This window comes from Pinus tabuliformis, chromosome 2_1, assembly GCF_031772625.1.
Source record: "Pinus tabuliformis cultivar Carrire ecotype Pingquan chromosome 2_1, CPIR1, whole genome shotgun sequence".
NCBI classification, from domain to species: Eukaryota; Viridiplantae; Streptophyta; class Pinopsida; order Pinales; family Pinaceae; genus Pinus; species Pinus tabuliformis.
The window spans coordinates 979265180-979841895 of record NC_142299.1 but is presented as its reverse complement, the minus strand read 5'-3'; the positions used below and the strand labels follow the sequence as shown (position 1 = coordinate 979841895).

Genomic DNA, 576716 nt, shown 5'->3' with positions numbered 1-576716 from the left:
TAGAAGGTATCCCGAAATGCTATTTTTAGCACTTTCATTTTTCCATCCAGTTTTGCTAAGATCAACACTGGCTGAACTGCTATTTATAGTAGTGTTATTTTTAGCAATTCTATTTTTAGCATTTCTTGTTGCTATTTTCAACATCTCGGAGTGTTATGAGCTATCGATGGGCTTCGGTAAGGCGTTCTTTCTGTAAATTCAACTAAACTTTGTCACCCACTTGAAACTTGTGTGGCACTCGATGTTGATCATGTTGCTGCTTGTACTTGGCATTTGACTTCTCCAAGATTTCGTGAACTTGTTGGTGGATGTGTTGGATGCATTCAATAAATCTGGTTGCTTTATTATCCTTGGACAATAATTGTGTGGATTTTGTTTGTGTAGTCACATGAGACATGGAAACATCAATTAGACACAATGGTTGAAATCCTAGAACCACTTGAAAGGGATTGTGAGTAATCGAGCTATGGAGAGCTCTATTATAACTATGTTGCACATTGGGAAGGCTCTCACCCTAGGTTTGTGGATGCTTGGAGTTATACATGCGAAGTATGTGCACTATCATCCTATTGACGACCTCCGTTTGGCCATCAGTCTTGGGATGCAAGGCAGTTGACTTGGTGAGCTTGGTGTCCAATAGTGTCCAGAGGCTTGACCAGAATGTGCTCAGGAACCTGGTATCCCACTGATATAATTTTCTACAGGATCCCAAAATGTACCCACATTCATTCAAAGAATATTTTGGCAGTGTCCTCTGCTGTGATACTCTTCTTGCAAGCCACTAATATAGCCATCTTAGAAAATCTGTCCACGACCACAAATACATAGCCATTACGATGCTTGGTAGAAGGGAGGACAAACATATAGTCCATGGAGATAGATTCCCACGGCTGGTTAGGAGTAGGTGAAGGAGTGTATAGGCCTTTCTTCTTGATGGTTGGCTTGGCAATGGCGTAGACAGTGCAGGATTTGATATATTTCCAAACATCCTATCAGAGTTTTGGCAATAAAAGTACTTTTGTAGTACAACCACAATTTTCTCCACACTAAAGTGTACTGTGACCTAACTATGGTACGTCTCCCAAATCATCTTGGAACGCTCACTTGAAGGAACACAACCATGGCCTAGGTAGCATAATAATGCATCCTAGAGGTGGAAATTAGGAAATTTATTTCTGTCTACTAGAATCTAGTATGTGGAGAAAAAATTTGGAACATTTTTACATAGTTGTAGCCATCCAAAGGGCTCGTGGCCATAAGCATTGAGAACAGTGGTCAGTCGTACAAATGGCGGTCGACTGAGGCAGTTTGCAACATGATTAGTGTTGTTGTTTTTGTATTTAATGTTCAAGTGGAATTGTTGTAGATATGTAGGCCACTTATGATGGTGATTGTTCTGCAACTTCCCTTGTGTCTGTATAAAATAAAGAGGTATGTGATCAGTGTGGATGATCATCTCCTTCCCTAGAATGTAATTCTTCCATTGTCAACAAGACAACACAATGCAATACATCTCTTTATCATAGGTGGGGTACTTCCAAATTGTATCAGAAGGTGTATCACTATGATAGTCCACTAGATGCCTGTGCTAGGTGGGGATTGCACCAATAGCATAGTCGAAGGAATCTGTCTCAATTTCAAATGGCTGCTACAGTTCTGGTAGAGTAAGTATCGGTGCAAAGTAGCATTGGTGCTTCAATTCAATGAACACCTTCTGTTGGGAATCAAACCAGGAAAACTTTGCTTTCGCCCCGCCTTTAGTAATCTGACTCAAAGGCCAAGTGATATGGGAGAATACCAACATGAACCTCCCATAAAAATTTGCAAGGCCCAAAAAGCTATGAAGCTTTGTTAGAGTGGTCGGGGATGACCAATCTCTAATGAATTGGATCTTAGTCTGATCCACATGCATGCCATGCTCATCTATGTTGTAACCCATATATTGGACCTGGGGCATACCAAAGGTGCATTTCTACAAGTTGGCACACAGTTTGTGCTGCCGAAGGGTTTGAAGAACTTGCCAAATGTGTTGCCCAACTCTTGTTGAAGATGAGGATGTCATCGAGATAAACAACCATGAATGAATTGGTGAAGGGCCACAAGATGCAATTTATTAGCCTCATAAAAGTATTAGGGGCATTTGTCAACCCGAAGGCCATAACCAACCACTCAAAAAGGCCTTCCTTAGATTTGAAGGCAGTCTTCCACACATGTGTGGGCTCTATTAGAACCTGGTGATAGCTAGACTTTAGATCGATCTTGTTGAAATACTTGGCCATCTTGAGTTGGTCCAAAATTTCATCAATCCATGGGATTGGATAACTGTTCCTGGCAATGATTTTGTTTAGTGACCGATAATCAATGTAGAGCCTTTAGGTCCCATTTTTCTTCTGTACAAGTACAATCAGGCTCCCACAAGGTGAGGAACTTGGTTGGATGTGCCCTTTTTGCAGCAACTCTTGAATTTTCTGCTTGAACTCTTCATTATCTAGAATGGAGTGGAAATATATCAACTCGTTGGGTAGAGGTGCTCCAAGAGTCAGAACGATCGAATTATTGACCTGACAGTACAAGGGTACCCCTGTGGGTGAGTAGAAGATGTCCCTGTATTCTTCCATGACCATATCCACTTGCTTCTATTGTATGGAGGAACCCTTCTTGGGGACCATGGATGTGGCTACAATCTCCCCTTACTTTGAGAGCAAATTAGAAATAAAACAAATTTCCAAATCTAGGAGATGATATTACTACATTTCTTAGCATAGATCTTACTGCATTGCTTAGCAAAGATCCTATATAACTTATTACCCAAAGAAATAATAATAGAGTGAGGTATAGACTCATATATATCATGTCTCTTCCACAAGTATGGTTTTCCTAATAATACATCACAAACTTCAAGAGGAGAAACATCACACAATATCACATATGTGAAGGGCTCGATGCTATAAGGAAGGTGACACTGTTGGCTAACATGGAGATCTCATCCTTGGTGAAGCCACTTGATGGTGTATGTCTGTGTATGTGATATAGTCGGTAGGCCTAGACGCTTCACGACCTCTGCTAAAATGAGGTTCTTTTGGCTCCTGTTGTTGAAAATCAACTACAGTGGAGAACCCTTTACCTGCATATGTGAGTGGAAGAGGCATCCCCCCTCCTCTGGATCTTCAAGCTCAATCTTCTAGATCTTGGTTGTGGCCATGATGGCACTAGGCTCTGCGTCAATGATCTGCTTCCCTTTCTCATTCCCCTTGTCGGGTTCTAACTCAGAGTCAGAACATGTGTTTGATTCAAAAGCCTTCAACTCAGCCACCAGTGACTGCTTGGCCTAACACTAACTTGTGTTGTGAGTGGAGCTCTTATGGAACTCACACCACTTTCCTGTGTCCTTCCTTTTCTTCGTGGTGTTGTTCTTTACTTGAGGCTTTAGCGGGTTATCTTGGGTCACCCCACCTTTGATTTGTCTTTTGCTCTATGGTTTTGGGCACCTTTCCCTTACTTCAGATTCGTAGATCCAAAGTCTTGCTTTTTCTATTTAAACTTTTTCTCAATCTTGGAAACATATCGGTATGCCGTGTTGAGTGAGGAGATGTTCAAGAACTCCATCTTGTCTTGGATGTACTTGTGTAGATAGTTGCAGTACTTGAGTACCAAATGACACTCAGAATCCTTGATACCCAACTTCATGCAAAGGGTATGAAAAACATTGGTAAACTCTGGCATGTCTTGGTCCCTTCCCTGCCGCAGCGTGGTCCACTTTATTTATTTATCCTCATAGCTCCTAATAGGGTAGTACTACTCCTTGATGGTGTCCCAAAATGAATTCCTAGTTAGTACGGCTGAAAATAGTGAGGGTGTAATTTCGTCCTTCTCATAGTAGGATTCCCATCAGTGCTTGACGTGGGGGGTAGCTTTGAGAAGTGCAAAATTAATCTTTTCCCAGCTGGAAAAATCATGAACATAAAAATATCCTTCTATTATATTTAACCATTTATCTACAGTGTCCGCATCTATCTGACCTTAAAATATGGGGATGTCAAAGTTAAATTTTACCTTGAAGGGTGTGGTGCTTCCAGAGTGGTTGCTAGAAGGAGATGTGTCACCTTTGGGTAGCCGCTGAAGGATATGGGAAAATTTATCCCTCATCGCATTCCTCTGTCGCTCGAGGGCTTCTTTGAGAAATATTTTGAAAGGATCTCCTACCCCCTCATCTTTATTTTCTTCCGTCATGGGTTTGCAAGGTTGGTCTTGCAAAGGTTCGAACAATTTGAACCCTAACTCCTTATATCCCGACCTCATTGGGGACATGCAAAGAAAAACCAAGAAAGATAAGACCACTCTGATACCACTCATATGAACTTAAATAGGAATGTAACAAATTACATATATAACCATAAATACAAGATGCATTGGAAATAACACTTCATTTCATTAATATCAAATATTGAAATAAGCTTACAAACATAATGGAAATAAAATACCTCGAGCGATGGTAGCTTATCTATGAGAAGAGATGTGGCAGCTACATTCCTCTGAACTGTGTTATAATGAGGCTCAAAGGCTTTTTTATTATTGACAACAATGGAAAACTCTGAACATCCAAAAACCTAACCCTAGGAGATGAAGCACCAAAACTATGGTCCTCGTTTGGGTAAATTGGTATATCAACATCCCAAGGTCATAGATTTGGCATACAATCTCTGTTTGACGTACACAATACCTCATTAGAAAGATATATCTGAGTAATACAACTTTCAAATTGAAAACATCGATCAAAAACTCATGTGTGCCTCGGTTTTCCCAAATAACATCATTTAGGGCCTCAAAACGGATCTGGAAGTTCAAGACTCGAAAAACTATGAAAAATAGTAAACGGTGCTACAATTAAGGAAATTGAAAAAATGAAAGAGAGATTGGTGGGGGTCCAAGTGGAACAGGTGGGTAGCCACCAACATCCACCTAGATTAGTCCTCCCCCCTTAGGAAGCAATGGTCCCCATTGCATTGAGTTCCTCCATGAGATGGGGAAACCTCTACTAAACTTGCTCCTTGGTGAGCCACTTGCCTTGGTGCAGGATTTGGCCAGCTTTGACAACACGATATATTTTGATCTTCTGTTGGTGAGTGTTCTTGATATATGTGTCCATAATCTAATTAGTTGTGGCCTTTTCCATGCAGTCTGGGTTTAATTCTGTTGGTGTGAGTTGTTCTGCAATGTCTAATGCGTCCAGTAATGGTGGGAAGTATGGTTGAAGGAAATCCACATTGAACATTGGGTGCAGGCCAAGCAATGGAGGAATGTTGACCTCACAACTATTGTCTCCCATAGCCTTGGTAATGGTGTAGGGATCATATCATAGTGGTATGAGCTTCTGATGTGCTCTAGTAAGCCATTCTTTCTGCAAATGCAACCAAACTTTGTCACCCACCTGAAACTTGTGTGGCATCTAATTTTGATCATGTCGTTGCTTGTACTTGCCATTTAACTTCTCCAAGATTGTTTTGAAGCTACTGGTGGATGTGTTGGATGCATTCAATAAATCTGGTGGCTTTATCAACCTCAGATAATACATCTGTGGATTATGTCTTTTTAGTTGCACGAGGCATGGAAACATCAATCAAACACAATGGTTGAAATCCTAGACCCACTTCAAAGGGAGTGTGACTTGTCGAGCTATGGAGAGCTCTATTATAACTATGCTGCACATAGGGAATACTCTCATCCTAGGTTCATGTATGGTTGGAGTTGTACATGCAGAGTATGTGCACTATCATCCTATTAACGACCTTCATCTAGCCATCAGTCTGGGGATTGAAGGCAATCGACTTAGTGATATTGGTGTCCAATAGTGTCTAGAGGTTTGACCAGAATGTGCTCAGGAACTTAGTATCCCAATCTGATATAATGTTCCGTGGGATGTAAAAATGTACCCACACTTGTTCAAAGAAGAGTTTGGAAGTGTCCTCTGTTGTGATACTCTTCTTGCAGGATGCTAATATAGCCATCTTAAAAAATCAGCCCACAACCACAAATACACAGTCATTACCATGTTGAATTTCCATGACCTTGGGTATAGGCTAGAGTCTTAAAATCATTGATGCTATCGAACCAAGAATCTCGACCATAAACTACTTTGCACAACGGAAATATAAAGTAGTAAATTACATATGCAGAAAACATAGACAACTTTTTGATTTTTGAACCAACTTTGTTATATTGACAACATATAATACAACATTCTAGGGCTCCTGTACCAGGGATAATGGCCCTTGGTACAAGATACAAAGCTGAGACTTGGTGTCAATCCATCGAAAACTAATCTATCCACAACATGATACTCTAACCATCTGGCTGATGTAGTTCTCTCTCTCAGCTCCTCTTGGTCGTACCCTGTACGTGCCAGGTCCTTCGAATTCTGATCTACAGCTCTTGCCCCTATCAATGCTCCAAGTCCATCTGCCCACTGAATCTTCGTTTTCAAATCTGCTCTCTAGTTGTGCCTTAATCCATTAAGGCATCAACACATAGTGACTCCTGTCAATTTTGTTCACATCTCCACTTGTGAACAACTCTCAATCTGCTCACTACTGCTCCTCATCTACTCAAGGACTTCAGCCCACTATGGTCTTCCCACGCTGCTACGATGAACACCAACAAAGGGCATGAAGAGCTGCCACCTATCATTGCAATATGTCCATCTCCCACAATGAACATGGGCTAAGAGGACTACCCATCATCTGTTGTAGAAGTCCTTCTCCACACACAAGTCTTGGGCTCCAATCTGCCTTCTAGTAACCTCTTTCATCCATCAAAGAGCTACACATAAGGTTGAAATACTTCGCCCAATCATGCACCAAAAATTTCCTTCTTGCCTGCTACTCTAGGGCTACTTTGGGTATTCAACACGCTACACTACAACAAACCTATTAAACCCAATCCATCATCCAAGGGTCCATTTGCACTCACTTTGTTGTTGTCATCTTGCCTTCCAATTTGATGTGCCTACTGTCACCTTGGTTGCTTGGTAGGCCTCCCAATAGTCCACGTGGGCTCCTCCAAACAACTCCTAAGGCCTCCTAAAGTTTCCAATCAACTAATCCATGCAACAACCAACATTTGGACTCAAAAACTACATTGTTGGTTCTTCACTTAGGAAGATCCTTCAGTACCTCGGAAGATCATCCACATGGCACCAACATGATACTCATAAAATTGATCCAAACATGGTCAAACCTTGATCTAATACACCTAACAAAATTGGTTTTGTCACGATGTTGCACTATTTCACTGTTGCTCTCTTGTTAGGTCATCACCTACAACCCTATTCCTCCACACAACTCAGCAACCAACCATCCAAAAGACCACGATCTGCTCCAAAGAGAGTCCTCCACCCCTACACTTCTCCTTCTAGCCTTTTCTGACCCCAAACACGACTATTAAAGGTAGCTTAGTTGTTGGCTAAGTCCTGTGGCCTAACACAATAGATGTTGTAGCGTACGACCCCCTCAAAAATCCACCACATAGCCATTAAACAACAATGTCCTTCTCCTCCTTACCGCAACCTTCCTGCCCTGTAATATGATCCCAAGAAAAGCCTTTCAATAATTCCAAACAACCCTCAAAATGTCACACTATTGCCTACAACACTACGGATCAACCATAAAAGATTACCCACACTATTTTCTAGGCTTCTCCACACTGTCTTGTGCTCCCTTGCTGTGGCTTCTTCTCCATGAAATTTCAGAGGTATTCCTTGAGTGTATTGCCCACAAATGGATACCTAAACAATGAGCCTTTGTCCTCCTTTTATAGGCATAAAGAGGGGCTCCCATGATTTAAGAAGAGACACATCTATTGGACTTGTTTACATCAAGTCGGCCTACTTGACAACCAATAATTAATTTGTCAACTTCAAAAATCAATATCTCTCTAATGGCAACTCGAATTCAAACGATTTTCATTGTGTTGGAATCATCTTTCCAAGCACTATCATCCTCATCCATCACATGTCGCAAATCCATCATAGTTTTGTCCCAAATCGTGATGGGTGCCAAAACCCCACACTTGGGTTCCAAGCCCACAAGTTGACCTTGTGGTCATTTTCTCTCCAAACCCTGAACCCTAGGGCTTGGAGTACCTCCCAAGCTACGCAAATCAACATACCATGCTTGGTAGAAGGGAGGCTATACATATAGTCCATGGAGATAGATTCCCACGATTGCCTGGGATTAGGTAGAGGAGTGTATAGGCCTTGATTATTTATGGTTGGCTTGGAAATGACATAGGAAGTGCATGATATGATATATTTCCTAACATGCAATCAGAGTTTTGGCTAATAAAATAAATTTCGTAGTACAACCACAATTTTTTTCCACACCAAAGTTTCCTGTGACCCAATTGTAGTGTGTCTCCCAAATCAGTTAAGCTCACTCGCTTGAAGGAACACAAAGGAAGCCCAAGTAGCATAATAATGTGTCCTGGAGGTGGAAATTAGGAATTTCCTTTCCATCTACTATCGTCTGGTATGTGGAGGCAAAGTATAGATCATTTTTGTATGGTTTCAGCCATCTAGAGGTATCATGGCCACAAGAGTTGAGAAAAGTAGTCAGTGCTACAATTGGGGACCGACTAAGGCAGTCTGCAACATGATTGGTGCATCCCTTTTTGTATTTAATGTTCAAGTGGAATTTTTATAAATATGTAGACAACATTCGATGGCGATCATTCTAAAACTTCTCTTATGTTTGTATAAACTGAAGAGGTCAGTGATCGGATTGGATGACTATCTCCTTCCCTAGAATGTAATGCTTCCATTTTCGGCAAGAATGCACAATGGAATACATCTCTTTATCATAGGTGGGATACTTCTGAGTTGTATCATAAAGTGTCTCACTATGATAGGCCACTGGATGCCCGTGTTAGGTGAGGATTGCACCAATAACATAGTTAGAGGTGTTTGTCTCAATTTGAAATGGTTGTTGCAGGTATGGAAATGTGAGTACTAATGTAGAGCAGAGACGATGCTTTAACTCAACGAATGCCTTTTGTTAGGACTCAGACCAGGGAAAATTTTCTTTTGCCTCGCCCTTAGTAATCTGACTCAAATTCCAAGTGATATGGGAGAATCCTAACATGAACTTTTAAAAAAAAATTGCAAGGTAAAAAAATCTGCGAAGCTCTGTTAGAGTGGTCAGGGCTAGCCAATCCCTAATGACTTGGATCTTTGTTAGATCCAAATTCACTCCACACTCATCTATGATGTAACCCACATATTGGACTTGGCTCATGCCAAAGGTTCATTTCTCCAAGTTGGCACACAGTTTGTGCTACCGAAGGGTTTGAAGGACTTGCCGAATGCATTACAAGTGCTCTTCCCAACTCTTGTTGAAGATGAGGATGTCATCCAGATAAACAACCAAAAATGAGTTGGTGAAGGGCCACACGTTGTCATCCATTAGCCTCATAAAAGTAGTGGGGGTATTTTTCAATTCGAAGCGCATAACCAACCATTCAAAAAGACCTTCCTTGGATTTGAAGGCAGTATTCCATACATCTATGGGCTCTATTGGGACTTGGTGATAACCATACTTCAAATTGATCTTGTTGAAACACTTGAACCCCTTGATTTGTTCCAGCAGGTCATCAATCCATGGGATTGGATAATTTTTCCTCACAATGATTGTTTTAGTTCCCGATAATCAATTTAGAACCTCTAGGTCCCATCCTTCTTCTGTACAAGTACAATCGGGTTCCCACAAGGCAAGGAACTTGGTTTGATGTGCCCTTTTTGCAACAAAACCTAGATTTTCCACTTTATCTCTTCATTTTCTAGAATGGAGCAACACTATATTGGTCTGTTGGGTATAGGTTCTCCTGGAGTCAAATCAATAGAATGCTTGAACTAATAGTGCAAGGGTACCCACGTGGGTGAGGAGAAGGTATCCCTGTATTCTTCCACGACGGTATCCACTTGCTTCTGCTGCATGGAGAAATCCTTCCTGGGGGCCATGGATGTGGCTATCATATTCCCCTTACTTTGAGTGTGAATCAGAAAGAAAACAAATTTCACTTTCTGGGAGATTATCTTACTGCATTGCTTAGCAAATATCAAAGAGATGGTGGTAGGCAGTGCTACCTCCAGTATCATGTATAATGTATTGCCCAAAGAAATAATAATAGAGTGAGGTCTAGACTCATATAGAGCATGTTGCTTCCACAAGTATGGCTATCCTAATAATAAATCAAAAACTTCAAGAGGAGCAACATCCCACAGTACCTCATCCGTGAAGGGCTTAATGTTGTAGGGAAGGCGACACTGTTGGATGATGTGAAGATCGAATCCTTGGTGAAGCCACCCAATGGTGCATGGTTGTGGATGTAATATATGGTGAGCTCTAGTATTGCAGCAATAATGCTGCAACTCCTGGGCTTCCTACTTTACTTTTAACAACCTGGTAGTTTGTAACAAACTTGGAAGCGACGGTGTTGTATGCACAAAGTACTAGTTCTTACTACAGGCTGTCACTTAGTCAGCTGGCGTAAGATCACTAGGAGCTCAAGCCAACTTCTATGAATTCTAGAAGAAGTTTTATATGTGATGAAAGAAATGAAAGCTTACTCTATAGAGGCTACTCTACTTGCAGAAATAGAAAGAAGACTAAAATGTGAAGTAAACCTAGCAAACCCTACTTAGCCATCTAATCCTACTTTTGCAGAAAGAGAGATGAAAACCATGAAATGAATGCCATTACCTACTCAGGAAGTAAACAAAATCTACTCAAGCTATTTCTAGAAGCAAATGAGAAAAAAACATCTTTTTGGATTTTTATGTATTTTTAGGTGAAATTGTCTTGCATGTAATTTATTTGTTTGTGTGTGTGGCAGCAATTAGGTGGCAATGGAAAATGACTTTGGAATTTGCAGAGGAGTAGGAATGTTAAAATTGGCAACTAGGGCCAAATTTATGTGGGTCATCTTATTCATGGCTGATAATATGTTCATTAGATTCCTCTCATCGAGAGGTGTAGGATTGATCTAAAGATCATCTGATTCCGATAAGTATTCATGGATATATGAATTTATTTTGATTATGGAATTATTATCAAGCCGAACTACAACCCATGTAGGCTCAGAAGCCCAACAGTCGCATCTATTCAAGCATCAATAGTTGTGTATAAATACAGGAGGAATTTTCCTCATTTTCACTCATCTCATCACATCTCTCTCTCTCTCTCTACTGCATAGAAAAGAGTCTCTTCTCTACTGCGCAGAAAAGGATCTCTCTCTCACATGTGAAGCTAGAAGCTGCTAAAACTGAAGCTACAACTGCAGATCCAAACTTTGACCAGCGTGGACCATCAAGCCTCCTCTTCTAATCTACAATGTAGGTTCATTTGAACCTCCTCTAAACGCTGCAACTTTTTGTGGTGGAATCAAGTCGATCCGATGGACGGTTTGCGAGATATCGACTGCCCTAGTTTGAAGGAAGCTGCTGAAACTAAAGCTGCAACTGCAGAAGTGAAGTTTGACCTATGTGGACCAGAAGATCTCCTCATCTGAACTGAATTGTAGGTTCATTGGAACCTCCTCTGGAGGCTGCAACTTTGGGTGGTGGAATCAAGCTGATCCGACGGTCGGTTTGTGAGATATTGACAGCCCTAGTTTTGATGATGAAGCCGCTAATGTTGATGCTACTGATCTAAGGTTTGCTACTGTTGATATAAATCAGATTTATTGTACTATTTCTCTTTGCTGAATCATTGAAGATAAAAGAAGATTTGTTCAAATGGTTTCCCCACACATTGTGGGGTTTGTCCCTATCTAGCCGCCGCATCTTGTGTCTCTTGTCTTGGCTTGTTTTCTGTCGAACATTTAATGTTCTATCTACACTTTACTTTATGTACATGTGATTGCTAATCTATGGAATATAATAAGAAAAAGAAGTAAATTTTTATAAGAATAGAACATACCATAACTTAACATGGTATCAGAGCTGAGGTGAAGGCAAAGCTTGAGCAAAAGCAAGAGCAATCACCGAAGAGAAGATTGGCAAGGCTATCCTAAAATAACTATGGGGTCCTCAACCCTCTTTCCTGCCAAAGACAAGCTTCGTGAGAAAGTTGACTATCATGGATGGAAGATGTCTATCGATCTAACTCTAGAAGATCAAGGAGTGTTGGACCATGTAAGAGGCAATATTGTTGAGCCTCAATCAAATGCATCTGCTGCTGCCTAGAAAAAATGGAAAAATGGAGAAGTCAAAATAAAGAAGATCATCCAAGACTCTATCGACAAGCACTTGGTGGCCTACATCTCTGAACTGGACACCTCCAAGGAAATCTACGATAGACTGGTGAGTTAATTTAAAGTCAATGATGCAAATCAAGTTTTGTTTCTTAGAAATAAGCTGAGCGAAATCTAGAAGGGTAAAGATGAGAGTATGCAAGCATACTTCTTAAGAATCACCGAGATCAAGAACGATCTCCTATCTATTGGGGAAACTATTATTGACAGGGAAATGGCACTCACAACTCTTGGAGGATTACCATCCAAATGGTATGTGTTCGAGACTACTCTTCTGAACAAAAATGTAATTCCTAGTTTCGATGAATTAATGGCTAGATGCATTCAAGAAGAAACAAGGGTAGAAGAGAAAGAAATGCCCTTGCCTAAAGGTCCTCGTACTGCTTTTTCTTCTCATGCTAAGGAAAGAAATAATTTCGGGTCTAAATAAAAAAAAAGGTTGGACCTAAGGGTGGAAGAAAGAAGTTAAAGATGCTTTCACTCTTGGGTTTTGAGTTGATTCTTTATATCAGGTCAGTGGAAGTCTGCTAGGTGTCATGTCTTGTGACACAACTCTTCAGTCCAAACTTTGGCATCAGAGGTTTGCCCACCTTCATTACAAATCTCTACCTGATGTAAGACAAATGGTAATAGGGATGCCTGAATTCCAAGTAGAGAGAGAAGGTGTATGTCTGGGATGTGCCAAAGGAAAGCTCAAAAGGGGACCATTACCCTCAAGTCAAAGCAAGACCTCCGATATATTACAACTAGTTCACTCAAACATATCTGGTATGATGCCTTTGAACTCCTTGGGAGGAGATTCATATTATCTTACTTTTACAGATGACTATTATCGAAAGACCTGGATATACTTCTTGAAAAATAAGGATGAAGTGTTCTCTTGGTTTCGACACTTCAAAGCCCTGATCAAGAATCAAACCAAAAAGAAGATCAAGATCTTAAGAACTGATAATGGGACTGAATATCAATCTAATGAGTTCCATGAATTTTGTAAAGAGGCTGGCATCAAGAGGGAGACTACTACACCATATACTCCTGAATAGAATGGTGTGGTGGAAAGAAAGAACTGCATGATTATGGAAGCTGTTCGAGCCATGCTACATGATCAAAGACTTCTGAAGTTTCTATGGGCTAAAGCTGCAAACATTGTCGTATATGTACAAAATCGATGCCCTCATCAAGCATTGGGTTCCAAGACTCCTGAAGAAATGTTCACTGGTAAGAAACCTAATGTTTCTCATTTTAGAAATTTTGGAAGCCCTGTATATTTTCATGTGCCGAAAGAGAAAAGAAATAAATTGAGTTCATCTGGAAAGAAGGGAATTTTTGTGGGCTATGGTTAAAATACTAAAGGCTATAGAATCTATGTAGCCAATTAAAGGGAATTCGTGATTAGTCATGATGTCACCTTTGACCAAGATATGGCTCTCAGCAAGGTGGACAATCTTCTGACTTTGAGGAGCTCTCAAGAAGCCGACACCAGGGAACTAAGAGAAAATGATGATGAATCAATGCATGATGTAGAAGAACCCATGGATCTGATTGATACTCCTCCACATGAGCCTTCCTCTTCTAGGAAGAGGCCTTCCTAGCTTAGGGGGCTACTTGATGATGCTGAAAGACATGTTGCACCCCGAGGAACCTTCCGTGAAAGTAAGAAACCCAATAGGTATCAGGGATACCTGACTAGTATGAGCACAATCATACAAAATGAGCCTTCATCATTCTCAAATGTCGTCAAGCATCAAGTATGGAATGATGCTATGACCATTATGGAGAATGATGTCTGGAAAGTAGTTCCCAGACCCCAGGACAAGACAATTCTTACTTCAAAATGGCTTTACAAGATAAAATTGCAGCAAATGGAAGTACAGAATAGTATAAGGCTCGTTTTGTTGCTCGTGGTTTCTCCCAGAAGGAAGGTATAGACTATGATGTGATATTTGCACCTATTTCCAGATATACGACCATTTGCTTGATCATAGCACTTGTGGCTTCACAAGGATGGAACCTACATCAAATGGATGTCAAGACCACGTTCTTGCACAGTTCAATCAAAGAAGAGGTCTATGTGGAGCAACCCGAAGGATTTGAGATTTATGATTGAAAATCTCATGTATGTAGGTTGAAGAAGGCTCTCTATGGGTTGAAGCAAGCACCCCAAGCATGGTATGAGAGGCTCGATAGCTACTTGATGAAGCTGGGATTCACTAGGAGTGAAGTCGATCCTAACCTTTACTTTAAGGTTGAAGATGACAAACCTCTCATACTGGTGCTGTATGTGGATGACCTCTTGCTAATAGGTGCAGACCCTCTCATTCTTGAATGTAAGAGGGAGTTGGGTTGGATTCTGAATTTGAAATGAAGGACATAGGATTGATGCACTATTTCCTAGTACTTGAAGTGTGGTAGAAGCTAGGGGAAACTTTCCTATCTAAAGGAAAATATGTGGTGAAGATATTGGAAAGATTCGGTATGGTGGACTGCAAGCCTGTAACTACCCCAATGGAGCTTGACTTAAAGAAGTTAAGTGGTAGTGCTGCTAGACCTGTTTTATGAAATGCTACCAAGTATCGACAACTCGTTGGAGCATTAATGTTATTAGTGAACTCCCATCCAGATATATGCTTCGCAGTCAACACGTTGAGTCAACATATGGTTGAACCCCACCACATGCACTGGATTGGTGCTAAGAATCTATTGAGATATCTTCATGGCACAATCACTTATGGGTTAAGATACACTGCCAGAGATATGAGACTATTTGGATACACAGATGCTGATTGGGCAGGCAATGTGGAGGACCCTAAGAGCACTTTCGGGTGTTGTTTCTTCTTGGGATCTGCTTCAATATCCTAGATGAGCAGGAAGCAAAAGTCAATGGCCTTGAGCACCGCCAAAGCAGAGTATATTGCTGCTAGCATGACCTCCTGTGAGGCAATCTGGTTATGAAAGCTCTTTAGTCAGCTGTTTGGATTTACATTGGATACCACTGTGATCCTTTGTGACAGCCAGAGTGGGACTCGTTTGTCAGAGAATCTCATATTTCATGATCGCTCCAAGCATATCGATATCAGGTACCACTATATTTGAGATATGGTGCAGCGAGGAGCTGTAAGGCTCCAACATACCAGTACAGATGAATAAGTCACCGACATTTTAACAAAGCCCCTTGGGAAAGTAAAATTCCTGACTTTTCGAGAACAACTTGGAGTTGTTCAAATACCCTCCAATGAGGGTCCTGTATGATGCATTGAGCTTTGGGAGATCCAAGGGGGTGCCGGGTACTTCTTGGAGCAGCATATGACCACAGGATGATTCACTATCCCCTGGTGGTATACATGTGTTCTCCATGCCTGGATTGATGTGTTCTCCATGGTGATTGTAGCAGGATTGATGTGTTCTTCTGTGAGGCCTGGATTGATGTGTTATCCATGGAAATTGTAGCAGGATTGATGCGTTCTCCTGTGAGGCCTGGATTTATGTGTTCTACATGGCGGCATGGATTGATGTGTTCTCCATGGCGATTGTAGTAAGATTGATGTGTTCTCCTGTGAGGATGGGATTGATTAAGTTCTCCTGTTGAGACATCCTACCCATGCAGTCTGGGACTCATGGGAAGTACTTTTCATCTAATCAATGAGCAGGGAAATGAAGTTAGGGACCATAGTAGTACTGATGGATGCAGCGCTGTATCTACCGTACTCCCTATGCTAGGATGACCTCCATTGATCTGGGATCAATGATACTGGTCTGGGACTAGTGAGGAGTTGTACTCACTATGATGTTGACTTCGGGTTGGTTGAGACTGGTCTGGGACTAGTGGTACATACTCTAAGACTGACTTTGAGTCAGTATGATACATCCTTGATCATTTCTTCTTCTTCATAATTTGGACAAAAGCAGAGCAGAGCCATACAGATAAGTACAGGGCAGAACAAGAAAAGGCAGAATAGGTAGAATGGAGTAGAGCAGGGCAAGGGTTAGGCTATACAGGGCAGTGCATTTGATGGATGAATAGTAGTGACCGATAGACAGATTGCAGATGAAGTTCTCCCTAGTTGAGAGGGAGTGTTAAAATTGGAAACTAGGGCCAAAATTCATGTGGGTCATCTTATTCATGGTTTATAATATGTTCATTAGATTCCTCTCATCGAGAGGTGTAGGATTGATCTAAAGATCATCCGATTTCAATAAGTATTCATGGAGATATGAATTTATTTTGATTATGGAATTATTATCAAGCCGACCTACAACTCATGTAGGCTCATAAGCCCAACAGTGGCATATATTCAAACATCAACAATTGTTTATAAATACAGGAGGACTTTTCCTCATTTGCACTCATCTCATCACATCTCCCTCTCTACTGCACAGAAAAGAGTCTCTTCTCTACTACACAGAAAAGGGTCTCTCTCTCACACATGTGAAGCTGGAAGCTGCTGAAACTAAAGCTGAAACTGCAGATACAAACTTTGACTAGCGTGGACCATCAAACCTCCTCTTTTGATCTATGTTGTAGGTTCATCTAAACCTCCTCTGAAGGCTTCAACTTTTGGTGGTGGAATCAAGTCGATCTAACAGACGGTTTGTGAGATATCGACTACCCTAGTTTGAAGGAAGCTGCTGAAACTGAAGCTACAACTGCAGAAGTGAAGTTTGACCTACGTCGACCAAAAGATCTCCTCATCCGAATTGCACTGTAGGTTCATCTGAACCTCCTCTGAAGGCTGCAACTTTTGGTGGTGGAATCAAGCTGATCTGACAGTCGGTTTGTGAGATATCAACTGCCCTAGTTTTGATGATGAAGCCGCTAATGCTGATGCTGCTGATCTAGGGTTTGCTACTGCTGATATAAATCAGATTTATTGTACTATTTCTCTCTATTGAATTATTGAAGATAAAAGAAGATTTGATCAAATGGTTTCCCCACACATTGTGGGGTTTGTCCCTGGCTATCCGCCACATCTTGTGTCTCTTGTCTTGGCTCGTTTTCTGTCGATCGTTTAATGTTCTATCTGCACTTTACTTTATGTACATGTGATTGCTAATCTATGGAATATAATAAGAAAAAGAAGTAAACTGTTATAAGCATAGAACATACCATAACTTAACAAGGAAGGTGTGGATGGGTCCTAGGAGGTCCCAAGTGGCCTTCTGGAGGCTTTTCCTACAATCGGACTTCAAAAAGAAACCTACAGGAAAATCTACAAGAGGTTGCAGGGGATCTATATGAGGTTTACAGGACGTCTATAGGAGGATGCCGAGAGAAATTTTGGAGGTTTTGAAGGTGGGAAATCAGGCGGAAAGGGTAGTTGAAGGCTAGGATGATGTGTTAAGGTGTCTAGGGTTCATCAAGAATGATTATGAGTGAGAAAGATGGTCGGATTTGTCCAAGGAAAGTGAGGAAAGTTTATGGGAAAAGTGCATAAAACTAAGGCAGATTTGTGAGGGACTTTGGGTGACCTATGGAACATATATCAAAGAGAGTTAGTGATGGCTGATTGGCTAAATTATTGTGAGAAGAGATTTGCTACAAGAGAATTGAAAATCAAACAATGAAATTAAACAAGCAAAGAAAATAGATACATAAAAAAACAGAATTTTCATCAAACTAATCTAAACTTTGATCTAGGAAAGTAAATGCTAAAAAATGCTACATGAAAAGAAAGCATGGAAGGAAATTTATTGCAAAGATAGAAATGAGCATGGTGAAAGAGATCTAAAGCAAAGCATTAACCTTCTAACAAACTGCAACACTAGAAATCCTATGGAGAAGGCAAATCTGTGTTTTTTGTGGCAGCGAGAGGGTCTTGGCCTTAGTTCATGGTCCCAAAGCTAGGAAAGGAGGCCAAGGCTCTGTTGATGGCCTTTTTGTATCTTATTTCTATCACTTTTCAACCTTCTAAATTACCAAAAGCAACCTATTCTTAACCAGGAAAGAAATTTATCTAACATCAACTAATCCATAAAGTGAAACAAAGCATAGAAATACAAACAAGAGGAGCTTGGTTGCTTGGATTGGTCCCTAACCCAAGAGCTTCAGCCCTCTGAGGTAACTTAGTGCTAACTCAAAAAGGTTTTCATCTTTATTATCAAAATAATAATAGGATTACATGAAACTGTCAACAAAAGTAAGCTCGAAGTTGAGCAGAGCAAAGTTGCAACAAAAAATTCAAAAATTTGACTAACTTCCAACAACCTAATGAAGCCCTAGGCCTCTCTACTTATACAACTAAAGCTTCCAATAGCTTCCTTAAAATGAGGGAGGCTTAGCTACAAAAACTTGAGATAAACAGAAGTTATCCTCCACTTGCTTGGCTACCTCTTTGGTGCATTGATGTGGCTGCTTGTGCTCCGAGCCGCATGATGGAGAATTCGAAGTGGGGAGTCATAAATGATGGGGATACCCTCCTATAAATCCTCTCCCTTTTCTTCTTCCAATAATTTATGCCAAATGTCCATTAAATCTTTGACTTTGTCTCCAAAATTGACCAAAAATCTGCATTAAACACACATTAGACTCCATGGCATAATGACCATCCCAACTCACTCTATTAGCATAAATATAATAAAAAAAATGCAATAAACTAATGAGAATGGTGGATTAAGCTAAGTTAGGAGTCAAAATGAACCCATGTAATTACCCATTTATGGGGCTCATCATCACCCCCTACTGAATGTGTTTCTCATCCTCTGAGCAACTAGTCCATCTCCTCATCTTTGATGGCCCTAATGGCCTCCCTGACATCCTATGCTTCTGATGTGAGGTCCTCTTCTTTGTCATGGAATCCTACCTTTCTGCCCACCTCTTCCCACTGTTGTTGTTCTTCTTACTCTTTTCTACCTTCCAGTAGGCTTAGCAGCAGTGGGGGACTCAATTTGAGGCCAATCCAATTGGCCTTCTAACTCTGCATAGAGTGCTTGTATAGTGGCACTCTCCTTAATCCTTCTTTCATCCTTGTTGGGGAGTGATACTCCCTAATTTTCAGACTGTGTGGGAGAGTGTTCCACCTCCTCATACAAGCATGAATATAGTCTTCCCCAAGTATTCTTTCCATATCCTCAAAATGTGCAATGGCCTGAGCCTAATCATTGATATACTTAGGGGCACTTTGAGGATTATTTGCAAGTAGCTGGTGTGTGCTGATGAGAGCCATGGGGTCTGATGGCTCAGCTCTAATCATTAAGGGTTCATTTTTCTCTTTTTCCATCAACTTTTTTATTTCAGTTACAATTTTCTCCTCATGATTCATCCATAATGCCATGGCCATCAGTTGCAAGTTCCCTAACCTAGCATTATGGTCCCATAGGTTCATATCAGTGAAGGCCATGTTATGCAAATAGAACTCTGCTATTTTTGCCTTGTCTTCTGAAGAGCTTTGGTCACATAGGTCCATGAACTGTCCGTAATCCTGAAAAGGCATTGTGCCTCTCTGTGCCAAAGTCTTGATCTAAAACAATAGCCATTGGTCTTTGAGGTATAATCCATATGATTTTTTTGGTGTTCTGCACTACAGTGCCTCCATAGACCAGCTAGCCATGCACGCCAATTGTGTCTCCTTTTCTTGCAACTGTCTTCTTAGCAAGTCATTTCTATTTCCAAGAGAGTTCTTGTGATTGCCTCTCTATTTCTTACAACATTTAGCTCCCTACCCATTTCTCTAAGCTTGTTCTCCATGCCAATATCCTCTACCCCCTTGGATTTGGCGATTTGCATCCATCTATGGCTCCTTATTCTTTCCTTTTCCAACTCAAAGAAAAGTGGGATTGCAAATTTCTATGGAATGATTTTTCCCCCCTCAAGAAGATTGTAGTAAGAGCCCAAACTAGGCTAGGGGTCAGGTTCTTGAGTCTCTATTGTTTCCTCCTTCCCCTTTGGTTGTTCTTCTACCCTTTTCTCAAGTTTTTCGGTCTCTTGTAGCTTTGTTAGGGTCTCCTGTAAAACAGTCTGTGCTTCCTATAGAGCTGTTTTTGAGTCCTGTAGTTGCACTCTTTCCTTCCAGGTGGAAGATCTGGGACTTCCTCTTTCATATGTGATGGGGGTTTTAGAGGGATATTCTTCCCCTTTGACAGTGGGAGAATCTTCAATTACAATAGGCACTATTGAAGATGGCTGTGGTTTTCCTGTTTTTATCCTTGTGATTTTCTGAGCCCTGAAATACATTGATGTTTGCCTCTTCCTCTTTGGTTTTGGTTTCATTAGGGTGCTGAGGGTAGTGAGGGAAGCTGCTGCCTCTCTTTCTAGGGTCTCAGGAGACACTTCTGTCTTTTCTGCCCCTTTTTCCTCTCATTTTGTCTTCTCTGTCTCTGCTAGTTTTGTTTCCTCTTGCTTGGTTTTGGTTTCTTCCTCCTCTGGTTTAGTTTCCTCCTTCTCTGTTTGTTCCTCAGTTTCCTCCCCTTCTTCCCTTTGTTTCTCTTCCCCCTCACTATCAGAAGGACTGTGATCGTATGTGAGGGCCTTTATATCATCTCCTGCTGTCATGTTTCTGAAGATTTCCCATGCGATGGGGATTGTAAATGTATGGAGGCCTTATTCCACTAATAGTTTAATCAACCCATGGTGAGCCAACTGATCTGGACCTCCTACCTTCAACTTAATGCTGGAGTCTATAAGGGATTGCAAGAGAAAATAGGGAATGTTGAGTTTCTGGGGTGTTGGAGCATCCATGCCATATCTCAGCTCATGGAGGAGTTTGAAATGGTAGACATAAACTATGCTATACCTTCCATCATAGAAAATATACTTGATAATTTGGTAACTGACCTCATCCCAAGGGTATGGTATGCTTGTTCTTCTAACGCCATTTTTGTCTTCTACAGGATGTTCATTTGGTTGGAAGAAGTTTTTCTTGGCAAATTGCCCAATTGGATTTTCATCTTTGCTCCAAGGTAATCCCAGGGGGAGGCTGGTAACCCTACTGATAATTTCTGGGGTGATTTCCATGGAGATACCCCTCAAAGTAATGGTGGCATGGGTCCTTGCGTGAGGGACTAAAGAAAGGGCAAACTTCTGAGCCACTTCTTCATCAAACCCTCAGGATTTTTCAAAGAATGGCATCCAATTGGCTCTGGTAAAAATGGCTACTACTTCAGGATGCTTATGGATCCTAGCTAAATTTGTGGGCTCCTTCCTCATGAATCCCCCTATCATTTTGCTTATACCCCCTTTGAACACCAAAAATAGAGATGGAGACAAGAATTTTGAAGGAACAGGAAAATAGAGAAAGACTGTGTTTTTTTTTTAAGCAAACAGGCATAAATTTTTTATGGAATTCCTCTTCTCCTACAAGCTCAATTCCTCCCTAAAACTATGTCATTCCTTACACATATTAATAACCAAGGTGGGTATGCACAAAACCTACCTCCTCAAGCCAAAAATCGAGCAAAAATCCTGTGTTTTCTCCTTAAAAACGGCTTACTACCCCTCCTGTAGAACTGGATGTAGGTGCTCCTGTAGAACCTATTATTACACCTGTAGAATGCCGATAGCAGGAGGATGGCTGAAAATGATAGGGAACGATGGTCTCAAAGCTATGGAGGTGGTATAGAGCTTGTTGTAGCTAAGTGGATGAGTATGAAATGGAAGAAAAGGTGGTGAAGGAGTTTCGAGGAGGAGTACTTATGTCTTCTTTGAGATATTTTCGGTGATGGGGTGAGCTAGAAAAAGGTACGTTGCCATATTTGGACCATTGGTCCCCACCACCTTGTCATCATGAATCCTCATGATTCTTCCTCACAATCACTTCCCATCATTGCATCAAAGTTTGTATACCCTCCACTACCTGTCCTTTGGATTTTTCTGTGAGTTGACTAAGTACATGTGTGGTCGCATCTCCGGATGAGCGCAATCAACTGGATGAGGGTGGCTAGTTAACTGGCCATCTTTTCTCATTCAATCCTAACCATCTCCTTCATTTATGCATATTTTTGAATTATACAAATGCGACAAAGGAGAGGGTTAGACACTTACCTGCAAGTCGAATGTGTGTGATGTGGTGCATTTTGGTTCCTTCGTTGCTGCATGCTCGTATTTTAGTTGCTGCATGCCTGTATCTCCTATATTGTATGCTTTCTTCTCCCTAATGTGTGGCTTGTGTGCTTTGTGCAGGTATCCTCTGGCTTTATCTGGCTTCAAGTGTTCCCTTCAATCCTATGGTTGCATCTATTTTGTTGTTGTGGCTTGATTTTAATGGGATCTGTTGCTATAGGAATTCCTACAGGAGCTCTTGTAGCTGCTTCTCCCTTTAAAAAATTTAGCTGATTTTTGTGCTAAGAGCTATGAGGATGATACTGGAGATGCTGATGAAGACAGAGAGGTACTTGGTAAGCTGCAGGTGAGATTTGGAGGTGCTATTCCTTTTATTTTTTGTTTTTTTTCTAAAAAACTAGTTTCTGTGTTTTTTTATAGGAAGGTAAGAAATCGATGATGATGAGGTGGTGCAGGTGTGGGATGGATGGCCAGGAGGGTGGATAGCTATAGGAAGGCCTACATTCTCTTCATGAAATCTCTCACCCCCTCAAACTACTTTTTGAGACCATTTCTGGCTCTCTGTGATTTCTACAAGAGCCTCCTATAGAACACATAGGGCCTCCTGTAGGATACACAGTCTTCGGAAAAAAACACAGAGATGTGGAATGAAGGTCATAAACGATGAAGAAGAGTGTGGGGGATATGAAATAGGCTCAGTGGTATATTCTCTTACTCATGTGGTCCACCTATAACCTGCAATGCACATTAAAAGTCAATTTCCTTTTCCTTCTTTCTGTTTTTTTCTTCTTTTTTCTCTCTCTCTTTTTTTTTTTGAAAGACAACTAGGGTGCCTCAAGGAGGTTTTCACCCTAATTTCCTACCCTAGGCACCTCCAAGGGAGGTTTTCACCCAGGGATCTTATTCTTTCTCTTTTTTTGTTTTTGTCATCACTGGGCCGCCTCAAAAGAGGTTTTCAACCCAATGATGGGACTCAAGCGCCTCATGGAGGTTTTCACTTGAGTCCTTATTAATTTTTTCTTTTTCTTCTACTTCTTCAGTGAGTGGGTGGAGTGGAGGCTAAGACCTGATCCACTACCAACACTGTCTTATTCAAATCTTCAATGAACTCTCACTTGGAGAGGGGTTTCTTGTAAATTTTCAAACTATGTCCATTGACAAGCATGGGGATGGCTTCCTCATCAATGGTTATGATAAGAACTGAACCATTGTCATTACATTTTTCCATAGTGTAGGGTCCCAGCCATCTTGTCCTCAGCTTGCCTCTGAAGTCTTTATACCTTGAGTCATAGAGTAGTGCCCAATCTCCCTCTTGGAATTGCTTCTCCTTGACATTTTTGTCATGCCATATTTTCCTTTGAAGTTGAACTACCTCTGGGTGGAGAAGGGCCTGCAATCTTTGTCCATCCAATCCATTGAGCTGGAGTAGTCTTTCCCTCTGTGCATGGTTGAGGTCTAGGTCCAGCTGAGCTGCCATCCTTATTGTATTGTATTCAAACTCTATTGACAGCAAATCCTTCTTCCCATAGACCAGTTCATAGGGTGTGAACCCTGTGGTGGTCTTCCATATTGTGTTGTGGGCCCAGGTTCCCTCAACTAGTCTATTCGCCCAATGTTTTCTACTGCTGCTCACTACCTTGGTCATAATTCCTTCCAAAGCTCTGTTAGTGACTTCCACCTGCCCATTGGCTTGTGGATGGTAAGGGGTGGAAGTCATGTGCTTGATTTTATGATGTGTGAGTAGGTCTTCAATCAAATTGGAAGTGAACTAACTACCTTGATCTGTGACCAGTTCTCTTGGATACCCAAACTTATAGAATATGTTTTCTCTTAAAAACTCAGCTACTTTTTCCTCTGTTGCTACCTTGATTTCTTTTGTCTCTACCCATTTTGTCAGGTAATCAGTGCACACAATGATGTATTGCCTCTGTTTTGAAGGAGGGTTGATAGGACCCACAAAGTCCATGCCCCACTTCTCAAATGGCTCAAAGGTTATTTGAGGTTGCATGGGCATCTCATCCCTTGGAGTAGGTTTCCCCATCCTTTGGCACAAATCACATTGGCTGGTATATCTCTTCACATCTTGATGAAGAGTGGGCCAATAGTAGCCTGCCTGCAATATTTTGAAGGTAGTCCTCTTTGTTGCAAAATGACCTCCACAAGGCCCGTCATGACAGGTCAGGAGAATGTCAAAAACTTCCTCCTCCTTGACACATCTTCTCAAGATCTGATCTGGGCCAAGTTTGAAGAGATTGCCCCCAATCTAGGTGAAAGGGGCACTTTTCCTCACGATCTTGCTCTTCTCTTTTGAGGACAAGTGTGGTGGGAACTGTTCTGAAACCAAGTAATTTACTATATCAACAAACCATGGAGAGAGTACTGAGATAGAAAATAGGTATTCATATGGCATTTGATCATCCACCATTCCTTCTTCTCCTGCAGGAAAATTTACTCTAGACAAAAAGTCAGCAACAACATTTTCTTTACTAGGCTTATCAACAATGGTTAAAACAAATTACTGCTGTAAAAGAAACCACCTAATGATGTGAGCATTTACATCTGGTTTGTTCATTAAGTACCTAATTGCAACATTATCAGTGTGTACAAAGGTTTGATAACCTGTGATGTAATGTCTGAATTTATTTAAGGAATGCACTACAACTAGGAGTTCCTTCTCGATTACTGTATAGTTTAACTCTGCCTTTGACAAATTTTTACTTATAAAGTATATGGCATAAGCTAAATTTTCATCAATTTGTCCCAAGGCTGCTCCTATTGCTTTATTCGAGGCATTTGTGTGAATGTGGAAAGGTAGGGCCCAGTTTGGACCTCTCAAAAGTGGGGCAGTCACAAGTTTTCCTTTCAAGGTATCTAGGGCTTCTTAACAATTTTTAGTCCATATGAACTCGACATCTTTTCCCAAAAGACCAAACAACGGAGAGGCTAACTTACTGAAATATTTAATGAATCTTCTGTAATATCCTGCCAATCCTAGGAAACTTTGTACATCTCTCACATTTTGAGGAGGTGGGACCCTTTGGATGATGGAAACTTTGTTGGGGTCCATCTGCAATCCTTGTTGAGATATTGCATGACCTAGCACGGTCCCTTCAGTCATAAAAAATTCACATTTTTCCGGACTGAGGGACAAGTTCATTTCAATACACTTGTCCAAAACTTTTCTTAGGTTAGATAAATCTTCTTGAAAGTTAGAACCATAAGGAGTAAAATCATCGATATATATTTCCAATGCATCATGAACCAGTTCATAAAATATACTCAATACTGTTCTTTGGAAAGTGGCTGGAGTGTTGCACAAACCAAAAGGAAGGACCCGATATGCAAAGGTACCCCAAGGACAAGTGAAAGTGGTCTTATCTTGGTCTTCCGGGCTGATTTGAATCTGATTGTACCCGCTAAACCCATCTAGGAAGGAGAATTTTTTTTTTCCTGCCAGACCATCTAACACTTGATCTATGAAAGGCAAAGGAAAATAGTCCTTTTTAGTGGCCTTGTTCAGTTCCCGATAATCGACACAGATTCTCCACTCACCATTTTTCTTTGGCACTAGCACCAAAGGAGAGACCCATTCACTGTCAGAGATGGGGTAAATGAATCCTGCATCAAGTAATTTTTGCAATTCTTCCTTCATAATGTCTTTAAGGGCTGGATTCATCCTCCTTTGAGGTTTCCTGACCGATTTGCAATCTTCCTTAATGTATATATGATGAGTACATACTGAAGGGTGCACTCCCTTCATCTTCTTATAACTCCAAGTGAAGGCGTCTAAATGTTTTCTCAATAAGCTGCACAGTTCCTCTTCTAGGAAGTGGATAGGGATGAGTTGATTTTCAAGGTTCTTTCTGGGCCGAACTCTATATTCTTAACACGGAGAGAGGTCGGGTCAGCCACATAGAGATCAGTTAAGGGATTGTCTTGGGTTTCTTTCACTAGATCTTTTAATGGCAAAATACTGGGGGCTGGATTCTGAATTAAATTTTCAATGATATCCTCCTCATTTTGTGGTTCCCCCCCATGACAATTTCTACTGCACACAGTGGTGTAGAATAGACTTCGTCCTTATCCTCCTCCAACCAGAGAGGTAGATCATGTTCTAGCAAGGGCCAGGCAGGAAGGTATAGGATTAGTTGCTTGGACATATGCCCATTCTTGATGGTCATATTCCCAGCCCGACAATTGATGTAAGCATCGGCAGTGGCCAACCAGGGTCTTCCCAGGATGAGAGGATACCCAGTGAGCTTTGCCTTCGGCTGGAGAACTAAGAAATCAGCAAGGTACTCCCAAGAATCAATGGAAACCATCACATCCTCCACAATCCCTTTAGGGGTCACGGTGGAGCGGTCTGCTAGCTGTAGTACTGTGGTGGTCTTCCTCAAGGAACCTTGGAGGTTGAGTTTGAGCATGGGGTCCTTTGTCATCACATTAATGGCAGCTCCCAGATCAATCAAGGTATGTGGGATCATGGTGCCATTGATGTGGACATCAACTATTGGGCTTCCAGGGTCTAGATATTTCAGACAAATTACCTGCCCCAACAACAAGTCGAACAGTTGTCCTAGGACATTGAAGGTTGGGGCATCTCTCTTGCGCCTACCTGGATGCCTAAAGCACTTCTCTTTGATCATCTTATTGTATATAGGCACATCCTTTATGGCTTGGAGAAGTGGTATCTTTACACATAAATGTTTCAATTCTCCCAGAAGTTCAGTTTCTTCTGAGGTGGGTTGTGTTGTCCCAAATAATCTCTCAAGAAAGGGTGGAATTGCTTTCAGTTCATTTTCCTCTTTATTTTCCTCAACCTTTTAAGGGGGAGGCTGGCTATCTGGGAGAACCTTCCCAGATTGTAGGTTAATCTCCTGAATCTCACAGCATAAGTTGGGCATGATGGTTCCCCATTATATACTTGTTGGGCTTGTCTGTTGTTCGGGTTCAGGTTCGATTGGGCAGGCATTTGGGGTTGCCTTGGTGGAGCAGGAGGAAATGGTTATGGTTGAGGAGGTGGTGGAGGCAAAAGAGTGGGAGGAGAGTTGTACTGGGGCCTCCACCCCTGATGGATGCATTCCACTGAGGTTGTGGCTAAGCATAGGATTGAAATGCATGAGCAGCTGGTTGGGCATGATATTGAGATGAATAGGACCAAGGAGGAGGTGTGGACCAGCAAGGATCAGCAGGAGGGCCCCAAGAAGGTATGGAAGTGGTTTGGTTGGGGTTGTAGTATGCCTGAGATGTCCCTTGCTTCACATGCTGGTATGGTCTAGGTCCATGGGGTCTCCTTTGGTTCATGAAATAGAGTGGTTCAGTGGCTCCTTTGCCCCCCTGGTATACAGCTTTAATTTCAGGCAAGGAAGGGCACTTATCTATAGAATGATCTTCTTCCCAGATTGAACAAACCTCTATAGAGTTCAATGGACACTCGTTCCTAGGATGCCTTTTGGTGCACCTAGGACAAAAAATGGCCAAAGCTCTCTCTACTTCCTCTTGTTTCCTTTTGATATGCAAGGTATCCATTTGCATGGAAAGAGTCTGTAGCATCTCACTCTTGAAGTCTTCTAGCATGTTTCCAAGTTCACCTTTGAGGGATGAACTGGATGAGGAGGTACTGGCTATGGGTTGACTCCCCCTACCTCTCTTTCTAGCTGCCCTATAATGGTTTCTAAAAACAGTCTCTATGTCTTTGTAAGGTAGTTGGTAGATGTCTCCTCTAGCTAGTAAATGGAGGGTGTCTAGAAGGTCTTCCAGAATTCCCCTGAGCTGGACCAACTTCAGAGATTCGGGGTCAAGTGTGCACCTGGCCCTTTTATAACTGAGCTGGAACCTCTCTTCATAATCTTCCAAAGATTCATCACTTCCCATGGTCATTCGGAAGATTTCTTCCTTAGTGTCTTTTGACCTACAGTAATATCGATATTTGTTATTAAAGGCTTGCTGCATCTGAGCCCAAGTTGTGATGCTATTTCCAGGCAACCCCTAAACCAGCGCAATGCTGCATCTTTGATAGTAGAAGGAAATAGTTTCAACTTTTGCTCATCTTCTGCATAGTCATAGGTTCGAAAAATAACAACAAACTAAAAAAAAAGGTGTCTGGATCTTCTATAGTCAATCCATGGAAGTGAGGTAGGCCTGAAGGGCTTAAGTTCTTCATTTTAGTGTCCCCATTGATCTCTCTGATGGGAAAGGTACCCTCTACTCTTTCTCCATTCCCCCTAGCATTTCTATTTTCAGCCATTGTCTCAGGAGGGATGTTTTCTTCTTCTTCTTCCCCTATAGGTTCTTCAAATATCTCTGGTTGTTCACCTAAAGGTTCTTCTTGATCACTGCCACCGAAGAAGAGAGAAGGGTGGCGATGTGATGTGGTGGGGGTGTTGGGCAAGAATTTTCCTGAATTATCTTTGTTCCTACGAGGCATGAAAAGAAATATTTTGGTTGATTTTTGTTTTTTTTCTGCTTGTACCTGCAAAATTGAAATTTATTGTACAAACAAATTGCAACTAACTGAAATGAACTCGCTAAAATGAAATTGCATAATTGAAAAGGAAAGCAAATGAGATGCAGAACTGAAAGCAGGGAAACGACTAATCTACTTTTGCTGAAATGAAGTTGCTGAAATGAAATTTGCATAATTTGAAATGAAATCAAATGAAATGTAGAATTGAAAGCAAGGAAATGACTAAGCTACTTTTGCTGAAATTGAAATTACAGAATTGAAAATGAAAGCAGGAAAATGCAGAAACTGAAAGAAACAACTACTCTACTTTCGCTGAAATAAACTACTTACTAGAATGTTGCGATAGAAAATAGAAGAAAGTAGTAATCACAAAATACTCTGACGCTTCCCCAGCAATGGCGCCAAAAAGTAGTGAGTTCCAGTATTGCAGCAATAATGCTACAACTCCTGGGCTTCCTACTTTACTTTTATCAACCTGCTAGTTCGTAACAAACTTGAAAGCGACGGTGTTGTATTCACAAGTACTAGTTCTAACTGTAGGCTGTCACTTGGTCAGCTGGCACAAGATCACTAGGAGCTCAAGCCAACTTCTATGAATTCTAGAAGAAGATTTATATGTCATGAAAGAAAGGAAAGCTTACTCTACAGAGGCTACTCTACTTGCAGAAAGAGAAAGAAGACTGAAATGTGAAGTAAACCTAGCAAACCCTACTTAGTCATATAATCCTACTTTTGGAGAAAGAGAGATGAAAAACCATGAAATGAATGCCATTGCCTACTCAGGAAGTAAACAACATCTACTCAAGCTATTTCTAGAAGCAAATGAGCTAAAAACATATTTTTGGATTTTTATGTATTTTTAGGGGAAATTGTCTTACATGTAATTTATTTGTTTGTGTGTGTGGTAGCGATTAGGTGGCGATGGAGGATGACTTTGGAATTTGCATAGGTGTAGGAAGGTGTGGATGGGTCATAGGAGGTCCCAGGTTGCCTTTTGGAGGCTTTTCCTGCAATTGGACTTCAAAAAGACACCTACAAGAAAATCTACAGGAGGCTGCAGGGGATCTACAGGAGGTCTACAGGAGGATGCCGAGAGAAATTTTGGAGGTTTTGAAGGTGAGAAAATGGGTGCAAAGTGTAGCTGAAGGCTAGGATGATGTGTTAAGGTGTCTAGGGTTCATCAAAAATGATTAGGAGAGAGATAGATGGACAGATTTTTCCAAGGAAAGAGAGGAAAGTTTATGAGAAAAGTGCAGAAAACTAAGGCAGATTTGTGAGGGACTTTGGGTGACCTGTGGAACATAGATCAAAGAGAGATGGTGATGGCTGATTGGCTAGCTTATTGTGAGAATATATTTTCTACAAGAGAACTGAAAATCAAACAATGAAATTAAGTAAGCAAAGAAACTAGATACATCAAAAAAATAGAATTTTCATCAAGCTAATCTAAACTTGGATCTAGGAAAGTAAATACTAAAAAATGCTACATGGAAAGAAAGCATGGTAGGAAATTTATTGCAAAGAAAGAAATGAACATGGTGAAAGAGATCTAAAGCAAAGCATTAACCTTCTAACAAACTGCAACACTAGAAATCCTATGGAGAAGGAAAATTTGTGTTTTTTGTGGCAGGAAGAGGTTCTTAGCCTCAGTTCATGGTCCCAAAGGGAGGAAAGGAGGCCAAGGCTCTGTTGATAGCCTTTTTATATCTTCTTTCTATCATTGTTCAACCTGCTATAGAAAAATCAAATGGAAACAACCTTCTAAATTACCAAAAGCAACCTATTCTTAAACAATAAAGAAATTTATCTAACATCAACTAATCCATAAATTGAAACAAAGCATAGAAATACAAACAAGAGGAGCTTGGCTACTTGGATTAGGCCCTAACCGAAGAGATTCAGCTCTCTGAGGTAACTCAGTGCTAGCTCAAAAATGTTCTCATCTTTATTATCAAAATAATAATAGGATTACATGAAACAATCAACAAAAGTAAGCTCGAAGTTGAGCAGAGCAAAGCTGCAACAAAAAATTCAAAAATTTGACCAACTTCCAATAACCTAATGAGGTCCTAGGCCTCTCTACTTATACAACTGAAGCTCCCAAAAGCTTCCTTAAAATCAAGGAGGCTTGGCTCCCAAAACTTGAGATAAATAAAGTTATCCTCCACTCGCTCAGCTACCTCTTTGGTGCATTGATGTGGTTGCTTGTGCTCCGAGCTGCATATGGAGAATTTGAAGTTGGGAGTCATAAATGAGGGGGATACCCTCCTATAAATCCTCTCCCTTGTCTTCTTCAAATTTTTTCTTCCAAATGTCCATTAAATCTTTGACTTTGTCTCCAAAATTGAACAAAAATCTGCATTAAACACACATTAGACTCCATGGCATAATGACCAACCCAACTCACTCTATTAGCATAAATATAATAAAAAAAATGCAATACACTAATGAGAATGGTGGATTAAGCTAAGTTAGGAGGCAAAATGAGCCCATATAATTACCCATTTATGGGGCTCATCACTATAGTCGGTACACTAAGCTACTTCTTGAACTCTACTGAAATGAGGTTCTTTTGGCTCTCGTTGTCAACAATGAACAGCAACAGAGAACCCTTCACCTACATTTGTGAGTGGAAGAGGCATTCCCCCTCCTCTGGATCTTCAGTATCAATCTTCTGGATCTTGGTGGTGTCCATGGTGGCATTGACCTCCATGTCAATAATGTGCTTCACTTTTTCATTCCCCTTATCAGTTTCTGACTTAGATTCCGAACATGCGTATGATTTGAGAGCCTTCAGCTTGGCCACCATGACTGTTTGACCTGACACTCACTTGTGTTGTTAGTGGAGATCTTATGGAAATCAAACCACTTTCCTGTGTCCTTCTTTGTTTTCATGGTGTTTTTCTTTGCTTGCGGCTTCGACAGGTTATCGTGGGTCACCCCGCCTTGTCTTTGTCCCTTTCTCTGTGGTTTGGGGGTGCCTTTACCTTGCTTCGGATTCGCAGATCCAAAGACTCTTTTTTTTGTTTACACTTCTGCTCAATCTTAATAGCGTATCGGTATGTCGTTCCGAGGATATTTCCAAGAAATCCATCTTGTCCTAGATGTACTTGTGCAGACAGTTGTGGTACTTGAGTACCAAATGCTACTCAAAATCACTGATACTATAGGTTTTAACCCTGTACAGAAATTACCTACATACGAATTCTAAAAAACAAAAAATAAACAATGGCGAGAGCATAACACATAAAACAAATATACATAGAGATTTTCCCCTGGATCCCAAAACCAGGACTACCAGATTGATTTTTCATTATGTTCCTTTCATTGTTACAATACATATATATACATGTCGAAGCATCCATAAACCCAAATCCATTAACCTTGGATTAGAACATAATTGTAGTTCCCTTGATCAGATCTACAAAATACCATGGACCTAAAACCATCGCGCCTCAAACCATGTGTGAAATCCATGCACAAAACCATAGGTAGGTCTGCCCACCTAATATAGGGTCCAAAAAAAATTTCCCTGGGGTGCTACCCCAAACCCCATAGAAGGGGGCTACCGCCCACCGTTATGCATCGACGCAACGAAAGGGCTAGTCCTGGAAATAATATAACACAACCCAATAGATATCCAACTTTGCACAAAGGTATGAAAAATATTGGTAAACTCTTGCATGTATTAGTCCCTTCCCTGCCCCAAAATGGTCCACTTTATGTATTTATCCTCATAGTCCCGACACGGTAGTATTGCTCCTTGATGGCATCCCAGAAAAAATTCCAAGTGGGTGCAACTGAAAATAGTGAGGGTGTACTTTCATCCTTCTTCTCACAGTAGGTTTCTGACTAGTCCTTGATGTGGGGGGTGGATTTGAGAAGTGCAAAAGTAATATTTTCCCAACTATAAAAATCATGAACAAAAAGATAACCTTCTAGTATATTTAACTATTTATCTACGGCATCTACATCCATCTAACCTTAAAATATGGCAATGCCAAAGTTAACTTGTACCTTGAAGTGTGTGGTGCTTCCAGAGTGGCTCTTGGAAGGAGATGTGTCGCCTTTGGGGAGTCACTCAAGGATCTAGGAAAAGTTTTCCATCATTGAGTTCCTCTGTCACTTAAGGGCTTCTTCGAGCAAGATTTTGAAAGGATCTCCTACCCCGTCGTCTTTCTTTTATTTCACCATGGGAGACTGTCGAGGTTTGCAAGGTTGGTCTTGCAAAGTTTCGACCGATTCGAGCCCTAAATCCTTATACCTGGACCTCGTTGGGGACATGCAAAGAAGAACTGAGAAAGAGAAAACCGCTCTGATACCACTGATCCGAAGTTAAACAAGAATACAACAAATTATAGATATAACCATAAATACAAATATGCAATAGAAATAACACTTCATTTTATTTATATCAAATACTGAAATAAGCTTACAAACATAATGGAAATAAACTAGCTCAGGCGATAGTAGGTTATCTTTGAGAAGAGATGTGGCGGATATATTCCTCTGAACTGTGTTACAATGAGGATCGAAGGCCTATTTATTATTGAGAAACAATGGAAACCCTAAACATCCAAAAACCTGACCCTAGGAGATGAAGTGCCAAAACTATGGGCCCCATTTGGGTAAATTGGAATATGAACTTTCTGGGGTAGTAACTTTAGCATACAATCTCTGTTTGATGTGAACAATACCTCATTAGAAAGATCTATATGAGGAATACAACTTTCAAGTGGTAAACATTAGTCAAACAGTCATGCTTGCCCCAATTTTCCCAAAAAATGTCGTTTATGGCCTCAAAACAGATTCGGAAGTTCAGGACTCGAAAAAATGTCAAAAATAGTAAACTATGCTACAATTATGGAAATTGAAAAACTAAAAGATATGGTGGTGGGGATCCAAGTGGAACAAGAGGGTGGTCGCCAACATCCACCTGGATTAGTCCTCCCCCCTTAGGAAGCAATGATCCCCATTACATTGAGTGCCTCCATGAGATGGGGAAACTTCTATTGAACTTGGTTCTTGGTGAGCCACTTGCCTTGGTGTAGAAGTTGGCTAGTGATGACAACCCAATATCATTAGATATTCTACTAGAGATTTTTTCCTAATCTATGTGTCCATTATATGATCAGTTGTGGCTTGTTCCATGCAGTCTGGTTTTAACTCTGTTGGTGTGAGTTGTTCTACAATGTCTAATGTGTCCAGTAATGGTGGGAAGTATGGTCGAAGGTGATCCACATTGAACATTGGGTGTAGACCAAAGAATGGGGGAATGTTGAGCTCAAAATCATTGTCTCCATAAGCGCTGGTAATGGTGTAAGGACCATATCAGAGTGGTATGAGCTTCCAATGGGCTCCAGTAAGGCATTATTTATGTAAATGCAACCAAACTTTGTCACTGACCTGAAACTTGTGTGGCACCTGATGTTGATCATGTCGATGCTTGTACTTGGCATTTGACTTCTCCAAGATGTCATGAACCTACTGGCAGATGTTTTGGATGCGTTCAATAAATATGGTCACTTTATCAGCCTCAGACAATACATGTGTGGATTATGTTTGTTAGTCACATGAGGCATGGCAACATCAATCAAACACAATGGTTGAAATCCTAAACCCACTTGAAAGGGACTGTGATCAGTCAATATATGGAGAGCTTTGTTATAACTGTGTTGCACATAGGGAAGAGTCTCGTCCCAGGTTCGTGGATTCTTGGATTTGTACATGTGGAATATGTGCACTATCATCCTATTAATGACCTTCGTCTTCCCATCAGTCCGGGGATGGAAGGCAGTCGACTTCATGAGCTTGGTGTCTAATAGTGTCCAAAGGCTTGACCAGAATGTGCTCAAGAAACTGCTATCCCAATCTGATAGAATGGTCTACAGGATCCCAAAATGTACTCACACTTGTTCAAAGAAGTGTTTGGAAGTGTCCTCTGTTGTGATACTCTTCTTGTAGGCCACCAATATATCCATCTTAGAAAATTTGTCCACGGCCACAAATACACAGTCATTACCATGCTTAGTTGAAGGGAGGCCAGACATATATTCCATGGAGATAGATTCCCATAGTTGGCTAGGAATAGGTAGAGAAGTGTACAAGGCTTACTTCTAAATGGTTAGATATGCGATGGCACGGGGATTACAGGATCTGATATATTTCCCAACATCCAATTGGATTTTTGGCCAATAAAATTACTTTTGTAATACAACAACACTTTTCTCCACACCAAAGTATCATGTGACCTGACTGTTGTGTGCCTCCAAAATCATATTGGGGCACTCGCTTAAAGGAACACAAAGGTGGACCAGGTAGAATAATAATGCATCCTAGAGGTGGAGATTAGGATCTTGTTTTCCATCTACTAGCATTTGGTATGTGGGGTGGGTGAACTCTGGATCATTTTTGTATAGTTGCAGCCATCTAGAGGTCTCATAGCCACAAGAGTTGAGAACAATAGTTAGTGCTACAACTGGGGGCCAATTGAGGCAATTTGCAACATGATCGGTGCTTCCCTTTTTGTATTTAATGTTCAAGTGGAATTGCTACATATATGTAAACCACTTCTGATGTTGATAATTCTACAACTTCCCTTGTGTCTATATAAACTAAAAAGGTCGATGATCGATGTGGATGACTGTCTCCTTCACCAGAATTTAATGCTTCCATTGCTGGCAAGTCTGCATGATGGAATACATCTCTTTATCATAGGTGGAGTACTTTCGAAATGTATCAGAAAGTGTCTCACTAAGATAGGCCACTGGATGCCCGTGTTGGGTGAGGATTGCACCAATAACATAGTCAGAGTTGTTTGTCTCAATTTCAAATGGTTGTTGCAAGTCTGGTAGTGTGAGTATCGATACAAAGTAGAGGTAGTGCTTCAAATCAACGAATGCCTTTTGTTGGGACCCGGACCAGGAAAACTTTGCTTTTGCCCCACCCTTAGTAATTTGACTCAAAGTCCAAGTGATGTTGGAGAATCCCAACACGAACCTCCAATAAAAATTTACAAGGCCCAAAAAGTTGTGAAGCTCTGTTACAGTGGTCAGGGCTAGCCAATCCTGCATGACTTGGATCTTAGTTGGATCCACTTGCACGCCACATTCATCTATGATGTAACCCAGATATTAGACCTGCCTCATGCCAAAGGTGCATTTATCCAAGTTGGCACACAGTTTGTGCTGCCGAAGGGTTTGAAAGACCTGTCAAATGTGTTGTAAGTGTTCTTCCCCACCTTTTCTGAAGCTGAGGATGTCATCCAGATAAACAACCATGAATGAGTTGGTGAAGGGATGCAAGATGTCATCCATTAGCCTCATAAAAGTAATAGGGGCATTTATCAACTCGAAGGGCATAACCAACCATTCAAAAAGGCCTTACTTGGATTTGAAGGCAGTATTCCATACATCTGTGGGCTCTATTGGAACTTGGTGATAGCCAAACTTCATATCAATCTTACTGAAATTCTTGGCCTCCTTGAGTTGGTCTAGGAGGTCATCAATCTATGGGATTGGATACCTATTCCTGACACTGATTTTGTTTAGTTCCCGATAATCAATGTAGAGCCTCCAGGTCCCATCCTTCTTCTATACAAGTATAATCAATCTCCCACAAGGCGAGGAACTTGGTCGGATGTGCCCTTTTTGCACCAACTCCTGGATTTTCTGCTTGATCTCTTCATTTTCCATAATTGAGAGGCGATATGTCGACCCATTGGGCAGAGGTGCTCTAAGAGTCAGATCGATCGAATGCTTGACCTGATAGTGCAAGGATACCCTTGTGGGTGAGGAGAAGATGTCCCTGTATTCTTCCACGATCCTATCCACTTGCTTTTGTTGTGTGGAGGAATCCTTCCCAATGGCCATGGATGTGGCTATGATCTTCCCCTTACATTGAGAGCGAATCAGAAAGAAAATAAATTTCCCAATCTGGGAGATGAACTTACTGCATTGCTTAATAGATATCAAAGAGATGGCAGTAGGCGAGGCTACCTCTAGTATCCTGTGTAACTTATTACCTAAATAAAAAATAATAGATCGAGGTCTAGACTCATATACATCATGTCACTTCCATAAGTATGGTTGTCCTAATAATACATCACAAAATTCAGGAGGAGCAACATTACACAGTACCTCATCCATGAAGGGCTTGTTGTTGTAGGGAAGGTGACATTGTTGGCTAACACAAATATCTCATCCTTAGTGAAGCCACCTCATGGTGTACAACTGTGGATGTGCTATATTTGGTAGGCCCAGCTCCTTCATGACCTCTATTTAAATGAGGTTCTTTTGGCACCTGTTGTCGATAATGAACTGCAATGGAGAACCCTTGACCCACATCTGTAAGTGGAAGAGGCATTCTCCCTCCTCTAGATCTGCATGTTCAATCTTTTAGATCTTGGTGGTTGTTATAGAAATTTTTGGGCACTGCAACCCCAAGCATAAAATGTCTATAAACCAAGGGCTCCTAAGTCCCTAAAAGTGTTGTTCCAACCCCTAAAGGAACAAGGTCAACTGATTACAGCTTCTCCCAGAAGTTCTCCATGAAAAACTGCTCAGAACTGGTCAAAATAGGATCATTTCAGCTGCTCCATAGGCAAAGTGCGTTGCATCTCACCTAAGTGCACTCTGTGGGTGTGTTTCATTTCAAAAATTCCTTCTATGGGGTGCGATGGGTGAGAAGTGACAAATGGCAGTGTCAATCCACGAGGTGGAGAGGCATGGAATCTTCCAGAAGCTTCTCCTGTGACACTTGCCTCTCTGAATTCGGCCAAGGATGAGTAAGAGATCATCAATCTCCAAGTGGAAGCAAGAGATTTCAGAGGGAAGACACTAATCAAATCACAAGCTGACTCATCTCCCTTACAGATATCTATATATGGATCCCTCATCCCAGAGATCCAGAGGCTGGAATTTTGCATCTTGTAAGGAATTGCTGTTGGTTTCTTGAGGCAACATCATAGTGTTGGGTGATCTAAGCTTTGCATGAGGTGAAGAAGGGCGTACTTGCTGAGAGGATGATGATGGGTCAGAACAACTGGTTGTAACTCTCTTGGCTCTTTCTTGATTATCAATAAAAGCTATTCAATTTTTCCTCCATACTCTTGTGTCGTTTATGTTTTATGCATTTGTATGGTCAATTTACATCTGATCCTAGATTGTTTATGATAGTAGATCCATGTTCTTGTATAGTGTTATGCTACTTTGATTCTACAGGTACTCTGTGAAGCTGGGTGTACAAGGAAGCAAGTAGCAAAGGACTATTAGAAGAGAGAGGAATCGAACTAGGAGCCAAGCGCAAGACAGAGGTTGGTCTCCTTTATTCTTCTCTCATCTATCTTTCATAAAGGAAAAATGAAAGTAGCTTTACTTTGTTTGTTTCTAAGGTAGCTACCACACCTTAGTGGGATTAGCAGTTCTGCATAGACACTTTTCCCTGTAACAAAATGGTGACTCTGCTGGGGAGCGACTAGGTTGTTTGTTTATCTACCTTGTTGTTTGCTTTATAAACTTACAGACGGAGCCTAAATTTGAGCCAGGTAGCTTTCGAACTGCATTTGCTATGCAAATTCAAAGTAGATAAATTCTGCTTTAGTCAATCTCTGGGTTTTGTTTATGAATTAAACAACTGATTTACAAACTCTCTAATTGCCCTTGTGGTAGCTCTAGTAACCTCCTTAGATCTACCCCTGTTGTTGATTTACTGATTACCACTTGCTCGGCCAAAATCCCTGAACTAAACTACAAACTGTGACCTGGAACCCAAACAAAGTCTCGTCCCTGGCCCAACGCAGTCTCTATTCTGTGAATCTGAAATTCAGCGCACTTCCCGAGTGTAGTAGGTGCGCTGCATTTCAAGTTCACTGTGTTGCAGGTGCGCTGATCAGACTAGGCATTGTTCCTCAATTTTGGTTTCTGTGTTCATTCTTTTCAGTTCTATTCATGAGTTTTGCTGCCTATGGTCAGTACACCTCTATTTGAAACCCCTTTTCCTTGCTGATATTCCGCCTCCATTGTGCAAATAACTGTAAATGTTTTTGTGTATTTGTTGAGTCATTTTCAGTTCTCCTTTGCAAAAAAAAGTAACGTAATTGTACTATCGTTTCTTGATTTGAAAGTGTCGCAAGTGTCGTTTTCAGTCATAAAAGAGAGTCTGATTGCTCTTGATCGTCGATTACCCTGTTACTATTGTATTTGATCTGAATTTGTAGTTTTTCTAGTGTCGAAAACAAGTATTCATTTCCAAATCACAAAGTGTTGTCATTATCTTCATTTTTTATTTTGAAAAGAAACTTGTTAGTAATTGTCGCTTGAAAAGTAATTCAGATTTGTGCATTAGCTTTCTTTTTATCATTCACATATTAAGAAGGCTGAAAACAAATACATGCATGTGCATTTGCATTTAGACTATTTGATTGGTTTGATTTAGGACAGTGCATATAGTGTGTGCTCTTTTCTCTTTGTTGAAAGAATTCTGTCTTTCTTTCCTTAGTAGCTAGGATTTTCATTGCACAAAGAAGATAAAAGATTGTTTATCATCTTAGATTGCATTTTAGGAATTGTACATCTACATCACGCGGTGAACCTGAAAGGAAAATTTCTTAAGCAAGATCAACTATAAAATAAATTTAATGAATCTAACAACGCTTTGGAACCTAACGCACAACATCTAGAAGTCTAGGCTAGAGACGTATTCTGGTGTCGTAAAGCCTGGTAACTGTTGTTCTCACTGTTGGTTGGGTGATTCCTCCACTTTGAGACGATAAGTGCCAGTATAGACTTGTGCTCCCACGTACCGTCGAGTATATTTTGGGAGACCACAATAGGATTAATCCTTTATCCATAGGAAGCCCTGTCTGCCGCCCTATCGATCGCAATGCACTGAACACAACATTCGGGAAGATTGACTGTCGTACCATAAAAAGTATTCTGCAGTTTTTCGATTGGTTTGGTAATCCCTCTGCCTAGATTTCCAGAGCAGTCCCTTTTGTTCCTTTTCAGACTCCTTAACGGAAAAGGTCCATCTGAGCACTTGTCACTTCAGGCTCACTAAAAATCGAAGGCGACTAGAGTCATCTTTTGTTTTTTCTCGACTCTTTAAAATTGAAAAAACAAGTTGTGTCAAAGCATCTAAAATTTATTTTAAATAGAATAATCATCACCTTTCCTACATTGGTCTTAGGTTGAGAGAATGGTGTCCACCAACCAAGGAATTCCCCTTGGAGGAAATCCTAGTCCCTTCTCCTCTTGGGGAGATGTTGGTGCACCCCATATGGCCACATTGTCGCTTCCAGGATTGACAATCGGTTTGCCCGTATGGCTCTTCTCAACCTCTGTCGTTCAGAACACCGCAATTCCTGAACAATCAAGTCAGCAACTAGACGATTCCAGAGTTACCCCCCAACCATCTACTTCCTCCAATTCTTCCTCTCCTCCTTCCTCTTCGCTTGATGGGGCTGGTAAAGCCAAAAATCAAGTACCAGAGAAGAAGAAGGAAAAGAAGAAGAAAGAGAAGAAGAAGAAGGAGCCAAAAGTGAAAGGGGGCGACCAAGCGTCGTCTAGCGAAAATCCACACACTGCACTGACCAGGCCTAAATCGCCATGTGTCATTTGCAAAGGAGACCACTATCATAGAGATTGTCCTTGCATCCCTCGAATCTTAAGGGACTGGTCTCCTTGTTTGCACAACCCGGTGTCGTCAACCTCTGATGGTCATGTTGAAAACACACCGTCGACTAGTGAAAGTGAAGTCCCGGGACAAAAAGGAAAATATAGATTTCCTTGTAAACTATGCGAAGGCGACCATGCCATCCATCGTTGTCCCTTCTTAGACGAGGCTAAAAGAGTTTTTGACGATCGTCCGGTTTCACCGTTACGACTTCCTCCTGGATATAAAAAACTCTTGCCGAGTCCATCACTAGTTGAAAATCCGGCTGACCCACCCAGGTGGTCGGCCGAAGCATCTATCATTGAAGACAAACCATCTGAACCCATACCAGACGAAAGTCAAAAGGTCGAGGCGGAAGTTGACCCGGTCTTGCCTTCAGAGGTTCCATCTTCAGATGATACAGTCACCGAAGAGAAAAAGGATGACACCGTCCAAATTCTTTTCATAAGCACAGACTCCGACGAACATGAGGGCAATTTACCCATTCCTTTACCGCAGGAAGGAAGTTCATCATATTCGTACCCGGCTGTCTATTCGGCCCCACCTCCAAGCAACCTAGTTGTTTCCTTCGACTGGAATCAACTAGGCAGACCCCGTTTACCGGCTAGTGTACCATTCCGAATCATTGCTCAAATATATAGAATGGTTATGGCCAGTACCATCATAGATGAAGGGACTTCTGTGAGTATCCTTTCCTCGACTGCTTGGAAAGCGCTTGGTTCGCCATCGCTTTTGCCTGAGATGAGAAATCTAACAGGCTTTGACAAAGGAACCAATCGACCGTTAGGGATCCTTCCCAATGTGCCCATAACATTGAGAGGGAAAACCGTTTATATGAACATAATGGTAGTCCGAGGACCCCTGGATTATAATCTACTCCTTGGACGAGACTATATTTATTGCATGGGAGCCATTGTCTCATCACTCTTTAGAGTAATGTGTTTTCCGCATGAAGGAAGAGTGGTCAAGCTTGTAGACCAGCTTTCATTTCCCGGATCACACATAGCAAATAGTCATATACCATCCCTGAATGGTCTTTTCACACAAGGAATGTCTCATCAATCCCCAGTCCATCCACCTGATGAGTGTGAGTGATTCGTAGGACATGACTGAAACCCAGGGGGCATGCACCCTGGTCTGCTTCGGTAGGAAAACTTCGCGTATAGGGTAAGTTTCCGCGAGAGATATATGACTAGTCTGTACTCCCGTTCATGATTGGAAAATGGGGTTAGACTGGAATAAGATTTCCTCGTCAAAGTTATGTGAGTGGAGGCGTCCGCATCGCTCACCTTTGTCTATTTCAGTAGGCATCGCCGAAGAAGTGTCTTGTTTGCGCTGCAGATAAAACAATCTTTGGTAACCTGAAAGAGGTAAACCTTTCCCGATAAAACAAATGTTTTGTTGGAGATTTGAAAGGTGACTTTGAAACTCTGTTTTATACCTGGGGGCATGCAAACCTTTTGGCGTGCAAGCAAAGAGCGATCATTTATCTATTTTTTGGATTGGTCGTTTCTTAACTTGCATAAAGAAAGGATGTGGGGCAAAACTCTAAAAATTGTCGTTTTAAATGAGACATTCTTATTATACGACTGGATTAATCGAGCAGTTTTAACGTGGACTTCATGCTCATTAAAAAATAAATATAAGCAATGAGCAAATGTTTCCCCCAACGTTTAAGCTCAATAAAAAATGAACCAATTTCCGGTAAATAATCATCATGAATGTAGTACTTTAGCCTTTAAAGCCTTGGTCGTGTTCCCATCATCACCTCCACTCTGTATTGGCCGATCATTCACCTCCATTTGATTGTTTACCCCTTTTGAGGAACAGTTGCGAAGAGTGATCCCGCTAGCCATCCTTGTAACACTGTCGTGATTGGAAAATTCCAAACATTACCTGGAATCAGCTGCTACCCAATTTTACCACTCGTTCCTCAAAGACGAGTCTCCTTTAAGCTCTTTTCAACTGACTCGTAAAATATGAAAAGATTGCCGAGCCATTGGCCTCTCCAGCTCGTTAAAGGGACCGGAAGTGCTATCCCTCCTTTAGATTTTAATCTTTTTGGACCTGAGGGATTATTACACAAAAAGATCGAGCGCTTGTTTTGTTCGGCTCGTTAAAAGTATCGAAAATTCATCCCTTCTATATTGTTTTATACTTTTTCGGACTTAAGGGATTAGATGACGAAAAAGGAATTTTGGAGTTGCCTTTATGTCCATTTTTAGACTCTCTAAAATTGAAAAGGACCGAATTATCTTTGTCGTTAAACTCGTTAAAACCTAATAGCGACAAACTTGTCCATAGCAGACAAGAACGAGTTTCACTATCACTAGGCTCGTTAAAACATAGCGATGGGTTTTCCCGAAGGGAAAATTATAGAACAAGCATATGTTATCCTCCTCAAGCTTGACAAAAATAAAGAGGTGCTAGTCAACAATGACTGGGGAAAAATTGGGAAGAAAACTTGAAGAAACTTTGTTGGTAGCAAGTCACTCTTGAACATGACACTTTCACTCTGCATCCAAGTCAGGTTGGGTTGTTTCATTCACCGGTCACATCACCATGGTCCCATCGCACCATCCACATTTGGGGTTAACGCTACCAATCCATCACGTCATTGTCGCCGATATGTTCAAGAGAAACCTGTGTCTCACCCGCTGCAATACATTTACGCTCCATTCTTTCATGACCGCCACCCTGAACCTTATATCACCAGATCGTTTTCACCTCCATTAAAATCATTTGCTTCGTTCCGTGTCATTGATGTGGGATTCATTAAGGCCCTCCTATGACGGATCGCTTCTTGTCGACATCAACTCATTATCCAAGAAGTTGATCTAAGAACACCCCTTTCAGTACTTTGAAGCTTGCATGCCTTAATGGCAAGTTTCTCACTTCCGGCGACAGGTTTACATCAATGGCCTTCGACCGTAAGATTTTGCGTGGTGTTCGACGCCAAGTCCTTTATTCACACCACGTGAATTGTACTGTAGTACCTTGAGGGTCATTATCATTATTGGTGATTCCTCTCGCACCTGTTAATAGCTTACATCATTGGCTGGTAATCAGGCGATGTCTTTCCATGTTCGACTCCAGAACATCTCTCACATGGATCGACTTGTACTTTGAGTGAAGATCGAACGAGATTGAAGACCCCGGATCTAGTTTCATCCATCCGGGCTGCGATATGTATTCAGGGAAATAAAGACATCAAATATAAATCATTGCTGCACAGATAATCATCCAATCAAAGGGATGATGGCTCTACCAGAATCATCAGTCTACACTCAGACGATTGTCTGTCCTATGTACATGAAAATGAATTTATAAAGTTGTGCATGGGAATTCCCACCTCAGCTAGATCATGAAAATATTATGAAGATAATGTATTGTATTGTATCTTATTACAGGTCTCCTCCCAGCTTGAAAGAACTTCGGATCCTCATGATAAAGCATTTCACCTGACATCAAAAAAGATTAACGACCTCATGCTTTAGGGGGCAACTGTTATAGACATTTTTGGGCACTGCAACCCCAAGCATAAAATGTCCATAAACCAAGGGCTCCTAAGTCCCTAAAAGTGTTGTTCCAACCCCTAAAGGAACAAGGCCAACTGATTACAGCTTCTCCCAGAAGTTCTCCATGAAAAAATGCTCAGAACTGATCAAAACAGGATCATTTCACCTGCTCCATAGGCAAAGTGCATTGCATCTCACCTAAGTACACTCTATGGGTGTGTTGCATTTCAAAAAGCCCTTCTATGGGGTGCGATGGGCGAGAAGTGACAAATGGCAGTGTCAATCCGCGAGGTGGAGAGGCATGGAATCTTCCAGAAACTTCTCCTGTGACACTTGCCTCTCTGAATTCGGCCAAGGATGAGTAAGAGATCATCAATCTCCAAGTGGAAGAAAGAACTTTCAGAGGGAAGACACTAATCAAATCACAAGCTGACTCATCTCCCTTACAGATATCTATATATGGATCCCTCATCCCAGAGATCCAGAGGCTGGAATTTTGCATCTTGTAAGGAATTGTTGTTGGTTTCTTGAGGCAACATCATAGTGTTGGGTGATCTAAGCTTTGCATGAGGTGAAGAAGGGCTTACTTGCTGAGAGGATGATGCTGGGTTAGAATAACTAGTTGTAACTCTCTTAGCTCTTTCTTGATTATCAATAAAAGCTATTCAAGTTTTCCTCCATACTCTTGTGTCGTTTATGTTTTATGCATTTGTATGGTCAATTTACATCTGATCCTAGATTGTTTATGATAGTAGATCCATGTTCTTGTATAGTGTTATGCTACTTTGATTCTACAGGTACTCTGTGAAGCTGGGTGTACAAGGAAGCAAGTAGCAAAGGACTATCAGAAGAGAGAGGAATCAAACTAGGAGCCAAGCGTAAGACAAAGGTTGGTTTCCTTTATTCTTCTCTCATCTATCTTTCATAAAGGAAAAACGAAAGTAGCTTTACTTTGTTTGTTTCTAAGGTAGCTACCACACCTTAGTGGGATTAGCAGTTCTGCATAGACACTTTTCCTTGTAACAGTGGTGGCCACAGTGGCACTGGGCTCTACATCAATGATCTTCTTCCCTTTGTCATTCCCCTTGTTGGGTTCTAGCTCAGAGTCAGAACATGCGTCTAATTCGAAAGCCTTCAGATTGACCATTAGTGAGTGCTTGGCCTGACACTCACTTGTGTTGTGAGTGGAGCTCTTATGGAACTCACACCACTTTCCTATGTTTTTCTTATGGCTTCGGTGTGTTATATTGGGTCACATCACCATGGCTTTGTCCTTTCCTTTGCGGTTTGGGGGTGCCTTTCCCTTGCTTCGAATTCACAGATCCTTGATACCTAACTTTGTGCGAAGGGTATGAAAAACATTTGTAAAATCTGACACGTCTTGGTCCCTTCCTTGCCACAACGTGGTCCACTTTATGTATTTGTCCTCAAAGCTCCTGACAGGGTATTACTGCTCCTTGATAGTGTCCCAGAACAAATTCCAAGTGGGTGCGGCTGAAAATTGTGAGGATGTACTTTTTTCCTTCTTTTCATAGTAGGTTTCCCACCAGTCCTTGACATGGGGGTTGCTTTGAGAAGTGCAAAATTAATCTTTTATCAGATGGAAAAATGATGAATATAAAAATATCCTTCTAGAATATTTAACCATTTATCTTCGATGTCTGCATCTACCTGAGCTTCAAATATTGGGACTTCAAAGTTAACTTGTAGCTTGAAGGGTGTGGCACTTCCAGAGTGGCTGCTGGAAGGAGATGCATCACATTTGGTTAGACACTGAAGGATCTAGGCAAAGTTGTCCATCAATGCATTCCTCTGTCACTCGAGGACTTATTTGAGCAATATTTTGAAAGGATCTCCCACCCCCTCGTCTTTATTTTCTTTTAGCCATGGGAGGTTGTCGGGGTTTTCAAGGTTGTTCTTGCAAAGGTTCGATCAATTTGAGCCCTAACTCCTTATATCCCAATCTCGTTGTGGAATGCAAAGAAAAACTGTGAAAGAGCAGACCTCTCTGATACCACTAATCCGAACTTAAATAGGAACACAAAAATTGCAGATATAACCATAAATACATAGATGCAGCAAAAATAACACTTCATTTCATTAATATCAAATACTGAAATATTATTACAAATAGAATGGAGATAAATTAGCTTGGGCAATGGTAGCTTATCTCTGAGAAAGGATGTGGTGGCTACATGCCTCTTAACTGTGTTACAATGAGGCTTGAAGTCCTATTTATTATTGAGAAATAATGGAAAACCCTAAACATCCAAAAACCTAACCTCAGGAGATGAAGCGCCAAAATTATGCACCCTATTTGGGGAAATTGGTATATCAACTTCTTGGGGTCACAACTTTGGCAATTGATCTCTGTTTGACATGCACAATAAGTCATTAGAAAGATCTATCCGAGGAATACAACTTTTGAATGGAAAACATCAAGCGAAGTCTTGTGTTTTCCTAAAAAATATCATTTAGGGCCTCAAAACGGCTCTGGAAGTCCAGGACCAGAAAAACTGCCAAAAATAGTAAACTATGCTGCAATTAAGGAAATTGAAAAACTGAAAGAGATAATGGTGGGGGTCCAAGTGGAATAGGTGGGTGACCACCAACATCCACCTGGATCACTCTGTCTTTGGCTATAGTTTTCTCTGGCTAAGTCTAACTCTCATTAGAGGAAATTGTAGAAATTTCCCACTATAGATCACCTGGTAATGCAATGTACTAAAACAAAACACTTGATCTACTTCTACAACAATTGAGCAGAAGCTTAATCAAACATGAGAAACATCAAGCATGAATAGATATAAATGAGAATGAGAAGTAATCAACCATAACACAGAAGATATATCACTGGGGAAAGCACCAGCCTAAAACCTCAACTCTATATTATCATACAAGTGGAAATCTTGTTCAAGTTACAAAAAGAATCAGCTCTCAAGCTATCCTGCTCTCTCTGCAATCAAACAATACAACTCACAGACTCAATAGACATAGAATATATCTTCCTCAAGCCCTCCAAGCCTCCTATTTCCTTGCGCAGTTTTGATTGGGGTCCAATGATATCACATGTGTGAATTGGCCTCATCACACTCACTGTAACCTCAGGTCCAACTACGCAATCCATAAGGAATAATATTCCTTCTACATGCAAGGAATATTCACAAAGTAATATCCTAGCAACTGATAGTGCATTGTCCCTCCATATGATCTCAACTGGGTCTCTGACTGAACTAACATGCATGAGTTATCCATGAGTGAATACTCAGTTATCTGAATTACAGTAGTTACATGCATGTAAGCATTAACTAACTGAACTCTCATTAATTTAACAAGCTGTTAAATTAATCTAACTGGACTTGACTAAGCTAAACTAATTCAACTGATTACAACTCATCCTTATCTCTTTAACTGAAGGTTAAATTCCTCAATTAATGGAGAAACTGTTACATGTCCTCACATAGACTTCAAATTTGATTTTCCTTAACTAATTAACTCAAGATGAATTAATTAAATAATTTTCAAACTGTTGTTGATATCAAATTCGAATTTTACTTCCTATGTTTAGTCTAGGGACTGACTAAAATAAGAAGGGATATCGAAATGCTATTTTTAGAAAAGCTATTTTTAGCACTTTCACTTTTCACCCATTGTAGCTAAGACCTCCAATGGCTGAATTTCTATTTATAGCATGGCTATTTATAGTAGTGCTATTTTTAGCGATTTCTATTTTTAGCATTTCTTGTTGCACACTTTTCAACACTCCCTCTCAACAAGAAAGGGATTATCAGCGACCCTGATCATGTCTCTGTGGAACTCGAACTTGCATTTTGACAATGCCTTTGTTAAAATATTTGCATCCTGCTCCTTGGTCAAAACATACTGCAACATCATGATCCTCTTGACCACACAGTCCCGTAGATGATGGTAACGAATATATATATGCTTGGACCTGTCATGAAACACTGGATTCTCAGAGAGTTTTATGCAACTCTAATTATCACAGTATATCACTATAGGATCCATCATCTGACCAAACAATCCAACTAGAATCTTCTACATCCAAATGGCCTCGCATGCTGCCTGACTCATATTCATGTATTCAGCCTCTACTGAGCTAAGCGCAACTAATCTTTGTTTCCTGCTATACCAAGAAACTGCAGTTGAACCAAGGTTGAAGATTCCTCCAGAAGTGCTCTTCCAGTTTGATGGACTACTAGACCAATCTGCATCTGTGAAGCCTTGCAGCTTCACTCCCTCTGTCTGCCTATAATCCGTACTATGTAGTGCCTCTGAGATATCTCAGCACATGTTTCACTGTCTTCCAAAACAGCTTGGTAGGCTGAACCATAGCTTGACTCAGCTGGTTCACCGCAAAACATAAGTCGGGTTGTGTGTTCACCAAATACATAAGTGAACCGACCAGCGGTCGATAAACAATAACAGCTACTACCTCACTTGAAGTAGCATCCTCCTTCCTCCAGTTCCCAGCTACAGGAGTCTGCATGGGCTTGCATTTATCCATGTGAAAGCGCCTGAGTATCTCATTGGCATACTTGCCTTGAGACACAAATACTTCCCCATCTTTCTGCCACACTTCCATGCCTAGAAAGTAGTGCATGACGCCCATTTCCTTCATCTCTAACTCTCTTGCAAGGTCCTCCTTGCAAGACTGTATGAGCTGATCATCACTTGTCAAAATCGGATCATCAACATAAAGTATAATAATCAATGGCTTAACATCTACCATGATGTGGTATAGGTTCGCATCTGCTTCACTCTTGGTGAAGCCCAACCCAGTGAAATAGATCCTGGTATACCAAGCATGGGGTGCTTGCTTCAGCCCATACACTGCTCGCTTGAGCCAGTAAACAGGTGACTCGCGATTGAAGGTCTCAAATCCTTCAGGCTGCTCAATGTATACCTCTTCCTCAATCTTCCCATTAAGGAATGCCATCTTCACATCCATCTGATGGATCTTCCAACCCATCTGAGCTGATAGAGCTAGCATCAATTTGATAGATGAGTACCTTGCTACGGGAGCAAAGGTCTCATCATAGTCGATCCCTTCAACATGTGAGAAACCTTGGGCAACAAACCTTGCCTTGTGTTTCTCAACACTGCCATCAGCTGCCTACTTTACCTTGTAAAGCCATCGGGAACTAACCACTGATTTTTCCGCAGGTATAGGGACAACATTCCACACACTATTCCTATGATAGAATCGTACTCTTCTACCATTGCATCAACCCAAACTGGTTACTGCACTGCCTCCTGAAAAGAAGCAGGTTCAGTCGCTAGATAATCCCCAACCAGGGCCATGTATCCAGTGTATCTCTCGGGAGATCTCCTCTGTCTGTGATGAGAGGATGGCTGCCCCACATTCTCTCTCGCATCCTGCATCAATCTGTTAACTTCCCGCGAGCGTTTCCGCCCATCTCTAGAAGACTCTCCAGGAGTGGTGGTCTCCACTACTGGATCCTCTGCATGTGGTTGATCCACATCATCAGGAGGCTCCTCCTCCTTTGGAACTAAAAGTTCCTCATCACCATGCAACTTGAGCTCCCTCTCAAGTGACACTCACATGGTTCTCTGCTCATCAAACTTCATATCCCTGTGCATTACGGTCCTCCAACTAGCAAGTAGAAACACATGATAGTTGTGAAGTGTATCTGTGTACCCCACAAGTATCCCCAACTCAGCTATTGGGTCTAGCTTCTTCCGAGCATCTTTGGTCACATGACAGAAAACTAGTGATCTAAAGATACGGAAGTGACTCACATCTAGTTTCTTCCCTGAAAAGCCTCCATAGGTGTCTTCATCCCCAAAATACGAAGAGGACTTCTGTTCTGAAGATACACTGTTGTATTGCATGCCTCAACCCACAAATGAAGTGGTAGGCTTTGGTCATGCAACATCGCTTGAGCTGCTCCCACAATGGATTTGTTCTTCCTTTCATCCACCCCATTCTGTTGTGGGTTATGAGGTGCCGTCAGTTCCCATTTAATTCCTTCTGCAGCACAGACATATTTAAACTGCTGGGAAACATACTCTCCACCATTGTCACTACGCAAGGCTTTTACTTTCTTCCCAGATTCTTTCTCTGTCGAGGCTTTAAACTCACAAAACCTCAAGAAGGTTTGATCCTTCTTTTGCATAAAGTAGATCCAACATCTACGAGAAAAATCATCAATGAAAATAACATAGTACCTTTGTTTAGTGGTGGAGGCTGTAGAGAATGGTCCAGATACATCTAAGTGAAGTCGCTCCAGGATTGCTCGAGCTCTACTATCTCGATCCTGAAAGGAAGCTTTCGCATACTTACCGAGGGTGCATCCTTTGCATGTGTTTGTTTGGTCCAGTTTCCCTTGGGTAAGTCGGTAGAAATTTGCTACATGATCTTCAATTCCCCATGATGTAAGTGGCCCAGTCTCCTATGCCATAGCTCGCCAACATCTTGGCTTTGCACTACCTCTACTTTGGAACTCAGTGCAGCACAGTCATCTACCTCCAACTTGTAGAGATTATTTACTTGAATCCCTATTCGCTTGGTCTGTTCGGTGCCGATATGCCTCAGGAACATTTTTCCTTTACTAAAGACTACATCATAGCCTTTATCTTCTAGCATAGCAATAGACACAAGATTCTTTTTCAAACCTGGTACATATTTAATAACAGATAGGGTGAGAGGAGCACCATGCTCCCTCTGAAACACAACTGTACCTTCACCTGAGACACAGTACTTTCCATCATCACCCATCTCAATCCACATCTGGAGATCCTTCTCCTCCAATGTACTGAAAAGATTCTTGTCACCCGACATGTGGAAAGAAGCTCCACTGTCCAGGTACCAAACACATCCCACCATGGATGAAACCATGCATGTGATAAGTGAGAAATCCAGCTCAAATTGTGAAGCTAGTGCATCACCATCAGATCCCTTTGAGGAACCCTTCTTGGATTTCTTCTGTGGAAAATTCATAGCATAATGGCCCACTTCATGACAATGAAAGCATCACACCTTCGACTTGTCAACCTTCTTCACACAGTGAGAACATTTGGATTGGGATGCCTTCCCCTTCCCTTTCTTCGCTTTACTCACTAAAGCTAGATTTTCTTCATCATCTTGTTTTGATGAAGATCCATCCCTGGTGCTCCACCTTATCTCCTCCTGCATTAGGTCTGACCAAAGTCGTTCCTAATCTGGAAATTTCTTTTTCCATTAACTGAGTCCTGGTAGTTATGCCAGCTCTTTGGAAGATCGAGGAGTGCTAGACTCATCATGTCGTCATCAGCAGTCACGACCCCTACACTTGCAAGCTCATCCCTGCAGGTGGTGAGCTTGTTCAAGAACATAGAGATTGTGTCGCCCTTTTCGCACTTGATCTTGCGAAGTTTGTCCTTCAGCGCTAGCTTCCTCTGATCACTGCTATTCTGATAAATATCTTTCAATGTTTTCCACATTGAAAACGGAGTCTCCTTCCCATGGAGGCTCGAGACAATGTGATCTCAAACTCCCTCCAGGAGGATTCTCCTTGCTCTAGCCACACATTGTTTCCATTCCGCCAGTTGAGTAGCATCACTCAGCTTCTGGACTTCTTGATCAATGAAGTCCTTAAGGCCGTTATCTTCCAATACTCCCTCCATGCGATCCTTCTAGGCTATATAATTCGAACTGCCATCAAGGGCATATTCGAGTCTTAAACCACTGAACGCTATTAGTGAAATAGATGTGATAAGAACTCAATTCAATATCTAGAAACCAAACTTCATACTTATCTTGCTTGTATATTGTTCTTCCTTGATCACCTTTGCTATGATACCATGTAGAAATTTCCCACTATAGATCACCTGGTAATGCAATGTACTAAAGAAAAACACTTGATCTACTTCTACAACAATTGAGCGGAAGATTAATCGAACATGAGCAACATCAAGCATGAACAGATATAATTAAGAATGAGAAGTAATCAACCATAACACAGAAGATATATCACTGGGGAAAGCACCAGCCTAAAACCCCAACTCTGTGTTATCATACAAGTGGAGATCTTGTTCAAGTTACAAAAAGAATCAGCTCTCAAGCTATCATGCTCTCTCTACAATCAAACAATACAACTCACAGACTCAATAGACATAGAATATATCTTCCTCAAGCCCTCCAAGCCTCCTATTTCCTTGCACAGTTTTGATTGGGGTCCAATGATATCACATGTGTGAATTGGCCTCATCACACTCACTATAACCTCAGGTAACTGCATAATCCATAAGGAATAATATTCCTTCTGCATGCAAGGAATATTCACAAAGGAATATCCTAGCAACTGATAGTACACTGTCCCTCCATATGATCTCAACTGGGTCTCTGACTGAACTGACATGCATGAGTTATCCATGAGTGAATACTCAGTTATCTAAATTACAGTAGTTACATGCATGCAAGCATTAACTATCTGAAATCTCATTAATTTAACAAACTGTTAAATTAATCTAACTGGACTTGAATAAGTTAAACTAAGTCAACTTATTACAACTCAATATTACAACTTATGCTTATCTCTTTAACTAAAGGTTAAATTCCTCAATTAATGGAGAAAATGTTGCATGTCCTCACATAGACTTCAAGTTTGATTTTCCTTAACTAATTAAATCAAGATGAATTAATTAATTAATTTTCAAAGTGTTGTTGATATCAAATTCAAATTTTACTTCCTATGTTTAGTCCAGGGACTGACTAAAATAAGAAGGGATCCTGAAATGCTATTTTTAGAAAAGCTATTTTTAGCACTTTCACTTTTCACCCATTGTAGCTAAGACCTCCAATGGCTGAACTACTATTTATAGCCCGGCTATTTATAGCAGAGCTATTTTTAGCAATTTATTTTTTAGCATTTCTTATTGCACACTTTTCAACAGAAATTTCAACCTAAAAGTGGCCTCCTAAGGAAAAATCAAGAAATTAATAACAAATGCCATGTAGACAATATTTAGTATTACTTTAAATTTATCTGTGTTCCGCAATATTTATTAGCACGATATTTAATTAAAATTTTTAATATATTATTTCTAATTTTTTAGTTTTATCGAAATCCCTCAATATATGACACTTTTATTAAAATAACTATCTATATATATTTTATATTTAAATTTAAATGTCTATATTTATATTTTATATTCCACTGTCTATATATATTTTTTATATTTAACTAATTTTTTGGTGTTTTTTTAACGACATTGCCTACTGAATCTACAATTTCACCTAGAATATATTTTTGGCCGGAATCCGATAATTTCTCTTTTCTGAAATACATTTTTTAACTATTTAATTTTTTTTATTTAATTATATTTAACTATATATTCTATAGTTTTGGACAGTAATTTGTCCTTTTTGGAATATGTTTTTTAACTATTTTATATTTAACTATATATTTTATATTTTGGTCGGAATTCGATAATTTGTCATTTCTGGAATAGGTTTTTTAATTATTTAATATTTAAATATAACTATATTTTAATTTTAGCTATTTTATATTTTATATTTAACTACTTTTGAACTATTTAACTATTTTATATTTAACTATCTACTTTGGTGTTTTTTTGGGGCATGGTTATAAATGTCAAATGTGCCCGCATTTTTAATTTATTATTTTCACTAATATCAACATTTGCATTAAATTAATAATTTTTTTGATATTCTAATTCATATGGGTAAGGTAGGTAAATAACAATAATAATAAAATACTTCACCTATACCCAGATTAATAATAAAATATTTCACAGATACCCAAATTAAAAAATTAAAAATTATTTAGAACATGTACCTCTTTTTAAATTTAAAGGATTTTGATTGGTTTACATATTATGACATGGAAATTATATGAAAATTTCATGGGCACTTTTAGGCTGAAATTTGCTCTAATGAGGCTTTGGATATAGGCTTTTGCTCTCGGTGTGGCTCAAGCTCACTAATATGAATTTGAAGCTAGTAGTTGACTATCAATTCCCCCATGTTAGATGCATGGTGATAATATGAAGATCTATCCACTATAATACATGTCAATACTCGAGAATGAACTCTGAGGTATGATCAATATATCTTCTTAGTTGTTGAATACCATTGCAAAGTCGTGATCCATTCAAGACGAATCTTTTCCCTTGCAAGAGTTTTATGTCTTGAACATTTTTTTCGAATGATGAGTATATTTTCAATAATGCTCACAACGTAGAGATCAAAAAATTTATCTTTCATGTCGCCAACTTGGTCACAATGTTGGAATATGATAATATGGAGTGGTTGTGGAAGTGGAGCAAGTGAAGATGAATCGTCTTGAAGAAACGCAACACTCCAAAATTGTATCAGTTAGTAGACTGGAATGTTAAAGATCGGTCCTTTTCCTATCCAAATCTAGTTTAATGCTTGTTGTTGATGACTTTTTCCGAAGGTATAATGACAGGCTTGAGAAGTGCAAGCATAACCTTTGCATCATCATGTGAATTTGTTCCTAAAATGGCATCATTATTTTGATCATGCATGCATTGTTGATAATAGTCTTTCTCAACCTCAAAAAGAGAATTGTTCCGAACAAGAACCGGTTCAAAATGTTGACTCTTTTGCTATAATTCATCTCACTTGAGCTATGACTTGATTTGAAGAAACCCAATATTCTCCTGTGCATCTTGCAAATGGATTTTAATATTAATGTGTGGCTTTACCAATTTTTATTGTGTTGTCAATAGTATATTGCATTAAAGTGCTCAATCACTCTAATAAATCATCAAATGTGACAATTATTTTAACAACTGAAGGTTAGCAAATGGAGGGTAGAAAAATTAATTATGCACATGAATTTTTTATGAACATCAATCACTATTTGACCCTTCCATGCTTCATGGATAGATCTCACTAAGATGTGACTCTTCAAATTGATAAAATGAATATATACTTGATCTATAATGAGCAATTGATGTTGCAGGTAGAGATGCATAATCATGCACAAACTAGATAGAGATATTCATTAAGGCACTTAAAGGCACAATTTGTGAAACAAATCTTCCAGTCAAGTTTCACACAACCTTCCAAATGCAATAAATGCAAGTAAAGTGACCAGAAGAGTTGGTCTCAATGGCATAAAATACCTACAAACTTTCTTGGATCCTTCAAAAAATCTCTAAGTTTATTTTCTAGTAGAAAATAATAGTCAAGTTCAATAACATTAGTTAGAACATGGAAACATACATACCATAATATATGTATAACCCATCAAATTAGAATTTTTCCTAGCTTCCTTATAAAATAGAGGCCCTTGTTAGTTATCTTCATGCAGCAGAAGAGAGAATAATTGGTTATACATTCCAATGAGAAATCCATTATCTATTATACTACATTTTGAGATGTCCAATTCTTGCAAGAATATGAAATAGTGGGAAACAAACTCGAGATTTTGAAAGGGTTTCTTCCTGGCATGACTCCCAACAATTTTCTCTTGGCACACTTCTGAGGAAGCCTAAAAATCTCAATGGAAAAAAACCTAGTACTCCCATTAACAACAACACAAGGATGCCAACAACATAAGCATTCATCTTTGTGAACAAGTTACAATGTTTAAAAATTCCATATAACATGCTTTTAATAATGGCTACAACAAGGGCACAATTGGGTCTCTTGCATCTCCAAATAATTTTTCTATCCAATACGAACCAACATGCTAAAACATATTTTAGACCATAATCCAAATGAACGCACATAGTGGTAGCCACAAATGAGTTAACATTAAAAACACTAATTCACAAATGGATGTATTGGATAACCGAGGTGGATATTCTATTTCCTCACAACATCAAATATCCATAGTAACACTTAGTCTCGACTAATAAACAAAGATAACAATAATAACATAGAAACAAGAACCAAAACCTACATGTTAACTTTAGTTTGAATCATGCATATCTCTACATCCCTTACAAGAATCACTTAATGTGTGAGATCTAGGTGAAAACACTTACGAATTTAAGGATCCATCTTGTGGATGATATGTTTGCATTTTAGATTTGGAAAATGTGTAGGCATTTGAAGTAGATGGGATGACACATGGATTGTTAATCCCTGTGAGAGTAGTTTCATTTACCACTAGTTCTGTAGAACAAAGTGAGATCCTTGGGACACACAAATAATGCAACAAAATATTATGGCAATAAGCTAGGAAGTGTTGGAAGAATAACCCTCTTGGGTTATGCAACCTTGGCTTATTCACTTGACGAAAAGGTGAAAAACCTCAAGTGAACATCAATAGTCATATAATTTCAAGATATCTCTTCGAATATGAAAGCCAAGGGTTAATGAAAACTGCATTTATCAGTGTGCATCTTGTGAATAATATGTATCACATAAGGTATCTCAATTTTTCCTATTATTTTGTCTGTCCATTCAACATGGTATTAGCGTGTAGATCCTATTCAAAATGGTTTATGCCATTTCAATCTTGTCATTATTATTCTGTCACTATTTCTCTGGCACTCATGGAATCATGACTGCACCTCTGATGCTACTATGCTCTTTCAATCATTATATAAATACTTGTAATCCTTGACTTTGTGTCATTAGCAGAAATTATTTCTTCATTTCAAGTTTTCCTGTCATGTTGACACCACATTTCTATGTGGTCCCTAATCGCTTTATATTCTTGCCTATACATTGTAACACTTGTGTGGTACATGAATTTGTGTATGTTTCTTTGCTTTTGAAACTTCTCTACCTGAGGTGACATGCCTTTCTCTCCACAATAGATACCCTCACTCATGCTTGATGTGAGTTATATATCTTTGTGCTCTCGCATGGTCTAGAATACAACCTAAAATAAAGCTCGGTCAACTGGTATATTTGAAGAATTGAGCCTAAGAGGGAAAGACAAGAGGCAATGAGTCAAGGAAGCACAATATTTAGAAATTATTTAGTGGAGAGAGAGCGTTAGCCAACCACTAAGCGAAGGGATTAAACATGAGGCTATGAAATAGAGAATAATTGCATGAAGAATCATTGCTAGCATCAATTGGTAGATTTTTATGTATCAAGGAAGAGGCCTTGTATAAAAAACTTTAAGTTGGTGTATGTTTTGAGCTATGACCAACAATATATCAGGTGAGAAAATTGTTAATTTTACACTATCATATGTTGTTACAATCACTTAGCCCAATATTTTTTTCAATTAGCAATCAAATTCAATGTTCCAGTGATAAATAGAAATTGTAGATAGAAAACTAAATGCAGTGTACAATAGAAGACAATTAAGAGAATTAACAAAAAACATAATATTTGGTTAAAGACCAAGGAAACCCCACAAGGGGGAAAACCCTTTCAAATTATTCTTCTATCATATTTTTAGCAGAGAAATTACAATATTTCAATTCATCAACAAAAGGGTCAAAGTCAATTCTTTGACTATGCAAGAGATCAACCAAGCAATATCCAATAGATGAGCCTCAAAGTAAAATCTGGTCAACAAGTCAAAGTATACAATTCTTTCATAGTTAAAAGTAGTCAAAGATTCCCCAAATAGGCCACAAGTCAATGGTCAAAATCCCCCAATCAACTCCATCAAAGAAGCATTAAATGCAGCCTTCAAAGATTGGTCAAACACACTAAAAATAGTCAACAAGAACTTGGTCAAAGGAGAGAGAAAATCCATGGTAGAACTTTAGATTCCCTATAGTCAATTTTTGCGGTCAACAGAAGTCAAGTTGCCCAAAAAACCTTGATATTTGTGCCAAATAATGGTGCGTCCACAGATCCAAATAAGGCCCAAAAAGTCAATTTTCAGAGTTGTATGAACCATAAAAGAGAAGGAATGAAAGTGTTGGTGATGCTCCAAAATGATGTGCCTTGAGGTGTATTTATATGGGTTTTATGGGACCCAATTTGTCTTTAAAGATAAACTAAACTTTTGTGCATTTCCTTGACCAAATTAAATTATTCCAAGGGAAAAGAAGGTCTTCTCTAGATGAGGAAGGTTGTCCAAAGGAGGGAATTTGTCCATGGCTTTCCAAATTTAGACTCCCTCTCAGCTAGGGAGAAACTTATGACTACCACATAGGCCACATCTTAAAAGTCTTGTTATCATCAAGTCAAATGTCATCTATGCTCATCTCTACTCATATCTTCTCATCTATTGAACCCTCTCAGATCTAAAGAAGAATAATTTTACATCATAGGGGAAGTACCGACTGAACTATTATGGCGAGAAAGAGTCTCATTCAGAGAGAGAAGAAGAGACAAGCAATGGAACGGAAATATCATTTAATTCGTCAATAGGTTGGATACGATTTACCATGGAGGGTAAGGATCATAGTTATCCTATAATCAGGACAATAGGCAGGATATTACTTATCATGAGGTAAGGATCACAACTATCATATTATTCGATGATCTTCCCAACTTGACCCTCAAGAGTCAGTGGTAGAAAACTTGCATCCCCTCTCTTGGGCAAGATAGTACTTACCATAAATGGTAAGGATCACAATTATCTCAAGTATCCTCACCCATTGGCCAAATGGGTGGCAATCCCAACAAGCTAAAATTGTGGGTAGGATGCCAATAAGGGTATATTCTATCAAGTCCCAAAGATGAAAATAGATAGGATACTACTTACCATGTGGTAAGGATCAGAGTTATCCTATTTATATAAAATAAGTAGGATACGACTTACCATGAGGTAAGGATCACAACTATGCTATTGTCCAGAGTTCCCTCAACCCTAAGAGCTCTCCAACTCAATTCCTCTCCCTGAGAGCTCAAACAAGGGGGAAGAGCATCGCTCAGTGTTCTCGATCAGTCGATACCCTTACTTGAGAGGGTCATCCATTAGTCTAAGCTGCTCTCTGAAGACCAAGAAATTCCCTTTGAGAAAGCCTTGGTGAGTATTTTTTTTATACGCTTGTTAGTCAATATATAATGGAGTCTCACGGTTCCTCTCTGCACCATGTATCAGATATAGTGATACCTAATCTCAATGTGCTTGGAATTTTCATGAAATATGGCATTCTTTTCCAATAAAATCCCACTCTTGTTGTTGTAATATATCACCATTATATCCAGGACTTGCTCAATCAACTCTACAAAGAGCTTCCTCAATGAAACTGCCTTATAGCTAACCATGCTAGAAAAAATATAATCTGCCTCAATCGTGCTCAAGGCCACAAACTTCTTCTTCCTCCTCATCCAAGATATCATGGTGGAACCAAAAATAAAGCAACATCCTATTGTGATTTTCATGTCAATGGCATTTCCATCCCAGTCAGCATCAATGTTTCCATGTTGCATCACATCTCTGGTTGTATATCTTAGACCAAGATTGATTGTCTCATGAAAATATCTCATCACGTGTTTGGTAGAAAACTAGTGTGCATGAAGAAGCGTAGTCATGAATTGACTCAAAGTTTTAAACAAAACATATGTTTGGACGAGTGTTTAAGAGGAAAATCAATTCCCCTATTGTTGCTTCTAGAGACAACCCCCAGGTTGAGGAGAAGGGTCAATGCCTAGGACATCTTAGTGTCTCTTGAAGATGAATCAGTGTTGCTCAAGAGATAAATGTAAAATGATTTATATTTTATTCAATTACCTTACACAAAGACAAATAACATTGGCAACATTTTAATCTTAAGACTTAATGCTCAAGCCATGGTGGTCGACACACAGATAGTGATTTTTTTTAATTGTTGTAGTATAGGTGACAAAAAGAATGCAAGAGAGAAATTCAGTGCTGAGGGCTAGTGATAGAATAATATACACTAAATTCCAGCATAACTACAAAGAGACAAAGGGAATGAGATCATAAACTATGGAGCACATTTTACTGCCTTCAATATGACATATTACATGTACCATTTGTCATAGCATGACATAGATAAATATGACATACAAGACTGTGTTCCAACAACTACAATTACACAATTTCTAAGAGGAACGAAACATATATGAAAATGATAAACAACGATGGAAACACATACTCCACATAACAGTGCTTGGAATCACCAAAACGTCTTCATTATTATTCAGAAATGACATATATCTCATAATCTTCGAAACTTGTAGAACTTGCAAAATATTACAGCCTCTGGAATGGAAAATAGAACCCATTACTAATGAGTTCTTCTTCCCTTTTATAGGTAGAATCCCAACAAAAATAGTTACAAAAATATCTCAGAGTGATCCAGCTATCTAAACTAATCAGTTGTGCAAGCGTGCCAATGGTGTAGTTGTCCTAATGATTACATAACATATTTCGATTCCTTCTTGAAAATAAAATATTTACAAAATTACAAAATGATAGTGGTATGTCATATTTCTAAATCATAAAAGATCTTCGGTGTTGGCTCGGTTGATCTCTCGAAGTGGACCCATGGTCCACTATCCAAACTCGTGGTGGGTTGACAAGTTGATCACAACTTTGGCATAAAACTGGATCCGATGTGGGATTATGAATAATATCACTGTAGGCCATCCTTAAATTTGTGATCTCATTGTAATTTGGCCTGGCCACGAACAAGGTCTTCACCAGCCACAATAGCTGGAAGTCTCTCTCGAGATAGTTTACTATGGTTCTTTCCTTGAGAGTGGAAGTATTTTCATGTGATGAGTCTACCTTGCTCTTGGATTCAACTAATAATTGCTCATACTACTCCCATGGTAGTAGATGTCCTTGGAAATCCCAACAGCTAGGTAAGCCTGCTCTAGTTCTCTAGTCAAAATTAGAGTTGAATGTTGCAACCAATTTTGCCAGCTCACTCACACATTCTTCGACCCTATCCCTTACTTCCTTCTTCTGGATCACTTTGGAAACTTCCATGATCACATTTATCTTGTCAATGATGTCTACCACTCTCAACTCATCAAATGACTTCTCATTGAGGTGCTTGATGAATTTCTCAGTCGTGCTAACATTTTTAACAATCTCCTCCTTGGATGACAGGATAGAGAATTCAATGATATTTACTACAATTTTCTGCTCTGCAACTACTTTCAGGTGTTCCCATATCTTCTTTACTTTAGATATGATATCATCCTATATTATATTCCTAGATTCAACGAGGGACATGTTTCCCTTCAACCTGTTCTTCAGTGCTTTGATCTCATCTTGTGATACCTGATACTTATTATTAATTTGATCCATACTTTCCTAGGTGGACTTGATTTTTTTCTCCTTGGTTTCCAACATGAAATTGGTGTTGTCCAAGTCAATCTGGATATTCTTAATCTTGCTCTATGATAGTTATAGATCCATGACAACCTTGGTTAACTATTTAGAGGGGTTTTGTGGGTTGTATGGCACAACCACAACATAGATGTGGGAATCAATATTTTGTTATAGTTCTGCTACCTTTAGTTTGAGGGCTACCACCTCATTATTTATTTGTATCAATTCCTTAGCTAGTATTTCCTTCTCATTTTCCACTTGAGCCAATTCCTTGGTCTATACATGCTCTGTAGCAAGAATTTTAAGTTACTCCCTCAATGATTGTATTTATGACTATGAGCCTTTGATGATAGCATCTATGGCATCCTTATCACTTGGATCCATCCCAACTGATAATTATCTCCTTGTAGCTTTCATTTTGGGGATGGGGGGCTCTTGATTTGGCCTTCTCATGCTTTACCTTAGTAGCTACCTTCTCCAATAGATTCTTGACCTTGTTGATGGTCAAGGCTCGTATTCTTAGCTCACTATAAATCATCTTGCATGCTTGCCTATGTAAATTGATTTTATCTTGCAAAGGGACACTAGTAATGTCCAATGATAAGTCCATTGTTCCTAACTGTGGCCCAGAGGGGAGGAACTACACTTAAGGGTGATATAGGGAGAACTTCATCTGATTTATTTCCAGGTCCATGACATCCAAGAGCCTAGTATGACATGATATTAAATGAGAGGCCAGTTGTGACAACATCTCATCCCTGAATTTCTTATTCCTTTCCTATGTTATTTTCCCTTCCTCCCATTTAGGGCATGTTGTTGAGGTGCTTCCAATTGAACCCATGATTGCTACCTCAGTTGAACTAGAGGTGGCATCTTGTTGGTGATCCTCTAATTGCACCTGGAAGCCTGGTTCATCTAGGTTCTTCTCAGTCAATTTGACCTCAATATCCTCTTTTGTCTACTCCTGGAGCTTTGTTTTCTTGTTTGAGGATGCATTCTCCATCTTGGGGGGTACCCCTCATCGATACCCCTCTTCTGATATTTTTCCTTTGTGCTTGGTTTTTCGACTTCCATCTTTGTATTTATGGGCCATGAATCAAGATTAGCCTTTCATTCCAATTATATTTTATATTCATGTTCATAGGAAGACAAATTAATCTCTTTTATTCTATTGGAATAATGCCATGAGTATCATAATGCCACACTTATCCTATTTAAAAATTCAATTCCTTTAACATGATTTCAACTAGCTAGAAAGTTTGTTTGGAGTTCACAACAAAGGGATATACAGTCATGGGAAGCTTAAACATATGCCCCTTTGTAGTAGGGACAAAATGGATTTTATATGTGTTTAGGCTCTACGTGATGAACTCCAAGGCAAAACTTCTCATGGGCATGAATACAGACAACTAGTAAGGAGGGAATTCAGACCCATATACCTTGATTTTGGTGTAGTCTTCAAACAAATACCAGTCACCCACACTAGCATCCTTATTGAGTTGAAGAATTCTCCTCTGTTGCGGTAAGACTCTAGGAGGGGAGACTTTGTTGATAATTTTATAAGTGGTGGCCATGTAAGTAGAGAGAAAGTGTGAAAAACCCTCATTATTGATCTTCTTCTTCATAGAATTGTCCTAGTCAACCACATATTTTCTTTTCTTTTGGGAGTATACAATGTTGAGGTCTAGGTAATCAAATTCCTCTGCATGAGTGTAAAGGAACAAATAAACCACTATAGAATAGTACCTGAAGTAGGAGGCTAGGTAGTATTGGTTACTCTGGAATTTGATAGCTTCAGCCAGAAAAGAGGGAATGACAAGGACAATGTTTGGCTTCATCATCTTATGTAAGAGGCCTAAGGATCCTTCGGAGACATTTTTTGTTCATCCTCACCAAATAGCCACAGAATGACAGAAAAATGGGTTGCACAAACTCTAAAAACAAGGAAATGAGAAGGGTTTCTAAGTTGGTAGACAATTATGCATTTGGGGCAAGAATTAGTTCTATAAAAACTTGTTCCTCTCCAGTTAAGAGCCCAATGAAATCATAGAAGAGTTTTTTCTATGTAAACTTCTCCAAATTTGGGGATTTTGGATAAATGAAAGTGTTATGTATCAGTTCTAGAGTGACCTCTAGAATTTTCTCCCGAGTGGAGAAAATAAAGGAATTTTTCTTTTTGAAATAAGTGGCCATAATCTAGGATATGAATTTTGGGAAAGGTTATACAATTAGGTTAATCAGGTTGTACAATCCCAACTCAACGACTTGAAATGGATCTTCCTTGTCTAAGTAGCAGCAATAGAAATTCAAACGAAAGTCTGATAGGTTCAAAGGGCAGAAGGAATTGTGAATTTCCCCCTTTGTGTCCATGAAGGGCTCAACATGGCCCAAGGGTGTTATTTGTCGTGTGTTGGGCATGGGATCCCCCACAGCAAGATTTGGGGCTTAAAGCCCGAGTTCTGGTCAATGTAATGTAAAGACTCGCGGAGTACGGATGCAGAGTGCGAAAGTTGAGGATGAGTCATAGGGTTGTCTGCCCTAAAATAATGTAATTTAATGTAAAGTTGTGTCGCCCTACCCATGGTCTACGGACCATGGTATTGTATAAATAGAGCGAGGCTCTAAGCGTAAAGACATTTTTTGGGGAAAAATAAGTAATAAATAGATGTGAAGGCATGGTTAGAGGATACAAGTGGATCGGAAGTGTATTGAGTCGTAGTAGTAGGAAGAGGCTCTGCAGCTGAGTGCACAGAGGCCTAGTAGAGTCCACAACTGAGTGCGCGGACCCCTGCAGCTGAGTGCGCAGGGCAGAGTCGGGTCTGTATTGAACTAAACTTGAAAAAGATTATTAATAAAGTTAAGTTGATTCGGCATATTGTGCATCTATTTCGTAGATCTAGATTTTGATGTTATGCGTTAATGGTATCTGTTTATTTATATGCACGCACTTGTATGAATTCTGATGTATGAAAACCTTCTAAGTAATTAGTGAACAAAACCTAATTAAGGAATACTTGGGTAATTAACACTGGTCACACTGCTAGAGCTACACCAAGGCAGTACCACAAGACGCAAGGAGCTTGCTGGTGCGCATAACCTAGTAAGCACGAAGGTTGAATCACGTACCTATCGCCCCATATCAAACATCCCCAGGGTGCAGAAACCTGGTTCCAGCACCCTCTAATACTACTTCGGGTGAGACCTCAGTCCATGCTCCACGGAGTGTTGCTGAAAGGGCCACTAGTACCAGAATTTGCTTGGCTAAATCACTTCTAAACCTGGGTCAGGCCCCATGTAGCCAAAAAATGGTTCTGTTGCTGGGACCGAGATCTTCCTAAGGGATGTCTAATGTTGTGCCACTGGAACCCAACAAAGAAGGAAATTGAAGAGTTGTTGGACAAGAAGATTCATGAGTTCGTGACACAGGAAAACAGAACTCCGCAAGTATCTGAGAAAAGGTGGCTGGATCACTACATGTATACGGAAATCCACAAGATTTTCTTTGCATCCTTTCCTTCTAAACTGTATTAGTGGATCGTGAGATTAGCCGACATCCAAGGGAGGTGTAGGCTCGACTAACCAATAGTGTGGACTCCAGAATTAGTGCGCAAACTAGAAGCATCAGAAGATAAGATTGCGCGAGCTATGGACCATTGGCTCGACCGGATAATAGGGGGATTTATCACTGAGTTTGCGGTAGACACGATGGTGAGCTACAACGAAGCAGAATGATGTTTTCTCAAGGGATGGCGAAGTAATTATATTAAATCTTTGAAAACCTGGATTAAGATGTTGTTATGTGAAAAGCAGGTTATGCGAATACATTAATGTTTGGGATGACGTGGAGCGGAAAGATATACAAAGCAAGAAAAGAATTAGAAAACAGTCCCTTAATTTCACCTTCGCAAGAGAGCGAGGAAGAGCTCGCTCGGGTCGAGAAGTGTGGTCAGTTTGATAAGGCAACGCATTCCATAGCTACCACCTCCACCACCCCCACAGTTTAGCATAGCGAGTGCGATCAAACTACCCGTATTCAGAGGAGTAGGGAATGAACATCTGGAATAGTTCTGGTTCATGGTAAGAGCAATGTGGGAAGCGCAAGGGGTCACAGACAACAACATTAAAAAGGCTACATTGGTGAGTGCACTGCAAGATCACGCATTGACATGGTATATCAAGCACTCTAACGACCACCCAAACACAAGGATAGTAGAGATCCAGAATGTGTTGAACAGAGAATTTAGCCAGTGGAAATTAGAGACACAGTCAATCATCCGGTTTAGAGAGATCGTGATGCTTCCAGGCGAGACCCCCTGGGATCTAGATCAATGGCTGAAGAGTATGATCCACAAGGCCAATATGATGCTAACAGATGCCTAGCATAACGCATGGTTTGTGGCATCCCTGACACCGCACTTGAGGACGATGCTGTCACAAAAGAAACTTTCCACCCAGGCCGAAGCATTGGAAATGGCGATGAGGTTGCATGAGACCCCGATACAAGACCCTGGGTTGGGAGTTCAACAAATCCACGTGCAACTACAAAATCTATGCCTAGAAATGTAGAGTTTGAAGCAAGATAGGGCACTATGGCCAGAGGCGCACGAGGAAGTATGGTGCATAAAATGCAAAGGCCAGGGCCATGACAAGGACCACTGTCTAGTATTTGCGAACTACTTGGCAGGAGGGAGCCAATGTCGTTGAGACCAGAGGCACAAGTAGGGTCAAGTGCAACACCCGAGTTATGGTGTGCGATCTGTTAGATAGGAGGAAAACACACGACGGACAATTTTCATTTGTTGCAGAAGTATACACGGACTCCCCAATAGTTGTTTTGTAATTTCTGTAGGTCGGTAGGCCACAATAAGCACACTTGTCGTAGCTACGAGCTAATTATGGATCAGACCCCAGCCTATAGGGTGTAGACAAAAACGTGAGCCCTTGACCCAGCTGCAGGGATGGTGTGCACCAGATTTCAAGGGCGAGGTTGAGGACGAAGAGGAATGGGACCAAGAAGGGGCCGCGGACAGTTAATTTGTTACAATTGCGGAGGACCAGGGCACTATTCCCACAATTGCACCAACCCAACGAGGATATCCTATTCGTACTGTGCTTAGTTTGATCATCAAATGATATATTGTCCTACGTTGATCACACATATGCGTGAAAAAGGGGTGCTCCAGCCTCCTTCGACTCAGAATATCTAAATGACGAGATCTGAACCACGCAAAGAAGACCCAAATGTGAACATGGTGCTCAGAACCGGTGTGACCACAGGGGAGGATAAGGGGAAGCAACTTGAGGAAGATACATGGGTTTGCAAGGCTCCTACAAAGGAACCTGAGTTTGACTTAGAATGTGCAAATGAGACATTCATGGAGGCTAAGAAGAGCTTCATAGAGGCCTCCACTTTAGGTAGTAAGTATCAACCAAAGCCAGGGATGGATCCTTCTATGTTTACTACCTTTATGGAAACATGCATGAAACTGCTGCACGACAACAAGGCAGTGAACAGACTACAAGAGCTGATCACTAAGTACGTGGGGTCAAGAGAACTGCGCGTAGTCCACAAATTGGGAAAGCATGCCTTGCACACTAGAAGGGAGATGAGATTGAATGAGCAGATTGGTGAGTATGAAATGGATCAGGTAATCCTAGATCTGGGTTCGGATGTGAATGTGTTACCGAAGAAAACATGGGAATGCATGGGCAAGCCCGCATTATAGTGGTGCCCTATTCAATTATGAATGGTGAAACAACAAAATATTTTACCCATGGGGAGGTTGCAAGGGGTAACAATTGATATTGAAGGCGCGAGCACATAAACAGATTTTGAAGTGATAGAGATTGTTGATGACATCAATCCCTATCCCACACTGTTAGGAATCGACTAGGCCACTGATATGAACAGAGTTATCAATCTAAAGAAGCACAAAATGATCTTAGAGAAAAAGTCACTACGTGTAGTGGTCCCACTGGACCCAGCTAAAGGAGCATGCTACACTGAACCAGTGCGTGACAATGGAAGCGATAATGATCTTGATTGTATTTATAAGATAACTACGTGAGACCAAGATTGGGTGAATCTGACTACAGATGAGAGGATCTCGTGGGAGTGCAAAAGCTCCTGCACTTTGGATTCAGACGAAGAAGTAGAGCGCTGGCAGAATCGGTTGAACGAAGTAACAACGCTAAATTGCAACATGATGATTAGATCACTGTGTTGCGTAACAATAGAGGCCTGAGATCTGCTAACATATGATGGATTGATAGCGGTGGATGAATTCTTGAGCAAGTTTGAAAGTGCAGTACCAGAACAACAACGGTTCGATGCGTTGAAGTGGGCACTGCACACAACACCTATGCGCTAGTGGGGAACACATCAAGGAAGTCTTTAGGACTGGCGCGGATGTAGAAGGATGATGTGCCTACAATTTGGGAAATTGTAGCTATGATTACAAGACAAATACGATGGATGAGATGACCCACGCACACACCTTGTGAAATGGGCCAAGGCCTATGGAGAAGAACCACAACCTGAATGGGTACATTTATTCTACCATAACCTGGATGTAATACCCATGAACTGGTGTACTGAGACAGAACTCCGACATGGTATGGGTGAATGAGATGTCTTGCACGAAGGATTTATGTTAACATTACATTTGAAGACCGATGGTCAGATACTATTGATGATGCACTACAAGCAGTAAATCTGCCATCTTCAAAATATCACAGGAGCCATTGGAAATGCTACATCCAAAATGGGTGGTACAGTTAAGTAGTGCACTGGAGTGTTATAACGTGCAAGTGGAGGAGGATGATGAAAACCCCCAAAATATTGATATTCCAGAAACCGAAGGCTATTGCGAGGTTTGAGGACCATCAATTGAGGATCCTGACATCACCGCACCACTCAAAACAAAGCAAGTAAACATTGGCATAGAAGTGGAGCCGAAGTACGCGACGCTCGGGGACTATTGGGACAATGCTATGGTAGATAAGGTTGCCGAGTTACTCCGTGAATATCAAGACTTGTTCCCGACCAAAATCACGGACTTAAAAGGGATCATTGGAGACTTAGGGATGATGAAGATCACTCTAAAACTGGATGCAAAGCTAGTTAAGCAATGACCTTACCGCTTGAATCCCAAGTATAAAGAAAAGGTCCGCAACGAATTAGAAAAAATGCTCGTAGCTGGAATTATTGAACCAGTGGAAGAATCCGACTGGGTGAGTCCTATGGTAGTGCAGGAGAAAAAACAAAAGGGCAAAATAAGAATATGCGTGGACCTCAGGAAGCTTAACGACACTTGTGTTCACGATCCATTCCCGACACCATTCACAAATGAAGTATTGGAGAATGTTGGTGGTCAGGAAGCTTACTCATTCACGGATGGCTTCTCAGGGTACCATCAAATCAAAATTGGCCCAGAAGATAGGAGCAAAACAACCTTTGCAACAGAATGGAGCTGCTTTCAATACACCATTATGCCCTTTAGACTGAAGAATGTGTCGACGATATTCTCGCGCATAATGGTGGCGGCATTCAAAGAATACATCCACAAATTCTTGTAGGTCTATTTGGACGATTGGACTATCTTTGGATTAGTTAAGCACCATGTAGCGAGCTTACGGTTGATGCTGGATACTTGTCGCCGACACCAGATTGCGCTAAACCTTAAAAAGTGCACCTTCCTCGTTCACTTTGGCAACCTGCTAGGCCATGTGGTCTACAAACAAGGCCTGATGGTGGACCCTACGAATATTGTTGTTATTCTAAATCTAGAAGCACCGTGCAATGTCAAATAGTTACGCGCTACTTTGGGGCACACTGGCTACTATAGGAAGTTTATCAAGAGTTATGCCCAAATAACCGTGCCGATGGAAAAGCTATTGAAAAAATATGTGACATACTGCTGGAATGATGATTGCATGAAGAGTTTGGATGTCCTAAAGGGAGAGCTAGCCTCCGCGCCAATTTTGGTCTTCCCAAAATGTGACGTGGAATTTCATGTACATGTTGATGCATCGTGTATCGTGCTGGGATCCATACTCACGCAGGAGGGCGCGAAGGGTGTGGATCACCCGATCGCATTTGCAAGTCAAAGATTGTCCAAAGTAGAAAATAATTACTCTACCACCGAACGCGAGGGGTTGGCAATGGTGTAGGCGCTCCAAAAATACCGACACTATTTACTTGGAGGACATTTCAAGATGTATACCGACCATTTCACGTTGAAATACTTGGTGAACAAGCCTGTGTTGGGGGGCACATATGCAGATGGCTCTTACTATTTCAAGAATATCATTTTGAGGTCATATTCAAGACAAGACGCTTAAATGCAGGACCAGACCACTTGTCACGAATTGAGACAGGCGAGGAACCAACAAATTTGGAGGATGGCCTACTTGATGCACAACTCTTCGTAGTACGCGTTGCGGACGGAAACTTCAAGGATATAATCCATTTTCTAACAACAATGACTACATCGAAGGAGTACTCAATCCAACAAAATAAATAATTGGTGGTACACATGACAGACTTTTCTGTCATCACAGGGCACCTTTAAAAGATGGGCAATGATGAGATATTGCGAAGATATGTACCTGAATTTGAAAGGGGTCAAATCCTCACAGAAGCACATGGGGGTGCTACAAGAGGACACCATGCAAGACGTGCGACCACACAAAATATTCTCTGCACAGGGTTATGGTGGCCAACCCTGCACCAGGATTTGAAAGTGCATTGTAAGGCCTATGATATATGTCAAAGGATGGGAAAACCATCACGAAGGGACAAGATGTTGTTAAATCCCAAAATGACACTGTAGCCATTTGAGAAATGGGCAATCAACATTGTAGGCCCAATCAAACCTCATGGAAAGACAGGTGCATGCTACATCATCACTGCGATGGAGTACTTGACACAATTGGCGGAAGCACAACCGGTCAAGGACTGCACGACTGCCAAAACTACAAAGTTTTTGTTCGTAAACGTGTTGATACGATTTGGCTGCCTGAAAATTTTAATGAGCGATCATAGAACACATTTCTTGAATGAAACCATAAGCATGCTCACAGAAGAGTTCTAGGATTATCACCAGAAAAGTACACCATACCACCCATAGGCTAATGGAACAATAGAAGCATTCAATAAAATATTGGAAACTACGTTGACCAAAATATGTAATGCGCAGCGGAACGATAGGGACCTGCACATACCCACTGTGTTATGGACGTACAGGACAACATGTAAGAAATTGACAGGACAAACACCATTCCGATTGGTATATAGTACGAAAGTAGTCATGCCGATGGAATATATCATACCTAGTCTACAAATAGCAGCGCTCAGAGGCATGTCGGACTGCGGAGCTCTGGAAGAAAGGCTCGCACAATTAGAAGAACTCGAGGAAGAATGATTTTTGGTCAGATTTCACCAACAGGTACAAAAGTAGCGTGAGAAAGCCTGGCACAACCGCCATATCAAGTTGCGCACCTTCAAAGTAAACGACTTAGTGCTGCTGTATGACAACAAGTTCAAAAAATTTCTTGGAAAATTCAGAATGCACTTGTTGGGACCATATATGGTAAAAGGGGTTACAGACTGAGGCGCAATCCAGCTAGTCAAACTTAATGGAGAACCCTTCCCAGGAAAAGTAAATGGTAGTCGCCTGAAGCCCTACATAGGTGGGCCAGCTATTTGACTAACTGACCGAAGCACAGTCTTCGTGACAGAAGGAGCCGGATAGGAGCACAGGACTATAAACACAAGCACTAGAATCCAGTACCAAAGAAGAGACACGAGTTAGACGTAGATGATTCAAAAGCAGGACTAGAGCAGATTCAATAGACGACAGAATAGAGCACTGCGGACCTTCACGTAGCACAGGCACATTTGGAGGGGCTTCATGCAAAGATCACCACACTAGCAAAGTGACTCGGGACGAGTCACGATGATGATGTTGGGGGCCTGTTGGGCATGGGATCCCCCGCAGCAGGTTTTGGGGCTTAAAGCCCGAGTTCTGGTCAATGTAATGTAAAGACTCCGCGAAGTACGGATGTGGAGCGCAAAAGTTTAGGATGAGTCATAGGGTTGTCTGCCCTAAAACAATGTAATTTAATGTAAAGTTGTGTCATCCTAGCCATGGTCTGCAGACCATGGGATTGTATAAATAGAGCGAGGCTCTAAGTGTAAAGACAATTTTTGGGGAAAAATAAGTAATAGATAGATGCAAAGGCATGGTTGGAGGATAGAAGTGGATCAGAATTGTATTGGGTTGTAATAGTAGGAAGAGGCTCTGCACCTAAGTGTGCAGAGGCCTAGTAGAGTCCGTAGCTGAATGCGCAGACCCCTGCAACTGAGTGCGTAGGGCGGATTCACATTTGTATTGAACTAAAATTGAAAAGGATTATTAATAAAGCTAATTTGATTCAGCATATTGTGCATCTATTTCGTAGATCTAGATTTTGATGTTATGCGTTAATGGTATCTGTTTATTTATATGTGTGCACTTGTATGAATGTTGATGTATGAAAACCTTCTAATCAATTAGCGAACAGAAACTAATTAAGGAAGACTTGGGTAATTAACATTGGTTGCACTGCGACTAGAGCTGCGCAAAGGCAGTACCACATGACGCAAGAAGCTCGTTGGTGCACATAACCTAGTAAGCACGAAGGTTGAATCATGTACCTATTGCCCCATATCATACATTCCCAGGGTGCAGAAACCTAGTTCCAGCACCCTCCCATACTACTTCAGGTGAGACCTCAGTCTGTGCTCCACAGACTATTGCTGAAAGGGCCAGTAGTACCAAGATTTGCTTGGCAATCAATTCCAAACCTAGGTCGGGCCCCACATAGCCAACATCTGTTTTCATGGTTTTTTAAAATGCCTTTTATAATTTAAGCATGGTGACAATTGTGCAAGGACATGGAGACTATGAATTACCTAGTAAGTGGAGGGAATTGGTCGTTGTGGATGCACAAAGGTCCTTACACTAGTTGGTAGTCGGGAAGAGGTAGTTGTGGATAGGCAAAGTGACAAGACACAAAACAACTTGGAATAAACAAGTTTAAATTGTAACAATATATTCACGGGGGTTTATAGGTGGGAAAAGAAAGAGGTGACATGGAGCGGACACATGGTGGAGTTGGATTGGGTGGAGATAAAGGGAAAATGTTGATTCATCCAACGGTTTCATGCTCACTTACCACACTCACCTGATGCTTGTCTCAATTATTGACATAGCCATCACACTAGCCTAACAGGTGGGGGGCGTATTTTACCTCCTCCAGTGGGGTGTCTAGGCAAACTCAGAGGCAAGGTTCAACCCCCCCTAGAATTAATCACAACCGTCAATTTACAAGATTCACTTTGTTGACTATGACTTTCAAGGGACAAGAACTAGCTTAACGACCACACTTGTTACCTCGCTGGAGCGTCTCTCGGGTGAGGCCACTTCGAGATGGATGGGATCCGCCCCCCTAATTAATCATTGTTTAAAAATTAAATGTTAAAGAGGGGGGAAGGCCCACTCAACTTTTATAAATGAAAAACCATTTTGAACACTCTGATTCTCCGTGAGGGCCCCACAACTCTGTTACTTAACAGATCCTAGGAAAAGAAATATTTTTTGTCATCATCTCTTAATGCTTCCTAGCCCCCTAGTATTGAAATGCAATTAGAAATAGTTATGGGATCTCACAATGTCGACGCCCCTTTATAATTAACATACAGTTCCAAGATTCCGACCCTCCGGGATATGCCGCTGAGATGACATCATATTGATGTCAATTAGACCACGTTTCGACCTGTGATCGGTCCACGTGTAATCCATATATGGTCCCTTTGGGTGCCTGAAATTTTTGAAATTTCTTACCATGTGTCTAGCTCCCAATGGCTGATTGCTGACATCACTTATGACAAATGATATATTATCGTCTGTCCGGTCGAAGGAGAGAGAAAGGGTCCCTTAATCCTTTGTTTTGCGAACTATTTCTTTGTACATGGCTCAATCCCAACGCTTTCAATTTTACGAGGTTCCGGGATTATGAGATTCATGCCTCCAATTTCGTTATAGGGTTTTGTCAATAGACGGTCTTGGCTTTGATGGTTGATAGATCCCTAGTCCCCTATTCCTTGTAGCTTTTTAAGATTGATTTTCTAATAAGTTACGAGATTCCAAGGTCGTGGGATTTCTAGGATTTTAACCTTTTATAGGTCCAAATTTGACTTCCTTTATCTTTTGATCCAGTAGGTCATTTGCATACTTATTTATACCATTAGAAATCTCTTCCAGATCACTTTCTGGTTGAGTGGGTTCTATGTAATCTTTGAGCTCATCTTCTCCCCTAAAAATGGATTCAAACTCTGCTATCCTTTACACCATGAACCTTCCGCTATATGAATAATAAAAGGAAGGAAGAGGAGGGTATAACAACCCCAATAAGTTGTCAGTACTGAGAGGGATTCACCAAGTAAGATCCTAAAACATCTCCACGTAACTTCTTGAGATTCATCTCCATCGACATAGCCATGGACTTGCATTCTAATTTTCAAAATATTACCAAAATTTTCATGACATATTTTCCTTGAGAAAGGAGAATCTCATCGTATCTTTGCCACACTTCTAATCCCAAGAAATAGTGCATCAACCCAAAATCCTTTATTTCAAACTCAAAGGCTAGCTCCTTCTTACACTCGAGCATTAGAGGCTCACTACCTTTCAAGAATAAATCATCAACATATAAAACCAAAATTGAAGGAATACCTTGGACCACTTTGAAGTAGAGGTTTGGATCAACATTGCTTCTCATGAATCCAAGCTTTACTAGGTAACTGTCAATGCAGGCATACCAGGATCTGGGGGCTTGCTTAAAACCATATAGTGTTTTCTTCTACCTGCAAACATGAGTCTTCCTATCCTTCACTTCAAATCCTTTAGGCTGATCAACATATACTTCTTCCTGTAGTATGCCATGAAGAAATGCAGTCTTCACATGCATTTGGTGAAGGGTCCATCCTTGACTTGCAACAAGTGAAATAATAGAATGGATAGTAGTGTATCGAGAAACTAGTGTAAATATATCATCATAGTTTTCTCCCTCTTTCTAGGAGAAACCTCTAGCCACGAACCTTGCTTTATATTTCTCAATCCTTCCATCAGCTCCATGTTGGATCTTGTATAGCCACTTTGAGGTCACAACAGACTTTCCTTTGGGTCTCGGAACAACATCCCACACATCATTCTTCATAATGGATTCATATTCTTTGGCCATAGCATTCTTATAAACTTTCTCTTTCATTTCTTCTTCAAAAGTGGGAGGTTCAACCTATATGATGGAGCTTATAGCTACAACATAACCTTGGTATCAACATGGCTTCTTTCTTTCTCTAAAGGTACCTCTAGCAGTGGCATGTCTCTCTGTATCATGTAATGTACCACGAAGCCAAAGGGGTCTCTTCTTGGTAGTGGGATCACTTGGAGGAGAATCTAAGGGATCCATAGGCTCCATGGGATCATCAACAAAATCCTTCTCAAATTTCAACCCAAAATGACCTTCTATTTATGAAAATTGGACCTTGAAATGAAACAACTAGAATTAATTCTTATAAATAATTAACAGTTTATAAATTTATTGATTAATATCAAATTAATCACACTACAATTTCTTCACAAAAAAAATAAACATCGCGGAAATAGAAATGTTGAAAAATGAGAAATGCTTACACACACACAAAAATTATGACACCATTACTTTTGGAAAAATGTCCCTGAAAAAATCAAATGTGGTAAAATTGGTGTAGTAGCTAATGGTTTTATTATTATACAACAATGAGAAATTTTGAGTACAACTGGATGCCCAAAACTAGAAATCCTCTACAAGAGATATTGGCCACAAAAATTAGTGAGACAAATTTTTTCTCACCCAACATTGATCTAGCTCCAAAAATGGCACTTACTGAGCTCTATAAAACCCCTGCATTAGCCTCTTCATCACTCTTGTGCAGGATATTGTACGCACTTCCTAGAAACTACAACTAATCAAGTCATCTGCCAACTCAACCTCTGAGAATGACTTGTTGGCTCCTTCCAAAAAATTTCCTGACCTCCAACAACTAAATTAACTCTCTGAATTCTCAAATCTAACTTTGCCTCTAAATCTTATGCGAAATCCCTACACAACCCCACTAAGGAAACTCAACCCTCCTGTAGCTAACTCTCTGAAACTGGAATACTTCCTCTAGACTCACTATCTCTGCCCCTCTCTGCCTTTGCGTTCCCTCTCTGGCTTGAACTCTTCCGACAAAATGTTACTCTCTGGAAAATTGATATGCCCTAGGAAACTCACTCACCAAGCATTTTTCTCCATCTACACATCAAGCTCCTCTTATAATCTCCAGTTGGGACTCCAATGACAAGGATTAAAACTTAATCGATGGTTGAGATCAACTTCAAGTTGATTTATGTGATTTTCTAGAGAGTTCTTACATTTCTCAATTAATTCCTATTAATTAACCATTTTTCCTAAGTTAGACTTAGGCATTTTTTAATTACGAACAATTAATTTAATTGAGCCATCTCTAGGTGGAATTTTCAGAAATTATTTCTGGGTTTTGGATAACTCATGTCTTTTAGCCTCTCCCTAAAGTTTCTAGACTAGAACACCATCCAGTGGGACAAAAACTAACACTTCCTCTTAGCAATGAAGGTGTTCTCTACAACTAATGTTGCACAACTATCACAACACCTTGTCTCTACAACATCCTCCAACCATGTTGTTGATTTTTGACACTATAGTTGTCTGAAACTATCCACCAACTACTATACTAACTTTGATTTAGTTATCACTGACCATACCAAACTGCTACATCTACATTGTTGTTGACGCTGCACTATACATCATGTATTGCTGCCAAATTGCAACTGCACTGCAGCTAACACTCCCTCTCAATTGTTGTTGCTAGTACTATAACTGAGAAGCATCCAAAATCTTGAATGATCTGTGTCTCTATGCTTAAAGTGTCCCCTGAGCATGTGACTACTACTAGCCTCTGCGTTTTCCATTAAGAAAACTGCTTTGTTGATGACTCTACACTGAGCCTCCTACTCTACTATCAATATTTCTCTGCGCTCCTCAATATATGACTGCCACTAGTATGCAACTAACACTCTAGAATCTGAATGCATCAACTGACACTAATCCTCCTACTACTGAATATTTTGGGCCCCTACAACAAAGGTGATGGTCCCACTACAACAATCTAGAACTGATATGATTGATATCCTTGTTGCAACTGCACTGGACCCTACCCATATGACACATTGGAATCTCATATTCCTCCTCTAGAAAGATGCAGAATATACGAAACATAAAAAATGGAAAATAAATAGGAATCTACTCCTCTCCTGCTCAACTACCTACTCTGTGATTCACACTCCTCTCTAGAATGCACAGTCTTTCCTGCAAGTTCTACCTCTGCAACTAGAAATTTCATATTTCCTAAAAAATGGAAACCTTGTGAGAAAAGTCCCTCTTTAGATGCACTTTCTCTTCCACCTAACACTGAATTTTCTACTACAAACTAATGTAAATCTTTTGTGCCTAGAATATAAATATACTCAATAAAAATACTAAGTTGTGGCTACTCCCTCTGCCACCTTCTCGAATCACTATTTCAGATAATTCAAACTTTCCTACAACTGCAACTGGAAAATTGAACCCTTACCCAATAATTTACATTGCCTGGCTAGGTACTGCGCAACACTGAAAATTCAATCTTGTTGCTCCCTCTTAACAACGAAATTTTCTTCTTCCCCCTCTGAGCTTCCTATCTATCAAATATGCTCTGAAGCCATGTGAAAATTCCTTGAAATGCAACAACTGGAATTTATTATTCTAACTTATTAACAATTTATTAATTTTCTGATTAATATTGAACTAATCACATTGCAATTTCTTCACAAAAAAATAAATGTTGTGGTAATAAAAATGCTGGAAACTAAGAATGATAACACACACAAAAATTATGACATGTTATTTTTGTACAAATGCCCTCAGAAAAAAACCCAGTGTGGGAAAAATGGTGCAACAACTTAGAATTTTATTATTATGCAGCAATGAGAAATTTTGAGTACAACCAGATGCCCAAAACTGTCAATCCTCTACGAGAGACACTGGTCACAAAAGTTAGTGAGTCAAATTGCGTCTCACCGAGCACTGATCTAGCTCCAAAAAAGACACTTAATGGGCTCCACAAAACCCCTACGTGAGCCTCTACGTCACACCTACATAGACTCTTGTACGCACTACCTGGAAAATGCAATTGATCAAGTCATATGCCAATTCAACCTCTGAGAATGACTCGCTATCCCCTTCTAGAAATTTTCCCAGCTTCCAACAAGTGAATTAATCCTCTGACTGGCCAAATAACCTCTTCAACTTCCATGATAGACCTATTCTTTCTTTCAGCCACACCATTACATTATGGATTATATGGTACAATAGTCTCATTCTTAATCCCAGCCTCCTTGCAAAAGTCAAGAACTCATTTGAAGTATATTCTCCACCATTTTCTGACCTGAAAATTTTGATTCTCTTCCTTGCTTTTTTCTCTATCAACGCCTTGAAATCCTTGAACATGTCAAATGATTCATCCTTATACTTCAAATATAATATTCATGTTTTCCTAGAGAAGTCATCAATAAAGATCATATAATAGAGATAGCCACTAAGGAAATTCATAGGAATGAGTCCACATAGGTTATAGTGCATGAGTTGAAGGATATCATTAGTCCTATTTTGTTGGAGGGGAATGGTCCCCTTGTCTTATTTGTATTGGCACATCCCGGATATACTCCATCATGACTAGCTTCAACATTAAGCATCCCAAAGACCAACTTTCTTACTTTAGGCAGGGCTCCATAATGTAGATGTGCCAACCTTTAGTGCCATAGCTCACTTTGTGATTGATATTATGGACCATAGCTTGGAGTGGTCTTCCATTGACCCTATAGAGTCCTTCAATTCTAGATCTCAAGGTGAAAGCATCTCTCATGCAAGATCCCATAGGCCAAGTGAGGACCTTTACTCTTATGAAGGCTACTCTCATCCCTTTATCTTCCAAGGTAGATATAAATACCAAGTTCTTCTTTAGGCTTGAAACATACATAACACCATGAAGAAGAAAATATTCCCCACAGTCCAAATGAAATTTGACAACAAGATGAATAGAGTTGTCCCCAAGTATGATCTTTAGATTGGTCTCCCTCTCAACCAGACTTGAGAGGACATCCTTGTACCTAAAGAAATGTCTAGAAGCCCCACTATGTACTAACCAACTATCACATGAATTTGGAGAAGAGGAACTAGAAAGAACAAAAATAAGCATATATTCATATTGTGAAGCAACACCATTGTTTTCATACCTTGAGTTCCTTGATCTCTTTTGTAGATGATAGCATTCTTCACAATATTTAGGGACACATCTCCTTCTTTTATCATCTCTCCTTCTATCATCACCTCTTCTTCTATCATTGAACATGTTGTTTTTGAAGCCACGGTTAGACCTTGGAGCATCTCTCTTCTCTAGGAATTCTTGACCATAGTGACCATGCTTGTGGAAATTGTAGCATTCAACTTTTGATAATTCCCATTTGAATATTCTACTGGAATCCCTTGAATCTATAGCAAGCCTTTTAGATAGTCTCCCTCTTCCTTTTCTCTTCTTGTCTTGGGTAGCAATTGTAGAGGGCTCTCCTTCTTCAGGCTTTTGAATCTTACCTCTAGAGATGATCATGGTTTCTTCTTGAGTGCACTTGCCAACAATCTCATCAAATGATGGGAACTTGTCATTGTTTCTTATAATAGTAATGAAGGTTTCCCAAATAGGAAGAAGACCTTGAAGAGTAACAATTGCCAACTCTCTATTAGATATATGCTCACCAACAATTTGTAATTGATCCCTTAGTTTGGATGCCCTCATGACATAGGATTGCACAAATTCTCCCTTGTCCATATTCATGTCCTTGAGTTAATTGAGTCAAGGAGAGGATATGATTCAAATTGTTGACCTCATATATCCCAAGCAGCTTATCATAGATGTCCTTTGAATTCTTCAATTTTCCAACATAAGTGTTGGGGAAATTATATGTGTTATAATTCCAACATTAAATTATCAATATAGGGCTCGTAAGCTTCGAAGCACAAGCTCAAGTAATGCAAGATCATAGCATCTAATCTAAACTAACATCATGAAATATGAAATGTATTCCTAAATTAAGTACAAAATTTATATTCCAAGTTTGAAACTAGTCTATTGTTAAAAACATGCTCAAGCAATCCCAATCACTGTTCAAGAAATTCTAATCACCGTTCAAATGAAACTAACTCTAATCAATCTCTGAGAAATATTAATCACAACCCAAACAATACAAATTACCATTCAAACAATTTTAATCTCAATCTAAATAATATAAATCTTCAATCCAAACAATAAGGTTTGTTATTCAAACGATATTACTCTTAATCGAAGTAATAGAAATCTCACATCAAACAAGACTGATTACTATTCGAAACGATATCAATCTTATTCTAAGTAATAGAAATCTCAATCCAGGCAAGACTAATTCAAATCAAAATGATTTTAATCTTAATCTAAGTAAATGGACATCCCAATCCAAACAAGACTAATTCCAATCCCCAGGGCATATAAGACAAGCTAAAGAGAATTTCAAACTGATTTCTTAGTCCTTCCTAGTTCGTGCATTCGACTATGCAAAATTCAAAAGAAACTAAGTGACATAGTTCAAATTAATATTCTTATGTTGCCTAAATTAACACACTCAGATTTGAAAGACTTCAAAGATCAAAGATTTCTTTCTAATTCAAAACTAATTTAAATAAACTCAAAAAAAGCTTCCTGTGAAAAAGAGTAGTAATCTATGATAAATTTCATGATTATTTCACTACAAAATAAAGCTCACACAGGAAATTAAACAACTCTATTTTAAAATGGCATGCACTTCCTAAAGCATTACCACACAACCTATCCTAACAAATAACACTCTGTCTCTAATCAATTCAGTATATTCTAACAGAGCATAAGCTACAAGAGTCTTGTGCCACTAATAAATATATTCACGAATGATGAAACACATCCATTGAAAGACAAAAGATTCAATTTAAATAATATAATTTATTCCTCTCCAGCATTCAAGAAATTGGAAGAGTAATCACATAGTTAACAAAATAGAGTATGTGTTAAAATAGGAAACTAGGGCCAAAGTCCACATGGGTCATCTTATTTAAGATAGCTGAAATTTTTCTTGGATTCCTCTCTTTGATAGGTGTAGGATTGATCTAAATATCATCCCATTCTAACATGTACAAATGAAGTTATGAATTTATTTTGATTATGGACAAACTGTCAAGGTCGACCAGCAAACTCATGTAGGCTCAGAAGCCCAACAATCACATCTATTCATCCTCAACGTTAGCCTATAAATACATGATGCCTCATCCTCATTTGGACATCACTCATCTTCACACATATCTCTCTCCTCATCTGATTGGGTACATATTTCTGGGTAGCTTCTCTCTCCACACATGCGAAGGGAAGGACAATAATTTTCTATTTTGGATGTTGACCAGTGCTGACTGATTTTCAGGAAGGGTTTGACCAGTGTTGACCAACTAGAGTTGACTTGTTTGACTTTTTTTTGTGAGGGAAATTTTTGTTTAGCATTTATGGGCACAGAAATCAAAGCAATCTATATTGTTTGACCAACGTTGACTGTGGTTAGCACTGACTGCAGATTGACTGTTTGAATAGACTTTGACTAGGCAGAATTCGATTGTTTTGAGGGTTGTTTCATCTTGTTGTTTGGAGGCCTAAGTTGACTGAAGTTGACCGAATCTTTGCAAATCAAATCTGCCCTGTTGACCAACATTGAATTTTCTAGTTAGGGCTCTTTTCCTGCTGTTATAAATTATCAAAATTTGTAAATTTTACTTTCTCTCTTTACTGAACTATTGAAGACTAAAAGAAGATTTGATCAAGGGTTCCCCACATTAGGGTTTGTCCCTGGCTGGTGCCACATCTTTTGTCATCTTGTCTTGGCTTATCTTCTACTATTTATGTTTATGTTCTACCAGTATTCTACTTACATGTTTATGTGATTGTTAAACTGAAATTGATATTGGGCTCATAAATAAATTGAAGTAAAATTTCTCTAAAGCATAGAACATATCATTGTTGCCTAAACTTAACATTATGCTCATAACAAGATTCTACAGGCATGCAAAGACTCAAATAACATTACACTCGTTCTCTTAACTCAGATGTATGGAAACATTTAAAGAAATCTTAAGTACAAAACTAAGTATGGAAATTCTGATAGTTACCAATGAAAGTAAATCAGAATTTAAGTGAAGATTGATCTAATGAATTAAAACACACTTCCTACACACTAAAATTGTTATAGGACTCAATCAAGTTTTGTGGTGGACCCTTGCCACAACCTAGAACAATCCTAATCTAATTCAATACTTTGTGAATCAAGAAAACATGAACAGTTAAACGAGAGTAAAAGCCGAGACAATTATCATATTAAAACTTCAACCATTCATCAGTTTTGAAGTTCAATATTAATGGAAAAACATTAAAAAGGTTGTGCCATAATCACCAACTTAGCCTGAGCATATATCTCCTTATGCAAAGCTATGCATGGGTGTGAATAAATTTACATACAAATCATTGGGCCTTTTAAAGAATTTAGGCCAACTAAAATAACTACAACTGATTGACTAATGATCCGGGTCTGGGTGTGACAAAGGACCCTTCCAAGACCTTTTACTTCTGTGACGTGTTAAATTGCATTTTTAAAAGAACATAAATGAATACATCTTCATGCTGTAAAGAAGAGGAACATGACATTCATCAATACATGGAATAAAAGACGTTGATAACGGAGTTCGTCCAGGAGGGACTACGTCTCCGGGCCCCGATGTCAAGATGGTGTAGGCCGCTGCATTAAGTGTTGTCAATAGTGATGATGTACGTAAGATATGGTGTCGCTATCATAGAAGGAAAATTCCCTCAGGCAGGAGTGGCTCCAAGAGATGTTCCGCTACATGAACTCTTAGTCAAAAAGGACTCTATCAGTATGACCTAAACTCATTCATGATGATAATGAGCATCTCGCCAACATGGCATAAAAGGGATCTCAATGCAAACATACATGGCGACACATGAGTATCCCATCAACATAACGACAAAGGGATCTCAAATAAAACATGACGAATCATGACAACAAGTACATCTCATAGCAAAATATTATGCATCACATCAGGCAGGAATCATGAAACAAGAAAAATAAGATCCCACATCAAACATCAAACGGGGATCTGTGCAACACAATGCATAGAAAAAAGAAGTACATAAACATGTTTCATATACCTCACATCCTGAGGCCATTTTGAAGAAAAGGATGTCAAATTGCTGAAGCTGGCCAGACCATCCATCTCGTGGCGTCGAATCTGATGGAAATGACTTCTCGCATGTTGAATGCTGACACCTGCACTCCACTTTGAAAAGTGGCCAAAAAATGAAATGATCAAATGGACAATCTTAATACACCATCATATTTGTGGTGTTGAATAGTGCAAAATCGACTGTCAAATTTCTGAATTCTGAGAAAATGGAAATCTGGGGATTAAGGAATCTTTTAGATTCCCCCTAGATTCCTCAAAGATTCCCTCCTCTAGGTCCTCTGCAAATCGGGTGCTCAGATAAGGAAACTGATTGTGCCATCGGGTTCGTGTCATTGAGAGGTGTAAGATCGACATAAAAAATGTCCAATTTGGACACTACAAAAATTTCACCCTCCTGAGAATTGCAGTCAATCATGGTTCCACCTACAATAAATTAATTAAAAATTACAGTCTCGGTTTCTGTGTCTACTCCTGGTTCTTCCATGCTTGGGAGCACTAAACCAATGATAGGTTTATATAAATTTTATGGGTGGATTTGTCAACAAAAGGACCGTTTGAGCGGATTGGTATGAGATCTGAATTATGAGGAGGTCAGGTGGTCAAAACCTGACCCTTCCATACTAAACATTTTCTTGTTTTAAACAAACTGCATACATAATTTTTTTGGGGGGTCGGGTCGGCATTGGGAAGCCTGCCCCACAACCTCTACAACACTTTATATTAAAATGGGGCGTTTGTACATTTAAGTGGGCACATTAAATGGGGTTGTTTTATGGTGTGTTGTACATGGGGCCGGCCCACGTGGGCCGAGTGGGTTCGATCCCCGCCAGCCCCTCATTAAACGTATGGCTGAGGCTTGTTGTAAAGGGTGGGGGTGTGGGCCAGGTCCACCGGAGGTGGCCTGCCCACCCCTAAATACATATTTATATAAACGTATGCGGTCGAGGTTGGAGGGTTCAGCGAGGTGATGGCCGCCGACACTAATTTTAATATAAATTTTTGGTTTATGGTTGTGGGAAGGCCAGTGGGGATCATGGCCCGTCGACCCTTAATAAAAAAAATTATGTAGTTTTGGGGTGGCGGGGGTGGTGACCTGCCACCTCATTTATAATAAAAAAAAATTGTTTTATTTAACTATAGCCATTTTTGAAATTCGAAAAATGACCGAAGGAGAGAAATTAATCAGGCCACAAATTTTCCCAGAATCTGTCCCAGGTTGGCCGAAATCCGGTGGCCGGATTTTGTCCAAATTGCTGCCTCCTTAAGCCTGCCCAGTCACCCAAGTCAACCTGAACTTTGACTCTCCTAACTTTCACATATGGACTCGGTTTGACGAACTGTTCACACCACCGCGATCAGGACGATGAGATCTACGCTCTGGTCTTGGTTTGAAAGCATTCCAATCACTTTTATTTTCGAGCTTCCATAAGCCCTCTTTGTCTTGTGTGTGTCTCCGGAGCCACCTGGATCAATCCTCCCCACTGAGGAGATTTTGGTCCTCCAAAAGCATGAAAAATAATTTGCAACTTCTATGTACCTTGTCTGTATCACAAGCATCCTGAAAAGGTCCCACTACCATCTCCTTCACCTTTGTTCTTCGGAGCCTTAAGTGATGAGCTGACACCTGCAATCTCTGCAATATGTGGTACATTGTTTTGCAAATTACATGCTTGAATTTCATGACCAACTAATGAGCCAAACATCCCACACTTTCCATGATTTTATAACACATACTCAGTGGTCAAGTTTACATCAAGATGGAAACAATACCCTAGCTATGAAAACAAGGCCGGAATATCATTATTGCTTCAACAAGTGATGGAAAACACATCATCACTGCAACACATGATTCACAAAGATAAGGCCAAACACTATCATTTTCTTTTAAAAATGATGGAAACACGACATCACTTTCACAGTTTATCATAAAACTCAAAATAAGAGCAGACCTCATTGTTGCTTAACAAGTGATGGAAACACGTCATCACTTTTACATTTTAAAATGCAACAAATGATTTACAAAAGTACAACCATTACAAGCTAACATATCTAGAAACCATTTTTCACTTATTTCTGTGAATGGGTCATCCCCCTGTGGTGGTTTTGCTTGTCGAACAATTGTTTCACCTGGTTCATGCACCGACACTTTGTCTTTAAGGCGCTGCTCTGGATGGAGCCTCCAGCGTGTGGCTCTTTGATGGCCACTTCTGTCGCAATGACTGAAATAGGTCTTCTTCCTCCAGATCTGGTTAACATGCTTCTTTACCTGCTGTTGAGAGGGTCTTTCATGCCTCGTCTTTGTTTGTGCTGCTATTCTTTTCCAACACTTAGAAAATGCATGGTTATGTAATCCACAAAAGGTACACGTTTTTCGATGCCATGTTTTACATTCATCATTAAAAACATGATTATAATAGAAATGAATATTCGAATATCGAAACTGATTATACCTTTCCTTGTCGTCTTTGGTGTAAGTATGGCGAGAAGAGATTGCCTCAGCTCTTTCCCTGCAATGGGCACTGCCATGGGATGATGGGGATGTTTTCCCATCATTCTCTTTCCTGAAAATTTCAACGATATCTTGGAAGAATCTGACACCTTCAAGAATTCTCCTTTGGTGTATCTCAAGCCTACAAATTGAGGTCTCTACACAACCTCCAATGCTTGAGTTATGCCTTGGTTATTAACACCAAGTTCTTTTTCCTCCTCGTGCCTCGTCCTGGTAAGGAGCCTCATGTTTGTCCTTGTAATTGGGATCTCCACATCTCCAACAGAAATCATACTATATGAAGACGAAACCGAAAGGAAATCAACATCTTTTACCTCCTTTTTCGATTTGGAAAGAATTGATGAGAGCTTCTCATCATCTGTTGTTAGTGGTTTGCTAGCTGTCTCGACGCATTCCCCAACTTTCTTTCTAACATACCCAAGTCCTGTCTGACGGGGTAATTCTTCTACTCTTATGGGGTTGACAATGCCTTGGCCATTAACGCCCAAGCATTTTACTTCATAACCCATAACCCAAGCCAATTCCTGTGGTATGATTTTCAAAAACAACGAAATCATCATCAGGACACATACATGAATTCGAAGAATTACATTTTACCTCACATGGGTCACACTGCAACTTTTCCAAGGCCTTGTCCTTTGCTTGCAGCGTTCGTAGCAAACTATGTTTCTCCTATTTCTCTTCATGTAGAAGCATCTTCAATTCAACGTTCTCTATTTGAATGTTTTCGTTGTTGTGCTTCAGTGCTTCTAGGACCTCTTCCACGGCTTGCAACTGAAGCTGCAATCGCTCCTTTTCCTCTGTCTCTTTCTGTAGAGTTTCATACATTATTTCCAACCTTTTGGAAATTTTGAGCATGGTCTTGTACATCGCTTTTTCATCCTCTATTGTTGTACGTTGCATTGTTTACGCTTGAAATTCACATCCACGCAAATACCACTCTGATACCACTTGATCCAAGTCCAGGTGTGACAAAGGACCCTTCCAAGACCTTTTACTTCCGTGATGTGTTAAATTGTATTTTTTAAAGAACATAAATGAATACATCTGCATGTTGTAAAGAAGAGGAACATGACATTCATCAACACATGAAATACAAGACGTTGATAACAGAGTTCATTCAGGAGGGACTACGTCTCCGAGCCCCGATGTCAAGATGGTGTAGGCCGCTGCATTAAGTGTTGTCAATAGCGATGATGTACATAAGAGATGATGTCGCTATCATACAAGGAAAATGCCCTCACGCAAGAGTGGCTCCAAGAGATGTTCTGCTACAGGAACTCTCAGTCAAAAAGGACTCCTATCAGTATGACCTAAACTCATGCATGATGATAATGATCATCCCGCCAACATGTCATGAAAGGGATCTCAATGCAAACATGCATGGCGACACATGAGTATCCCATCAACATAACAATAAAGGGATCTCAAATAAAACATGATGAATCATGACAACAAGTACATCTCATAGCAAAATATTCTGCATCACATCAGGCAGGAATCATGAAATAAGTAAGAAAACAAGATCCCACATCAAACATCAAACAGGGATTTGTGCAACACAAATGCATAGAAAAAAGAAGTACATGAATGCGCTGCATATACCTCACATCCTGAGGCCATCTGAAGAAAAATATGTCAAATTGATGAAGTTGGTCAGACCATCCATCTCGTGGAGTCGAATCTCATGGAAATGAATGCTCGCACGTTGAATGTTGACACCTACACTCCACTTTGAAAAGTGGCCGAAAAATGAAATGATCAAATGGAAAATTTGAATACACCATCAGATTTTTGGCGTCGAATAGTGCAAAATCGATTGTCAAAATTATGAATTATGAGAAAATGGAAATCTCGGGCTTAAGGAATCTTTTAGATTCCCCCTAGATTCCTCAAAGATTCCCTCCTCCGGGTCCTCTGCAAATTAGCTACTCAGATTAGGAAACTGACTGCGTCATCAGATTCGTCTCGCTGAGAGGTTTAAGATCGACATAAATTTTTTCCAATTTGGACACTGCAAAAATTTCACCCTCCTGAGAATTTCGCCCAATCATGGTTCCATCTGCAATAAATTAATTAAAAATTACAGTCTTGGTTTCTGTGCCCACTCCTAGTTCTTCCATGCCTGGTCGCACTGAATGAATGATAGGTTTATATAAATTTTATGGGTGGATTTGTCAACAAAAGGACCATTTGGGTGGATTGGTATGAGATCTGAATTATAAGGAGGAGGTCGGGTGGTCAAATCTTGACCCCTCTATATTAAACATTTTCTTGTTTTAAACAAACTACATAAATAAATTTTTTTATGGGGTCAGGTCCACATTGGGTGGCCCACCCCACAAACCTCCGCAACACTTTATATTAAAATAGCGCACGTTTGTACGTTTAAGTGAGTGCATTAAATGGGGTTGTTTGAAGGTGTGTTGTACATGGGGCCCCCTGGTGGGGGCCAGCCCACATGTGCCAGGCGGGTTCGATCCCTGCTGGCCCCTTATTAAAAATATGGCTGAGGTTTGTTGTAAAGGGTGGGGGTGTGGGTCGAGTCCACTAGAGGTGGCCTGCCCACCCCCAAATACATGTTTATATAAACATATGCAGTGGAGGTTGGAGGGTTTGGCGGGGTGTTGCTTAATAAAATTTTGTTATGTAGTTTTGGGGTGGCGGGGGTGGTGGCCCGCCACCTCATTTATAATAAATTTTTTTGTTTTATTTAATAACTATAGCCATTTTTGAAAATTCGAAAAATAACCGAAGGAGACAAATTAATCAGGCCACAAATTTTCTAGGAATCTGGCCTAGGTTGGCTGAAATCCGGTGGCCGGATTTTGTCCAAATTGCTATCTCCTTAAGCCTGCCCAGTCACCCAAGTCAACCTGAACTTTGACTGCTCCTAACTTTCGCATACAGACTCGGTTTGATGAACCGTTCACACCACTATGATCAGGATGACGAGATCTACACTCTGGTCTTGGTTTGAAAGCATTCTGATTACTTTGATTTTCGAGCTTCCATAAGCCCTCTTTGTCCTGTGTGTGTCTCTAGAGCCACTTGGATCAACTAAGGAGAGTAAAAATATCTGGAATCTAAACTAAGTTAAGCCAACTGAAATATTCAGGATTGTTTCTCCCAAATTGTAACCAAACTGTCCCAATCGTGGCTGATCCGAAACCGTCAAGCCTAGATTTTTTGTACCTAACCCAGAATTCCGACACTAATTCTATACTTAATACTCCCCTGATCATAACTTCTTTATGATGACAAATTTTAACAAACGGTTTTTGGTTACTTGAATGAGGGTATTTTGAACAAAAATCGCATCTCAGAATCTTGATATTCTTCCCCATTTGATCATAGATTTTAGAATTTCACCTATAGGAATTATGCATTTTGTACTTAGTCATGTAGCATTTAGTTTAATTAACTTAGAAGGAATTTCGGCAATGGATCCTTGCAGTAAATAAACTTGGAAAAACCATCATTATAAAATCATAGCAAAGTCATCTCTAATCATAGAAAAATCAAGAAAACTAATGATAATCAACCACAAAGTGTAAGATGTGTATTTGGTGGCAAGTTGTGGAATTATGGTATGAAATGAGTTAAAAATATAGTACTATAGGTTATGATTAGTGGTATTGTACAGTGGAAAAATGGGCATATTCAAGGCCCAACAATAAGAAAGCTAACGATACTTCAAGGAATCAATAAAAAATTTCTTGTCTTTGATCTCACCTTTCTTATACTTGGAATTGGTAGAAGCAGGATCATTTTCTGGGGGCTCAAGAACTTTTCCTTCCACATATTCCAATACATCATTTTCATCCAATATCACTTCCAACCTGATCTTCCAAGTAATAAAATTTGATGACTCACCCAACTTCCCAGTGTCATTGAAGTAAGAGGTAGACATCTTGACCAAGTCAAATAGGCTCCTTGAACTTCTTCCAAAGATGATTGCTTCGAAGGTGATTGCTTTAGTCTCTAGTCTCCTTGGGCTTGTCTTCACCTTAGCTCTGATTCCATGCTAATTTTACACTGTTATATGTTGTTACAATCACTTAGCCCAATATTTTCTTCAATTAGCAATTAAATTCAATCTTCCAATGATAAATAACAATTGTAGATAGAATAATAAATCCAATGTATAATAGAAGACAATCAAGAGCAATAACAAGACACATAAGATTTGTTGAAAGATCAGAGAAAAACCCACAATTGGGAAAGCCCTTTCAATTTTTTCTTCTATTAGATTGTCATCAAATGTTCAACAGAGAGATTACAATGTTCCAATTCATAAACAAAAGAGTCAAAGTCAATTCTTTGAATATTCAAGAGATCAACCAACTAGTTTCCAATAGATGAACCTCAAAGTCAAATTTGGTCAACAGGTCAAAGTCTGCAATTCTACCACAGTCAACAATAGTAAAAAATGCCCTAACAAGTCCACAAGTCAATTTTCAAACTCCTCCAATCAGCTCAGTCAAAGCAGCATTAAACTCGACCTTCAAAGATCGGTCAAACCCACCAAAAATAGTAAATAAGGACTTGGTCAAAGGAGAGAGAAAATCCACAATCAAACTTTAGATTCCCTGCAATAAAAGTCTACAGTCAACAGAAGTCTAATTGCCTAGAAAACCTCAATGTTTGTGTCAAAGAATGAAACCTTCAAAAACATATCCAAATCAGGCCAAAACAAGTCAAAATTTCCACAGTCAAGCTAGTTAAACCATCCCAAATAAAAGTCAAATTTCAGTCAACAATAAGAGATCTCCTCCTCCTTACATGTGAAAATAAACTACAATTTTTAGAGTTGTACGAACCATAGAAGAGAAGGAATGAAAGTGTTGATGATGCTCCAAAATGATATGCCTTGAGGTGTATTTATATGGCTTTTAGGAGACCCAATTTGTCTTTAAAGCTGACCTGAAATTTTGTGCACATGTGAGTTTTCACATTAAAAATATATTTTTCCTTGACCAAGTTAAATCATTCCAAGGGAAAAGAGGGTCTTCTCTAGATGAGGAAGGTTTTCCAAAGGATGGAATTTGTCCCTGAGCTACCAAATTAACAATACCATGAAATGTTCACTCATTGTCGTCCTCTGAGAGCCTCATTTGAGGATCGACATACGTGATTCTAAAGTTCAAGGAGATGTATGAGCGGATTGATAATGCCAAGCAATAACATGTGATGGAATTAGAGAAGTAGCCCTGGTGTTTACTAGGGACATGGAGGGTAGAAGACGTTTCTCTTCATGCAGACGTAGATCAAGGTTGCCAAAATGGAGCATGCTAAACACCATGATACAAAGCACTATCTGTAGGCATCCTATTTTGGTATAAAAGTTTGTTTCCTCATCAATCATAATGTGAACCTGAGACTGAATTATCATAGTAAAGAGAAGATTGATAATATCTTCAATGTAGTATAACACTTTGATAAAACAAAGTTATTGAATTAACAAGAACTGTAACCTTAGAATGAGAACTCTAGCCCAAAAACCCCTACTTTTGCCAAAAAAACATGAAAAAACACCCCAAAAATGAAAATTCTTGATGCTGCATCAATTTTTTGTTTATTTGTTTATTTCTTTTTTAGCAGTGACATTAAAAACCAATTTTTGTGTAATAAACATGAAAAAAACCCAGAAAATGAAAAGTGTTCACGTTGCATCAACACTTTTTTTTTTCAAGTCAAAATTCCAATTTTTTTTTTCTAACAATGGAATTAAAAATCAATTTTTTTGTACAATAAACGTGAAAAACACCCCAAAATAAAAAAGTGTTGATGATGGGCCAACACTTTCTTTGTTAAAATTCCAGCATTTTTTATAAATGAAATTAAAAATAAAATATCATGTCTTTGAAAAACTTTAATATTCCAATAGTTTTTTATAATAACGTTTAAGATAGAATATCACAACCCAAAAGAACCAAAAAATTCCAACAACTTTCATCCATGGTGTTAAAGATAAGTATCTTGACTCCAAAAAACCTTAAAATTTTGACATCTTTCAACCATGGCATAAAAATGAAATAACACCACTCCGAAAAAGCATGAAATTTTGAAAAAAATTTAGCCATGGAATTAAAACCAGAAATTATGACTAAAAAACCTAAAAAATGAATACCTAAATCAAAGAGTCATTATACCGAGTGATTTTTTTATTATTATTATTATTTTTTTTAAAGTATAGCAATGAAAATTTTAAAATCAACCATCAAATTGACACACATTAGGGGCAAACTCGACACTATTGCAATGAAAACTTGTAAGTCAATCATGAAATTGAGATATAGTGGGGCGGACTCGATCTATTGTAATGAAAATTTAAAAATCAACGAACAAAATGACAAATAGTGGGGTCATTTTGCTAGTTGAGCATCGACACCTATAATTAAAAGAAAAAAAAGAAGAATAAAAAAATGGATAGATAAATAAAAAATGAAAACAATTAATTAATTAATTAAAATATTTTTTTTAACGTGGTGCAACCTCCAACGTTGTCCTATGTGGCAGAACAATTGGGGACATCCATGCCAGTATCGACATCATTCGCCAACAAAGGCACGGTTATAGAAATGAAGCCATTGCCTATATTAATGATGTTCAGTATACTTGGGGAGAGATCTTGGAGTGCCTTGCATCTATCCGTCGCAGCCAACGCAAATCCAATGAGATCCTAGATGAGATTGAGGCGAGGCTAACTCATATTGACTTTCATGTTCATGGAGGGCATGGCCCTCTTGTGGTCCCGAGAGTTATTCAAGCTCCGAATCCCCCTCTATAAAATGGTCATTATGGATTTTTTTCTGGTCTGGTCTATTTTTTGGACAATATGGTTAATATGTCTCACAATTTTGTATAAAATAGAATTATCTTTTATCTAGTGAAACTGAAATTGGGAGAGTAGAAAATCTTTAAAATATAAGCTATAAAATTTTTGAAAAATTTATAAAAATATTTTGATTCACAAAAAAATAAAAATTAAAAATACATAATTAAAAAAAATAACAAAGAGCCTTTTAATGATAGCCGAGAATACCACCATTTATGGCATATGCAGTGAAGTATACCCAAAACTTTGTCGATTGTCACTCAGAATAGACGAACGAAATTGTTAACAACAATGCAGACCGTCCACTTAATTCCAAATCGTTCATGATTATCATTTATTGCCTTGTAACGAGTATTTTAAAATGGTTCATATTTTGCAACCAACTATTATTCCCCAATGCATCATATTTCGTAATAATAGGTTATATTTGAAAATATCTTTCTTTAAAACTTTTTGACATGCAAATTTGAGTCATTATGGATGATGATGGAAACAATTATATATATATATATACTTTTATTATTATTTTTTATTTATTTATTTTAAAATTTATTTGTTTATTTTGTTTGAAATAATTTATAATATATTTTATTTATTAATAGTTTTTTAATTTATATTGTAATATTTTTTATTATTAAAATAACTGTATCATATTTTTTATTTATTTATCTTATAGATTTTCTTGTAATTTTTTTTTCATTTTATGTTTAGTATGTTGTTTGCTTTTCTTCCATTATTATTATTTTAATAATATATATATATTTATGTTTTTCTTTGTTTTTAAATAGCTTAATTTATATATATTTGTTTTTAATGTTTGTTTGTTTGTTTTTGGTTCTTACTTAAAAAAATTTCATTTATGTTTAGTATGTTGTTTGCTTTTTTTCTATTATTATTATTTTAATAACATATATATTTATGTTTAGTATGTTGTTTGCTTTTTTTCTATTATTATTATTTTAATAACATATATATTTATGTTTTTCTTTGTTTTTAAATAGTTTAATTTTTATATATTTGTTTTTAATGTTTGTTTGTTTGTTTTTGGTTCTTACTTAAAATTTTATTTGAATTAGAAAAAATCTAAATATTATCATTTTTGACATAAATTTCATAAAATTTGTTATTTTTCAAAAAGATTGTTCAACTTTTTCTATAAAGATCATTTATTTGACATGTCATTTTTAGCGAAAAAATCTTGAATTATACCAATTAAAATATATATATATATATATATATATATATATATATATATATATATATATATATATATATATATATATTCTTTTAATATTTGTTTGTTTGTCTTTTATTTTTCTATTTTGTTTTTTTGTTCTTACTTAAAATTTTATGTGAATCATCATTTTTTGGAAAAAAAAATCCAAATATTATCATTTTTTGACATAAATTTCATAAAATTTGCTATTTAAAAAAGAAAAAAAATTGTTAAAAATTTTCCTATAAAAATCATTTATTTGACATGTCATTTTTAGCAAAAAGATTTTGAAAGGTGTATTTTTTTAATTATATCTATATGCAAAATGTGTATTTTTTGTAAAGTGTTTAAATTTATTATTTTTTTAGTGACAATTATTTGATTTGTAATGAACTATTAATTAATAATACATAAATATGTAAAAAATCTTAACTTGAAAACATCAATTTTATTATATTTTTTTAACTTCAAAAAAAAATCAATAAAAATTAACATTGCAAAGAAAAATAAAAATAAAAATCCAAACTTGAAAAATCTTTAAAAAAAGACATGTCACGGAAAAAAAGGAAAAAGAGAGAAGAAAACAACTTGAAAAATGGTTAAATAACCAACATTTTAAAAAAATGTGCATATTTAAGACACAAAAAAATTTAAAGTTTAAAAAATCTGCCCCACCCCCCTCCAAAAAAAATGGTGATGAGGCATCAATGTTTTTCAAAATTAGCATGAAAATTGCCAGCATTAAAAAAAAAAAAAAAAATCCATACTTAATATGTAAGAAAATTTAAAATGTCAAAAATAAGCCCCAAAAAAAGGAATTGATGTTGCATCAACCCTTTTCAAAACTAGCATGAAAATTAGTAACATTTAAAAAAAATGTCCATACTCAATACATAAGAAAATTTAAAATATAAAAAACATGCTCTAAAAAAAAGTTGATGTTGCATCAACATTTTTCAAAATCCGCATGAAATCATGATTTTTATTAACCTCTTAAAGAAGGAGAACTCGGTACAGTTCTTGTTAAGTTGGTAACTTTGCTATGAATTTTTTTTTCCTGAGGGAAATAAATTGTTGACTAGAATGGGGCTTCAAGGATGTTGTGGCTAATGAACAATCTTAAATATTGAGGTTAGTCTTAAGACTTCAATCTAACACAAGTTTTTCATTTTCCTATCAATTTGTTTTTCTCAATCATCAAAGAACCTAAAAAATTGTAATGCTACATGCAACTTTTCTTGGAAACTAAGCGAGCTTCTACATTTTTTTCATACTGTGTGAAACTCCATTGGTGGCTTATGTGGGAATTGAACACAAAACCTATATAAATAGCATTGATGGGGTTTGTAGGGCTCCCTAGGTGGTGCATATTATATAAAATCAAGCATTATGCATACCTTTGCTGCAAGATCAACTTCTTTGATGAGACTATCCCTCTTTCTTTGACAAAGAAAGTAGTGTGCAAACACTACTTTCAATTGGTGGTGCATACTTCTCCTTGGACCAATAGCCTCTCTATGTTACTATTTACTATTTTTGTTTGCATTTATGGGTTAGACTTGGAGGTTGTCCAATGGTAAAATCATAAAGAGCTAGCAATGTTACTCATTGTAATTTATTATTTTTAATGCATACTCTATTTCTTTTATATGGTATTTTGACATTTGTGAGAATTTGATGTGAATCAAGATTTGTTGTCTATAATGCCTGGATTCTTGAGAGTACAAGCTGATAGATTTTTTCCTCATTATTTTACTCTCTTTTGAGCTTGTATTCTTAAGAAAATGGCTAAACTTGATGCATTATTAGAATTACTTAACACTCTAATAGTCTCTATTATTGACGGTACACTCAAAAGTAGCAAAGTCACTCTCAACGATATTCAAATAGAAAAGGAGAAGATCGAGTTTCTCCATCTTGAGTCACAACTCCAACAAGATGAACGACAACAAAGGAATCAACATTTTGACCTAGTTTATGTTTAGAATAATTCCCTTTTTGAGTTTGGGTTGATTCCCATTAACAACTAGTGCTTTATCAAATCAGTGAGACCACTCCAGGAGTAGATTTACATGAAAATGAAACTATGCAAATTGCACTTCTCAATCCCATCATTAGAGCTTGGGAAAAAGTCATTAACAATAAGCATAAAATTGGTCTCAGATACAAAAATGGTGTGACCTTTCACATTCCGCACTACTCCAAACCAATCCAGTTTCATAGTGCTAGATTTTTTCGAGATATCTTATCTTCTCTTTCTCCTCTTCCAAAACCAGTTCAAATTTCCATATGCCAACATTGTGATTGAGTTTCCCATGTGAAGTATCAGTGTTCTATCTTCACCTTTGTGAGCATTGTGGCAAATATAATCATCATTTAGAAAAGTGTTCTAGACACGAGACTCTTGAATGAGCAAAGATTCACCTTGGATGGATCACTTCTTAGCAATGGTCTTCAACAACCAAGAAGATATATCAGTCACACCTCAAAGTGTATTCTCAAGTATTTCAATGTCATGTCATAGAAATGTCTTCATCTTCCCACCTTGTATCTAATAGGGGGAATTAATGGTAAAATACTAGTTTCAAAGTTATATAAAACAAGCCCGAGTCACAACCAAAACCAAAGCCTTAGATCCAGAGTCATCAAGTTAGCCAATGTTAGAGTTAGATTTGTAGCCGGAGATAGACTCATGTTCTATGAGCATGACTTGGTTTGTGGCCAACCTTAAAGCACCACATGTGGAAGACTTCAACTTCTACTACACATTTCATGAGTTTCTGGTCATCTTTAAACCATCATTAGGGAGCACTTCTACTTTGCAAAAGAATTTTACTTATAGCCAAATCTAGAATTGTTCCAGGAGCTACTTCAAACATAGTTCCTTAGTTAGTGGTTATCCTTAAACCATTAGAAAAATTTTGAGGTCTAAAATGGGAATTCTAGGGAATATTATAAAATTATATTGGAAATAATAAAATAATATTATATTACATCATCGAAATTTAGAGGGAAAAGGCTTATTTTTCAACTCGTATTTTCAACTTATTTCCCTACACTTTTACTCAAATTTCAAGTGGGAGGACTCGTTGGATGTGGAATTTAATTCCTCATCCAAGGATTACTGATGGTGCAAACTTTCGATGAACCCTGCTACACAAAAAATGCGAAATACATGAAAAACATTATTCCAATCACATTTTTCATGTGTTTCCCATTTTTTGTGTAGCAAGGTCCATCGAAAGTATGCATATGGGTACTCCTTGGATGAGGAATTAAATTCCGCATCCAACAAGTGCGTTGGCTCGAAATTTGAGTAAAATTTGAGTAAAACATCATCATATTGAATCCTATTTTTCTTATAAAGTTGGTTTTGGTTGTAAATCTTTGTTTTGAGGCCCATCTTTTACCTAAAAATATCTCTAATGCACCACTGAAAGAAAACTTTAGGTTCTGCTAACTCATTTGGTTTGTGGTCTTCCTTAAACTATCATTTCAGAGAGACAATCCAAACATTGGTTTCCATGCACTTTTATATTTCATCTCTTTTCTTGGACTCATATACACCCCTTCAAATTAAGGGGGGGAGTGGTGGAAGAATAATTCTCTTGGGTTATACAATCTTGGCTTATTCACTTGAGAGGACGGCAAAAAGATCCAAGTAACCTCCAACAATCATAGAATTCCAAGAGACATCTTGGAATATGAAATCCAATGGTCAATGAAAAATGTATTTATGTGTACATCTTGTGAATAATATGTATCAGGCAAGTTATCTAGATCTTGCCTATTACTTTACTGTGTTTTCAACAAGAAGCATAAAGGTATAGCAATAAGAAGTGATGAGTGAGAGCCAAGGGTTTCAAGGCTACAGGAAAGAATCTACGAATGAGCACACAAAGTTTTGAGAGGTTGCAAATGAGAACACAAAGATGTTGGACTAGCCTAGAGGGCAATGAAGGGACATAGTTATCAAGCCAAAATTTCTAATACAAAATTTAAGAAACCTAGAATAGAAGATTCTATGGGTGCTCCAATGAAGGTGCACAAAGAGAAGCTAGGCGAATTGAGAATGAAATAACTAGGCCTACATGTGAATGATGGCTAAGAGCACTTTATGGGAGAGTATCCAGTGCAAGAACAAGGGGTTGTTTCTTCCTAATGGGTAGAGCGGAAGCTAGGAAGAGTCACATAGCTAAGAGATCGTATACTAAGTAGGTGGTTGACAAGTTACACTAGCCTATAAAGGTGTCTAAAATTAGCTTTGACAAGCTCAGGATGGTAGAGGTATTTTGAGCCAATCTAGCTTTGATACCATGTCAAACTTACGTAAATTTAAAGATAGATTTGATAAGGCATGTGACTCCGTAATATTCACAAAATATACATATAAATACAATTTGTGTCACCCTCGGTTTCATCTACCAAGAAGTCCCTTGGAATTCTCATGATTGTTCGCATTCACTTGAGTCTTTTTTCTTTCCTCTCATGTGAATAGGCCAAATTCACATAACCCCAAAGGATTATGTTTCCAACATATTTCATTACATACTAGTGGTATCTTAACAAAGAAGAGGAGGAGATAACATTAGTATTGAAAGAAATAAGGAAATTATTACCCCCTCCCCGTCCCGGAATAATAATAAAAAAAATAAAAATAAATAAATAAATAAATAATAATAATAATAATAATAATAAAATAAATAAATAAATAAATAGATGATAAAATAACTCCATATTTTGAAAAAACTTACATAATCTAACAATAATCTTTATTTATACATCTTCTTGCATATATAAGTGTTTATAAACACAATTATAGTTATATTACTTTGGGAAATTTCCTAGTTTAAACATACATTCAATATGCTTGTGAAAATCAATCAATGACATAACATTAATCAAAATGCTATGTGCATTATATTGATCAATATAATGTTATTATATTGATTGATATAATTAACCATAGAGATCAAAATCTACATCAAATGAAATAATATGTGGAATAGATCAAAGTAATATGGACAATGCAATCAATGTAATGTTTGATTTTATATTGTTGTCAGAAAAAATAACCATGACATATGAAGACATGCTTCTTAGCAATACAAACCCAATGGTAGACAAGTATATTGGATAGGAATGATGTTGTTAAATTATGTATTAGGAAATATAATAATAGTGAGCTATTGAATAACATTATAGTATATTGATTAATGTTTCTTTGTATGCATCCACACATCCATATCTTAGCCTTATGAAATTGTGACTTAACTTGGTCATGTTACTTAGTAGGAATGTGGCATTGGATGTCAATATCTATATCAAACAAAATAACAACGGAACATTATTGGTCGAAGCTACAAGGTATCTATAATCATTCACACTCTTTTGAGAAACATACATCTAATGGGAATCACATGTTGAATATGAATATTGCTAATGCCAATTTAAATATTGAAAAATATAGTAGTAGAAAACTACAATTTATTGTGTTGATCAATGTTCCTTTATATATATTGGCATACAAATCACATCCCTTAGTCAACTACATGTCTTGTTCATGTAAACTAGAATATAATATGTGGAAATTGATATTGAGAACAAAAGGAATAATAAGGCCATAAAGTATGCGGTAATGGTCATTTTCAATTTAGACATTGAACAATGTTAATCCAATGATATATTGGTCAATAGTATATTAATCAATTTCCTTTTACTTGGAATGACTTCCAAGCCTTAGTGTTGATGGAAATTGTGTTATTCATGTTGGTCAATATGATGGAAATTCCATTGCAATAAAAATCAATGTTGAAATTTAAATTGAAATCAATTTAAATGATATTATAGAAATAGAGCGCATGATTCAAAATGATATTGTCATTCATGGAATTATGGGAATCACAAACATATTAGGAGTTGCATGTCCAATATCAAGAGGTTTGCACTTAATTTTTCATTATTTTGATGGTCCTATAGTGAATTTCACCACTACACTCTTTAGACAAGTTTCAGTCATTTTTTTGTCTCTTTTCCAAATGATGGACCTCTAGTTGGTGTAAGGAAATCTTGTTGTGGATGTGCCTAATGTGCATGGTGAGTCTCTCATTATAGAGGTGGCTAGGGTGCACAAAAAATATATTATGTAGTCAACTGTAATAGATCTGACCTGCAAATATAGGAAATGATACCAATATACCCAATAATTGTAAATAATCACAAAAAATAATAAGATATGAATATAGATAAAAATACTTCTTTATCGATCAACCCTTAAGGTAGGGAAACACCATACGTTCAGTCCTTAAGGAAGGAGAACACTCTACAAGCCATATGCTTGTCCATACAATATTCATTCACATCTCTCAATGTGGAGTCTTTAGCCTCTATATAGGCCTCATACATACAATACCACGTGTCATTACCATGGTTCCCTCAATACCATCTATCTAATACAATGGGCTTATTACATTATTTCTAACTACGTGTGGTCCCTTATATGACATGGGTTAATCACTTTATTTATTACTATGGCCCATCCCATTATTACATTATTCCCTTGGGTACCTCTCTCTGTACCCCATACTATTCCCCCTAGGTATACTACATTCCACCCTCCTTAAACCTATTTCGTCCTCGAAACATAAGAAAAACAAAAATAATAAGATCTACTCTAAAGAGTAGTCCTCTGGTACCATGCACGTACATTTAGCCATCCAAGAGAAAGGTGAACCCTCGATCTAACTGGTGCCTCACTCACTTGAGATGGAAGTTGATCCTGGCGGCTCTTCTGTGTTGATGTGTAGCAGGTGGATCGTCGCCGCTCTCTATTTTTCATGAGGGGTTGTTGTCCTTGTGGCTAATTTTTTGCCAACGTGTTGGTTGTTTTCTTACGGGGTGATGTGGGTGGTGATATGTTGAATTTTTAACCAACGGTGTATCTTTAATTCACTACCTAATGGAGCCTGATTAGTATCTGGTACATGTTGTGGCGTCTGTTGTTGTTGTTTATCTTCCAATATTACTTCAACCACGGATTCCTTATCTGATGTATCCATACCTGTAACATTTTCTGCTTCAGCCTCTTTAGACTCTTCTTGTTTTTCTCGTACCTGGTTTGATGTTTGTGTTTGGTTGTTGACCATCAAGGACTCATCATCTGATGTGTCAATCCATCGAACATCTTCTACTTCAGCCTCCGTGGACTCTACCTGTTTATTGATGGAAATAGCTTGTAATGTAATTTTCTTCTTTTTATGCCAGAGCTTCAAAAATTTCTTCTGCACATTAATATTGATAGTACCCACAGATTCCATCCAAGGGTATTTAAAACAACATCCACATTAACCATATTTGAAGCATAAAGATCAGAATGCAATACATAGTTATCCATAGAAATCTTCAAATTTTTATAAACTTGCACTTGTTCATTATTAACCTGTGTGTGCTCCATTTGTTTAGCTGGAATTTGCAATATTTTTTCCAAATTAACATTTATAAAATTTTGCTTGTAACTAGGATTTATAGACACAATGATATTCTCCTTCTGAATATATCCATGAACCTGTAATAAGGAGATACAAGTAAAAAATAACCCCTTACATGTCTCATTCCCTGTTTTCTAGTATGAGACCATTTGTCTAACAATAGTTTTTTAATTTCATCAGCACTACATAACTTCAGAAACTCACTGTCAAGTGATTTCCACCATATAGCATCCTAATCTTCCAAATAATACCCTCTTTTGTCCTTCCAATACCCTGGAAAGTCACTCTTCTTCTCTCGTATAAATTTTTCAACAGTTGGCCCATAATTTGTTCCTGAAAACATATTGTTAGAAGCCAAGAAGAGGGGTTTGAAAAAAAAAATCACTTGGCGAAAATTTAAAATGGCCACAGTTCAGTCAATATTGCTCAGAATTTCAATTATGACCTATTTTCGGAAATGGAAAGACCATTCTGTAGCTTCCCATGTGATAGAAATCTCCATCTAGGCACAAGAATTTCAGATTTGTGCTGCAGCTATCCCGTCGTCACAAAAATTTCTTAAAAAGGAGCTGATTTTAAATCAGCGCTAGCTCCCTCATCTGGACTTCCCTAATTTTTTTTTGAAATTGGGTATTTTTTCGCAAAAAAACCAAATCTGCAATTAGATTCTGTAAATGTTGCCCCCGAACGTACAAATATAGTCTGCAAACTCGCCACCGTGAAAAATGTCTACGACACAGCTGATTTTTAAATCAGCGATATCTCCCTCATCCAAACTCCGATTCGGCCGATTTTTTTTTCAAATTGGATATTTTTTCGCAAATAACCCAGATATGCAATTAGATTCTGCAAATTTTGCACCAGAACGTACAGATCTGATCTTCAAACTCGTCGCCCCAAAAAGTTCCTACAAAAAATAAAAATAAAAATTTTGTTTTGCCCAAGAAAGTGCTCAAATACCACTTGTAATAGATCTGACCTGCAAATATATGATAATAGAAATAAACCCAAAAATAACAAGATCTGAATATAGAAATGCTTCTCTTTATTGATCAAAACCCTTAAGGTAGGGTAACACCATACAACTACTCCTTAAGGAATGAGAACACTCCACAAACCATATGTTTGTTTATATAATATTCTTTCACATCTCTCAATTGGGAGTCTCTAGCCTCTATATAAGCATCATACATACAATACCATGGGTCATTACCACGATTCCCTCAATACCATCTATCTAATACAATGGGCTTATTACATTATTAATAACTACTTGTGGTTCCTTACATGATACGGGTTAACCACTTTATTTATTACTATGGCCCATCCCATTATTACATTATTCCCTTGGGTACCTCCCTCTGTACCCCATACTATCCCCCCTAAGTATATTACATCTACTAAGTCACATGGTATAATACGTTGAAGTTAAAATGGGAGCACCCAATGATGTGTGTATTGATATATTACCCCATAGATGGAGGATATGATGCTTAAAATTTAAGACCATTTGATTTCAAGTTAGGTCCAATGCATCAAATTCCTAGATGTTGAGGTTATAAGATGTTTGAGATACCACTTTCCACATGAATGGGACTTGTTAGTAAGCCTCAAGATAATAAGAGAGACCATGGATGGTATTATTCGTTGTAACATCACTTTTAACCAATTGTTTACATTGGTTCAAAATCATGGTACATTAACATTGACATAAGCATATAGCAACTTTATTGGGAAGTGCAACATTAGCTTATGAACCATTGGGTGCCACTTTTAAGAATAAACTTATGCTTATACCAAGTTTATATTATTTATATAAATTCATACATGAGAGCATGAGAATTCATGCTTTCTTGTAATTGTGCAAAGTGAATATGAGACGGTGAAACCACATCAATGTAGCATAGGATTTTGAATCACTAATAAAAGCACATTTACTAGTAGATTTTATTAGAGGAATAGAAGTTGGAAATTGTTGGTCTCCATGTGCAACTAAAGCTGGTGGTAAAAGGATACACAATCTTCTGTCTCACAATAAAATACAACAACAACATGGTCGAAAATATGATAACCCAAAATGGTGTGCCACATAGGAGGATTTTCCACAATGTCATATCCCTCAAAATCACGTGTCTTAACTGTGTGACCCTACATTTTCTACAATGTCTAGACTTGAGCTCAATTGATGAGAGGACACTAGCTATAAATGCAAAGCATATTTCTCAATTGGGAGTGAGTTGCAACAACTTTGTTAGTGTGAGATGTAGCTACATCAAGATAAATTTGAGCTCATTATCCATTCAATCATAGAAGAGCATTGAGTATATCTCTTTGGATAATATCTAACACTAACACAAACACATTACCACAATGCTCCTATATTGTTAGTTTCAAGGATACCACCAGTTGTTGCCTTTAATTGATCACCACCTTCACCAAATTTCAATAATTTTCATTTCCTAATATGTTTTAGTTTCCTTCTCATTATTTTTTTTTTTTCAAACTAATCTCTCACATATGAAATTACTGGGTTTGTTAAAATTAGTTTTGTTGTTCACACCTAATTTCTTTATTTATAAATTATTATTATTTTCAAAGAATACCTCATGGGGAAACTCCCTTGCACTTCCACACATTCATGAATGGCACCTAATGTTAACTTATTAATGTTGATTATGATGCTCTCTCTTTATCTCTCTCTAAGAATATTAACATGAGAATATACTCAATATTTCTTTTTCGTAAAGATTTTTATTCTTTGGGTTATTATGCGTTTGGATGTGGTCATAAGTTCCATCTCATTTGTATAGTAAACTTTTCCCTCTTTTTTTCAAGTAATATATCCTTGGGGCAACCTCAAAGCATTTCCCCTCATTTTGAGGATGGTACCTAAGGTAAACCCTAGATTGATCAAGATAGAAGGTCGGGTAAGAGGGCTCAAAGTTGTTACAACAATATACTGATTAATAGATCAACATGTAACTTATGGGAATTGAACCTAGGTTGGGAGGATGAAAACACTTATCTCAACCCCTAGGCTAGACCCAATTGACATAGTAAAATATTTGTCATGAACATGTACATGCCTTATTTGTAGACACTTGCATATGATAAAACATATCATCTTTTGTGCCTATATTATCCATGCTCTGTCACTAAACCTCCCAAGAGATCTATTGAAATTACTACTCCAAATGATGTAAAAGGACAACTATTAGCAAAGAGACTATAGGATATGCAAATTAAAGGGGTAGATATAGAAACATTATATGATTGAAATGATGAAAACACAATACTTCAAATCATATTTTAGATTGGAAATTTTGAAAGGACACTGTATTATATTTGGTTGATTTTACATTTCCATGTGCTTGATCAAGATCTAATGTTTGAGGATCCACCAGTCTATCTAACACTATCGACAGCAAATTCAACATAACAAGTCCAAACACTAGTGAATTGGAGTGGGAGAAAAATAGAAGAGACAACTTAAAAATTTATGCCTTAGAATTAGATTAGAAATAGATGAGATGGGTGTTACACCATCATGAAATGCACAACCAATAATTGATTATTCCACAAGGTTTATTAAAACTATTATGGTCTAGACATTTACTAAAAGTGGACTAGTTTGGAATTTAAGAATAAAAGATATGCAAAACATTGGAGACAAAGGATCCAATATATAAATTAATCTCAAAATGGTTAAAGGTATAATACTCTCCGAGATGTGTGATTGAGATACTATATATTACTATATTACTAAAAGACACGATATCTAGAAAACCACATTCTACATACAGTGAAACTAAACAAAATGTAGTTGATGTAATTTTGTATAAAAACATTTTTCTTTAAAATGACACTCGTTCTAGTGGAATTTTTTTTTCTAATGAATGAGATGTGTCAAATTGATATAGTTGTAACAATCATTTTTAAGATCTCTCTCTCTCTCCCCCACACAACCCCAAGGGAAAAATTAGTTGGTTAAGGCACAATTCCTAAGAAGCTTACATGGTCTCTTTCTACAAAATTCTATGGGATTTCCTACCTTATTTTGGTTTGCGGTTAACACTTCTCTCCATCCAAAAACTTGAGAAAGGGGGGAAATCCTCATAATGGAACTAGCCAGGCATCGTCTTCCTCATTATTTTCCTAAATACAAGAGGGTGTTGGGAATTACTTCTCCCATATATTTATGAAATGCCTTTTTAGAGAATTTTTATAATGAGACTTTCTTTAAGGAATAAAATATAAATTGATAGGGTTGTATTATTACTATTCTTATTTTAAATGTTTATAATTATCTAATAATTTGTTACACCATCTCATTTTTTATTTCCATGTTTTAAATTAGGCACATAAGGTACTTGAAGAGATTATAGTTTTGAGATTATAATTTCAAATTTAATTGACATGATATTTTAATATCATTGTGCTTTTTGTGTTTGCATTTGGTTACTATGATGTTGGAATTTTAATTTTTCATTTCAATTTTAATTGTTGTAATATTCTAATACATCATTGTCCATTGAAATACAAGCTTATTAGAATTTATTTTGCATTGTGTTCTTGCATTTATGTATAAATGTTTGAGAATCCAAAACAAATAAATATTGAAAATAACTTCAAATTTTAGCTAGTGTAATATTCTAATATATCAACATCCATCCATTGAATTAAAAGTGTATTGGAATGTGGTTTTACACCGTGTTCTTGCATCTATATATAAATGTTTATGAAATCAAAACAATAAGTATTGAAAAATAACTTCAAAATTATAATTTACATTAGAATTTGAACATTAGAAGTAAATGAAATACCATTAAAATTATAAAATAGAAATATAATATTAATCCATTGGTTAGTTTCTATCATGATCCAAATAGGTGAGTTATTTGTGAAACTAATGTAATAATAAAATATTTTGTTAATTTCTTTCAAAATCTCAACACTAATAATTCTTTAACACCTTCAATTCTAATACAAGAATCTTGTAGTTTTTGAGATAGATCTTTGGATTTTTCTGCCCAATTAACATATTTAATGGACAACCTCCTTGCTAATCCCGCAGATGACAATAGAACTGAATGAAACTTTTTCGCATCATCATGTCACCTATACAAACAAGAAAAGAGTTAGTCATTTGGAATACAACCCCAATCATTTGAATTATGTTTTTTAAAAACTAATTAATATATATATATATATATATATATATATATATATATATATAAAATAGGAAATTCTTGTTATTGAATCTTTGGTTTTGTTGTAGAAATATTTTTGGATGAAAATTGCCATGCATTAATAACAAGACACTTATTAACACACTCAAATTATGAAACCTAGACTCAATATTTTTAGGCATCTATTTTGGAAACAAGAAATGAAGTGCCCCAAGGCATGGAAAATACACCAATCCATGAACATATGTTTATTGGCCTTGAGAATAGAGGTACTGCAAGGGAGAAAATAACAAGATGTTGCTATGGATAGTGACAAAGCTTCTCCATTTAGAGTCATTGTAACCACAAAAACCCATGGAATGAAATTTGTTTGCAAACACATGAAGACAACTTTCCTATAAATAAAACATACTTGAAAATGATTAAAATGGCTCCATGAACATTCAAAAGACAAGTTGAAACCATATATCTAATATACCAACCAAAATATGGCACCACACCATGCAATGATTTTTCTACCAATTCAAAACTTGTTATAGGAAACCTTAGTTGAGATCAATAATGTGAAATAAAGCGAAGTGGATAACAAAAAAGCTCTTGTTCAACCACAATGATCAATTGATCTTGATTGTTTGTGAAGAACCAGTCCAACAATTATCATTAAATTTAATTATATATAAGTTTTTTTTGATGTGTATCCAATACTTGATTTATTTAATCTTTACTTTTTATTTTCACGCTTTGAATAAAGGTGCTTACCTCCATTAACAAATAAATAAGTTTGATAACTATTACAAATATATGTCCAAATAAAAAAATATATAATATAATAAAGGTCACAAACAAGTGAGACAGAAAATTGACATATGCAAACCCCTTCTTTGTGGGACAAGAAAGCCCTTTCAAATAGTGATTTGATTACTTTTCTATAGAGATAAACATAACCTATCCCTTCTATATTCGTAAATATGATCTCTGTGGAGACATATGTTTTTAACCATTAAGTCCACAATCATTCATATTAATAAATTAACGTAAAAAATACTTTTCCATGACTTATTCTACTAAAATGTTTATGCACATCCCAAAGGTCTTAAACCTAAGCTCATATAAACTTGAAGTATTCACAAATATCAAGTCCATAACCACATAAGCATACAAAAAAACATCATCATTATAGGAAAAAAATTTAAACTAACTTTAGAAATATACACTTCAAAGGTAATCATCAACAATTCAAATGAAATGTTTATACACATCCCAAAGGTCTTAAACCTAAGCTCACAAAAACTTGAAGTATTCACAAATATCAAGTCCATAACCATGTAAGGATATGAAAAAACATCATCATTGTAGGAAAAAAATCTAAACTAACTTTAGAGATATACACTTCAGAGGTAATCATCAACCATTCAAATGAAATGTAGGAAAAAAATCTAAACTAACTTTAGAGATATACACTTCAGAGGTAATCATCAACCATTCAAATGAAATGAAGTACAAGCAATCAAATTGTAGGAAAAAAATCTAAACTAACTTTAGAAATATACACTTCAAAGGTACAATTCAAATGAAATGAAGTACAAGCAATAAAATTATAAACACATAATCGTTATATTTGAAATCAATAAAGTGTTACTTATCTTTGTAATTAATCAGGTTAAATATGTTGAATTATACACACATAATCTAGTCTAATGGTCAATGGGTCCACCGCCATTATTAAACCATAAAAGTGAAACTAATGCCATCATATTGTAGAATGCATTTTGGTTTGCAATCTAAGACAATAGTAACATAATATGTATCATTTAGTACAATAGTAAGTGGGCCCATCACTGTTATTAACCCACTAAAGTGTATCCATTGCTAGCATCTTATTGAGCACATCCTAACTTGCAATCTCTAAACATGTATAGGTTGATCATTTTTTTTCTAAAATACGTACACAATATCAAAAGTAACACTTAAATAATGATTCATATTTTTACCTCCTAAACTTACACTAAATGATATTTAAGTCCTTGAATGAAGTGCAACTCAAAAGGCACTTAGGAATGTTTCCCATTGTCAACACACTGATTCTTCCTCACTTTATGTTAGTTCTTTTCCAGCATGAGGGAGGAACCCTTAAAAATATTGTTTAAGAAGTTCTTTAAAATTTAAAGAATGGTGGATTTCCAAGGCAAGTGCCTATCTAATTGGGTGATGGAGTAGATATCGACAACCAAGAGGGTGCAGACAGTATGAAAAGAGGCATAGATAAGGTGCTATAAACATGCTTTAACCAACCACATGTATCAACTTCACTATACAGAAAAATAAAGACGGGAATTTCCAAAGATTCTTCTCAAAGCAAGTACAAAATCAAGGAAGTAATAATGTACAACCATTAACAATTAAGGGACAACCACATATGAATCCATAAATGGAGTAGATATAGTAGGAAAAAATTCTCATTGAACAAAAAACCAACAATGCATAATTCTTCAACTCTGATTTCACGATAAGATTAAGAGGACCTAAATGTGTCACACATAACTTTTACTGCTAGCTAAGCCAACCCACAAAAGGTAAAGTAAATGAACACAACCATTAGATTAGAATAATAGATATCCCTTATTATGAATGATGATTATAATGAGATAAGGGAGGGTTTCATCTCAATCCTGATGTCGATGTCTTCTTATTGGGAAAAAAAATTCCCTTCTTCCAAGCTTACACTTGTAGATCTATACAAGTAATCCATTTCCATCAAATCAACCCAAGAAAACGAAAAAGAAAGATGACGATTGTCACATTAAGAAGCCCCTTAACTTCTTCCTCCCAAAGATATACTACTAGCCTTGGAAGGGACCTCTCACAATTCCAAACACATTATTAGAAAATAAATATTATCCTCCATTTATATCCTTCAAATCAAACCCTATTTCATAAATGAAATTTATTTTTAAAAGGCCTAGGAATTATTCTCCTCGAGTATTCCACTCTTTTTTGCCTTTTGAATGAATAAAATGGGTCCATATTGCCTTTTTCCATCTTTCTAATTCACAATATCCTTTTCAAGCATGCATTTATTATTCATTTGAGGGTTTGCCTATGTCAACAAAACCACGTGGCATCTCCTCATGTAAACATCTTTCACCCAAATATGTAGAAAATTCCTTGGACAAATTAATTTGACCACTATGCCCTCCTTAAAGGTGAAACATACATCCAAGTATGTAGAAAAGGCCCTCAATAATGTGTCCTTTCCCCAAAATACCTCAAAAGGTGAAATATGCCTCCAAATATGTTAAAATGTGTCCTTACCCGAAAAGTTTCTCCTCGAATGAGAAATATTCCCTTGAATATGTGGAATCTCCTCCATCAGAGTTATTTCTCATTGCTTATTGCCTTCAACACATCATACCCACCTCCTTGAAGAGGGTGTTCAACCTCAAGTGGGCCTTTGACCAGCCCATTTATAGCTTAGTTCCACATGGTACCCTCCCAAGTAGGATGCTCATCTTCTAAGGTTCCTTCCCTTCCCACATTCTCCAACCACATCGCCTTGAGCCCTAGGTTCAACCTAGGAACAAGGTTCTCATCAATGATGCAACAAAAGATGATGGAAGCCATGTAATAATGCCTCAAAATTGGTGTCAAGTTTACCCAAGCGGAACCTCAAGGTGAAGTGTCTTTGAAAAACTCTCCATCAATACCTCCCAAGTCTCTTCCTAAAATTCATGATTGCCATTGGACTTTGAGGATCTATTATGTTGACGAAAGAAGAAAAAACTATGAAAATTCAAAATGAACCATGCAGTTTCAAGGGATAATAACCAACTCCAAATGGAGATTTCTCTCACCGGTGAGGTGCAAGAGAAATCCAAAATATTTTAATATTTCAAAGTGAATCAAAGGGTTGGTTGGCCATGATGAAATGAATCAAAAACTTCACATCCTTGCCACATTATCTAAATTGTCTTTAGTCCCAATTCATTACAAAAACTTGAGAATGTCTATCTAACTACTCATTCTTAAGGGTAGCTAGAAACAAAGGTTGGACCCAAAATACTTATGACCATCAAGCTCATTCTTCCTACCATACTCTACAACAAGAAGATACAAATTTTAAGTGAAATCAGTAAGGCAAGGCAAACATCGCGTCATGTCATGAAAGACATGAGATCTCCTTTTCTATCTGGAACCAAACCAAGGCAAGCCTATGTCAAGCATCTTGCAAGCATAGGCTCAAACCTTTATGTGGCTGAAAACTGAAGTGAGATCCTAAGGATGGAAGAAAACACCAAGGTCACACCAAGGTTGGTTTGTGTTGCTACATGCTTCCTTTAACCAATATCAAATAAGGCTAGTACAGTCATCACCTCTTGCATTCAAAAAATGCATCTCACTATCTTGCCACAAATCACCTCCATGCATTACAAATTGTCTTCCCAAAGGTTGATATACATGTTCCAACAATCATCCTGCATTGATATCATGGATATCACTTGTCATAGCCTCTATCAATAAGGTTTGAGAAGATCACTCGAAGACAAACTTGTGAAAAGTTATTTCCTTTCCTTCTTTCCTTCTATTAAATCTCCACATGAATCGTGCCATAAAAATTACATCTAGAAAAATAAATCAAAAGATAATCTAAGGCTTGCTTCCCTCTTTTGGAAGGATTAAAAAATGCTTCCATACATCAAAGAGTGAGAATGTTTCTGTCCCAAGCATATGGAAACCTTGAAATTACATCACTTGGTTGATTTTTCATAAGTAAATTGGGTACAAGTTGAAGATATCCATGGCTAGAAAATTTCTACATATGGAATGTGATCATAATGCTACTTATGATAAAATAAATTTTACAAATTGATGAGGACATATGGATGACGCATAATATAAAGTGAAACACTAATTCAGCATATTTTAGTGTTCCATAATCAAAGGACATAGGATTTGCAATGTCTTCTTTATGCTCCATGATATGAATCTCAAGGTTGACTGGAAAATTGATAAAATTGGCAACTAGGGCCAAATCCATGTGAGTCATCTTATTTATGGCAGCTAATATTTTTCTTGAATTCCTCTCGTCGAGAGGTGTAGGATTGATCTAAAGATCATCCGATTCTGACATGTATTCATGGAGATATGAATTTATTTTTGTTATGTGACAATTCGTCAAGGTCGGCCAGCAACCAAATTACCCCCACTTGTCCTCCACGTTTTACCATAAATAGAGGTGGCCTTCAAGTCATTTGGTCACTCATCTCTTGTGATCCCTCTCTCCACTCGTTTGGGTTTTAGTGGAAAGAGAGGCTTAGAAGAGAAGGTCTATACGCTGCCCTAGAGGAGATGGCCTAGACCTTAACGCAGTCATGGAGCCTAGACCTTAACGCAATCATGGAGGAGAGCCCTTAACACTGTCATGGAGGAGAGCCCTTAACGTTGTCATGGAGGAGAGACCTTAAACGTTGCCCTGAAGTAGGCATATAGCCGCAGAGGAAGAAGACACCTTGGCCGCAGTTAATGAGGGATTTTATGCAGCAAAAGGAAGATCCTTATACGCTGGATAGAGGAGGCCTTAACTAGACCTAGATGCAGTCAAAGAGGAGGCTATTCACAGTGAATGAAGCATGCCCTAGCTGCAATCATGGAGGAGTCTTACCACAACAAAATGATGCCTAATCTGACCTTTGATTTGGAAAGGGAAAACGTCAAGCTTCAAAAAAAAAAGTAAGGCCTGAAAATAAGTGTGAGTAGCTTGTATGACATAAAGAAGAGTGTTGAGGGATATGTGTTGAAGTCTATCCAGCAAGGCATGCTTGGATAACATATTTTAGGGCTATGTTGACAATAAATGCAAGGGCATAATTGTTGTATGTTGCAGACCTTGATTTAGAAGTTGTGTACAATCACTTGGATGGAACAATAGGTGTGAGATCCTGAACTTGATGAAGGTTATCAACAGTGAATTATGTGGAAGAGAAATAACTGCGTTGAAGACCTTGGTTGGAAACCCTAAGTACAATGACCTTTGGAGTAGAAAGGGGATTGTTAGAGGGAAGATTATTATAGGCCTATGTTCAGTGACCTTGGTGGAGCTTCGTCATTGATAGAAGGTAGATTGATGAGCTGATCATGTAAGAGAATATGAAGGTGCGGACTTCCTTGTGAGAAGCAAAGGTTTACGCTGCTACAGGAAAATAGTGTTAGGCTGCAAGATATAACACCACATATGGGCATTTGAGGGCTCATATCATTAGCATAATATATGGAGCTGTCATACTGCTGAAGCTATTAGAGGATTGTATGATGCTGCTGTAATATGAGATGGACAGAGCTATTACCGTGGGTTGGTATTATTACGTTGAGGATGATTCAGCTAGCAAGGTGCGGCATGGTGATGGAATCACCTTGGAGAATCAACTGAAGAATGAGGACTGATAAGTATGCCTTCACCTGAGTTCGGAACTGTAGTCCTTGTCATCAGATCTACAACCTCATTATGTCATCTTCATGGTGAAGATCTCTGATGTCTGATCTCTTATTTTGGAAAGTCAAAGTGTTGACTTCAAATGTATTTGTACTATCTCTCTCTCTGCTAAACTATTGAAGAATATAAGAAGAATTTATCAAGGGTTTCCCCACATTGGGGTTTGTCCCTGGTTGGTGCCACATCTTGTGTCCCCTTGTGTTGGCTTGTCTTTTGATGTTTATATTTATGTTCTATCTGCACTTTACTATCATGCTAATGTGATTGCTAATCTAGAATTGATATTGCACTAATATGGAAAAATTGAAGTAAATTGCTCTAAGCATAGAACATACCTAAAATTAACATGGTATCAGAGCTGAGGTGAAGACAAAGCCCCATCAAGAGTGAAAGAGCAATCATCGAAGACAGTTGAAAAGGACAAAAGGCTCAATGGGTTCCTCATCCCACTGCCTGAGAGCAAGAAGTGTTGGATTACATGAAGGGTAAAATCCTTGGGCCTCCATCAAATGCACCAGCTCAAGCACACTAAGGGTGGAAGGAATGGCAGATGCTTTTCTTGCAATAAGTTTGGCCATTATGCGAGGGAATGTCCAAATAATAAGGGATACATCTCATGATGATGATCACAATCATTCTAGTGGCAACTTCAATGATCGAAGGAATGACAGGTACAATGGCAAAGGTAAAAGGAATGCAGGACATCAAGGAAATGGCCGACTCTTCAAGAAAGCAAGGAACTCCAGGTATGAAGAATCAAATGTTGTTCCTGATAAGAAAAAGGAGTATTATCTTATATCGGCCCTCTCCACATCTTCTCCTCTAGAATCTTTGGGAAACTTGCTTATTGATAGTAGTGCTTCAAGGCACTTCATCAGATACAAGGAAGTTCTCTCTAATTTGATAGAGAAGGAGACAATCGTGGAGATTATTCTTGGAGTCGATGCCACCTATCCCGTAAAGGGTGTAGGGAATGTGATCCAGGTGGCTCCAAACATAGGCAGAAGTCCCAGAGGACTCAGAAATGGTCAAAATTCAAAGTGCTCAGATTTCTCCCAAACCAACACCAAATTGAAGTGCTCATCACCCTAATTCTAACAGTGCGAACGACATTCAAATCTGAGCTTGTATGAGGGAGAAAGAGTTAGTCAAAGTTTTGGTCAAAGTTGGGCTGTAGGCTAGGTTTAAGTGTCCTACAAATTCACCGTCAAGCGACGTGGGAACCTAGCTCCCGAAAACGAGCGAAATTGTGGTCTTGTTAAATTGCCCAATATCCCTTATTTTCGAAATATTTGAAAATGGCCTATATTTAATTCAAAAAAAATATTAAAAAAATAGGTGGCAAGCCATGACCCCCGCCACCTCTATTAGCCCTCCCACAATATATATTAATAAAAAAAACAAATTTTGGAATTTGGGTCGACGGGCCATGAATCCCGCTGGCCCCCCAACCACCACACATGGACCACCTCTGGTGGACCCAACCCACACCCCAACTCGTTACCATATATTAAAAAAATGTGTCGTAAATAATTATGGGCTGGCGGGAATCGAACCCGCCCAGCCACGTGGCCGGCCCGCTCCACGGGCAACCCAACCCATGTACCAAACTCTGCCCAATTAATTCAACCAACAACGCCATTGTTACATAATGGTTCCACCATTTATTAAACCAACCCTCACATAAATACAATGTAATGTATAACGGTCAACCCAAACCTTAACGGTTATAACACCTCCGCTTCTTATATGTCACATGCTTAACTGCATGTCGTATCAAACAAAACTACGGCCTAAAAATTATATATATATATATATATATGGATTCTGTGGGGAGGCGGGATTTGATCCCCCGACCTCCCCTTAACAAATTGCCCAAATTACCAACGCACCAAACAGACTCCATTGGGAGATCCGCCAGCCCAACGTTATATAAACCCTCATTTTCTCAATGCGTGGAGGCCAAGGAGAGCGCGGAAACCGAGGCACATATTTTTTAATTGATTTGCAAGTGGAACCATGATCTTAGAAAAGAGCAGGCAGACCCATGATTGAGCCAAATTTCAGGAGGGCGAAATTTTTCCAGTGTCCAAATTGGACAAACTTTATGTCAATCCTACACCTCTCAACGACACGAACCTGATGGCACGTACAGAATTTTGATCTGAGCAACAGATCTTCAGATGACATGGTGGAGGTTATCTTTAAGGAATCTAGGGGTAATCTAAAAGATTCCAGTAGCCCCATATTTTCACTTTGTCAGAATTCATAAATTTGACAATCGATTTTACACTATTTGACACCACAAATCTGATGATGCAATCGAATTCTCCATTTGATCATTTCATTTTTCGACCACTTTTCAAAGTGGAGTGCAGGTGTCAGCATTCAATGTGCGAGCAGTCATTTCCATGAGATTCGACGCCACGAGATTGATGGTGCAACCAGATCCAACAGTTTATCATCCACTTCTTCAGATAACTCCTTGATGTGAGGTATATGCAGTGTGATCATGTACTTCTTTGTCTATTTGCTTGAGATGCATTGTGTCGTTTAGATACCTGTTTGATGTTTGATGTGGGATCTTGTTTTGTTCTTAATGTGAGATGTACTTATTGTCATGTTTTGATTGAGATCCCTTTGTCGTCATGTTGACCGGATACTCATGTTGTTGCCATGTATGTTTGAGTTGAGATCCCTTTGATGCCATGTTGGCAAGATGCTCATTATTAACACACGTGAAATTTTGTCATGCTAAAAGGAGTCCCTTTTTGAATGAGAGTTCCTGCAGCGGAACATCTCTTGGAGCCACTCCTGCGTGAGGCATATTCCTTGTATGATAGATAACACACATGCATGTACATCATCACTCTTTCCAGCACTTAATGCAGTGGCCTACACCATCTTGACACCGGGCCCAAAGACATAGTCCCTCCTAGACGAACTCCGTTATCAACATCTTGTGTTTTATGTTGTTGATTCTTGTCATGTTCCTTCTTGTTTACAACATGCATATATGTTCCTTTATGCTCTTTTAAATGCAATTCTAACAACATCACAAAAGTAAAAGATCTTGGTTAAATCCGGGAGTTGAGTCAACTCGGATCAGAATGTTACCCTTCAATTGAATCAGGGTAACACGATTCATTTACAAGAAGTTCTTTATGTACTTGATCTCAAGAAGAACCTGGTGTCCATTTCGGCAATGGAAGACAAAGGTTACAAGGTGGCATTCATCGATGGAAAGGTACGTGCTTGGAAAGGAAATTTTAAAGATGCTTTTACTCTTGGGTTTAGTGTTGGCAATTTGTATCAAGTTGCAGGAAGTCCAATGGGGACCATGTCATGTGACACATCTCTTCTATGGCACCGGAGGTCTGCCCATCTTCATTGTAAGGCCCTACCCCATGTGAGACAGATGGTGACAGGGATGCCTGAATTCAAAGAAGAGCATGAAGGTACATGTCCGAGATGTACCAAAGGAAATCTTACAAGGGGGCCATTCCCCTCATGTAATAGCAAGACCACAGATCTGGAACAACCCATGGGGTTTGAGATTCATGATCGGGAATCTCATGTATGCGGGTTGAAGAAAGCTCTCTATGAGTTAGAGCAAGCACCTTGAGCTTGGTATGAGAGGATTGATAGCTATCTGATGAAGCTGAGATTCGCTAGGAGTGAAGCCGATCCAAACCATTGCTTTAAGGTTGTGGATGATAGACCTCTCATATTGAGTACCTTATGAGGACGACCTCTTTCTGACAGATACAGACCCTCTCATTTACAAACATAAGAGGGAGTTGGATTCCAGATTTGGAATGGTGAACTGCAAGCCCATGACTACTTCGATGGAGCTTAACTTTAAGAAGTTGTGCGATAGTACTGTCGGACCTGATTTGGGAAATACCTCTGAGTTTTGTCAACTCATAGTAGCATTGATGTTCTTGGTGAACTCCCGTCCGAATAGATGTTTTGCAGGTAGCATGTTTAGCCAACATATGGCTGAGCCTCATTGGATTGGTGCCAAGAATCTTCTGAGATATCTTCGGGGCACAATCAGTCATAGATTGAGATTCACTGTCGAAGCTGTGAGGCTGCATTGTTATTCTGATGTTGATTGGGCAAGCAGTGTGGTGGATCGCAAGAGCACTTCTGAGTGTTGGTTCTCTTTGGGTTCTGCTTCGATAACCTGGATGAGCAGGAAGCAGAAGCTGGTTGCTTTGAACACCGCTGAGGCCGAATACATAGCTGAGAGTATGGCCTCCTGTGAAGCTGTCTGGTTGTGGAAGCTCTTCAATGAGCTGTTTGGACATGTGCTGGATACCACCGTGATCTTCTGTGACAACTAGAGTGGGATTCGATTGTTGAGGAATCTCATGTTCTTTGATCGCTCCAAGCATATAGAAATCAGGTACCACTTTATCTGGGATATGGTACAACGGGGAGCAAGAAGGCTCCAACACTTTGGGACTGATGTGCAGGTCGTCGATATTCAGATGAAGCCCTTGGGAAAGGTCAAATTCTTGACTTTCCGAAAACGACTAGGAGTCATGGAGAGACCCTCTCCTAAGGGTCCTGTATGATATGGATATTGAGCTCTGGGAGCTCCGGGGGGCATGTGGTACTTTTTGGAGCGATGAGAAACCATAAGGTGAGTGGTTCAACCTTCCCCTAGTGATTTGTTATGTACAAGGTGAGTGGTTCAACACTTCCCTGGGATACCCCATGGCGACATGTAGGCAGGATGAGTGGTTCATCCTTCTCCTACTGAGACATCCTACCCATGTAGTCTAGGACTCATGGGAAGTACCTCTCATCTGGCCAATGAGCAGGGAAATGAGGATAGGGGCCATAGTACTACTAATGGACGCATCATGTAGTATTGTACTTCATATGCTAGGATGATATTGATCCGGGATCAATTGGAACTGACTTTGGGTTAGTAAGAGTGGCATGGGACACTCTCTTTATTTGGAACTGACTTTGGGTTAGTAAGAGTGGCATGGGACACTCTCTTTATTTGGAACTGATTTCGGATCAGTAAGAGTGGTATGAGACACTCTTTATTTGGAACTGATTTCGAATCAGTAAGAGTGGTATGATACACTCTCTTTATATGGAACTGACTTCAGGTCAGTAGAGGATGGTATGATACATTCTCGATCACTTCTTCTTCTTCATAGTTCAACATAGCAGAGCAGTGCAGGGCATTGATGGCAGATATAGTATGGTCTGGCAGATGGATTAGCAGATGGAGTTCTCCCTAGTTGAGAGGGAGTGTTAAAATTGGCAACTAGGGCCAAACTCCATGTGAGTCATCTTATTCATGGCAGTTGATATTTCTCTTGGATTCCTCTCGTCGAGAAGCGTAGGATTGATCTAAAGATCATCTGATTCTGACATGTATTCATGGAGATATGAATTTATTTGTGTTATGTGACAATTCGTCAAGGTTGGCCAACAACCAAATTACCCCCACTTGTCCTCCACGTTTTACCATAATAGAGGTCCCCTTCAAGTCATTTGGTCGCTCATCTCTTGTGATCCCTCTCTCCACTTGTTTGGGTTTTAGTGGAAAGAGAGGCTTAGAAAAGAAGGTCTATACGCTGCCCTAAAGGAGATGGCCTAGACCTTAATGCAGTCATGGAGCCTAGACCTTAACGCAATCATGGAGGAGAGCCCTTAACGCTGTAATGGAGGAGAGCCCTTAACGATGTCATCGAGCCTAGAACTTAACGCTGTCATCGAGCCTAGACCTTAACACAATCATGGAGGAGAGCCCTTAACGTTGTCATGGAGGAGAGCCCTTAACCCTGTCATGGAGGAGAGTCCTTAAACGTTGTCTTGAAGGAGTCATATAGCCGCAAAGGAAGAAGAGACCTTGGCCGCAGTTAATGACGGTTTTTATGCAGCAAGAGGAGGATCCTTATATGTTGGATAGAGGAGGCCTTAACTAGACCTAGATGCAATCAAAGAGAAGGCTATTCGCAGTCAATGAAGCATGCCCTAGCCGCAGTCATGGATGAGTCTTACCACAACAAAATGATGCCTAATCTGACCTCTGATTTGGACAGGGACAACGTCAAGCTTCAGGAAGATAAGGAAGGTCTGAAAATCAGTGCGAGTGGCTTGTAAGATGTAGAGAAGAGTGCTGAGGGGTATGCGTTGAAGTCTGTCCAGCAAGGCTTACTTAGACAACATATTTTAGGTTTGTGTTGACAATAAATGCAAGGGCATAATTGTTGTATGTTGCAGACCTTAATTTAGAAGCTGTGTACAATCACCTGGATGGAGCAAAGGGTGTGAGATCCTGAACTTGATGAAGGCTATGAACAGTGAATTTTGTGGAAGAGAAATCACTGTGTTGATGACCTTGGTTGGAAACCCTAAGTACAATGACCTTTGGAGCAAAAAGGGGACTGTTAGAGGGCAGATTAATATAGGCCTATGTTCAGTGACCTTGGTGGAGCCTCATCATTGATAGAAGGTAGATTGATGAGCTAATCCTGTAAGAGAATATGAAGGTGTAGACTTCCTTGTGAGCAACAGAGGTTTATGCTGCTACAGGAAAACTGTGTTAGGCCGCAGGCCATAACGCCACAATCAAGTATTTTGTATGGGTATTTGAAGGCTTAGATCATTAGCATAATATATGGATCTATCATACTGTTGAAGCTATTAGAGGGTTGTATGCTGTTGTTGTAATATGAGATGGACAGAGCTATTGTCATGGGTTGGTATTATTACATTGAGGATGAGTCAGCTAGCAAGGTGCAGCATGGTGATGGAATCACCTTGGAGAATCAGCAGAAGAATGAGGATTGATAAGTATGCCTTCACCTGAGTACAGAACTGCAGTCCTTGTCATCATATCTACAACCTCATTGTGTCATCTTCATGATGAAGATCTCTGATGTCTAATCTCTTATTTTTACAAGTCAAAGTGTTGACTTCAAATGTATTTGTACTATCTCTCTCTCTGCAGAATTATTGAAGAATATAATAAGAACTAATCAAGGGTTTCCCCACATTGGGGTTTACCCACATTGGGGTTTCTCCCTGGCTAGTGTCACATCTTGTGTCCTCTTGTATTGTCTTGTCTTCTGATGTTTATATTTATGTTCTATCTGCACTTTAATATCATGTTGATATGACTGCTAATTTGGAATTGATATTGAGCTAATATGGAAAAATTGAAGTAAATTTCTCTAAGCATAGAAGATACCTAAAATTAACAAAAATAATGGTGCAAATTCTTCTTCTGTCAATCTCTCACCATCTATGTCATAGATGGGATGTCCACAAAAAATCATTAATCCATATTCCATCTGCATCTTCTCACCACAAAAAGAGTGCTCACATCATCATCCTCTTAGTGCTTTGTTTTTCATCACATGAGCTTGTAAAATCCCCTATAGTTCTTCATTCTCCAAGGGTTTCTAACAAGAACTATCCAATTCAAAATTTTCATCACATCAATAAGTTTGAATAAGAGAGTTACTATAGCTTACCAAACCCATGCACTCCTTAGAATCCATCATGATTTCTATTGGAATGCCCTCATGCAAGTGTATACTATCATCACAAGATGTTTATTCCACGATAATATGGAAAGCATGGTCTTCAAGGGACTCTCCTCCATTAAGATCTTCATGGGGTGCTATAACAAGGTCGCATTAGGGGAATTTTGAGGTAAGAAATGGGCCTCAAAATGAAAAATGTGCTTATAAAATCAAATTTAAAAGAGCCAATAGGATTCAAGATGATGATGTTAACCCCAAGGGTAAATATTTTTGGAGTCAAAAGAAGAAAATTATTTTTTTAAATTAATATTTTCGACTTTTCTCCTTATAGCTTTACTCAAATTTCAAGTGCATAAACTCTTTGGAAGCAGAATATTCTGCATCCAATAAGTGCCCACTTTGCATGCTTTTGCATAGACTCACATCGAGAAAAATTGAAATACATGAAAAATATGTGCTTTTTGAGAAGAAACACAGTTTTCATGTATTTTCATTTTTTCTCGATTTGAGTCTACACAAAAGTATGCAAAGTGGACACTATTTTGATGCAAAATTTGAGTTTGCATCCAACGAATTCCCACATTTGAAATTTGAGTAAACCTATAAGGAGATAAGTTGAAAATGCAATTTAAAAAAATAGTTTTATTTATTTTCCAGTGAAAATTCATAACTCTTATTTTATTATTTTTACTATTATTTTAGATTTTCCTTAGGAGGTCCATTTTAGACCTCAAAACTAATTTATCACACCTCTCCTAGTCCGGATTTAAGATCTCATATAAAAGTGGCACATGTGATGAAAAGGAAAGTTGGTGATCTAAGCATCCTCATGAAACTCATCTCCAACCTTCTTCTAGTTTGGTTCATCAGATTATTCCTTGATATACTCAACTAAGGACATCACCATCCCATAATTTATCATTGATTTCATCCAAAATGGCATCCATGGATTACTTTCATATGGAAGCACTAGGTAACATATCTCACTTTATATCGACACACATCACCTAGATCTTCAACTTCTTATTTCTCATAACTAAGGGCCCAATGCTTGCAAAATGCTATGATCAAACCTACAAATGTATATGTGTCCTTTGGAATAAAATATTCAAACCATTCCTATTTTTCCTCTTCCAAGGTACACATAAACATTTTCATTGTGAAATCCTCATGGACAACATGACAAGATCCGAAATGGTGTTCATGAAGGATTAATATGTAGTGTAGCTAAATCTATACATCCATGGAATTTTCCAATATTGTCATCCCAAATGGCTCTAGAAGCTCATTTGGATATCCTACAATATATGAAAAAATCAAATAAAACATACCATTTGGCCTCCCATGGGAGTAATGCCACGTTTCATCACTTTGAAATTCTCAAAATGAAAAATTGAGATGAATGTTTAAAGAAGTACCATACCTCATTCCTCATTAGTGGAGTTTCCAAGTGAGTCTTCAAATTCCTTCAAGTCTATTATATGTCCTCACCTATACAAATAGCAAGTCATTTTAATATCTTATAGAACAAGGGTTCATTCCATTATGGAGTTGCTTAATGAGAATAAGATATTCAATGAAATGCTTGCAATCATTATGGCCAATCTATTAGAAATGATGCCAATCTATTATCTCCCAAACCCACATGCAAATATATTCAAGTCCCCAATGGAAGTGCAATCACATAGGCACTTAGGAAGGCTACCCACTATCACTAGAAGAACTCTTCCTCTCACTTTGGGCTAGTTTTTATGCAAAATAAAAATAAGGAGGGAACTTACAAAAGATTGTTTAGGATGTACTTTAGAATTTAAAAGGTGATGGATTGCTAGTACCAATGCTTATTAAATTGGGTGACAATTAAAATGGTTTGAATAGTAATGAAAGGAGGCATAATTAGGTTGTTATAAGCATTATCTAACCAATCACATGGATCTACTTAATATGTATAAAATTAAAGGAGGGCCCTTCCAAATATGTTCCTAAAAACAAGTACAAAATCAATCAAGTAGTAATATGCAACTATGAGCAATTAAGGGACAACCACATATGAAACCATAAATGAAGAAAACAAAATGAGACAACCTTCTTATTGAACAAACAACCAACAATATATTTTTTCTTCAAGTTTGATTTCGCCATGAGATCAAGAGGACCTAAACATGTCACACTTAACCATTATCACTAGCTAGGGCAACCCTCAAAAAATAGAGTGAATAGTCTTAACTAGAAAATTATACTAAATATTCTTCAATATGAACAATGATTACATCTAGATAAAGAGAAGGTTTTACCTTAACCCTAATGTGTTATTACTAAAGAAAAATTTTCCTTCTTCCTATTGATTTTGTAGCTATGGCCGGTCTTCATATTTATTGTTTTATCCCTTGTTTTATTTGTAAGCATGTTCTTCATGCTAGAATAAAAAAAAGAAAAAATTGAAATTGTAAAATTTTTGGCTCCAAAAATTAAAGTCATCCCTCCAAAAAGGTCAGGTCGGCTTGTCCCTACGTTCACACCCATTCGGCCTCACAAGACATTATATATATATATATATATATATATATATATATATATATATATATATATATATATATATATATATATATATATATATGCCATTTTGTCCTCCAAGAGCAAGAAACTCGGTTTTTCTGAGGCAAGCAAATAGTTATTTCATAGACAGGTTCATTTATCATCTGTTGAAGATAATTTTGTGGATCTTTCTTCTATTCATGTAAGCTCTGAGGCATAATGAATCCTTTTCTCTGTGATCGAAGACCGAACTATGAAGAAGGTCAATACTTGGGTGGAAGGCTGAAAATGTACGCTGACCTAATCTCTGGCTAGAAGATGAAGTTCTGATCAAACATAACTCTGTGTTGAAGGGCTACTTGTAAGTGTTTTTTGACCAAATGTGACCAACGTTTATGCTACCGGTCAGTTTGACTTCATGACTTGATGTATCTATAGTGAACTTAATGACTTCTCTAAGAAGAAGGGTTGTTGGGTTTTCCCCATGTGGGTTTTCCCAGGGAAAAATGTTGTGCTCTTGTATGTGGTTGTCTCTTTATGATCTTCTGCCATATTGTCATTGTTGAAGTTCTCTGTGTAATTATTTTATGATGCATAATGAATATAAGATAAGATTTATCTAAGGAAGAATCATAAGAAATAATTATAAGATTGTAGAGTTCCTTGAAACTCAACATGGTATCATAGCTTATGGTGAAAGACCAACCCTGAAGCCCTAGTTCAAGAACACTTTTCAAGGATGAAATCATCTTAAGTAGGCCAAAATTTTGGGAAGTGCCCTAGTTTAAGTTTCTTTGTTGGATCTATTCTTGAAGGACCGAGCGACCTCAAATCTGAAATCTATTGGTGGAAGTAAAACTTTGAGAGAAGGTTGAAAGACCAAACCTTAGATCTTGTTATAGGGGTTGAGCAACCTCAGGAGAAGCCTCAGTAGGCTGAATATCTTAAATGGTTTATAGTATTATACACCTCTACAAGAGGTCGAAAAAATAATCTTAGAGGATTAAAAGGAGAAACCTCAGGGTCGAGGTTCTTGAGAAGCAAAGAGGACTCTTCCTTAATAAACATCAAGATATGCTTTGATGTCAACTCTTGAATAAGTAAAGGACAAATGAAATCCATGGTTAGTTGAAGGATGAAACAAATCTCTATGGAAACCATATGTTAAAGAAAAAATAGAAGCCTCAGTAGGCTGAAAAACATCAAATGTCTAATTCAAGAATTCAACGCTCCTTTGATTAAGCCACAAATCTAGTTTGATCAAGTTATAATTCTTGTTGGGCTAGCATGAAAATTATTTAGCTTATGATATGACTAGGTCTTGAATAAATCTCAAAATGTGTGATCCAATTTATCAGAACTTGTAAGTCGAATGCCCTAGAAGTTAACCTTAGAAGGCCAAAGATCTTAAATGGTTTATAGACACCTCTACAGGTGGTCGAAAAAATAATATTAGAAGATCAAAAGAAGAAACCTCAAGGCCGAGGTTCTTGAGAAACAAAGAGAACTCTTGCTTAATAAACATCAAGATGTGCTTTGATGTCAACTCTTGAATAAGTAAAGGAAAAATGAAATCCAGGGTTAGTTGAAGCATGAAACGAATCTCTGTGGAAACCTTATGTTAAAGAACAATTTTTGAGGCACTGAACTTATGTGCTAGATCAAATCTCAAAGTTTATCTGAGTGAATGATAAATCAATCTTAAACTTATGATGTTTACAAAGAGAAGCCTTATCTTGTGGTTTGGTCATCAAGGAATCTTAGTCATAATCTTAGAGGTCCGAAATTCCTAAATACAGTTACAAGAGACTAAATATGACTATAGTTGGCTAAGGATCATGATTGCATTAACCGAGCTTTGTTGCTACAATAATTGTTAAATGAGTAAATTGAAGAAGTTGAGTCACTTAAGGAGATGATAATGACAAAGTCATTCTTCTTGAAGATTTGTTGACTAATTCAAATTATTTTCTTTCCCTTGAAAAGCATAGTTCAGTGATGATCAAAATCGAATATGAGGTCTAGAAGGGAGACCAATAAAAGCTATAAGTTTAAAGCTTGAAACTCGAAGTATGAGCCTGAAATGTTTGATCTATTGTGCTACATCTTATGAAGGAATCACATATCAAAATAGTCATTCAAAGAAAGATAAGACCAACATTGAAAAATGAAGTGTGAATTTAACACTTTTGTGTTTCCTTGAAGATATTGCCTCGTGATCAAAAGAAGGATATTGAAGAAAGGCTTATAGAGAAAAAAACGTTGAGTCCCTCTCCAAATCTGAAATTCACTTGAGAGAAAAGTACCATGCACATATTTTGATGTGTTAAGGATAGTTGGATTGAAAGGCTTAATTGAATTGATAATGCTTTGTTGAAGGAGTGAGACTATATGATATTTTAAGATGGAGAAGATCTTGTAGATGTCAAAGACTATTGGACTTGCAAGAAGATGTAAAGTAAAAAAAATCTAGGGTTTGAAAGTATTTTGATTTCTAGGGTTAGAAAATCCTAGCAAGTAAAAAGGATTTATGAACAAACCCTAGGTCTAGACATTTATGCTAAAATAAGAAACCCAATCCTAGCAGGTAAAAGGGGTTTATGAACAAACCCTAGGTCTGGATGTTTTTGCTAAAGGAACAAATGCTAGTTCTTGCAAGAAAGAAATGACATCATGAAGCTGACAAAGTTGCAGAAGGATGGAAGAAGTCTAAAGAACAAGAGGGATTTGATATCCTCTCTAAAGATAAGTGTTTTATATCTCTCTTATTTAAATATTACAATTGTTGTTGATTTTACTAGTAGTTAATCTCTTGTCCTTGAATTGGTTGTGATTGTTCTTCCTTGGCATCCTAGTGAGAATTGTAGGTACATAATGAAGGTTGCCAAATATTTGGTAGTAGGTGGAAGGACAAAGAAAATATATGATGAGGACTCTACTAGAAATAGGGAGTTGTGATAAGAGATGAGATTTGGACTCAACAGGAGCAAACAAATCAACAAGATTGAAGTATGTCTTGATCTATGCCAAAAAGAAGTTAGTGGTGACCTCCAAGACAAAGTATGATTGGATGGTATGAAGTACAAAAGTAAAAGATTACCTCGGTAAGAGGAAAGAAAACTATGAAGGGAAATCTTGTTAGGAACACTTCTATTAAAAGGTTTATTATCTTTATGATCTCTGTTGAAAACTACATTAGGCGAATGCAGAGATTGACTTCGTTGATGAAGGAAGAAGTGTAAATAAAAGCTACCTCAAGCTTGTGAGGTACATGATGAAGTCTTATACTTGTAAGCAAGGCTTTGTACAAGCTCCTCAAATTTTGATACCACTTCGATTGATGGATCAAGGTTGATCCTATATGATTTATTGACGAAAGCATAAAAGCTCATGTGTCAGAGGGAGTAGCATTGGCCGAAAAGATTTGTTTTATAGGAAGCAGTGAAGGCTTTCTCAGGACCCCTTGCCTTAGCTTTAGAGGGAGTTGATCTCTCAATTCAAAGTAAAGGATTTTGACTAGAAAGTCGATGCACTTTATTAGCATCAGTGGCAGAGGGAGCAATCAGATTCGCCATGGTAGGATCTACTTCATAAAGAACGCCTAGTTAGGGTGACCTAAAAGTAGCCAAGATGATGGACCAAGTAATGGAATTAGATCAGTTTATGAACAAGCCAAGACATGTGGCTCAACATATGTTGGTTAACCAACATAATACAATTGGTCATGGCACAATCAATTATGATTTGAGAGATGACTCAAACAGAGAAGTACAACTACAGGGATTCACATCAAGCAAGGAGTGTTGAAGACATAATCAGTTTGCATATGGCTTTAGTTTGGGTTTCGATCTTGTGGATGAGTAGGAAGTAGACATCTGTTGCACTTAGAGGCCCAAGTATGTTGCAACTTGAATGGCAAGTTGTGAAGCAATATGGCTCCAGCTTGTAGGATTGGTTGATTAGGTATAGGTGACAACATGATGACAAGTCAAGGCACCTTGAGATCTAGCACCAAGACGTGGTACGAGAAGAGAGCAGTATGGCTCTAGTATTATCACGCGGATTGTCCTAGGACAAGCTTGAAGTGATTGAGCATGTCTCTCTCAAGAAGAGGGAGTGATGATATAATAACATTAGAGGACAATCATGGCCTTATACCTCTTAGTGAGAGAGAGTGTTGATATGACAACATCATTGACATTCATTCTCCCTCTGTCAAAGTTTTTGACCAATTGGGGAGAATGGTCTAATAGAGGAAAGTTATTCTTCCTGTGTCAAAAATGTTGAACAATTGGGAAGAATAGTCCTAAAAGCCCAGGATCACTTAGTTGAGTGTGTGGCATTCAACATCGTGCTCAGTCTCTCCAGTTTAGATGAGGAGCTCATTTAGAATCAAGCCCAATTGCTCAAATAGTGTGGCCTAGGTCAGGAGTACCGACCACTTGGGCTAGTGGTTCTGACCAGAGTTATGATTACTAGTTGATGTTGACATTATGTCAAATATTCCAACTAGTTGATGCTAAATGTTGTTCCACATGTCAGGGATGACCAATTGTGGCTACTAGTTGATGCTGACAATATGTCAAAGCGTCCAACTAGTTGAAGTTGATAGTATGTCAGAGATTCCAACTAGTTGATATTGATACTTATTAGTTCATGCTGACAGTGTGTTAGAGATTCCAACTAGTTGATGTTGACAATATGTCAGAAATTCCAACTTGTAGATGTTGATATTAATGATGATTCCGATGAGGATGTTGATGATTCATGTCAGAGATGCTAACGAGATGATGTTGATGATGTCAGAGATGTTGAAGAGATGATGATAATAATTTCAGAGTTGTTGACTAAGTTGTTATAACCCTTTCTTAGAGAAATTTGTCAACATGAGAACATCTAGATGGTCATTATGAATATGTCCCTAGCTAAGAGAGAGTGTTGATTTTTGTACCTACGGTTGGTCTTCATATTTATTATTTTAGCCATTGTTGTATTTGTAAGCATGTTCTTCATTATAGAATCAAAAAGAAAAATTTGAATTTGTAAAAGATAATTTTTTAGCTCCAAAACTTAAAGTCGACCTTCCAAAAAGGTCAGGTCAGCCTGCCCATTTGGTCACACCCATTCGGCCTCACAAGCAAAGAAGGTTTCCTGAGCCAAGAAAAAAATTATTTCAGATACAAGTTCTTTGATCATCTATTGAAGACAATTTAGTGGATCTTTCTTCTGTTCATGTTGTAGAAATATGGCGATAGAGTTGCAATTGCTCAAAAAATTTAATCTAAATCAACAGACACAATTCTACTCTACTGCTATGCGGAAATTAATTCACAATTTAGAAAAACATTCGCAAACATGCATCAATCACATACACAAGTACACATATTTATCTAGGGGAAACCAACTGGTAAAAACCCCTTAGCATGTTTGCATTAATCATTGTAATAAAAAATTGATTACAATTGCTAGCTCCAGCTTTGAGCTCAACCTGCAAAAGAATAATTGTTCTATCTATTGATTGACGACCTTTGGCCAACACTTAGCCACTTTATGCCTCCACCAGTCTCATATTTCCTCGCGCAAATACTGAGGAAATTGGCCCCTATTCTTTAGGAATTTCCTCCAAAATGATTGCGCAATTCCCAAGGATTGATCATTGATTGCATGCAACACTTGTACACTCAAAACTAGTCTACAATTGATGTTACACTACCTTGGAATATCCACCACAACTGAGAAATTTGAATTCCTTGCATGCATGAGCTATTTTTGGTTGATTGATTAGTTAACTGGATGATCTCTGAGTTAGACTGTTGTTCCACTGCACAATTGGCCTCCAACTACTTCTATTAACTATTCGAACTAATTTAGCTTAGTTCAACTAGAAATAACTAAATAGGATTTCTACAAATTAGCAATCACACATGCATAACTGAACTCCAATCCCTCTAACTCGAATTTACTAAGCTAACTGAGTGACAAGAGCCATGTCACCTCATTTAACCACCTCCAAGTTGTCTCCTGATGTGGAAATTTCGATTTTTCTCAATTTAACCAAGGCAAAGTCAAATTGAGACTTTCTTGCTACACTTCTAAACACTCCCTCTTAGCAAGAAAGGGATTCTCAACCACCCCTATCCTGCAACTGTGGAATTCGAACTTACATCTTAACGAAGTCTTTGTCAAGATGACAACATCTTGTTCCTCTAGCGGAATATATTGTAGCAACATTATCCTCCTTTGCACACAGTCCCGTAAATGATGATAATGGATATCTATATGCTTGGATCGATCGTGAAATATCAGATTCTCAGAGAGCTTAATGCAACTCTGATTATGAAAATAAGTCACAGTTGGATCCATCCCCTAGCCAAACAGTTCCACAAGTATCTTTCTCATCCAAATCGCCTCACATGTTGTTTGACTTGCAACCATGTATTCAATCTCTGTCGAGTTGACCGCCATAGACCTTTGCTTCATGTTGTACCGGGAAATTGTTGTGGACCCAACACTGAGAATTCCACCTAATGTACTCTTTTAATTGGATGGACTGCCTGCCCAATCTGCATCTGTGAAGCCACATAACATCACTCCCTCTGTCTGTCTATACCATAATCCATACTGGGTGGTGCCTTTGAGGTACTGTAAGACATGCTTCACTACCTTCCAATACAATTTGGTCAGCCTAACCATAGCTTGGCTCAACTGGTTGATTGCATAACACATATATGGTCATGTGTTCACAAGATACATCAGTGAACCCACTAGCTGTCGGTAAATGGTAGCATCAACCTCTTCACCTAAAGTGGCATTCTCCTTCCTCTAGTTGGTCGCTAGAGGTGTCTCCATGGGCTTACAACTCTCCATGTGAAATCTCTACAGTATATTGTGGCATACTTGCCTTGAGATACAAACAATTCCCCATCACCTTGCCATACTTCCAGCTCGAGGAAGTAGTACATGAGACCCATGCCTTTCATCTCAAATATCCTTGCAAGGTCCTCCTTACAAGAGCGGATTAGCTTCTCATCACTTGTCAATATTAAATCATCAACATATAAAACAATGATAAGTAATTTACCTTCAACCAAAATATGATAGAGGTTTGCATCCGCTTCACTTTTAGTGAAGCCTAATCCAGTGAGATAACTGTCGATCCGAGTGTACCAAGCTCAGGGTGCCTGTTTGAGACCGTACAATGCTCGCTTGAGGCTACACACATGAGACTCCCCATCAAATGTCTCAAAACCTTCTGGTTACTTGATATACACTTCCTCCTCAATAACACCATTGAGAAATTTTGGTTTTACATCCATCTGGTAAATCTTCCACCTCATTTGCGTAGCCAATGCATGAATTGATCTAATGGATGAATACCTTGCTATGGGAGCAAAGGTTTCCTCATAGTCAATTCCATCAACTTGAGAGAATCCTTTGGCCACAAATCTGGCCTTATACTTCTCTATGCTTCTATCTGCTGCATGCTTAACCTTGAAGATCCATCTCGAACCCACAACTAATTTATCTGTCAGTCTTGGGACCACTTCCAAAACATTGTTCTTCATGATGGATTCATATTCTTCCACCATTGCATCAACCCAAATTGGTTTCTCAACTACTTCCTCAAAAGAGGATGGCTCAGTCTCTACAAGCTCAATCATTAGAGCCATGTAGCCAATGTACCTCTCAGGTGACCTCCTTTTCCTACGCAAATTTGAAGGAGCTCCCACATTCTCCCTCGCATCCTGCACCAATCTATCAACTTCCCTGGTTCTTTTTCTACCTTCTTTGGATGGTTCTGCTTGAGTGGATGTCTCCACTTTGCCTCCTCTCTGATCCTCCATTTGTGGTTGCTCCACAACTTCTTGAGGCTCCTCCTTTGGAGCTAAAAGCTCATGTTCTAGTGGGATCTGAAGCTCCCTCTCAAGAGAGCATCTCATTGTTTTCTCCTCATCAAACTTTACATCCCTTCGCACAACTATCATTCTAAGGGAAGGTAGGTACACTTGGTAATTGTGTAAAGTTTCGGTGTAACCCACAAAAACTCCCAACTCTGTTGTCCGCTCAAGTTTATTTCTCGAATCTTTGGGGACATGGCAGTAAACAGAAGCTCAAAAAATTTTGAAGTGAGACAAATCTGACTTTCTCCCCAAGAAAGCCTCCCCCGATGTAATCGTACCAAGAATTCGATGAGGACTCTGGTTCTGCAAGTAGATTGTCGTGTTACATGCCTCTGCCCACAAATGTAGTGGCAGGTCTTGGTCATGTAGCATAGCTCTCGCAGTTCCCACAATGCTCTGGTTCTTCCTCTTAGCTACCTCATTATGTTGTGGGTAGTTGGGTGTTGTGAGCTCTCTTCGTGTGCCTTCTTTCGCACAAAAATACTTGAATTCATTCGAAACATACTCACCTCCATTGTCGCTCCTGAGAGCTTTCACCTTCTTGTCAGTCTCTTTCTCAACTAGTGCCTTGAATTCTACAAAATTTGAGAATGTCTCATCCTTCTTCCGCATGAAGAAGATCCAATAATTCCTTGAGAAATCATTAATAAAAATAACATAGTACTTATGTCTGGCAGTGGAGGTTGTCGAGAAGGGTCCACAAACATCAGAGTGGACTCTCTCCAAGACTGCATGTGCTTTGTTGTCTCGATCATGGAATGTGGATTTCACATACTTTCCCAAGGTACGACCCTTGCAGACATTCTGTTACTCAAGTGATCCTTTAGGGTGCCATGATGCAAATGGCCCAATCTCCTGCGTTAGATCTCACCGACATCGCGACTCTGCACTTTCTCTACCTTACTGATTAATGCAACACAATCTTCCACATCAAGTTTATACAGGTTCTTCACAAGATCCCTAATCTTCTTCACCTGCCTAGTAGCTATGTGTCTTCGAAAGGATTTCCCTTTACTGAAGATCACATTATAGCCACAGTCTTCCAAAAATGCTATAGTGATCAAGTTCTTCTTCAGCCCAAGTACAAACATAACATCTTTGAGGCAAAGAAGAGAGCTAGACTCACTCTTAAAGGTTACTATACCAATCTTGGTAGCATTGTAACTTCTGTCGTCCCCCAATTCGATATGCATCTGGAGGTCCTTCTCCTCTAGGGTACTGAAAAATTCCTTGTTTCTTGTTATATGGTAAGAGGCACCATAATCTAGGTACCAATCACTCCCTCTTACTATGCTTGCCAAGCAAGCAAGGACGGTGAAATCTAGCTCAAATTGAGAAGCCAAGGCATCTCCTCCTGCTCTTGATGCAAGTTCCTTGCTAGATTTCCTTTGCAGACACTTTGTTGCATAGTGTCTAAATTCATGGCAGTGGAAGCATTTTATCTTTCTTAGATCCTTCTTCTTGCCATTATTTTGGCTGGACTCAACCTCACCTTGGGACTTCTTTCCCTTGGCCTTCATTCCTTTTCCAACTAGAGCAAAGTTCTCTTCCTCTTCTTTGGATGTTACTCCATCTCTGGTATTTCTCCTGAATTCTTCTTAAACCAAATCAGACCACAACCTTTCCCAATTTGGTAATTTCTCCCTTCCATTCACAGAGTCCTGGTAACTATGCTAGGATTTTGGAAGGCCTAGGAGAGCTAGGATCACTAGGTCATCTTCTGCAACACTCACACCACCCCCTCCAAGGTCATCCCGAACTTTTGTAAATCTGGTGAGGTACTACAGAATAGTATCATTCTTTTGCATCTTAATATTTCGAAGTTTTTCTTTCAGGGCCGATTTTCTATGGTCACTGCTATTTTCGAATAACTTAGTCAGCACCTTCCACATTGCGAAAGGAGTTTCTTTCCCACAGATATTTGAGACAATGTGGTCTCTCACTCCCTCCACGATTATTCTCCTCACCTTGGCTACATCTTTCTTCCATTGGGCTAGGTTTTGGGCATTTGTTGATCCTAGTTTTGGAATGTATGTCTTGACATAATCCAACAATCCATTATCATCAAGCACTACCTCCATGTAATCCTTCCAGGCAATGAAATTCGATTTGACATTCAAGGCATACTCTAATATCAATCCATTGAACGTCATTTTCCCAACTCTAAATAAATCTTGCTACACTGAAGTTGTAAATTCGAACCTCCTGAGGAACAACTTTGAAACCCTTGTTCTAATGTGAATCCTGCTCTAATACCATGTAGAAATATGGTGATAGAATTGCAACTACTCAAGAAATTTAATCTAAATCAAGAGACACAACTCTACTCTACTGCTCTGGAACATTCGCAAACATGCATATTTCACATACACAAGTACACAAATTTATCTAGGGGAAAACAACTAGTAAAAACTCCTTAAGCCTTCTTTCATTAATCAGATGAATAGAGAATCTATTACAATTGCTAGCTCCAACATTGAGTTCAACCTGCAAAAGAATACTTGTTCTCACCACTGATTGAGGACCTATGGCCAATACTTAGCCACTTTGTGCCTCCATAAGTCTCCTATTTCCTTGCACAAATCCTGAGGAAATTGGCCCCTATTCTTTAGGAATTTCCTCCAAAATGATTGCGTGATTACCAAGGATTGATCATTGATTGCATGCAACACCTATATACTCAAAACTAGTCTATAACTGATGTTACATTGCCTTGGAATCTCCACCACAACTGAGAAATTCGAATTCCTTACATGCATGAGCTATTTTTGGTTGATTGATTAGTTAACTGGATGATCTCTGAGTTGGATTGTTGTCCCACTGCACAACTGACCTCCAACTAGTTCTATTAATTGTTAGAACTAAATTCACTGAGTACAACTGGAAATAACTGAATTGCATTGCGACAAATTAGCAATCACACATGCATAATTGTACTCCAAGCCCTCTAACTCGAATTTACTGAGCTAATAGAGTGACAAGAGCTATGTCACCTAAGTTAACTGCCACCAAGTTGTATGTTGATGTGGAAATTTCGAATTTTCTCAATTTGACCAAGGCAAAGTCAAATTGAGACTTTCATGCTACACTTCTCAACACATGCAAGCTCTGAGGCAGACCAGATATGAGGCACAACAAATCCCTTTCTCTGTGATAGAAGACTGAACTGTGAAGAGGGTCAATTCTTAGGCAGAACATTAGAGAAATTTTGAAGTCGAAAATGGGCCTCCTAAGGGATATTATAAAATAATAGTGGAAATAATAAAATAAGATTATATTACCTCGTCAAGTTTTGGAGGACAAAAAGAAAAAAAATACTTTTTCAACTTGTATTTTCAACTTATCTCCCTACGATTTTACTCAAATTTCGAGTGGGAGCACTCATTGGATGCGGAATTTAATTTTTCATCCAAGGAGTACCCATGTTTCATATGTTCGATGGACCCTACTATACGGAAAATGTGAAATACATGAAAAAATGTGATTGCAATAATGTTTTTTCATGTATTTCACATTTTTTGTGTAGCAGGGTCCATTGAAAGTATGCAACATGGTTACTCATTGGATGAAAAATTAGATTTTTCCATCCAACGAGTGCTCCTGCTCTAAATTTAAGGAAAATCATAAGGAGGTAAGTTGAAAATACGAGTTGAAAAAATCGTTTTTATTTTTACTTTTTTTTTTTATCTTTTTACCTTTTTACTCCAAAAATGTTAAATCATCCTCCATGGTTCAGACATTATCATATTGAATCTTATCAGTTCTTATAAAGTTAATTTTTGTTGTACATTTTTGTTTTGAGGCCCATTTTTTACCTCAAAATTTCTCTAATGGATGAAAATGTGAGTTGACTAAGGGATACTTGGAAGTGTTTTTTGACCAAATGTGAGCAAAGTTTATGCTACTAGTCAGTTTGACTTCATGACTTGATGTATCTCTATTGAACTTAATGATTTCGCTAAGAAGACGGGTTGCTAGGTTTTTCTCCATGTGGGTTTTCCTAGGGAAAAATTTTGTGTTCTTGTGTGTGGCTGTCTCTTTATGATATTTTGGCATATTGTCATTGTTGAAGTTTTGTATGTAATTATTTTATGATGTACAATGAATATAAGATAAGATTTTCTAACGAAGAATCATAAGAAATAAGTATTTAATTGGAGAACTCCTTAAAAATCAACACTTCCAAGATTATATGAGAATATTTGTACAAGTAATTTCTACCCATTAAATTAACCCAAGAAAATACAAAATAAAGATCATGAACTTCACATTGAAATGCCTCTTAAAAATTTCCTCCCAAATAAATTCAACTAAGCTCGGAGGAAAACTCCCACACCTCCAACCACACCCTTGGAAAGTGAATCCTCTCCTCGATTTATATCTTTCAAATCATATCCTAATTCATATAATATTATTCTCTGTAAAATGAACTAGAATCCTCCTTGAGTGTAGCACTCTCTTTTACCTTTTGAATGAATCAAATGGGTCCATGTTATCATTTTTCATCTTTCTATTTTATAAGATCCTTTTAAATCATGCATTTATTATTTATTTAATGGTTTGAGTATGTCAATAATTCCACATGGAATCTCTACATGAAAAGATCTTTCCTCCAAACATATAGAAATTGCCTCAAACAAAGTATTCTCACCTTGAAACCCTCCTCAAAGGTACAACACAACATTAAATATGCAGAAAAGGCCTTGAATAGTGTGTCCTTACCCCAAAATACCTCAAAAGGTGAAGTATGCTTCCAAATATGTGAAAATGGATACTTATACCAATTTTTTTTCCTCAAAAGGGAAAAAGACCTCCAAATATGTGAAACCTTCTCCATTATGATTATTTATCATCCCTTCTTTCCTTTAACATGCTCTAACCACCTCCTTGAGGAGAGTGTTCGACCTCAAGTGAGTCTTTAATCTAGACCAAGTGTGGCTTACTACTACTTAGAACCCTCCCTGTTGAATATTCCACGACCTTGGTGTCTGCGATATAATATTAAAATCTCTGATGCTACCAAACCAAGAATCTCAACAAAGCTACTTTGCACAATGGAATATAAATAGCACTAAATCACAAATGCACAAGTATAGACAATTTTTTACAAAATGTTGTACAAATATGTACAAGAACCAAATTTTCATTATATTAAACCAACTAAATAATATAACAGTTTAGGGCTCCCATACAAGGGATAATGGTCCTCAATTATCCACAAGTACAAGAATACAAGATACGATGACAATCTCGTTGTAGCCTCTATGTCGTATCTTGTCATGCCAATCCTTCGCTTATGTTTTTCTCTCTAGTGCACCTTAGTCCATCAAGAGACGCCATATAGAGTCTCCAGGAGGGTTGCCACCTATCACTGCTGCAAGTCACTTCTGCTACAATGAACACGGGTTGATCCAATCTACTCTTCTAGGTTGGCCAATACCTGAGCTCAAATATACCAATCTAGCAGTGCATTAGTCCATCAATGTACTACACATTAGGCTCAACAACTTCACCCAATCTTCAACTGTCAAGTTCCCTTTATGATTTCTTGTCAAGGGCTACTCTTAGACGCCAACACATTGCCCTCCAACAAACCAGTGATGTCCAATCCAATCATTGTAGGATCTGCTCCTAGAAAAGCTTTCCAACCACAAAGTCAAGCCTTCAAATTGGCTCTTATAGGCTGCAAAAAAACTTCATCCACTTAGCAAACACTGCCAACAAGAAAGGACCAATCATACCCTTTCTTGACCACTAGTCCTATATATTTTAATTCTAAGATGACAGCCCTGGTTAGGGATTTTTCACAGTCCCATACACTGATGCAAGTCTCCTGCGTATTGCTCCAAATGTGGCCCTAAATACTTCGTTGTTTCTCCCTTAACTACAGCCTAGCCAAATGAGGGTGCTCCACCTCTTGGCCTCCACAGACAAGGGTTGCTTACCTATTGTTCCTTCAGAGAATCTTGCAACCTAGACCTACGAAAAAACGCAGCCCTAAAAACACACTTACACTGCCTAGATCTCCTCCCAATTCACTCAACCTTCTTCCAAGAGAACTCGACCTTCATCGTAGAGGCAAAACAATCCTGAACTCACCCAAACAACTCCTATTCTCCCTCAGTGTTCTGCTCCTTGACCTGCGGCTCAATTAAGAGAATATTTCCTTCGCTTGTTTGCACTTGGATGTGATCAAATGAACCTTCCTCACCTTCTATTTATACACATAAGAAGGACTACTCGAATTACCCAATAGACATGTCTTTTTGGACTTAACATCTCAAGCCAACATAACTTGACTATCCAAAAATTCATTGTCAACTTCAAAAATTCAAATCTCATCTTGTACAACTTGGATTTCAATGATTCTTGTTGCATTGGATTCTCCTCAACATCCTCTATCATCTCCATCCATCACATGCAAAAAATGTCTCATGGTTTTGGCCCAAACATCGATGGGTGAAAAACCCCAACCTTGGGTTCCAATCCCACAAATGACTTTCGTGGCTATTCACCCTCCAAACCCCGAACCCTAAGGCTTGGAGTATCTCCCAAGCTACTCAAAAATCAACACTCCCTCTTAGTGAGGGAGGTACTTCCAAGACTAGGAAGTAGCTCATCATCATCATCACTACTCGCAACACTCGCGCAACTCCTGACGCTCACAATTGCAACAATCCATGTAGTATGAACTAGGCCTCTTTCGGAAGTGTCGCTGTCACTGGAAGCATCCTGCTTCTTCTTCTTCTCCTGGAATGTCTTCCACACTCTCCATGATTCCTTCTTGGCAGTTGTAGGATCACCCTTGCTCCCCACTAACCATGCACTCTTCTTGGGTCGCAAAGTCTCCCTCTGAATCTGCAAACTCCCTCTAGAACATGACCCTCCCTAGGTCTCCGGAACCTAGACCTTATTTTCTGGAACCTGTGCCTTCCCCTCTAAATCCTGCACCTGCACCTGTTTCTCTAGAACCTGCACCTGGTCCCCCTGCTTCTTCTTCCCATAATCCATATGTTTGCCCATTAGCTTGTAAAGACCATGCTCTCTATCTCCAAGCATAATACCTGCGGAGTTAGAGCCTTTGGGTCTGAGTCTCGAATTCCCATCCTAGAATAAGACCTCAAACCCCTTCTTCTCGATCATCGAGACATATATCACGCTATATCTGAGTCCTAGTATAAACAGTACATCTTGGAACCACATCACCCGTCTTGTCTCCATCTTGAATGGCACAACTCTCAATCTTCGGATCTCCTTCAGACTCTTATCACCGAACACCATGTGCAACTTCGAGTCCCATTCAACTAGAGTCTCGAAAACCTCCTGTGACCCTATCATATGTTTCAATGCACCATTGTCCACGTACCATCCATCCTCATCGATAGTACCCTGCGAAAAATGAGAGATAATAGCAAAGTCCTCCTCCTCCAACCTCTTAGTGAGAGCATCTATCTCAGCAGAGGTGGAAGCACTAACAAATTGCTTCCCTTTCTTCTTCTCATCCTCTCCTGTCTTCTTCATTGGACATCTCGGCGAAAAATGACCCATCTCACCACAGTTGAAACGCTTGAATTTACTCAAGTCCTTCTTCTTACCCTTCATTTGCGCTGCAAGTGCCACATCAACATCGAAGTCTTTTTCTTTGGATGAAGATCCTCGTCTCGCAACTCTTCCTAAATGAAGTCATCCCACAACCTATTCCAGTCTGACAACTTCTCTCTTGCAACAATCCCCTTGATGAAGTGCTTTCAATCCTCGGCGAACCCTTTCAAAGCAACCTTCACCATATCAAAATCTGAAATAGTCGCACCGACGACAACAAGCTCATCTTTGCCCTGAGATAATCTCGTCAAATACGAAGTCATTCCTTCACCCTGTATCATCTTGGTGGACTTCAAATTATCCTCCAATACCAATACCCGATTCTCGTTCTTATTCTGGAACAAATTCTGAAAAGCCATCCACATCTCATGTGCAGTGTTCATACCAGAAAAGTGAGGTATTAGGGGATCCTTCACACCATCAAGGATGATCAATCTCGCCCTCATATCCAAATCCTTGTACACTTCCAGCTCCTTTGGGTCAGTTAGCTTCTTGATGGCTTTCTCGGCGAACTCCCAGATCCTATTGACCTGCAAGACCAACTTAATCCTTTCCTTCCATGGACTATAGTTGGACAACCCGTCCAACCTGTCCTCATACTAAAGACCAACCTCCAACTTCGACATTGTAGTGATCCCTTCACCTACAAGGTGACCAACTCCCTCTTCAGTTGTACTTCGTTGTGCACACTTTGATTCACTGTCTCCCAAAGTAGCTCATACACGCTCTGATACCATGTTGAATTTTCCACTACCTTCATGTCTGGGATAGAATCTTAAAATCTTTGACGCTACCAAACCAAGAATCTCAATAAAGCTACCTTGCACAACGGAATATAAATAACAATAAATCACACATGCACAAGTATAGACAACTTTTTACAAAATGTTGTACAAATATGTACAACAACCCAATCTTTGTTATATTAAACCAACTAAATAATACAACAATATAGGGCTCCTATATAAGGGATAATGGCCCTCAATTATCTAAAAGTACAAGAATACAAGATACAATGACAATCTCGCTAAAGCCTCTATACCGTATCTCGTCTTTCTGGTCCTTCACTTTCGTTCTGCTCTCTATTTCCCCTTAGTCCATCAAGAGACAATTGTTGAGCCCCAAAACTACCTCTCTTCCAAGCATTTTCTTAAACCCTTTCTCTTCTATTTTCCTATGTCAGTGCATCCTAAGCTATCAAAAGTTGATACATGTTGATTTCAGGAGTGTATTTGAGTGATTTTCAAATTATGTCATTGTGTGTGCTATTTGATCTAGGTTTTGTTTATCAGCTACGGAATATAGCCACTTTCCGCAGCTAACTGGCACTTCCGCAGCCATTTCCATTGTTTTGTAGGTTACAGGTGTCAGTAGGAGAAATGAGACACATGGGAAGCTCAGGAATTGTCCACACATGGCTGAGGTCCTATTTACTTCGCCAGATTCAGAAGGAAAGGTCCCGGTCAAAGGGAGGTCAATGGAGAGTTCTATGCCAACTAGAACTTTGTTCCTGCACATAAAAGAAGCCTGAAGCCATTCCTGAACTCGTGGATCCGTTTTTGCCACCTGCATGCGATCTACATAATGCAATCCAACATCCACCTCGCATAGATTTACTACTCATGGCAACCGAGAGGCTGCATCCTCGGATTTTGACCTGTTCACGTGTCCATCGTTGAAGAAATTCCTCTAAGATACAATTATCCATTTTCTCTATAAATATAAGTGTTTGCAACGCAGATAGGATGCTCTTGATATTGTTGTTATAGTGTTATTTTGCTATTCTGTAACCGAGAGACATATTACTCTGTTTCATAATACAAAACTCTGTTTTTCACATCACTGTTTGAGTGTGTTTTGAAGTAATAGCATGCTAGTCCAAAGTTGTGCAGAGGGCCGCTATGTAGCTGAGGTCCTTCTTTTGTTTTTGTATAGTTTTCATGTATATTTTCTTTCATTCGAATTGTACATTTCTCATGTTTTTCTTATGATCTTAATCATTCTAATCTTGTACATGTTTTTGCAGCTAGTCACATTTCTTACTAACACTGATAGGTGCACTTCAGAATAGGTCTTTAAGTCTGGTTATGCTCGAGCTTCTTAGTGTAATTTTTGCATCAAGTGGTGTTATTGAGACTTACTGCCTCTGCTAACTTTAGTTTTCAATTTCAGTTGTTTATGCTTTTACTTAGTGAGATCTGTTTACTGTTCAAAATAGTTCAGATGTCAGTTTTTTCATGCTATATGATGATATTTTCTGAGCCTTTAGCTTAACCCTGTTTTAGATGTTAATTGGCAAAATATTGTGATTATAGGTGAAATAATTGGCTTTGCTTTCATTAGTGTGCAATTAGATAATTCAGATGTCAGTTCTTTCATGCTATATGATGATATTTCTGAAGCCTTTAGCTTAACCCCGTTTTAGAAGTTAATTGGCAAAATATTGTGATTATAGATGAAGTAATTGGCTTTGCTTTCATTAGTGTGCAAGTAGATAATTTAGATATCATTTCTTTCATGCCATATGATGATATTTCCGGAGCCTTTAGTTTAACCTCGTTTTAGAAGTTAATTGGCGAAATGTTGTGATTATGGATGAAATCTTTGACTAGTCATTAGTTTCCAGTTTCTTTACTTTTTGATTTGAATTGCAACAATTTATTAGATTTCAATTTTGCAATTAGGATGGACAGAAGAGATAGTAATCTCATTTTTAGTACTTCATTTTTAGTTTGGTTTATGTAGCTGCATGTTTACATTCTTATTCAAGTTCTGATTTTGTAGACAGCATGTTTAAGATCTCTTAAGTTCAAAGTTTGGAAATTATCACAAGAAGCAAGAGGATAAGCCTTGTCTCCAACTCTACATCCACACTTGATCTTTAAAAGTATTCTTAAACTTTTGTTTTAATAGCAGATTAAGATTTCCATTGCATTAAACCAATTTAGGAGACCAACAGAACAAAACCCCAAAACAAGATAAAACTAAAAACAGTGAGGTAAGAAAAGGGTTGTCTAGCACATACAGTGCACTACACTTCATTAGTTTACGACTCCCGATAACTTATGTAGCACTTTAGGACACACTAAATTGACTAACATTTTGGCGCCATTGCCAGGGAAATGTAACTAGGTAGCCTATCTCTTACATTCAAAAAAAAAAGGAAAATTAATAAGTTCTTGAGTATGCTCTCCTCTTGCACCTAGTGTGATCTGGAGGATCAAAAAAAAGATTATTAGCCCAATTAAGATCACCAAAAACAAAACAAAAATATGATGACATGCATAGAGAAAGAGATTCTAGGGGAAGGTTTAGACCTAGGGGCAGAAGTTTGATTTTTACAACTCCAACTACTTCAAGGAATAAACAAGATACACCTCCATCCCAGACTCATACTCCCAGCCTTAGGATTCCTGGAATTCAAGGGGTAGCAACTGAATTAGAAGATTCTCCCACTCCATCTACTAAATCTGACCTAGGAGAAGAACCCTTCTTCACCTCCATAGGGGAGCCTATTGCAGTTGAAGAAGTAGAATTACCTAGAGAAGAAGAGGAGGTAGAAACTCTCTCTCATCAGCCATTAATAGAAGAGCCAAAAGATTCTAAGGAAACTATCATGGCAGAAGAAGAGCAAGATGGAGAATTTTCACTATTTGGAGGAAGGGGTAGAGGCAGAGGTAGAGGAAATAATGGAGGAGGTAGAGGTAACAATGGAGGAGGTAGAGGTAACAATGGAGGAAATAGGGAAGGAGATAACTCATTTGGATTCCCTATAGTAGATGACGAAACCCATACAACAATGAAAAACATTTCACCATCTGTCCTCCCAAACTTTTATGGATTGCGAAGTGAGGATCTTAAAACATTTCTATTTGAGTTTGAAGTCTTATGCCGAACCTATGACTATCTAGAAGACTCTCAAAAACTCAAATTGTTCCCTTCAACATTGAAAGAGGCTGCTCTAAAATGGTTTATGAGATTAGTCACTCAATCTATTAGGACTTGGAATGATATGAGGCAGGCATTTTTGGAATGATACCTGGATTATTGTATGCCTACCAATCATAAGGATGAGGTATTCAAAATGATGCAAAAAGAAGATGAGAACTTAGAGGATTTGCTTGAGAGGTTTGAATACAACTTAAAGAGAGCAAAGGAAACCTTGAAAGCCCTTTTATTGAAAGCCATTAGGGATGAATGGCTAAATATTTTAAACATGATGGGGAACGGAGACATTTTTCAACTTCCATTAAGTGACATAGCAGAACTATGTGTCCATCTCTCAAGAGGAAAATCTAAAACTGGAAAAGGGCCTAGAGATCCTTCTCTTATTAGAGCAAACAAATCTGCAACTGGGACAATAAGTAGGGCAGAAATTGGCAATATGCTTGATGAGTTCAAAACTAACATTCTAGGGAGCCTTAGTGAACAACTAGACACCCTCAAAATTCAAAACAAGCAGAAAACAGAAGCTGATGCCTTAGCCATCTTTTGCCCAAAATGTAGAAAGAAACATGCTCTAAGAGAATGTCCCTTAGATGCAAAAGTTGTAGAAACATGTATGATTTGCTCGGAAAGTCATGAGACCAAGGATTGTCCTTCAATCCCAGGTCTTAAAGCTGTCTTTCAAGAGGAAGTAGTTCCAAATTCTGTAGAACCTCTTTGCTTTGTTTCAAGAAGACCTTGGCAAGGGCAACAAAATCAAGGATTTAACAATCCAATGAATTTTCAGCCCTCACCAAATTGGAATTCTTGGCAACAACCTTGGCCTCAACCTCAAAATCAGTATCAATCTCAATCATGGGCACAAGGGGTACAAAATCCTTATGGGAGATTTGCTCAATATTATCAATATCCTCCATCTTATCAGAGCTATCCTCCCCCACAAAACCAACAACAAAATCCACAACCACAACTTTCATTGCCATTTCCACAACAACAACCTCCTCAACAAAATCAAAATCCTCAACTCTTGCTTCCATTTCAACAGAAGCCAAATCAACTACTAGCCCAACCATTACCAAATCCCAACAACAAAAACCCTCAGAATGCTTACATGGTAGAAGGACAACCATTTCCTACCTACATGATTGTTCCTCTAGATCTTAATGATGTTCAACTTAGATCTGGTAGGATTTTAGAAAAGGAAAAACCTTCTATAGATATTCAAGAGCAAGATGCTTCTGAGGAGGATTCTCTAAAAGTCAATAAAAGTTTTGAAGAAGCATCCCTTCAAAACCCAACCATTCAAAAAGAAAAACAAAAAGAGTCAATCCACACAACTCCTATAGTTGAGCAACCTGTATCTACATCCACACCTCCTTTTCCTGAGAGATTACAAATTGACAGGGGGTGGAAAAACAAATCTTGTTGCCTAACTATGATTTCCTAGATGAATTAAAGAATGTCTGTATGAAGATTCCATTGCTACAAGCCATTAGAGAAATTCATATTCTAGCAAAAACAATAAAGGAGTTGAGTATCAAAAGACCAGATAGGAAACCAAGAGACACAAAAAGAATCCACCTGATAGGAAAAATAGTAGATATCATGATGGGAAAGATTACCATGCAGAAATATGTGGATCCAGGAAGTCCAATTGTCAAGACACACATAAATGGAATGGAAATTCCAAATACATTGATTGACTTAGAGGCTACTATAAACATTATGAGTAGACAGACTATAGAACATCTTAAACTTCCTAATCTTCTTTTCACACCTACCTTACTGCAACTTGCAGATAGATCAGTAATCCAACCAGATGGTGTACTAAGAAGATATTTCGGTCTCCTTGGATTCTTGGGAATATCCGGTGGATTTCATGATTTTGACTCCTAAGAATAATCTAGGACACCCACTCATCTTAGGAAGACCTTGGCTAGCCACCGTTGATGCTTTTATTAGTTGTAGATCTGGTGACATGTACATTTCTGATGGTAGTTCAACAAAGAAATTTACTTTGTATCCTCTAGAAAAAGCAATTATAGAAGTAGGAGACAATGAATGGGTCGATGATGAAGATGATATACAACCTATTTTTACTCTTTCTGAAGTTAGTGAGGATAGTCAAATCCTGAACACATTAGAAAATTTTGAAACATCTTCAGAATATGATCACACACAATTTCAGTTAGATTCTGATATTGAATACTTGTCATCAAGGCAAATGTCTCTCTACTCTATGGAAGAGTTTGGCAGTTCTGCAGTTGAAATTTTTCCAGGTAGAACATTGAATATCAACAAAAACTTGGAAAAGTTACAACAAGAAGAGCTAACCAAAATCTTACAAAAACATTCTGCTGCATTTGCATGGGAGTATACTGATATGAAAAGTATTGACCCTAAGACTTACATCCATCATATCTATATGGAGGAAAACAATAGACCAATCAGACAACCTCAGAGAAGGATGAATCCAAATCTTAGGGAGATTGTGAAAGAAGAGCTCCAAAAACTACTCAATGTAAACTTCATTTACCCAATCTCAGATAACCGATGGGTTTCTCCCTTGGTGATAGTGCCCAAAAATAATGGTAAATGGAGGGTGTGCATTGATTATAGGGAATTGAATAAAGCAACCTTGAAGGATCACTTTCATTTGCCCTTTATAGATCAAGTATTAGATACATTAGTAGGCAAAAAGTACTTTTCATTTTTGGATGGTTTTAGTGGTTATAATCAAATTCAGGTAGCACCTGAAGATTAAGATAAAACCACATTTACTTGTCCATGGGGAACTTTTGCCTACTGAGTGCTTTCTTTTGGATTATGTAATGCACCTACAACATTCCAAACAACAGTACTAGGAATTTTTCTGATCTAATCCATGATTGTGTAGAGGAATCTATGGATGATTTTACAGTCTATGGTAATACATTTGAAAAAGCCTTTGAAAATTTGGAAAAAGTCCTTAAAAGATGTAAAAAAACAAACTTTTCATTAAGCCATGAAAAATGCTTTATGATGTTTACTGAAGGTATTGTTTTGAGACATCATTTTCAGGGGATGGGATTAAAGTAAACAAATCCAAAGTTGAAGTCATCTCCAAGATACCTATTCCAAATTGTCAAAAATATGTTAGAGGTTTTCTAGGATTTACTAGATATTATAGAAGATTTATAGAATACTTTGTCAAAATAGCATCTCCACTCTTCAAACTGCTTACAAAAGACTGTGAATTCAAGTGGAGTCCTGATTGCCAATCAGCATTTGAAGCCTAGAAAACAAGAATATCTGAAGCACCTATCTTAAGAGGACCGAATTGGAAACTTCCTTTCCATATTTCTACCGATGCTTCAGATACAGCTCTAGGAGTTGTACTGGGACAAAAAGACTTGATTCCTTATGCCATTTACTATACAAGTAAAAGTTTGACTTCCACTGAGTTAAATTATACTGTGACTGAAAGAGAGTTCTTAGTTGTTGTTCATACAATTAATATGTTCAGACATTATATAATAGACTATGAAACTTTTATTCATACTGATCATTCCGCAATTATATATTTGATGAACAAACCTATTACTAATGGCAGAGTTACAAGATGGCTCCTACTTTTACAAGAATTCAATATCACTGTGTTAGATAAACCTGGGAAACAAAACACAGTTGCTGATTTCTTGTCTAGGATTCAAAATATCAAAGAAGACTCTTGTAGAGGATAAGTTTCCTAATGAATACTTATTTGCAATAACTACTAAAACTCCTTGGTTTGCAGATATGGCTAACTATTTGGTTACAGGGAAACTACCTCCACATTTATTTCCTAGAGAAAGAAGAAAGATTATTCAGGATAGTTCAAGATATTCATGGATTTCTAACGAATTGTATAAAACAGGGCCAGACTTTGTGATCAAAAGATGTGTCAGGGAAGATGAAATGTCTGATATTCTCAAAGCATGTCATGATGAACCGTATGGTGGACACTTTGCTGGCAAGAGGACAACTTATAAAATCCTTTCATTAGGATATTTTTGGTCGTCCCTCTTCAAAGATGCAAAACAATATGTCAAAAGGTGTGACAGCTGCCAAAGGGTAGGGAAACCTACCCCCTCAAATGAGATGCCATTACAACCTCAGGTACTCATTGAACCCTTTGAAAAATGGGCTTTAGACTTTATTGGACCTATTAATCCTCCATCCAAGCAGAAAAAGTATATATTGGTATGTACTGATTATGTCACTAAATGGGTAGAAGCCAAAGCATTATTTTCTGCTAATGAAAATACAGTAGTTAATTTTCTTTATGAGGATATTTTTACTTGCTTTGGTGTTCCAAGGGAAATTGTGACAGATCAGGGAAGTCAATTCACATCCAAAATGATGGAGAAGCTTATGGAAGAGTACAAGGTCAAGCATAGGAAATCCACTCCTTATCATCCGCAAGCAAATGGTCAAGTGGAGTCCACAAATAAAGTAATTGAAGGCATCATTACCAAGACTGTGCATCTACATAGAAGAGATTGGGCAAAAAGGCTTCCTAAAGCCTTATGGGCCTACAGAACTACATGGAAGAACACAACGGGACACACTCCTTATGAACTTATTTATGGGAAGAAAGTTCTGCTCCCCATTGAGTTCCAAGTTAAAACCTTCAAGATGGCAGTTCAGTTGGGAATGGATCTATCAGAAGCTCAAAAGCATAGACTGGAGCAGTTGAATGAACTAGATGAGATCAGACAAGAAGCAGTTCAAAGAACTGATCTAGTTCAGCAGCAGAGAGCTAAGTGGCATGACAAATACATCAAGGACAAAAAGTTTCAAGAAGGAGATTGGGCATTGCTATTTGATTCAAAGTTCAAAGATTTTCAAGGTAAATTTCAGACTCATTGGCTTAGGCCATATGAGATTGAAAAAGTTTTTAGCAATGGAGCAGTAAGAATCAAAACAATTGATGAGCATCAAACTCCTCTCCTTGTGAATGGTCATAGATTGAAGATCTATCATAAGTCAATCTCAAAGGAGGAGTTTATCAAAATCTTTCAAGATAACTCTGCAATGAGGCTAGTGAAGAAGAATCATTCTTCTCCACCAGCCTAGTCTTTGTTATTTTTCTTCGTCATCTAAACAAAAAATGATAATGTATAAGCTTGAAAACCAATCATTGATTGGCATTCTTATACAGAAAATACAAGGCGAAAATTAGAAGATTCTGACACCCTATATTTTCCAAAAAAAATCTCTCATTTCACTCATAGTTTGTTTCATTTCATTTCACTCCATCTCGCCACCACATTCCATCAATAAAATTTCTTTCAGTTTCTCTTCATATTCACCTTTCCATGTATCATCCATACAATCATTTTTCATTTCCATTCATTTGCCAAGTCATATGTTATTCACAATGTCATTTTCCGCAACTGAATTCTGATTTCGCAGCTAATTGTTGATTCCGCAGTTAATCATGTTACTTTGCAGTGACAGTCAAGTGATTATCCAAATAATAATAAAATCAAGATGCAAGTATGGAAGGAGAAGATCTTTGAAGACATCAACACCTGAAAAGCACCTACAAAGGCAGGCAATTAAAAGTTAGCAAAACGAAAGAGGTATGATTCCAAGGTATGGAAAAAACCATTTCAAATAGCATTTCAAAAGCATAATTTGTATAGTTTGTAAATCACAGCTCCATAACGTGTAATGATTTGACTTGATGGTTGCCTTAACTCCACCATATCCTCCCCATTAATCCTAACAGTCTCATAATCTATTTCCGAGTTTAACTCATACTTAGTCGTACACCCTCATTACATTTGTTAAAACAGCTAATCATGCAGACGTGAGCTGATTGAATACGACTCTCTTCCACTAACGTTCCACTCCGCAGCCTTTTTATGAACTCAAACTCCGTTCAGTCTCGCAAATTTTCACGAGTGACACTCTGCCTCCACGCACACTAGGCTTTATATTCCTCGGTTCATTTTTCGCTTACACCAGTTTCTACTCCGTAAATCCTCTTTCATCTCATGCTTAGTATTTTCCCCATTTCGTAACCACCGATTTTCTCCACAACCCTCTTCTATTTTCCGCTCACATAACCATTATGCTCCCGTAAAACTGTCATTTACAGAGGTGTCTTCACAGTAAGAAGGAAGAATGGGTCTTATAGTGAGAACAGAGCCCGAAGGAGTTAAATTCATGGAAGGATACCCGCAGCTTAAGAGCACATTGAAGAAGGCAAGATGGTTGCAGTTCATTAAGAAGTTCAAGGGTCATCATAAGGAGGTTACAAAAACATTTGCAAGATCTTTCAATGGTGCAGAAGTTGAAATTGGGGACATCAAATTTCTAGTGACAGAATCATCAATTGCAGTAGCCACAGAGCTTCCACAAGAAGGAGAGAGATGGTTTAAGAACAAGGACTTCAATGAAAAGGTTTGAAGGGTCATTCTTCGTAATCCAGGTATGGACATATCAATCTTTAAACGAGGGATTCTTGTTTCAGCCTTAAAAGATAAGTGTAGTTTGTTGTTGATAGAAATTCATTACATGCGAGGGCAGGTATGGCTCCATGTATATGTATCATATCAGATTATTAATGAATTTCTTGGAGAATGAAACTATCAACCTCCCTTACTTCTTGTTGAATAGTTTGAGAAAAATGTCTACTACTATGCAAAAGAATATAGATGATGTGGAACCTCATCTCTACCATCATGGCCTTATTAAGATCTTGGTTGAAAATCATTTGAAAGAGAGGGAAGATACATGGGAAAAATTCCTAGTTAGGAACTTCTTCCAAGACCCACATGAAATGCCTGAGGAGAGTCCAGCAAAGAGAAGTAGGAGGAAAAGAACAACTTTAACAATCCAAGATACTCCTACTAGTGTGACCAAGGAAAACAGTGAAGAAGAATTGCTTTTTGAAACATTGACTGCAATTAGAAAAAAAGCAAAACAGAAAGAAAGAGGAAAATTGAAGACATTAACCAAACTCCTGAGCCTTCTTCAAAGGAAGAGCAAGTTCTTTCTAAAAGATTAGTTCATCTTAAAGAACAGTCAACTAAAGCAAAACAAAAAGGAAAGGGGAAACAGATCCTAAAAAAGGGAGACATAAGCTCACAAGGTCTAAGAAGAAGCTCCAGATTAAAAGGCAAATTGAAGAAAACGCAAATCAAAGGAGCTCAATTCATAGACCCGGGAGGTGAAACTCCAGTTCAGTCACCAGAAAACACTCCACCTGATCAAAGTCCACAGTATTCTCCTTCTCCTCAGTTAGATTTTGAAACTAATCCAAGGAAAACAAATCCAGAGATTTATCAAACCCAGCAGCAGATGTATGATTTCATTGAATCATTGGAACAGCAGAAGACTACAACAGAACAAGGAACTTCATCCAATCAGCGAGGTACAACTTAGGAAACTTTGATTCAATCATTGAAGCAAGAAATTTATGAGCTAGAAGTCTTAAACAGACATATCCAAAGGGAGAATGAAACATTAAAAGAGCAAAACAAATTGGACAAAGTTATCCATGACAATACCATACTGCATTTAGGATTATGGCATAAGAAAAATAGAAAACTGAAGAAGAAGAATAGGAGGTTGAGTAGAGCCCTCATCAATCTCAAGTACAGATGTCTTATGATGAAGCCTAGAATGACAGTGACAACAAAAAAGAAGAAGAAGAGGTTGGATGTCTTAGCAGAAGATTCAGAGCAGATGAATTGAAGGGAGGATAGTTACAATTTTGGTTGCATGAGGACATGCAACATCTTCACAGTGGGGTATGTTGAGCCCCAAAACTACCTCTCTTCCAAGGATTTTCTTAAACCCTTTCTCTTCTATTTTCCCATGTCAGTGCATACTAAGCTATCAAAAGTTGTTACATGTTGACTCCAGGAGTGTATTTGAGTGATTTTCAAATTATATCATTGTGTGTGTTATTGATCTAGGTTTTGTTTATTAGCTACAGAATGCAGCTACTTTCCGCAGCTAACTGGCAATTCCGCAGCCATTTCCATTGTTTTGTAGGTTACAGGTGTCAGTAGGAGGAATGAGACACATGGGCAGCTCAGGAATTGTCCACACATGGATGAGGTCCTATTTACTTAGCCAAATTCGGAAGGAAAGGTCCCAGTCAAAGGGAGGTCAACAGAGAGTTCTATGCCAACTAGAACTCTGTTCCTGCACGTAAAAGAAGCCCGAAGCTATTCCTGAACTCGTGGATCCGTTTTTTCCACCTACATGCCATCTACATAACGCAATCCAACATCCACCTCGCATAGATTTACTGCTCATGGCAACCGAGAGGCTGAATCCTCGGATTTTGACCTGTTCACGTGTCCATCATTGAAGAAATTCCTCTGAGATACAGTTATCCATTTTCTCTATAAATATAAGCGTTTACAACGCAGATAGGATGTTCTTGATATTGTTGTTATAGTGTTATTTTGCTATTCTGTAACCGAGAGACATATTACTCTGTTTCATAATACAAAATTCTGTTTTTCACATGACCGTTTGAGTGTGTTTTGAAGTAACAGCGTGCTAGTCCAAAGCTGTGCAGAGGGGCCTGTGTAGCTGAGGTCCTTCTTTTGTTTTTGTATAGTTTTCATGTATATTTTCTCTCATTCGAATTGTACATTTCTCATGTTTTTCTTATGATCTTAATCATTCTAATCTTGTACATGTTTTTGCAGCTTGTCACATTTCTTAATAACACTGATAGATGCACTTCAGAATAGGTCTTTAAGTCTGGTTATGCTCGAGCTTCTTAGTGTAATTTTTGCATCAAGTGGTGTTATTGAGACTTACTGCCTCTGTTGAACTTTAGTTTTCAATTTCAATTGTTTATACTTTTACTTAGTGAGATTTGTTTACTGTTCAAAATAGTTCAGATGTCAGTTCTTTCATGCTATATGATGATATTTCCAGAGCCTTTAGCTTAACCCCGTTTTAGAGGTTAATTGACAAAATGTTGTGATTATAGGTGAAGTAATTGGCTTTGCTTTCATTAGTGTGCAATTAGATAATTCAGATGTCAGTTCTTTCATGTTATATAATGATATTTTCGAAGCCTTTAGCTTAACCCCGTTTTAGAAGTTAATTGGCGAAATATTGTGATTATAGATGAAGTAATTGACTTTGCTTTCATTAATGTGTAATTAGATAATTTAGATGTCATTTTTTTCATGACATATGATGACATTTCCAGAGCCTTTAGCTTAACCCTGTTTTAGAAGTTAAGTGGCGAAATGTTGTGATTATGGATGAAATCTTTGACTAGTCATTAGTTGCCAGTTTCTTTACTTTTTGGTTTGAGTTGCAGCAGTTTATTAGATTTCAATTTTGCAATTAGGATGTACAACAGAGATAGTAATCTTATTTTCAGTACTTAATTTTTAGTTTGATTTATGTAGCTGCATGTTTACACTCTTATTCAAGTTCTGATTTTGTAGACAGCATGTTTAAGATCTCTTAAGTTCAAAGTTTGGAAATTATCACAAGAAGCAAGAGGATAAGCCTTGTCTTCAACTCTACATCCACACTTGATCTTTAAAAGTATTCTTAAACTTTTACTTTAACAGCAGATTAGGATTTCCATTGCATTAAAACACTTTAGGAGACCAACAGAACAAAACCCCAAAACAAGATAAAACTGAAAACAGTGAGGTAGGAAAAGGGTTGTCTAGCACAAACAGTGCACTACACTTCATCAGTTTACGACTCCCGGATTGATAACTTATGTAGCAATTTAGGACACACTAAATTGATTAAACAACAACGCATAAAGTATCTAGGAGGGTTGCCACCTATCATTGTTGCAAGTCGTTTCTGCTACAATGAACATAGGTTGATCTAATATGCTCTTCTAGGTTGTCCAATACCTGAGCTCCAACTTGCCAATCTAGCAGTCCATTAGTCCATCAATGTACTGCACATTAGGCTCAACAACTTCACCCAACCTTCAGTTGTCAAGCTCCCTTTATGATTACTTGTCAAGGACTACTCTTAGACACCAACACGTTGCCATCCAACAAACAAATGATGTCCAATCCAATCATTGTAGGATCTACTCCTGGAAAATGCTTTCCAACCACAAAGTCAAGCCTTCAAATAGGCTCCTACATGTTGCAACAAAACTTCATCCACTTAGCAAACACTACCAAAAAGAAAGGACCAATCATACCCTTTCTTGATCGCTAGCCTTGTGTATTTTAATTCCGAGATGACAATCCTGGTTAGCGATTTTCCACAGTCCCAAACACTGCTGCAAGTCTCCTGTGTATTGCTCCAAAATTGGCCCTAAATACTTCGTTGTTTGACCCTTGACTGCAGCCTAGCCAAATGAGGGTGCTCCACCTCTTGGCCTCCACAAACAAGGATTGCTTACCTGCTGTTCCTTTATAGAAGCCTGCAACCTAGACCTGTGACAAAACGCAACCCTAAAAACACACTTACACTACCCAAATCCCCTCCCAATTCACTCGGCCTTCTTCCAAGAGAACTCGACCTTTACTGCAAAGGAAAAACAATCCTGAACTCACCCAAGCGGCTCCTATTCTCCCTGACTATTCTGCTCCTTGACCTACGGCTCAATTCATAGAAACATTCCTTGGCTTGTTTGCACTTGGATGTGATCAAATGAACCTTCCTCACCTTCTATTTATACACATAAGAAGGGCTACTCGAATTACCTAATAGACATGTCTTTTTGGACTTAACATTTCAAGCCTACATGACTTGACTGTCCAAAAATTCATTGACAACTTCAAAAATTCATATCTCATCTTCTACAACTCGGATTTCGATGATTCTTGTTGCGTTGGATTATCCTCAACGTCCTCTATCATCTCTATCCATCACACGCAGAAAATTCCTTATGGTTTTGGCCCAAACATCGATGGGTGCAAAACGCCAACCTTGGGTTCCAAGCCCACAATGACTTTTGTGGTGCTTCACCCTCCAAACCCCAAACATTAAGGCTTGGAGTACCTCCCAAGCTACTAAAAAATCAACACTACCAAGTAGGATGTTCATCTTCTAAGGCTCCATTCTTTCTCACATAATCCATTTGTATAGTACTAAGCCTTGGGTTTAACCTAGGAACAAGGCTCCTAGTCAATGATGCAACCAAACTTTGTGCAATCCATGTAATTATGCCTCCAAATCAATGCCAAGTGCATCCAATTGGAGCTCATCATGAAATGTCTCCAAAAAAATCGCCATCAATACCTCTCAAATATCTTCTTGCAACATGTGACTACCACTAAACACTAAAGGTTTATTGTGCTAGTGAGAGAAGAAAGGCCCATGAAAATGTGAAATGAACTATGCATTTTCAAGGGGTAACACATACCTAAAGAAATTTATTTAACAATGGACTAACATATGTACAAAAATTCGTACAAATGAGGAAAATATCTATTTAAAAAGGAACCTATGACCCTATTTCATACTTGATTAACTATTTTATAAATATGAATAGCAATGATGCATACCTAGAGAAATTTCTTTAACAATAGACTACATAAAAATTCATAAAATAAGGAAAACACCTATTTAAAAGGAAACTTATAATCCTAATCCTACACTTGACTACTATTTTAAGCATTCATCGTTACTATGTAGGAATGTCAATCTTGAGAAAAAATAAAATGCCTCAAACTCTAAAAGTGACAAAAAATTCTCAATGTGACTAATAAGTGTGTCATATTTTGCTTCGATGATCAAGTTTTTTGCAATTAATTATGGCATATGATATGATTGTATGATATTTCTTTCCTTTTAGAAAATTGTGTATAACAAATTTTCAAGGAAATGATTCCTATTTATAATGGAAGGAATTGAGAGAATTGAAAAAGGATTTGACACTCCATGTCAAAGATCAAATTGATGTATTCAATAAAGGTGTAGGCTTTCACACGTTGGGGCACAATAAAATATGTGAACCTTCTTAAATTTTATAGAAACACAATATTAATCTAACTCTAATGTCTATTAGATGTCATCATGGTATTGATTTGGAGCAATATAAGTTGCAATTAAAAAAAAGAATAAGATATGTCCTATTTGGATATTGTAGTAGATAAGTTCCATCTAGTACACACAACGACTATGCCATTTAGCTACATATCAATTTGAGGAATATAAATCTAACTAGAAGCCATGTATGTAATATCTTAATTATTAATATTATGAATTTCTTGGGATTTTGCTTAAAAAATTACAGCATAAACTTTTTTCTTTAAACCCAATTAAAATTTCATATTTATTTACACCATAAAATTAGCAGCACAAGAAGTAAAATTTGCACTAAAGCCCATAAATAACACGAGAAATAAAAATAATGCAACTTTATTTATTTACTGGGGACGATTACATCCAAAACTCTCCATAGGAAATAGTTGCAGTAACTGCCATTAGAAGATTTGGTACAATATTGAATCGACCTCAAAATGAAACTGAAGTGATATATGCAATTATGAATTTTGAATGAATTCACTAAGGGATGAGATGGGCTTTCATCCAATCTCACTGGATAAACCAAGGGTTTTCATCAAGCCGCTGACTAAAGCTGCGAACTAGGTTCTCAAATCCAGTCACAAAGGAAAAACACAAATCCTAGATGTCCAAATGATCTCATCCTCCTTTTAAAGGCTCGATAGATAGATCTCCAATATTCTAGAAGTGCTTTATTTTGATTAGCTCCTCCTTAACTTCAACTAAGTGACTTTTAATTTTACTTTATTTTACTTAAGACACTTTTGACATTTTTCCTTCGATTAATCATGTTCCCCTTCTTTCATTTAATTAAGTGACTAATTAAAGTCAACTTTAATATGGGAAAATTGCAAAATCTCCCACCATACTTTCTTTGGTCGTTGGAAGTCACTCCTCATCATCCCATCCTGTATATCTTCTCATTCTGGTTACAACGAGTTATTAGACTAAGGTGTTCCAATGATTATCCTTCTTGAAATGCCACCTTAAGCGTAATTAATTAAGTTAGGATCAATAATAACCCCATTTTATGGGAATTATTAGAATGCAACGGAAACAAAAGCAACTTGTGTGGAACTAACCCTAATGATGGAATATGCCAAGAAAACACTGTTGGACCCCATAAAACTCCTCAAAACCCCTTTCAGACCTCTCATGACATAATCCTGCTCTTGTGACCTAGCCATCATGTACCTTGGAAATTCATCCTAGCTGTGTTATAGAGGAAACTAAAAAATGGGGGCATTACAAGTCCTCCCGCCCCAAGATTGCTTGCCCTCAAGAAATCTGTATTGGTCCACAACAAAGGCATCTACACACTGATACCAGGATCCCATATGAACCACTTGGTCACAACATGCCTCTATGCTAAACAAACATGAATGGATCCCTTGATACCTGGATCCCAAACAAGTCGTTGGCTTGATCTAAGATTGATGGATCCGCCTATTTTCCAAAGCCACCATGTCTAATCATCATTGCTCATACCTAAGGGCTCCGGTTGTGATGTGCCCTTGGCTAAACATATTCTCTCAAGTATCCCTCCTTTAATAGGATACCAACTCATAATCTCCCTCCAATCCATCCCGTGGGAAGGATCAAATACTTGAATGTTTGTACATGGACCAAGTCTACTATGTTGATGTTTCTCGATGCTCAACTCATGTTTATCTTATCAGTCAACCAACAAGATCCTCCTAGAAAAATTTGCCCCTCTCCAATGTACAAAAGTGGGATGATAGTGCTACAAACTATTAATTTTTCTCAAGTTCTATGTTGGTATAATTACTTAAAACAACGTAGCATTCAAATTCTGTCACCCCAGTAGTACTTAAGCAATTATAGATAGAACAATAAACAATAATTCACAATAGAAGATAACCAATCACAATGAGACACAAATATTTTTTGGTCAAAGACTAGAGTAAAACCCCACAAGGGGGAAAACCCATAATCAATTCTTCTTCTTCTTAGATATTCAATCAATGTTCAGCTAGGATACAATCCAAATTTGTACATCAATAAAAAAGTCAAAGTCAACCATTTTACTTTCAATTCAACCAAGTCAAATCCAGTTAAATGTGAGAGAAATATTAGCAACTTGTTACCAATCAACAATTTGGTCAAAGAGCCAAACTTCACCCTGCAACTTCCACAATCAAACTCAGTCAAATAGATCCAAAACAACCTAGGCCAATGCAAGTTAAATAGAAAAAACAAGCAGGTCAATGCAGAGAGGAAAATATTCCTTTTGACTCCTTTGCACATGTGAGAATCTCTGTGATTTTAGATCGAAGTTGTGTGTGATGAGATGCTCCAAATGAGGCTCAACAAATTTGTATTTATATGACTTTTAGGAGGTGGAATTTCACAGGTTGGTCATGAGGTCGACTTGGTCAAACTTGTAAATATGACTTTTCTTTTTTATTTTGCTAATGAAATTCTGACTAAAGTTGTTAATTTCAACACATGCCCTTTTGATGTACTCTTGAAGAGTGTTGCTCTAAAACTCCCAAGTGTACTCCTCTTTTCTCCTCGCTAGGAGCCTCAGTCATCCCTCAACGCTAGACAACTTGTCCACTGACTCGACACACTTCATTTTAAGCTCCTCAATTTTATTGTTCTACTGCAAGATGGTGTCTGAAACTTTATGGATTTTTGCTTCAATGCCATAATATTTGTCCTGAAATGCTCAATATTCCCCTGGTAGCTACTATCTGAAAGTGATGCAGCCCTATTGGCTGCCTCTGCATTTATTTGCACCTCATGGATGGGTGGACCCAGAGATGGATGCTCAACCACCTCCACCATGTCTCCAACTTAAGCCTTCAAATGGCTCTCCAAGGATGGTTCATCATGCACATTGTGCATATCATCCTCCTCATTCCCATGCACTTATGCGTGATCTTCATGTTGGTTCCTCAATGGTATATCGCCCACAAGTCTCCCTAAATGTCTTCTCCTTCACTCCTTTCTTCAATCTAATGGTTACTATCATCAATCCTCAAATATGGGAGCATAATTGGGATGTTGTCAACATCTTCACATGAATATGCTCAACACCAACAGTGGAACCCATCTCACTCTCATCAGAAGGAGTCCCCTCCTGTTCTATCTCCCTCATATCTTTTGTATCACTCAAGAATGAGTGGATATGTCCCCAAGGCCCCTTGCAAATAAAGAAAAGGCCTTTCCTCCTTAGCTCAGTCTTGTTGCTAATTTGAATCTTATCATCCTTGTCTTCAATACATACTTGCATCCTCCTTGGTCAAGTACCCTTTGAATAATCTCATACTTTTTACATCCAACCTTTTTGTTAATTAATGAGAAACAACGGAGCGAGTATGCTCCTTCCTCCAAAATCACCAACAATCTGGATTATATCGGCTTGTAGATGGCCTCATGATCACCCAAAAGTCCAATCATGATCTCTAAGATCTTGAGCCTCTTTCCAAAGGAAGGGCTCAAGATGTCATGCAATCCTCGGAAACATTCATCTATCAGCTATAAAACATCCTTCATAATGTCATCAATGTAAGGGAGCATTGGTGAAGTTATTCTGATAATCTCATTGAGACAAGAGCCAACTCTGAGTCTAACCCCTTCACAAGTGTGCTCTAAGAATCTTCGATGGATCAAGGCAAGCATTGTTGGTTTGAGTGCCAAATTGAGAACCCTCAAATATGATTTGCTCACCTTAGAAATATGTGAGTCCAATTTCTCTAGATGAAGGGGATTTTTCGCAATCATTTTCATGTTTTTGAAATCTAACCCAAGGGCGTAGAGCCAATTCCTTCCTCCAATTCTTTTTGCAAATCCCTTATTTGTTCCAACTGTAGGATAGCATGTACTACTTTTGAGAAGGGTCTATTGTTTTACTTTTCCTCTAATCCATATTGCAGTCCACTAAGGTAATGTTGTGTTGATTTAGGAGGCATTTTACAAACTCCATTATTGGCATAACCTCAAAAAAATGTCATCAATTATGGCACATACAAATATTTGCTTCAACAATACATATGGTGAATTCAAAAACATAAGAATATCAATCACTTAAACTCAAAGATACAACAAGGCTATGACAATACAATGGTCAATCACCACTATATTGTTGTCCTTACACATACATCATCATTTACGTAAAGTCCTAGCAGCTCTACTCAACCAATGTACTCAATGTCAAATGCTACTTACTTCCCCTATCATTAACAATACAAGATACTCAAACCCTATTCTCTGTTATAGGAAATAGATTGGTAATCCTCAAAACATCTGACACAAAAACCTTAGCAGTTTTCAAAAATTTACTCAACAACATAGATATGTTGATTTTAGAGTACATACATTGAGTCTAACTACAACCATTTTCACAATGGACAATAGCGCATATATATCACTTTGTACTCCTAACAACAACACACACTAAGGACTCTGATGACACTGAATCAAAACCAACCATATAACAAGCTGATAACCCCCAACACTTCAAGGCAACAAACCTTTGCAATATAGACCACATATACTTTGCTCAAATACACAACAAAATGTACTTTGTGTTACGGTACTTAGACATCTAGCACTAGCAATGACATAATGCCACTATAAAATATCGGGCCCACAATTGATTTTTCTATTCACTAGTTACTTTTGGTACTTTATGATTTGTTTGGTTAATGGTTCGCTCAATATGCTTAAGGGGAAATCAACACGCCGACTCTCGATTACACATGATCTGACCATCACACAATGGATAGATTACACTACCACGTTCTGCATTCAACATCAATCACATAGCTCACAAAGTTCACATAGTTCTTAACTCGTGGAAGACTCACACACTCCAAAAGCGCACATTTGTTTCTTGGTGTATTGCAAATTCAACCTTTTATAGAACTTCCATCCACGATTTTATTTCTAATGGCCACCATAAATTATGTATTTTGACTATGCTTGATATTATCACATATGACTTGCCACGAAGATTACAAATTTGATCATATTTGATGAAACTTTCACATGTAAAAGAAAATCGACTGACCCACTAGCTCATAAACATTTGGCTGCATTTGATTCACACATCGATCCACATCCAATTTTCCAAAAGGTAGAATAATATTGGCCTCCCCAATGAAAATATGGGTCGTATTAAGGGAACTTGGCTCCTCAGAATGCAATGCGAACTATGTCCTTTGTAGTCAGCGTACTTGACTTTTCATCCTGACTCAAATGTCTTAATTTGCTACTAACTCGATCCAATTGGTTTGGTGTTGCTAGGTCCTGGAAAATTACAAGTTTGACCAAAATCTTGATTCCTATTTTCCACATGTAAACATAAAGCTTGTGATATGTCACCGGTGAATGCATTGTAGAAACTTTCCATGATCCATCCTCCACATGCACAGGCTTTGCTAGAAGACTTTGCCATACATGAACACATAGCCACAATCAATCATTTCTCGCATTGAGCACCCATAGAGGAATATCATGTGCACTATCTAATGTCCCTTACACCTTGACGAGAATATGAGATAGCAATATGAGACTCAACAAAAGAAAAATAAGCTTGCAACCATCCAGTAGATGAATGTCATGCAAAAATGGAAAGACAAAATAAAACAAGAATAAATGCATACAACAATTTAAACTAGTATACAACGTGTTGGGCTGGAATGCAATGGTAGGATCCAAGTATGCACCAAAATGTAACCTAGAATTAAAACATGGCACGTAGTCTTGTTAAAAGGTTGATTTCCAATCCTGTGATAACATGGTTATGAACATGTTGATATGTGTTCCAAATTCTTGGAGCATGTGACTGACATGAATTCTAGATCTGTGAATAGTTGCACGTCAACATGCTCGATATTAGGATGGCAAGGTAACCACCGATTTGTTTATGTTGATATAACTAACAGTTGGATATGGGTGACAACACAGAAGAAGACTCAAATGCAACAAGAAGTAAAAGCATAGACAATGGTATGTTGCAACATAGCATGGACCAATTCCATCATGAACAAGAAAGGGGAAGTTCCCCTGAAAGAGAAGATCCCTCTAGGAGCTATTTCAAGGGATGTTAAAATTTTAAGGTTGCCATAAAACCTTGGAAAAGACTGAGTCAATTTTTTTGTGTATATATATATATATATATATACACACACACACGGTGGTGAAGGATGCACTGAACAACAAAGCTCATGGGATTGAGTTGTTATTGGTTAATGAATGTTTTATATGTTTTGTATTTTATTAGTTGGCTTCATATTTTCTTTGTTGTATTGACCACTGACCTTGAGCATGATCATGCTGCTTTTTTTTCTTTGTGTTGCCATTGTGGTTTTCTTTGTTGTCATTCTCTCTTCTTTCCCTTGGTGGTTGTTGAGTATGGGGAAAGGAAAGAAGAGGAGCTTCAGAGAAGAGTTGAAGTAGAACCCAACAAGAAGTGCAAGATCTTGGTTAAACCCTATGCATAAAATAAATGGAAGTCATAGGGCAAAAGAAGATGATAGAACATCTAAGATGGGCCTAGCTGAGTCCACTTGAAATAAAATGGGAAACAATGTAAGAACCATGGAAATGGCACAAAAAGGAAAGTTTTCCTAAACTTTAATATAGCATGGATTAGACATGTTGAGTTAAATAAATTGTTGAATATTGCAACAACAAAAATATCAGTTGATAGCGTTGATTATGGCAACAAGGTAAAAAGTAAAAGGAAAGGAATTGGGCGTGATTTCCTTTAAGTTGAGATTCGAAACTATTGTTTGCAAATTAATGCATCCTTTGCATGGATACCAAGAGTTTTTCTAACCTTAACAATGTGAATGTGTTATATTTCATAAACATGTTAATGATGAAATGAATGTATGTAATTCGATTTCATTTGACAAGTTATTGTAGGGAATCATTCTTTTGGAAGGATGATCAGTTAATGCTCATAAAAATCTGACGAATATATGAATGACATGTTTGGGACAATATAATGAGGTTATCCAATGAGATCCCCTATCATGTAAAGGATCCATTAAGCAAGTGGTAATCCTTGTTGTTAATTATTATTATGATCATGTGATTATAAGATTTATGTGTCCATGTTTACATTATGTTATGACAAGGAAATGCTTAAGGTTATATTAGCAAGTATACTAACTAGTAACTAGAATCCTTGGTCAAATTCAACTAATAAACCACTAAGTGCATACAATTCAACTATTACCACCACCAAAGTGTTAGCTAGACACTTATATACTTGTCGAAAAATTACACCTTACTTTGGAGGTGTGATGATATTGGAGGATAGGTAGACTTCCTAGAGAAGAGGCCTAGGAGGTGTGATGATATTGGAGGGTGGTAAATATATTCCTATTGACAGAGGACTACCTGAATGGTAGTACCCACACTTGGGAGGGGAGTGAAGAGGGGGAGGGGCTTATTTGGATTTGTATGAAAATACGCGTGGAGCAGTATAACCACCATTGAGTTGTGTGCTTCGACTATGAACCACTAAGTGAGCTGGAAATGAAGACGAAGTTGATTGAAGATTGCACTGAGTGTTTGCTTCCACTGAAAACCATTCATTGAAAAGGCAAAAAGGAAGCCACAAAGATAAGTATTAATTATCAGTTTAAAAAAGTTATGTTAAGGTTATGATTTAATTTGGTTGAAAGTTATGATTTGTAATAATTTGAGTTATTCTTATGCTTGAATGATTATGTTATGTTCTAAATTTTTTTAAATTATATGATTATCTGTCACGACATGTATGTCTGTGGTATAGGTGAAATATCAAATTGTCTGACACGGGCATATGAGGTTGATTACAAAACAAAACAAGCAGCAACAACAACATATGGAGCTGAAGAGTTCATAAACTAGGACATTGTGAGGACATTGGAACCCTTTGATATGCATTGATTTCCATGAGGTGTGTCGTGATTGATGTTGAATTTCCGCGACCTTGGGTCTAGGTTAGAGACTTAAAATCACTGACTCTACCAAACCAAGAATCTCAACCATAAACTACTTTGCACAGCGGAAATATAAAGCAGTAAATCACATATGCACAAATATACACAGTTTTAACAAATATTGTACAACCACCAATCTTTGTTATATTAAACCAAATCTGAACAATACAACAATCTATGGTATACAAGGTATAATGAAAAACTTCGTTGCAGCTTCGATGTTGTATTTTGTCTTGTCAGTCCTTCGCTTCCATATTTCTCACTAGCGACCCCTTAGTCCTTCAAAGGACAACAATGGTGCATGTCACTTCTACTGCAAGTACACATGCTCATAAATCTGCTCTCTGGGTAGGCCTAATTACCGAGCTCCAATCTGCCTCCTAGTATCCTCTTTCGTCCATCAAAGAGCTACTCATTAGGCTACAAACTCACCCAATCACACACCAAACAACGTCCTTCTTGTATGTTGCTTTAGGGCTACTTTGGGTAGCCAACACACTACCCTCCAATTAGATCAATGGAACCCAATACTTCACTGTCGATTTTGCTCCTAAGAAAGACTCTTCGCCACCACAGAAGACCCTCCACAAGACATCAATAGGCTGCTACAATGATCCAAATCTGGTCACCAAACTATGACCTGACACATACCAAAACACTGATGTTCTAACTGCTACAATGTTGCAATCTCTGGGACTGATTAGGGCACTAACCACGGTCCCTAACTACCCAACAAACATGCCCAGAAATTGCTCCTCTTGTTGTGGTTTCTCCTCCAAGTATTTTTGTCCCTTTGTGTTGCTCTCTTAGGGTAGTTACAGCCCTAAACGTGGGATTGCCTCCCTAAGAGGACTGCAGAACCCTTCAGCAGTCCAATCTAGGATTGCGGCAGCCTCTTGGGAGGACTGTCCACTCTCCAAAAAATCTCCAAACGACCTCGCTGGACCTACCTTGCTTGCGGCCTACAAGAACAGGGCTACGACCCTTCTACCAATAATTATGCCCTCAAAACAGACCTTAAACCCTCATTGTTTCAGGCCTTCTCCTGTTGCGGCTAGGGTACAAAATTCACCTCTAGTGAGCTCTTTTCCTAAGATATGTGTTGCACAAGATGGATGATCTAAAACAATCCAATTCACCCTCATTTTATATCCAAATGAGGGGCTCCAACGAATTCATGAACAACCATGTCTCTTGGACGAATTCACTTCAAGCCTACATGACTTGACTGTCCATAATCATTTGTCACCTTAAAAAATTCATAACTTCGTTTCTAGAGTTCTAATTTGAGTGATCTTTGGAGCGTTGGAATCGACTTGCCAAGCTCTATCACCTCAAATTTTCCCAAGCTCAAATTCATCATAGTTTTGACCCAAATCCCGATGGGTGCAAAACCCCATGCTTAGGTTCCAAGCCCACAAGTGACCCTTGTGGCGCTTTGCCCTCCAAACCCTGAACCTTAGGGCTTGGAGTACCTCCCAAGCTACACAAATCAACACTCCCTCTTAGTGAGGAAGGTACTTCCAAGACTAGGAAGTAACTCATCATCAACATCACTACTCGCTACACTTGCCCAACTCCTGGTGTTCACAATCGCAATAATCCCTGTGCAATGAACTACGCCCTTCTCAAAAGTGTCGTTGTCACTGCTGGAAGTACCCTACTCCTTCTTATCATGTAATGTCTTCCACTCTCTTCATGATTCCTTCTTGGCAGTTGCAGGAGCACCCTTGCTCCCCACTAACCACGCATGCTTCTTGGACTGCAGAGTGTCCCTCTGAATTTGCAAGATCCCTCTCGAACTCGACTCCCTCTGAGTCTCTAGAACCTGGACCTTCTTCTTAGGAAGGTGTACCTTCTTCTCGAGAACCTATACCTGCTCCTCTGAACCTGCACCTACACCTACATCTACTCCTGCTTCTCTACAACTTGCACCTGCTCCACCTACTTCTTTCCATGATCTGCATGCTTTCCCGTCAACCTCTAGAAACCATGCTCTCTAAGTCTGAGTACAATCCCATCGGACTTAGAGTCTCTGGGCCTAAGTCTTTCCTTCCCATCCTGGAACAAGACCTCAAACCCCTTCCTCTCGATCCATCGAAACGGAAATCATGCTATATATGAGTCCTGGTACAAACAGTACATCTTGGACCCGCATCACGGGTCCTGTCTCCATCCTGAATGGCACATCACCTGATCCTCAGATCTCCAACCGACTCTTGTTGCAACTTTGAGTTCCATTCAGCTAGAATCTCAAAAACCTCCTGTCACCCTATCATATGCTTCATCGCACCATTATCCACGTACCATCCATCCTCATTGATAGTACCCTGCGAGAAATGAGAAATCATAGCAAAGTCCTCCTCTTCAAATCTCCTGGAGAGATCATCTATCTCAGCTAAAGTGGCAACACTAGCAACCTGCTTCCCTTTCCTTTTCTCATCATCTCCCTTCTTCGACATCAGACATCTCGACGAATAATGACCCATCTCGCCACAGTTGAAACACTTGACTTTACTCAAATCCTTTTTTTGCTTACCCTTTGTTGACACCTAATCATGGGGATTGCATGAACAGTTGTAAATAGTGTAAATAATAAATAATGGAAAAGGAAGAGTCATTGGGAGATGAAACCCAAGAGTCACTCCCTCATGTATATAACTATGAGCAATCTAAATGAATAAACATATTTCATTTGAGGGGTTACCTCCTAGCCTGACATGGTATCAAAGCCAGCTCCATTTTTGGCTTCCCTCTCTGCCCTTGTAACTCCCTCCTGCCTATGTTCTACCTATTTTGCAGAACCGACACCTCTGCCATGATCCTGAGGCCTGAACCCACCTTCCATACACTGCCTTATGTGTTTTCTTTTCCCTGCTTGAACATTGGTCCAAACTCATATTGGTATTTCGACCTAACAGTAGTGCGTTTTCTATTCCCTACCTAAACGTTGGGCCAAACTCATATTGGTATTTCAGCATGAAAATAGTGGTTTCACGACCCTCCCGCTTCTGGCACTGTTTGATGTCCTTTCTTACCACCAATTCTACGCAGATTAAGCAATTTTCGTTTTTCCCCCAAATCCGTGACCACGTTGGGCAACGAGGTGGTTGTTGAAGGTCTCTAGGACGAATTCGTTTACTAGATTTCGTTTGGAGTGTGGATGACAATGGGATAGTTCCGTTGGTCGAGAATGTTGTGATGGATTTCAAGCCAGCCTCGACCTCTACGTCTTTGTCGGTGGGGAAGGCAGGTGGGTTGCATTATCACGCTGTCCACGACCTCGCCGTAGCTGAGGTATTACCGCACCAAAGATATAAAATGCAGTCTTCAATATGTGGCCATATGCACATGTTTAAATGCTGCCACTGCGCCATATAGCTTGGCTCTACCACTTCCGGTTTATATAGCTGCGTTTTTTTTTCACATACATACCAGTTTCAAACATACCACTCCTATGTTTGTGCTCAAAAAGCGGCGTGACAGAAACACCATTGATCTAGCATTCCACCACTCTCCCCACCGGTGGTATTGTGGTATTGTTACATCGCCTCATCGGTATCGATGCAGCGAAAGCGTGGTGCCATTGTGGTGTTGTGGGCCCAACACAGTTTTCATGGCTCTAATGTGGTATCACTCCACCACTCAGCGTTAACTCCACACCACTCCATACCACTACACTTTCGTGCCTTAAAGGCCTACCACCAAAACGTTGTCTTTTAATTTTAACATTGTGATTTTAACGTTGTCTTTTGGTGTAACCTACCCCATATACACCCTCCTCCCCTATAAACCACCTCCCCCCCATAATACCTTTGTTTGATATATGAGAGTGCAATTTTTATACATATTACTATCAGAAGTACAATTTTATATATTGGCAACAGAAGAATTTTTTTACAATACACAAATTTTACAATGCATTCATTGATATCTATTGTGGGAGTGGTTCTCACTGGGAAGGAGAATTATCTCGAATGGTCACAAAAGATCAAACACGCTCTCATTTTTAATGTGTTGTGGAAAGGAGTGTGTGTTGGAGAAGGAGACAAAGAACCAAAAAATCCTACCTTAGACAAGGAATTTGCCATTTGAGAAAATAAGAACAAAAAGGCTTATGCCTTGATTGCAACATCAGTAAATGAAGAGGTGAATCACCATATTTCGCCATTTTCAAATGCTTTCGAAGCCTTACAAAAACTGAAGGAACTCTATGAATCGCACTCTACACTTGAAGTTGTTCAACTCATGATTAAATTGTTCAACCTTGAATTAAAAAATGATGATCCTCTTGCTCTTGCATCAAAAGTAAAATCTATTATGCATGATATCAAAGTCACTAATGTTGAACTGGACATTCCTCTTATAGCTTTTGTCAAGGCACTTTATCCCACTTACTCAAATTATCTTGAGTCATTGCAAGCAAATGGAAACCTCAAAGAAATTACCTTTGACTCCCTTGTGAATAAATTTGTTGAGAGAGAGAAAGCTTTTGGGAAGAAGACAACTCCTCAGTCTTCTGAAGAGGTTGTGTGTCTTGCACATAGAGAGAAGAATCTTGCTCAAGATTCTTCCAAAGGAAGAGGTGGTCGAAGAGGAAGAGGAAGAAGAAATTTCAGAGGTAGGGAGAGCAAACACTCTCAAGGAGAAAAGTCAGATTTGCATTGCATACATTGCAATAGAGATGGATCACATGATGCATCCACATGCAAGTTGCCTTGGGACAGAATTGAGCAGGAAAGAAATCACCCAAAAGATAAAACTAATGACAAAGAGGAAGGTAAAGCACCTAAATCCACTCACTATGTTGTGGCACATTGTAATATTGGAGTAAATGAAGATTTGTTTAATGCTTCACTTGCTTCTTGGAAAAATGATTGGTTGCTTGATTCAGGAGCAACTTGCCACATGACTTTTAGAAGAGACTTTTTTGAATAATTTACTAACAATGTTGATGGAGCAGTTTACTTTGCAGACAAATCAAAACTCAAGCCATCAGGGCTTGGTACAATCAGGCTCAAATTGCCTGGTCTTCCAAAATTTCTTCTGCATGATGTTTTATATCTCCCACAGCTGAGGAGAAACTTGTTGTTCGTGGTCCACATCTGCCAGCAAGGACACTCCATTCATATGTTTGATGGCAAGGTTGAGGTGAGAAAAGCATCAGATCACTCACTTGTCATGACGGGAATAGAAGAAGAAAGGCTTCTCAAGCTGCAAGGTACCTCTGCTTGTGCACAAAATTTCTCATATAATTCTCATTATAATTAAGGTACATTTCCATCAAGTCTATTATGGCATGCTAGATTTGGACACTTGAACTATGACAACCTTCACTTGTTAAAGAAAATGGTGTTACCGATTTGCCTACAATTCCTAAGAAACTTAAGCAATGTGATGCTTGCATTCTAGGAAATCATAGCAAACAGTCTTTTCATGATTCACATTCCAGAGCACATAGAAAACTTGAACTCATTCATTCAAATTTATGTGGTCCAATGCCTGATCCTTTTGCAAATGGAAATAAATATATGATGACATTTATTGATGACTACAACAGAATGTGTTGGGTTTATTTATTGAAGAACAAATCTGATGCTTTTCAAACATTCAAGAACTTTCATACATTGGCTCTATCCACATTGATAATGGAAAAGAATACACTTCAAATGAATTTGAAAACTATCTTCGCCAACATGGAATCAAACATCAAATAATTGTGCTTTATAATCCCCAACAGAACGGAGTAGTTGAAAGAATGAATAGGACAATCTTAAATATGGTACACTCCATGATGTTTTTCAAGAATGTAAAATTGATGTTTTGGGCAGATGCATATCTATGTGTTGTATATGTAAAGAATAGATGTCCATCTAATGTTATTAGAAATGAGACTCCTTATGAAATGTGGTATGGCCACATTCCTTCGGTAAAGCATCTCAGGGTCTTTGGTTCTACCTGTTATGCCTTGATACCAAAGGTACATAGAAACAAACTTGGTGCAAGGAGTCGTAAGTGTAGCTTCTTGGGGTATTCAAACACCTCCAAAGCATATCGTCTCTGTGATGAAGTTAATTAAAAAAAAATTGTATCTAGAGATGTAATCTTTCTTGAATCTTTTGATCGCTTCGATGGATTCGCAAATGCAAAATCATTTCAAGAAGTTGTTAATCAGATTCCACATCTTGAAGGGGGGATTACTATACTGGATCAATCTATGGAATCTTCTTCGAAAGCACTCTCTCCCCCACATAAAACTCCAACCATTGATGACACTTTGAGTGATGTGATTGACAGAAATGGGAGACTCAATCTTGATTTAGTCTCAACTCAATCAACTGAGCAGCCTGGACCATCTCAGAAAGGTCCTCCAAAGTGGCTAACAAAAACAACTGAAAGTGTTCATCCTGATGAGGTTGGTAAGATAGGGACAAGAAATTAAACCCGACAAAATGGAGGTGATGTAGATGACTCTGATTCACCTGTTGATATGGATGTTTCTTATTATTGTGAATTGAATTTGTCTACAGATTTTGAACCAACTTCCTTCAAAGAAGTCGCTTCTCATGATGAATGGAAAGAAGTGATGCAAAAGGAGTATGATGCCTTGATAAAGAATGACACTTGGAAGCTAGTTGATCCTCCAGTGGGAACAAAACCAATTGGCTGCAAGTGGGTCTACAAGAACAAGTATAAAGCTGATAGCTCACTTGACAAGCACAAAGCCAAGCTTGTGGCAAAAGGTTTTGCACAGAAGGAAGGGGTCAATTATGAGGAGAATTTTTCCCCCACAACAAAATGGGCTACCATTCGGACACTCTTTGCTCTAACAGCTCAGAATGGTTGGAAATTCCATCAAATGGATGTAAAAATTGTTTTCTTGAATGGAGATCTAAAAGATAATGTTTTTATGTCCCTGCTAGTCCTTACAATCTCCTAAGCTGAAAAGGAAATCGACAAGGGTAACCTCAAACCACTTCAGCTCAGTAGCTAGCCCTACTAAGCATGAGAGGGATCTCTCTAAGTCTCTTATCATTGACATGACTTTAAAGCAAATGAATTTTAGGCTAGATATATGTATTTGTTTGTTTGTTTGTGAAAATTTGGTTTTCTAAGTATTTGTTGAACTTAGGTTTTGGAGCCACAAGTAGGTCTAATCTATGGGAATGCAGGAGCAAACATAAGAAGGAGCTAGATATCAGAAGCCATGGTGTAATTTGAGTATTTGTTAGTGTAGTATAGAGGATATAGTGTGGAAGAAACTAATGAGCATAAATAAACTTGATTTCATTAGCTTAGGAAGACAAAACACATAACTATGAAAACCAGATAACAAAGCTTGAAAAACAAGAATTCTAAATATTTTATCACAAGGCATTCATAGAAAGAAGAGATATAATGTAGATAAGATGTTTAGACCATGAGAAAACAAAAAGAATGGCGTACAAGCACCATGAACTCACTGGGCTAGAGTTCCTTGAAAATTGCTGCAACTTGTATCTATATTAGCTGAAAGATGATTACAATGCAAGCCTCCTTCACAAGAAGTTCAACTCTCTTCTCCTAAAGTGAAATGATACTTATAGACTCTCCTAGACCACTTTCCCACCTTCACGGGTCGAATTCCTTGGTGGAGGAACTGACTCCAAGATTCTCTCAATCAACAGGTGAGAGTGAGAAGATGCAACTCAAACACTTCATGAAGAGTTTGTTTAGGAGTTTGCTTCTTTTATGAGGCCTAATAAACATCAAAAATAACCTATGATGTACATTTGTTCATGCCTACATCACCTAGCCTTGTAACTAATGCCATTACATAGAGAATCTTGACTTTGACCAAGTCAGACTAAAAACTAGAAATTTTACATAGTGAAACTTTTCAAATAAAAACACAGAAAGTGCAGAAGCACAATGCCAACTTTGAGTTGATTTCCAGGTGCCTTCTAGGGGTCAAAATCCAAATCTGAGAGAATGGTCAACTAGCCCTTCAACTCTAGTTTCCAGAACAGTTTGAATTTATGAATTTGGAGCATAGGAAAACCTTCAAAAATCCATTCTCCCAAGGTCGCTCCAGAAGCGCAACGCCTGTCAAAAAATGGTCCAGAATGCTAGTTTTTTGCCACTTTTTTGCATTTTTCTCCAAAACTAAGCCACCTTTGCAAAATCTAGGCAAATGGGTTTTTAGAGGATGTCAAGACCTTTCCAAAAATGTAGACCTTTCCTCAAATGGAGGCCTGAGGAAAAAGCACAGCGCCCTGGAGCAGCTGAATTTTTGAACTTAGACCAAAATTTGTCAAAAAACTCAAAATGCTCAGAATTTGCTCAAAATTGGAGGGAAGGTGTAAAAATAGGTTTGTTATAGCTTCATGGATGCTTCAGCAAGCATCTCCAAATTTCCCTCATCCTTTTGATGTTTTTTGGCCTCCTTGAGCTTATTTTCAAGTTGTTTCACTTTGACATTGGCGATCATGTTTTGAGCTTGATAGTGATGCGCCATGTGTCTGAGCAATTGATTGTCTTTGTTTGCCTTCTCAAGGAGCTTCTCCAAGTGTTCATTCACCCTATTAAGCCAATATTCCTTATCTTGATGAACCTCTAGGGCGATCCTATCTTCTAGGTCAAGATCCTCATTAAGCAGAATTTGTTCTTGTTCCTCTTGCAAAGATTTCTTAAGGCCTCTTGTTCTTGGTCTTTTCCTTTTTCCTCTCACCTCTGATGCTTCAGGCTCGCTTGATGTCATGATCTCCTTACCTTTGCCGACTTGTTGCAATAACTTGGCTTTTTCCTTTTCTAGGATCAACTCCTTTCCTCTGAGTTGACTATCTTCTTGTTCAAGGAATGATATAACATACTTTGCCCTTTCCAGATTTATTGTCAGCTCCTTGATTTGGTAGTCCTTGTCCCTAATAGTCTGTCTCATGATTGAAGTCTGATCTTCCGCCTCTAAATCAATAAGCTCAAACTCGTGCTCAACTGTCTCCTTATCCTTTGCTGTCAATTCCTGCTTTGTCGATGAAGAAGGCTTAGGCCCCTTTCTCTTTGTGAGAAGAAAACACAAGCCTCTGCCTTTTCTTATACACTTTGGTCACCTTCAGCTTAGGTAGCTAAATCTTCTCTATTGTTTTGCTAGATGACCCCATCTTTGTTTGTTGTTTTGGTGCACTTGGGCACTGAGATGCTGCATTTTATTCATGCCATTTTAAAGCTGCTTCTACAAAAGCTTCCCAAGCCATACCTTTCTCTACCAGCTGGTGAAGGACAATGGTTTTGATGAGACTGTGATGGAACAAGCTTGGCGAGTGCTCTTTGTCTTTTAATTGTATCTTTTCAGACATTTTTGAAATGCTCCTGAACAGGTAATTACACATGTTGAGTGGTTTTTGAGATGTGAAGTGCATCAAAAGGCGAATATGATAGGCATACAACCTAGAGAACCTACCTTCACAAGTAAAGAACCTCATGATAGTTTTCATTAAAGGGGCATATTTCTCCAGTAAATATCCAAAAGGCATGAGGTGAGTATGTGTATCTCTGTATGGCGTCTTTAAGAAGGGCTTGTAATTTTCAAGATCTCGACTCATTCCCTTAAACCAATATTCGCCATTGTCTGGTAAACCAATTGCTAGTGAGATGGAGGCCACTGAGAAACTAAACTCAATACTAGCAATGACAGCAGTATCTCCTTTCAGTTGTGTTGCTACACAATCTGTCAATTGCTCATAAAACCCTGCCTCACTTACCCCTTTGCAAAATTCCAAGCAGTGAACATCCTCAAAGGATTGTTTGATGAAGGATAGGAGTTGATTGTGTTGCAATCTGATGGTTCATATCTGAGAATCCTCCCTCCTTTGTGTTGTCTCTTTCTTTCTAGCGAAGATTCAGCCTCCATGATGACACAAAGTCCTAGCAGCAGGAAGTGAAAATAGATGTGAGGTGTGAATGGAAATGAAGTGATATGTGGGAGATTTTGAAAAAATGATGGGAGGGGTTTTATGAAAGATGAGATGACTTTGAAGACTAATGGAAATGAGTGAAGAAAATAGTGAAAAAGATGTTGTTTCTTGCAAGTGAGACCAAGAAGGTTTATGATGAAATTTTCCCAAAAGAACTCTAGGAATGAGCTAGGGTTTTGCTTTTTCAATGTTTAAACTTTGTTTGGAGGTGGATGAACTGGTCAAAATGACTCATCAAACATGTGTGCAGGTGTAGGATATCAAATTACATGTTTTGGAGATCAAAAATTATGATGACCATTTTTACCCTAACATTTCCCATGAAAAATTTGCGATAAACCCTAGCTTGAAAATTTATTGACATGGAATGAAATTGGGAAAGCAAAAGATAGAGGATGATGGTGTACTTACTTGTTCCTTAGCTTAGAAGACAGTTAAACCAAGCTTTCAAGCGAAAATTTCAAGTTTGGGAGAATTTTGGTGAGTTTCGGGGCACCCTGTCCTGCATGCAACGCAATGTTCCTACGCGCAACGCAATTCACAGAAGCGCAGCACCTGCCTCCTAAGTGCAGCGCAGTGTATCTATGCGCAATGCCTCCAAATTTTGGCTATTTTCTCCTAGGGAAACAAGTTTTTTGCTTTTTTGGGCGAGTGAGCTCGATGATAAGGAGTGAATAGGATATGAATGAAAGAGTTATGAGGCTTTTTGAGTTTATATAGGGAAAATTTCCTCACTTTTTCAAAAATAAAAGAAACCTACCCTCCTTTAGGAACTGATTTCACTTTATGAAGACAAATTTTACCTTTACCACTGCAAATGTGCTTTTGCTTTCCTGAGTGCTGGAGCTTCCTCTTCTGAAACCTTTGATATCATGAGAATATGAAGAGTGTGTGAAAATCATGATCAATTCTTCAACAGTTGCTTTGTCATGTTTGACTTATTGCTGGTTTTTTATAGAAATGATGGACCTTGGAGACCCTTGTGACCTAATGGATGGCCTAAGACCTAATGGAATGATGATGATGACTGACCCATTTTCATTGTGAAACCTTCATAAAGTGTGATAAGCGACTAGCATGAGTGAAATTTCAAACGATGACTTCATCTTTGGACTGACCATACAATGACCAAATTTGCTGTGTAAACCTAGTAACAGAAAAATTTGATGGTGAAAGCCTAAAAAAACATGGTAAAAGCATTTTTGATCCAGGTGACAGGCTAACAAGACTGACACTAACAGTCCCAGTTTGAAGGATTTGCTATGAAAGGACATGAACATAAAGTATGCAAACTTGTGAAATCCTTGTATGGCCTCAAGCAAGCACCACGAGCCTAGTATGAAAAATTAACTGAGCGTCTTCTGAGACTCAATTTCAAACATTATGATCTTGATGAGGCAACTTTGTTTGTCAAGAAAGTTGGCAAAACAGTTGTATATCTTGTGGTATATGTAGATGATCTTTTGATGACAGGGAAGAATGAGAGCTACATCGCATCCATAAAGAAGGAATTGAGGAAAGGTTTTCAAATGAATGATTAGGGCTATGTTCATTACTATCTTGGTATTGAAGTAACTCAACATCCGAATTCTATATTCCTTTCTCAAAAGAAGTACATTGGAGATCTGTTGAACAAGTTTGGTATGGTTGAATGCAATCCTCTAACTACTACAATGGAACAAAACTTAAAGCTCACATCCATTGAAGGAAATTAATTTGAGGATGCAACAAAGTATAGACAGCATGTAGGAAGTCTCAACTACCTGACTACTACCAGACCAGACATTTCGTTTTTTGTTGGAATCCCCTCCAGGTTTATGCAAAAGCCTTGTGAGGGACGTTGATCTGTTGCAAAAAGAGTTCTAAAGTACTTGAAGGGAACTCAAGACTTTGGACTCAAGTATACACAGGTAATCCCCTCCAGGTTTATGAAAAAGCCTTGTGAGGGACGTTGATCTGTTGCAAAAAGAGTTCTAAAGTACTTGAAGGGAACTCAAGACTTTGGACTCAGGTATACACAGGTGGGCGAATTCAGCTTGATTGGATACTCTAATTCAGACTTCGATGGAGACAAAGAAACTGGAGTATCTACTTCTGGTTATGCTTTGAGTCTTGGATCAGGAGTTGTCTCCTGGAGATCACGTAAACATTCAGTCCCAGCAGATTCCACAACAGAGGCAGAATATGTGGCAGCAGCTGAGGCAACAAAAGAAATTGTGTGGCTAAGGAAAATCTTGGAAGATTTGCAGGTAAAACAAGTACATTTGACTCCACTCATGATTGACAACACCTCTACAATAAAGATGGCCAAGAACCCAAAGTTCCATGATCGAACAAAGCACATCAATACAAAATACCATCTGATTTGACATCAAGTTGAGGCCAAGACAATCCATCTACGCCATTATTCCACTAATGATCAGATTGCAGACATCTTCAACAAAGCACTTGGAAGAGAAAAGCTTGAAAGATTCAGAACGATGCTTGGAATCACCAACATCCCTTCAGATTAAGGGGGGAATGTTGACACCTAATCATGGGGATTGGATGAACAGTTGTAAAAGTGTAAATAATAAATAATGGAAAAGGAAGAGTCATTGGGAGATAAACCCAAGAGTCACTCCCTCATCAATATAATTATGAGAAATCTAAATGAATAAACAGATTTCATTTGAGGAGTTACCTCCTAGCCTAACACCCTTCATTCGTGATGCAAGTTCCATGTCATCATCTGAAGCCTTCTTCTTCGGATGAAGATTCTCGTCTCGCTACTCTTCCTGAATGAAGTCATCCCACAGCCTATCCTAGTCTTGCAGCTTCTCCTTGGCAACGGTCCCTTCGATGAAGGGCTTCCAATCCTCGGTGAACCAATTCAAGGCAATCCTTACCATATCTCCATATGAGGTAGACACATCGATGGAAACAAGATCATCTTTGACTTGAGACAATATCGTCAGATAAGAGGTCATGATTTTACCCTTTATCATCTTGGTGGACTTCAACTTATCCTCCAATACCAGTACCCGGTTCTCGTTCTTATTTTGGAACAAATTTTGAAGAGCCATCCACATCTCATGTGCATTGTTCTTCCCAAATGAGGTATCAGGGCATCCTTCACACCATCTAAGATAATCAATCTCGCCCTGACATACTGTTGAAGAAAGTGTAACTAGGTTCGGTCTTCATAAATGTAATTTTGATATTTGTACTTGTAAAAGAAAAGAATTATTATTTTCGTGATTATAAAGAATGGGTTTCTTCCCCATTTGATAGGTCAAGCACATGTTTAAATGCTTCTAGGAGAGTCAAAGAGTCAATGTAATTGTTGAAGACCCATATGGGCATGTTACACTATGTAAATCTATGTACTAGAGGCAAAGAAATATGTCAAAGGTGATTCTCCAAAGCAAAGACAAGTCTCCTCTTCAAGTTGGCTCAAAGAATGAATTTTTGGTGCACTTAAAGTGAAGTCGGCCTCACTAGCTCAAGTCAACCCAAAAGGAGGGACAGACTCCTATATATAGGGTAGTTCGACCTCACCATTAGACCATCAAGTGATCTTTGAAATCAGTGAAGAAGAGAGTCAAGAAAGAGATGTGAAAAGGGAGAAGAAAGGTGCTTCTAGTGCATCAAAGAAGGAAAAGAAGAAACCGAGTTTGGGAGGACTATTTAATGTTGGAATTTCTAAGTCTAACTATTAGAAACCTTTCATGTACTTTCTCATTTATTTCTGCCTACTTGTTTTGTTTAATTAACAAGTCATTTACCATGTAAATACTGAAAATAAATACAAGTACATGCTCAACACATTACAGATCATCAACAGAAGGAAAAAACAAGCACACAAGTGACACCGTTGGTTTTGGACCAATGTCCCCGGAAAAACCCAATGTGGAAAAACGGGTGCAGCTATCTGAGGGTTTTATTATTAAGCAGTTTCAGAATACAATCTGGGTGCCAAACCGGCTCACCCAACAGAGAATGATCTCGGCAGTAGTACCTCTCAGTCGGAGACAAATATTCTAACTAAAACCCCGGATGAACAATCCCACAGCTCTCAGCTCCAATCTGCCCCATGAAATCCCCAGCGTCTGCCTCTAGGGACTGCGTTAGCCTCTCTCGCCCAGCATCACCCCAACTCACCCTGCGTCAGCCTCTAAAGGCACTGTTTCAACCTCTAGAGCCTCTGCGTCACCCACGTTGGCTCTCTTTGGCACTGCGCAGCTCCTGGCTGCCTCTGCGTGGGCCCTGACTAGCTCTGCGTGACCTTTAGTTGGCTCTGCGTCCCTCTCTCTCGGCTTTTGCGTTGATGCTCCCAGTACCCTCTTTGCCTCTTTGCTTTTGTATTCACTGCCCCTCAGCTACAACTTTGATCGCTCCTTCGATTTCCTCAGCAAGCCCTACCCAAGAAAATCGAATTCTTGATCAACTCGGTGTGTTCTCCAAGTGACCCTCAAGCCTCCTCTTATACTTTTCTCGTTGATAATTCAACGACCGAGATTAAGTCCCTAATCAACGGCTAAGATTAGATCTGACTTGATCCATGACTTTTGGACCCTTCTAACTCAGTTTTATATTAATTAACATTAATATTTTATTTTCCCTAAGTTTAGACTTACGGACTCCATTAAAAATATTAATTATTTTAATATCTCCCAAACTATTTAGATTCTGCCCAAACCATTTCTGGGTATTGAAGATCTCATGTGCTTTAGCCTCTCCACTAATTTTCGTGGCTATAGCACATCCGATGCTACCCCAAATCAACACTCCCTCTTAGCGAGGACTGTGCCCTAGTAATAATCTTCACCGAGCATCACCCTGATCATCCAGCATCGGCCCTGGTGCTGATGCTAGGCATGCTGCCCAACATCCTATGTATTGTTGCATCGTGTACTACAACCCATGGCCCTGCCACTGCCACTACTACATTTGTACGACAACCCCTCTCGTCATGTTGCATCGTGCTGCCCATAGCACTACCACTGCTAACTATTGCACTGCAACTCAGTTACTCAGAAGTAAGTAATTGATCTCCCAACTTTGACATCTCTTTCAGGCTAGAGACACCCATGATGTTGAAACTCCCTCTGTCGCTGACAAGTGCCACGACTCTTACCTCTACGCTGCTGCAACAACTCCATGCATCTCGCACTATTGCCTCACGCTGTACTAGGAGTCCTGCATTGTCGCTCCCTTTGTCTCTCCATCCGCATCTGTCTCTACTGACATCTGCCAGTATTGTTACTCATCTTCGGGGCTCCCGTAGCAAGGTATAATCCAAGAGGCTGGGTACCTCGAGGATCCTTCCCCTTAATGCATGTACTCCATCTGACTACAGCTCAATGTCTCCCCACTTCCTCTCAAGTGGCGTGTGAGCACTCATGGCACAGTCATCATCTGTCTCCACTTCCTTCTCAGCCCTTGCTGGTGCAGCCTTGGTCTCGGAATCCTCTCCCTTGCTCTTCTTCCTCGAACGCTGGCTCGCATAGTGACCCAGTGCCCCACAGTGGAAGCATTAGACCTTGGAGAGGTCCTTCTTCTTTCGTTTCTCCTGCTTTCCCTCAGATGCTAGGGCAGCATCCTCCTCTTCCTCCTTCTTGATTCTGAACCCCTTGCCACTGCTTCCACCTTGGTTAGCCTTCTGATCTCTCCTTGGCGAAGAGCTGCCCACAATTCCTCCCAATCTGGAAGGGTCCACCTGCCCAGTATGCTCTGGAAAAACACCTCCCAGTCTTCTGAGACTGCATTCAAGGTTGTCCTCACCATCAATTCTTGATCCGGCGTGGCCCCTATGGAAATCCGCTGATCCTAGATCTCCTTCAATCGACTGAGGAAGGTGTCGATCTGTTCTCCCTTCTGCATTTGGTATGACCATAGCCGATTTTCTAGTAGCATCTTCCTCTCCACAGAAGTATGCTGATACAATTTCATCAAGGCCTCCCACATCGCATTTGTCGTGTCCTTTTCGGCAATATGTGGTACTACATGGTCCTTGACCCCGTCAAGGATGATGCTCTTGACCCTAGCCATTGCCTCCTCGTACTTATCGTTCTCAGCCGGGTCAACTGGGATTGCTATCGTTTTCATGGAAAAGTCCTTGAGATGATTCCTGTTTAGAACGAACAAGATCCTGGCCTTCCAGACTACGAAGCTTGAGGCTCCGTCTAGTCTATCCTGATCTCTTACCCCGTTCACTGCCATCTCGTTACTCCTCTTTTGACTCTTTCGAGTCTCTTTACTTCCTTCCTGGAATTCATTGGTGTGACTCCCTTTGAGCCTCGATTTCCCTCCTAGAAACCCCTTTACCAATTTTCGTGGCTAGAGCACATCTGATGCTACCCCATATCAACATTTTAGGGCCTAATTATGTCACATGTGCGAAGAAAGGAGGGCAGTTTTGCAATCACATCAGATCCACAAGGGTAGCCACTTAATAGAGTTCGATTGGGCTAAGAAGAGACTCCAAATAGACCTCCATCTCAAGTGAAGAAGGTCCCACATCTAGCAAAGGAAGGGAGCAAGTAAAAGGGTCCATCTCAAGCCCTAAATTAGCCACATGCGAAGAAATCAGACCTGCAGTAGGGTAAGAGGATCAGCCTCTCAACTTGGAAATATCTCTCAAGGAAGGTCTCACTCTCTAGCCTAAGTATCAAGGAAAAGGAAGATTGCCAAGCGAAGTTGAGAAGAAAAGAAAGACACCAAAGAAGAGGTCTCTAAGGAGACCTAGGGTTTTTGCAGTTGCCAGAAAAAGAGCTATCAATTGCCAGAAGAAGTGCGAAGGAAGAGATCAAGGTGCAAAGCAGAAGAAGGCATTAATTGAATGACAAAAGGAAGAGAGATTGTGTCTTGTGCTTGGAGAATCCATTGGTCAAGGGTTTAGGGTTTGGCATTTGTCAATTGAAGCTTCAATAAGAGGAATTTGCAAAATGGTTTTCCTCTCTAAAAGAGAAAGGTTTTTCCCTGGTTGAGAGCCAACATCTTGTGTTCTTGTCTCGTTTTTTTTGGTAACTATTTGATGAAGAAAGAAATCGCTCACTAATAATAATAAGGGAAGATTGTGTTAATAAGAAAAAGTAAAAAGTGCTTCACAAATAGTTATCATCGTCAGAAAAATCTCACTCTAACCCAGATGCCCTAGATTCTTCAACATGGTATCAGAGGTAAGGTGACACATCAAGGAAGAGCATCTCAAGAACATATAGAAGATTGAAGCATCAAGATCAAGAAGCAATGGCACACAAAGTTTGAAGCATCAAATCCAAAAGCAAGGGTTCCAGATCCATTAAAGCGAAGAAGGATTACTATCTCCTCTCCTAGATCCATCAAGAAGGACTACCACCCTGGAAACAAAGAAAGAAGAAATCCTTCCATCTAAAGGCATCTACAAGAAGGTTCACCCAAGAAGGGCTTACATCAAGAACTCATCATTTTCAAAGGAAGGTACTCAGATCCAGGCCCATCATTGAAGATCTCGAGATCTACACATTGAGAAGTTTTCATCAACAAGCAAATCTCTCACAAGGCACCTTGAAGGAAGCATCTTAAAGAACTCCAAGATCCAAGAAACTGGAGCTTCATTCATCAAGGAAGCAGCAAGATCTCTCCATCACTAACACTCTCAAGTAATTACTTTTATGTCCTCTCATGAAAATATCAAAATGTCTTTTTGCAAGGAAAGCAACAAATTGGTTGGGACTACTAATTTCCTTGCATGGAAAAAGAGGATTGATCTACTTCTCAAAGAAAATGAACTTCTGGACTACATCAAAGGGAGTGTCACTGTTCCTGCTAAGGAACAAACTCAAGCCCTAGCAAAGTATAATAAGGATGAAACAAGGGCTCAAAGGATTCTGATAGAATCCATCAAAGACCCTCTCATTCCTTATGTTTCCAAACTTGAAACATCTAAAGAAATCTATGATAAGCTGGTGGAGCTATTCTCAGTTAGTACAGTTGGAGAAGTGATATCGTTGCGTAATGAACTATATAAAATGAAGATATCCAAGGAAGAAGGAATAACTCCCTAGTTCATGAAGGTCTTTGGGATGAGAAACCAGCTGCAAGAATTAGGAGAAGTTATGTCAGACAGAGAGATGACCACTGTGGTGCTCAATACATTACTTGAGGAATGGGGCAGATTCACATCAAGTATATATGCCAAGAAGGAAGCTACCCCGTTGAATGAACTTTGGTCTTTATGCAAAATTGAGGAGACTAGACTCAAAGCCAAAGATGATGTGGGATCAAAGGAGAAGGCATTTGCTACTATGGCCAAGAGAAAAGGGAAATTTGGCAAGTTTGGTCCAAAAAGAAAGGGTAAAAGAGATATGTCCAAAGTCCAATGTTTTGGCTACCAAGAATATGGACACTATAAGAGGGATTGTCCTAAGTTCAATAAGGACAAAAATAAGAGGAAACGAGAAGAAGCCCACATTACCCAAGAAGTGAAAGAAGATAAGAAGCAGAAGAAGGAGGACCCTTTAGATCTCTAATATGATTGAGATCAACTTCTTCACATAAGTCTTCTTTAAAGTTTTTGGTATCATAGGAACATGTAGAAGTAGGATAGAATGCATGATTTATGAGAATAACATCTTCAAGAATATAGGAGCATTATGTAGACATAGCTCAGATAAAGATATTCATGTAGGAAGGATGTAGTCATTGGATAACCTGATCAATGCATAAATGAATGATCATGATCAAGAAGAATCATCTTAGAAGGCCACTAGCATCAGCAAAAAGGAGCATTTGCAAAATGAGGACTATAGGGATCCTCCGGTGGAATCTTCAATAAAATGTCCATGACTTTCAAGAAAAGCAGATATCTCAACAGAAATTCCACTTATGGGGATTCAAGAAAGGATGATATGTAGGCAAGGAAAGATGTCGCAAAGCAAAGGAGATTGAGGTAATCTCAATCTAGGAAGCTGACAAAGGAAGCTAAGATGATCAAGGAAAGAATTAAGATGAGGTATGTATGCGTCTATGTATTTCAGTTAAGTCATGTCATCATTTGTATTAATGAGCATGGGGAATTGCTCTAGTAGAATGGTCAAGAACAGGGTAAATCTCTTTCATTGAAGAAAATGCACGAAGGCATGGTCCACTCACTAATAAAGGTCAAACATGAGAAAAGTCCTCATATGGAGTATGAGGTGGTTGACAAACAAAAATCTATAAACAAGCATATGAGATAAAGATATCAGGGATAAAAGCACACCATCGACACTAGGAATCAACATCCGACAAATTTGTTGAAGACATCTCTCGGAAGAAGGCACGATAATCCTGACGAAGGAAGAAAAAGATCAAAGGACCCCTGACACCTGGAAAGGCCTTGGAGATGTGAAAAATGCAGGATGTTGATGATTCAAGACAACAAGATGTCATGATGGAAAGGCATCTCGTAAGGTACTATTTGATATAATGTTATGCTTTGTTTTCTTGAATAATATCTTGTGTTCTTGTCTCGTTTGTTTTTGGTAATTGTTTGATGAAGAAAGAAATCACACACTAATAATAATAAGAGAAGATTGTGTTAATAAGAAAAAGTAAAAAGTGCTTCACAAATAGTTATCATCGTCAGAAGAATCTCACTATAACTCAGATGCCCTAGATTCTTCAACACATCCAAATCTTCATATATTTCCAGCTCCTCAGGGTCGGTTGACTTCTTGATCTCTTTCTCGATGAACTCCCAAAGCCTGTTGAATTGCAAGACCAACTTGATCCTTTCCTTCCAAGGACTATAGTTGGACAACTCCTCCAACCTATCCTCATACCGGAGACCTGCCTACAACTTCGACATTGTAGTGAGCCCTTCACTTACAATGTGACCAACTCCCTCTCATGTTGTACTTCGTTGCGCACAACTCAGATTTACTTACTTCCAAAGTAACTCAACCTCGCTCTGATTCCATGTTGAGTTTCCACGACCTTGGGCCTAGGTTAGAGTCTTAAAATCACTAACGCTACCAAACCAAGAATTTCAACCATAAACTACTTTGCACAATGGAAATATAAAGTAGTAAATCACATATGCACAAATATACACAGTTTTTAACAAATATTCTACAATCAACAATCTTCGTTATATTAAATCAAATCTGAATAATACAATAGTCTATGGTATACAAGAAATAATGACAAACTTCACTGCAGCTTTGACGTCATATCTTGTCCTTTCAGCCCTTCACTTTCGTACTGTTCACTAGCTTCCCCTTAGTCCTTCAAAGGACAACACATCGAGACTCTAGGAGGACTTCCACCTAACAATGTTGCATGTCACTTCTGCTACAAGTACATGGGCTCATAAATCTGCTCTCTCGGTAGGCCTAATTCTCAAGCTCCAATCTGCCTTCGAGTAGCCTCTTTTGTCCATGAAAGAGCTACTCATTAGGCTGCAAACTGTTGGAATTTCTAAGTTTAACCTGTTAGAAAATCTTCCTGTCCTATCTAATTTATTTCTTCCTACTTGTTTGATTACTTAACAAGTTATTTACCATGTAAATACTGAAAATAAATACAAGTACAATATCAACACATACAAATCATCAACTGAAAGTAAACAAGCACACAAGTGACACCATTGTTTTTGGACTAATGTCCCTGGAAAAACCCAATGCGGGAAAACTGGTGTAGCTATTCAAAGGGTTTTATTATTATGCAGTTTCAGAATACAACCTAGGTGCCAGAAATGGCTCACCCAACAGAAAATGCCCTCGACAATAGTACCTCTCAGTCGAAGACAGATATTCCGGCTAAATCACCAGATGAACGATCCCACAGCAACAATGCAACTTTTGCTGCTCTACGTCACCCTATCGGGCTCTCAAGCTCCAGTTTGTCCCATGAAAAATCTCCCAGCGTTGCCTCTAGGCTTCGCGTTAGCCTCTCTAGCCCAACGACAGCCTCTCTGGTCCAACGTCAACCTCTCTGGTCTCTGCGTCATCCTCTAGAGCCTCTGCGTCTCACACGTTGGCCCTCTCTGGCTCCGCGCAACTCCTGGCTACCTCTGTGTGGCCTCTGGTTGCCTCTGTGTGGCCTCTCGCTGGCTTTGCGTCAACCTCTCTCAGCTTCTGCGCTGATCCTCTCGGTACTAACTCTGCCTCTCTGCTATGTATTCATTGCCCCTCAGCTGCAACTCTAATCACTCACTCAATTTCCTTAGCAAACCCTGCCCCAGAAAATCGAGTCCTTGGTGTGTTCTCCAACTGACCCTCAAGCCTCCTCTTATACTTTTCTCGTTGGTCCATCAACGGCTGAGATTAAATCTCTAATCAATGGCTAAGACTAAATTTGGCTTGATCCATGACTTTTGCACCCTTCTAACCCAGTTTTATATTAATACCCATTAATATTTTATTTTCCTATGTTTAGACTTAGGAACTCCATTAAAAATATTAATTATTTTAATATCTCCCAAACCGTTTAGAATCTGCTCAAACCATTTCTAGGTCTTGGAGATCTCATGTGCTTTAGCCTCTCCACCAATTTTGTTGGCTAGAGCACATCCGATGCTACCCCAAATCAACACTCCCTCTTAGCGAGGATTGTGCTCTAGTAATACTCCTAACTGAGTATCACCCTGATCATTCAACATCGGTCCCTGTGCTGATGTTAGACCTCCCTGCCCAACATCCTCTGCATTGCTGCATCATGTACTGTTGCTCATGGCCCTGCCACTGTAACTGTTTCATTTGTACGACAACTCCCTCAACATCTGTATTGCTGCTGGTTCATATACCCAAAACTACATCTGCACTGCATCCCCTTCTCCTCACACTGCATCATGTTGCCCATAGCACTACCACTGCTAACTGTTGCACTGCAACCCAGTTACTGAGAAGGAAGTAACTGATTCACCCAAGACTAACATCCCTATCAGGCTAGAGACACTCCCGATGTTGAAGCTCCCTCTGCCGCTAAAAAGTTCTCCCTTTACTGACCATTGTGTTGCTGCAGCAACTCCATGCATCTCGCACCCTTGCACACTTCTTTGTGCCATCTTGCACTGGTGCAACACTCCTGTGCTTCTCGCACTGCTGCAGCGTGCTGTCCCAAGACTCCTGTACTGTAGCACTCTCTGTTGCTCCATTTGCATCTGTCTCTACCAATATCTACCAGTCCTGCTACTCCTCTTCGAGGCTCCCATAGCAAGGTATAATCCAAGAGGTTGGGTACCTCAAGGATCCTGCCCCTCATCGCCTGTAGTCTGTCTAACTACAGCTCGATGTCACCCCACTTCCTCTCAAGTGGCGCATGAGCACTCATGGCACAGTCATCATCTGTCTCCACTTATTTCTCCACCCTCGCTGGCACTGCTTGGTCTCAGAAGCCTCTCCCTTGCTCTTCTTTCTTGGACACTGGTTCGCATAGTGACCCAGTTCCCCACAGTGGAAGCACTTGACCTTGGAGAGGTCCTTCTATCGTTTCTCCTGCTTTCCCACAGATGCTAGAGCAGCATCCTCCTCTTCCTCTTTCTTGATTCTGACCCCCTTACCACTACTCCCTGCCTTGGTTAGCCTTCTGATCTCAACTTGACGAAGAGCCACCCATAGTTCCTCCCAATCCAGAAGGTTCAACCTACCCAGTAAGCTATAGACAAATACATCCCAGTCCTCTGAGACTGCGTTCAGTGCAGTCCTCACCAACATCTCCTCATCTGGCATGGCCCCTATGGAAGTCAGTTGGTCCCGGATCTCTGTCAATCGCCCGAGGAAGATATCTATCTGCTCTCCCCTCTGCATCTGGTATGACCGCAGCTGATTTTCTAGAAGCATCTTCCTCTGCATGGAAGTATGCTGATACAACTTCTTCAGGGCATCCCACATCTCATTTTCCGTACCCTTCTCGGCAATATGTGGTACCACATGATCCTTGACCCCGTCAAGGATGATGCACTTAGCCCTGGCCATTGCCTCTTCATACTTCTCATTTTCAGTCGGGTCAACTGGGATCACTATTGTTTTCAAGGCGAAGTGCTTGATGTGATACCTGTCTAGAATGGACAAGATCCTGGCCTTCCAGACTACGAAGTTGGAAGCTCTATCCAATCTACCCTGATCTCTCAACCCATTCACTGCCATTTCGCTGCTCCTCTTTTGACTTTTTCGAGTCTCTCTACTTCCCTCCTAGAAGTCCTCTGATCAACTCCTATTGAGTCTCTCAACTTCCCGTCTCGAAGTTCTCGGTTTGACTCCCTTTTGTTGGCATTGTGGCACAGGTTTGGAGCTATGGCACAGGTGTTGTCCTTTGATGGCAACTCTCTTTGGTGACAGGATCTTAGTACAGGCTCTCAGAATGAAGAAAAAGACATATACGCAGGTTCACCTAGACGAAGTCGCGTATACACACGGGTTATAAGTTACAAAGGCGCGTATGCGTATACACACACTTTCACGCAAGTAAAAGCGCGTATATGTTGGAGAATTTACTTTTGGTCCGTGGTAGTTAGTTCTTGGTATTTGAACCTATGGTTTTGGACCATGGTATCTCGTCAAAAGTGTTGATCCCAAGTATTGGGTCCTTGGTATTGTTTTATTATGGTTTTGGACCGTGGTATTGTGAAAGGCCTAAGACTATAAAAGAGGAAGGAGATCATTTGGCAAAGAATCATTGAAATTAATTGAATATCTAATAAGTGCTAGATCTGAAATATTGGTGATTGGGGTTATGGTGCAGATCTGGATCTGAATGAAGGAGGAACCTTAGCGCACAAAGAAGGATAAGTTCCATTGATGGGTCATAATCTTAAGGCTTGAATGATAGTATCTTTGTATGATTTTGATCTGTTTTATATGGCCCATGTCTGATCAATAAATCTGGGTTAATTACTGTCTGAATATTTGAAAGAGTGAATTATCCTTTATAGATCTGTACGCAGGTTCAGTGAAGCGAAGGCGCGTATACACGCTGTTTTGGTAAGGGAAAGAAGCGTATACGCAGGTTGGCTTTGACACAGAAGCGTATACACGCAGGTTTCTGAACAGTGAAGTAGCGTACATCTCTTGATTTATATTCTAGCTGCTTCTGTTTATTGTTGCAGTGTTCTGGGTTCAGAATTAGTGTATGGTTACAGTTACTGTGTTCTGGGTACAGCTGTCAGAGAAGTGTTTATTTTTTATTCAGTTTTGATTGGTGAAAAGGTGATTGATTGAAGCATAAATTCTTGATTGATGTTCATGGATCCAGTCTGAAAATTTATGAAACGTGGTCCTTGGAAGAAAGATAAGGTTGTAGCCTTCTGTAGGCCAGCACCTACGTACTAGTATTTTGTCTAGTGCAAGAGCTAAGGGGGTTGTAGCTCCCTTCCAGGAGAAGTTGGAGAACGAGAGAGGGTTGTAGCTCTCTGCAAGTTGCAGCCTGCATACTGGTAAAGGACTGCACCAGTACATTGTAAAAAGAAGTTTCCAATTAAAAGAAGATAGAGACGAATTGCAGCAGGTGGTTTTCACCCACATTGGGTTTCCACCTTATATCTTGTGTTCTTGTGTGTGATTGTCTTCTGCTCTGTTTTACTGTTTCTGGTTATCGGTTATTTAATTCTGATATACAGATACATCTGAAAGATAAAGTAAATTATAAGTTTGCATTGTATACGCGGGTTTCCTTCTACATAGTTGGGTATATACGCGGGTTTAATTAACTAAAGTAGTGTATATTATCTGGATTTGAAAAAGGGAATATTTGACTTGATAATACTGATTCACCCCCCCTCTCAGTATTATTTCCAACACCTTTGAGCCGCGATTTCCCTTTTGGAAACCCCTCTGCCAATGTCAAGATGCCCCACTCCGACCGTTTGTGCAACTGCACCACTAATCCAGATATCTTGGCTAGAAATCCTCGACAGCAACTCCCTCCTCCTTGGTCATTCCCTGTTAGGTATTGTTCTGACCACAGTGCCCCACCAACTTCGCTCCGCAACTCACCCACAACCTCCTATGCCTCAGCAATATGAAGGTCTGAGCCTTTAGGCTCTACGCAATCTCGACACAATCTACACCTTCTGGCCACAGCGTCAATCCTTCCTGATTGAGAAAGATGACCGGGCACTGCGTAGGTCAGGTCTGCTTCTCTCTGCCTCAACGTTGATCCTCCTCCTGGCTCAAACTAATGACGCAGGATCTCTGCATCACCCCTTCCTTGCTATTTTCTACTAGGAAATACTTCTGTCACTCGGGACAGTTGTTTTTGCTGTTGCTGCTCTACTGGGCCGATGCCTTCAGTTATCTTGTGATCTACAACCACGCTTTGATACCATGTTGGAATTTCTAAGTTTAACCCGTTAGAAATTCTTCACGTACTATCTGATTTATTTCTTCCTACTTGTTCAATTACTTAACAAGTTATTTACCATGTAAATGCTGAAAATAAATACAAGTACAGTATCAACACATACAGATCATCAACTGAAAGTAAACAAGCACACAAGTGACACCATTGTTTTCAACTAATGTCCTCGGAAAAACCCAATGCCCGAAAACTGGTGCAGCTATTCAGAGGGTTTTATTATTATGCAGTTTCAGAATACAACCTAGGTGCCAGAAATGGCTCACCCAACAGAGAATTCCCTCGACAGTAGTACCTCTCAGTCGGAGACAAATATTCCGGCTAAATCACTGGATGAACAATCCCATAGCAACAATTCAGCTTTTGCTGCTATGCATCTTTGATAGGGACTGCGCCACCCTATCCAGCTCTCCAACTCCCAGTCTATCACACAAAAAATCTCCCAGCACTGTCTCTAGGCTCTGCGTCAGCCTCTCTGGCCCAGCGTCAACCTCTCTGGTCCAGCGTCAGCCCCTCTGGGCTCTGTGTCAGCCTCTGGAGCCTCTGCGTCTCACATGTTGGCCCTCTCTAGCTCTGTGCAGCTCCTAGCTACCTCTGCGTAGCCTCTAGCTGCCTTTGCATGGCCTCTAGCTGGCTCTACGTCAACCTCTCCTGGCTTCTGCGCTGATCCTCCTAGTACTAACTCTGCCTCTCTGCTATGTATTCACTGCCCCTTGGCTGCAACTTTGATCACTCACTCAATTTCCTCAACAAACCTTGCCCTAGAAAATCGAGTTCTTGATCTCTCTTGGTGTGTTCTCCAACTGACCCTCAAGCCTCCTCTTATACTTTTCTCGTTGGTCCATCAATAGTCGAGATTAAATCTCTAATCAATGGATAAGATTAGATTTGGCTTGATCCATGACTTTTGGACCCTTCTAACCGAGTTTTATATTAATACCCATTAATATTTTATTTTTCCTAAGTTTAGACTTAGGAACTCCATTAAAAATATTAATTATTTTAATATCTACCAAACTAGTTAGATTCTAGGTCTTGGAGATCTCATGTGCTTTAGCCTCTCCACCAAATTTCATGGCTAGAGCACATCCGATGCTACCCCAAATCAACACAAATTTACCCAATCATGCACCAACAACATCCTTCTTGTATGTTGTTCTAGGGCTACTTTGGGTAGCCAACACGCTGTCCTCCAATCAAAACAATGGCACCCAATACTTCATTGTCGATTATTCTCCCAGGAAAGACTCTTCGCCACCACGAAAGACCCTCCACACGACATCAACAATGTTAGGTCCCTATACTACTAGTGTAACCCCTTATTGTTATTAGTACAACCCCCTTATTATATTGTTGTGCCCATGTAGTCTCCATATTGTTATTATTGTGCCCCATAGAAGCCCACTATTGTTATTATTGTGCCCTTACATTATTATTGTTATGTCGACTCTGATTCTATTATGACCCCTTAGACTCCTATATATAGAAAGGAGGTCTTGTCATTTGTATCATCCAAGAATTGTTCATTTGTGTAATGTAAAGGAGGTTGCCCCCTCAAAGAGGCTTATTTCTAAGGTGTTAATCTATCTTTTCTATCTTTTTGTGCGCTGGTTGCATAACATTTGGTATCAGAGCTTTGGATTCTAGGGTTTCACTGCTCCAAACAGGTCATCGTGGTATTTTCACTATAACTTTTTTCTACGACGTTTCAAAAGCTAAAAAAAAAAAACCATTTGAAAAGAAATCGTGCTGAACAGAGCGTCCGAATTTCAGACCTTGTCTCGCTATATTTTCGGAGATAGGATATGAGGAATTTATGGTTTTTGCAAGCTCCAGAATTTCATCTAAAACAGGTCATCATGGTATTTTCGCTATAACCTTTTTGCTATGAAGTTTCAGAGGTTAAAGAAAAAAACCCATTTGACAAAAAATCGTTTTGAATCTCGGGTCCGAATTTCAGATCTTGTCTTGCTATATTTTCGAATATATAATTTGAGGAAGTTAAGGTTTTTGCACTCCCGAATTACATCCTAAACAAGTGACCTTGGGAAAATCATCATAACTTTCTCTCTAAGCAACAAATTGAAATTTCGTAAGAAGCCACAGAAAGAGGACGGGTTGTAGTTTTTTGTGCATAGTTTTCAGATCTGAAGGTCGAAACAGTGACATGTGGCACGTCGTACAAGTTCGCTCTACTGAAACATTATATAATCAGGTCATCTTAGATGATTGGGCATAACTCTTTGTTGGAGAATCAAATTCTGATCAAACTTGCGGGGTTAGAAAGAGGACTCAAAGGGCTACTGCAGGAGACAATTTCAGAACTTTGAGATCTGAAAGTACAAAGTTACAGTCATTTCAAGATCGAGCTCCCGAAATCAAGAAAAGGCGATATGAGGAAGTTTGATAGAAAGGATCCAGTAAATTGGATACTACACATGGATCAATTTTTTAATCTACATGGTGTACCACTGGTACAAAAGGTATGTATTGCATCTTCATATTTAGAATCGGATCAATTTTTATGGTATAAAGGACTTTGTTCTCGTAAACAATTTGTTACGTGGTCAATTTTCAGGAAGGAAATGATAGCACATTATGAGGATACAAAGAGCAACACCTTCTTTAGAGCAACACGACAACAATTGGAAGAAAAAAGAGAAAAAAGAATTTGTTACAAAGTGGAAAGCAAAATTATGGCAATAAGGAAGTCTACCCCTCACAACTATAAAGATGTAAGTGTTGTTTCTCCTAGCCTTCCACAACCTACAAGGGTTACACCACAACAATTGGAAAAAAAAAAAAGAGAGAGGAATTTGTTATAATTGTGATAACAAATATATTAAAGGTCATAAGTGTGCTGAGAATAAATTATTTTACATTGATTGTGGAGAGGAGGAAGAAAAAGATCAAAAAACGTCAAAAGAAGAGTATATACACCAGGAACCAACCCCAGAGAAAGAGGAAATGAATCCGACCATGTCTTGTAAAGCCTTGGAAAGAATTACCACTCCTAAAACTCTCAAGATAGAAGGACATATCAAGAAGAAAAAGGTTCAAGAAGTGAAAGATCACATCGAGAAAGAAAAAATAAATCCGACCATATCTTGTAATGCATTGGACGGAATTACCACTCCTCAAACTATCAATATAGAAGGACATATCAAGAAGAAAAATGTTCAAGAATTGAAAGATCACATCGAGTGTCAATAAATCAATCCGACCATATCTTGTAATGCATTGGAAGAAATTACCACTCCTCAAACTATCAAGATATAAGAACATATCAAGAAGAAAAAGGTAATAGTGTTGATTGATTCAGGCAGTACCCATAATTTTATTGATTGTAAGATAGCCAAGGAATTGAATTGCTTCCTATATCTAGCACCGGAGTGTCAAGTGATGGTTGCAAGTGGAGGAACCATAAATTGCTCTGGAAAGTGCCATAATATCAAGCTATCCATGGGAGAATATGTATTGAATAGCCTAATGCTTTCCATTCCAATGGGTGGTGCTGATGTTTTACTAGGAGTCCAATGGCTATAATCTTTGGGTACGATAGCTTTTAATTTTCAAGAACTTTTCTTGAAATTTTTTTGGGAAGGAAAGGAAGTTGAATTGAGGGGTATCGAAGGAAAACCTGGAAAGATAATCAACTCTAACAACATGACAAAGATTCTAAATAAAGAACAACGGGGTGTAATTGCACAATTATGTTCACTAGAGGATCTCACATCGTAATCATGTATTTCTCCAGATCTCGAAAACGTTTTGGACAATCATTCCAAGGTGTTTGAGACTCCCAAAGGTCTCCCACCTATTCGTGATCATGATCATGCTATTCATTTGATTCCACGTAGTGTTTCTCCAAACATCAGGCCTTACATATATCCATATGCCCAAAGGAGTGGGAACTCATTCAAAAGTTGCAGAAGATCCCAGTTCAAACAGTATTGTGAGAACTTGACAAGGAAAAATCATATTGGAACCTGAAGCAGTCACAGAACCGAGAAATCGAAAGCTACGAAATAGATCAATTTTAGAGTATCTCATCAAGTGGAAGAACTTACCTGTTGAAGATTCCACATGGGAGGACAAGAATTTATACAGAAGCATCAAGAACTACTCAAGCATTGAGGACAACACTTTTTGAAGTAGAGGGGCATGTTAAGTCCCTATACTACTAGTGTAACCCCTTATTGTTATTAGTACAACCCCCTTATTATATTGGTGTGCCCATGTAGTCCCCATATTGTTATTATTGTGCCCCATAGAAGCCCACTATTGTTATTATTGTGCCCTTACATTATTATTGTTATGTCGACTCTGATTATATTATGACCCTTTAGACTCCTATATATAGAAAGGAGGTCTTGTCATTTGTATCATCCAAGAATTGTTCATTTGTGTAATGTAAAGGAGGTTGCCCCCTCGAAGAGGCTTATTTCTAAGGAGTTCATCTATCTTTTCTATATTTATGTGAGTTGGTTTCATAACAAACAGGTTGCTACAATGATCCAAATCTGGTCACCAAATTGTGACCCGACACATACCAAAACATTGTTGTTCTCACTGCTACAACACTACAATTTCTGGGACTAGTTAGAGCACTAACCATTGTCCCTAACTACCCAACAAACACACCCAGAAATTACTCCTCTTGCTGCGGTTTCTCCTCCACGTATTGTTCTCCCTTTGTGTTTCTCTCCTAGGGTAGTTATTGCCATAAACGTGGGAGTTATTGCCCTAAACGTGGGACTGTCTCCCAAAGAGGACTGCATCACCCTTCAGCAGTCCAATCTAGGGCTACAGCAGCCTCTTGGGATGACTTTCCACTCTCCAAACAGTGTCCAAACAGCCTTGTTGGCCTTGCCCTGGTTGCAACCTATAAGAACAGGGATACGGCCCTTCCACCAGTGGTTCTGCCCTCAAAACGGACCCCTGAACAGACCTTAAACCCTCATTGTTTCAGACCATCTCTTACTACAGCTAGGGCATAAAATTCTCCTCCAATCAGCTCTCTTCCTAAGGTATGTGTTACACAAGATGGATGATCTAAAACAATCCAATTCACCTTCCTCTTATATCCAAATGAGGACCTCCAACGAATTCATGAAGGGACATGTCTCTTGGACGAATTCACTTCAAGCCTACGTGACTTGACTGTCCATAATCATTTGTCACCTTCAAAAATTCATAACTTCATTTCAAGAGCTCTGATTTGAGTGATCTTTGGAGCTTTGGAATTAGTTTGCCAAGCTCTGTCACCTCAAATTTTTCCAAGCTCAAATTCATCCTAATTTTGACCCAAATCCCGATGGGTGCAAAACCCCGTGCTTGGATTCCAAGCCCACAAGTGACCCTTGTGGCATGTTTCCCTCCAAACTTTGAACCCTAGGGCTTGGAGTACCTCCCAAGCTACACAAATCAACAATTGATATGTTGTGTTATTGAAACTAGGAAGATGGATGCCTTGGCTATGAAGACTCTTCCTGTGCAAGGAAGCCTTGCAAAGGGATGGATTGGTCGAGGATCTGGGAAGCAGAGAAGGGGATGCCTGAACTTGGAAGGTGTGTGAATACATGGAAGAAGAATCAAATCGTCTAAGAGATTGATAAAGCAGAGAAGGGGATGCACAAATTGGAAAGTGAATTGGTTTCATAGAATCACGTGTATATCGATTGAGATTAGGAGTGCATTGGGTATGTACCAGAAAGAAATGAGCTGAAATTGTTCCTGAAGGGGCATTGAGCATAGTGGATGGCATGAGTGGACATTGGAGATGGATTGTGCTCCGAAGTCAACTGACCGAGAAGGCCAAGGTGTAATGGAAGCACGATAGACCAATTGAAACTACATGGGAGATGGCTAATCAAATGAGGGTGTCATACCCATTTTTGGTTACTGAGTAAGCAATGGTAAATGTATTTGTAAATATGTAAGAGATGTATATAAAGCTTACCTTTGTTTTATTATTTTGTTGCTAAGCCTGAACACTAAGGACGATGTTCCCCTTAAGGGGGTGGGGTTTGCAACACCCCTAGTATACTCCCCCTGATGTTGATTATAAATTTTATTTTGATGGCTTGAAGAGTGGGATACAAATCGACAATCCAAGGGGGAAAAGGAAGATGAACTTAAGTGATGTTAACTGGCACCATTGCTTAATCAATTGTGTAGCTAGCAAGAAAGAATGTTCCATGAGGAACATGAAGAGACACGTAAGAAAAAGGATAAAAAAACATTTGAACAACAAGAGGGGGCTGACTTTTGGTTAAATGAAAGAAGTTTGAGGACAGAATTGGAATTTTTTTGGCAAGGAGCCAAATTTGTGAACATGGTTTCTAGCTGAGTTTGATTGGAAAAATCCCCTTAGATTGTGGCTTTGACTCAAGGGTGGTTGTTGCAAGAAATACAAATTGCAACTAGTCTATGGTTGGGTGGAAAATCGAAGTCCCACCTTCAATTTCAACCATTGTTAGATCTCAATAAGTGTTATTAATTTGTGAGCTATGAATATGATGATTAGTTCTTTATTGAAATTAATGTATATCTTTGTGATAATTTTGCATGGATGTAGGAAATTGTTGCATGGAATCAATAGGAAAAATGTCTTTACCGTTCTGTGGATTATATTATAATTCTACCTTGAGGTTGTGATAGAACTATCATGATTTTTATGTGCACGTTAATATGCGACATGTGGACATGCAAGGCTCTATGATTACAATTGCTCACTTTTTTGCTATAAATTTTCTTTTGGGAGGTTCTTGAAGTTGAAATTTGCAAAATGGTGAGGGGAATCCTCTTGATCCTCTGGTCCAATGTTTAGATCTTAGGTCACAAAATTTTGGGAAATATGACCAAAGGAACTTGGGCTTCCTAAATGCATCTTTAAAGAGATCATGTTGGGATTTCTGTTATAGATTTTCTTCTAGAATGTTTCAAAAGTTGAAACCTAGACCATGCTGAGGGAAATATTGTATATCCTCTGGTCCAATTTTTAGATCTTAGGTCGTGACATTTTAAGAGATATGATTAAAGGAAGTCAAGCTTTGTGATTGCTCCTAAAATTGTGCATCAAACAAGTCACGTTGGATTTTCTGCCATAACACATCTTCTGGAAGATGTCAGAAGCTGAAACTTCAACCATGGTGAGGGGAAATCCTATTGTTCCTCTGGTTTAGTTTTTAGATCTTGGGTCACGATATTTTAGGAGATACGATTAGAGGAATTTGAGCTTCATAAATTCTCCTGAAATTGTGCTTCAAAAAGGGCATGTTGATATTTCTACTATAACATTTCATCTAGGAGCTTCTAAAGGTTGAAACTTGAACCATTGTGAGGGGAAATCCTACTGATCATCTGGTTCATTTTTTAGAACTTGGATTGTTATAATTTAGGAGATATGTCGTGACAATTTTGCTATATTATTTTGCATATAAAGTATTTGAAGAAATGCTTAAATGGTTTAATGATTTATTGCATACAAAGTATTTGATGAAATGCCCCAACGAAAACATTGTTTTGCAGATGGGGATAATATTGTTGAGTTGATGTATTGTTAAAATTGGCAACTAGAGCCAAACTCCATGTGGGTCATCTTATCTATGGCAGCTGATATTTTCTTGGATCCCTCTCATCGAGAGGTGTAGGATTGATCTATAGATCATCCCATTCCGATAAGTATTCATGGAGTTATGAATTTATTTGTGTTATAAGACAATTCGTCAAAGTCGGCCAACAACTAAATAACACCCATATGTGCTCAACGTTTTAGTATAAAAGGAGATGACTTGAGAGTCAATTCACACACACTTCTCTCTTGATTTCTCTCCACTTGTCTTGGGTTTTAGTGTGAGAGAAATCTAGGAGGAAGAAGCCCTAGACGTTGGAGGAAAGGACGCTGCCCTAGCCGCAGCAAAGAAGACAGACCAACGAAGCCATGGAAGGAACCTCTACGTTGCCCTAACGATGACCTAAAGAATCCCTAACCGCAGTCCTAAGGAAGCCCTAACCACAGTCCTAAGGATGCCCTAGTGCAATGTGAAGGAGGATAAGCCGCAGCAAGAAGAGGCCAAGGCAGCAAAGGAGTTAAGGTCTGTTTCAGGGCTAACCGAGCTGTTGTTAGAGGGCCGAGGAGCTGAGCTTGGAGGCCGAGTTGAAGAAGGGTGAACGCAGGTCTGATTGGGGCAGCGAAAAGGTAAGGGAAGTCTGTTTTGAATGGGTTGTAGGTGACAGCAAGGGTTGTAGGTGACAGGGACAGCGTGGAGAGGTTTTGGGCTAGATTTGTGCCCAGAACAACAGCACGTATGTGGAGGAATCTTCCTTAGTAGGACCGCAGAGATTAAGAGTTGTTTTGGTGGATGGTTAAGGGTTGTTGCAGCATGACCAGATGCCCTAACCAGTCACAATATAAACAATAGTGAAAGCAGACTTAGAACAACAGTGTTTAAGGTATGTTGGGTTGCTGTAGGTTACATTGGGACAGCAGTTATGGCATGGCACAATTGATGGGACAGCAGCTATGTCATGGCACAATTGGAATAGAAGTTGTGAGAGGATAGCAGCAATAGCCGATTAGGACAGTAGTACGGTAAGCACGATGCATGTGCAGCATGATAACAATGACAGCATAATAGCAACAATGTTACAATGATGGCACATGGGACAACAATGGTACATGATGTGGTACAGTGATGATTAGTGAAGCATAATGAGATGCAACATAGTGATGATGGGCGCAGCATGGTGCAGCACAGTGAGGTGCAGCATGATGATGACGAGCAGCACAATGATAGATGTCGCATGGTGATGGAGTCACCTAAGACAATTAGTTGAAGCAACATGTCTTCAACTGAGCTCAGCTACCTCATGTATCATCTACTTAGAGATGATCTATGCTCTTATTTAGATAATTCAAAGTGTTGACTTCTGTTGTATGTGTACTATCTCTCTCTCTCTGATGAACTATTGAAGAACATATAAGAATAATTGATCAAGGGTTCCCCACATTGGGGTTTTTCCCTGGCTAGCACCACATCTTGTGTCCTCTTGTCTTGGCTTCTCTTTTGCGATTTATGTTTATGTTCTATCTACAATTTACTATTATGCTGATGTGATTGTTAATCTGAAAAAGATATTGAGCTAACTGTGAATATTGAAATAAATTGCTCTAAGCATAGAACATACCTAAAATTAACATGGTACCAGAGCTGAGGTGAAGACAAAGCCCAAGCGAGAGTGAAAGAGCAATCACCGAAGATAGTTGGGAACGAACAATAGGATCAGTGGATTCCTCATCCCTCTTCAAATTCACCAAGAGTGAAGTCGAAGCAGAGAATATGATCAGAATGGTGCAGTGGAAGTTTCTGATGGCATACCTAAAGATCACTTCAATAGGAAGTCCGGATCTAAGGGTGGAAGGAAAGGCAGATGCCTTGGTTGCAATAAGTTTGGCCATTATGCGAAGGAGTGTCCGAATGGCAGGGATACATCACTTGATGACGATAATGATCATTCCAAGGACATCTTCAATGATCAGAGGAATGACATGTAATGCAGGTCATCAAGGAAATAGTTGACTCTTCAAAGAAAGCAAGGAACCCCAGGTGTGAAGAATCAAATATTGTTTCTGATAAGATAAAGAAACGTTATCTTGTATTGGCCCTCTCCTTCAAACTCTTTGGGAATCTGCCTTATTGATCATAGTGCTTCAAGGCACTTCATCGAATAGAAGGGTGCTCTCTAATTTGGTAGAGATGGAAACAATCGTGGGATTATACTTGGAGTCAATGCCACCTATCTCGGAAAGGGTGTAGGGAATGTTACCCCTCAATTGAATGAGGGTAACTCGATTCATTTACGAGAATCTCTTTATGTACTTGCTCGCAAGTAGAACCTAGTGTCCATTTCGGCAATGGAAGTCAAAGGTTTCAAGGTGGCATTCATCGATGGAAAGGTACGTGTTTGAAAATAGAATTTTCTAAGATGCTTTTACTCATGGGTTCAGGGTTGGAAATTTGTATCAAGTTGCAGGATGGTCCATTAGGGAGCATCTCAGTTGTCACATCTCATCTATAGCATCTCAGTTGTCACATCTCATCTATAGCACTGGAGGTCTACTTATTATTGGGCCCTACCCAATGTGAGTCAGATGGTGATAGGGATGCCTGAATTCAAAAAGAGCATGAAGGTACATGTCTGAGATGTACCAAAGGAAAATATTACAAGGGGACCATTCCCCTCATGTAACAGGTCCACAGGTTTGGAACAACTCGAGGGGTTTGAGATTCATGATTGGGAATATCATGTGTGCAGGTGGAAGAAAGCCCTCTATGGCTTGAAGCAAAACATCTCAGGCGTAGTATGAGAGGATTGATAGTTGTCTGATGGAGCTTAGATTCACTAGGAGTGAAGCCGATCCAAACCATTGCTTAAAGGTTGTGGATGATAGACCTCTCATACCAACACCTTCTAAGGATGACCTCTTTCTGACAGGTGCAGACCCTCTCATTTGCAAAAGTAAGAGGGAGTTGGATTCCGGATGTGGAATGATAAACTGCAAGCTCGTGACTACCGCGAGGATCTTAACTTTCAGAAGTTATATGGTAGTGATGTCGGACCTGATTCGGGAAATGCCTCTGAGTTTCATAAACTCATTCACGTTGATGTTCTTGGTGAACTTCCGTCCGGACATATGTTTTGCAGTTAGCATGATTAGCTCATATATGGTTGAGCCTCACTGGATTGGTGCCAAGAATCTTCTGAGATATCTTCGGGGCACAATCTCTCATGGATGGAAATGTGAAGCTGCATGATTATTCAAATGCTGACTGGGTAGGCAGTGTGGAGGATCGCAAGAGCACTTCTGAGTGTCGATTCTCTTTGGGTTCTGCTTCGATATCCTGGATAAGCAGGAAGCAGATGACAGTTTCTTTGAGCACCGTTGAGACCGAATACATAGTTACGAGTATGATCTCGTGTGAAGCTACCTGGTTGTGGAAGCTCTTCAGTGAGCTGTTTGTACACATGATGGATACCACCATGATCTACCATGTCAACCGGGGGGGATTCGATTGTTGAGGAATCTCGTATTCTATGATTGCTCCAACAGATAGACATCAGATACTACCTTATCTGGGATATGGTACGTCGAGGAGCGAGGAGGCTCCATCGCATTGAGACTGATGTACAAGTCGCAGACATTTTGTCAAGGCCCCCGGGAAATGTCAAATTTGTGAACTTCCCGAACGACTTGGAGTCATTAAGAGACCCTCTTATGAGGGTCCTGCATGATGCATGCATTGAGCTCTGGGAGCTCCGGGGGGCTTGGGGTACTTCTTGGAGCAACAAGCGACCATAGGGAGACTCACCCTCCCCTAATGGTGCATTGTGTACAAGGTGAAGGGTTCAGCCTTCCCCTGTGATACCCGTGGCGACTAATGGACAAGATGAGTGGTTCTCCTGTCGAGGCATCCTACCCATGCAGTGTGGGACTCATGGGAAGTACCTCTCATCTAGCCAATGAGCAGGGAAATGGGGTTAGGGACCATAGTAGTACTATCGATGGACGCATCATTGTATCTACCGTACTCCCTATGCTAGGATGACCTCCATTGATCTGGGATCAGTATGAGTGGTTTGAGACACTCTCTCTTGATATTGATTTGGGATCAATGAAACTGACTTCGGGTCAGTAAGAATGACATAACTCACTCTCTTTTGGAACTGATCTGGGATTAGTAATGGTGGTATGACACACTCTCTTCAGATGGAACTGACTTCGGGTCAGTAGAGAATGGTATGTGACATTCTCAATCAATTCTTCTTCTTCATGGTTCAACAGAGCAAATCAGAGCAGTGCAGGGCACTGATGCCAGAGATAGTACAGTCTGGCAGATGGATCAACGGATGGAGTTCTCCCTAGTTGGGAGGGAGCGTTAAAATTGGCAACTAGGGCCAAATCTCCATGTGGGTCATCTTATCTATGGTAGCTGATATTTTTCTTGGATACCTTTCATCGAGAGGCGTAGGATTGATCTAAAGATCATCCGATTCCGATAAGTATTCATGGAGTTATGAATTTATTTGTGTTATAAGACAATTCGTCAAAGTCGGCCAACAACTAAATAACTCCCATATGTGCTCAAAGTTTTAGTATAAAAGGAGATGACTTGAGAGTCATTTCACACACACCTCTCTCTTGATTTCTCTCCACTTGTCTTTAGTTTTAGTGTGAGAGAAATCTAGGAGGAAGAAGCCCTAGACGTTGGAGGAAAGGAGGTTGCCCTAGCCGCAGCAAAGAAGACAGACCAACGAAGCCATGGAAGGAACCTCTACATTGCCCTAACGCTGACCTAAAGAAGCCCTAACCGTAGTCATAAAGAAGCCCTAACCACAATCCTAAGGAAGCCCTAGCTGCAATCCTAAGGAAGCCCTAGCCACAGTCCTAAGGAAGCCCTAGCCACAGTCCTAAGGATGCCCTAGTGCAACGTGAAGGAGGATAAGTTGCAGCAAGAAGAGGCCAAGGCAACAAAGGAGTTAAGGTATGTTTCAGGGCTAACCGAGCTACTGTTAGAGGGCCGAGGAGCTGAGCTTGGAGGCCGAGTTGAAGAAGGGTGAACGCAGATCTGATTGGGGCAGCGAAAAGGTAAGGGAAGTCTGTTTTGAATGGGTTGTAGGTGACAGGGACATCGTCGAGAGGTTTTGGGCTAGATTTGTGCCCAGAACAATAGCACGTATGTGGAGGACTCTTCCTTAGTAGGACCGCAAAGATTAAGAGTTGTTTTGGTGGATGGCTAAGGGTTGTTGCAACATGACCAGCCCTAGCCAGTCACAATATAAACAGCAGTAAAAGCAGACTTATAACAACAATGTTTAAGGTATGTTGGGTTGTTGTAGGTTAAATTGGGATAGCAGTTATGGCATGGCACAATTGATGAGATAACAGTCACATACAATAGGGACAACAGTTTATGGCATGGCACAATTGATGGGACAACAGTCACTTACATTGGGATAGCAGTTATGGCATGGCACAATTAATGGGGCAGCAGTCACATACAATTGGGGCAACAATTATGGCATGGCAAAATTGATGGGACAACAGCAATACAATTGGGACAGCAACTATGTCATGGCACAATTGGAATAGCAGCTGTGATGGGCCAGCAGCGATAGCCAATTGGGACAACAATACTGTTAATTTAGGTATGTTCTATGCTTAGAGCAATTTATTTCAATTTTCACAGTTAGCCCCATATCTTTTCAAGATTAGCAATCACATCAGCGTTAAAGTAAACTGCAGATAGAACATAAACATAAATCGCAAAAGACAAGCCAAGACAAGAGGACACAAGATGTGGTGCTAGCCAGGGACAAACCCCAGTGTGGGGAAACCCTTGATCAATTCTTCTTATATGTTCTTCAATAGTTCAGCAGAGAGAGAGAGATAGTACATTTACAACAGAAGTCAACACTTTGACTTATCTAGATAAGAGCATAGATCATCTCTAAGAAGATGATACATGAGATCAGTTGAAGACATGCTGCTTCAACTAATTCTCCAAGGTGACTCCTTCACCTATCATTGTGTTGCATTTCGTCATCATGCTGCACCTCACCACGCTGCACCATGTTGTACCCATCATCACTATGTTGCATCTCATCACGCTTCATTAATCATGACTGTACCCATCACTGTACTGCATTATGTGCCATTGTTGCACCATGTTGCCATCCTGACCTATGTGTTGGCTACACCTTGCTTGCTTGTTGTCCCTTGCTTGCTTGTTGTCCTTAGCATGCTTGTTGTTGCATGCTAGTTGTCCCTTGCATGCTAGCTGTAACATTGCATGCTTGGTGTATTTGCTGCTAAGTGCCATACAACTATCCCAATGTTAGTTAGTTGTCCCTTCCATGCTGCTCTCCTTCGGAGACAGACGCTCCGACTGTTTCAGCAGTTCTGGCAGTTCCGGCTGTTCCCAGCAGTTCCGGCAGTTATGGTTGTTCCCAGCAGTTCCGACAGTTCCAGCAGTTACGACTTTTCCGGCAGTTTTGGCATTTTCGGCTTTTCCAGCGTTTCTGGCAGTTCCGGCAGTTCCGGCTTTTCCGGCAGTTCCGGCTTTTCCGGCAGTTTCGGCTTTTCTAGCAGTTCTGGCTTTTCCGGCTTTTCCGGCAGTTCCGACTTTTCTGGCGTTTCCGACAGTTCCAGATTTTCCGACAGTTCTGGCATTCTACCCTCTAGATCAGGGCAACGTTATTCCTTAAGATCTCTCCTCCTACTAAAACCCAAAGACAAGTAGAGAGAGGAAGAGATCCCAAGTGTGTCAAAATGACTTGAAGACCACCTCTATTTATACTAAAATGTTGAGCACATGTGGGGTTTATTTGGTTGTTGGCCGACCTTGACGAATTGTCTTATAACGCAAATAAATTCATAACTCCATGAATACTTATCGGAATCGGATGATCTTTAGATCAATCCTCCACCTCTCGATGAGAGGGATCCAAGAAAAATATCAGTTGCCATAAATAAGATGACACGCATGGAGATTGGCCCTAGTTTCCAATTTTAACACTCCCTCTCAACTAGGGAGAACTCCATCCTTTGATCCATATGTCCGACTGTACTATCTCTACCATCAGTGCCCTGCACTGCTTTGCTCTGCTCTGCTTTGATCTGCTGAGTTTTGCTCTGCTCTGCTTTGCTTTGCTCTGTTGAACCATGAAGAAGAAGAATTGATTGAGAATGTCTCATAGCATTCTTCACTGACCCGAAGTCAGTTTCATCTGAAGAGAGTGTGTCACATCACTCTTACTAACCCGAAGTTAGTTTTATTGATCTCAGATCAATATCACAAGAGAGTGTCTCAAACCACTCATACTGATCCTAGATCAGTTTCATTGATCCCAGATCAATGTCACAAGACAGTGTCTCAATCCACTCATACTGATCCCAGATCAGTTTCATTGATCCCAGATCAATGTCACAAGAGAGTGTCTCAAACCACTCATACTGATCCCATATCAGTTTCATTAATCCCAGATCAATGTCACAAGAGAGTGTCTCAAACCACTCATACTGATCCCAGATCAGTTTCATTGATCCCAGATCAATGGAGGTCATCCTAGCATAGGGAGTACAGTAGATATAGCGATGCGTCCATCGATAGTACTACTATGGTCTCTATCCTCATTTCCCTGCTCATTGATCAGATGAGAGGTACTTCCCATGAGTCCCAGATTGCATGGGTAGGATGCCTCGCTTGGAGAACTAATCATCCTGTCCACATGAGAACGAATCATCATGTCAGTGGATGCCACAGAGAACTAATCATCCTATTCCACAGGAGAACTAATCATCTCGTTCCACAGCCGTCATGGAGAACAAATCATCCTAGCCCACAGGAGAACTAATCATCATGTTTCATAGTCGCCACAGAGAACAAATCATCCTGGCCCACATGAGAACTAATCATCCCGCTCCACAGTTGCCACGGGAGAACTAATCATCCCAACCCACAAGAGAACTAATCATCCCAACCCACAAGAGAACTAATCATCCTATTCCACAGTTGCCATGAGAGAACTAATCATCCTAGCCCACAGAAGAATTAATCATCCTGTTCATAGCGCACCACCAGGGGAGGGTGAATCGCCCTATGGTCGTATGTTGCTCCAGTAAGTACCCCAAGCCCCCCAGAGCTCCCAGAGCTCAATGCATGCAAGATGCAGGACCCTTATAGGAAGGTCTCTCAACGACTCCAGATCATTCGAGAAAGTCACAGATTTGACCTTTCCCCAGGGCTTTGACAAAATGTCTGCGACCTGTACATCAGTGTCGATGCGATGGAGCCTCCTCGCTCATCAACTTACCATATCGCAGATAAGGCAGTATTTGATGTCTATCTGCTGGAGCAATCATCGAATACAGGATTCCTCAATAATCGAATCCCCCCTCTGGTTGTCACAGAGAATCACAATGGTATTCATCATTTGTACAAATAGCTCACTTAAGAGTTTCTGCAACTATGCAGCTTCACACGAGATCATACTCGTAGCTATGTATTTTGTCTCGGCGGTGCTTATAGCAACCAACTTCTGTTTCCTGCTCATCCATGATATCGAAGCAGAATCCAAAGAGAACCAGCACTGAGAAGTGCTCTAGTGATCCTCCACACCGCCTGCCCAGTCGGCATTCGAATAATCATGCAGTTTCATATTTCCAGCAGTGTATCTCAATCCATGAGAGATTGTGCCTCGAAGATATCTCATACGATTCTTGGCACCAATCCAGTGAGGCTCAACCAAATATGAACTCACCATGCTAACTGCAAAACATATGTCTGGACAAAAGTTCACCAAGAAAATCAATGCGAATGAGTTTATGAAATTCAGAGGCAATTCCCAAATCTAGTCCGACATCACTACCATATAACTTCTGAAAGTTAAGATCCTCGAGGTAGTCATAGCCTTGGAGTTTATCATTCCACATTCGGAATCCAACTCCCTCTTACTTCTGCAAATGAGAGCGTTTGCACCTGTCAAAAATAGGTCATCCTCATAAGGTGCCAATATGAGAGGTCTATCATCCACAACCTTCGGGTAATGATTTGGATCGGTTTCACTCCTAGTGAATCTCAGCTTCATCAGACAGCTATCAATCCTCTCATACTACGCCCGGGGTGTTTTGCTTCAAGCCATAGAGGGCTTTATTCCACCTGTATACATGAGATTCCCAATCATGAATCTCAAACTCCTCGGGTTGTTCCAAACATGTGGACCTGCTGCATGAGGGGAATGGTCCCCTTATAAAATTTTCCTTCGGTACATCTCAGACATGTACCTTCATGCTCTACTTGAATTCAGACATCCCTATCACCATTTGACTCACATCAGGTAGGGCCCCATAGGTTGACCTCCGATGTTATAGATGCAATATGTCAATTGGCATGATCCCCAATGGACCATCCTGCAACTTGATACAAATTGCCAACCTTGAACCCATGAGAAAAAGCATCTTTGAAAATTATATTTTTTAACACGTACCTTTCCATCGATGAATGCCACCCTGAAACCTTTGACTTCCATTTCGGAGATGGACACCACGTTCTTCTTGCAATTAGGTACATAAAAGAGATTTTGTAAATGAATCGAGTTACCCTTATTCAATTGAGAGTTAACATTTCCTACACCCTTTCCGGGATAGGTGGCATCGGCTCCAAGTATAATCCCACGATTGTTTCCATCTCTAGCAAATTAGAGAGTGCAACCATCTATCCGATGAAGTGCCATGAAGCACTACAATATACAAGCCAGATTCCCAAAGAATCTGAAGGAGAGGGCCAATACAAGATAACGCTTCTTTATCTTATCAGAAACAACATTTGATTCTTCATACCTGGGGTTCCTTGCTTTCTATGAAGAGTCGGCCATTTCCTTGATGACTTGCATTACCTGTCATTCCTCTGATCATTGAAGATGTCCCTGCAATGATTGTTATCATCATTTTGTGATGTGTCCCTGCCATTCGGACACTCCTTCGCATAATGGCCAAACTAGTTATCTGCCTTTCCTTCCACCCTGAGATCCGGTCTTCCAATGAAGTGATCTTTAGGTAGGCCATATTCTGCTACGCCATTCTAATAATATTCTCTGCTTCAACTTCACCCTTGGTGAATTTGAAGAGGGATGAGGAATCCACTGATCCTTTTGTCCTTTCCCAACTGTCTTCGGTGATTGCTCTTTCACTCTTGCTTGGGCATTGTCTTCACTTCAGCTCGGATACCATGTTAATTTTAGGTATGTTCTATGCTTAGAGTAATTTATTTCAATTTTCACAGTTAGCTCCATATCTCTTCCAGATTAGCATTCACATCAGCATTAAAGTAAACTGCAGATAGAACCTAAACATAAAACGCAGAAGACAAGAGGACACAAGATGTGGCGCTAGCCAGGAACAAACCCCAGTGTGGGGAAACCCTTGATCAATTCTTCTTATATGTTCTTTAATAGTTCAGTAGAGAGAGAGAGAGAGATAGTACGTTTACAACAAAAGTCAACACTTTGACTTATCTAGATAAGAGCATAGATCATCTCTAAGAAGATGATACATGAGATCAGTTGAAGACATGTTGCTTCAACTAATTCTCCAAGGTGACTCCTTCACCTATCGTTGTGCTGCATTTCGTCATCATGCTGCACCTCACCGCGTTGCACCACGCTGCACCCATCATCACTATGTTGCATCTCATCACGCTTCATTAATCATGACTGTACCCATCACTGTACTGCATTTTGTGCCATTGCTGCACCATGTTGCCATCCTGACCTATGTGTTGGTTGCACCTTGCTTGCTTGTTGTCCTAGCATGCTTATTGTCCTTAGCATGCTTGTTTTTGCACGCTAGTTGTCCCTTGCATGCTAGTTGTAACATTGCATGCTTGGTGTATTTGCTGCTAAGTACCATACAATTGTCCCAATGTTAGCTAGTTGTCCCTTGCATGCTGCTCTCCTTCAGAGACAGATGCTCCGACTGTTTCGGCAATTCCTGGTAGTTCTGGCAGTTCCAGTTGTTCCCAGTAGTTCCGGTTGTTCCCAGCAGTTTCGGCAGTCGCGGCAGTTCCGTCTTTTCCGACAATTCCAACTTTTCTGGCAATTCTGTCAGTTCTGGCATTTCCAGCATTTCCAGCGTTTCCGGCATTTCCAGCTTTTCCAGCTTTTCTGGCTTTTCTGTCTTTTCCGGCAGTTCCGTCTTTTCCAGCAGTTCCAGCTTTTCCGACTATTCTGGTAGTTCTGGCTTTTCCGGCATTTCCGGCTTTTCCTACTTTTCCAGCAATTCTGCCTATTCCGGCTTTTCCAACAATTCCAGCTTTTCTGGCAGTTTCGGCTTTCTCCTCTTTGGATTAGGGCAACGTTACTCCTTAAGGTCTCTCCTCCTACTAAAACCCAAAGACAAGTAGAGAGAGGAAGAGATCCCAAGTGTGTTGAAATGACTTGAAGGCCACTTCTATTTATACTAAAACGTTAAGCACATGTGGGGTTTATTTGGTTGCTGGCCGACCTTGACGAATTTTCTTATAATGCAAATATATTCATAACTCCATGAATACTTATCGGAATTGGATGATTTTTAGATCAATCCTACATCTCTTGATGAGAGGGATCCAAGAAAAATATCAGCTACCACAAATAAGATGGCCCACATGGAGTTTGGCCCTAGTTGTCAATTTTAACAAATACGGTAAGCAAGATGCGTGGGCAGCATGATTACAATGACAGCATGATAACAACAATGTTACAATGATGGCACATGGGACAATGGTACATGATGCAATACAGCGATGATTAGTGAAGCATGATGAGATGCAGCATAGTGATGATGGGTGCAGCATGGTGCAGCACAGTGAGGTGCAGCATGATGATGAGGAGAAGCACAATGATGGGTGTCGCATGGTGATGGAGTCACCTGAGAGAATTAGTTGAAGCAACATGTCTTCAACTGAGTTCAGCTACCTCATGTATCATCTACTTAGAGATGACCTATGCTTTTATTTAGATAAGTCAAAGTGTTGACTTTTGTTGTATATGTATTATCTCTCTCTCTCTCTGTTGAACTATTGAAGAACATATAAGAAGAATTGATCAAGGGTTTCCCCACATTGGGGTTTGTCCTTGGCTAATGCCACGTCTTGTGTCCTCTTGTCTTGGCTTGTCTTTTGTGATTTATGTTTATGTTCTATCTGCAATTTACTATTATGCTGATGTGATTGCTAATCTGGAAAATATATTGAGCTAACTATGAAAATTGAAATAAATTGCTCTAAGCATAGAACATACCTAAAATTAACACATATGCCTATTTGCATGCAAAGAATTTTCTATATTAGTTTGCATGCAAAATTCTTGAATAATTGCTTAAATGGTTTAATGATTCATTGCATACAAATTGTTTGACGAAATGTCCCAATGAAAATGTTGTTTTATGGATGGGGATAGAATTGTTGTATGTTAGTATTGTTGTAGTTGATGTATGCCTATTTGCATGCAAAGAATTTTCTATATTAGTTTGAATGAAAAGTGCCTGAAGAAATGCTTAAATGGTTTAATGATTCATTGCATACAAACTGTTTGATGAAATGCCCCAAAGGAAAGGTTGTTTTGTGGATGGGGAAAGTATTGTTGTAGTTGATGCACACACCTATTTGCATGCAAAGTGCTTGAAGAAATGTTTAAATGATTCATTGATTCATTGCATACAAATTGTTTGATGAAATTCCCCAATAGAAATGTCTGGATGGGGATAGTATCGTTGTAGTTGATCTATGTCCATTTGCAAGCAAATAATTTGCTATATTAATTTGCATGCAAAGCGTTTGAAGAAATGCTTAAATGGTTTAATGATTCATTGCATACACAATGATGATAAAATGCCCCATTGAAAAATGTTTTTTTATGGATGGGGATAATATTGTTGTATGTCAATATTGTTGTAGCTGATATATGCCTATTTGCATTCAAGAAATTTGTTATAATAGCTTTCCTGCAAAGTGTTTGAAGAAATTCTTAAATCGTTTCATGATTCATTGCATGCAAAATGCTTGATGAAAGACCTGAATGAAAATGTTGTTTTGTGGATGGGGATAACATTGTTCTATGGTAATATTGTTGTAATTGATATATGCCTAGTTGCATGTAAAGAATTTGAGAAAATGTGTTAAAAGTGTTATTACAGTTTTCATACAAACTATTTGATAAAATACATCGATCAAAAGTTGCATGATTGAGTGGTATATTTTAGTTAGAATGTTACAAGTGGAATTAGAGCAATAAATCTGATTTGATTTCATACATAGTGTTTGGCAAAATGTATGAGAGATGAAAATCAAGTTTTTGCAAGTGTGGTTAGGATAGATTTAGTATGGGTATGTTACAAAGTATCGGTGATCTCACATGATTCAGAGAGAGATCTATAATTTCATATATCTATGTTATCTATATATGTTTATAAGTTTGCCAACTCAAAACCATGACTATGCTGGTGGGCTACCTCATTAGAAGTGCACACAACATGACAAGTGCTTGGATTTATTCTGTCTTAGGAAGTTCTTGGAGATTTCTGGATAATTATGTTGAATGCTTATGAACTCATGCATTTGTTGACATGCTCATGAACTCATGAAATTTTTAGCATGTTTATGAATAAGGAATTACTTACATGCTTGATTACTTAGTATGCATCATCTAACCTATTTTGGTGCATAGTTCCTATGATCTAATATGTTACAGGAATCTTGGTCTAAATACCTTGGTTGGAGTCTACAAAATCCATGGTGAGAGGAGGAAGTAATTCAGTGCATGGAAACTTGAAGATCCATAGTTGATATGATATAGCATGTGAATTGGTGTTCATCTATTATGTTTATAGTTGTAACTTTGAGTTTGCATTATCAACTTTTGAGATCCCATTTCTATAACGAGACCATGGAAGTTAGGTTAGGTTGATGTAACACCTTCCACTCCTTGATAATAATCGAAGGGGGTGGGAGGGTGTTACAAAGTGGTAACAAAGCTTATTGTCAAGCTAGTAAAAGGAAAAATAACCTCTGTAAGTCAATGAGGGAATTGGGTATGTTACATAAATCCATTACAACTTAATTAATAATTGCTCACCCAATTGATTCCAAAACCTAACCAAAAATATATATAGAGACATTCCCCATATTCTATACAAGGATTACTCATTGTTATTCTAGGTATTTGTGTATTGTTTACATTATTACGACTCAGGCCCACAAAATAATTCTCATGGTGAATCACACATTGTGCCATTTCCAAAAAGTATTATGAAGGAAGGAAAACAAAGTCCAAGAAATGTTAGGAAGGTGAACCTCACTACCTATTTGTTTTTTCGAAACTATAACTAATGTTGTTTTTTAAAGCATTCTCTAAATTGATAATTACTTCTTGTGATTTCTCTTAGGTTAATCTTTTCTTACATTCATATTCATCATAAAGCAATTACATAGAGGATGTCAATTGTAAAACAAAATGCTAGAAGGATCATAAAAAGACAACCAAACAAGAACAAAAGATTTTTAGTTTGGGAAAGTCCACTTGAGGGAAAAACCCAACAACCTTTTCCTTAGAGAAATTATTCAAGTCAACATAAATACATCTAAGCCAAACATAAAGTCAAACTAACAACCTTGATCACACCTAGTCAAAATTCCCACAAGACAAGTCAATTTGTTACTTAACAAATTCGGCCTAGCATACTCTGGTAGGACTGAACTTCGACCCTCTTCTTCCCTCAAGAAAAACTTGTTTCTGCTCCTTAGATAAACCCATAAATTATGTCGTCGATTCGTCCTTAATCTTCCTCAGATACATCTCCTTTGCTTGCCTCATATTTGACTTCTTCTCCGCCTCAGATATGACTTCCTCTTTGCCTCAGAATTGTCTTCTTTGCTTGCCTCAGAAAGATTTCTCTTGGAGGATGATGAAATGGTGTGTATATATATATTGTCCTAAGAGGCCGAAAGGGTGTGACCAAAGGGACAGGCCAACCTACCTTCTTGGAGGGCTGAATTTAAGTTTTGGGGCCAAGAAATTCAATATTATAAATTCAAAATTTCTCTTTTAAAAATCGACATGAAGAACATGTCACATATTTTCTCTTTTGACAATAGCATGAAGAACATGCTTTATATTTATCATTATAAATACATCAAGGGCTAAAATATTAATTATGAAGACTGACCATAGCTACAAAATTCAACACTCCCTCTTAGCTAGGGAGGTATTCATTATGACTATCTAGATGGAAGAGATACATTAATGACACCAATGTAAAATGACCACATGGTTAATCAGTACTTGATAAGTTTTTGGAACATCTTAATGGAATTTTTGAGAATATCAAGTTTACCATGGAGCTTGAGAACAATAATACCATTCCTTTTATGGATGTTCTTCTCATAAGGAAAGATGATGGAAGCATAGGACATCAAGTATATAGAAAGAAGATTCATACAGATAGCTACCTCCATGTTGATTCTCACCATCATCCTACACAGAAAATGGGGATCTTAAACACACTAATCACTAGAGCCTCAAGATTATCTAATAAAGAATATTTCCAACAAGAAATTGACCACCTTACAAAAGTGTTTCTTGATATTGGCTACAATTACAAAGACATTTGCAGAGCTATCAAGAAAACTAGAAAGAGCTCTCCCTCTCTTGATTCCCCTACCCCTAAAGGAAAATCATTCCTCCCATACATTTGTGGTACTACTGACAAAATTGCAAAAATCCTTAAAAGAAATGGTATTATTACATCATTCAAGCTCCTTGAAACCATCTGACATAAGATGAAATCTGTCAAAGATAAGGTTGACCAATTTCAGTTCAAAGGAGTTTATAAGATTAATTGCTCTTGTGGAATGTGCTACATTGGAGAGACTGGTCGGTCATTTAAGATAAGACTCAAAGAACATGGGGCTGACATAAAGAAGGAAAGAATTCACTCCTCATCCCTTGCGGAACACTCAACCAAAACTAAGCACTACTTGTGCCTTGAAAATGTCGAAATTATCACTAAGGAAGAGCAGTATTTCAAGAGCAAGTTTAGGGAAGCCTTAGAGATCATTAAACATCCCAACAATATTAACAGGGATGGAGGGGTTGAGGTCAGCAATAGCTGGAGGCCCTTAATCTCACTCATTTAGCCTCTCCTACTCTCCTCCTATAGCTCTCCCTTGCTTTCCATTCACCTCCTTCCCCTTCCCCTTCCCTCTTCTTTTATCCTTCCCTTTACTATTTTTCTCAACCTTTCCATATTCCCTCTCTGCGTCTACTTTGTGTTATTTTATTGTATTATTTTGTTTGTCTTTGATTTTTATTAGAATCCTTTATTCATTTTATTTGATCTTTGTTTTATTTTATGTCTCATCTTTCTACTGTATCTTATTTTTGTTATACTATATTTTGCTTTACTTTATTATTAGTTTTTTTTGTCTTATTCCATATTCTTGTTTTAATTTATTTAAATTTATTTATTTAATGTGTTTGTTTTATTTTATTTTACTATTCTATTTTTCAATTATTCTTTTTAGCTTTAATCCCTTCCTTTTTCCTTTTTGATATTGATTTTATTGTTTTTTTTTGGCTGCTTATTTCGTTATTTTACTCATACTATTGTTGTCTACATTTTATTTTTTTATTTTTTTATTTTTTATTTTTTTATTTCTATCATTTATTATTTTCTTGTTTAACATTATTTTATCTTTTGATCTTTTATTATTTATTTTTTTTGGCTTTGTTTTTGTTTGGTTTTTCTTTGTTTTCATTTTATTTCTATTTTTAAAGCCAACTCTCTCTTTTATTAACCCAAATTTTATTTTTTCCTTTTCCCTTCTCCTATTTATATACTCTCATTTTCTTCTCTTCTTCTCTTGACATACTTGTCTTGATGATGAGTCCAGTTTGTGACTCGAAATCATAATGGAGCCCAAATTGAAATAATATCCTAATGAACTATTTATGTCTTCTGCACTCTCTGCCCAATCTAAATTTGTGAATCCTTGCAATTGTACTTTACTTTTGAAGCATATCTCAAACAATAATTGACTATGTCATGACCAATTCTACCATGTTGGTACTACAACACATGTTGAGACGCATGCCTTGGCTCAAATGATTGAATTTCTTCATTAGGTCCATCATCATGGCTACTTTTTTATTACCTTAACTGGGTACTCTTTCTGAAACAACTTTTGTTCTGGATGATAGTCTATCATCTCAAACTTAGAGGTAAACTCTCTCTAAAGGTAAAACAAGGCTCTTTGGCTACTCTCTTTGTCTCAGAAGCAATTATTTCTACCACCATTTCTCCCTCTAACAGATGAGTCCTTTTGCTTCCATCGGAGATAAATCATATAGGGTCAACTTTGAACCATCGATCCAAAAATACTAAACCCAACGTGTTTGCTTTTGATTGCACAAAGCCTTCTTCAATCATAAGACTTCTTCTCATGTACCTCAAATCCCTAAGGTAGCTCTATGCACACTACTTCATCCTCAATTACTTTATTGAGAAAAACGATTTTTGCATCCACCTGGTGTAATTTTCACATGTTCAGAGCACATATTTTCCTTATGTGGCTTTGTCTTGCTTAAAGCCACAATCCGAATTGTGATATGTCATTGCTTCTAGAGATATCAAGAAGATTTTTCTTGTAGAAGCATGAACATGATTGAAACTCATTAATGAACTTGGTAAAGGAACTTACTCCAACATTCATATCCATTGTAATTGTATTTGATGGTTACTTCAAGGATTCCTTTATCGTAATAGATCGACCTTCGATAGCCTTATGATCTTACTAAGGAGTAGATCATAGTCTTATTTAGTCTTTCATAACACAATCTTATACAACCTTTTAAACTAAGCATATAAATGATCATTTCCTCTAGTTTCGGTCAACAAGAGATTTTATCCAAATGAAATCACTGTATCTAAATTTAGTGATGATACATGCCTTTCATTCAAGCAATAAACCACAAACTCATAGCTTCATTAGTATCTTTATATGTTTGTGCTCACAATCCCCATACTCGTCTTTGAAGATCATTGTAATATGCTCACATGAAAGCAAAGTCCTTTAGATTAGACAGTATGTGTATCTTGGTCCTAGTAGCCATAACATATCTTCAAGGAGAATGAGGTCCATGAAACCCTTTTACACTATTGCTAAGATACCAGTTCAATTTCTTCTTTTGTACCTTCCACAACTCTAGGATTAAAAGTAAACAAAAGATGACTATGTTGGTTTTTCCTCAGCTAGAGATACTTAATACTTCTTTTCATTGCTTTCCCCAAAGTGACATCAACTTGGATTTTCAAGAAATTAAATCCACGCACAGTTAAAAATCCAAAAATACTGACAACGATTATGATAACCAATTGTGGAAACATACACACACAAACTCGACTTCTTCAATTCAATGTTTCAACAATCATTGTACCAACAATTTGTTCTTCTTCAAGAGCTTGCACAACAAAAGTGTAACCCTTGAGGCTTCTCAATTAATGTGTATGTTATACTAAGGCCTTTTGACCTTTCTAATGTTCCTCTGCCTTAGTCACTGGGGCTTAGATTTTTGCCACAAGAAGTTAGCTTTTGAATTTATATCAAAGGAAGTATTCCTTTCAAGACAATTTATTTTGCATAGATATATATTGTGATGAGCTTTACTATAACTTTAATTACGCATACCATTTCTTATGCTTGCACCATATGATGTCTTTGAGCATGTAATAATTCTTGACTATTTTGCTTGAGATGGTTCTTATCTTTAAACAAACCTTTTTCTGATGGTCCTTTCTAACCTTGGGCTGATGAAACAAGAAACTCATTTAATGATCCATAACATCACTATAATAGATTATCCTACCTCCAAAATTCTTCGGCCTATTGGAACAGACCCTCTTTTACAGACTCTAAGATTCTTGACCCTCTATTATAGACTCTGAGATTCTCATCCCTCTATTACAAACTTTGATATTCGCGACCCTCTTTACAAACTCTGAGGCTCAAACTGAGTTTCATTTCGGCCTCTTCAAGGCTCGAGGCCTTTGGTCCTCTAACAGATGCGCTTAAGCTCAAAATTAGGGCTTCAACCCTCTTCCTGTAGGCATTAAAAGCTTTGTTTCCACTAGCTTCATTAACAATTGATTACCAAATGATCTTCCTTTCATAGTAGCTTCATATCTTCGACTTAGTTATCAAAATTCCCTTAATGGTTGCTCTATAACCCATGCTCAGATACCATGTTGATTTTTCAAGCATCCTCTAAATTGATAATTACTTCTTATGATTTCTCTTAGGTTAATCTTTTCTTACATTCATATTCATCATAAAGAAATTACACAGAGGATGTCAATATTAAAACAAAATGCTAGAAGGATCATAAAGAGAGCCAACCGAAAACACAAGATTTTTACCTTGGGAAAACCCATTTGGGGTAAAAACCCAACAACCTTTTCCTTAGAGAAATTATTCAAGTCAACAAAGATACATCTAAGTCAAACATAAAGTCAAACTAACAACCCTGATCACACCTGGTCAAACTGCCCACAAGACAAGTCAATCTGTTGCTCAACAAATTTGGCCTAGTCTGCTCTGGTAGGACTGAACTTCGACCCTCTTCTTCTCTCAAGAAAATCTTGATTATTCTCCTTAGATAAACCTAGAAATTCTACCACAGATTCATCGTTTATCTGCCTCATATACATATTCTTTCCTTGCCTCAGATTTGACTTCTTCTCTGCCTTAGATTTGACTTCCTCTTTTCCTCAGATCTACCTTCTTCACTTGCCTCATAATCATCAAGTTGCTTGCCCTTGGAGGAGGACAAAATGTTGTATATATAGTTTCCTGAGAGGTTGAACGGGTGTGATCAAAGGGGCAGGCCAACCTGACTTCTTGGAGAGCCTACTATAATTTTTGGGCCCAAGAAATTCAATATTATAATTTAAAATTTCTCTTTTAAAAACCGACATGAAGAACATGTCACATATTTCCTCTTTTGACAATAGCATGAAGATCACGCTTTATATTTATCATTATAAATACAACAAGGGCTAAATTATTAATTATAAAGACCGAACATAGCTACAAAATTCAACAAGTAAGAAGTAAATGCTCTAGAAATTTGCATGATGAAAATGGGGTTGTGAGAAATGTAATGTTCATATTGTTTCTTTTGTGTAACCACTATCACAATTGTAATGGGAAAGACATTAAATTACTTCCCTTTAGCTAGAATAAATCAAAAGGAAGAGAGTAATACAATGGCATGAAAAAAATACGAAAGGGGCCATTTCAATATGGGGCCTTGCAATAAACATTACTTACTTTTACAAAATCCCCTTTAGTTTAGATGATTGCCTTATATATGTGCATTTCAATATGGGGCTTCAATCTTGCAATATGGATTACTTAATTTTATATAATTTTCTCCTTTGTTTGGATTATAGCTTGACACAATAAATGGCCTCATTTTCCATTTCTAAATTAGTTTCTTTGTTTTACTTATTGTGGTGTGGTGTGTAGTGTTATATTTTCTTATGAAATTCCATTGTTGTGTTCAAGGGAAATGAAAAAATGGACCTAGCAAAGAGGCATGAAAATTATAAGAACTTTGCCAATTGAATTATTATTAGCTAATAACATAACTAGCTTCTCCCATTATCTTAAGAAAAATCGTTCTCCTTTCACAAAATCAAATGAATTAAAAAAATTGTTATATAGATTCAATCTTTCTTTAAGAGTGATTGATTGATTGAAGACAAACAAGTAAGCTTGTTTTCATAGTTAGGGATTTCTTTACTAATGCACTCTTGAAATTCAAGCCATGCAAAAGCAAAAGTTCAATAAATATCATCAAATTATAATGAGAGTAGAAATAAGGGGCTTGAGTGAGGTCAAGTTCAGATTAGAAAGCACCATGATTCACTTTATTAGGGAAAATAAAATGTTCTAAAAAAGAGGAAAGTATTTGCACTCAAATGAAAGTTTTTACCATGTTGGGGCTGAAAGAGATTTGCTCTTCATTAAGAACATGTTTCTTTATTCAAGGCAATGACCCTTGTCAATAAAAGGAAGACAAATTGAAACAAATACACACACCACACACACAAACTTAAAAACAACTCAAACTAGTTTCTAAGGTCAGATCCTAGACAATTTTAGGTTCGCCCAATGCCTAACATGATCGTAGTTTGGTGGGACCACTTAGAGTTGAAACTGCTTACAACATGCATATGTGGTTATGTGATATTATTTTTCTATATATATGAATACACTGATGTTACTTAAAGATTGATTTGAGTTGATGTAGCAAGATAAACATGCAAAATGCTGACTAGATTCCCTAAAGCAGCCCAATAGGATTGCAAAAGTTCATGACTAAATGATGTAGTCAAAATTATGAGGGAGAATATTTTAACTTATTTCTTGCTAGTTTACATTTTTCTTAGATGTTTTGAGAAGTTGTCATAAGTTGATGAATAATAGCATAGGCATGATAAAATGCAAGAGATGAAATAGTTTAGAGATGCATGTTCATCAAATAGATATTAAATAATGATATGCTAGATGCATGAAGGTATGCTAGGTGCATACAACATGTTGAAATATGGCAGCTTAGGGAAAAATTCCTTCCATTAGGAAGCTTTCCTCATCTGGAGAAGACCCTACTAGCTCGTGGAAGAATTTAATTTTGTCAATGAAAAACATTATCTTTGTTGTGAAACCCACATGTGCACAAAAGTACAAGTCGACCTGGTCAAGGAAAAGCCACCTTATCAACCACATATAAATACACATCATGTCACATCACTTGGAGGTCATCACCACAAATCACATCTTCTCTCTCTTGATTTGATTGGTTCGTATAGGTCTGAAATAGGAGGTTTGAGCTAACACGTGCGAAGGGAATGAGGATATTTCTATTTTGTGTGTTGACTTTTTGTTGGGAAAACTTTGACCAACCTTTGACATGGGTTGACTTGGATCATTTTGACTTGGAAATTCAAAATTTATCTTTGTTTTGGAAGGTCAAATTCATTGAGAAAAAGACCGAACTTTTCTAGGCATTGTTGGAAACACTGAGAGGGGGAGGTGAATCAGTGTTCCTTTTAGATCACTTATATTTAGAACACAAAATGAACAATAGGAATAAATGCTTTTATTAATATAATCTTTACAATGAATCAAGTACAATGTATATAAGGCTCCAAACCTAGAAGAAGACACCGATCTTCAAAGTCCCAGGCTCCAACCTATTGCCAAGCACCAACTTGGACTTTTTGTGAGGCTCCAACCTCTAGGGCACCAACCCTGTCTTGTCAAGGCACCAACCTTGGATTTAGGAGCACCAACGCCAAGGACACCAATCCTTCCAATTCTGAGGCACCAACCCCAAGGGCTCTGACCCTATCTTTCAAGGCACCTACCTTGTTTGTTCGAGGCTCCAACCTTCAGGGCACCAACCCTCTGGGCTCCAACCCACTGCTATATTTTGTCTAGATATGTTTGATAGTAATTCTCTGCTCCCAAAATCTTCTTCACTGAATTGTGTCAATCTACAGTTTCACTGTAGTCTCCATGCTATAAAATCAATGACAACCTTGTCTCATGCAGTCTCTTTAACAGATCGCGGGTTGTGCTTCTACGAATTCATTATAAGTCCGAACTTTTAATGATTAACCCAGTCAACAGAATGCTTTGACCTTCGTCTTCCGCTGGACCTTCAACTTCTTCTTTTTCTGACCTTCGGCTTTCTTTGTATTGTTCCTTCATGTTCACAAGTTGTGAACTGTTGTTCTGTTCTATAATTGATGCACAAGACCAATAGTCAGAAATGAGGCACCTTAACTTATATTTATATGGGTTTCACTAATGACTGGAAAGACACGTTTATTGGAGGGAGGCCAACTTGTATATTAAAATATATCGAAGAGTCTTTCATCCACAGACTTAATTATTCACGGAAACCATATAAGAGAGGCTATACCCATAGGGAGTTCCCATATGCCACGTCACTACCTCAATCAAAAATCATAACTTTTGGAGGTCTTTTACAAGTCATGCCCATAACATAGCCGATGGCTGATTGCCCCTACTAGATGCGATATTATATTAAACTGTTTTGATAAACCCGTTGGGTCCACCACTTTATCGCAATCATAATTTCATAAGACTCCTGCAATTGCAACTTTATGAAAATCCACATTAATAGAGGTCCCCACATGTCACGTCATGGCTTAATCCTGCGATCACAACTTCACGAGAATCCCGCAATCGCAACATTCAATAACACTAATATTCACATATCACCCCATGGCGAATGCGATATTTAATAAACTATTTTAATAAGTCTGTTGGGTCCACAACTCTATCACAATCGGCAGTTTGACATTCCTTTGAACTTTGCGATTACTGCGGATGCGATATTTAATTAAGCCATGCTATAATGGTGCAGTGGGTCCGCAATGCTATCGCAATTGGTGGTTCGGGGGTTATCGCAACCGGCGGTTCAGGGTGACAACCCTTTATGATTTGTGTAACTTCCAATACCCGGACGCGATACTACATAAAGGTGTATTTTAATGGAGCTGTCAGGTCCACATATTATATCGCAATCGACGTTTTAACGTTACATCCCTTTAAGACTTGCGATGTGAAGGTTCCGATACAACAGATGCAATATTGCAATAGGGCGAGTTATAATGGAGTAATCAGGTCCGCAACTCAATTCGCAATCGGAGATTTTGTGTGGTGGCATATACCGATAAAGAATCAATATAAAGTTGTCGATGTGTTTTGTGGTCTTTAAAGAGTTTCACGATTTATTACTGTTAACTCCTTCGTTATGGCTCCTCTTCCAATAGCTCTACTCCTCTGACGTAATGTTCCTATTTGTTCTTCCAATAGCACTTACCCTTGGGCATATGTGATAACCTGCTTCTCTTGCTCTGATGGCTTGCTTCTTTAATGGCTTTCGATATCTTTCCTCCTAGGTTCCACTATTTCTATTACGTCTGTATTCAATCCTTGGATCCTCCACGAGTAGTATTAAGATCAATGGGCATCAATAGGCAACATCATGTATTAAAGAATTTGCCATCACAAGCACTACTATATTGACTTCAATGACAACTTAGATTAACAATCTCCCCCTTTGTCATTGATGGAAATATTCTTCTTCTCTCCCCCTTTGACATCAATGGCAAAGGAGCGCACAAGGACTCCCCCTGTCGAACTGCTCCTCTTATCAAACTACTCCCCCTATCATGGTGCTCTTCTTATTGCTCAAGATAGAAGGATTGTTGTCCATATTCTGTTGTCTTCCATAGTCAGATTTAAGAGGTCTTCATAGTCCGAAACAAGAAAAAAAAAGCCACTGAAATTGTCTTTCTCGCTATCTTTCTTCAAATCCGAGTTCCTCTATATTTTTGTGCTTCTCCTTAAGTCACCGCCATTCAATATTTTAACATTATTGCATTCGGATGAAATGGTGAGAGATTGTGCCCCACTGTTGCTATTTTCCAAAGTGACCAACATTAAACTGAGCTTATATTCGACTGTGCAACATCTTCTTTCTATAGTACTTTTGATGAGCCATTTTTCTTTGTGTTCTAGTAAAAGTTTCTGCAAGTTATTTCTACTAGCAAATTTGACATCCATTATGTGACTATCTTTTGAATTCTTTTTACTAGTTGATAGCTTTTTGCAATGCTTCAGTTTTGTCAGATGTTGCCAATTGCTCTTGCTTCAAGCTTCATTCCCAGATGTATCTATTTGTTTGAAGGTTGCCTCTATTTGTGTCCATAATTTACCTGTTCTCATATCAAATCCCTGAGTCGAAATATTCAATTTCAGTAATAAAAACAACATAGTTATTCACTTATTAGCATTAGATGGCCTTCTGCTGCTCCAATTTCTGTTTAGAAATCAAGTGGAAAATATTTTTAACAATAGTCCATTGGATAGATAAGAGATCATGTTCTTTCAAAGGAGTGTTCCTGAGAAATGATCTATCAAAGAATGATTGTTAATATAGCTCATCAAGGATTTCATAAGGACCCTTTCACGGATAGCTTCTGCAATAATGATCAAGAATCACAAGCTCCCCCTAACTGTATGCATGGTCTCTTTTTGGCAGAATCCCATCATCAAACACTCGAAATATCAAGAATATCTTCATCAAGTCAACAACATGTGTTGTTGGCTGGAGAGTTCAGGAGATTTTCAGATTGTATTTGCTTTCTTCTCCATACTTGTGTAACTTTCTTTTCTGGCATGGTTCTAGCTTGTGTAGGAACCCAAGTTAAGTTACAATCACGTGCCATATGACCAATGTTATGACACTTGAAGCATTCTATGTTGTTCATGAATAAGAATTCATGATTTCTTCCTACAGAATTGCTTCTCGGAGATTGTTGGGGACCATAGTGTCTATCTTTGTGGTATGCCCTACAATCTTTTGCCATGTGTCCAAAGTTTGTACAAGAATAACAATAACCAAGAAATATACTTTGGTATCTGGGAGAACAAGGTTTCCTTGATGTACTTCTGAAGTCTTTCTTCCTTGAGATCCTTTGATTATAACCATTGCTTCTTGTGTCCTTGACATCATCTGCATTTCTTCTTGGGATAGGATTTCCTTCATTGTTGCCTTGACTCTTATCCTTGCCTTTGCTCAAACTGGGAGCATCAACATTTCTTTCTGGCTTCCTCACATCCTTTTCGTTTGAAGCATTATCATTCTTGCTTGAGGATTCTCCTTCATAGCCAAGACCTAATTTATCAAATGGGGATCTTTGATGGTTGAGCATGTCATCCAAGGCTTGAGAGATTTTCAAGAATTTTTCCATCCCTTCAACATTTTTTTTGAGGGAGACAATCTCTTCTTCCAATCTTTCACAATCATTATTCTTCTTAGCAAGTTGTTTCTCAAACTCTTCCTTTATACGTATTGCTTCATTTGATTCTATTTTAAGGGAGATAATTTCTGATTTCATTCTGAAGATTTCTTCATTTTCCTTAGCTAGACTGATCTCCATTTCTTCCATGATCCTTGTAGCTTTACATGTTTCGGCCTTGAGAAGTTTGAGGTCGGATTTTACTTTGAATATTTCTTCATCCTTTGCTTTTAGTTGGCATATCATGGTGTTTTCTCATTTTCTGCTTCATCAACCTGTTCTTCTATGATTACCAATGCTTCCATTGTCTTCTCAGTTCCTTGTGCTTGTTTCCTTGCTTTTTCTAGTTGTGATCTAAGGGAGGAGACCTCTTCCTTGTATTGACCAATCTCTGCTTCAAGTTTGTTCAAGCTCTGGTGCCTTTGTTCAAGGTGGCTTGACAAGTTATCTTCCCGTTTCTTTGCTTTATCCAATTGATTTGTCATGGATATGACTTCTTCATGATGCTTTCTTTTGTTTTGATGAAATTCCTTCTTAAGCTTGGCAAGCTCTTCATCCCTTTCTTGTACTTGAAGCTTAACAAGGTCAACTTTCTTCCTTGTTTGGTCTTGGTCACCAGCTAGTGCTTTCTTATTAAGTTCCTCGTTTTCCTTTTTCAAACTGATAATCTCTTCCATGGCAGCCATAAGTTTAGTGAGGAGATCTTCTTCAAAATCTTTTTCATTCTCTTCATCTTCTAGGTCTTCTTTAGCCTTGATGTCATCATTCTCATTTTCAGCTTCTATGATGGGTTCTGGATTTCCTTCTTGGTTTCCATCATCTTCTTGACTAGTGGTCATGGTCAATGCTCCTTTTGAGTGAAGGTCATGAAGTTTGTCCCATATACCCTTTGTTGACGAACATTTTCCTAAATTGTTCTTTATAGAATCTGGTAGCCCATTCAAGATTTCCTTCATTGCTTTTGCATTGTACTCCTTGGATTCTCCATCCATCATGCTATCAACAATCACTGATTTCCAAATTTCAATGCCTTGAGTCTTTAAGAAATTCCTCATTCTTGCCTCCCATATATCAAAGTTTCCATTGAACAATGGAGTCGTCACAAATTGATTGACTTCAATTTCGGTGGTTGAGGGAGACACATCTTTAGGAGGATTGGAGACTTTCTTCCTTGGCTTCGCCATTTGTGTTCTAATGATCAACCTTCAAGTTGTTAGGCTTTGAGTGAAGGTACTGGCTCTGATACCAATTGTTGGAAATAGTGACAGGGGGGGTGAATCAGTGTTCCTTTTGAATTGTTACTTTTACCAGTTAGATCACTTATATTTAGAACACAAAATGAACAATAGGAATAAATGCTTTTATTAATATAATATTTACAATGAATCAAGTACAATGTATATAGGGCTCCAACCCTAGATGAAGACACCGATCTTCAAACTCCCAGGCTCCAACTTGTTGCCAAGCACCAACTTGGACATTTTGTGAGGCTCCAACCTCTAGGGCACCAACCTTGGATTTAGGAGCACCAACTCCAAGGACACCAATCCTTCCAATTATGAGGCACCAACCCCAAGGGCTCCAACCCTATCTTTCAAGGCACCTACCTTGTTTGTTCGAGGCTCCAACCTTCAAGGCACCAACCCTCTAGGCTCCAACCCACTGCTATATTTTGTCTAGATATGTTTGATAGTAATTCTCTGCTCCCAAAATCTTCTTCACTAAATTGTGTCAATCTACAGTTTCATTGTAGTCTCCATGCTATAAAATCAATGACAACCTTGTCTCATGCAGTCTCTTTAACAGATCATTGGTTGTGCTTCTATGGATTCATTATAAGTCCGAACTTTTAATGATTAACCCAGTCAACAGAATGCTTTCTCCTTCGTCTTTCGCTCGACCTTCAACTTCTTCTTTTTCCGACCTTCGGCTTTCTTTGTACTGTTCCTTCATGTTCACAAGTTGTGAACTGTTGTTTTGTTCTATAATTGATGCACAAGACCGATAGTTAGAAATGAGGTGCCTTAACTTATATGTATATGGGTTTCACTAATAACTGGAAAGACACGTTTATTGGAGGAAGGCCAACTTGTATATTAAAATATATCAAAGATTCTTTCATCCACAGACTTAATTATTCACGGAAACCATATAAGAGAGGCTATACCCACAGGGAGGTCCCACATGCCACGTCACTACCTCAATCAAAAATCGCAACTTACGGATGTCTTTTATAAGTCGTGCCCATAACATAGCTGATGGCCGATTGCCCCCACTGGATGCGATATTATATTAAATTGTTTTGATAAACCCATTGGGTCCACCACTTTATCGCAATCGTAATTTCATAAGACTCCCGCAATTGCAACTTTATGAAAATCCACATTAATAGAGGTCCCCACACGTCACATCATGGCTTAATCCCGTGATCGCAACTTCACGAGAATCTCGCAATCACAACATTCAATAACACCGATATTCACATATCACCCCATGGCGGATGCGATATTTAATAAACTATTTTAATAAGTCCGTCGGGTCCACAACTCTATCACAATCGACAGTTTGACATTCCTTTGAACTTTGCGATTACTGCGGATGCGATATTTAATTAAGCCATGCTATAATGGTGCAGCGGGTCCACAATGCTATCACAATCGGTGGTTCGGGGGTTTATCGCAACCGGCGGTTCGGGGTGACAACCCTTTATGATTTGTGTAACTTCCGATACTCGGACGCGATACTACATAAAGGTGTATTTTAATGGAGCTGTCGGGTCCGCATATTATATCGCAATCGACGTTTTAATGTTACATCCCTTTAAGACTTGTGATGTGAAGGTTCTGATACAACGGATGCGATATTGCAATAGGGCGAGTTATAATGGAGTAATCTGGTCCGCAACTCAATTCGCAATCGGAGATTTTGTGTGATGGCATATAATAAAGTTGTCGATGTGTTTTGTCGTCTTTAAAGAGTTTCACGGTTTATTACTGTTAACTCCTCCGTTATGGATCCTCTTCCGATAGCTCTACTCCTCCAACGTAATGTTCCTATTTGTTCTTCTGATAGCACTTACCCTTGGGAATATGCGATAACCTGCTTCTCTTGCTCCGATAGCTTGCTTCTTTGATGGCTTTCGATATCTTTCCTCCTAGGTTCCACTATTTCTATTACATCTGTATTCAATCCTTGGATCCTCCATGAGCAGTATTAAGATCAATGGGCATCAATAGGCAACATCATGTATTAAATAATTTGTCATCACAAATACTGCTATATTGACATCAATGACAACCTAGATTAACAGGCATGTTGACCTATTTTGACCATAGTTGACCACAAATTTGCAGAAGTTTGACCGTAGGTTTTATCTCTCCATTGACTGAGTTTTTGATGACTATTTTAACTGGGTTTGACCGTAGGTTTTATCTCTCCATTGACTGAGTTTTTGATGACTATTTTAACTGGGTTTAGCCAATCTTGGAAGGTTGAGTTGATTGTTGCTTTGACCGAGCTCTTTGGAGGTAGATTTGACCATTGGTCGTTCATAGGTTAGGGCTTCTTTTGTTGTTGTTGACTTTGACCAAAATTGCAAATTTGACTTGTTGACTAGATTTGACTTTTGCGCTCATTTTTTACTAGATATTGAATACTTGATATTGGTTGGTCAAATGTTTGACTTTGACCGTTTGTTGATGAATTAGAACAGTGTATCGCTTTGCTAAACATTTGATGACAATCTAATAGAAGAGGAATTTGGAAAAGGTTTTCCCCCTTGTGGGGTTTTCCCCTGGTCTTTGACAAAATCTCGTGTCTCTATTATTCTTGGTTGTCTTCTATTGTGCGTTGGTCTATTGTTCTATCTACAATTTCTTATTGTTGATGGACGATTGAATTATATAGGATAAATTGATTGCTAACTGAAGAAGAATTGTGATAAGTGATTGTGTTAAGCATAGAACATTGGAAAATTAACATGGTATCAGAGTTGAGGTGAAGACAAGCCCAAGGAGACAAGAGACAAGAAATCACCTTTGCAAAGATTTGAAGAAATCTTATTTGACTTGGCCAAGATGTCTACCTCATACTTCAAGGAGAGAGAAGTTGAATGACTCTTCAAATTTTGTTGCTTGGAAAATCATGTTGGAAGTAACCTTGGATAAAAATGATGTCTTGGAATATGTGGAAGGAAAGGTACTTGAGCCTCTAAAGAATGCTTCCACCGCTATCATCCAAGTACAAGAAAGGTAAGATCAAATCAAAGAAAATTATTATTGATTCTTTAAGAGATCATTTGCGTACTTATAGTACAAGAAAGGTAAGATCAAATCAAAGAAAATTATTATTGATTCTTTAAGAGATCATTTGCGTACTTATAGTACAAGAAAGGTAAGATCAAATCAAAGAAAATTATTATTGATTCTTTAAGAGATCATTTGCGTACTTATATTTCTAAGTTGATGTCCAAGGAAATCTATGATAAGTTGGTTGGGATGTATGAGGTCAACAATTTGAATCATAGTCTCTCATTGAAAAATCAACTCAAGGTCATCAAAATGAATAAGGGAGAGACTATGCAATCATACTTCATGAGGATATCCCAATTCATGGATCAACTACTGACTGCTGGAGAACCTATGTTTGATAGAGAGTTGGTGCTCATTGTAGTTGGAGGCCTTCCTCCAATTTGGGAGACATTTATTACTACTAAAAGCAACAATGACAAGTTCCCGACATTTGATGAACTAGTGGACAAGTGTACTCAAGAAGAGACCAATATGATATCTAGAGGAAGGATTTCAAAGCATGAAGAAGGGGAGCTCACAACATTTTTTACTTGAGACAAGAAGAGGAAAGGAAGAGGAGGTCCATCAAATTCAAGAAAGCTTGCCCCTGAATCAAACGAATCCAATAGAAGAGTGAGGAGAATTGAATGCTTCAATTGCCACAAACATGGTCACTATGCCTGAGACTATCCAGAAAAGAGAGATGCTCCGAGTTCCAACTACAACACAAATTGTGTCTACAACAATAATAGGTCCATTGATAGAATAAGAAGAGATGATTCAATAGAAGAAGAAGAGATGATCGTGATGAAATCCATCATCTTCAAAAGAGATCAAGGAATTCAAGGTACAGAAATAATGCAACTACTACTCGATCTGAATATTTTCTTATTTAAGCTCTTTCTCTTTTCTCTCATTCGGATTCATTTGATAGTTGGTTGGTAGATAGTGGGGTCTCTAGACACTTCATTGGGTATCGTGAAATCCTCTCAAACCTGGCTAAGAGGGAGACTAATTTGAATATCATTCTTGGGGACAATTCTACTTATTATGTGAAGGGTTTTGGCCTTGTTTCATTTCATTTGGACTATGGTGAAATCATACATCTACATGATGTTATGTACATATCGGGAATGAAGAAGAATCTTGTATCTGTATCTACCTTGGAAGATAAAGGGATGAGGGTTGCCTTCATAAGAGCAAAGGTCCTCACTTGACCTATGGAATATGGCATGAAGGATGCATTCACATTGGAATCACGAACTGAAAGACCCTATAGAGTCAATGGAAGACCAATTCGAGTATTGGTACATGATAGCAATCATCAAAGTGAGCTATGGCACCGAAGGTTTTCTCATCTTCACTATGAAGCTTTGCCTAAAGTAAGGATGATGGTTTCTAGAATGCCCGAGGTTCAAGCTAATCGCGATGGGGTTTGTCCGAGATGTGCCAGTGGAAAGAAATCAAAGGGACTATTCCCTTCTAGTAGAAGCAGGACCAATGACATTCTACAACTCATACATTCTGACTTATGAGGACCCATGTTGGTGAAATCTCTTGGTGGCTACCTCAATCTTAGTGGATGACTTCTCACAAAATACATGGATATTCTTCTTGAAACCCAAGGACGAGGCATTTGATATGTTCAAAGACTTGAAGGCACTGATAGAAAAAGAAACAGGGAAGAGAATAAAAGTCTTGAGGTTTGATAATGGTGGAGAATTCACTTCAAATGAATTCATTGATTTTCGCACGGGAGCAGGAATCAAGGAGATAATTGTATCTTACAACCCTCAACAAAATGGAGTGGTTGAAAGAAAGAGTAGGATCATCATGGAAGCTTCCAGAGCCATGTTGCATGATCAAAAGTTGCCAAAGTTTCTATGGGGTGAAGCTGCAAATATTATGGTCTATGTTCAAAACAAGACTCCTCATCAAACCTTAGGTGATAAGAACCCTGAATAACTCTTCAGTGGTGTGAACCCTGATGTTGGACACTTAGGGATCTTTGGCTGCCCCGTATACTTTCATGTGTCGAAGGACAAGAGGAACAAGCTGGAAGCTTTAGGGAAGAAAGGTACATTTGTTGGATATTGTGAAAATTCTAAAGCTTTTAGAATATATGTGCCTAGTTAAAGGAATATTGAGTTTAGCAGGGATGTAACATTCGAAAAAGATGCTACCCTTGGGAAAGAAAGGAACACTCCTCCATCCATTATTGAGAACAAGGATGACAATCTTCTAGAAGTTCCTTCTATGCTTGAACCCGAGATTGATGTTGCTAATGATCCTTTGGAATCCATGGTGTTAACATTTGGAAGCTTGGGAGGTACTCCAAGACCTAGGGTTCGGGGTTTGGAGGTTGGAGCACGACAAAAGTGCTTTGTGAGCTTGGAACCCAAGCTTCGAGTTTTATACCCATCGATGTGGGGCCAAAACCAAGAGGAGGTTAAGTGATTTGACACATGGAGGTGTTAGAGGACCCTTAGAGGAGCAAGGGACGGTGAAAATCACTCAAATCAGAGGTCTCTATCTTGAGATATTAATTTTTATGTGTTGCTAGTGGGTTTTCTCAACATTAAATAAGGTCGACTAGGGTAAAGAGTTGCCCTCAATAAAATTCGTTGAGCCCATGGATTAGTGTATAAATAGAAGTGAAGTGTGAGGCATTTCAACACATCCCAAGTGCAACATTCATATCAATACACCATTTGAAGATAGTCGTAGAGCCTAGGAACAAAGCAAAGAGGAAAAGAGCCATGTTATGTCTTTTTTATGACTGTTTGAGTAGGCTAAGTCTTCAAGTGTAAATCTGGGAGTTTTTTGTGAGTGGGTTGTGGCTAGTTTTCTATTGTGTTGAGCCGCAGGTCTGTACAAAAGTTTGGACAGAGGGTCGAGCTCTATTCCACAATTTGCAGAGGGCCGAAAAGTGTGAACAAGCGCTGGAGATTAGCCCTACAACCAACGTATAGCAACAACAAGTCAAGGGAGGTACGCCGCAGTTGTTGGAGGTCTTTGGGAGGTGAAGGGAAGGGCTAACAGAGAGTTGTTAAAAGCCTTAACCAGTCAGCCTAACATGCAGTAGAGATACACTAGATTTGAGGTATTGTGATGTTGTATTTAAGTTGAATTGTCGCTAGGTGGATGAGGTCCTAGAAGAAGACATTTGTATTGGACACTCATGGACTATTGGACGGCAGCGAGAAAGTGGACCACGTTGGCCCTAAGTGCAACATCTTGAAGGACTAGGTTGGTTGTTAGATGAGGCAAGGGATTGAGGAGCTCAAGGTCTAATCAACCAAAGGAGCAGTTTTGGATAGCCCGGGTTTATTGTTGGAGAAGCGACGTTTGACAGTGATGGTGGCAGCCCTCCTGCTCCTTGTTTGTCTTCATTGGAGCAGCGTAGGAAGAAAATAGTGGGAAGAAGTCCCTAAGTAGTTGAGAGGCAGCAGTGGACAAGAAGACTCAAAGTGTTGCATCCTTGAAGGACGAAGGAGTAGTTAGTGAGCGTGAAGACCCTATGTGTTGGTTGTAGATGGACTTTTTATCAACTAGAGGGAAGATTGGAGAGCCATGTTTAGTGGCCTAAAGGATTTGGTGCATTGATAGAGGAAGTGTTGCAGAACAGAATCAAAGGACCCGCAGTATGTGCAGGATAGACAAAGAAGTTGTGATCATCTACCAGATCAACTAGATCATCAGAGTATCTTGTTCTTCTATTCTTGTATTAGTGGATGTATGAGGGCCATTATCCCTGGTACAGGAGCCCTACACTGTTGTATTATCGTTTGATTAATATAACGAAGTTGGGTTGTTGTAAAATTGTAAAATGTTGTGTATATTTTGTGCACTAGTAGATATACTATTATATATTGTTTCGCTATGCAAAGTAGTCTTCTTGTGATACTAGGATTGGTAGTGTCAGTGATTTAAGATTCTATCCTAGACGCCACTATCGTGGAAAAACAACATGGTATCAGAGCTTTTTTGAAGTGCCAGTGAATCAGAGTGTGCACAACAAAGTACAACCTAAGAGGGAGTTGGTCACATTGTTGTTGAAGGGCCCACACAATGTCAAAGTTGCAGGTTGGTCTCCGGAATGAAGACAGGTTGGAAGGCTTGTCCAACTATAGTCCATGCAAGGAAAGAATCAAGTGGTTTTGATGGTCAATAGGATTTGGGAATTTGCTGAGAAAGAAATCAAGAAGCCAATGGGCCCTAAGGAGTTGGAAGTGTACGAAGAGCTAGATACGAAGGCAAAATTGATCATCCTAGACAGTGTCAAGGATTCTCTAAAAACTCATATGTCCAGGAAGAACACTGCCCATGAGATGTGGGAGGCTCTTCAGAATTTGTTCCAGAATATTGGTATTGGAGAATAAGTTGAAGGCCACCAAGATGATACAGGGTGAAGGGGTGACTTTGTATCTGTCGAGGTTGTCTCAATTTCGATATGAGATTGTCGTCGTTAGTGTGACTATTGTAGATTTTGAGATGGTTAGGATTTCCTTGAAGGGGTTTACTCTAGAGTGGAAGTCATTCATCAAGGGGATCGCTTCTAAGGACAAGCTGCCTGATTGGAATAGGTTGTGAGACAACTTCATTAAGGAAGAGTTGCGAGACAAGGATCTTCATCTGAACAAGAAGCCTTTTGATGATGACATGGCACTTGCAGCGAGAATGAAGGGAAAGCAAAAGGACTTGAGTAAGATCAAGTGTTTCAACTATGGAAAGATGGGTCATTTTTCAACAAAGTGTCTGATGAAGAAGAAGGGAGAGGATGAGAAGAAGAAAGGGAAGCAAGTCACAGGTGTTGCCACTTTTGCCAAGATAGATGATCTCTCCAAGAGGTTGGAGAAGGAGGACTTTGCTTTGATCTCTCATTTCTCGCAGGGTACCATCGACGAGGCTACATGAAACCTAGACAATGGAGCGTTGAAGCATATGATAGGGTCACAAGAGTTGTTCGAGACGCTAGTTGAGTGGGACTCAAAGTTGCACATGGTGTTGGGCAATAAGAGTCAGAAAGAGATAAGAGGATCGAGTGTCGTGCCATTCAAGATGGAGTCAGGTCAGGTGATGCGAGTTCAAGATGTATTGTTTGTACCAGGACTCAGATATAACATGATGTTTGTCTCAACGATCGAGCATAAGGGGTTTGAGGTGTTGTTCTAGGGTGGGAAGGCAAGACTCAGGCCTAGAGGCTCTAGCTCCACAGGTGTTGTGATTGGAGTTAGAGAGCATGGTCTATACAAGCTAATAGGCAAGCCTATAGATCATGAGAAGAAGAAGAACCAGGTGCAAGTTCCAGAGGAGAAGGTGCGGGTATCAGAGGAGTAGGTACAGGTTCTAGAGAATAAGGTCTAGGTTCCAGAGGCTCAGAGGGAGTCAAGTTCTAGATGGAGTTTGCAGGTTCAGAGGGAGACTGTGCAACGCATGAAGAGCAAGTGGTCAGTGGGGAGCAAGGGTGCTTCAACATCTAGCAAGGAGGAATCATGGAGGGACAGGAAGACATTTCAAGAGGAGAAGAAGAAGCAGGAGGCTTCTAGTTACAGTGAAACTTCTAAGAGAGGTGTAGTCCATGCTACAAGGTTTTTTGTAGTTATGGGCGCCAAGAGTTGGGCAAGTGTTGCGAACAATGACAGTGATGATGACGAGTTACTTCCTAGTCTTGGAAGTAGATCCCTCGCTAAGAAGGATTGTTGAGATTTGGTAGCTTGGGAGGTGCTCCAAGCCCTAAGGTTCAGGGTTTGGAGATTAGAGCACCACAAAAGTGCTTTGTGGGCTTGGAACCCAAGCTTGGGGTTTTGTACCCATCGATGTGGGGCCAAAACCAAGAGGAGGTTAAGTGATTTGACAAATGGAGGTGTTAGAGGACCCTTAGAGGAGCAAGGGGGAACAAAAATCTCTCAAATCAGAGGTCTCTATCTTGAGATATTAATTTTTCGTGTTGTTGGTGGGTTTACTCAACATTAGATAAGGTCGGCTAGGGTACAGAGCTGCCCTCAAGACAATTCATTGAGCCCATGAATTAGTTTATCAATAGAAGTGAAGTGTGAGGCATTTGAACACATCCCAAGTGCAACATTCATATCAGTAAAACATATGAAGCTAGCCACAAAGCCTAGGAGCCAAGCGAAGGAGGAAAAGAGCCACTTTGTGTCTTTTCTATGACTGTTTGAGCAGGTCGAGTATGGGAGTAGGCAGGCCAAGCCTTCAAGTGTAAATTTGCCTGCTTTTTGTCAGTGGTTTGTGGATAGTTTTCTCTTGTGCTGAGTCGAGGTCTGTACAAAACTCTAGACAGAGGGCCAAGCTCGGTTCCACAATTTGGAGAGGGTTGAAATGTGTGAACAAGGGCTGCAGATTAGTTCTCCAACCAACGTATAATAGTAGCAAGGAGGTCTTTGGGAGGTGAAAGGAAGGGCGAACAGAGAGTTGTTAGAAGCCCTAACTAGTCAGCCTAACCTGCAACAAAGATACACCATATTTCAGGTATGTTGATGTTGTATTTAAGTTGAATTGTGGCTAGGTGGATGAGGTCCTAGAAGAGGACATTTGTATTGGACACTCGTGGACTATTGGAGGGTAGCGAGAAAGTCGACCAAGTTGGCCCTAAGTGCAACATCTTGAAGGACTAAGGTGGTTGCTAGATGAGGCAAAAGATTGAGGAGCTCAAGGTATGATCAGCCAAAGGAGAAATTTTGGATAGCCCAAGTTCATTGTTGGAGAAGTGACATTTGATAGTGATAGGTGGCAATCCTCCTACCCTATGTTTGTCTTTTTTGGAGCAGCACAAGAAGATAATAGTGGGAAGAAGTCCCTAAGTAGCTGAGGAGTAGCAGTGGGAAAAAAGACTCAAAGTGTTGTGCCCTTGAAGGATGAAAGAGCAGTTAGTGAGCATGAAGACCCTATGTGTTGGTTGTAGATGGAATTATGATCAGCTAGAGGGCAAATTGGAGAGTTGAGTTCAGTGGCCTAAAGGAGTTGATGCTTTGATAGAGGTAGTGTTGCAGAACAGAAGCGAAGGACCCACAGTGTGTTCAGGATACGACAAGGAAGTTGTGATCGTAAACCACATCAGCTAGATCGTCAGAGTATCTTGTTCTAGTATTCTTATACTAGTGGATGTATGAGGGCCATTATCCTTGGTACGAGAACCCTAGGTTGTTGTATTATCAATTGATTAATATAATGAAGTTGGGTTGTTGCAAAATTGTAAAAAGTTGTGTATATTTTGTGCACTAGTAGATTTATTGTTCTATATTGTTTCGTTGTGCAAAGTAATATTGTTGTGATACTTGTATTGGTAGCATTAGTGATTTAAGATTATATCATATACTCCAGTATCATGGAAAAACAACACATGGTCCCCTTGGTTCCTTCTCCATGTGATCCTCTTGCCCAGAAGAGACCAGTATGGCTTCGTGATACCTTACATGATGTTGAAAAACATGTCGCTGCTACAGGAACCTTCAAAGGAAGTAAGAAGCCATGACGATACCGGGGTTATGTTGTAGCTATGTGCACCATCATACAGGATGAGCCTCACACTTTTGAAGAAGCAATGAAAGAGCAGGTTTGGAAAGATGCAATGGCTAAAGAAGAATCTATAATGAAGAATGATGTGTGGGAAGTAGTTCTGAGGCCCGAAGGAAAGTCTATTGTGACTTCTAAATGGTTGTACAAGATCAAGCATGGAGCAAATGAAGTATTGAGTAAGGCGAGGTTCGTGGCTAGAGGTTTCTCCCAGAAAGAGGGAGAAGATTATGATGACATTTTTGCACTAGTTGCCCGCTACACTACCATTAGATCTATTGTGGCTCTAGCTACTAGTCAGGGATGGACTCTTCACCAAATGGATGTAAAGACCACATGTATTCATGGCATAGTCTAGGAAGAAGTATACGTTAAGCAACCACAGAGATTTGAAGTACAGGACAGGAAGACGCGTGTGTGCAGGTTGAAGAAGGTACTCTACTAATTGAAGCAAGCCCCTAGGGCTTGGTATGCCCATATTGATAGCTACCTGATGAACCTAGGATTCACAAGAAGGAATGTTGGCTCGAACCTCTACTTCAAATTTGACCAAGATATTCCCCTTATTTTGGTTTTATATATTGATGACTTATACTTGACGAGTAGTGAGCCTTTGTTTCTCGAGTGTAAGAGGGCATTGGGCTCTGAATTTGAGATGAAAGACCTCAGATTGATGCACTACTTCCTGGGCGTAGAGGTGTGGCAGAAACCTAGCGAGATTTCCTCTCACAAGGGAAATATGTTGTGAAACTGCTAGAAATATTTGGAATGGTAGAATGTAAGTCCATGGCCACATTGATGGAGATAAACTTCAAGAAGTTATGTGGAGAAGTTGAAATACCTGTCTTGGAAAATCCCTCTGAGTATCGACAATTGATTGGGGCATTGATGTTCCATTTGAACACCCAACCAGACATATGTCTTGCAGTTAACACTCTAAGTAATTTTTTTCACTGAGCCTCTACATGCACACTAGGTCGCTACTAAGCATGTGCTGAGATATTTACATGGGACGATTAATCTTGGTCTAAGATATACTACCGGAAATGTGAAACTTCATGGTTACACTAATGCTAACTGGGTCAGAAATGTTATTGACAGGAAGAGCACATCAAGGTGTTGTTTTAGCCTTGGATCTACCATGATATCTTGGATGAGCAAGAAGTAGAAGTATGTTGCCCTTAGCACAGCTGGGGTTGAGTATATTGTTGTTAGCATGGTTAGTTGCGAGGCAGTATGGTTGAGGAAGCCCATTAGAGAGCTATTTGAGCAGGTTCTAGATACGACAGTGATATATTATGACAACAAGAGTGGGATTCATCTGGCAGAGAATCGTGTGTTCCACGACACGTCCAAGCATATTGAGATCAGATACTGAGATATGGAGTAGAGAGGAGCCGTAAGACTCCATCACATTTCGAATGATGAGCAGATAACATATATTCTTACCAACGCTTTGTCGAAAGGGAAGTTCTTGGTCTTCAAAGAGAACCTTGGACCGATGGATGTGACCCTCCCATGAAAGGGTCACGGTTGGTCGAGGACACTAAGCTATGTTCTTCCCCCTTGTTTGAGCTCACAGGGAGAGGAATTGAGTCGGGGAGCTCCTGGGGTTGAGGGAACTTTGGACAATAAGATAGGGTGTGATCCTTATCCCTTGTGGTAAGTGTATCTCACTTATTGTCACTGTAGGGTGCGTGTGTGATTCTTTTCATTTATGACAAGTAAGTATCTCCCCCTACCATCAAGTCTAGGACTTGAAAAGAGTATACCTAGTATGCATCCTACCCACAAGTTAGGCTTTTCTAGATTGCCACCATCTCGCCAATGGGTGAGTTGATTTGGGTGTGTGTGTGATCCTTACCATTTATGGTAAGTGTGTATCTCCCCCAAGTTAGTGGATGTATGTGTTCTATCACTTGACTCTTAAGGGTCATGATGGGAATATCAACAGACAATAGGACAGAGTGTGATCCTTACCTCTCATTGTAAGTTGTATCTTGCCTATTGTACTTGGATATAGGGTAGAAGTTAGAGCTCCCCTATGATGATTCTTCTTCTTTAGATTCAAGATTGTTCATGCAAATGAGCAGAGACGAGATGTGATATGATTTAGTGATGACAATGATGAGACATTTGAGATGGGACTCATGATGTAGTCGATAATTCCTCCCTAGCTAAGGAGTGTTGACATTTGGTAGCTCAGAAAGAAATTCCCTCCATTGGGAAGCCTTTCTCATCCGAAGAAGATCTTACTATTCCTTGGAAGAATTTAATTTGATCAAGGCAAAACATTATTTTTGTTGTGAAACCCACATGTGCACAAAAGTACAAGTCAGTCTAGGCAAGGAAAATCCACCTCATCAACCACATATAAATACACATCCTGCCACATCACTTGGAGGTCATCACCACACATCACATTTTCTCTCTCTTGATTTGATTAGTTTGTATAGGTCTGAAATAGGAGGTCTGAGCTCACACGTGTAGAGGTAAGGAGGAGATTTATGTTTTGAGCGTTGAATTTATTGTTAAATTGGCAACTAGGGCCAAACTTTATGTGGGTCATCTTATTCATAGCTAATAATATTTTTATTAGATTCCTCTCATCGAGAAGAGTAGGATTGATCTAAAGATCATCCGATTCCGATAAGTATTTATGGAGATATGAATTTATTTTGATTATGGAATTATTATCAAGCCGACCTACAACTCATGTAGGCTCAGAAGCCCAACAGTCGCATCTATTCAAACATCAACATTGTGTATAAATATAGGAGGACTTTTCCTCATTTGCACTCACTCATCTCATCACATCTCTCTCTCTCTACTGCACAGAAAAGGGTCTCTCTCTCACACGTGTGAAGCTGGAAGCTACCGAAACTGAAGCTGCAACTGTAGATCCAAACTTTGACCAGCGTGGGCCATCAAACCTCCTCTTCTGATCTGCACTGTACGTTCATCTGAACCTCCTCTAAAGGCCGCAACTTTTGGTGGTGGAATCCAGTCGATCCGACAGACAGTTTGCGAGATATCGACTGCCCTAGTTTGAAGGAAGCTGCTGAAACTGAAGCTGCAACTGCAGATCCAAACTTTGACCAGCGTGGACCATCAAACCTCCTCTTCTGATATGCGTTCTGATATGCGTTGTAGGTTCATCTGAACCTCCTCTGAAGGCCACAACTTTTGGTGGTGGAATCAAGTCGATCCGACAGACGGTTTGTGAGATATCGACTGCCCTAGTTTGAAGGACGTTGTTGAAACTGAAGTTGCAACTGCCGAAGTGAGGTTTGACCTATGTGGACCAGAAGATCTCCTCATCTAATCTGCGATGTAGGTTCATCTGAAACTCCTCTAAAGGCTGCAACTTTTGGTGGTGGAATCAAGCCGATCCGACAGTCAGTTTGTGAGATATCAACTACCCTAGTTTTGATTATGAAGCCGCTAACGCTGATGCTGCTGATCTAGGGTTTTCTACTACTGATATAAATCAGATTTATTGTACTATTTCTCTCTGCTGAATTATTGAAGCTAAAAGAATATTTGATCAAAGGGTTTCCCCACACATTGTGGGGTTTGTCCCTGGTTAGCCGCCACATCTTGTGTCTCTTGTCTTGGCTTGTTTTCTATCAATCGTTTAATGTTCTATCTGCACTTTACTTTATGTACATGTGATTGCTAATATGTGGAATATAATAAAAAAAAGAATTAAATTGTTATAAGCATAGAACATACCATAACTTAACATGGGATCAGAGCTGAGGTGAAGACAAACCCTGAGCAAGAGCAAGAGCAATCACCGAAGAGAAGATTGGAAAGGCTATCCTAAAAGAACTATGGGGTCCTCAACACTCTTTCCTGTCGAAGACAAGCTCTGTGAGAAAGCTGACTATCACGGATGGAAGATGTCTATCGATCTAACCCTAGAAGACCAAGGAGTGTTGGACCATGTAAGAGGCAATATTGTTGAGCCTCCATCAAATGCATCTGTTGCTGACTGGAACAAATGGAAAAATGGAGAAGTCAAAACAAAGAAGATCATCCGGGACTCTATCAACAAGCACTTGGTGGCCTACATCTCTGAACTGGACACCTCCAAGGAAATCTACGATAGACTGGTGAGTTTATTTAAAGTCAATGATGCAAATCAAGTTTTGTTTAGAAATAAGCTGAGGGAAATCAAAAAGGGTAAAGATGAGAGTATGCAAGCATACTTCTTAAGAATCACCAAGATCAAGAACGATCTCCTATCTATTGGGGAAACTATTACTGACAGGGAAATGACACTCACAACTCTTGGAGGATTACCATCCGAATGGTACATGTTCAGGACTACTCTTCTGAATAATAATGTAATTCCTGGTTTCGAGGAATTAATGGCTAGATGCATTCAAGAAGAAACAAGGGTAGAAGAGCAAGAAATTCCCTTGCCTAAAGGTCCTCTCGCTGCTTTTTCTTCTCATGCTAAGAAAAGAAATAATTCCGGGTCTAAATCAAAAAGAAAGGCTGGACCTTAGGGTGGAAGAAAAGGACGATGTTACATTTGCAATAAAGCAGGTCACTATGCAAGGGAATGCCCTAATAGAAGGGACTCTCACCGAGATGATGATCAAAATCCCTTCCATGGCAATCAAAGGAATGACATATCTAATAGCAGAGGTAAAAGGAGTGCTGGAAATCAAGGAAGAGGACAACCATTCAATAAGGCTAGAAATTCCAGGTATGAATCTAACACTGTTGACAATAAGCAGGCTGAATATTATCTACCAGTTGCTCTATCTACCTCTGCTCCTAACTCAATGGGAATTTGGCTCATTGATAGTGGTGCCTCAAGGCACTTCACTGGTTACAAAGAAGTTCTCTATAATCTAATAGAGAAAGAAACAAACCTAAAAATTGTCCTTGGAGATGACATGAAATACCTCGTGAAAGGTGTTGGCAATGTTTCTCTCAAATTGAATCAAGGTAATATGATCCACTTACAAGATGTATTATATGTACCTGATCTCAAAAAGAACCCGGTATCCATCTCGCCAATGGAAGACAAAGGCTACAAGGTAACCTTCAGCGATGGCAAGGTACGTATATGGAAAAATAATGTTAAAGATGCTTTCACTCTTGGGTTTTGAGTTGATTCTTTATATCAGGTCAGTGGAAGTCCACTAGGTGTCATGTCTTGTGACACAACTCTTCAGTCCAAACTTTGGCATTGGAGGTTTGCCCACCTTCATTACAAAGCTCTACCCGATGTAAGACAGATGGTAACAGGGCTGCCCGAATTCCAAGTAGAGAAAGAAGGTGTATGTCCGGGATGTGCCGAAGGAAAGCTCAAAAGGGGACCATTCCCCTCAAGTCAAAGCAAGACCTCCGATATATTACAGTTGGTTTACTCAGGCATATCTGAGGCTGGCATTAGGAGGAAGACTACTACACCACATACTCCTGAGCAGAATGGTGTGGTGGAAAGGAAGAACCGTACGATTGTGGAAGCTGTCCAGAGACTTCCGAAGTTTCTATGGGTAGATGATGTAACAATGCCTGATGTGGAGGAACCCATGGATCCTATTTATCCACCTGAGACTTCCTCTTCTAGGAAGAGGCCTTTATGGCTTATGGGGATACTTGATGATGCTAAAGGACATGCTGCACCCCGAGGAACCTTCCGTGAAAGTAAGAAACCTAACAGGTATCAGGGATACCTGACCATCATGAGCACGATCATACAAAATGAGCCTTCATCATTCTCAGATGCCATCAAGCATCAAATATGGAAGGATGCTATGACCGAAGAACATGAGTCTATTATGAAGAATGATGTCTGGGAAGTAGTTCCCAGACCCCCGGACGAGAAACTTGTCACTTCTAAATGGCTTTACAAGATAAAGCTAGCAGCAGATGGAAGTACAGAAAAGTATAAGGCTCGTTTTGTTGCTCGTGGTTTCTGCCAAAAGGAAGGTATAGACTATGATGAGATATTTGCACCTGTTGCCAGATATACGACCATCTGCTCGATCATAGCCCTTGTGGCTTCACAAGGATGGAACCTACATCAGATGGATGTCAAGACCGTGTTCTTGCATGGTTCGATCAAGGAAGAGGTCTACGTGGAGCAACCCGAAGGAATTGAGATTTATGATCGAAATTCTCATGTATGCAGTTTGAAGAAAGCTCTCTATGGGCTGAAGCAAGCACCTTGAGCATGCTATGAGAGGATAGATAGCTACTTGATAAAGCTGGGATTCACTAGGAGTGAAGCCGATCCTAACCTTTATTGTAAGGTTGAAGATGACAAACCTCTCATACTAGTGCTGTATGTGGACGACCTCTTTCTAACAGGTGCAGACCCTCTCATTCACAAATGTAAGAGGGAGTTGGCTTCTGAATGTGAAATGAAGCACCTAGGACCAATGCACTATTTCCTAGAACTTGAAGTGTGGCAGAAGCCAGGGGAAATTTCTGATCTCAAGGAAAATATGTGGTAAAGATATTGGAAAGATTCAGTATGATGGATTACAAGCCTATGACTACCTCGAGGATCATAACTTTTAGAAGTTATATGGTAGTGATGTCGGACCAGACTTGGGAAATGCCTCTAAGTCTCATAAACTCATTCGCATTGATGTTCTTGGTGAACCTTCGTTCGAACATATGTTTTGCAGTCAACATTATGAGCTTATATTTGGTTGAGCCTCACAAGAATCTTCTAAGATGTCTTCGTGGCACAATCACTTATGGGTTAAGATACATTGCCGAAGAAGTGAGACTACTTGGATACACAGATGCTGATTGGTCGGAAATGTGGAGGACCATAAGAGCACTTCCGGGTGTTGTTTCTCCTTGGGATCTGCTTCGATATCTTTGATGAGCAGGAAGCAAAAGTCGGTGGCCTTGAGCACCGCCGAAGCAGAGTATATTGCTGCTAGCATGGCCTCCTGTGAGGCAGTCTGGTTGAGAAAACTCTTCAGTGAGCTGTTTGCATTTACATTGGATACCATCGTGATCCTATGTGACAACCAGAGTGGGATTCATTTGTCAGAGAATCCCGTATTTCATGATCGCTCTAAGCATATCGATATCAGTACCACTATATTCGAGATATGGTGCAGCGGGGAGCTATAAGGCTCCAACATATCGGTATAGATGAACAGGTTGCTAAGATTCTGACAAAGCCCCTTGGGAAAGTAAAATTCCTGACTTTCCGAGAACAACTTCGAGTTGTTCAAAGACCCTCCAATGAGGGTCCTGTATGATGCATTGAGCTCTGGGAGCTCCAGGGGGTGCGGGGTACTTCTTGGAGCAGCATATGACCACAGGATGGTTCATTATTCCCTAGTGGTATACATGTACACCCCGTGGCGACATTGTAGCAGGATTGATGTGTTCTCCTGTGAGGTCTGGATTGATGTGTTCTCCATGGCGAATGTAGCAAGATTGATGTGTTCTCCTGTAAGGCCTGGATTGATGTGTTCTCCATGGCGATTGTAGCAGGATTGATGTGTTCTCCTGTGAGGCCTGGATTGATGTGTTCTCCATGGCGGCCTGGATTGATGTGTTCTCCATGGCGATTGTAGTAGGATTGATGTGTTCTCCTGTGAGGACGAGATTGATTAAGTTCTCCTGTCCAGACATCCTACCCATGCAGTCTGGGACTCATGGGAAGTACCTCTCATCTGATCAATGGGCAAGGAAATGAAGTTAGGGACCATAGTAGTGCCGATGGACACATCGTTGTATCTACCATACTCCCTACGCTAGGATGACCTCCATTGATCTGGGATCAATGATACTGGTTTGGGACCAGTGGTAGGAGTGGTACATTCTATGACACTGACTTCGAGTCGGTTGTTACTGGTCTGGGACCAGTGGTACGCACTCTGAGACTGACTTTGAGTCAGTGGAGGATGTTACTGGTCTGGGACCAGTGGTAGGAGTTGTACTCACTATGACGCTGACTTCGGGTTGGTTGAGACTGGTTTGGGACCAGTGGTACATACTCTGAGACTGACTTTGAGTCAGTATGATACATCCTCGATCATTTCTTCTTCTTCATAATTCAGAAAAAAGCAGAGCAGAGCCGTATAGATCAGTACAGGGCAGAACAAGACAAAGCAGAACAGGCAGAATAGAGCAGAGCAGGGCAAGGGTCAGGCTGTACAGGGCAGTGCATTTGATGGATGAATAGTAGCGACCGACATACAAATTGCAGATGAAGTTCTCCCTAGTTGAGAAGGAGTGTTAAATTGGCAACTAGGGCCAAACTTCATGTGGGTCTTCTTATTCATGGCTAATAGTATTTTTATTAGATTCCTCTCGTCGAGAGGTGTAGGATTGATCTAAAGATCATCCGATTCTGATAAGTATTTATGGAGATATGAATTTATTTTGATTATGGAATTATTATCAAGCCGACCTACAATTCATGTAGGCTCAGAAGCCCAATAGCCGCATCTATTCAAACATCAACGTTGTGTATAAATACAGGAGGACTTTTCCTCATTTGCACTCACTCATCTCATCACATCTCTCTCTCTACTGCGTAGAAAAGAGTCTCTTCTCTACTGTGCAGAAAAGGGTCTCTCTCTCACACATGTGAAGCCGGAAGCTGCTGAAACTGAAGCTGCAACTGCAAATCCAAACTTTGACCAGCGTGGACCATCAAACCTCCTCTTCTGATCTACATTGTAGTTTCATCTGAACCTCCTCTGAAGGCTGCAACTTTTGGTGGTGGAATCAAGTCAATCCGACGGACGGTTTGTGAGATATCGACTGCCCTAGTTTGAAGGAAGCTGCTGAAACTGAAGTTGCAACTGTAGATCCAAACTTTGACCAGCGTGGACCATCAAACCTCCTCTTCTGATCTGCATTGTAGGTTCATCTAAACCTCCTCTGAAGGCCATAACTTTTGGTGGTGGAATCAAGTTGATCCGACGGACGGTTTGCGAGATATTGACTGCCCTAGTTTGAAGGAAGCTACTGAAACTGAAGCTGCAACTGCAGAAGTGAAGTTTGACCTGCGTAGAGCAGAAGATCTCCTCATCTGATTTGCGCTGTAGGTTCATCTAAACCTCCTCTGAAGACCGCAACTTTTGGTGGTGGAATCAAGCCAATCCGACGATCGGTTTGTGAGATATCGACTACCCTAGTTTTGATGATGAAGCCGCTAATGCTGATGTTGCTGATCTAGGGTTTGCTCCTACTAATATAAATCAGATTTATTGTACTATTTCTCTCTGCTGAATTATTGAAGATAAAAGAAGATTTGATCAAAGGGTTTCCCCACACATTGTGGGGTTTGTCCCTGGCTAGCCGCCACATCTTGTGTCTCTTGTCTTGGCTTGTTTTATGTCGATCGTTTAATGTTCTATCTACACTTTACTTTATGTACATGTGATTGCTAATCTGTGGAATATAATAAGAAAAAGAAGTAAAGTGTTATAAGCATATAACATACCATAACTTAACATTTATGTGGGGATAGCTTTGACCAGCCTTTCACTTGGATCATTTTGACTTGGAAATTTAGAATTTATCTTTGTTTTGGAAGGCCGAATTCATTGAGAAAGAGACTAAACTTTTCTGGGCATGTCGACCACATACTTTGACCATAGTTGACTACAAATTCACTAAAGTTTGACCGCAGGTTTTATCTCTCCTTTGACCAAGATTTTGATGATTGTTTTGATTGGGTTTGATCGAGCTTGAAAGACCAATTTGATTGTTGCTTTGACCGAGCTCTTTATAGGTAGATTTTACCATTGACCGTTTACTAGTTAGGGTTTCTTTTGCTATTATTGACTTTGACCAGAATTGCAAATTTGACTTGTGGAACAAATTTGACTTTTGGGCTCATTTTTTATCTGTTATTGATTAGTTGATATTGGTTGGTCAAAGGCTTGCCTTTGACTCTTTGTTGATGAATTGGAACATTGTATCTCTCCACTGAACATTTGATGACAATCTAATAGAAGAAGAATTTGGAAAGGGTTTTCCCCCTTGTGGGGTTTTTCCCAGGTCTTTAACCAAATCATGTGTCTCTATTGTTCTTTGTTGTCTTCTATTGTGCACTGGTTTATTGTTCTATCTACAATTACTTCTTGTTGTTTGAAGATTGAATTATGTTGGATAAATTGATTGCTAACTGAAGAAGAATTGTAATACATGATTGTGTTAAGCATAGAACACAATAAAATTAACACAGCACTGGATGTGCAAGCATAAAGACTCTGAGTATTATGTTTTCATAACACAATTCGATGAATAATAGTGGTTAATGATAAACATGTAACTAGGAGTAGGTTGACAACACAATTAGGAAGCCAATGAAAGTGTTGCATGTAGTCTTGGGGAACCAAGGCTATGGAAAATAAGGTGTTGATGAGAGCCTAGAAAAGGTGACACATATGCCTATTGATATGCATGTTGTGACAATGTGGTGAGTACATTAATATGAGGTTTGCTACCAGTAAGTGGTCTTCTCCAGATGAGTGTTCTAAAAATTATTGATTATGATTCTTGAACTTTATGCACACTTAAAGTATTGATGGAATGCTTGATTAGGTGCATGATATGAGTATGTGCTTATGAGATTACATGAAGGAATGATCATGTTTTAAGACAATTGTATTAATACAATGTGTGTTGAGACAGTTGATATGCACAAGAGTGAAAGTGGGTGCTAGTTGTAGCACTATGGTTAATGACTATGTGTTGATTGCAAACTATGTCATGGCTACTAACCTTGGTAAAAGGCTAATTTCAAAATTTGATGATGCTAGTCTTGGTAAAAGGTTGATTTCCAATCTTGTGATAACATGGTTATAAACATGTTGATATGTATTCCTAATTCTTAGAACATGTGACTGACATGAATTCTAGATGTGTGAATGGTTGCAGATCAACATGCTTGGTATTAGCATGGCAAGGTAATAGCTAATTTGTTTATGTTGATATAACTAACAGTTGGGTTTGTGTGATAGCACATAAGAAGACTTAATTGCAACAAGAAGTAAAAGCATGGAAAATGGTATGGTGTAGCATAGCATGGACCAAGTCCATCATGAACAAGAAAGGGGAAGTTCCCCTGAAAGAGAAGATCCCTCCAGGAGCTATTTCGAGGGATGTTAAATTTTAGGGTTGCCATAAAAACCTTGGAAAATACTCAAGTCTATATGTGTGTGGGGGGTGGGAGGGCGGCGGGGGGCACACTGAAAACAGTATCTTATAGGATTGAGTTCTTGTGGGTTAGTAAGTGTTTCATATGTTTTGTATTTTATTGATTGGCTTCATATTTTCCTTGTTGTTTTGACTATTGACCTTGAGCATGGCCATGCTAAATGTGTTGTTGTGAGATTTTTTTTTTTCCTTACTTCTTCTTTATTTTTGTCTTTTGGTTTTGGTTTTGGTCTTGGTGGTTTTTTAGTGTGGGGAAAGGAAACAAGAGGAGCTCGCAAGAAGAGTTGAAGTGGAAACCAACTCAAAGTGCAAGATCTTGGTTAAAACATGTGCATAAGATAAATGGCAGTTAGAGGGAAAAAGAAGATGATAGAACAACTAAGATGGGCTTGGATGAGTCCACTTGAAATAAAATGGGCAACAATGTAACAACCATGGAAATGGCACAAAAAGGGAAGTTTTCCTAAACTTTAATACAGCATGGTTGAGATATGTAAGGCATAATGACACTGTGTGGCTTGACAGGTCATTAGTTGAAAACCATCATAGTAGCACGGTAAGTGATCAATCTCTAAAAATATGATCACTGTGTGAATGGCATGGAAGCAAAGTTTGTATTTTCCATGATTGGGTAATGCAGCAAGGTTATTTAATGGGTTCCAGGTTGCATGGAACACCATTGGGCAAGTGGGAAGGAATGACCCATTGTTGATATTTATGTTATATTTATGCTCCTGACAATTGTGGTGAGCATGTGTTAAAATTGGCAAGTAGGGTGAAATTCCACTTTGGACAACTCATTTGAAGGATATAATTATTGCATTGAATTCCTCTTTTCGAGAGGACCAAAATCGACCTAAAGATCACTCAATTTGGACAAAGAGAAATATGTTTTTGAAGTGAAGCCCACACATGTGCAAATTGTCAAGGTCGGCCACATCATCATGTAGGCTCATGAAGCCCAATGGACATGTCTTTTGACCCTCAACGACTTGTATAAATAAGAGAGACCTCCAACCTCATTTGGCACCTCATCAACTCAACATATTCTTCTCTCTCCTCATTTGATTGGTTCGTACACCTCATTGGGCATATCGTCTTCTCACACGTGTGGAAGAAAGAAAGACAAATTTCAAGAGGCTGAATTTCAAATTTGATGCAAGGTTTGAGCAGCGTTGACCAAGGGCTGTTTGATTGATTTTGACTACGATTTTCTTGGGATTCTTTCTGTTTCTCTAGGTTGCATTTAAGGGCTCAAAAATCAAGGAGGTTTGGGCACTTTTACCACAGACCAATTGCACACTTTGACCACAGGCTTCTCCTATGCGTTGACTAGGTTTGACTGCTCAAAAGTGGATTGTTTTGACTACTGTTTGACCAACTAAGGAGGCCGAGTTAGATGACCTTTGACCGAGCTGCTAAGGGATTGTTTTGACCCTTGACCATTGATTGGTTAGGGCACACATTGTTGTTGTTTGATTGTTGTTGACTAAGGACAGATTGCAGATTTGACTGGGCTATTTTTGGACAGTGATTTGGTAAGTCAATTTTGTCTCTATTGTACTCTCTCTCTCTGCTGAACATTTGATATTTATAATAAGAAGAATTGATCAAAGGGTTTTTCCCTGGCATTCAACAAATTTTGGTGATCTCTTGTCTTGGATTGTCTTTAGCTTTTATTGTACATGTTCTATCTATAGTTGCTGTCAATGTGATGATTAATGTGATTGTTATTGGAAATTGTCATTGGGCTAACTAAAGGACATTGAAGTAATTGTTGCAAGCATAGAACATACCATTGTTATCTAAAATTAACATGGTATCAGAGCCCAGGTGAAGACAAAGCCCAAGCAAGAGAGAAACAGTCACTAAGAGATTTGTTGGACAAGATTATTGGACAAGTCTCAATGGCTTCTACATCCTACTTCAAGACTAAGGACAAGCTCAATGACAAATCTGACTATCATGCATGGAAGATGACTTTGGATCTCACTTTGGAAGAGAATGAAGTATTGGACTATGTGCAGGGAAAAGTGGTGGAGCCTCCTCCAAATGCATCAACTGCTGCTAAGATGAAGTATAGAAAAGGTGAGGTCAAAGCAAAGGAAATTTTGATTGACTCCATTCAAAAGCATTTGGTTGCCTATACTTCTGATTTGGGATCTTCTAAGGAAATATATGATATGTTGGTTGGGATGTTCAAAGTGAACAATGCAAGTCAAATCCTCTTTCTCAAGAACAAGTTGAAGGATATCAAAATGGATAAAGGGGAGTCTATCCAATCATACTTCATGAGAATAACTCAAATCAAGAATGACCTACTATCTTTTGGAGAAGTTACTGCTGATAAGGAGCTCACTCTCATTGCACTTGGAGATCTTTCAAGACCATGGGATGTATTTCCCACCAGCATTCTCAATAATGACAGGATACCTGGTTTCGGTGAGTTATTGGCTAGATGCACTCAAGAGGAAACAAGGATGATGAAGAGAGATAAGCCCTCCAATGGAAATGAACTTACTGCCTTCTCCGCTCATGCAAAAAGGAAGAATAATGTTGGTCCAAGGTGTGAAAATTTCAAGTCTGAAATCCTATTACAATAATTGGAAATTAATCTTCTAATTATTAATTAATTTAATAATTTATTTGCTACAGAAATTACTAAATAATCCACACTGCAACCTTTACAAATAAAACTATGGAAAAATAATAGCATTGGAAACCAAAAAATATGCTAGCACACACACATAAAAAATTAACACAGTTATGTTTGGACAAATATCCCCGAAAAAACCCAACACAGGAAAATGGATGCACCAACTGAGGGCTTTAATTATTATGCATCAAGTTTTTGAGACATGTTTTCGGCGATAATCACATCGAAAATTCAATTGCCAACACGTTTCGAACCAACCAATGTGGTTCATCGTTACAACAAGATGAAGAGGCAAATCATGGCATGAGAATAAATAGAGAGCAATGTAGAGACTCAAGTTCAGTTAACGGTAATAATAAACGGCTAGTATATAAATAATATATTTTTATTTTTATAATTTCTATAAAAAACGGCTAGTTTATAAATAATAATTTTGTAACGGTTAGTTTATAAATAATTATATATATATATATATATATATATATATATATATAAGGTTAGTATATAAATAATGATTTTAAGGTTAGTTTATAAATAATTATTTTTCAAACAAATCTAGAAAAGTTAAATAAAAAGAAAACAAACATTCAAAGTCAAAAGTCAAACAAAGAGCAAAGTCAAAAATAACCAAAGGACTCTAGACCATATTAATAAGAATGGAGCCAAGACCTTATTAAAAATATAACCTATGTGAAAACAATGCCAAAAATAAAATTAAAAGTTAAAAATAAAAAATTAATCAAATAATGAAAATTAATAAAATTCAAACTCAAAGAAATCAAAGAAGGATTCAAGAAACAAGGTCAAAATAAAGGGGGTGCAGGCCTAAAAGTAAACACAAGGAATCAATAAAATAAGGTCTAATTTAAAAAAGGGTTTAGAGGGGCTAAGAAAGATCAAGAAGATAAATTACTCAAAATATCAGAGAAAATTAAAAACATAAAATAGAAACATATAAAGAAGGAAGAAAAAAAAATTATTTAAGAAGATAGGACAGTGAGAAATTCCGAGTACAATATGGATGCCGAAAACTGGCAATCCTAGAAAGAAATTAGTGGCAAAAATTTTGTGAGGAATTTTCCTCACCCCCACTAGCAATTCGGACTCTAACTCAGCTCCAAGTGAGCCATCCAAACAAACTCTCCGTAGGCCTTCGTCACCCTTGCACAGTCCCTTCCACGCACTGCTTGAATCAGTTGCTCATGTAGTCGTCCTCTCTACCACTGGCTGAGAAACTGTCTTTCCGGCGTTCTGGAACACTTTCCCAGCCTCTGGAACTGAAATTCAGCTTCTCTCCAGCAAAATCAAATTGCCTCTAGAGGCTTCTTCACAACCCCTGTGTTAGCCTTGTTAGCGCTTGAGATTTCACCTCAGGCTGAGAAAGGTAAACCTCAAGGCAACATCAAACCATTCAGCCCCGTAGCTAGCCCTACGGGGCAGGAGAAGGCTCTCTCCGGTCTATCTCGTAAAATCTTCAATTAGGGAGATGACCAATAAAGTAACACTGATATTAGGCTAGTAAACTGATTATAAAGGTTGATTTGGGGTTTTTAATTAAATAACGGGGTTTTTCTGGGCTGCATGGGCAAAATCACAGCTTGAAATAGAGAAATATAATGAACAACACAGGTTGACGACTGAGGCAAGGTAGGCAAGGAATTTAGCATCAAATCTAGATTTTAAATGGGATGGCAAGACTGGTGAGGAGCTAAGGAGGGCAAACAATAACTTTGAATCCTCCTTAAACAGAAGAAAACATTGAATTGAACAAACTTAAAAGTGGAGCATGGCAGGCATGAATTCTCACTTTAACACTTCATTTGTTCAATTAGATATGATCATGTAGTGAAATGGAACATAACAGATTACATATGAAACACAAGAAACACCTATGCTAAATTAACATACCACATGAATCTCAGAAGTTAGAGCTGTGAAATTTCATTAAAAATCTCTGTCATAGACAGTACAATGAAGCTCAGTTTCTCTTCCTGCTTTCAGCACTCAGAAACTCTCCCCCCTCTCTCTAACTAACTCCCTCTCATGAATTTTTAATACAATAAATATAATACTACTAAGGGGAAAACAGATCGACCCCATAATCAGGGCGCTGTTTGAACTGCAATTTACAATCATAGAAAGGAGCGTTACATTCTATCCTAAAATAATACAGCGTTCCTCTAAATCTGCTGATGATTTGGCTAATTACGAGGCATAACTGGTGCTCAGATCCCATAGAATCAGGGCTGAGGATCAAAATAGGCAGATTGACCCTGTTTTTCCGCTGTGACAGATGTTTTCGTTCTGTTTTAGGCGTATCTTGACTTGGCGTTGTGAAAGCCATATGCCAATATGCTCAACCATTTGTTGCCGTGATCTTGGCATTTGGAAAATGAACCAAGTTACTATCGACGGGTGGACCTTTTCTTTTTGGTTGATTCTATCATACAATGTTCGCGTGGACAGAAAGGAATTGCTGGAGATATGTGTCCATCTGCTGTCCAATCTGCATTTCCGCGGCTGTTGAGTGCTGCTGCTCCTCCTGGAAGTCTAGCGCATGAAAATCGCAGACAATGTTTAAAGGTTTTGAGGCTTTGGCTTGAGCGCAAAATTCTTCCCGAGTCCGTTATAAGGAGGCACATAAATGAGATTGAGGCTTCTGTCGAGGATAGATCAAATGCTATCATACCTAGGCGTCCATCTCGATTACAGCGTGCTCTTGATGATCTCATCAGGGAAATGGAAGGCCTTACCTTGTTGTGGAACTATCAAAAAGTCCCCATCAGCATTAACAAATGCACAGCCTTCCATAGATGCAATTGCGACATACATGTGCACTGCAAAACCATGCCGAAGGAATGAACTACCAGCTCGACTTACAGTGAACAATCCATCAATGAAATTTGTTTTTCGTATCTGGAATGTTGAAAGGATTCCAACGCAATTGTGTTGGTGTTGCAGGTAGATTTGGCTGCAAAGGAGGTCCTCCCAAGATGATCAGGGTCGCTTGACAACAAGGTAACACCACGGCCCAGATTTTTTGATAGCCACTGAGGTGCTAATGTTTCCAAGAAGCCAGGTCCAGAAAGTTCCCGAATCATACCAGAAAAGAGAGAAATCCATCCCTCAATTATCCGAACCACGGTGACTTGGTCTTTACTTCTTGCCATGTCAAGAGGTGTCTGGCAATCATCATTGATTGTCAAAGGATTCGCTCCATGAGAAAGAAACATTTTCACAGTTTTGTCAAGGCCGAGACCGGTTATAATGGTTGTTTCTGGTTGGTCAAAGACAACAAAATCCAAATCGTTGATATCTGTAAAGCCAACCTGTATGTCAACCAAACTTGGAGATGCCCATTCAATTCTTGATTGACTTCCAGAGTTTTCCTTCACTACAACTTTTATAGAATAGCTTGTGTTGGGCAGAAGACCCCTAAGTCGATATTTCCCTGAACTGTCTGTTGTTGTTTCTTCATAATAGCCTTTTGAGAGTGATCTTGCCTCCAAAGAAATGCCTTCCCTGGACTGCCCTGAAAACGACGTTACAGTTCCCAGAACACTGTAAGCAACGCGATGAGCAACAAATGTCACTTCTTTAACTTCTCCAGATTCTAGTTCTATCGCCTGTGCGCAATGTATACCAACGAACCAGAGAGTGATGCGAGCAAGAACCGCAAATTTATAGACTCTAAGCATGTGATCACAGTAATAACCATGAATACAGTGCCCAATTGTAACAAGCCACTGTAATGAGCTAGATATAAATATGATCATCAATTCAGATCGCTTCCACGGAGATGGAGCAAGTGAGATACATAAAATATTGCCTCAGAATCATGGTAATGTGCAATCCAAATTACACAAGTCACAAAAAATGCGTCAGAACAGCAAGTCCTTGGAAAACCAAAATCACGGACCTGAGCTCACTTTTGGAACTCCAATATGTTTGAAATGGAAAGAATGTGCCCTTCATACATCGCAAGGGCTCCAATCACTAAAGAAAAATGCAATGTAAATACTAAATGAAGAATCCAGAATGGCGGTTTAAAGGAACATCGCAGCAGCCTTTGGATCCTTTCATGCTTTAGCTTATTCTTTCAATCCACAGTTACAAGCAAGCTCCACTTGACCTGTAAACTTAAGAAAGTGGAGTAAATCTCACGAAGCCTGACTTGGGAATGTAGTTCCCTTTTATCTAGGAAAAGTACACCAAAAATCATAAAAGACCAAGCTCAAATCTGAGAAGTGTCAGATCAGAAGGTAAGCAAGGCAGCCTCTCAATCTTAGCTCCAAGAGAGCAAAGCTTGACATCAATATTTTCATAGCCTCTATCAATATGATTTGCTCCATCACAGGCATCACATATTAGAAGGCAATCGGCGCACTCATCAATACCACAGCAAAGACTATCATCTGTACCTGATGAAGGAGGGTCACACTGCTTATTTTGTAGGCAGGGGCTTACAATATGTCTGAATTATTCTTTTCAAGGTTCCTCATTATTGTCTCCATAAACTATCCAAGCAAGATTACGAAGACCATAACGCATCATTGTCTCTATTTGCAAGTGTTGCATCTTTATAACCATCCGTGTACCATCTTTCAAAATACCACCATGAACTTGTGCAATTGATACTGCTGCAATTGGTATTTTCTCCACATAACTTTTTGCCTCTGATTGCTAATGATATTCTGAATTGTGCTTGTGCAGATAGGAGCTTTGAAGTCGTTGCTGCCTTTTGAAGAGCTGGAGCATAAATTACATAATTTAAATCAATACATTAAATGACTTCTTCTTCAAAACAGGGTTTTGAAGAAGAATCAATCTCTGACATGAGACGGAGTCTAACAAGCCTCACTGTGGATCTTTCTGCCTCTCTGCAATGCATTTCACCGGATCTGGAAAACTTCCTCTGACTCATTGTCCCTGCCCCTCATTATCTTTTGCTTCCCTTTGAAGCTTGACTCTTTGGGCAATTGTTGGCTCTATGGAAAAATTAAACACCACAACTGTGTTCTCCATATGCCTATCAACTTCTTCTTATAATCTTTTATTCGACCTCCAATGGCTAAGATTAAAACTTAATCAAGCACCCAAATTAATTCTCTATTGATCTGTGTGAGTTTCTAGATGATTCTCACCTTATCTCAATAAATTCTGATTAATGAACCCCTTTTCCTAAGTTTAGACTTACGAAATAATTAAAAATAGACTAATAATCTAATTGAGACATTTCGAGGTGGAATTTCCAGAAACAATTTCTGGCTTATGGAGAACTCTTGAGTTTCAGCCTCTCCACAAAGTTTCGAGACTAGAACACCTCTGATGCTACAGAAACTAACACTCCCTCTTAGCAAGTAAGGTGTTCTCTCTGGTGCTACACACTCTGCCACAACACCCTGCCTTTGTACCACCCTTGTCATGGTGTTGATGTTTGGCTACTGCCCACCAACCACTGCGTAACTCTGATGTTGCATCTATTTTGTTGCTGACACTGCCATACTACTGCCAACCTTGCATTTGCACTGCAACTCCCTCTCATATGTTGTTGTTGGAATTGCAACTGAGAAGCATCGTAAATAATGAATCAATTGTGATCAGTATAATGCATTAGTCTCCTTAATCCTGACTACTACTACCTACTGCATTATCCGTTGAAGAATCTGCATTGCTGCTAACTTTGCTCTATGCTAATCTACACTATTGCCAACAGTGCACTGCGCTCCTCAATCCCTGACCACTACGAGTCTGCAACTGTCACTCTGGAATCTAACTGCACCACTAACACTGATCCATCCTACTACTAAATATTGTGGGCCCTTGTAGCAAGGTAATGGTCAATGAGGAGGACACCTCAATGGACTCTGGCCATGTCTGCGCTGCTTTGGGACTATAGCTCTAGATCACCTCACCTCTCTCCTGGAGTTATAGTTGCCAACATCATGAAATCTTCCTCCAACCTGGAGGACAACTTATCAATCTCAGCAAACGTTGTTGCTTGGTCATGTTTCTCACGCTTGTCCTTCTTCCTGAGAGGACACTGCGTACTGTAGTGAATAAACTCACCACATCTAACGCACTTGAACTTTAACAGGTCCTTCTTCTTATTTTCTTCATGTCCCTGACTAGGACCCTTTGATGCTAAGGCCACATTCTCCTCTTCCTTCTCACCCTTCATGCCCTTGTTGCTATTGTCGTTGATGGTACTCTTTACTAGAGCGCACCTCAACTCCACCTACTGTAGATCGAACCACATCCTGTCCAATTTAGGCGATGTGTCTCTACCCAAGATACTTTGGAAAAACACTTGCCAGTCATCTGAGACACTATTCAATGCTAATCGTACAAGCTTTGTGGATTGGGGTGCCTCCCCAACAGCTAATAGTTGATCTCAGACTTCCTGAATTCTTGTGAGGAAGCCATCTATGCTCTTGCCCTTCTGCATCTTGATGCTCCTCAGCGTCTCTTGGAAAAACATCTTTCGTTTCTCGAAAGAACTGTAAAATAGCTCGAAGAGAGCATCCCACAGGTCCTTGGCTTTACCTTTCTCTGCCACATGTGAGACTAGATGATCTCAGACTCCATCAAACATCATCTGCTTCACCTTCACCATTTCCTTTCTGTACTCGAGTTGATCGACATCCTGAGGTACTGCTACCACATTCTCCACATAGGCTTTCAAGCCATATTCATCTAGAAGGAAGGACATCCCAGCCTTCCAAATGACATAGTTAGAGGCTCCCTCCAACCTATCCTGATCTCTAAGCACAGTTGTGGCCATCTCTAAATTTGGTCGAAAAACTCCCTCTTTCCCTCTGCTCGGTTGTTGAATCTGCTACGTGCACTCACTTCTAGAATGAGGAAATCTGCTCACAGCTACTGCCAATCTACAACTGGAAAAATTAGATTTCTAAAACTCCAGAACCCATGACAGAAATTTTCCCTTTGTGTGTATTATTTCTCTTCCACCCAACACTGAATTTTTCTACTGCAAGCTGGTGTCAAACCCTTGAGTGCCCAAACAAGGAATTTACTCAGCGAAAATTTGAGTTGTTGTTCCTCCCTTTCACTACCGGAATCACTCAACTAGAAAGCCAAATTTTTCTGCCAACCTACACTGAAAAATCGAACTTCCCCAAGCAATTCAATCTATCTGGCTTAGGCTCTGCGTAGCCCCCATAAATTCGTCATGATCTTCCTTCAAAACAAAAAAAAATTGCCTTCGCTTTTGAGCTTCCCTATCTAATCAATCACGCTCGAATACCATGTGAAAATTTCAAGTCTAAAATCCTATTGCAGCAACAACAAATTATTCTTCTAGTTGTTAATTAATTTAACAATTTATTTGCTACGACAAATATTGAATAAATCACACTGCAACCTTCACAAATAAAACTGTGGAAAAATAATAGCACTGGAAACTGAGAAATATGCTAGCACACACACATCAAAAATTAACACAGTTATTTTTGGACAAATGTCCCCGAAAAAACCTAACTTAGGAAAACCAGTGCAACAACTGAGGGTTTTAATTATTATGCATCAGTGAGAAATTTTGAGTACATTATGGATGTCGAAAATTGGCAATCCTACAGAAAAATTACTAGCAAAAATATTGTGAGGAATTTTCCTCACCCCCACTAGCAATCTAGGCTCTGACTGCAACTCCAAGTGAGTCATCCAAATAGCCTCTGTGTAGGCATGTGTCACCCTTGTGCAGTCCCTTCCACGCTCTACCTGAATCAGTTGCTCCTGTAGCCATCCTGTCTGCCACTGGATGAGAAACTATCTCTTCAACCTTTTGGAACACTTTCCTGGCCTCTGGAACTGAAATCCAACTTCTCTCTAACAAAATCGAATTGCCTCTAGAGGCTTCTACGCAGCCCTTGCATCAGCCTCACTATGGCTCTTTCTACATCTCTGCAATGCACTTCACCAGATCTAGAAAAGTTTCTCCTGCTCACTATCCCTGCCCCTCACTGTCTCTACTTCCTTCAGAAGCTCGAATCTTCCAGAAATTGTTGGCTATCTAGAAAAATCGAACTCCACAAGTGTGTTCTCCATCTACCCATCAACTTCTTCTTATAATCTTTTGTTGGACCTCCAACCACCAAGATTAAAACCTAATCAAGGGCCCAAATTAATTCTTTGTCGATCTGTGTCAGTTTCTAGATGATGCTCACCTTATCTCAATTAATTATGATTAATTAACCCATTTTCCTAGGTTTCAACTTAAGAAATAATTACAAATATGCTAATAATCTAATTGAGACACTTCTAAGTGGAATTTCCAAAAACGATTTCTGGGTTATGGAGAAATCCTGTGTTCTAGCCTCTCCGCAAAGTTTCGAGACTAGAACACCTTTGATGCTATAGAAACTAACACTCCCTCTTAGCGAGAAAGTTGTTCTTTCTAATGCTGCACAATCTGCCACAACACCTTGCCCACTCTACCACAACACCCTGCCCACTCTACCACAACACCCTGCCTCTGCACCACCCTCTGTCACGCTGCTGATGTCTAGCTATTGCCCACCAACCACTGTGAAACTCTGATGTTGCATCTGTGTTGCTGCCATCCCTGCATCTGCGTTGCAACTCCCTTTCATTTGTTGTTGTTGCAACTGCAACTACTGCAACTGAGAAGCATCCTAAATACTGAATCAATTGTGTTCAGTATGATGCATATATCTCCCGAGTCTTGATTGCTACTAGCTACTACACTATCCGTTGAAGAATCTGCAAGGTTGTTGACTTTGCTCTCTGCTACTCTGCATTACTACCAACACTGCACTGCAATCCTCAGTACCTAACTACTACTAGTTTGCAACTGTCACTCCTAAATCTAACTGCACCACTAAAATTGATCCATCCTACCACTGAATATTGTGGGCCCCCGTAGCAAAGGTAATGATCCATGAGTAGGATACCTCAATGTACCCTACCCATGTTTGCGCTGCTCTTGGACTATAGCTCTAGATTGCCCCTCTTCTCTCCTAGAGGTATAACTGTAAACATCATGAAATCTCCCTCTAGCCTAAAGGACAACGTATCAATCTCAACGGACGATGTTGCCTTGTCTTGCTTCTCCTGCTTGTCCTTCTTCCTGAGAGGACACTACGTACTGTAGTGACTGAACTCACCACATTTGAAGCACTTGACCTTTGACAGATCCTTCTCTTTCTTCTTTTCCTCCTATCCTTAACTAGGACCCTTTGATGCTAGGGTCACATTCTCCTCTTCCTTCTCACCCTTCACGCCCTGGTTGCTACTGTCGCTGATGGTACTCTTTACTAGAGCATGCCTCAAATCCTCCTTCTATAGATCAGACCACATCCTTTCCCATTAAGCTAATGTCTCTCTACCTAAGATACTTTGGACAAACACCTGCCAATCATCTAAGACACTATTCAGTGCCAACCGTACAAGCTTTGTGGGTTGGGGTGCCTCCCCAATGGCTGATAGTTGATCTCAGACTTCCTGAATCCTGGTGAGGAAGCCATCTATGCTCTCACCCTTCTGCATCCTGATACTCCTCAGCTTCTCCTAGAGAAACATCTTCCGTTGCTCTCAGAAGAACTCTAAAATAACTCGGAGAGAGAATCCCACATCTCCTTGGTCGTATCTTTGTCTGCCAGATGTGAGACTAGATGATCTCTGACTCCACCCAAAATCATTCGCTTTGCCTTCGCCATTTTCATTTTGTACTCCTTGAGCTTATCAATATCTTGGGGTACTGCTACCACATTTTCCACATAGGCTTTCAGGCCATATTCGTCTAGAAGGAAGGACATCCTATCCTTCCAGATAACATAGTTGGAGGTTCCCTCCAACCTATCCTGACCTCTAAGCCCAGTTGTGGCCATCTCTAGATTTGGTAAAAAATCTCACTCTTTCCCTCTGCTCGGCTACTAAATCTGCTACTCACACTCCCTTCTAGAGTGAGGAAATTTTCTCATAGCTACTGCAAATTTGCAACTGGAAAAATTAGATCTCTAAAACTGGAGATCCCCTGAGAGAAATTTTCCGTTTGTGTGTTATTTCTCTTCCACCCAATGTTGAATTTTGCTACTACAAACTGTTGTAAAACCCTTCTGCGCCCAAACAAGGAATTTGCTCAGCAAAAATATGAGTTGTTGATGCTCCCTCTAACTATCGAAATCACTCAACTGGAAAGCCAAATTTTTTTGCCAACTTACACTGAAAATTGAACTTCCCCAATCAATTTGATATGTCTGGCTTAGGGTCTGCGCAGCCCTCAAAAATATGTCCTGCTACTCCCTCTGAACAACGAATTTTTGCCTCTTCTTCTGAGCTTCCCCGTTTGATCGATCACGCTCTAATACCATGTGAAAATTTCATGTCTGAAATCCTATTGCAGAAACTGGAAATTATTCTTCTATTTGTTAATTAATTTAACAATTTATTAGCTACAATAAAGACTGAATAAATCACACTGCAACCTTCACAAATAAAACTGCGGAAAAATAAAGCGCTAGAAACTGAGAAATATGCTAGCACACACATAAAAAATGAACACAGTTATTTTTGGACAAATGTCCCTGTAAAAACCCAAATTGGGAAAATCGATGCAGTAGCTGAATGTTTTAATAATTATTATGCAGTAGTGAGAAATTATGAGTACAATCTGGATGTCGAAAACTGGCAATCCTACAGAGAAATTACTGGCAAAAATATTGCGAGGAATTTTCCTCACCCCCACTAGCAATTTGGGCTCTGACTACAGCGACAAGTGAGCCATCCAAACAACCTTTGCGCAAGCATGCGTCACCCTTGCGCAGTCCCTTCCACACTCTGCCTAAATCAGCTACGCTTGTATCCGTAGTGTCTGTCACTGGCTAAGAAATTGTCTCTACGGCCTTATGGAACACTTTCCTGACCTCTGGAACTGAAATCCAACTTCTCTCCAGCAAAATCGAATTGCATCTAGATGCATCTGCGCAGCCCCTGCATCAGTCTCACTGTGGCTCTTTTGGCCTCTCTACAATGCACTTCACCAGATCTGGAAAACTTCCTCCAGCTCATTGTCCCTACCCCTCACTATCTTTGCTTCCTTCTGAAGCTCAACTCTTCCTACATCTGCTAGCTCTCTGGAAAAATGGAACTCCACAAGTGTGTTCTCCATCTACCCATCGACGACTTCTTCTAATCTTCTCTTTTACCTCCAAAGGCCAAGATTAAAACTTAATCAAGGGACCGAATTAATTCTTTGTCGATCTGTGTGAGTTTCTAGATGATTCTCACCTTATCTCAATTAATTATGATTAATTAACCCCTTTTCCTAAGTTTAGACTTAGGAAATAATTCAAATTGGATAATAATCTAATTGAGACACTTCTAAGTGGAATTACCAACAATGACTTCTGAGTTATGGAGAACTTATGTGTTTTAGCCTCTCCACAAAGTTTCAAGACTAGAACACCTCTGATGCTACAGAAACTAACACTCCCTCTTAGCGAGGAAGGTGTTGTCTCTAGTGTTCCACACTCTACCACAACACCCTACCTTTATACCACCCCCTATCACGTTGTTGATGTTTGGCTACTACCCAACAACCACTACGCAACTTTGATGTTGCAGCTGACACTGCCATACTGCTACCAACCCTGCATCTCACTGCAACTCCCTGTCATCTGTTGGTGTTGCAACTACAACTTCTACAACTGAGAAGCATCCTAAATATTGAATCAATTGTGTTCAGTATGATGCATCTGTCTCCCAAGTCTTGACTACTGCTAGCTACTGCATTGTCCGCTGAAGAATTTGCGTTGCTGCTGACTTTGCTTTGTGCTACTCTGCACTACTGCCAATACTACATTGTGCTCAGTACCTGACTGCAACTAGTTTGCAATTGTCACTCTAGAATCTAAAAAGTTTGTAGGGTTAAGCACAGACGAGGTTGAGTACGAGGTTGTTGGCATGGCTAGCTGTGAGGCAAGTTGAAGAAGCTCTTTGGAGAGTTGTTTGAGCAGGTTTTGGATATGACAGGGATACATTGTGATAATATTTAGTGGGATCTGATTGGTAGAGAATCCCGTATATTGTTGGGATTGAGATACCTTCATACAATGAGACAGTGCTGCCATATGAGACAAGCTTAGGCTTGTGGTTGCCACCTCCATGAGAGGGAGGATGAATATGGTATCATTTTGTGAATATTGTTCTAATATGATATTTTTTTTATGACCTGCATGAACAGGAGACTGTTGATATTGCGACATGATGATTAAGTTGATACTAGATGTAAGCATGATGATATGTTTTTGATAAATAGAGAGCATCGTTGATCGAGGACATTGAGCCAACTCTTCCCCCATGTTTGAGCTCCCAAGGTGTAGAATTGAGATGGAGGGCTCCTGGGGTTGATGGATCTCTATACAATAGGGTATCAACTCTATCTATTACCCATAGGGTTGGAGATGTTGCTCCCCTATCTTGGTCTTTGCAGAGTATACCCCAGTTGGCATCATACCCACAAGTCGGGCTTGTTCGGATTATCCTTCCCTGTCTGGCCAACGAGTTGAGGACGCTTGGGGGTGTGTGATCCTTACCTTTTTGGTAAGTTGAGTATCTCATCCAAGCTTGGATTATGATGCAGGTGTTCTACCACATGACCTTTGAAGGTCATTAATGAGTAAATCGGTAGGCAATAAGATGGGTTGAGATGTGCTCCCCTATATCACCTATTGCTCGATAGGGCGTTGTAGATGTTTAGCTCCCCCATGAGATTCCAGGTTGAGATGTGCTCCTTGATGTGGTTTCAGGTTGAGAAGTGCTCCCTGATATTGTTTTAAGACTAAGATGTGCTCTCTAACTTTATAGAGGGTGGAAGTTAATGCCCCTTGATTGTTCTTCTTTAGATTTAAGAATGTTCCAATAGATAGAGTTGAGCAGAGATGGAACATGATACAACAACAGGATATGATTTGATGACAGGAACCTTGTGATGATTACATGATGCAGTTGGAATTTCTCCCTAGTTGAGAGGGAGTGTCAATTTGGCATCTCAGTGACAAATTCCAACCATGGGACAAGATTCCTCTTTTCGAGAGGACCAATTTTGACTATTGAAGCACTCAATTTGGACAAGGGAAAGTGTATTTTTGAATTAAAAGTCCACATGTGCATATTTGATCAGGTCGACCCTAAAGAAAATTGGACACTCTTGGAGGGCTATAAATACAAGTGACCTTAAGCTCATTTGGACATCATCACTTCTCTCTACCGAACTGGTTGCAGAACTGAAAGTACCAAACTGGGCACAAAACCTCAAGCTCATTTGGACATCATCACTTCTCTCTCTCTTGTCTAGGTGCAGAACTATAAGTACCGAACTGGGTGCAGAACCGAAAGTACCAAACTGGGTGCAGAACTATAAGTACCAAACTAGGTGCAGAACTGTAAGTACCGAATTGGGTGCAGAACCGTAAGTACCAAACTGGGTGCAAAACACGCCGAAGGTGCAGAACTATTGATACTTTGACTTTGACTAGATTTGACTATTAGTTGATATTTTGGATTCCGGTTGGTTGTTATCTTGGATAAGTCAAACTTTAACTTGAATTATTATTTGCGGATTCGGGCTCATTGTACTCTCTGTTGAACATTTTATGGCACTCTAATTAAAGAAGAATTTGAAAGGGTTTTCCCCATAGTGGATTTTTCCCTGGTCTCTGACCAATCCTGGTGTCTCTATGTGTGAATGCTTTTCTTCTATTGTTCCTTTATGTTCTGTTGCATTGATGATGATATTGCTCTTTATATATAATTGCATATGTTGTTGAATAATGTTGTGATGTTGTGGGTGAATTCAATATGGAAAGGATCAAATGCAATTATCTAAAGCAAAGAACAAATAAGCCCTAAGAAAAATTAACAATCAAGAGGACCTAATATGTCACAGTTAACCATTATCACTAGTTAGAGAAACACTCAAAAATAGAGTGGATAGTCTTAACTAGAAAATTATAGTAAATATTCTTCAATATGAACAATGATTAAATCTAGACAAAGAGAGGGTTTTACCTTAACCCTAATGTGTTACTAAAGCAAACTTGCCCTTCTTCCAAGATTAAATGAGAAGATTTGTACAAGTAATTTCCACCCATTAAATCAACCAAAGAAAAATACAAAATAAAGGTAATGAACTTCACATTAAAATGTGTCTTAAAATATTCCTCCCAAATAAATTCAACTCAACTCGGAGGGAAACTCACACACCTCCAACCATACCCTTGGAAAATGATTCCTCTCCTCCATTATGTCTTTCAAATCATACCCTAATTCATAAAATAATAATCTCTTTAGAAGGAAGTAGAATCCTCCTTGAGTGTAGCACATTTTTTTACCTTTCGAATCAATCAAATTGGTCCATGTTGTCACTTGTTATCTTTCTATTTCATAAGATCCTTTTAAATCTATCTTGCAGGAAACGCTGGTCCTAAGGGTGTTTCTGGGCTAAAACGAAACGGAAACGTGTTTGGTACAGCCTCAAAACGTGTTTCAGGCCGAACTGCCACGTTTCATGTGGGGGGAACGTGGCCCAATACGGCCTGAAATGCGTTTCCAGGTTGTATAGCCACATTTTAGCGATAAAGTGACTTTTTGTTGTTTTTTTTAGATTTTTCGTTTTTATTTTTTTATTCTCACTCCCTGCCAATTCAGGAGTGATAGAGGGAGCTATTGAAGATTGGAAACAAAATTTTTTGAGTGGGGCAGCCTAATGTTCAAGCCTATGGCCCTAGTGTTTATATGCAGTTCATAGTAATGTAAAATTCTTAAAGTAAAAGGATGAAAATGAAAGATTAAGGAGAAAGTCACTTAAGTAAAACTGGCATTCTCCTTTATCTTTCATTTTCATCGTTTTACTTAAATTTTTAACATTACCATGAAATGACTCAGGATGTTTGAGAGTGGTTTCACCCTCAGTGGATTTCATATGGAGAAAGTAGAAATTTAGATCTCACTCAAAATCCAGCAGACTTATCTGTTTTTCAGGATTTCAAGATTGGGGGGACTATAATGTTTCCATTGGCTTTTGTCATGTACTAAGGTATGGAACTTGTATTTAATCAAGAGAACCAAGCCCTCTATGCAAGGGAGACTCCCAATAATCAAGAGCACCTAGGGCACTAGGGTATGGAACTTGTATTTAATCAAGAGAACTAAGGTCATTCGACTATCCAGGAGGAGACTCCCAATCAAGCCCGAAACAAGAAATTAGAAATTTCTCGTGGCTGATTTTGGATATTGTTATTTTCATTATGTGATCATTCATGAGTAAATGTGATGTAAATTTAGAGACTTATAGTTTATGCATTGACTTTTCCCCATTTCCAAAATTTGGGTGGGTTGCATTTCATTCCCATACTCGTTTCGGAAACTCGTACTCGTTTCACCGTATCGTGCAACTTTGTTTTAAAGCATGCATTTATTATTTATTTGAGGGTTTGAGTATGTCAATAATGTGACATGGCATTTCCACATGAAATTATCTTTCTCCAAACAAGTAGAAAATGTCTCATACAAAGTGTTCTCACCTTGAAACCCTCCCCAAAGGTAAAACACAACATTAAATATGTCAAAAAGGCCTCCAATAGTGTGTCCTTACCCAAAAATACCTCAAATGGTGAAATATGCTTCGAAATATGTGAAAGTGGAAACTTACACCAAAATTTTCACCTCAAAAGGGAAAACAGACCTCCAAATATGTGGAAACTTCTCCATTATGATTATTTCTCATCCCTTCTTTCCTTTAACATGTCCTAACCACCTCCTTGAGGAGGGTGTTCGACCTCAAGTGGGTCTTTATCAAGACCAAGTGTGGCTTAGTGCCGCATAGAACACTCCCAAGTAGGATGCTCATCTTCTAAGGCTCCATTCTTTCTCACATTATCCATCTGCATATTCAAAGGCCTTGGATTTAACGTAGGAACAAGGCTCCTAATCGATGATGCATCAAAATTTAGTGCAATCCATGTAATTATGCCTCCAAATCAATAGCAAATACACCCAATTGGAACCTCATGATGAAATGTCTCCAAAAAATTCTCCATCAATACCTCTCAAATATCTTCTTGCAACATGTCACTACCACTAAACATGAACAATTTATTTTGCTAGTGAGAGAAGAAAGGCCCATGAAAATGTGAAATGAAATATGCACTTTCAAGGGGTAACACATACCTAAAGAAATTTATTTAACATTGGACCAACATATGTACAAAAATTCATACAAATGAGGAAAATATCTACTTAAACCTTATCTCACACTTGATTAACTATTTTAAAAATATGAATAGCAATGGTGCATGCCAAGAGAATTTTCTTTAACACTAGACTATACAAAAGTTCATAAATAAGGAAAAAACTTATTTAAGAGGAAACTTATAATCCTAATCCTACACTTGATTACTATTTTAAGGATCCATAGTTACTATGTAGGAATGTCAATCTTGAGAAAAAACAAAATGCCTCAAATTCTAGAAGTGACCAAAATTTCTCAATGTGACTAATAAGTGTGTCATATTTCTCTTAGATGATCAAGTTTTTTGCAAGTAATTACAGCATATGATATGATTCTATACTATTCCTTTCCTTCATAATAATTTGTGTACGACAAATTTTCAAGGAAATGATTCCGATTTATAATTGAGGGAATTTAGAGAAACAAAAAAGGATCCAACACTCCATGTCAAAGATCAAATTGATGTATTCAATAAGGGTGTAGGATTTCGCATGTTGGGGCACAATAAAATATGTTAACTTTCCTAACTTTCATAGAAAGACAATATTAATCTAACTCTCATTTCTATTAGTTGTCATCGTGGTATTGATTTGGACCAATATAAGTTGCATTTAAAAAAAAAAGAATAAGATATATCCTATGTTGATGTTGTAGTAGATTACTTCCATATACCATGCACAACAACTATGGGATTTAGCTATGTATCAATTTGAGGAACATAAATCTAACTAGAAGCCATGTATACAAATGGTTACTTCCATTTGAAATTCTTCCCTTTTCCATTGCGTCTTTATAGTGGATAATATATATTAACAAAAAAAAAAAAAAACAGAAAAACAGAAAAGGAAGTGGGGCAATCCAAGCACATCTCTCACAAAATGAATGAATCTTGTGAACTTAGCTAAACAATTGGACTTTCGGTATATGGTCATAAAAAACAAGCCTAGTAGTAAAACATAACTTTGATGTGGCAACTAAAACCTAGAAGATATGATACTACATAAGTGACTAGTCTAGGTTGATAGAAAATAAATGTTTGGACGATGATTACTTCATAAGAAAAATGTCTAAAAACTTGTTTCAAATAAAAGTAAACGTCTTTCAAAAATTTAAGAATTTAACAAACTTCAAGTTGCACTTCTAATTCAACATAATATTTTTCCATTTTTGGCTATTTGGTAGAAATATTACTTAAGAGACTAAGCATGAAGATTAAATTTACCTGGTGAATCATTTTAAGAAAGACTCTTCCTTGCTTTCGCTACAATTTCTTCAGTGGTTATGCCTATAATCTCATTTATACACCTCATGGATGGAACATAGATTCTTCCCAGCGTTTCCTCCTAATATTTAATATCAATCAATTGTCCTATCAGATGAAATAGATCTTGACTAGAATATGAGATAACAATATGAGACTAAACAAAAGAAAAACAAGCTTGCAAGCATCCAGTAGATGAATTCAATGTAAAAGTGGAAATACAAAATAAAACAAGAATAAATGCATACAACAATGTAAACTACTATACATCGTGTTGAGCTATAATAGTATAATGTAATGGTAAGATCCAAGTATGCACCACAATGTAACCTGGAACTAAAACATGGCACGTAGTGCTTGAATAATCAAACATGGTTGGTTGTTAGTCCTATGTGATTTTGACTTTTTTAGATGGACCTCTTATATTTTTTAAATAAAGAGTATTGTTAAGGTAAGATAAGATGCACAATTATAAGACAACGTTTGACTAGTTTGGGGCAATCTATTCATTGAAGGTATATCCTTATCCTCAACAACCAAATTGCAACAAATTTTGTAATATATATACTAACTAAACTTAGTTTGTGACATTCATCTTTTGTGTTTCTACGTGTGTGCACTCTTACGTAAAGGGAAAATTGACATTCATCTTTTGTGTTTCTACGTGTGTGCACTCTTACGTAAAGGGAAAATTGACATAGGTTGCAAATGTGTCTATAGGATACGTGTATGAATGACAGTCTAAAGTTGATAGTTCAAACGACAAGCAAAAAAGCATGTTCAAATGGAGAAGATAAATATGATCAAGTTGGTATTTTCCATGGAAATCGATATCAAAAAATACCATTCAAAATGAAGATTTTAAAAATGAACCATATAAGTAGCAATCCCAATGGTTCATACAGAAGGAAAAGAAACATTTGAGTGTGAAAGGCATTGTGTAGGCTCAAATAGGTTCCTCAAATTTAGTATGTCAACATAATTGAGCACATAGAGAAAATAGTTTCAGAGAGGCATGTTGCTACAGAATCTAGCAAGCCTAATCCAAGGCCCACTAGGAAAAAACCAAAACATAGGGAAACAAGAGATTGGTTGCTACTGTAACCTTGGAAACCTCTCTCCTATTATTCAGTGGTATTCAACCACAAGAGAGACTTCCCTAAATTATCACCTAAAGGATATTCAATGAGAATGGTTCAAGGTGATTGAATGAAGTCTAAAATTTTGGATACAGTACCAACGAAGCCTATAAGGCCTAAGTCATATTTGCCAAAATTCAAGTTTTCTCAGACCAATTTTATGGCTACTATAAGTCAAGGTTTTGTATATTTTCAACGATAAGTTATACAATGTCATCTAACAGCCTAAGGAAAAGGTTTATCAATGATTAATCAATAAAAGGGGAAAGACCTTCAAATGGATACTATAATATCCCAAACAGAAAATTTTGCCGAAAATTGCTTAAAAATTTAAGACGTTAATCCCTTAAACCATTTGCACAAATTGAGCCACAAATTTAACGGCAAAAACTGAAAATATAAAGTGCAACTGAAGAATAGACAAGATGCACATGCAGTAAACTCAACCTTATTCTATTAATATGTAATGTAATATGTTGATACAAGAAAATGGAAACTGTTGAGGTGATGACCTCAAAAGATTTGCAACAATGCCACAACTGGCCTCCAAAATACACTGAAAATCAATAAGCTGTGTGAATTCTGAATGCATTCACCAAGAAGAGAGATGGGTCTCGCCCACTCTCACTAAATCACCCAAGGGTTTCCGTCCTGGGGCTACTGCTGAAGCTAAGAAATCTCGGTTCTCCAAACCTCTCAACAAGAAAAATGCTCAACTCAAGGATGTCCCAAATGATCTCCTCCTCCTCCTTACAATGACTCCATAGATAGATCTTGAAGCCTCTAGAAGCATTTTATTTTATTATTTTATTACTATTCTAGAAGCTCTCTCTTGACTCCATCTAAGTGACCTTTTAATTTTGATTTATTTAAGTCACTTTTAGCCTTTTTCCCCAATTAGTCATTTTCCTTTTTTTATTTTAATTAATTAAGTGACTAATTAAAGTCACTTTTAATCCGGGAAAATGGTAAATCACCCTCCATACTCTCTCTGGCCACTGAAAGTGACTCCTCAGCATCCCATCATGTGGATCTTCTCGTTATGGTTCCAACGAGCTATTACACTGAGGTATTACATCAAATATTTCTTACGAAATGTCACCTCAAGCGTAATTAATTAAGTTAGGCCCAGTTTTAACCCCATTTTATGAAAGTTGTCAGAATGCAGCGAAACAAAAGGCAAGTTGTGCAAATGATGGAATATGTGAAGCGAATGTCATTGGATCCCATAAAAACTCCTCGAAACTCCCCGAGACCCCTGATGACATACTCCTTCTCCTGCGGCCTAACCATCACATACACTAGAAATCCACCCTAGTTGTACTATAGATGAAAATAAAAATGGGGACATGACAGGTCCTCCAGCCCCAAGATTGTTTACCCTCGAGCAATCTATATCTGTCCATTGCAAAGGCATCTGCAAAATGATACCAGGATACCATATGAACCACTATGCCACGCCATGCCTCCACACTAACCAAACATGAATATATCCCTCAATACCTAGATCCCAAACCCATCTTCAACTCAACCTGCCAACAATAGATCCACCTGGATCCCAATGCCACCATGGCCCATCATCATCACCCATACCCCATGGCTTTGGTTATGCTCTATCTCTGGTCGTAAATGATGCTCCACCAATAGAATACCAACTCATCACCTCTCTCCAATCCAACCTATGGCATAGGACGAGGTCAACCCTACTCTACTGATATTGGGTTGGTGTTATTGGAATACAGATGAATTGTAGTCCACATCCCACAACCCAATGAAACATGCAATAACCCCTCACCTAAGGGCCCCTGTTGCACTATGTTCCTGAATAAAAACATCGCTCCATTAATAGGATACCAATTCATGATCTCTTGCCAATCCAAAGCATGGACACCTATGTAAGGGACAAGTCTAGTATGGTGATGTTGGTCCATGCTCAACTCATATTGCTCTGCCTGGTCAATCAAAAGGATCCATCTAGAAAACCTCGCCTCTCTCCCTATAATGAACAAAAGTGAGCAAGTTGTGTTGCAAACCTCGTCTGTACTCCTGGAGAGGGTTGCCACCTGAAAATGTTGAATCTTTGATAGCTGCCATAGCATTTATTTGCACCTCATCAATGGGTAGACCCAAAGATGGATGCACCACCATCTCCAAAATATCCTCCCTCGTTTGATGGGGTACTCCAGGCTCCCCCAATCTACTACTCTCCTGCAATAATATCTCGTCAAGCTCCAACACCTCCTGATGACAAGTGTCTGCAAATATTACTACCCTACTAGTTGTCTGTATATCCGTATGCTCCTCATCAATGGTTGGTCCAAAAAATGGTTGCTCATCCTCCTCCATCATGGCCCTATCATGAACCCCCAACTAGCTCTCTAAAAACGGCTCATCGTGCACACTATGCATATCATCCTCCTCAACTGACTCATGCTCCACCATATGCTACTCATGTTGAATCGTCACTAGTGACTCATCTCCCCAAATGTCTCCCATAGGGTCCACTGACTACTCACCATACATACTGGAATATATATCTGGGCTGTTATCAACAACTCTGCATCACTATTCATGCTCCCCACAGGCATCCTCGAACCTTGTATGAATCCATGGACTCCTCCAAAGAAGAATCCTCATACCGAAAGTCAGAAGGTATCTCCTCTTGCTCTACCTTTTCCATCTCCTCCACATCATTCAAGCATGAGTGGTCAGGTCCCCAAGGTTCCTTGCAGATGAAGCAAAGACCCTTCCTCCTCAACTCATTCTTACCACATGGTTAGTCACCACCAATACTCTGCAACTCCCTTGGGTCAATCGTCTCCTGAATAGACCAATGTTCTACTCAACCAACCTTTTGGCTAGTTCATAAGTAGCAGGTGCGACCATTTGTTCTCTCCTCCAAATGGCCAACAATCTAGACAGTAATGTTGATTTGGGGTAGCATTGGATGTGCTCTAGCCATGAAAATTGGTGGAGAGGCTAAAGCACATGAGATCTCCAAGACCCAAAAATGGTTTGGAGAAATTCAACCTGGTTAGAGAGACATTAAAATAATTAATATTTTTAATGGGGTTCCTAAATCTAAATTAAAATATTAATGGGTATCAATATAAAACTAGGTGAGAAAGGGGAGAAAGCACAGGGAAGAGCAGCGAACTATGGCGGATTAGGGTTTTGTCAGGCCCTGCAACGGCAGACCTGCTCAGACCATGGCGCATCTGCAACAGTTTTTTGCACCACTGGCAATAACATACGACAACGAATAGCACATTAGTTATGGATTACCTTCCGGGGGGGGGGACTCAGAGCCTCCCCCCAGCAATTATAGAGAACCTCAGACTCAGAATGGAAATGAAGGGACATCTGCATTGGATCAGACTACCATTAGGACAAAGCAGGCAAATCAGATCAACCAAGGCAAACAGAAAAGGCCACAGGAAGCAACGAAAACAAACCAGAATACGCAGACAGATAATGCAGGAAACGATGAGGTTCTTAAAGCAACCTCGGCAACCTGCAAACCTATTGCAGCAGAAAGACCAAAGATTGAATTACCAAGTCAAAGGATCAACACCCAAATCCAGTTCATGAAGGATCATGCTTTAATCGGGAAATTTATTGGCTTTTGGCCCACGGAGAAAGCCCTGCAGGGATGGATTGCAGCCAAATGGAAACCAAAAGGGCACATCACCCTGCAGCTGGGACCAAAAGGTTTCTTCACGGCGGTCTTTAACTGTATAGAAGACCGGAATAGGGTCATCGATGGTGGACCTTATTTCTTCAATGCTGCTGGTCTGTACCTGAGAGACTGGATTGAAAGATTCAACCCGGACAAAGAGGATCTAAGTTGGGCACCAGTATGGATACGTCTATACTCCCTTCCTCTAGAGTATTGGGATGAAGACTCACTGAAAGACATTGGAAATGGCTTGGGGGAGTTCATAAAAATTGCGGAAGAGACAAAACTCAGAAGATACACTTCCTATGCCCGCATTTGTGTCTATATGCATCTAAGCAAAGCTCTTCCAGATACGGTAAGTCTTTATCATGATGATTTTGAGTGGATTCAGTCAATAGATTATGAACATGTCCCATTCAGATGTAGAAAATGTCATGCCCATGGCCATCTCTTTCGTGATTGCCCGCTAAATGTAAAACCCCCAACTTATACCTCCTCAAAGAAACCTGATTCTGAAGGATTCACCAAGGTAAACAATCAAAAAAAGAATCACAAAAAACCTGCATCATACCCTAAAAATCCTCCCGCCAATACCTCAATGCCCTCTACTAGCAACAGCTTCGACATTTTAGCTCAACCTGCATCGCTAGACTCTGAGTCCCCCTTGCCTTCCACAGAGCCACTTAAATCACCCTCTAAATTCAATCCCACAGACTCAAGGCACGCTCAAAAGCCCTCGCAAACCAAAGAATTCACCACCCCCATTCCCAATATGATTCCAGTCTAGAAACCTCATGGTATGGACATTGACATCTTTCAACAAGAACCCAACGCTTCTACGGACGATTTGGTGGAAAGCAGTGAGCCCAAGCATATGGAAGAAGAGCCTGAAAGTATAGACATAGGAGATCTGGACATATTTAGCCTAGAGCAAGCTTGTAAGAAAAAAGAATTTGACAAAATCCCAGAAAAACAGCTCGAAAGTTTGGAAGTTATTCTTTCCAGAGCACATCAGCAAAGATCTCTAGGTATTCAACCAGGGAGTCAATGGGATGGGAAAAATATTCCTAAAGACACCAAGAAACGAGGGAGAAAAACAAACCTACAAAGAACCATCCGCATTGGGGAAATGTTAGTGGAATCAAGAAGATATTCCAAGCTAACAAAGTATTACAATCCCCTCCCCAATACTGAATTATGAAGCTCACATCTTGGAATATAAGAGGGTTAAATAGCTCAAGGAAGGAAAAGCACTTGGTCCAGATGGTTTTACCTCAAACTTCTTTCATAACTTCTGGGATCTCATTAAAGAGGAAGTCTGGCAGGTAGTAGAAGAATCCCGGACTCTTCGCTGGATGCTTCCCTCTCTGAATGCGACTTTTATTGCTCTCATCCCCAAAGAAGAGCAATCTATAACACCGGACAAATTCAGGCCTATAGCTCTCTGTAATGTTATATACAAAGTCATATCTAAAGTTATCGCTTCTTGCCTGAAGCCGCTGCTGCCCATGCTCATCTCGCCAGAACAATCGGGATATGTGGAAGGGAGACAAATCACAGATGGCATCATTCTCACCCATGAGATCATACACTCCTTGAAGCATCTCAAAAAAGCAGGTATGCTCCTCAAAATTGACCTTTCAAAAGCATTCGATAAGTTAAGTTGGACTTTCATCCAAAAGATGCTTATAGCCTTTGGCTTCTCTCCTCCATGGGTTAGATGGGTTATGAGTCTTATTTCCACTACTCTGTTCTCCATTCTCGTCAATGGAATTCCTTCCACCCCTTTCATCCCTCTAGAGGCATCCGTCAAGGAGATCCCCTTTCCCCCTTTCTATTTGTCCTAATGGCGGAAGGGCTAGGTCGTATTATCAAAAATGCACTTCAATCACAGCAGCTCAGAGGAATCTCCTTCCCCAATACCCCTGCTTTCACTCACCAACAATTTGTGGACGATAATATGTTGTTTGGCCACCCCTCGGTTCAAGAGGCCCTTAAATTCAAATCCCTTCTGAACGAGTTCTCTGAAGCATCTGGAGCCAGCATTAATAATGACAAATCCCAAATCTTCTTCTTTCATACACCCTCCATCACTCAATCATCTATAGCCCGTATTCTTGGTTTCTCGATCGCCTCTCTCCCTTCTAAATATCTGGGTGCCCCCATGACTGATTCTGCATTAAAACACTCCTCCTGGCAAGTGCTCCTAGATAAATTTGAAGCTCGCCTTTCCTCCTGGACTTTCAGAGCCCTAAATATGGCTAGTCATCTAGTGTTAGTCAAAGTTGTCCTACAATCCATGCCTCTTTATCTTTTCTCTGTTTTGGCAGCACCAAAATGGGTGCTTAAGAAAATAAAAAATCTACAGCGAAATTTTTTATGGGGATCCTCGGGACAAAATAGCAAATGGGCACTGGTCAAATGGGCAACAGTGTGCCTTCCAAAAAAGTCTGGGGGTACTGGCCTCCGAGACCCTCAACATAGCAATGCAGTTATGGGAGCTAGATTATGGTGGAAATGGCTCTCTGCTCTGCATACACCTTGGGCCATCCTCTGGACTGCCAAATACGCAAACAATCGACCGCCAGATGAGTTAATTCGACTCACAGAAAAGGAAAAAGGATCCTTAATCTGGAATGCGCCAGTCAACACAAAGCTATAATCCAACAGCACAGTTTCTGGGAAATAAGGGACGGCAACAATGCACGCTTTTGGGGTGACTCCTGGCAGCAAAGACCCAAGCTAAGCAACCTGATCAGACCTCACCAAACAGAGGATTGGGAAGAGCCTCAGATGGATAAAGTCAGCCAGTATTGGATGCCTACCCTCAATCAGGGATACAGACAATGGATAAGCGCGGCCCACTTCCTCAGGCAAGGAATAGAGTCTATACATAAGGAATTGGACACAGAGCTTACCAATCGGAAAATTCGTTTTTCTGACAAGAAGGATATAATACGTTGGGGGTATAATTCACGTGGTACCTTTACCACTCAAGAGGCATACAAACTACTGATTGGCAATCAAACAGTCAAGGATCCTCTTTGGGATAAAGTATGGTCACCCAATATTTGGCCCAAAGTCTCTACTTTCCTCTGGTTATTATGTCAAAAAAGAATACTCACTTGGGACAACCTACGGAAAAAAAGCTTCCACGGGCCCTCAATATGCCCCAACTGTAAACAACAGGAAGAGACCATCCAGCACCTCATGAACACATGCAATTTGGAAAATAGACTCTGGGAAAAAGCAAGCTTTAGATGTCAAAAGGAAGGCAGAGTTAAAGAGGACATTACCAACACCATCCGTAACTGGGCAACCACTCCGTACAAGAGCAAACTGCTAAACTCTTTGTGGAAAATCATCCCAAGTCTTCTCATTTGGTCTATATGGAAAGAAAGGAATCGCCGCATCTTCAAAGATCAATGTACACCAATAGAGGTCCTATGGAGCAACTTTTGCAATAATCTTCAGGAAACCTTAATGCTCCAAACTTGGAATGAAGAGGACTTTCCTACCCTTCCACAGGAGCAGAATATATGGACAAATTGGAATCTTCGGATTAACCAGGTACAGGCGAAACACAGTAAATCCTCTTCTCATCACAATACTCCCAGTAAATGGATCCCTCCGCCACATAAAATGATTCAATTAAACTTTGATGGGGCCTCCAAAGGAAACCCAGGCAGGGCAAGATATGGAGGAGTATTCAAGGATCACAAAGGCAAACCTCTATTAATTTTCCTGGGCTCAATTGGATGGGATACGAACAATTCTGCTGAGCTAGAGGGGTTGTGGCAAGGGCTTCTTCTAGCTCAACATCATGGCTTCTTTCCCTTAGTAATAGAAGGCGACTCTCAGATTCTTATCAATATGGCTAAACAGATTCTTCAGGGGACCCCTGCACACAAAGTGGTCAGCAGCTGGAGATTGGCAGAACGTTTGGAGCTCATTGAACAATGGCTCACAACTAACAGAGCAATCACTCTCAAACATATCAGAAGAGAAGGCAACAAAGTGGTTGATCTCCTGGCAAATTTGGGGGTGGACAGTGATCGGACTCTACACACAGGTTCGTTCAACATAATAACCAATGCTTCCCAGCTACAGGAATATAATGAACTGGTACAAAACAATGTGGCACCCCGGATGCGGGTGATTAAACTGAATTTAATGGAGATTAGACATGAGGACGGCAGACGGCCAAGCCACATGGCCACCTGCGTCCTCATCCATACCAATTTATGGCGAGCCACCGTCAACCTGCAGGCGCCATTAATCTGGTGCTCAAGTCGAGAAGCTCATGGCAGGCTTAAGGCTATGGCTTCTGCAAGCCTGAACTCATTCACCCCTTCCCCACTAAATTGCTCTTGCCCCCCTGATGCTGCGGAGCCGAGCTCTCGCACGACAACAGGGAGGTGTTATTGGCTTCTCAGCTGTGTTGATTTGGGGAATGGATTCCATTTCTCCCAAACTGCTCACTGTGCTCTGAATTCTTCTCAGAATACCACTATTCCTCGCCTGAATAGCTCTATCAACTCCAGCGTAATCTCTGCCTCACCCTCGGCAATCAGTGCTAACATTATTGTCATCTCGGCCCACACCTTTAATAGCCAACCTGCCCGGAGAGACATGCCGCGTCTTCGCCACCGGTTGCGCAGCAGGAGAGGCAGCAGCCACGGCAGAAACATTCGCTCCCCTTCACCACCACCTCCTAAGCCGACGACCCCTTCTTCCTCCCCTTCGTCTCCTCCGTCCAGAGGTCAATTCTCTGGCAGATATCCCGCCACCCGTAGCGGAAGAGGTCAGGCCCATGCCTATGGTGCTAGAAGAATGAATGTTGCAACACAAACGACCAACTCCCCTGCCCCCCCTCATCTGTCACACCACTCGACCCAATTCCGCTTTCACAGTACCTTGAATCGTCCTGATATCATTGCCACTGTAACAGTGGCTTTCAGTGAAGAAATTCGACCGCAGGATGAGCAGGATGCTCAGACCCATGATCCAGTTCTAGAGAAAGAGGATAACAGCAAGCAGAAGAAGGTAAAGGAGAAGCAAGCCATCAGCGGACGGAAACACTCGGACAGCAGGTCTGCTTCGCCCGATCGCAAAGATGGCCATGACAGCACTCCGCATGGTGAGGACATCTCTAGAGGCAAGCATGCAGTCGAAGGTAGTTCGGGTGGCACGCTAGCGGACGGGGGCATCCCTGGTGGCACGTCTGCAGTGGTGGAGGACTGGGATGAGTACAGATGTTTCATTGTGGAAGAGCCTCCACCAAGCGACACCTAGTGGATCCATGCAGCCAGCTGTTCAAGACGCCAGGTTTCGATGATTCATAAGGCTTTTTTTTGAATGATTTTTCAAACTATGTGGTTAATTTTGGTAAAATTTCTTAGATGTTTATGTTGGTTTTGAACTGGGACCCCTGTGTCAGCATCCTTTTTAATGGGTTCACTCGGACTGGTTTCCCCTCGATGGGCAGTCCTGTTTCAGTTTTCACTGACTAATCATGACATAACTCTGTTCAGCACCACAGAGGCCAGAGCCTCATTGTATTTTTACTGTTTTTATTAATAGAATTAGCATTACTTAGAAAAAAAATATAAAACTAGGTGAGAAGGTTCTAAATGACATGGATCAAGCCAAATCTAATCTTCGCCCTTGATTAGAGACTTAATCTCGACCGTTGAAGACTCAACAAGAAAAGTATAAGAGGAGGCTTGAGGGCTAGTTGGAGACACAGCAAGATTGATTAGTCAGTTCGATTTTCTGGAGTGGGGTTTAATAAGAGAAATCGAACAAGTGATGTGAGTTGCAATGAGGGGCAATGAGTACATAGCAGAGAGGTGGAGATAGTGCCAAAGGGCCAGCGCAGTGATTGAGGAGGCTACGCAGAGCCAACAGGAGCCACGCAGAGGCAACCAAAGACTGCGTAGAGGCTGAGGGGCATACGTAGGTGACGTGGAAGGCTAGAGAGCTAACACAAAGAGGCAAAAGGCTAACGCAGAGAGCTCCAGAGCTACACAGAGGCTAGTAGGGTTGACGCAAAGCCTTGGAGAAGCATCAGAAGGATTTTCGTGGGGCAAACTAGTGCTGAGAAGCTGAATGTCTGCTTCCGAAAAGACGTACTACTGTCGTGTAGAAATCTCTGTTGGGTGAGCCAGTTTGGCACCCTAGTTGTACTCAAGAAAGCTTCTTAATAATAAAACCCTCAGAACTGCTGCACCAGTTTTCCCGCATTGGGTTTTTCTAGGCACGATTGTCCAAAAATAACGGTGTCCCTTGTGTGTTTGTCTATTATTTCAGTTAATGATCTGTATATGAGTTGAGACTGCATTTGTGTTTATTTTCAGTAATGATATGGTTAAATAACTTGTTAAGGAATAAACAAGTAGGTGAAATAAACCAGATAATGCAGTAGGAATTTCTAACGTGTCAAACTTAGAAGTTTCAACATGGTATCAGAGCATTGCAGATCACAAGAGCACTGAAGGCACCAACATAATCAGAAATATTTGCAGCAATAACAACTGTACCGAGAGACAGAGTTGCTCCTAAGCAGAAAGCAGCAAAGAGGAAGTGACGCAGAGGGCCTACGTCATCATTTCGAGCCAAAGAGAGGGCCAGCGCAGAGGCAGAGAGAGGCAGAAGAGGCTGACGAAGAGCCACATCATCCTACTAAGTCAGGTAGGCTTGACGCAGTTGGCTAGAGGAGTATTCAACCTTTTGTCGAATTGCACAGAGCAGAGAGGCCAAGTTTCTTCAGTTGTTGGGGCACAGGGAGTTGTGGGTAGATTGTGGATTAGGAAGCTAGTGGGGTGTTGTTGTTGCTGAAGCAGAACAATACCTAACGGCACAGAACCAAGGTAGAGGGAGTCGCTGCCTTGACGGATTTCGAATTGTTGTTGCAAAGAGGATCGGAGAGGAGTGGATCGACAATTGGCGGGAAGATTTCCAACAGAGAAATCGAGACTCAGAGAGAGTCTAGGAGAGAACTTCTAGGAAGGAAGTCAAGACTCAGAGGGATTCCAGAAAAGAAGCGGAGATGGCAATGAACGAACTGAGGGATCAGGACAGGTCGGACGGAGCCTCCAACTTTGTCATTTGGAAGGCCAGCATCCTATCTGTTCTGGATAGACATCGCATCAAGGGCTTCGCCTTAAGAACCGTGGCTATCCTAGTCGACCTAGCTGATAATGAGAAGTATGAGGATGCAATGGCAAAGGCAAAGTGCATAATCCTTGATGGTGTCAAGGATCATGTCGTACCACATATTGCCGAGAAGAACATGGCAAAGGAGATGGGGGATACCTTGACGACATGGTATCAGGGCACTTCCGTGTAGAGGAAGATGTTGTTGGACAATCAGTTGTAGTCGTATTAGATGCAGAAGGGGGAACAGATAGATCTATACCTCAGCAAGTTGCAAGAGATTCGGGACCAACTTACTTCCATAGGAGCCACACCGGACCAGGAGTTCATGGTGAGGACCACCCTGAATGCAGTCTCCATGGATTGGAAGACATTTGTCCAAAGCATTTTGGGCAGAGTCGATCTTCTAGGATGGGAAGAGATGTGGGCAGCTCTTCGCCAAGAAGAGATGAGACAGTTGACCAAGGCAGGAAGTAGCAGCAAAGGAGGTCAAATCAAGAAAGAGGAGGAGGATGCAGCTCCAACATCTGCGGGACAGCAGGGGAAGAGGAAGAAGAAGGACATCTCCAAGGTGAACTGCTTCCATTGTGGAGATTTGGGACATTATGCAACCTAATGTCCCAGAGAGAAGAATAAGGGACAGGTTTCTGACTCCAAGGCAACTCCGGCTAAAGCGGAGAAAGAAGTCGAGACTAATGACGACTGTTCCATGAGTGTTCATGCACCTCTAAAGAAGAGGTGGGGAGACATCGAGCTGTAGTCAGGAGGGCTACAGAAGATGAGGGGCAAGATCCTTGAGGTACGCAAACTCTTGGATCATATATGGCTACGAGAGCCCCGGATGACAGCAGCAGGATGACAGATGTTGGTAGAAGCAAGATGCGGATGGAGCAGCAAGGCAATGCTAGAATGTAGAGGTCTGTAGTAGCGCAATGGAGGTTGCAGCAGTGTGAGAGGCACAGAGGTGGTTGCAGTAGTGCAGAAAGGCATAGAGGAGGTTGTAGCAGTGCGAGAGGCACAGAAGTGTTTGCAACAGCGCAGAGGCAGCAAAGGAAGAACAGGATAGCAGCAGAAGTACCTTCAGCATCAGAAGGCTTTCAGACTGACAAGTATGTCAGTAGTTGGGTAGATCAGTTACTTACTTCTCGGTAACTGAGTTGCAGTGCAACAGTTAGCAGCGGTAGTGCTATGGGCAACAGGATGCAGCGTGTTGAGAGGGAGCTACAGTACAGATGTAGCAGTGGCAGTGGCAGAGCCATGGGCAGTAGTACAAGAGGCAGCAGTGCAGTGGATGTAGGGTAGCAAGCCCAGCACCAGCACAGGTACTAGTGTTGGAGGATCAGTGTAATGTTCAGTGGTGGAGCATTACTAGAGCACATTCCTCGCTAAGAGGGAGTGTTGATTTGGGGTAGCATCGGATGTGCTCTAGCCATGAAAATTGGTGGAGAAGCTAAAGCACATGAGATCTCCAAGACCCAGAAATGGTTTGGGGAAATTCCACCTGGTTAGAGAGATATTAAAATAATTAATATTTTTAATGGGGTTCCTAAGTCTAATCTTAAGAAAATTAAAATATTAATGGGTATTAATATAAAACTGGGTGGGAAGCTTCTAAATGACATGGATCAAGCCAAATCTAATCTTAGTCGTTGATTAGAGACTTAATCTCAGTCGTTGAAGACTTAACAGGAAAAGTATACGAGGAGGCTTGAGAGTCAATTGGAGACACACCAAGATTGATCAGTCAATTCGATTTTTTGGGGCGGGGTTTGCAGAGAGAAATCGAACAAGTGATCTGAGTTACAGCGAGGGGCAATGAGTACATAGCAGAGAGGCAGAGATAGTGCCAGAGGACCAGCATAGTGATTGAGGAGGCTACGCAGAGCCAACAGGAGCCACGCAGAGGCATCCAAAGACTGCGCAGACGCTGAGGGGCCTACGTGGGTGAAGCAAAAGGCCCGAGAGCTGATGCACAGAGGCAGAAGGATAACGCAGAGGGCTCCAGAGTTGCGCAGAGGCTAGCAGGGCTGACGCAAAGCCTTGGAGAAGCGTCGGAAGGATTTTCGTGGGGCAGACTAGTGTTGAGATGTTGAATATCTACTTCTGAAAAGAGGTATTACGGCTGTGTAGAAATCTTTGTTGGATGAGCCAATTTGGCATCCTAATTGTACTCAAGAAAGTTGCTTAATAAGAAAACCATCAGAACTGTTGCACCGGCTTTCCCGCATTGGGTTTTTCTGGGGACGATTGTCCAAAAATAACGGTGTCCCTTGTGTGTTTGTCTATTATTTCAGTTGATGATCTGTATATGAGATGAGATTGCATTTGTGTTTATTTTCAGTATTTATATGGTTAAATAACTTGTTAAGGAATAAACAAGTCGGTGAAATAAACCAGATAATAAAGTAGGAATTTCTGACGTGTCAGACTTAGAAATTTCAACAAGTAACTCCCTGCAAATGGCATCATGGCCTCCCATACATGAAGATAAAATGGATTGCATGTGTGTTTTGACCATGTCAAGATGATATTTCCTAATGCTGAAGAAGTGTTGGAACATTTGCAGGATCAAGTCACCACACTCCAACTCAAACGTGAGGTCATAAGATCTAACCATGGCCATGACTTCTAGGATTTCAAGCTTCTTCTCAAAGGTAGGACCCTCACTTTATCCAAATCTTGGAAGGTCTATACTATCAGTCAGAAGACTCTCTTCATTATGTCATCATTGTAAGGAGGTGTTGGTGCGGTCATAATCATGATACTACTGAGACAAGAGGCCATTGGAAGTTTGAACCCTACACAAGGGTGTTCCAAATAATTGTGTTGCACTTACGCAAGCATGGCTAGTTTTAGAACCCAAATCAAGCCCTTACCATCTAATTCGTCCACTTTGGAGAGGAGTGAAACAAATTCTTCCAATTTGAGAAGGGCTTTTACTGTAAACCCCAAGAATCTCAAATTTGTTCAAATTTCAAAGATTTTGGGTCCCAATTCATGTTCTTTTTGTGGTTGCTCTTGTTGTAGCATAGAAAGTATTCCCTTGGAAAGGGATTTGTTGATTGTTGCTGCTAGTTTATTAAGAGAGTTTATAAAGGTTTCATCCATGTTTTAGCTGAATGAGTACATCACAATGTTTTATGCATGATTTTGACTGACAAAAATTCCAACACAACCCAACACTCAGTAATGTTTACAAGGCCATACAATGATAATGGATAAGCTTGGCAGCTCAAGATCCTGACTCTTCGACTTTATTAGACTATTACAAGACCAACAAGACAGTTCATTCACTCTATATGGTATTTAGCCAACTTAGGCGCAAGCACATCTCTTCAACATCATTTTGACAACATTACATAGCATGAGAAACACTATGTCATTGGAATATGATGGCAGAGAATGGTGGAGGAGTTTCAAGCTACAATGGGGGAGAAGGGCAAGGGTGCAAGAGGTTCAGGCACGTAGAACTCAGAATTGCAGCGTACCATCGAGAGGATGTATCTCCCCACATTTGATGCCTCATCCAAGTGCACGACTAGAACATGGGTGGACAAGTTAGATACATATTTTAAGCTTAGCCGTATGACTAAGGTGGAAGCCATTAAAATGACTACCTTGCACTTGGAGGGGGAGGCACACGATTGGTGGTTCCATGGGTTGACCACATTAGGGCAAGCCAGGGTGACCTCCTATGAGGACTTCACACTAAGGGTTGTGGAGCATTTTCACAGGAGGGATCCGGAGGCACACTTTAGAGAAGTGACCTAGCTCAAGCAGACAGGCAACCCTAAGCATTACATAGCAGAGTTCATGAGAGTGTCTGTGATGGTGCCAAATTTATTAGAGGCTAAGAGGGTCTACACCTTTGTGGAGGGTTTGGTTGAGCCCTTACATGGGCTAGTGAGGGAAAGCAAACCCACTACTCTACAGGAGGCAGTCAATCACACACTAGATTTGTAGGACACAATTCCCAAGACCAAGGCTCCAGTTCCACCATGAGCTCATTTCCCACAGAGGTGTTGAGACACTAGACCCCCACTGCAGAGAGATGTTCAAGGGCGTGGGCAGATGGACGATGAGACTAGGAGAGAACTTCGTAGGAGGATGTTGTGCTTCACTTGTCAGGAGCCATGGGCACCGGGTCACAGGTACACCAAGGGCAGGGCCCATTACATAGAGGTGTTCTTGGATAGTGAGTCGGAGGATGACATTAAGCAGGAAGCTGATGTAGGAGGCAGTGAGTTGCAGAGTATTGGAGGAGGTGGAGGAGAAGGAGCGCCACCCCCACTGGACAGTGTCCCTTTTAGACCCACTACAGGGGTCATCTCTTCACTGAGGGGAGTCCCCAAGTACTGAACACTAAGGATCAGAGGCATAGTGCAAGGGAAACATGTAGCAGTTTTGGTGGACAATGGGGCTACCCACAATTTCATTGATGCCTAGATGGTGGAGTGAAGAGGCATACAAACAGAGGGCTTCAAGGGTTTCTCAATTCTAGTGGTAGGGGACAGGACCATGCAGTGTACCAGATACGTCCCTAGTCTGACGGTGACTATAGGAAATTATTCAGTGACCGATCATTTATTTGTGGTGGATGTGTCGGACTCCAACATGGTGATGGGTGTCCAGTGTCTCTATTCTTTGGGACGAGTCACTACCAATTAGAGGAAGCTAGAGATGGAGTTCATGGGACCTAATGGGAAACTAGTGTTGTTGAGGGGTATGCACTCGTAACCCCTACAAACAGTTAGCACACCAGATGGAGGCTGACCTATGACATGGAGACATAGAGTGGGCAGTAGAGCTCAGGATTTTGGAGGCGGGGACTCAGCCACGGGCATTGCATCTGGACATCCAGGAGATATTGGACAAGTACTCAGCAACCTTTGGAGACATTCCTCTAGGAAGGCCACCTGACAGGGGATTTGACCACACGATTGATTTAGAGGAGGGTGTGCATTTCCTGATCACCACTCCATACCGATATCCCAAAGCTTACCGAGATGAGATCGAGCATGCCATACACAAGCTACTGGCCTTGGGGCACATTAGGCCCAGTTCGAGTCCCTTTTCTTCTTCAGTTGTGTTGGTGAAGAAGAAGGATGAGACCTTTCGCATGTGTGACTACCGGGCCTTACATAAGAAGACGTTTAAGTACCGATACCCGATCTAGCGCATAGATGAGCTGATGGAAGAGCTTAGAAGAGATAAATACTTCTCTAAGATTGATTTGCACTTGGGCTACCACCAAATCAGAGTTCGGGAGCAGGACATCCCAGAGACCGCTATTCGTTGCCATTATGGGCATTTCGAGTTCTTGGTGATGCCCTTTGTACTAACCAATGCCCGTGCTACTTTCCAGTCTTGCATGAACCACGTGTTCCGCAAGTAGCTTCGCAAGTTTGTGCTGGTGTTATTCGATGACATTCTGATCTATAGAAGGACTTAGGAAGAGCACTTGAGGCATTTGGAGGAGGTGCTCTGTATCCTTGAGGAGTAGCAGTGGTACGCCAAGGTGTCCAAATGTGAGTTTGGACTAACAAAGATGTTGTACCTTAGCCACGTGATTGGGGAGAATGCGGTGCAAGTGCACCAAGTGAATATCAGGGCCATACTGGATTAGTCTATAGCCAGGAGTTTGACTGAGCTACATGGATTTTTGGGCATTTGCACCTATTACAAGAAATTTGTGAATGGGTTTTCACAGCTAGAAGCACCCCTCACTGATCTGACCAAGAAAGGTGCATTTGAGTGGACTGATGTAGTGAAAGAGGCCTTTGAGCACCTGAAGAGGGCCATGAGAAGTTGCCAAGTGCTAGCACTACCAGATTTCACGTAGCCTTTTGTTTTGGAGTCTGATGCATCCAGTGAGGATGTTGGAGTTGTTTTGATGCAGGGTGGGCACCCCATAGCATTTGAGAGTCAAAAAGTCCTTACTCATGAGAGGCTCTACTCCATATATGACAAGGAGACGTTGGCCATCATGCATGCGTTGGCCAAATTCCAACAATATTTGGTGGGCAACAGCTTCAGGGTGAAGACTGACCACATCAGTCTTCGATTCTTTTTGGAGCAAACAGAGCTTAACGAGAGGCAGCAAAATGTTAGTTTTTGTAGCATTGAATGTGTTCTATCCACGAAATTTGGTGGAGAGGCTAGAATGCATGAGATCTCCAAACCCCAAAAATTGTTTATGGAAATTCCACCTAGACTTGACTTAATTAGATTAGTAACCTATTTTTTTAATGTTTCCTAAGTCTAAACTTAGGAAAACTGGTTAATTAATCAGAATTAATTAAGTCAAGGGGAGAATAGTCTAGAAACTCCCATGGATAAACTTCAAGATGATCCTAGCCCTTTGATTAAGTTTTAGTCTTGGTCGTTGGTGCTCCAACAGAGGATTATAAAAACAATTCAATGGGAACTTGGAGAATATACCAGAGTCACTTGGAGAATTTGATTTTCTAGAGTAGCAACAGTCAGTTGCCGGAGAGTTCAAGCTTCAGTCAGGAAGCATAGTCAGTAAGGGTCGGGGACAGTGAGGTTGGATGAAGTTTCCCAAATCCAGCAAATGCATTTGCAGAGAGGTCGATTTTTCTCTAGGAGGTTGCGCAAAGGCAGCAGAGCCTCAAGAAGGCAGTTTTATTTGCTAGGAAGGAAGACGTTTTAAGTTCCAGAGGGCGGTAAGAAGTTCCAAAGTGCCGAAGAGACGTTTTCCTAGTCAGCAGCATGAGGACAGCTAAACTAGTAGTCAGTTCAAACAAACAATTGCAACAAGAAGCATCAGGTTGACACAGAGCCTGCGCAGGCCCAGTTTGACGGCTTGCTTTTTAGTGGCAGTCAAGGTTGCACAGTTCATTAACAGGCAAGCCGAATTGCTGGGGCAGGAATTCGATTCTCAATTGCAGGGTTGCAGAAAATTTGAGTTTCCCAGGTTAGTGATTCCAGCGGTCAGAGGGAGCAACAACAACTCAAATTTTCATTGAGCAGATTCGTTGGTTGGATGCAGAGGGTTGTGCAGCAGCAGAACCAGCGTCGGGTGGAAGAGAAAAGCACACACAACAGAGGGAAAAATTTTCTCAGGGAACTTCGAGTCTCAGAAGTTCAATTTTTCCAGGAAGGTTAGCAGTAGCAACCAGTAGATTTGTGCATTCCAGAAGGGAGTGTGAGTAGCAAAGTAGCATCCAAGCAGAGGGAAAGAGGGAGTTTTCTCCTTGATCAGAGATGGCCACAACAGGGCTTAGAGATCGGGATAGGTTGGATGGAGCCTCCAACTATGTCATCTGGAAGGCTAAGATTTCCTTCCTTCTGAATGAACATGGATTGAATGCCGATGCAGAAAATGTGGTGGCAATACCAGCAGTTCATTGGGAACCAGATCTAGGAGGTGGAGGAGTATGAGACTCTAGTGTGCCAGATGGGCAGCGTTCAGTGCAGTTGCAACAAGGAAATCAGTAAGATAAGTTCCAATTTGTTACAGTGGGAGCATCGCCCTTGCTACACGAGCCCACAGTATCATAGTAGTAGATTCAGTGTCAGCAAATGCAATTTGTCATTACACAGTCGCAAATCTAGTTGTAGTTAGTACCTAGGAGGCAGTTGCAAAGCTAGATGTAGTGACACGGGCAGTGCGAATTGCCCAGTTGCAGTATGCAGGTGCAGTTCTAGCCAAGGATTGCAGGTGCAATTCTAGCCAAGGATTGCCAATGTAGAACCATGCAGTCCAATTTCCAATGTAGGGGGGCAGTGCGAATTGCCAGGAGGGAGCAGAGAGATTTCCCAAAGGAAGATCGAGACTTAGAGGGAGTCTAGCTTCAAAGGGAGTAGCCGTATGGAAGCTAGTGCTTCAAGATCTGAGAGATCAGACTCATTATTGCAGTAATTGCAGCGACAGTGGGAAAGCATCAACAGAGGTAGTGTTACACTCAAATTGTCAAAGTTCCAGGGAAGCGGAATTACCAACTTTTTCTACAAGGATCGGATCACATATCAGCAGTTTGTGTGTCATGTTCACCCCATTCTACAAGTTATATATTGAAAATGATCTTAGTAAAACCTTGAGTATATGTAACAACCTAGGTAAGCCTACAATTAAATGACGAATTCCATCCTAGGAGGTTTTTTAACCTCACTGATTACTTGTGTTTTTCGACACAGCGAATCAGAGCATTTTTTTCCCTCCAACTTAAACCCCAAAGCCAAGGTGAAATTTATTGTCGAAATCTTAGGTGAGTCCTAGTGTTTTTAGTCGAGTCTAATGTAAAAGTGGTTTGGGAATAATTTAAGCTAATTGGCTTAATTATTTTATTACAAATCACTTGGTTTACTAGATCATATTGTGTCACACATGGGTTATATGTCTTGAAGATCTAAGACAAATGTGTATTCCCTCTTTGAGTCTTGTAAATGAAAAATCTTATGTATTTGAGGGTTGGAAGAATAATTAAATCCCCCCATGTGTAAATTAATTAATTTTTCTAGCAAAATAAAATTATATTCTAGGTCAAAAAATTAATTAATTAGAGTCAAATTAAATTGTCTTCGTAAAGCCCGCAGGGGTTTCGTCTCATGGTCAGTGGACGGTCTGCTAAGTCGTTCGTGCCGATGTGCAGGTCATGGGTTCAAGTCTCGTCTTAACCTGAGGGTCGTTCTTGCGGGCTGGACGGTTCCTCCTAGCAGTTATAGTGGCAGCCGGTGGGATTCGACCCCGTGTAACGCAAGTACGATACCACCGTTGTTGCCGATTCCACTAGATATCAAAAAAATTGTCTTAGTAAAATAAATTATCCAAATGGAAAAATTCGTGGGTCTTAAAAGAATCAATTTCTAAAGGTCCTCCACGAAGGGAATATTGTATATTCCAAGAAAATTTGGACCCTTGGACCTTGGTGGTTAAATCAAAGTCAATTTGTTTAGGAAATTAGCTCAAAATAATTAATTTTGAACTAATTAAAATGGAATTAAATGATAAATTCGAAAATTCCTCCAAAATAAAAAATCACGAGACAAGATTAAAAGATCTTGAAGTGTTTATCAATGGCCAAGATTATTTTGACAAGGACCAAAGAAACTAGTTGTTATTTTTCCATTTGGATGATTTATCTATAAATTAGAGAGACAGTTGAGTCTCTAGTCATCTTGATCTCTGGCTAGAAGTATTGCTAAAGCATTTTGTAAACTATTGTACCACTGGGAACTATTTTTTCTACTATAATAAAACACTTTGGGGTGAAACTCGAGGTGTTCTTGTTCGTTGGTCTGTGGTATGCATTGACTATGGGCTTCCTATGTGGTGCTTTATATTATTATTTTGAGATAATACATAGTGTTTGCAGGTACTCAGTCTGTAATGTCCCAAATGGGAAATTTTGGGGTTTTCTTGAAATTTTAACTCAAAAATACTTTGTATAAAATTTCCATTCATAAACAGAGGATTGCCATGTAAAAATAAACAAATAAAGAACTGCAATCTAGGAACACAATTAATAGGAAAATTCTCAGCTTTTATTATAATATATAAACTAGGGTTACATGCACATACAACCAAAATCGCTGAGATGAAAAACTAGCGTCCAAGATAATCTGCTGCATTGCTATGTTAACCCGCTAAACTGATCTGAACTGCAATGCTAAGTTCTCCTGTGAATTCTGGATGAATTCACCAAAGGAAGGTGGGTAGTAGCCCAACTTCACTGAATCACCAGAGGGTTTTCGTCCTGAGGCTAGTACTGAAGTAGAGAATCGGGTTCTCAAACCTCTCCACAAGAAGAAAACACAAATCCAAGATGTCCCCAAATGACCGCCTCTTCCTCTTTTATAGATCTGATGGATAGATCTCCAAGCCTATAGAAGCATCTTATTTTATTATTTTATTATTATTCTAGAAGCTCCTCCATTGACTTTATCTTAAGTGACTCTTTAATTTAATTTTATTTCACTTAAGTCACTTTTGGGGATTTTCCTCCAATTAATTATTTTTCCTTAATTAAATGACTAATTAAACTCATTTTTAATTAATAAAAATGGTAAATTGCCCACCATACCCTCCCCGGCCACTAGAATTTACTTCTCGGCACCCCATCATGTAGATCTTCTCATTCTGGTTCCAACGAGCTATTACACTGAGGTGTTCCATCAAATAATCTTTTCGGAATTCCACCTCGAGCATAATTAATTAAGGCAGAACCCATACTAATGCTATTTTTGAAAGTTGTCAGAATGCAACGGAACAAAAGGCAAATTGTGCAGGTGATGAAATATACCAAGTGAATGCCATCGGACCTCATAAGAACTCCTCAAAACCCCATGAAGCACCTCCAGAAGCCCCTGGGCCCGTTGATTGAGTAAATTTGCACTTGTGACCTGTCTGCCCCAGCCTTGAAAGACCATCCAACCCATGCCATGAGGAACACCAAAAAAATGGACATTACACAGTCCTTGGTCTCTAGCTCAGACAGTGCACAAGGGTTATTTTGCTTGGATCCTTGGTTTTTATATGGTGGATTGAATCTTCACTAGGGCTATAGTGATCATGAACTATTTTGAAGCGGTTAAGCCTTCTTTCAAGGAAAAAATATCATAAAAATTATTTTCTCAAAATCTATTTTGAAACCCATGTATATTTTGTAATTTAAATTGTACACTAACCTTTCTAACTTGGGTTGGGATTTTTAGATTCTTTTTTTTGTATATATTTGGGGTTTGGGTGTTGTAAATTTTATTTTTGCAGGTTAGATCTAGGCCCTTCAGGGTAAGATCTAGTCCCTTGGAATTGTTTGCAGGGATTCCACGGAAGAATTTTTAGAAAAAACCAAGGAGTTAACGAATAAAAAAAAATTGAGCAAGGGTTTCAAATTTTTCAGGGCTTCGAGCTGCGATTTTCTCCTCCAAACCATCAGTGTCCCTCCTTCTGCCCTCTGCATCTTGGTATCTAGGCCTCCCAACGCTAGTTGTGACCCTTAGGGTCTGTGACTTCCCATCCCTACCCTTGTCGCAAGCCCCAAAAGCCTTGCGGCTCCCTTTTCGGCCTTCCGTCCTCCTCTGTGAAGCCTCCTCGACCCTCCATCCAGCCTTCTCCTCCTCCGCTCCCTCTCCTCTCAGCCTCCTCTCCCTCCTTTCTCCCCTCGCCCCTCCTCTCCTCTTTCCCTAAGCGGCAGCCCTCTAAGGGCTTGCGGCCCTTTCTTTTGTGGCCTTTAGGCCCTAGGCCATAGGCCTTAGGCCTTTTCCTAAGCCTCTAAACCCTCTTCATCCCCAACGCTAACTTCATTGGGCATAGTGTTGCCTCTTTGGGGCCTTATTGTTCATCCTTGGGCCCCGATCTATTAGCCCTTTTATCCCCGCAAATTTGTCTCCCTTAACCTTGTTCTCCACTTTCTTGGCCTCTTTTGCCCTAGATTGACCTGAGACCCTAAACAAAAGTTTTAAAGCTAAATACTTGGCGGTTTTGCAGGCTTCAGGTCTTAAAATTCATATTCTTCAAGTGGCAATGTGATCCAAAAATTTAAATGAATTTCAATCGCGGGATCTTCGAGGCCTTGGACCTAGGGTTTGACCTCTAAACCCTAGTTTTGCTTCAATTTTATTATAGGTCAAATCATTAATATCTAAGCCCTAAAATCACATTTTAAATGGTCAAAATCAATTAAAATTGTAAAATCTGAATTTTCACAAGTTTTGGCCACATGGGCATCTCTAATTTGACCTAGATCTAATTTTTTAGCTCGCTAGAATTTACTGCATAACTGTAAGATCTGAAATATTTTTCAAGCATATACTTAATAAGGATCAAAAAAATTGAATTTTCAGTTTCTGAGAAGTTTTTACTATTTTTAGGCATTTTGGGCATCATCTCTAGTAGTTTTTTGCTTGTTGATTTGTCACTGTTTCACAGCTGTAATAAACATATCAGTTCTAAAATTCGCTGAATCACACTTACTAAAAGCCATAAAATTTGAAATTTTCAAGTTTGGTGCATTTTTACTATTTTTTGGCATATTGACCATCTACTTTTGGCATCTTTAGCTTGTTGATCTGTGGTTGTTTACTGCTATAAACTAACAATTAGATCTGAAATATTACTGAATACATCATCACAAAGTGGTCTAAATAAGTTAATACACATTTGTTGGTCACTAAGAATTTTTATGTTTTATGTGTAAAGAAAATTTCATGATTTAAAGTGGTTTTCCCACTGTTGTTATAACATTGATAAGGTCTGAATTTTCTGAATTTTTACTATTGATATAAATTGTCATAGATTTGAAATTGGCTTATCTCATCTTTGCACTCAGAATCTGACATTGATCTTGTTGATTGGCATAATATCTTGCGTTAATAATCATTGGTGGATAAGTTGGTTACTTGAAATATACATTTGTATATCTTGGCACTCATCTTGTTTAAGATTGTATCATAACATTGTTAAGTACTATTGCATTAAGATAAATTTCACATAAGTACTTAAATAACTTAAGAAATCTTGACTCAAGAAAATCTCACCCATTATCTCTTGCATGAGCATACTAGATTTAGTTTGCAATAATAATTTACCTCCTAGCATAAGCTAGGTTGATAGAGATATAGGGCAACCCTTCTCACTTAGTTTGAGGGAACTCCTCCTCCTTGATCTTTGCAGCTGCAACCTTCGGATCATGCTTCTCATCTTTGTCCTTCTTCTTGAGAGGACACTGTGTTGAGTAGTGACCGAATTCACCACACCTTAAGCATTTGATCTTCAAAACATCTTTCTTCTTCTTCCATTGCTCCTGCTGCCCCTTGGATGCGAGGGTTGCATTCTCTTCCTCCTCCTTGGGCTTCGACCCACTGTTGTTGCTTCGTCAAGTTTACACTTGACCAAGTCTCTCCTCAACTCCTCTTGCTTAAGAGCTTCCCACATTCCATCCCAGTCTGACAAAGTCGCCCTGCCTAGGATGCTCTAGACAAAAACTTGCCACTCCTCAGAAATTGAATTCAGGGTCAGTCTTACCATCTTGAAACCTTGAGGTGTTGACCCCATAGCTACCAGCTCATCTCGGGACTCCTGAAGCTTAGTAAGGAACGGATCAATTGTTTATGCATTTGGTAGAGTAGATTCAAGTCTATTGTTTTAGTAAATTACAATTAGCAGTTTGAATCTACAAGGAGTTTCTACACATTTTGTCATTCCAAATATTTCCAACAACTCACAATATATTTTCCTTGTGAAAGGAAAATCTCAATGAGCCTTTGCCACACATTAAGGCTTAGAAATTAGTGCATGAGTCCATGGTCCATCTTGAATTCAGAGGCTAGCTCTCTCTTACACTCGATCATCAAGGACTCACTACCTGTCAAGAATAGATCGTCAACATATAAAATCAAAAGCAATGGCACACCTTGGACTACCATGAAGTAGAGGTTGGGGTCAAGATTGCTTCTTGCGAATCCTAGCTTCACCAAATAACTGTCTATGCAAGTGTACCATGCTCTGAGGGCTTGCTTCAAACCATACAATGCCTTCTTCAATCTGCAAACATGTGTCTTTCGGTCCTCTACTTCAAATCCCTGTCGCTGCTCAACATACACTTGTTCTTGTAACATGCCATGAAGGAATGCAATCTTCATGTCCATTTGATGAAGGGTCCATCCTTGACTTGCAAGGGAAAATATCAAACGAATGTTGTATATTGAGCCACAGGTGCAAATATATCATCATAATCTTCTCCCTCTTTCTGGGAGAATCCTCGAGCCATGAACCTTGCCTTGTATTTCTCAATGCTACCATCAACTCCATGTTTGATCTTGAATAGCTACTTTGAAGTCACCACAGATTTCCTCGTCGGTCTCGGCACAACATCACATACGTCATTCTTCATAATTGATTCATATTCTTCGGCCATAACATCTTTCCAAACTTGTTCTTTTACAGCTTCTTCGAATGTGGGAGGTTTGGCTTGAATCATAGTGCTCATGGCTGCAACATATCCTTGATACCTGCATGGCTTCTAATGTGTCTCGAAGCCAAAGAGGCCTAATCCTGGCCAAGGAATCACATGGAGGAAGATCTAAGGGAGCCATGGACCCCATGGGATCATCAACAATATCTGTCTCAGATTCGGGCACGGAAGGACCATCTAAAATATCCGTTCTTCTCAAGAGGAGGAGGCGGAGGAAGGACCCTTGCTTTTCCAAGGGTGGCATCTTCATCGAATCTAACATCCCTGCTAATTTCAACCTTCCTTTGACTAGGAATATATATTCTAAATGCTTTAGAATTTTCACAATATCCAAAAAACGTACCTTTTCTTCCCTTCCAACTTGTTTCTTTTATCCTTTGGCACATGAAAGTATACGGGGCAGCCAAAGATACGGAGATGACCAACATCAGGCTTGACACATGTGAATACTTCTTTGAGGGTCTTGTCGTCTAATGCTTCATGAGGCGTCCTGAATTGAACATATATGGCGGCATTTGTTGCTTCTCCCCAAAGGAACTTCGGCAACATTTGATCATGGAGCATGGCACAGGCACCTTCTATAATGGACATGTTCTTCCTTTCAGTCACTCCATTTTGTTCAAGAGTATAGGGCACAATGGTCTCTTTCTTGATACCTTCTTGCAAAAATCAATGAAATCCTTTGATGTGTACTCTCCACCATTGTTAGACTTGAATATTTTGATTTTCTTCCATGTTTGATTTTTTATCAAAGCTTTGGACTCCTTGAACATTTCGAAGGCTTCATCTTTGTGTTTCAAATAATATATCCATGTCTTTCTTGAGAAGTCATCAATGAAGGTGATATAGTAGAGATGGTCACCAATAAAACGCACAGGCATTGGACCACATATATCGAAATGAATGAGATGGAGGGTGTCATTTGTCTTGTTCTTGCTAGAGGGGAATGGTCCCCTTGTCTTCTTTCCACTGGCAGAGCCTGGACATACTCCATCATAATGGGCTTGAACCTTGGGAATCCTTGAGACCAATTTCTCTAGTTTCGAAAGAGCATCATAATGCAAATGGGCCAATCTTCAATGCCATAGCTTACTTAGATGATTAGTTTCATGGACCAATGCTAGAAGTGGTCTTCCAATAACCCTGTAGCATCCTTCATATCTTGATCCCAATGTGAATGCATTTCTCATAGGTGATCCAACAGGCCAAGTAAGAACCTTTCCCTTGATGAAGGCAACCCTCATCCCTTTGTCTTCCAAAGCGGATATTGATACCAAATTCTTCTTCAATCCTAGCACATACATCACATCATGGAGCAAAATAGATTCCCCAGAATTCAAATGAAATTTGACGAACCCAAAACCTTTAACGGGATGAGTGGAGTTGTCTCCAAGAATGATTTTCAAATTTGACTTCCTCTCCACCAAATTAGAGATAACTTCCTTATAACCGGAGAAATGATGAGTGGCCCCACTATCAACCAACCAACTATCCCACGAATCCGAAGGAGATGAACTAGTAAGGGCAGAAACAAGAATATATTCATATTGATTTGCAACATTACTTTCATATCTGGAGAATCTTGACTTCTGTGGACGATGATCTTCTTCATGATCACTTGGAGCATCTCTTCTTCTTCTTTCATCTCTTCCATTGCATTCATTCCTTCGGTCATCTCTCCTTTGATCATTGAACCTGTTGTTGTTGCTTCTAGTATTGTAGCGTGGTCCATTGTTCTTCTCGAGCATAGTGGCCTTTCTTATGACAATTGTAGCATTCAATGTGCAATAATTCCTTCCTTCTATTTGGATTTCAAGGAGGAGGCTTTCTTGAATTTGATGGACCTTTTCCTTTCTTCTTCTTCTTGTCATGAGTGATGAATGCAACAAGCTCTCCTTCTTCATGCTTTTGAATCCTTCCTCTTGATATCATCCTTGATTCTTCTTGAGTGAGCTTTCCAACAATTTCATCAAATGATGGGAGGACATTGTTGTTGCTTATAGTAGTAATAAAGGTTTCCCAAATAGGAGGGAGACCTCTTAGAGTCACAATCACCAATTCCTTGTCAGGCACAGATTCCCCAACTCTTTGCAATTGATCTCTAAGACGAGATATCCTCATAATGTAGGATTGCACAAATTCTCCTTTGTTCATCTTTGTGTCTTTGAGTTGATCTTTCAAGGAGATGATTTCATTCAAATTGTTGACTTCATACATGCCAGCTATCTTATCATACATGTCCTTAGACTTCCTCAAATTTCCAACATATGCAAGTAAATTATATTGTAAACCATCAACTATAATTTGCTTTGCTTTCAACTCACCTTTCTTGTACTTGTTCTTGGCAGTAATGGAAGCATTCTCCGGAGGCTCGAGTACTTTTCCTTGAACTTATTCCAAAACATCATTGTTGTCAGCTATGATCTCCAACCTGACTTTCCATGCAGCAAAATTGGATGAGTCACCCAACTTCTCATTTTCTTTGAAGAAGGAAGACATCTTGACTTGACTAGATTAGCTCCTTCAACTTTCCCAAAGATGATTGCTTCAATGTTTGTCTCCTTTTTGGCTTGTCCTTCACCTTAGCTCTGATACCATGTTAAATTGTTCAGATTGTTCTATGATGTATCAATTACTTTAGCCCAAATCAATATTTCAATTAACAATCTTTCAAATAACAATTAGGCTTTCCAATCATCAATAGTAATTGAAGATAGAACAATAAATGCAATGACAAAGGAGACAATCAACACATCAACAAGAGACACCAGGTTAAGTCAAAGACCAGGGAAAAACCCCACAAGGGAGAAAACCCTTTGAAATTTTTCTTCTATTAGATTTTCATTAAATGTTCAGTAGAGAGTATAATGAACCCAATACAATATCATCTAGCAAAACTGAAGAGGCTCATCAATAGGTAAACTATATGGATCACAATACAACTGTCCAATTTATTAAATTGACTTTTCTCACATTTATTTACATATTTTGTTATATTTTGCTTAGCGAGAAGAGTAAAGGTGAGTTACTATGTCATGTGGCCTAATGTGTGTTAAATGCAGGAATTGGAGTAGTTTTGGGTTGGCTTAAGTGCAGGAATTCGGAGTAGGCAAGCAAGAGAGATTTTAGGAGTTGGTCTCCCTCTTTAACTCCTCAAATCATTCGAAGATTCCTCCACTCTATCTCATCAGTGCAGTGTCACTGGCAGCCAAGCAAACCGAGTTCATTGGCAGACAAGCCAGTGACAATGGAGAAAGAGTTATTCTTGAGTTAGGGAGCCAAGTATCCCTATTTTCTAGGGAGTTGTTGATAGCTCCAGTTTTGTATAAATAAGAGAGCCAAGGGACTTATTACGATTCAATTTTTTGTTGTAGCCAAAAGGCCATTTTGAGAAAAAAACATTCTGACTGTTATTGTTATGATGTACTTTACATTTTTATGATAATGAGGAATTCTGTTCTGATCCAGCGTTGAGTGGGTTGAAGCTCTTGGGTTAGGGCCCAACCCTAGCAGCAGAAGTTCTTCTTTTGTAGTTGTATTCTTAGCTTAGAATGATAGTTAGTTGTTGAAGTTTATTTATGTTTTTTGTTTAGCTTAGCAAGTTACATGAATTGTTGCTTAAACTTGTTTCCATTAGGTTAAAGAGGTAGATTAGTATTGTAGTTTAGTGGAGGAAATTATACCATAAAAACTTGTGATAGTGACCCCTATCTCATCTCCCTCACGGGATCATGATTAGAGGACCCCACTCTCACAGCCCCAAAAACAGAGCTTGTCTTTTGATTATTGCAGAGATTAAGTTTCATTCTTGACGACATATTTTATTATGATTTCTTGGAAGCATCTGCAACTGTTCTCTTGTTTTCTTAGGGTTTTTGTAGCTTAAAAGGCAATCCATGTCATAGATCTAGTCTTTAACAGTAGATAGATCAACTTCCTCAAATTCAACTCATCTTTTCCATGTGGACATGTAGTGATTTATAAATGAAAAGAGAAATAGGTTTTATTGCATGGATTGTTGATCTGCGGGAAGGGACTCCTCCAACCAGCTTCACCTAGGTCTTCTCCACCCTCTGTTGAGGCATACTAGCCCACAATCCTAACCTCTGCTTTCCAGCCACCATGAACAAGTTACCTTAGGCAAATCCGACCTCCTTGGGGTGTTAGGCTTGGCCTTGGGCGATGTTTACCTTCCCGTCATGTCCCTTCCCAAATGGATTTTTAACAGGGTTTGGTCTCCTCCCAATTTTGTATAAAATTTTAATAAGTAAAGGACCCAAGCAATTTTGAATTAGGGACTTAGGAGAAATGAGGCTGAATCAATTTGCTAGTGGAAGGTGGGGGCCACCCACGTGGGAAAATGCATTGGGCAATTCGAATTGCCTTGGAGGGGAAATCATATGGCTTGTGGAGGGGCCCCCATGGGGAAAAGGAAGGCCCAAGAAGTTATAAGGAGGAAGAGCTCCTCAATTGAGAATTCATTCATACTTGCACATTGAATTCACTTGTTGTTTGCTCTAGCTACTTAGCCGAGTCAACTGGTTGTTTAGCCATGAGTCTCTCAGGCGGGAAATTCAGCCTTACCTTTGGGGGACTACGAGTGCAACCCTAGGAAGGCCTTTTTATATTACCTTGAGGAGCACAAGGGAAGACTCATAGCCATTACACTCAGCCCACATACCAGCAGAGCGTATTTCTGGACTATGCGGAGAGGGCAACACACAGTTGTGATCAGGGGCTCATCCAGGCAGCACATGCTGCAGAAACTTTGAGAGTTGGAACACATCAGGAGATCAGCCTTTGGGAACAGTTTTGGAGAGAGTGGGTGCAGCATTTAGGCAATTCGAAATTCAGCTTTGGAGGACTGCGCAGAGGGCCAGACTAGGCTCATGTACGTATTGAGGGAGAGAGACACAACACCGGGACTAAGCTGGAGAAGGGTGGAAATTCATGAGGGATAGCCTCTCAGTGATTTGCAGCAGATTTGGAGAGCTTTCCCAACACATCGCAAACAGGCCGAGTTTGCTAGCTTGAGGAGGAGGACGGGTTCTTTGGGGGTTGATTTTCAAGGGTCTAAACTAGGCCAAACCCTTCCTGGGTTTTGGTGGGTTTTGGCTAAGGATCTGGGAGCTGAAATTTCACAATTTTCTGAGCACGGGAATAGTGATTCCAGCACTTCCTTTCCAGCAGACAGTGTAATTTTCTGAGGAAAGTGTGGATCAGTTCTGAAGTAGCAGTTGGGCAGCCCTCAGATCATCATTTCCTCACCTGGGTTTTGTCACGCTTGTCCTTGCAGACAAGCCCAGGTGCACCATTCCATTCATTGTTGTATTTGCCCCATGATGATTTAATAAAATGGCTCAGAATTTCTCTATTTCCAGCGTTTTCATGGATGTTTGGTGATTGCATCTCATTTCTGATTGTTGGTTTGTCTTTTTGTTTTGTTTATCACTGAATTTCCAAGTTAGGAACATTACAGTGGTATTAGAGCCCGATCTTGGCTCAGTCTTGGGGAGTTTCTCCTATGAGAGAAGGGGACCAGCAGAATATTACATACAGGAGGCAAAGGTACCGAAGCAGAGAAAGAGCGTTGCAGATCCCTCTAGACACTGAGGATAGGGGAAATGCAGTAGGAGTAGAGGAAGACATGGGAGAGCTGTTAAATTGGCAACTAGGGCCAAACTCCATGTGGATCGGTTTATTTATGGCAGCTGATATTTTTATTGGATCCCTCTCGTCGAGAGGTGTAGGATTGATCCAAAGATCATCCGATTCCGATAAGTATTTATGGAGATATGAATTTATTTTGTTTATGTAATTATTATCAAGCCGACCAGCTCTTATGTAGGCTCTAGAAGCCCAACCGACGTGTCTGTTCATCATCCTCATTTTTGGTATAAATAGATGAGGATTTGATGTCATTTGCACACACATTCTTGAGTGATCTCCTCCTCTCCACGTCTTGGGTTTTTGGAGAAGGAGTGAGACACCAAGAGTAATATGTTGGCCTTATGGTGATGCCCTAGTCGCAGGTCGATCTATGTAGCTAACAGAGACACCTATACGTTGTCAAATGGAGATATCTCATACGTTGGAATGGAAGGATCCTTATACGCTGAATAAAGATGACCACAGTAAATACCCTAAGCCGCAGATGTTGGATAGTCATATGCTAATATAAACATTGGACGCTGGGCAATAATATCAAAGCTGGACACTGGACAAACACTGGACAGTATTACATAAACGTTGGACAGTATTATAAACATTAGTCGCTGGACAATTTTATAAACGCTGGACAGTATATAAACATTGGACGTTGGGCAATAATATAAAAGTTGGACGTTGGGCAAACACTGGACAGTATCACATAAACGCTGGACAGTATTATAAACATTGGACGCTGGGCAATAATATAAAAGCTGGACGATGGACAAACACTGGACAGTATTACATAAACGCTGGACAGTATTATAAACATTGGACGCTGATATAAAAGCTGGACGCTGGGCAAACACTGGACAGTATTACATATTCGTTGGACAGTTTTATAAATGTTGGACAGTATTACATATACACTGGACAATTTTATATATGTTGGACAGTCTTACATATACTTTGTTTATAAACGTGTTTGTAAATGTTGGATAGTTGCATATATGCTGGACAGTTTTATAAACGTGTTTGTATACACACAGCTATGCCCTATACGCTGTGCAGACAAACGCATCTACGTAGTTAATGAAATACGCTGCTCGTGGAACACATCAACGCAGTCTATAAGATACGATGCTTGTGGAACACATCAACGCAGTCAGTGAGATATGTTGCTCGTGGATACGCATCAATACAGTCAATGATAAACACTGCTCATGAGGCACTTAGCTGCAGTCCTCAGATGTAGCCACAGTCTACGCAGTCATGGTTACCTATATATGTTGTTCTTTACGCAGGGCAGAAAAATTCATACGAAGTCATTCATATGACACGCACAAGACAACGAAGCCACAGTAAGGAATGAAGTTGCAGTCAACCGCAGTCAAGGATGGGTCTAGGGTTTGGCTGCATCCTCAGATTGGTTAAGGAACCACAGAACTAAAGAAGCAATTGTGGTAATGAGATAAGGGTTCAATGAAGAGATCCATAGCATACGACACTCTCAACATGTTTCAGAGAACAGTGACAAGCATCATATATATGCATGATCAGTAAAAGGCAGCATGATCACGATGATCTAAAGGGCAGCATGATCAGACAATGGGACTGCATGCTGATGTATGAGGCACCATCAATGAGACTGCATGCTGATGATGTATGATGTAGAATAATGGGCATGAGCAGCATGATGATAAATAGGGTTGCATAACGATGGAAGATGTTGCATGGGCAGCATGATGATGAAAACAGATGAGATGGTGCTACACGGTAAGGTGTGGTAAATGGAAAAAATGGATAGGTGAAGCTGTCACCTTAGAGAATCAGTTGAAGCAGAATGTCTTCAACTGATCTCAGGTATCATCATTATAGGAAATGATCTATGCTCAGATCCAGATAAGTCAAAGTGTTGACTTCTATTGTAAATGTATTATCTCTCTCTCTCTCTCTCTTTCTCTGCTGAACTTTGAAGATAAAAGAAGATTTGATCAAAGGGTTTCCCCACACACTGTGGGGTTTGTCCCTGGCTTGCGCCACATCTTGTGTCCTCTTGTCTTGGCTTGTCTTCTGCGTTTTATATTTATGTTCTATCTGCAGTTTATCGTAATGGTGATGTGATTGCTAACTGTGAAAATTTAAATAAATTGCTCTAGCATAGAACATACCTAAACTTAACAAGAGCCCAATAGCAGGGAGGAGATGGTCTTTGATAGCCTCTTGAAGGCTCTGAATGATCTAGCGAAGGGGAAAAAGGAGATCAAAATGCAAAACCGAGAGAGAACCACTACTAGGGGATTCCTGTTTGGGGAGACTTTGGGGGCTCTCAACAATTCGACCATCCTTCACCCACAACACAACCTACATCAGCTAGTGGGCCAACTTGAGCCACATTGCCCTATTTCGTGCCTTTGGCATAGGCTGAACCAGCAAGGGCCGAAGACCCTTCACAGATGGGAGAACACTTCAAAGAATGGCAGTCCATCGGTGCAGACTTTAGGGAAGCACTCTCTTTTAGAGATTTCTGCAAGCTCAAGCAGAATGAGAAGAGCAAGGGTTATCGAGGACAAGGCATGCAGAGCTATGAGTTGCAAAGGATGATAGGGAGGATGTACTTCCCCACGTACGATGGCACTGCCAGGTGCACTGCTCGGGTTTGGGTTGAGAAGATGGACACTTATTTCCAGCTCAACTGGATGACGGCACTGGAAGCCATCAAGATGGCCATGCTGCACATGGAGAGGGAAGCCCACAGCTGGTGGTTTCATGGCTTGGCTACCCTAGCGCATGTCAATGTGACTTCATATGAGGATTTCACCAGGAGGGTGGTGAAGCGCTTTGACCAAAGGGATTCAGAGGCTCACTTGAAGGAGCTGACCCAACTCCGACAAATAGGCAACCCAGAATAGTACATATCGAAGTTCCTGAGAGTCTCAGTGATGGTGTTGGACCTATCAGATGCTCAGAGGGTATACACCTTCATAGAGGGCTTACTCGAGCCCCTGCGTGGATTGGTGAAGTCACGCAGACCCTCCACACTGCAGGAAGCAGTTATGTGTACTAGAGATTTATAGGGGGCCATCCCCAAGACACGAGCACCCTTTCCTGCACATGCCCCCTACCCTGAGAATGGGAATGACATTAGACCCCCACCTCAGAGAATCACCTAGGGATAGGGGCAGCTAGATGATGAGACACGAAAGGACCTCGGGAAGAGGAAGTTCTGCTTTACTTGTCGAGAGCCCTGGGCACCAGGCCATTGGTGCATAGCTAGCAAAGCACAATACATTGAGTTCTACTCAAATAGTGACCAGGAGGATGAGTTGGAGCAAGAGTGTAGTATGGGAGACGGTGAGAGTCCAACAGGGAGGGGACCACCACCACCACCTCCACAGGGGGGGAGGGGGGGCATCCTTTGCCCCATCCGGGGGAGTCCTTGCTTCTTTTTGCGGGGTCCCCAAATTTCTCACATTGAGGATTAGAGGCACGATACAGGGACAGCGGTTGTCAATCTTAGTTGACAGTGGGGCTACCCACAACTTCATAGATGCCCAGTTGGTTCAGAGGAGGGGCCTCACCACGACCGATTTTGAGGGCTTTTCAGTCCTGGTGCCGGGTGACAGTACCATGCAGTGCACTCGGAATGTCCCCGCTTTGACGGTGGCCATGGGGAACTACTCTATGACAGACCATTTCTTTATGGTCGATGTGCCAAACACCAACGTGGTGATGGGTGTGCAGTGGCTGTGCTCCCTTAGGTGAGTTACCACTGATTGGAAGAAACTGGAGATGGAGTTCACCGACCTAGATGGCAAATTGGTGGTCCTTAGAGGCATGCATTCATACCCACCACAGACAATCTCAGTAGATAGTGACATGGAGACATAGCACGGGCAGTAGAACTATGGGTTTCAGAGGTTGCAGGACAAGCCCAGCCACCACCTCCAGACATACATGCCTTGTTAGATAGGTACTCAGTGGTATTTGGAGATATCCCACCAGGGTAGCCACCAGACAAGGGATTCAAGCACACCATAGAGCTGGAGCCTGGTGTTCAGGTAGTGATTACCACCCCTTAGTGATTACCACCCCTTATAGGCATCCTAAGGCCTATAAGGATGACATTGAGTAGGCCATCAAGGAACTGTTGGCATTGGGCCACATCAGGCCAAGTTCCAATCCCTTTGCTTCTTCAGTAGTGCTGGTGAAGAATAATGGAACCTTGCGCATGTGCATTGACTACCGGGCCCTCAACAGGAAGACATTGAAGAACCGGTACCCCATACCTTGCATCGATGAGTTGATGGATGAGCTTAGAGGAGCCAAGTACTTCTCTAAGATAGATCTATGTTCGAGGTACCATCAAATCAAAGTGACGAATCAAGATATCCCCAAGACAGCTTTTCAATGCCATTATGGGCACTTTGAGTTCCCGGTCATGCCCTTTGGATTGACCAATGCCCCAGCTACCTTGCAGTCATGTACGAACCATGTGTTACGGAGGCAGTTGAGGAGGTTTGTATTGGTTCTCTTCAATGACATATTAATATATAGCAGGACTTTGGAGGAGCATCCCCAGCACGTGGAGGAGGTGTTGCGTATTTTGGAGGAAGAGCAGTTCTATGCCAAGTTGTCCAAGTGTGAGTTTGGCCTAACCGAGATGCTCTACTTGGGGCATATTGTTAGTTTTTGGTAGCATCAAAAGTGCTCTAGCATTGAAAATTGGTGAAGAGGCTAAGCCACATGAATTCTGAAGAACCCAGAAATCGTTTGGTGAAATTCCACCTGGATTGTATTTTATTAAAATAATTAATATTTTTAATGGGGTTTCTAAGTCTAAACTTAGGAATATTGGAAAATTAATGGTATTAATCAAAATATGGGTGAGAACGATCTAGAAGGCAGATCAAGTCATGTTTTAATCTTAGCCATTTATTAGAGACTTAATCTCGGCCGTTGAAGACTCAATAGGAAAAGTATAAAATGCAGGCTTGGGGTTCATTTGGAAACACACAGAGAGATTGAGGAAATCAATTTTATGAGGTGAGAAGTTCTCAGGAGCAAAATCGATTGGGGAGATCTTGCAACTGAGGGGCAAAGAGAATCCAGGAGGACTTTCCGAAAAATACAGAACAGCGAGGCGGAGAGTGCTGACGCAAAGGCAACGCAATAGCCGTGAGAGCTGGCGTAGAAAAGCTGCATGTCACACAAAATCCAGAACTACGGAACAGTCAGAACTGCCGAGAACTGCCGGAACTATCTGGAACTGTCAGAACAGCCAAGAGAGCTGACGCAGAGGGCAGAGAAGGTGATGCAGGCTGACATAGAGCCATCGCAGAAATAGTCGGGGTTAGCCAGTCTTATGCCGGACCAGCCGGAATTCTGTCAAGTGAAGTGAGGTAAAACCACTCAGATTTTCCGCCAGTATTTTTCTCTGTAAAGGCTTGCTAGATGAGCATCCTAGATATGTATTCAGATATTTCTCCTGCATAATAATAAACCCTCAGAACTGCTGCACCGTTTTTCCCGCATTGGGTTTTTCCGGGGACTATTTTGTCCAAAGATAAGTGTCCTATGCATCTTGTTCTTTGCCCTGTTTTTTGTTTCATGAGATCAACTATTTAATAATTAGTGTAGGCTGCAGAAGTAATTTGCTTCAGTATTCAGAAGAATGACTTGATGAATGTAATTTAAAAATGAAGTAGGTGAAGTAGATTCAGATTTGCTGCAGTAGGGGTTCCTTCAAAGTGTAGGAATGTTCACACATATCATCGGCGTAGGTGGGTTGAAGGTCCATGAGGAGAAGATACAAGTTATCCGTGACTGGTCGTTACCCAGAGATGTGACAATGTTGATGGGCTTCTTAGGCATCTACACGTAATTCCAGAAGTTTGTCAAGGGGATTTCGCAGTTAGCAGCTCCCCTCACGGATTTGACAAAGAGAGGGGCTTTCGCATGGACAGATGGGGCACAAACAACTTTTGACTGCCTCAAGGAGGTGATGAGCAGTTGCTCAGTATTGGCACTCCCGGACTTCTCCCAGCCCTTCACCGTGGAGTGTGATGCATACAGGGATGGAGTTGGGGCAGTACTATCTCAGGACGGGCACCCCATTGCATTCGAGAGTCAGAAGCTTTTACCCATGAGAGGTCATATTCTATATATAACAAAGAGATGTTGGCCATTATGCATGCCTTAACCAAGTTTCAGCAGTATTTGGTGGGTAACAGGTTCCGGGTGAACACTGATCGCAACAGTATTCATCACTTCATGGGGTAGCAGGGCCTCCATGACAGACAGCAGAGATGGTTCACCAAGGTGCAGGCCTATGATTTCGACATAGAGTATGTGTGGGGGAAACACAATGTGGTGGTTGATGCCCTATCCAGGAGACCCGCAGGCCTATTACTCATGAGAATTTGCCATGATTGGAAGGCCGAGTTATACGAGATTCTAGAGGGAACCCACGCAGATGAGCACTATCGGGTGATGGACGAGGTCATCTACTACAAGGGGCGTATATTTCTGGTTCCCAACTCGCAGTTGAGGGAGAGAGTGCTCCAGGAAGCACATGACTCGCCATTGTCAGGGCATCAAGGGTTCAGGAAAACATACATGGCAGTCAAGGAGCATTTCACATGGAAGGGCCCCAAGGGGGACGTGTTGAGGCATGTACAGGAATGTGAGGCATGTCAGAGAAACAAGGGGGAGCTAATTCATCCCGCCGGGTTATTATAGCCACTCCCCATCCCCAAGTGGAAATGGGAGAGTATCTCCATGGACTTCATCACTAGGCTCCCCACAGTACAGGTAAGGATTGCATCTATGTAGTAGTTGACCATGTTAGGATATTCCGACACATAGGAGATAGTTAAGTATAACTTGGTCTACTGTAGAGTTAGGTAAAGAGTGTTTCTTTACTATGTACTTTTGTAACCTTCAATCCGACAGTCACGAGATGTAGTGATCCGACGATTTGTTCTCTCCTCGGTATTATCGACACATGATCTGTGGCTTAACACCCGATTGGTCCATGATCTCTATTTAAAGAGCATGGAGGGTCATTTGTAAGGTAATCGTTCATGAGAAAAGCTTATGTAAATTTTCATTCTTTTATTAATAAATTGCCTGAAGTGGTCGCATTGGCTCACGCTGTGGACTGTTTCCCTCTTTGAGGGTTTTAACCATGTCAAAAATATTGGTGTATTGATCTGTGATCTGTTTGTGAGCGATGTCCTTTGGTGTTCTGTCTGAGGAACTTACCCTGTAAATTCCTACATGGTATCAGAGCTATTTGAGGGCCGCATCCATTGGTGATCCAAATCTGAAGCCGGTAGAACTGCATCCAATTGTCGTTTCCTAGATCTACTGTTTCTGACTGCTTTCGGGCCGAGGGGACTACTCTATTGCATTAGGAGCATCTGTTCTAGTGAGGAACCCCTTTCGTTTGACGCGAAAAGGTTTCTAGTAGCCCTACCTACGTCATTTTTAAGATCTGAAGGTATACAGTGTTTATTTGCAGTTTTTAGTTATTTTCTCTCTATTTATTTCGATTTATTTAACTCTTTGCTTTTTATTACCAGATCTATACCTTTCATTTCTGCATATGCTCTTTGCCCTGTGACTCTGTGCGATCTAGGCAAATCAGAAACAGAAATGAAAGATTTTTCTCATGCGTATGCTCTTTTCCATCGCGCCTTAATGTGATCTTGGAAAATCAGAAACATTGAGGAAAATATTTAGTCTCCGACTAAAGCTAACTTCAAGCCGTAAGATTTGTTTTTTTTGTATGTCCGTGTTGAGTTTTGTGTTTTTTGTTTTGCAAACAAAAAAGAGCTTTCTCAAGTAAGCATGCATCCCAAACCTTCAGTGACTTAAAAAAAAAAAAAAAAACCTTCCTCTTTTCCAAAAATGACTAACCTTTTAAACTAGCTCACTTGGTCCAAAGTTACTTTATGAGAATAGAGGTCTTGGGTTCAAGTCTTTCTTTTTGTTGAGTTACTTTTTCAAAAAGCACATGTAGCTTATGTTTTAAAGTTACTTTATGTAAAAGTGTTCTCACCCATTATAAAAAGTGAGTCACTTATAATTCTAAAGTCTTTTTATCTTTTATTTAAGTTACAATTTAGTGGGTAGCTCATAAAGTACCATTTTAAAAGTGACTTTCACTTATTTATAAAAGTGAGTCACATAATTTTTTTTTTTAATGTGAGCTAATTAGATTTATGTTTGGAAGGGTGGGGGGAGAGGGATTTTTTTTAAATATAACATTATCATTCATTTCCACACATTCACACAGTTCGTCGGCATCTTCAACAACTTTTCTTCAAAAAGCAATAACTTCTTCATCCTGAAACCATTTTCAAAGCCGTTTTTTTTAATCAACCTAATTTTTCGAAATCTTTCCATTGGAACACTTAGTTTCAGCATCTACAGCTTCAGTTTCTGTTAAAATGGAAAGTCAATGCCAAGTTATTCTTGACAGCACCAACTACTTCCAATGGTGGTCCTACATTGTGGATTTACTTAGAAGTAAAGGTCTTTACAGAATAGCCTCAGGCCAAGAAACCAAACCTCAAGATGAAGATAAGGCAACCAAATGGGAAAATAGGCAAGATCAAGCACGTGGGTTGATAGGGATGTCTATTTCTCCAGACCTTAGATTCCATATCGCAAAACTTGATACTCCTAATGAAGCAATGAAACAGCTCACTAAAGTTTTTGGAATTAAAAATGAAATTAGAGCCCATCAACTCGAAAATGAATTGCTTACATTGGACCCCAATAATTTTTCTTCCATTGAAGATTTTTTGTCCAAGTTCAAGACCCTTAGATGTCTCTTGGAAGGTGTTAAGGTTAAGAAAGAAAATGGTAGCCTTATCTATTCCATTCTTACTAAGTTGGGACCAACCTACTCTGTGTTTGTTTCCACCTTCCATTCTACAAGAGAAGCCTTCATTTCTCAAGGACAAGACTACAAGTCCCCTTCTTTTGATTCCTTTTGTGATTCTTTAATAAGATAACACAAAAAACTCTTACATCTTGGTCTTCTTAATTTTATAAACTCTTCTAAGAAAGCCTTAGCCGCCCAGCAACAACCAAATTCAAAGAATCCTAAGAAGCAGTATCCTAAAAAGAATGGTCCTAAACCAAACAAGGGTCCTAAGCAATTTCAGCCTCAAAATGAAAAATCATTTCAACAAAATGATAAGGCAAATAAAAACAAAGGGAAGAAGACTGATAGACATTGCCACTTTTGTAATCGAGATGGCCACTTAGAATCCAAATGCTTTAAAAATATGGAAGCCTTGGAAGCAGCAATGAAGAAGCATAACATCCATTTGGAGCACTCTTCAACTTCAACTTCATCTTCAAGAATAGCACTTTCTACATGTGGTTGTCAAGCATCTCGGTCTGGTTATGCACTAAATGTATCTTCTTCTTCTCATTCTCATGAGTGGCTCATTGATTCTGGAGCTTCTTATCACATGGCCAAAAGCAAAGCCATGTTTTCTTCTTTAAATGATTGTAACACCAAAAATATATATGTTGGTGATGATAGATCTCTTAGTGTTGTAGAGACTGGAACTGTTCATCTAGACAATGGTCAATTTAATGATGTATTATGTGCTCCAAGCTTATCCTGCAACCTTCTATCTGTATATCAGAAAACTCATTCAGGGGAAGGTAAAATCGTTGAATTTTCAACTCACGATGTTGTAATTAACAACCTAAGAGATCCTAGACAGATTTTAGCTACGGGCATTGTTGATGATTCTACAAGGTTGTATGAGCTTAACAACTTTGGGTCATCAAATCTTCCCTCAGTATTTGTTGCTCATAATGATGAAGTGAGCAAACTTTGGCATGAGCAATTTGGTCACTTAAACTATCGCTCCCTTCAGAATCTATGTAAAGAAAATATGGTGATAGGTTTTTCAATGGTATCTTGCAGAGCTGGTGTTTGTTCTGGATGTGTACTCGGAAAACATCATCGAGATAGTTTTGAAAAACGTGCCTCTTGGCATGCCTCAGCCCCTTTACAGCTTGTGCATAGTGATTTATGTGGTCCACTTCCAATTGTTTCATTCTTTGGCTACAAGTATTTCTTAACTTTCATTGATGATTTCTCCAGACGCACTTGGGTATACTTCTTAAACCTCAAGAGTGAAGTATTTAACATGTTCTTGGCCTTTAAGGCCTTTGTTGAAAAACAATTTGGACATCAAATTCTTAAGCTAAGATCTGATAATGGCAGATAATATGTTAACAACAAATTCATCAACTTTTGCACTGAGAATGGAATTCAAATGCAACATACCGTTCCATATACTCCACAACAAAATGGTGTAGCTGAAAGGAAGAATCGCACCTTAAAGGAAATGGCTAATTGTATGCTTCAATCTAAAGGACTTAGTCTTAATTTTTGGGCAAAAGCAATTAACTATGCAAATTACATAGTAAATCGCACTCCTACTAAGGTTTTAAAGAATATCACTCCAGAAGAAGCATGGAGCTCAATTAAACCAGATGTAAGTCACTTTCGTGTTTTTGAAAGTGAAGCATGGGCCCATATTCTAGATGAGAAACATAAAGCTTTAGAACCTAAGAGTGAAAAATGTATTTTTGTTGGATATTCTGAAGATGTCAAAGGATATAGACTTATTCCACTTAAGTCCAAAAATGTTATCATTAGAAGAGACGGAAAGTTTGTTGAAAATATATCGGCCTATGAGCCTAGTTCAGCGGATGTGCCACCTCTCACTATTCCTTCTACTTCTGAAAATATTTCTTCTTCAGATGATGATAGTGAGGATGACAATCCTCCCCCACCTTCTCAGGATCCTCCTTCAGCTCTTCAACTTCCAAAATGGGTCTGTGCTACTCGGGATGCAACAGGTGCTCTTGCCAGTGATCCTACAGATCAACGATGTACATGTTCTCAGTTCGATAGAACCTCTTCTTTACTGGCTCAAGCTTCAACGAATTATGATCTTGACACCTTTGCAGAAGCTTCCCAGATTGGGACGCAGCTATGAATGAAGAATATCGTTCATTATTAGCAAATGATACATGGGATCTTGTTCCTCTTCCAAAGGGACGAAAACTTGTTAGATGCAAATGGGTTTACAGAACCATGTATGGACTAGATGGAAAAGTTCATAAACATAAAGCTTGTCTTGTTGCTAAGGGTTTCTCACAAGTTGAAGGCATTGACTATACTGAAACCTTCTCCCCTGTTGCCAAAATGAACTATATCAGCCTTGTTCTTTCCCTTGCTACCTCTTTCAAATGGGAAGTCCATCAGATGGATGTTAAATTTGCCTTCTTGCATGGGGACTTGCATGAAGAAATCTATATGGAACAACCTACTGGCTTTATACAAATAGACTCTAGTCTTGTATGTCGGCTTAAGAAATCCCTTTATGGTCTCAAGCAAGCCCCTCGGGCTTGGTATGCCAAAATGGATAGCTTTCTTTTAGAAACTGGCTTTTCTAGGTGTCATTCTGACAATATTGTCTACACCAAGAAAGTGGGCAAGTCTCTTATCATTCTTGTTCTTTATGTTGATGATCTTATCCTTACTAGTAGTGATCCCAACCTTATAAACCATGTGAAGTCCAGCCTTAAAAAGAAGTTTGAAATGACAGATTTAGGACACTTGCATTATTTTCTTGGTCTTCAAGTCTTGCAATCCAAGGAAGGTATTTCCCTTTCCCAGTCCAAGTATGTCTGTGATCTTCTACGCCATTTTCACATGGAAGATTGTAAGCCAGCCCCTTCTCCCTTTCAGTCTGGAGCCAAACTTTCAGTCACTTGTACTTCCCCTGAAGTTGATGCTACCTTATACCATCAACTTGTAGGAAAAATTTTATGTCTAACCAATACTCGTCCTGATCTTTCCTTTACTGTTGGCCTTATTTCTCGGTTTATGCAAAACCCACATGAAAGTCATTGGAAGCAGCTAAAAAAATACTTCGTTATGTTTGAGGTACAATTCAGTTTGGGATTCATTACAGTGCAGAAGCATCTCCTCTATTGATTGGTTTCACTGATTCTGATTGGGCTGGTGACCCTGATGATCGGAAGTCTACTGCAGGGTATGTGTTCACTCTTGGTTCAGGACCTATTACATGGGCTTGCAAGAAACAAAGTGCCATTTCTCTTTCTTCAGCAGAAGCAGAGTATCATGGTGTTGTAGAAGCAAGGAAGCCCTGTGGCTTTGTCAGATCCTGTCAAAATTTGGCTTTCAACAGTAACATCTGACTACACTTTGGTGTGATAATCAAGGTGCCATTCAACTATGCAAAGATCCAGTCCAACATCAGCGCAGCAAACACATTGAACTGCACATGCACTTCATCAGAAAGCTCATTCATGACCATGTTCTTGAAGTGCAATATTGTTCAGCAGATGATAAAGTTGCATACATCTTTACAAATACTAAACTTCAATTTATGGTTGGAGTTCGAGAAGTTGTCACATAGGCTCTAGTGCCTCCTTCCTTCTCGTATTGTGTCACATTTGTACATCCTTTAATCCTATCCTAGTTGTTCTTAAGGGGGGATGTTAGGATATTCCGACACATAGGAAATAGTTAAGTATAACTTGGTTTAGTGTAGAATTAGGTAAAGTGTGTTTCTTTACTATGTACTTTTGTAACTTTCAATCCGACGGTCACGATATGTAGTGATCCGACGGTTCATTCTCTCCTCGGTATTACCGACACTTGATCCGTGGCTCAACACCTGATTGGTCCATGATCACTATTTAAAGAGCATGGAGGGTCATTTGTAGGATAACCGTTCATGAGAGAAGCTTATGTAAATTTTCATTCATTTATTAATAAATTTCCTGCAGTGGCCACATTAGCTCAGGCCGTGGACTGTTTCCCTCTTTGAGGGTTTTAACCACGTCAAGAATACTGGTGTATTGATTTGTGATCTGTTTATGAGTGATGTCCTTTGGTGTTCTGTCTGAGAACTTACCCTGTAAATTCCTACAGACCAGATTGACCAAGTATGCCCACTTTTTCGACATCCCAACCCGATATTCGGCTTCACAAGTTGCAGAGTTGTTCTTCAGGGAGGTCTTCCGATTACACGGGCTTCCTAAGAACATAGTGAGCAACTGGGACAATAGGTTCTTGGGGGGATTCTGGTAGGAGCTCTTAAGGTTGGTTGGTACTGAGCTCACCCTAGCACAACGACTCATGCAGATCCCCAGAGAAAGAAGAGAGCACAAAGAACATGGATCATGATTCTTCTATGTTAGCTTCTAGACTGGAAGAAGTCGCTTGCTTAGCAAATTTTGCCTCCTCTAAGGGTTTGGTATATAGATAGTGGAGCTTCCTAGCAAATATTAGGAATACGAAAATGTTTTTCGAATTATCAGGATGAAAGGATGAACTTCCAAATCACCATGGGAAATAAGTCAAAATGTACCCCCGTAGGAAGAGGTATTGTAGTCTTTCAAACAGAAGCAGGGGATCGGCTTTGAGCAACCAATGTGTTGCATGTGCCAAGATTGGGAATGAACTTACTCTCTGTATCTCAGCTTCAAAACAAGGGCTATGATGTTTTCTTCATTAAGGAGAAAGTATATGTCAAACACCCAAGTTGGAAAAAGAAGGCCCAGATTGGAGTCAGAAGTAACAGGTTGTATAAATTACAACTAGAATCTCCAATGGCACTGATAGGCAGCAGTGGGGAAAAATATTTGAATGAACTATGGCACAGGAGGATGGGATACTTACACCATGGGGCTCTAAGAATTCTCGGGACAATAGTAACAGGAGTTCCATAGTTGAGTACCAAACGAAATGATGTATGCAGAGAGTAAGCACTAGGCAAGTACACCAAAGCGGCATTTTCCAAAAGTAACAATAGGGCTAAGAGTGTTCTAGGATTGATACACTCAGATATCTGTGGACCCATGTCCACAAAAGCTCTTAGTGGTGTCGAATACTTCATCACCTTCATTGATGATCATTCCAGAAAGACTTGGATCTACATTCTAAAAACCAAGGATGAGGTTTTTGGTCGACTCAAAGAGTTCAAGGTTCTAGTTGAGAATCTGACAAGAAAGAAGATAAAGATATTGTGCTCAGACAATGGTGGAGAATACATCGACAAGGACTTCACTGATTTTTGCGCAAGGGAAGGCATCAGAATTAAGTGGACAGCTCCCTATAATCTGGAGCAGAATGGAGTAGCAGAAAGGAAGAACAGGACTATTGTTGAAGCAGCCAAGGCGATGTTGTATGATTAGGATATGCCCAAATTTCTATGGGCAGAAGCATGCAACACAGTTGTTTATGTCCAGAACAGGACTCCTCACAGGGCATTAGGTAAGATTACTCTAGAGAGTGTCTTCACCGGTAAGAAGCCTGAGGTGAGTCATTTCAGGATATTTGGGAGTTTGGCATACTGCCATATACCCGAAGAAAAGAGGAAGAAATTGGATCAGACTACAGAGAAAGGATATCTTGTGGGATATAGCGAGAATGCTAAGGCATATAGAGTCTATCTTCCGGGGAATAGGAAGATCGTAATTCAACGAGATGTAAAGTTCATGGAGGACAGAGCTTTCAAGAAATCCCGAGAAATGCCTACCAAAGAGCAGTCAAAGGATGATCCATTCGTCCAACCACTTCGACCAGTAAAAACCAGCACGAGTATTTCTCCTCAAAGCAAAACTCCAGAGGTATCATACAGGTGGAGCCTTAGGAAGAGGAGGAGCACATAGATATACCCACTACTAGTGGAAGAACGAGTCGAGAACTTCGACAGATACTACAAGATGCAGAGGACTTTGCCAGTGCACCCAGGAACGAGAAAAGGGAGCGTATACAACCAGACAGATACCAAGTCGTGGTGGCTCAGGTTGGAGAACCCTCTAGTTTTCAAGAGGTCATTCAACATCAAGTATGGGTAGATACTATGATGGAAGAATACAGTGCCATAATGGTCAATGATGTCTGGGAAGTGGTACCTAGGCCTTAGGACAGGTCAGTTGTAGGTTCGAGATGGATCTACAAAGTCAAATATGTTGCAGATGGCAGTGTGGACAAATACAAAGCCAGGTTTGTGGTAAGTGGTATGCTCAGAAGGAAGGGATAGACTACGAAGAAACCTTCGCCCCAGTAGCCAGGTATACTTCTATTAGATCTGTGATATCCCTTGCAACACAGATGGGGTGGGAGATTCACCAAATGGATGTCAAGACAACGTTCTTGAACGGGATGATAGAAGAAGTATACATTGAACAACCAGAGGGTTTCGAGATACATGAGAAGAAATCTCATGTATACAGGATGAAGAAAGCCTTATATGGGCTTAAACAGGCACCTAGAGCATGGTAGGGTCGAATTGATGGTGGTTACTTGCAGAAGATGGGATTCGTCAAGAGTGATGCAAATCCTAACCTCTACTATCTGGTTGTAGAGAATGAGCCTCTAATCCTGGTGTTATATGTGGATGATCTTTTTCTGACACGCTCATCCAAGCTCATCAGAGATTGCAAGGAAAACCTAGCTACAGAATTCGACATGGAGGATTTGGGACGAATGCATTATTTCCTAGGGCTGGAAGTTTGGTAGCAAAAGGGTGGGATTTTTCTTGGACAAGGGAGATACGCTATAGAGATTTTGAAAAGGTTTAGAATGCAAGACTGTAGACCTATGGCTACTCCAATGATTACCAACTGGAAGAAGATTGATGCATCCGAAGGTAAAGAAGTCGATCCCACCTTGTACAGGCATCTCATAGGGTCCCTGGTGTATCTAGTCAATACCAGGCCAGCCATTTGTTACATTGTCAGCACCCTCAGTCAGTTCATGGTGGAACCAAAGAGGGCGCACTAGGCAGCAGCCAAGCATGTTCTCAGTTATATACGAGGAACAGTCGAGCATGGACTAATGTACACCCAAGGCAATGACATCAGGGTGAGTGGTTTCATTGATGCAGATTGGGCTGGAAGTTCAGTAGATCGGAAAAGTACCACTGGGTACTGTTTCAACATTGGATCGAGAATGACCTCCTAGTGTAGCAAGAAATGGAAAATTGTAGCTCTGAGCTCATCTGATTCTGAATATATGGCAGCTACCACAGCTTCGTGTGAAGCCATATGGCTTAGGAAATTTCTTGTGAATCTATTCAGGAAAAGGATGGAAGCGACCAATATTTTGTGTGATAATCAGAATTGCATCAGGCTCTCTAAGAAACCAGTTTTTCATGATCAGTTGAAGCACATTGACATTAGGTGTCACTTTATCAGACACTGTGTCCAACGATGGGTCGTACAGTTGAGGTACACCCCGACAGGAGAACAGATGGCAAACATTCTCACTAAGGCTCTAGGAAGAACAAAGTTTGTTTATTTCAGGAAGAAGATGGGGATATTTAAGAATCTGTTTCAGTAGCAGAAGCGGATAGTAATATAGTATAGGGAGTTGCAGTGCAGCAGTTAGCAGTGGCAGTGCTATGGGCAGCATGATGCACCATATTCAGAGGGAGTTGTAATATAGATGTAACAGTGATAGTTGCAGTGCCATGGGCAGCAGTACAGGGTGCAAGAGCGTAGTAGATGAAGGGCACCAAGCTGAGCATCAACAGCGTAGAGAACCGATGACGTTGGTCAGTGTGATGCTTCTATTGGGAGGCATTGCTAGAACACATTCCTCGCTAAGATGGAGTGTTGATTTTGGGTAGCATCGGATGGGATCTAGCTCCAAACTTTTGTGGAGGGGCTGAAATTCATGAGATCTCCAAGACCTAGAATCGTTTGAAGAAATTCCACCCGGATGATGAGTTATTAAAATAATTAATATTTTTAATGGGGTTCCTAAGTCTAAACTTAGGAAAATAAAATATTAATGGGTATTAATAAAGATATGGGTGAGAAGCTTCTAATAGACGAGGATCAAGTCTGTTTTAATCTTAGCTGTTGATTAGGGACTTAATCTCGGTCGTTGATTCATCAACAAGAAAAGTATAAGAGAAGACTTGAGAGTCATTTGGAGACACACCGGGAAAATACTCAGTAACCCGAGGGAAATCGATTCTCAAGGAGAAGAAATTCGATTTCAAAGGGAGAGTAGCAGGGTGAAGGAAGAGGAGGGTATCAGCATCAGTCAGAGACTGAGGAAGAGGTGACGCAGAGCATCTGAGAGACAATGCAGAGGGAAGATCAGTGAGACAGCGCAGCTGGAGACGCAGTCCTCACGTAGGCTGATGCAGAAGTGACGCAGAAATGACACAGAGGAGAGTAGAGGGTCTCCAGGATGTCAGAACTTCTCCAGGTGGAGAAAAATTGTCTCAGGTGTTTCTCTCAGAACTTAGAAGTATCTCAATATTTTGTAGCATCTTTCTTTGTAAAGATATTGTTGCTGAAGATTAATAAATAAACCCTCATCTGATGCACCGGTTTTCCCGCATTGAATTTTTTCGGGGACAATTGTCCAAAAATAGTTGTGTTGATGTGATTGATTCTTGTGCTTGTATATCACTGTTATTTTCTCTATGCTATTATGTGATAACTGCAGTAGAATTTATTTTAATGTTTATTGAAGGGAAATAAGAAGGATTGCAATGCTATTAATTAGTAATTTTTAAAGCATTTTGTAAATAACTTATTGTGGAAAATAAGTAGGAGAAATAAATCAGTTAATGCAGTAGAATTTTGTGTTAGAAATTTTCACAGCTACATCTTTTTATTCGTGTAGTCTAACGAGGCGGAGGACTTGCCTGAAAAGTGATGGAAATTCCAGTCATATTTAGAGAAAATCCAGCAAGGATTTTTGTAAATCCAAGTTATAGTTGTTAAACTTCAAAATTTTAGGTGTCTAAGATGTTTTCGATGGTGCTGAATCCATTTCCAACATCAAAAACACGATTCAAACACTGCCTCTACAAGATTTTTTGAAATTTTTTTGCTCGGATTCCGGCCACTTTTGGCCGTCCGGGCAATTCCTCTGCCTCGTTAGACGACTCCATTTTTATTAAAGTGACTTTATAAGATTTTATTTTTTAATTAATCAAAAAAGTCACTTAATTATCTCCTCCTCAGAAAGGGACATTACACTAAAATAAATTCATCAAACCCTTCGAATTGAACTCAACGCTTCGTAATCAACATTAAACCAATTTTAAAAACATTCAATTTCAAGCTATGCCATTAAGCAAATTATCTACTAATGCCGAAAGAACGAAGAGTATTAGCAAAACTTAATGTACAACAGCTAGAATTTTCTTTTAAGGAAACTAAGGCTCTTACCCGGAAAACAATTCCCAATTTCTCTAGTTTCTGTATTGTATCAACCACATCAAAATGACATTTCTCACTGAACTCTGCCTCTAGGAGTTCCTCACAGCAGCAGTTAAGGTCCTATTGACAGGACAAAACAACAATGTAACCTTGTTTGCAATATCAATTTTCTTTCCGAATACAATAATGGTAACAAGGATAGGCAGCAATTATTTAAAAACGTTATCAAACAAGGCCTTATAAACTCAAGGTGAACTCCTACCTCGATTGAACTCTTTCCTTGTATCATCAAAATGAACAAAGATATGATCCCTTCTTTCACCTGTGCATACCACAATAAGTGGCAAAAAATACTAACAGTTAAATATGAAGAAATTTAGTACAACCTTTCCAAATTACTATAGAAAATCAATTTCTCTTTAAAACTAAAATTGTCTATCTATGTCAATAGTGTACATTATCTTAGTATTTTACAACCATAATAACATGTTTTAATTTTACCTACTTCTTGGTCAATAACATCATGACAGAGATGGAGAAGAGTTCCGTTGCCACTGTCAATCTGCTTATCATACATTAACTTTGTCATAAGATTTTGGTAGTTCTCCTTGCTTTGGTAGAACCTGTAGAATGCCACATCAGATACTCAATTTATGAGATATCTGAATCATCTGATGTGTTCCTTCTAACATTCATTAGTTCATTTGTGCTAAATATGGTGGCTACGTTTAAATTTTGATGTCCCATCTCATTAGGAATATCTGTGTAAGATAACATTTACGATCATCAAGGAATTAAGTCGATTTGCACAATTTTGAGGTGTGAGTTCAGGAATATGAATTATGCAATACTTATTAATAAAAAAAAAAGCATAAAGGTATACCCTAAAGGAGAGAAAGGATTGACAAAATATACAAACAAATCCCTTCTCCTCACTAGATGAATTTCTATAATAAAGAACCACATCATGAGAGCAGATCTGTTCCGAAGAGCTCTTTTTGTTTGTGAGTGCAGAATGCGACTTACATAACTAGAGGAAACCCTTCCAGTAATAACACTCAATATTATGTCATTAATACTTATGTCATATTAAATGTTAGACGTGTTACCAATGAAATGTTCAGTGATGTGGTTAGGTGGTTAAACTACGTTAACCACCCAAGAGTAAATTATAACTGTAAAGTGATACACGATGAGAAAGGAGAAATGTATAGTTGCAACACTGCTAATAAAATATTTCTTTCATTTTCTCTTTTTCAACACTATGCATAAATAAATCAAGCACTGCTAAGCAATTATGAGGTCTTCATAGCCTATAAGCATGTCGTAAGTAGGAGCTACTTAAAGAAAAACCATATGTGATATCAAGTTGAGAACCAAAGAAAAGGAATACTGCTTAGATGATCTTATCCAACTTTGAGAAGATTGCAGAATCCAATTGGTTTCTCATGCTCCTCTTCTTTTCATGCTCTTCTACCTAAGATATGATTCTTAGCGTATACATCCGTAGCTTAAAAATCTAGGATAGAATCAAACAACAATTAAACTCAATAGTATGGGTGAGGCTAAAGCAACGCCACAATGATTTGCCGGGTAGTTTGCATTAATAATAATAATAAGATATGCTTCTTAGGATATATGTTCCTAGCTGGGAAATGTGAGGACAGCAGGAAAAGAACAATTGAACCTGATAGCATAAGGTAGATAAGGCTAAAGAAATACCACAATGGCGTTTGCATTAATAGTAAGGATGGAATAAACAGAGACGTAACACATTGTGGATACTTAGTTAATAAGGTTTTACGAATGTTAGCGGCCAGCAGAAAAGGAAAACTAAATGTATCTAAAAGTAATATAATGAGGAGCAAGTATTGATGTAGCCTAGAGTGAACTTGATGCTCCTATAATTTTGGAGAATAGGTACTATGTGTTAGTTTTTGGTAGCAGTGGACAGATGTTCTAATCTCTATGGTGTCTAAGAGGTTAAGGAACATGAGATCTCCAAAACCAATAAAAGCTTTCACGAGAAAAGCCTTAAAATCGCCTCAATTAGATTAATTAGCCAATAATCAAATATTTCCTAAGTCTAACTTAAGAAAGTTGGTTAATTAAATCAGATTAATTGAGGAAAATCGATTTTTCTCCAGAGACTTCCGGAAAGTGATTTGATGGAGTCAAAATGATCTTAGCCAATGATCGAGATGTGATCATGGTCGTTGGTTGTCCAACAGAAGATTATAAGAGCAGGTCGATGGGGTTTGGAGAAAATACAATTGACACACAAGACACAAGAAATTCAAGCAGTTCAACTTACCTAGTTGCAGTGATTCAGCAAGGACACAATTGAAGCAGAGGGAGACACCAGCAGAGAAGTTTTTAGCAGTGAAAATTTCTAGAGAAATTCTCAAGAGCTTTTCCAGCATTCCATTGTCAGGAAGGGAGGTTGAGATTTCCAGCAGAGGAGGTTGATTCAGCTAGTGCAAGTAGCCAGTTTCCTAGTGCATCTAGCAAGATCAATAATTCCACTTCTAGTTACCGGAAGAACTACCGAAAGAGGTGCGAGTAGTTCCAAGAGTCAAAGGGAGGCAAAACGACTTGCAGGGAAGGGTTCCCAGAGGCTGTTTGAATTACCTGAAGTTGCAATGCACATTTCTAGCAGGTTGTGCAAGTGCCAAAGGCAGTGTGAGTTGGCTAGGAGGAGGCCCAGTTGATTTGTTGGACAGAAAAAGGATTTCTCAGTGATTTTGCCAGTGAGAAAAAAATGTTGGAGCTTTGTCAGAGAATAGGCAAGTAGTTGTATTCTCTATTTTTTGTTGAAGATTAATAATAATAAAACCCTCATCTACTGCACTAGTTTTCCCTTCGGAGTTTTTCCAGGGACATTTGTCCAAAAGTATTGGTGTCAGATTTATTGTGTGTGCGTATTGTTGTAACTATTTCTTACCTATGCAATTTTCTTCTAAAATTGTATAATTTAAAGAAAAAGTAACAAAAGAAAAAATCTTTAGTTTATTTCACTTTGTAATAAAAAAGTTGGCATATCTTTCTAAATGTCGCTTTAGTTTGATTTTCGGAGCAAATAAAGGCTTTATTTATTTGTTTATTTAAAATGTCGTCAACGCATATTGTTCGCACATGTTCCAATGTCGTTGATTCACCAATGCCGTTGATTCACCCCACCGCAATCAATAATCAACGATCAATTGTCAAACCCCCCCCCGGCGGGACTCCCGACGTTTAACGAGGGGGGTCCGCAATCATGTTTCAAGAAAACTGCCAAAGGCAACGTGGCGAGCGCTTATCCATTGCGCACCCCCCCTATTAAAACCATTTACCTCTATAATGCCCCCCTCCACAAACCACTTTCCCACCTAACCTTTGCCTCCACTATCACTCCTGTTATTTTATCCTTTCTGCTAGCCAACCACCAAATTAGCCATGACTATTTCCACCACAATTTTCAAACCAATCACTATCAAAATACTCAATAAATTCCTGCTAATGTTCCAATATTCGCTTGGAAGCGCCAAGCATTTAATTCAATAACAGATATTCAAACATTCTCTAAATCCATATTAACTTTGATTTTCCCCCATTATTTTCTTCATACAAGCAGTGTTTGCAGAGGCACCCAGTAACAGAAAGCTTTGGAATTTCGCAGTCGACCATATCAAACGGCCAAAAAACTACCAGGTATTCATAATTTCCTGTTGTCCTCCTAATTCAAAACAAGTAGTCAGAAAGGAAAGAGTAAGTTAGCGGTAGAAAAACCTATGCTTCCCCCAATTCCGAATCTAGATGACTTCCTATTAGTAGATGCTAATTTTAAAATTGTAGAGACCAAATGTGAATTTGACTTGTATGAATTGCACAATTGGGCCTTCCAAAAGTTTGAAGATGCTAGCGACGAGTTCAGTTTTTGGGAATCCATGTTACCCCAGTTTGTTTTCCCTCAAACCCATGAATTTCCTGAATTTGTCTCCTGGTGTGAAAATTGTTATTTACCCAGTCAAAGAGCAATAGTAACTAGAAATGGTGAAACCCTGTGTTGTATAACCCCGAAGTCCATTTGCCAACCTTTGCAAATTAGTCCCCCAAGCTCTCTTCATACTTTTTCAGTTGATTCATTAATGGAAATTTATCATAAACTTACCTTTCAGCAGAGAGCCAACATTTTCGAGTCATTTATGCTAGAAGGTTTTGAATTGCCTCGTCATAATCCACCATATTCCTTAGCAACATTTCCATAAAATGTCCAGACAAATAATTTCTATGGTATGTTGTCTTTTAGGCTATCAAAGTGATGAATGGGTTGATGAGGTCATCCTAGGGTTCCTATCAGTCTTTTCATCTGGGAAAAAGCCCTATGTTCTTTTCAATCATGGCCAATTCATTTCAAATATTATTTATGAACAATTCTTGAAGTTCAATGCAAAGAGGGCCTTTAAACATCAATCCTGTGCCACAATTTGTCGTTCAATGGACTTCACTAGTAAAAAAGAATTTAGAAGATTATTCTTTTAGTGACTTTGTAGATCAATTTCTATATTTGTCATTATGTATTCTTAGTAGTGATGCAATTCCAAGAATATCGTAAGAGATTAAAACAATTTAACATTTGAGTGAGCAGTCGAAGGTGTGAAACTGGTACTTATACCAGAAATTTACAGAGATTAGGGTTTATGGTTGTGAATTGCCACCCTATAAGCTATCCATTTTTGTTCCTATGAGAATCTTTTCTTTGGAATTCATAAGACAACACAAGAATGTAGATGAAATTTATTTTGTATCTAGGAAGCAGAAGGTACAATTCAAACTAAAAGCTCAAATTGGTCCTTTCATAGTAAATCAAAGATCAGTTGATAAGGAAGTAGAGAGTTTATTGTCTCAAATGAAGTTTAAATTAAGTTTTAGTTGGACTTATGACCCTTTGGGAGTAATTTCATCTATTAGACTTGAGCAGAATTCTGCCCCTTATACATGTCTCCAAACCAGAAATTGAACAATATGCTAATCAAGATGTTTGGGAAGAGAATACTTTGTAGGAAGTTGAAGAGCAGGTTTCTAGTCAAACAACCTTGGAAACTCCTAGACCTAAAGAGAAAGAATTAAAAAGACCAAGTGACAGCATTTCTCCTACTAATTCAAGTTCTAAAGAAGCATAACTCAGAGTTTTCAAAAGGAGAAAGACAAAGGATACAAAAGAGGAATTATTTGAAGCCAGGAACATAAAGGTGTCTACTACAATAATGGTATCAAGTGAGCTTGTTTTCACTTTACAACAAATTGAAGAAACAATCCATCATGCATCTGCTTCTCCTTCCTCTAGTGGACCCAAAATTTTTGCTAGATTTATAGAAATGAAACAAAAAAATGAATTACTTAAAACTACCACCTATTCTCAGTTCTAGAAATAGACTTCTTCCACCCATAACAGATTATTGTCTGCACTAGATCCTGACAGAGGACAATTTCAATTGGCATTTCTTGAACCAAAGGTCCCAGTTCCGAAATCTACAGAGGATTACAAGACCTCATTGTTCTCTTTTGATACAAAACAAATCCATCCTATAGATCAAATAGATCTACATAAACAAGCTGGTGAAATGATATATTCTTCCCTAACAAGTTCTGTTATGGTTACTTCAAAACTACAATCTTCTTTAAATAATATTCATACTTAGCTAAAGTTGGAAAGGATGTCATCATTGGCAAAAGATACAAGGATAAAGGCTTTAGAAGATATTGTTATCAAATTAGGATTGGATCCTAATAATGTTGATGCAGCTCAAGAAATCATCAAGAATAGAAATGCAGACATTCAAGCATTACGCAGACAATTAAAATTGCCAACAACAAAGCATCCTCAAGCTTAGGAGGTAGGGGAATTAGAAAAAGAAAAGGAAAATATGTTACGTATGATTGTTGAGCAAAACCTTCAGATACAAAAAAATGGAGTTAAAAACGGAATAACTTCTAAAGGAGAAAGAACAACAAGCCAGTGTAGGGACTTCAACAGTGGAAACAGGATTAGCCAGCCAAGATTCAACAGAACAGTTGTCTAAAGCAATGGGAGATCTGTCATTGAGAAATATGGAAATTGAGAAATTAAAAGCATCATTGGAAAGGGCAGAAGAAAATAAGATTAAGGCGGACAATGCAACTAAGGGTTTTATTATTATGCAACAGTGAGAAATCCTGAGTACAACTGGATGTCATAATTTGGCAATCGTACAGAGAAAAATACTGGCAGAAATCGAGTGAGGAATTTCCTCACCCCACAGGCAATCTCCAACACAACTTGCCTTCAGAAACTCGACCCTTTGTGTCAGCCTCTGCGCAACTCTCCGCAACCTGCTTGACATCAAGCCTCTAACTGGTCTCTGATGAAGTTGTTATGCCCTCTGCTAGCTAGAAAGATGCTTCTCCAGCACTCTAGGACTCCTTCCCTACCTCTGGAACTGAAGACATATTTCCCTCACAGCAAATTGAACTTGCCTCTAGAGGTTGTTGCATTACCCAGGGTCAACTTCTTTGTGGCTCTTCTGCCTCTCCACAAATGCACTCGCTGGATATGGAATACTTCCCCCAACCTCACTGTCTTTGCCCCTCACGCACTGCTTCGATCTCTAGCTCTCTCTAGCAACTGCCTGCTGCTACTCTAGAAATCGATCTGCCAAGAAATCGAACTGCTCAAGTATCTCAAGTGTTCTCTCCATCACCACATCGACCTCCTCTTAAAATCTTCTGTTGGAGCACCAACAACCAACATTAAAATTAATCAATGGCTAGGATCATTTCTAGATCTATTTGTGTGAGTTTCTAGATGATTCTCGCCTTGACCTAATTAATATTGATTAATTAACCATATTCCCTAAGTTTAGACTTAGGAAATATTTAAAAACTGGTTAAGTAATTTCTAGGTGGAATTTCTACAAACAATTTCTGGGGTTTGGAGATCTCATGTATTCTAGCCTCTCCAACAAATTTTGTGGCTAGAACACATTCGATGCTACAAAAACTAACACTCCCTCTTAGCGAGGAATGTGTTCTAGTGTTTCACACCTTGCCACAACACCCTGTCTCTGCATCATCTCCTATCACGATGCTGCTGCCCACTAACTACTGCGCAACTTTGATGCTACATTTGTGTTGCTGCTGACACTGCCACACTGCTACCAACACTGCAACTCCCTCTCATTTGTTGCTACTGCAATTGCAGCATCTGAAACTGAAAAGCATCTAAAATACTGAATCAATTGTGATCAGTGTAATGCATCTGTCTCCCAAGTCTCTAACTGCTACTAGCATGTGCACTGTTATTGAAGGATTTGCGTTGCTGCTGACTTTGCTTTGTGCCAACTGCACTGCTACCAACTCTGCACTGTGCTCCCCAGCATCTGACTGCTACTAGTCTGCAACTGTCACTTTGCTACTAACTGCATCAACTGCCACTGATCCATCTTGCTATTGAATACTATGGGCCCCCGTAGCCAGGTAATGATCCATGAGGTGTACTCCTCAAGGATCTTGCCCAACTGTAGCGCTCTAGGGCTACAACACCAAGTCACCCCACCTCACTCCTGAAGGTATATCAACGAACATAGCGAAGTCTTCCTCCAGCCTGGAGGAAAGCCTATCAATCTCAATTAAAGCTGCCTGTTGGTCCTGCTTCTCCTTATCCTTCTTCCTGAGAGAACACTGGGTACTGTAGTGACCGAGCTCACCACCACTGAAGTTTTTGACCTTTGACAGGTCCTTCTTCTTCTTCTTTTCCTCCGCTTGTCCCTTACTGGGACCCTTAGATGTGAGGGCCACATTCTCCTCCTCCTTCACCATCTTCAATCCACTACTACTACTACCACTGATGGAGCTCTTTAACAGAGCTTGTCTCAACTCCTTCTGCTACAAATCGGCCCACATACTGTCTTGCCTTGCCAAGGTATCTCTACCCAAGATACTTTGGAAGAATGCCTTCCACTCCTCTAAGACATTGTTGAGTGCCAATTGCACTGGCTTTGTGGGTTGAGGCGCTGCCCCAACAACTGCAAGCTGATCTTGGACCTCCTGAATCCTGGTGAGGAAGGGATCTATGCCTTCCCCCTTCTGCATCCTAATGCATCTCAGCTTCTCCTCTAGGTACATCTTCCGCTACTTAGAAGCACCCTGGTATAGTGTGGAGAGAGCCTCCCAAGACTCTTTGGTCGTTCCCTTGGCCACTATATGTGAGAAAATATGGCCTCGGACTCCATCCAGGATCAACCGCTTCACTCGCACCATCTCCTTCCTATATTCTTTGAGTTGGTCTGCATCTCTGCCAGCACAGCATCAATATGTTGGTTTGAGGTAGTATCGGATTTGCTCTAAGCCTCAAATTTTGCAAGGAGGCTTGGGCACAAATATTCCAAAGAACCCAGAAAGCGTTTTGGGAAATTCCACCCAGAAGTGATTTTATTAAAATAATTAATATTTTTATTGGGGTTCTTAAGTCTAAACTTAGGAAAATTAAAATATTAATGGGTATTAATCTAATCAAGGGTCAAACTTCTAGAAAAATCCTTGGATCAAGTCAAATCGATCTGAGCCTTTGATTATGTTTTAATCTAGATCATTGGTTGCCCAACAGGAAGATATAAGAAGGGACTTGAGGGTCATTTGCAAAGTACACAGAAAGATTGAGAAAATCGATTTTCTAAGGTGAGAAGTTCTCAGGAAGAAAATCGAATGAGGAGATCTTGCAGCAGAGGGGCAGTGAGAATCCGGGAGAAGGAATTTCCGAAGAGTACAAGGTAGAGAGAGGACAAAAGACGTCCAGAGGAAGGCTGACGGTGGCCTACGTAGAGGCAGCACAGTCAGTGAGGGGAAGTCGAGTTTCTGCAGAGCGAATTCGAAGTTCAATTGTTGGAAGCCAGGGTGTGAGTCTGGGAGGTAGGAAAGTCGATTTCTCAGCCAGCAAAGGATCCAGAGCAAAGAGACAACGTAATACCCAGGAGAGGTGATGCAGAAGCTGCCCAGGGTGAGGTAGTTCTATGTAAAAGCCACATAGAGAGTGATGCAGAGCCTCCAAAGCAGAAGGATTAGTCACTGATTCTCCAGTGACAGGGTGAGATCATTTCACCAATCTTTTGTCCAGTATTTTCTCTGTAAAGAATTGTTAGTTGAGCATCCTAGATTTGTACTCAGAATTTTCTCTTGCATAATAATAAACCCTCAAAGTTGTTGCACCGATTTTCCCGCATTGGTTTTTCCGGGGACTATTTGTCCAAAAATAACTATCCTATGTGTTGCATTATTCTTTCTCACTCAGTATTTTGTTTCCACAAATATATTAATTAAGTGAAGGTTGCAGATGTATTTACTTCAAAATTTACCGTAGAAGACAGTAAATAACTTGTATGATTTAATCAAGTAGGAGAAGTAACATCAGTTTGCTACAGTAGGGATTCCACTGTAGGATTTTTCACACAATTTAGGCATTCAAGCCATATTCATCTATAGGGAAGGAGGTTTATGCCTTCCAGATGACGTAGTTGGAAGCTCCATCCAACCTATCCTAATCATGAAGCCCGGCAGTGGCCATCTCAACGAACTGTCGAAAACTTCTTCTTTCCTTCTGCTTGGTTACTACTCGCACTCCCTTCTAGAGTGAGAAGATCTGCTCACAACTACTGTCGGTCTCCAAAGAAAAAACAAACTTCTTGAGACTAGAGGTTCCCTGAGGAAAATATTCCCTTTGTGTGTGCTCTTCTCTCTTCCACCCCGACGCTAGATCTGTTCTAGCGAACTGCTGCAAAAACCCCAGCTTCCAGCTAGAGATTTGCCCAACGAAAGCGCTAAGCTACTCCCTCTGCTTCTGGAATCACTCGATCTGGAAGGATCGAATTTGTTTGCCCCTCTCTCAGAAAAAATCGAACTTCCTCAGGTAATTCGGCAAAAGACTATGCTACCCTTGCTGAGCAAGGAAATTCCTTTCCTTCGTTTTTGAGCTCTCCAGCTAATAAACTGCGCTCTGATACCATGTGAAAAATCCAAACTGGAACCCTATTGCAGCAACTGATATTATTTCTCCTAATTGTTAATTAATTAACAATTTATTTGCTATGGCAAATATCGAAATAAATACACTGCAACCTTCATATATAAAATTCTGCAGAAAAATAAACGCTGGAAACTGAGAAATGCTAACACACACATAAAATTAACACAACATTTTTGGACAAAAGTCCCCGGAAAAACCCAACTTGGGAAAACCGTTGCAACAACTGAGGGTTTTATTATTATGCAGCAATGAGAAATTATGAGTACAACTAAATGTTGTAATCTGGCAATCCTACAGAGAAAAATACAGGCAAAAATCTAGTGAGGATTTTCCTCACCCCACAAGCAATCTCTTGCACAACTTGCCTTCAGAAACTCGGCCCTCTAACCCTCTGCGTCGCCTCTACGCTGCTCTTCGCAGCCTGCTTGACGTCAAGCCCCTGGCTGGTCTCTGATGAAGTTGTTTTGCCCTCTGTTGGCTGGAAAGATGCTTCTCCGGCACTATAGGACTCCTTCCTGGCCTCTGGAAGTAAAGACGTCTTTCCCTCACAGCAAATCGAACTTGCCTCTAAAAGCTACTGCGCTTCCCTGCATCAGCTTCTCAGTGGCTCTTCTACCTCTCTGCGAATGCACTCGTTGGAACTGGAATACTTCCTCCGGCATCACTATCTCTACCTCTCATACACTACTTTGATCTCTAGCTCTCTCCGGCAACTAACTGTTGCTACTCTGGAAATCAATCTGCCAAGAAATTGAACTCCTCAAGTTTCTCAAGTGTTCTCTTCATCATCACATCGACCTCCTCTTATAATCCTATGTTGGAGCACCAACTGCCAAGATCAAAACTTAATCAATGGCTAGGATCATTTCTAGATCGATCTGTGTGAATTTCTAGATGATTCTCACCTTGACTTAAATAACACTAATTAATTAACCATATTCCCCAAGTTTAGACTTAGGAAATATTTAAAAACTGGTTAATAATCTAATTAAGTCATTTCTAGGTGAAATTTCCAGAAACGATTTCTAGGTTTTTGAGATCTCATGTATTCTAGCCTCCACCAAATTGTGTGGCTAGAACACATCCGATGGTACAAAAACTAACACCAAAGAGATGTGGGATGCTCTCTCCATGCTATATCAGGGCACTTCCGAGCAGCAGAAGATGTTCTTAGAAGAAAAGTTGAGATGCATCAGGATGCAAAAAGGGGAAGGCATAGATCCCTTCCTCACCGGGATTTAGGAGGTTCGAAATTAGCTTGCAGCTATTGGAGCAGCACCTCAACCAACAAAGCTAGTGAGATTGGCACTGAATAGTGTCTCTGAGGAGTGGCAAATTTTTGTCCAAAGTATATTGGGAAGAGACAAGCTGCCAGATTGGGACAGGATGTGGGTCAATTTGCAACAGGAGGAGTTGAGGCGAGATCTGCTATAGAGCATTATCAGTGGCAGCTATAGCAGCAAACCGAAGGTGGTGAAGGAGGAGGAGAATGTGGCCCTCGCATCAAAGAGTCCCAGTGAGGGGTAAGGGGTGTAGAGAAAGAAAAAGAAGGCCTGTCAAAGGTCAAGTGTTTCAGGGGTGGTGAGCTTGGTCACTACAACACACAGTGTCCTCTCAGGAAAAAGGACAAGTTGGAGAAGCAGGACCAGCAAGCAACGTCATCTGATATTGACAAGTTGACCTCCAGATTGGAGGAAGACTTTGCAATGTTCGCAAATATACCTCCAGGAGTGAGGTGGGGAGATCTGGTACTGTAGTCCCAGAGAACTACAGAGATTGGGCAGAGTCCTTGAAGAGTCCACCTCATAGATCAGTGCCTTCCTACAGGGGCCCACAGTATACAGTAGCAGGATGCATCAGTGGTAGCTGATGCAGTCAATTCCAAAGTGACAGTTGCAGTTAGATGCTGAGAAGCGCAATGCATTGTTAGCAGCAGTGCAGAGTCAGCAGCAGCACAGATTCTTCAGAAAAAGTGCAGAGGCTAGCAGCAGTCAGGACTCTGGAAACAGATGCATCATACTGAACACAGTTGATTCAGTATCTTGGATGTTTTTCACTTGCAGATGTTGCAGTGTTGGCAGCAGTATGGCAATGTCAATAGCAGCACAAATGCAGCATCAAAGTGGTGCAGTAGTTGGTGGGCAGCAGCAGCCAGACATCAATGGCATAACAGAGATGATACAGAGACAGAGTGTTGTGGCAGTGTGTGCAGCACTAGAACACATTCATCGCTAAGAGGGAGTGTTATTTTTTGTAGCATCGAATGTTTTATAGCCACGAAATTTGGTGGAGAGGCTAGATTACATGAAATCTCCAAGACCCAGAAATCGTTCTGTAAATTCCACCTAGAAGTGACTTAATCAGATTATTAACCAATTTTTTAATGTTTCTTAAGTCTAAACTTAGGAAACTCATTATTTAATCAGTGTTAATTAAGCCAAGGTAAGAATCATCTAGAAACTCACACGGATCAATTCCAAGATGATCCTAGCCATCGAATTGAGTTTTAATCTTGGTTGTTGGAGCTCCAATAGTGGATTATACGAGAAAGTCGATGGGCACTTCAAGAACACACTTGAGAACACCAGAAATTCCATTTCCTTGGCAGATCGATTTCCCGAGTAGCAGCAGTTAGTTGTCGGAGAGCCAGAGATCGAAGCAATGAGTGACGGGCATGGACGGTGAGTCTGGAGGATATTTTCTAGTTCTGGAGAGGCAGCAACAAGTGACATAAGTGATCCATGTAGAAGCAGTGCAGAGACTGTGCAGAATTTGAGGAGGAGGTCGATTAAGTTTCCAAAGGTCGGGAAAGTCTTCCAGAGGGTCGGAGAGTCATTTCCAGCAGCATAGACAGACTAGACGGCTTGCTTAGAGGCAATCTCAAGCCACATGTGTGAGAGACAACGCAAAGGCAGCGCAGAACATCTCACACTGAGGTTTGGACAACCAGTTTTCTGTAGAAGCCAGTGTCAGGATTGCCTGTGGAGTGAGAATTTTCTCTCTAATTATTTATGTCAGATACTTGCTAATTGGATTGTGAGTTGAGCATCCATAGATTGTACTCAGATTTTCAATGATGCATAATAAAATAAAACCCTCATCCGCTACAACGGTTTTCCCGCATTTGGTTTTTCTAGGGACTTTGTTTTTGGTGTTATTTTTATGTGTGTGTGCTAGCATTTCTCAGATTCTAGCACTATTTTTAATCTCCGCAGTTTTTATTTGTGAAGGTTGCAGTGTGTTTATTTCAATGTTGTCGTAGCAGTAAACTGAATAATTAATTTATTAGTTAGAAGAAATAATACCCGTTGCTACAATAGGATTCTAGTTTTTGGAATTTTCACAAATGATTCCCTTGATCGCCACCCCATTCCATCACTTTATCATTTGCCACCTACCACTTGAGGGATGTACCATGGACATGTCACCCAATTTAAGTGATGAAACCACCTAATAGGATCCTTGGTTAACCCCCTTATTGAGCCTGGAGACACTTGTACATGCCAAAGCCCACTATGGAAGAGCATGCCACCATGAAGTGCCCATTGATTCCATGACTTGTAAGCTCTTTTACTTGATTATTCTAATGATTTATTGTATTGGAGGGCAAGGGGAGGCATTGGATCTTATGTAAGATTGCAAATGGGTCTCCATTTGGGGCTTAATCTCCCTATACGGGGTCCTAGCCCTCCAGAGGGTCACATTGGCACTTGTAGGGTGAGCGTTGAGAGCCATGGGCCTCCACCATAGCAAAGATTACTTGATGGATCCCCAGCACCGATCATTGATTGCTCATGTTCCACCTTGTTGTATGAGGATGAAAAACCTAGTTCATTATGCCCAGTTGGCTTCACACTTGCACCATACACTTGGTAGATGTTCCAAGGTCTAGAGGATGTCTCCCGCTACAAAGGGAGGGATTATGTTGTCATCCTAGCCCTTACAGATGGTCTAGATGTATTTTCGATCCACTTGGAGACCCATGAATATTTCCTTGTGCCCCCACCCCCACTTGGGAGCACCACAGGTTCTTGCTTGGAAAACAAGGGGTCGACCCCTTGTCCACTATGTTGGGAGTCCATTTTCACATCATGGCACCCCTTGGACTTCATTAGGCCACTTCAAAGGCCCAATGACTCATTATGTTGATCATTTTACCCCCCTGAGAGGCTTGTCTTCATGTTATTGAGATATTTAATGGGCTTGTCACCAAAAGTATTGTTATTATGCACATTAATTTATTTGAGGGGCATTATTAGTCCAAGTTAGGCCATTTTAATTCATTAGAGATTGTATAAATAGATAAGAGGTGATTCACTCGCTCATCATCACTTGGATTGGGTTATTAGCTCTTCTGAGATTTTCGCTATCCCTTTTGGAGGACGAGTTTGGATGATATGGATGAATTTTTGATGTGGCTTGAAAGTCACTTTTATTTTCTTTGTCTCAACATTGGACGAAGTTGACTTTCTAGGCCACCTTGATCAAGAAACCAAGTTCTTACTCATCATTATCCTTGACTCCATATCCCCAAGTGACCTAAGCACTGATCCCTCAAAAAGGGTGATCATTTCAACACTCTTTAAACCATTTTACCCTTTTTCCCCAAGTCTAGCCCCATTAGGTCACCTAGGGCATCAATTTCCCGGGAATTGACCCAAGGAAAAAATTCGATCTCCTATAGGCTACTGTGTTGGTGGGTCCCCTCCCTCTCCTCCAAATTTGAGGCAATTCTAACGATGGAATCTCCGAGAATCTCAAGCCCTAGCTCTAGGATCGAATTGTGCCTAGGCATCCCCAAGGCTAGACCTCAATAGGATCAATTCAACCTTTTGAAGAAAGTATTCTTGTTTGGTCCTTTCCCCTCACCTTGTCCAGGATAGGAACATCATTGGTTGCTACATTCCATCCCCGAACTTGGGCTAGGTCCACTTGGCCCCGTGTGGTCCCACTTCTCAATAAAGACTCTTTTTCAAGGGCCATTTGCGAATCCACGTTTCCCAAGGATTATAGGGATTGAGAAACTTGTTCATAAGCCTATCCTTTCTCCCGCAACCCCCCAATCCTCACCCCTTATCCCTAGTGGACCAAGTGCCTCGGTTAAAGAGCAAGCGAGCTCCATTCTTCACTCCATCCTTGGGAAATGGTTTTCAAGGTCACTTCTCACCTATCCATTGACATATACTTTACAAGTGAATCCCTACACTACTAGGACTCCTACCATCGGTGAAAGTCTGTAAAGAGCAGGGTGACATAGCTGTGGTGACAATGGGTTAATCCTCCATAGTTGCCCTCTTAGGAACCCCTTTAGGTCCCCTGCTGGTTCGAATGGTAACATTTCTGGCACTGTTGCCATGGAGGAAGCAGGTCTGCCTCCCTAGTGAATCATCGAGGAATTGATTCATTAACGACATTCTCATTATTCCTCTGGCGACTCCACTCATTGTCAAAACCCCTAGTCTACTTGAAGGAGACAATATTCCTCCTTTAACTAGGGTTGTTGCAAGAAGGAATTGCGAACCATCACCTGTTGGCACCGCTCTCCTTCCTTAATTTGAAAGAGTTAGTGACTCAACTCCGAAAATGACAGACACTGATGGCACTAGCAGCAACAAGATGACCAAAACTCAGACATTTGGTTAGTGTATTTTCTCCTTTGAAGCTCGGTAATGATCCAAAGCCATTACCTGGAAAATATGACTGATGGATACCCAGGTACAAGGGAGATGCCACCATGAGTGCCCGTGACTTTGTTGAAGAATTTTATTGGAAATTGTCCCTTGGGTTGATCTTCAATGAAGATAGAATCATGATGTTGTTTGCCTTATCACTTGAGGGACAAGCTAGAGAGTGGTACCTTAGTCTTCCTCTTGGCTACATTAGTGATTCTGATGAGTTTGAAGACCTATTCATGAAAAGGTGGTCTTGCAATGCTCATGAACCTTCAATATCAAGAAGTTTTATTAGATATCCAAGGGAAGGGAAGACCTTTGAGAATTCATTGAAAAGCTTGATAGGATTGTACGGGATATCCCTGATCATCTAAAGCCTTCACCCCTGTGAGCATCACCCGATGCAATGAGTGCTAAGTGAACTATTCAAAAATCATGAGAAATTAGTCAGTTACGACTACCTCTCATGGAAATGGTCATACGTGAATGATCTTACTTAACGCAGTTGAATCCCAAAATGATATCTAATATAATGCACTGCGTAAAACCCCCATACTTAAATTCAAAAAGAGTTAAGGGATCTCTACTTGAATGGTTCATGAGGCACAATACTTGCTAAGGTTTTGCAAATGGGGTAGCAAGCTAAGTGGGCTTGATTGTGGGGAAAAACTCCACAGTTAAGCGCGCTTGAGCCAGAGGAGTTCTGGGATGGGTGACCTCCTGGGAAGTCCTGGTTACCGGGTGCAAGCCCCGGAAGTGATGATTGATGCTATGTGATTCGTTCTCCACATTTCACTAGTTTCAATCCCACTTCTTCACCCCTGTGAGCATCACCCGATGCAATGAGTGCTAAGTGAACTATTCAAAAATCATGAGAAAATAGTCAGTTACGACTACCTCTCATGGAAATGGTCATACGTGAATGATCTTACTTAACGCAGTTGAATCCCAAAATGATATCTAATATAATGCACTGCGTAAAACCCCCATACTTAAATTCAAAAAGAGTTAAGGGATCTCTACTTGAATGGTTCATGAGGCACAATACTTGCTAAGGTTTTGCAAATGGGGTAGCAAGCTAAGTGGGCTTGATTGTGGGGAAAAACTCCACAGTTAAGCGCGCTTGAGCCAGAGGAGTTCTGGGATGGGTGACCTCCTGGGAAGTCCTGGTTACCGGGTGCAAGCCCCGGAAGTGATGATTGATGCTATGTGATTCGTTCTCCACATTTCACTAGTTTCAATCCCACTTCTTCACCCCTGTGAGCATCACCCGATGCAATGAGTGCTAAGTGAACTATTCAAAAATCATGAGAAATTAGTCAGTTACGACTACCTCTCATGGAAATGGTCATACGTGAATGATCTTACTTAACGCAGTTGAATCCCAAAATGATATCTAAATTTGTCAAAGTTGTCGAGGGCCACCTAACCTATGCCTTAGGAGACAAGAAACCTTCCACATTGGCTGAACCTAAACAAATGGCAATTCAGGTTGAGGAAAACCTTCGTATCTCAAAATGAATGTCGATGAGCTCGCTAAAGCCAAAACTGAGACTAAGAAGGAGAAGCCGAAAGATCAACATGAAGAAACCCTTTGGGCTATCCTCAAGAAAATGGACAAACTTAGTGAGGAAGTTCATTCACGAGATCGAATCGTTATGAACAAGATCACCACTTTGGAGAAAGCCCAAAAGTAAATTTTTTATCCAAAAGGGGAGCCTTTTCCAAGAAAGCAAGGTGAGGAAGATAAGCCTAGCTCATCTCAAGTCCCAAATACCTTAGCCCCAACCAATATAGTGGACCAAGATTCATCCTCTGAAGATGAGGCTAGTGAGAGTGATGAGAGTGATGATGATGAAACAAATGAGCAAACTAACCTTGTAGAATCCGATGTATTCAACATTCTACTTGGAGGTTCATACACTCATCCTCCCATCAATGAGGTCATAACCAAAGATGAGAAAGAGAAGCCTATTCTAAACACTGATGAGCGTAGTGGAAGATTCAAAGGGGTTCAATATTCCCGAAGAGACAATAATAAAGACCCCGCAAACTCCAAAGAGCCTAACAAAGAGGACACCCAAGCAAAATCCTCCCAAAAATGTCCCCTCTAAAGAGCCTCCCAAAGAGAAAGCCCTTTCGAGGAATCTTTCGAAAAAGGATTCCCAAACCAAAGTTGAACCAAAAAAGGGCCCTCAAAAGGGAGAAAACACCAAAAAGAAAGAAAAGGGAAAACATGTTGGGCTTAACATTGACATGGATGTTGCTATTGGAAAGATGACTGTATCTGTCCCTCTAAAGGAGATTGCTAAACTTCGTGAGAAAGGATAGCAAATGAAGAATTCCTTGGGTTTTGAAGACGAAAAATTACCCGAAGACTTTCAAAACATTCACATTCCCTATCATAACACCGGACACGAACCCTTCATGCTCACTTTGGTTGTCAAGACCTTTACCTCCATAATTGTATGCTCGACTCAAGGGCTTCCACAAACATTATGCCTTTAACTATTATGAAGCAATTGGGCCTTAGCATCACCTGACCATACAAGAAGGTGTGTGGATTTAACTCCAAACTTGTGGAAGTGGAGGGTCTCATTAAAGATCTTATGGTTTCTTTGGCTACGAACCCCGATATATCTCTCCCCATGGACATCGTTGTATCAATATTCCCGATGTATGGGGGATGTTGCTATCTAGAAAATGGGGAGCCATTGTTGGGGGCCATGTTCAAATGGATCTATCATATGCTACCATCCCTCAATCTGATGGGACCCCTTTCATCCTTCATAGAGAACCTACCTACCTATCTCATGTGATAGAACCCGGTCCCTATTATGAAGCACATAACACCAAGAAGCCCTCTCCCATTTCTCCTTCACAAGAGGTCTGTATCCGTCAAAGACCAAATCACAAGCCAGGTAAGAAGTGGAAACCAAAGAAAGATTACAAAGTAGGGGACTTGGTCTTGGTGGACAGAGAGTTAGTTCCCATCAAAATTCATGGGAAAGCTGGGGATGACTATTACTACATTGCCAAACTTGACGATGAACTTTGGCCTCAACCGGTCAAAATAAGTCGCATCACTCCTTTCCTTGATACTTGACATTGTACTATATGCATGTTAGGATAGGATGCATTGCATAATGATTTTTGCATTAGAACTAACTGCATATGATGTTTCTCATGATAGATTAGATTGCATATATGAATATGAAAAATAAAAAATAAAAAATTGGTTTATGAGCTAACATTAAGCATGGGTGATCATCAAACACCATGAAAAACATGTTGCCCCGTGGCTTTGATCTTTGACATATGCAGATAACAAGTCTACAGTGACCAAGAGATTTTTGGAGTTCTCGTGACCTCCCGTTCGAGTAGCCTCGTCCACTTCTTTGAGAGATCACATCCTAGTTGGAGCCAAATGTTACCCACCACTTTGTGGGTGATATCCCCAGGAAAAAAATTCTCCATGATAACCCTCAGCCGACAACCAGCAGCCCCTTGATGCCTCTTACTAACTCATTGTGCCATTTCTCTGCCACCTGAGCTAGCCATGTGGTCACTCACCCACCTTTATTGATCGTATGTTTGAAGGTGGGCCTCCCGAATCTAAAGTTATGTCTTGTCATTTGGTAATTGAGTATTGGATTTACTTATCATGGATACTTCTGGGTATGGATTAGTGGGGGGATTTGGCGAAAAGAGTGGGTTTAGTTTGTGCTCCTGTCCCCTTGATCTCTTTTGGTTGTTACCCTTGGATCTTAATCCCATGGGATCTCCCTTATTGACCATTCGGTTCTAGGGTGGTACTACTTGGGAAACCCCGACTCTAGGTGCATGGTTCTGCTCCTTCACCGCACATATTACTCCCTTTCCACTCATTATACCCCCATTCATCTTTTCTCCCACCTGGGTCCACATTTCCATTATGAGTCCACATAGGGCTAGCCTCCCTATCCCGTTGCCCCCACCCTTGGTCAGGCCTCGAATGATGCCCCAGAGGTTGAAGCAATTAAAAGAAAAAGTGAAAATCATAAATGGCCACATTTAACAGGGAAGGGTACCACAAAATGCAAAAGATGGTCGGGACAAAAAATAATTAGCATACGGGTAAAAGCCATTACATGAGCTTTACCCCAATCATTAGACATCACCCTGGTTCCATAGGCCCTAGATGAGCCTCCTTTATCATTTAAAAACCCATGATTGTCCCAACCAGTGTTGCACGAAGTGGGGACGAAACGAGGACTTTTTTGGAAGTGGGGATGCGGAAGTGTCATTTTCCAAAAATCTAGGAAGCAAAGCGTCTCAAAAGCGTCTACCATATATATATATATATATATATATTGCATTTATATTCAAAACAAACATCCCAAATACCAAATTAGTTGTAGAAGACATGAAAACATGCATAGTTTTACATAAATCAAGATAGATATGGCATCCATGACTTCATTGTACATCAATGATTAATTATTCGAGCATAAACCATCTACATTTTAGCAATTACAAACTTACATCAATTTTTAAGCATATTATAAAACATAAAACATTTAAGCATATTATAAAACATAAAACATAGAGCATATTATGATTTATCTAGCAAGTAAGCAACTGTGAACATTTGTCATGTCCAAAATTCAAATAATAATGTTTACAAAATAGGTCACTTGGTCACCGCTAAGACAAAAAGGTTCAAATTCACAACAAGCCTACAAGTCTAATGATTAATCTATGACAGAAGTAGTAAACTGTGAATATATCTACGAATCTCTCCTCCTTCCACCATGAAGAGAACGTGGCAGTGGGCCTCCACATGGTGGCAATGAAGAAGATGGTGCCTGTGGAAGTTGTGGCACTGAAACTGATGAGGATGAACCCCCTGTTGTTGGTGTTGAACCATGGAACCTGGGAACCAAGGGACTAGATGGGGGCGACATCTCAACTTGATCATCATCATCCTAGAATCGCCCAAAAAATTCATAACAAAAAAAACCACTAGTTAACAAAAAAAATTAAAAACAGGAATTAGAGAAATGCTTTATAAGCAAAACTCATACCACAATGGACATACCTGGATAAGAGCATCCTCTAATTGCTCTAATCGCAACACTCCATCCTCCAAATTGGGCTCCTCTGGATTCATGTCCCAAACCTTAATGTCTTTACTAGCGTTTGCATCATCACAGTAATGGGACAACAATCACAAGTTGTAATGAACATAAACCAGGCTCTCTGCATCGTCTAAACTCAGCGTACTCCTTTTAACATTGTGGATGAAAGAATAAGAGCTCCAACACCTCTCTGCAAAAGAAGTGTTTACCACCTGTGACAACACCCACAATGCCAAAGTCTGTAGAAGTGGAGTAGCAACTCCATGCATGTTCCACCACTCAAGAGAATAAAAAGTCTCTCGATCTCTAATTGCATGCATGCTCCCAAATGGACCAATGCTAAGCATATAGTTGCTCAACTGTCTCCGTACCATCGCAACCTCCTCCTCATCAGGGACTAATTTACTCAATGCAATCATATATTTTTTTGTAAACCTCTTGATCTTGGTGTGGTTTTCTCCTGCTGACCCCCCCCCCACCCCCAGGTGCTAGTGTTGAAAGCCATGATGGATGATAGTATTTAGCTGTCAAAACATATGCTAATGCATGCAATGGAACATTTAGCATTTCCCAAAGGTTTTTCACCTGTGCACGAATATAATTGTACAAGGTGACATCTCTAGGCTCAACAATGTCTTTAATCTGCCCCAACATGCTATCCATTTTCTCATACACCTCACAATTATTGTTCGATCTGAATCTCCAAACTTGATCATGCAATAAATCAGTTTTTGAATTGCAAAACATATTTAACCTGTGACCAAAAGTACATGTCAAGAATAGTGTCCTTGGCTACATTAGCACCACCTCTATCAGTGTTAATTTCCTTCCATGATTCAATGCACACCATATTAGTTAAAGCTTGTCTCTCCTTCACTAGTCGCCTAAAGGTGAGGTAATAATTGGAAAATCTTGTTTTGCAAGTTTAAGCAACTACAACTTGGAGTAAGTGTCATAGAAGTAGTTTACCCTTGTATGCCCTGTGATGAATTTAATGAGTTGCTTCCCTCTCCTGTAAAGCTCATTAATCCACCCACATTCTTTATGCTTCACAATATCATGCATCAAAAGGTTCAATGTGTGAACCAGGCACCCAGACCAAAATATGTGTGGATGAGTACACTCAATAACTTTTCCTATTGCCTTAATATTTGTTGCATTATCTGTGAACACCTGAACCACATTATTTGGACCAACATCTCTGATTGATTACAATAGGAGATTTGCAATGTTTTGGGAAGACGCACTAATGGAAGAGTCATGACATGTAATAAATACAGCACCACTAGCAGAAACACCAAGAACATTTATCAAATGTTGGTTTCTAATATTTGTCCACCCATCTAATATAATGGATACCCCACAATCTACCCACTCGTTTGTAAAATGTGTCAAAGCTCTTTGAACCTTTTCTTTTTCTCTTTCTAATAACATTTTTCTAGCTTTCTCATAGTTGGTGGACTTGTATCCTTTTGGGGCTTCATTGATGGTCTTTACTATTTCATGCCAATAGGGAGAGAGAAGCACATGAACGGTACACCGCAAGCACAAAGAAATCAGACTATCTTTCCATCCACATCATCCCTCCCAGCAACATTCAGGAGATCCCCTATTGTTCTTTTACATCCGAGCTTGCAGAAGTACCATGAGGAGATGAGCTACCAAATCTAGAGGTTGCACTTGACTTAGAATGAGTTTTTTGTTTCTTGCTTTTTGTTGTGCAACCTCCTCTATTTGGATGTATTTTCTTCTTTGTTCAGCTGAAATGTTTGGGCAAATTTGTATCCCCACAGCACCCTTTTTATCATCATTGTCCATCACCCCAAAAAGATGCCTCCTCACATGGGTATATGAACCACTAAATGGTTTTCCTCCATGACAACCAAGAGGGAAAAAAAAATTGTAGCTTCCACCACCCTTTCCCCATTCAAGTTTGGTCACATAGTTCCACAAAGGTGTTAATGCAGCTTTCCCCTCTAGTGTTTCAGTGTTCCCTTCAAGTTCATCCCTTTCCTCTTCAAACCCTTCCTCCTCATCATACATTGGGTCACACATATGGGGACCACTATCCTCTTGTTCTTCTTCCCTTCTATTCCTACTCCCCCTTGCCATCATTAAAACCAAAAGTGGAATGATACATTGAAGCCAAAAGAACACCATCTTGGAATATAGATATAGGTGGTGGACAACCTGCAACTAAATGAGCAAATAGAAAGAATTGGAAAGAGTAGGCGAGGGAGGACAAAAATACAAAAAACAATGTCAAAAAAATGAGGGAGTTTGGGATTTGCACTTACCTCTTTAGCTCTTGTAGATGAAAGTCCTCCAAGCTCCTCCTCCTTCTCCTAGCTCCTCCTCCTTCTCCTAATTCTTCCTCCTTCACTCCTCCAAGCTCTCCTCTCTTTCTCCTCTCTTCTCCAAGCTCTCATAAAATAAAAGTGAGCAAATGAGGGATGAAAGGGTCTTTAATCCCTTCACTACTCACCCTAACCCAAGGTGGACCCACCCCCCCCCAAAAAAAAAACAAAAAAAAATGAAGAAAAAAATTAAAAAATGCGCCACTTTGTGGCCGCGCGGCAAAAACGGCCACTTGCCCAGCGAAGCGGTTGCGATACATACAAATCCGACCCGGAAACGCCACAGATCGTACGGGCGATCCGTTGTACGAGACACATTTTGGAAAAATCGAAACGTGGATCGGGTCGTACGGTTCCGAAATGGCAAGAACTGTATTTTTCGGCCCGATCAGCTTTTCGGTTTTTCCGAAATGCATTGCGAAGAGCGGATCACCCACAGATCCATACGGATCTCGTTTCGGGCTTTTGATATGGGGGGGCGTTTCCTGCAACACTCGTCCCAACCCCTGGAGGGCAATGAACTCCCCTACCTAAAAGGGGGTAATCACTGCTATATCTTACACATCATGCTCTTGTCCTTTGAGGCCCGAGCAATTAATTAAAGAAAATTCATAAAAGGCAAAAGTCATATGAAGAAGGGTGGAAAAATCAAGGTCAGGGCACCTCATGTACCGCGATTTCTCCCTCCTAAACATTACATACCCAGGTGTGGGCTTCCCCTTATCTAGCTACCACTATGCCCCACTGTGTGGCCCAAGATTGACCCTCTAATTCCCTATTCCATTCCACTTATTTGTCACTTGCCACCCCCATTAGAGGGATGTACCTTGGATATACTATCCCCTTTAAGGGTTGAAACCATCTAATAAGGTACTTGGCTAACCCCCTTTGGAGCTTGGAGACACTAGCACATGCCAAAGCCCACTACGGAAGGGCATGCCATTATGAAGTGTCCACGTTGTTATCCATGATTTGTAAGCTTTTCACCTGACTATTTTAGGGATTGGATGTACTGGAAGCCTAGGTCACGCATTGGATCTTATGCAGGATTACAGGTGGTTTCTATTTGGGTTTGGTTTCCCTATATGGGATTCTAACCCCCAAAGATCTACATTGGCACATGTAGGGTGTGCATAGAGGGCCATGGGCCTCCATAGCAGCAGACAACACTCCACCGATCTTCATGGACACTCAAAGATTACTAGCAATCCACTTTTGGGATGATGATGATATGCTTGGTACATTATGCCCAACATGGCCCCACAGGAGCCCCACACTCTTCACAGGTGTTCCATGACTTGAAAGATGTCATGGCAGTATTCATTCCACTACTTGGACCCTTGCAGAGGATCTCTAATTCATATGGAACTCGTGGGGTCATCTATGTGCCCTCATACCCAATGGGAGCACCACAGGTCTACTACTTGGAGAACAAGTAGCCACCCTCTTGTCCATCATATTCCGCGGAATATATTCCTCAATATGGCACTTCAGGACATTATTGAGCATTTAGAGGGCCCTGCGACATGCACATATCATTATTTGGCCCCTTGTGAGGCTTGTTTTTACACTTATGAGCTAGTTTGGTGGGCTTGTAACCAATAGGGGTTTTATTTGCACATTATTTTATCATTAGGGGCTAATGTAGGCCCATATGCTAATTCAAACTCCTTAGGAGGTTATATATTTATGTCAGATACGCTCATATGTATCATCACTTGACTTGGGATCTCTCTAATCATAGATAATTTTCGCACTTTTTCCTTGGTGGATATTTTCCGAGATGGACGAATTTTGATGTATCCATTTGGGCTATTTCTCTTGTCTTGGAGCTTTATTAATCACGCAAAAAGTTGGTTGGATATACTCTATAATGTTGTAAGTAAATTTTGATGCTATTATTCTTGTTGCTACATACTGCTAAAATTAGGGCTAGTTGTCGCATTATCGAAATGTGGAATTCAACATGTTTTAGCTATAAATTAATGTATGGGTCAATGTTATATGAATGAAACGTCTTAGAGATTTATTTATCTCGAGAAGCTTGCATCATTTGCTTTGAAGTATAAATGCTTGAAGGTCACTTTTCTTTTCTTTCTCTCAACATTGGACGAAGTTGAATTTCTAGGCCTCCTTGATCAAGAAACCAAGTTCTTACTCATCATTATCCTTGGCTCCATATGCCCAAGTGAACTAGGCACTGATCCCTAAAAAAGGGTGATCATTTCAACCCTATTTAAACCATTTTCTCCTTTTTCCCCAAGTCTAGCCCCATTAGGTCACCTAGGGCATCAATTTCCTAGGAATTGAACTAAGGAAAAAATTTGATCTGCTACAGGCCACTGTGTTGGTGGGTCCCCTCCCTCTCCTCCAAATTTGAGGCAATTCTAACAGTGGAATCTCCGGGAATCTCAAGCCCTAGCTCTAGGATCGAATTGTGCCTAGGCATCCCCAAGGCTAGACCTCAATAGGATCAATTCAACCTTTTGAAGAAAGTATTCTTGTTTGGTCCTTTCCCCTCACCTTGTCCAAGATAGGAACATCATTGGTTGCTACATTCCATCCCCAAACCTAGGTTGGGTCCACTTGGCCCCGTGTGGTCCCACTTCTCAATAAAGACTATTTGTCAAGGACCATTTGGGAATCCAAGTTTCCCAAGGATTATAGGGATTGAGAAACTTGTTCATAAGCCTATCCTTTCTCCCTCAACCCCTTAGTCCTCACCCCTTATCCTTGGTGGACCAAGTCCCTTGCTTAAGGAGCAAGCAAGCTCCATTCTTCACTACATCCTTGGGAAACGTTTTTCAGGGTGACTTCTCACCTATCCATTCACATATACTTTACAAGTGAATCCCTACACTACTGGGACTCCTCCCATCGGTGAAAGTTCGTAAAGGGCAAGGAGACTTAGCTATGGTGATAGTGGGCTAAGCCTCCACAATTTCCCTTAACCTAGCAGTTACCCTCTTAGGAACCCCTTTAGATCCCGTGCAAATTTGAGTGGTAACAGGGCTCATCTTTGACTAGATATTAGATGGTTGGTTTGGATAGTCAAGGCTTTGACCATTGACTCATAGTTGATGTACTTGGATTATGTATCTCTTTGTTGAACATTTGATGCCAGTCTAGTAGAAGAAGAATTTGGAAAGGGTTTTCCCCCTTGTGGGGTTTTCCCTGGTCTTTGACCAAATCACTATATCTCTATTGTTCTTGGTTGTCTTCTATTGTGCATTTGGTTTATTGTTCTATCTACAATTTCTTGTCGTTACAGGAAGATTGAAATCTTATTGGATAATTGATTGCTAATTTAAAAAGAATTGTAATAAGTGATTGTCTCAGCATAGAACTCTGGAAAATTAACACCAAATGATCTCCTCCTCCTCCTTTTAAAGGTCCTATTACCCACCAAAAGTGGGTGCCCCTACAGGAGAATATTTCTCCTACACGTGTCTTCAGCCAGCAGTTGGCAACACCTGATAGCTATCAGTTCAGCTAATATGTTTTGCCATTTGATCTCTGCTCCCTGAGTCAGTTATATGTCCCCTAACCCATTTGTCGAGAGCATATGTTTGATGGTGGACAATCCAATCCTAAAGGTATGTTTTCCATTGTTGTAATCTTCCAAACTTGGATAAACAGTGATATAATAAGCAAAAACGATTTACAACACAGAAAATTCGAACATTCAGCAAATACTCGTAAGAAATCCAGAAGTAAGAACTAGCTGAGCCATTTTATTAATCTTATGGAGCAAGTACAATAGTATGGAGAAATGCAATTGGGCTTGCCTCAATGGCAAGCGTGACTGAACCCATGTGAAAGACAATGATATCAAATGTTGATAATGACTGCTCCTCTAATGCTCTGCACTGCCCAGAAAATTGTGTTGCTGACTAGAAAGGAACTATTAGAAACGCCACCTCCGATGCTCAAAAAATGCTGCAAAATTAACCACAAGCTCCTTGACCAAAGCCAACAAAAACCCAGAAATGGATTCGTCTGAATCCAACCCCCAAAATGGACCTCCAAGATACCCTACGCCCTCCAAGACTACTCAAGAATACGACCTACAAAGATACCAACAAAATCCTCCTCCAAGGCTCCGAAAAAGTAGCAATCTCCTCCACAAGTGCTTCCCTTAACTCTCCCGGCAAAGATCAGCCTCAATAGATGATACTCCACCTCCTGCGTGTACACAATATGGTGCCTCTACGCTGGCCCAGGAAGTGCGAAAGTCACACTGAATAGGAGCTCTCTCCCCCAACTCCAAAACTCACCAAAAAAACAGGAACACACTTATGCCTCCTCTCCGGAATTTCTCCCTTCACTGCATCCTCCAAAAATACACACCACCTGGAGATGATGAATGCAACTACTGGAAATTACAATGAAATCCTCCTCTAAAAGAATGAAGACGAACCTCTCTAGGGTGGCACTCAAAGTCCCTCGAAGAAAGGGTGAGTTCTTCTCTTGAAGAACTCTTGCTAAACAGCAAGTGACTCAGCTAAGCAGCTCGAGCAACCAAAGAGAAATTTGATATGCCAAAGATGATGAAATGAGGAGAGTTGCCTTCCTTTTATAGATTTTGTGGAGCACTTTTCCCTCCATTTTCCCTCCATCATGGGCCCCTCACTTAACCATCGACTTCCCCTCTCATGCAATTCGAACTAGGGAGTGCATATTCTCCTAGTGTGTGTGGCCCCCACATATAACTTAACCACACCAAAACAACTTCTACTAAAGTCTAAGATTCCTAATAATGATCAAATGGGTCCCATCATCTCCAAAATTGGCCCCAAAATGTAGTGATTAATTATGTCCCAAATTAATTTAGGAAGGGACATTACAGTCCTTCCCTCCCAAATGTTGCTTGTCCCCAAGCAACTACAATGTTGGATGCTCAAGTATGTGCTCACCCTCCCAAGAAGCATCCTCATCCGATAAGTTCTTCCAACGCACCAAGTATTCTCTGATTATCCTACTTCTGAGGTTCCTTTCCCTGGTCTCCAAGATGGCATCCGATTCTAAAACTAGGTGCCCCTCATCATCAAGCGAAGGCAACTCCACAACGGTTGTAACCTGTTTCCCCAACACCCTCTTGAGGCATGAAACATGGAAAATATTGTGGATCCTGCTCCCTAGTGATAGCTCCAACTCGTAAGCCACCTCTCCAACCCTCCTGATCACCCTGTAAGTCCCAAAAAATCTCGGTTGCAGCTTTCCGTCTCCCTTCTACTTCATAGTGGACTATCAGTATGGCTGCAATCGAAGGTACACCAAGTCCCCTTCCTCGAAATGCCTCTCCACTCGATGCCTATCAGCATACATCTTCTATTGATTCTAAGTTGTCTGCAAGTTATCCTTAAGAGCCTTGAGGATATCTTGGCTCTCTAGTATCCAATCTTTAGCCTTTAGGGCCCGGTTGTCTCCAAAAACAATGTCAGCAAAAACCAAAGCATCATAACCATATAAAGCACGGAAAGGAGTCATACCAATGGACATATAATGTGTCGTGTTGTAACAATACTCTCCCAAATGCAACCATCGAATCCAAGCCCTCTACTGCCCTGTCACGTAGTTCTTGAGATAGCCCTCTAGTCACTAGTTCACAGTCTCTGTCTGGTCGTCGGCTTGTGGATGATAACTAGTGCTCGGGGTGAGCTCGATGCCAACTAGCCTTAAAAGTTCCTGCCAAAATCCCCACATGAATCGACTATCTCGGTCACTGACTATAGTCTTAGGGAGTCCATGCAGGGGAAAGACCTCCCTAAAGAACAACTCTGCCACTTGTGAACCTGAATATCGTGTCGAAATGGCAAAGAAATGTGCAAACTTGGTCAGTCAGTCGACCACCACAAAAATACAATCCTTTGGCAAAGAAATGTGCAAACTTGGTCAGTCGGTCGACCACCAAAAAAATACAATCCTTCCCTTGTACTAACGGAAGTCTGGTGATGAAGTCCATAGAGATACCCATTTCCCCTCAGGGATAGGAAGAGGCTGCAATAGTCCTATTGGATGCAACAACTACCCTTTGTTCCTCTGACAAGCCTCACACTCCTACACATGCTTCAACACGTCCCCTTTGAGGCCCTTCTAGGTGAAGCGCTCTCTCACTACCACACAGGTCTTCCTAAACCCTTGGAGTCCAGACAAAGGAGAATCATGAGCAGCACGAAGGACGCACTCCCTCAACTGGGACCCCGAAACAAAGAATTTGCACCCCTTGTAATATATAACCTCATCCATCACCCTGTAGTGCTCATCTACATAGCTGCCCTCCAAGATCTCACATGCCCGAAAATCCTTGGAGTACTCTACTAATAGTTGTGCCTTCCAATCATGGCAAATGCTCATGACTGAAAGTCTTGTATGTCTCCTGGATAGTGCATTTGCCACCACATTATGCTTTCCCCGCACATACTCAATATCGAAATCATAGGCCTGTACCTTGCTAACCCATCTTTGTTGCCTATCATTGAGGCCTTGTTTCCCCATGAAGTGGTGAAGACTATTGTGATCCGTCTTCACCCAAAACCAGTTGCCCACCAAGTACTGTCTAAACTTGGCTAATGCATGCATTATGGCCAAAATCTCCTTGTCGTATATGGAATACAACTTCTCATGTGGTAGGAGCTTCCGGCTCTCAAAAGCGATGGGGTGCCCTCCTTGGGACAAGACTGCTCTAATCCCCTCACTCGATGCATCGCACTCCAATGTGAAAGGTTGTGTGAAATCCAGGAGTGTTAATACTAGGCAACAACCCATCACCTCCTTGAGGCGGTCAAACGCTGCCTAAGCCCCATCTATCCATGCAAAGGACCCCTTCTTAGTCAAATCAGTAAGGGGTGCCACCAACTGCGAGAAGCCCTTAACGAATTTCTGACAATAAGTACAAATGCCCAAGAACCCTCTCAACACCGTCACATCTCTAGGCTCTGGCCTATCCCAAATGGCCCTGATCTTCTCCTCGTGCACCTTTGACCCCATCAACGCCTATGATGTGCCCCAAGTAGAGCATCTCTGTCAGCCCAAACTCGCACTTGGACATCTTGGCCTAGAACTGTTGCTCCTCCAAGATATGCAACACTGTCTCTAGAAGTTGCAGGTGTTGCTCCCACGTCCTACTGTAGATCAAGATGTCATCAAAGAATACTAGTACGAATCTCCTCAGCTGACCTCTGAACACGTGGTTCATGCATCACTGAAAGGTAGCAGGTGATCCGGACTTAAACAGGAACGCAACCAATTACAGAGATAACCAGAAACACAGATATGCAGCGGAAATAATACTTCATTTCATTAATGTAAAATACTGAAATATGCTTACAAACAGTAATGGAAATAAACTAGCTAGGGCAATGGTAACTTATCTCTGAGGAGAGATGTGGTGGCTACATGCCTCTGAACTGTGTTACAATGAGGCTCAAAGGCCTATTTATTGTTGAGAAACAATGGAAAACCTTTAACATTCCAAAACCTAACCCTAGAAGATGAAACGCCAAACTGTGGGCCCCGTTTGGGTAAATTGGTACACCAACTTCCCGGGGTCGTAACTTTGGCATGCGATCTCCGTTTGACGCGTACAATAGCTCGTTAGAAAGATCTATCCGAGCACTACCACTTTGGGAGGCAACATTGGTCCATGGCCCCATGTTGCCCCAGATTTCCCAAAAAACGTCGTTTAGGGCCTCAAAACGGCTCCGGAAGTTCAGGACCCGAAAAACTGCTAAAAATAGTAAGTTGTGCTTCAATTAAAGAAACTGAAAATGCTGAGAGGAGCAATGGTGGGGGTCCAGGTGGACTTGGCAGGTGGCCACCAATATCCACCTGGATCATTCCTCCCCCCTTAGAAAGCAATGGTCCCCATTGCATTGAGTTCCTCCATGAGATGAGGAAACTTTTGCTAAACTTGTTCCCTGGTGAGCCACTTGCCCTGGTGAAGGAGTTGGCCTGCTTTGACAACTCGATACAGTTGGATATTTTGTTGGCGAGTGTTCTTGATCTGTGTATCCATGATCTGATCAGTTGTAGCTTGTTCCGTGCAATCTGGATTTAATTCTGTGGGTGTGAGCTGTTCTGCGATGTCGGATGTGTCTAGCAATGGTGGAAAGTATGGCCGAAGGCGGTCCACATTGAACACTGGGTGCAGGCCAAGGAATGGGGGAATGCTGAGATCAAATGCATTGTCTCCCATAGCCTTAGTAATGGTGTAAGGACCATATCGGAGTGATCTCAGTTTCCGATAGGCTCCAGTAAGGCGTTCCTTTTGCAAATGCAACCAGACTTTGTCGCCCACCTGAAACTTTGTTGCACCCGATGTTGATCATGTCGCTGCTTGTACTTGGCATTTGATTTCTCCAGAATTTCATGTACCTGCTGGCAAATATGTTGGATGCGCTCAATGAAGCTAGTGGCCTTATCTGTTTCAGATTGGACATGAGCTGAATTTATGTGAGTAGCTGCAAGTGGCATGGCCACATCAATGGGGCATAGTGGCTAGAATCCCAAACCCACCTGAAAAGGGCTATGGCCAGTGGAGCTGTGAAGAGCTCGGTTGTAGCTGTGCTGAACATAGGGGAGGCTCTCGTCCCATGTGCGTGGATGCTTTGAGTTATACATGCGCAGAATGTGCACAATCATCCTATTGACAACCTCTGTCTGACCATCACTTTGAGGATGGAAGGTCGTGGACTTCGTGAGTTTGGTGTCCAGCATTGACCAGAGACTGGACCAAAATGTGCTGAGGAACCGACTGTCCCGATCTGAGATGATAGACTGTGGGATCCCAAAGTGCACCCACACTCGTTCAAAGAAGAGTTTAGCAGTGGCTTCTGCTGTGATATTCTTCTTGCAGGCCGCCATAATGGCCATCTTCGAGAACCTATCGACGACCACAAAAACACAGTCATTTCCATGCTTAGTGGAAGGAAGGCCTGACATGTAATCCATGGAGATGGATTCCCAAGGTCGACTAGGGGTAGGCAACGGGGTATAGAGGCCGTGCTTCTTGATGGTCGGTTTGGCAATGGCACAGGCAGTACATGATCTGATGTACTTCCCAACATCCTGTCGAAGATTCGGCCAATAGAAATAATTTTGCAGTACTGCCACTGTTTTCTCAACCCCGAAATGCCCAGCAGCCCGACTGTAGTGTGCTTCCCAAATCATCTTGGCACGCTCGATTGAAGGAACACAAAGGTGACCCAGGTGGCATAATAGGGCATCCTGGAGGTGAAAATCTGGAACATGCCGACCCTCCAAGAGTGTCTGGTATGTGTGGCCGAATTCTGGGTCGCTTTTGTAGAGAAGTGGCCAATCAGAAGTCTCGTGCCCACAAGAGTTGAGCACGGTTGTTAACGCCATGATCGGTGGTCGACTAAGAGAATTTGCAACATTATTGGTGCTGCCCTTCTTATACTTGATATTCAAGTGGAACTGTTGCAGGTATGTAGACCACTTCTTATGGCGATCATTCTGCAATTTCCCTTGGGTCTGTATGAACTGCAGGGGTTGGTGGTCTATGTGGATGACCGTTTCCTTCCCCAAAATGTAATGCTTCCATTGTCGACAGGCTTGTACAATGGAATACATCTCTTTATTATAAGTGGGGTACTTCCGGACTGTGTCTGAAAGTGTTTCACTGTGATATGCCACTGGATGTCCATGTTGAGTAAGGACTGCCCCAATAGCATAGTCAGAGGCATTTGTCTCGACCTCAAATGGTTGTTGTAAATCTGGTAACGCGAGCACTGGTGCCGTGCAAAGGCAATCCTTCAACTCTATGAATGCCTTCTGTTGAGATTCAGACCAAAAGAATTTTGCTCTCGCCCCTCCCTTGGTGACTTGACTCAAGGGCCAAGTAATATGAGAAAACCCCAACACGAACCTGCGGTAGAAGTTGGCAAGACCTAGAAAGCTGCGGAGCTCTGTTAGAGTGGTTGGAGATGGCCAATCCCGAATGACTTGGATCTTGGCTGGATCGACATGCACCCCCTGTTCATCAATGATGTATCCCAGATACTGAACCTCGGTCATGCCAAAAGTGCATTTCTCCAAATTGGCACATAGCTTGTGTTGCCGCAGTGTTTGGAGAACCTGTCGGATGTGGTGGAGGTGCTCTTCCCAACTCTGGCTGAAGATCAGAATGTCATCCAAGTATACTACTACAAATGAGTTGGTGAATGGCCGCAAGATGTCATCCATTAGCCTCATGAAGGTTGCAGGAGCATTCGTCAATCCGAAAGGCATAACCAACCATTCGAAAAGGCCCTCCTTGGATTTGAAGGCAGTCTTCCACACATCAGAGGGTTCGATTGGTACCTGGTGATATCCTGACTTCAGATCGATCTTGCTGAAATATTTCGCCCCCTTTAGTTGGTCCAGGAGGTCATCAATCCGCGGGATCGGGTACCTATTACGGACAGTGATCTTGTTCAGCGCCCGATAGTCAATACAGAGTCTCCACGTCCCATCCTTCTTCTGTACCAACACGATCGGGCTCCCACAAGGCGATGAACTCGGACGGATGTGACCTTTTTGCAGGAGCTCCTGAATCTGCCTCTTGATTTCATTGTTCTCCAGAACGGAGCGCCGATAAATTGGTCCATTGGGTAGCGGAGCACCTGGGATCAGATCGATGGAGTGCTTGACCTGACAGTGCAGAGGAACCCCTGCGGGGGAGGTGAATATGTCCTCGTACTCCTCCACAACCTTGTCCATCTGTAGTTGTCATGCAGAGGGGCCCCATTTGGAGGCCGTGGCCACCGTCTTCTTCTTTCCTTGAGGGCGTATCATCAGGAAAACAAATTTCCTGGTTTTGGAAATGATCTTACTGGATTGTTTTGCAGTAATCAAAGAGATGGCGGTAGGTGGTGCTACCTCTGGTATCCTGTACAACTTATTTCCCAATGTAATAATAATAGCACGGGGCCTTGATTCATACACAGCATGTCGCTTCCACAAGTATGGTTGTCCTAATAAGACATCACAAACTTCAAGGGGAGCAATGTCACACAATACCTCATCCGTGAAGGGCTTGATGTTGTATGGAAGGAAACACTGCTGGCTCACGCGAAGATCTCGTCCTTGGTGAAGCCACCCAATGGTGTACGGTTGTGGATGTGCTGTGGTCGGTAAGCCCAACCGCTTCATGACCTCTGCCGAAATGAGGTTCTTTTGACTCCCGCTATCAACAATGAACTGTATCGGGGAGCCCTTTACCCACATCTGGGAGTGGAAGAGACGCTCCTCTGGATCTTCGGGTTCATTTTTCTGGATCTTGGCGGTAGCAACAGTGGTGTTGGGATCCACATCAATGATCTGCTTCCCTTTGTCATTCCCCTTATCGGGTTCTGACTCAGAGTCGGAACATGCATCTGATTCTGAAACCTTTAGCTCAGCCACCAGTGACTGCTTGGCCCGACACTCACTTGTGTTGTGAGTGGAGCTCTTATGGAACTCACACCATTTTCCCGTGTCCTTTTTCGGCTTCGCGGCGTTGTTCTTTGCTTGCAACTTTGGCGGGTTGTCTTGGGCTGCCCCGCCTTGGCTTTGTCCTTTGTTCTGTGGTTTAGGGGCACCTTTCCCTTGCTTTGGATTCACAGATCCAAAGTCTCGCTTCTTTTGTTTAAACTTCTGCTCGACCTTGACGGCATATCGATATGCTGCACCGAGCGAGGAGATGTTCAGGAATTGTATTTCTTCCTGGATGTACTTGTGCAGGCAGCCACGGTATTTGAGTATCAAATGCTGCTCCGAATCCTTGATACCTAACTTTGTGCGAAGGGTATGGAAAAGATTGGTGAACTCCGGCACGTCTTGGTCCCTTCCCTGCCGCAGCGTGGTCCACTTTATGTATTCATCCTCATAGCTTCCGACAGGGTAATACTGCTCCTTGATGGCATCCCGGAATGAATTCCAGGTGGGTGCGGCTGAAAATAGTGAGCCAGTACTTTCATCCTTCTACTCGCAGTAGGTTTCCCACCAGTCCTTGACGTGGGGGGCTGCTTTGAGAAGAGCGAAAACAATCTTTTCCCGACTCGAAAATTCATGAACAGAAAAATAACCCTCTAACAAATTTAACCATTTATCTACAGCATATGCGTCTATCTGACCCTCGAATATGGGGATTTCAAAATTAACATGTACCTTAAAGGGCTTGGCATTTCCAGAGTAGCTGCTGGAAGCTGATGCGTCGCTTCTGGGTAGCCGCTGAAGGATCTGGGCAAAGCTGTCCATCATCGCGTTCCGTTGTCGCTCGAGGGCTTCTTCGAGCAAGATTTTGATGGGATCTCCTGTCCCCTCGTCTTTCTTCTCATCCGCCATGGGAGGCCGTCGGGATTTGCGAGGCTGGTCTTGCAAAGGTTCGACCAATTCAAGCCCTAACTCCTTATATCCCGACCTTGTTGGGGACATGCAAAGAAAAACAGAGAAAAAGCAGACCGCTTTGATACCACTGATCCGGACTTAAACAGGAACGCAACCAATTACAAAGATAACCAGAAACACAGATATGCAGCGGAAATAATACTTCATTTCATTAATGTAAAATACTGAAATATGCTTACAAACAGTAATGGAAATAAACTAGCTAGGGCGATGGTAGCTTATCTCTGAGGAGAGATGTGGTGGCTACATGCCTCTGAACTGTGTTACAATGAGGCTCGAAGGCCTATTTATTGTTGAGAAACAATGGAAAACCTTTAACATTCCAAAACCTAACCCTAGAAGATGAAACGCCAAACTGTGGACCCCGTTTGGGTAAATTGGTACACCAACTTCCCGGGGTTGTAACTTTGGCATACGATCTCCGTTTGACGCGTACAATAGCTCGTTAGAAAGATCTATCCGAGCACTACCACTTTGGGAGGCAACATCGGTCCATGGACCCATGTTGCCCCAAATTTCCCAAAAAACGTCGTTTAGGGCCTCAAAATGGCTCTGGAAGTTCAGGACCCGAAAAACTGCTAAAAATAGTAAGTTGTGCTACAATTAAGGAAACTGAAAATGCTGAGAGGAACAATGGTGGGGGTCCAGGTGGACTTGGCAGGTGGCCACCAATATCCACCTGGATCAGCAGGTGTGTTGGTCAACCCAAACAGCATGACCAAGAATTCGAAATGCACATAGTGAAACCTGAAGGCTGTCTTTGGAATATCCTTCTCCCTCACTCGAATCTGATAATACCCAGACCGCAAATCTATCTTAGAGAATTACTTGGCTCCTCTAAGTTCGTCGATCAACTCATCAATACGCAAAATGGGATATCGGTTCTTCAATGTCTTCTTGTTGAGGGCCCTATAGTCAATGCACATGCAAAGAGTCCCATCCTTCTTCTTCACCAGCACAACCGAAGAAGCAAATGGACTAGAACTCGGTCTGATGTGGCCCAAAACCAATATCTCCCTGATGGTCCTCTCAATCTCATCTTTATAGGCTTTGGGATGCCTATATGGTGTAGTAATGACTGCCTGCACACCAGCTCCAACTCTATAGTGTGCTCGAACCCTTTTTCATGTGGTTTTCCCGGCAGTATGTCTCCAAAAACTACCGGATATCTATCCAGTATCGCCTATATGTCTGGATGTGGTGACTTGGCCTTCCCCCCAGCCTCTGAAATCCTCAGCTCTACTGTCGATGTTATGTCTCCATGCCTCAAATCGGCCTCCATCCTGTGGGCTGAAACTGTTTGTGGAGGATACAAATGTATGCCACGCAGAACCACCTACTTACCATCTGGCCCAGTAAACTCCATCACTAGCTCCTTCCAATTGGTGGTAACTTGGCCAAGCGAATACAACCATTGGACACCCATCACTACATTGGTGTCTAGTACATCCACCATGAAGAAGTGGTCTATCATCGAATAGTTCCCCATGGTCGCTGTCAGAGAGGGAACATATCGAGTTCACTGCATAGTCCCATCTCCTGGTACTAGAAATGAAAACCCCTCAAACTCTGTAGTGGTGATGCCCCTCCTCTCGACCATCTGAGCATCAATAAAATTGTGGGTGGCCTCACTATCTACTAAAGCTGAGACATGTTGCCCCTGCACTATACCTCTGATCCTCATGGTCAAAAATTTAGGAATCCCACACAAAGAACCTAGGACTCCCTAAACTGGTGCAAAAGATGCTCCCCCATGTGGCGGTGGTGGTGGTGGTCCCCTCTCTGCTGGATCCTCACTGTCTCCCCCACCAAGCTCCAACTCCACCTCATCCTCTTGATCGATATCCGAGAAGACCTCAATGTAATGAGCCTTGCCTGTTGTGCATCAATGGCCTGGTGCCTAAGGCTCTCGACATGTAACACAACTTCCTCCTCCTGAGGTCTCTCCTGGTCACATCATCCAACTGTGCCCTCCCTTGGGCTGCTCTCTGCGCTGTGGGTGCTCTAGTGTCACCTCGCTTCTAAGGGTAGGGAGTGTGTGGAGGAAAGGGTGCACGAGTCTTGGGGATGGACCCTGCAAATCTCTCGTACAAGTCACTACCTCCAGAAGAGTAGATGGTCTGTGTGACTTCACAAATCCCCACAACAGCTCTGTCAACCCCTCCACATTTGTGTATACTCTCCCAACATCTGACAGATCTGGCACCATGACTGAGACCCTCAGGAACTCTGAAATATAATGATCGGGATGTCTTGTCTGCCTGAAATGGGTCAACTCCTTGAAGTGAGCCTCTAGATCCCTCTGATCAAAACGCTCAACTACTCTCTGTGTGAAGTCCTCATAGGAGGTCACGTTGGCATGTCCCAGAGTAGACAACCCATATAACCACCAATCGCTTGCCTCCCCCTTCAAATGCAATGTGGTCATTTTAATGGCCTCTACCTCCATCAACCTGTTCAGCTGGAAATATGTGTCCAGCTTCTCCACCTAAGCACGTGTTGTGCACTTCGTAGTGCCATTGTAGGTGGGAAGGTACATCTTCCCAATGGTGAGCTGCAGCTCATAGTTTTGCGTACCATGGGCTTTGTAGCCCTTCCCCTTCTCATTCTGTTTGAGCTGGCAAAAGTCTCTGAAAGATAGTGCCTCCTTGAAGTGTGCTCACATGGGCTGCCACTCTCTGAAATACTCCCCCATAGGTCATTGTTCCTCAACTCCACCCGGTTCACCTTGTGCTAAAGGTAAGAATGACAATAGAGTGGCTCGAGTTGGCCCACTCGATGATGGAGGTTGCACAGTGGGTGAAATACGATCAAGCTGTTGAGAGGCCCCCAATGTCTCTCCAAATAGAAACTCCTGTGAGTGCTCTACTCCCAGTTGAGCATTTTGATCTCATCCAACATCTCCTTTTGCCCCTTTGCCAAATCGCTCAGAGCCTTCAAGAGACTGTCAAGGGAAATCTCTTCTCTTCTCTTGGGCTCCCCCATGTCTTCTACTACCACTGCTTTCCCATGATCCTCTATGTCTGGAGTGATCTCCAACTCCCTCTCCCTGCTCCGGTACCTTCGCCTCTTGTAAGTAATGTTCTGTCAGTCCTCCTCATTCATAGGAAAATCTCCATGGCTAAGCCAAAATCTGAGCTCTTATACCATTGTAATGTTCCAAACTGAGATAAATAGTGATATAATAAGCAAAAACGATTTACAACACAGAAAATTCGAACATTCAGCAAATACTCATAAAAACTCCAAAAGTAAGAACCAGCTAAGCCATTTCATTAATCCAATGGAGCAAGAACAATAGTATGGAGAAATGCACCTGGGCTTGCCTTAATGGCAAGCGTGACAGAACCCATGTGAAAGACAATGATATCAAATGTTGATAATGACTGCTCCTTTAATGCTCTGCGCTGCCCAGAAAACTACACTGCTAGCTGGAAAGGAATTGCTAGAAACTCCACCTCTGATGCTCAAAAAATGATGCAAAATTAACCCCAAGCTCCTTGACCAAAACCCATAAAAGGTTTGGTCTGAATCCAACCTCCCAAAATCGACCTCCAAGATGCCCTACGCCCTCCAAGACTACTCAAGAATACAACCTGCAAAGATACCAACAAAATCCTCCTCCAAGGCTCCGGAAAAGTAGCAATCTCCTCCACAAGTGCCTCCCTTAACTCTCCTGGCAAAGATCAGCCTCAATAGCCGATACTCCACCTCCCATGTGTGCACAATATGTTGCCTTTGCGCTGGCCCAGAAAGTGCGAAAGTCACACTAAATATGAACTCTCTCCCCTAGCTCCAAAACTCACCAAAATGGCAGGCAAACACTTATGCCTCCTCTCCGGAATTTCTCCCGGGCAAAACTCCTCTAAAAGATGCCACAATCACAACTCGACCTCCCTTCACTGCGTCCTCCATAAATATGCACCACCTGGAGACGATGAATGCAACTGCTGGAAATCACAACGAAATCCTCCTTCGAAAGAATGAAGATAAACCTCCCTAGGGTGGCACTCGAAGTCCCCCGAAGAAAGGGTGAGCTCTTCGCTTGAAGAACTCTTGCTAAACAACAAGTGACTCGGCTAAGCAGCTCGAGCAACCAAAGAGAAATTTGATATGCCAAAGATGATGAAATGAGGAGAGCTACCTTCTTTTTATAAATTTCGTGGAGCCCTTTTCCCTCCATTTTCCCTCCGTCGTGGACCCCTCACTTAACCATCGACTTCCCCACTCATGCAATTCGAACTAGGGAATGTGTATTCTCCTAGTGTGGTTGGCCCCCACATATAACTTAACCACACAAAAATAACTTGTACTAAAGTCTAAGACTACTAATAATAATTGAATGGACCCCATCACCTCAAAAATTGGCCCCAAAATGTAGTGATTAATTCTGTCCCAAATTAATTTAGGAAGGGGCATTACAATTGTATGCTTCTTTTTCCATGGGAACTATGGGCATGGATTATTGGGTGACTTGGAAGAAGGAAAGGTTTTGACTCTAGTCTTATTCCCTCACCTTAAATGGGGGGTTAATCCTCAATCCTAGTCCTGTAGGATCTCCCCTATTGCCTTATAGCTTCAAGAAGGGCATTACTTGGGAAACCCCAATTTTGGTAGCATGGTCCCTTTTCCCATTTCACATTTTCCACTCCCCTCCACACATTACAAGCACTATTTCATCATCTTCCCTCTTTGGGTCCACATGACCACTTGGTTCACAAGGCACTAGTGCACCCCCTCACCTTGTCCACATGTTTGGGTTGGCCCTAGAAATGTTGCCTCAGATGTTGATGCAGCTAACAAAAAAAGGTTAAAAGTATATCATGGCCACAAATAAGAAACAAAAGAAAAGAATACTATAAAATGCAAAGGATGGTTGGGACATTATATTATGTAATGTAACTAATTAGGAAAAACAGTGATATGCAAAGCAAAACAACACATGCAACACAGAATTTTAAAACATTCAATGAACACCCATGTAAACTCCAGAAATGACAACCAGTTGAGCCATTTTGTTAAGTAGTTGGAGCAATAGTACAATAGTGTGGAAGTAGTGCACCTGGGCTTGCCTCAATGGAAAGCTTGACAAAACCCAGGTGTAATGACCCACTTATAGTAAATTAAAATATATGAAATTGAATAAAATTAATTAAATTATAAATTATAAATTAAATAAATTAAAATTAAATCATTAAAATAAATAAATAAACTTTATTTCAAATCAAGATATTCAAATAAAATCAAATCAGATTTTGTTTATAAAAATCAACATGTATCATAATTTGGACACGGAGATGAAGGAAGTTGATAAATGGAGACTTATAAGAAGGAAGGGACGGTTGGAGGAAAGGGGGGAAGGAGGAGGAAAATTTGTACAAAGAGTTTATCATCAGGAACAATTGAGCCTTGTTGTTCTGAGGTTTCTGGGCACAGGGGAACAGTCTGCTTCAATTGATAAGCTTACTGGACTGAGTAGCGAGGTTCTGCTCAATTTGGCTGGGTGGTTTCGGTCTTTTTGGTAACAGAAGCGGGATCTTAAGGCATCATCAACCGCAGGAACACAGGTAGGTACTCTCATCAATTCTATCAGTTAGATTTGTAAAATTTTATGAATTTTATCACAGGTTCATGATGTTTATTTCAGAAATCTTTTACTGTCTTTACAATGGTTGTTAAATTCTGTACAGTCCTTAAATCAAATTCTGTAAAGTCCTTACATTTTGTTAAAGTTTAAAAACAGGTTTTACATTAGCTGTTTAATTATTTACAGGCTTTAATTTTGGGTAAATAGTTGTTTAATTATTTACAGGCTTTACATTTGGTATCAGAGCTATGTTCAAACTCTCGGATCTGTTAAGTCTGTTAAGATAGCGTTCCTTGATCTAAAACAAAGAACAAAGAGTCAAAAACTCTGTGACAAAATATTATAGAAAACCTTCCATTACAAACATAATGAACTCTGTTTAAAGAAGTAGTGATAACAAGTGCTTCACTGCTGCAGATGCATCTTCTGACTGAAGAAATGCAACTAAAACACTCTCCATTACTAAATACTTCTGTTTTTAGATGACTAAGAAAAGAGTCCTTATTTTGGAAAGGTAACTCTGTATCTGAAAAGAAGAAAGGTGATGAGGGAATTAGTTTACATGTGCATGCTTTACCCAAGCATGGCTTTAGGCCAAACAGTACTTCCCTAAAGCACTTAACCATCCTATGACGAAATTCTTCAGATGGTGGCAGCGAAGTCCCAGAGGTTAGCTTCCTTATTATCATTGACATCTGATCTATTGTTGTTAATGTGCATCGCCGCAGTAGCTCCTCTAGACACAATAAAACACCTTCAGCTACACCATCTCTTTTGAGTTATTTATACAATCCATGCCTGATCACAACCGTGCTTAGTCCTTCAAGTATGAAATTGATTTTTCTGATCTCAAAGTGGTCCTGTTTCTTTCTACTAGATGTTTGAATTCCTGCCCGAAAACCTGCCATTGCCCAACAAGTAACCCGAACACTTACTCTAAAAAATTTCTTTGCTTTTCTTTGCTTCCCGGATCTCTGCAGCTACTGTCGCTCGTCTGCTGACTGCCCGAAACTCCTGCTGTCCCCAGCTTCCTGGTGGCTTTACATGCTTCCTTGTTGGTTCCTGGTGGCTGCTCGGCGATCATGGACTAGCTGTTTCCTGGTGGCCGCAGCTTGTACAACTGCCTGTACTCCTGGAACCTTCTGCCTGAGACTCCTGGTTACTGTTCTTGCTGTCAAAAGACCACCACAGCCGATGCCTAGTTGCTGCAATTCATAGTGCTACCCGTGTATGGATCAATCCACAAAGACTGGAAACAAAGGGCATGAACAGCAGTGCTATATAACATCATTTTTACATAAGTCCACTAGCCTCTAAAGAACCAGACGTCAATAGAAGAAATGATCCGCGAAGTATGCAATCGTGTTATTGTGGAAACGCGCCAAGGAAATAGTTTTATTTTAAATTACGGTTCAGGTGTCAAGCGATGAATTAAGGTTCAAACAAATATGATATATCATACCATAAATATATATTAAATAGCATAAATTATATTGCGTCAAACCTTAATGCCGGTCATATAAATATATATATATAGTGGTGCGTCGGTTACATATAAATATATATATAGCGGTGCGTCGGTTATATTATATTAAAGATGCCACGCAACGATGTATCCTTTTAAGTCGGCGATACATCTATGCACCCGCGAGTCGACACACGGATTAAAATCCATCGATGAGGTTGGGCTACACCGCCATTCGAGATATTAAAAAAAAAAATTGCGGAGATGGTTTACGATGGGTTTAATGTACAGGGTTTTACATCCTTCAGCCTTCGACTCTGTGCTGAAAATCCTCCTTACGTACAGCGTTATCCAGTGCTCGGCTCCTTTTCAATTCAAGACGACGGGCGGAATCATGAATCACCGCTAAAGGGTCTCATAAACTATTTATCGCCGTAGTAGCTGTTTCTTTGAGAGAGTATGTTTCTCAGGTGTCCAATAAATCTCCAAACGCGTCCTATCATCTTGTCTAAAAGTTTACGAGATAAATTAAAAACATAATTAACCTAGAATCTAGTTCGATCCTTGTTGCAATATTCAGAAGCATCTTGATTTTATCTGATATTGATTTTGATAATTTGTTATTAGGAACAGTGTTGTCTTGCATCTCCCATCAGTCAACTGAGCATGCTTCCATCATAACATAATTACCATAACAGCCACATCTTATGAAGCTAGAGCCTTGGAAACAAGCTTAGAGAACAAAAGTTAATACATAATTATGTTGCCCAATTATCAAAGGTTGAAGCAACAGCTTTGTATACCAGTCCTATAGATCTGTGAGATTTTAAATGACCTTAAAACTTTCAATTTGAAGGCATGGAAACTGCCCTCTATGACGAATCTCTGAGCTGTGCCTTCAAAAAAATATGGCTGTTACATCTTTCAAAAAACCAAATCTGCAATCTGTCCACTGTCAGGAGAAAGGAGATCATAACCATGGTGCATGAGGGAGATGAATTGTGTGCCCATCCTGAACGATAGAAATGGTCCAAGTACCATACTTTTGCCCCATTGTCTCTTTTGAAAGTACATCTGCTGCCTTGTTCCTGTCCCTGTGTATATGAGACGAAGAAATGGGTGAGACAGAGGCCATCTGTTGTTGTATATCATTGACTTCAAATCCATTCGATAAATAGTGAAGAATCCCTAAAAATTTGAAGTAGCATTATACTGTATTTTGAGCCGATTGGAGGGTTAATTCAAGAGCTATCAGTTTACAATAGCTGTTGGTTTCTTGCACTACCAACTTTGAAAGTTATGCTGTGATTTGGGGATTAATACAAGATTCCTCTGAATCCTCTTATTGGAGGATTCCTGTTAGAGGCACCATCAAATTATGCCCAAGGAATATCAGTGTTGGTGACTTCTTCATTCCTTCTCGGTCTTTTTTGTTTTTCCTCAACTTGAGGATAAGCATTTAGAATACTAATTGATTGAATTGCACTTTTAGGGGATAGGGTCTTCTTGTCCTTTGAAAAGATTCCTGCTTCTAGTGAGCCAAATTGAGTGGCAGAGCTCTCATCTTCTTGGTGTCCTTGTTTATATCCTAGGACTTGAAGGCTTCTTTAACACACTTCTTCCTTTGAAACTTCTTTTCAGACTTCTTTGGGAAAGAGCAAGTCAGAAGCAAGTGATTGATAGTTTCCTCTTTTGTTGGTATGAACTATACAATCCTTGTTCGTTTTTCACTTTTTGTTTGTTTGTTTGTTTGTTGTTGTTCTATAAACCTTTAATAAAGGAGTTTTGTTGTTAAAGGCCAGCCACATGAATATTTTACCTTAACTTCCATATGAGTCTCCACCAAATCGGTTGCCCCGTTAAACCTTCCTTGGCAAGGCCTTGATATCCCAATTTGGGAGCATAAGTCATGGAAAGGTTAAGAGACCATAGCAACTGGTCTTCCTCATCCCATAATTTGACATGGTTGTCCTTAAAGTCATTTATATACGACTTACAAAATTGCCTAACATCCTCTCCCAATCCCATGGTCCATTAACTTTATAAAAGGATTTGAAAATCCAAAATTCTTTACTGTTTGAGAGAGAGATGGAATGTTGCTTCCTGAGCTCCTTTTCTTATAGAGCAAAATACAAGAGCTACTTTTCCTCCAGAATATTGTATGAGCATATAATAGAGGAAATTTTGAAGGCGCTAAGTAGATATAGGATCCTCATCAACCATACAAGACATTATAGAAAAAGAACAAAAGTATGAGAGCAAATTTAAAAAGTTCAACCAGAATAGAATAAATTTAACAAAAAAAAAAAAATCATTGGTACAGAAGATGAGAAATAAACTGGAATAAGAATCAACTTGATATGTTTCAATAAGAATTCATTTCAGAACATGAAAATGAAAGCATGTTTTAAGGTTGTTGGAGCTGACTGGTTGGATGAATATGATGTACAAAGTTTACAAAAGCTATCAATTTTCATTCTAAGTTATTGTCTAAGCAGTCAACTGTGTTAGGATTGAACAAACTTATCTGCTATAAATTTGAACAAAATATAGGTTTGTTCAAATCTTCTTAATGTATGAACAAAATAGTGGCAGATTTGAAATATCTGCTAAGGGAAATGTTACTGCAAAATCTAGCAGTCTAGTGAAAAATAAGGTCATTAAGTTTTTGTGGATAGGTGACTTCTGGTGTAAACTAAGCTGATCTCTCAATCTTTTCAGGTTCATCTATCAATGGATAAGTCTTATCAATACCTCCATCCTCTGTTTCCATACTCATTTTGACTATGTGCATAATATGCCTACAAGTGTCAGTTGTACTTACCCACACATTCCATACTAATTCATTAAACTACTGTTTATGATGAGGCTTCTAATCCGTGTCAATCTGTGAAGAGCCCAATAAAAGGAGAATGAGAAATGCTTTCCCTCAGTTTATATTTAGACTTGTAATAACCACCTTTTGGGAAAGGGAAAGGTTCTATCGAATTAGAAATTTTTGTTTTACTTTCTGAGTTTTCACTACATCACTTTCACTCAAAATTAGCAATGACAGAATTGCTAAATTTCTTTGATTCTGTCAATTAAGAAACCTTCAGATCCTCAACGTTTTGTAGCATAATAATATCAGTACCAAGTGTTTTCTTCCAAACAAACTCGTTATCATTCTCCATTTCTACATCTATGACTGCAAACTCCTCTTCCATGACAAATTGAAATTTGGTCAGAGATTTCCATTTGGTAAGCACGTGAGCAGTCTGAAATTTACAAAAAAATAAATAAATAAATAAATTTCCTTGTGTTTGAATTCTCAAATTCTATGACTCAAGCATATTGATAACACCTACAAATTCTACTATGCTTCGGATTTATCATTTCTCTGATAATCGAATAGGCATTTCTCCCAATTCCTCCACAGAAACTTCTTAGAGTTTCACTAAAATTAGTTATTTATTTATTATTAGACATACAATGGCAATCTTTGCAAACGTACTGTTGCGGAAACTTCATCCAGAGCATATGTAACATGCATTCTTACATCATTCTGACTGGATTCATCCAGTGACAAATATAAACTATTGTCTCTCCCCTATGATATGCTTCACTGCATTATCGATGTTAATTTCACTGACTACTGACGTTAATGTCCACTGGGTTTTGCACATTCAAAAATAGCATAAAATTGGACTCTGAACAAACTACCTCAGTTATTGCATTCTTACTGTGATCAAAGCACCAAAGGAATGGCACACTCCTTCACTGATTCTTCACTATCATCTGGGAACACACTACCTAGTGAGAGCCCATATTCACCAGTTGTAATGAAACAAATTCAACACCAATCTTTGAAGTCTTGACCTTAAATTTTCTTTCTTAATCTCTTCTTCATCTTTGTTGAGGATATGTTGAGGATGTATGTTATGGATCAGCAATCACACTAGGAAAAGTACTTATCCTTAGTCGAATTTGCATACAATAATAGTTACCACAGCTCAATCAGAATGCCTCCATTTGAAGCATTATATGGCAGATCTTGCAGAACACCATTAAGTTGGGACAAATTCGAAGATCAAGTGATAGTAGGACCAGAATTAATCCAAGAAATGGAGGAGCAGGTAAAACAAATTAGGCAATGGTTAAAAGGAGCACAAAATAGACAAAAGAGTTATGCTGATGCTCATAGAACTGATAGGAAATATGAAGTATCGGACGAAGGAATCATATCGGTCGAACCATTACATATACTAGAACATAGGGATTCAACAGCTCAGGGATCGTCTGGTAAACCAACTTAAGGTCCAGTGGGACAAGTATAGTCCTGGAGCGGATACTTGGGAAGATACGGAAATCATATGTCAAAAATACCCCAACTTGTGTCAATTTTGAAGAACTTTAATCCATGTTTTGTATACATTTACTTTACTTCAAATCAGAAACTCAGAACCATTTTGGAATGATCACATATAAACGTGAATTCTTATGAAATGTTATCTGTTTAATTCCACTAGTATGTGGATACCAAGACAGAATATGTTATTGACCTTACTAAATTATAGTTATCAAAGTAAAGTTTAATCATTTGAGTAATTCTACTTCTGATAGGACTTAAGATATTATAATTTTGTTTCATTTATGCATATCAATATGATTAATGAAATAGAAATAAAAAAAAGATTATATTGTAAATATGAAAGCTAATAACATGAGTAAAATGTGGCCAAGTATGTTATACTGTAGTTAACATGTATGAATTATACATAAACTATTTGTTTTTAATATGTTGATACATATTTTTTAAATGTATGGACAAGTGTTTATGTTGCAGATAATATCGTTACCAAGATGACCACGTGATGACAGAAACTTCAGAACAATTAAGGCTCAAAGAGATCCCATGATAGGGTATTAACCCTGATTCTACTAGGAGGGGTGGAGGTGTTGCCCACCGTTTCTCCTCCGAACCCTGGAGTCATGGGAGGACTGTGTGAGTCACGCTCCCCTAAACGTGTGATGATGACTGTCGGATGCCTAATAGGGATCAGGTCGGTATAGTCGACGCTATCATCCTTGGAGTTTATGAATGGTTAGGTCAGTATAGCTGATGCCATGGCATACTCCAGTAGATGACAAATAGGATGGGAGCGGAAGAGATTAGGAAGGATAGGATGATTATAGAATAGTTGAAAATCAACTAAGGCAGAACATGGATATTATAGTTGTAAAATATTAAAAATATTAAAGAAAACAAATTCAATTTTGTAATATAAAGACCTATATACTCATAATAATCATTAATATATTTTAGAAACCCTAACTTTGGGACGAAGTTTTTGGAAGGAGGGATGTATGTAATGACCCACTTATAGTAAATTAAAATTTATGAAATTAAATAAAATTAATTAAATTATAAATTATAAATTAAATAAATTAAAATTAAATCATTAAAATAAATAAATAAACTTTATTTCAAATTAAGATATTCAAATAAAATCAAATCAGATTTTGTTTATAAAAATCAACACGTATCATAATTTGGACACAGAGATGAAGGAAGTCGGTAAATGGAGACTTATAAGAAGGAAGGGACGGTTGGAGGAAAGGGGGGAAGGAGGAGGAAAATTTGTACAAAGAGTTTATCATCAAGAACAATTGAGCCTTGTTGTTCTGAGGTTTCTGGGCACGGGGGAACAGTCTGCTTCAATTGAGAAGCTTACTGGACTGAGTAGCGAGGTTCTGCTCAGTTTGGCTGGGTGGTTTCGGTCTTTTTGGTAACAGAAGCAGGAGCTTGAGGCATCATCAATCGCAGGAATACAGGTAGGTACTCTCATCAATTCTGTCAATTAGATTTGTAAAATTTTATGAATTTTATCACAGGTTCATGATGTTTATTTCATAAATCTTTTACTGTCTTTACAATGGTTGTTAAATTTTGTACAGTCTTTAAATCAAATTTTGTAAAGTCCTTACATTTTGTTAAAGTTTAAGAACAGGTTTTACATTAGCTGTTTAATAATTTATAGGCATTAATTTTAGGTAAATAGTTGTTTAATTATTTACAGGCTTTACACTAGGTGATAAAATAGCAAGCCCAGATGATAAAATAAGTTGCTCCAATGATGCCCTGCACTGTCCTAGAAAACCGCATTGTTTGCTGGAAAGAAACTACTCAAAACCCCACTTCCAATGCTCAGAAAATTCTATAAAAATAACCCCGTGCTCCTCACAAATAACCCATCCAAACCCAGAAAAGGTTTGGTTTGGTTCTGATCCCCGAAATTCAGCCCCAAATACCACGTCCTCCTCCAACAGCTAGGAAATACGGCCTGCCTGCAAACTCCCACAAAAAACCCTCCAAACACTCCCAAAATATTGAGTTATACAAACCCAAAGTTCTCCTTATTTCTCCAGGCAAAGCCCAGCTCCAAAACTCTTCCCACAAACTCCCACGTGTGCCTAGTGAGTAGCTTCTGCACTGGCCCTAGATGCTACAAATCATTTTGCCTTCAAGTAGCAATCTCCTACTCCCCAAACTCCTCCAAAAGGTTGATATCCCACTGAAGCTCCTATGCCAAAACTCTCCCGACAGTTGCTACCAGGAAGACCACCGAAATGACCCAAGCATATTCTCTCCCGCGTCCTCCAAGAATACGCACTAGCTGAGTGAGTCGCTGAGTGTTCTGCTCTAAATCACTCCAACTCCTTTCCAAAGTGGTACGATTTAACCTCCCTAGGGTGGCACTCGAAGTCCCCCGAAGAAAGGGTGATTTCTTTGCTTGGAAAAATTGGTGTTGAACAGCAAAGTGACCTGGCTAAGCAGCTCGAGCAACAAGAGTAAGTTCAATTGGCAAAAGACCCAAAATGAGGCTAAGCTTCTCCTATTTATAATTTGTGAGCTCCTCTTTCCCACATGGGCCCCTCCATCAAGCTCTTCGACCTCCCTTCCTTGGCTATTTGAATTCCTCCTTTGGCAAGTGTGTTTTTCCTTGTGTGTGTGGCCCCCACGCTCCACTAACCAAATATTTTGGCCTCCCTTTTTCTCCTAAGTCTTTCTCCCAAAAAATTTTGGGTCCCATGGTCACCAAAAATGTCAAAATTGTGGGAAAATAAACTTGAGACAAATTAATTTAGGAAGGGGCATTACAATCCTCCCCTCCCAAATGTTGCTTGTACCAAAGCAACTTCAGCGCTGGATGTTCAAGTATGTGTTCACCTTCCCAAGTGGCATCTTCATCCGCTAAATTCCTCCAGCGTACTAAGTACTCCCTAATAGTTCTGCTCCTCAACTTCCTCTCCCTAGTCTCTAAAATGGCTTCCGGTTCCAAAACCAAATGTCCCTCATCATCAAGTGGACGCAACTTCGTAGCTGTTGTCACCTGCTAACACCTTTTTGAGGCATGAGACATGAAAGACGTTGTGAATCTTACTCCCTAGTGGAAGCTCTAGCTCATAGGCCACCTCTCCAACTCTCTTAGTCACCCTGTATGGCCCATAGAAACGTGGTTGTAGCTTCTCGGCCCCCTTCTGCTTCAATGTAGACTGGTGATATGGTTGTAGCCACAAAAAGACCAAGTCCCCCTCCTCAAATTGCCTCTCAATCCTGTGCCTATCCACATATATCTTCTGTTGATTCTGGGTTGTCAATAAGTTATCCTTGAGAGCCTTGAGGATATCTTGGCTCTCTTGGATCCAATATTTGGCCTTTGGGGCCCAGCTGTCTCCAAAAACAATGTCAGCAAAAGACAAAGCATCATAACCATACAAGGCACAGAAAGGTGACATACCAATGGACATGTGATGGGTGGTGTTGTAGCAGTACTCGCCCAAATGTAACCACTGAATCCATGCTCTTTGTTGCTCAGTCACATAGTTCCGAAGATAGCCCTCCAACCATTTGTTGACCCTCTCAGTTTGACCGTCGATCTGCGGATGGTAACTAGTGTTGGGGGTGAGTTCAATACCCACTAATCTAAAAAGCTCCTGCCAAAATGCCCCCATGAACCGACTGTCTCTGTCACTGACTATGGTCTTAGGAAGTCCATGCAAGCGAAAGAACTCCCTGAAGAACAACTCGACCACCTCTGATATTGAATACAGTGTCGAAATGGCAAAGAAGTGGGCATATATGGTCAACCGATCCACCACCACATAAATACAATCTCTGCCCTGCACCATAGGGAGCCCTGTGATAAAGTCCATGAACATACTCTCTCATTTCCCCTATGGAATGGGAAATGGTTGTAACAACCCAACTGGATGGGTCAACTCCCCCTTGTTCCTCTGGCAAGCCTCACACTCCTGCACATATCTCAATATGTCTCCCTTGAGGCCTTTCCATGTGAAACGCTCTCTAATCGTCATATATGTCTTCTGGAACCCCTGGTGCCCTGATAGTGGAGAGTCATAAGTTGCATGGAGAATCCTCTCCTTTAACTACGAACCCAGCACCAAGATCTGCGCCCCTTATAGTAAATGACCTTAGCCATCACCTATAACGCTCATCAGTGTGAATACCCTAATCTCACATGCCCATTGGTCCTTGGAGTACTCCACCAACAACTACGCCTTCCAATCATGGCAAATGCTCATGATTGAAAGTGTCACGGGCCTCCTGGATAATGCATCTGCTACCACATTGTGCTTTCCCTTGAGATATTCAATATCGAAGTCGTAGGGCTGCACCTTGTTGACCCATCTCTATTTCCAGTTGTTGAGGCCCTACTGCCCCATATAATGGCGAAGACTATGGTGATTAGTCTTCACCTGAAAACTGTTGCCCACTAGATACTGCCGAAAATTGGCCAATGTATGCATGATGGCCAGCATCTCCTTGTCGTAAATAAAATACAACCTCTCATGTGGAAGGAATTTTCGACTCTCAAAAGCAATGGGGTGTCCATCCTGAGACAATACTGTGCCAACCCCCTCTCCGGATGCATCGCACTCTAATGTGAACGGTTGTGTGAAAACTAGGAGTGCCAAAACTAGGCAACTACTCATCACCTCCTTGAGGCGATCAAATGTCGACTGTGCTTTGTTCGTCCATGCAAAAGCCCCCTTCTTCGTAAGATCTGTGAGGGGAGCCGCTAGTTGTGAGAAGCCCTTTACAAACTTCTTATAGTAGGTGCATATGCCTATGAATCCCTCAACTCGATCACATTCTAGGGCTCAAGCCAATTCCGGATGGCCCTAATCTTCTCCTCATGCCCCCTCACTCCATCTGCACCAATGATATGCCCAAGTAGAGCATCTTTGTCAGTCCAAACTCACACTTTGACAACTTAGCGTAAAACTGTTGCTCCTCTAAGATGCACAACACCATCTCCAAGTGCTACAAATACTCTTCCCACATCCCGCTGTATATCAAGATATCATCAAAGAACACAAATACAAACTTCCATAACTGCCCACGGAATACATGACTCATGCATGACTGAAAGGTGGCAGGGGTGTTGGTCAACCCAAAGGGCATGACCAAAAACTCAAAATTCCCATAGTAGCACCTGAAAGTCGTCTTGGGGATGTCTTGATCCCTCACCCTGATATGGTGGTACCTCGAGCGCAAACCTCTCTTAGAGAAGTACTTGGCTCCTCTAAGCTCATGCATCAAACTCATCAATACGCGGGATGGGGTAGCGGTTCCTCAAGGTCTTCTTGTTGACCGCCCTGTAATCAATGCACATGCGCAAAGTCCCATCCTTCTTCACCAGAACAACTGATGAAGTGAAGGGACTAGAACTCAGCCTAATGTGCCCCAACGCCAGGAACTCCCTAATGGCACGCTTAATCTCATCCTTGTAGGCCTTGGGATGCCTATAAGGAGTGGTGATAATTGCCTGCACCCCAGGTTCCAGCTCGCTGGTGCGCTCAAATCCCTTGTCAGGAGGTTTCCCTAGTGGTATGTCCCCACACACTACCGGGTATCTGTCCAAAATGGCTTGTGAGGTGGTTTGGGTTGTCCCCCAACCTCCAAAATCCTCAGCTCCACTGCCCATGCTATGTCCCCATGCCTCAAGTCAGCCTCCATCCTGTGTGTTGAAACTGTCTATAGAGGATACGAATGCATGCCCCGAAGAACTACGAGCTTTCCATCCAGCCCTGTGAACTCCATCTCCAGTTTCCTCCAATCAGTGGTAACCCGCCCAAGGGAGTAGCGCTACTGGATGTTGATTTGAGATAGCATCGGATGTGCTCTAGACACGAAAATTGGTGGAGAGGCTAAAGCGCATGAGATCTCCAATACCCAGAAATGGTTAGGACATACTCTAACTAGTTTGGGAGATATTAAAATAATTAATATTTTTAATGGAGTCCCAAGTCTAAACTTAGGGAAAATAAAATATTAATGTGAATTAATATAAAATTGAGTTAGAATGGTCCAAAAGTCATGGATCAAGCCAGAACTAATCTTAGTCGTTGATTAGGGACTTCATCTCGGTCGTTGAATTGTCAACGAGAAAAGTATAAGAGGAGGCTTGAGGCTCACTTGGAAAACACACCGAGTTGATCAAGAATTCGATTTTTTTGGGCAAGTCTTGCTAAGGAAATCGAAGGAGTGATCAGAGTTGTAGCTGAGGGGCAGTGAATACAGAAGTAGAGAGGCAGAGAGGGTACCGGGAGCATCAGCGCAGAAGTTAGAGAGAGAGGGACGCAGAGCCAACTAGAGGTCACGCAGAGGTAGCCAGAAGCCACGCAAAGGTAGCCAGGAGCTGCACAGTGCCTGAGGAGAGCCAGTGTGGGTGATGCAGAGGCCCCAGAGGCTGACGCAGGGCTAGTTGGGCTGACGCTGGGACAAAGAGGCTAACGTTGCGCTGATGCTGGGCCAGAGGGGCTGATGCAGACCCTAGAGGCTGACGCTAGGAGATTTCGTGGGGCAGATTGGGGCTGATATCTGTCTCCAACTGAGAGGTACTACTGCCGAGGGCATTCTCCGTTGGGTGAGCCATTTTTGGCAGCCAAATTGTATGCTGAAACTGCTTAATAATAAACCCCTTAGATAGTTGCATTGGTTTTCCCGCATTGGGTTTTTCCGGAGACATTAGTCCAAAAGTAACGGTGTCACTTGTTCTTGTTTTTCCTTCAATTAATGATCTGTATGTGTTGAGCATGTACTTGTATTTATTTTCAGTATTACATGGTAAATAAATTGTTAATTTACAGAACAAGTAGGAAGAAATAAATCAGAAAGTATATGAAAGATTTCTAGCAATTAAAATTCCAACACTGGACACCCATCACCACGTTGGTGTCCGGCACGTCCACAACAAAGAAATGACTTTTCAATGAGTAGTTCTCCATGGTCACTATCAAAGCAGGGACATATCGGGTGAACTGCACAGTCTTGTCCCCCGGCACCAGAACTGAGAACCCATCGAACTCCTTTGTAGTGGTGCCTCACCTTTGAACCATCTAGGCATCAATGTATGAGTGGCCCCACTGTTTACCAACACTGAGACATGTTGTCCCTGCACTGTGCCTCGGATCCTCAAAGTCAAAAATTTGGGAATTGCACGCAAAGAAATGAGGACTCCCCCAAATGGTGCAAAAGGTGCTCCCCCAGGTGGTCGTGGTGGTGGTGGTCCCCTCTTAGCCTAACCCTCGCTATCTCCCCCGCCCAAACTCCAACTCCACATCATCTTCCTAATCACTATTCAAGACGACCTCGATGTAGTGGGCCTTGCTCGTTGTGCACCGGTGGCCTGGTGCCCATGGCGCCTTACAAGTAAAACATAGTTCCCTCCTCCAAAGGTCTCTCCTGGTCTCCAAATCTAACTGCCCATGCCCTTGGGGTGCTCGCTGTGGTGGGGGCCTAGTGTCACTCCCCTTCTATGGGTAGGGAGTCTGTGATGGAATGGGTGTTATGGTCTTGGGGATTGCCCCCTGCAAATCTCTGGCACAAGTCACTGCCTCCTGCAAGGTAGAGGGTTTGTGAGACTTCACTAGTCCACGCAAAGGCTCAAGTAACCCCTACATGAATGTGTACACTCTCCTGGCATCGGACAAGTTTGGTACCATAACTGAAACCCTCAAAAACTCTGATATGTAATGCTCAAGGTAGTCGGCCTGTCTAAGTTGGGTCAACTCCCTGAAGTGAACCTCTGAGTCCCTCCTATCAAAACGCTCCACCACTCTCTGTGTGAAGTCCCCATAAGAGGTCACACTAGCATTCCCCAATGTGGACAAGCATGAAACCACCACTCGTGTGCTTCTCCCTCCAAGTGCAAGGTAGCCATTTTGATGGCTTCACCTCTGTCATCCGATTAAGTGGGAAATAAGTATCCAATTTCTCCACCCAAGCTCAAGTTGTGCACTTGGCAAAGCCATCGTATGTGGGGAAGTACATCCTCCCAATAGTATGTTGCAACTCTGAGTTTTGTGTGCTCGGTCCCCCACTGTACCTGCCCTTCTCATTCTGTTTGAGCTGGAAATAATCTCTAAATGACAAAGCTGCTTTGAAATCTTCCCCCATGGATTGCCACTCCATGAAGAAATCTCCCATGGGCATTTGGTCATCCGACCCTCCTTGTTCACTAGGCACTGATCGTAAAAATGTAGGCAGCATGGTTCTGGTTGGCCCACTAAAAGCTGGTGGGTGAGTAGTTGGTGAAGGGTGGTCATACTATTGTAAGACCCCTGGAGTCTCTCCAAATAGGAACTCACATTGAATGCTCTTGCCCCTATTTTGTTGTTTGATCTCCTCCAACATCTCCTTCTGCCCCTTAGCTAAATCATTTAGGGCCTTCAAGAGACTATCAAATGTTGCTTCCTCCTTACTCTTTGGCTCCCCCATATTTGCTACTACTACTGCCTTCCCACGTGCCTTTGTATTAGGTGTAATCTCCAACTTCATTTCCTTAAGTCACGTTCTGCCTATCCTCCTAGTTCATAGGAAAGTTCCCGCCACGATTGAGCCAAGATCGAAGCTTTAATACCATTGTAATGTTCCTAATTAGGAAAAATAGTGATATGCAAAGCAAAACAACACATGAAACACAAAATTTTAAAACAATCAGTGAACATCAATGTAAACTCCAAAAATGACAACCAGTTGAGCCATTTTATTAAGTAATTGGAGCAATAGTACAACAGTGTGGAAGGAGTGCACCTGGGCTTGCCTCAATGAAAAGCCTGACAAAATCTAGGTGATAAAATAGCAAGCCCAAATGATAGAATAAGTTGCTCCAATGATGCCCTACACTACCCCATAAAACTACACTATATACTGGACAGAAACTGTTGAAAACCCCACTTTCGGTGCTCAGAACAATCTGTAAAATTAACCCCGTGCTCCTCACAAATAACCCACCAAAACCAAGAAAGTGTTTGGTCTGGTTCTGACCCTTGAAATTTGGCCCAAAATACCACATCCTCCTCCAACAGCTGGGAAATACGTCATGCCTGCAAACTCCCAGAAAAAACCCTCCAAAAACTCCTAAACTGTTGAGTTACACTGACGCAAGGTTCTCCTTATTTCTCCCTGCAAAACCCAGCTCCAACACTCGTCCCACAAACTCCCACGTGTGCCCAGTGAGTAGCTTCTGCGCTAGCTTGGATGCTCCAAATCGTGCTACCTTCAAGCAGCGATCTCTTGCTCCCCAAAATCCTCCAAAAGGATGATATCCCACTAAAGCTCTTATGCCAAACTCTCCTGGCAGTTGCTACCCAGAAGACCACCAAAATGACTGAAGCATATTCTCTCCTGCATTCTCCAAGAATGCTAGCTGAGTGAGTGATTGAGTGTTCTACTCCAAATCCCTCCCACTCCTCTCCAAAGTGGTATGATTTGACCTCCCTAGGGTGGCACTAGAAGTCCCCAGAAGAAAGGGTGAGTTCTCCGCTTGGAAACTCAATGCTGAACAGCAAAGTGACCCGACTAAGCAGCTCGAGCAACAAGAGTAAGTTCAATTGGCAAAAGACCCAAAATGAGGTTGAGCTTCTCCTACTTATAATTTGTGAGCTTCTCTTTCTTGCGTGGGCCCCTCCATCAAGCTCTTCGACCTCCCTTCCTTGGCTATTTGAATTCCTCCTTTGGTAAGTGTGTTTTTCCTTGTGCGTGTGGCCACCACGCTCCACTAACCAAATATTTCGGCCTCCTTTTTTCTCCTAAGTCTTTCTCCCTAAATTTCGTGGGTCCCATGGTCACCAAAAATGTCAAATTTGTGGGAAAATAAAATTGAGACAAATTAATTTAGGAAGGGACATTACATAAAAGCATGTGGCAAAAAGCCAAACATGAGTTCTACCCATTCATTATGCCCATCACCCTAGTTTCTAGGGCCCTGTGAGTGCCCCCATATCATTAAGGAACCCATGCACATCCCAACCCCTGGTTGGCAATGAACTTCCCCACCTTAAGGGGGTAATAACTGCTTATATCATACATAACATGCTCTCATCTCCTGGAGCCCCGAGCAGTAATACAAAGAAAAAATTAACAAAAGGCAAAATACAAATCAAGGTGGGTGGAAAATCAAATGCCAGGTTAACTCATGTATCCACAATTTTTCCCTCCTACATCCATACACCTACATATGTGGACATCCCTCGACATTACCACACTTGAACCTATGGCATTTGGCTTTGAGACCCGTGTCTCCCTATCCATTTCATCATTATTCACATGACCCCTCTCAATTGAAGGACGTACCTAGGACCCGTTTTTTCCTTTAGGGGCTTGGAACACCTAATAGGGTTGTTTATTAGCCACTCCTACTTAGTGAGGTAACACTATTACAAGCTTAAAGCTCCAAATTTGGAAGGCAAACCCATTATGAAGTCTTAATGTGACCTTATTTAACAAGTTTGGTTCACTTAGATGCACTTATAAATTACTGTACCTGATGGAGAGGAACCACATTCAATCTTATATGTAATTGGCAAGTAGTTTCATCATGGGCTAGGCAACTTAACTAGGGCTCAATCCCACCATAGGATCATATTGACACCCCTAGGGGATGCGCTAAGAGTCATGGGACTCCATCATGTGTTAGAGCATCATTTCATGCCATGGGCACCCTCAGCACTTTCATAAGTTCATTCATTGCCCCACATTATTCGCAAGATGATGCACTTGGACCAGTATGCCCCAACCGGCTTAGCATGATTATGGCAACTGATCCAAGGCCCAGCGGAGGTTTGTCTCATCTTTGACTCTTGAGACTTGGGAGGGCAGGAAACATCATCAGAGCCCTCATTTGGAGCAGTCTACAGGCTTATCTTTCCTCAGGAGACCCATGAGACTAGCATTTGTGCCCCAAACCCACTATAGGGCACCACATGATAACTTGCATGGAATATTAGGGGCCATCCTGTAATTCGTCTTTATTAGAGCCCTCTCTCTCATCATGGCGCTTACAGAACTCAACGTTGCCCTCCAACAGCCCTACATCATCATGATGTCATCAACTCGGGTTGCATATGGATGGCTTACTCATAAGTTGTGATAGCTACTTGGTCGACTTGTGAGCAAGGCTTGTTCTTAGCACATTATTTTAGAATTTTGGGGCTCAATAGGATAATATGATTTGGAGAGACTCATATAAATAAAAGTGAGTCTCATTTGTGAGACTCATCATCATCAATTGGATTCTTGTCTTGTAAAGGAACTCACACTTTTTCCTTAGAGACTATTGGAGATTCTTTGATGCATTTTGACATTTGGAACTGAAATTTTCGATCTTCTTTGGAGCTACTTCATGATTTGTGGTTGGATATATCATATTGTCATCTTGCAAGTGCTTCTTGTTGAATATTTTTCTTGGAATAACGTCTAATGTATGGAATTGTTGCAACTAGTTAATGCTCTTGTGCCCTAATTTCTTGAATATCATTTTGGAAAACAATTTGGTTGGCAATTGCATATGTTACTCATTACATGACAAATGATGAATGTTCCTAGTGGATGAATTTTGTTTTTCTTCCATAAAACTCCATAAATTTTGAGTGGGTAAATGTTAAAGGTTGGTTGCTAGGGCATCAATCTTTAGCCTCCTTAAAGACGGTTTTGGCCAATTTTGAACCACTTAGATTCAATAGCCCATAGGACTAGGCGTTGGTCCAAGAAGTTTGTTGATCAACTCTTTCTTTCTCCATCTTTTCTCTACTTTAAATTTTTGGCCCCTCTTCCTAGGGGGGTTGGCTGGGGCATCAAGCGAAATCCTTTAGAGAGGGAATTTGTAGTATACCTAGGGGGATAGTATGGGGTACAGAGGGAGGTACCCAAGGGAATAATGTAAAAATGGGATGGGTCATAGTTAATAAATAAAGTCGTTAACCACCATCATGTAAGGTACCACAAGTAGTTATGTTAAATTTGGACAACTAGGTCCAAACTCCATGTTCTGATGCTCAGATTAAGAGGCTAATATTTTTGTTGGATTCCTCTTTCTGAGAGGTGTAAAATCCATATAAAAATAGTCTTAATCCGATGAGCAGAACTTATATTTTGAATTTATTATTCTTAATAAATTATATGTGCAAGGTCAGCCAGTTTTGTAATGTAGGCTCACATGCCCAACAGATGTGTCACACACCCTCATTGATGTATATATATACAGGAAAAGTTGGAGAGAATTTAAACACAACACAACTCACATCTTTCTCTCTCATCCTCAAAGTACGAACTACCTGGAGGACGAATTTCAGCCACACGTGGGAAGGACAAAGAGGATTTTTTCTGCTGCTAGGGTTTCGCTTGGGTTGACTCATCTACTGGTTGGAGGGTTGTTGTGACACATGCTGGGCTGGCTGACCAAAGGAGACTTTGCTGGTTGAAGCATCCTGTTGACCGCCGAAACGAACACATACATTTTTCTTGTTTCAGATTTGTCTTCTGTAAGATCTGCTTATATGTTCTATCTGCATTTTGCTTATCTACTTGTATGATTGCTGTGAGAAAAGTGAAATTGCTCTTAGCATAGAACATCTACAAAACTTTACATGGTATCAGAGCTGAGGTGAAGACAAACTCTATCTATGCTGGACATATGGAGTGAGACACTAAGAGAAACATACGCTGGACATGAAGTTGCCACTGTGATGACCTAACTGCTATAATGCCCTAGCCGCAGCCGCAGGCTTATGAGGATACACGCAGAGACCTTATACGTTATTAATGGAGACCATTAATACACTGATGTTGTACATTGATACGCAGATCTAGGAATACGTTGTTTCTTACACGCAAGACTGTCTCGTGTTAAATCTGCTTCGTTGTCATATAGCCGCAGCCATTATATGTTGATCATGAGGAGAACGCAATACATAAAGGTATAATACGCATATGGGAATAAACCACGCAGCCATATGTTACACTGGTCAATACGCTGGGCAGCAACTCATAGAAATGAATACACGCGTCTAGGGTTACGCAGGGCATAAGATATATATGCTGGACATGACGTTGTTCATGGTGATCCGCTAACAGCAACTCAAATTCTTTCGTGTGGATATTAGCAGATCCGCACTATATGAAGCTTCATATTAACGTGATGGGAGCCGCAGTGAATTAACATAGTGGAACCCGCTGAAGCACGCAGGCATGAAAGCACACTCGGCCGCTGTCATATAATAGAGCCATGACCGAACTAAAGATGTCGGAGACTAGGGATTTAACGCGCCTAGAACGAATAGGCGCCCATTCGCACATCAGAGGCTTAGGGCTCGATGATGCATTAGAAGCCCGCAATGCTTCACCGGGTATGGTCGGGCAGAAATCCGCTAGAAAAGCCACAGGAATTATTTTGAAAAAAAAATTAAGGAAGAGACTGAAGTTATTGAAGGCGAAGTTGTCGAGATACAGATTGATCGGCCTGCCACATCGGGCGCCGCCGCAAAGACCGGGAAGTTGACATTGAAGACGACAGAGATGGAGACTGTGCATGATTTGGGGACCAAAATGATCGAGGGTTATACTTGGAGACGGTGAAATTAATAGCGGTCGGGAGTGGTAATTCAACAGTGGTCTCTCATACGCTCGAGGAGCAAGGGTTTGCGCAGGTCGAGGTTGAGAGAACGAGTTGAAGACGGAATTCGAGACAACGGTTTGGTATGTATTAGCACAGGTTATACGGGTGTTCGGGGACGCTCAAGTAACAGTGCAGAGAACCATACTCAGAGCAGGTTGTCGTGGTTGATAGCCTGAGTTCGAACAGCGAGCAGGTGTATGATCGCGTGGAGTTATACGAGCACGGTGCGTTCGGTAATTACGCAGAAGTTATATATGATGCGGTGAAATGGTCACGTGGATAGAGGGCTGTCACGTGGACCGGGATAAATAAAATATGCAGGGCTGTTGATAGAAGGACGCGTGGACACGTGGATCATTTAGCGACTGTCGCGTAGTCCAGAATTTACAGAACTGGGCAGAGTTCTATTTGTATAATCGGCTGTTGGATTGATGCTTCGGATGGGTGATTTAGTTGAAGATTGATCCCGTAAGTCAGGTCTACCAGCAGGTAGACACGTGGATAAGAATCCACCACAACTGCATGTTCGATGGAGAATTCGACGCATGGACAGTAAAATTTACATACGCAGGTGCATTAGATAAACCGTGCGGAAGTAGTGGACTGATACGTGGCAGAGAAACACTGGAGTTGTGTGCAGACTCACTGAGCGTCAACACGTGGATAGCAGCTCAGAAATAGTTGCGCTGATTTGTGTAAGTGCTGGAGCACTTAGTCAAAAGCGCAGTAGACATGTGCGGACCGGATTATGGGCTGAGGAATTCGGACAGCAAGGTGGATATACGATAATGTGCAGGATTATAACAAGCGGTGGGCACGCTTTGGAATAGCGCAGAAGTTTATATATCCAACAGAGGCTGTTGCGGTTGAAGGCCGAGAATGAGACGCGGTTTGTACAGCATATAATATGTAAAACAAAGACCTGTTTTGTATTGTATTAAGTGTGGCCGAAGGATTGCCGGCACACTTGCTTATGTTGTAATTCTGATATATCATTATAAATAAATACTATTGCGGACAGACTCGGTTGGAGTTGTCCCGCTCATTCCATTGTCCTCCATCTACAAGATGTACTCTATGTACCCAAATTGAAGAAGAACCTTGTGTCTGTATCTGTCATGGAAGACAAAGGATTCAATGTAACTTTCTCTGATGGAAAGGTACTCATGTGGAAGAAGAACTTCAAGGAAGCTATCTCAATTGGTTTTAGAGTTGGTACACTCTACCAGGTTGGAGGGAGTCCGTTGGGAGCTATGACTTGTGATACTATCCGTCAAATCGAACTATGGCACCGAAGATTTGGACACCTTCATTACAAGGCTCTTCCCGAAGCAAGGAAGGTGGTGACAGGGATGCCTGATTTTGGAAATAATCATAAAGGTGTATGTAAGGGCTGTGCTGAAGGAAAACATACAAGGGGACCTTTCCCCTCAAGTGTCACAAAGACATCTGAGATATTGCAACTGGTCCATTCTGATCTTTCCGGTATGTTGCCTGTAACATCCCTGGGGGGATGTTCTTACTATATGACATTTACTGATGACTTCTCTCGCAAAACCTGGATATACTTCTTGAAGAAGAAGGATGAGGCTTTCATGTGGTTCCGTACCTTCAAAGCCTTGGTGGAAAATATGACCGGAAAGAAGATCAAGATTTTGAGGACTGACAATGGCACTGAATATGAGTCAAATGAGTTCAAAGACTTTTACAGAGAAGCTGGCATTAAGAGGGAGCTTGCTGCTGAGTTCGAGATGAAAGACCTAGGACTGATGCACTATTTCCTAGGCCTGGAGGTCTGGCAGAGACCTGGAGAGATTTTCCTTTCTCAAGGAAAGTATATTGTGAAGCTTCTGGAAAGATTTGGGATGGTGGACTGTAAGTCCGTGTAGACACCAATGGAACTCAACTTTAAGAAGTTGAGTGGCAGCGCTGCAGGGCCTATCTTGGCCAATCCTACTGAGTATCGTCAACTCATAGGAGCTTTGATGTTCTTAGTGAACACCCGTCCGGACATATGTTTTGCAGTGAATACTTTGAGTCAACAGATGGTTGAGCCTCATCATTTTCACTGGGTTGGTGCCAAGAATCTTTTGAGATATCTTCGGGGCACGATAAACCATGGGTTGAGATACACTGCCGGGAGTGTGATACTCCGGGGATACACTGATGCCGATTGGGCTGGCAGTGTGGTGGATCGTAAGAGCACATCTGGATGTTGTTTCAATCTTGGTTCTGCTTCGATCTCATGGATGAGCAGGAAGCAGAAGTCGGTGGCTTTGAGCACCGTGGAGGCCGAATACATTGCTGCTAGTATGGCCTGTTGTGAAGCAGTTTGGTTGAGGAAGCTCTTTAGTGAGCTGTTCCAACATGTGCTAGATACCACTGTAATACTCTGTGATAATCAGAGTGGGATTCGTATGACTGAGAATCCTGTGTTCCACGACCGATCCAAGCATATTGATATCAGGTACCACTTTATCCGGGATATGGTACAGCGAGGCGCCGTAAGGCTCGATCATATAGGAACTGATGAGCAGGTCGCGGATATTCTCACTAAGCCCCTGGGGAAGGTCAAGTTCCTAACCTTCCGTGAGAGTCTTGGTGTCGTGGAAAGACCCTATGATGTGGGTCCTGTTGGACGATGAGCTCTGGAAGCTCTGGGGGGCTTTGGGGATAGCTTCTCGGAGCTATAAGCACTCATAATGCTTCTGCCCCACCCTTGTGATTATTGAGCTGGTTCGCCACTCATTTAATCTGTGCCCCGTATGCATCCTACCCATTGAGTTCAGGGCTCATGGGAAGTACCTCTCATTTGGCCAATGAGGTGTGGAAAAGCTAGAGACTATTAGCAAAGACTGATGGACGCATCAGAGATTGCCGTACTCTCTATCTAGGATGGCATGGTCCAACCACTTGATCTGGGATCAAGATTTGTGAGGTCTGGGACCTCTGGACTGATTATGTCAGTCGGGGAATGATGTCTTTGCGACTGACCCACTTCTGTTCTGAAATAAAGAAGCCAGCAAAGCAAGTTTCGGCGGGATGACTCACGATGTTAATTGCACTAATAGATGGAGTTCTCCCTAGTTGAGAGGGAGTGTTAAATTTGGACAACTAGGTCCAAACTCCATGTTCTGATGCTCAGATTAAGAGGCTAATATTTTTGTTGGATTCCTCTTTCTGAGAGGTGTAAAATCCATATAAAAATAGTCTTAATCCGATGAGCAGAACTTATATTTTGAATTTATTATTCTTAATAAATTATATGTGCAAGGTCAGCCAGTTTTGTAATGTAGGCTCACATGCCCAACAGATGTGTCACACACCCTCATTGATGTATATATATACAGGAAAAGTTGGAGAGAATTTAAACACAACACAACTCACATCTTTCTCTCTCATCCTCAAAGTACAAACTACCTGGAGGACGAATTTCAGCCACACGTGGGAAGGACAAAGAGGATTTTTCTGCTGCTAGGGTTTCGCTTGGGTTGACTCATCTACTGGTTGGAGGGTTGTTGTGACACATGCTGGGCTGGCTGACCAAAGGAGACTTTGCTGGTTGAAGCATCCTGTTGACCGCCGAAACGAACACATACATTTTTCTTGTTTCAGATTTGTCTTCTGTAAGATCTGCTTATATGTTCTATCTGCATTTTGCTTATCTACTTGTATGATTGCTGTGAGAAAAGTGAAATTGCTCTTAGCATAGAACATCTACAAAACTTTACAAGTTAGCAATAATGTAATAAGCCCATTGTATTAAATATATGGTATTGAGAGAACCATGGTAATGACCCATGGTATTATATATATGAGACCTGTATAGAGGCTAGATACTCCCCTTGAAGAGAGGTCAAGGATTATTGTATGGGCAAGCATATGGCTTATGGAGTGTTCTCCTTCCTTAAGGAGTGATTGTATGGTGTTACCCTACCTTAAGGGTTTTGATTAATAAAGAGAAGCATTTCTATATTCAATCCTGTTATTTTTAGGTATATTTCTATAGTTTTATATTTTTAGGCCAGATGTAGTATACCTATGGGGATAGTATGGGGTACAGAGGGAGGTACCCAAGGGAATAATGTAATAATGGGATGGGCCATAGTTAATAAATAAAATGGTTAACTTGCACCATGTAAGGGACCACAAGTAGTTAGCAATAATATAATAAGTCCATTGTATTAGATATATGGTAGTAAGAGAACTATGGTAATAACCCATAGTATTGTATGTATGAGGCTTATATAGAGGCTAGAGACTCCCCTTGGAGAGAGGTCAAGGAACACTGTATGGATAAGCATATGGCTTGTGGAGTGTTCTCCTTCATTAAGGAGTGATTGTATGGTGTTGCCCTACCTTAAGGATTTTTATTAATAAAGAGAAGCATTTCTATATTTTGTGTTTGTAATTCTCTTGAGATTATTTACAGTGATTAGGTATATTGGCATCATTTCATATATTTGCAAGTCAGATCTATTATAAGTGGTATCGAAGCACTTTCTTTGGCAAGCGAAGAGATTTTTTTTTTTTTGCAAGAAATATTTGGGGAAGCGAGTTTGCAGATCAGATCTGAAACTTTTGGTGCAAAATTTGTAGAATCAAATTGCAGATCTGGATTATTTGTGAAAAATACCCAATTTCAAAAAAATAACATCGACCGAATCGAAGTCCGCATGAGGGAGATATCGCTGATTTAAAAATTAGCTATGCTGCAGAAATCTTTTTACGAAAATCCGTGGACAGCGGATCTCCAATTAATTTTTTTCATTTTTGTGGGGGAATTTTGATAAACTAATTGCAAATCTGAAAGCCTCTTGAAAAATTACCCAATTTAAAAAAAAAAAATCGGTCGAATCAGAGTCCGGATGAGGGAAGTATAGCTGATTTAAAATCAGATCTTTTTTAAGAATTTTTTGTGACGACGGGACAGTTGCAGCACAACTTTGAAATTCCAGAGTGCCTAGATCGGGATTTCTATCACATGAGAAGATGCAGAATGGTCGTTCCATTTCTGAAAACATGTCATAATAAGGACTCTGAGCAATATTGACCGAACTGTGGCCATTTTAAATTTTCGCCAAGTGATTTTTTCAAAACCCTCTTCGTGGCTTCTAGCAAGATGGTTTTTACAGGAAAGATGATAGCTCTACTATTGAAGAATTCATAAGAAGAAAAAAGTTCACATATGAGAAAAATTGGAAAGGTTTCGTATGGCTTGGTTTGCAAGATGAGGCTACCATATGGTGGAGATCATTTGACAGCAAGAAGTTGTACAAACTTTCAGATGAAGAATTTGAAAAATTCATTTTAGACAAATGGTCTCATGCTGGAAAACAAGATAATGAGAAACATATGGGGTTATTTTCTACTGGTATCTCCTTATTACAGGTTCATAGATATATTCAAAAGGAGAAAATCATTGTGTCTATAAATCCTAGTTGCAAGCAAAATCTTATAAATGTTAATTTGGCAAAAAAATTGCAAGTTCCAGCAAAACACATTGAAATTGCACAGATTGATAATGAGGACGTTCAAGTTTATAAAGATTTGAAGATTGTTATGGACAAGTATGTATTGCATTCCGATTTTTATGCTTCAAATATGGCTAATGTGGATGTTGTTTTGGGATACCCTTGGATGGAATCTGTTGGCACTATCAATATTAATGTGCAGAAGAAATTCCTGAAGCTCTGTTATAATAATTAAAAAAAAAAAAAAAAAAATTACATTACAGGATATTTCCATCAATAAACAAGTAGAGTCCAAGGAGACTGAAGCAGAAGATATTCCAGGTACTGACACATCAGATGAGGAATCCGTAGTTGAAGTAATACTGGAAGATAAGCAACAACCGCAGGCACCCTAGCATGTACCAAATACCAATCAGGCTCCATTAGGTGGTGCATTAAAGAAAGATACACCGTTGGTTAAAACTTCAGCATATCACCACCCACATCACCCAGCAAGAAAACAACCAACACGATGGCAACAAATTAGCCACAAGGACACCAACCCCTGCACGACTGATAGAGAGGGGCGACGATCCACCCACAACACATCAACACAGAAGAGCCGTCAAGTTTAACTTCCATCTCAAGTGAGCGAGGCACCAGCTAGATCGAGGGTTCACCTTTCTCTTGGATGGCTAGATGCATGTGCATGGTACCAGTGGACTACTTTTTGAGTACATCTTATTATTTGTGTTCTTCTTATGTTTCGAGAACGAAACATGTTTAAGCGGGGCTGGAATGTAGCATACCTAGGGGGGGATAGTATGGGGTACAGAGGGAGGTACCCAAGGGAATAATGTAATAATGTGATGGGCCATAGTTAATAAATAAAGTGGTTAACCCGCATCATATAAGGGACCAAAAGTAGTTAGCAATAATGTAATAAGCCCATTGTATTAGATATATGGTATTGAGAGAACCATGGTAATGACCCATGGTATTGTATGTATGAGGCCTATATAGAGGCTAGAGACTCCCCTTGGAGAGAGGTCAAAGAATATTGTATGGACAAGCATATGGCTTGTGGAGTGTTCTCCTTCCTTAAGGGGTGATTGTATGGTGTTGCCCTACCTTAAGGGTTTTCATTAATAAAGAGAAGCATTTCTATATTTTGTGTTTGTAATTCTCTTGAGATTATTTACAGTTATTGGGTATATTGGCATAATTTCATATATTTGCAAGTCAGATCTATTATAGAATTTTTGGATTTCGTTTAGACAAAACTCTTCTTTGAGGCTTTTTCTAGAGGATCTCCAATTTTGGTTGATTTATAACGGTAAGTCATCCATAAATTCTTGTGCCCTAGGTATGCCCTAGAAGGGAAACCTAGCTTGTATTTTCTCAGATAAGTGGCTTTCTTAAGGGTTGCATAAGCCTTGTATTCAGTGGAATAAACTATAAGAAACCCTTTCTCCTCCCTTGCCTTTACCCAGTGAATACCTTGGAAGCATTTCTTCCCACGATTATTCATAAAACCCTAGGTCTAGCGCAAGTCTTTCCTAGGTCTTTAAAAGAGAGCGAAGAGCCTTTTGGAGTAGTTAAATCATCACATAGAGCTTCTTTAAGAGGTCCTACCTCATCTCCTAGAGTCTTGACCTTAGAAACACCTATTACCATTATCATATCTAAAACCCTAGATATTAATCTCTACAACTCTTCTTGGAGAGCATGTTAACTTCCTTGAAGCATTGAGACATTGTTGTGTCTCTCCTAGAACGAGCTTGGTGGAATCACTTCATGCCTGAATCATTGAGCTATCCATCCTAAGTGATTCTCTTTCTACCGGGACTCCTCCCATCGGTGAAAGTCTGTAAAGAACAAGGGACCTTGACTAGGGTGACAGTGGGTCGTTGCCCCATTGTTATCACTTTAGACTAGTAGTTATCCCTTAGGTTTCCCTTTCTTATGGCTCTGCTAGATTGTGTAGTAACAAACCCAATTAATATATCCCCAATCTTCTAAAAGTATTTTATTTTATTATTTTATTATTATTCTATAATCTCCCCCTTGACTTCATCTTAAGTGACTTTTTAATTTATTTAAGTCACTTTTGGCCTTTTCCCCTTAATTAACATTTTCCCATTTCAATTAACTGACTACTTAAAGTCATTTTTAATCTAGGAAAATCGTAAATCGCCCACCATACTCTCTTTGGCCGCTGGAACTCACTTCTCATCATCCCATCCTGTAGATCATTTCGTTCTGATTCCAACGAGCTATTACAGTAAGGTGTTCTGTCAAATATTGCTCCCGGAATGCCACCTTTAGCGTGATTAATTATGTTATGCTTCATAATAACCTATTAAAATTGGCAACTGGGGCCAAATTCCACCGTGAAACAACTCATTTGATGGATATGATGATTGCGTTGATTCCTCTTTTCGAGAGGTCCAAGATTGATATAAAGATCATCTCATTCAGACAAGTAGAAGTGTAATTTTGAATTTATTACCTCACATGTGCAAATTGTTCAGGTCAGCGTCAGCTAAATGTAGGCTCAAGAAGCCCAATGGATGTGTCTCTTCACCCACAACGAAGTATATAAATAGAAAAGACCTCACATCTCATTTGGACATCCATCACTCACACATTCTTCTCTCTTTCTTCATCAAATTGATTCGTACAGCTTGGGCAGCTTCTCTCTCTCTCACAAGTACAGCTAGGAAGACAGAATTTCTAGGCTAAATCACAGAACCGAAATTACAAAATTTCAAACAGTTTCACCAACGTTGACCGAGGTTGTTTTGACCAGTTTCGACTGCGGTTTTGAGGGCAGAATTTCGATTTCCTTAGCCCACATTAACTGCCACAGAAATCAAGGATTTTGGGGTTGTTTGACCTACGTTGACCGTAGAGTTGATAGTAGGTTGACTGAGTTTGACCAAAGTTTTTGTGACTATTTTGGGTTGACTTTGACCACTGCTAGACACTGAACTTCACTACCTTTTGTGAAAATTCCTAGATCTAACAATCTCAGGAATCCTACTGCAACCAACTGAATATACTTCACCTAGATCGTAAATTACATTACAAACTTATTTCAAATTTCTTCTTGAAACATTGAAGTAAATTACTGAAGTAGCCTACACCAAATTAAATATGATTCTGAAACATAGAAACTAAGCAAGGAAATACAAACACATAGGACACCATTATTTTTGGACAAATGTCCCCAGAAAAAACCCAACTTGGGAAAACCGGTGCAGCAGTGAGGGTTTTATTTTATTATGCAACAGTGAAATCTGAGTACATCTATGGATGCCCAACTGGCAATCCAAACAACAAGAAAATCTAGCAGAGATATTCCCTAACCAACCCCGGCACTCGTGTTAACTACACTTGCGTGTTCCTAGACTTGCATGTTCCTACACTCACGTTCCTGCACTCGCACGTCCCTGCACTCGCGCATTCTTGCACTCGTGAGTTCCTGCACTCGCACGTCCCTGCACTCGCGCATTCTTGCACTCGTGAGTTCCTGCACTCATGAGTTCCTGCACTTGCGTTCCTGCACTCACGAGTTCCTACGCTCGCGTTCCTGCAATGGGAATAACTCAGCCTCTTGCTACTGCCTCTCCGAATCTAGAAATCTTCCTCCGGATCACTATCTGTTAAAATTGGCAACTAGGGCCAAACTCCATGTGGGTCATATTATTTATGGCAGCTGATATTTTTATTGGATCCCTCTCATTGAGCGGTGTAGGATTGATCTAAAGATCGTCTGATTCCAATAAGTATTTATGAAGTTATGAATTTATTTATGTTATGGACAAATTGTTAAGTCGGCCAGCAACTTATGTAGGCTCAGAAGCCCAACAGTCATGTCTATTCAACCTCTACGTTTTAGTATAAATAGAAGAGGACTTCAAGTCATTTCTACACATACTTGGATCTCTTCCTCTGTCTATTTGTCTTTGGGTTTTAGTAGGATGAGAGATCCTAAGGAAAAGCCGGAAAAGTCGAAACTGCCGGAAAAGCCGGAACTACCGGAAAAGCCAGAAACGCTGGAATTGTCTGAAAAGCCGGAAAAGACGGAAAAGTCGAAACTGCCGGAAAAGCCGGAACTACCGGAAAAGCCGGAACTGCCGGAAAAGTTGGAAACACCGGAAAAGTCGGAAAAGCTGGAAAAGCCGGAACTGCCGGAAAAGTCGAAACTGTAGGAAAAGCCGGAAAAGCTGGAAATACCGGAAAAGCCAGAAAAGCTAGAAATGTCGGAACTGTCGGAACTATCGAAAAATCCGAAACTGCCGGAAAAGCCGGAACTACCAGGAACTGCCGAAACAGCCGGAGCATCTGTCTCCGAAGGAAGTCAGCATGACATATGAGATCATGGCCAACATCATAAGCAGCATGATGATATGAGCATGGGCAACATAATGATGCATGATGATATGAGCATGGGCAGCATAATGATAAATGAGATCATGAGCATGGGCAGCTTGATGATGAATAAGACCATGGAAGATGTAGCATGATGAGTAGCATGAAGATGAGAGCAGCTTAGTCATCAAGATTCAACACATGTGATAGTACAGCAAGGTGTCACACGGTAATGTGCAGCAAATAGACGAGATGCAGTGCTATGATAGGTGAACGAGTCACCTTAGAGAATCAGTTGAAGCAATGTCTTCAACTGATCTCATGCCGATATCAAAAGTCAAAGTGATTGACTTCTATTTTAAATGTACTATCTCTCTCACTTTCTCTGCTGAACTTTGAAGAACATAAAAGAAGAATTGATCAAGGGTTTCCCCACATTGGGGTTTGTCCCTGGCTAGCGCAACATCTTGTGTCCTCTTGTCTTGGCTTGTCTTCTACGATTTATATTTATGTTCTATTTGCAGTTTACTTTATGCTGATGTGATTGCTAATGTGGAAAATAAATTGAAATAAATTGCTCTAGCATAGAACATACCTAAAATTAACATGGTATCAGAGCTAAGGTGAAGATAATGCCCAAGCAAGAGTGAAAGAGCAATCACCAAAGACAATAGGGACAAGACAAAAGGATCAATGTGTTCCACATCTCTCTTCTAAGTTCCAAAAGGGTGAAGTCGAAGCAGAACATATTATCATAATGGCGTAGCGGAAGTTTCTGATGGCCCATCTAAAGATCACTTCATTGGGAAGTTTGGATCTAAGGGTGGAAGGAAAGGCGGATGCCTTGGTTTCAATAAGTTCAGCCATTATGCGAAGGAGTGTCCGAAGGTAATGCAAGTCATCAAGGAAATGGTCGACTCTTCAAAGAAAGCAAGGCACCCCGAATCACTTTTATGTACCTCATCGCAAGAAGAACCCGGTGTCCATCTCGGAAATGGAAGTCAAAGGTTTCAAGGTGTCACTCATCGATGGAAAGGTACGTGTTTGGAAATAGAATTTTCAAAGATGTTTTTGAGTTCAGGGTTGTATCAAATTGTAGGAAGTCCACTAGGGACCATGTCCATTGTCACGTAGCACCGAAGGTCTGTGAGTCAGATGGTGACAGGGATGCCTGAATTCAAAAGGAGCATGAAAGTACATGTCTGAGATGTACCGAAGGAAAATCTTACAAGGGGACCATTCCCCTCATGTAGCAGGTCCACAGGTCTAGAACAACCCAAGGGGTCTGAGATTGATAATCAGGAATCTCACATATGCAGGTGGAAGAAAGCCCTCTATGGCTTGAAGCAAAACACCCCAAGCATAGTATGAGAGGATCGATAGTTGTCTGATAAAGCTGAGATTCACTAGGAGTGAAACGGATCCAAACCATCCGAAGGTTGTGGATGATAGACCTCTCATACCAGCACCTTATGAGGACAACCTACTTCTAATAGATGCAGACCCTCTCATTTGCAGAAGTAAGAGGAAGTTGGATTCCAGATGTGGAATGGTGAACTGCAAGCCTGTGACTACCTCGAGGATCTTAACTTTCAGAAGTTATATGGTAGTGATGTCGAACTAGATTTGGGAAACGCCTCTGAAGCTCATAAACTCATTCGCATTGATGTTCTTGGTGAACTTCCGTCTGGACATATGTTTTGCAGTTAGCATGGTGAGCTCATATTTGGTTGAATCTCACTGGATTGGTGCCAAGAATCTTCTAAAATGTCTTCGGGGCACAATCTCTCATGGATTGAGATACACTGCCAGAAATATGAAACTGCATGATTATTCGAATGCTGATTAGGTAGGCAGTGTGGAGGATCATTAGAGCACTTCTTAGTGTTGTTTCTCTTTGGATTCTGCTTCGATATCATGGATAAGCAGGAAGCAGAAGTCGATTGTTATAAGCATCACTGAGACCGGATACATATCTACGAGTATGATCTCGTATGAAGCTACCTGGTTGGGGAAGCTCTTCAAGTGAGTTGTTTGTACCACTGTGATTCTCTGTGACAACCAGAGGTGGGATTTGATTATTGAGGAATCCCGTATTCGATGATTACTCCAGCAGATAGACATCAAATACTACCTTATCTGGGATATGGTAAGTCTATGAGCAAGGAAGCTCCATCGTTATGAGATGATGTACAGGTTGCTACACTTTGTCTAAGCGCCAAGGGAAAAATCAAATCTGTGATTTTCCCGAACGACTTGGAGTCGTCAAGAGACCCTTGTACAAGGGTCCTACATGTTGTATACATTGAGCTCTAGGAGCTCTGGGGGCTTGTGGTTCTTACTGGAGCAACATACGACCACAGGGTGACTCACCCTCCCCTGGTGGTGCGCACTGGGACAGGATGATTCACTCTCCTGTGGACAGGATGATTCGCTCTCCTGTGGACAAGATGATTCGCTCTCTTGTGGGACAAGATGATTCGCTCTCTTGTGGGACAGGATGATTCGCTCTCCTGTGGACAGGATGATTCGCTCTCCTATGAACAAGATGATTCGCTCTCTTGTGGGACAAGATGATTCGCTCTCTTGTGGGACAGGATGATTCGCTCTCCTGTGTAGCAGGATGATTAATTCTCCTGTGAGGTCTAGATGATGTGTTCTCCATGACGATTGTGTAGCAGGATGATTAATTCTCCTGTGAGGTCTGGATGATGTGTTCTCCATGAAGATTGTGTAGCAGGATGATTAATTCTCCTGTGAGGTCTAGATGATGTGTTCTCCATGATGATTGTGTAGCAGGATGATTAGTTCTCCTGTGAGGTCTGGATGATGTGTTCTCCATGACGACTATGTAGCAGGATGATTAGTTCTCCTGTGAGGACAGGATTGATTAAGTTCTCATGTCGAGGCATCCTACCCATGCAGTCTGGGACTCATGGGAAGTACCTCTCATCTGATCAATGAGCAGGGAAATGAGGATAGGGACCATAGTAGTACCGATGGAGGCATTGTTGTATCTAACGTACTCCCTATGCTAGGATGACCTTCATTGATCTAGGATCAATGATACTGGTCTGGGACCAGTGGTAGGAGTTGTACCCACTATGACACTGACTTCGGGTCAGTTGAGAACTGGTCTGGGACCAGTGGTACATACTCTGAGACTGGCTTCAAGTCAGTAGAGTATTGGTCTGGGACCAGTGGTAGGAGTTGTACCTACTATGACACTGACTTCAGGTCGGTTGAGGACTGGTCTGCGACCAGTGGTAGACACTCTAAGACTGACTTCGGGTCAGTGGAGAATGGTATGACACATTCTCGACCAATTCTTCTTTTTCATGGTTCAGCAGAGCTAAGTTGAGCAGAGCAGAGCAGAGCAAAGCCAACAGAGCTAAGCAAAGCCAGAAGAGCCAGCAGAGTAGAGCAGAGCCAACAAAGTTGAGTAGAGCAAAGCAGAGCCAGCAGAGTTAAGCAGAGCTGAGCAGAGCTAAGCAGAGCTAAGAAGAGCAATGCAGGGCACTGACAGCAGAGATAGTACAGTTGGACATATGGATCAACGGATGGAGTTCTCCCTAGTTGAAAGGGAGTGTTAAAATTGGCAACTAGGGCCAAACTCCTTGTGGGTCATATTAGTTATGGCAGCTGATATTTTTATTGGATCCCTCTTATTGAGAGGTGTAGGATTGATCTAAAGATCATCTGATTTCGATAAGTATTTATGAAGTTATGAATTTATTTATGTTATGGACAAATTGTTAAGTCGGCCAGCAACTTATGTAGGCTCAGAAGCCCAACAGTCATGTCTATTCAACCTCTACATTTTAGTATAAATAGAAGAGGACTTCAAGTCATTTCTACACACGCTTGGATCTCTTCCTCTCTCTACTTGTCTTTGGGTTTTAGTAGGATGAGAGATCCTAAGGAAAAGACGGAAAAGTCGAAACTGCCGAAAAAGCCAGAAAAGCCGGAACTGCCGAAAAAGCCTGAATAGCCGAAAAAGCCGGAAAAGCTGGAATTGTCGGAAAAGACGGGACAACAGAAATTGCCGGAAAAGCCGAAACTGCCGGAAAAGTCGGAAAAGCCAGAACTGCCAGAAAAGCCAGAGACGCCAGAAATACCAGAAAAGCCGGAAAAGCCGGAAAAGTCGGAACTGTCGGAAAAGCTGGAATTGCTGGAAAAGTCGGAAAAGCCGGAAATATCGAAAAAGCCAAAAAAAGTCGACAATGTCAGAACTGTCGGAAAAGTCGGAACTGCCGAAACAATCGGAGCATCTATCTCTGAAGGAAGGCAGCATGATGTATGAGATCATGGGCAACATAATAAGCAGCATGATGATATGAGCATGGGCGGCATAATGATGCATGATGATATGAGCATGGGCAACATAATGATGAATGAGATCATGAGCATGGGCAGCTTGATGATGAATAAGACCATGGAAGATGCAACATGATGAGCAACATGAAGATGAGAGCAGCTTAGTCATCAAGGTTCAACACATGTGACAGTACAACAAGGTGTCACACAGTAATGTGCAGCAAATAGACGAGATGCAGCACTATGATAGGTGAACAAGTCACCTTAGAGAATCAGTTGAAGCAATATGTCTTCAACTGATCTCATGCTGATATCAAAAGTCAAAGTGATTGACTTCTATTGTAAATGTACTATCTCTCTCACTTTCTCTACTGAACTTTGAAGAACATAAAAGAAGAATTGATCAAGGGTTTCCCCACATTGGGGTTTGTCCCTGGCTAGCGCCACATCTTGTGTCCTCTTGTCTTGGCTTGTCTTCTGCGATTTATATTTATGTTCTATCTGCAGTTTACTTTATGCTGATGTGATTGCTAATGTGGAAAAGAAATTGAAATAAATTGCTCTAGCATAGAACATACCTAAAATTAACACTATCCCTGCCCCTCTACTGCAAAATATCTCTTCAATCAGAATTTCCTCCTGAGAACTTTTCACTTTAGAAATTCGATCTCTTGGTCTCTCGCTGTATTTTCTAAATGAACCTCAAGCCCCTTCTTATATCTCTCTGTTGGAAAACCAACAGCCTAGAATTAACTCCTAATCAAAGGCTCAGATAATTTTGACTTGATCTCCGTCTTTATCTAGAAGATTCATCCATAATTAGAATAATACACATTAATATTTTAATTTTCCTAAGTTTAGACTTAGGAACTCCATTAAAAATATTAATTATTTTAATATAATTGTCTCTGGGTAGAATTTCCCAAAACGGTTTATGGGTTCTTTGGAATGCATATGCCCAAGCAGAGTTGCGGGGGAGCGCTCCCCCCTCTTCGAACCCGCTCCCAATCCGCACTCCGGGCGGGAGCGGCTCGGGAGCGCGCTCCCGATAAAAAAAATTGCGCTCCCTGCCAAAATCGGGAGCGTCGCTCCCGGAGCGAAAATTACAGCTCGGGAGCGATCAGGGAGTGATCGCTCCCGAGCGTTAAAATTTCGCTCCGGGAGCGATTCAATCGACGCCGGGAGAAATAAATAAAAATAATAATAATAATAATATTAATATTAATATTAATAATATTATAATAATAACAATAATAATATATATATATAATAATAATAATAAAATTAATTAATTAATTAAAAAAAAAATATGTTTTAAAATCACATTGGGGCAAAAAACATTTCATTATCACTTGAATGAGTTGAGTTTAGCTGGAGAGCAAGAGCAAAGGAGCGAGGAGAAGCAAGGAGCAAGCGCTGAGGGAGGAGCAAGCCTGCAAAGAGATTAGTAACTTAATAATTTAGTATTTTAAACATTAGTTAGGTAGTAATTTAGTTTAGTTTAGTTAGTTAAATTTAGTTTAGTTTAGTTTATTAACTTTATTTAGTACAAAAATCATGAATCTAAATTAAATTAATAAATTAAATTAATTAATCTAAATTAATTAAATTAATTTTCTCATTCATATTCCCATTCCCATTCCCATTAAATTTTGTAGATTCAGAAGCCTACAAATATCAAACATCATGGACCTGACTATATTTCTTGGCATTTTCCTCTTCTTGGTCCCTTTTATGGTTATTATGGCGCTGGAGAGTAGGAAATGGAGGGGCCAAAATGCAGAGGGGGTCGAAGAAGCTGGAGAAAGTGGATTTGATGAAAACCCTGGTGAGGAGGAGCTGGAGGAGGGTGAACATGACTCTCAAAAAACTAAACAAGACCAAACCCCATTGTGGAAATATGTTAACAGGCCTGAAGCAGGGAGAGGGGGTGGAACCACTAAATTTCATTGCCCCCATTGCAACAATAATTATACAGGTTCATACACCCGTGCCAGAAAACACCTCTGCGGGAAAAGGCCATGGGATGGAGATAAACAAATAGGAATCAAAACTTGTCCAGCGGTGTCAGCAGCGGATAGAGCCAAATACATAAGGGAAGAGGAGGAAGCCCAATACAAATCTAAAAAATCAAGGGGTTTCTTTGAACCAAGCTCACAATCACAAGCACAAAGAACTCCTTCAGCATCCTCCCAAGGCAGTGGATATGGAGGCACAGGGTCATCAGCTTTAAGGCGTAGAACCATATCAGATTTCCTTGATGAGGGGTGTAGGAATGATGTGGATTCAAAGGTTTACAGGTTTCTCTATGCATGTGGGATACCATTCAATGTTCTTCGCTCACCTTATTGGCACAAAATGGTTTCTGACATAAATGATGCCCCTAAAGGATACAAGAGCCCTGGGTTGGACTTGATCATGAAAAAGCAAAAATATCACATTCTTTGAATAGAATGACAAGTTCTTGGACTGACCATGGGGTGTCCATTGTATCTGATGGATGGACAAATGTAAAAGGCAAGCCATTGATAAATTTTCTTGCTATGTCTGTTAGTTGTGCCATCTTTCTAACTACACATGATTACTCAGACAAGTTCAGGACCGCCATCAACATTGCAGAAGCATTACTTGAAACAATTGACCGTATTGGGCCATACAATGTCATCCAAGTCATCACTGATAATGCTCCTAATTGTAAGGCAGCGGGAGCAATTATTGAGGATAAATACCCCAACATATTTTGGTCTGGATGTTTGGTTCACACATTGAACCTTCTGATGCATGATGTTGTCAAGAACAAAAATGCACAATACAAATGGATTGGTGATTTGTACAAGAAAGGCAAACAAATGATAAAATTTATTACAAATCATAGCAATACCCATGGCCTTTTCCGCAGTCACTTGAGATTGGAGTTGTTGAAGATTGCGAAGACCAGATTTGGTAGCTATTACCTCACCTTCAGGCGCCTTTTGAAGGTAAGAGAGTCATTGGCTAGCATGGTATCAAGTCCACATTGGCAGGTATTAAAGGAAAGGGCTACAAATGCAGCTGACAGGCGAGGTTTTGAACTGGTGGAGGAGGCCGCTCTTGATGGTCAGTTTTGGACAAGTGTGAGGCAAGTATTGGATTTCACCAAGCCCATTTATCACATGATTCGGTTTGCAGATACAGACAAACCAGTGATTGGCGAGGTGTATGAGTAGATGGATACCATGTTGGGGCAAATAAAAGATATTGTTCATAACAGAGATCCCGACTTGTACAAACTGATTCACGATTGTGTGTGTGAATGGTGGAATAGACTTAATCTTCCACTACATTGCTTAGCGTATATCCTTACGCCAAAATACTACTCTACATCTTGGTTGGGCCAACCTGCACCGGGGGGTGGGATTAGGACCAAACCCCATTTAGATGCAGAGGTAACTAGTGGATATTTGCAAGCATTAGAAAAGTTGATACCTGACAAGGAGGAATGTGCAGTTGTGCGCCTTGAAATAGGCAAATACTTCAGTGGCACTCGTTTGTTTGGTAACTTCCATGCAATGGAAGACAAAGATAGATTTGATTCTCTCACATGGTGGGAAACATATGGCGGCCAAGGACTTTTGCCAAAATTGGCAAAAAAAGTTCTTTCACAGGTTGTAAATACTTCTTCTGCAGAGAGGTGTTGGAGCACCTACAGCTTCATACATAATGTGAAAAGAACAGACTCAATGAAAACCGAGCAGAAAGCTTGGTTTATGTGCACTACAACTTTGAGGTTGTTGAGTCATTACTGTGATCGGGCTTATGAGGATCCCACATATAAAATTTGGGACAATCACCCAGAGGATGACAATTTGGAGGATGGCACTATACATCTTGAAGAACTGGAAGAGGAACTTATAAGGGATGAAGATGAAGCAGCTGCAGCAGCCATGCCACCTCCACCATCCAGTAGCAGTGCTCGAGTTCCGAGTCTTGTTCCTTTGCTGTCGCCACCTCCATCTACACCCTCACGTGGAGGGCATGTGCCTTCTAGTTCTAGTCGTCGGTCTGTGCGGGAGACTCCTAGAAGACCACCACGACCTGCTTATACTCCTCGAGACTCTCGTGGCAAGGGCCACAAGTAGATTTACAGTTTACTTGTCTTTTCTAGTTTCTATTAGTTTTCATAACTGTTGAGTCTTAAGTCCTTGACTCTTGACTCTTGACTCTTTCATATCATAATGATATTTTTTGTAAACAATATATGACTGTGACAATGAAAATTTGAAGTTTGAAGTTGGCAATTATAACTCATTGGTAATGATTGTGAATTATGAATATGATGCTTCGTGAAAGACTAAAGTTGTTTCATTTCATTTCATTATTCATGTTTCATTTTATAACATTTCATTTCATGTTAACAATTAGAAGTTAGGACTTAGAAATATCTAAGATATTATTTCTTGTAATGGTTAAACTTAGCTTACAAGTACAACTTTGGTGATCAATGATGATAAATGTTATATATTGAATTTTCAATTTTGAAAACATGAAGTTGAAACTTTAAGATTGAATTTGATGAATCATTATTCACGAGACTCAATATGTTGCAGTTGTAATATGTATTTTACTAACTTGTGGACATGGTTGATGAAAATTATAACTTCTAGATGATTGATGTGATATGGTTCAATGATCAATCTATGTTTTTTAATGTTTTTTATATCTAATTCATCATTCTCCATGTTTTTGTTGACATATATGTATCAAAAATTAAAAATATATATATATTTTTAAAAAATCGCTCCGGGATTCGCTCCCAAACCGGGAGCTTCTGAAAATGTCGCTCCCACTCCCAAGTAACATTGTGCCCAAGCCTCCATGCAAAATTTGAGGCGTATAGCACATCCGATGCTACCCCAAATCAACACTCCCTCTTAGCGAGGAATGTGCTTTAGCAATATACTGCTACTGCATACTACTCTAACTGGGAAGCATCGTCCTCTGCGGCGCTAATGTCTAACATGCTGTCCACCAAGGACTGCGCTGCTGCTGCTATTGTATTGCTTCCTTTGACACTGCCACTGCCAATGCTACATACGTACTACAGCTCCCTCTCAAATGTTGCATCTACTATGCTGTTAGCACTACCACTACTAACATTGCATCCAAACTGCAACTCAGTTGCTGAGAGAAGCAACTGAAAAACATCCAAAATTGGATAAGTATCCCGTGGATACACCTCGGTGCTGAAAGCCTGATTGTTGCTAGTTGCATGCTGTCTTCTGAAGCCACTGTGCTGCTAAAGCTCTGCACTGTGCCTCCATGTACGGTTGCCTCTCTGCTCTGCGTTGCTCAAGTTTTGGCGCTACTAACTACTGCATCTGTTGCTCCAACACTCCATGGCACCAACTGAAAACTCCACCATCCCGCTACTACTAATCATGGGCTCCCATAGCAAGGTGATGATCCAAGAGGTGGGCTCAAGGATCCTGCCCATCTGTAGCTCTATTGAACTACAGTTCTATATCAGTCCACCTCCCTCTTGGAGGTATCTTGGTTGTCATGGCGAACTCCTACTCCTGTTCGATCTTTGTGGCTGCAACCTTAGGATTGTGCTTCTCATCCTTGTCCTTTTTCTTCACGGGACACTGGGAAGCATAGTGGCCCATCTCGCCACATCTGAAACACTTCACCTTGCAAACGTCCTTCTTTCGTCTTTGTTGCCCCTTTGATGCAAGGGTTGCGTTATCCTCCTCCTCTACTTTGGGCTTCAACCCACTGTTGCTGCTGCTTTCGTCAAGTTTGACCTTGACCAGGTCTCTCCTCAGCTCTTCTTGTTTTAGAGTTGCCCACATCTCATCCCAATTTGGCAATGCTGCTCTGCCCAGGATACTCTGGACAAAGACTTGCCATTCATCTGAGACAGAATTTAGAGCCAGTCTCACTAACTCTGAATCCTAAGGTGTATGCCCCGCAACCGACAACTCATCACAGGTCTCCTTCAGCTTTGCGAGGAATGGATCCACACGTTCTCCCTTCTGCAAATGCACAAATCTCAACTTCTATTCCAAGTACATCTTCCAATGCTCAGAAGATCCCTGATACAATGTGGCCAAAGCATCCCACATCTCTTTAGCAGTTGCTCTGCTAGCAACGTGGCACGCCACGGGATCCTTAACTCCATCCAGGATCATCCTCTTGGCCTTTTCCATTCCATCTTTGTACTTCTTCAGCGGATCTACATCCGCGGGGACAGCTACCACACTATCAACATACATCTTGAGGGCATGCTCATCTAGAAAGAAGGACATTCCAGCCTTCCAGAGGACGTAGTTGGAAGCTCTGTCCAACTTGTCCTGATCCCTCAAGCCACTGGTTTCCATATCCTCTGAAAACTATCGAACAACTCCCTCTTTCTCCTTATTTGCTTCTAGGCTGGCTTATGCACTCGTTGATGGAGTTGGTAAGTTTGTTGCTCCTCTGCGGCTCAGCAAATGAGAAATATTGATTTCCTCGGCAAGAAATCACTGAGGAAGTATTCCCTCACCATGCGATTTTCTTCCTTCTTCCGATGGCTTTTCTGCCAGCACTCAGCTTGTAGAAAACTATGTCCCTCTAGCTTTGCGCTGATGCTCTGCATGGTTCCCTCTGCTTTGGCAAATTATCGATCCGGTAATATTACCTGTCTGTCAGCTCACTCAAATAGACACCCATGAAAATATAGCCCTCCTGACTAGAACTGCGCAATCCCTCAGGGGATTCAAACTGCTGCTTGCTGCAGCAAGTTGGCCCTTGCTTCAATGTTAGATCTGTTCTTCCTGTTTCACATTAACACCTCTGATACCATGTGAAAATTCCTAGATCTAAAATCTTAGGAATCCTATTGCAACCAACTAAATCTACTTCACCTAGATCGTAAATTACATTACAAACTTATTTCAAATTTCTTCTTGAAACATTGAAGTAAATTACTAAAGTAGCCTACACCAAATTAAATACGATTCTGAAACATAGAAACTGAGCAAGGAAATACAAACACATAGGACACTGTTATTTTTGGACAAATGTCCCCGGAAAAACCCAAATTAGAATTAGGAAAACCGGTGTAGCAGTGAGGGTTTTATTTTATTATGTAGCAATGAAATTTGAGTACATCTATGGATGCCCAACTGGCAATCCAAACAACAAGAAAATCTGGCAGAGATATTCCCTAAGCAACCTCGACACTTGTGTTGCCTGCACTCACGTTCCTGCACTTGCGCGTTCTTGCACTTACACGTTCCTGCACTCGCGCGTCCCTGCACTCACGCATTCCTGCACTCATGAGTTCCTGCACTCTTGCGTCCCTGCACTCAAGCGTTCCTGCACTCATGAGTTCCTGCACTCGCACGTTCCTGCACTCGCACATTCCTGCCCTCGCATTCCTGCACTCGCGTGTTCCTGCACTGGGAATAACTCAGCCTCTTGCTACTGCCTCTCTGGATCTAGAAATCTTCCTCCGGATCACTATCCCTGCCCCTCTACTGCAAAAGATCTCTTCGATCAGAATTTCCTCCTAAGAACTTCTCACTTTAGAAATTCGATCTCTTGATCTCTTGGTGTATTTTCCAAATGACCCTCAAGCCCCTTCTTATATCTTTTTGTTGGACAACCAACGGCCTAGATTAACTCCTAATCAAAGGCTCAGATCATTTTGACTTGATCTTCGTCTTTATCTAGAAGATTCACCCACAATTAGATTAATACCCATTAATATTTTAATTTTCCTAAGTTTAGACTTAGGAACTCCATTAAAAATATTAATTATTTTAATATAATTGTCTCTGGGGGAATTTCCCAAAACGGTTTTTGGGTTCTTTGGAATGGATGTGCCCAAGCCTCCCTGCAAAATTTGAGGCTTAGAGCACATCTGATGCTACCCCAAATCAGTACCTTTGACCAGGCTTCAAAGGAGGTGTTTTATTATTGTTTTGACTAAAGTTGACTTTCTGGTTAGGGCTGAAGTTTGACTGCAGTTAACTACAGAATTTGACAGGGCTGATTTGACTTTGTATTGGGCTAATCAATTTGACTTTTGTACTCTCTCTCTCTCTGTTGAACAATTGCATAATAAGAAGATTTGATCAAAGGGTTTTCCCCACATTGGGGTTTTTCCCTGGCATCCGCCAAATCCAGTGTTATCTTGTCTTGGCTTGTCTTTTGCAAAAAAAAAAATTGTTCTATCTGCATTAACTATCAATGTGATTAATGGTTTATGTGATTGCTACTGGAAATAGTTGGGAATTGTTATTAGGCTGCTAAAGGAACATTGAAGTAAATTGTGCTAAGCATAGAACATACCATTGTTATCTAAAAATTAACATAATGTCGTTTTATGAGAATTATCAAAAAGCAACGGAACCAAAAACAAGTTGTGTGAAATACTCATGATGATGAATATGCCAAGCGAATGCCATCGAATCCCATAAAAACTCCTCAAAACCCCTCAAGGACCCCTGATGACGTAATCTTGCCCCTGTGACTTGGCCATCACGTACTATGAAAATCCATCCTGACTGTACTATAGAGGAAACTGAAAATCAGGTTGTTACAATCTTAGAAAGCATGGTGCATTATGAGCTATTTGGTGGAATCATTCTAATTATTTTTTCTAATGCCCCACCATCATTTAATTGGGATTATTTGGGCATCATCAAATCTAATCATAGTAAATATTCAAACCATTTTTTTTAGTTCTTACATGTGATCAACTCCATGCATATGGACCAATAATTACATGTGAACAACTAGCTTCTTATGTATGAAAATAACCAGACATATAGACAGATGCTTTTGTTGTAACCAAAACACTTGCCATCGTCATGTTGAAGCAATACAAACGGGGGAAAATCACTGCTGGAAATGAAATAATGTTTGTTCAAGGTTGAATGGGAGGGATAAAAGTCCATTGAGATGAACAAACAACAAAGATTCAAAGGATAAAGTTGAAGCATGTCCCACTAACATGATAAGTTGAGGCTGCCAAACAGGATTAAAAAATAGCTAAATATGATAACTGCAAAAAGTTTGAACAAGTGTGGGTGACAATATGGAGTTTATTACGATTGTATCAACAAAAATGAAGGCACTGGCATATCATTCTAGGACACATTTCATTTTCACTTAGCTTTGTGATAAAGAATTCGTAAGTCGAAAGCACAAGTAACCTAAGGAACAATCATAAGAAAAGCAATAGTGAAATTAAAAATGGTTGTAAATGTATGTTATGTCAATTCAATATAACTGATGGTGCAATGGTAGGTCTCTATTCATCACTGCAAGAAACCAAAAGTAAACACGAAAGAGTTCAGCATGTCAGCTATGTGTTCCGCATGCTAAAGTACAGGACATGTGCCTCTGACTAAAATGTTTGAACAAGTTGATAACATGTTAAATTACCCTATAAGATGTGAAATTGAAATGCAAGAACTGGGAAGTAGATAAAATATATGAAGAATTATTTAAACAATGCAAGATTAGATGGCTTTAACCTTTGAGAATAGAAAAACGTACATAGAGTAAATGTTTGTACAATAGCCAACCAGTGCACTTGAAATTGCAAATGCAACACAAAAATTTCCAGGCATTTCAAAAGAACCAATCAAGGCAACCTGCAAGAAGGAACTTATCCGGTGTAAAATTACAAGTTTTACATGTCAACTATACAAGCATAATGTGTAGTTAGTCCATACCATTTTATGCACAAAGACTATTAAGACCTACCCAACCAACTATGGCCGAAATAAGAAACTGGATCCAGTCCAGGGGTGTCAAGCCTGGATTCCTCTTTGCTGGCTGCACAAATTTGTTTATTGAGTTTTAGTCTCTCAATGCATTTTTGTTATGGCTTATCTCAAGATGCATTCCAAAATCTTACCAGAATCGTCTCCATGTCTGCCATGGGAATGTCCTTATAGTGTTTAATGTGGATACTCCTATCAACAGATTGAAATATGTCACTGTGAGGTGTTGTTGTCCTGCAAAGCCAATAACATAAAGAATTATACCGATCTGTTCCAGACAAATTTCACTTTGAGCTCTTTGAACAGCAGTGCTTTGCTGGCTAACATGTTTCCAGAAAACTAACATTACAGTCATGTGCTAAACTATGATGGACAGCTTTTGCTTCATCCCTTTTAGGAAGAAAGTTTCCCAAGTTTCCAGCTATCATCTATGTCTCTAATAACTTAAAACTGTGGACCAAGATAGGTACAAAATTTATTGAGGTCAATAAAGCCAAAAATATTTAGATTCTATTAACCCTCAAGGTACATGAATAGTTAAGACTTTGTCACAGTACAAAGACGAGAAAACCTCCTAAAAAAATTATTTGTTTTTGAATGTAGTTCATGATGAACATGCTACCTGTATATAATAATCATCTGCTCAAATGTTGGCTCTTGAATTGTGTTTTTTCCAAATAAATTTCTCAAACTGCAAAGCATTGAATGAGAATAAGTCACAGGTGCTCATTTTGGATGACGTAATCAACATAGTTTCCTTCATCTTTACAACTATAAGCTACACACAATAACATAGCATGCCAAAACAAACTCATTTAACATTAATCATCACCTGAATTTCATGTTCTCTAATCGTATGCGCTCGACATAAAGATCCTTGCCCAATAGGTTTCCAACTTCCTCGTTCACTTCTGTGGATGCTCTGCTTCTTATAGAACGGGAAAGCGATAAGCTCATCTGGTAGCCCGAACGCACAATCGTTTCATCTTTATCAGTGGAGGTTCTCATAAATAAATATCCAAGTCTGTTTATGAAAAGGAGGTGAAGTAAGAAATGACAAACCACCAAATCAAAATTAATGTTCATATAAATTAGATCCCAATTGAAATCCAATCCAATGTTTCAAGAAACTTTCCCCATCCTACTAAGTATCCATTATAAATCATGCCCAGACACTAGCTGCCTACCCTGTCCGCAGAAGTAGCCATTCCCAAGCTCGAGAAAGAAGCATATCCACCTTCTCCATAATAAAGTAACCACTGGTGTTGTCAATCCCAATGCCTCGACGGAAAATAACAAACTTCACAACAAAAGATAGAAGAAACAGATTATCAAAGAATATTCAAATTTTCTATTTCTCTAATATTCTAATTATAAAGTTGTATTTCCTCCAACTAGATACCATATGTAATGACAACAGATAATTTGTTTTACATCCAAAATGAAAAATGATCTTTGATTATTTATGTAGCAAAAAATGGAGATGGGAACAGCAAAAATACAATATGTGTTGCATATATTGTCACTTTTTTCCATTTCTGACAACAGATAGGAGATGTTCCTATGAAAACTATCAATGTAAGTGAATAAATGAGTATTGAACTAGCATTGACAGAGTATTTCTTTAGATGTGAGTGCGTGTATATGCTCTTGACTATGACAATAAATAATTGTTTCTTTTGAAAATTATGCACAGTATGATTTTCATGTGTAAAGGAGGTATTGGATTAGGTGAGATGTAAACATCACATATTTAAACCAAAATCATGAATAACTTGGCAAAGGCAAAAGTATGAATCTCATTCCCATAAACATAGTAAATGAAAAACCTCAAACATTTTAAATTTAAAGGAGAAAAACTTAAAATTTCAAAAAGAGATTGAAACTTTGAATATATATATATATAGATAGATAGATAGATAGCTGAGTCTAGGCCCGGGCCAGCCCCAATCTTAGATGGAAAAACAATATTCCCACCTGCAGGATTGTTGAAGCACGTGGTAGCTTCAAAAGGTCTTCTACATAGGCTTGGTGTCTTAGCATGCAGAATATGATTTATTGCCTCTTTAGGTGCTTGCTTGGTGGAGTAAGTGATTTATGTCTTCTTTCCTAATTCTAACTTAGGAAAAGTACAATAATTAAAGTCAATTAATTACTATGGACTATTAAGTTATTTTCTAAGGATAAATAATTTAATCATTTCAGTGACATAGAAAAAATCTCAACCACTGATCTCCAAGATCTTCTAGAAGGGAGACTAGGGTTAGGGATTTGGACTTAACAAAGATTATAAAAGAAGCTAATGAAGAGGTGAAGACACAAGAACTCAAGAGAGTGAGTCACAACAAGTGAGAGAGAGATTTCTCTAGTGCAAGTGGCTTAGTAGACTGAAGTGCAAAGGAGAAGTACGGGAGAATTTGGGGGTGAATCCAAGAGACCAAGTTGTGGAGATTGTAACGCTGGGTTGTTGAAGATGAGGTCAATTTTATTGGAGTCGCTGATTCGTTAGAGGCCAAGTTTCCTAAGGTGCAAAAGCAGCTTTGGGGAAGACGCAGGGTTGATTTGCCTGCAAATTGATTGGACCGAATTTCTCCAAGCCAATTTCCTTCAGAGGCCAATTTCTAGTTGGCCGAATTCATTCTCTGGGGGGCGAGCTTTTTTTTGTGTTATGTGGTTCACAAACCCAGCAATCGGTGATCACTACGTCCACGAAATATTTGTACTAGGAAAATCCATTCGAAGGGATCACTCCCTGTCGGCTCAACCATGGAGCCTAACCCCAAGAGTGTCCAAAAAAATGAACCCATAACCTCTCAATAGCATAGGTGCTTTAACAACGGGGACTCAACCAATTGAGCTAACCCTCAAGGCTCTGTGGGGGCAGAGTTACAGGTTCCAGTTGTATTTTTCCTTGTATCTTTGTGGATCGAAAACCCAAATTTTCCATATTAATAGATGATGAAGAATCGTTGTGGGTGAATTATTTTTGCAATGTGTGCTCGATCTTTCTAATTTAAATTTTGCTTCATATATATATATAGAAGTTAAAAATGCCATTGATTTTATTTTTCAATAATTCACAATTTATTTTGCTAAATAAATAAAGTGTTGGGAATAAAATTAATTGTCATGAGAAAATAAATATGGGCTGGTATTTGGAAATTTAACATGGTATTAGAGCTTTCTAGATAAATTAGAGAGAGAGAGAGAGAGATCTGAGATCACGAAGGTTTGCAGTAGTGAGTTTCTCCTTTCTACGGCAATAGAATTATTTTTAAATTTTGTAGTTGAGTTTTGTGGTCGTGGTCGATTTATGAAGATGGCATCACTAAGTACTTTGTAATATGAAGATAGGTTGGATGGGGCCGCTAATTTCAGTTCCTAGAAGGAGCAAATTACCATGATTTTAAAGATGAATGGTTTGTGGGATCTTGTGAACACAGAGATTCAAGTTCCTTCAGTTGCAAACCTTGCAGCGACGCAAAATCCTAAAGATATGAAAGCAAGGAGTATAATTTTGGATGGTGTGAGTGATCACATAATTCCTCACATTTTAGGGAAGGACACCAAACATCAAATGTGGGTAGCTCTGACTAGTCTTTATTAAAGCACGAATGAAAACAGGAAAATAGTGTCGCGGGAGAAATTAAGTAGCATCAAGATGAACAGATCTCAGACCATAACATTTTACTTCATACGGATCCAATAAGCTTGTGATGAGCTTGCAATTGTTGGGGAAACTGTGATTGATTTGGAGTTGGTGAAAGTTGCTCTGAAGGGTTGCGTTAAGCACTGGACAACCTTTGTAGATGGGATCCTTGCTAGGAAACAACTTCCTAATTAGAGTCGGTTTTGGGATGATTTCATCCAAAAGGAGATCTGAGAGAACTCATTGATTGGAGGGCAGTGAAAGGGTAGTGGAGAGAGATGAGCTTGTTCTTGCTACACAAGAGAAAAAGGGCAAAGGGAAGGCCAAGCAGAACCAGACTGGAGAAGCACCAGTCAAGTTCTTTGCTTGTCACAAGTTGGGCCATTTTGCCATCCAATATCCAAACAAGAAGAAGGGCAAGGGAAAGATAGCTACGACAACACAGATGGAAGAGATGGTTGAAAAGTTTGAGAAAAACTTAGCCTTGGTGTCTTTCCTTTCAGAACCGTCAAAAGAGGTGTTTGGTTTGTGGATAGTGGAGCATCTCGTCACATGATAGGATCTCGAGACTTCTTCACCAACATGACCAAGGGGCCTAGGGATGTATATCTGGAGCTTGGTGATAAGGCCAAGTATGCAATAGAAGGCACTGGCAGTATTGAGTTTCAAATGGAATCAGGTGTTATACTAGAGGCGAACAAAGTATTGTATCTATCAGGTTTAGAGAAGAATTTATTTCCAGTTTTGACCATAGGAGGTTGAGGACTACAAGTTAGCTTTACTGTTGGTGAAGTGGTTGTTGGGCCGAAAGGATTTGATCCCCAGCAAGAAGTGTGTAATTGGGAGAAGGGAGAGGGATCTCTACCTGTTGAGAGGACAGTGGGTGAAGGCTCTCATACATGAAAGTGTTGATTTTTGTAGCTTGGGAGGTACTCCACAACCCTAGGTGTTGGGTTTGTGAGAAGTTTGACCACAAAAGGACTTTGTGGGCGAAGTACCCAAGCGATGGGGTTTTGTACCCAAAGTGTGGGTGCAAAACCAAGAGGATATATTATTTGTTTATTCATTGTTGCAAGAAGAGCATCCTTAAAGGACCAAGAGGACCTAAGGCAACCATAAAGGGTCTAGATCAAATGAAAGATAATTAATTTCCTTAAGATATTTGGGGTTTTATGATGAAAAAGATCAAGTCGTCTAGGCTTGAAGGAACCCCTTGAGGGCTAGTCATTTCCCTCATGAAATACTATAAGAAGGGAAGAGAGAGGCTCATTTGATAAACCATCCAAGTGTGAGACATCTCAAGGGAGGAATCCCAAGAAGCCACAGAGAAGGAGGGTTCTTCCCTTTAGCGAATTTGTGGAGTTTCCTGAGGATTTGAGCAGCCAAGAGTACAAGGGTTTCTTGTTGGTCTGTGGAGGGGCCGCAGGCCCAGTTTAGGCATACATGGGGAGGCCAAAAAGCCTAGTTCAGTTACAGGAAAGAGCCGCAGCCCTAGGTGTCCTCACTGCTTATGGAAGAAGGCCACAGAGATGCACAGATCTGTCCTAAAGGGGTCTGTAATCCCTATTTCTCAGTGGTTGGAGGAGGGTTGCAGACCTGTAATTACTTTGTTGGGAGGAGAAAGAGGAGCCGAGACCTCTGTGATAGTGCACAGATCTATGGGAGAAGGACCGCAGGTCCTGAGATTTGGAAAAGAGGCCTTAAAGCCAAGGAAAGTTGCGGTGGGCTGTATACTTTCCCGGCGTGAAGAAAAGAGGACTATATGACCAAATAACCCTCCTGTTTTGGAGGCCACAGACCTGCCTGGTTTAGTAGGGTTTTGAGTCTAAGTGGCAAGCCTGGTAAGTTAAGTGGGTTGCCAAATGATAAGGAGATGTCTTCCTAAGTTGGAGGGTCTGTTCAATGTGTTTGGATAAAGATCAGAACAGCCAATGAACAACTCCTTTGTGGATTGTTAGAGGCTGTGCAATCAGCCCTAAGTACAGTATTAGAAGGCAGGTCTATTACTGTGTGTGGGTTGACTGATTGACCTAGGTTTTAGCCTCATTGCAACAGCAAACAGTCAAATAGTGGGCAGATTGTATTTGTACCTTAGTTCATTGATTTGAAGGTGATACAAATCAGTGAAAAGTGGGCAGAGAGTGAAGCCCTAAGTGTTGGTCGTTTGGTGGAACAATGGAGCAGCTGTGAGGGCTAGATTTGCAAGCCCTAGATATATCTTCTTTGAAGGAATAAAGAGGACTGTGGGCAGTTTTGGAAGCCCTAAGAAGAGTGACAAGACGACTGATATGTCATAGTGTGAGGGCAAATCTGTTGTGCTCTAAGACCAGCAATCTGGAGCAGCCAGAATCTTGACAAGTGAGCAACCCTTGAAGTCCTCATGTACACTGATTGTTGAAGGTGTCAATGGGCTGTTAGGAGGCAGAGTTGTGGAGCCCTAGTTCATGATTGCAAGGAGGCAAATTAAGAGGGCAGATCTGGAAGACCCAATGAGAAGACATCTTAGTGGAGCAAGAGGGTTGCTAGTGGGAATATTAGTAAGCCAAAGTTCAGTGACACAAAAGGAGCAGTGATCATTGATAATGGCAAGTTGGACAGCTCAAGATGCAGTTACAGTGATCAGCAAATGGTGAGGAAAAGTACCAGCCAAATGTGCTCAAGGTACGTGGACTGAAAGGGCTGAGTGTGCACACCCATCAGCATGTAGGTCAAGTGTATCTTGTTCAGGGCAGATTGGTTGTCATAGTTGTTCACACCAAGCCCTAGTTGTGTCCTTGTATCAGGGTTGTATGTAAGGGCCATGATCCCTGTTACGAGAGCCTTAACACTGTTGTATTAAAGATTATAATATAACAAGTAATGGGTTTAAAAAGTTAAAAATTGTTGTGTGCACTAGTTGATTCACGGATGTACATTATTCCGCTATGCTAAGTAGAAGTGTTATGGCATTTGAGTGTGTTTGTGTTTGTGATTTTAGACTCAAACCAGATTCTTAGAGTGTCGTGGAAAAATCATCAGAGAGTGACAACCAGAGAGAGATATGGCATAGGAGGATGTAATATTCCTAATGGAAATATTCAGTAAATAACAGAGACATGCACTAAGCTACAACAAATAAATTTCTAAACGTGCAAGTGCAATTAGTAAACCATAAAATCTGAGCAGGAAACATGAGCTATCTTATTAATAATGTTGGAAATTGGGAAAATGGCCCAAACAGGGAACTCGCACTACCCAGAAATTTTGTTGTTGTCGCTGAAGAAAAACAGGTGTTTTTGCCCTCAAAACGGCTCCAAAAATTCTGCAAAATTAAACTGGAGCTCTTCCCACCAAACTCACAAAGACCCAAAAAAAAATTGGGCTAATTCCAGTCGACCCGGAGAGCCCCAAAAAGTGTGAATTTCCCAATCTGCCCAGCTCTGTGCTCTGCAAGAGAGACACTGCTGAAGATGGCACAAATCTTTCGCTAAAATGCCTATGAAATAACTACAAAATCTCTCTCAGAAATAGCTCACTTCTCCAGGCTTAAACTACAGCAGTTTCTACAGCCACAAACCCCTGCACAGCCTCTGCTCAATAACCCCTGCACAGCCTCTGCTCAATAACCCCTGCACAAGCCCAGAAATAGAAGAATTCGACCCAGTAAGATCTCTTTGTTTCAGCCTTGCGAAATGGTGCCAATCTTTGCCTTCTAACCAAGGAAAAACACCTGCAAATGCCCAGAATCTAAAGGAAGTTGCTCCAATCAACCACTGGAAACTATCTTTTGTGCCCAAGGGAACATACAGAACTAGATGAATTCTTTGCAAAATGCTCAAGTGAAGCCCTGAATTAGACTCCAATTTTCCTTACTAGAGACGCACTCAAATTCCTCCGAAATAGGGGTGGAATTTCCGCTTGGAATTCCTGTGCTAAGTAGCACTTCTCCTCTTGTGCTCAACTGCTCCAAGAAAGTTTGATTTCTGTAGAGTGATAGATAAAAGATCCCAAAATGAGGCTTCTTTGTGGTATTTATAGATGTTGGTCCCTTCTCTCTTGGTGGGATCCCAATTCCACTAATTTGAACCACCTTCTCTCTTCCCTCTCTCTTCTAGTGCGAATTCCTCAAGGGGGTCAAATTTTCCCTTTATGTGGCCTCCACACTCCATTGACAAAATAATTATTCCTTTTTCTCTAATGTGCATAGCCTCCTTTTTCTCCAAAAAACAAGAGGGGTTCTACTCTATTGATTTTCTAGTACAATTAGGGTTAGCACAGTGTTTCTAAAATTATAAGAATTACTTTTGACGTAGATCTCCCTTTTAACTTATTCCAATATATCATTAAGCAATTATACTTCAAAAATTCAACAATAACGAATAGTAGAACAGTAGATATCACAATGCACAAAAGTGAGACAAGATTTACCCTGGAAATACCAGCAACCTTCTCAATAGAGAAAATCTTCTTATTCAATAAGAGACACACCTAGACCTATGGTCAAACCTGGTCTTCTCCTCCAAGTCAAGTCACCCAAACTGATCTTGCACTTTGTTCTACCTGTCTGATCCAGAAATTTTGGCCCCCCAACAACTGTCCAATAGCCCAAAATTTCAGCCCCCAGTAACTGCCTAGAAACCTAAAAAAATATGGCCCTCCTGCAGAAGTTGTTGCAGAAAGATGCAAATCACAGAGAGAGACTAGACCACACGTGCAAGATGTTAGAGAGAGAGAGAGAAGATTTTGTCCTTCTTGTCATTTGCTACTTTTGCCCAGAAACTGTCTTGAGTGAGAGATGTGAATTGCCCAAATGAGGAGCTCGAATTTCCTTTATATAGTACTCTGTCTAGGGTGAATGGACCTGTCTCTTGGCCAGGGCCGACTTGACTTGGAGGGAAGCCGACTTGTCACTTTTGGAGCCAAAAACTTCATTTTAAAATTTCAAATTTACATCTTTTAAAAGTTGCAGTAGGACTTTCATTCAAAATAAATTTTCCTTTGACTCAAGCATTTATAAATATGCTTTACAATGATAATTATAATTACATCAAGTGACCACAAGTACATTATGAAGATCGGCCATAGTTAGATATTCAACACTCCCTCTTAACTAGGGAGGTATTCATAATCACTGTCATAGATGTTTCTCAAATTGAACAAATTTCTCTAAAGAAAAGGCTATCCATTATTACCAACATCATCATCTATCATCAGCGTTTACTAGTATCCATATCCGGGGCAATACCAAACCCATGGCAATGTCATCAGCATATCAGGACTCACTCCTTCAAAGTTATCAGTCCTCGAATCCCATGGCTGCCACCTAGGCTAAAATGTTGAGACCCTCAACTAGAAAGCACTCACCCTTTCTGGTGAGCACATTGGTGATCGAGTCTAGATGTTGAACTGAACCTCACTCCACCCTACTCGGTTTGTGATCAGGATCTAGGACCTCACCCCATCCTTTCAGTGTGTGATTAGGGTCCAAATGCTAAAGGACCTCACTCCACCATGCCTGGTATGTGATCGGGGTCCAGGACCTCACACCACCATTTCTAGTGTGTAATCAGGGTCCTCCTCCAAGAGACACTCACTCAGCACTTCTTGTTGATCCCTCTGGGTCTCTTGGACCCATTCTCGGGAGAATGTTCATCCGTGATGCAAACAAATTAGCACTCCCTCTCAACAAGAGGGGTGATCTCCGTGAGCCCCAACTTGTCTTTGAAGTACACGAATCTGTCCCTTGGCAACGGCTTTGTCAAAACGTTAGTTGTTTGACTTGTGACTACAACACTCAATGGTCTCCCTAGATCATGGGATGCATTTGGAGCAAGCACAAGCAGCTGGAAAGAAGCTCCTTCATTTGAGCAATTATGGACATCATGTGCTCAAGAAGAAGCAAGATTGATGACCAGAGATCATCAAGATGAAGAACTTCAAGCCCTTGCACTCGCTTCAAGAACAAGGGAAAGAAGTTTAGACCTCAACATAAGAAGGGGTCTTTGTGAAAACTTTAACTATTGCAACTACTGGAAATTATTATTCTGATTGTAAATTCAATTATGCAGTTTATTTGTTAAATAAACAATGAATAAAATCACAACTGCAATTTTCACCATCAAAAAGCTGTGGAAAATAAAATGTTGGAAACTGAGAAATATGCTAGCACACACACATAAAAATGACGCAATTATTTGTGTACAATTGTCCCCGAAAAACCCAATGTGGGAAAACTAATTCAACAGCTGAGGGTTTTTATTATTATGCAACAATGAAAAATTTTGAGTACAATCTTTGGATGCCCAGCTCGCTACCCAATCAGCAAAATCTAACATAAATATTTAGAGAGAAAAATTCTCTCTCCACCTGCAATCACAGCACTTGGCCCTCTTAGAAAATTGGTTGTCCAACCCCTGCGCAGGCCCTTCTGTACCAATGTTGCGCAGACCTTCACACATGTGGCTCTGTTTTTCCTCTATTCAAGTCGACCTGCCTATCTCTGCTACCGGAAGTGACTCTCTAGACCTATGGATGTCTTTCCCGGCCTCTAGAAGTTGAAACGACTCCCTCTCCAGCTAAATAGAACTTCTATGCTAAAGCTTCTGCGCAGGTCCCACGCAGATACAAACTGGAATACCTCTATCCCTTGTTGTTGCCTCTCTAGAACTGGGAAACTTCCTTTAGACTCACTGTCTCTGTGTCCCCTCTCTGGCTCAAACTCTTCCGGCTGAGTGTTGCACTCTGGAAAATCGAACTTCCAAGGGGAACTTGCTCACCCAGTGTGTGTTCTCCATCTACCCATTGACCTCCTCTTATCATCTCTAGTTGAGACTTCAACGACCAAGATTAAAACTTAATCGATGGTTGAGATCATCTCCAAGTCAATTTGTGTGAGTTTCAAGAGAATTTTCACCTTTCTCAATTAATTACAATTAATTAACTAGTTTTCCTAAGTTAGAATTAGGAAAAATTTAAATGATGGTAAATTAATTTAATTGAGCTATCTCTAGGTGGAATTTACATAAACAATTTCTGGGTTTTGGAGATCTCTTATGTTTTAGCCTCTCCACAAAGTTTGAGACTAGAACACTGTCCAATGCTTCAAAAATTAACACTTCCTCTTAGGGAGGAAGGTGTTCTCTAGCGTTGCACAGCTACAACACCTTGTATCTGCACCATCCACCATACACGCTACTAATGTCTGACAACTATAGTTGCCTGCCACTGTCCATCAACAACTGCGCTAACTCTGATTCATCTGCTACTAGTTGTAGTGGAACCATGTTGCATTTGTGTTGTTGCTGACACTACACTATACATCATGTACTGCTTCCAACTCTACATCTGCACTACAATCCATCTAACACTTTGTCTCATTATTGTTGTTGCTACTACAAATACTGCAACTGAGAAGCATACAAAATATTGAATCAACGGTGATCACATGCTGCAACTATCTCCTAAGTCTCTGACTGCCACTAGCCTCTGCACTATCTACTGGAAAATTTGCATTGTTGTTGACTCCGCAATGTGCCTCCTACGTTGTTGTCAACACTGCTCTACACTCCTTAGTATATGACTGCAACTAGTCTGTAACTGCCACTCTATGAATTGGCTGCACCAACTGACATTGATCCTCTTGCTACTGAATAATGTGGGCCCCTGTAGCAAGCGTAATCATCCACGTGAGGAGTAAACCGCAATTTTTGCTCCTCTATGGACCATGCCCAGCTCTGTGCAACTCTAGAGTCTAGAACTCGATGTCTCCTGATCTCTCTCCTAGAGGTATAGCTGCATAGAAAGCGAATTGGTCCTCCAATTTGGAAGACAGTTGATCTATCTCTGAGGATGGTGCTGCCTGATCCTACTTGTCTTTATCCTTCTTCTTCTGAAGACACTAAATACTATAGTGGCCAAACTCGCCACACCTGAAGCACTTGATCTTAGACAGATCCTTCTTCTTCTTCTTTTCTCCCTGCGAGCCTTGTCCTTGACTAGGAACGAAAGGGCCACATTTTCTTCCTCCATCACACCCTTCGATCCTTTGGTGCTACTGTCGTTGATGGAGCACTTTACTAAAGCTCGTCTCATCTCCTCTTGTGTGAGAACTGTCCACATCCAGTCCCATGGCTTGGATGAAGTTCTACCATTCCTTAGTGACACTTTTGAGGGATAAATGCACAGGTTTTGTATCTGGACGCGATTCTCCTATGGCTGCAAGCTCATCCCAATATCCTGAATTCTAGTGAGATAGGGATTAATGCCTTCAGCCTTCTGCATTCAAACATTCCTCAGCTTCTCCTTCAGGAACATCTTCTGTTGTTTGGAAGGGTTCTGATATAGTGATGCGAGAGCATCCTGTTACCCACCATCCGTGGGTGGTATCATAGGAGAAAAAAAAATCTCCTAGATGTAAGTTTTTGTAGCATCAGATGCATCCTAGTCTCGAAACTTTGTGGAGAGGCTAAAACACATGAGAACTCCATAACCCATAAAACGTTTATGGAAATTCCACCTAGAGATGGCTCAATTAGATTATTAGTTGATTTTAGATATTTCCTAAGTCTAAACTTAAGGAATATGGTTAGTTAACTAGTATTAAATGAGATAAGATGAGAATTATCTAGAAACTCACACGGATCGACTTCGATATGATATTGGACCTTGATTAAGTTTTAATCTTGGTCGTTGGTGCTCCAACATAAGATTATAAGGTGGGTCTTGGCTATGACACCTCCTATGGGCAAAGGTGGGTCTCCTCCTGCACCCTGTGGCTCATCTACTCCCCTGTCTTCCTCCAACTCAACTTCATCCTCCAGCTCACTATTAGCGAATACCTCTATGTAATGGGCCTTGCCATTAGTGCACCAGTGCCTAGGTTCCCACGGATCATGGCATGTAAAGCACAACTTCTTCCTACGAAGGTCTCTCCTGGTCTCGTCATCCAACTGTCCCCATCTAGCCCACTCCTTTTGAGGAGGTTTAGTGTCCTTACCTTTCTGAGGAAAGGTGGGCCTAGAAGGTACTAGTGCCCTAGTCTTCAGAACTGCATCAAGCATGTCCCTGGTCTAGTTGATGGCATCCTGCAATGATACAGGCCTGTACGCTCTCACCCAACCACGCAAAGGCTCTGCTAGCCCCTCAATGAATAGCATGATCAACCTCACCTCTAAAATGTTAGAGACCATCACAGCGAGTCTCTGGAATTCAGCCATATATGTCTCAACGATGCCTATTTGCTTCAGGTTAGCCAACTCCCGTTAGTGTAGCTTAGGGTCCTTTCCGGTCAAATTTCTCAACCAATCTCCTCGTGAACTCAATATAGGATGTAATAGAAGCATGCCCCAACGCGACCAACACGTGGTACCACCACTCCTACGCATCTTCATCCAAGTACAGAGTGGAAAATTTGATCGCATCTGTCTCTCACATGGGATTCAGACGAAAATATGTGTCTAGCTTTTGAATCCATGCCCTAGCTAAACTCCTAGATGACCCATCGAAGTTGGGCAGTGTTACCTTCCCTGCCAACATTTGTGTATCCTAGTTTTGATGTTGTTGACCCCCTATGAAAGGCATCCCTACTCCAAGTCTATACTTCTCCTTTAGGTGACAGAAATCCCCAATGGATAAGACACTCCTGACCCTGGGATCCAGTGCTTTGTACTCATCAACCCCATCAGTGAAGGATCTAATCAAATCAGCAAATGTGTCTAGCTCCCTCTCCCTCTCTGGCTCCTCCAAGAAATGGGGTGTCGTGGTTCTACTAGTCTAGCCATAGGTGTGGGTGTTTTGCTATTGGTTCGTGGGTGCACGCACATGGCTCCTCTCATCCGGGATCCACCTTCTCCATCGTTGGCTAGTCCCTGTTGGTTCTGTAATTGCATGCCCAACATCTGCCACATTATTTCTAGAACCTACTGATTTTGCCTCATCATTTGTTGGTTTGTCCTCACTAACTCCAACAATTGATTTTGTCCATTTTGTCTAGGCTACTCATTGCCTTCCTGGTTCTCAATTCTCTCTCTAGCGTGACTAAGCTTTCTGTTTGAAAAGGGGTTGAGTTCTTCTTCTCTACCACATCCTCTTCCTCTACCTTTGCCACTGCCTCTGTGGAACACTACTTGGTATCTGGATGTCACCACCTACTATTTTTCCCACAACTGGCCAAGAACACGCTCTGATACCATTGTAATATTCCTAATGGAAATATTCAGTAAATAATAGAAACATGCACTAAGCTACAACAAATAATTTTTTAAACATGCAAGTGCAATCAATAAACTACAAAATCTGAGGAGGAAACTTGAGCCATTTTGCTAATAATATTGGAAATTGGGTACAAATAGAGTAGAACAATAGAACCTGAGCTTGTGAGTGCAAGCATGCAAAACCCAAGTGAAATGATGTAAACCCAAGTGGTGGAAAATGACCCAAATAGGTAACTCACATTGCCCAGAAATTTTGTTGTTGTTGCTGAAAAAGAACTAGTGTTTATGCCCTCAAAACTGCTCCAAAAATTCTGCAAAATTAACCTGGAGCTCCTCACACCAAACCCATAAAGAACCAGAAAAATATTGGCCTAATTATGGATGACCCAGAGACCCCCAAAAACTATGAATTTCCTAGTATGCCCAGCTCTGCGCTCTGCCATAGAGACATTGTTGAAGATGGCACAAATCTTCAACTAAAATGCCTATGAAATCACTGCAAAATCTCTCCCAAAAATAGCTCACTTCCGCGGGCCCAAACTCCAATGGTCTCTACACCCACAAACCCCTACGCAACCTCTGCTCAATAACCCCTGAACAAGCCTAGAAATAGAAGAATTTGGCCTAGTAAGATCTCTTTGTTTCAGCCCTATGAAATGGTGCCAATCTCAACCTTCTACCCAAGGAAAAATACCTGCAAATGCCCAAAATCTCCAATCAAAGGAAGTTGCTCCAATCAACCACTAGAAATTGTCTTTTGCGCCAAAGGGAACACACAGAACTGGAGGAATTCTCTTCAAAATGCTCAAGTGAAGCCCTGAATTAGACTCCAATTCCCTTACTATGGAGGCACTGAAAGTCCTCTGAAATAGGGGTGGAATTTTCGCTTAGAATTCCTGTGCTAAGTAGCACTTCTCTTCTTGTGGTCAACAATTCCAAGAGAGTTAAATTTCTATAGAGTGATAGACAAAAGATCCCAAAATGAGGCTTCCTTGTGATATTTATATATGTCATTCCCTTCTCCCTTGGTGGGCACCCAATTCCACTAATTCAAACCACCTTCTCTCTTCCATCTCTCCCTAGTGTGAATTCCTCAAGGGGGGTCGAATTTTCCCTTTTTGTGGCCCCCACATTCCACTAACAAAATAATTATTCCTTTTTTTTAATGTGCATAGCCTCCTTTTTCTCCAAAAATCAAATTGGGTTCTACTCAACCCACTTTTCCTAAGTCCACAACATCAAAATGTCAAAAATGCAAAAATTGAGAATTGCTTAACAAAATTTTATTTAATGGGGATATCACAGAGGATGGGACACCTACACCACAACGCTCTCCCTTTATTGTAGAGAATGGTTACAGGTTTTCCAGAGAGAAAGGTGGAGCAGGTTGGAGTGTGTAAAGGGTGTGCAAGCTAGCCAAGGTTGTGTATCCTCACAGCAATACCAAGTCTAAGGGAGTGCTAGACTTGGTGCACTCAGACAATTGTAGTGCTATGTCTATGACATCGGTCACATGGTCCTTATATTTTGTGACATTCATATATGATTCTTCCAGGAAAACTTGGATCTACTTCTTAAAGACCAAGGATGAGGTCTTTGATCAGTTTCAGGAATTCAAAGCTCTTGTGGAGAACAAGACTGGGAAGAAGATTAAGGTGTTGAGATCAAATAATGGGGGTGAGTATACCTCCAATAAGTTCCATCATTTTTGTGGGACAGTAAGGATTAAGAAGGAGCTCACAGTACCTTACAACCTGTTGCCACAAAATCTAGCATGCCTTGGAGAGGGAAACCCTACAAAGTATAAACTAGAGAAAGGGACAACAATGGGTTAGAGGCCCAATGGGACAACATTGGGACTTTATGGATTCTCATCGATGGGAGGAGTCCCGATAAAGGAGGAATTACTTAAAATAGATATGCTAATGATAAGATATGAAGTGACCCAACTAGGGCTCATTGAAGAGAGAGGCACAATAATGGTACAAGGCTTCAAAGAAGCAAATCACTCTCAAAGAAAATCCCTAGAAGACAAGGTTGAAGACCTAGGGTTTGATGGGTTTCGATGATAATAGGTGTTCTCAAGGTCAAGGCCAGAAGCAAAGGGTTTTTTATGATGATAATAAGCAAATCCAAGGCTCATAAAACCTTCAAAGAAGTCCTTAAGTTAATAGAATGAAGACAAGGGTTTTCCTCTTAGGGCTAACACCTAGGGAAAGAGAATTTATGGACGAAATTTGGATAGATGCCCACCAAATTGAGAGATTTTGTGGCAAATCAAGTCAACTTGATGTTTAGGCTCTCAAACCTCGGAAAATCCTCTTCCCTAGAAATTCGCACCAAGCCCAAGTTTCTCCTCTTTCCTTGAAAGGACCAATTTTTTAGAGAGAGAGCAAATGGATAAAAATAAAGATTGATCACCAAAGACTTGGGCTAGTGCCTTGTCTCTTGGGTGTATGGAGTCATGGATGTCAAAGATAAGCCAATCTTGCTCTTAAGGAGGCTAAAATTTGATGCCCTGGCACAAAATTCAAGCATACCCTCTCAAGGAATAATGGAGTTTATGGGAAGACCTTAAAAGAGTTTCACCACTAGGATATTTCTTACAATGTCATGTATGAATAATTCGTTGTTAAAAATTAGTTGAATAAAATTATATATTTATTATCAATTTGTTTGTTTTATTTTATTTTATCTTTATTTTTAATTAAAATAATATTTTAAATTAAAATAATATTTTAAATTACTAATAATAGAATAAGAAATTAATATTTGTAAATGTATAACCATAATTAAAAATAAGTTTAATCTATTTCTATCAAATAGTTTTTAAATAAAATTAATAATATTCAACAATTAGATTTAAATGTTATTATATTAAAATATTGGAGAATATTTTAATAGGAAAGTCAATGAGGATACATATATAACAATATAAAATAAAAATAATTAATTAATTAATTAAATAAAAATAAATAAATAATGAAATTAAATTAAATTCAAAAATTACGAAGGGAGGGTAGGGATCCAAATTCTAATTAACTTCCAACCATCATCCCTGTTAAGATTAATAGCGCACTTTTCAATTTTGATGGCCTCTCTAAGCTTCCTATGATGGAAGTGATCAACCCTAACAATGACCCGAGAATCTTCAATGCAAACATGGTGTTTGGATTTCACCGCATGTTCAACGAAACCTGAGGAACGGGAGCAATTGTGCTTAATATCTGTTGCATGTTCTTGGATTCTTTGGTTAATGGAGCGACCAGTTTCCCCAATGTAGGGAATCCAACATGAACACGAGATGGAGTATACCCCTTTCATGTCATTAGGGTTTACAGGCTCTTTGACAAATCTAAGAGAATTTCTAATGGTATTAAGGGGTTTGAAGGTAGCAAAAGCTTTGTTCTTTTTGATAATATGAGAAATCCTATCGGTGGTCCCTTGGATAAAGGGAAGTTGAACACTGGAGATTATATCATCTCGAGAAGGTTTAACCCTTGATTTTTTACTAGTCCTTTGAAAAGCTTTGAGGCCATGTTGCCTGCTATAGCCATTATTTTCAAAAACTTTCAGAAGATGAGATTTTTCCTATTCAACGTGATTCTCATCAAAAATTCTTAGAGCACGAGTGGCAAGGGTGTTGAGAACCCCGAGTTTTTGTGCTGGAAAATGATGAGAATTGACATGAAGATATTGTTTTGTGTGTGTTTTTTTACGAAAAACTTGGTGAGAAACGAAACCATCATTCATTCTAGAGAGGAGAATATCAAGAAAAGGAAGGCATCCATCTACCTCGATTTCCATCGTGAATTTGATGGAGTCAAATTGGGAATTAAGATGGTTGAGAATGGTATCAAAGTTGGTGTTCCTGCTAGCTTGAGGGTTTATTGAAAAAGACCAGAGTTTATCAAGATCAATGATTGCAAATTTGTCACACTTGTAGTAATTGTTCTACAAAATCATGAACAAATTGTTGTTGGCACAATGATTGTTCGAAAAAATTGAATCAGATGTTATTCAAATTATTAAGGAGCCCGACTCATATTATTTATTTTAAAGTGGGAATCGCAATTCATTCTAGAAGGGTCGAATATTAAATCTTTTAAAGGGGTTGTGAATTAATAAAAATTCTATGATGGAAAATCAAGGTGAAATTATAAAAGGGTTGCGTTATTTGGAAAGCATGGAGTATTATTAGATTTTTTTTAAGAAGTGTCAAATTATAAAATTATGGATGAATTATTAAGTTGTGGCATTATAGTGGGGGCCCTAAAACATTCAAAAGGGAGCCGCACCAGTATAATTTCCACATCATCATAACATGGAAAGGTGCCAAGACGGAGTCGCCTCACACTGAATCGAGCCAGATTGAGTTTGTGGTTGGGAATCGAATCTTTGAAGGTCGAGCACATTTAGTTTTCCATAGACAAAAAAAAGGAACCGCCATTCCAAATTCATTGTTGTGCAAACACGATGCCTGGGTCGAGTCCTCCTTGCTTTCTTGTGAACAAAATGAATCGAGGGCATTCGTATTCCCTGCTGGAGGAGGCCGCGTACTGTGGCTATTGAGGAAGGACAGCCCAAGATCTGCACAATGAGCCATTATCCTTCCCGTTGGCCTGCGAGTCTTTTTAGTGACTGCGATTGGAGGGTTCAGAGGGAATAAATTGTGCATACATACTAGGCATTGCCGTCTCGTTTGGCAACTCAAGTGCAGAGATAGATCATATGGGGTGAAGCTAAGGTCGTAAGGGAGATCTTTGAAGGGGAACGAGGCCACTAAAAGGGTCGAGTTCCAACTACGTTCATAGTTCCCTGCTACAGATGAACACGCAGTCGCATAACTAGTTGTTGGATGACTTCATATGAATCTTGTTGCTCGAAATTGTTGAGGCTCTAGGGATCCATAAAATTGCAGGTGCACTGGGAAAGCCATACATATTGTAGTTGGAATATTTGTGAAGAAGACCGAATTTGAAAGAGGATTGTTGTGAGATTCGAGTCACATTTATTTGGTAGCTAGACAGGCCATTGCTTGTTGGGTCGTATTGTTGTTGCCAAGTGTTAAAATTGGCAACTAGGGCCAAACTCCATGTGGGTCATCTTATTTATGGCAGCTGATATTTTTCTTGGATCCCTCTCATCGAGAGGTGTAGGATTGATCTAAAGATCATCTGATTCCGATAAGTATTCATGGAGATATGAATTTATTTGTGTTATGGGACAATTTGTCAAGGTCGGCCAGCAACCAAATAACCCCCTCTTGTGCTCAACGTTTTAGTATAAAAGGAGGTGGCTTGATAGTTATTTGGAGACACTTCACTCTTGATTTCTTTCCACTTGTTTTGGGTTTTAGTGGAAGACAAGTCTAAGAGGAGAAAGCCCTAGACGCAGGAGGAAAGGAGCCTAAGCATGAAGCCTGAACGCAGTCTTATGATGCCCTAGCTAAACGCAGTCATGCCCTAATCTATACACTGTTTTGGAAGGGTTTGAAACAGCCCTTAGACGCAAGAAAAGGGATACCCTAACCACAGTAAAGAGGCTCCCATACACTGCCCTAACCTGGTTGTCTAAAGGATGCCTAGCCACAGTCCAAGCAGGGAGATCTAAGGCCTATACACGCTGCCCTAATGTGCAGTCCTATCCTGCCCTAGGCACAGGCCCTCATGCCTTAGTCGCGGGTCTTTCACTGTAGATAGAGACTCTTTCTCTATCCTTAAAGAAGGCTCCTCAACGCAGCAAGGAGGCCTCCATACGTTGTCCTCATTTCGTTGGCCACGGGTCATGAAGAGAGCAGCCTAATCCCCAATCTTCTAGGGTCCTCAACCACTGTCATAATATCCACTGCAGTGAGATCTATACGCTGGAAATACTCAGTCACCCAAACGTTGTCCTTAACACTATGGCCGCAGTCTAGGAGGATGCATACACTGCCTTCTATATGCTACTTGTATGCTGCCCTAAGTCACTGCAATGGAAACCTAGCAGCAATGTCAAAAGACTGTTGTTCAGCCTGGATTATGTATGGTCGCAGTTGTCTCTATATTGAGGGAGAAGTTGTATGTTTGAACTTTGCTAGGCTGCAAGCCATAGCAAGCAGCTAAGGCTGGTATATACAGCTTAATAATGGTGCAGTACAGTGCACAGTAAGTACAACAGCATAATGATGTGATAGGTGACAGCATGATGAAGGCAACATGGTGCAATATGGTGCAGCAATGGTACAGCATGGTGATGATGGGCATATAGCAGCAGCAAGAATGTATTGCAGCATGCATTTGGGTGCAGCATAGTGTAATGAAGAGCTCAGCATAGTGCAGCATGAGGAGATGCAGTACAGTGATGGGTACAGTGATGATTAGCGAAGCATGATGAGATACAGCATAGTGATGATGGGTGCACCATGGTGCAACACAATGAGGTGCAGCATGATGATGAGGTGTAGCACAATGATAGGTGCAACATGGTGATGGAGTCACCTTGGAGAATCAGTAGAAGCAGCATGTCTTCAATTGAGTTCAACTACCTCATGTATTATCTTCTTAGAGATGATCTATGCTCTTATTTAGATAAGTCAAAGTGTTGACTTCTATTGTATATGTACTATCTCTCTCTCTCTCTACTGAACTACTGAAGAACATATAAGAAGAATTGATCAAGGGTTTCCCCACATTGAGGTTTGTCCCTGGATAGCGCCACATCTTGTGTCCTCTTGTCTTGGCTTGTCTTCTGCGATTTATGTTTATGTTCTATCTACAATTTACTATTATGCTGATGTAATTGCTAATATGGAAGAGATATTGAGCTAACTGTGAAAATTGAAATAAATTGCTCTAAGCATAGAACATACCTAAAATTAACACCGGGACACTGAGTTATATTGGCTAAATTATTTCCTTCAGCAAAGTTGACTTTCTTCACTATGGGAAGAAATTTCTTATATATTAACTGCAGATCGAATTGCTATCTACAGGACGAGGGTGTCATTTCTGAGCTTGTATGTGGCTTATTCTCTTGCTTGTGCGTGCTATATTACCTTTGGAGTTGCGTTCACTGTGGGGATATGATTTGTTGCTGTGTGCTTGCTATTGTGAGAAAACTGCTAATATGAGGAGTTGGTCATCCCTGTGAGTAGCACGAATTAGCTAACGCTGAAACTCATCCTATAGCAGTGGGTTCCTTTGCACATATACATAAATGCCAGGTTCTTGTTGCATCAGTATTATACATTTATTTAATTTCTTGTGGAATGAATATCATGTGTTATCCATGCAATCTAAGATATGAGTTTTATCAATTGTTGTTACAAAATTTTAAGCTATGAAATGGAGTATCAATAGTTGATTTGAGTTTGTTTCCTGTGTATGAGTCCTATTGTATGCTTGCATTTGGCGCCAATAATTACATCTCACCTACAACAGTGCTCCTTGAACTGCTTGACAAAAAGTACCAGTGAAAATTTTCAATATAAACCCAGAAAGTTTGTTGAAAATTGAGAGTTGAAGGGAAGGGAATGGACAAAATCATTGTTGAATAAAAGAGAGTCCATAGTTGCAATAAAAGAGAGTCCATAGTTGCAATACATAGCGTCACTATTATATTATTCCCATAGCTTTGTATATGTCATTGTTGGGGCATCAGCAGAGCTGTTGAATGATGGAGTATTTAAAGCGCCTCATGAGTCACCACTATAGTACCTCAATAGACTATGATACAAACACGAAAACCAGGCAGAATAGCAAACCCTTCTCAAGAGTGATCCACACCCTTCTCCAGCAAGAATCGCCAAAAGATTTACAAAAGGGGCAAGAATTGGGACACAAGATTTTTACACTAGGGACAAGCTTGAAGCACATGAGGGTTACAATAAAAATCGTTTTCAAATTAGAAACTAGACACACTCCTTTCTGAGATAAACCAGTTGGAGGGGAAGAAGTTGATGTGGGCTTTGAAACCCGGCATGTTAGCTTTAATAAAGCCCAGTTTTTGGAGTACCCTTGTGAAGGAGTCACACTTCTAGTTGCCTCTTATCCTAATAGCATCATGATGTTGATCGCCCCTGTAGCTCCTTACAGTGATGATTTTATGAGGAGATTCTTCAAGTTGATGGTAGAAACCTTATAAGACTTGGATAACTCTGTAGGTCCTACATTTGGGAAGAAGCTTCAGGTGTTGGAAATTATGGTAATGACTAGGATTAATGAAATCATGTTTGATATAGAGTGTGATGACTCGATCCTACAAATGTTCCAATGCTTTTTCAGCGTTAGGAGACATGCAGTCCATCTTATCATCATGCATGAGAGGTTGTGATTCCATTTGCCAGGAGTTGCAGTCTCGATTGTTTTCCAATTAGAGGAGAGAACAGTGGGTCTCACCTGCTGCTTATGAGCTAGCCGAAAGGTTGGTTGAGCAAAACATAAATCTGCTCAGGAGGCAGTTGACTAGGGAGTAGCAATTGAGAGTTGATGGGTCTTTGCTTCATTCGCAAGGAACCTAAGGGACTTGATCACTCATGCTTGAGTAACATAGAGGGGATGACAAAGGTAGATCAAGGGGAAACTATTAATTTTGGTATGTTCTATGCTTAAGAGCAATTTACTTCTTTTTCTTAATTAGCCCAATATCAATATCCAGTTTAACAATCACATCAGTATGATAGTAGAAATGCAGATAGAACATAAACATAAACAGTAGAAGACAAGCCAAGACAAGAAGACACAAGATGTGGCACCAGCCAGGGACAAACCCCAATGTGTGGAAACCCTTGATCAAATCTTCTTGTAGTCTTCAATAGTTCAACAGAGAGAGATAGTACAATTTACAAATATGATATTTTGTAACAGCAATAAAAGAGCACTAACTATAAAAGTAAACAATGGTCAACAGGGCAGATATGACCCTCAACAATTTGGTCAACTTCAGTCAGCTTCGGTCTCCAAACAGCAAGATGAATCAACCCTCAAAACAGCCCAAAATAGTCCAGTCAAACTTGGTCAAACAGCCAACCCTGCGGTCAACCCTAGTTGCAATCAACACTGGTCAAAGTCAATGTTTGACCTTGATTTCTGTGCCCAGAAATGCGGCCTACCCAAACAGAAATATCTCACCCAAAAATGCAATGAAACATGTCAACGTCGCTGGTCAACGCATGGTCAAACTATCCAAAAATTCGATCTCTTGAAATTTTGGCCTCCTGAAATTTCGACCCCCTGAAATTTCGGACTCCTGAAATTTCGGCCTCTTGAAATTTCGCTCCGAAAATTTCGGACATGTAGAGAGAGAGATGCCCAAAAATCCGCACCCAAACAATGAGGGGAGAGAGAGAAGTGTGAAGATGAGTGTATCCAAATGAGGCTAAGGCATCATGAATTTATAGCAAACGTTGAGGATGAATAGACGTGACTATTGGGCTTCTAAGCCTACATAAGTTTGTTGGGCGACCTTGACAATTTGTATTGAAATTTCTAAGTCTAACACGTTAAAAATTCTTCCTACATTATTTGGTTTATTTCTCCTACTTGTTTATTACTCAACAAGTTATTTAACCATATAAATACTGAAAATAAACACAAATGCAGTCTCAACCATCTACAGATCATCAACTGAAAATAACAGACAAACACACAAGGGACACCGTTATTTTTGGACAATCGTCCCCAGAAAAACCCAACTTGGGAAAACTGGTGCAGCAGTTCTGAGGGTTTTATTATTAAGCATCTTTCTTGAGTAGGTGCCAAACTGGTTCACCCAATAAAGATCTCTATCTGGCAGTAATACCTCTTTTCGGAAGCAGATATTCAGCAAGTCTGCTCCACGAAAAACCTTCCATTGCTCCTCTGAGGCTCTGCATCAGCCCTCCTGGCCTCTGCGTAGCTCTGAAACCCTCTACGTCAGCCCTCTGATGCTCTGCGCTGGCTCTCTAGCCTTTTGCGTCAATCACACAGGCCCTGTTAGCCTTTGCGCAGTCTCTCTGGCCCTCTGCGTGGCTCCTGCTAGCTCTGCGCAACCTCCTCAATCTTTTGCGCTGGCCCTCCGACACTATCTTTGCCTCTCTGCTATGCACTCACTGCCCTCGCTGCAACTCAGATCACTTATTCGAATTCTCTCAGCAAACCTCGCTCCAGAAAATCGAACTGATTGATCATCTTGGTCTATCTCCAATTGACCCTCAAGCCTCTTATACTTTTCTTGTTGAGTCTTCGACAGCCGGGATTAAATCTCTAATCAACGACTAAGAATAGATTTGACTTGATCCATGTCATTTAGAACATTCTCACCCAGTTTTATATTAATACCCATTAATATTTTAATTTTCCTAAGTTTAGACATAGGAACTCCATTAAAAAGATTAATTATTTTAATCTCTCTCTAACCGGGTGGAATTTCCCCAAACCATTTTTGGGTCTTGGAGATCTCATGTGCTTTAGCCTCTACACCAACTTTCATGGCTACAACACATCTGATGCTACCCCAAATCAACACTCCCTCTTAGCGAGGAATGTGCTCTAGTAATGCTCCACCACTAAACATCACCCTAATCATCCGGCATCGGTACCTGTGTTGATGTTTGGCCTGTTGCCCAACATCCTCTGCATTGCTGCCTCCTATACTTCTGCCCATGGCTTCCACCACTGCCACTGCTACATCTGAACTGCAGCTCCCTCTGCATCTGTGTTGTTGCTGGTTCTCTCCTCCCAACACTACATCTGCACTGCAACTCTCTCTCAACATGCTGCATCATACTGCCCATAGCACCACCACTGCCACTATTGCACTACAACTTAGTTACCGAGAAGTAAGTAACTGATCTACCCAACTACTAACATCCTTGTCAGCCTAGAACCCTCGTGATGTTGAAGCTACCTTTGCTGCTATTTGGTGCTTTCTCTGTTGCCTCTGCTCTGCTGCAAAAACCTTTGTGCCTCTCGCACTGCTGCAACCTCCTCCGTGCCTTTCTGCACTACTACAACCACCTCTGTGCCTCTCGCACTACTGCAACCTCCATTGCGCTGCTACAAACCTTTGCACTCTAGCACTGCACTGTCGCTCCATCCGCATCTTGTTTCACCTCACATCCGTCATCCTGCTACTGTCATTCGGGGCTCCCGTAGCCGGATATGATCCAAGAGTTTGGGTACCTCAAGGATCCTGCCCCTCATCTTCTATAGTCCTCCTGACTACAGCTCGATGTCACCCCACCTCTTCTCTAGAGGTGCATGAGCACTCATGGCACAGTCGTCATCAGTCTCGACTTCTTTCTCCGCCTTAGCTGGAGCTGCCTTGGAGTCAGAAGCCTCTCCCTTATTCTTCTTCCTGGGACACTGGGTTGCATAATGACCCAGCTCCCCACAATGGAAGCACTTCACCTTGGAGATGTCCTTCTTCTTCCTCTTCCCCTGTTGTCCCGCAAATGCTAGAGCCGCATCCTCCTCCTCTTTCTTGATTCGACCTCCTTTGCTGCTACTTCCCACCTTGGTCAACCGTCTGATCTCTTCTTGGCGAAGAGCTGCCCACATCTCTTCCCATCCTGGAAGATCAGCTCTGCCCAAAATGCTTTGGACAAATGTCTCCCAATCCTCGGAGACTGCATTCAGGGTGATCCTCACCATGAACTCCTGATCCGGTGTGGCCCCTATGGAAGTAAGTTGGTCCCAAATCTCTTGCAACCCGCTGAGCTATAACTCTATTTGCTCCTTCTACCTCTGATACATCCACAGCTGATTCTCTAACAGCATCTTCCTCTGCACGGATGTGCCCTGATACAATGTTGTCAAGGTATCCCACATCTCCTTTGTCGTGTTCTTCTCGGCAATATGTGGTATTACATGATCCTTGACCCCATCAAGGATTATGCACTTTGCCTTCGCCATTGCATCCTCATAACTTTCATTATCAATTGGGTCGACTGGGATAGCCACGGTTCTCAAGGCAAAGCCCATGATGCGATGTCTATCCAAAACAAACAGGATCCTGGCCATCTAGATGACAAAGTTGGAGGCCCCGTCCAACCTGTCCTAATCCCTTAGTCTGTTCATTGCCATCTTGCTCTTCTACTGGACTCCCTCTGAGTCTCGATTTCCCTCCTGGAAATCCTCCTGCCAATTGTCAAACTACTCCTCTTCGATCCTCTTTGCAACTACAAAACTCGGATCTAGATTTCTTGGCTAGAAATCCCTCAACGTAGCGGCTCTCTCTACCTTGTTTCTGTCCCGTTAGGTACTGTTCTGTTTCGACAGCAACAGCACCCCACCAGCGTCCCAATCCACAATCTGCCCACAGCTCCCTAGGCCCCAGCAGCTGAAGAAATTGAGCCTCTTAGCTCTGCACAATCCCGGCAAGGCTGAATCGCTCCTCTGGCCAACTGCATCAAGCCTACCTGACTGAGTAGGATGACATGGCTCTTCATGAGCCTCTTCTGCCTTCTTCTCCCTCTGCACTAGCCCTCTCTCTCGCTCGAAATGATGACGCAGGCCCTCTACGTCACTACTCCCTTACTTTCTGCTTAGGAACAGCTTATGTCTCTCGAGACAGTGGTTTCTACTGCAAATTTTATGATTTAGTTGGTGCCTTCAGCTCTCTTGTGATCTGTAATGCTTTGATACCATGTTGAAATTTCTAAGTTTAACACGTTAGAAATTCTTCCTGCATTATCTGCTTTATTTCTCCTACTTGTTTATTACTCAACAAGTTATTTAACCATATAAATACTGAAAATAAACACAAATGCAGTCTCAACCATCTACAGATCATCAACTGAAAATAATAGACAAACACACAAGGGACATCGTTATTTTTGGACAATCGTCCCCAGAAAAACCCAACTTGGGAAAATCGTTGTAGAAGTTATGAGGGTTTTATTATTAAGCAACTTTCTTGAGTACAACTAGGGTGCCAAACTGGTTCACCCAACAGAGATTTCTATCTAGCAGTAATACCTCTCTTCGGAAGCAAATATTCGACAAGTCTGCTCCATGAAAAACCTTCCAACGCTCCTCTGAGGCTCTGCGTCAGCCCTCGGCCTCTACGTAGCTCTGAAACCCTCTGCATCAGCCCTCTAATGCTCTACGTTGGCTCTCTAGCCTTCTAGGTCACCCACGCAAGCCCTGCTAGCCTCTGTGCAGTCTCTCTGGCCCTCTGCGTGGCTCCAGCTAACTCTACGTAGCCTCCTCAATCTCTACGCTGGCCCTCCGGCACTATCTTTGCCTCTCTGCTATGCACTCACTGCCTCTCGCTGTAACTCAGCTCACTTGTTCGATTTCTCTCAGCAAACCCCGCTCCAGAAAATCGAACTGACTGATCAATCTTGGTGTATCTCCAACTGACCCTCAAGCCTCCTCTTATACTTTTTTTGTTGAGTCTTCAACGGTCGAGATTAAATCTCTAATCAACGGCTAAGATTAGATTTAGCTTAATCCATGTCATTTAGAACATTCTCACCCAGTTTTATATTAATACCCACCAATATTTAATTTTCCTAAGTTTAAACTTAGGAACTCCATTAAAAATATTAATTATTTTAATATCTCTCTAACCGGGTGGAATTTCCCCAAACCATTTCTGGGTCTTGGAGATCTCATGTGCTTTAGCCTCTCCACCAATTGTCATGACTAGAGCACATCTGATGCTACCCCAAATCAACAATTTGTCCATAATCAAAATAAATTCATAACTTCATTTGTACATGTTGTAATCGGATGATCTCTAGATCAATCCTACACCTCTCGGAGAGAGGAATCCAAGAAAAATATCAGTTGTCATAAAAAAGATGACCCATGTGGAGTTTGGCCCTAGTTGCCAATTTTAACACTCCCTCTCAACTAGGGAGAACTCCATCTACTAATCCATCTGCCAGTCTGTACTATCTCTGCCATCAATGCACTGCTCTACTGAAATATGAAGAAGAAGAAGTGATTGAAAATGTATCATACCATTCTCTACTGTCCCGAAGTCAGTCCCGAAGTCAGTCCCAAATAAAAGAGAGTGTCTCATACCACCCTTACTAACCCGAAATCAGTTCCATTGATCCCAAATCAATATCAGTCATCCTAGCATAGGGAGTACGGTAGTACACGATGCGTCCATTGGTAGTAATATGGTCCCTATCCTCATTTCCCTATTCATTGGCCAGATGAGAAGTACTTCACATGAGTCCCAGACTGCATGGGTAGGATGTCTCAGCAGGAGAAGGATGAACCACTCATCTTGCCTACATGTCGCCAAGGGGTATCACAGGGGAAGACTGAACCACTCACCCTGTAGACAGCAATGTTGAAATTTCTAAGTCCGACACGTCATAAATTCCTACTGCATTATCTGGTTTATTTCACCTACTTGTTTATTACATTAACAAGTTATTTATACATATAAATACTGAAAATAAACACAAATGCAGCCTTAACTCATATACAGATCAGCAACTGAAATACTAGACAAACACACAAGGGACACCGTTATTTTTGGACAATCGTCCCCGGAAAAACCCAATGCGGGAAAACCGGTGCAGCAATTCTAAGGGTTTTATTATTATGTAGATTTCTTGAGTACAACTAGGGTGCCAAACTGGCTCACCCAACAGAGATTTTTACATGGCAGTAATACCTCTTCTCGGAGACAGATATTCAGCAAGTCTGCCCCATGAAAATCCTTCTGGCACTTCTCCAAGGCTCTGCGTCAACCCTGCTAGCCTCAGCGTAGCTCTAGAACCCTCTGCATCAGCGTTCTGCTTCTCTGCGTCAGCTCTCTGGCCTTTTGCATCACCCACGCAGGCCCCTCAGCCTCTGCGCAATCTCTAGCTGCCTCTGTGTGGCTCATGTTGCCTCCACGTAGCTCTGGCTGCCTCTGCGTCAGCCTCTCTAGTCACTACGTTGACCCTCGGGCACTATCTCTACCTCTCTGCTATGTACTCACTACCCCTCGCTACAACAGATCACTTGTTCGAATTTTTTCAGTAAACCCCACTCCAGAAAATCCAACTGACTAATCAATCTTGAAGTATCTCCAACTGACCCTCAAGCCTCCTCTTATACTTTTCCTATTGAGTCTTCAACGGCAAAGATTAACTCTCTAATCAATGGCTAAGATTAGATTTGGCTTGATCTGTGTCACTTAGAACATTCTCACCTAGTTTTATATTCATACCCATTAATATTTTAATTTTCCTAAGTTTAGACTTAGGAACTCCATTAAAAATATTAATTATTTTAATATCTCTCTAACCGGGTGGAATTTCCCGAAACCGTTTCTGGGTCTTGGAGATCTCATGTGCTTTAACCTTTCCACCAATTTTCATGGATGGAGCACATCCGATGCTACCACAAATCAACACTCCCTCTTAGCGAGGAATGTGCTCTAGTAATGCTCCACCACTGAACATCACACTGATCCTCCAGCATTGGTACCTGTGTTGATGTTGAGCCTGCTGCCTTACATCCACTGCACTGCTACTTCCTGTACTGTTGCCCATGGCTCTGCCACTGCCACTGCTACATCTGTACTGCAACTCCCTCTCAACATGCTGTCCATGCTGCCCATAGCACTACCACTGCTAACTATTGCACTGCAACTCAGTTACCGAGAAGTAAGTAACTGATCTACCCAAATACTGACATCCTTGTCAGTCCAGAAGCCTCCTGATGTTGAAGCTACCTCTGTTGCTATCATGTGCTCCCTCTGCTGCCTCTACGCTGCTGCAAACACCTATGTGCCTTTCGCATTGATGCAACCCCCACTGCGCTGCTACAGACCCCAGCACTCTAGCACTGCCTTGTTGCTTCATCGCATCTTGCTTCTTCCCGACATCCGTCATGCTGCTACTGTCATTCGGGGCTCCTGTAGCCGGATATGATCCAAGAGTTTGGGTACCTCAAGAATCCTGCCCCTCATCTTCTGTAGTCCTCCTGACTACAGCGCGATGTCACCCCACCTCTTCTCTAGAGGTGCATGATCACTCATAGCACAGTCGTCATCAGTCTCGACTTCTTTCTCCGCCTTAGCCGAAGCTGCCTTGGAGTCAGAAGCCTCTCCCTTATTCTTCTTCCTGGGACACTGGGTTGCATAATGACCCAGCTCCCCACAATGGAAGCACTTCACCTTGCAAATGTCCTTCTTCTTCCTCTTCCCATGTTATCCCGCAGATGCTAGAACCACATCCTCCTCCTCCTCTTTCTTGATTCGACCCCCTTTGCTGCTACTCCCCGCCTTGGTCAACCGTCTGATCTCTTCTTGGCGAAGAGTTGCCTACATCTCTTCCCATCCTAGAAGATTAGCTCTACCCAAAATGCTTTGGACAAATGTCTCCCAATCCTCGGACACTGCATTCAAGGTAGTCCTCACCATGAACTCCTGATCTGGCGTGGCCCCTATGGAAGTAAGTTGGTCCTGAATCTCCTGCAACCTGAGGAGCTATAGATCTATCTACTCCCCCTTCATCTAATACGGCTGCAGCTGATTCTCTAATAGCATCTTTGCTGCACGGAAGTGCCCTTATACAATGTCGTCAAAGTATCCCACATCTCATTTGCCGTGTTATTTTCGGCAATATGTGGTACAACATGATCCTTGACTCCATCAAGGATTATGCACTTTGCCTTCGCCATTGCATCCTCATACTTCTCATTATCAACTGGGTCTACTGGGATAGCCACGGTTCTTAAGTCGAAGCCCTTGATGCGATGACTATCCAGGACTGACAGGATCCTGGCCTTCCAGATGACAAAGTTGGAGGTCCCATCCAACCTATCATGATCTCTTAGTCTGTTCATTTCCATCTCTGCTCCTCTTCTGGACTCCCTCTGAGATTCGACTTCCCTCCTAGAAATCTCCCTCTAAGTCCTGATTTCCCTACTAGAAATCTTCCCGCCAACTATCGATCCACTCCTCTTCAATCCTCTTTGCAACTACAACTCGGATCTGGATTTCTTGGCTAGAAATCCGTCAAGGAAGTGACTCCCTCTACCTTGGATTTGTCCCGTTAAGTACTGTTTTGCTCTGACAGGATCAGCGCCCCACTAGCTCCACAATCTGCCCACAGCTCCCTAGTCCCCGGCAACTGAAGGAACTGAGCCTTCCAGCTCTACACAATCCCGCCAAAGGCTGAATCACTCCTCTGGCCAACTGCGTCAAGCCTACCTGGCTGAGTAGAATGATGTGGCTCTTCGTGAGCCTCTTCTGCCTCTCTTTACCTCTACGCTAGCCCTCTCTCTAGCTCAAAATGATGACACAGGCCCTCTATGTCACTCCTTCTCTACTACCTTCTACTTAGGAGCAGCTCTGTCTCTCGGGACAACTACTACTGCTGCAAATTTCTGATATTGTTGGTGCCTTTAGTCCTCCTGTGATCTGCAATGCTCTAATACCATGTTGAAATTTCTAAGTCTGACACATCAGAAATTCCTAATTATCTGGTTTATTTCACCTACTTGTTTATTACATTAACAAGTTATTTATACATATAAATACTTAAAATAAACACAAATGCAGCCTTAACTCATATACAGATCAGCAACTGAAACACTAGAAAAACACACAAGGGACACCGTTATTCTTGGACAATCGTCCCCAGAAAAACCCAATGCGAGAAAATCAGTGTAGCAGTTCTGAGGGTTTTATTATTATGCAGATTTCTCGAGTACAACTAGGGTGCCAAACTGTCTCACCCAACAGAGATTTTTACACGGCAGTAATACCTCTTCTTGGAGACAGAGATTTAGCAAGTCTACCCCACGAAAATCCCTCTGGCACTTCTCCAAGGCTCTGCGTCAGCCCTGCTAGCATCAGCATAGCTCTAGAACCCTCTGCGTCAGCCTTCTGCTTCTTTGCGTCAGCTCTCTGGCCTTCTGTGTCACCCACGCAGGCCCCTCAGCCTCTGCGCAGTCTCTAGCTGCCTCTACGCAATCTCTAGTTGCCTCTGCGTAGCTCCTGTTGCCTCTGCGTGGCTCCTGCTACCTCTGCGTAGCTCTGGCTACCTCTGCGTCAGCCTCTCTGGTCATTGCACTGACCCTCAGGCACTATCTCTGCCTCTCTGCTATGTACTCACTGCCCCTCGCTGCAACAGATCACTTGTTCGAATTTTCTCAGCAAACCCCGCTCCAGAAAATCGAACTGACTGATCAATCTTGGTGTATCTCCAACTGACCCTCAAGCCTCCTCTTATACTTTTCCTGTTGAGTCTTCAACGGCCGAGATTAAGTCTCTAATCAACGGCTAAGATTAGATTTGGCTTGATCCATGTCATTTAGAACATCTCACACAGGTTTATATTAATACCCATTAATATTTTAATTTTCCTAAGTTTAGACTTAGGAACTCCATTAAAAATATTAATTATTTTAATATCTCTCTAACCGGGTGGAATTTCCCCAAACCATTTCTGGGTCTTAGAGATCTCATGTGCTTTAGCCTCTCCACCAATTTTCATGGCTAGAGCACATCCGATGCTACCACAAATCAACAAGCAAACCACTAGGGGAAGGTTGAAGTTTGAACCACTCACCCTATGGTTGCTCATCGCTCCAAGAAGTACCCCAAGCCGCCCAGAGCTACCAGAGCTCAATGTCCATCTCATACAGGACCCTCATATGAGGATCTCTCCATGACTCCAAGTTGTTCTCAGAAGGCCAAGAACTTGACCTTCCCTAGGGGCTTTGTCAGAATATCGGCAACCTGCTCATCAGCCCCAATGTGATGGAGCCTTATTGCTCGTCGATGTACCATATCCCAGATAAAGTGGTACTTGATATCTATATGCTTGGAGTGATCATAAAACACGAGATTCTCTGATAATCGGATCCCACTTTGGTTGTCGCAGAGGATCACGGTGTTATCTAGCACATGTCCAAACAGCTCATTGAAGAGCTTCCTCAACCAGACAACTTCACAGGAGGCCATACTAGCAGCTATGTTTATGGCCTCGGTGGTGCTCAAGGCAATCGATTTTTGCTTCCTGCTCATCCAGGATATCGAAGTGGAACCCAAAAAAACAACATCCAGAAGTGCTCTTGCGATCCACCACGCTGCCAGCCCAATCAACATCAGAATAACCATGCAGCCTCCCATCTCTGACAGTGTATCTCATTCCATGAGTGTGTTAAAATTGGCAACTAGGGCTAAACTTCATGTGGGTCATCTTATTCATGGCTGATAATATTTTTATTAGATTCCTCTTGTCGAAAGGTGTAGGATTGATATAAAGATCATCCGATTCCGATAAGTATTCATGGAGATATGAATTTATTTTGATTATGGAATTATTATCAAGCCGATCTACAACTCATGTAGGCTCAGAAGCCCAACAGTTGCATCTATTCAAACACCAACGTTGTGTATAAATATAGGAGGACTTTTCCTTATTTGGATTCACTCATCTCATCACATCTCTCTCTCTACTGCGCAGAAAAGAGTCTCTTCTCTACTGTGCAGAAAAGGGTCTCTCTCTCACACATGTGAAGCCAGAAGTTGTTGAACCTGAAGCTGCAACTGCAGATCCAAAGTTTGACCAGCGTTGACCATCAGATCTCCTCTTTAGAACTGCGTTGTAGGTCCATCTGAATCTCCTCTGAAAGCCGCAACTTTTGGTGGTGGAATCAAGTCAATCCGATTGACGGTTTGCAAGATATCGACTGCCCTAGTTTGAAGGAAGCTGCTGAAACTGAAGCTGCAACTGCAAAAGTAAAGTTTGACCTGCATGGACTAGAAGATCTCCTCATCTGAACTGCGTTGTAGGTTCATCTGAACCTCCTCTGGAAGCCGCAACTTTTGGTGGTGGAATCATGCCGATCCGACGGTCGGTTTGTGAGATATCGTCTGCCCTAGTTTGATGATGAAGCCGCTAATGCTGATGTCGCTGATCTAGGGTTTGCTACTGCTGATATAAATCAGATTTATTGTACTATTTCTCTCTACTGAATTATTGAAGATAAAAGAAGATTTGATCAAAGGGTTTCCCCACACATTGTGGGGTTTGTCCCTGGCTAGCCGCCACATCTTGTGTCTCTTCCCTTGGCTTGTTCTCTGTCGATCGTTTAATGTTCTATCTGCACTTTATTTTATGTACATGTGATTGCTAATATGTGGAATATAATAAGAAAAAGAAGTAAATTGTTATAAGCATAGAACATACCATAACTTAACAGAGTGATTGTGCCCCAAAAATATCTCAGAAGATTCTTGGCACCAATCCAATGTATATGATGAGGCGCAACCATATATTGGCTCAATGTGTTAACTGCAAAACATATGTGTGGACGGGACTTCACCAAGAACATCAGTGTTCCTATGAGTTGACGATACTCGGAAGCATTTCCCAATTCAGGTCCAGCAGCACTACCACATAACTTCTTAAAGTTAAGTTCCATCATAGTAGTCACACGCTTGCAGTCCACCATCCCAAATCTTTCCAATATCTTCACAACATATTTTCTTTGAGAGAGGAAAATTTCACCTGGCTTTTTCCAGACCTCCAACCCTAGGAAACAATGCATCATTCCTAGGTCCTTCATCTCAAATTCGGAAGCCAACTCCCTCTTACAATTGTGAATGAGAGGGTCTGCACTTCCTTCAGCTCCATGCTTGATTTTGTAGAGCCACTTAGAAGTGACAACCGATTTATCCTGGGGTCTAGGGACCACATCCCAGAGATCATTCTTCATAATAGACTCGTACTCTTCATTCATAACATCCTTCCAAACTTGTTGCTTCACGGCTTCTTCAAATGATGAAGGTTCATTTTGAATGATAGTGCTCATGGCGATCAGGTATCCTCGATACCTGTTCGGCTTCTTGCTCTCACGGAAAGGCCCCCTTGGTGCAATATGTCTCTCGGCATCTTTGAGAGTCTCCCTAAGCCATGAGGGTCTCCTCTTGGAGGAGGAGGGCTCTTGCTGAGGAGGATCAATAGGATCCATAGGTTCATCAACATCCGTCATCGTCTCAACCTCTTTTTCACCCTGTCTTCCGGTGTTTGCTTCTTTGTCCTTCCTTGGGAAAGGAAGGTTGCTGATCTTGCTAAGAGCCATATCTTCATCAAAGGTGACATCATGACTTATCTCAACTTCCCTTTGACCAGCCACATAAATTCTATAGCCCTTAGAATTTTCGCTATAGCCCACAAAGATTCCTTTCTTCCCAGATGCACCTAATTTGCTTCTTTTCTCTTTCGGCACATGAAAATATAAGGGACTTCCAAAAATTCTAAACTGAGAGACATTAGGTTTTTTACCAGTGAACATTTCTTCGGGTATCTTGGAGTCCAATGCTTGATGAGGGCATCGGTTTTGAACATACACGGTGGTATTCGCAACTTCAGCCCATAGAAACTTCGGAAGCCCTTGATCATGAAGCCTGGCACGAACAGTTTCCACAATAGAGCGATTCTTCCTTTGAACCATACCATTCTGCTCAGGAGTGTATGGTGTTGTAGTCTCCCTCTTAATGCCAACTTCTCTGCAATAATCTTGGGATTCATTGGATTCATACTCAATCCCATTATCAATACTCAATATTTGGTTTTCTTCTCGGATTGGTTTTCGATCAAGGCTTTGAAGTGTCGGAACCAGGTGAACACTTCATCCTTCTTCTTTAAGAAATAGATCCAAGTCTTGCGAGAATAATCATCTGTAAAGGTGAGATAATATAAGTATCCTCCCAAAGAGTTTACGAGCATCATAGCAGATATGTCGGAGTAGATCAACTGCAATATATCAGTGGTCTTGCTATTACTTGCGGGGAATGGTCCCCTTGTAAGTTTTCCTTCGACACATCCTGGACATATACCTTCATTCTCTACTTTGAACTCGGGCATACCTGTCACCATCTGTCTCACATCGGGTAGAGCCTTATAATGAAGATGGGCAAACCTCCAGTGCCATAGTTCAGATTGTAGAGATATGTCGCAAGACATGGCTCCCAATGGACTTCCTCCAACTTGATACAAAGTGTCAACCCTGAACCCAAGAGTAAAAGCATCTTTAAAATTTCTTTTCCAAATACATACCTTTCCATTGATGAATGCCAACTTGAATCCTTTGTCTTCCATTGTCGAAATGGACACCAGGTTCTTCTTGAGATCAGGTAGATATAGAACTTCTTGTAAATGAATCGTGTTACCCTGATTGAAGGGTAACATTCCCTACTCCCTTTACGGTATAAGTGGCATCCTTTCCAAGAATAATCTCCAAGTTTGTCTCCTTCTCTATCAAATTAGAGAGCGCTTCCTTGTACCTGGTGAAGTGCCTTGAGGCACCACTATCAATTAGCCAATTCCCCAAATTTTCCAAAGGAGAGGTAGTGGAGAGGGTCGATATAAGATAGTATTCCTTTGGCTTATTGTTAACAACATTTGATTCTTCGTACCTGGAGTTCCTTGCTTTCTTGGAGGTTGACCATTTCCTTGATGTCCCACATTCCGTTTTCCTTTGCCATTGAACCTGCCATTCCTTTGGTCGTTGTTATTGAAGTTGCCCCTAGAGTGATTGTGATCATCATCATGTGTGTGTAGAAGTGGTGGGTGCTGAAGGTGCCCATGAATGCAAATGATGCTCTATGAATGTTTGGGGTCCCATGGCTCTCAATGCAACACCTGTGGGTGTCAATATGATCCTCTGGTGGACTTGGGCCCCAATTAAGTTGCCCAACCCATAATGAAATCACCTACCAATCACACACAATATCCAATGTTGCAACTTATGACATTAGGTACATTTAATCATTTTTTCATCTAAGTGAACCAAGCTTGCAAGTAATGGGCAATGTGACACTTCATACAAGATTTCTCTTCCAAAATTGGGGCCTTAGTCATGTAATGGCGTTACCTCCCTAGGTAGGAGTGGCTAATAGATGACCCTATTAGGCGTTTCCAACCCCCAAAGGGAAGTGACATGTCCTCAGTCCTCCCTTCAATCGATAGGTGTCATGTGAATAATGATGGAACAGAAGGGGAAGAAGGGGTCTCAAGGCTAAATGCCATGGTCAAATGGGGTAGCAATGATGAGGAATTCCACATATTGGGTGTACAAATGTGAGGTGGGAGAAATCATGGATGCATGAGTTACCTTGGCCTTTGTTTTTCCACGCCTCATATTTCCTTTTGTTTTTTCTTGCTTTTGTATTGCTGCTCAAAGCTCTACGAAATGAGAGCATGCTTTGAATGATGTGTAGCAGTGGTTACCCACTTAATGGTGGGGCAGTTCATCGCCCACCAAGGGTTGTGACATGCAGGGGTTAATTTTTGATGATGTGATAGGGCAACATTGGCCCAAGGAACCAAGTGATGGCCATAATGATAAGGGGTAGAGCTCATGCTTGGCTTTTGTTCATGTGCTAATATTAATGTCCCAACCATCTTTTGCATTTTATAATTTTCTTTTGTTTGTTTCTTGGTTGTGGCCATGATATGCTCTTTCTTTTCTTTTAGTTGCATCAACCTCCTAGGGCAACATTTCCATGCCCGAACCAAATATGTGGAAAAGGGAAGGGGGTGTGCTAACTCCCAGTGGACCCATGGTCAAGTGGACCCAAATAAGGGAGGTGGAATAAGGGCTCATAATATACGAATAGTAGTGATGAGTATGGACAAGGTATAGATGGGACACGCTATCTCAATCATGGATTCCCAAGTAGTGCCCCTTCCTAAAGCAATAAGCCATTTAAGGTGAAGGAGTATGACTACAGCCAAGACCCTTCTTTCTTCCAAGTCACCCATAATATGACTACAGCCAAGACCCTTCTTTCTTCCAAGTCACCCATAATTCATGCCAAATGCCCAAAATATAAAGAAGCATAAGCACCTGAATACAAAATGAATAAAGTACATTTTGACCAAAAGCCTGCCTTCCAACATGTGATCTTGACAAATGGGCGAGGGGGCATATGATTGATGCAAGTGACGAAGATATGAATGGCATGTCACATCGACTACAAGGTGAATATCAAAGGTTGTTGGTGTCAGCTAGAAGAGATGAAGAAGAGAAAAGTTTCTCCTAGGGTCACCTACTTTTGGTGGGTAACACAAACATCAACCAAATGGAATTACCAAGAGGAGGAATAGGACCATAATAGAGGCAATGAGGGAAATGATATATCATCAAGAATTGCTTATGTTTTTATGGGTCGAGGCCTGCAATACAACTATGTATGTGTAGAACAAGATTCCTCATGGGATATTGGAGGACGTGACTCCTAAGGAGTTGTTTAAGGAATGAAACCATATATGAGCCATTTGCGCATTTTTGGTAGTCTGGTTTATGTCCATGTTCCCACGGAGAAGAGGAATAAGTTGGAGCCCTTGTAAGAAAGGGGCGTATTTTTGGGATACAATGACATCTCAAAGGCCTACTGAGTCTACATTCCAGGACAAAGGAAAGTGATTTTGAGTCGGGATGTCAGATTTGACGAGGGTAGGACCCTTAGGAGACCTCATGAGAAAGACAGTGGTATAGGATTGGGAGCGAGAAACTCCTAAGGCTGAAAAGGGACCACCAGCAGGGACACAGTGTGTAGATCTGGAGGATGAGCTAGATACTCCTTCGAGATGTACCAGGAGGAGGCCGAGATGGGTTGAGTAGACCTTGACGGATGCTAAGGAGCATGCGGAGGCTCATTTTGGATGATCATGTTCATGATGGTCAGGTATCCCTGATACCTGTTCGGCTTCATACTTTCACGGAAGGTTCCTCGGGATGCAATGTGTCCTTCAGCATCATCAAGTGTCCCCCTAAGCAAAGAAGGCCTCTTCCTAGAAGAGGAAGGCTCTTGCGGAGGAGGATCAAATAGGATCCATAGGTTCTTCCAGATCGGGCATCATCTCATCTTCCTTTTCCTTCGATTCCCCGGTGTCAACTTCTTTAGATCCCCTTAAAGTGGGAAGATTTTCTACTTTGCTAAGAGCCATATCTTCGTCAAAGGTGACATCATGACTAATCTCGACTTCCCTTTGACCAGCTACATAGATTCTATAGCCCTTAGTATTTTCGCTATAGCCCACGAAGATTCCTTTCTTTCCAGATGCACCCAATTTATTCCTTTTCTCTTTTGGCACATGAAAATATACAGGGCTTCCAAAAATTCTAAAATAAGATACACCAGGTTTCTTATCGGTGAACATTTCTTCGGGAGTCTTGGAACCCAATGCTTGATGAGGGCATCGGTTTTGTACATATACAGTGGTATTTGCAGCTTCGGCCCATAGAAACTTCGGAAGTCTTTGATCATGGAGCATAGCACGGACAGCTTCCACAATTGTACGATTCTTCCTTTCTGCCACACCATTCTGCTCAGGAGTATATGGTGTAGTAGTCTCCCTCTTAATGCCAGCCTCTTTACAAAAGTCATGAAACTCATTAGATTCATATTCAATCCCATTATCACTCCCTAAGATCTTGATCTTCTTTTCGGTTTGATTCTCGATCAAGGCTTTGAAGTGCTGAAACCAGGAGAACACTTCATCCTTCTTTTTCAAGAAGTATATCCAAGTCTTGCGAGAATAATCATCTGTAAAAGTGAGAATATAAATATCCTCCCAAGGAGTTCACAAGCATCATACCGGATATGTCTGAGTGAACCAACTGCAATATATCGGAGGTCTTTCTTTGGCTTGAGGGGAATGGTCCCCTTTTGAACTTCCCTTCGGCACATCCTGGACATACACCTTCTTGCTCTAATCTGAACTCGGGCATCCCAGTCACCATTTTTCTTACATCGGGTAGAGCTTTATAATGAAGGTGAGCAAACCTGTGATGCCATAGTTCGGACTGAAGAGATGTGTCACTAGACATGACACCCAGCGGACTTCCTCCGACCTGATATAATGAATCAACTCGAAACCCAAGAGTAAAAGCATCTTTAAAGTTCTTTTTCCATACACGTACCTTGCCATCGCTGAAAGCCACCTTGTAGCCTTTGTCTTCCAATGTCGAAATGGACACCAGGTTCTTTTTTAGATCAGGTACATATAATCATAGTTTTAAAAACCGGTTACCAGTCTAATCGGCCGGTTAGCAAGGCCGTCGGTCTAATCAGACAAAAAACCCGGTTGGAATGGCCATTTCTCCATTTTTTTGCCCTAACCGGTGAAAACCGGCCGGTTCCATCCTAAACCGGCCAGTTTTAGGCATGCCCGCCATAAAGTGAAAAAAGTGTATTTCTGACTGTGGTTTAGGGGTTTTGGGGGGAAACTAAGGGTGTTTTCCCTCCAAAAACACCCTCTCCAAGCCTATAAGAGGCCCCTCTCACTCTCATTTGTCTCACACAACTGATTTGGAGTGTTTGTGAGTGTTTGTGAGTTTGTTTGTGAGCTTGGAGAGTGTTGAGTTTTTGCTGAAGTAGTCATCTTGGAGTTGGAGTTGGAGCTATTTTGGAGATAGTGTGTAGCTGTCAGTGGAGTTGCCATCTTCAAGAGGAGGCTAAGGAAGCTAGTTTGCATTTCCAGGTAAGGATTTGCACTTGAAAATTCCTCATTTGACTGTTGTCCATGAATTAATTTTTTTTATGTGTTATAAACTTCTCACTTCTATGATCTATCATCTATGCTATGAACTCTCTAGCTCTATGCTATCAAATTTTGTAGCTTGCATGTGCATTTGTTTTCCTACATTTATCTTTGGTTTTCCATGTTGCTTAGCTGCAATTTTTTTTTTAAATGGAAGATTTCTTTGCAAATTGTTATTATTTCAAGCAAACATGGCTCCAAAAGGAAAGGACAGTGCATGGGCTCATTGTGATGTAATTGATGGAAAAATGATATGCAAATTATGCCATAAATCTATTGGAGGTGGGGGTATTCTTAGGTTGAAACAACACTTGGCTGGGATAAGAGGCCAAGTAAAGCCATGTGATGCACCAAATTCATTGTTAGGTCCTATTAGGGCAGAATACATTTCCAAGCTTGAAAAATTTTATGAGGATAAGGCTAGGGAGAAGGCCATCCAAGATGACATTGCAAGGAAGAGAGAATTATTAGAAGCCATGAAAAAGAGTGGGTATGATGATTATGAGATTCAAGACACCTCTTCTATCCCTTCCACCAATGACCCCTTTCACTATGTTCATCTTTCTTTTGGCCAACCATCAAAAGGAACAAAGAGAACAAACATCCAAAGTTATTTCTCATCTTCTGCCAACATTGCCTCTTCTAATCCCACTTCCTCCTAGCCAAGTTCTCAACCCACTTTGGATCAACATTGGAAAAGACAATGCAAAGAAACTTCTCATCAATACATTGCTAGATGGTGGTATGATTCAGATATCCCATTTAATGCTGCTCGCTCACCTTATTACCAAGCTATGTGGGACTCTGTTATAGCTACATGAAAGGGCTTCAAAGGCCCTAGTGTGCATGACTTGAGGAGAGCTCTTTTGCAAAAAGAGATATCTTCCATTGATAAATATTTGGTTGAGTTTAAAGATTCATGGCTCAAAACAGGTTGTTCCATCATGTCAGATGGATGGACCGATGGAAAGAACTGCACTATCATTAATTTCCTTGTTTCTTGCCCTCAAGGAACCATGTTTTTGAAATCACTTGATGCATCTGATAAGGTAAAGGATGCAACCCTTCTATTTGAGCTTTTGGATAGCATTATTCAGGAAGTTGGGGAGCAGCATGTTGTGCAGGTCATCACTGATAATGCCTCAAACTATGTTCTTGTTGGAAAGATGCTTGAGACCAAATATAAGACCATATTTTGGACTCCATGTGCTGCACATTGCATAGACCTCATGCTTGAGGATATAGGCAAAGTGGAGTGGGTAAAAAACACTATAGAGCATGCCAAGTGCATTACAAAATACATTTACAACCACTCATGGGTATTGCGCCTAATGAGGAAACACACTGCGGGCAAAGAGCTTGTTAGGCCTGCAATTACGAGATTTGCAACTCACTTCCTCACGTTGCAGAGTCTCAATGGTCAACATAAAAACTTGCAGAAAATGTTTTCCTCTGAAGAATGGTCTGAATCTTGGTGGGCTCGTAGACCAGATGGAAAAGACACCAAAAAGAAAGTGTTAGACACTTATTTTTGGAAAAGGTCTCTAGAGCTTGTGAAAATTACCGAGCCCCTTGTTAAGGTACTAAGGTTGGTGGATGGAGAAAGATTGGCCATGGGCTACATTTATGAGGCTATGGATCAGGCAAAGGAGCAGATAGGGGCAGCTTACAAGGACAGGTTAGCTAAATATGGCCATATATGGGAGATCATTGATAACAGATGGAACAATCAACTCCATTGTCCTATACATGCAGCTGGGTATTTTTTGAACCCAAAGTATCACTATAAAAATCGACTAGGAGATCTGCATGATGGGGAGGTCAGAGCTGGATTGATTGATTGCTTGGAGCACACGGTCCCTAGCCATGTAGACCAGTTGGAAATACATAGACAACTTACTGTTTTCAATATGGCAGGTGGTACTTTTGGCAAAAACTTGGAAAACATGTCAAGAGATGTGGACCAACTAGGTAAGCATCCAATTTCCAATTTGTTTTTCCTTTCAAGTTAAAATTGTTTACGTTCTTTACAATTCAAATTATAAACTAAGTTACTAATTAATGACTTTTTCTTTGCAGCACATTGGTGGGAGTCATTTGGTGGCCAGTGTCCTCAATTGCAAAGGTTTGCAATTAGAGTCCTCAGTCAAACTTGCAGTGCTTTAGGTTGTGAGCGCAATTGGTCTGTTTTTGAGCGCATACACACGAAGAAGAGAAACCGTTTGGAACAAAAATGGTTAAATGATCTTGTTTTCGTGCAATACAACCTTCGACTGAGGAGGAACCAAATGATGAGCAAAACACCTGATCTAGATCCCATTGTGTTGGACGATATTGATCCAACATCAGAATAGGTGGAGGAGACTAAAGACCCTATGTTTGAGGTTGATTTTGATATCGACATGGCTTTAGCGGGGGATGAAGCAGATTATGTGGCGGCATCAGAACTAGGATCAGTAGCAGCATCAAGGAAAGGCAAAGAACCAATGGAAGTCACTAGTTGTGCAGGTCAACAAACTCGTGTTTCCATTAGGTCCACTTCTATTGTCATTGGTGGCATTGATACTGAGGTTGCAGATCAGGCTGAGGCATCCTCGGACTCTGAACCAGATGATATCTATGTAGCTCCTGATGATGATCCTGTGTCTAGTAGTGGTGAAGAACTTGATGATTGATCATGTGTACACTGTAGACTTGTAGTAGGCCAATGGCCTCATAGCTTGCAGCATTGTTTTTGGACATTATAGGCCATTTAGAGCCTCATTTCTTATGTAATTTGTTATTTTGTCGATGATATGTATTGCACTCGGTGCCATTTTGATATATTCACCTTTACATGGTATATAAATGAGCAAACTTTGCATATTTTGTCTCTATTGGCTTGGAATCATGGCTTTACATCTTAAAAATAGTTTTGTTTCATTAAAAATTAATTATTTAATGTATTTTTTTAAAACCGGTTCGTTTAGACCAAACCAGTCCCGATTAGACCGGTTCCAGTCGGTAAACCGTTTCATTAGGTGGACCGGTCCAGTCACCGGTTCCGGTTTTAAAAACATTGCATATAATACATCTTGTAAGTGAATGGTATTACCCTAATTCAATTGAAGAGTGACATTTCCTACGCCTTTCACAGGATATTTTGAATTATCTCCAAGAACAATTTCCAGGTTGGTTTCCTTCTCTATCATATTATAGAGAGCTTCTTTATAACCAGTGAAGTGCCTTGAGGCACCACTATCAATAAGCCAATTTCCCAGCGAGTCCAGGGGAGCAATAGTAGATAGAGCAGCTGGTAGATAATATTCATCTTGCTTATTGTTAACAGTGTTAGATTCATACTTGGAATTTCTTGCCTTCTTGAATGGTTGTCCTCTTCCTTGATTTTCGACACTTCTTTTACCTCTACCATTCCTTTGATTGCCTTGAGAGGGATATTGATCATCGTCCCGGTGTGAGTCCCTTTTATCAGGGCACTCCCTTGCATAGGGACCCGTTTTATTGCAATTGTAACATCGTCCTTTTCTTCCACCATTTGGTCCAGCCTTTCCTTTGAATTTAGCCTCGGAATTGTTTCTTCTTTTAGTATGAGAAGAAAACGCAGAGGGATGACCTCTAAGTATGGGAATTTCTTGGCTTTCCATCCTTGTTTCTTCTTGAATGCATCTGGCCATTAATTCATCAAATCCAGGAATTACGTTATTTTTTAGAAGAGTAGTCTTGAATATATACCATTCATATGTTAGTCCTCCAAGAGTTGTGAGTGTCATTTCCCTGTCAGGAATTACTTCCCCAATAGATAGGAGATCGTTCTTGATCTCGGTGATCCTTAAGAAATATGCTTGCATACTCTTATCTTTGCCCTTCTAAATTTCCTTCATCTTATTTCTAAGAAACAAGACTTGATTTCCATCATTAACTTTAAATAAACTCACCAGTCTATCGTAGATTTCCTTGGAGGTGTTAAGCTCGAAAACATAGGCCACCAAGCGCTTGTCGATAGAGTCTCGGATGATCTTCCTTGCTTTGACTTCTCCCTTGGTCCATTTGTTCCTAGCAACAGCGGATGCATTTGATGGAGGCTCAACAATCCCGCCTCTCACATGGTCCAACACCTCCTGCTCTTCTAATGTTAGATCAAGAGACATCTTCCATCCGTGATAGTCAGACTTCTCACGGAGTTTGTCTTCAGCAGGGAAGTGTGTTGAGGACCCCATGATTTCCTTTTAAGATAGCCTTGCCAACCTTCTCTTCGGTGATTGCTCTTGCTCTTGCTCTTGCTTGCGCTTTGTCTTCACCTCAGCTCCAATACCATGTTAAATTATGGTAAGTTCTATGCTTAGAGCAGTTTACTTATTTTACTTCTTATTAGCCACAGATTAGCAATCATATATACATTAAGTAAAGTGCATATAGAACATTAAATGATCAACAAAAAACAAGCCAAGACAAGAGACACAAGATGTGGCAGCTAGCCAGGGACAAACCCCAATGCGGGAAAACCCTTTGATCAAATCTTCTTTTATCTTCAATAGTTCAGCAAAGAGAAATAGTACAAAATTTGAATTCTGTAATTTTATATCAGCAGCAGCAAACCCTAGATCAGCAAAGTCAAACTTGGTCAAACTAGCTGAAATTGACCTCTAAATGCTTGGTCAACTTGTCCTCTAACAGCCTAAAGAAACAGCCTTTTAACAACCCCTAAAGTTCAGTCAATTTGCAGATTTCTGAAGTCAACTGCAGCCCTAAACTAGGGCAATCAATACCGGTCAAACCAGAGGTCAGATCACCTCGATTTTCGTGCCAAAAATTGTGGCCTGCCTAGGAGATGCAACCACACCCCATCCACACTTCTTGGAAGGTCAACGCTTGGTCAACGCTGGTCAAAGAGATGACCTATTGCTCTAGCGTCCTTCTTTCGGCGTCTTCTTTGCCCTAGGACGTCTTCCTTTCAACCACATGTGTGAGAGAGAGAGAGGCTCCTTTTATGCGTAGGAGAGAGAGAAGATGAGTGAGTTGAATTGTCCAAATGAGGAGAATGCTCCTTGTATTTATATGCAAACGTTGAGGTTGAATAGGCATGACTGTTGGGCTTCTGAGCCTACATAAGTTTGTTGGCCGACCTTGACAATTTGTCCATAATCAAAATAAATTCATATCTCCATAAATACTTATCGGAATCAAATGATATTTAGATCAATCCTACACCTCTCAATGAGAGGAATCTAGGAAAAATATCATAAGCCATAAATAAGGTGATTCACATAGAGTTTGGCCCTAGTTGCCAATTTTAACACTCCCTCTCAACTAGGGAAAACTTCATCTGCAATCCGTCAAACCGTTGCTGCTATCCATCCATCAAATGGATTGTCCTGTACAGCTTGACCCCACTCTGCTTTGCTCTGCTTTGCTCTAACTATGAAGAAGAAGAAATGATTGAGGATGTATCATACCATCCTCCACTGACCCAAAGTCAGTCTCAGCGTGTGAACCACTCTCACTGATCCCAGATCAATGGAGGTCATCCTAGCATAGGGAGTACGGTAGATACAGCGATGTGTCCATCGATAGTACTACTCTGGTCCCTATCCTCATTTCCTTGCTCATTGATTAGATGAGAGTTACTTCCCATGAGTCCCAGACTGCATGCGTAGGATGCCTCGACAGGAGAACTAATCATCCTGTCCACAGGAGAACGAATCATCTTGTCCAGTGGATGCCACGAAGAACTAATCATCCTGGCCTACAGGAAAACTTATCATCCTGCTTCGCAATCGCCACAGAGAACGAATCATCCTGGCCCACAGGAGAACTAATCATCCTGTTCCACAGTTGCCACGGGGTGTCACAAGGGAAGGTTGAACATTTACCCTGTACATAGTGCACCACCAGGGGATGGTGACTAGACCTATGGTCACACGTCGCTCCAAGAAGTACCTCACACCCCTGTGGAGCTCCCAGAGCCCAATACATCATACTTGACCCTCATAAGAGGGTCTCTGAACGACACCAAGTCGTTCTCGGAAAGTCAGGAATTTGACCTTTTCTAGGGGCTTTGTAAAAATGTCGACGACTTGTTCATCTGTACCGATATGTTGGAGCCTTATTGCTACTCGCTGCACCATATCTCGAATATAGTGGTACCTGATATCGATATGCTTGGAGCGATCATGAAAGACGGGATTCTCTGATAAACAAATCCTGCTCTGGTTGTCACACAGATTCACGGTGGTATCCAATGTAAATCCAAACAGCTCACTGAAGAGCTTTCGCAACCAGACTACCTCACAGGAGGCCATGCTAGCAGCAATGTACTCTGCCTCGGCGGTGCTCAAAGCCACCGACTTTTGCTTCCTGCTCATCTAGGATATCGAGGTAGATCTCAAAGAGAAACAACACCCGAAAGTGCTCTTTCGGTCCACCACACTACCTGCCCAATCAGCATCAGTATACCCAAGTAGTCACATCTCCCATAGTGTATCTCAACCCATGAGTGATTGTGCCATGAAGATATCTCAACAGATTCTTGACACCAATACAATGTGAGTGGTGAGGCTCAACCATATGTTGACTCAATGTGTTGACTGCAAAGCATATATCCGGACAGGAGTTCACCAAGAACATTAATGCTCTGACAAGTTGACGATACTTGGTAGCATTTCGTAAAACAGGTCTGGTAGCACTACTACTAAATTTCTTGAAGTCAAGCTCCATCGGGGTAGTTACGGGTTTGCAGTCCACCATGTCGAATCTCTCCAATATCTTCACCACATATTTTCCTTGAGATAGGAAGATCTCCCCTGGTTTCTGCCAGACTTCCAGTCCTAGGAAATAGTGCATAAGTCCTAGGCCTTTCATCTTGAACTCAGAAGCCAGCTCCCTCTTACATTCGTAAATGAAACGGTCTGCACCTGTTAGAAAGAGGTCATCAACATATAGCACCAGTATAAGAGGCTTGTCATCTATAACCTTAAAGTAAATCACAATGCTCTTAGAATGACCAAACGATATCCAGCAATTGAGAATTTTCAAAAAAATGAATGCTTTAAACCACCACGAACCATAAACCATTAACCAGATATCAATTTCGCATCTCGACTTGAAAAAATTAGATCTCAGCATGACAATTCCCAAAAATAACTGGACCTAAAAATTTCCAAAAAAATTATATTTTTTCAATTATATTTTTTTTTTTAAAGATTTAAAATAAAATAAAATAAATCTAACCATTAAAAAATTTAAAATTAAAATATGTACAAATCTAATTTAAAACATTATAAATCTAAATTCTAAAAATAAAACTAACACATTAAAAATTAATTAAATCAAATCTAAATAAACAAGATTAAATCAAAATCTAATTAAATTTTTATTTTTATTTTTTTTTAAATAAAAATTATATCTATCAAAATGAAACGATTTAAAATCTAAAACCTTAACCAAAAATCTAAAACATAAATCTAAAACCTAAATATTAAAATCTATTTTAAATTATAAATCAAAACTATACAAATTTTAGATTTAAACTAACCTAAAAAAATCAAATTAAAATCTAAAAAAAGGAAATTACGTAACCACACAAAAACCCTAAAACTAAACCTATGCAAATAATAAAAAAAACGCGTATCTAAATCCTAATCGACTCAAGGGGCCGAAATGACTTACGCATGAATCGAAATTGGTTGTTCGAACAGAGAACCGTAAACCCAAAAACGCTAAACGTGACCCAAACGAAAATTCACTGTGCGTAAAGCATAAACCCACGACCAGGACGGCGGCAAAAAATTTGAAATCGATTACATATTACCTGGAAGACAGATACGCAGGCTCTTGAAGATATTAACTTGCTGGTTTGACGTGATGACCTGCGCTTCAGAACGCACCACAAATCCGGATTTCATTCACGCTGAGGACTGAAGAACCCTTGCATGAGTGAGGCTGTTACATCGACAAATGCTGGATTTAAACCACTGTTTGTAGGCGTGAAGGAATACTGAGCAAGTTTCTGAGGAAAGGATTGCAGGTTCCTGCCCGAAAGTGAAGAGAACGAACAGCGTGTATTGCTGATGGGATATGGTCTCGAAACCCTGGCTCAGCAAAGGATGGATGCACAAGCATATAAACAGTGAATCAATTTGGCAGCCAGATTCGATTCTCTACAAATGACAGCGGCAGCAAACACCTGGGTACCCAGATTTGGCATAGAGAAGATCATACTATTGTGCCTTCTGTTGACTGAGCAAGAATGAGACGAACGGCTTCACGCTGCGTCTTTACACATTATACATAGTTTTGTCTCCTTTCTGCGATGCGTCCGGCATTTGTCTTGAAACATAAGTCCCCCAACAATGATTTATAAAACGGATCAATATTTTTCTTTCATCATTAGCCCATAAATGGTTCTGGTTGGTTCATGCAGCAGCAAAGGTTTTGCAGGCAGCTTAATCCCCTGAGTGTGAAAAAACTGTGGCTACTGGCGAAATAGGGTACGGATGATGGCCCTGAAAATTTAATAATCCTGCAAACCTGAAAGGAAAAGATCACCCAAAGGAAAAATATGCCTAAAACCAAGAAACTGAAAACCCTAATTGAACCTGAACAAAATTTTGAAACCCTAGAACAGAAAAAGCTGATTAATTTACAGATTTGGCCCCTTAACAGCCAGATTCAGCAATGAGCACAGGAAAATATTTTAAGAATAAAAATTTGAGGTTTTCACTGTGAAGAACTTCAGAAAAAATATCTCATGCAAATCAGATAAATAAACCGAATGATAGACCCAGGATCAAATCCAACTGGGCTCAGCAAAAAATGCTTGCGGGAGTTGGCTGGTTCAGCCGAGAACTTCCCCGAACGCCCACAAAATTTCCTTCAATGATGTTTTCTGCACAGCTCAAAACAACTGTCAATAAAGAGGGCAAAAATGCTGCTAGATCTCAGGAAGTAATGGAGATACCTGCCATTACTTCAGAAACCCTAACAGCACCCAAACCCCAGCAAGTGAACAAGATACCTGTGCTCACAATACTCTACAAAAAGCTATTATTAACGGCTGAAAATAACATATGCAGAAAATTTAAACAATCTCACAGCATTTCAAGAGAGTAACACCAGCAAGATATGGACCCCAAAGTCTTCTTTTATTAACCAGAAACAGATTTACAAGAGAGCTTCTTCAGTATCAGACTCACAAATCCAATGATCTGAAATGACCACCTAAGACCCTATATAAAGGATATGATCCCAATGGCTAGTTCGAATGATCCATGTAGAAATAATCTCGACCGTTGATGAGGATCAAGACATCTCTTGATCTCATCCGTCGATTTATTCACTTAAAATATTATTTTTTTAATTTTTTATTATTTTTTATTTATTTCATTTTTTAAATTTTTAAATTTTTTATTATTTATTATTTTATTTTATTTTTTTAAATTTTTAAATTTCTTAATTTTTATTTATTTTATTATTTTATTTCATTTCTTAAATGGATCATCGAACTAAGCCTTTGGAAACATCACCTAGGACCTAGGACTTAGGACTCACGAGGGGATTTAAAACATTTTCAACCCTCAAGACACATTTCATGATGACTTTTTACAATTTACATCTCAAGGGGACAAACCCACTTAATACAGACCCTCACAAAACACCCAGTTCTGCGACACAACTATAATCTAGCAGATCAACACACTAGGATTCTCCTAAAGTTCTAATGACAAAATCCATCCCGGCTTTGGGGTCAGGTTTGAAGGAAAACTCTGCCGATCCATGGATCGGTGAGACGAAAAACCTTCCGGGACGTAGATTACCACTAGAAAATTAGGTCCACCTAGGCAATACACATACACGACTCATGTCTGCTAAGATTATTTACAATTCATACATGCAGACTGGGTTTACAATCAAAATGATCAAGCTGCTGATGACTGCAGGATGGCACGGAAACGCTGATCAGGTGCTGCCCCTTCTTGCAAAGAAGGGGGTGTACTGCATGGGTAGTTGACCAGTAGTGGTCAACATCTGGCTCTACTTGGGGACACGTTGCTGCACTGTAGGAATGTGAGAATCCAGAATCTGCACCCATACAACACACAGATAAAAATAAGTAGCGTCCATTCAGAAATCATCATATACATTAAGCACAATAAAGATAAAAGCTCTTCATTTATTAACTATCTAAAGCAGAAACGAAAATGCGGAAAAAACAAGGAGTAGGGTTAGAAATACGATACAAAGGATGCCCTACGGCATCAGATGTGTTCAATATAGTGCATACTGAGCATTTGCCTGCTTTCAGGCAAATCTGTCGGCTGCTTGTCGGATGTGCCATGTCCAATTTTGCATATGGTAGGACTCTTTCCTATCCGAAAATCAAGCTGCTCGCGGCCGTCTGATGCGTCAAATCTTCTTCTTATTTTCTTTATCTTGCGCTTTTTCTTTCTGGCAGGTTGAATTACTGATGATCTGGTACTTTCTGTTTCAAAACTATCAGATGAAGTATGCGTGATATGTCTTTCTTTATCCCGCATCTGATCCTTATGTCTATCAGGATCACCTTCAATTAACCATCTTTCAATCGAATCAATAACCTCCTCATAATAAGATGGAGCTTGTTGCAAAAAATGAGAAGGCTCCTGATCTGTTGATGTTTGCTGGTTTCTCTCATCTTCCAATTGCTGAAACCTTTGAACCTGTATTCTAATGGCATCCATCTGTCTAGAGTGTTCAACCTTTATATCACCGATTTGTCTGGCATGATGTTCTTCCATGTCTTTTATCACTTTATGGTTCTTTTCCTTTATGTCCATCAAGTAATGCTGCATGAAATTTATTTCTTCTTTATGATTCGCTTGCATGTCAGCCAACTGATTATTATGATTGAACGTCATGATAGTCATTTCCTCTTCCATAGTTAGTAACTTGTTTTGCATAGAGTCAATTTCCCTATCATGATCAACTTTCATGGTCACCATATTTTCCTCTAAGACTGACATCTTGCTTTCCATGCTTCTAATTTCTGTTTCATATTTAGTGTTCATGGCCTCAATTTCTTTAGCATGCTGATTTTGCGTGACTTCAATCTCCCTATTACGTTTTTCCAGGTGGGTGCATAAAGTTTTCACATCATTGACATAATTAGTTTGGTTGATTTCCATATTTCTTACCAACATCATTAGATCTCGTAAAATTTGCTTTTGCTCTTCCCTTTCATTGTCATTTGTCCCTGATTTTTCACTATCATGAACTTGATCTGCAATATTTCCAGTGGATGACACATTCTGACATGATGAATCGTCTTGGGATCTTTCAGCTGGACCTCTTATCAAATTACTTTCATTCTGTTGCACAATTTTAGAGGCAGAAGGCAAGCTGTTTGGACTATCATATCTATCTTTAAAAGCATTGAGAATGTCTTGTAAAGAAGTGAAAAAATCATTAGGAAAATTATTAAACCAATTCAAGGCATCACCCTCTAAAGAATGGACAAATAGACGCATCTTGAAATCTTCATGATTATATTGAGGAAATCTACAATATAAGATCATTACACAAGTAAACATGTTTAAATGTTGTTTAACAGTGACCGAATCACCACCCGAGAACTTAAATAATTTAGAAATGGCCTCTTTCGGAAGATCATGGAGATTATCAGTAAAATGACATGGTTTACATGAATAATCCATGATGAACAGTAAGGGATCAAATGGATGATAGAAAGATATTTCTGCTCAAGAAAATTAAGAGATGAAAGAAGTGGAGTCGCCACTTGAACAATGAATCTGATTCTAGGATCCAAAAAGTAACCACAAGCAGATATGCGGGAGGCTTCTTGTATGGGAAAAATAAGAAAATGGAGTCGCCACCCAAACAAGAAACACACCGAAGATATGCTGATGAGGCAGTGAAAGATCCAAATGATAACCCCCAAAGGTTGAATCTGCCAGCTCAAAATGAGAGATGAGAAAGATGAATGTCGATGAAACCTCCAGGAACAGAAAAACTCTATCCCCGGCAACGGCGCCAAAAAATGTTGGTGTTGCCAGGCCAGATGAAAAGATAAAAATGAGAAGAAAGATTGTCGTTAAAACACCGAGAAAACAATGTCCCCGGCAACGGCGCCAAAAAATGTTGTCGTTGCCGGCTCAAACGAATGATAGACAGATGAACGATGAATGATGAAATGCCGAGAAAACAAAGTCCCCGGCAACGGCGCCAAAAAATGTTGTCGCGCGGATTGACACGACAACGCTCAGACCGGGGGCTGTCACTCTGATCCCCGATCCCTCCGTTTAAGCCTGTCTCCCGCGGCTAAGGGGGGTAGTCCCTATGAGATGATGAGACCAACTGTCGACCAGTTGGTTGGGAGACACGAGATACGATATAAAAAGCACTCGATGGATTTGATTAATTTAGCAGACCAGTGCCTTAAGAGATTGTGGTTAAAACGATTACTTGTTAAATGATATAAAAATATGAACCATGAACAGCAATCATCTATCATCAGCTAAATCACAATGCTCTTAGAATGACCAAACGATATCCAGCAATTGAGAATTTTCAAAAAAAATGAATGCTTTAAACCACCACGAACCATAAACCATTAACCAGATATCAATTTCGCATCTCGACTTGAAAAATTTAGATCTCAGCATGACAATTCCCAAAAATAACTGGACCTAAAAATTTCCAAAAAAAAAAAAAACAAAATTATATTTTTTCAATTTTTTTTTTTTTTTTAAGATTTAAAATAAAATAAAAAAAATCTAACCATTAAAAAATTTAAAATTAAAATATGTACAAATCTAATTTAAAACATTATAAATCTAAATTCTAAAAATAAAACTAACACATTAAAAATTAATTAAATCAAATCTAAATAAACAAGATTAAATCAAAATCTAATTAAATTTTTTTTTTTTTTTTTTTTAAATAAAAATTATATCTATCAAAATGAAACGATTTAAAATCTAAAACCTTAACCAAAAGTCTAAAACATAAATATAAAACCTAAATATTAAAATCTATTTTAAATTATAAATCAAAACTATACAAATTTTAGATTTAAACTAACCTAAAAAAATCAAATTAAAATCTAAAAAAGGAAATTACGTAACCACACAAAAACCCTAAAACTAAACCTATGCAAATAATAAAAAAACGCGTATCTAAATCCTAATCGACTCAAGGGGCCGAAATGACTTACGCATGAATCGAAATTGGTTGTTCGAACAGAGAACCGTAAACCCAAAAACGCTGAACGTGACCCAAACGAAAATTCACTACGCGTAAAGCATAAACCCACGACCAGGACGGCGGCAAAAAATTTGAAATCGATTACATATTACCTGGAAGACAGATACGCAGGCTCTTGAAGATATTACCTTGCTGGTTTGACGTGATGACCTGCGCTTTAGAACGCACCACAAATCCGGTTTTCATTCACGCTGAGGACTGAAGAACCCTTGCATGAGTGAGGCTGTTACATCGACAAATGCTGGATTTAAACCACTGTTTGTAGGCGTGAAGGAATACTGAGCAAGTTTCTGAGGAAAGGATTGCAGGTTCCTGCCCGAAAGTGAAGAGAACGGACAGCGTGTATTGCTGATGGGATATGGTCTCGAAACCCTGGCTCAGCAAAGGATGGATGCACAAGCATATAAACAGTGAATCGATTTAGCAGCCAGATTCGATTCTCTACAAATGACAGCGGCAGCAAACACCTGGGTACCCAGATTTGGCATAGAGAAGATCATACTATTGTGCCTTCTGTTGACTGAGCAAGAATGAGACGAACGGCTTCACGTTGCGTCTTTACACATTATACATAGTTTTGTCTCCTTTCTGCGATGCGTCCGGCATTTGTCTTGAAACATAAGTCCCCCAGCAGTGATTTATAAAACGGATCAATATTTTTCTTTCATCATTAGCCCATAAATGGTTCTGGCTGGTTCATGCAGCAGCAAAGGTTTTGCAGGCAGCTTAATCCCCTGAGTGTGGAAAAAACTGTGGCTACTGGCGAAATAGGGTACGGATGATGGCCCTGAAAATTTAATAATCCTGCAAACCTGAAAGGAAAAGATCACCCAAAGGAAAAATATGCCTAAAACCAAGAAACTGAAAACCCTAATTGAACCTGAAAATAATTTTGAAACCCTAGAACAGTTGATAAATGTACAGATTTTTGGCCCCTTAACAGCCAGATTTAGCAGTAAGCACAGAAAATATTTTAAGAATAAAAATTTGAGATTTTCACTGTGAAGAACTTCAGAAAAAAAATGTCTCATGCAAATCAGATAAATAAACCGAATGATAGACCCAGGGTCAAATCCAACTGGGCTCAGCAAAAAATGCTTGCGGGAGTTGGCTGGTTCAGCCGAGAACTTCCCCGAACGCCCACAAAATTTCCTTCAATAATGTTTTCTGCACAGCTCAAAACAACTGTCAATAAAGAGGGCAAAAATGCTGCTAGATCTCAGGAAGTAATGGAGATACCTGCCATTACTTCAGAAACCCTAACAGCACCCAAACCCCAGCAAGTGAACAAGATACCTGTGCTCACAATACTCTACAAAAAGCTATTATTAACGGCTGAAAATAACATATGCAGAAAATTTAAACAATCTCACAGCATTTCAAGAGAGTAACACCAGCAAGATATGGACCCCAAAGTCTTCTTTTATTAACCAGAAACAGATTTACAAGAGAGCTTCTTCAGTATCAGACTCACAGATCCAATGATCTGAAATGACCACCTAAGACCCTATATAAAGGATATGATCCCAATGGCTAGTTCGAATGATCCATGTAGAAATGATCTCGACCGTTGATGAGGATCAAGACATCTCTTGATCTCATCCGTCGATTTATTCACTTAAAATATTATTATTTTATTTTATTTTTTTTTCATTTTTTATTTTTTTAATTTTTTTTATTTTTTATTTATTTCATTTTTTAAATTTTTTAATTTTTTATTATTTATTATTTTATTTTATTTTTTTAAATTTTTAAATTTCTTAATTTTTATTTATTTTATTATTTTATTTCATTTCTTAAATGGATCATCGAACTAAGCCTTTGGAAACATCACCTAGGACCTAGGACTTAGGACTCACGAGGGGATTTAAAACATTTTCAACCCTCAAGACACATTTCATGATGACTTTTTACAATTTACATCTCAAGGGGACAAACCCACTTAATACAGACCCTCACAAAACACCCAGTTCTGCGACACAACTATAATCTAGCAGATCAACACACTAGGATTCTCCTAAAGTTCTAATGACAAAATCCATCCCGGCTTTGGGGTCAGGTTTGAAGGAAAACTCTGCCGATCCATGGATCGGTGAGACGAAAAACCTTCCGGGACGTAGATTACCACTAGAAAATTAGGTCCACCTAGGCAATACACATAAACGACTCATGTCTGCTAAGATTATTTACAATTCATACATGCAGACTGGGTTTACAATCAAAATGATCAAGCTGCTGATGACTGCAGGATGGCACGGAAACGCTGATCAGGTGCTGCCCCTTCTTGCAAAGAAAAGGGGGGTGTACTGCATGGGTAGTTGACCAGTAGTGGTCAACATCTGGCTCTACTTGGGGACACGTTGCTGCACTGTAGGAATGTGAGAATCCAGAATCTGCACCCATACAACACACAAATAAAAATAAGTAGCGTCCATTCCAAAATCATCATATACATTAAGCACAATAAAGATAAAAGCTCTTCATTTATTAACTATCTAAAGCAGAAACGAAAATGCGGAAAAAACAAGGAGTAGGGTTAGAAATACGATACAAAGGATGCCCTACGACATCAGATGTGTTCAATATAGTGCATACTGAGCATTTGCCTGCTTTCAGGCAAATCTGTCGGCTGTTTGTCGGATGTGCCATGTCCAATTTTGCATATGGTAGGACTCTTTCCTATCCGAAAATCAAGCTGCTCGCGGCCGTCTGATGCGTCAAATCTTCTTCTTATTTTCTTTCTCTTGCGCTTTTTCTTTCTGGCAGGTTGAATTACTGATGATCTGGTACTTTCTGTTTCAAAACTATCAGATGAAGTATGCGTGATATGTCTTTCTTTATCCCGCATCTGATCCTTATGTCTATCAGGATCACCTTCAATTAACCATCTTTCAATCGAATCAATAACCTCCTCATAATAAGATGGAGCTTGTTGCAAAAAATGAGAAGGCTCCTGATCTGTTGATGTTTGCTGGTTTCTTTCATCTTCCAATTGCTGAAACCTTTGAACCTGTATTCTAATGGCATCCATCTGTCTAGAGTGTTCAACCTTTATATCACCGATTTGTCTGGCATGATGTTCTTCCATGTCTTTTATCACTTTATGGTTCTTTTCCTTTATGTCCATCAAGTAATGATGCATGAAATTTATTTCTTCTTTATGATTCGCTTGCATGTCAGCCAACTGATTATTATGATTGAACGTCATGATAGTCATTTCCTCTTCCATAGTTAGTAACTTGTTTTGCATAGAGTCAATTTCCCTATCATGATCAACTTTCATGGTCACCATATTTTCCTCTAAGACTGACATCTTGCTTTGCATGCTTCTAATTTCTGTTTCATATTTAGTGTTCATGGCCTCAATTTCTTTAGCATGCTGATTTTGCGTGACTTCAATCTCCCTATTACGTTTTTCCAGGTGGGTGCATAAAGTTTTCACATCATTGACATAATTAGTTTGGTTGATTTCCATATTTCTTACCAGCATCATTAGATCTCGTAAAATTTGTTTTTGCTCTTCCCTTTCATTGTCATTTGTCCCTGATTTTTCACTATCATGAACTTGATCTGCAATATTTCCAGTGGATGACACATTCTGACATGATGAATCGTCTTGGGATCTTTCAGCTGGACCTCTTATCAAATTACTTTCATTCTGTTGCACAATTTTAGAGGCAGAAGGCAAGCTGTTTGGACTATCATATCTATCTTTAAAAGCATTGAGAATGTCTTGTAAAGAAGTGAAAAAATCATTAGGAAAATTATTAAACCAATTCAAGGCATCACCCTCTAAAGAATGGACAAATAGACGCATCTTGAAATCTTCATGATTATATTGAGGAAATCTACAATATAAGATCATTACACAAGTAAACATGTTTAAATGCTGTTTAACAGTGACCGAATCACCACCCGAGAACTTAAATAATTTAGAAATGGCTTCTTTTGGAAGATCATGGAGATTATCAGTAAAATGACATGGTTTACATGAATAATCCATGATGAACAGTAAGGGATCAAATGGATGATAGAAAGAGATTTCTGCTCAAGAAAATTAAGAGATGAAAGAAGTGGAGTCCCCACTTGAACAATGAATCTGATTCTAGGATCCAAAAAGTAACCACAAGCAGATATGCGGGAGGCTTCTTGTATGGGAAAAATAAGAAAATGGAGTCGCCACCCAAACAAGAAACACACCGAAGATATGCTGATGAGGCAGTGAAAGATCCAAATGATAACTTAGAGTTATAGACGGTAAGAGAAGCTTAGAGATAACGTCTCTCGGGATCTCAAAAGGACCCTTGCTAAACCCCAACCATTGTATCCTGAAGGGTGGGGCCTTGCCTTAATGCAGAGAAGAGGGAAGCTCCCCCAAAGGTTGAATCTGCCAGCTCAAAATGAGAGATGAGAAAGATGAATGTCGATGAAACCTCCAGGAACAGAAAAACTCTATCCCCGGCAACGGCGCCAAAAAATGTTGGCGTTGCCGGGCCAGATGAAAAGATAAAAATGAGAAGAAAGATTGTCGTTAAAACACCGAGAAAACAATGTCCCCGGCAACGGCGCCAAAAAATGTTGTCGTTGCCGGCTCAAACGAATGATAGACAGATGAACGATGAATGATGAAATGCCGAGAAAACAAAGTCCCCGGCAACGGCGCCAAAAAATGTTGTCGCGCGGATTGACACGACAACGCTCAGACCGGGGGCTGTCACTCTGATCCTCGATCCCTCCGTTTAAGCCTGTCTCCCGCGGCTAAGGGGGGTAGTCCCTGTGAGATGATGAGACCAACTGTCGATCAGTTGGTTGGGAGACACGAGATACGATATAAAAAGCACTCGATGGATTTGATTAATTTAGCAGACCAATGCCTTAAGAGATTGTCGTTAAAACGATTACTTGTTAAATGATATAAAAGTATGGACCATGAACAGCAATCATCTATCATCAGCTAAATCACAATGCTCTTAGAATGACCAAACGATATCCAGCAATTGAGAATTTTCAAAAAAAATGAATGCTTTAAACCACCACGAACCATAAACCATTAACCAGATATCAATTTCGCATCTCGACTTGAAAAATTTAGATCTCAGCATGACAATTCCCAAAAATAACTGGACCTACAAATTTCCAAAAAAAAAAAATTATATTTTTTCAATTTTTTTTTTTTTAAGATTTAAAATAAAATAAAAAAAAATCTAACCATTAAAAAATTTAAAATTAAAATATGTACAAATCTAATTTAAAACATTATAAATCTAAATTCTAAAAATAAAACTAACACATTAAAAATTAATTAAATCAAATCTAAATAAACAAGATTAAATCAAAATCTAATTAAATTTTTTATTTTTATTTTTTAAATAAAAATTATATCTATCAAAATGAAACGATTTAAAATCTAAAACCTTAACCAAAAATCTAAAACATAAATCTAAAACCTAAATATTAAAATCTATTTTAAATTATAAATCAAAACTATACAAATTTTAGATTTAAACTAACCTAAAAAAATCAAATTAAAATCTAAAAAAAGGAAATTACGTAACCACACAAAAACCCTAAAACTAAACCTATGCAAATAATAAAAAAACGCGTATCTAAATCCTAATCGACTCAAGGGGCCGAAATGACTTACGCATGAATCGAAATTGGTTGTTCGAACAGAGAACCGTAAACCCAAAAACGCTGAACGTGACCCAAACGAAAATTCACTACGCGTAAAGCATAAACCCACGACCAGGACGGCGGCAAAAAATTTGAAATCGATTACATATTACCTGGAAGACAGATACGCAGGCTCTTGAAGATATTACCTTGCTGGTTTGACGTGATGACCTGCGCTTCAGAACGCACCACAAATCCGGATTTCATTCACGCTGAGGACTGAAGAACCCTTGCATGAGTGAGGCTGTTACATCGACAAATGCTGGATTTAAACCACTGTTTGTAGGCGTGAAGGAATACTGAGCAAGTTTCTGAGGAAAGGATTGCAGGTTCCTGCCTGAAAGTGAAGAGAACGGACAGCGTGTATTGCTGATGGGATATGGTCTCGAAACCCTGGCTCGGCAAAGGATGGATGCACAAGCATATAAACAGTGAATCGATTTAGCAGCCAGATTCAATTCTCTACAAATGACAGCGGCAGCAAACACCTGGGTACCCAGATTTGGCATAGAGAAGATCATACTATTGTGCCTTCTGTTGACTGAGCAAGAATGAGACGAACGGCTTCACGTTGCGTCTTTACACATTATACATAGTTTTGTCTCCTTTCTGCGATGCGTCCGGCATTTGTCTTGAAACATAAGTCCCCAACAGTGATTTACAAAACGGATCAATATTTTTCTTTCATCATTAGCCCATAAATGGTTCTGGCTGGTTCATGCAGCAGCAAAGGTTTTGCAGGCAGCTTAATCCCCTGAGTGTGGAAAAAACTGTGGCTACTGGCGAAATAGGGTACGGATGATGGCCCTGAAAATTTAATAATCCTGAAAGGAAAAGATCACCCAAAGGAAAAATATGCCTAAAACCAAGAAACTGAAAACCCTAATTGAACCTGAAAATAATTTTGAAACCCTAGAACAGTTGATAAATGTACAGATTTTTGGCCCCTTAACAGCCAGATTTAGCAGTAAGCACAGAAAATATTTTAAGAATAAAAATTTGAGATTTTCACTGTGAAGAACTTCAGAAAAAAAAATATCTCATGCAAATCAGATAAATAAACCGAATGATAGACCCAGGGTCAAATCCAACTGGGCTCAGCAAAAAATGCTTGCGGGAGTTGGCTGGTTCAGCCGAGAACTTCCCCGAACGCCCACAAAATTTCCTTCAATAATGTTTTCTGCACAGCTCAAAACAACTGTCAATAAAGAGGGCAAAAATGCTGCTAGATCTCAGGAAGTAATGGAGATACCTGCCATTACTTCAGAAACCCTAACAGCACCCAAACCCCAGCAAGTGAACAAGATACCTGTGCTCACAATACTCTACAAAAAGCTATTATTAACGGCTGAAAATAACATATGCAGAAAATTTAAACAATCTCACAGCATTTCAAGAGAGTAACACCAGCAAGATATGGACCCCAAAGTCTTCTTTTATTAACCAGAAACAGATTTACAAGAGAGCTTCTTCAGTATCAGACTCACAGATCCAATGATCTGAAATGACCACCTAAGACCCTATATAAAGGACATGATCCCAATGGCTAGTTCGAATGATCCATGTAGAAATAATCTCGACCGTTGATGAGGATCAAGACATCTCTTGATCTCATCCGTCGATTTATTCACTTAAAATATTATTATTTTATTTTTATTTTTTTTCATTTTTTATTTTTTTAATTTTTTATTATTTTTTATTTATTTCATTTTTAAAAATTTTTAATTTTTTATTATTTATTATTTTATTTTATTTTTTTAAATTTTTAAATTTCTCAATTTTTATTTATTTTATTATTTTATTTCATTTCTTAAATGGATCATCGAACTAAGCCTTTGGAATCACCTAGGACCTAGGACTTAGGACTCACGAGGGGATTTAAAACATTTTCAACCCTCAAGACACATTTCATGATGACTTTTTACAATTTACATCTCAAGGGGACAAACCCACTTAATACAGACCCTCACAAAACACCCAGTTCTGCGACACAACTATAATCTAGCAGATCAACACACTAGGATTCTCCTAAAGTTCTAATGACAAAATCCATCCCGGCTTTGGGGTCAGGTTTGAAGGAAAACTCTGCCGATCCATGGATCGGTGAGACGAAAAACCTTCCGGGACGTAGATTACCACTAGAAAATTAGGTCCACCTAGGCAATACACATACACGACTCATGTCTGCTAAGATTATTTACAATTCATACATGCAGACTGGGTTTACAATCAAAATGATCAAGCTGCTGATGACTGCAGGATGGCACGGAAACGCTGATCAGGTGTTGCCCCTTCTTGCAAAGAAGGGGGTGTACTGCATGGGTAGTTGACCAGTAGTGGTCAACAAGTCTATACCTTCCTTCTAGGAGAAGCCACAAGCGACAAAACGAGCCTTATACTTTTCCGCACTTCCATCAACTGCATGCTTTATCTTGTAAAGCCATTTTGAAGTGACACTGTTTTGTCCTAGGGTTTGGGGACCACATCCCAAACATCGTTTTTCATAATGGACTCATATTCCTCGGTCATAGCATCCTTCCATACTCGATGCTTGACGACATCTGTGAATGATGAAGGCTCATTTTGGATGATCGTGCTCATGATGGGCAGGTACGCCTGATAACTGTTCGGCTTCTTACTTTCACGAAAGATTCCTCAAGGTACAATGTGTCCTTCAGCATCATCAAGTGTGCCCCCTAAGCCATGAAGGCCTCTTCCTAGAAGAGGAAGGCTCTTGCGGAGGAGGATCAATAGGATCCTTAGGTTCTTCCACATCGGGCATCATCTCATCTTCCTCTTCCTTTGGTTCCCCAGTGTCAGCTTCTTTAGATCCCCTTAAAGTAGGAAGATTGTCTACTTTGCTAAGAGCCATATCTTCGTCAAAGGTGACATCATGACTAATCTCGACTTCCCTTTGACCAGCTACATAGATTCTATAGCCCTTAGTATTTTCGCTATAGCCCACGAAGATTCCTTTCTTTCCAGATGCACCCAATTTATTCCTTTTCTCTTTTGGCACATGAAAATATACAAGGCTTCCAAAAATTATAAAATGAGATACGTCGGGTTTCTTACCAGTGAACATTTCTTCGGGAGTCTTGGAACCCACTGCTTTATGAGGGCATCAGTTTTGTACATATACGGCGGTATTTGCAGCGTCGGCCCATAGAATCTTCGAAAGTCTTTGATCATGGAGCATAGCACAGACAGCTTCCACAATTGTACGATTCTTCCTTTCCGCCACACCATTCTGCTCAGGAGTATATGGTGTAGTAGTCTCCCTCTTAATGCTAGCCTCTTTACAAAAGTAATGAAACTCATTGGATTCATATTCAATCCCATTGTCACTCCTTAAGATCTTGATCTTCTTTTCGGTTTGATTCTCGATCAAGGCTTTGAAGTGCCGAAACCAGGAGAACACTTCATCCTTCTTTTTCAAGAAGTATATCCAAGTCTTCCGAGAATAATCATCTGTAAAAGTGAGGATATAAATATCCTCCCAAGGAGTTCACAAGCATCATACCGGATATGTCTGAGTGAACCAACTGCAATATATCGGAGGTCTTGCTTTGGCATGAGGGGAATGGTCCCCTTTTGAGCTTTCTTTCAGCACATCCTGGACATACACCTTATTTCTCTAATCTGAACTCGGGCATCCCGGTCACCATTTTTCTTACATCGGGTAGAGCTTTATAATAAAGGTGAGCAAACCTCCGATGCCATAGTTCGGACTGAAGAATGTGTCACAAGACATGACACCCAGCAGACTTCCTCCGACCTGATATAATGAATCAACTCAAAACCCAAGAATAAAAGCATCTTTAAAGTTCTTTTTCCATACACATACCTTTCCATCACTGAAAGCCACCTTGTAGCTTTTGTCCTCCATTGCCGAAATGGACACCAGGTTCTTTTTTAGATCGGGTACATATAATACATCTTATAAGTGAATGGTATTACCCTGATTCAATTGAAGAGTGACATTTCCTACGCCTTTCATGGGATATTTTGAATTATCTCCAACAACAATTTCCAGGTTGGTTTCCTTCTCTATCAAATTATAGAGAGCTTCTTTGTAACCAGTGAAGTGCCTTGAGGCACCACTATCAATAAACCAATTTCCCAGCGAATCCGGGGGAGCAGTGGTAGATAGAGCAACTAGTACATAATATTCATCTTGCTTATTGTTAACAGTGTTAGATTCATCCTTGGAATTTCTTGCCTTCTTGAATGGTTGTCCTCTTCCTTGATTTCTGGCAGTTCTTTTACCTTTGCCATTTGACCTGCCATTCCTTTGATTGCCTTGAGAGGGATTTTGATCATTGTCCCAGTGTGAGTCCCTTTTATCAAGGCACTCCCTTGCATAGTGACCTGTTTTATTGCAATTGTAACATCGTCCTTTTCTTCCACCCTTTGGTCCAGCCTTTCCTTTGAATTTAGCCCCGGAATTGTTTCTTCTTTTAGTATGAGAAGAAAAGGCAGAGGAATGACCTTTAAGTATGGGCATCTCTTGCTCTTCCATCCTCGTTTCTTCTTGAATGCATCTGGCCATTAATTCCTCAAATCCAGGAATTACGTTATTGTTGAGAAGAGTAGTCCTGAATATATACCATTCAGATGGCAGTCCTCCAAGAGTTGTGAGTGTCATTTCCCTGTCAGGAATTACTTCCCCAATATATAGGATATCGCTCTTGATCTCGGTGATCCTTAAGAAATATGCTTGCATACTCTCATCTTTGCCCTTCTTAATTTCCTTCAGCTTATTTCTAAGAAACAAGACTTGATTTGCATCATTAACTTTAAATAAAACTTGCCAGTCTATCGTAGATTTCCTTGGAGGTGTTCAGCGCAATAACATAGGCCACCAAGCGTTTGTCAATAGAGTCCCGGATGATCTTCCTTGCTTTGACTTCTCCCTTGGTCCATTTGTTCCTAGCAGCAGTGGATGCATTTGATGGAGGCTCAACAATCCCGCCTCTCACATGGTCCCACACTTCCTGCTCTTCTAATGTTAGATCTAGAGACATCTTCCATCCGTGATAGTCAGACTTCTCACGGAGTTTGTCTTCAGCGGGGAAGTGTGTTAAGGACCCCATGATTTCCTTTTAAGATAGCCTTGCCAACCTTCTCTTCGGTGATTGCTCTTGCTTGGGCTTTGTCTTCACCTCAGCTCCGGTACCATGTTAAATTATGGTATGTTCTATGCTTAGAGCAGTTTACTTATTTTACTTCTTATTAGCCACAGATTAGCAATCACATATACATTAAGTAAAGTGCAGATAGAACATAAATGATGAACAGAAAACAAGCCAAGACAAGAGACACAAAATGTGGTGGCTAGCCAGAGACAAACCCCAATGCGGGGAAACCCTTTGATCAAATCTTCTTTTATCTTCAATAGGTTAGCAGAGAGAAATAGTACAAAATTTGATTTCTGTAATTTTATATCAGCAGCAGCAAACCCTAGATCAGCAAAGTCAAACTTGGTCAAACTAGCTGAAATTGACCTCTAAAATACTTGGTCAATTTCCGGTCAACTTGACCTCGAATAGCCTGAAGAAACAGCCCTTGAACAGCCCCAAAAGTTCAGTCAATTTGCAGATTTCTGAAGTCAACTGCATCCCTAAACTAGGGCAGTCAATACCGGTCAAACCAGAGGTCAGATCACCTCGATTTTCGTGCCAAAAGTTGCGGCCTGCCTAGGAGGGGCAACCACACCCAATCCGCACTTCTTGGAAGGTCAACACTTGGTCAACGCTGGTCAAAGAGATGACCTGCTGCTCTAGCGTCCTTTCTGCGTCTTCTTTGCCCTAGGACGTCTTCCTTTCAGCCACACGTGTGAGAGAGAGAGGCGCTCCTTTTATGCGTAGGAGAGAGAGAGAGAGAGAAGATGAGTGAGTTGAATTGTCTAAATGAGGATAATGCTCCTTGTATTTATATGCAAACGTTGAGGTTGAATAGACATGACTGTTGGGCTTCTGAGCCTATATAAGTTTGTTGGCCGACCTTGACAATTTGTCCATAATCAAAATAAATTCATATCTCCATAAATACTTATCGGAATCGGATGATCTTTAGATCAACCCTACACCTCTCAATGAGAGGAATCTAGGAAAAATATCAGAAGCCATAAATAAGGTGATCCACATGGAGTTTGGCCCTAGTTTCCAATTTTAACAAAACAAGTAGGAGATTTTAAACCAGTAATTGCAGTAGGGGTTTCCGATGTGTTAGATTCAGGGATTTTCACACATCATGATAGTATTAAGACCGGAGGGCTCTATGTCTCTTGGGCTTGTCTTCACCTCAGCTTGATACCATGTTAATTTTTCATCAATTGTTCTATGTTGCAACTATTAATTCAACAATAGCATCCAATTTAACAATTTCCACTTCTTCAATTTAACCAATGAGAGTAAAGCATTAGTAGATAGAACAATTATTCAAATGCACAATGAAAGACAGCCAAGAGACAAGAGACAATATTTGGTCAATGACTAGGGAAAAACCCCACAAGGGGGAAAACCCTTTGCAATTCTTCTTCTATTAGATTGTCTTCAAATGTTCAACAAAGAGAGTACATCATCCAAGAGTCAAAGTCAAACTTTGACTAGCCAATATCCACAACCAATATCCAATATTCAATCAAATCAAAATGTCATGCCATTTGTCAAATTAGAGACAAGAGATAGAGTCAACAAAAGTCAACTGTAATTCTGTCCAAGTCAACAGCAGTGAAGTCAGCCCTAACCAGTCCACAGAGTCAATGGTCAACCTTCCAAAAGAACTCGGTCAAGGCAGTAATAAATGGGGCCTAGAATGCCAGTCAAAGTCAGCCCAAAACAGTCCCAAAACAGCCAGTCAAACTCAGTCAAAGTCTGCACTTGCTTCTGCAGTCAAACCTGTGGTCAGCCCTGAAGTCAATGCCAGTCAACATGCCCAGATTTCCTCAATCTGTGTGCCCTCCAATGCGGACTAGAGAAACAGAGATATTCTACCCAAAAACGCAATGAAAGATGGTCAAACAGTCCTTGGTCAATGCCAAGAAACAGCCCTGCAATTCAGCCCAATCAGCAAATGACTTCTTCCCTTTGCATGTGTGAGAGATATCCTGCAATTCTGAGCTGTACGAACCAATAGAATGAGGAGAGAGAAGATATGTTTGTGAGTTGATGAGGTGCCAAATGAGGAGGACTCAACTTGTATTTATATGCAACTTGAGGGGTGCCATCTTATCCTTGAGATGTGTCATTTGACCCAAGGCCAACCTTGACAATTTTGTACTTGTGGGCTTGACCTCAAAAATCCACTTTTCCTTATCCGAATTGAGTGCTTCAAAAGTCAATTTTGGTCCTCTCGAAAAGAGGAATTCAATGCAATGGTTGGAATTTGTCACTGAGCTGCCAAATTAACATGCAAAGCACTTCACAAATATACAGTAACTTCCAGTTGACATATAAATGAAACATAATTTATTGCACATGTAAATTGACTGCCAAGAGAACTGAAATGATTGAAAATGGTAGGGCATACCATGTAATCTATATGGTAAATATGGTCAGTTCTTGTAATAACAATATCATCTCTGCTTTTTATGAGTTCTAGGAACTGGGACCACATGGGAGCATCTTTGATATCAATAAAAAAAACAATAACCAATTTACAAGCCCAATCATACAGCCACATGGCATCATCCACAAAGTCAAGTACATGGAAACTTGTGAAATACCTTGTTTGCAAATTGAGGAAGATTTTCATGAGGATTTTCCTGGAAATATCTTGTCAACATTCTGGAATCAAACTGCAGCCCCAAAGTACAAAACAACCCCATGCAAAAACCACATGAAATATTAGAAGATTATACACTTTGAAGAGCTAGAAAAGAGAAATTGATAATTACTACTATATACTGATACGAACACTGCAAAATAACTAAGAGACAAAATTTGCACCTGTGACTCATCCACAGATATTGGAAGAGTGAGGAGATAATCTGATGAAGCTGCTATATCTGCCTCCTTTTTACTATATAGCTTGAAATGCCCCTTTTCCATCACCTTAACAAAAAATAGAAGTGCATGAAAAAAAGATGGGAGTAATATATGCAAACATACATTTCACAATGAAATTTATCTGTAGTATATTATGTGCCATTAAAAGAAAGTAAAAGTAATTTAATTTAATTTAAGAAATCTCAAGAAACAGATAAATTGCACTAAATATAACCCCACTTACACACCAAACATGATATATTTGGATCAATTGAGATCAATCCTTTTAAATAACAGCCACCACCATGAACAATTGTTATACTTATAGCCACCACAATGAATGATTGTTATAGTTCGAAAAACAAGAGAGGGTACTATGTAATAACTAAATTATCTCTAATAACATATTAACTAAATAAATTACAAAGAGATATGTTGGTGAAAACCCACAGACAAAGAGATTTGCATCTATCATTATTTATAACCATCTAATTACACATAAAGCCCCATATAGTGATCTAGAATACTTCCAATAATCTGCTACAGTGGAGACCTAAAATAGTTGTTTCTCTTGCAGCAAAGTCGATTGGTTGTCTCCTTTTGTCTTCATTAGTTCTTGTATTATTCACACTCCCCCCTAATATGAAAAACTATTTAACATGACAATTTATAAATTGCCTTCTATATGGGTCATACATATAGGGTGACAAAGGGTGACACAGAGCCTCCAGAGCAACAGGATCAGTCATTGATTCTCAATTGACAGGGTGAGATCATTTCACTAGTCTTTTGTTCAGTATTCTCTTTATATCCAATTGTTAGTTGAGCATCCTAGAATTGTACTCAGGTTTTCTCCTGCATAATAATAAAACCCTTAGAGTTGCTACACCGGTTTTCCCGCATTGGGTTTTTCTGGGGACTTTTGTCCAAAAATAACGGTGTCCTATGTGTTTCTACTTTCCTTGCTCAATTTCTATGTTTCAAAATCATATTTAATTGGTGTAGGTTGTTTCAGTAATTTACTTCAATGTTTCAAGAAGAAATCTGAAATAAGCTTGTATTGTAATTTACAATCTAGGTGAAGTAGATTCAGTTGGTTGCAGTAGGATTCCTGAGATTGTTAGATCTAGGAATTTTCACATGGTATCAGAGTTATTGATGTGAAACAGGGAAGAGCAGATCTAGCACTGAAGCAAGGACAACTTGCTGCAACAAGCAGCAGTTCGAATCCCCTGAGGGATTGCGCAGTTCTAGCCAAGAGGGCTATATTTTCGTGGGTGTCTCTCTCTAAGTGAGCCGACAGAGAGGTAAGACTGTCGGATCGAGAATTTGTCGAGGCAAAGGGAGCTACGCAAAGCTAGAAGGACGTAGTTTTCTGCAAGCTGAGTGCAGGGCAGAAAAATCGTTAGAAGGAAGAAGCAGATCGCATAGTGAGGGAATACTTCCTCAGTGATTTCTTGCCGAGGAAATCAGTATTTCTCATTTGTTGAACAGCAGAGGAGCAGCAACTTACCAACTCCATCAGGGAGTGTGTAAGGCAGCCTAGGAGCTACACAGTAGGGAGAAAGAGGGAGTTGTTCGACATTTTTCGGAAGATATGGCAACTAGTGGCTTGAGGGATCAGGATAGGTTGGACGAAGCTTCCAACTATGCCATCTGGAAGGCTAGAATGTCTTTCCTTCTAGATGAGCATGGCCTCAAAACATATGTTGATAATGTGGTAGCTGAACCTACGGATGCAGATCCGCTAAAGTACAAGGCTAAGATGTCAAATGCCAAAAGGATGATCCTGGATGGAGTCAAGGATCACGTGGTGTGCCACATTGCTAGCAAAGGAACTGCTAAGGAGATGTGGGATGCCTTGGCCACATTGAATCAGGGATCTTCTGAGCAGTGGAAGATGTACTTAGAACAAAAACTGAGGTCTGCTCAGATCACGAAACTGAAGGAGACCCGTGAAGAGTTGTCGGCTGCGAGGCATACACCTTAGGATTCAAAGTTAGTGAGACTGGCTCTAAATTTCGTCTCGAATGAATGGCAAGCCTTTGTCCAGAGTATCCTGGACAGAGCAACATTGCCAAGTTGGGACGAGATCTGCGCAGCTCTGAAACAAGAAGAGTTGAGGAGAGAACTAATCAAGGTCAAACTTGACAGAAGCAGCAGCAGCAGTGGGTCGAAGCCCAAAGTAGAGAAGGAGGATAACATAGCCCTTGCATCGAAGGGACGGCAAGGGAAACAGAGACGTAAGAAGGACGTCTCCAAGGTGAAATGTTTTAGATGTGGCGAGATGGGCCATTATGCATCCCGGTGTTCTTTGAAGAAAAAGGACAAGGATGAGAAGCATGATCCTAAGGTTGCAGTCACAAAAATCGAACAAGAGGAGTTCACCATGACAGCCAAGATACCTCCAGGATGGAGGTGGGCTAATATCGAACTGTAGTTCAATAGAGCTACAGATGGGCAGGATCCTTGAGGAGCCCACCTCTTGGATCATCACCTTGCTACGGGAGCCCATGATCAGTAGTAGCAGGATGGAAGAGCTTTCAGTGGATGCCATGGAGTGTTGATTCGACAGATGCAGTAGTTAGTAGCGCCAGAATGTGAGCAACGCAGAGCAGAGAGGCAGCAGTGCCAGGAGGCACAGCACAAAGCTTCAGCAGCGCAATGGCTTCAGAAGAGAGCGTGGGACTAGCAGCAGTCAGGATTTCAGCACCGAGGTGTATCCACTGGACAATTGCCCAGTTTTGGGTGTTTTCCATTGCTTCTCTTAGCAACTGAGTTGCAGTACAGATGCAATGTTAGCAATGCTAGCAGCATAGCAGATGTAGCATTTGAGAGAGACCTGCAATACAGATGTAGCAATGGCAGTGGTAGTGTCAAAGGCAGCAGTACAGTAGCAGCAACAGCGCAGTAGTTGGTGGACAGTACGTGAGACATCAGCAGCGTAGAGGACAATGCTTCAGAGTCAAAGCAGTATGCAGTAGAAGTGTATTGCTAGAGCACATTCCTCGCTAAGAGGGAGTGTTGATTTAGGGTAGCATCGGATGTGCTCTAAGCCTCATTTTTTGCAGAGAGGTTTGGGCACATGTATTCCAAAGAACCCAGAAAGCATTTTGGGAAATTCCACCCATAAGTGAATTTATTAAAATAATTAATATTTTTAATGGCGTTCCTAAGTCTAAACTTAGAAAAAATAAAATATTAATGGGTATTAATTTAATCAGGGGTGAAACTTCTAGAAAAAGACACAGATCAAGCCAAAACAATCTGAGCCTTTGATTATGATTTAATCTAGGCCGTTGGTTGTCCAATAGGAAGATATAAGAAGGGGCTTAAGGGTCATTTGGAAAACACAGAGAGATCAAGGAAATCGATTTTCTGAAGTGAGAAGTTCTCAAGAGGAAAATCGATTGAGGAGATTTCTTGCAACAGAGGGGTAGTGAGAACCCAAAAGAAGAATTTCTAGAGAGTACAAGGCAGAGAGAGGACAGAAAGACGTCTAGAGGAAGGTTGACGCTGGCCCACACAGTGCTGACGCAGAGGCAACACAGTGCTGACGCAGAGGCAGCACAGTGCTTGAGGGGAAGTTGAGTTTCCTGCTAAGGGAAGTCGAAATTCAATTATCGGAAGCCAGGGTGTGAGTCCGGGAGGCAGACGGTCGATTTCTCAGCCAGCAGAGGATCCAAAGGAGAGGCAGCGTAATATCCAGGAGGGGTGACGCAAAAACTGCCCAGAGTGACGCAATTCTGCGCAGAGGCCACGCAAAGGGTGATGCAGAGCCTCTAGAGCAGCAGGATCAATCACTGATTCTCCAGTGATAGTGTGAGATCATTTCACCAGTCTTTTTTTTAGTATTCTCTCTATACCAGGTTGCTAGTTGAGCATCTTAGAATTGAACTCAGATTTTCTCCTGCATAATAATAAAACCCTCAGAGTTGTTGCACCGGTTTTCCCGCATTGGGTTTTTCAGGCGACTTTTGTCCAAAAATAACGGTGTCCTATGTGTTTCTACTTTCCTTGCTCAGTTTCTATGTTTCAGAATCATATTTAATTGGTGTAGGCTGCTTCATTAATTTACTTCAATGTTTCAAGAAGAAATATGAAATAAGATTGTAATGTAATTTACAATCTAGGTGAAGTAGATTCAGTTGGTTGCAGTAGAATTCCTGAGATTGTTAGATCTAGGAATTTTCACAGATTATTCTTTACCAATTCACCAAGAAGAATGGAGATCTTTAATTTAGCAATTTCAGCTTCATGATTAAAGGGATTTGGTACCTTTTGAATCCCTTTATGAGCAGCATCCTTCTTTTCTACAGCATCTTTGGGTGTGTCCTATTTCCTCTGCAAGATAGTAACAGGAGACTCCTTCCTTTGGGCACTTGTACTAGGGACATCCTTCTTCACATTGTTGGCTGCCATTTCTTTCTTTGTTGTGTTGTTGATTGGTATTTCCTTTTTCGCTGCATTGTTGCCCACAGTTTTGTTCCTCAAATTATATTGTCACTGCAATTGCATTATGGCATTTTGATATCCCTTCCTATAGTCCTCGGATTCAGTCATCAATACATCACTTTGATACTAAGCAAGTAGCAACTCTTCATCCTCTGCCTCGAAATTTTCAAACAACTCCTTCTCTTCATCTTCTTTAGTCAAATACACATCTTCCTGCCCATCACCAAAAAACAGAATTTGATCTTCTGGTAATTGCTCATCCTCCTCATCTTGATCTTGAGCATAATTCTGCTGAAATGGTGGTCTTACTTGCTGTTGTGACTGCTCCGAACCCTTCTGCTCTCTTGGTTTGTTTGGCAATTATGGTTTCCTTCGAAAATTTGGGTTTCTAATTTGTGGACCAATCTGAGGTTCTCTAGTTGCTGCCCAGTCAGTTAGAGAGATTTTCTCCATCATCTTCTCCATAGTTTTGACCAATGTATCAAACTTAGCATCAGAAGAAGTAGCAGGCTCTTCCTTTATTGTGACTCTTTTCTCTGCTTTCATCTTGGATTTCTTTGCCAACAGGTTAGCCTCCACACTAACTGCATTGTTTTGCGTGTCTTCCAGTGTTGCCAGATTTCTCTCCCTAAGTCGACAGGCCATATTAGGGTCGAAGGCATCGAGATAATGAAGTAAAGCCAACCCGAGAGGAGGCTTTATCTCTGCCAGAATAGAACTGTACACTTTATTCAACCTTACAGAAAAGTCTTGGACAATTTCTCCAAGCTACCTTTTTAGATTATTATGCTCAGCCAGAATTTCCAAGGGATTCTTCTTCTCACCCCACCTTGCAAGAAAAGCATCTTCCAACTCTTGATAATTGGCAAAGGCTCCCGGGCGAGAACTCCTGAACCACTTCTTGACATCACCAGAAAAGCTTTGAGCAAACAATCTGACTTTAACATCATCATGGTCCACTTCCTCCAAATCTACAAAATCACTGACCTTATCAACATGTTTCTTAGCAGTAACTTCTCATGTACCATCATATTGGGGAAGCCTTTGACCGTAATTAAGAGGCAAATCATGAAGCTGAGCAGGCAAAACCAGAGGGGCATATCTCGTTGCCATAACTACTACCTGAGTAGTTGGGTGGCTAGCAGACGGTGTGACAAAAATAACAGATGATGAAAAAACTTGATGGGTAGATGTTGAAACAGATAATGGAGGACCCCAGAATGATGTAAAAACAGAACCAGAACTTGAACTGACTTGTGAAGGGACTGTTTTTTGAGACAAGATTGTCTTTTCAGCAGTTTCCTGAACTTTATTAACCAAACTTTTCAGTTTACTAAACTGCTGAAGAATATTTCGACTAAACTCCTTTTCCGGAAGTGGGGTATAAGGACTAACAACAGACGAATCCACTAGAATTTCGGGAATACAAGAGCAGGATTTGGTTTTGGACGGAGGAAATTCAGAAGCAATTTCTGGTAAAGAGACAAATCTTCTAAGAGGGATATTACTTGCTTGACTTTCCACCACAATCCTCTCCTTCCTAAGCAGTGTTTCAGGATCACAAACAACCACAGGGGGATTTGGATCAGGATTCTACCTGGTATACCTCCTAGAAGCCAGATCTTCTCATATAAATTTGCATGCATCTAATTCACTAATAATCAAAACAACTATGAAAATTTCAGCCTACGGTGTAACTCTAAAAATAAAACAACTCCCCGGGAAAAATTAGACCTTTTCATCCCCCGCAACAGTGCCGCTATGTTAGTACTCCATGATTCCTTTTAGGCTAAAGGAAAAGGGTCACAGAGGTAACCACAAACCTCTTTTGGTTGATAGACTGGTCTTCTCCAACCAGAGGGGGCTCCCTCACTCGGAAAACTCAGAGATAAGAAACTTTGAAGAACAAATTCTATCAGAGACCAAATCTGAAAAGTGTTTGATTTTTTGATTGGGGATTGGTGAAGGATTCTGGAAAAACTAATGCATGTGATCATGACCTCCCTGGTTCATCATGCCTATGCATTTCCCAACCAATTTCATATACAAAGGCTTGACTAGTACACACTCTAAAATAGGAAAACAGTTTGTAGTATAGTGGAACGTGAAAATCAAAACACTCATCTACAATAGCAGAACAAATGAAATCTTTGTTACTGCAATTTCAATGAATGAATATCAAGAGGAAGAAACAGACATTCAAAGGCATAAACATTTCATTTGCAACTGAAATATTTGATACAGCTAAATAAGAGCATACAAAATGAATTCTAATGAAGTTGTTCCATTACACCTTTAAAGCAGATTAGGAAGAAAACATGAAAAAGATGACGAATAAACTAAAGAATGACAATTTTGAAGCATCATACACCAATAATCTTTGTAATGCTAACTTGAATAACTTCAACATCAAGCATATTCATTAATAAAGATCACAGCATGTGTCTACAATAGCTCAGAACAATGTTGAAACCATCAACAACCTATTCTATTTGTATTGTTCAGTTTAAATAGGCCATAGACAAAACATAATAAGTGTCTAGATACACTGCATCACTGATCCAAACAGCGGATCGATCTAAAACCAAAAAGAGGAAAGCTTCAGTTGTTTGAGTCATTTTCCTCTAAAAACAAAAACAAAAAAACATAAAAGCATCCTTGGCTTTATCTTAATACAAAAAACTAAAACTTTGTGAAAGCAATCCTATCTTTGAAGAATATCTTCATGAAATGAAACAGCAAAAAGAAGAAAAGTTGACAGCTGACTGTGCAATGGCTCCATAGTAGCTGGGCAGCAACTATGATGGCACTTTTTGCTTCCAAAGATGGCACGTGGCTCACAATTGATGGTCTAAGTTGGTTGCCACCTCTACTCCATGTTCACACCTTTAAACTCTGACAATTGGCTTCTTCCCAATGCTTGTGCAAGTCTGTAGGCAGGGCCTGCGCAGTAGCTGCGTAGCAACTGCATAGCACATTTTCCAAAACTGCCTCTTATGCCCTCCAGTCTTAACAAAACACAACCATACTACTATAGGTCGCTCCAAACATCAGAATCATTTGAACGCACTGATCAAAACAGCATCTGCATCTTGAACCCAAAAGAAAAAGTACCCCTGCTGTGCAATGTAAATATTTTGAGACAAAAGCTAAAATTTCAAAACTTCAAGCAATGCCCTGTTACCTCCTCTTCCTTCTGCTGGAGGTTTTGCCAGTGGAAGCTTGGGTCTTTGAAGCTTGAGGTGTGGGATCTTTGTGCTCAATGGGCACTGGCAGAGTGAGCTTTGTTTTAGACAGAGCTTTAAATCTCAGCTTTGGCACTCTTCTAGGTGAAGGTGCTTTGGCTACCTCTTTACACTTCTTAACTAGTCCCCATGCCTTGTCTAAACTCTTCTTCATACTCCTCAGCTTTGCATTCAATACTAGGTTCTTGACATAGAGGTTTTTGCATTGTCTTCTTACAAGAATTGACCATTTAACAAAATGTTTACCTTTGTCAAGGGCTTTGGATGCCTCACGTACTTCCTTGTCACAATTCTCTAGTAGATGTTGCACAGATTTCTTGTAATTTTGATTCTCTTGCCTAAACCTCTTAACCTGCTCCTGACTCTCCTCGAGCTCTTCTAGACATCTCTGATACTCTTTCCACTAGTCAAAATGTGGCTTACCAGGTGCTTGAGCCACCTTTTTCATTTGTTGCACATAACTTAGTTTTGACTTGGTTGATCTAGTTGTAGGCCCACTAGACTCCCCTCCAAGTTCTTTGGCCTATTCAACAAATGAAACATGTTTACCTTTGTCCTTAGCAATAGGTTTGGGAGGTGTCTCTGCACTCTCAACTGCTAGTTGAGTTGTTTGTTTCAAGTCTTTGTTTTTCTTCTTCAAGGATGCTATCTTCATTTGATATTTGGAAAGAGCTTCTTTCATCTTGATCATCTTAGGGTCTTCTTCCTCATATTGTATGGTATCTTGCTCATATTGCATTGGATCTTCTTCTTGTTCAAACTAGATTGATTCATCCTGCTTCACTTCTTCTTCTTTACTGTCCTCTTGTTTTTCTTCTTGCTTATCCTCAAAAATTTCAATAACTCCCTGAGGGACTACTCCCTCCACACTCTTCTTGGCCCTTGACCTAGTCCTAGGCCTCATCACGAACTCTTCGTTCTTGACTATCTCTTCTACTTTAACTTGAAACTTGGTGGTCTGAGGTTATGCCCCCTGAACCTTTGTTTCTTGAGTTTTCTCTTTGCCTTTTGAATCTGCTTCTTACCCTGCTTACCAAGTTTTTCTATGTACTTCTTGTAAGGTTTTTTGTTGATTTGGGGTAGCATCAAATGTGTTCTAGCCACGAAAATTGGTGGAGAGGCTAAAACACATGAGATCTCCAATACCCAGAAAGGGTTTGGGCAGATTCTAAATAGTTTGGGAGATATTAAAATAATTAATATTTTTAATGGATTCCCTAAGTCTAAACTTAGGGAAATTAAAATATTAATGTGAATTAATATAAAACTGTGTTAGAATGGTCCAAAAGTCATGGATCAAGCCAGATCTAATCTTAGCTGTTGATTAGGGACTTAATCTCGGTTGTTGATTTGTCAATGAGAATAGTATAAGAGGAGGCTTGAGGGTCACTTGGAGAACAAACCAAGAGATCAAAATTTCGACTTTATGGGGCTGGGTTCGCTGAGAAAGTTGAGAGAGTGATCAGAGTTGCAGCTGAGGGGCAGTGAATACAGAAGCAGAGAGGCAGAGATAGCACCGGGAGGATCAGCGCAGTAGCTGGAGAGAGGGACACAGAAGTAGCTAAGGGTTCACACAAAGCCAGCCAGGGCTCACGCAGAGGCAGCCAGGAGTTGCACAGTGCCTCAGAGGGCCAGCGTGGGTGATGCAGAGGGCCAGAGGGCTGACGCAGGCCAAGTCACCTAACGTTGGGCCAAAGAAAGGCTGGCGCAGTCCCTAGAGGCTGACGCTGGTGTTTCGTGGGGCAAATTGGAGTTGTGGAGCTGCAGGAGTGTTTATCCGGGGTTTCAGCCGTAATATCTGCTTCCGAGTAGAGAGGTGCTACTGCCGAGATTTTTGTCTATTAGGTGAGCCGGATTTGGCACCCAGATTGTATTCTGAAACTGCTTAATAAATCAAACCCTCAGATAGCTGCATCGGTTTTCCCGCATTGGGTTTTTCCGAGGACATTAGTCCAAAAATAACGATGTCACTTGTGTGCTTGTTTCTATTTCCTTCAGATGATGATCTGTAATGTGTTAAGCATGTACTTGTATTTATTTCAGCGTTTACATGGTAAATAACTTGTTAATTAAACAGAAAAAGTAGGTAGGAATAAATCAGTAAAGTGCATGAAGGGTTTCTAACATGTCAGACTTAAAAATTCCAACATTTTTTATCCTTTTCTTCAACCGACTTTGTCTCTTTCACTGTGTGGATGACCTTCTTCTCATCTGTTTCATGCACTTCTTGTTCCTCCTCACAAATTTTGACTGATGAAGATTTTGTTTGTGGTAGTAAACCAATGCTAGATAGAAAGTCTGACCAATAAATCTTCTTCTTATCAACTGCAAACTTGACCAAAATTTTAATGAGGGAGAAATGGAAAAGACTGGACATATGGTTATCCTTCTGAAGCTGAACTTTTGTTGCCATCCTTTCCAGACTTTTGAATAAGAAGAAAGGTAGGTTCATGGGTTTTTTGTCTGTGAAGTGCCATAGAAGCCTCAAATGATACTGGTACACCCAGTTGAATCTACCCTCACATGTGAAATACCTCTAGATAACTTTCAAAAGCTCACTGTAATGGTCCTGAAGGTACATGGTGGGGAAAGTTGTAGCAAACTTATCATTGAACTCAGGCTTGACAAACTGTTTAAAAGCTGAAATATCAAGCTCATCACCTTTGAACCATTTTTCACCTGTTGTAGGGAGGCTTGTGGCATCTGCAATGAGTTTTTCTGTGACAATGATTTCCACATTCCCCAACTTGAATCTGTTATCATGGAAGTTCAGGGCGAACAAGCTAGCCAATCTTGTGTTATGACCCACTTTTGGAACTTTCTGACAGAATGGAATGCAACCAGCATTCTCGAGGCAACTCTAATGGCTGGGGAGGAGTTTATTAGGTTTAGAGTGTTGGGCTCAATGTGTACAACATATCCTCCCTTTCTGCTAGTAGTAGGAGCCATTAAACCTAACACCTGGCAAATTCAACTTAAACTTTATGGCAGGCTACGTGTATAGGACAGAGAGTGAGAGACTTGACAACTATGACAGCACAGACTCCACTAGACAGCAGTACTTCACAGTGATGACAAAGCAGGTTTATAATATTCAAGGTAAGCGGGAAAACATTCAATTTCACCCTATAATTTACCTTAGCCACTCAGCGTTGCATAATGGGCACAATTCTCATTTATAAGACACAATCCCAAGCTTTAAACTCTGAGTGTATGCGTGGCTGGCAAGGTATGCGCAGTAAATTTTCAAAAGAGAATGCAATAAGAGCATTATTGTCTTTAATCGGAGTGTTAAACATAAAATTTATAGGCTGAGCAACTGACTCCTACCTCCCACAAACTGAAAATCGATCTGTGTTAGCGATGGTAGCTTCAAGGACATGTTGACACTGCCGCCTACACCTACCTACAAGTCAGTGAGAAAATCCTTCAACCCCACAAGGTGTGGTTGGTGGAAGGGAACTCAAAGAAGGGGTTGCCACACTAATCCCGACTCTCTCCGTTTGAGCTATCTCCTAGGTTAGCTAAGGGGGGTGGTCCCTAATGAAAAGTTAAGTTAAAAGATGTGAGTTTCTAGGAGAGTGTTATAGTGAAAATGAATTACTTTTAAGGATTTATGGGCAAATATGAAGTGAGCAACTTGAAATAACAATGTCAATCTAATATGATTAAAAACCATAAAACCAGTGTCTTATAAGGAATTTGCTCAACAATTTAAAGATAAATTTGCTCAAAGTAAAGGCAATGCCCTCAAAAGAGAAAACAAAGTAACCCTGAAATGTAAATAAGAATTGTTAGCACAAGATATGTAAGATACAAAATGCTTTTGAGATAATCAACTTTATAAATCAAAAAATGTGAAACAAATCTTGCCAAAACCCAAAAATTAGTAATTAACTTAAAAAAGTAAAAGAAAGGAAGTGCTAAACCAAGACATCAATATGCAATTAGACTTGAAACATGAAAAGAAAACACTTGTTTGAAATGATTCCAATACTTGCTTTTGGAATAGACTCTGCATATGAAAACTCAAACCATCAAGAGACAAGTAAAGTAAATGTAATGGAAAGTGCTCTAGGTTAATTTTATTAATTAGCTCTACAACAAGATTACAATTTAACTCTTCAATCCTCAGACTTCACCCTCGCCCAAATGATATGGATCTCACAGTGAGGAGTCAATAGAGAAGTAGAGAATCCCTAAGATGTCTACTTCAACCAACTTATGTTGGAAGTAAAATTTTAATGAAGCTTGGGGCCTTCCTACACTAAAATGCCTAGATGAAATGCAAATTGTTTTAATTCCCCAAATTAAAATAATGATACATGCAAATGCTTCAAAGAGATTGATTTGCAATGCTTGCAAATGAAATAGTCTTCAACATAAGTTGAAATTATAACTTCAATTGGAGGAATAAAATTAGCTTACAATGTTGCATGTGTTTCATCAATGAATTGAAATGATACAAGTAATTTGCTTGAAAGTAAAATTTGTTTCAAATAGACAATGACAATAAATTGCTCCAATATTAAAGATAACAATGTAGCATAAAATTGAAGCATGTATTCAAGTGTTCATGAAACAATTTACCAAGGTAAATGGAAACGAATCAAAGTTTGTTAAAAATATAAAATGCTTGCATGTAAATGATGAATTGCCCAAAGTAAAGTGTAAGCTTGTAGCTCCAAGCAACAATGAGAAAGAAAATGCAAAGCTCAAATGAAATTGTAACAAACTTTAACTTAATGAAATGTGATAGTGAGGTTGTGTTAATTCCCAATTAAAGCATGCATGTAAGTGAATGAAGTATGAAAAAGCTTAAACCATGCAAATGTCAATCCACCCAAGAGAAGTCTCCCTCTAAATGGGGAGATAGGATACCATGGGAGAAATTCCAAGCTCCCACAAGCAAGTTAGGTCTTTTATTAACATTACAATCAAAAGAGAACCCTTCAAAGTTCTCAACTATACTTCAAGGAGAGTCCTCACAATAATTGCTTGAAACTTAGACACTAGACCTGTTTTCTTGAGAAAGTAGTGACAAGATCTCACAAAACTTATGCAAGGGAAACAAGGTGTGAGTTTCCTCCAAATGCCCACGACTTAGAAAGGAAAATGGGCAGCCCTCTAGTGAACTCGACTTGGCCAAAATAAGCCTCAAAAGGACTCACGACATCCTTGGAAATTGAACCCCCAACACTTGCCAAAGGTCTTTCAAACACTTGTTAGATGTTGTGAGAAGTTGCTCTTCAAAATCTGCCACACAAGAATTAGCAAACAATCCAAACAATGGCTGCAAAATAAGTTAAGTATTAATGGAAAAATCAGCAAGATAAAATGTATATGTACAATTATAATTTACAAAAGAATAAGCTAAAGAGTGAGAGTAAACTCTCATCTTTGCTTAGCCATCTTCAAGCTCTTAGATAGCAAATAAAAGAAATGAAGTACAATGTTTATTTTTAAAGAGATTTAAATTTAGAATTTCTCAGCTTGTGTACAAGCTATGTGCAGAAATCCCTGCAAAACCACTTTGTAAGATAAGACTATGAAGGTTCAAAGAACAAATGAGAGCTCTTTTAAGAATGTATCAAGGGTGGGTTGGTCTTTCCAAAGACTTCCCCTCATGCTTGATTCTGTAATCCCAATAAGATGTTCACTCTACAAAACTTCAATCAAGAATTAGTTCCATATAGATTTAGCAATAAACAATGATAAGAAACTCTAGAGATTTATTTAAAACCAACTAGAGCATTCTATACCTAGAGCATACTTCTAAATCAAATGTCAATACAAGATAGCTCTACATTAACAAATCTACAAGAGCATATGGAAGCAAATTAGATCAAAGCATGAGCAAAAGGAATTATATCAATGCTCAACAATTCATCACACTCGAAAAGGAGAAACATCTCATGAATGAAACCCCAAAGTCTTTATTGATATTTCTGAAAGTGTACAAGGCAGCAGCGCTTCCGCAAGCACAATAGCTAGTATAAATCTTATACAATGTGAGAGCCCATGGCTCTATTATATAGAGAGTTGGGAGCAAATCCCAATGAAGATGACAATGACAAATGGCATTGGAGCCAATCCCAATGTAGAAATGATTAAACAAGTGGCATGAGGTGACAATCCCAAAGCGAAATTCGAATTTGTTGAATGGAGCTCCAATGGCAAGTGTAAAAATTGAATTCTGGCAAGTGCACATCATTTTCTTCTTCCCTTATGTGCCAAATTCGAATTTTATGGTGGAATGGCAAGTGTATATGGGTGGTAACCCATGTGGGGACAATTTCCCACAAAAATCTCCACCAAATATTCTCCCAAATCCTCCCAAATGTGCATTAACTTCACAAACTCGAATTTCCAAACAGCGTTTTGATTTAATGCCAGAAATTCGATTTTATTTGAGCACATGCCCTTTCCTTGATTTTAGAAGTCCACATCACCTTGGGACTTCACTTTAACTCCCCCATAATTTTCCACTTCATTTCCACAACATTTAGCATGTGTGGATATTTATTTTTCTTCATTTATTTAATTTCTGGCTTAATTAATTGCCAGATTTCCCACTAAACTTAGGAAAGGTGGGTTTTGAGAGTCCAAAACACATTATTAACCCCTCAAAGTATGTCATAGTAGAAAGTTGAGAGTGAGAAGTGTAATTTTGATTACTCATACCCCATACAACTTCTCTAAACTACACTTATTACAATTTAAATACAATTTTATTTGCAATTTTTGACCCGCGGGAAATCTAAAAAATTAAAAAATGACTACCTAGACCTAACCAAATTCCACGAAATTTTTTGTGTGATCTAGTATGGTAATATACATCGATTCTAGACACTAAGATGTGTCAGGGGCTCAACCTTCAAACCGTCACCCCAGCTTTGGGGTAAAACGTAAGTGAAAAAACCCAAAAAATTATCCGCCTCTGAAAATAAGGGATAATTAACTAAACAAAAAAAACACTCCAAGGTGTACTCATTTGCTAATCGAGTCCCAACATCCTAGGCTTGTTAAAGACTCAAAACTCATCATTACTAGTATCACTTATTACAATTCTCTATAGGGTGTGGAATCTGGGTACAAGAAAGATGATGAGAAGATAGAAGTAGAGTTAAAAAACTCTGTTGACTGACGATATCTGATGGTACAAGTGTCCTCTGGATCATCCTTGGGCATGGAGTCTTCATATAATCATCAGGTGCCACTCCAGTGGTCAATAGGACACACTACACAGCAGTTGCATAGTGCTCTGCGTAGCAACGGCGCAGCACAAGTTTTAAAACTCTTTGCAATCTGCCTTTCAATGCATAACCGGTCTTCAACTCTCCTTCACGGTGAACCAATACATTTGCCTACGATCAGAAACAATGAAAGTGGCGGCCTCCTGGAGTGATTTGAAAATGATTCCTAATCTCTGATGATGTAATTAAACATGTTGTTTAATCGGCGCTCCACCTGAAAAGCAATCATATTTGAATTTGGGAGCATGATAGGATCTGGGAAAAAGATGTGGGTATGATGACCAAAGTTCGTGTATGGTGTATGTGGGTGAGGTTCACTCATCATATGCAATAATGTTATATCAAGGGAATTTAGGCTTAGGATAAAGGGGATTTAGGCCTAGAATAGAATAGGGGATAACATGAATATTTTGGAATAGGAAATAGTTTGAAAGAATAAGGGGATAGGGGGAATAGGATAGGTAGGGTTAAGGAGACAAATGGGGAATAAGGAATGAGGAAAATTTTGAGGAAAATAAATGATATTAGAAGAGGGAGAAAAATTGTGATATTTGTGACCATGTTGCTTTAGACATCATCCCTTTGATTGTAAACACATGTTCAGGTGAACTCTCTAACAAACCCTCAATTTGACACAAACCTTGACTCAAAAAATTATGATGACGACTCTCAAAAACTCGAACACCTCATCCCATTATCGATCAAAACTTTGATGACCAAGTTTATGATGACTTCCCAGGCAGTGGTTGGTCGAACTCATGACAGTGAAAATGTTTGTGAGTTTGACCTGTTCCATGACAACAAAATTATGGATTCGAAGACATTCAACTACTAATAAACTAACTGACTCTAACACACATAGTCTTGGCTAAAGTAATTGGACGTCATATGTTCTCAAACTTTTCAACTCCTAGGACCAAGAACCATCAAACAAACATATTGACAGGTTGAAGAGTTCACTTTGAGTTCACAAACTCTATTTCAGCATGGCTGCTATTACCAACCAAGTCAGTATCTTCCCTCACTAACCCTTAGACATTGTGAGCAATTTCAGAGTCTTTCTTGTTGATTTCCAAACCCAATAACAATGCCAAATGGAGAGCTCTTTTATAAACATAGAGGTCCTACACACACCAGGGAACACAATTGCTCGCCTATACTATGCAAGATTTCCTAATAACATTTTCGTAATAGGTTTATGAATCAACAGACACCCACTCAATTATTATAAATACATCACCATACAATTATATTAGTTCTCAACAGTAAGTCACTTAAAAACAAAATATACCATAGTGACTATTTTGGGGTTAATACTTATCATACACTCGCCATATTGAAAAGATTGTTTTGACAATGAAATTGCATACTTGTTCCTCTTCTCATTCAAGTTGCACTGATCTATATATATTAAATAGGCAAGGCAGAGCATTATTCCATGAACAAAAATAGCATTAAGCCGTGTTTTAACACAAATATCAAAGGTACCATTCATGTGAACATCTGTTAATGGATTTCTGACCTTAAATAAGTTCTTCAAAAAGTTTTGTTCAAGATCTTCCACATCATCTGGAGTTAAATTCTGTTGCTGCAGCTGTTGCTGCAGCTTCTCAGCTCCATGACAAGGATCAAATAGAGAATACATATGCTGCACCAGCAACAAAACAGACCCCTTAAAATCAACCAGCAGTAAGTACAAGAAAGGAAATGCCATTTTATTGAGTTTACACAGAGATGAGCTACCACAAGTTTTTAATGTGATCATTCATGACATTTCAAAAGAAAGTTGTTTTTCAAAATAACATAAAATAAAATACAAGCTTCAATAGCATCCGGTGTTTAATTTCACTGTCACAACTTTCAGTAATGCAAAAGAAGACAAATAGTGCTTAAAACTGTCATACCATCAGATCTTCAAACTGTTCTAAATACCAAGAACGAAAAATGCACTCAAGTCGCTTGCACATTTTCAAAAATTCTGCCTTGTCAGAGTCCAACTCTGCAATAGAATGTCAAAAAACTCAGCTGAAATTAAATCATTCAGAATCCCAAAGTATTGTCTAGTTAGATGATTGTAAAGGTGGCATTCATTTCGACATCATACAATATTAGAGTTAGTTGCATAAGTATTGCATATGCCATAATATGAGTGATTCAGTGTAACACCAACATCCCAGTGAGTTGGAAGATTGTGAAGGAGGGAGGATTATTCCTTGCCTCCTCTTATTTTGAAAGTTAGATGTACAAATGACTCAATACATGGATCATTAGTTGCACTGTTATGTTGTGTTTTTCCATCAAATTGAATAGTAAGGCCCTTTAAACATTGCAAGAACTCAAATCACATGGATATGGATTCTAATAGTAAGGTCCTTTAAACATTGCTAGAACTCAAATCACATGGATATGGATTCCTTTTTTAAAACTGAAGCTAGGAAAATTTATATTATAAAATCTGCAGCAAGGATAAACAGCAAAAGTACAAAATACAGCTGTCCTGAGTTTTCAAACAACATAGGCAGCTCTCATTTGCCACAAACAGAGCTTGCAAAGGTACACAGTTAATACATTCCAGAATTCCTTAACGGTATACAACTTTTAAAAAACACCTGAAATTCTAATTGCTTTACCACACACAGAAATTAATGAAAGACATGATGACTATTGGCCTCTTCCTACCTGATGTTGGAAGGAAGGGAGTCCTGGTTTCCAAGATCCATGTCTTCCATCATTTGGTGCACTGCGTCTTCCTCAAAATCTGCTTAGACTAAATTTGTGAATATCCTGTGGTTGGAAGCTAGAAAGTGAGAATCTTTCCTAAGCTTGACAACCATATTCCTCAAAATATTACATTCTGCCTCCAAGACATTGATTTTCTGCTTTTCCTGGACCAGAGTCTTCATAATGATAGCATTTTATGAAGTGCATTGTTGTTCATTTTCATGAACCTTAGAAGTCACCAAAAAGGGTGAGGTTTTGTTGCATTGTATGGACTGTTTATGCCTTCGAAAAACCCTTATAAACTTCTGACCTCCCCTATAATCCATGAGTGCAACACATAGGAGAAAACTTTGATGCTAGCCCTTGACAAGGGTATTTTGGGGATCAAAATGTTGCCCAGAGATACCTGAATCCAACACATGAAAGAGGGACCCTGCTCCACAAATACCAAAACAAAACTGCCAAGGTGCCAAGAGACCATAACTTTTTGAAACTGTATTTGAGAATACCAAAGTGACCAGTGCCCAACAAGACACAAGAAACATAGCCCCAATGGAGAGAGTCTAGGATGCTAAGAGATAACAATTGGTTGCGTTACCCACCAAAATGGGTAACTCCATAGGAGAAAATTTTTCTCTTATATTTGATAGCCAGCCAGCAGCCCCTGACACTTAGTATTAAATGATGATATTCCATGTGCCTCTGCCATTTGCATCAGCCACATGCCACCTTATTCAAAAGGTACTTTGATCATTTTGCAATCGGGTGCTTGTACTTGTTTGTTTCAGGCATTTAGTATGGAAAAAGGGGTGGTCCGGGAGATTGACCAATCTTGACTATAAATCTGTTCTCTCACCTTACCAAGGGGGTTAATCTTTTGCACTAGTCTAGTGGGACCTCCCTTGAGGCCTTAGGGATTTAGAAGGGGCACTACTTGGAAAACCTTGATTGAGATAGCACGTTCATTCTCCCCTATGTTAGCTTTTGTAGCATCATAGGTGTTCTAGTCTTGAAACTTTGTGGAGAGGCTAAAACACAGGAGTTCTCCATAACCCAGAAATTGTTTTTGGAAATTCCACCTAGAAGTGTCTCAATTAGATTATTAGCCTATTTTGAAATATTTCCTAAGTCTAAACTTAGGAAAAATGGTTAATTAATCAGTATTAATTGAGAAAGGTGTGAATTATCTAGAAAGTCGCACGGATTGACTAGGAAATAATTTTAACCATCAATTAAGATTTAATCTTGGCTGTTGGAGGTCCAATAGAAGATTATAAGAAGAAGTCGATGGGTAGATGGAGGACACACTTGAGACCGATTTCCTTGCGCAGTTCGATTTTCCACAGCGCAGCAGCAGTTGTCGGAATAGTTTGAGCCAGAGAAGGGAAGCAGAGACAGAGAGGAGCAGGGATAGTGATCCGAAGGAAGTTTTCCAATTCTGGAGAGGTAGCAACAAGAGGTGGAGTTATTCCCAGTGAGGCTGCACAGAGGCTTGCACATGCAGCTTCAAAGGGCAATTCAATTTAGCTGTGGGAAAAAATCGATTCAACTTCCAAAGGCCAGAAAAGTCATCCAGAAAGCCAAAGAATCGTTTCCAGCATTAGAGACATGTAGAACAACTTGATCGGAGGCTATTTCAGGCTAGGCATCAAGGGTCTGTGCAAGCACTGCGCAAAGACCTACACAAAGGGTCCAGAAGGACGAGTTTTTAGAAGCATAGCTGTGTTGGGGTTGCCTATGGAAGAAGGGAAATTCCCTTAGATAATTTCGGCCAGATTTTCTTGCTGTGGATTGTCAGTTTTGAGCATGCAGATTGTACTCAAATAATTTCACTGCTACTTAATAATAAAAACCCTCAGTTGTTGCACCGGTTTTCTCAAGTTGGGTTTTTCCAAGGACTTTTGTCCAAAAATAACAGTGTCAATTTTTATGTGTGTGTGCTAGCATATTTCTCAGTTTCCAGTGCTATTATTTTCCGAGTGTTTTTGTGAAGATTGCAGTGTGTTTATTTTGTTGTTGTCGTAGCAATAAATTGCTAATTTGATTAACAGTTAGAAGAAATAATACCAGTTGTTCAATAGGATTTCAGTAGTGAAATTTTCACACCCTACACCATACTTGACACTTTCCATGCCACATTACAAGCCCATTATGCCACCTCCATTCTTCAGGTCTAACTTGTCATTGGTTCATTGGGATTTGGCACCATCATGTTCGCACTTGTAATATACCAAATTACAAATTTGCTAGATATTGCTTCAAAATTCTACACCGTCAATTTGATAAACAATTTACATAGTGCGAACCATAAAATTAATAACAATAACTAGAAATATAATCTGCAACTAAAGAATTGACAAGATAAACATGCAAAAGAACTCAGCGTTATTTTATTAATATGCAATAGATATTAGATGCTAGTACAATAATATGGAAATGGCTAAAGTGATGGCCTCCCAAGAAACCTGCAACAATACTGCATCGGACTCTAGAATAAAGTTAAACTGATAAATACACCTGTGAATTCTGGATGAATTCACCAAGGGGAGAGAAGCGTTCTCACCCACTCTCACTGAATCACTTGAGGTTTTTTGTCTTGGGGCTACTAAAGCAGAGAACTAAATTCTCCAATCTACACCAAAGACAAATACTCAAATGAAGATATCCCCAAATGATCTCCTTCTCCTTTTAAAGGCTTGATAGATAAAGCTCCAATCTTCTAGAAATATTTTATTTTATTATTTTATTATTATTCTAGAAGCTCCTCATTGACTTTGTCTTAAGTGGCTTTTTAATTTATTTAAGTCACTTTTGGCCTTTTCTCCTTAATTAATCTTTTCCCTCTTTAATTGACTAATTAAAGTTAGTTTTAATCTGGGAAAATGGTAAATCCCCACCATATTTTCTCTAGCCACTTCTTAGCATCTAATCATGTAGATCTTCTCATTCCAGTTCCAACGAGCTATTACACTAAGGCTTTCTATCAAATATTTCTCCCAAAATGCCACCTTAAGCATAATTAATTAAGTTATGCTCAAGAATAATCTCGTTTACAGGAATTATCAAAAAGCAACAAAACCAAAAACAAGTTGTGCAAAACTGCTCCTCGTGATGAATATGCCAAGCGAATGTCATCGGACCTATAAAATCCCCTCAAAACTCGTCCGGGACCCCTAATGATGTAATCCTTGGTCCTATGGCCTGGCCATACATACCCTAGAAACTCATCCTGGTTGTACTATAGAGGAAACTAAAAATGGGGACATTACAAGTCCTCCTACCCCAAGATTGCTTTCCCTCAAGCAATCTGCATCTGTCCATCGCAAAGGCATATGTATAATGATACCAGGGTCCCATACAAACCACTGGGTCAAATCATGCCTTCATGCTAGATAAAAATGAATGGATCCCTCGCTACCTAGATCCCGAACAAGTCGTTGACTCAATCTACCATCAATAAAACCTCCTGGATCCAAAACCCACAATGGCCACTCATCATCACCCATACCCCATGACTCTAGTTGTGCTCTATCTCTGGCCATAGATGTTGCTCCACCAATAGAATACCAACTCAGCACTTCTCTCCAATCCAACTCTTTGCACAGACCAAGGTCAACCCCACTATGTTGATACAGGGCTAGTGCAACCAGAATGCAATGAACTGTCGGCCTACATCACATTGCCCACTAGAGCATGTAGTACCCCTCACATCTAAGGGCCATTATTGTACTATGCCCCTGACTAAGAATATCACCCCATAGAGCATCGGCCACCACATTGTGCTTTCCCCGCACATACTCTATGTCGAAGTCATAGGCCTGCACTTTGCTGACCCATCTCTGTTGCCTGTCATTTAGGCCCTGCTGCCCCATGAAGTGACGAAGACTATTGTAATCAGTCTTCACTCGAACCCTGTTACCCACCAAGTACTGTCGAAATTTGGCCAATGCATGCATGATGGCCAGCATCTCTTTGTCATATATGGAATATGACAGCTCATGTGGTAGGTGCTTCTGACTCTCGAAACTCTAAAATGTGACCTGCATTGGGTGCGACTTCTCTGAGTCATGTGATCACATTTTGGAGCCTAAAAGAAGCAGCCCGGAGATGCGACCGGCGCCAAAATTGTAGCGCTCATCCACAGCCTCTATTCAAATCGCAGGGTCACGTTGCAGAGCCTTAGAAACAACCAAAAAGTGTGACCACCTATGTTACCAGAAACGGGACGACGACCACCGTTTCTGCAGAAAAACGCATTAGAAACGAGACGGTACGGAAAACGCCGTTCCCAACGTCGTTCTGAAATGGATCAATTTTTCTTACAACAGTGTTATGCCACCAGGTTTAGTCATCACCGGTTTGTCCTCGGTTACATCTTAGAAACTCCGGTTAACTCTCGTCCCAAAAAAGCATTGCGCAAAATGCACGGCATGCAGAAAGACAACTAGTTTCATTTTCCAGTTGCGCAGCTTAGAGGAACAATTTAGGATGAATAATTTTTCAATGATTGAAGTAATGATTTGGTTTTTATTTTTAATGTCAAAAGTTTAATATCTTTAGTTTCGCTCTGTATAGATCATGAATTGAAACTGTGAAACCTGCAAATCTGTGACACCTGCAAATCTGTAATGTCTATCTAATGACAAAATCTTAGTTGGGCGCTATTAATTATGTTAGATAATTATTGAATAAAATCGTTGACGGTCTAATAGGTATGTCTCTGAATGGAAGAAGACGAATAATTTAACCCCCAACAATTTTCTGGAATGAATCAGATGGTCATTCTATAACCAGGATTTTTACTTCTTATTATAACCAGCAATCCTCTGTACAAGCTGATCACAGATCTTTCCCCATCTGTCCACCTATATACACAAATCTATGGTTCCCAACAGAGAGCAATCCCCACTCAACATATACTTAAAAGGGAAGATGACATTTCTAGGTATTTAGTTACTTTCATTAAATTGTTAATTTGTTGTTGGTGTTTTGTTTTGTTTTGTTGCATGCTAAAGCCAATAGTTTATTGTTGAATTTTTGTTAACATAATATAATTGCTAGGAAGAAGGATGGGTTTGGAATACTTGGTATTTTAGTAAATGAGTTTTTAAAGAAATTTTAATGTTTTTTCTCTCTCCTCGTTTCTTGAATGCGAAACCTCAAAATTGTGTTTCTCGTCTCGTTATCGTTTCTCGTTTCGTTTCCCGTTTCTCGTTTCTGGTAACATAGGTGACCACCTCTGGACACGACTATGCAACCTTCAGTGAGTCGCAATTTCACCCAGGTCGCAAGATCGCACTCTAGAGCCTCAAGCAAGTAGCCGGAGTGAGCGACCTCTACTGTAATTGGAACTGTTTTGCTCTCAGATTATGTTTGCGTTGTGTGGTCGCATAATCGCAATTGTCAGCCCCAGCAAAAGACTAGAACTGCGACTTAAACTAAAATGCGACCTGACAATTTGTCTAAGTCGCATCATTCTCTGGCGACCTCTTCACGAGCCACAAGACTGCTTTTAAGCCCCTCATGCCCTCAATCAAGATAGATGACCATTGGCGCGGGACTTTTGTAACCGTTTAAGAAAGCATTGTGCTGGAGAGTAAGGTGTATGTCGTGTGCTAATGTAATGAAGTGATACATTGTTTTGACAAAGTCTACATACAATGGTGTTGCATAAAATCGAAGAGATAATGCCAAGTAAACCTGCTTAGTGCAGAGGTTGGACACCGCATCAAGTGAAATAAATAGAGAGCATTAAGTACTATAAAAGTTGTGCCATGGCTTATTGGTTCTCCTGGGGCAATGCACAATGCAGCCTTAGCATATGGGCATCACACACGTACATGTCTCCACACTTACTACTTGGGAAGGGCATGGTTGACCTTTCTGCAACCCTTAGAAGCAAAGAAGTGGCCTCACCTTTACCAAAATGAGCCATACTTCTGACACATAATTTGGATAGCTTCATGCCAATCAAGGGGTTTCAGGAAAACATAGTGAGGTGGGCAGAAATATGGTTAGAACTTTTATGTAAGTTAATAACATTAGAGCCATTGAATAGAAACCTAGTTTTGATCTTTGAGAGGTGTCCAAGAGGGCTTGCAACCAAATTTGATGTACCTGAAAGGAGTTGTACCCGAATACAATAACAAGGAAAATTACGAGATGCACACAAGACTGACAGGTTATCTACAAAATTAATGAAGGAGATATTGAAGAGGCTATAGAGAAAGAAGATCCACTTCCTGAGGAGTAGTATGGCTATCCAAGAAACAGGTCCAAAGAGACAAACATACATGCCTCTTAGCACTGCAAGAGAATGAGGTTGCATGATAGTAGGTTTATGGATAAAACATGATTGAGAAAGACCCTCCAAAGGCCACTTGCCCGGACAGCATAGCTATACATACCGTGAGTCCGTGACAGTATTGTGGTGCATGAAGAGACCACACAGGGGTCCAAATTGATGTTTCATTCTAAGTCAATTGTTTAATCTTTCTAATATTATTCATTGACGACCAATATGTATATGGCTGATGCAGTTTGTTTGCTTGCAAATAACAAGGAAAAGCAAGAATGTCAACCTAGATGAAGGGAGCTAGGGTTTTTCACAGAAGCTACACGACTAGGGTTACAAGTTTTCAACGAGATCGAAGTTGGATCCACTCAGGCTCCTAAAACCTATTGGCAATATCAAGAACACAACAACAAGAGATGATTGGATGTAAGCAAGGCACAGTGAGAGGCATTCCAACAACTCATGCAAGTCTCCATGGTTTCACAGCTAAGTTGTAGGAAATGTAGGGCAAGGGGGGTTTCCGTATAGAAACGAGTACGAAACGCTGAAACGCGTGTGGTACGGCCCTGAAACACGTTTCAGGCTGTACTGCCACGTTTCACGAAACTGAAACGTGGCCAATACGGCTTGAAACGCGTTTCAGGGCCGTACGACTCATGTTTCAGCTTTTTACTGGTTTTTTTTCTAAAAAAAAATTAATTAATTTGTTTTCTAATTTATTTTTAGGTTATCCTAGTGACTTCTAGTTGCTTCTACATGCCTGTCTAAAGTTATAAAAATGAACTTTTGCCCTAGTGTTGATATGCAATTCATCAAGAAGTTTGAGGCATATGCAGTTCATGGTAATGTTAAATTCTTAAAGTAAAAGGATGAAAATGAAAAATAATGTTAAATTCTTAAATTTTTAACATTACCATGAAATGACTCAGGATGTTTGAGAGTGGTTTCACCCTCATTGGATTTCATATGGAGAAAGTAGAATTTTAGATCTCACTCAAAATCCAACAAACTTATTTGTTTTTCAGGATTTCAGGATTGGGGGGAATTGCAATGTTTCCATTGGATTTTATCATGTACTAGGGTATGGAACTTGTATTTAATCAAGAGAACCAAGCCCTCTATGCAGGGGAGACTCCGAATAATCAAGAGCATGTAGGGCACTAGAGTATGAAACTTGTATTTAATCAAGAGCACTAAGGTTGTTCGACTATGTAGGAGGAGACTCCCAATCAAGCACGAGACAAGAAATTAGAAATTTCTCGTGGCTGATTTTGGATATTTCTATTTTCATTATGTGATCATTCATGAGTAAATGTGATGTAAATTTAGAGACTTATAGTTTATGCATTGACAATTGACAATTTTATCATAACGTAATAAATTAGAATGTATCATATATGCTTTATGATTGCACATATTTCTTAAATGTCCTAATATATATATATATATATATATATATATATATATATATATATATATATATATATATATATATATATTTGTGTTTCTCCGTTTCCAAAATTTGGGGAGGTCACATTTCGTATCGCTTCCCATTTCGGAAACTCGTACCCGTTTCCCCGTTTCGTGCAACCTAGTCTCACAGCAATGTTGGCAACGAGAACCAACTCTAGGGTTTCTCAAAACTTTCCTTTTCTCCTTACATCCTGTCTTCTATCAATATGTAAATGTTCTCATCATGGTGTCAATGATTATGTTGAGATCAATTGAGCATGTACTAAGCAGTAGGCATGAGAGAGCAGTGAGGAAGTTCAAGAGTCATGAGGGTAGGTCAAGGGTCACAGTAGGTGAACAGTCACCTCATCTCTATAAATGGGCCCCCATGCCTCATTGAGGGAGGACTTTAGCACTTGAGTTTAGGCTAGCATTAGAGAGTTGATTTGTGCTTGAGAGCTAGAGGCACTTAGCTTTTGGCAGCTAGTAGAGTGAGTTGCAGTGATGCTAGGGTTTTGCATTGGGCAATGGTATGAGCAACCCATGTTTCACTATTGGGCTTTGATGAATTACAGCATATGTAATTGTATTTGCAGCAAAAATAATAAGACATTCTTTATTTCTGGCACTGATTCCCATGCTTCTTCATAGTGATTATATTGGTCGTCTAATATTTTCACTACATTTGTATGTGTGCATTCATACATGTAATATGTTATGGATTGGTTCATAGTTGTTGTATGTATGTTTGCTTTCGAATTTGTGCTTACTTATTCCTCACCATGCCAGTGATCTATTGTGAACTAATTTGCAATTAACCTCTAGCATGTTCTTGATCATGTATGTCTGATTGGGTTTGGCTCACTGATCCTTCTCATGGCATACTTCTTCTTATTGTTGTTGTGACTTGCTTGTACCTCTTTCTGTAGTTTGTCAATCTTGGGTTGATTTTGTTTCATTGTCTAGGCATTTCATTCTTGTCCTCACTCTAACACCTTCTCATTTGACAACCAAGAGCGGAAACATTCATGGTAGCAGTCGGGCCCACATAGCAGATGGAGCTCCTATCTTAAATGGCGTGAGGTCTAATTGGGACTTCACACCAAAAGACCCCCTAGCTGTTGGCAGTACATTTCAGCCCATCAACAGGATCCTTAACCAAAAGATGAAAATGGGCTCTTTAACAAGGTATCCACTATCATCAATGTTTCATTCCAATATCTTGTTAATACTCTTTCCTATAGAAGAGGAGTTGAGTCATTAATTGTGCTTCACAATGCCTATGTCATACAATGGAATTAGGTCATAACAAGACACCTAAATATTGAGGATTTTCAACCTCTGCAATGCGATATACAACCATGACAGTGAGACTATGAACTTTAGATAAGAGTCAGTACGGTCTGCCCTACTGGAAGCTACAAAAAAAGTGAGCGGTACAATTTAACATGGGAAGCCAAAAATCTCACGAAGATAATAGTTATAGTACCCAATGACTTGCCTAAAGTACTGCTTCCTTTCAATGCTCATTGCCCCATTAGATGAATTGATCTTTGCATAAATCAGCCCAAAGTTTCCATCTTCGCAACTGGATGAAGCTATTAAAAGATCATTTTCTATTCTATTAGTTGAACCAGCATTAACTAATGGGTAAATCACCCTAGGCAATCGAAAACAAGCCGTTGACCTTATTTTGTAGGATTAGATATGTGTAGATTTTTAAAGCAGTAGCACAGTATTAAAGTCTCGTGTGTTTTTCGTAAATTTAGGGAAAAATAGGTGGTGCCTCAAAAGGTGAATCATACTTTACTTTCTTAGACTTCCAAAAAAAAAGGCACTTGTCTGTAAGATAAGTTAGTTTCATACACGACTTCTTTTAAATTTAGAGAAAATAAGATAAAGACCTCTTTAATTGATAAGCAAGTTGCATTCATTATCCCTTATTGAATACAGAACTCCCTTTCTGTTTAAGGAAAACAGTTGACTTACCTGTAAGAGAAGCCAATTTCGCGATGATCTTTGACTTCATAGTCTTGATAACAGCTTCTCGTTCCAGGAGAATCATTTCCTTCTTATTTCGTTCCAATATTTTCCCGTTTTCCCCCTCCGAAGTCGAAGAGCTCGTTTCGCTCATTTGCCCTCTTCCAGCAACCAGGCTGTGTGGGGTATTTTGACTTCTCTGGTTCGAATCTTAAACTCAAATAAATAAGACAATTTCAGAGGGGAATTTCTAAATGATTGTGCCAAAAGAGAATGAATGATCATGTGGGGGGGAGAAAGCGAATTTGTCAACCTGTTTGTCAATCTCTCAATCAAACACATAGTTTTCAAATTTCTTCTTTTCTTCGCACAACGCTGGGCCCATTATCACCCATTCTATCGAACTTTTAAAACAATTGCCATGAAATGGTTGTTACAGAACCATCAATGGACAGCCTTAACACGGAGGGAGAAAGCCCATGGGGAACTTCCTAAAGCGAGGAAAAGGGACACTTGCAGCGCCCAGACTCGAGAGCGGAGAATGAATAAACCGGGACGCTCATGTCGCCACCTTGCGCTTCTCGTTATGTTTATTTAAGCAAGGTTGTCCGCATTTTCTCGACTGACTTTTCTACTTCAAACAAGGTTGTCGGTATGTTCTCGATTGACTTTTCTACTTTTGTTAACTTAATTTACGAAATTTATTTTATATTTCCTAATCTAAGATTATCTAGCGAAGGTACTATCTTACGAAATTTAGTTTATATTTCCTAAACGAGGATTATCTAGCGAAGGGATTATCTTACGAAATTTATTTTATTGTTTTATTTTTTTAATCTAGCAAATTTATTTTATTATTATAAATTTAAATGGAATTTAGCGAAGGGATTATCTTACGAAATTTATTTTATTATTATAAATTTAAATGGAATTTAGCGAAGGGATTACCTTATGAAATTTATTTTATTATTATAAATTTAAATTTAAATGGAATTTATTTTATTAAGATTCTTTATTGAAAGGAGTATTTTATGAAAAATATTTTATATTTTTATAAATATAAATGGTCTATTAAAGTGAATGAATGATATTTTAATGTTTATGAGATTAAAAATAGTCTATGAGACCATAGCCTCTGCTTTTCGCTTTTTGCAATTCAATCGTTTTTTATTCAAATTAATGATGAGCTAGTCCAACCTTCTAATAGTCCATTTGATGAAAAGACAATGTCAAAGGATCGATGCTAACATATTGCCATAACTGTCCCTGATGTCTCTAAAAGCATCACATTCCAAAATGAAATGTTTTTCCAATTTCATTGCTTGAGAAGTGCAAAAAGTACACACCCATTATGTTGGGTGTGGAGCTTGATTATCTTATTTATTCAGAGGTATTGCCACATTGGATCCCATTTCGTAATGTGGCAGCAACGCCGCCTGTTTATGTGCACCGCCAGGGGGGTCCAGGGGGGTCGTTCATTAGGCAGAAATCTGACGGTAGAAGTTATGTTTAATTTAGGGTTTTTTGCCCTAGAAGGCAACCCCTCGCTATATATGAGGGAATTGTATTGCAGCTATGTAGATGTGTATTCTGAGTGAGAAAGAGAGAGGAGATTGTGTGAGAGCGAAAAGGGAATTACAGCGGATCTGTTGTAGGTTGTATCTCTTCATTTTGTTAGATAATATAAAAAGAAGGACTAGTTGTTTCTCGATGGACATAGCCAAAATTGGGTGAACCACGTATATCCGTGTCTCTCTTGTTTTATGCATTTTATGTGTTTATATTTATGCAATATTTTATGTGTTTATATTTATGCAGTATTTTATGTGTTCCATTGCTCTGTAATATATGAATTTCTAACAATTGGTATTAGAGTCGAAGGTCTATTTGGCTGATAAACTTGCAAAAAAAGAGAAGGGTTCGTGGTTCGAGTGGGAGCAATGGTGGAAGATGATAGGTTTAGGGTCGAAAAATTTAACGACCAAAACTACCAGTTGTGGAAGATGCAGATGGAAGATTACTTGTATCAGAAAAATCTGTACCTACCATTTAGCGGAAAGACAAAGAAATCGACGAGTATGACAGACACATAATGGGATATTTTCAAGAGAAAGGCACTTGAAACAATACGGTTGACAACAGAGGGTTTAATGGCGGCATTAGCCAAACTATATGAAAAACCCTTGGCCTCAAATAAGGTATTTCTTATGAAGCATTTATTTAATATGAAAATGTCAGAAGGTGGATTTGTTGTTGATCATTTAAATGAATTTAATACAGTTACCAGTCAGTTAAGTTTTGTAGGGGTAACTTTTGATGATGAAGTTAGGGCTTTGTTATTTCTATGCTCGTTGCCATAAAGTTGGAATGGTTTAGTTATGCCCATTAGTAACTTTGTCTCTGTATCTAGTACTTTAAATTTTGATGATGTTGTCGATGTAATCTTTATCGAGGAAATGTAATGGAAAAGCCCCAGTGAGACATCAGGTAATGCTTTGACTTCAGAGACTAGGGGAAGAAAAATGGAAAGAGGAAAGAGCCCAAGATATCACAGTAAGTCAAGGAAAGGTAGATCCAAGTCCAGATCGGGGATAGTGTGCTGGAAATGCGGGAAGAAAGGACACCCGAAGAAAGACTACAAGTCTTGGAAGGGAAAAGAAGGAGACGCGCAGCAAGAAAACAATCATGAAGCGAATGTGACAGGTGATGTGTTGCAAGATGCTTTGATTCTTTCATTAGAAAATATTATTGATGCATAGGTGGTAGATTCAGGGGCCTCATTCCATGCCACCCCTGATGGGAAACATTTTCATGATTATGTTCAAGGAGATTTTGGACAGGTTCGATTAGGTGATGATAAACCCTATAAAATCATTGGAATGGGTACAGTTTTCATAAAACAGCAGAATGGAAACCAATGGATGTTGAAGGAGGTAAGGCATATTCCAGATCTGAACAAAAAATAAATAAATAAAAATAAAATATAATAAAAAATAAAAAAAAATATAATTTCAAAATGGCAGTTGCGAGGTGAAGGTTGTGTAACTACTTTTACATATAAAACTTGAAAGGTCACTAAAGGAGCCCAGGTAATAGAAAAAGGAGAAAAGGTTGGTACATTGTATTTATGCAATGGTATTTCTAATTGTGTTAATGCTTTAACCTCTACAAGAGCAGATACGACACTGTGGCATCATAGGCTTGGGCACATGAGTGAGAAGGGGATGCAGATTCTTCACTTAAGAAATTTGTTGTTAAGTTTGAAGCATGTTGATTTGGAATTCTATGAGAATTGTGTTTATGGAAAACAGAAGAGAGTCAGATTCCTCAGAGTTGGAAAAGAAAAGAAGAGCAAAAAATTAGAGCTTGTGTATACAGATGTATGGGGACCTGCTTAGGTATCATCTCTCTGTGGCTCTCGTTATTATGTTAATGATGCAACCAGAAAAACCTGGATTTATTTATTCGAAATAAATCTGATGTATTTGATACTTTCAAGAAATGGAAAGCTTTGGTTGAAAATGAGATAGGAAAAAGGTTGAAGTGTCTCAAATCAGACAATGGAGCTGAATATTGCAGCAAGAGTTTGATAGGTATTGCTCATATAATGGAAGAATTCGCAGAGAGAAGACAGTTCCAGGAACACCGCAAGAAAATGGTGTGTCAGAAAGGATGAATAGGACAATCATGGAGCGTGCAGGGTGCATGAGATTGCATGCAAGATTGCCTTTACAATTTTGGGCAGACATGTAGATACTGTTGTTTATCTAATAAATAGAGGGCCTTCAAGTTCCTTAGATGGTGGTATTCCAGACGAAGCATGGACAGGTAAAAAGGTAAACTACTCATTTTTAAATACTTTTGGTTGTGAAGCCTTTGTCCATATTAATAAAGAAAATAGAATAAAGCTTGAGGCAAAATCAAAGTTATGTACCTTTATTGGATATGGTGCTAATGATTTTGGTTATCGCATTTATGATTATGAAAAACACAAAATCATTAGGAGCGGAGATGTCATATTCAATGAAAAGGTTTTGTATAAGGATCAGATGCAGAAAAAAGAAATAGGAAAAAGAAAACAGAGAATGCACAGTGCTTGATGAGATCACAGAAAAAGTGAAGGTGCCTGAAAATCATAATGATCAACAGCCAGAACAGCAACACCAACCACAATAGCAACAAGCACCTCAAACACCTAAAAGTGGTGTTAGAAGATCTATCAAGATAAGTAGACCCCCTGAATGATACTCTCCTTCATTATATTATGTATTGTTGACTGATTTTGGTGAACCAGAATGTTATGATGAAGCAGTGCAGGTAGAATCCAAAAATAAGTGGGAGCAAGCCATGAAAGAAGAGATGGACTGCTTAGTACATAACCAGACTTGGGACTTAGTTAGGTTGCCTGCAGGTAAAACACCATTGCAGAATAAATGGGTTTACAAGTTGAAGGAAGAAGATGGAGGTAAAAAAAGGTATAAAGCTAGACTTGTGGTGAAGGGGTTTGCACAGAAAAAGGGTATAGACTTTGATGAAATTTTGTTAAAATGACTTCAATCAAAACTATTTTAAGTCTAGTAGCAATTGAAGATTTGCATCTTGAGCAGTTAGATGTAAAGGTGGTCTTTCTCCATGGGGATTTGGAGGAAGAAATATATATGCAACAGCCACAAAGATATGAGGTAAAAGGGAAGGAGAAACTAGTGTGCAGGTTGAAGAAGAGCTTGTGTGGCTTAAAACAGGTTCCAAGGCAGTGGTATCTAAAATTTGACAAGTTTCTGTCTGAACAAGGTTATACGAAACGTCACTCTAATCATTATGTTTATCTCAAAAGGCAAAATGATGGCAACTATATTATATTGTTATTGAATGTAGATGACATGCTTGTTGCGGATTCTAACATGCAGGAAATAAATGTGCTCAAAAGAAAATTGGCAAACTCATTTGCAATGAATGATTTGGGTGCTACAAAACAAATCCTTGGTATGAGAATAACTAGAGATAGGAAGAATCATAAATTAATATTGTCTGAGAGTGAGTACATACAAAAGGTGTTGAAAAGATTTAATATGCAAAATGCAAAACCAGTTAGTATACCTTTGGCAAGCCATTTCAAACTAAGTAAGGAGGTGTGTCCCAAGACTCAAGAAGAAATGGCTTATATGTCTAAATTTCTATATGCATCAACAATTGGAAGCTTAATGTATGCAATGGTCTGCACAAGGCCTGATATTGCACATGCAGTGGGAGTTGTAATCAGGTACATGAACAATCTAGGAAAAGAAGATTGGATGGTTGTGAAGTGGATTCTCAGGTATTTAAGAGGTACCACAAATCAAGCATTATGCTTTGGTGGTTCAAACATTGCTCTACAGGGATATGTTGATGTAGATATGGTGGGTGATAGAGATAACAGGAGGAGTACCACAGGGTATATGTTTATTGTAGGTGGAACAACTGTCATTTGGGTTTCAAAACTACAAATTGTTGTTGCACTCTCCACGACGGAAGCAGAGTATGTTGCCGCTACAGAGGCTAGTAAAGAAATGATTTGGTTACAAAGGTTTCTGGATGAATTGGGTAAGAATCAATTGTTGGGCAGGTTATACAATGATAGCCAGAGTGCCATACATCTTGCAAATAACTCTGCATTTCATTCCAATACTAAACATATACAACTCAAGTACCATTTCATACTATCAATGTTGGAAGATAGATAGTTGAAGCTGGAAAAGATACACACTAGCCAGAATCCTGAAGATACGTTAACAAAAGTTGTAACCAGGGAGAAAATAAGGTTCTGCTTGGTTTCAGTTGGTCTTCAAGTATGATGATGAAGATGAGAAACATCTAAGTCCAAAGTGGAGTCATTGTCCAACAAATGAAGCAGTGGTGAAGTTGCTATAATCATTATCCAAGTGGGAGATTGTTGGGTGTGGAGCCTGATTATCTTCTTTATTCATAGATATCACCGCATTGGACCCCATTTCGTAATGTGGCGGCAACACCGGCCATTTATGCGCACCGCCAAGGGGGTTGTTCATTAGGGGGAAATCTAACGGTACAAGTTATGTTTAATTTAGGGTTTTTTCCCCTAAAAGGAGACCCCTCGCTATATATGAGGAAATTGTATTGCGGCTATGTAGATGTGTATTCTGAGTGAGAAAGAGAGAGGAGATTGTGTAAGAGAGAAGACAAAATTACAACGGATCTGATGTAGGTTGTATCTCTTCATTTTGTTGGATAATATAAAAGGAAAGACTAACTGTTTCTTCGTGGACATAGCCCAAATTGGGTGAACCACGTATATCTGTGTCTCTCTTGTTTTATGCATTTTCTGTGTTTATATTTATGCAATGTTTTATGTGTTCCATTGCTCTATAATATATACTTTTCTAACACATTCTTCCCAAGGATTCTTTAACTCTTGTTCACCATCTCATTTCACACAAAAATTGATGTGAGTTAGTTCTTAATTGTGTAATAAGAATTTTTGCTCTCCACGGAATGCTAGCTCCAATGTACTCTTTTTGTTGGAGACCACGAGTGGCGTTGAATTCCTCAACGTAGTACTTCTTCTTTCTACCCAACTATTTTCCCCATATACACTTACGAAACTTCTCAATAACAAAATTCTTTAACTCCTTCCTATTTGTGGGACAGGCATTGAGGTAGATATTCCATTTTTGCATCCATTTGTTGTTTTGTCTCATCCATGTTTTCTTTCTTTCACTCATGCCTTCATTGAAGATAACTTTAAGCCATCTACCTTCTCCCATTTGCTCAATTCTTTTTAGATATCTTATGAGATGCACCATAGCAATTGCTTCAATGGGAGTTGTTCCTGTTTCAGTCAACATTATCTCATAAGGAACTGAACTTTTTATTTTGAACTTGCTCATGATCAAACATTTTTTGATTTTCTGAATTTGTTTCCATTTTGAGACGGGGGTGTTGCTAGCCCATAATTCACACCCATATTACATCACTAGGAAATCTAAGAGTCCAAAAAGCACTTTAATCGTTTTCCAATCCCATAACTCTGCCTCTTTACATCTGTTTTGAAGAGCATATAATGTTTTCCACCCTCCTAAGATTATCTTCTTTCTGCAATCCTCCCAATTAAGCTTGTTGTTGAAATCAAACCTGAGGTGATTACACTCATTTACTTCTTCAAGAATGTTGCCTTCAAAGAAGAACGTATGTTGGCTCTGCTTCCTTTTATTAGAAAAAAATCATTAGTTTGGCCTTGCTAGCATTGACTTGCATCCCCGCCGCTCTACAAAAATGCTCAAGGGCATATAGGTGCATCTGCAATCCATGGGCCGATTTAGCAATCAATAAAAGGTCATCAGCATATAAAAGAAGCTTTATCACAAACTCCCCCAACCAAATACCATTTCCACCATGTGGATTTAGCCACTCTTCTAGTTTATCAATATATAAACCAAAAAGAGTAGGGAATAAAGGGAAGCCTTGCTTGACTCCAATGTCACCTCTAAAGCTTTCTTAAATGCCTACTGAAGTTCTAATTTTGACTTTCACCTCTTCATAGAGCCTATGGACAACAAGTCTATAATGCAAAGGAATTCCAAGTTCTTCCATTCTATGCCATATTTTATCTCTAGGGACAAGGTCAAATGCCTTTTTAAAGTCAACAAAGCAGCAAAATACCTATTCTTTGTCCCCCCAAACCTCTTCAATAATGTGTCTCAACATGATACTATGATCTACTGTAGAATGCTTCAGCCTAAAACCTCCTTGCCCTTTTGTCCTTTTTTCTTTTACTTCTGCCCACTTACGAATTATATTTTCTACCATGTTGTCGAAAAGATTTGCAAACAAATGATTGATCATAATGGTTCCATAGTTGGAAGGATTATTAATATCTCCACTTTTAAAAAGGGGTATTGGTAGGCTAGTTGTCCAATCTCTTGGGAATCCTTGTCAAATGATGTTATTGAATATTTCCATGATGTGCAATAAAAGAGTGTTCATTCCCCACTTTAGATATTTTGCTTGAAGTTCATGCAAGTCATTCGCCTTTCTTGTTTTCGACTTCTTAATTCTAATCCCCACGTCCTATAACGTGAAAAGCTTTGTAGTTGTGTTGATCTTGGGGGTGGGGCTCTAATTCTTTCTCATAGAGTTGTGTTGCATAGTCAAACCATTGATCAGTTGTAATATTATTTCAAGTTTGCCAAAAATATCTTTGGGTTATTCTTGCCTAGATATATTAACTTTTCTCGGCTTGTTTGCATGAACTCGTCTTTTTTCCTTTTTAAAATCTATTTCTATAACTTTACATTCATCTTCTCCTTATTTGCCTTTTTCAAGGTTTTCCTTGCCATTTTGCATTCCTCATCAAACCAAGCATTTATAGAAAAACAATTTGATTATGATTTCTTATTTTTTGCTCTTTTCCACTTCTAAGTACACCTTGAATTACATTTGTTAGCTCATAACTATTTTTATATTTCAATGAAGATAATGTTTGTCAAATTTATTTTATATTTTATAATTGTTTGTGTCACTTATGTAACATGGTTAATATGAAGAACTATTGAATTTGTTTATAAATTAAGATTGTTTATTTTATTTTCTATTTCTTTATAAATTAAGATTGTTTATTTTATTTTCTATTTCTTTATAAATTAAGATTGTTTATTTTATTTTCTATTTTATTTGGTTAATATAAAAATAATTGATTTGGTGTGACTAATTAAATAAGTAGTTGAAATAAGTGCGTTTTTACTATAAAATATTTATATTAAATTTATTTAATATGAAAAATATTATATTTAAAATTATTGATTTGATTTTTATTTATACAATTTTAATGTGCAATTATATAATTGTATATGTATCAAGCATTGAGAGCGATCAAATCTCTTTCATGATTTGATCTATCTTGGTGCTTGGTATATCTAGAATTAAGATGAATCTAGATTTGATCTCTCTTGGTATTTGGTAGATCTAGAATCAAGATGAAGGGTTTAATTATTAGCCTTTAAATAAGCATAGTTGTAAATAGGCCACATTATAGAAGAATACAAAAGGAAAAAATCATAGGTTAAGAATATGTTGGGAAAAACCATGGAGTATTTTTTTTGACTGAGTCAAAACATTAAACACTGCAACATCTCTACCATACCAGGTTGAACAACACCTTTCCACACAAAAACTAAATAATATAAAATAACTCAGAATTGATTTGTAAATAATAAATTTATTACCATATGTCTCTACATTTTAATTATTTATTATGTTTAAAACATACTTTTAATCCATTTTAAACAATTTTATATTATACTATATAACCATGAAAATAGTTTTAACGTATTTGCAAGAAGATATATATATATATATATGCAAGAATAGGGTTTAATTATTAGCTTTTAAATATGCATAGTTGTAAATAGGCCACATTATAGAATAATATAATAGGAAAAAACTATAAGCTAAGAATATTCTAGAAAAAACCATGGAGTATTTTTTCTATTTATTTTTTATTTTATTTTATTTTGACTTAGTCAAAATATTAAACACTGCAACATTTCTACCATACTAGGTTGAACAACACCTTTCCACACAAAAATTGAATAATATAAAATAACTCACTATTTATTTGTAAATAATAAATTTATTACCATATGTCTCTACATTTTAATTATTTTATTTGTTTATTATGTTTAAAACATACTTTTAATCTATTTTAAACAATTTTTTATTATATTATATAATGATGAAAATACTTTTAACTTATATAGTATTTGCAAGAATAAATAAACAGAGAGGAATTAACAATTGGGTTGATTTCCTATTCAAGTGATAGAGGGTCAACTCCAATTGTTATCACTATAAGGTGCATGGTGCATGTGTATGCTTCTTTTATAGGCAAAGGTAAATCACAAAATTTTGAATCTCAAACCTCCTCACACGTAACACTTCATTTTCACTAGCATCACCAATTAAACTAGCTCAAGGATTAAAAATCAATATTATATAGTACTATAATAAAATTATATATTTCTAAATAATATTTTACCTTAAATATAAATTTAAATAAATTCTACCTTAATTATATACCTAAAAACGATATAATATAGATATAATTATTTTTTATACTCGGGGAAAAAATTGTTATAAATATTTTGAAATTACTATAAATATTTTAAATATAATAGTTTTAAATAATTATTATAAATATTTTGAAAAATTCAAAATATTTTAAATATATTACCTTTTAAGGATGGTTAAGGATAGAGCATTTATGTTAAATTGCACTATAAATAATTCAGGGATACTTTTTGAGATTTTATGTAATGTTAAAACATTTATGGTTTTGAATTTTAAAATAATAATAATAATTAAATAATTAATTTTATATATTTTATAAATAAAATAAAAATAAAAAATGTTAATTGAGTTCAGATTTGAGTGGTTGGGTAGAATTATTGGGTCTCTTCATTTATGTTCAATTTTTCTTATTGTAACTTTGGAATAGAGTAATTAGTGAGTTTATATTGTGAGTTGTTGTGATTCTCCTCACCTATGTTCAACTCTTGAAGTTTAATATGTTGTAGTTTTGGAATAAAGTAACTATGTTGCATTCTTAAGTGAGTCTATATTATAGGTTGGCCAAGTACCAACAATCTCTCTTGCCTTAGGATTGAGGGAAAGCCAATTTCTTTCCCAACACTTAAAAAATCTAAACTTAGAAAATTATTTTATAAAAAAATAATTATATATATTTTAACAAATTTATCATTTTAATGAAAATTATTTAGATTAAGAAATTCATAAAAAAAAATGATTAAAATAAAAAAAATTGTAATCTAATTAATCATAAATTTTAAACTAATTGTTCAAGTTAAAATCCTTTAACAATTTAATTTACATTTTTAATAATTAAAATAATTTATTAATTTACTTACACATCAAATATTAATATTAAAGAAAAACAGCTAAATATTATAATAATACAATAATAATAAACTAAATTATTCTATCTAATTTTATTTATTAATTTTACTATTATTTTTTAATCATATATATTTATATTAGATTAAAAAAATTATATACATAATTTACTAAAATCAAAACAATAAGTAAGCAACAATAAGTAAGCATTATAAAGTAATTTAATAATTAATATATATATATATATTTTTTTGGGTTCATATAAAGATAAAAATTTATAATTAGATTTAGTTTGGTAGCTGTGAAATTGATTATTATTGACCCGATCTAAATTCAAACCCAATAACATCCTCATAAATAATATATCTCATTTTTGTTTAATATCCCAACATTAAAATGGTCATTAAAACTACTCCATCGTCCAAATAGATTTAATTAACTAAGTCAACAACACGTTTTAAATTAAATAATTAATATAATGATAATCATGGTTTCTCCGCATATGTCCATGTTAGAAAGTGGAATCATTGTTTGAGTTGTAATCAACTATACATATAATAGCTGAGATATATATATAATACTAGTTGAGATAAACATATAATACTCGAGATCACATGTGAAATCTTGTTCTATTGATACTAGTATGAACTCAAGTATAGTATATGGATTAGCTAGGAAGCAAGATAGCTTGACCTTTCCCATACTATAAAATAACTTTGATGGGCTAATATCTACATACAAGTGCGTTGACTATAGGTTTTTTCAATTACACTCGGATGAATGATAAATGATTAGTAAATATTTTTTTCTATTTAATATTGTGATCATAACCATTGTTTTCATGAATGAGTATGTATTTTAATTTTGTAATTTGAACCTCAATAGATTTTCAAAAATTTTAGTGGCATCATTTTTTATCATGATTTTTAAATTGTATGTATTATATAAGAGTTGATCTTTGTTTAGAGATTATATTGATTTATTTTATTGTTTGAGTTATAAGAGTGGATATTTGTTGAGAGATTATATTGATTTATTTTATTGTTTGAGATATACTAAAAAAGATGTAAACTAAATAGCCAAATAAACATAAAAAAGATTAAATTATTGAAATTCAATAATGCTAAAGAATTATTGAACAAGAATCTCTTTAAGGTAATATATCAAATTTAAAAGATAATATATTAAAATGAGTCTTTTTGATGTGTGTATAAGAGCTAAGGTGGTCAATATGGTCTAGCTTGAGCGATTGTGAGATGGAGTTACCCCAACCAAGTTCTATTATTATAAGTGACATGTTGAGTTCATAATGAGTATATTTTTATAACATCATTGAGCCTTATTATCAATTTGACCTTATAGCCTGAATCATATAGAGTTGATCTTGCATACCATCATGCCCAAGGGTTTTCTCTGATATATGTTACTTGGAAAAAAAAAATAGGAGACAATGAGGGATAAAAAGCAATAATAAAACCGACATAACAATAATTAATGTAATGATAATGAATAAGGGTTATGGTTAGGGGATTAACATGCCCCTCCCCTTGAACCAAGCATCACCCTCGATGTTGGTTAGTTGTAGGTACTTTTATATGAAGAATTCATCTTCCCAAATTGCATCTTTTGTTGGAAAATTTTCCAATTTGATGAGCTACTTAATAGTTGCTTGGGTTTGTAATTGCTTGATCCATGTTTAAATGACTATTTCTAGTTTTAGTATTATGAGGGTAATTCTAGAAGATGTGTTGTAGTTTTAGCAAGGATGTGCATGTATTTGTTGAAATCAAACTCTTAATCAAGAGATTTTACAATCTTCCAACTGAAAGTGGAAATCAAGACCAACTCTCCGTGAACACAAAATTTTATTCAAGAGTTTAAGATCTAAACTTTCTAGTAAATCAATTCTTCACATGAGTTTAAGACCTAAAATCTCTAATAAACCAATTATTGACGAGGAGTTTGAGAGTTAAAAGCATATCAACTCTAGGTTAAGAGTTATTTAAAATCTTAGTTGAAGTTGATTAGCCAACATTAAAAAAAAATTATGCTTCCTACACCTTTTTTTTATAAAATTTCAATTTCAGTAGATATACATACTTGCAAATTATACAACCCACAATCATTAAATTCCTCACTAAAACTACTTTTTAGATCTATGTACATATTTTGGATTTTCATTTTAAGCCTTTTTTGTCCTAAAACTTTTGTGTAAGAGAAATATTTTCCTCAATTAAAATAAACAAGCATTCATTAAAAATTATCAAGTAAAAAAAATATTTACACTTAAAACATTATGGTAAACATAGAAAACTCATTACTCTTTTTTCTTTTTAGTTTTAAGGATATATTGCAAATAAAAAGTAGAACTGAGCTATTAATTATAATAATACACGTAACACCCTCGTCCCCCCTAGCGGGAGCTCACCTGGTAAACCTGTCAAAATGTAGAGTTTTTTGAATTCGAGGTTCCATGTTCAAATCCTTGGCAAACCCATTAAAATATAGAGTGTTGTGAGTTTGAGGTTCCATGTTCAAATCCTCAGTTACTTACCTATGGGCCAAGTGTTGGGGGGTGGCTTGGTCCACCTAGGGGTATAGTAATAGTGGCAGGAATTGACCACGTGTCATATGAGCTGATTCCCCTAATAAAAAAAGAAGATAATAATACACATAAAAGGTATCCATGACTTTTCCTTTTACTATATATTGAAATTCTCATGGTATATATGAGTTTTCATTTCTTATATTTTAAAAACTTATAAACTTTATAATTTACATTACTAGAAATAAATAAGAATGACGACACATATTCATGAGATTACCCATTTTTCATCAAATCTTTGAAAAAATAATGGAAAAAATAAATGAATTTACCTCTCCTCTCGTACTTAAATATCAAATTGAAAAGGTTTGAAAAACTTGATCAAGTATTTCAACTTAGATATTGTCATAAATTACCTTTTTTGAATAAGAAACACGGAAGATTGAATGTACATATGAAGGAGGCATTAACTCTAATGTATAATCCATAGTGCTAATCCTTTGCAATACCTTATATAAAATATAGTACTTCGGTACTGATTTAATGCTTTTATGTTTGTTTTGTTTTAATTTTCAATAAAAACATATTTGTATTCATGAGAGATGAAAATCTAAATTGTTGTCCATAATGGACTGATCTAGGCATGAAAGCCCTAGATATGACCATCACATTATTGGTTTCTTGTCACAATTGTTACAAAACATCAACTTATCACAGTAAGTGGATTTAGTTCTATATTATAGGCCAATACATCTTTGGATACATCACGTTCATTACAACATTCTTATAAAACTAATACAAAATTGTTGATCAATGATCAAAGATGAGAAAAAAGCATATTCAAGTACTCCATAAAAAGCAGAAGGAAAAGAAAGTAGAAAAGAAATTCCATAGACTAAATCTCAACACCATCAGAATCTGCATGTGAACCAAATCACCCAACCAATAGAGACAAAACTTCTCTATAAAATGCATCAACCTTCTAATTAAGTTCATGATAAATGTGTTGGAAGGAAAGGCATGCAAATGACTAAATAACATCCTATAGATCATGTAAAAAGTTCCAAGCATTGCATTCTCTACCGAAGCTATCATGTTATCCAAATAAATAACTAACTTCGAGCCACTAAGAACTTGGAGCTTCTTTACCTCTTCCTTCTCTGCAATGAAGAGAAGAGTATGGAGAGTTAATAATTCTGCACAATTATTAGTCCCTCTGTCAAGAGCATACTCGATCTAGAGATAATGATCATACATCAAAATTAAAAAAATTAAAAATAAAAACAATACCAACCTCACATACTAGAGGATGGACTTGGCTAGTGCTATGAAAATATCCCCATGGGATATCATAATCTAACTCAAGCATAGATGGAACTCATGGATTTTTGTGCATAGGATCTACTCAAGTTTCTTTGTCAACTTAATGGTCAAACCCCTAAGCACTTCGATAGGAATATCCACTTCCTTAAATATTCTTGAGTTGTGGACCCACCAGATACCACAAACAAAAGCATATGGAAAAGCTTAACTCTAGATTCTCCCAATTGATATCAATCTTAATCCTCTTGTATTAATTGAGTGTTCAATTTCATTCGGAAGAAACCATTTTTTCTCCTACAATGTCTTCGTAATACCATTTTATCCTCTATCTATTCCTTCATATAATATTCCAAAACCGATGCCATCCATCTTACTTTTCGGTTGAATTTCAGGGACATGAACCATAGAACCTGCACTACATAAGGATAAAAAAATGAAAACATGAGAAACAGGTTCCTAATTTTTCTTACACAAAGGACATATGTTGGGGTCGAATCGACCCTTTTTCAGACTAATCTCCCATATCAAAATATTATTAGACATAGTCATCCACAAGGTTATCTTGCCTTTCAATGAAGTGTGGAGGTTTTAGAGGGAACTTCACCACCATTCTTTTTAATTTAGCAATTGATATTTTGCATAGGATGAATACCCAAGGCATAATTCCCTTGTCTTATAATACTCTTACAAACATAAAACATCTTCCTCCTCTTCCCTTAGGCTAATGAAGTTCGAGACCAAAGAACCAATATAGTTGTTCTACTCATCCGCTTTATGACTAGCGACCCAAGATATGCCTTCAACTTGAATCCCATTCTCCCACTTATTTGAGGAGATTAAGCCTTAGAATATTCAAGAGAGAAGATGGCAGCCCAACGAAGAGACCAAAGGATGGGTGCTAAGAGATGAAAATCCTCAGTTGCACCAAGTCAATGGCTTTCTCCAATGTTTCCTACCATTACCAACTCTCCAAAAAATCCACCTTCAAGTTAATGGGAAAGTTGTGACTAAATATTTCCAAATAATTGAGCCTTTAGATTATTTTCTCTCCTACCTATACCGTTCTTTAATTGGAATATCACCTAGATACTTGGATTTCATAACCCAACCCCACAAGAAGGAATTGTGAGTTAACCTTCAAAGGCTTCTAGCTGCAAACGATTGACTAAAATGAAAAAATGTTCTTAATCCCTCATACCTTAAGATTCTTAAGGGAAGTGGTCTAACTCCAATTTACAATATGGATAGCCCTAGATTGGTGAGAGTTACACCATAAGAATTGGAAGCTAGTATTTTTTGTTTTTGTGAGGATGCCTTAGACACAGATGCTATTAAAGTCTAGTACACAAAAATTCTCTCCAAAACAAACTTAAGTAGGACCAAGTACCCCCCTCTAGCAATCAACTTATTAACTCAAAGATAAATTGGAGCGTCAACCTTGTTAAACAACCAAAGCCAATATGCTTATATATAACCATTTAGTTTGAAAAAAATCCAAGATACTTAAACTCAACATCCAAATATTTACAAGGGAAAGGAAGCATAAGAACAACCTCTTGAATAAGATTGCCAGGTAAACAATAATAAATATGAATATATTTGTTAAAATTGATCTCCATACTTATGGATTTATAATACAAGTCTGGAATTGCTTTCAAATAATAAAGGTCCCTAAGTGAACCTTATGTAGAACACATGACATTATTTTCAACAAGAATATGTAAGATAGTTTCTTGAGTGGGCACCTTAACACCCCTAAGCATCCTACCAACTCTGGCTTCTCTTATTAATTTACTAAGGGCCTTAGCCACAATATAAAATAGGAAAAGGGACAAGGGGAAACCTTTTCTAAGACCACAAGAAACCCAAAAAAATATTTAAGAAGAACCATGTATGAGTATGGCAAATGAAACATATTGAACCCACTCCATAATCTAATTGAATATCATAAGGGACATGTCCATCTTAAGTAGAACTAGCAGAATAGATATCTAGCTCACTCTATCATAGGCTTTAGATAAAGCAAATATGAGCATGACCACAAATTGATTAGTCAAATTCACTGAATGAATAGCTTTTTGACCAATCACATCGCATCAGTGAATTGTCTTTGTTGAAGAAACCCTAATCACTCTTAAGAAATAATCTCTTTTAGAATAGGCTCAGGCCTCAAAGCAATGATCTTATATATTACATTACAATAAGATATTGGTTGAAAATCATTAAAGGGTACACCATTGTGATATTTTGAAACTAAAGTGATAAAAGTAGAGTTAAAATTATGGTTAAGGGATTCTAAAATTTAGCTAGAACATTGAGACTCCTTGACTATCTTTGACAAATGTTTGTGACGAATCATAAAAGCCTAGAAAAAATTCAACTATAAGCCATAAGGACCAATGCTCTTTCCGTTTTGCATAGACTCGAAATTCGTTTCAAATTCTACATCCGAGACTTCCCTTCTAAAGAATTATTCATATCTTTTGATATAATGAGGATGAATTTGGATATTGCCTCTAGGACTTCCTAAACAAGAAAATCAACTGGTTCCTTGAACAGTGATTCAAAATGGTGGCCCCCTTAATTAGATAGATCTTTAAATGAGTGCACTAGGGAACCTTCCTCGTTTTTATTTCCTAGATCATATTCAATTTTTTCTAGTGTCTGTGTATTAATATAAAATTTGTGTATTGTTGCCCCCTTCCTTAAGCCAAATGGCATGAATTTTAGTCTCTAAGCAACTTCTTCCTTCTCTAATATATCTTTCCAAGTCAATTCCAAAGCTCATAGTTGTGTTAATTCACCTTCAGAGAAGGGACTAGAGGCATTGTTGTCATATAACAACTTAATCTGAAACTTAGAATATTTCAACAAAGCTTTTTTTATTACAAGGGATAAACCATTCTTTTGAAGTACTTTTAACCTTTGAGAGGTTGCCTGCAAATTGGAACACGAAGGCAGTGGAAGATGAGGAGATTATGTGCTCCTATAATTCCTCAATCAAATTCTGGTAGTCCACCTCCAGAAGCCACATTGGATGTAACTTAAAAGGGGAAGGAGGCTTCTCCATGTCTTAAACCATTTTGAGAAAAATTAGGAGATTATTTTATATACCTCCAAACAACACCCAAATTTTTCTAAAAAATGAGATCCCTACCAAAGATTCAAACACTAAAAACCAATATAGGATTTTTTAACTCACATCCTTGCTAGTTCAATTAACTTGATAGGTTCAATGTCTATTATACAATACTTTTTAAAGAAAGAAACAAAATATACACTTTGAGGCTCCGATCTGGGATTTGACCCCCAAACCTTTTACAAGGATAGAGTAAGATTTATATCCCCACTAAGATGATATAAGGGTATTCATGAGCACTTGTTTCCACCGAATTTTCCCTAAAGGCAATCCGTTCTGGATAGTTACCGTATATGTTAAGAACAAGCAATTCCAGAACTAATTTCTTTTTTCCAAAGAAAAAAACGGTAACCTTTTATTAAAAATTTAATGAAAAGTTACACAAGCAGATGCAATGAAGCATTCAGTAAACTGCCACCTGGGCTCGCAGCGTTAGTGAACTAACGTGCACAAAGAATAAGAAGAAGAGAAGAGAGGAGGAAAGGGATGGGCAAAAAACTGACTGCCAGCGGCTTCAAGTCTTTCGCCCCTTTTTCTTTTCAACCTTGCGCCATTCACCTTGAGCAGGCTCGGTCAAAGCAATGACTAACTGATTTCCTGTATTCTGTAAGCCTGTTTCTTTGTCCGAGTCTGAAGTATCTGAGTGGTGATGCCGTTTGATGCCTCCCATGCTTGGATCCATGCTTGTCGTCTCTCCTTGGTTTTGGTGAATTTTTGTGTTCTTATTTGCTGATGTATTAAGTTTTCCGGAATCTGATGTCGGATGTTCCTGATTGTTTGCCATGTGATCATCCGCGATATTCTCCCCAATAGGATTCCAGAACTAATTTCTTAAACTCCAATTTGACTGAAATAACAGAATTTGGAGTAGACAAAGCGAAAAACCTAAAATATGGAATCCATCTATTGATCAACCTTCTTGAATGCCACTTTTCATCCACAAAACAAAAGGGCCACTTCTTAATCCAGGTATAAAATTCAACTTTAGCTCTAAGACCATCCACCATTGTTTCTTGAATTAGAAATATATCCATATTATGGTTCAAAATGAGTTTTTTTAGGACAAACTATTTGTGGGCACCCCCACCCCTCTAGCATTAAATGAGAGAACTATCATTAGGAAGACACAAATAGGTATTTCCCTACTCTAACAGCCCTAGTGATGGGAGCTTTCTTCCCTTTCTTGATATTGTAAAATGCATATTGTTGATCCTTCAACAATTGGTATTTTCTTCCCATAGGATTAGATTGCAATGGATTAATGATCCGAAAATGGGATCTTAAATCAATATTGAGGTATTACAGACTCATGTGTAGGAATGCCTATATTACTTAGTGCAACGGATCGAAAATATTGCGAATAATATAGACAATGAGCAGTTAGAAAACATAACAGACACACACATCAACACAACAAATAATCAAGGAGTTCACTAGACTTCCTGGCTAGGTCTCTTGGTCCAGATTTCAGTGTTGACCTCTATATTAAGTCTTCAAGAACAAATTATTACAAGGATGAGCTCAAAACAAAGTCTCAACCAACAGTGACATCAAAGAGGGATTTGCTCGAAAACCTCAAGTCTAAAAGAGTGCACAGACTCTCCCTCTGTCTTGTTCCTCTATTCAATCTACCTCAATCTGACTGACTAACTATCTTTCAATGACTATCTTCAACTGCCCCCCTCCTGTGTTTCCATTGAATGGATTTTAAGCCTCTCGGCTTTGTCTGTTCATCTACATTCTTGGGCTTTCTGGCTCCCGGCCGTTGTTTGTTCAACTCCTTTTCGAGCGTTAATCATTGTAAAATGCTTAAGGTATGGTGGCCACCTATTTTCAAACGGAAAGACTGGCGCAGTGAAAAATCCCAAGGAATTGCTTCTTTGTTTACATAGAGAAATACATAGGAAAAACTCTAAAACAGAGGAATCGAACGGCTATTATGCCTCGTTTGTTATCGGTCCTTTGGCATCCCACACCGTATATTTGTTCTCATCCGACAGTTCACAACCATCCCGATCATCCAACCTGTTCGTGCATTCTACACCGTTGATCTGCGACCATTTGATCTGACGGCTGATGTGTATTTCGGATGACTTACTTGCGCGGAGATCACCCGCCGGAAAATTGGTTTTCTCTCTCATTGCTGTGTGCTATGTGTTGGTCAGCGTATGGGATTGGGCGGAGCCCGTCCAATACCACTTACCGCTGGAAGCCTGCCCAAAATACCATTTACCTCGGAACTTAAATAACATAAAGCCGCGTTTATAAACCTTTCGGGTCTGCCATTCTATCATAATATCGTAATATCACATTGTATGTGGCCAAACATCAATACATGGGGAAATACAAAGAAATCTGTAAAAAACGGACTTCAAATATATTTAGATCCGACCTTTAATCCTTATCCGGTCTGAGTTTATTGCATGTCGCATATCGTGAGTCTTTGTATTATTTCCAGTCCACTCGCCGATCACCCATCGCCGATATCGGCGTATTGCATATCGGCCCTTCGCAATGCCACAGGCCATGGTCCATTCCCATATATTATTGTGATGCGATATATCGCAATCGCATATCGCATGGTCTTCGAGCCTTTGGTAAGTCCTTCCCTTTTGGAATCTTTGATGCGATAATGCCATCTCTGCCGTTGATCTGCGCGCTCGATCAACAGTCCGCATTAAGTCGCTGGATCGCAATCGCAATTCCCACAAGGCTGTCTCCAATACACTCCGCTGGCTTGCTCCAATGTGATATCCCGATTTAATCTGGGTCGTTGATCGGTCTGATCCAACGGTTCTGATTCAACGATACTTCAACCTTCGCTTTACTCTATTTCCGCCATTCTTCATGGTTTTTCTTCTGCGATAGTGTTTTCTGATAGTATTAAAGACTTAGACTTAAAGGTTTTGGGATCCATTTTGGATCACGTCTTCCCATTGAAAAGATTTTGGACCACCAAAAGTTGGTGTTTAGGCATTGATCAAGTGAGGATACAACTCCCTCACTTGTCCAATTTCTATCCATCATGCCTTGCTTGGATTTGAACCTTTGAGCCCTACTCTCAGGTACTCAGTATCCCCTCGACGCGTAGTTCTCACCTTCATGTCCACATTTGTGTCTTCCTGTAACTCCTTGAGATACTTAGGCAACAGATCCTCAATAGAAGGCAACTGATTTTGCTCTTCAGGATCTTCAATCAATGAAGGTTCATACAATCTCAAGTTTTCTACATTAACGACTGAATAGATCTGCATATAAGCTAGCAAATCAAGGCGAAAATCATTTTCACCAATTTTATCAAGTATCTTGAAAGGTCCATACCTTATTGGTTTTAGCTTCTTACCTTCACCTTGCATTCTGTCTTTGCTGATGTACAACCAAACTTGATCACCAACTTGAAAACTATGCTCAACTCGATGCTTGTCATGTCTTGCCTTGTACTTGGCTTGACTTCTTTCCAGCTGTTCCTGTACTTCCTGGTGAATTTCCTGGATTTTTTCAATGAACTTGGTTGCTTTGTCCACATCACTATGTCCATCAACTGCTATGTCTTTACCAAAGACAAAATCCAAGGGAGACTTTGGTATAAAACCAAAACAAGTCTCAAAAGGATATATCTGAGTAGAAGAGTGCTTGGCACAGTTGTAAGCATGTTGCACATAACACAAATGCTCATCCCAAAGCTTGAGATGCTTGCTGCAATAGCCTCTGAGCAACTGGATCACTGTCCTATTGACCACTTATGTCTGACTATCTGTTTGTGGATGAAATGTTGTGCTCTTCTTCAATCTAGTGTCCATCTACTCCCATAGATTTGACCAAAACTTCCCAACAAATCGAGAATCTCGATCAGATACAGTAGAAGTGGGTAACCCAAAATGAACCCATACATTCTGAAAGAAAAACTTTGCTGTTTGTTCAGCTGTAACTTGCTTGTTACATGGTATCAAAATACACATTTTACTGAACCTATCCACAACAACATACAAATAATCATGACCTTCCCTAGATTTTGGCAAGCCCCCAACAAAATCCATGGAAACACTTTCCCAAGGACGAGAAGGAATTGGAAGTGGAGTGTACAAGCCTAATTTTCTATTACTGGGCTTGCTTTTAGCACACATAGTACACCCTTTGATATATCTAGAAACTATCTCATGCATTCTTGGCCAGTAACAGAACCTTTTCAATTGTGCAACTGTTTTACTTAGACCAAAATGACCTGATATGAGAGAAGTATGTGCTTCTCGAATTATGTTAACTCTTTCAGTTTGTGGAATGCATAACTTTCCCAAATGAAATAAGAGTTGGTTCTTTGCATAATAATCCAATTCTTCTACTTGCTTGCCATGACTTAAAGTTGCATATACATCTTTAAAATCTACATCTTGAGCATATTGTTCAATGTAACTTTCATGTATTACTGAGTTATGCTTAAGTATAGTAGATGCATTTATGATTGGTCTTGATAACATGTCTGCAACCTTATTGTGTATGCCCTTCTTATATCTGATGACAAGATGAAATTGTTGTAGAAAACCCATCCACCTATAATGTCTTGATTGTTGCAATTTAGTTTGTGAGTGCAAATATTGAAGTGGTTGATGATCTGTATGTATGATTGTTTCTTTACCCATTAGGTAATGTTTCCACTTTTTCACACTTTGTACTAATGCATACAATTCTTTATCATATGTGGGATAATTAACTACTGCAGAAGTAAATGTCTCAGAATGATAGCATATGGGTTTTCTGTGTTACATCAACACTGCTCCCATGGCATTGTCACTGACATCTGTCTCGATCTCAAATGGATGTTGAAGATCTGGAAGTGCTAGTACTGTTGCTGTACTGATTTTCTCTTTTAAGGTGTCAAAGGCTTTATGTTGTTTGCCTCCCCACTTAAACACCTATTTCAATCATGTTAAAGCATGTAATGGAGCTGCAATCAAAGAAAAGTTAGCAATAAACTTTCTCCAGTATTGTGTTGTCCCTAGGAAACTCCTAACCTCTGTCGCAGATTTGGGTTTAGGCCAGTTCACAATGACTTCAACCTTAGAGGGATCTATCTTCAATTCACCACCCCCTACAATATAACCCAAATAATTTAAAGATGTTCTGCCAAATTCACATTTTGACAGTTTTACATAGAGATTTTCTCTTTTTAAAACATCTAAAGTCTGCTTTACATGCTTTACATGGTCTTCCCAAGTCTTATTAAAAACAAGAATTTCATTTAAATAAACAATTACAAAATCATCAATAAAAGGTCTGAGTACATCATTCATAACTCTCATAAATGTAGCAGGAGCATTAGTTAAGCCAAAAGGCATAACCAACCATTCATAAAGTCCTTGCTTTGTCTTGAAAGTAGTCTTCCATGCATCATGTTCTACAACTCTGACCTGATGATAACCACTTCGCAAGTCTAACTTAGAAAAGTAAACTGCTTCTTTCAATTGATCTAATAAATCATCAATACGAGGAAGAGGATAACGATTTTTGATCGTTATTTTATTCAGTGCTCTATAATCAATGCACATTCTCCATGAACCATCTTTCTTTCTTACCAGCACGATTGGAGATCCACATGGTGATGTACTTGGTCGTATAAACCCTTTATCGAGCAACTCCTGTACCTGCTTCTTTATCTCTGCATTCTCTAAAGCTGATAACCTGTACCTTCCAATGTTAGGTAATGGAGCATCTTGCTGCAAATAAATATCATGTACTATTTGTCGCTTGGGTAGCAAACCTTTTGGTTCTTTAAATAGAACATCATACTCTGAAACAACTTTAACTAAATCAATTTTCTGTTTAGAATCACAACCTTCAAATGCATTGGATTTTTCAAGATCCTTTGCCTTTACAACCATTAGTAAAAATTGCTTACTTGAATTCACAATTCTTTTCATCTGTCCTAAGTTGATGAGAGAATAGTTTCCTTTGAGTTTATGAGCTCTTACAATATATTCCATTCCATCTTTAGTGAGTTGATACTTATTTTCAGCTCTATAGAAAATAGCTTTCCTATCATACAAGTATGGACTTCCCAAAACAATACCACATATATCCAATGGAACTATATCTAACTCGACCTCATCTACAAATGTTGATCTAATAGCAAACCTAAGTTTACATTGTCTCGTTACTTGTAGCTTTGTTTTATCACACACCCAACCTAATGGATATGGCTTCTCATGAGGTTTTGTTTGTAATCCCAACTTCTTTACAATTGTTTTAGAAATCAAATTTACTTGTGATCCACTATCAAATAAAGTATCAATCTTATTGTGCTTGGAAATTACTCTAATACGGAAAAGCTCATTTCTTTCTCTCTCATTATTTTCATTATAAACAGATTGTGCAGAATTACTTGTGGATGCTTCAGAATCTTTACCTTTAATACCTGTGGCTGTAACTATTATTTCATTGACTGAATCTGAACCCAAGTCCTGCTGAATAGCTGCAACATTCTTTTTCTTCTTACCACCGAACTTCTTAGGTCTCCGTTCTAGATGCAAAGACCAGCAGTGTGCCGCATCGTGTCCTTCTTTCTTGCAATGAGTGCATGAAGGTTTATCATTCTTTACAATGTTTGCTTTCCTCTCCTTCCATTTCAGTTTCTTCTTTTCATTGCTCTTGCTTATAGAATATTTAGATGTTCCCCCAACCTCTGGGTTTACATTCTTACCTCTAGCCGCTAGATGTGTTGCTTGGACTGATACATCATCTAAGCTAGTGGGATTAAACATGAGAATAGTATGCTTTAAATAGCTATGAAGACCACCTATATACTTCAATAAAGTCTCAGGTGAATCTAATGATATACCTAGAGTTAAAGCTCTCTTTCTGAATTCCTGAGTATAACTTTGTACACTTTGACCCTTCAACTGACGAAGAGTTTTCCAACTCATCATTGCCTGCTGCATGTAAGCTAAAGGATAGAATTTCTTTTTGATAGCAGAAACAAATTCATTCCAGGTAGAAATGATTTTACCATGTTTTTGCAAATCAGCTTGTGTCTTGCCTTCCCACCATACTAGTGCAGTTCCTCCAAGTCGAAGGCTAGCCAGCTGAATCTTCTTCCTTTCTAAATCAATGTTCTGTACCCTACAATATACATCAATTTGTCTTATCCAATTATCTAGCTTTTCTACATTGAGTTCTCCATCATAAATTGGCAAATCAAACTTCACATCTAATTTGATTAAGGAAGTTTTCTTCTTCTTCTTAGAAGAGCTAGAAGATGATGAGGATGATGAAGGTGATGATGGAGGAGATGGTGGAGGAGGCATTCCTCCTTTTCCTTTGCCTTTTGGAGAGGCAACTAGAAAAGGTTCCTCTACTCCTTTGTCTGGTTTAGGTGTTGAAGTGCTTCCACCTCGACCCTTCTTAAATTCCAGATGCATCTCTTCCACCATGGCTCGCATGGCCATAAAACTATCCATGAACTGAGATTCTTATCCCAATGGAGTTTCTTCTGCCATTCTCCTCTGAGAATAGACTCTTCCAACCTCTGGATTATCCTCAACAAGTTCTCCTTCTCGTAGTCTGAGCTTTAATCTAGTTAACATTCAAAATCCAACAGAAGCTTGTCTAACCTTAACAAAACCAAAACCAAATGCTCTGATACCACTTGATCCGAAAATGAGATCTTAAATCAATATTAAGGTATTACAGACTCATGTGCATGAATTCCTATATTACTTATTGCAATGGATCGAAAAGATTGCGAATAATATAGACAATGAGCAGTTAGAAAACATAATAGACACACACATCAACACAACAAATAATCAAGGAGTTCACCAGACTTCCTGGCTACATCTCCTGGTCCAGCTTTCAGTGTCGACCTCTATATTAAGTCTTTAAGAACAGATTATTACAAGGGTGAGCTCAAAACAGAGTCTCAACCAACAGTGACATCAAAGAGGGATCTGCTCGAAAACCTCGAGTCTAAAAGAGTGCACAGACTCTCCCTCTGTCCTGTTCCTCTATTCAATCTACCTCAATATGACTGACTGACTGTCTTCAACTGCCCCCCTCCTGTGCTACCATTGAATGGCTTTTAAGCCTCTTGGCTCTGTCCGTTCATCTACATTCTTGGGCTTTCTGGCTCCCGGCCGCTGTCTGTTCAACTCCCTATCAAGCGTTAAACAATCATTGTAAAATGCTTAAGGTATCGTGGCCACCCGTTTTCAAACTGAAAGACTGGCGCGGTGAAAAATCCCAAGAAATTGCTTCTTTGTTTACATAGAGAAATACACAGGAAAAACTCTAAAATAGAGGAATCAGATGGCTGTTATGCCTCGTCCGTTATCAGTCCTTTGGCATCCCACACCGTAGATCTATTCTCATCCGACGGTTCACATCCATCCCGATCATCCAACCTGCTCGTGCATTCTGCACTGTTGATCTGCGACCATTTGATCTGACAGTTGATGTGTATTTCGGATGACTTACTTGCGCGGAGATCACCCGCCCAAAAAAGCGGTTTTCTCTCTCCTTGTTGCGTGCTATGTGTCGGTCAGTGTATGGGATCGGGCGGAGCCCGTCCAATACCACTTACCACCTGAAGCCTGCCCGAAATACCATTTACCTCAGAACTTAAATAACATAAGGCCACGTTTATAAACCTTTCGGGTCTGCCATTCTATCACAATATCACAATATCGCATTGTATGTGGCCAAACATCAATACACGGGGAAATACAAAGAAATCCGCAAAAACCGGACTTCAAATATATTTAGATCTGACCTATAATCCTTATCGGGTCTGGGTCTATCGCATGTCGCATATCGTGGGTCTTTGTATTGTTTCTAGTCCATTCGTCGATCGTTGATCGCCAATATCGACGTATCGGATATCGGCCCTTCGCAATGCCACGGGCCATGGTCCATTCCCATATATTGTTGCGATGCGATATATCACAATCACATGGTCTTCGGGCCTTTGGTAAGTCCTTCCCTTTTGGAATTTGTGATGCGATAATGCCATCTCCACCATTGATCTGCGCACTCGATCAATGGTCTGTGTTAAGTCGCTGGATCGTAATCGCAATTCCCATAAGGCTATCTCCGATACACTCTGCTGGCCTGCTCTGATGTGATATCCCGATTTAATCTGGGCCGTTGATCGGTCCAATCCAACTGTTTTGATTCAATGATACTTCAACCTTCGCTTTACTCTATTTTCTGCCATTCTTCATGGTTTTTCTTCTGCGATAATGTTTTCCGATAGTATTAAAGACTTAGACTTAAAGGTTTTAGGATCCATTTTGGATCAATTAAGGGCAAGGTCTCCTTTGGAAGATGAATCCTCTTTAATATTCACATGGGGAGGAAGAGTGTTGGCTTTATGGACCCTGACCCAGGTTCAACGTTAGTCAGCCAAGAAAATCCCTACACTATTGGCCCTTTCGGGATCAATCCGTGGAGTGCACACTGAAGTCTCACCCGAAGCAATTTGGGGGGATGCAGGAACCATGTTTCTGCACCCTGAGATGGTTGTGATGTCAGTTTTACACTTTAACTCTGCCTTCGCATAGATCAATAAGCCTTTAGGGCTTATCGATGTACTTCTTTATTAGTCTTTCAGAACCTTCGCGAAGGTCTACGATCGTCCTTCGCGTAACCCTAACAAGCGATTCAGGCACTTACGCACCTTTGTAACTACCTTGCTATATAGTTTCCCGAATTATCTTAAGTGTTCGCCAAATCTACCATGTAATTAAGATTATCTTTGCGTAAACATATATCTCTACTTGCATTCATATAACAAAGGAAAACATATAGACTCACGCATCAAATTAGCACTAAAACATAAACCCAGTGCTTAACATAACATAATCACATGTAATTGACATAAGTAAAATACACAGTAATTTCAGAATACTTCTCTTTATTAGTGATCCATATTTCCAATATAGACTCTAACTACCTTGCGCACACAGCTTTAGGGGTCCGCACACTCAGTGGTGGACTTCTACCCTAGACCTCTGCACACTCAACTATAAAGCCTCTTTCCTACGCTAAGACTCTCGCTCTTAGCTCTTTATAGACTCATCAATGACTATCTATGAATTGTCTTCCCTTAGACACCTCTAAGACCTCCTTTTTATACAATCCCATGGTCCATAGACCAAGGGCATATCTCATCAAGCCGACACAACCTATCTAAACTAAGGGCGGAAACCATTTTGACTCTTGATATCTTCATGCTCCGCAACCACAAAATGCGGAGACTTTACATTCCTTTATACAAAATTTGGGCTTTTAACCCCAAAATTGACCCCAAGGGACCCGTTCCCAACAGGCCCCCAACACAAACATGGTGACTTGCCCTCGAGTCACTCGATTGGTGCAGAGATCTTATCACGAAGAACTTCCAGCTCCAATTGGACTACTGCAACTGCGGCAGTGCACTGTGTTGCCACCAGCTTCATCTCCTCGACCAGCTGCTACGTCGCTGGCCTTGCACTATCTGACTATATCTTCTGCTGAGTCTCCTACAGACTAGCCAACTTTCCTTCAATAGTGGTCGTGATCAAATATGCCTCATCTAGCCAAGGCTTCAAGTGAGCCTTCAACACTGCTTCCTTGTGCTGAGCTACATCCACCTTCTCTTTCAGCGCCTTTGCCTCTTGCAGCTTTGTTAACCTTTGTGTGATGGCGACGATGCGCGTCGTGACTTTAACTTCATCATATCGCTACTGCAACTCCTGTGCCTCCATTTCCAGCCTCTGTACATTGGGGTCCTCTTGCAAGCTAGTGACTACTTCGAGCGACTGCTCGAAGAGCACAGTGCAATCCTTTACTGTGTTGTTCACTGTTGCTATGACGTCTTTCACAGTTGTCTCGCGTTGCTCTCTAACTTCTAGCAGGGTTGAAGGTTGGGCCTTCAATTGCAGTTCTGCAATCTTGAGGTTCAGGTCAAACTGAACCTTCGCCAACTCTGTTCTGGTGTCGCATACTCTGGTAACGATCTTCCGAATCCGCACATCTACTGGCTCATCATCGGGAATGTCCAGCTCTGGGATAGACCTGCATGCCTCAGCCACTACCTTGGTCGTGCGCTCATTTTTGTCTGTGATGGCTTTGATGAGGTCAATAGTAGAATCTCTTTGTACAGTCATTTGAGCGTTGTTGACTTTTTGCTCACTGGTTACCTATAATGCGGGTTGTTCACGAGCCCGAAGTTCTGTGATCACGCCATCCTACAAAATGTGAAGTGCCTCACTGGGAAGTGCGGCCAAATCGAGCCCAACTCCTTTCAGGGCGCTGACAATGATCCTGTCAACTTCGGTCTCTGTGGTTAGCACTCCTTCTGGCAACACTATTGCTCGGGGAGCCAGTGTGCACACCATCCCTGTTGCTTCTGATGTGCTGGGCGCCAAACTAGTTGACGTCACGCTGCTTTGTCCCACGCTAGTCTGGACCTGCGACGCCTGGATCTGTAACTCACACAGACCCGTCTGAATGGCACCAAGGCTTGCTTCTTCTATGGCTTGAACTGCTACAGCAGTTTCGCCGTGGCATCCCTTACCGTATCACCGATATCATTCAAATCACCTTCTATTAAGGTGATCGGATTGAGAGAAGTCTTGTTGGCCTTATACTTCTTGGGCGGCCCTAACTTCTCTAGATCTCTATTTCGCTTAACATGGAATAGAGTAGTCTCTGGGTCCGGTCCTCCTTGTTCCAACTGTTGGTCCTCCTCCTCTGTCTCTGGGGAAGGCAACTTCTGACTCCTATCAGAGTCGCACTCCTCTTCTTCTACCTGTCCTCCCATCTGCTTCGTAGTGGCGCGCTCTGCCTTGGCCTTGTCCTCAGCCTCCTTTTTTCTCTTTGCAACCAATTGTTCCATCTTCAGCTTGGCCTCTTCCTTTTTCCACTGCGTTGCGGTCTTGCTAGACCCAGCTGTCAAGTCTGAGGCAGTGCGCCAATCTGCCGGCCAGCGGTCGAGGACCGTTGTAATCGCGTCGTTTATGGCAAGGTATGGCAGGTCATACCATTTCTGCTCAGGATCCTTTCACGCACGTATCAAGACATGGTGGAAGTCGGCCTTGAACTCCACATACTCTTGCAGCTTCTCAAAAACGGTTGGCGACAACTATAGTTTGCGGTTGATGGCCATATGGATACTCATCTCCATCAAGATCCAAAAGATCTTGTTGTCCTTGACCCTTTGAGGGTCCTTCGTAGCCCATAGCGAAGCGAACTTCGCTGCTTCTAGTAGGTCAGGCACGACCAGAGGAAACTGGCTATCCTCTAGTAACTCCCACACAACCAGCACTATGGACAACAGCAACCATGCATAGTGGAATGTTTTGTTGCAATCCTGTGCCTCTTTGCAATTCGTGAGGATCTCCCTGCAGAGGTAGCGCACCCAGTTAAACTGTACGCCCTTCGCACATTAGGTCGCTAAGGCTACTTTTGGTGCCGACTCTTTGTCGGCGTGAGACTTCTGCATAATCTTTCCTGCCAAGATTTGCGTTGCTACTTTGACCGCGGGGTCAGTTATACTTGTGATGGCATAGCCACGCTGCTTCTTGGCGAGTTTGAATTTGTCCTTCATTGCTTCAGCGAGGTCGCGCTCGCCCGTCTTTCCGCCAAACGCCATGGCTAGATTTTTTCTTGAGCGCGACAGCCGAGTGATCCTATGGATCACATGTCAGTGATGGGTATTGGATCTTCTATCCACATACACCCATCATGCACCAAGCATAGCAGTTGCTTGATCACTACCATGGTTATGGGTGTGCGGTTGTAATGCGGTACCCACAACATGTTTAATAGACCTGCCTTATCCACCCCTTTTACCCACTTTCTTGGCTCCAACGTGGTCACACCAGAGTCTTTGTAGAAGACGCGGTGCATGAGTTGGTCTGTCGCTAAATGGGGAAAGCGTTCTGCCTTATCCAAATCCCAGTTCTCTAATTTTAAAAGGGGAATGTGCCCCAAGTGCGATCCTTCAAAAACGATTTGGTCCGGTAGTAAGGGTGTGTGCAATGTGACCTTACTTTCATCAATATCCTTCGGAACCTTAGCCTTGCCTTTGCGTAGAGGAATGTACTCGGGAAGTTTAGAAATGGGGTCAGACCCCTCCACATAAACATCCTCCACCCCCTCCATATCAATGTTGTTCGCACCCACATGGAGTTCTTCAACATCAGCTTTAGGCTCTAGGTCAATCACCTTTCCCTTCTCCTGTGCGATGGGCTTTCCTGTCTGTGGGTGCTTTCTGGGTAATGCGTGCACCGGTTGTTGTGCTTTTTGCTTATCCTTCTTTGGTTTTGGACCCTCCTTGGTTGGCGTAGGCCTCGGCTTGGGTGCTCTCGATGATTTAGGCACTTCGGATGGTACTTCGATAATTTCAACCTCCGAGGCAGCTCCCTCAGCTGCCATTACTACCTCCGGGGTAGTTCTTTCAGCTGCCATTGCTTCTCTTGCACTCACGATTTCTGCGGGTGCCAACATAATACTAGACAACAACGCCTGCGTCTTCATTGGTAAATTCTCAAACATTGAACTCGCTATCAAGGCTTCAAAGATCTCATGGTTCATACGCGCCTGAGAGATTAATACCTCAATTCTCAAAATGCTAAGTGTTTTTCGCTGGGCAACCACTTGTAATTTATAGGCATTTTTGAATTCAAATCTGATTATTCCCCCCATAACTCGTTCATAAATGTTGGATTGGTGGTAGATTTTCACAGATCTTTCCCTTAAATTCCAACTTAAATGCCCCCCCCCCACTCCATTTGGTTGTTTTCCCATTGTCAAGTCATGAACAATGACCATAATGGTCACTTTCCAACTACCTTGCGCGGTCCATTCTTGGATAGCGCAGCTCCCTGCGCGTTTCTGCTGACACTGTGACATTCCTTCATTCCGCACAGTTCCCCAATTGCGCAGCTCCCTAACCTGGGCAGTGTAGTTTATAGTCTCGCGCCTCTTTCCAGCTGCCTGGAGTGTTAAGACTATGCTACCATCATGTAGTCATCTAACCAGATCGCCGATGTATGGCCTCAATAGATTGCCATTCACCCGTCCTGGGAATGGTTCTCCATTCAATTTTACCAACTGAACTGCTCCACCATTGGTAATCTCTTTGATGACGTAGGGCCCCAGCCAATACATCCTAAGGGAAATTTATCAAACTTGTTGTCATATAACAAAACCAGATCATTTACCTTGAAGGTGCGCAGTTTGATGTGCCGATCGTGCCATGTCTTTTTGCGCTCCTTTTGAACTTGCTGATGGAATCTAGCTATAAATCTATCCTTCTCTAGTTTCATTAGCTATGCGAGCCTCTCTTCCAAGGCGTCGCGATCCACCATTCCTGTGAATGCCGCTATGCGTAGACTAGGTACAATGCACTCCATCGGCATCACAGCTTCTATGCCATAAACCAATCTGAATGACGTTTGTCCAGTCATCTTCTTGCAAGTCATCCTGTAAGCCCATAGCACCGCGGGCACGCGAACATCCTAGTCGTTTCTTTGAGCATTTCAAATCTTTGTGAGCACGTTCTCTAGTATTTTATTAAACGCTTCTACCGTTCCATTAGCCTATGGGTGATATGGTGCGCTCTTCTGATGGTAAACTTGAAATTCCTTCATCATCACACTGATCGTCTCATTGAGAAAGTGTGTACCGTGATCGCTCATTAGAATTTTTGGACAACCAAACCATGTCAGTACATACTCAAAGATAAATTTGGCTATTGTCACGCTTGTATAGTCCTTCACAGGTTGTGCCTCTACCGATATAGTTAAATACTCCGTCGCGGTGATGATATATCACACACCTGTCTTCTTCCCTGGACGCTGAATTGGTCCTACAAAGTCAATCGCCCACTTCTCGAAGGGCTGTAGTGATATCTGCGGATTCAGTGGCAGCTCATCCCAACGTGAGGGTCTGCCCTTCCTTTGGCATGCGTCACATGCCCTATAATACGCTTTTGAATCCTTATGCAAGGTCGACCACCATAATCTAGCATGTAGAATCTTAAATCACCCCCTTTCCAAACTTAATCTAGTTAGCTCACTTTTAAAAATAGATTGCTTTATGTGACTCACTTTTATAAATAAGTGAAAGTCACTTTTACAATGGTACTTTATGAACTATCCACTAAATTGTAACTTAAATAAAAGATAAAGTGACTTTAGAATTATAAGTGACACACTTTTTATAATGGGTGAGAACACTTTTACATAAAGTAACTTTAAAACATATGTTGGATGGGCTTTTTGAAAAAGTAACTCAACAAAAAGAAAAACTTGAAGCCAAGATCTCTATTTTCATAAAGTAACTTTAGACCAAGTGAGCTAATTTAAAAGGTTTGTAATTGTTGGAAAGGAGGAAGGATTTTTTTTTTTTGCTCACTGAATCTTTGGGGTGCGTGCTTACTTGAAAAGCCCCTTTTTGCCTGCAAAAAAAAACAGCCACACAAACCAAATGAACAAGCAAGATTATCCAAGTCCTGCAGCTTAAAGTTAGATTTGGTCAGAAACTAAATATTTTTCTCAATGTTTCTGATTTTCTGAGATCACAATAAGGCGCAACAGAAAAGAGCATATGCATGATAAAAATCCTTTCTTTTTGTTTTTGATTTGCCCAGATCACATAGAGTCACGGGGCAAAGAAAATACACAGAAATGAAAGGTATAAATCTAGTAATAATATATATATATAAACCGAAATAGACATAGAGATAAATAACTATAACTGCAAATAAAGACTATATACCTTTGGATATTAAAAATGACGTAGCTAGGGCTATCAGAAACCTTTTTGCATGAAATGATAGGGGTTCCTCATTGACACATATGCTCCTAACAAAATAGAGCAGTCCTCTTGGCCTGAAAGCGGTTAGAAACAATAGATATAGGAAACGACAGTCGGATGCAGTTGTACCGGCTTCAGATTTGGATCACCAATAGATGTGGCCCTCAAATGACTTTGATACCATGTGGGAATTTACAGGGTAAGTTCCTTAGATAGAACACCAAAGGACGCTGCTCACAAACATATCACAGATCAATACACCAATATTCTTTACGTGGTTAAAACCCTCAAAGAGGGAAATTGTCATGGCCTGAGCCAACGCAACCACTTCAGGCAATTTATTAATGTAAAAGAAAGAAAATTTACATAAGCTTATCTCATGAATGGTCACTAGACAAATGACCCTCCATGCTCTTTAAATAGAGATCATGGACCAATCGGGTGTTAAGCCACGTATCAAGTGTCGGTAATACCGAGGAGAGAATGAACCGTTGGATCACTTCATGTCTAGAACATATCGTGACCTTCAGATGTAATTTATAAAAAGTACATACTAAAGAAACACACTTTACCTAACTATACACTAGACCATGTTATACTTAATTATTTCCTATGTGTCGGAATATCCTAACAATGCTCGATGTGATCTTCCACTGCTTGAACCTTATAATTTTATCTTAAAGATGATGTGATGGATGGTGGATGATATCCATAAAGTGCCATAAATGGGGTCATTTTTGTTGCAGTATGGAAGGAAGTGTTATACCACTATTCAGCTAGAGGTAACCACTTGACCCATTGTGTCTGTTTATCAGATACAAAGCAACGAAGATATCCTTCCAAACATTTGTTCACTATCTCAGTTTGCCCATCAGATTGAGGATGATAAGATGATCTATGAACTAATTGAGTGCCCAGACAAGAAAATAAATCCATCCAAAAATTTCGAGTGAAAATGGGATCTTTGTCGCTTACAATAATATTTGGGTTTCCATGTAGATTTTGAATTGTTTCCATAAATGCAGTAGAAACTATATTGACTTTAAATGGATGAGATAATGCACAAAAGTGTGCATACTTGGTAAGTCTATCAACTTCCACCATGATGACACTCTTTCCTTCGGACTTGGTAAACCTGTGATAAAATCCATTGAGACCTCCTCTCGACGTTGACTTGGAATGGATAAAGGTTGTAACAGACTCGAGGTCTTAATTGTCTCAACTTTATTTTGTTGGCAAACCAAACATTCCGCCACAAACTTTTGAATATAAGATTTAAGGCCATCCCAAAAAATTCCTTCTTAACCCTCTGGTAAGTTTTTTAAAATCCTGAGTGCCCTCCTAAGGAAGAGGTGTGCAATTGCAGAAGAATATTTTGTTTGAGTTGAGAATTCTTACAAAGATAAGTGATCTTTGTACCATAATGAATAAATTTTCTAACTAAGTGTATTAGATGTACTTAGATCTTGCTAGAAATTTTGAATGAGTGCCCACACTTCTTCGTCATTCTTCCATTCATCCCTTACTTCAATTATCCAATCTCGTTGGATAATAGAAATGGCACAAATCAATGCTTCCACATCCTCATCCTTTCTTGAGAGTGCATCTGCAACAACATTTTTCTTCCCTTTTTTGTATATGATTTCAATGTCATAACCCAACATCTTTGTGACCCATTTTTTCTGCTCTTCTGAAGATAATCTTTGTTCTAAAAAGTATTTAAGAATATCATGATCCATTTTTAACTTGAAGTGTCTTCCTCCAATAGTTTGAGCACCTTGTCAACATGTTGAACACGATCCTTCCAAGATTTGATGTAGATTAGTATGTCATCAAAAAACACTAATACAAATTTTTCTAAGGAAGGGTTTTAAAATGGAATTCATCAAACTTTGAAATGTAGAAGGTGCATTGGTAAGGCCAAAATGCACGACCAAAAATTTATAATTACCCTCATGAGTTCTAAATGTTGTTTTTAGAATGTCTTCAGTCTTCATTCTTATTTGATGGTATCCTGAACGAAGATCCAACTTGGTGAAGCAAATTACTCCATGTAATTCATCCAATAATTCATCAATGACAAGAATGGGAAATTTATCTTTAATAGTGATCTTGTTGAGCTCCCTATAATTCGAACACATGTGCCATGATCCATCTTTCTTGTGCGCCAATACTACTAGAGCAGAGAAAGAAATTTGACTAGGTTGAATTATTCCAGCCTCTAGTATTTCTGCAACGATACGTTCAATTTCACTCTTTTGGGCATAGGGATATATGTAAGGCCCGATTTTTGGAGGAACACTTGCTGTAATCAAATGAATAACATGATCATGATCACAAATAGGTGGGAGGCCTTTGGGAGTCTCAAATACCTTGGAATGATTGTCCAAGACTTTTTGGAGATCTAGAGAAATATATGATTTCGTTGTTTGAACCTCTCGTGAACATAATTGTGAAATTAGGCCCCGTTGTTCTTTATTTAGAAGCTTGGTCATGCCATTAGAGCTGATTATATTTTGTGGTTTCCATGCGATGCCCCTTAATTCAACTTACTTTTCTTCCCAAAAAAAATTTCAAGAAAATTTCTTGAAAATTAAGAGCTATCGTACCCAAAGATTGCAACCATTGGACTCCTAGTACAACATCAACACCACCCATTGGAATGGAAAGCATCGGACTATTCAATATATATTCTCCCATGGATAGCTTGATATTATGGCACTTTCCATATAAATTTATGGTTCCTCCATTTTCAACCATCACTTGAAACTGTGGTGCTGGATATAGGAAGCAATTCAATTCCTTGGCTATCTTACAATGAATAAAATTATGGGTACTACTCGAATCAATCAACACTATTACCTTTTTCTTCTTAATACGTCCTTCTACCTTGGGAGTTTGAGGAGTGGTAATTTCTGTCAATGCATTACAAGATATGGTCAAATTCTTTTCTTCTTTCTCTGGGGTTGGTTCCTGGTGTATATCCTCCTCTTTTGATGTTTCTTGTTCCTTTTCTTCCTCCTGTTCACAATTTATGTAGAACAATTTCTTCTCAACACACTTATGACCTTTAGTGTATTTTCTATCACAACTATAACAAAGCCCTTTTGCTATTTTTTCCTTCAATTGTTGCAGTGTCAACCTTGTAGGTTGTTGAAGACTAGGACCAACAACAGTTCCATATTTATAGTTGTGAGTGGAGACTTCCTTGTTGCCATAATGTTGCTTTAAACTTTTCTAGTCACCCAGAATCCCTTCTCCAATGAATCAAGTTCCCAAAGGCGAACCTCACGTTGGATGTTATAATTTAAAGTCCCTATGAAGACATCAATCTTATGCTCCTCTGGAATATAGGTTACGCTAATATTCAAATTTTTAAAGTCTTCAATGTTCTCCAACATTGAACCCTTTTGTTTGAGATTTATCAATTTTCTAAAGAACGTGTTGCTCTTTGTATCTTCACAATGTGCTATCATTTCCTTCATAAAAATTGACAAGGTGACAAGTGTTTTACGAGAACAAATCCATCTATACCATACAAACTGATTGAGTTCTAAACATAAAGATGCAATACATACCTTTTGTGGGGGTTACACATCATGTTGGTCAAAATATTGCTCCATCTGTAGTATCTAAGTTACTAGATCCTTGCCATCAAGCTTCCTCATATCTATCTTTGGAATGTGGTGGTTCTTAAACCCCACATTGGAGTCTATAAAATAGTAATTGATATTCCTTTTGTCTTCATCATGATTTTCATGGATTGCCCTGTCACCACTGGGATGCCTTTCGTCTACCAACTTTTCCAAACCTTCCTTCAACCCCTCTATCTTGACATTCATCATTGCTTCCAAGTGTGCTTTTAAACCAGCATTAAAAACTCCCAAGTCCCTTTCTATACCATCTATCTTAACATTCATCATGGATTCCAATTCATTTTTCGTTACATTTTGTGAGAGCGAAATTTATTGCACTTGGTCTCGTAAATCTGATATATCATGTTGTATTTCTTCCTCTTCTTCATGTGTAATAGTAGAGCTTTTAGGTTTCTTACTAGGTTTTTCCATTTCCTTTCTTCGGGTCATCAATTAATGATAATTATGATTCATTATTCCCTTTTAATTACTTCAAACTAATTTTTTAAACAAAACTTATGCAAATTTTAAAACTACACTTTTTTTTTTCTATTTTTTTTGTAGGAGCTCAATATTGAATATGTTGTATCTCTATAATTTCAGACCTCCAAGGTCTGAACATTTATATTGTGGTATCCCTCTAAGTGCTCTTTCCAACCCCACAAGTTTGATCGAGATTGGATTCTTCAAGAGAGAGTTACGCCCAATCTCCCATGATGACCTGATTATAGACTAGTTCAGTAGAGCGAACTTGTACAAAGTTCCACGTGTCACTATTTCGACCTTCGGCCCTAAAAATGATACAAAAAAAATACATTCCATCCTATTTCTACCACATTTTATGAAATTTGAATCCGATGCTCAGAGAGAATGTTATGACAATTTTTCGAAGGTTACCTGTTTGAGATGGAATTCTGGAGCTTGCAAAAATCCTAACTTCCTCGAATCATATCTCCAAAAATATAGCGAGATAAGATTTGAAATTCATAGACGAAGTTCATTAAGATTTCGGCTCCATGTGGTTTCAATTTCATATTTTAAGCTTCGTAGAGAACAAGTTATAGCGAAAATTCCACGATGGTCTGTTTAAGCAACAAAACCCTAGAATCCAAACCTTTGATATCAAATGTTATGCAACCAAATCACAAAATAGAAGAAGAGATAGATCAACAACTTCAAAATTAGCCTCTTCTAGGGGGAAACCTCCTTTACATTACACAAATGAATAATTTTTGGATGATTCAAATGACAAGACGTCCTTTCTATATGTAGGAGTCTAAGGGGTCACAATATAATCAGAGCTGACATAACAATAATAATGCAAGGGAACAACAATAACAATAGTGCGCTTATATGGGGAAAAATAATAACGATATGGGTACTACATGGGCACAACAATAACAATAAGGGGGCTACACTAACAATAACAATGAGGGAAAACACTAGTATTATAGGGACCTAACACATAACAACATGATGGTAGCAAGATGAGTATTCAGGCCAGTACAAATGTGACAGAAAGATTGGACGAAGGAATATCAGTTCAGAGATAGAGGAATGATAAATATGAAAATTGAGGAAGCATACAAGGGTTTTGTGAAGCAAATCCGCATACATATGCAGGTATAGTGAAGAAAAGTCGTGTATACATGAGTTCTGTGAAGCAAAGCCGCATACACATGCAGGTATAATGAAGAAAAGTCACGTATAATTTCCGCGCCATGGTATTCTAAATACCAGGGGTCTTTACCATGGTATTGGCCCATAATAATGAGCATGCCAACATATATTTGATCTCTTCAAAGAATACCATCGGCATTAATAAGGGTTTGACCCATGGTATTGGCTAAGGCCTAAGCTATCTAAGAAGATGAAGTTGAAAATAGGTGTGCACCCGGGAGTGTGATGATGGATCAGATCTTATAGATCTAAAATGACTACACATTGAATAATTTTCTTATGGGTTGATAGATCTATGATTATAATGTTATGATGTGTGTATTTTACAGTGTATGCCAAGGTTTGGGTTTGATTGATGTTATGTTTTGCAACAAAGGTATGATTCAATAGTTACAGATATGTATGTAGGTTTTCTTCAAAAAGATCGCGTACATACGAGTATCTTCTTCTGGGTAGTCATGTATCATTTTTGCAGCATGAACATATATGTACTCAAGTATGCTTATTGAAAGGTGCGTACATATGTGGAAGTGTCATATAAGGGTCACACACATGTACTAGGGTGTTTCTGTATATGATGTCTGATCAATCTTTTTGTCTTTTCTTTTGTCTTTCTTTGAAGTCTTTCATGATGATGTGTGTTTGAAAGTGCTGACTGAGGTTGAACTAATTATGTTATAAAATGTTGAATAGTAATGATGGTTCTATGAGATGATCTATATTTGGTTCAGAGATCCGTGACAAGGTTAGTATGTGTTTCAATGATTAATTTCAGTAGTGCAATGATTCATTTTCAAGATTCAGTGTTTTGAGATATGTATATGAGTTATCTGAAGAGAAAGCACGTATATACACAGTTATGTATCATAGTAGTTGTGTATAGATTTTGACATAAGGTTGACCAGGGTTTGGAATGACAGGATATGGTTTATGTCATGAACAATAGATGGTATGACATTTTGATGAAGAGTATATAGTGAATTGAGATGATCTAGCTGCTTTGGTTGTTTGAGATTCAATAACTGGTTTATTCAATGATTTTGTGATTAACTTGGTTTAGTCATTTGATACAATGATTGGTTTCATCTTGTTATTTGATATTGGGCTTAAATGATGGTCGTAGGTCTAGTCTGAAAATATGATGAAAGGTGGCCTACAGGTCGTGATTTTTTGAGTTAGGTGGATCCAATATGAGAATTATGAAACATGGCCCATGGAAGTGATGAGGGTTGGAGCCTTCACTAAGGGACTCGAAGCTTCCTTCTAGTGGTAGCTGGTAAATCAGATTAGGGGGTAGGAGATCCCTTTCGTTGGGTGTCGGTAAATGAGATTAGGGGGTTGGAGCTGCCTTCTAGTGGGTGCTGGAGAGCGAGAGAAGGTTGCAGCCTTCTGCAAGTGGGTGTCTGCGTGTTAGTATGAGTCTGGGCCAATACAATATTGTAATAAGTTTTTCATTATAATAAAAGATGAAGACAAAGACAACAACAATGGTGGTTTTCTCCCACATTAGGATTCCACCTAAAAATCATGGTGTTCATGTGTGTTGATGTGTTTCTTATGTGTGATGGTTTATTATGTTATTACTGCACATGGTTACTGTTTAATTAATTCCTAATGAAATACTGATACACTGGTTCAAGTTAAACAAATGATGAATTAACTGAAAAGCTAGTTAACTGGATATATGCTAGTTGTTTTCATAATAGTCGTGTACATGTGCAGGTTTACTTCATTATAGCCGCGCACAAAAATCTAAATAAGAAAAGAAACGTTCAAGTGAGTTTTTCTTTTTTAAATACTCATTGACCCCCCCCCCCAGTATTTTTCCTAGCAATTAATGACATCAATACAAGTAATGGGAAGGCACAAGACTCATGATCAACAACCACACCTTGAAACGATAGCAAAGTGGAATTTATTTCTAAGTGTGACAATTGGAACGTAGCATTGCTATACTTAGAACAAAAGTTGCGAAAAAAGTGTCAACTGTGTAATAAGCTATAGAAATGTGTCTAGCTCATATTCATACTATATATACGACCATCTAATGTAGGAGAGTGCATTAGAGCTGCCTCTAGTAATGTGCGAAGGTGTGATACATACATGAGTGAAAATAATTGGAAGCGACACTTGTGAGTGTAAGAAAACGTGAAAACAACACTTGCAAAAGCTAAAGAAAATGAAAGCGACACATGCCAAAGTGAAGATAACATATAAACGACACTTGTTAAAGTGAAATAAATCCAAAATGATAGTCGTGAAAGTGGAAGTTACACTTATGAAATCAAAGTTGTGCAAAAGTTGTCGATAGTTAGAAAAAATCACCGGAATAGAAGTACAAATGCAACCAAAGTGAGAGAGAGAGATCAATGAAGAGTGCGCACTGACTTTTGAAATAGGTTGCACAATGCACTGTCCTTATGGACTATGCAATCACTATCAATAGTGACTGCGTAAGCGCTATAACTGAACACTGTGCAAGATCTATTCCTAGGGACTGCGTAAGCCTTACTCTTGATAATTGGGCAATGCTTGTCTAAGCTTGCAAAAGAAAGAAATGCATTTACAAATTCATCAAGGACCGAACATGTGTGAGCAAGTGAATTTGCCTCTTAGAACCTAAGAAGAAGACTTGAGTGCTTTACAAAACATTAATCTCCCATGAAGTGACCATGGGACAATAGATCACAAGATCCTCAGTTGGCTCCAAAATTCAAGTGTAGGAAAATTTTTGGAGGGTGTTTGTCGCAACAACAAAACTTAGCGACACACTGGTATAACTCCAGCTTCTCTATTTAGGTTTTACCTTTTAATTGAAAGGTCTAAATCTTTCAGGGAGTATTAATTCTCCATAAAGATTAATATTTCTTTGCCTCTTATCCCAGATAGAAATATAGTTTCTTCTATTCCTTGTTTAGCTTAAAACACATCAACATAAGACTAGTCACAAATCAATTATTTCGATAGGGGAGAAAGATAATAAGTGTATTAATATTTTGATATCCAGAGTTAAGCACATGCCCCGGTGTTGCTTCACTGCTAGCGAGCCTGATCAATACCCCAACGGAGTCACATCAAGGAATCACAAGCATTTCTTTGCTACCAACGGGCTTGGTCAGTACCCCAGTGAAGTTGCTTGCTTCACATCTATGTTCATAAATCCTTTCTCTTCTTCACCCTTTATTTAGTTACTAATAGAATGTGCAAAGACACTTATTATTTTGAAGGTGGATGAGGGATCTCGACTTATTTAAACGAAACATAGGTTGTTCCTTGTTTAAGGGATGATAACTAAATTTAATATGCTCATTTAAAGTTTTCCCCTTTCCCTTCTTTTCTCGGCTTAGTATACCGGTCCAAACACCATTCAATACAAAGTTGAGTTAGGAGTGAAGATCCTAATAAATATGTGAGATTTGTAGTTTGTCCACAGGATTTCCATCCAGAACGAACAATATTTTCCATCCAAACATCATTTACTTTAAATATATATAAACCCAAATAGAGAGGAGGTAACATATTAGCCAAGAATTTTTCGTAGTCACAGTTTCCTTTCAAAGCTTTTCCACATTTTCTTTTGAGCCAAAAGGAGCACCTTCATGAATGGTCTTATTAAGCAAAACATAACAAAAAGACAAGATAAAATAAGGAAAAAAGATCAAAAGAACAAATAAAATGGAAGACTAAAAAAACCATGAAAAAGTAAGAAAACGAAGGAGATACTAAAGAAGAGCAAGTGCAGGATGAGTGCAAACAGGAAACTAGAATGCAGCTAGACCTACTCCTAACATAATCAGCTAGAAGGCTAGGGCTAAGTGTAATGAAATTTCTAATGTAGCTGCCACCATTGTTCCCTACCTACAAACACAAATATACAAGCAGTTAAAACAATATAAAACAATGTGAAACAAAAAATATGATATCTTAAATAGCTTGCAGAAAAAGTTGAAGGTCTTGCCTATCAACATAAATATGTGTCATAACGACTAACCTTAACCAACCTGAGACCTTACCTTTTTGATTAGAAGAACAATTAAAAAAAGCTCAAAAACTTCTTGTGAATGTACATTCGTATGTGTTATCCTTCTTAGCAAGCATCAAGAAATATTGAAGCTTATTATTATAAAAAAATCTTGCTAAGTAAGATGCCTCCAAGAAATCATAAATTTGATCATGAAATCCAAAATAATCCTCTTGAAAACCCTGAAATCCTTGAGAAAATAAACTTTCAATTAATGGCACAGAATCAGGGGGAGAATCTTGTATGAGAAAATGCACCTAATTATATTCAGAAGTTTTGTCAATATCATAAAGTGTTGACATAACCAGCAATGAAGGTTGAAGTGATTTAATTACTTGACAAGTATATGAAAAGTGAAATAATAAACAACATATGTAGATTGATGCAAAACAACTATCATTAGATATACTAGTGGGAAAATGATTAGTTGAATACCAATTATTGGAACTAGTCCTATGATAATATTTGTGGCTTGACTTACTCTTGATTCTTAATAAATTCCCTTTATGTCCAATTCCATATTGGACCAATAATATGAAATCTTAGGGAATTAAAAGCAATCGTTGGCCTTGGAGATCTAGGAAATTGACTAAAACAACATGCTGACAAAAGGTTGGAAGGATATGTCAAATCAAGTCTAGTATCCATATTAGCATGTGGGTTTGGATCCACTAAATAATTGAAGCAATGAATGCTACTCAGAAGGATTGATTGGTCTAGAAAAAAATTGATCAGCTTCACAACATTCACGATAAAGATTAGGAGCCAATTTTTCACCAAAGGACTTAACAAGTATGAATCCTTTGGTCGAGGATAATATTTAAACTGATCATCTTCATAATTGTGCATCCATGAAAGATACATTCCAATCTAAAGTTAGATACAAGAGGCCTACATGAAGATGAATTAACTACAGCGGAATCCTCTATCTGATCAGAAATCCAATCTTGAGAAACAGAAAAATTATGTCAAAAAATCCCAAAATCCATCAATAACGAGTTTGCATCCAGTGAAATAATATGAAGGAAATGATTTTGTGAGGAAATCCATATTTGACATGGTTCTAGGATCTCATCAAGATTGCGAGAACCTGACATAACCATCAACGAAATTTGAAGTGCCTCGACTTCCTGAAAAGTTCCGAGACTCTAAAAAGTTGGATAAATACATTTTGAGAACCGAGTCAGATTGCAAATTACATGCGGAAAAGTACTATCAGTTAAATTAACAAGATCACTATGATTAGGATGGAATCCATCTACATCACTGATTTGATCATATTTTACAACCCCAACAAACATATTACCCAAGTCATGAGATTCTTCTGATTTCACATATAAGGATGAATAGATTGGAAACATCTCATGAGTAACCTGAATTGAATAATTGTCCTCATGCAAGGCTAGAAATGATAAGGAATGGAATGGATGGTCGATGATTTCATTTCTTTCTTATTCACCATGAAAGATATCACTATCTTATGTCAATTCAAAATTAAACTCATTGGATTGTGAATCTGATGAGCATGGCATATTTTCATCACAAGTTAATTTATTGCAAGTAGTAGGACACAAAAGACAACAGGTTGAAGAAGAATTGTTCACAAGAGAATCTTCTTTGTCCAAATCAATTTTAAGAACTAAATATTTCAAATCAACATCTTCTTGAGAAACTGAGAGATAAGTTAGTACACTTGGCATTCATCATCATATACTTCAATGGAATCATCATCTTCAAAATGATGGTTTCCCAAGATTTCATATTGATTAGGAAAATTGATTTGATTTGATTGATCACTGAGATTAGTAGACTCTAAATCAACCAATAATGGAGGAACATCATCTTGACATAGATAACTTTGTAAAAGAGAGGAAAGATTGAAATAATCTTCACCTTTCTGCTCCTCTACCTGTGAACGCTGACTACCTTACACCTAATCTCTATCTGGATTAACAAGCTGAAAATCAAGAGAGTTTAAAAGAGGTTGAAGAAGGGGATCAAGGGACAAGGGATAATGAGAATGAGATGATAGAGGAGGATAAACATATCTTGAAGAGATCATGTTTCCAATCCAATCAAATTCAATATCGAGGCTATGATTGTTAATATCATCTTGAAATATCAAGGGATTATCCTTCACCTTAGGCTCCACGAACCATTCCAATCTTTCCTCCATCAGATCTAGATCATGGCAAGTGGATGAGGGTTGAATAGACGGATCAACAATATGATTTGTGAATTTCCAAACTTTAGCATCATCACAAGGAGGCACTGATATTGGCATTGAGAAAGGAGGAGGAAAAGGAACAAAAGGAATAGTAGGTTCCTCCTCTGAAAATAGAGGTGTCCCATGGTTTGTAAAAGTTGGGAGGACACAATCATCAGGGGTTTAGATTCACAATGATTCACGGAGAGAAGAATAGCCCTACATTTTTTTCTCTAGGAAATTCATAGCAAAGGTGAAGAAACCGATTAAGTAAATCCTCTAAAGATTCACTAGATATCATTCTAAGTAGATCAAGCTTTTTACAAACACCCTAATAATCATACTTGTCAAAGGCTTGATGAAGCTCCATAGAGAGTTGTTCAAATGAATGAATGGAAGAAACTAGTAAAGTCTAGCACCAATTCTTAACCCGACTTTCAAGAGTAAGGGTGAATATTTTACTAGCAACATCTTCACAATTGATTTCATGATATTCAGAAAATTTGAGAAACAAAGAAATGTGCTCGACTATGAATGTTTCACCCTCACCATCAAAATTCACTTAAGACAAGTAATCAATTAATTCCATGGGGACTTTAAAATTTGATCTATTAGAGAAACATCCTGGGTTTATGATGTGGGGATGAGCCATTTAATATAAGAGATTCAAAACCGACTCAATGGGAACAACTTATCATCCCCTCCTTCTAGTGCCAGAATATTGACGGTGTTGGATACCACCAACATACAGTGGGTCTCCCCGATGTGAATTCCCAATTATAACTCACCGTTTGGAGTAGGAGCCCCATACAGAGTATCAAACCAACCACCATAACTTAAGGTTTTCCTTGACTGAAATGAATAACATAAGAGAGTATGCACATAACCTTTGAAATCAACAAGTAAGTTGACATTGTGAAACACCAATTGCAATGTGTAAAAGGAGGCCTTCACGAGAGGGGAGACAAGAGTGAGTCGCTATAAGGAAAGTAATATTAATATCCTAAGATAGGTACACAAGGGCAAGGGAGTATTTGTTAGTTATCTAGAAAAGTAGTTCATTAAAGAAAATACAATACACATTCAACAATATGAGCACCAAAGCCAATGAAGTAGTTCAATTTCTTTAGTACACATGAAAATAAAATATACCGCAAACATCCAAATAATAGTCTTACAATATTCGCAATACATGCATGAAAATGTGTTGCCTCAGTGAGCTTCTGACTATTAAGTGAAATATCCAAGTACACAGTTACAATGGTTAGCCACTAGCTCTAGTAGTGGAACATTAAGTCACTTCATGTGTCTCCAAGGAAGGATCTTCTCTCCTATGCCAAGCTAGAGAAACCAAGGCTAGCTCTCCAAAGTCTAAGCTTCCAAAAGCCCTTTGCTTGAGTTATGAGGTTTCTTTTATAACAAGAGGAATGACCTTTCATATCCCCATGGCTGTTGAGTTACGCTTATGACTCTTGGACTTCCTAAGTGACCTTTAAACTTCTATAAGATTTTTTTTTCACATGTGACTTTTCATATTCCACATGTGACTCTTGGGAATTCCACACATTTAAATTTTTTCATTTCTTGAAAATATATCATTAGATTCCACATAATTTGGCAAGACCCATAGAAACATATGGCATTGTGATGACACTTGCACAAGCCATAACTTGGCAATGATGACATGGAGCTTCATGGTGTTGTGGCAATTCCAAGATACCCTCCTTGTTGATGTGTCTTTCATTCTTGATGATAGATATTTGTTATTCATCTTCACCCTCCAAAGGGTCTTGGATCGATGTTGGGACCTTCTGAGTTATCCAGAAATGTCTTCATTCTACCATGGTCCAAGATCTCTTCATGTCTTCATGATGGTTCTTATTTGTGCTTCTTATATAAAAGTGCTTCTTTGTTCCTTATCCTTGATATCTTCCTTGAGTATAATCTTTCCATTTTGAGGGGGTACACCTTCCAATGAAGTTCACTCATGAGAAGGCAAGATCGGTCCTAAAACCATCTATTCTATCCCTACTTTTCTCATGAAAGAGAATAATTGTGATGTGCTTGTGTAAGGAATGAGGAAGAAGGGCAATGCAATTGAGCTCAACAGTGGATGGGAAAGGCACCACTGCTCACTAGGACTATGCCATGCACTATAAGGAGGGGCTCTTCAGGGTCCAACATAGTGGAAAGTGAAAGGGATAGCGTGATAAGGTTACTGAATGAAGTTGCACAATTCTCAAGGTTGAAGGGAGAGGAAGGAAATGACTACGCAGTTTGTCTTCATAGTGATAGAGTTTCATTGTGGAATAAAACCACACCATGAAAATAAGAGGCCAAGCAATACAAGAGGATGGCACAGTGAGGGATTATAGTGACATAGGAGGCATACTAGACACTGGAATTGCGTAATGCACATTAATTGAGGGGAAGGATCTTATGCTAGCATAGTTGAGGGCTACAATGGATTAGATATGAACTTAATATCCACTAGAACTACTCCATAGGCTAAGGGAGGCTCACTAGGGAGGAATATTGCACAGTTGGCTGAGGCAAGCAACAAAATATCATGTCACTTTTCTAGGAGGGTTCTCATTACACTATGAAAGAAGGAGGCCCTTTACATGACAAACTTTAATTTTGCAAGGGGGTGGAGGAAGTCCTTTCTATCAACTAAAAGTGCTCCATGTGCTATGCAAGGTAAAATTGATCAAGGCTTAGTGCAGTGAGTTAGTACAACCAACAAGGGTTAGGTATCTATGATTTGAAGGTTCTCCTTGTGCAATCATAGGGGATGACCTTAAGAAAGACTCAATGCACGAGTCTAGGAGGAATATATTTCATCAACGAGGCTCATGAATAGATAGTGCTCATCACTTGATAAGAGGGTGAATTCCTTCTCAACTTGTACTAGGTAGAAGGACCAAAAAGAGCTCTAGAATGGCTAAGTGTTGGACCAATGGAGTAGGAGAGAAAAATACATCCGAAAACGTCCAAAACATAGATAACACACATGAATTCAATCAACACTAGCTAAGGGAATGCATGTGACTCACGATAAATAATAACAACTTGAAACAACAGCAAAGTGACACTTATTTCTAAGTGCGATAGTTGGAAGGTAGCATTGCGACACTTAGAACACAAGTTGTGATAGAAGTGTCGAATTCAACCGGAAAGTGCACTAAGATATAGGAATGTGTCTAGAACATATTATTATGATATATAGGACCATATAATGTAGGAGAGTGCGCTAGATCTTCCTCTAGTAATGTGTGAAGGTGCGATACATACAAGAATGAAAATAGTTAGAGGCGACACTTGCGAAAGTAAGAAAACATGAAAACGACACTTGCACAAGCTAAATAAAGTGAAAGTGACACATGCCAAAGTGAATATAACACGAAAACAACACTTGTTAAAGTGAAAGTAAGCTAAAATGATAGTCAAGAAAGTGAAAGCGACACTTATGGAAGCAAAGGTGTGCAAAAGTGAGCGTTGGGAAAACTCATGGGAATATAAGTACAAATGAAACAAAAGTGAGAGAGAGACTCTCAATGAAGAGTGTGCAATAACTGTCGATGTAGGTTGCATAGTGCACTATCCTTATGGACTGCATAGTCACTGTCAATAGTGAATGAACAAGCACTATACCTGAACATTGCACAAGCTCTATTCCTAGAGACTGCACAACCGTTACTCTTAAGAATTGCGTAATGCCTGTCTATGCTTGTAAAAGAAAGAAGTGCATTTATGAATTCATTAAGGACTGATCATGTGTGAGCAAGTGAATTTGATGCTTAGAAATAGAGAAGAAGAAGTGAGCACTTTAAAAAACATTTTCTGACCACGAAGTGACCATGGGACGACAGATCGCAAGATCCTCACTAGGATCCAAAATTCAAGTGCACACAAAATTTTGGAGGGTGTTTGTCACAATGACAACATGTTGTTAGGTTTGACACCCTAGATTAGTTGGGAGAAGCACTTGAACTATTGGACGGATCTTGTCTACTTCATATATCATTGACTTATGTAGTTGAGAATTGTTTTAATATATGGAAGATGGCTCATGGTTTTAGGGAGTGTGATAAGTTGGAAGGGGCTTCCATTTTTGTTCCATGGAAGCTCATGCTTTAGTTAGTTATGGAGGCACTTTATGTTTGGGATCATGTTGTGAAATTTAATTTTAAACCTACTAATCCAACCTAGTATGATACTCATTAGAAGAAGGAAGCCAATGTTAGGAGAATAAATCTTAATTCGGTATGAAGGATTATTTCATCTCTCACATTGTAGAGAAGAAGACAAATAAGGACATGTTTCGAACTTTGTTTAGTTGTTTCAAAATTTTTATGCTTCTTGAAAAATACTCCTATGACTTAAGAAACCTCTAGGAAAGAGGTGAAATTTTATAAGTTACATCACTTTCCCTAGTGTAGAAAGTGTTAGTGTCAGTGTCTTCACACTGCCATCAGTGATCAAAATCTACTCTTTTGCATTTCATAGTAGGAGTCTCATTCTGATGAGGTTGCATTCCATTAGGTCATGGATCCACTGATGGTAGGGTTTACTTCAGTTTTTCCCTCATGATATGTACTTGCTGATCTTCTTTCATACTTTTCAGTCATGATTCATGTTCATTTTGCAGTCCATTTCATCAAATCCTAGGGTTTGGTCTCATTAGGTCTTAGGGTTTCCTCCATGGTCAAATTCAGTGATTATATGTTAATAATGGTCAACAAGCACATGAGGAGGCCAATAATGATGGGTAAAGTCATAATTTGTTATTTTGAAAGCTTAATGTAGTTCTCACCTCAAAACTTGTTTTGAGGGATGCTGCCAAGTACCTGCCACTGTAAAAATCAAGTGATTTTGATCATCAGTCCACTTGCCAAGCAAAAGAAAATAAGCATGAAAAACAAAGCATTGTAAAAGACAAATAGACATTATAAAAGTGGGTTTCCACAGAAAAAAAATCAAAAGGTGTAACTATATAAACCCATCCTCCTATTTTTCATCCCATTGTGTCATTATTGAAGATTAAAGAGCCAAGAAGAGAGCAAAGGGCGATTTTCAAAGTGTTATTGAACAAATAGAGCAAAGTGTTGCTTTTTAGAGTTTTGGAGAGGCACTACACTTCTGAGGGGTGGCATTGCATTTTCAAGTAGGTGTTGTGCTTCTAGCAAGTTTTCGCAGTGTAAAAATACAAGGGCACTGCACTTTCAGGCCGGCGTTGCGCTCTTGTAGGTGGCGCTGCGCTTTGCCCAGCAGAGCCCCAAATCACCTCAAAATGCCAAATTTCACCTCAAATTTCCAAGTTTACCTCTTTTTCAAGTAAGTACATCAAAATCTCTTGTGGTTTAGGGTTTTTACATCAAGTTTTTGTGATTTTTCACCCCCAAAATCAAAACCCTAGTTTTCCTACAAACTGTCTCATGAATTGAAATCCTCACTCTACTATTGTTTTCCTACTCTATCCACTTTTTATTTTTCCCTAAACTCCACTCACACTCTCCCTAAACCCCACTCCCCCATACATTCTCCCTAAACCCTATTCATACACACATTTTCCCTCCCTCATTCATACACTCTGTCCATTCCATTCCTCCACATCAATTATCCACAACTATCCATATATAACCATATTGTTCAAAGCCAAAGGAAAACAATGGAAAGAGACAATGATTATGAGTATGAAGAAGAGACACTTAGTGACAACTCCATGGAGAGATACAGGCAACAGAGGAAGCCTCATAAAGGAGGAAGAATCATTAGAGAGGAGCCCACTAGCTTGAGGGAATTACAGGCTTGCCCACTTGCAGTTTCTTGTTTCAGGCATCAAGCATGTTTTGAATTTTGTGAAATGGTGGAGAGAGTTCAGTTTCACCATGAGTTGGCCAGACTTTTTGTGACTCATTTGCATAACAATGAGGTGACACTTGCCGGAGTAACCTTCACAATATCATCAACTATCATTTCAGAGGCCACTAGAATCCCTAATGTTGGTGAAAAATGGTACAAGGGTCAGGACCTTGATGAGAGTTACTATGAGCCTTATATCAAGGCTAAATACAGAAATCAAGTGAAGAGGTTATTCCCCTTTAAGTTTTTGGAAAACAGGTATGTTCCTTTGATGAGGATTATTATCAAGTACTTCACTTGTGAAGGTAGATTCTCCTGGTTGTATGCCTATCATATTAGACTCCTCATGCATTTCACTAGAGTAAAGATGCTGAATCTCCCTTACTTCATGTTTAGAAACATTGAGAAAATGGCACATATTGTACAGAGGAAACCATACCCCCAGCAGTTGAACAACATATACCATTACTCTTTGATTAAAATCATTATTCTTCACCACCTTAGTCTCCTTAACATTCCATGGGAGACTTTCATTGCTCATGGGTTGTTCAAACGCCCACAAATCTTTTCATCAATGCATCATGAAGAAGGTGGACCTTCTAGCCATGGAGAAACAAGGGAAGAGGCCAAGGAAACCAAAATTGCTGAGGTACCAGTGTATTTAACATATCAGAGAGGCACAAGGAGACTTTTTGCAGGTGCTAGGCAAGTACTTGCTCCATAAGGTGTGGAAGGGGCCTTGCCTTCATCATCAATCCACAGGCAAATGCTATCTCCGCAAGGTGTGGAAGGGGCTGTGCCTTCTTCATCAGCAAAACAGGTACATGTTGAGCAGCTAGGAAAAGGCAAGGAAAAAGTGCAGGAGGAAGATCTTGGTGATGAGGAGGAAAGAGATTTTGATCTGATTGAGCATGAGGAGCCACAACAACACTTTACTCATCATGGAATTGGCATCATTGACTTGGAGGCTCAGGATCAGGAAACTGTCAAAGACATTATCATAAAGGAAAAAGAAGCTCAAATACAATCTTTGGTGGACAACTTAGAGAGAGCCAATTTCATCATCAGATACTTGGAATAGGAAAGCAAGCAGCTGAGTGACAAACAAGTCCTTATGGAGCTAGAAATGGTCAAAGCAAATAGGAAAATAGGCAAATTATCAAAGAAGCTAATGTCCCATTGACTCCTATTGAGCAGGAGATTGAGAATGATAGGGAAACATGGCTTGAGAGGGTCAACATACATATTGAAGGGCTTATTGAGAAGGCCAACAGGGACAAGAAGATGCTCCGGCACATGGCATATCACTACATGACCCGCAACAAAATCTGTAACATGAGGATTAGAAAATTGAAGGCAAGGCTAAGGAGAGATTTGGAGGGAAAAATGAAGCAATATAGATTGAGAATTTTGGCTAAAGCCTCCCTAGTCCATCAAAGTAGTTGATGGTGGTGTCCCATGCCAAATTTGGGCAAATTTTGAAGAGTTTTTGCATTTTTGCAATTTTGAAATTTTTAACACAGGAAATTTGCCCAGAAGCGCAGCGCCGGCTTTTTCCTGGGGCATCAGATGGAGAAAAGGTTTCATTTTTGGATTCAGCATGATGATGACATACATCATGGAAAGTTTCAGAAGTTTTGGAGTAGATATGGTCCACCAAAAGGTCTAAAAACTATCCAAAAATGACCTCTCTGCCTCTTTTTGGACACACAGAAGCAGTCTTGGGAGATTCAAGTTTTGAGGGGGAAAATGACCTCCAAATTCAAAATATCCAAGTGTTCCAGAAACTAGACTTGAAGACCTTTCCAATGAGCTATCATGGGTTCAATTTGGCTAAGGGGAAGGCCTCCAAAAGTGTGCTCAAAGTGGCACTGTGCTTTTGTCCAGTGGCACTGCGCTTTTGACCATTTTGCTCAGAAAATCAAAATTTCACCTATTTTGACTGGAATCTGATTTCTCTCTCCTCATGGTTGGTTTCACTGATTTAATTGATGACATGGTATGTAATTGTAATGGTAAAATAATGTTAGAGGGTAGATTCATTAGTTAGAGGTGGTTTTGGAGCAAATGAATCAGTTTCCCTACTTATAGGGGCAAGTTGTTTGATTGCCTATATTCCCGGTTCTTGTTTGGAATGGTTGAAACCACCCCATGGATTCGACCCCTGATGGTCAGGATGAGTGGTTTTTTTTGTCTATATTAGGTATTTTATTTCTCATTTGTAAGGGTTGGATACTCTTGGATGCTCTGAACTATATTGTACACCATTGTAAGCAATTTGGCAAGGAAATTAATAGGAGTTGCAACTATTTTTATGGGATACCTATGGTATGGTGTTTTTGCATAATTTCTTCTTTGTTATCATTTTTTTTACATGTTTTATGTATGCCATCATCTACTTCACTGCTTTTGACTGAATGATATCAACATAGATAAGTAGAATTGATTGTTTGCAGTGCTCTACCTTGGGAAATCTTTTAGTACTTTATGTTTTCTGCTGTTTGAGAAGGATACATGATTGCTCCATGCCCTCCTCAGCTCCTCACCAGTCATGTCACTTAATTTCCAGTGCTAAAGCCTATACCTACCTTGCCCCATAGAACACCCTGCATTCTGACCTAATTTCCAAGACCCGAATTGCTTAGTTCCATCTGATCCAGCAAAAAACCAACAAAATCAATCAAAACCCTAGAGCTACTATACCTAGCATAAAATCTTGTTCATGATCCAGTCATTTTGACTAAGATTCATAAGGAGAGAGCCCTCTCCTGACCTGGTAGGGCTAGCTACCAGGTTAAAGTTGGTTTATGGTTATCCTAGGATTGCTTTCCTTCAGCCTGAGGTCAATCTAGGCTCTAACAGAAAGTATCTATAGAAAAAAATCCTTAAAAAAATGCTAAAGATAGTGCCTCTACCTACTAATATTAGCTCATAAACCATCCTAAAATGCTTTCCTATAGATAAGAACCTTTTTACTGAAAATAAACATTAAATTTGGTGTCATCCTTCATTATTCCCTGACATCTATTGAATTTAGAAATGCAAGCTAAAAATGGAAATAAAATCTATGAGCTCCTCTTCCTTATCTTCATGCTATATAAGAGCATCAAATATGGAAAAAGTGATGCTTGTATGCTAGAAACGAGCCTCAATTGATTAGCACAAATAGTGACAAAATCACCCTAAGAGAAATACTTGGAGTTTTAGCATGTGGAGTTCCCTCCTCGATGCAGTTTGATGCAAAAATGGCATGACCTTTTAAAATTTGTATTAGATAAAATATTTGTTGTGCTCAACTTGTTGATAACACATTATTAAAAACAAGATTCAAACTAATGGTAGATACCCTCTAAATAGTGCCTATCCTCCAAGAAGATGCCTTTGTCTAATTTATTTTCACTAACTTTGAACGACAAAGTCCTACCGAGTCAAATTTTATTCTAAATTATGCACAAATTAAGCTTACTTGCATGTAGAGCAAGATACAAAAAATCTCTAACTTTTCTTGAGGATCAAACATCTTGATTTAAGGTCAACATACAAGTAGAAATAAAACCAAGTAAACATTGCCTCTTCATCTCAACACTAATCCTCGTGGGAAATGTATTCAAAATATCATTATGAACGATGCTTATTTCAAGTAGGTAAATGATTTGAGTCACTTTGAAAAATATGATTCTATCTTTAAATTTCCCTTGTAGATATAGAGGTTAACATTTCCACACCCATGGTAACCATATTTTGCTATTTTCGTCATCAATAAAGCATCTATTAATGTTGAAAACAATAGCTTCCCCATATGGGGTGAGGTGGAAAGTTACTGGTGGGAGGTTGGCACGTTGACTGTCTACTGAGAAATTATGGGAAGGGAAATGTTAGGCCATCCCTCCCACATATAACTTGACTCACTTAAACTCTCCATCTCTTACCATGATCAACCATCATTGTAATGAGTCATCAATTCCTTACTTCCACTCTCGTTATGTGCTTGGGAATTTGGGAGTGAGATCCAACATGTAATTATAATGATCCTAAATTTATGTTTGACGGTTGTCTTAATGGGAAATTACCACCTATATTTGACATTGTTTGGATGAAAATGTTTTTGTATATGTCCTGCGGGAAAATCCAGTTGATTTATTGAATTTCATAGTTGTTTTCTCTCTTGTCTCCCCACATATATGTTCGCTAGCCTCGACATACCATTTTTGGTGTCAATTCATTGGTCTATAAGTAACAATGGGTAGGTTACTTAGACATAAGTTAGTTGGTAGAAGGAAACTGCACCAAGTGTATCTCAACATCTCTTTAAAGATTATTGTTCTTACTTTTTCTATCTTTTATGGTATTTGCCTCAATTTTAACTATAAGTTACAATTAGGCCACATCAATGCATCTACTAGTAATGAAGTGTTTCTCACTATGAAACAAGGGGGACAATGAGAGGACATTTTCAAGTAGAATCATTAGCATAATAGTTCCAAAAGTATACTCCAATAAATAGGAAATAATAGGAGAGAGAGTTCGTCTCTCAGATACAAACATAACTATTGAGATAGCTATCTAGATCTTAAACACAGGCCAAGGAAGGTAGGACCAAGCATACCATTTAATTGTATTGGAACATGATGACCCTACTAGAGAAGGTGTTGTTGGATAGAAATGAGGCCAAAGAGGAGATATTTCTCATGCTTAATGAACTTCAACTTTAAATGAATAACCTAGACCACAAAATGGAGAGGAATGAGAAACATTTGGGCCTCCCATCTAATATAGATATTTCTAGACAAAAAGGCAAGGATCCCATTGAGGTGGAACCCCCTGACTCCACTTAACCTTCATGATTTCCTTCTATTTCAACATTAATTTTCCTTCATCTTTAGCTTGTTAGTCTAATTATGTTAGTAGGCTAGATGTCATTGCTTTTTGGACAAGACCCAATGAATAATTTTTCCTTGATTTTGGATCTCAAACTCTATTAATTAAGAGCTTGATGCAATGACACTGGTTTGATTCCTCTAGTGGTATACCAAGGTGTGCCATGTCTATCTAGTTCTGTAGTTTTCTAAATAATCAATGGAAACTTAACTTTACCAAAAAAAAAAAGTTGAAAATAGTAGCTAAGTATATGTTATGTTCATAATTCAACTAACCGAAAGTAGACTTTTCAAAACTAAGGACTTGGTACACATTCATAAACACCAAGCTCTTACCTCCCATCCAAAATCACAAACTTCCCTTTTCTTCAATTTTGTATTCTTATTTTCCGTTCGAGGAAAAAAAATCAAATTTTTATATAATCTCAACCAAATCAAGAATACGAATATCTATGATTATAAAAATGTTGTGAAACCCCTAAATCAATATACTATTTTGTTTTGTTGCCAATGGCTCCTTTGTTACCAGCCATGAAAAGATAGAATTTTTCTTCTTCTTTATGTCTAACAACATTATCATGTTTATTCCTAGATTGATTCATCGAAGAAGTTTGTGATTATATTTCTCATTCCACAAGTGTTTCCTATGAAGCTTGTCCTTTTAGCCTATTTTATGATAGATTTTAGGTATCTCAATAAGCATATTTACTTTCACCTTCATTGATGTTTTCAAGGCTTTCCTTTTCCCGTGAACTTTAAATTTTGTTGCTAGGACTACCTGTATTTCTACACATATACCATTGCTACCAAGCTATTTTTTCCACCTATCCTTCCACAAAAGTTTGGTGTTCAACTACCCAAATGTCTAATCAATATATTTTGAGGTGAGACAAAGTCCCAATAAATTTTTCATACAAAAGTAGTAGGATTTTTAATGTAATTATCCCCATATTTTCTTCTTCCAGTTATTTATAAACTTCTTTCAATGATCCTAAAGAGACTCATGTTCTACCATATTCATTTAAAATAACTTATTATTTAACAAGAATGAACAACCTATGAATGACATTCCATGTATTATCTTTACGTGCCTCTAAATTTCGAAAGCATCATCTCCATCATAGACTTTAAGTAAAATATCATTGGTTATGGAATACTTTTATTTATTTATTCTTTTTTTGTGTAAAGTGAAATTTTATTTCCACAAAACAAGAAAGCTACATAAAAAAGATCCATATGTCCTCTCGCCTGGGAGACCGAACCATAACAAAAAATGGTCCCTTCAAAGAGCCATGAGTGACCACTAGTATCTAATATAAGTGGAATTAAACGTAAACATAACAACATGAAATTGGATAGATCTATCAACACCATAAACATAACCATAGAATTCTCCAAACCTACCATAACTAGACAACATAAACTCAATGAACGGGGTCAAATCTGAGCCATCAATATGAATATGATCTACTGGGGTTGTTGTGGACCTAGGGGTTGCTGGTAGAATACCCAAGTGTCTTTGAATCCATGCTAACCTCTTGTCCATTACTTACAATATGTAGTCATAGTGTTTGAGGTGGTCATGCGTATGATCCAACATATGCAGTAAGTACCTCCTTGCTTCCTGACTTTCTAAGAGCACCCTTCCCAATAGATATTTCATTTTCCAATAAATGTGGATTGCACGAATGTACTCATTCACTCTGCTCCATGTATTCCCTATATTTGGAATTCAAACTTCCCATTAAGTTCTGAATTCTACATCAGATAGGGAAGTTATTTATGAGGAGGCCTCTCTTTCTCATCTTGACAATTCCTCTTGAACATGCATGGGCATTTATTCATGGTACCTAGCAATAAAACCTTCAACTCTATTCAAAAGGTGTGAATGACCCTGATGACCTCTTTCTTCATTGTAGGTTGTTCCCCTCCAAGGCTTGCCCCTCTCTCTTGGGATGGTGAGAATTCCCCCTACACTAGGACCAAACAGGTATCCAAATTCCTGTGTGCTATACTTGTTGTCAAGATGCACACAATTTTGGGATGAGAGGGGGACCTCGGTTCCCCGCGCCTCACTATAACACTATTTCCTTGAGCTGACTTTGTCATGAGAACTTGAGTACCTTGACAAGTAATTTCTCAGTCTAGAATATTCCAAACATATGAGTTTGGACACAAGGTTTAACCTCCTGTCCACACACGAAATCACTACCTGGGCTTTGTATTTATGTTTATCCATATGCTCGTAATAGATTTCTTGTTAACCCCACGCCAATAAAAGATTCTTGCTTCAAACCTACTCCAACCACTGGTATGTCTGATTTTCCTAAATTAGGTTTTCCTCGTCACAGAGAGAAGAAAACTTCTTGATTTCACTGGCACAATAATAAGATTAAATAACAAATTAATTACCACAAAGCAGGCCTCCTCCCTGCTTCCATATTTTCCTCCTTATCACTAGGTAAGAACCCCACCAATTACCAATGTGAGTCTCGTCCCAGCTCGAATTCACACTCAAAAAAATAGAAAGAGTAGTTTCTAAAAGGGGATTACCATAACCACTCAAGCTATCGACAAATTTAAGCAGACATTGTCGACCTATATCACATGCATAATAAGCATGACCTTCATAGCAGAGGACTAGGCATTTGATAAGATATTACCTAGAGATAACATGAAACAACTACAAGATTTTCTCCCAAGACATCCTATCGTCATCCTTGGTACCATCTTTTTCACCTGTAACTCCCATAGATTGTAATTATTGATGGATGAAATCTATTGAAGGCCTCTGAGCTCTGCTTGACCGATGTCCAAGGACCTTATTACCATTAATGTGCTCCGAGCTACATAAATCAAATAATTTATTAGAAACCTGATGCATGTTATTAACTATCCTCTCCCACGGTCCAAATATTTAACTACCCACATTCAACATTGTCTTAGCTGGTGCAAGACCATTGACATTAATTCAATGCTCAACTAGAGTCCCTCATACCACACAGATCTGTTCACCACCATATCATAAGGAAAAAACAAGGAAAATATGGTCTCAAATGGAAAGTACTCGGGCCCTTTGCAATAAGCAATATTTGAACAAGTTCACTTTGCAAGCATGTGGCAACAAAAGAACCAGAGGAAAATTCATTGATGATTTTGTCTTCTATAGTCCCACATCCACACCTCTCTCTTGGTTATCTGATCTTTATGTGAAAGAATTGTTAAGTGGAAAAAAGAGGTTGGAGGCTTTAGAAGCTAAAGATTAGGAAATAAATCATAAAATTCATGTAATAACAACTGAAAACCATGCTTTAAAATAAATAATTCATTGGTTTAAAATATCAGAAAATGGAAATCACATTAGAATTGCAACATGTTATTTTGCATTGCAAGTTTCAAAAATATACAAAAGTAGAGGGCTTGACCACAAAGATCCCTTTGCAGCCTTAAAAGCGGATACTGCAACATATTCTCAATTAGGTGAAGTCCTTGTAGTGGGTGATTTCAATGCTAAGACTACAAGTGAGCAAGCTATCAGTCTTTGTTGTAAAGAAGAATACGACCCTATCTAGCTTATAGAAGAGAGTAATCATTAGTGGGAAAGAATGTCAGAGGGCAAGGGTTGCAATCTCTCTGGTGAAAAATTTCTTAATCTAAGTGGTGCTTTCGATTTAGTCATTTTTAATGGTTTGAATAGATGGGAAAAGTCCAGTGATTTGACTTGTAATACTTTCAATGGAGCAAGTGTAGTAGATTATGTAATTTTTTCGCATGGTTTGTGTGAGAAAATGGGGGAAGTTTTAATTGGAGACCAACTTTGGGACTTAAAATTAGATCACACGCCAATTTATTTAAATTTCTCTTGGACTGGAAAGAAGTGGTTAGGGTCAAAAACTCAATGTGTTCAACAAAACCTCCCAAAGGGAAGAATTATTTTGACTCCAGAAAATTGTAATACCTTCAAAATAACATTAGAGAGGCTCTCTGAGAAGGAGAAAATCCCAATTCATGGCCTTCACAGTCATGAATTAACACATTTAATTCAAAGCGCACTTGTAGAAGTATGAAACAAATTGCTTTCTGGTTGACACTTGGTTTGATAAGGAATGCAAAAAATCAAGGTGAATGTGGAAATAAACAAACAAGGATAACATAAAGCTCAAAGCTTACAAGCAAATATTAAGAAAAAAAAGTTGATTTCATGGTTTCAAGGAGGGAAGAACTAATCTTCCTTGGGAAAAATAACCCGAAATTATTTTGGAAGGATCTCCAACTGAGAAAGACACAAACTAAAAATAGTGTTACAACTTGTAAATGGTTCGACTATGCAAGACAATGTTATGAGCAAGATCCCAAGGTTTAACCTCCTCCCTTAGTCAACACTGATACAAAAGTCATCACGGTGCAAGAGCTAGAGATGGGTATCAAGAAGTTGGGTGTTGGAAAAGAAATATACTTAGTTGAACTCCAAGTAGAGTATATAAAGCGGGCTTAAAATTTTTTGCACCTCACATTACAAAAGTTTTCAAAAAAATCATACAACATGGATTCCCCACAGATTGAACAACTTGTCTAGCAATACCTCTTTTCAAGAGTGGTGATGTCAATAATCCCTCCAATTATACGACCATAATGATAAAATCCTTGTTTGCAAAGTTATTTGGATGCATGCTAGAAAATAAAATCAACACGTGGGGAGAAGAAAGAGATAAACATGCTAAAGGGCAAGCAATTTTAGACCTAAACATTCCACAATTGATCATGGTATAAATTTAAGGTACATCATTGAAAAAGTTTGGGAGAAAGAGGAAGAAGTCTTTTGTTGCTTTGTTGATTTCAAAAAATCCTTTGACGCAATTCCTAGGGATAAGCTCTGGCATAGAATTGAGGAACTTGGGGTTCCTAGGAATTTGAGAGCGATTGTGCATACATTATATGAAGTGAGATTAAAAATTAGAACTTCAACATGCATTTCTGAAAGCTTTAGAAGTGATATCAGAGTAAAGCAAGGTTTCCCATTGTCTCCTACCCTTTTTGGTTTATATATCGACAAGCTTGAAGAGTGGCTAAATTCGCAAGGGGGTGAAAATATCCATTTGGGAAAGATTGTTACAAGGCTTCTTTTGTATACATATGATCTTATTCTAATTTCCAAATTTGCGCTTCGTTTGCAAGAGCACTTACTCTCCCTTGAACATTTTTGTAGAAAGGTGGAGATGCAAGTCAATATTAGCAAAACGAAAACAATGATTTTTTCTAACAAAAGAAAACATAAGCAAAATAAGTTATACTTTGAAGGAAACACCCTAGAAGGAGTTGCAGATTACAATTACCTCAAAATTGACTTCAAAAAAAATCTAAGCTGGGATGGATTTAGAAAGAAAAGAACTTTGGGGGGTTGGAAAACATTTTATGCTTTTCAAAATAGGTGTAGAGAGGCAGATTTATGGGACTGGAAAACCACTCAAACTCTTTTTGGGATTTTAGGGATTCCGGTGATTCTTTACGGTTGTGAACTGTGGGCTATCAGTACATCCGACATGTAATGGAAACAAATTGAGAAAATTTAGAAGTGTTTGATTACAAACAAATTCAAAATTAAAAGTGGAGTTCCTTATGCTATCTTGTTAAGTGAAACAAGGGTTGTTCCTATTGAAGCAATTGCTATGGTGCGAGTCATAAGGTATTTAAAAAAAAATAAAGCAAATGGAAGAGGGTGGATGGCCTAAGGTCTTGTTTAATGACATATTGTGCAAAAGAAAGAAGACTTGGATGCGGTAAAATAACAAATGGTTTAGTAAATGGGGTATTTGCTGGAACACGTGTCCCATAAACAATAAAGAGATAAAATATTTTGTTATGGATAAGTTCCACAAGCATACTTGGGACAAGGAGCCAGGGAGAAAGAAAAAGTACTATCTTGAAGAGTTTAATTCTAGTCATAATCATCAACAAAATTCATACATAGGGGCCAATATTCCTTAGAGAGATAAAATTCTTATTTCATAGTTAAGGGCGCTGGAAGAGGCCAAAAGAAGTGTGGGAGGAAAGAGTATGTATTTTTTTCTCTTCCGGATAAGTGGAAATAAAAAATAATTTCATTTTAGAATGCGAGGCCTTCAAAGGCAACAAGGAAAGTTACGCAAATATTCTGGCAACTAGCTCTTGAGATAATCTATTCAGCGAGGGGTTTGTTGAGAAGTTGCGAGTGTTTATTGTGTAACAAACTTGGTGAAAATTTCATGTAATAAAGTTAAAAACAATAACCACAGATGAATGGGACACTTATTCGAAGATGAATGTTGGGCAAGACATCTTAGGGGGCGTTCATTTGGTTGTTTATGGCTAAGGAAATTTTCTAAGGCAATGGCTAAGGCATTAAAAGGAATTTTGGCACATTTATCTATGAAAATAATGGAAATTAGGAGAAAAAGGTGGTGAAAGGCCACAGGTTTCATGTGAAGAGGAAAATGAAGGAAAATAATCGGAAATGAAGAAAATAGAGGCCTCATTCATAAAATGCTTCTAAGAATCAGTTGGTAACCATTTGTGAGTTCAGAGTTGGAGCTCTCTCTCATTATTCTCTCTCTCTCATACTCTTGGATACTTAGAGTTTTATTGGAGCAGTCTTGGAGAGTGTGGCATACTTGGAATTTTGGAGCAAGAAGGCAAAGGAAGTGCAAGAAAGTGCAAGAAGGCATCAACATCAGCAGCCACATCAAATTTTCTTGTAGGTACCAAGTTTCATGTATGATTTCTTCACTAGTTTTGGCATGCATGAAATATGCATGTTTTTACTTGGTTGTGATCTATCATTGGCATGGAGGATTGCCTGGATTGAAAGTGGATTTCCTAGCCTTGCCATTTTCTTGGATATCCATGGTGATTATGGGTTTACTTTCATTGTTTTTTTTGGTTGGTTCTCATGTTTCCTTAGCTTGGGTTGAGTTATTAGTCCTGGAATCCCTGGTTGAATAAATTCTTTGGAAGCCTTGTAATAGCTTGGGTTGAGTTACTAGTCCTGGAAGCCCTAGTTGGAGAAACGCTTTGGAAGCCCTTGGTGGGTTGAGTTACTAGTCCTGGAGGTGAATATTGTTTTGGCTGTTGATCATTATGATTTTCAGGCACCTTCACTTTTTCTGTGATCTCATCAAGCACTGTGCATTCTTTGTTTTCTTTTTCCTATTTCTTTTCCTGCATCTGATCCTTATAAAAAACCTTTTCATTGAATATGACATCTCCGCTCCTAATGATTTTGTGTTTTTCATAATCATAAATGCGATAACCAAAATCATTAGCACCATATCCAATAAAGGTACATAACTTTGATTTTGCCTCAAGTTTTGTTCTATTTTCTTTATTAATATGGACAAAGGCTTCACAACCAAAAGTATTTAAAAATGAGTAGTTTACCTTTTTACCTGTCCATGCTTCCTTTGGAATACCACCATCTAAGGAACTTGAAGGCCCTCTATTTATTAGATAAACAACAATATCTACAATGTCTGCCCAAAATTGTAAAGGCAATCTTGCATGCAATCTCATGCACCTTGCATGCTCCATGATTGTCCTATTCATCCTTTCTGACACACAATTTTCTTGTCGTGTTCATGGAACTGTCTTCTCTCTGCGAATTCTTCCATTATATGAACAATACCTATCAAACTCTTGCTGCAATATTGCACATACGATCAAATGATGTAAGATGATTCCGTACCTTTCTGTTTTGAATCATTTTAGTTTTTGAAGGGAAATTTGCATAGTATATCTTCAAATGAGCAGCTTGTAGGAAATCATGTAATCTCATCGGAACTAATAGAAAATGGGTTGCAACAGTCTTTTCAAGTTTTTGATGATCCAATAGCTGATGTTTTGGATGAGGTCTGTAGTCAATGTCCTTCTCCATTAGCTACGTGTGAGCTTGAAGGAAGTATTGATACAAACTTGATCCGGTAGCCGGTTTCTTTGTCATTTTCAGTAGGAGTCTCGTCACAAAGCTCAAACAAAAGTTTGCATTCATGGTATGAGGAGAAGCAAAGTAATCCATTGGATGAGCTAAGTCATAGTGTGCATGAATTTCAAGATCATTATGCAGTGTTTTTGGAGTCAGATAGATAATCCATCTCATTCAACGGATCTATTTACAAGTTTTCATGGAAGTTGCCTTTCAGTAGTTCTCTCTTGTTGTTCATAAGCAAGCACTTGCAGAGAATTCAAATAGCAGCCGGAATACTTACTTGGTTGCATTGGTTGTTTCATTTCACTTGATCATGTGATGAATGGAATAGTTAGATTAGGCTTTATTGAATAAGCTCCATTTTGAGCATATTTTCCAGTTTGTCAGTTGTATTATAGTATTGAGTCAGTTTTTAGTCTTTCTAATTGAGTTAGTTTTGAGTCAACATATGGGTTTTAGTTTACGGAAGTCATTAACTCCATTGCCTAATGGAAGAAGGCACTGGTCTGCTTTCTAGATATCTGCAGTTCTTGGAACCTCCCAGGAGCTACCATCCCCATTGGAGCCGATGTTAGTGTCAGTATCTTCATCCCTCCATCAGTGATCAAAATTCTCTTGTTGCATTGCATTTTAGGTGTCTCATCTGATCAGCTGCATTCCATTAGGTCATGGATCATCTGATGGTAGTGGCTCTTTATCAATTTTCCCTCATGGTCTTTACTTGCTGGCCTATTTTCACAAATTCAGGTCATTTACAGTGATTTTCTGTCTTTACATTTACAAAAGCCATTTTTAGGGTTTTAGGTCTCATTAGGTCTAGGGTTTGTCATTCAAAGTCTTGCAAAAGCTCAATAATGGTCAGCAGGCACATGAGGAGGTCAAATAAGGTCTCAGTATCAAAAATTTCAATAATGACATTCTCAGTGATTGATTTTTCCTCAAAACCCCGTTTTGAGGAAAAACAGAGTTTTTATGTTTTATGTATAAAATTTCATGTAATTTTAATTTTCCTATATGTAATAAGTCCGGAAATGCAGCCCTAGTCACCTTGCCAAACCCCTGCACTCCAGCTCCTACAAAGAGACAAGAAATTCAAAGCATTAGTCCATCAAAAGTCAAAAAGCAAGTCAAACTGCCAAAACAGAGTTTTTGAAAGACAAAGTGAAAAACAAACATTAGAGAGTGGGTTATTTTTAAATGAAAAATTAAAGTCATGGGTATATAAAGTGTTTTTCATGTTGAAGAATTCATTTGTGCCAAAGAGTGAGAAAACAAGAGCAAATCGCGATTTGGTGAGTAAAAGGAGAAATTGCAGCAAAATTGTGCCAAGCTTCCTGGCGTGACGCACCTGGGTTGAGGCGCAGCGCACTTGGTTGGCGCGGCGCACAGAGCGTAGATTTTGCACTGAAAACCTAACGGGCGCAGTGCACCTGTGTCTGGGCGCGGTGCACCAGACGGGCGCGGCGCACCAGACGGGCACGACGCACCTGTGTCTGGGCGCAGCGCACCTACCCCCCAAGCCTAAATTTCACCAAATTGATCCTCCCAAGCTCCAAAAACTTGCAATCATCATTCCTCAAGTAAGTGAAACATTCCACTTTGCCCTTGCAAGAGATTTTCTCCTCCTTGATGGTGTTTAGATAGGTGCAAATTCAAACCCTAGTTTGCTGCACAGTCATATTGAAAAACTGTCTAGGGTTTGCAATTTTGTCATTTTTGCGGTTTGCTCCCCTGTATCATTTTCACATTCCCCTCCACTAAATTTCACTAATTTCATTTCCCTTACTCCGCTCTCATTCACACTCATCCTACCCCTCTATCCCCAAAACCGTAAAACCCTAACACAAATTACCATTATTCCCCAAAACCCTAATTTGCATTTCTAAACCCTATCAATCCCTTATAACCCTATAGTCAGCACAAAATCCCTCATTCACAGTCCCACTCATCAGTCCCATTCATCAAATAGCAGTCACCTAAAGAAACAAGATTTGCAAAGCGAGGATAAGGACCTTAAAGGCCAAGTTGAGGAAAACTTTGAGGAGGAAGAAAGAGCAAGACAAGCTCAAGATCTTGGCTAAAGAATCCTTAGCCCAACATAGTACTTGATGTAAGTCACTGAACCCAAATTTCAAGAAATTTGGCACACTTTTTGACAATTTTGAATTTTTGGAGGAAAAAACAGGTTTTTCTGCCTGGTGTGTAGCACCACCTGGCGCTCGCTTTCGCTAGGGACCTCCTATGGAGGAAAAATCTACATTTTTGGATTCCTTGTAAAAATATTGCATACCCAGAAATTACTAGAAAGTTTTGTCAAGTTTTGGGCTTCCAAAAGGGTAAAAAACACCTCAAAAATGCCCTTTTTGCCCCTTTTTGGCCACACAGAAAGCAGTGGTGGGAGAACTCACTTTTGGAGTGGCAAATGGACACCAAATTCAGAATTCCACCTATTCTAGAAATTAGACAGAGAGACCTTTCCAACAAGCCCACTTGGAGAAAATTTGGTGCACGGGAAGGCCTCCAAAATCAGCTGCAAAAAGGCGCTATGCATAGGGACAATGGCGCGACACACAGGATGGAAAATTGTCATTTTTGCCAAAAACTCTGTTTTTTGCCTAGTTCTTTCTCAGTTTGACTTTTCTCTCTCTCATGGTCAAACTCATGATGTGACATGATGGAAATTGATGTATTATGATGTAAAAATGATAAAAATTGACTTGATAAAGTAGATACATCAGTTTTAGGTGGTTGGAGGATGAATGAATCAGTTGCCTAGGTTTTAGAGGCAAGTTGTTCCACTGCCTATTTTTCAGTTCTTAGTTTAGATCTTGTTGAAACAACTCCTAAACTCATGAATTCGACCCCTAAAGGCGAGCATGGGTGTTTTGTTGCCTATATCTAGTACTTTTTCAATCATTTGTAAAGGTTGGACTCTTGTGAATGCTTTGAGCATTATTGTACATTCATCTCTGCAGTTTGGCAAGGGAATAGACCAGGGTTTGTAGCATTTTGTGGGATTCTTGTGGCGAGTTGATTTGGTATTGTTTTTTCCTTATGTGATTCAAGTTATCATATGTTTATGTGTGCCATTATCTCTCTCTTTTTAGTTGAACTAAATGAATCAAGGATAAAGGTAGAAATCATTGATGTTGCAGTGCTCTACCTAGGGTTTGTTTAAATTTTCATGTTTTCAACTGTTTTAAGAGGATTCCTGATACTTTCATGCCCTCTCCAACTCCTCACCAGTCTTAAGACTCTCCATTTAACTCAATTAAAGTACTAAACCATTTTCCTACCTCGCCCCATAGAAACCTCTGCAAGACTGAGTTCATTCCCCGGACCCAAAACTGCCTTTCACATCTGATCCAACAAACCAACATAAAAATCAATCAAACTCCTCTGAGCATATACCTAGCCTAAAATTAGTCTTTACATCAGTCATCTCAAGCCTCATTTGCTATATTTTCTTGAGATTGACAAGGAGAGAGCCCTCTTCTGACCTAGTAGGGCTAGCTACCAGGTTAAGCGTGGTTTGATGTTACCCTAGACCTGCCTTTCTTAGCCTGAGATAGATTTAGGCAATAACATTCCCATGACCTGGGAGAATTTTGTGGATGGAATTGTTGCACGGGAAAACCTTCCCAATTGGGAGAGGTTGTGGGATGATTGCATTCAGAATGAGATCAGAAAGAACCATCTTGGGGTAGTCAATCAGGTAGAGGAGGATGGCAATGTGGCATTGTTAGCAAGAGGCAAGAAGGGAGAGAAAAGAAGAAAACTTCCAATAGTGGAGGCAAAGGTGAAAGTAAAGGCAAGCAACAGAACAAGGAGAAGGACTATTTCAAAGTCAAATGTTGGAATTGTCAAAAGTTCGGACACTATGTAGTTGTATGTCCAGAGAAGAAGAACAAGAAAGGGAAAGACAAACCCATGGAAACTTCTACAGAGATAGTGAGCTTCTCAGAGAGATTTGATCAGGAGTTTGGGTTCATAGCTTGTGAGGCCACTAGTGCACGATCACCTACCATACAGGTGCAGAGGGATTGTGCATTCCTCGTTACTCGCAGAGCATCTTCTATCATTTGGTATGTTGACAGTGGCACTTCCCGCCACATGACAGGAGTCAAAGTACTTCTCAGAGCTTTCAGAGGGTGATACTAATATGGAGGTAGTACTTGGTGATGACAACATTGTTAGAGAAGTCGGTGTGGAGACATTGACATTTGATAGGGGACCCAAACCTCCCTTGAAAGTGTTAGATGTTCTATATGTGCTTGGAATGAAGAAGAACTTGATATTCATCTCATAACTTGAGGACAAAGGGTATGATGTTTTTTTTAGGAGAGGGCAGGTGCTTATATATCCAAGGGTACCTCCAGCTTATTTAGCTAGAGAGGTTGGTGTACGCCATGCCAAGGAGTATAAGTTCTCATTCCAACCCCTGATGGCATTGAGTAGCAGCACCCGAGACAGGACCAACAACAGATCTAGCAGTTCAGAGTTGTGTGAGATTTGGCACCGTAGGATGGGGCACATGTATCATGGGACCTTGAGTACATTGCGGGAGATCACCACTAGTGTGCTATATTTCATTTCTTTCCACGACTAGCCCACGTAGTTAACCAGGGGGTTAGAGGGGGGGTAGAACCCCCCCTTCATTGCACTGATTGCGTAGCAAGGGGGTCACAAGGACTTTGAGGGGTGGTTTTGGACCCTATATTAGGTTGGGCGGACCTACCTATGGTTTTGCGCATGTTTTTCGCACATGGTTTTAGACGCAATGGTTTTCGGTCCATGGTTTTGAACGCGATGGTTTTCGGTCCATGGTATTGGATGCTTCGGCATGTATAAATATGTATTGTAACATTGGAAGGAAAATAATGAAAAATGAAGCTGGTAGTCCTGGTTTTGGAATCCAGGGGAAAATATCTGTGTATATGTGTTTTATGTGTTATGCTCTCACATTGTTTATTTTCTGTGTTTTAGAATTCATATGCACGTAATTTCTGTATAGGGTTAAAAACTACACGCTCTTATGAAGGGGGGGATGACAAGTCCAAGCACATATAGATTCAATACACTTCATTTGAGACGTGGCGTGGAGAGGAGCCATTAGACTCCATCACATATCAAAAAATGGGTATATTGCAGATATTGTCACCAAGGCTTTACCTAAAGGGAAGTTGCTGGTCTTCAAAGATTAGCTATGAATGATGGATGTGACCCCTTCTGATAAGGGGTGTCACTGATGTTGGGCATGGAATCCCCCCACAACATATTTTGGGGCTCAAAGCCCAAGTTTTGGTCAAATAATGTTGTAAGACTCTGTGAATTGCAGGCATAGAGTGCGAAATGTAGGTTGAGTCATAGGGTTGTCTGCCCTAATTTTTGTAATGTAATGTAATGTCATGTCGGCCTACCCATGGTCCGTGGACCATGGGATTGTATAAATAAGAGCAAGGCTCTAAGTTGTAAGGGAGGAAATGGATTGATGAATGTAATGGATGCAATGATCTAGTAGCGGATAGAGAAGAAGTCTAAGTGTCTTGGGTCATAGTAGTAGGAATAGGCTCTGTAGTTGAGTGTGCAAAGGCCTAGTAGAGTCCGCAGCTGAGTGCGCAGACCCCTGCAGTTGAGTGCGCAGGGCGGAGTTGAGTCTGTAACCCAAGAAGAAGAATAATAAAAAGAAGTTTGATTCCAAATACTGTGTATCAGCTTTTGTATTACTTTCTATGCATTTATACTGTTTCGTTTACCACGTGCACTTATATGAATACTGAACACTGCTAAGTATAATTGGACTAATACATATAAGTTAAGTAATCGGATAATATCGGGTTAATAGTGAGGAACTAGGGTAATAACAAGGATTGCGCCTCGAGCAGGGCTGTGCGAAAGTAGCATCACAAGCTACGAGGGACCGATAGATGCGTGTAGCGACGTGCGCACAGGGTCACACCATGGACCACCAAAAAACCATCAGAGATCTCTAGGGTGCAAAAACATGGTTCTAGCACCCTCCCATACTACTTCGGGTGAGATCTCAGTCCGCACTCCGCGGACTGTTGCCGAAAGGGCCAGTAGTACTGGGATTTGTTTAGCTAAATCATCTATGAACCTGGGTAAGGCCCCTACAAGCCAATAAATGGTTCCGTTGCCAGGACTAGGATCTACATAAGAGATTTCTGATGTCGTGCCACTGGAATCCAACAAAGAAATAAATTGAAGGCTGGTTGGACAAGAACATTCACAAGTTCGCGGCGCAGGAAAATAGGATTCCACGAGTATCTAAGGAACAATGGTTGGAGCACTAGTTATATATAGAAATCCACGAAATTTTCTTTTCACCCTTTTCTTCTGAGCTGTATGAGTGGATCGCGAAGCTAGCAGACAGTCAGGGAAGGTGTAGGCTCAACAAACCAATCGTGTGGACTACGAAATTAGTGCGTGAACTAGAAGAGTTAGGATATAATATCCTGCGAGCTGTGGACCATTGGCTCGATTGAATTATAGGGGGATTTATCACTGAGTTCACAGTAGATATGATCGTTAGCTACGGTGAGGCGGAGTGATGCTTCCTCAAAGGACCGCGAGGTAAGTATATTAAATCTTTGAACACTTGGATTAAGATGCTATTGTGTGAAAAGCGGGTTATGCGAATAAATTAATGTTTGGGACTACGCAAAGTGGGAAGATCTACCGAAGTGGAGGTAGCGAAGAATTAGAAACGAGTCCCTTAATTTCACCCTAGCGGGAAAGTGAGGAGGAGCTCATGAAAGTTTCTCCGAGAAGCGCGGTCAGTTTGATAAGGCAGCGAATTCTGCACTTACCACCTCCACCTACACTGCTACCCATCTCACCCTCCTCACCTTCATCTCCACCCACCCCACGTCCACCACCACCACAGTTCAGTATGACGAGTGCGATTAAACTACCAATATTCAGAGGAGTAGGGAATGAAGATCCGGACCAATTTTGGTTCGTGGTAAGGGCGGTAGGGAAGCACAGGGAGTCATGGATGACAATATCAAAAAGGGTATGTTGGTAAGCGCGTTGCAGGATTGCACATTAACATGGTACATCAAACATTCTAATGACCATCCAAATGCAAGAATCATAGAAATCCAGATAATGCTGAACAGGGAATTTAGCAGGCCAAAGTCAGAGACACAATCAATTATCAGGTTTAAGGAGATTGTGATGCTCCCGGGTGAGACCCCCTGGGATCTGGACCAAAGACTGAAGAGTATGATTCGTGAAGCCAACATGACTTTGACGGATGGACAGCACCACGCATGGTTTGTAGCATCACTAACACCGCATTTAAGGACGACGTTGTCACAACAAAAGCTTTCCACCTAGGCCGAAGCTTTGGAGATGGCAATGAGATTGCATGAGACCCCTATACAAGACCCTGGTCTGGGAGTCCAACAAATCCACGTGCAACTGCAAAATCTGTGTCTGGAAATGTAGAGTTTGAAACAGGACAGGACACCTTGGCTAGAGGTGCGCAAGGAGGTATGGTGCATAAAATGAAAGGGCCAGAAGGACCACTGTCCAGTGTTCGTGAATTACTTGGTGGGAGGAGGGCCGATGCCGTTAAGACCTGAGGCACAAGCAGGACCAAGCATGATGCCTACTCTATGGTGTGTGATTTGTCAGATAGGAGGAAAACACACTACGAATAATTGTCATCTATTGCAGAAGTATACGCAAATGTCCCAACAATTGTTTTGTAATTTCTGTAGATCGGTAGGCTATGATGAACGCACCTATAGAAGCTACGAAATAATGATGGATCAGACTCTTGCCTACAGGGTGCAGACTGAAACGCAAGCCATCGACCCAAATGCAGGAATTGCGCGCACTGGATTTCAAGGGCACGGACGAGGTTGAGGTAGAATGGGACCAGGAAGGGGTCGCAGACAACTAATTTGTTACAATTGCGGAGGGTCAAGGAACTATGCCCGCGATTGTACAAACCGACAAGGACATCATGTTTGTACTGTACTTAGTTTGATCATGAGGCAGAAGACTGCCCTACATTGATAGCGAGGCTGCATGAAAAAGGGGTACTCTAGCCTCCTCCGACTCAGAATTTGTAGATGATGAGGTCTGAGCCGTGCGAAGAAGACCCGAATGTAAACATAGTGCTCAGGAGTGGTATGACCATTGGCGATGATAAAGGTAAGCAGTCAGAAGAAAGTGTGTGGGTTCGTAAGGCTCCTACAAAGGAACCCAAATTTGATTTAGAACGCGCGAAGGAGACATTCATGGAAGCTAAGAAGAGCTTCATGGAGGCCTCCACTTCAGGTAGTAAGGATCAACTAGAACCAGGGATGGATCCTTCAATGCTCACTACCTTTCTGGAGACATGCATGAAACTGCTACACGACAGCAAGACAATAAAAGGACTACAGGAACTTATCACTAGGTGCGCGGGATCAGGAGAACCGTGCGTGGTCCGGAAACTTGGAAAGCATGCATTGTGCACATGAAGGGAAATGAGGTTGACTGCGCAAATCAATGAGTATGAAATGGATCAGGTAACCTTGGATATCAGATTGGACACGAATGTACTGCCAAAACAAACATGGGAACACATGGGTAGACCCGCGCTACAATGGTCTCCTATACAGTTGTGAATGGGGAACCAACAGAAGATCTTGCCCATGGGAAGATTGCAAGGGGTAACAGTGGATATTGAAGGCGCGAGCGTGCAAACGGATTTTGAAGTGATAGAGATTGCCGATGACAACAATCTCTATCTGGCACTACTAGGAATAGACTGGGCCATCGATATGAATAGAGTCATAAACCTGAAGAAGCACAAAATGATTTTTGGGAAAAAGTCACTATGCTTAGAAGTACCGCTAGATCCAGTCGAAGGAGCGCGATACACTGAACCGGTGCTCGATGATGATAGTGATGATGATCTCGACTGCATCTACAAGATAATTGTGTGAGAACAGGATTGGGTAAACCTAGCTGCAGATGGTAGGATTTCGTGGGAGCGCAAAAGCTCCTGTACTTCAGATTCAGACGAAGAAATAAAGCACTGGCAGAATCGACTGCACGAAGTAACAACGTTTAATTGCAACATGATGATTAGATTACTGTGCTGTGTGACAACAGAGGTAAGGAATGTGCCTACTATGTATGATGCATTGATAATGATGGATGAATTCCTGAACAAATTTGAAAGCGCAGCACCAGAACAGAAATAGTTTGATGCTCTAAAATGGGCACTGCACGTGGCGCCCACAAGATGGTGGGGTACACATCAGAGAAGTTTTTAGGATTGGCGCAGATGTAAGAGGATGATGCACCTACGATTTGGAAAACCCCAGCTAAGGATGAGAGCTGGTTATTAGGGTCAAAACAACTTGCGCGCCCACCTTTCTCGATGGGTACAAACATATGACATGCAGCCCGCACAAGCGCACACCACTCCCAGAATAGAGAATTGGAACAAAACGCAGCAGCAGGAAAGGCGAAGCGCGCTAAGGACTATCCACGGAGAAGCATTCGACAGGGTGTGCAAAGTGCTGAACAGGGTTCACCAGGTGAAACGCACTGACTAGGACCTACGCGTACCAGCAGTTCGATGGGCCTATAGGACCATGTGCAAAACCTTGACCGCGGAAACAATTCCAAGGTTGCGGAATAGAGTAGGGACTGTAATTTCTGAAGAGCATGCAAAGAGGAATCCACACGTAATAGCACCTGCAGGTGTGACAGTGCGTGAAGCCTAGGACGAAGAAATCACACAGCTACGCGAGGTAGAACACATAAGGCTTCAGGAAGCCATTCGGCAAGGGAACCTTAGACTTCGCGAACTCAAAAAAGACTGGGTACGACTAAGGAAGAAAAGCATTTTGATGGACGCAGAGGTCAAGAGGCTGGAAAACAAGATCAAGCAAGCATGTCTCATCGATAAACCAAGGATGGCAAGGCAAGGTGCGGATGATCATACCAATGAATTAGAAGACTATCGCAAGAATTGATTAGTCTGCTGCCATGGCTAGGACCACATATCACCAAACACAGTAACCAGGGGAATGAATTGCACACAGTAGAGCACGCGGCGTCGACTGTCGCAAGGACAATTGAGGATTTTCCGTGGACTATATTGGAAGGTGAGATGGAGCCTCTCACAGGCAGTGTGACTGCCTGACTAGCCGTAGGAAGCACAATCTTAGCACTCCAGGCAGCTGGAAGAGAGTGCGGGACTATAAATGATTTTGCTTGGTAGTTGCACACTCTGACAGATGTGTGCAGGAACAACCAGTCACAAGGTTCACGCCCGTGAAAGGGGGGGTGTGCTGCCGCGTGGGAAAGCTGGGAAGTGACCGTTGGTATCACTGTTCATGACGGGATGTCCGGTTTGAGGCCAAATGGAGCAGGCAACGGACATTCAAGACAATAGTTATAGGCAATATTTTGAAAAATCTGCCGCCAAGAAAGCATTGATGGCTTGGAATTGTGGGGAACGGTCGAATTTGAATTCAAAAGACGCTATAAAACTCTAGGGGCTAGCCACGAGACAACACTCGTTCACTTGAGACTTGAGCAGTTGAATAGAGCACAGAGTGTTGAGCGCCGAGCGATATTTGAGCCCCTAAGTTCGCGAAAGACTGCATACATTACAGACAAGATGACGGATACCAGGGAAGGTTTGGGCTTTGAGGAAGGAACTGCTGGCAAGGCCGCGCCGACCCATACAGTACACGATGTTCCCGAAGGTACTGGGGTTGCGCCATAAATCCTGAAATCACCTTGGATGCTGAAACTGAAAAAAGATAAGCAGGCAATGGGACTAGTATGCATGTCCCCAAGGAATCTGCAGTTTGGTAAGATATCAATGGAGGAAAAGGGCAAGGCTGTCACCATTGAGATAGATGAAGAGGAGGAGGACTTACAGGCTCTAATTACCAAGGTAGAGGAAGAAGAATACGTGGAGACGGACATCCAACCGATGCGCTCTGCAGCAAAATTACTCGAGTATGTCCCTCCGCAAAAAGGGAAAGCTGAGGTACCAAAGGATCTGGATGCAACGAAGAGTGCACTCTAGGCCCTGCTCCTCCCTGATGGAATTACCTTTGAGGGTATGCTCCGAGGACGTGTGCCTACCGTGAAATTTGAAGAATGGGATCTCGCGGACAACAAGAAGTTCCCACACTTAGAGACAAAGAACCTAATGAAACAGAATACACAGGGGCCAGTGATCACATTACAACCGCGAAAATTGCTGCGCAGTGTGGAGAAGGCCAGGTTGCTTCATCTGCTATGGATACCACACTTTCACCACACGCCCATCACCATTTTCGTCATCAGGCAGCTGCTTTTCCTGGTGCATGATGGGTACTTATGGCTGGAGGAGCCTATTCCCATCACGGCGGATCTCATCCACAAAATTTCTTGGCTTCCTTGTAAGGGAAAGGACCCCACGATGATAGCAAGAAAAAGCGGTGATTTGGCTCTCGCGAAAGCCATGAAGAAAAAATATAAGCTCGAGAAGAAAAATAGGGGTTACGCCATTAGCAGTATCAAGGATAAAGGGTGCGCGTAGCCACCCAACTCCTGGCCGGTAAAGTAATGAGAAAATGCCGCGGTGATGAAGTACCAGCGCCGGTAGTTGTGTTGGCTGAATAGTGTGTGGAAGGGGTCTAGTTCAACTGGGCCGAGTTCCTCTGTGAAGAATTTTTTCTCAACTGCAAGGAGGCCCAGGAGCAGGGTAAGACCTTCCACTACGTGTGGTTGCTCTTGTCCATCTTGCTAGTAGCAGGAGAACTATCAGAGGATAGTCAGCTCCCGAGCATTGAGCATGACTTACCAGAGGCTGCGAAGTATGCTTCGCTCTAGGCTACCAAGGATGTGAAGCAGATTCATGATATAAAGATTTTTTGGGTGCTCACGGAGGCGAACATCCTGATGTGGATTAATAGAAGGTCGCGCCTGTCCCCCACAGTGCACAACGGTCTACAGATTTTTGCAGACTTTAAGGCGGGCATGCACAATTTTACATTAGTGCGTGAAAGGATCCGACGTAGTAGTGGACAAAGCTCCCATTCAGAGCCACTGACGATGCGATCTTTACAGTGTTAGAGACATGGCCTCTTGAGTGGTGCGCCCTGGATTTGGCGGAATTGGAGAAGACAGAAGCACAGAAAAGGAAGGAGGATGCCAAACTGCACGTCACCCAACTGGTCGAGAAAAGGTGCAATGAAAAAGCGGCAGCCAAGGTTAGGGCAGCCCACGAAGCAGCACAGGCATCCATGGAGCAAAAGAAGGCCATCGAAACAATAGCAGCAACATAGATAGTAGGCAGGAACGTAGGTAGAGGAGGGCCAGGAAGTGTCTATAGGACAGGAGGCAGAGGACACAGACCTTACAGAAGAGGGTACGGACCCAAGAACCACTTTGACCCAACTCAAATGGTCGCACGTCCTAGAGAGATTAGGTCCACTGAAAAAGGTCAAGGCCTCGAAGCTGGCCATCGACCCAATCACATTAATTGAAGGAGACCTCTACGACATTGGAGACAGTTCGTGATGTCACCAAGGAAGCGCTGCAAGAAGTTATGATGGAGCAGCAGATTGTGTTGGGGGCCCTAAGGGTGAAGCTGCATGAAGTACATGTGTGGCCCTCGCAGGAAGGAACCTTGTCCACCTACGTCGCAGCAGGTACATCAGCAGCAGAATAGATGCTATGTGCAAGGATGACCAATACCATAGTGTTACCAGAAGGAGCGCTAGAAGCAACAAATGAGATCGACAGAGTTGTGGCTGGCAGGATCGAAGGACTTGGCCTCAATTTGGCTACCCTTCCACGAGAAACACTATACCAACTGCAGGATGGAATAACAACAAAACTCCGTGTTGGGGAGGGCTGTGCGATATAGGTTCTGAGTGAGCAAAAGATAAACATCGAATAACTCAGCCTATAGCATGATGAACTGGTATCACAGATTCAGCGGTTGGAACAAGTGGTAGATGATGCTTGTAAATGCGTCACAGAGCTGGCCATCCCAGCAAATCTACTAGCAGCAGAGCGATCCATAGGTTGGTGACTGGCGCCCGCGAAGCCAAAGGAGAAACGACAAAAGTTCAGCGGGAGCTAAATCCTCAAATCGCTGAGCTATGGTTGAAGGCACAGCCTTCCACTCCCCCAGAATTCAAAGAATAGTGCGCTAGCACTATCCAAACAGGGTTGGAAGAAATTGGACGTGCAGTACAAGACTGTACCGGTATGTTGGAACAAGAATTTGCGGTCCTCACATCTTTGCAGGAGGACCCCAACATACAGCGCCTGGAAACAGAGGCGTGTGAACTTCAGGAGCAGTACGACAGTGTCTGAGGAACTACGCAGATAGTATTCCTCACTCAACGGCTTGCGAAGATGCAGCAAGCTAAGGCACTGAAGGAGCAGGTGGATGCGGCGCGACAGAAAGAGGCAGTTCTCAAAGCGCGCGTCCAGCCATGGATTGATGAGGCCTTCACCATCACGGTAGATATCGAAGGCAAGCTCGCACATATGCAGGGGATGTACACGCTAAGGCAGGGATTTTCTCTTGACAAAGAGGCTTCAGAAGAGCGCATGAAGCAGGTCCAGCAAACCGCAGAGCAGTGCACTGCGGACCTCCGAGCAGTTCGAGACCAGTTGGAGGGACTCTGCGCCAAGATTGCCGTGTCGATAGAATGACTCGAGGGTGAGTCACGATGTTTGTGTTGGGGACCTGTTGGGCATGAGATTCCCCCACATCATGTTTTGGTGCTCAAAGCCCAAGTTTTGGTCACATAATGTTGTAAGACTCCGCAAATTGCTGGCGCGGAGCGCGAAATGTAGGTTGAGTCATAGGGTTGTTCGCCCTAAGTTTTGTAATGTAATGTAATGTCATGTCAGCCTACCCATGGTCCGTGAACCATGGGATTGTATAAATAAGAGCGAGGCTCTAATTTGTAAGGAAGGAGATGGATTGATGAATGTAATGGATGCAATGATCTAGTAGCGGATAGAGAAGAAGTCTAAGTGTCTTGGGTCGCAGTAGTAGGAAGAGGTTCTACAGCTGAGTGTGCAGAGGCCTAGTAGAGTCCGCAGCTGAGTGCGCAGACCCCTGCAGCTGAGTGTGCAGGGCGGAGTCGAGTCTGTAACCTAAGAAGAAGAATAATAAAGAGAAGTTTGATTCCAAATACTGTGTATCTTCTTTTGTATTACTTTCTATGCATTTATGCCATTTTGTTTATCGCATGCACTTATATGAATACTGAACACTGTTAAGTATAATTGGACTCATATAGATAAGTTAAGTAATCGGATAATATTGGGTTAATAGTAAGGAACCAGGGTAATGACACAGATCACGCCTCGAGCAGGGCTGCGCGAAGGCAGCATCACAGGCTGCGAGGGATCGATAGATGCGCATAGCGACGTGCGCGCAGGGTCGAACTGCGGACCACCGAAAAACCATTAGACATCTCTAGGGTGTGGAAACCTGGTTCTAGCACCCTCCCATACTACTTCAGGTGAGACCTCAGTCCGCGCTCCACAGGTTGTTGCCGAAAGGGCCAGTAGTACCGGGATTTGTTTGGCTAAATCATCTTTGAACCTGGGTCAGGCCCCTACAAGCCAATAGCTGATAAAGGACATGTTGTGCTATTCAAAAGCCCCCCCATTTATTAATATAATATCTAATATTCTATCAATAATAGGGACCCTTGATAAAATTCTTCAAAAAATGAATTTACTATTTAAACACTTTCTTTTAAATTTTTGGAATAAAGCAAGATATCAAGCCAAAACCCTTTGAAAGCTAGCAAATACTTGCCTTTTCGCATACCGTGGAACCAAGTGAGTCAAAAAGCTTTGTTAATAAGCAAAACACGCGAAAAGTGATCAAAAGGAATCACCATGCTCAACTTAAATATCATTAGGTTTTTTCATTTAAAACTATGGCTTAAGGCATTTCCTATTAAAACAAAAGGCTGTATCACATATCGCCATTCACAAAGGGCACACTCTCACGAAACATGAGAAATGCGATATTGCGATGAGGCAGCGAACCTTATTGCATCGCATCAGAAACAATTAAGAAAGGTATTAAAACTTATGAATCACGTGATGTTACGAAATGCGATAAGAGGTCGGACTCGATTAAAGCTTATGTCATAAAGTAGCACTTAAAAAACGCCGCGCAATAAAAAATGTTTTATAAGGTGAAAATTCCATCAAACAAGATAATAAAGAACACACCACATCTTGGATCTCGCAGGAAACTAAGGAACTCTAAGAAAGTGCACCATCAAATATGCGATAATGCGATTTGCGATATTATATCGCAATCACAAAATCAACATTCTCGCAAATTAAAGCTCGCCAACTTAAAAAGTTTTCTTCCCATTTTACGATGCGGAACATTAATGAGCAATAAAGGTAGCGATAGCAAACCATTAGTGGATATTTAGTATGGGTTAATGGAATTTATGTTGAAAAGCAGTTCGACGTGATACGATATCTTTTCATCTGCGTTTAATTAAAACTCCTTTCTTGTCACCTTTTCGAGGTTATTTGTGTCATTCATCCTCGTTTTCATTCTTTCTTATGTCTATTTGATATCTTTTGCTCTGCTCCATTTTAGGAAAAATTTACAGGAAGATTCATTAGAAGCAATGAAAAACAAGGGAAAGGTAGCTGCATCTGAAAAGTCAGAAATGATCCCTCTTTTCTCTGATACTAGATGCAACAGAGACAGAGGAACTTCAACTTGGGAGGGCATGTATGATTTGTTAGAAGAGGAAAAACCAAGGCCACTGGTAGAAAATTCCACGACCAATGCTCATGTTTCCTTTGATGCCTCCTACATCAACACAACATGTTCATTCCTACACCACATAGCCGCAAGACCAAAGATAATCCCATATGCATATATGGTTAAGTGGATAATTGATGTGGTGGATGTCTCGGACAGAGAATTCAAGAATCACAGGAAAGAGGTTATGGGATCTTTTTTAGCAGAAATCCTATGCTAATGTACCATTTACCAGAGCCACAAAAGCTCTACAATAAACAGTTCCTCGAGCAATTTTCTAAGGAGAATGAAGACCCGACAGACGTCACGCGAACCTAGACAGCAAGCAAAGGCAAGCTCAAAAGGGATAAGACGGGTATGTATTCTACGACATATATCTCTCCCCCTTATAGTTTTGCAACAACCATGCTATGTAGATTTTTCAGTAAACCTGATAGCACCAAAATTTCCCAAGAATGGCTTCCATTAATAGATGTAGTCATGAACGAAACGATAATGAATTTGGATCAAATTTTGTCTGATAATTTGGCAAAGTCCATTATGGAATATAGGAGAAAGAGAATTCCCTCTTTAAGGGTTTATCCCCCATTTTTCATGAGCGTCTTTGTAATGGACGCACTCTGTTTTAGTTCCAAATTTCCCATTATGGGATGTAAGTGGATCGCTTATGATTCACTTCCTATCCATGTGTACCATAGATTTTGTGGGAGTCTCAGTTTCACCCCAATTTTTATAATATTTTTCAAGGAGTTATGCTACCTATCCATAAACAAGTCTACAACACAACCGCCCCTAGGTTTTCAAAAGAAGCTGAAGTAGATATCTTGCCTGTAGCTAGATGGTTTGGGGAGGAAACATTTACCTATATCAGAGTATTTGGGAGCATTGCTTCACTGCATGTTCTCCCATACTATGTCTCTGACAAGTTAATGGCGAGGGAGATAGCTTACCAAATGACAGGGGAAGGTGGGTTGAGCAAAGGATTGAAAGAGCAGAAGAAGGCCATTTGGCCTACATTTCCGTTGCAATGTGGTGCATTTACGCTACATGATTTTGGACATGCATGCAAAGAAGCAGAGATCATGAAGTCTCTGAAATTAGCTACAATCCTAGGAAGGCAATATGACCCAAATGGCACTACTAAGAACTTCACAACTATGGTGAAAGTGAAACCATTCACCCATGAATAGGACGCCTTTGATGACCTCTTCCTACAAAAAGAAACATTTTCAGAAGTGATGCATATGGCATCACTACTTTTTTCCCTAGATGATGTTGAAGCTTTCCATGTGTACAAAGAGAGGAGATTATTGAAGGTCCCATTAGACCTACTACAAATTGATCCAATAAGGGAGCCAACTCCCAGTGTAAGATTGAAGGATAGCTCCAAAGAGAATTCTGAAGAAGAAACCCAAGAGAGATATACTAAGGAGTCAGAGCACTCGGAGCACCAGTCTCAAAATGGGGGAGACAATAAAAATAAAGAGTCCGAAAGGGACATAGATGGAACTACAGAGGAAACAATCGAGAAGACCACAACAAAGAAACAGGCAGAAATTCACTCCACATCCACTTAGTTAGCAAAAACCCCAGTTATTGATTTGGAAAAGGAATGGCGACATTTCAACAAGAAGATTCACACAGATGAACAAACATCTGAGATACAAACTCCTAAGAAGCCACAACATAAATCAACTCAACAAACAACAATGGAGAAAACTGTAGGCACTTAGGATGTTAAATTCATTCCTGCCACCCCCACTTCAGAAATTATTTTGAGAATTGAGGAAATTACTCCACTGGATGTATTTTACAGTCCTACCCATAACGTTTTCATCAAAATACAGAGGAAGAAAAGAAAGTTAGATGTTGCATCTATTACAACTCCTGGCAATGAACCAATGGACATTGTATGGAAGGACTCACCCATGGACCCATCAGAAAATCTCACAAGATTGTCGCAATTCACAGGAGCCTATGCAACGGAAACAATTGACAAAGCGATAGAGGTTCAAATTATTCTTAAAGAAAAGGAACAAAGGATTATGTTGTTGGAAAAACTATTGGCTTAGGAGAAATCCAATCAACAAGCAGAATTACAAGTAGCCCAGCTCCAGTAAGAATATGAACAGATGCAAATGCAACATCAGGCCAGCCTAGCAGAAAGAGATGCACGGATACAAGCTATGACAGATAAGTATAAAGACAATTTGCAAATCGATGAGTTCATAAAAGAAGCACTCAGTCTTAACTCCCAACTAATGAAGCATAAGGAAGTTCTTTGCCAGAAAATCTCACAAATAAGTACTTATTGCGAGATCAGTGATAAGCTAACAAGCCAAGTTTTCGACATTAGACTTGAGTATGACAAAATCCATAAAAATATTTCTGACTTTTTCACCTGGCAAGAATCAGAAGAAGGGAGAAAGGTTGATCTGCCAAAACTGGAGGAATTGCACAAAGACATCTTGTTCACAGATTAGGATTCTCAGCTCAAGCAAGCAAAAGGGCGAAAACAATCGCAGTAGCAGCAGAAAGCAGCATAATAGAAGCCATCAACGAAAATCTGCATGGCGGCAACCTGGTTACATAAAGTATACTAGGATTTCTTCCAAATGTAAAACAATTAGAGCAGCATTGGAGGTAGGCAGGGAAGGAAAAGGAAGAGGTGATAAGATAGATGAGCAAGCTAAACTGGGAAGCATACTGGCAGTTCTTGGTAAAACCATACAACCAGTGGATGACCTTGAGATGCTTAACAACTTCCACACAAAAAATGGTGCTAGCACTAACAGATGCTATATTTGTTGGGCAGTTGAAATCTGTAATCGACCAACCAACACAGCTCAAGCCTATGACAGATATTTGCAATCTCAAAGATCAAATGCAAAGGAGTTAGTCACTTAGTTTATTTTATTTTTAGTTTTATTTTTGCATAATCTGAGGCAAGTTGTTTAAACCTCCTCAACTATTTTTGTAATAATCTATTTTAGGACCTATAGTTTAGTATTTAAACCCCTCTCATGCATTTAGAGAGGGGTCCAGAAATTTTATCAGAAACATTCTTCGAAACATTGCACTTCTATACTTTTGAGGAGGTTCTGATGGAATGAATGGAACATGATCTATTTTCTCTTAAATATCTAGCATGCTCTACTGAAATGCACTTTTATACTCTTAGGATATGTTGGGTTGATTGAAAGTTGGTCAATATTGTTGAAGCACATGAGTAGGACTCGTCATATATGGTACTTTTCTCTTATGATCTTGTTTTACTTATGTATCAGGAAATACTTCTTCTGTTAATTGTTTTCTGTGTGAAAGTATAAATTATAGTTAGCATTATTGCACTTTTGTATGATGTTGGCTTTCACTTTATTCTAAATACATGAACAATTTATATTTGATATATCTTTCACAACCATTTTGGCTAACTGTTTATCCAAAACGATTACTGTTAAACGATTTCATTTCTTATTGTAGTTGAATGATCTATATTACCAATTGCTGTAGGACATCATTGTAGATCGCATATTTTATTGAATTCCCGGGTATATTTATATTTAAACTAGGATATATGCATGTGTTTAGTAGTTTAGTTTAGATTACACTTAGCTTAATCATTCCCCCATTACATCATATATCACCCCATCAACACTATCAAAATCATTTTTAGGAAATTGGTCCCATTATCCCTGGTCGGAGCCACTACACCAAACGGAAAAGGAGTTGCTAACCAAGGTCCGGATTGGGTGGTTTTACCCCATGTTGTAGCAATGATTTTCGGGCTTCAACAGGACACTGAGCCAACTCTTCCCCATTTTTTGAGCTCACAAGGTGTGGAATTGAGATAAAAGGCTCTTGGGTTTGAGCGATCTCTGGACAATAGGGTATCGCCCCTATTTGTTACCCATAGGGAGGTGAGATGTTACTCCCCTAGGCTTAGTATTTGTAGAGTAGACCCCAGTTGACATCATACCCACAAGTTGGTCTCGTTAGGATTGTCCCTCCCCATCTAGCCAACGTGTTGAGGAGGATTGGGGGTGTGTGATCCTTACCTTTTGGTAATCCAGGTATCTCGCCCAAGTTCAGATTATGATGCAGGCATTCTACAACATGACTCTTGAGGGTCATTTTTGGGCAGATTGATAGGCAATAGGATTGGTTGAGATGTTCTC

The 576716-nt window shown here is 39.8% G+C and overlaps 1 protein-coding gene across 6 annotated transcripts; it reads right to left on the bottom strand.

Annotated features, from left to right (window-relative positions):
* Positions 1 to 105553: 105553 nt before the first annotated feature.
* Positions 105554 to 493350, bottom strand: LOC149203912 (uncharacterized). 6 transcript variants are annotated; one of them, XR_016253983.1, is made up of 17 exons: positions 492774 to 493349; positions 482221 to 482315; positions 481839 to 481964; positions 465322 to 465426; positions 465099 to 465170; positions 399303 to 399415; positions 398948 to 399139; positions 398738 to 398806; positions 398250 to 398349; positions 398096 to 398167; positions 397886 to 397983; positions 314123 to 314240; positions 313880 to 313939; positions 313627 to 313737; positions 263747 to 263867; positions 121320 to 121387; positions 105554 to 105815 (listed from the first exon to the last, which is right to left on the bottom strand). XR_016253983.1 is itself a non-coding variant. In XM_089403609.1 (17 exons), exons 2-16 carry the CDS (start codon positions 492916 to 492918, stop codon positions 263760 to 263762), a joined length of 1584 nt encoding a protein of 527 aa, XP_089259735.1. In that variant the 5' UTR covers positions 492919 to 492974; positions 493078 to 493349; the 3' UTR covers positions 105554 to 105815; positions 263747 to 263759. The 6 variants fall into 6 exon arrangements, 4 of the variants coding, with proteins under 4 accessions (XP_089259735.1, XP_089259736.1, XP_089259737.1 ...); XM_089403609.1 differs by lacking the exon at positions 121320 to 121387 and having other exon boundaries at positions 492774 to 492974; positions 493078 to 493349; XM_089403610.1 differs by lacking the exons at positions 121320 to 121387; positions 398096 to 398167 and having other exon boundaries at positions 492774 to 493350.
* Positions 493351 to 576716: the final 83366 nt, after the last annotated feature.

Excerpts from the sequence above, each read along its gene's own strand:
- LOC149203912 (XM_089403609.1), bottom strand. The coding sequence starts at position 492,918 with ATGAGCGAAACGAGCTCTTCGACTTCGGAGGGGGAAAACGGGAAAATA. Across the intron at positions 399,416-465,098 it reads TTCCTCAATTTGCAAACAAG|TTTGTTATTTTCCGTCGAGG; the intron begins GTATTTCACAAG and ends TTTGTTGTGAAG. Across the intron at positions 398,168-398,249 it reads CAGACATGGAGACGATTCTG|CCAGCAAAGAGGAATCCAGG; the intron begins GTAAGATTTTGG and ends AAATTTGTGCAG.